This window comes from Phyllostomus hastatus, unplaced genomic scaffold (genome assembly GCF_019186645.2).
Source record: "Phyllostomus hastatus isolate PE091 unplaced genomic scaffold, TTU_PhHast_1.1 phas_scaffold_1674, whole genome shotgun sequence".
NCBI lineage: Eukaryota > Metazoa > Chordata > Mammalia > Chiroptera > Phyllostomidae > Phyllostomus > Phyllostomus hastatus.
Window position 1 is genome coordinate 1,018,070 of NW_025334011.1, and position 576,716 is coordinate 1,594,785.

The 576,716-nt window shown below is 38.1% G+C and overlaps 2 protein-coding genes, 1 long non-coding RNA gene, 1 other non-coding gene and 1 pseudogene across 9 annotated transcripts; 1 reads left to right on the top strand and 4 right to left on the bottom strand.

Annotated features, from left to right (window-relative positions):
* Positions 1–18,559: 18,559 nt before the first annotated feature.
* SLC4A4 (solute carrier family 4 member 4) lies at positions 18,560–346,002 on the top strand. 6 transcript variants are annotated; one of them, XM_045858122.1, is made up of 25 exons: positions 18,560–18,686; positions 67,972–68,045; positions 86,556–86,735; positions 153,858–153,993; positions 164,223–164,383; positions 175,410–175,589; positions 213,390–213,466; positions 245,165–245,322; positions 252,142–252,229; positions 253,250–253,404; positions 254,170–254,283; positions 256,161–256,335; positions 266,732–266,865; positions 272,912–273,183; positions 284,750–284,820; positions 291,861–292,052; positions 305,007–305,120; positions 307,203–307,364; positions 319,391–319,569; positions 320,696–320,768; positions 332,211–332,279; positions 334,675–334,848; positions 337,502–337,663; positions 341,030–341,109; positions 341,745–346,002. In XM_045858122.1, exons 2-25 carry the CDS (start codon positions 67,973–67,975, stop codon positions 341,848–341,850), a joined length of 3,285 nt encoding a protein of 1,094 aa, XP_045714078.1. In that variant the 5' UTR covers positions 18,560–18,686; position 67,972; the 3' UTR covers positions 341,851–346,002. The 6 variants fall into 6 exon arrangements, with proteins under 6 accessions (XP_045714078.1, XP_045714079.1, XP_045714080.1 ...); XM_045858123.1 differs by lacking the exon at positions 18,560–18,686 and adding an exon at positions 58,465–58,499; XM_045858124.1 differs by lacking the exon at positions 18,560–18,686 and adding an exon at positions 62,668–62,685.
* On the bottom strand, positions 38,239–38,385 carry LOC123831393. The gene has a single exon (XR_006787914.1). It is a non-coding gene; the product is annotated as a small nucleolar RNA SNORA12 (small nucleolar RNA).
* Positions 327,921–330,359, bottom strand: LOC123831192 (annotated as a pseudogene).
* Positions 346,003–372,098: 26,096 nt separating the features above from the next.
* LOC123831293 lies at positions 372,099–391,259 on the bottom strand. The gene is made up of 3 exons (XR_006787882.1): positions 391,074–391,259; positions 390,798–390,890; positions 372,099–372,768 (listed from the first exon to the last, which is right to left on the bottom strand). It is a non-coding gene; the product is annotated as an uncharacterized LOC123831293 (long non-coding RNA).
* A 54,426-nt stretch (positions 391,260–445,685) lies between these two features.
* On the bottom strand, positions 445,686–482,429 carry GC (GC vitamin D binding protein). The gene is made up of 13 exons (XM_045858188.1): positions 482,255–482,429; positions 469,028–469,097; positions 468,322–468,454; positions 465,661–465,872; positions 464,126–464,258; positions 463,824–463,918; positions 459,697–459,826; positions 457,497–457,699; positions 455,583–455,712; positions 455,044–455,141; positions 452,982–453,114; positions 448,282–448,336; positions 445,686–445,853 (listed from the first exon to the last, which is right to left on the bottom strand). Exons 1-12 carry the CDS (start codon positions 482,310–482,312, stop codon positions 448,301–448,303), a joined length of 1,431 nt encoding a protein of 476 aa, XP_045714144.1. The 5' UTR covers positions 482,313–482,429; the 3' UTR covers positions 445,686–445,853; positions 448,282–448,300.
* Between the last annotated feature and the right edge of the window lie 94,287 nt (positions 482,430–576,716).

The window sequence follows — 576,716 nt, forward strand, 5'->3', positions numbered from 1 at the left end:
AAATAATAACATAATGCTATAAGTCCCAAAATAAAAATTTCTGTACAGCTGCCAGATTTTAAGCTTCTAAATACTGAGTGTGTTAGTTTATTTCTTTGGAAAGAAATGAAAAAAATTTTTGTAAGCACATGTAGTTACTATTTTTATTGGCTTCTGGAAATTTAACACTCCAAATAGAGCAGCAATACTGGTATTATCCATAGGGCATACTAGTGGAGGCAGAAAGAGAGTGAAGAACTTTCAGTTCAGTTTATTTCACCAATAAAAGACTAAAAATTTTATGTTGACTTTGAGCCTGCAAGGGTAATCAAAAATTATTGGCTCCCTGAGGAGTAATATATGATCAAAGATCAGCACTGTCAGAGGCAGGAGGCAGTGGCAAAAATAACTGCTCTTTTCCAGGGATTTAATTTATTATTTACTAAATGTTTCTCATTGTTATAGAGGCAAAACAAATTGGCTCTATTCACTCATAGGATAGCAGGTACTAATTCCTAGGAAAATAATTTACTTTCCAAATTTAGTATTGTTTATTGTATTAACATAGTTTTCAAATCAAATTATTGTTTTTAGAGAAATATCTTAATATCCAAGGCCAAGTTCTCCTAATTCACACTTCATGAAAGAAAGATGAGGAGAAAATATTGAGTGGTAAGAAAAGAAAAAGAATGCAGAGGATTTTTTGCTGAAAACAAAACAACTTTGTGTCCCAATTCTCTAACCATCTGTCAGACCTAGGCATTTTATTCATAAGCAGTCTATTCTATTTGTAGCTCCACTTATGTGAACTTAAAGGTATCCGTAGCAAAACTGCTTATGAAATGTTAGGGGAATCACGAGACTTGAAGTGTGTATAAGGGCTTTAAAGTGTAGCTTCCTTTGCTAGCTTTTATCAAACTTGAATGTGCTTTCCTATCAAACTTAACTTTACCTAAAATAATTCAGTGCCAAATTTATGTCAGGATTTTGGATTCATTTTCTGTCTCACAGTTACCAGTAATACGATTATTCAATCTTCCTTTGAGGAAGTAAAATGATGTTTAGTTTGCAAATCTTGTTTGGGAATTGCATGCTGCTCTAGAATGTAGCATTGAGCTGTACAGGCAACATAATGGTAGGATTATATGTATTTATTTTCTAAATGTTTGATTAACTGGCTGATGAGTTTACTATTGCTGCTTAATGAACTACCCCACTATTTAGTAGCTTATAATAACCACTTTATTATGCTCATGGATTCTGTGGGTCAGGACAAGCAAGAGAGCTTGTCTCTGCTCCGCATTGTCTAGGATCTCAGCTGAGAAGATTGAGGGCTGGGGGGCTGTGATGGTTGGGGCTGAAATCATCTGGAGGCCCCTATACTTACTGTCTGGTGCCTGTGTTGGGAAGCCCTGGTGAGTAGAACTGCCAACCACACTGTTTATAGGTGGCTTTTCCATGTGGGTGCTCCAGGTGGCTTGGCTTGGAGCCAAGCATGTCAACCTTAAGACAATTGGATTTCTTACATGACAGCTCAAGGCTCTGAGTATGACTGGTCCAGCAAACAAGGTGATAGCTTCATTGTCTTTACCACCCAGCCTTGGAAGCCACACAGTGAACCTTTTTGTTGTGTTCTACTGGCCAAAGATGTTTTAAGCCCATCCAGATTCATGGGGAGGAGAATTAGACTTTACCTCTTCATGGGGAGTGGCAAGGTCACATTGGAAACAAGCTGCAGGAATGGGAGATGTTGCCGACACCGTTTGGGAAGTACGATCTGGAACACTGGCCAAAGAAAAAGGGAGTTGAAAAAATGTAGGTGTCCAGTGTAATGTTAACATTTTTGTGATGTTAGTTGCTTATCACAATTCTAAAAGACATCTCACACTTACTCTGGTCAAAACAGTGTTCTATGTCTTTCCCCCAAATCAAAAAGTGTTTTTTTGTCATCAAACGTGGTCCTCTGCAAGTGTCTTCATTTTAGAAAATGACACCAAATCCCAACCAAAACTTAGGAGTCATCCTTGATTTTTCTTGTTCTTTCAACTCTTACATCTAATATCAAGTCCACTCAGTTCTACCTTCCACAGTGTCTCACATATTCATTTACTTCTCTCCATCTCCAGCGCATTCTCCTTAATGCAAGCCATCAGTTCCTCTTCAATCTACTCTCCATTTAATAGTAGGAACGAACTCTCCAAACCATAAATTTGATTACGTGGCACCCTTGTTTATGATTTCTTCATAGCTTTGATTGCTGTTCAGATATGATTTGAATTTCCTCCTGGACATAAAAAACCTTGCAAGGTCTGCTGCTGCCTCTTCTCCAGACCTCATCTCCTACCACTCTCTCCTTTGCTCATTGACCTACACCTTCACCAATCTCTTTTGTTTTTGAGCCCCCAAGAGATTTTGAACCTGTTGTTTTCACAGAGTATTTTCTGCACAGCTGTCCGCATGGCTGGCTCATTTAAACCTGCTATTACCTCTTTAAGCCTTCCCCAACTGAGCCAACCTAAAGCATTCCCTCTCATCACTCTCCCTTTTATTATCATAACAATTTCTATGATACAATTTATTATTCTATATGCTTGCTTGATTATTGCCTCTCTTTCCAATTGGACTTTAAGTCCCCTGAAGATAATAGCCTTGTCTGCCTTGCTCACCCTGTTTCTTCAGTAATTTGCTGGATCTTGTACATAATAGGCATTCCCTACATATTTTTTAAATGAATAAATGAAAGGCTGTTTAAAACAAGAAAAATTGTATGCTTAAGTCTAATTTATCATGAAAACTTATTCATACATTCATATTTTACTCAAGCCCATGACTGAACATAAAAGAGATCTTTACATTAATAATACAGAGAAGTAAAAATGTACAAGTGCTTCTTGAGTTCAGTTTGACCTTTCAAGGAGGTTCGTACTATGTTTGAAGTTGTAATTGTCACTAAATCAACCTAGGTTTCATTTATTCATTCTTTTATTTATTCACTTAATTTTTGGTGAGAGCTTACTGTGTGCATGGGACTCTTCTAGAGGAGATGAAGGATGTAAAAATGTATAGGATACATTTCCTACTTTCATAGAGCCTACAATTTTGTGGGCAAAATGAGAAATATCTACCAAAAAATCTCACTACATTGAGATGGTTTATGTGGTAGAACCTAAGTGCTATCAGAATGGAGGAGAAAGGGGTCTTTTGTGCCCAACTGATAAGAAAAGATAATGCAGAATAGGCAGCATTTGAATTGGATGTTTAAAAATTTAAAAAGTGGACATGGAGGTAGAGGAAAGAAAGGCATTCCTGTAAAATAAATGGTGCAGCAAGTAACCATGCAAAAAAAATTAAAAAAGAAAAAAAAGCAGGATCAGGATCTGGTGACACGTCCAGGTTGTGTGGAGTTTCAAGCCATGTGTAGGATCAGCAGAAAATATAGCTGATTGAAACTAGGTCATGAAAGGCCACTAACTACAATCTAAATAACTTGGACCTCGTTTGATAGTGGATGACAAATGTTGAAATTGTTTAATTTATTTTTGTATTTTTAGGGAGGGCAGGTGTTTCATCAAACAGTGCTTTAGGAAGATTAACCTTCTTTGTGTGTAGTATAGATGGAAAATAAGAGGGTGTGGAGAGGAAGGAGCCCAAATTTTATCCATGAAGGACCAAGTAATGTCAACTTTCTTCATGATTGTCCTAGGGGTAGATGGAGGAAGCATGGTGTAGTGGGAACAGAGGGGGCTCAAGCCTGCTTTTAGAACCCTGGCTCCATAACTTTGGTACTTGTATGACCTGAGGTGGATCACTTGACATCTCTGAACCTCTGTTTCCTTAATTGTAAAACAGGGATAATTTTCATCCTATCATTTAAGGTTTCCATGAGGATTAGGAAGTTCTTGACAAAATGGTAGCTATTATTAATTACTGAATGCAACATTGAATTTATTTCCTTAAAATCTTTTAGCTTTATACTGGACTCCTTCCATTTGCCTTGATTGGTGGTCTATGCTAAAGCAAGATTATGAAGGCAGTTTGTTAGGACAGTTCTACTGCACCTAGCATGTAATATTTTCTTCTGCATTCTCTGAAAAATCACCTCCATCTATTTGATTACTCTGCTCTTTATTCCAAATAGTAACTGCAGCATCAGCAGAAGATTTTGAATAGTTGTTCCTCTAAATGGAATGTCTCTTACTCTTGCCAGGATAGACAAAGTGTTAAGTAAGTACTCAATACTTACTGCATTTTAATTTAATCAGAGAAGCAGTAATAGAATTTGAGGGCTACTGAGTGGAGCAGAGACAGAGCTGTCTAGTGCTCTTTCTTCTACTTTGTTCCATTGTCCTATTATTCTTTGTTCCTCTTCAGGGTTTATTTTAATACCTTCCCTGAAGTAGGATGCCAGGCTAATGGTTCCAAGACATCACTAAACCTATGAAGAAATGTGAGTGCCTAGAAATAATTAGGGGTTACTTCACTTGGATCAAATTTACAAAGTACTTAAATGGAAACTTGAGAGGAAAGGAATTTACCTTCCAATAATTTGAAGATTTATTTCCTCTTTCAGTTTCTGACATATCATTACATATACTAGCACAGATGTTTTCTGACAATGTTTTGCTAAACAATAAGCTTTAAGTTTAAGCAAGTAAGTATTGTTGAAGAAACTTTGTTATCAATTTCTGTGTAATTCTGGACAAAATGTTAGTTTTTGGTAAACAGACATCAAAACTAAAAAAATTAACTTAGGGATGAAGATGGCTAGGGCCAGGGCCTAAATACCAAACAACAATAAAAGTAGTAGAACATCAAGAAAAAGATTTCCTTTGCCCACTTATTTTAATATGGAAAATCAAAAATTCAAGGAGGAACAGGACAAATGAATACCATTGTGTTGCCTAATCATGGGAAGTTATTAATGGTCTTCAAACACATATACATTATTTGTCTATTGTGTGCCCTATAAAGATGATTGTGGATAGAAAGCACACATGTGTAATCGAAGTTAAAAGAAAACACCACTAACAATATCATTTAAAATAGCTGTAAGGCTAATGGTAGGGGTGGGGGGGCAGGGTGGGTGCCGGGAGCAGCGAGTGAGCTGCATTGCCAAAAAGATCTCATATACCCATGCACACAATCGAGGGCTCCAGGTGGTTGCTTTGGCCCACATGCTCAGCAGCATTTCCAGGCAAAGTGTCAGGAAAAGAGGGGTTTTCTATTATATGGAATCCTGAAATGTGATCTTCCTTAAAGAGTCCTCTATACAAGCAATTCATGAACATAATTAAGGCCCATCAATGTGAAAAATAAATTAATCTTCATCTAAAGGTCTTACTGATTACCTGATCACATAATTGCCATGTATTCTGATTGTGTTTTTTGATGCTTTTTACATCCTATGAATTCTTCATTGAGATGATTCTATTAAAGATGTGTGTGTATGCTTGGGTCATGGGGCACATGGGAGCCCACATCCCATGCACCCAGCCCTGCCTCATGCCGGAACATCCTCAGTGGCTGCCACACAAGCGGCCTCTTCCCCTCTCCTTTTCTTCTTCCTCCTCCTAACCCCACTGCCAGTGCTGTCACTGCTTCTGTGTCTCCTGTCCCTTCTTGTCCTGCTCCTTCCTCCTGTTCCTTCTCCTCCTCCCAGCCCCAGAGCCTCCTTCTTGGCAGCAAAGGGAAGAACTTCAGCAGCAGCTCCCCCTCACTCTCACCACAAAGAGGCTGAAACAGCCCAGTATTCCAGCCCTTCTGAACTCATTTTGAGTCTCAGTTTTGTTCTTAAATATATCTGATATATCTGCCAGCTTTGAATTATCTTCAGATGTGCATAAAAGGCATGGTCTGGGTTGTGACTCCCATTCAGCCTCCTGGAGGGGAGAACCCAGGGATAAATGAGCCATCAATAATCAAAGCCCAAGTACAACAAGAGAACCTGCATAACTGAATAAAAGGGAACTTTAGAGCATGCAGATCAGGAGCTCAAAGGGACGGCACCACTGAGTTCCACAGAACTGCTACTAGAGAAGTCCACTCCATGAAGCCAGACAGGCAAAGCAGAACAACTTGAGATGCCGAAATAAATAAAAAGGGCCACCTAAAATGGGGAGACAAAGAAATAACCTACAATCAAAAGGAAAGGAGGAATCCCAAGAAAAAGAGATAAATGAAATTGAGGCAAGCAGTCTAACAGATACAGAATTCAAAACAATGGTAAAAAGGATACTCAAGGAACTCTCAGTGAGAACTACAATGAACTTTATGAGAACTACAAGGAATTTAGTGGGAACTACAGCAGCATGAAAAAGGACATAGTAACTATGGATAAGAACCAGGAAGAAATGAAGAATACAATATCTGAAATGAAAAATATATTAGAAGGAATTAAAAGCAGGCTAGATGAAGCAAAGGACCAAATCAGTGAAATGGAAGACAAGGTAGAAAGAAATACCCAGTCAGAACAACAAAATGAAAAAAGACTCAAAAAGAACAAGGAAAGTTTAAGGGAGCTTCAGGACAACATGAAGCATAACAATATTTGAATCATAGGAATATGAGAAAGAGAAGAAAAGGAGCAAGGGAGAAAAAACCTGTTTGAAAAAATAATGACAGAAAACTTCCTTGACTTGGTGAGGGGAAAAATCACACAAGTTCAAGAAGTACAGAGGGTCCCAATCAAGATAAACCCCAAAAGGCCTACTCCAGGACACATCATAATTAAAAATGGCGAATTTTAATAAAAAAGAGAGAATCTTAAAGGCAACAAGGGAGAAATGGCTAGTAACATATAAGGGAGCTCCAATAAGGCTATCAGCTGATTTCCCAGCGGAAACACTACAAACCCAAAGGGAATGGCATGAAATATTCTAGATAATGAAAAGGAAGGACCTACAACCAGAACTACTCTATCCAGCAAGACTCTCATTTAAAATGGAAAGCAAAATAATGGGCTTCCCAGATAAAAGAATACATCTCCATCAAGCCACCACTGTAAGAGATGCTAAAGGGACTGCTATAAAAAGGAGAAGAGAGAGAGAGAGAGAGAGAGAGAGAGAGAGAGAGAGAGAGAGAGAGAGAGAGAGAGAGAGAGAAGCACAGGTATGGAAAAAATGGCAATGAATAAGTACCCATCAATAATAACCTTAAATGTAAATGGATTAAGTGCACTAATCAAAAGATATAGGGTACCCGAATGGATAAGAAAACATGACCTACATGTGTGCTGTCTACAAGAGACCTACTTCAGAACAAAAGTCTTCACAGGTTGAAAGTGAAGGGATGGAAAAAATATTCTAAGCCAATGGACATAAAAAGAAAGCTGGGGTACCAATACTTATATCAGACAAAATAGACTTCAAAACAAAAGGCTTAAAAAGGGACAAAGAAGGTCACTACATAATACTTAAGGGAATTGTCCAACAGGAGGATATAACCCTTGTAAACACATATACACTCAACATAGGAGCACCTAAATATATAAAGAAAATCTTGGATGACTTCAAGAAAGATACTGACAACAATACAGTTATCATATGGGATTTTAACACCCCACTGTCAACAATGGATAGATCTTCCAAACAAAGAAGCAACAAGGATATTGTGGCACTGAATAACATCCTAGATGCAATGGACTTAACTGATATATCCAGAAACTTTCACCCCCAAAGAAGCAAAATATACATTTTTTTTCACATATACATGTTTTCAAAGACAGACCACATGGGGGGGGGGACACAAAACAAGCTTCAATAAATTCAAGATCACATTGGATTGAAACTAGAAACCAACCTCAAGGAAAAAACTCAAAAACATTCAAATACATGAAGACTGAATAACATGTTATTAAATAATGAATGGGTCAACAATGAGATCAAGGAGGCAATCAAAAAGTATCTGGAAACAAATGAAAATACATATAAAAACCCAAAACCTATGGGACAGAGCAAAGAAAGTCCTGAGAGGGAAGTTCATAGCAATACAGGTCTACCTAAAGAAAATAGAAAAATCTCAAATAAACAACCTAACCCTACATCTACAAGAATTAGAGGAACAACAACAAACAAAGCCCAGAGCCAGTAGAAGGAAGGATATAATCAAAATCAGAGCATAATTAAATGACATAGAGACTACGAGAACAATTCAAAGGATCAATAAATACAGGAGCTGGTTCCTTGAAAAGGTAAACAAAATTGACAAACCTTTAACCAGACTCATCAAGAAAAATAAAGAGAAGACCCAAATAAATAAAACCAGAAACAAAAGAGGAGAAGTCACAACCAATACCACAGAAATACAAAGGATTGTAAGAAATTACTATGAGCAACAATATGCCAAGAAATTGGACAACCTGGGCAAAATGGACAAATTTCTAGAAACATACAATCTTCCAAAACTGAGTCAAGAAGCAGCAGAAAGCTTGACTAGACCAGTAACAACTAGTGAAATTGAAGTAGTAATAAAAAAAACTCCCAGCTCACAAAAGACCTGGATGGCTTCACACATGAATTTTACCAAACATTTAATGAAGTCCTTCTCAAACTATTCCAAAATTTCAAGAAGAGGGAAGGCTCCTAAACTCTTTTTATGATACCAGTATCATCCTAATTTCAAAACCAGGTAAAGACACAACAAAGAAAGAGAACTACAGGCCAATATCTCTGGTGAACATAAATGCTAAAATCTTCAACAAAATATTGGCAATCCAGATTCAGAAATACATTAAAAAGATCATACACCAATAACAATTCAGATGCATCATGGGGATGCAAAGATGGTATAATATTCTCAAATCAATAAGCAAAATATATCATATAAACTAAATGAAGGACAAAAATCACATGATCATATCAATAGATGCTAAAGAAGCATTTGATAAAATCTAGCACCCATTTATGATAAAAGCACTCAGGAAAGTGGGAATAGAGGAAGCATACCTCAACACAATAAAAGCCATATACAAGAAATCTACCACCAACATCATACTCAATGGGAAAAATCTGAGAGTTTTCCCCCTAAGATCAGGAATAAGACAAGGATGTCTGCTTTCACCACTCTTATTCAACTTGTGGAAGTTCTAGCCACAGCAATCAGATACAAAAAGGAATAAAATGCATCTGAATTGGAGAGGAAGAAGTAAAACTGTTATTTTTTGCAGATGACATGATAGTGTACACAGACAACCGTAAAGTCTCCACCACAAAACTACTCGACCTAATAAGTGCATTTGGCAAAGCAGTGGGATATAAAGTCAATATTCAGAAATTGAAGGCATTTTTGTACATCAACAATGAAATATCAGAAAGAGAAACTAGGAAAAAATCACATTTACTCTAGAAGAAGAAAAATAAGTCCCTGGGAATAAATTAAACCAAGGAGGTAAAAGACCTGTACTCAGAAAACTATAGAACACTGAAGAAAGAAATTAAGGAAGACACAAATAAATGGAAGCACATACTGTGTTCATGGATTGGAAGAATTAACATAATTGAAATGTCCATACTATCCAAAGCAATATATACATTCAACACAATTCCTTTTAAAATACCAATGGCATATTTCACAGATGTAGAACAAATATTCCAAAAATTTACATGAAACCAAAAAAAAAAGACCTTGAACAGCCTCAGCAATCTTGAGGAAGAAGGAAAAAATAGGAGGGATCATAATACCTGATATCAAACTATATTACAAAGACACTGTAATCAGAATAGTCTGCTACTGCTATAAGAACAGACACATAGATCAATGGAACAGAATGGAGAGCCCAGAAATAAACCCAAGTCTCTATGATCAATTAATATTTGACAAAGGGGGAATGAGCATACAATGGAGTGAAAACAGTCTCTTCAATAAATGGTGTTGGGACAACTAGACTGGTCCATGCAAAAAACAAATGAAACTAGATTACTAACTTACACCATATACCAGAATAAACTCAAAATGGATAAAAGACTTAAATATAAGTCATGACACCATAAAAGTCTTAGAGGAAAGCTTAGACAGGAAAATTTCAGACATCCTACGTAGCAATATTTTTGCCAATATACCTCCTAGGGAAAGGGAAATGAAGGGACAAATAAACAAATGGGACTACATCAAACTAAAAAGCTTCTGCATGGCTAAAGAAACCATCAGCAAAATGAAAAAGGAAGTGACCATATGGGAGAACATATTTGCCAATGATACATTGGACAAGGGTTTGATCTCCAAAATATATAAAGAACTCATATGACTCAACATTAGGAAGATAAACAATCCAATTAAAAAATGGGCGAAGGACCTGCACAGACAATTCCCCAAGGAGGACATAGAGAGGGCCCAAAGACATATGAAAGGATGCTCAATATCACTAATCATCAGAGAGATGCAAATTAAAACCACAATGAGATATCACCTCACACCTGCTGGAATGGCTACCATCAATAAATCAATATACAAGTGCTGGTGAGGCTGTGGAGAAAAGGGAACCCTAGTGCACTGTTGGTAGGAATACAGACTGGTGCAGCCACATGGAAAACTGTGGAATTTCCTTAAAAATCTGAAAATGGACCTGCCTCTTGACCCAGCAATTCTGTTGGTGGGAATATATCCTAAGAATCCTGAATCATCAATTCAAAAGAATGTATGCCCCTCCATGTTCATAGCAGCACTATTTACTATAGCCAAGTGCTGGAAGCCCCTTAGGTGCCCATCAGTAAATGAGTGGGTCAAAAAACTGTGGTACATTTGCACAATGGAATCCTAAGCAGCAGAAAGAAAGAAGGAGCTCCTACATTTTTGTGACACAGATGGAACTGGAGAGCATTATGCTAAGTGAAATAAGCCAGCCAGTGAAAGACAAATACCATAAGATCTCACCTATAAGAGGAATCTAATGAACAAAATAAAATAAGGAGTGAAATAGAATCACAGGCATTGAAACATGGAACAGACTGAAGGTGACCAGAGAGGAGGTAGGAGGGGGATAAGGGTGAAGAGGAGGGGAAGGGACTAGATTAAGAACATGTATGGATAACCCACCGACAAGGATAACAGTGTGGGAACTGACTGCGGGAGTGGGGGGTGGGATGATCAGAAGAGGGTGAAGGGGGAAAATTGGGACAACTGTAATAGTTGAACATGTTTCATAACATGTTTCATAACAATGAAACATGATTTAAAAATAAGTAAAATAGCCATGAGAAAACAGCCTTGTGAAAAAAGAAAATAAAACCAAAGTATAGTGTCCTCAACCATAAAAATTTGGTTTTGGATAGCTGAGTTCTCAGAAGTAAATGCAGGTGTTGATATAGTATGCATGTGCTCTGTCAAGTTCAGTAGGAACTGGAGCAGTAGATGTAATTCAGGTGTTTTGCTGTGTGGATTTTCCCAACAATTCCCCAGACTCTTCTGGATCAGATATTTAAGTTTATAAAGAACGATCGGCTCTCAACTCCAAACTTCCTTCAGATTTGGAGGACATCTGAAACAGTTGACATGTACGAAAATGTATGGAGTTCCTGTATTCATTCATACTGCTTCTTCTGATGATGTGAGTGATACCACTTAATAATAATAGGGTTTTATGAATATTGATTGAGTTAATTTATGTTGAGTAATTAGAACAGTCCCTGAACATGGTAATGACTATGCAAGTGTTGGCTGTTGTAGTTGTTGTTAGTGGGGCTAACAATATTTTCATTGCCTGATGGCAGAAACTGTCCATAGAGATCCAAATGAATTTTCATAAAGGGCGATTTTTGAATTATGCTGAGATAACAGCACAAAGCTACCAACTAGGTTTAGAATGATGGTGTCTGATTTACAACCCTTTTTTCTAGCCATATCTCTTAAAACTTGTGTTTTATGCCAAAAGGGATTGTCCTCACTCAAAATTAGCCTCAGTGATGACACTATTAAAAAAATACAATACAATTAATCAACTGTAAACCACAAATTTAAATTATGCAAAAAAGAAAATATGACAGAGCATGAGCAGTTTTCCCTGAAAAAGGATATTTCTCACTGCCATTTCATCTATTTATCTCTGTTGCACTTTTTTTTTTAAAAAAAGGTTTTATTTATTTATTTTTAGAGAGAGAGGAAGGGAAGGAGAAAGAGGGAAAGAGAAACATCAATGTGTGGTTACCTCTAGTGTATCCCCTACTGGGGACCTGGCCTGAAACCCAGGCATCTGTCCGGACTGGGAATCAAACCACCAACACTTTGATTTGCAGGTCTGCGCTCAATCCACTGAGCTACACTAGCAAGGGCTAATTGCACAAATTTTTTTTTAACAATGAAACTATGTTACTTTTATCATAGACAAAAGAAACAGATCTTTGTTTTTGAAACCCAAACAGATATAATCAAAGGTACAGCAAGATGCCCAATAAAATATTATTTAAAGTTTTTTACTGTTTTTATTTTCCCAGGTGCAAGAAAAGTGGCAATATCCTTTTGAAGATCTCATTGTCCTATGACACTGATTTGAATGGAGCCCAGGTGCGCAGTGAACAAACACTGTCAGCACTGAACAACATCCGACCCCTAGGAAAGGGCTCAGGCACTTTAGTTCTGTCGTTGTCTTTTCTGTAGCTTCCGATTCGTCATTTGCAAAGATATTCTCACTGTCCATCAGTAGGTTTCCTTTAATTATATAATGATATTATTCATATGAAAAATAACTCTACACATAGAGCTATTGTGCATATATTTATATGTAAGTATATGTATATGAGAGTATATTTACATATAAATATTTATAGTAATTCAAAGTTAAGTAAAAAAGCAACCTATCTTCATGGCTCAAATTTTAAAAAATAGTTGCTGTGAAAAGCCTTACTCCCTATGCCTATCCCACTATTGCAGTTTCCCTCTGTGGAGGCAAATGGTGCTTTTAGTTGCTCACATATCCTGCTAGAGATGTTTTACACACATGCAAATAAATGCATAGATGTAATTTAAAAGTTATTGTTTGAGAAGAATGATGTTTTCAGGAATTTGTGGAGACTGAATTTGTCTTAATAGAGCTATATTCTGGTTGAGGAACACTTTTAAAAAATGTTCCAAAAAGAGTGGATGCAATCAATCATAATTATTAAGTTCCTACTATGTGTAAGGCCCTGTGCCAGCTGCTTTCTGTCCTGTCCACTTGCCTTTAAAATTCTTTCTATTTATGCATCTTGTCCTTCAGAGCTGTGCGCTCAAACATCACCAGGTCAGAGATGGCTTGCCTAACACCCACCGGAAAGTAGCTCACCCTCCTCATGTGTTATTTCTTCTAGGGCTCTGGCGATACTATCATTTCTCACTAAATTTTCTTTTGAAAGTGAAAGAGTGCTGATATCATCACACAGGGATAACTGGGATAAACGGAACTGTGGACTGGGATGGTTGGCCTCCCTTTTCATAGCATTTACTGCTTCATAACAATTTGCAGTTCAAGGAAATGGAAATTAACCTGTCCATTTATTTGTTTACTTGTAAGTTTCATGAAGCAAAAACTTCATCTGCTTGTAGTAAGTTGATCCTTAATAAATGTTTGTGGACTCAGTGGATGACCCTATCAGGCTTCTTGTTCTGTGTAGAACTGAGCATCCTTTGGTTTTTATCGGGAATCTGAAAAGCCACGAAGGGCAAGTTTACTCAGAATGTTTCGTCCCTCAAGATAGGAGCCAGCTTTTAATATTTAGATTTCAATCTTGCAGCATTCCTCGTAAAGAAATGAGTCTGGTAGAGATATGTATGTGAAGTGTCAACCGTTCTGTCAATTGCAAGGAGATCAAGGTGCTGTGGTCCCCAAGATAGGCCTGGCGTGGGGAGCAGACCAGCGGGGTGAGAATAGTCATGGCCTAGTTCTATTCACTGGTCGGTTGGTCTGCAGAAGACCTGTCTCTAAGCAATGAAACAGGTGTGTCCATGTGACTCAGTCCACAGGAGACAAGGAAGAACAACTTCAGAGCAGCCAGCCATCTGTGCTTATTCTTCTCCCAAGGTGGCCAGGAGGCCAGCAGGACACAGAGGAACAAGCACCTTTCTGTGTCTGGTGTGGACACACACACACACACAAACTACCAGATTCCAAGGACCACTTCTGGCGAAGAAGACTGATGCAGTTCTTTGCTATCTTACCTAAAACCAGGCCAATCTTTTTTTAAAATAGCAGGCATAGGTTTTAGGGGCTTCATAGCTCAATTTATTTTTTTCTTTTTCTCTCCAAACAGAGAGGTCTGTGTCCTGCATTATGCTGATCCGTGGGAGAATTCCTGTAGGAGGAAGAGGCTGAAACTCTGGCCTAGGGTTACTAAACAGAGCATTCATAATAAATGTGTCAATGCCATGTTTGAAAGACTTGAATGCTTCTCTATCACAAACATATTGCTCACACTTTATTAGAGAAAAATAGTCTGGTTTCCTATCAGAATTATTATAATTACAATAATAATAATAATTATTATTATTAATTTTCTTAAGCCCCTTGATTTTATTGTGGGAACTAAGGCCCAAAAAAGCTGAATAACTTGCCTTCCTCAACATGAACCAAGAGAGGCTCCTGGTTTTAGAAGTTAGAACCTCTCCTAATACTTGATGTTAGGTATGACCATTGGGTATGGTTGACACCTTAGTCGTTTGAGCTGTGAAAGAACTTCTGGCACATATTTAACCAAATGAAATTATTTTCCCTAGCTCATGTCATGCTGACAGCTTCCAAAAACTGTGTTGACCTTTCTTCTCTACTACAGAAAGGGGCTATTAGTAAACCTGAGATTTGAAGGAGGTAATACAGATTATTTGTCTAGGTTGGCTGAATTTATTGGACAGAGTATGAACTTTCTGGAGTGTAAGTGAAACCAAAATGAGGTCTTTAAGTGACCTCTTTCCCTCTCTTCATATCTATTCCTATCTTCAGTTTCATCCCAGGCTAGTCCCAGGAAGAGAAAGAGTAATTTTCTCTATCCTTACTCTTACATCATGTAGTGGTGATTCAAATGATTATAGAGTGGCAACTTTGATGATTATTCTTTTGCAAGATTGTTTGATAACAAAACAAACATAAATCAAATATCAGCACAACAAAACTATTCTGCACAGCAAAATGTTTGTCAAATTTCCACATGTATTTCAAAAGGAGCTGACACTGAGAAACACTGAGAAAATTTCTGATCACGATCATTCTTGGCAGCTGGCAGTAATAGGATATAACGTATCTACTCCCAGCTTTCTGTTTAGGCCCAGAAATGAGATGTGTATGACTGTTATAATTTTGTGTAACTCCATGATAAACATTTAATGATATCATTCATTTTCTTTCTTTTCTATAAAATAATGGGGAAATCCCTGCACATAATAGTTATACTTATGGGTTCTGCTATTTGCTGAACAAAAATGCTTTTTGGATAATTTCTAGTACAAGTCATCACTCTCCTTATTTTATGTAGTGAGAATATATAAATACTAAGCTCTCTGAGTACAAAACTCCAGAGGTCTTTATACAGAGGCGTGACTACACAAAGACACACAAAAATTTAGAACACTCTCCTTGGCAGTAATCCTATCTGCTCGTCAGATGTGTACCCCACTTAATTTGAAAAATCAACACAGTGCCTATTAGCAGCACTATTTTATTACATACAACCTTTTTGTTTTAGAATCGTAGTGCTATGTTTATATAAGACCAGGAATGCCTGGATTGCCCATTCAAAAGCTTTCATCTTTCTTCTTGGAGACAGGTTTCATCACCTGCTGCCACTAGATGGTGCTTGTCATTGAAATAAGGGTTCTCCCTCCCATCTTTCTGTTTTCTTTAGTTGCCTATTAGGACCTTGGATGATATAAAAGAAACTTGATTGATAAGCTCAATAGTGGGTGGGTATTCTAGAAGGTCATTTAGCACAGAGAGTTATTGATTAAAAAAATAAATAAATCATTATCAGTAAAGATTACTTATACTGGTTTTTTAATTCCACTAATTTTTTTTTGTTCATTTATCTTGTCACCAAGCTGTGTGAACCCCAAGGCAAAAAGAACAAATAAATCTTTCTTTGGGCTCATGAGAATCAAGGGATATAACTCAAATTTTAGAACAGGTGGAAAAAAAGGTCTCAAGATTTATTGTCCTCACCAGGAATAGCATTAGCAAAGGTGACCGACCACATGCAGAGTTAACAAGAAAAGTTAATCAATGACCTTTCAAAGAAAAAGCACATGCATCTCAATTACTAGACAATAATCAATAGGAAAGAAAATGGAACATGCTCTCTTAATTGTGGGATAGCAAACATCCAGTAATGAGAATGATAACGGATTATTGGCTCTTTGCCAAAGACACAATTTTTCTTGTTAATTTAAGGCACACACAAAAAACTTCACCCCACAGTGCTCTAATTCCCTCCCTGCCACCTACCCCACACACCAACTTTGTGCCCCTTCCAGGGTAAAATTTTGCCAATCTTGATAGTGAAATGCCTCCAGGGGTTACCTATTTGTTTTGCTCGAAGGACAGTTTGATATCTTTCACAGCAGAGTATTGAAAAGCATACATTTCTTGGGCTTTTCCTTTCCCAAACATTCTCCAATTCTGACCATTCCTGGCTGGTTCATGATTATGATGAGAAATTGCCAGCTATGTTGAAATACATAATCCACAGTGTGAAAAACTGCTGAACAGCAGTGGCAAATTCTTAATACAAAAGTGGCTTTCCTTTGCTTGGGAGCTTGCTCTGGGGTTGCCGATTCTTGCTAACTGTGAGCTCAGGTACTGAAAGTTAATTGTAACATTAGCCTAAAAACAAACCATAACTATGTAGGCAAGTTTAAAGCTATATTTTGAAAAGACTTCTGTTTTGAATTTCCCATGTCACTGCAGTGAGTCATGTAAAATGTGTGAACATACATGTTAGCCAGATGTAACAACAAACAGCCAGACACATGACATTAGTACATTTCAATCTCAGACATTCGACAGCCTTGGGTGGTTCCCAGTGCCTTCTGAGCTTTACCCAAGGATTTTCAACATGCCAGAATTTTGAAAAGATACAAGCTTATACCTGCTTCTCTAGCACTAGTGAGGTACAATGGATCCCTTCCAGTTTTAAAAACTAGAAAGAAAAGCCTCTGCCCCCCAAATTGTTTTCCTCCAGTTTTTTTTTTCTCTCCCTGTGAAGGTTTTACTAGTTATAGCTTAGTACTGAAGAGTTGGAACCAGGAACAAGGACTCCGTACCAGAAATTATTTATCATGGGCTTTATGTGGTTTGGTGGGTGCTTTTGAAAATACAGTTTGGTCACTGACTTCTGGAACATATATATTTTATTTATATCTACATTTACATCTATATCTCTACATAATATGTACTAATAGGAAATACACTATATGCTGTGCGGTTCAAATCCATTAAATGGCTACGTTCTAGTAGTACTTAGAACCTTAGACGGCATCTGTGTCGACAGTGTGTTCACCTATGGTTTAATTGTTTGCTTAGCTGATCGTAATGGGGCTGGGCCATTGATATATTATAAGTATTATTTGCTTGGCAAAGGGGATTTAAACTTCCTTAATTAGCCTTAGGAAAGAAACTCCCTTGGGTGGACAAAGATGTTTCCCAAACTGCTCGAGGGAGACAGAAGCCACCAGGAGTGACACGAGCGAAGGACAAGGTCGAGAACCGCGCACTCCCGCACACCCCTCTCTGAAGGCCAGCGGTGGCTTGAAACTGTTCTGACAGCCCTCCCTCGACCCACACGCTTCAAGTTCATAAAGTGGCGTCAAAAGTGATTTGCAGCTCGGAAACGCGAGCAACTTCAGTTTTGCTTGAGAGCACAAGCTTTCCCCAGCGGGGAACTCTGGTGAATCGGACAGAAAGCTGGACCTCGCAGCCTTCTTGCGGCTGCAGAGAGAAGGAACCGAGGGAAGCGAGGGCGGCCGGTCCGGAGCTGGGTGTCCGGCCAGGTCCAGGCGGGCGCTGCGCGCGGAGCCTGAGCCCCCGGTGGGGGCGGTGCGGCCCGAGGCCCCTCCCCGTCGCCACCGAGGCCCCGGGCGCTCACGCCCAGCAGCGGCAGGCCTCGGAGGGGGCCGGGCGGGCGAGCGCGAGGGCAGGGCAGGGGGCTGGCCGAGGCCACTCGCGGCTTTAAATATGGATCGAGGGCTCGCGCTCGTGGCACAACCCTCCCTGGTCCCCCGTCCCCTGGCTGCCTCCCGAGGGGCGCCCGGGCCGCGCGCAGCTGCTGCAGTGTTAGTTAATGGTAGAAACAGCGGAAAGCTCCATAAATATGCCGGAGCTGTAGACGGCAAAGTAGAGTAGACGCTCGCAAACGCTCACCCGCCGCGCACCTCGCGGGCCGTGCAGACATCTCCCCCCGCGCCACCCGCTGCCCCGTCCTCGCGGGCGGTTCAGGTGCCAGTCCCGCCGGCTCCGGACAAGCTCCCGCCCCGGCGCCCTCGCCCGGCTCTCGCTCCCCTCCGCCCGCAGCCCGCGCCCACCCAGGCGGCAAAGTTGTGACTTCTTGGGCGCGGGTGGCTCGCTCCCCGCTCGCCCCGCGCCTCGCGCCGACGACTTCCCGCTGCTCGGCCCTGTGGCGCCCCGGCCCCGCACCCCCGGGGATCCCACGGCCGCCCGCCTCCAGCCTCGGCAGCGCTTCGGTGGCGGTTACAGCTGTGGTGGCGGCGGCCCCACACTCCACCGCCAAACTGGAGGAGCGACGGAAGCCGGACCCCAGGAGGTGAGCGCCCGGCCAGGGCGGCAGAGCGGGGCGGCGGTGCTGGGGGCGCGCTCCCGGGGGGGCAGGGAGAGGTCAGTGGTGGGGCCGGGCATCCCCTGGGCTGCTCGCTGGCGGGGTGCAGAGGCTTCTTCCGCGGAGAAGTACTTTTCCCCTCCTATCTCCTTTGCATTTAGAGGAGTTTGGGTGGTCCTGGTTCTCCCCCTGCTGTAAAGCCGCCTTCGCGGAGCCCGGCGTTGTTGCCGGGACTGTGGGGCCAGTGTACGCGGCGGGCTGGGTTTCGGCGCGGTGACACGTGTGTTCCCGTGAGGCTGGGTGGTCCCAGCATGGAGGGGCACCTGCTTGGAGGGGAGACGTCCCCCAGCCCACGAGCGGGGAGGCTTGGGGCACTCGCGTTGCCACTGAGACCTGGGCTCCCACTTCGCTGACCGCTCGGAGACGGAGCATTTACATCTCTCCCTGGCACGCCGAAAGTGGGGGGTGAGTCAGGCAGAATCTCTGCTAGTGGCACACACTCCTATGTTTGCAATGGGTTTGGGGAGGAGGCAGAGGTTAAACTGTGGTTTCTCTTGGCCAGTGTAGCTCTTCCTCAGGTACTGGGCAGCATGTGCGTCTTGGCAAGGACAGGTGATTTCTTTCTTCCTAAGTGCATTTCCCCCAGCCTTTGCCAGTCCATTAATAAGAGTCACCAAAGGCAGGCAGGAGCTGAGAACCGCATCAGCAAACTGCAGCAAGTACCACGCAGAAAAGTTAGTAAGAAAAGAAAACAAAAACCAAAACAACGAAACAACAGCCCTGGACCAGGCGTGAAAGATGAAGGAAGCCATTCTACCTCTGGTCTACCACTGTAAGGCATTTTTTTTTTTCAGTTCCTGGTTTTTCCACCCCTCATTCCTTTTCAAGGCCTTAGCTTCTCAGCATAATTGCCTGCAGCAAGCGCGTTCCAGTCTTGACATTGAGCAGCAGTTAACTTCAGTTTACACTCCCTGATTCTTTCTCCATTTCACTTCAGTGCAGGAGAAAGTTAATCCTGAAGGGAAATCATTACCCCTGGGCTGTACTAAGCACATTGTCTGAAATCCTGGAACAACCCCCTCCCTAGGAGACACTGCATTGTAGTATATTTCCTCTTTTACTTATATTTGGGAATTGAAGTTAGACTATTACTCGAATTAAAGAAAGCATATGCTGTACATTAGGGTTTATTTTTTTCCATTTTGTTTTGAATAGATTCTTTAGTGCCCTTACCCCAGTATTCAGTAGCTTCTTGTAGACACTGTAATGTCTCTTAAGGTTTCTGGCTCAGAGTTCTCCTCCTTGTGCCTGTCACATTAGCATTTAAATAATTTCCATGCTCATCACAGCACTTAGACTGAGGTTATCAGTGGAGCTTCAGTCAAAGGAAGCATGTCTGCTTATCATTTTTCTATAGTTTTAAGAATTTAGAAACAAACCTGTTTACTTTCATTTTAAACTTAAATGTACTGATAGCATTCTGTTCTCTTTATATTAAATCTTAAAACTGAATGGTTGCAACTTGATCCCAGAGTCTCCGGTAAGACGACACGAAAGTCCCACATACAGGGCGAGGCAAGAGTTGGTTTCCAGTTGTAAGTACGTGAAACACACTTTATTCTTGTATTGTTATTTATTAATCATTGCATTATTTTCCATATGAACAACTGTAAACCTACCTTTGCCCCACCCTGTATATGGATTGAGAAAGGAAAGTAGTATTCTTATGAACTGTTGAGGCACGGACGTTTATAAGAGTCAGGGTGGGAGGAAGGCAGGGACAAGATGGGACGTTTTGATAGTTCCAGGCATGTCTACCTTTGAGAAAACGGAAAGCAAAGAACCCCTCAACATTTTGTATGAGATGTTTTCGAAATGAGGTTTTTGGTGTCATTTAATGTCAGAGTTCATTCTGGAGACTTACTAATGATATATAAGGCACCTCAGACAGTGAAACTGCCAGAATATACACTTAGTTTATAATGATGTATCTCCTTTAGTTCATTTTGCCAACATAAAATCACTGTAAATGTTTGAATGTTAGTGTTACCATTTTAGTTTTTTAAATGATTAGATACATTTACAACAATGTGTGAAAGGAATACAAGGAATCATTTAGAGAAAAAATGTGATAGAAATTAGATAACCTTTGGGACAACTTCCAGCAGGCTCTGCTGGTAATTTTTTTTTTTAATTGAGCTCTGGCAAGTACAATGTTCAGGGTTTGATCCCTTGTTCTGATAACAAGAGAGATCGGCTGGCCATAGCTCGCTTCATCTTAGAAGCACTAGGAAAGGAAATGCAAGGTAACTAACTGGTGGATCATGATAATCAAGTTTCTTGGCTTGCCTCTGAGGGCGCTGCAGGTTAGGACTACTGTCGTCAGGGAGAGAGTCCTGAGAGAGTTCATTGCTACTTCAGTGTGGCAATAATGCACATCGTCTGCTTGTTTTTTGTCGTTCCTTTGTGTTTATTTTTAATAACATAAATGCAGTCTAAGACTGGAGGTGATACTAGGATTGGGAGTGAAAAGAACAAGCGGAGAAAAGTCTAATGGCGATGAAAGTTTCTAAGTATCAACAGCTTCTCCATCGCTGAGATGGAAGGAATCAGGGGGTGTGATTTAATGGGGCAAGGGAAGCTGCAGGCAGGACACATCTCATCTCTCACTGTGATTTATGTGATATTTGTGTGTTGTGCATTGTGAGGGGAGTCATTTAGCAACATCCAGGAAATTAATAAAACCTTGGGAAATAAGATATAGCTACCATTAGGATTTTGGTGGGGGGCTGTAATGAAGGAATTTTAAGGGAAAGGGAGGACTGATGTTTATTTTCATATAAGGTCAGGGCTAAGTTGTATTCTAAATATGTTTTGCCTTTCTCCCAATATCTAAACACTTGATATTTGTGTCACAAAATGGAAAGTACGCCAATGTCCTTATAACATGAAGGTGATGTTTTATATCTTTTGTGGTACGCATTGTTATTTATTTTTTCAACAGTGGAGACAGAGTCTCCTAACCTAGCCTTTTACTCAGTTTTTCTCTGATGGACATTTATGTGTGTGTGTGTGTGCATACACGCACCCACATGGCTCATTTGCACAGGTGGCCAATCTTATTTCACCTAAAGCTGTGTTTATTTGTGACTGTCGTAGTGATTGTGTGACAGTAACTTTCACGGCATTTCTCTAGTATCAGCAGTGCAATGGCACTTCAAACAAGGCATTGAAAAGACAGCCAGCCACGAATCGTGATGGATTCATTTACCTGCTGTGGCAAAGAAGAGAGAAAACTTTTACTTTCCATCTCCTTCATGAACTCGATAATTTTATTTCTTAGTTATGAGGATTTACCAGCCTCTGAACTAAGTTGTATGTTCAAAAAAGATGGTGGTGTAAATAGCAGTGGGGGAACATTGTACATCTGTAGATGTTTTCACATAAGCAGAAACCTCCTCCTCTTCTTCTTCCCTGCAAATTGAGTAGATGTAAGGGATTATTATGCTGGTTGGAGAAGCGAGAAAACAGACACAGGAAACTTGTATGCTTTCTCCAACAAAATGGAAAGTTACTGTTGGAGGTTGGAATGAACATTTTAGTTTTGAAGTAGTGGTATCGTATTGAACAAGTGAATGACTGTCCTCAAATGAATGAATGTTGCTTCCATCATAGCCAAAGCCACTGAAGCTGATAAAAGCTTTTCCTGGTTTAAAGTGATGGTTCTCCTTCCCTGTGAGTAATTCTGCTCCAGCGCTTTCTTGCCTCAACCTTATTTCAGGTCCTGCAGTGCCAGGGGTGTTTCACTAGTGAAGAACTTTCAGTTTGTGTGTACTAATTTTGGTTCCAGTCTTGAGTGCTAACTTTTGTTTTTCATGGAGAATGAATACAGAAAGAAGTAACATGAACTTGGGATGTTAACGGAGGCAAATAGTCACCAACTGATACTTCTCTCTTTTAAAAAAATTTGTAGATTATTTTGTAAAAAAGGTATATCCTTAGTGTAACTTGAATTTCTGTATCAGACTTTAAAAAGATTTCAACCCTGGCTGATATAGCTCAGTGGATTGAATGCCAGCCTGCGAACCAAAAGGTTGCTGGTTGGATTCCTAGTCAGGGCACATGCCTGGGTTGTGTAGGGACTGCACACAAGAGGCAACCACACATGGATGTTTCTTTCCCTCTCTTTCTTCCTCCCTTCCCCTCTCTCTAAAAATAAATAATTTTTTAAAAAAGGTTTTAATTTGCTGATTTTAGAGAGAAAGGAAAGAGGAAAGAGAGAAAGGAGGAGAGAGAGAGAGAGAGAGATTTGTTGGTCCACTTATTTATGCATTTATTGGTTGATTCTTGTATGTGCCCTGACCTGGGATCAAACCTGCAACCTTGGCATACAGGGACAATGCTCTAATCAATGGAGCTACCCATCTAGGGCACACCTTAAAAAGATTTTAAATAAAACTCATAATAGGACATAGGACTTCCAGTCAAGATGGGAGCATAGGTACATGCTTTGCCTCCTTGTACAACCACAAGAAGAATTACAACTAACCTCAAAACAAATAAGACTCAGAACCAACAAAAAATCAAACTGTATGGAAGTCCACCAACCAAGGATTTAAAAAAGCCACATTCATCGAGATGGGTAGGAGGGGCAGAGACACAGAGTTGGAGCTGAGAGGAGAAGAAACATTCTGTGGCATGGAGAGGCGGAGGAGGTGGCGGAGGCAGCGATGGTGGTAAAATGGACAGTCCCACACTCACATGTGGTGGATAAAAATCAGGAGGGATACCTTGGGAGTGAGTTACCTCATCCCCAGTTCAGACTGCACAGCCCAGGGTTCCAGCCCCAGGAAGACAGATCCTCATAACTTCTGGCTGTAAAAACCAGTGGGGCTTGGGGTGGTGGGAAAAACTGCTGTTTCTTGAGGAGAGTCTGTTAAAGGGGCTCACATGAACTTAGAATGTATGTAAACCCACCCACTCTGGGATTCACCACCAGGGCAACAGCTGAAAGGGTGCCAGTCCCATATGGGAAGCAAGTAAAGAGACTAGAAACAGGGAGAGTGCCAGGCAAACCTCCAGAAGCTGGGCAGTGGCATTATCCCCTTGCCGAGCTATCCCCCCAACTGAGCCACAGTGTGGTGAAGCAGGTTCCCTGCCCTGGCAAATACCTAAGGCTCTGCCCCACTCAACTTAACAGGTGCACTAAGACAGGGGATCAAACTAGCTCTACCTAATACACAGAAATAAACATGGGGAGGCTGCCAAATTGAGGAGTCAATATGGCCCAAATGAAAAAACAGAACAGAACCCCAGAAAAAGAGCTAAACTAAATGGAGATAGCCAACCTATCTCCACTGAATATGGCAGGATGCTCCAGGATGCTCATTGAATATGGCAATAACATAAAGGAAAAAATGAAGGTTACACTAAGTGAAATGAAAAATCCACAGGGAACCAACAGTGAAGGGAAGGAAGCTGGGATTCAAATCAATGATCTGGAACAAAAGGAAGAAGTAAATGTTCAACCAGAAGAGAAAGAAAAATAAAGAATTAAAAAATGAGGATAGTATAAGAAGACTCTGGGACATCTCCAAATATGCCAACATCCAAATTATAGGGATGCCAGCAAGAGAAGAGGAAGAGCAAGAAATTGAAAACTTATTTGAAAAAATAATGAAAGAAAACTTCCCTAATTTGGCAAAGGAAATAGACATACAAGTCCAGGAAGCACAGAGAGTCCCAAAGAAGTTGGACCCAAAGAGGACCTCACTATGACACATCATAATTAAAATACCAAAGGTGAAATATAAAGAGAGACTCTTAAAACAGCAAGAGAAAAGGCGAGTATTACCTACAAAGGAGTTCCTATGAGACTGTCAGCTGATTTCTCAAAAGAAAGCTTGCAGGCAAGAAGGGACTGGCAAGAAGTATTCAAAGTGATGAAAAGCAAGGATATACAACTTATACTCCAGCAAAGCTATCATTAGAACTGAAGGGCAGATAAAGTGCTTCCCAGACAAGGTAAAGGTAAAGGAGTTCATCATCACCAAGCCAGTATTACATGAAATGTTAAAGGGATTTATTTAAGGAAAAGAAAATCAAAACTCTGAACAATAAAATGGCAACAAATTCGTAACTACCAACAACTGAATCTAAAAAAGCAAACTAACCAAACAATAAAAACAGGAACAGAATCAGATATGGTGGTCATTTGGAGGGTTATTTGGTTATTGGGAGGGGGAGGAGGGAGAATGGTGGGAAAGGTACAGGGATCAAGAAGCATAATTGGTAGGTACAGAATAGACAGGGGGAAGTTAAGAATAGCATAGGAAATGGAGAAGCCAAAGAACTTATACGAGTGACCCAGGGACATGAACTAAGGGGTGGGGGGGTTGCTGGAGGGAAGGTGGGTACTGAGTGAGGAGAGGTTACAAAGGGGGAAAATTGGGACAACTGTAATAGCATAATCAATAAAATATACTTAAAAAACAAAAAAACCTCATACTTCTGGGGGGACTTTTTAAATCAAAATACAAAATGAGAAAGGAATATATTATCTTTAAAACTGATAAAGTGTTCTGTGAGTGACATAATTCAAAAGCTGTTCATAATGTCCTGGATAAGAAGTTAGCAATTTCTTTTCATTTTCGTAATTGTATTCACTGATTGATATTCTCCTTTATACTATTTGCAAATAAAAAAATGTGTGGGATATGGAGTTTTATGTTAGTTGATTCTAGCTTTGGTCTGGAGACTTAGTGTTCACTGGGAGGGCCCAGGTACAACTTCACCTGTTTGGAACTCTTGTATTTGTCATATTCTCCTGCACAAAAGCCTCTGAGCAGGCAGAGTAGAAAGTTAAAAAAAGACATACATGAAAGAGGATTCACTTTACTCATAGGTGATCCTTCACAATCTGTTTACTTTTAATTCACTTACAGTTTTAACAGGATTGATAAGATTTCTCAGATTTCTAATCCCATAGCAAACATTAAAACTACAAATTAAGAAGATAGAAATGGCCTTATTTTGGCAGCTGTATGGATGACATTGGAAAGTGCCTGAGGACAGCATGGTCGTCAGGAAGAGAGAGACTAAGTACCAACAGCAGAAGAAAGAATTAAAGCAAGCAGAGAGCTGGCATTACTTAGGCGTACCCTGAGGACGTCACTTCACTCTGCTCCCTTCTCTCTCCCGCCCTTTTTCCTTTCTTGCTCTCTTTTTTCTCTCCTTCCCTCCTTCTTACCTATTTAAGTTTTTATTGAAATATTACATGTGTGTGGAACAGTATGTATGTTATTCAGTCCTAAATTAATAGCTCCGGGTGATGAATCTAAGAGTATAACAGATCCTTGTAACCGGCACCAAGGCCAAGATGTAGGCCATGGCCAGCAACCAGAAGCCCCCCGTTTCCTAACCCCCGGGTCATTACTTTTCTCCCAAAGGTAACTTCTCTCTTGACTTCTGAGACTGTTGGTTACTTTGATCAATTATTGAACTTTCTATTAGAGTACATGGTATGTGTCCTCGTGTCTGACTTCTTTTCCTCATTATGTTTGTGACTCTTTTGTTTTGTGTGTAGCAACAGTTTGTTTATTTGCATTCCTTTACAGTATTCTATTTTATGAGAATGCCACAATTTGCTTTTCCACTTTGCTCTTGATGCATATTTGGGTTGTTTCCAGTTTTGTGCTATTATGAACAGTACTGCTGTGAACATCCGTACATGCATCTTTTGGTAAACGTGGGAGTTTTGGTTGTGTATCTTGTGTTGGACTATTGGGCCAGTTTTAGCAGAGAGCGCCTTCCTTCAAAAGTGGTGCTAACCCTCTCTCCTACCAGCCCTTGGGAGAGTCTCGTCTACTCCTCACTCTTACACACAGCTGGTACTCTCCGCCTTTTTATGAAGCAGAGCATTTTGCAACCTGTTGTTATTGCCCGGTGACCAGTGGAGATATGGATTGGGAAGATATGGGCTGGGGACCCAGTTTTCTCACTTGCTAGTTATTTGACGTGGGGAATTTTAAAAAAAAAAACAAAACAAAAAACCGTATATCTTGTTTTGTCACTAATGATCATAAACTCTGATTCACAGAGGCGTGAAGCAGACAGATGAGGTGGTATTTATGCCAGAACCCCAATGACCGTTTGTGTGTTAGTTGTTGTGTGTAGTGCTGTGCTCTACAGTGCTTTTTATTCTTGAGTTGAATTGTGCCAGCACTGAGAACAGTGTTCCTGACATGTTAGTAAATGTTTGTTTGTTGAACGAATAAGCACATCTAAGTATGTTTCTTGATCTGTTACTCTGAGTGATTCAAATTGTGTTTTGCATTTTTTTCTCTAGGGCTGTTTATTGGTAAAGCTGAGTTGAGAACAGGGTTTATTAAACATCAGCTTGAAAAATTGAGTCTAACAGCCAGCAGTTTGAGAACACGCATTTCCCTGCATTGCTCACATTAAACTCATGCCCCTGTGTGACCCTTGGAAGGCCCAGAGAATCCTTGAAAATGATTATAGTGCTCTTCACCTGGTTGGTGCTCCTCAAAAGCTTACACACTGAATACATTTAACTTCTATAATTAGAATGCTGGCCAACAAATTTCTAGATTTAAAATATTGTAGTGGGTTCTCCAGTGCTGATACCTTGGAAACCACATTTCTTGAAAAATTAAATGTTTAAGGATGAATAATAGCTGGAAACTGGAGCTTGTAGAGAGCCCTTTCAGCTTAGTGTGGAAAAGGGGGTTCTCAGATATGTTAATTATAATATCAAAAGCAAACTTGCAGCATTATATGTGTTTAACAATTCTTAATTCTTTGAAAGGTTTGATTTTTAACTATAAGTATGACCTTGTGACCCTTACTTTTCTTCATCTGAAAGGAGGTTAGTACAATAAAAATTTGTATGATTTTTACTATGGAGAACTACATGATAAATAGTAGGTATCTATTTGCAAAATTAGGTTTGTAACAGAAGGAACTTAGATTTTGATGTGGGAATCTGATTATATTTTCTTGCCCAAAGAGCTGATAGTTTGTCTTGGTTGGTTGGCTCTCATTACTTAAGTAAAATATAACTATTTTGTGGTACTCAGAGTACTGAGCATGTAAAATGTCACTTCAGAGTAACATAAGTCACTCTATGTGTGATTAGGGCATTTGCATTTTAGGTAGCATCCTTCATAGGTGCTTGACCCATATGTGGCTCCTTGAATGATTTAGTGGAAAATGGAATCGTCTGGTGTAGCAGATAATTTTGTTTTCTGTTATAGACATAATGCTATGGAAAATTGAAATAAACTAATAGGTAATTATGGTGAGCCTTGTTTTAAAAATAGTGAATTTCAGAAAAATTCATCTTCTGTTCTGGGTAATTTGATTCCCATGAGAAGTTACACTGGATGGTTTTAAAATAAAAGCTGGTTACTGCTGTGTTAAACTCTGGAAGCAAGTCTCCCATAGGTGTCCACTCAGCACATGAAAGTTTTTTTTTTTAATTGGCACATGGATTAGGGAAGGGCAACTATTTAAAGACCAGGATCATGACAATGATAATAGCTAAACCAATATCCCAAGGGAATGGGGTTAGCGCTTCCATTTCTTGTGTTCTTAAGCATGAAAATCTGTTGGTATGGCTGGACAGGAATCCTAATGTCTTTAATACAAACTAGGCTTTTCTATCTTTCATCCCAAATGATCATGAATGAGGTCCTGAGACTTTTATTTGGTGAAACATGTTTGTTCCAAGTGAGGATTCAGTGAGATCATCAGTCAGACTGAGAGTTTGACTGGGTTTGAGCCTTGATGGCCGTGCTCCTGAAACCCTCCCCTAGCGTGCCGCATATTGACTGCAGCTGTGGCAGGACCTCACCGTGGAACTGCTTCAAGAATTCCTTCATTCCTTTGACCTCTGGAGACCATGTCCGTAGGAGTGTGAGATGAGCACTCACGATGTTAGCAGAGTGGCCTCATGGTTGGAGACAGCCGGAGTGCTGATTACAATCACCTTTGGGAAATTGCTGAGCATTCGCAGGTTAGGCAGCAACACACAGATCACACGTTTGCACTTCACACGAGTGGAGCAACTTCGCCAGGGAAAAGAGAGAGGAGTGTTGGAAAAGTCTTTAAAGATTTAGATGAGTGAGATAATTTTCCTTGAAAAATACATGAAGAAATGAAACAAAAACACATGTCTAAAAACATCAGAAAAAAATACAGTTTCAAGCACTCTCATGTTTTTACGGACACAACTTGGGGGAGTGAATTCTACACTTCAGTCCAGGGGTGTCCAACCTGCGGCTCCTGGACTGCATGCAGCCCAGGATGGCTATGAATGCAACCCAACACAAACTTGTAACTTTACTTAAAATGTTATGAGATTTTTTTGTGTGTGTGATTACTTGTTGCACTGTATTTAATGTGTGGTCTAAGACAGCTCTTCTTCTTCCAGTGTGGCCCAGAGACACCAAAAGGTTGGACATCCCTGCCAGATCTAACTGATCATTTTATTCTTGCTTATTGCTCTGCACTGCCCTTTGTATCCTTCTGCACTGTCTGCGTCCTCATGGGAAGAAACATGTCAGAAGATGTTCTGTGGTCCTCACAGTGGCTAGCGTGTCGTATAGTGAAAATACTTACATAATGGAAGGATACTTAGTTACTTAGAAAATCAGGACAAACTAACCAGAGATGCCCAGTCATTATACCCAACTTTATCTAAACTTGGTTTCATCTAGTTGTCCCTTCAGTGTAGTAGCTTTGATTATTGCTGTTAGGTCTTGTTTTTTTAATTGATGAGAGAGAAAGAGAGGAAAACATCAGTTTGTTGTTCCACTTATTCATGCATTCATTGATTGATTCTTGTGTGTGCCCTGACCAGGATAATACTCTGACCAACTGAGCTACCCAGCCAGGGCGCTGTTAGGCCTTTCAAATATTTCTTGTGAAATTTGTTGTCATGAAGTTTGGAATCTGGTAAATTTTGGGATGAAACTTATTATTAGGCTTTGTGATGTGTAATACAGTTTCTTGGAAAAATTATGTAAGCTTTCTATGTAGCTATGACTGTATTTTATCTATTCTTTGAATTAGACACAGTTCTGTTTAATATTTTTTGACATTAAGTATGAGTTGTTAGCACTTAAAAATAACTTTATTTTAAAATAATCAGGCACACTGGAAGTTGGGAAGATATAGTTTTTATATAGCCTATACCTAGCTTCCCCAATGAGTACCACTTTTAAGATTCCTAAAAAGGTATACCTAAAAAGTTATATAAGGAATTGTAACTTTCATGCCTTCTCTGAAGAATTTTTGTCATAGGTATTATGAAAAATGCAAAATTAGGCACATGTAGTGTTTCTTGGGTGTCAGTTGGGAAAGGTGCTTGTGTTGAAGGCAATAGGAATCATTCATTTAATTATTCACATCTGTGAATTTGATGGATGCCTTTTTCAACTCATTTTTTTGTATCCATCATATTGAATTAGGAATTTTAAATCTAGATGTTATTCTCATAAAATTTTTGGAAGGTATAACACATATATAAATAAGGAAGAGATATCATTGTACTATATATATTCATGTGTTAAATGCATATTATTTGCCTGAATAAAATATATCCACCTTATAATATAGGTGAAGGCACAATATATTGAAACAGTTTACAATAGATCTTTTATTTATTATGTATGCATAATAACACTTCCAAGATTTCAATTGTCCTTTAGTATATTGATAAACATTACATTTCAACAGATTTACATTATCATCTCTTAATAAGTCTTTTAATACTGTATGCCTGTGTTCCCCCGTGTGTCTGAACCTTATGCAGTCTTACCTAGAATGCTCCCTCAAAGGTTTGGTTTTGCACCTCAAGACACATAACTGAGAAGGATGTGGAAAAACGCACTGCAGATCATGAGATTAACAGAGTGCCTTTAAGTGGACAGACAGACAGACATGAATGCTGTGGTCTTGAACAATGAAGTCTGAAAGGAGACTCACCTAAGCCTATAATGTTGGGAACAGTCTCCCCCAAATCCACAGACATCAGAACTGGGAGGACCACTTTCAACTGAGAGAAAGAGGCTTAACATAAAAGAAGTTTAACTTTATGTAGTGGGTGTTTATGAGTAGCTTTTTACCCCACAAGGAAAACTGGCTTCTTCTGAGAGGAGAAGGCCCAGAGCAAATCTTTGGGGAGATTAAGTTTTCCTACAGTTTAAAACAGAATGTGGGCATGTTTGGTGACTAGAGCTAATCTTTTGGACAATACTCTCTCTTTACCCAGGGCTCTCTTACAGCACTTTATTCAAGTCACTTACCATTCTGTAGAATGATTTTTTATTCTTTGATGTTACTGTCAGATGTCACTGAATGTTGCTTTAGAGGAGTGTGGGCTGACCTCACATGACATTTCCTGTGAAGCTTACCTGCCTCAACATGTCTTATCTTAGCTCTTGACTTTGACCAGATGGCACTGGTATCAGTGCATTTTGATACTTGTGGTTATAAAACGATCAGGTCATTTTAGACCTCCTGATAGAATTTCTCTGAATCAAGTCCACACCTTACTGCTGATACAATGATATTGGGTGTTATCTCTGAACTGAAACCAACACCTGGGGTTCCAGGCTCATTTGGGATAATTCCACTAATCTGAAGTGGTTTGTTTTACCAACTAAATGAAATATATTTTTGTGTGTGCTGGTTTAAAAATCATTGTGTTGGGCACACTCCCCATCCCGGGAAATGCCCATGACTTTTCCTTTCCCTTCTCCTTCCCCCACAGGCATGGATGTCCTAAACTCCAGGGGGGACCCGTGAGACTAGCAACCAGGGCAGCAGTGGGCAGCAGCGGCTTGTCAGGGCTGACCCCCTGAACCTGTCCCCAAGGCCCCCTTCTCTCTGACTTTCTGGAGAGCCTAGGCAGCCCTGCTGTCTCTTTCCTATTGCTTCTTCTGTCCTAAGCCCTTCCTGTTTCATACTCCCCAGCTTTAATAGATGTACTCTCAAAAAAAAAATAAATAAAAAATCAGTGTGTTGGAGAACTTTTTTAGATGTGATATTATGTTCACAAATTAGAGAGCCTGGGGAGCCCAGTGCCATATATTCCTGTTTGACCAACAGCTTTTAGCTTCTGTAATGGAAGGACTTTAGTGTATGGGCTTGACTAACGCAGCATACTTGATGTAAAAACTAGAGCAGCAGAAAAAACCAGGCTAGAGCGTGTGGCCCAGGCTTCAGGCAAGTTTCTGCTTGAGTCAGGAGCTGGCAGAATAACTTTTTAGTTCTGTAGAAACAGCGAGGTATTCAATTCTAATGTGGGTGTCCATGGATATAGGCCCTGACGGAAACTCGGGGACTTGGGGGCACTGTAAGCATGAGCACCAGACAGGTGGGCAGTAGATACTATGAGTTGCACATTTTGTGGAATCAAGAAAGGGTAAATAATATTTGAGGAGCCTGTTTCTGAGAAATTATGAATCTGTCTGCTTAAGTAGCAGGAGTGGTCTGTCTATCTACTGTCATTATATTATGAACTATTCACTTTAATTGTGATTTCTGGTAACTGAAACTTGTGTCCAAACTAAAACTGTCTTAAAATATGTTTTGATGTATATCACTCCAAACTGAATTGCACAGATGTATCTCCTTTCTTAACATACTGAGAATAATCACCCCCTTTGTTCCTCTCTCATGGTTATCATTGTGTGACTCAGCGATACTCTTGGGAATGAAGACGTGTGGAGATATTGCTCCTCCATCAAGTGTTCCCATGTTGTGCTTTATACATTCTTTGGCTTATCCTTTATGTTGTATAGAAGGTGTCTTAGCTGTATTTAAACAGGGATGAAGGGCCTCATTATTTGCTTATATGATGGACAGTGATCCCCAAAATATCTATTTTCATGAGTTGACTATACATATAAGGAGGAAATGTGGTTGTGATTAGAGGCTGGGATGAGGTGGGAAAGAGTGGGGAACAGAGGGTACTATGCTGTCCGCTCTCTCACTGTGGGCCAGGGAGGAGGCCTTGGCTACCTCGAGAGACAGGGGCTGTCAGACAAAGCTGAAGGCCCCTTTTCCATGAGCTAGTCTGGGAGGGGTGGACTAGAAGAGGGCTTTTTCAGGATCCAGGTGGCAGAGTGTGGTTCTGGGGTGATGCACCTTGAGGTAATGATTGGGTGCTTCAGTGTCTTGGAGATTTAGATATTAGGAGACTCAGGAGAGAGCATTTTGAGCACGAAAGTGGCATTCTCAAGCAGTCATTGGCCATCAGTGAAGAGGCACAAGTAAGGACATGAAAGGACATGGCTGACAGACCCTGGAAAAAGACAAGGTTGCTGAGATCCAGTAGTCATGTGGCAAATTTCGTTGTTACCAAGACCCTGCCTTAGGCGGGGTTCCCTGGGAAACAGTTTCTGGTTGTACAGGAAGTTCACTGTGGCTGGCACTTAGGGGTCAAACTAGTGAGGGAGTGAGGGGGCTAGGTCAGACAGAAGGAGAAGTTGAAGTGCAAGTCAGGACCAATGAAGATCTCCACTGGCTGATCCCAGCAGGAGTATACTCTGGAGCTGAGGAGGCCCTGCAGAGTGGCCCCACCTTGAACTAAGGGAGCCAGGCCTTTTACCCATCAACCAGTCATGAGATGCCGGCTGTCCTTGGACAGGAATGTGACCTTGGCTTAGGTGGGTCTCTTTAACTAAGACAGTTTCTGGAGCTGAGCACCCTCAGTTACCAACACTCCCACCAACTGGGGCAGCACCTCTGCTTCAAAGGGGATATCTGGGCTGTGCAGCATAGCACCTAAGTACTTCATGCCTCATGACTTCGGTGACTCTCTGCTACCAGTTCTTCACCCCAACCTACCTCACTTAATTCCTAGAGCTTATGTAAAGTAATATATGTGAAATGCTTAGAAAAGTCTGTAGCACACAGTGAGTGTGATTTAGGTGTGTGTTATAATCGTGTCCGACTTTCTCAGCCCCCACCTTTCCCTTATAGTATGGTTCCTTTAATATTCTATGAGCTCGAAAGCTAATACTCTTTATTATTAATATTTTCTAATTTGTTTTGTAATGGGAAAACATCTGACAATATCTTAGTAAGAAATGATTTAATATAATCTGTACTTTGCACTTTAAATTTTAGTAGAAGAGAGATGCAAAATAAATAATCACTGATGATGAAATTTGAAGGATTGGCACATAGGTTGAATGACATGTTTAGGTGTGTGTTAGTTCTTAGCCTCCCTTAAATAACTTAGATAAGGACCCTCCGCATTAAGGGCAGACCCATCTCTGTGGTTGAGCTACGAAGTGGTTGGATGGTAGCAACTCATGCCCAGGTGAGAGTGTGCAGCTGAGAAGGACCTCAGAGTCTGGGTCTTTGTCTTTCCTGTCACTCTCATTCTCAATCTAAACATTACAACACACAGTCAATAAATATAACATTACCACTTAATTAAATTGCTTCATTTCTTAAACATTTCACAATCATTTTTTTCAATATTTCAATATTTAAGTTGCATAAATATAGAGCAGATCACCTGCAGTGTTTTAGAAATTTGGTTTTGATTCAAAGTAATGTTCTCATGGAGGCTCAGTCCCTGCCAATTCATTTCTCATTTACTTGGGGACATGGCTAATTCCCTTGGACACTTTTTATCTCCTTCATATTCCTTTGGATGGAAAACATTTCATCTGAAATGACTTAATTGCCCCCTCTTTCCTGAGTATGGCAACTATATCATATTAAGTTGCTTGCTTTTAAGAAACTCTGATTTCCCTGTTGACATTAACACTGAGAGAGTTAAGAATGTAAGCCACAAAACACTTCTTTGAAACATAAAGTGTGCCTGTTTTTTCTGTTTGTACCAAGAACCCTAACAGAGCCAGCACAATACAAGAGGAAATAATGTAACCCCTCTTTTGAATGAATTTTTCTAAAGAAGCCTTTCTGTAATCTATTTTCCTCCCAGTTTTAAGTTGCTTACAGCTATTTTCAGTATCTTTTAAAGAAATGAGAGTGCTGAAGTAAAGCATGAAAAACTATCCACATATTCATTAGACAATGATCTGTGAAAGATGAAGATTATATGGGTTCTGTGTAGTGAGCATGAAGCTGAGCAATGAGTAATTTTGTCTTAGCTGGTGGGCATTCACCTGGTTTTTGAGTTGAGCTGCCTGTTATGGGTTCCATGCAGAATTCTGGTCACTTTTGTCATGTGAGCCAGCGGCCTCATGGAGATCATCTTACTCTGGCAACCAGCAGCAGTTTTTTCCTACTGAGATTAGGGATATTGAGCCCATTTGAATGTTCATTGCCACGTGTTCTGGAGAGGGGATGTTTGGGAGGGCTGAAAATGTATACAAGATTTAAGGTTGGTTAATAGATGTATAAATGGCATTAATGTCTAAAGTTGTAAAAAGTCATAATGAAGCCTTTCCCAAAGCAAAGATGACTTTTATAGCTGTGCATTTTGGGGACTGAAATACATGAACCCTCTTTGTGGAGCTTGCTATCATGGGAAATGAGTTCCATATCCAAGAAGATTAGGTCAGTACAGTTTTTTAATCTCAAAACATGAAATTATGACCTTTGTAATATATGATTTCTCACTTTGTAAGAGATGTGAAGTAAAAAAAATAATAGTTTGGACAAAACCATTTAATGTCTCCAAAATGGCCATAGGTATGAATGATTTCTACTTGTATACTGAATCCCAAACCAACCATAACTGTGGTGTGATAGCTGTGCAGAGAATAGCTTCCTAGTGACTCTCCATTTGCACATCACTTAATGCTTCCTCTTTTTTTTTTTTAGGGAACGCAGGTGGGTTTTTATGTGGATTTTCATTAAACATTTGTTAAGAAATATTTTTAATCTTGATCCATTGTTTTAAGTTTTAAAATGAATAAAATCTAACCACAATACATTGGAGATGAGAAGAAAGATTTATCTAACTAAAACACTTTCTTATTCAAGTAGAATAGCTTATTACTTTCACTTAAAGTGCTAATCAAAGTTAATCAAATCTTAGATTTTTCATCTAAATTTGTACATTTAATGCAGTCATGAACAGCTAAGTAAATATGCTTGCTTAAATGATAACTAATAGAGTAGAAGCATATTAAACTAGATTTTAATTATTCTTAAAGTTTTACAAATGAAGTCCTTAGTAAATTTGCTATTTATTTATATCATGTAAATAAAAGGCAGAAGAGGAAAGATATCTAACAAACATAAACTGTAAATTCCAGTGAAACCTCATTATTAGCATTTACATTTTCTCTAAAAACTTAGGACAACTTTAGGGATATTCAAAAGTTGGCCAGAAGGAAAGGAAGGTCCATGTGGGTGTTGGCTGTCTCGTCTACTGGGCTAAGTGAAATGGAAAAAGAAAGCGTGGAGCTATGCTAATGGTTCAGTTTCCAACAATAAACCTGGTGAGTTCACTTTAAGTGCAGTCTGCTGAAAATTGATGATGATTTTTAGCACTTAGCTTCTTATCTCCAAAGCACTTTCCAAATGTTGAATAATTAATTGCCACAACCCCCATGTGGGGGTAGAATATCAAGCATGTCTTTCTGTTTACCAGGAAACCATTATGGTAGAATCTGGAAATGTTGATTTTTATTTTTAGAGGTTTCTGTGCTTTCCAAGGTGCCTAGCTTTTAAAATGCTGCTCTGGTTTTTAATCACCAGGTCATGGGAAAAGTAACCAACGATGCTGAATACTTGAAAACATTTTTTTTCTCGTTGTTCCTTGACAGATCTCACTTTTCATTTCATTTCTGCCTGCTCATCATTTTGCAGTACAATTGTTTAAAAATGGAATATTAAATATCAGTAAGCTTAGTTTCTGCTATTGATATTGTGTCTTTTTACCCGGTAAATTCAGAATTGGGAAATGTGGTGGAACAGTGAGAACAAATCTCAGTGGCAAAAAAATCATATTCCAAAAACATTAAAAAAAAATCCTCACCTGAGAATATATTTTCATTTATTTTAGAGAGAGAGCAAGAGAGAAAGAGAAAAAGAAACATTGATGTGAGAGAAACACCTATTGCTTGCCTTCTCATATATGCCCCAGTTGGGGGTCAAACCCGAAGCCTAGGTATGTGCCCTGACCGGGGATCGATCCCACAACATTTTGGTGTACAGGATGATGCTCCAACCAACTGAGCCATCTGGCCAGGGCCTGAAATCAGTTTTAATAAATTAAATAAATGTGCCTTTCAAAGAACAGTTTTTGTAACTGTAACTTAATCTTGGAGTCTGAGGAATAATGAATATAGACTATGTATGTACTTATATATCTGTTTAGTAGTGTATTATAAACATTTGAGCTGTATGACATACGTAGAGGACAAACTTATATTAAAAAATTAGAGAATGTCCTCACTCTACACGAGGACACCGCGAAAAGCCTTCTGTGAACCAGGAAGTGATCTCTTGTCAGACTCCAAGTCTGCCAGCCTATGGAGCTGTGAGAACCCGAAGTCTCTGTCTTATCCCCACTGAACAGTCCTGTCAGTTCCTTTGGAGGAGGTCACAGTGAGGACGTGGCCACCAGATGAGCCATGAGCTGGAAACTCGTCACCCCCTCCTCTGTCCTTGGAGTATACTTTCCTCTCACCATTCTGTAGTGGGAGTCATTATATGGATATAATGCTGAGACAATCAGATGATGTTGAGACCAACAGGATGGTATACATGATTGAACCCAGTTAAGGCCTCTATGTAAACTTTTAAGATTAAAAAAATTTAGATAATAAGAAAGAATATGAGAGAGGCTAATTTAGTATAAAGTGGATAATTGCACCGGGAGCTAATAAATCTGAAAGGAGTCTGAGAAGAGAGAGGTCTTGAGTGAAGGCGTGACGTGAAAGCCTTGAGTGAAGTGGGTGGCAGAATGTACGTGGGTTGTGGCCTGCCTACCAGACAATACCTGCATTACTAGCCAGACTAATTCCCGGCTTGTTTGTGTTGCCGGTGGCAGGATGTCTACTGATTAACTCTCTGGAGAGATGCAGGATGAAGTCACCTGACTGGCTGGAAGGCTCAGCATCCCTCAGGTTCTCAACCTTTGAAACAGAAAAGAGTCAGGACCTTTCTCCGAGAACAGCTAATCCGTTTATGCTTTGAAAACTCGCAAGATAACAAAGACAATGCTTTGGTGATTATTTCTGATGAATACTGATTTTTTTGTATGCATTTATGAGATTACTTTAAAAGACAAAGCAGAATTAGATTCCTTTCAAGGCCATGAAATTTTAGAAATCAGACTTGTCTACATACTTGTCTAGTGAATGTGGGGATAGGTTCTTAACATTGAGGTCTGGAGTACATGGGTGAGCGTTGGAAGGAGCTCACCCCCAGATGAACCCCCAGATATTGTATGCAGAATTTTTTTTAATAGCAAGTCCATCACAAGGGTGGAGAAATACCCCTCAGCAGAGATTCCCCTCAGGCCAGACGGGCCTAGTCAGCCTGTCTGTAAGGACTTAAACTGACCAGATAGCCTGCCACCCGTCAGGGCCAGTTTCCATAAGTGGGAATGGCTAGAGAGCGGTCTTTGTCATCAAGCCTTTGCCAGCTCCTGTCTAATATATGTGGCAGAGTCAGGCCCATTCGAACACTTAACAAATGTGCCACAGAGAAAACCACTGCAATGTGTGCAGAAATTGTATGTACATATGTTTTTGGAGGAGTGAATCCAAAGGAGTCATGATGTTGCTAAAGCTGTGACATACAAAACATGTAATATTTAATATGGACTAGTGTCCTTTAAAAATGTTTACTTAGTCCCCTCTAAATAACAAAACAAAGTATTAGTTTCCAGCTTTTTACTCCCCTAAATCTAGATGGAAAGGAAATGAGAGCCTATCGGCTTTAGGATATCACTTTTAAAAATCTAATGTTTTTACGTTATCAGAAACATCAGAAAGTGCAGTGATGCTATCACAACCTGTGAACATGGCTATTTAACTACAGTACATTAAATTTGGAAAGGTGGTGATCAAGTCCATCTTATCTACAATCAGTCCCGTGGCTTTCTTAAATCTGAAGAAAGTATGCCTGAAAGGATAAGGCACCTTCAACTGTGCACTTGTAATTTAGAGTATTTTCAAACATGAGGTGTTTTGATAGCATTTGTGTGGGAAACTGCTCACTGGACATGTGACAGAACTCATACAGGAAGTAGGGGAGATCTTTGCCTTGCTGTGTAGTTTCTTTTATAAGCAATGTAGCTGTTTTCCTGAATACTTGTAGGTTAATTTAATTTTTATAAATTTTTGTTTATATGGAATTTTGCAAATAAGATTTTGATTACAACTCATTAGGCCAAGCTTGATATTTAAAGGAGTACTGCACTATAAGAGAATCCATAAATACTAGGGCAAAGTAAGTACAAAAAATTAGGGTTCTTTTCTTGAGTTCATGGTTGGCCTTTGGGAAACAGGGGTTCAATAACCCCATGCAATTATAGCAATATTTTATTTATGTTTATATTTGTATTTTATTCTGAGTTTAGAATCTACAACTTTCATTAGATTTTCAAAAGGTCTAGAGCACTCCCCTCCCCCAACAAAGGTTAAGAATCATTAGCTCATAATGTCAGAATCTTATATTGGGTTGGCCAAAAAGTTTATTTACCTTTTTCCATAAGATGGTTCTAGTAGTGTTGAGTTGTCTTTGGCTTCATTCAAAACAATTAGATTGTATTTTGATGGCTGTCATATCAGCGTGCATTTAAAACAAACATCAAAATTGGTGAATTTTTGTGCCGCCATTTTAATATTGAAGATGGAAGAAAATATACAACATTTTTGGTATATTATGCTTTATTATTTCAAGAAAGGTAGAAATGCAACTGAAAAGCAAAACAAGATTTATGCAGTGTATGGAGAAGGTACTGTGATTGACTGAATGTGTCAGAAGTGTTTTTGCAAAGTTTCTAGGTACTATTGACATTTGGGCCAAATAGTTCTTTGCTGTGGGGCTGTCTTATGCACTGGAAGATATTCAGAAGCACCCTGGCCTCTACCCCCTAGAAGCCAATAGCGAGAGAGAGCCAGCATACTCAAGATATCCAAATCAATAAAGTTATTGGTAAAAATGAAAATTATCTTTTATTTTATGGAAAAAAACAAACGGACTTTTTGGCCAACTCAATATATACTTATCTAAAAAGAAGCTTTCTACAATTTTGAAGATTTTGCTCAACTTCACAAATTTAAACATGTTTATTGGTAAGAAATAAACTGGTACAACAAAATGGAGTTTGAAAGTGTTTAGGGCTGCCCTGGTCTGAATGTTTGTGTCTCCCCCACCTGAAATTCAAATGTTGAAATCTTGATCCTCAAAAGTGATAGCATTAGGAGTTGGGCCTTTGGGAGGCGATTAGGCCGTGAGGGTGGAGCCCTTATGACGGGGATAAGAGCATGGTCAGCATTGTGGCCCAGGGAGCTGAATGGAATTAGTGCTCTCACTGGAGGTCCCACAGAGCTCCGTCACCCCTTCGCCCTGTGTGAACACAATGAGAAGTCTGCGACCCGGACGAGGGCCCTTACCTGACCATGCTGGCACCCTTTTTGATCTTGGACTTCAGCCTCTAGAACTGTGAGCAGTAAATTTCTGTTGTCTATAAACTCCTTGTCTGGATATTTTACTGTAGCAGCCTGAAGGGACTAGTACAGTGGTTAAAAGTTCTGCAGATCTATTGTACAACAATGTAAATATATTTAACACTACTGAACTGTACACTTAAAAATGGTTAAGATGTTAAATTTTAGTTATGCATTTTGTCATCACAATTTTAAAAAATGTGTTTAGGGATGAATATGGTGCTTGATAAATATGTATTAGATTTAACAGATGTAGAAGAAGAAAAGCAAGAAAGATGAAAGTAGTCGCTCCATTATCTTGAGGGTCTGAGACTGAATATATGGGTTGAAATCTATGGATAATCCATGAATCTAATCATGACCAATAGTTGGAGCCATTTCAGCCATGAAATACACATTCATTTTGATTATTTAAAAAAGAGAGAGAGAGAGAGAAGGTGGTTTGTTACCCTAGGGATTGGTTTGGGTTTCATTGCCTCTGGCGTAGTTGTCTCCTGAAGGTGTGTCATGCTTTGGTTAAATCCTCAGGCTCTTGCATCAGCCCAGGTGGTCATATCGCTCTGCCTTTTAGGACTGTGGTCTTGGGCAAGTGACTCAACATCTCTGTGCCTCTCATCTGTAAACTAAACGTAACAATTATACGGATCTCATAGAGTAGTTGTGGAAAACCAAATGCTGTAGTACTGGACTTAGTAATTGCTAGCTTATTACCACTCTTGGAGTGATGCCTGCCAATAAGATAATAAGATACTATAGGCTGAAATGACAGTAAGAAGAAATAAGGTGTTGGCTGTATTCCAAACACCATAATCATCCCTTGAATAAATGAGAATTGACAGTTTATGTCATTGACACCAGTCTGAAGTCTCATGGAGATGTTTCATTTGATTTAAATGTCTAGACACATGAGTCTTCCAAATAGATTAATTCTTAGTTTATTAATTCACAATTATAAAGATTAAAAAAAATCTGTATCCATGTGTGAAGGTAAATTTGTAGAATATGCCTCCACATACTTAAAGGAAAGTATGTGTATAGGTATGAATCACTATTAATTTTAAAATTAAATATAATTTCTGCCCTGGCCAGGTGGCTTGGTTGGTTGGAGCATTGTCCGGTACACCAAAAGGCTGAGAATCTGATTCCTTGTCAGGGCTCATACCTAGATTGTGGGTTTGATACCCATTTGGGGTGCATGCAGGAGGCAGCCAGTCGATGTTTCTCTCTCACATGGATGTCTCTGTCTCTCTTTCTCCCTTCCTCTTTCTTTAAAAATCAATGACTCTATCCTTGGAGGAGGATTAAAAAAAATAAATGTGATTTCTCATTGTCAGGTGGATATTTAACTTTCTTTTTTCATACATGCACAAATACATACACACTAAACAAGGATCACTGACTATGGGATAAACTTGAAAGTGCTGAAATCAAATAACTTAATGAGTAAACTTACTTTTCATCTTTCTGCAGAGGTAAAGGAAGCTCTGGAAGAAAGTGCCGCAAAATTTGCTACTTCACATTCTCCATGAACCATTTCATGGTCTCCCAAACAATGTTGTATTTCGTGAAAACTTCATGAAAACTTTTTTTTCTTTATGCAGAAAAAAATTAGTGCTTGGGTTCTATTTTTATCTTATTTTCATTTACATTTGAGTTTGAACATTTTTTGGAAGGCTTCCTTTCTCTGAGAAATTAAAATAATATGATATAATAAGCTTATTATAACATATCTAGATATATTATTGGCCAATTAATATCTTCAGAATTAAAAAAAGATTATTGGGAATGAGATTTGACATTACATAGTTTATCACATTACATTAAAAAGGCTGTATTGTGTAGAAGCAAATTTGGTTCATCTTTCAATCTGATTTAATTATCGATTATGGTTCTTTTTTTCTAGTGTGATGTTTGCTTTTATTATTATTATCTGGACTCTTGAATTTGAAATCACCTTCCTGTTTATGACTGTGTAAAAAGCAAATTAATGCAGTTAAGTTGGGTTCTAGGATGTCTGGATCAGGTTTCCAGATCCTTTGTATAGTCTCTTGAGGATTCTAGATGGCACTCAGATAACTCTCCCTTGGGTCTAGAGTGATTGATGATACATGACCAAAAAAAGTTGACATGAGATGAATATTTCTCAGTTTTTATTTTTAGAGTTTGTAGACTTGAAATTGAGTAGTAATTAGTTGGTGTATTTGCTTATGAAAAACAGCTTAAGTGTCAGCAGAAACTTTGAAATCTTTGATCTTTATTCAATGCTAAAAAAAGTCTGTGTCAGGCATCTTTTGCCTTTGAGGTTCATTCTGCATGATCCAGATAAGTTTGGCACAGGTGACTTCACATGACCAGGACACATAGTTATTTTTCAATGCTCAGTGTAGAATGCACATCCAAAGGACTCCCTACATGATTTGTGCTATCGGATGCAATATGTTAAATTTTTACATTCAGAATGTTTTTCTTTGTAATTTATCTTGGGAACATTTATTCATTTATAGATTCAGGATGAATGCATCATATACTTTTACCACAAAACATCTTCACAAAATGGTTTATATTTTCATAATTACCTCCCACTTTTGCTTTGTTTACTCCTACAGGTTTTAGGGTTGGGCCGGATATTGGAAAAGGATTTATAGTTTATTTGCTGTTCACGATGTAGAGACATAGTAATTTTCCTGTGATTCTATACCATGGTAAATTTTAGATCTGTCATTACCATGCTTTATTTAAAATAAGGAGTTTTTGTATTCCACCGCCGAATCCCCAGGCAAGTTGTGCAGTTAGTGCATGAAAGCTTATCTTGTTCCTTAGATTCTTTTATCAGGGAGATAGGAAGATATTTTGGGTCTAAAACAGAAAATACTAACAACAAATTTCTGTCCATGTTATTGAGAATATGCTAGCAAAATCTAGCAATGACTTTAATGTTGCTGCATTCTGAAGTTTTAAAAATCTGAGTATGTTGAACACACCTTCCTGAGAAATGTGAGCTTGGACCTGAAGAGATGGAACCGTTCCCAAAGCAAGCAGATAAACTTTTACAAAGCTGTTGCTATTAGAGTGGAACATTTGGCGATTTAAAGTCACATTTCCCATAATACATATCTTTATTATGTTCTTTGGTTTGGAATCTTTTGGGTTTTTTCCCTAATGTTCTATGCCCTGAGCTTTGGTTTCTCACTTGGTTAGATTCAGGGTGAAAATAGTCACCGTCCTATGTTTTGTCCTCAGGATCAGGAATGGGTTAAGGCAAAGCTGTGTTTGTCTGGGAAAGCTTTATGGACGGGCCTGTCCTCTGGGGCTGGGGAGAAAAGGTGGGGTTGTCCTTGCTTAGAGCAGAGAGGGTGCACAGCAGTACTGACCTAAATTGGTAAGAGGGGATCACCAGAAACGGGAGAAGAGCTAAGAGGTCCTTACGACTAAAATTGGGTCCACAGGGCAGAGCTGTATATGGGTGAGGAACTAAGAGATGTGGACGTTTGAGGCAGAGGTTGAGACTAGGTGAATAAGGAGGTGGTGAGCTATATTCCAAAATGGTAATGAGATTGCCTGAGTGTGAGTGTGTATGTATGTATGTATGCATGTGAATAGGGTACTAAGGTTATTTCGGCAGGCCAGGTCACAATAAAGAGCCTGGGATGGGATGGATACTAGAGATTCAAGGAGAGTGACCGCTATGAGGCCAAAACCCCTCTAGCACTGGGGGAAAGTACAGTCAGCCCTCCGAACTCTGGGTTCCACACGCGTGGATCCAACCAACCTTAAACTAACAGTACTCGGGAAAAAAAGTTATGTTGTTGCTGACATGTAGGGATGATTTAGAGTACACAGGAGGATGTGCGTAGGCTATATGCAAATACTACTCTATTTTATGCAGGGAACGTGAGCATCCTTCAGTTTTGGTATTTGAGGATGTCCTGGAACAAGTCTCCCATGAATGCACAGGGATGACTGTACCTAAAAATGAGAGAAGTAAGTCTAAGATGTGGTGAGATCTTGGAACTGTGTGTTATCTTACACATACTGTGTTGCTATCCTGCATGTAATTTGTACCTTCCTTTATCCTTATTATTATTAGTAGTATTAAAATTTTGCCTCATAAACCATTGGCCCACAAGTGCAGCTCTTGACATGTTAGAAGGAGCTCATATAGGAGAAATAAGGGATCCTATGTTCCTATTTTAGAATTGGAGATGAGAGACCTCTGCTTCCAGTCAGGTGGGCTTGAAGTCAGGGCCTTCTTTTGCCACCACACGACTCGTTCTTGCTGTGGAGTACTGAGTTTCACTGCCCACCAATTGCTCTTTAGAAAGCCATTTCCGTGGTTGACCTTATGATTGTGCAACTTACTGTGTGTTGAAGATGCAGTGAGAGAGGAAATGGTGAGAAGGAAATCTCCCTCCTGATTGCTTCCCACTCAAGCTGCTCCCCTGCAGTGTCTTTGTGATTGTTCTCTTGGCACTGATGCCTTCATTACTTTCTTTATCTAGTGCCCAGGCACCCAGAACTCCGGTGAGACGTGTGATTGGCCTGTGTGGAGACCTGGGCTGTGCGGGACTCCCACCTTGGCACCGACTGATTCTGTACTGAGGGGAGAAGTGCCCTCAGCTGTGGCCTCCTAACTTGGTTTACACAGTCTGTACACAGTACTTCAGAAAGTGTGTCATCCTCAGCCTGGGATGACGCTGGCCAGCAGCCGTTAGCAAAATAATGGCCCCATGGGGAAGGAAGAGCATCAAGAGGGAGTGCTTATTCAAGCCACTCCAGGCATGCAGTGGAGTTTGTAAGCTGTTAGCATTTCCTGATCAAAAAGTTGGTAAAGTGGTCCTAGCTGGGTGGCTCAGTTGGGTGGAGCATTGTCTGGTACACACTGAAAGGTTAATGATTCCATTTCCGGTTAGGGCACACACCTAGGTTGCAGGTTTGATCCCTGCTTGGGGTATATATGGGAGGCAACTTACTGATGTTTCCCTCTCACATCAGTGTTTCTCTCTCTCTCTCCCCCTTACTCTCTCTGTAACAGCACTAAAAATATCCTCAAGTAAAGATTTTAAAAAAGTTAGTAAAATGATGGATTGGTTTACTAAAGCTTCTGAATCTCACGTCATAGAATGTTTAGTAAGTAATGATATTTTAGGGCACACTGGATAAACAGTCTAGCCATCTTGTGTCTGGAGGTAACCGGTCAGGGCTCTGGCTATGCCTTGCCCTGCCCAGTAGCCCCTGGGAATGACAGGTGGACATCTCAGTCCATCTGTAACTTATTCCCAGCACACCGGATGGGAACCATCAGGATTCACAGTTGACACAGTGGCTGCTAGTGGAATAAATTTTACACTATGAACTTGGGTTATGATTTTGCTTCTGCTATGATTTTATTGATTGCTTGATTGATTTTAGAGAGAGAGAAGAAGGGAGAGACATAGTGTTGTTGTACTACTTATTTATGCATTCATTGGTTCTTTTATTTTTTAGTTCTTTTTTCTTTTTTTCTCTTTGCATTTTTCTCATTGGTTGATTCTTGTATGTGCCCTCCTGACTGGGGATCAAACCTGCAACCTTGGTGTATCGGTATGACACTCTAAGTCACTGAGACACCCTGCCAGGGCCTGCGATGATTTCTTTATGTTCTTTGAGCCTCCTTTGTTTGTCTTGTCTTATCTAGACCCAATATGATACCTATCTTCTTAATAGCTCCTAGTCATGTTGAGGAAATAGGCAGTGTGAGTACATTGAATGTAATACCCTATATATGATTAGATTGGTATCATAAAACCTTGAAAGTCATTTCATCTGTCCTGTCCTCTACTCAATCTTCTTGATTGTATAGAGCAGATGAAAACACTACAGATGGATTTGGTTATTTCTTTTTAATTCATTAATTTGCTTTTGACTGCTTTTTGTTGGCTTACTGAGAACTTTGGATTCTGGCCCTGTCCAAGGTACAGATGGTTATGCTTTCCAAACATCTTGTTGTAATAGTGCTCATTGAAAATACTCCACACACTGCTCTCAGTTTCACCATTTTCAACACCATTGATTTGGTCCCTGAGAGGAAGCTGATGCTTTTCCACTGATACTCTGGGTCTGATCCTCCAGGGAGCCTCCATCCACTGGTACCTTTCCCAGGTTACTAAGGAGGGAGGACATATCAAATGAACTCTTGTGCTGGGCACTTTCCCAGCCAGGAAGGGAGAACATGGGTTTTTTAGTCAAAATGATCTGAGTATGAATTTGCATTCTTCTCCTCAGAGGCACTGTGCCCTCTTTATAGCACTGAGGCTGGGTTTCTTCCTGTGTGTGAAATGGAGCTAGTAGTACCTCTAGCACTTGTGTGTTGTGAAGATCACAAGTAACCTGCCTATAAGGACCAGCAAATAGTGGGTACACAGCAAAGTATATGAGGAGGGACCCCCCCAAAACCGGAATCATCTTCTGGAGGGCAGGCCCCCTGTAGTACTGGCTTCCCCCACTAGGTGAGTGTTCTAGGAGCCTATCTGTATCAGTGTACCAGCTGGTGTTGTTGTGAGAGGCTGCGTTCAGCTTCAGTGAATTTTTTTTTTGACTACTCTTTCAACATGTTTGCCCATTTCATGATGGGTGATTTACAGGCACACCTGCACACATCATGCTGAGTGTTCAGCAGTTTCTGACCAAAAATGGCATGACCCCTGTGGCCCACCCTTCCTATTCACCCAATCTTGCCCCAAGTGCCTTTTATTTTTTGTTTCCCTGAGTGAAAAAAGTCCTCAAAGGGAAACATTTAGCTGATGTGGAAGAGGTGAAACGAAAAATGGCAGAAGCACTAAAAGGCATCAAAATTAATGAGTTCAAAAACTGTTCTGAGCAGTAGAAAAATGTCTTAATAGGTGTACTGAGTCAGTTGAAGAGTACTTTGAGCCCTGGCTGGCATAGCTGAGTGGCTTGAGTGCAGACTGTGAACCAAAGGGTTACAGGTTTGATTCCCAGTCAGGACACATGCCTGGGTTGCGGGCCAGGTCCCCAGTGGGGGCCATGTGAGAGACAACCACACATTGATGTTTATTTCTCTCTCTCTTTCCCTCCCTTCCCCTCTCTAAAAATAAATTTAAAATTTTTTAAAAAACAAAACCAAAAACAAATGGAGAGTACTTCGAAGGTGACTAAAGTTTAAACATGTAAGACTAAGTACACAAATTTTTATAAATAAATCCTGGGCTTTTTGGGTTCACCCTCCTACATATCGTTATTATTGAGAATTCTTTAATGTCCGAGTCAGTAGTTTTATAGCACAATAGAAGTTGTTATTGCTCATCTACCAAGTTTGTCATTTCTCTTTTAGGAAATCATTAGTTTCAGAAAATCAGTTCTTACCAAAGCTGTGTAAGTTAAGATGCTCGTACACACATTTTTGTCTTTTCTGGTCTCTGTCCCTCAGTCACTTCTGTTTTTATTTTTGTTTTATTCTGATTTAAAAAAACTGGCCCTTGGAATCATTTTCAAGTTTTTTTCCTGGTCAAAAAATTACACAGTTAGGTCTGTGTTTCACAGGGTGACCACCTTCCTGAAATACTTGGCTGGCCAGTTCCCCATCCTCCCCACATTCCCAGTCAGTTTTCTGAGAGTTATCAGCATGGTTAGAAATTTGATCTCTGGTGTATCAGGAGGTACATGCTTGATAATTTCTTTCCTTGATGCCCCTGTACTTTACGTAAACTCTAGAAGAGGGACGCTTCTCTCATCCTTTGTTCCTGGCTCCTTCCCTGGGACTCATAAGCTTAGGACAGACTTTGGAAGAACTGTGGGGTGGTTAATCCTGTTTTATGTCAAGGAGGAGGCAGGGCGAGAGAGAGTGCTGGAATCAGGCAGAGCTACTTTTGTATTCTCTCTCTGCCAGTTGCTAGCAGTGTGACCTTCATGAACTTGGGCCTGTCTGGGAAAGTTAAGGACCTTGCTGCATAATAACACCGACTCCCTGAATAGTCTGGAGCTCTATGGCAAGTAGCTATTAGACACTGTGCTTTCGTGTTTGTATTGCAGTAGCTTCCCCACAGTTGAACAATGTACACATTACTAAACCCATTTTCAGATGAGGAAATTGAGACTTGGAGAGTTAATAACTTGAATTACATTCATTTTGTAAAATTCTTTACTAATCTATTTTAGAGAAATTGTGTGCGTGGCATAAGGTCAGGAGAATCAGAATTGGGCAAGAAATACCACTTCCGATTTGCCCAAATATCAAAGTTTCTTTTTATAAAGTAGACTAATCTTTGCTGAGATAGACTAATTAGAGGTTTCTACTAGTGAAAGGGCTGCCAGTGCTAATGAGAAAACAGTGCATATCAATAGTATAATGAAACAATACATGATTTGGCTACTAACAAAATGGCATTCTATAGTGTAGCATGGGCAATCTTTATCTGTGGGTGCTTATTATATGCTCGCCTTTTCAAAACCCACTGTAAACAGAAATGATTCTATGAATGTAAGGGAAACGGGCAATGCTCATCATCACTTTCATTTGGTTTAAGAGTGTCACTATTTGTACTTAGCTGGACTTTCTGGGTGTTAACCGTTGGTTTTACAGAACTGTAAATAAGCACGGGCAAGAAGACTTATAAACCAGACTCAGAGGTCTCCATCAAGGCTGGACCATGGTAGTGACACTGACTGGCATTGTTTTGCCTTCTCCTTTCAGCTTGGCTGCAACTAGTAAGAGGGGAGGACTGTGAATGCTGAAACAAATGGAGATTGGAGGGAAAGTAATCTTCATTTCTTCCAAGAGTCTTCATGGCAAAGGGAATTTTCTTCTGATATTTATTTATTAATTTTTATTTTTGCTTTCTTTTTTGTTTAATTTTATAATTTTTAATGACCTTTTTAATGATTTTTTACTTTTTTGTGTGTATATTTTCTTTCTTTAGATATTTATTTTATTTTTTAATATATTTTATTGATTATGCTATAACAGTTGTCCCATTTCCCCCCTTCACTCCTCTCCACCCTGTATACCCTCTCCCACCCATATCCCCCCCTTAATCATGTCCATGTGTCATACTTATGAGTTCTTTAGCTTCTACATTTCCCATACTATTCTTACCCTCTCCCTCTCTATTTTCAACCTACAATCTATGCTACTTATTCTCAGTACCTTTTCCCCCTCTCTCCTCCTCCCACTCCCTGTTGCTAACCCTCCATGTGATTTCCATTTCTGTGGTTCTGTTCCTGTTCTAGTTGTTTGCTTAGTTTCTTTCGGTTTTGCTTTAGGTGTGGTTGTTAATAATTGTGAGTTTGTTGTCCTTTTACTAAACATGTTTTTTCTTTATCTTCCTTTCTTAGATAAGTCCCTTTAACATTTCATAAAATAAGGGCTTGGTGATGATGAACTCCTTTAATTTGACCTTATCTGAGAAGCACTTTATCTGCCCTTCTATTCTAAATGAAAGCTTTGCTGGATAGAGCAATCTGGGATATAGGTCCTTGTCTTTCATGACTTGGAATACTTCTTTCCAGCCCCTTCTTGCCTGTAAGGTCTCTTTTCAGAAATCAGCTGACAGTCTGATGGGAACTCCTTTGTAGGTGACTGTCCCCTTATCTCTTGCTGTTTCTAGGATTCTCTCCTTCATTTTTACCTTGGCTAATGTAATTATGATGTGTCTTGGTGTGTTTCTTCTTGGGTCCAACTTCTTTGGGGCTCTCTGAGCTTCCTGGACTTCCTGGAAGTCTATTTCCTTTGCCAGAATGGGGAAGTTCTCCTTTATTATTTGTTCAAATACGTGTTCAATCTGTTGCTCTTCCTCTTCCCCTTCTGGTACCCATATAATTCAGATGTTGGAATGTTTAAAGATGTCCTGGAGGTTCCTAAGCTTCTCATCATTTTTTTGAATTCTTATTTCTCCATTCTTTCCTGTTTGGTTGTTTTTTTTTTCTTCCTTCTGGTCCACTCTATTGTTTTGAGTCCCAGTTTCCTTTCCATCAGTATTGGTTCTCCGTGCATGTTCTTCATCTCTTTTATGGTAACCTGCATTTTTTTCATGTAATTTGCGCTCACAATTAACCAATTCTGTTAGCTCTCTGATCACCAGTGTTTTGAACTGTGCATCTGATAGATTGTCTATCTCTTGGTCGCTCAAAAGGATGAGTCCTGGGGCATTGATCTGTTCTTCTGTTTGAGACATGTCTCTCTCTCTCTCTCTCTCTCTCTCTCTCTCTTTTTTCTTTTGGTCTGGTTGCTCCTGTTAAGGTGGGGGCAGAGCCTTAGGTGTTCACTGGGGCTGGGCACCCCAGTTGCTAGATTGTGACGTTGTATGTGGGGGCAGGGGTGGGATCGGGAGGGAGCAATGGCGGTAGCTCCGTTCTCCTGGGACCTCAGTCCCTTCTCTGGGATCCTAGGTTGCGCGCTCTGCCCTGGTCCACAATCTCCACCTCACTGGGTCCACCAGCTGCCACTTGTGAACTCAGGCTCCACCTTCTGCGATCTTGTGCGCGCCAGATGCCTTATGCGCTCCTGGTTGCCTTATGTGCCCAACTCTCCCTTTTCTCCGCACCGTGACCCATGCCCGGCTGCTTGTCTCCGCACGTCCTACCGGTCTGGATGACCAGGTCTACTTCAGCTTCTTGGCTGTCTGACTTCCATTCAGATAAATTCTCTATCAGTTCTGGGTGTTATTCGGCCTCTAAATTGTTGTTGTTCTAATCTTGGTTGTGCATGGAGGTACGGTGCATCTACCTATGCCTCCGTCTTGCCGGAAGTTTTCTTTAGATATTTAAATGAAGACATCATTCTCCCTTTTTAACTAGTGGCTTTTGTAACTGATTCAAGTTGGTAATAGTTCACAGGTCAGTCCCAAGTCTCCAGAGAGTGAGTGTTAGGACCCTGAACAGATTTTTTAAAAACTGATTGATATTTTACTTTCATCTTTAGTGTTCATGTGCTTGTCCAGTTTGCTTGCTTGTGTATTAATTAATTAATTAGAGAGAGAGCAAAACATGGATCTGTTGTTCTACTTTATTTATGCATTCTTTGGTTGATTCTCGCATGTGCCCTGCACTAGGGATTGAATTCACAACCTTGGCATATTGAGATGATGCTCTAACCAACTGAGCTACCTAGCCAGGGCCCAGATAATTGATTTTTGAGATAAGGAGAAAAAGCAAATGTAAAAAGTTGCCTTAGACAACAGATGTATGTAAGTTCTTCTTGGGATAGGTCTGTCTCAACTAATTGTGGTTAATTTCATTTGTGATTATTAGAGATAACACCAGGTAATTATCTTCTAATTTCAGTTATTTGTCTGATGACCTTTCTAACCAAATGCATACTGCTTCTAAGTGATTTTTGGAATGCCATCATAGTACATTGTTTGAAACTCAAAATGTGTATCTCCATAGAAAACAATATTAGAATGAAGATTAATGTTTCATTTGAGCCCAGATAAGTCTATTTCACTCCTTATGTACTTAAAATAATACTTTTATCATTATGCCATTATTTGTAATTTCATTTTCTAGAGAATTTTTATGAGTTTTTGAGCCAAACTAATGACATATGCTAGGGAGCAAGATCTCAGATGCTCTGGAGAAGAACAGTTTCGAAGCTTCTTTTATGCATTGAGATTAAGGAGGTGGGAAAAAGCTGGACAGGGATCGGATCATAGAATAGTTAACAAGATTATGTGCTCACTTGAGGGTAGTTACAGGTTATTTCTTTTTAAAAATTATTTATTATTTATTTAATTTATTGGGGTGACATTGGTTAATAAAAGTATATAGGTTTCAGGAGTACAATTCTATAATACATCATCTGTATGTTGTATTATGTGTTCACCACCCAAAGTCAAGCTTCCCTCCAATTTATTTCAAGGGTATGTTACCTACATGGACAGAAACAATGGACAGAGCTTACTTAAGGCAAAAATAAAACTTTTATTAAAGATATTGGCCTGAGGTGTGACTACCCACCATGACCTGCCCAGTTAGGAATTTATGATCAGATCACCCTTTGGGATTATTTTCTGAAGTATTTCCCTTTTTTTCATCCACTGTTCTCCTTTTGGTTATATTATTAGTAATTTTAGTATTACTGACCAATGACCCGGATGGGTTTCATCACTGTATGACCTTGATAACCTGCTTACATCTTTAAGCCTCAATGTCATCATCTATAAAATGGAGATATTATTAGTACCTATGTTATGGACTGGTAATAAGTTTCAAATAATTTATATAAGCACTTATTACATTAGCTTTTATTATTATTGCTATAATTGGTCCACATTTGCAGTAAATAGATTTTTGTGACTTGGCTTTGGAGCCTAACCAACAAATTAATTTTATTTCTTTGGGAAAAATAGATGTTCTGTGTTTGGCAAGAAGGGAATCTGATGTCACCAGGAGCATCTTTCTTCTGCTTTTCCCTCGCACCCCACCAGTGTCTAGCAATAGGAGGGCCTATGCTGGTTTTGGATACTTTTTGTTCTTCCAGGATCTCAAAGAAAGCTCACTGTAGACATCACATGTCTGTAAGTACAGGCAATGCTGTCTTTTATAGGTTCAGCTTTCACACAAACTATGCTTCAATATGTATAGGAAGCATAATTCACCTTTCATGTCTGTTGTGTTCTTTTGTATGTTAGCTGGGGAGTGGGCGGGGGGACATTTGCAGCAAATTCATGGTGATGTTGCACACCAGCCCATGGCTTGGTTTTGTCAGCATCACCAGGTTTATTAGTGCCTCAGTGTTCGTAGCTGCAGGTATTATATCTGAACGCTCTGCTGCATTTTACTATGCAACTTCACACAAATGAGGGGGCAGTAAAAATGGTGATGTTAATGCCAGAAACATAGGTCTCCAGAACTTGTTTTTGTTTTAAGAGGGAAAGCACTAGGGATGTCAGAGTCAGGGACTAATTGGAGGAGAGCCCATGTATTGATTGAGGTGTGAAAGAAAAGGAAAAAAAGCATGCTTAATATACATTTTTACTTACTTTGTCTAAAATGAGTGATATGAGCGTGGGCTTGAGGGTTTTTGAATCTTTGGGCATGGAGCCATCTTTATAATGTGTAAATATGTTTGTTATGGCTTTTATATTAATACATGTTTTCTATAATGTATTGGATAGAGAAGGGAGGTTTATATAAAATACTTTCAGTTTTTCTTAAAAAGTTTTTTATGTTGGAAAATTTCAAAAGAGGAGAGAATAGTGCAATGAACTCCCATGTACCCACTATTCAGCTTCCACAGTTACCAATATGTTGCCAATCTTATTTCATACTCCTTCCCTCCCCGCCTTTGTTGCTAGAGTATTTCAAGGTAAATCCTACATCGTATCATTTTACCAATTAATACTTGTGTTTATTTCTTAAGAAATAAAGGCATTAAAAATATAATCCTAATGCCATTATCATACCTAATACAATTAACAGTAATTCCTCGGTATTTTCTAATGCCCAATTAAAATTCAAGCTTCTGTGAGTGTCTCAGAAAAGTGTTAAAAACAGTTGATTAGCTTGAGTCAGGATCTCGATTCACAATATTGCATTGGATAGTTTTGAAGTTGGGGAGCATCACACTTATGCGGGTGGTCCCTTCCTCCACAGCACAGAAGCCGCTGGAGCCAAGAGAGCATTTATCCCATTCTTTGGCAAGGGATGACAAGGTGAGGGCATCTTCCTCCAAAATACAATAGATGTCAGAGTGGAATGTGCAGTCTTCCTGCGCCCTTCCTGTTCTTATAAAATTTGTTGAGAAAATTTACAGTTAAAAGCAACTTTAAACACATTCCTTTATTATTTAAAGCCTAGATTTAAATCATGGGTGTTAAGAGGCCACCACCAACAGATTGATTCCACGCCATTCCCCTGATATCTACAAGTTAGTCATCTGTTTTGGCAATCTAACACTAAGTGTTGCCGTCCCTGGGGCAAATTTAGGTACGTGAGGATTCAGGTAGCACCTACTTAAGCCTGGAACTTCGAGGCTAGTTTGGCAGAAGTTCATAAAGACTGTATGAATAAGTTAATGAAGATTGGTCTTAGTTTTGAGCTCTGACACGTTGCTCAGCACCTTCATGAGGCTGAAGTCAGTGTGCAGGTGCTGAATACCGGGGATAAAGTTTTCCGAGGTGTGTCAGTCCACTCTTTGATCTGCAGACACAGGACTGGGTCGAGTTGTGGCTTGACTGCCGTGGGACGCTGACTTAGCAGCCCCTGCCTCTGACTTCAACGCTGCACTAGCTGTGGTCCCTGGAAGACCTTCTGAGTGGAAGTAGGTTCCAGGAAGGACCTTAAGGCAGTGTTTATATAATGACGAAGAGTGAAAAGTAAAGAAGACTGTTGTAAGCTTGAGGAAATATCACTGCTGCTCAGAACCTGCAGTGGCTTCTCATCGCCCAGAGTAAACACCAAAGCCCTGAGAGCAGCCTCCCAGGCCCTGCGGCCTGCCCGTCCTGTGTGTCACCTCTCTGACCTCAGTGCCTGCCTTCCCTGTTCACTCCGCTGGGGCTGCTGAACTCTGTGAATCTGCCGGACCCCCTGCTTCAAGGCCTTTGCATTTGCTGTTCTTCCCCACTTACTCACTAACTTATCTCCTTACTTCCTACCTTTCTTCCTTTTTTATCTCCTTTGGGTCATTGTTCAGCTGTCACTCAGAGAGGGTTCCCCTAACTACTTATTTAAAACTGCCCTCCCTGCCCCCCTGCACCCCTGCCACCATGTTCCACCAGCCCGCCCTAAATCTCTCCCTTGCTTATTTTTTCCCATAGCAGTATCACTTTCTAACATATTAGACAATTTACTTTTAAATTTCGTTTATTGTCTTTTTCCCACCATGGATTTATCCTTAGTGTCTAGAATAATGGCTGATCATAGTAGACATTCAGTAAATTGTTTAGATGAGTGAGTAGCCGAGTTCAACTCTGGGAAATGTGATCCTAAGAATACACAGAGAGATTCCATGGGAAAAATGAAGGATGAACTTTGAACAGCATTATGGGAAGAGACACTGTAATAAGAGAACTGGAAAAGTGTCTTCACGGTTCCTGTAACAGTGAACTGTGCTCATAAAGTTCACGTGAGATCAAGTCATTTTTCTGCTTAGTAGTGTGGCCCACATGGTGAGTGATGACTCGCTGGCTTTTGATACAGTGGGTCGTTGGCATGTGTGAATCTAACAATTGTGGTTTCAGGTATTTGCTGGCAGCCTGGAAGGGTCACCGCATGGCTGTTGTTGCTTTGTAGAGACACATGTGGTGAACCCTGGGCCAGCCATGGGCCCAGACTCAGACTGCGGTGGCTCACCTCCTATACCACAGCCCCTCCTGTAGTCTTTTCTTTAACTTGAGAATTTAGAAACTCATTCAGTTACGTCGACCGCATGTTATATCAGAAATTACATGTCACAGTGATATTTGTAAATTTGGGTGTTTGCAAACCGGGTTGGGAGAGGGATGTTTCGTGAGTGTCAAGGGTCAGTATACTCTGTAGGTATTCTGGTGAGTCTGCTCTTCACCAAAGATCTGTTTCGTATTTGTGATCCCAGGTTCCTAAAGAGTTTCGGGCAGACCAATCAAGTCAGCTGAAGAGAGGCAGCATGACAAACAGTAATTAAGAGCACAGACTCATGGAGCCGAACTGTATGGGTTTGAATCCTGACTTTGATGGACATTACTTGTGGACTTAATCTCTCTGTGCCTCAGAAGTGATGATAAAAATGGTACATACCTCATTGGGTTATTGCGAGAATTAAATGAGTTAATATTTATAAAGCAGTTACAACAATGGCTGGCACAGAGTAAACTAAACTTAAAGGTTTTTTTTATATAAATATAAAGACATTTATTTGGGAGGCCTGTTAGAGAATGCTTCAACCTTGGCCAGTAGGCACACCAAGATAGATAGAGAGAGAGGTGGGTGTAAGTGATATAATTTGAACTTATAAGAAAGCATATTGAAGTTTAGTAATATGAAAAAAAAAGTTATCGAGGCTAATCCCTAATGGACATGGCTTAGTTAATTATGAGGGAGTATAGTAGAGTGGTTAAAATTGTGGACTGCTGACTTAGACTCTCTGCTTGGTCTTCTCATTACACTTGCTGATTTTGGGTAAATTACTTCAAATTACAACTCTAAAATGGGTCTGTGAAAAGTAGTTACCTCATGCAGTTGTCATGAGCATTGAATCAAATAATCATTGTAAAGTGCTAAGCACAATACCTGGCATATAGTAAATTTTTGAAAATGGAACTTGTTATAAAATAGTAGATGATGAGAGTTTCTAATCTCTGTCCCCACATTGTTATAGGTATTGAAATCATTTAGCTAGAGCCTTCAGCCTTGTCCTGTTACTGAACCAGCTGGACAAAATCTGATAGCACCGAGAATGAAGTAATGCAATCATGATGCTTAGCACGGTGCCTGGCATGTAGGAAAAACTCAATACTACCAGGAGCCTCATCCCTGCCAGTGGGCATGATGGTTCCAGATGGAATAGGTGAACAATATGGCTGCCACATTGGGTTCAAGATGTAGAAAAGAAAGGTGTCTTTCTCCATGTTCCACTCTGGTTGTCAGAGGTGGGTAAGTCAGGAGCTATACCTGATCAAATGCAATCCAGCTGACTCCTCGTGTGGAGTCCTGGGACAAAGTCCTACTCTGGCATCTCTATCCACCTGCCAACCTCATTTGACCTGAGGTCACTGTAAAAGCTACAGTGAATGCATGCGGAAATCACAGACTACAATGAAATGTATGAACTAACTGTGGATTTTAGTTATCTGTGCTATCCCTGTACTAATTACTACAAATAATTGACAGTGATTATGTATAGATTCAAAGTGAGGCTACAATTTGTAGAACTCAAGTTGAAGATTTATATTGACATTCAGATTCTAATTTCCTTTTGGAGGTAGTTGCCCTCCAGCTTTTTTTACTGGCTTCTCTAAACACGTGACAGGGTTTTATTTGTCTAGATGCAGTCCCGAGGAACAAAATTGAACTTTCTCGTAACTTTTGGATTTTAAAAGCAATTTAAGTTATAATTTGTTTTTAACTTTATTTATTCATTTAGTCAATGAACTAACAGTTACTTAGAACCTGCTATGTGGCACGTCCAGGTACCTCTTGGCTTTTTTATTTTTATTTTTTGGCAGACAAAGTAAAATGATCATTTGAATTCAGTTCTGCAACTACATATCACAGTCTGTGTGCAGGGTTAAGTTCCAGAGTTAGCCAATAAGAAGGAAAATAAGTAGTTAAAATTATTCTTAAAGAATTCCTTATAGCCATTTCCCCACTCTAGCTTTGGAACACATCAGTTTCTTCAGTTCAATGATAAGTAATTGGATGTTTGCTTGTGTATGAGGTTTATGTTGTTTGAAAAATACAATCAGGACATTCAAACTGAGATATGCACTTAGTGCCAAACATGTATGTACCCTCACTGTGCCTATTCCTCACTGGTTGATTCATTCTTTCACTTACCAGCATTTAATGAGCACTTACTGTTTGTACTGACTATGCTTGACATTGACACTGGAGGAAGGAAGACTCTATAAGGTGATAGCTGCTCTCAAAGAGTTTATAATGTGGTGGGGACAACTGCCATGACATGTCCATGTACAGTTGCATGAGGTTCAATGATTGTGACAATGCAATGTCATACATGCAATATGAAAATGCTATGTGTGCTATATATACACCTTCAAGGAGCCAGTCAAGAATGGATAAAGTGTCATAGCTCTTCTTGGGAAAGGGTGTGTCTGAGAATGTAGAGGGGGCACTAGAAAGGTTTAAGTTGGGTCTTGAAGAACGGGTTAACTAAGATGACGTGTTACTTAGAGGAAACAAAGGCATGATAGCCTGCTCAGAGAATGGAGTGGTGTTGGGGGTGGCAAGAGCTAAGAAGTGTGGAAAGGTCATGACAAGCTTTAAATTCTACGTTGAGCCATTTGGACTTCATCCTCAATATAGTAAGGAGCTATTGAGTGATCTATAAAAGGAGAATGATACCAAATTGTGTTTTATAAGTGGGTAGATTAGGGGGAAGTGACTTCAGAGCAAGGAAGTCCAGTTTGAAATTATTGGCAGGAGAGCAAGTAGTATCCAGCGATCACACACTCACTTCTAAGCCGGGACAAGTTGGAGCATCCCTTGATTAACAGCTGCCTTACAGGTGGGGTTCCCAGCTACCAATGGTCCTTTTCCCCACTATTGACCTGTGGGTTTTCTCCCCTTCTCCCTTTGCTCTGCTTTCTTTCCTCTGCTGCTCATTTGGTCTGGCTCTTGGCTGAAGAACGGCACTGTGAAAAGGAAGGGAGGCAGCATGGCCATGCCCACCGCTGCCCTCCTGCCTTGTCACGTGGAGTATCCTCATCTCTCACCCGCCATCCCACCCCAAGCCATTTCAGTTCTTATTTGAACCCTCTCTTAGGGCCTTTCTAGTTTTCACACAGAGCCCTTGAAGAAGGACAATTGAGAATGGAAAGAGTTTAGGAGGGAACCTCTTTTCCTGACCCTAACAGTAAAACGTCTGAGAAAGCTTTCAACGGGCAAAATGCTGCCTTTCCGACCTGGGAATAAAACCGCTGTGTTCTTCAGTAGAACTCAGGTCAGAAGTGGCACGTGGTGGTCGTGGAAGCTCGTGGATCAGCCCACTGAAAAAGTTACAGAGCGTGTGACTGCGGGTTCAGGCTGTCAGGGGAATGTTCTGAGGGGGTCATGCCAGCCATTCCCTTTCTAGCACTTAATACCCTCTCCAGCAAGTTCTCCTTTCACCTGTCACCCCATGAGCCTCCACACCCTGCCTCAACCTAACGTCCTTTTCTTGTCCTTGCTGAGCCTGTTCCAGCCTTTTGGCCAGCAATCTGCAGCTGGACAGAGTAGAGAAGACCTTGCCCCAACACGGAGAGGATGAGAGAGAGGAGTTTGATCCTGTGGGAAACAGGAGTTTGTGGCTTTTGGGTCCATAAGACTGTTAATACTCAGTCTACTATACTCTCTGGGCCCTAGGGACCTTAGATTTCGATTCAACTGAAATTAACTGAACTTATTTACTCAAGGAGCTTATCAAATACCTTAAATCACTTAGGAATTGTTTTAGGCTCATTTGAAGTGAGAGGTTCACTACCTTTCCCAGGGCTACAGAGTTCCTGAGAGACAAGTCTGGGTTTGGCAGCCGGTTTCACCTGATTCTGCCTGTGTGTAGATGGGCTAGTTTCTGCACCCAGCTCTCAAGTTAAACAATGTTTCCAGGGCAAATTAAAAGTCATATTCGCAAATGAGCTTTTTTAATTGAAAATTCCATTGACATAATTGTAGGCTCTCATGCATATTTGAGAAATGATGTAGAGCACGGTTCTACACTGTCCGTTTTCCTCATTGTGAACATCCTAAAACTTGAGCACAGCACCGCAACCAGGATATCAGTACGCATCTTCTAAACTTACTCAGATTTCCTCAGTGTTACTTGCCCACACTTCTGTGTTTAAGCTCTGTACGGTTTTCTCACCTGTGTAGATTCATGTCTCCATCGCCAGAGGTAAGACACGCATCAGAGCCCACCCCACGAGCACCTCTCATGTTGCCCTCGCCTAACCACAGACCTCACCTGGCCCCTCGGTTTTTACCCTCTGGCCACCACCACCCTGCCCTTCGTATCTAATGTGCTGCTGTTTCAAAAACGTGATGTGAGTGCAGTCATACAGTGTGAAATCTCTTGGAGTGATTAGCTTTTTTTCATTCAGCACAATTCTTTGGGGAGTCATGCAATTTGTTTTGTGCATCAACAGTTTATTCCTTTTTATTGCCAAGTAGAATTCCATGGTATGGATGTACCATAGTTTAATTATTCACTTGTTGAAAGGCATCTGGGCTAGTTCTGGTTTTTGGCTATTATAAGAACATTTGTGTATGGGTTTTTGTGTGAACATAAGTTTTCATTTCTGTGGGAGAGGTGCCCAAGGGTACAAATGAACTTTTTAAACATTTAAAAAATATTTTCTTTCTTTCTTTCTTTAGAGAGAGAGAGGGAAAAGGAGGGAGAAAGACAGGGAGTGAAACATGGGTGCATGAGAGGTACAATGATTGTTTGCCTCTCACGTGCCCCCAACTGGGGACCTGGCCCACAAGCCAGGCATGTGCCCTGACTGGGAATCGAACCAGCAACCTCAATCCACTGAGCTACACCAGCCAGGGCCAAATGAACTTTTAATGCAGTGCATAAATCCAGAATTATGTTTGGTGCAATCCTGCTGTGGATTACATTTTCACCTTTTATCCAGTCGGCAGTCAGATTTCATGTGGGGCTGCCACCCAGTTCTCCCTGGCCCCGGGCCTGTGTAAATTTCCAGACTGATTAGGGCACTCCTGAACTCTGCTTTGCTTTGTTGCCAGGGAGCTGTCTCTGCTGTTCACCATGCCTGTTACGTTTGCCGCACCAATGTCTCTTTACCCCAGCCTTTACGTCCAGAGCTGCAGCAGCCTCTGCAGCTACACGAACAGCTGTGTTCTTTCCCCTCTTTGCTGTGGAAGTATGGGCTCTCTCAGGCCGGTGAAGTTATGCTGGAAATAGCTATAGCTTTCCCTCTGCCCCTGCCCTCTTCCCTGCAGTGAACACATGTTGCCAAAAGATGGCAGTGCTCTTTGCAGCCACTGAGCTCGCTCTCCCCTGTCGCCTGTGGTTTGGAAAATTGATATGTATTGTTCTTTATGTGTATGTTGAAAACGTGGACAGCAGATTTCCCAGAACAACAAAGGCACCAAGAAAATGCTGTGCGATTTAAAAAGATTTGAGAGAAAACATCACGCTTGCAAATGATTTGTAATGAAAATGGTTCCCCACTTTGTAGAAGTGATTTGAGTAGGGAATTGAATCCAGAGACGTGTGTGTGAATGCATAATTGTCGATGTGTTACATTCTGTGTAGCTCCTGACAAAGATATGCGAAAATGCTGATTTTTCCCTCCTGTCTGACCTAAGGCCAGCTAAATAGCAGGCACAGTCTGCTTTTGAGCTCCAGGACCTGAGATGAACACCTCTTAGTCCTCCAGTAAAGGCCCTTATGTGCATTGTAAATATAATTTTCATGGTTTCAATGGCTAATGATAATAAACTCTTCACTTCCTAGTATTTGTCCACTCCCCTGCGTGCGTCACTTCAGTGTGTGTGGGCATGTGTGTAAAGAACTGTTTAAACATTTGCTGTGCACAGGAAAGCTGTTGTAAAGTGAGAGATTACGGGGTTTGCTGGATGTCATAAACAGAGCAAGCTAGAGAGGATAGAGTGGGATGAGTCTAAATATGAGGTTAACTAATAACCTTTAAGCTGTGTGCACGGAAAGAGCCAGCAGTGTCCAATTCAGGTATGGTCCTGTGAAAAATGGGAGCTCTTCTGCTCCCTAGGGTGCCATGCTCTGGTGCCTTTTTGGACGTAGTCAGAGAGCCCCACTGTTCATGCGATCCATGTGCAGCCTGGGTAAGTGGAGAACAGGGTGTGCAGGAGCCTGGGTCAGCTCTGGGACTGGGGCTGCGGGCCTCAGAGTGGATGGGTCCTCTACGTATGGGCTTGTGTGTGGAGGTTGAGGGGTCTGCTTTCTGCCTCCCCTAGGTGTGAGAGCTGCCTTTGCTATGACCCTGCAGCTCACAGCTGCACACATGGGGCGACAGGGAGCAGGTGGCTCCACCTGAATCAGCAGCCTTTTTGCTAGTGCATCCTTTGGCAAAGGCCTTAGGTTAGGAAGAGAATTGCTCTGTACAAAGTTAGAACCCTCAAAGCAGATGCCGTTACTATAGAGACGAGTGAAATGCTACTGTGTAGGAGGCCTCACTAGGAGGGATGGAAGAAGGGCGGTGGGAGGGCAAGTGAGGCGAATCTAGAGGCTAGCACACCCAAAGACCTTCAACCTTTAGCAGTGCTGTGACTGGCTAGGCTTGCATTCTGAAACTTGTGTGCTGGCCGCCTGCCACTTGCTGACTGGCTGAGTGGCAGCTGCTAGCACTGTGTGGACTAGCTGGTGAGCACGTTGGCAGTTGGCGAGGGCTCTGGGGGCGGGAACCCAGAGGGGTGGAATGTAGATAGGTGCCCAAGGCCCAGTGGCTGACAGCTTTGCACAAATGTTTCTCATGCTGGACTTAAGGCACTCTTAAAGCCTGCTCAGTCATTAGGACTGGCTGGTGAGAGCCTGTCCGTTTGGCAGCAGATTGGACGTGTGTTGAAGTTAAATCCTGTTAGTGTCCTAGAAAAACAGGGAATGAGAAAAACCCCACGTTGGGTGTGGACTTCGTGGAAGGGTCTCCCTACTCCTCTCAAAGGCCCTGTGGGAGGAAGGCAGGACTGGTCTGACCCTTATCCCCGTGATGCTGGTGAGAAGCTTCCAGATCTATTCTGAACTTTGCCTCATGCTGGCGATGTGAGCACTGGGGAACTGTTTAGAAGCATGCTCTTTCCTTTCTTTGTTTTCAGCAAATGCAGTTTGTGTGAAAGGACATTTTAAGAATGGATTTGAGGGCCTGATTAGGGACTAGATGAGTTAATTTCTTCCCACTAGTAGAGGGGAAAACTGGTTGGGTCAGACAGTCATTTTAAAAGCTATCTCTGTCTTGCTAATAATAGCAAGCAACTGCTGGGAGGGTTTTAGGGGGTGACACAAACCCAAATAATTGACATTTGTGCTGTAAAGATGGAAAAAAGCCGTACATTCCCTTGCTTTGTGCGGAAGCCCAGATGTGCCAGGCTGGACTCGCTCTTGAGGAGGAGAGGGCTGCTTTGGGAAGGGCTGCTGTGGGCACGCAGATTTTGTATTTTCCTTTTTCAGCGCTCATTCTTTTTTGCTGCTTGCAGACGCTCTGCATTGTCTGTCAGAAAGCACTAGGTTTCTAATTACTTGCTATGTATAGTCTTGGAGGGAATGTGAAATATGTATCAGAGAGCCAAGGAATGCACCGGTCATTATTCTCACTCTAACTCGGAGGTTGGGCACAGTGTTTCAGTAAGACTGGGCAGGCGTCTCAGCCTAGGAAGAGGGCTCTGGGCATGCACATTACTACTGTTGTTACAGTTGTTACAATGTCTCCTTTAGCTCTTACTGGTTTCCTTCCTTTAGTTTGGCTTTGTTTGTTGCATGCAATTTTGGGAAGGGCTTTGGTGCAAAGGCTAAACGTTTTATTTATGGAACATGTAAAAAGTGAATAGGACCGGCTTGATTAATGGTGGGGTACAGCAATGACGTGGTATAAGAAATTGTGTTGGATTCTGTAGGTTGATAGGACTGGAAAGGGTTAGTTCTGAGAAGAAATGTGGACTAAACTCTTTTGTTTTCCAACCAGGAAACAGTAAACAGCACAGGGTTCCAGAATTTTATTGTACTTCTGAGGCCTTTTAAGAAAACTTCCCCATTTAGCTGCCATCCTTATCCATGTCTTCAAGTACTCCTGTGGGTTCTTGCCCTTTGGACCGACTCTCCTAGATTGCTAGGGGAGGCTTTGAGAAGACAGAGGTGATCATACTAGGGCCCTCATCTATCTTGCTCATCATTGTTTCTCTAGTGTCTAGAAACACCTGGCACCTAGTATGTACTTAGTAAATATTTGCTGAGTAAATGAATGAAGGAGGGCAGGAAAGAGAAAAAGGAGTGATTGAATGCTGTCTCTGTGTCTAGCACTGTGTATGGTACATTTTGAGTGCTTTGGTCATTGTCACCAACAACCTCTAGAGTGCCAACTCCTGTTTCTTCTCTCTGTCTCCATCTTCTCTCAGCCTCTCAGTAGCATTACCCATGGCAGTCCCCTCCTCTTCTCTTGCTTCCTTGACATCACTCTTTCCTGGTTTTCCTCTTACCTCACTGACTGCTTTTGTTCCTCTGCTCTGCTGGTAAATGTTGGCATGCCCAGCACTTGGTCTTAGGTCTACGCCTCTATTTCTACATTTTCTTCCTGGATGATCTCATCTAGTAATAGCTTCTTCAGAGACAAGCTTTAGTCATTGATTTTCTCATTTTCATCTCCAGTCCCAGGCCCCCAGCTCCAGATTTAGACATCTGATTGTGTATCAGGTAGTTTCCTTTTCATGTGTAGTGAGCATCTCAACCATAAAGTGGCCAGAGAAGAACTCTTTACTTATTTATTTATTTTACTTATTTAAAAAGATTTTATTTATTTATTTTTTAGAGAGAGAGGAAGGGAAGGAGAAGGAGAGGGAGAGAAACATCAATGTGTGGTTGCCTCTCATGCTCCCCCAACTGGGGACCTGGCTTGTAACCCAGGCATGTGCCCTGACTGGGAATTGAACCAACAACCCTTTGGTTCACAGGCCTGCTCTCAATCCACTGAGTCACACCAACCAGGGCCCAGGAGAGAACTCTTGATTCCTATGTTTCTCTGACAGCCTTCCCAGGATTCCTGAGGTATTTTCCTAGTTTCTTTGGTCTCCTGATTATCTATATTTCTTGTAGCAGTCAGAGTGATCCTTTAAAAAAGGTAAAATAGTTTCATTTTAAAACTCTTCACTACAGTTAATAATACTGTAGTGCAGATTTGAAAGTTGCCAGAAAGAGTAGATCTTAAAGGTTTTCATCACATGGAAAATACATTTTGTGACTGCATATGGTGACTGGGTTTACTGTGGTGGTCACGTCATAGCGATGCAGTGCCCCTGCCTCTGGGGTTTTCCTTCCTATGGTTTCAGTTACGTGCAGTCAACTGGGGTTCAGGAATATTAAATGAAAAATTCCGGAAAGAAACCATTGATAAGTTTTAAACTGTGCACTGTTCTGAGTAGCGCGATCAAATCTCGAGCTGTCCTGCTGTGTCCCACCCCGGCCGTGAATCGTCCCCTCGTCCAGCCTGTCCATGCTGTGTATGCCCTCCACCCATGAGTTACTTGGTGGAGCCATCTCCGTCGTCAGGTAGTCTGTCCTGGTATCACAGTGCTTGTCTTCAGGTAACCCTTAGTTTACTTAACAAGGACCCCAAAACATTAGATTAGTGATTCTGGCAATTCAGATATGCTGAAGAAAAGCTATAAAGTGCTTCCTTTAGTTGAAAAAGTAAAAGTTCTTGGCTTAATGAAGAAAGAAATAATATAGTATGCCGAGGTGGCTAAGATCTGTGATAAGAATGAATCTCCTATCTGTGGCATTGCCTAATATATAAATTAAACTCTCTCATAGTATGTATAGGGAAAAGCATTGTGTACCTCCAGGGGTTGGTTGGTACTATCTGTGGTTGTAGGCATCTGCTGGGGGTCTTGGAACATATCCCTCTCACATAAGGAGGGATTACAGTATATACAAATCATTGTGCTATGCATCTGAAATTAATATAATGTAATGTGTCAATTATACCTCAATAGACCAGAATAAAAACAAAACTTTTCAGTGGCTCCCGAAACACCTGCAACTGTGACTGCCCACCTCAGCCCACGTGGCCCCGATTCCTAATGGGAGTACTACGTTGACCTACTGACTCTCTGTCTGGCTTCACGGGCCTCATTTCTGTTCCTGAAACATGCTAAACTTGTTCCCACCTTAGAGTCTTTGCACTTGCTCTTCCCTTTGTTCGGAACTTTGTTTGCTTTTCCCCCAGAGCCTCAAACCCCTGGTTCGTTCATATCATTTTTTTCTCCGCTTACGTGTCACGTCCTTGGAAGCCTCATCTGAACCACCTTATGCCAAGTTGTTTTCTGCCTCATTTTATTTCCTGCAAGAACTTAATGCTATCTAAGATTACCTTGTTTATCTATTAATTATTAGTTAAGAATTTGCCTGTCGTATTCACAGATGTATTCCTCTCCCTCTGAAGAGTGTTGGAACCTAGCAATTGCTGAATCTGTCAATCAGAATATCATTCACTCTTCATGGGAAAGGCTCAGACAGGGATGGTAGAAGACTTGACTTCTCAAGTCTTCAAGACATTTTTTCCCTACTGTAATCCTGATGACTGATCCACATAATACTTGTATGTAGTTTTACATTTTTATTTTTAACACAGAGAAGGAAATAGGTATATATCAGGATGAACTATTGCATGCATGTCCCATAGTCCCAAAAGAAAATATTCTGCAGTTGTCCAAAGGTAATGGGTTTCTAAATGACATTGTCCCCCAATAAAGCCCAGGGTAAAAGAGGAATAAGGAAAGAAGAAAGGAAGGAAACTTACCTTTATTAAACATGCACTAGGTGCTAGGCACAGAACTGAGTGCTTTCACACATGTTCCCTAATTTGAATCTCAGAGCAGTCCTGCAAGGTTGATACTATCACCTTCAATTTTATAGATGAAAATACTGAGGCTCGATAAGTTAATACTTTGCTCCAGGTGATACAAATGCTAAGTGGTAGAATTAGATTTTTGAAACTCAGGTCTACCTGACACCAAACTTCTGACATTTTGTGCTAAGATGGTTGCTTTGTGAGATGGTTATGCTCCTAAAATAGAAAGGAAGGAAATGTGAACTCAGCGCATATTCACATATATTGCAACGAATATCTGAAGCACAAGAAAAGTTACACAGACAATATGGAAAACAGACCTACAGTATTCAGTGCCTGAGCATATAATTGGATGGATAGGATACAGATGAACATTTGGTTCTCTGGCAGAGCTCATGTATGGTATGACATAGAGCAGCTGTCCCCAGAGCAAGTTCTTTGTTTCTAGACCGGTACGACACAAGCAGCATTTGAGCAGTTCGGGACTCTTCCTGCTTGCACTATAAATAGACTTCATGGAATTCTGTATGTCAGAGTTAATGCAATGAAAACGAGTCACAGAGTAAGAAAATAAATGTTAACTCATTCTATAAGTGAGAAACGTGTTTGGCATTGGGAGAGGCCGTGAATATGCTGTCATTACTTGGACGGGTCCTGAGGTCTATTATGTAAGGAGACAGGAGGACAACGTAATGTGGCTATGAAATGAAGAACTTCGTGCCCTTCAGGGAAGAGTTAACAGGGCAGGATGAAGATAGAGCGAGAAGTGTGATAAGAATGTGGAAAAGGAATGAATGGGTGGCATATATATGTGACTGTTGCCAAAGCCGAGTTGCTGGATAATCCTCAGATGTCAGATTTCCGTGAGGCCAACATGTGACTCAAAGCTTGCCACTCAACAGAGAATACTGGGCTGTGCTCATATTAAGAGGCTGGCTGGAAGCTAGGATCCCACTGTGCATTAGCCTAACTCCCTGTCACTTTCTGTGTGTGGGTGGGTGTGCATGTGTGTGTGAGGGTATACATTTTTATGCAGTGGGTGTTTAAAGAGCTAAGCACTGGAGCTGGATTTCCACAAACGATCATCACGAGCACTCCAGACACACCAAACTTCCTCTCTTGGTATTTTTTCCTTTTTTCTTTTGCAAATCCCAAAGGAGAGAACCCCCAACACACAGCCCTCAGGATTGAGATGATTTTCTCTTGCCTATCCATGTGGGTGCCCTCTGAAGGTTAGAGCCGAAGCTATGTGGGACTGGCACATTCTCCACCACCGGAGGAGAGGAGCTGCGTGAAGAAGTGGCAGTGACTGAAGGAAGAGTGACTCTGCCCTGTTAACATGAACAACAGCTTGCAGGTTAACCTGCCCAGAAGCTGGGCTGCTTCAAGTGGCTCACTCCAGGAGAAGTCTGAGCACTCTTTTTTTCTTTTTTATTACTATAGGATGGAGGATGAAGCTGTCCTGGACAGAGGGGCTTCCTTCCTTAAGCACGTGTGTGATGAAGAAGAAGTAGAAGGTGAGCTTTATGGGCTGGGGAAGGATATTCATGTACCTGTGTCTTTATAGGTAATAGCATCCATCCAGTCCACACAGCTTGTATTTGTGAAGTTACAAACCAGAGCTTTTGTATGGAGTTTCATTAATTTCCCCATTTTGCTTCAACATAGGAAGTAATTTTTAGAACTTCACTGGACTATCGGAACCTGAGTCAGTGCAGTACTGCATAGTTAAAATAAAAGGAGGGGGGTGTCTTATTTTGAAGCAGGTGCCTCTTCATGAAAAGTAAATATTTTTCAGGTAATATGAACCATCTTCCAGTGACTAGTTCAGGGAAGCTGCTAGATTTGTATAAATGTATTTGGTTGAATATTCTGTTCTTTCTTATAGGTTGCCGGGTAAAGAAACAGATATTATAGGAAGAGAATGATGGTAATGATACCATTGTCACCAGAAAAATGGGTCAAAGTTGAGGATGTAAACAATGCTAATCATAGATAAATCTGTTAGAAAGAGATGGAAAAGCACTTTTTACTTATAAAACCTCCAGGACCTCTTTTGCTAATGTTCCCCAGTGCCTGTTAAAAATCAAATAAGAGTTAAGTTTTAGCTCATGTTATGATACTTTTAGTGTGTCTACTCTTATCTCATGACTTATCAATTATGTGCAATAATACTATTTGAGAGTGAGAAAGCAGGACTTAACATTTATTAATTATATGAAGGCATCACAAATACACAGTGTTAATATTTATAGTGAGATTTTAAAAATAATTAGTACTTATAAAATTAAATGAAACTTACAGGTGAACCATGTCATAAAATGTATCTATTAAAATCACCTGAGAGACAATTTGTATGTGTTTTGGAAACTCTAGTCTGATTGGTACCGTTTGGGAAACATTTAATGCATACCAAAAACTTGGATGAGAGGTGTGGTGGAGTTAGAGAAAAGAGGGTGGTACTGCGTGTTCTGGAGTGACTCTTCAACCACATTGGTCCTGGGCAAGTGATGCTCCGGTGTCACCTGGATTAGTTTGAATAGTGGGACCATTGTGTTTTTATCGTGTTTCCTTAGTCAGTTTCTTCTGACCATGGAGTGTTGGAGGGTTGCCTCCCCCCTCCACCTTGCTACTTCCTGCATTTATGCTCTTGAGACTAATAAGAATTTGATACCTAAGTTTCTTAGGAAAAAGGAAATGACAGTATTTTTTTTCATATTGTTTTATGGGTTTCTTGTACTTTTATAACATGACTGTGGGAAAATGTCAAGTTAGTGAAAGCAGAATAGTAAAACTTTTTTAAATTTTTATTTTAATTGTTCTTTAAGTACAGTTTTCTGCCCTGAGGGAGAATAGTAAAACTCTTGTCTTAAGATTCTTATAACCCGTGATGTTAAGCCTGCAGTGTGGTGACTTTGTCACTGTCCTGGGGTCAAAGAGGAAATAAGCATCTTAAAGTGATAGCATATGGATGGAAATATTGTAGGACTGAGCGAATATTCTATAGTTTTGGGACAACTAAAGTAGAAAAATCAGTGAGCAAGCTTGAGAATGAGATGTGTGAGTGTGTGTGCTTTCCTTGAGAATAATGTGCTAGCTAAGTTCACAGGAGCTGTAAATCACTTTCTTGAGTTTATAAGGCCTGTAGGATTGACAGCACCCTGCTGCAACTGGGTATTGTACATGGGTTTCTTACAGCTTTGACCAAGGAATTAATTTCCTGAAGTATTTCCCTTGATTTTCAGGCACAAAATTAAGACAACAATGTAATGACTAACACACAAATCTGTAGCCAGATTTCTTTAAGGAAAAACAAAGAAGACAACAAAAGGTGGTAAAAACATCTGTAAAATTGTTTGGCTTTGTGGTGATCAAATTTGCCACGTGGATTTTGTGCATATTCCTGTTCTAAGACTTCTATTTTAGTGATTATCTTTGATGTTGGAATCTGAGTTGATTACTTTTATTTCAGGTCATGTTTAGCTAGTTGCCTTTTGTTGAATTCTGAGGCCCTACAGGATGGTTGTTTATGATTGTCATTTGGTGGAGAATACCCACCAGTATAGGGTTCTCTACAGTATTTCTTGAAACTACAATAGGGACTGTTGGTTTCCAATTCAGTGCCCACCTAACGGACCCTCCCATTTTCTCATTGGGCTTCATCTGGTGGGGATAGGGAGCACTTCAATTTTATAGGAACTCCAGGTGAAAATGTAAAGAAGTTGTAATGGACATGGGTTTGATGACTTGTCCATGAGAATAAAGAAACAGATGACTCGACTGTGAAGACCTCTGATGTGGATTCATTCGTATTTTGAGGCAGAATGTATTATGCAAGGATGTAAGTCTATCTCATATTTAATTGCACTGAGAAGGGTGAATTTGAAGGAGAGCAAATTGCTATCTCTGTTCTGAAGTAGCTGAATTTTAGGAAATTTAGGGCAGAAGTCAGTGCTCTGGTTTTAAGGATGAGAAATTCAAAGGTTAAAGATGATGGGGCACCTGACATTTCGATTATCAAACAAATTTGAAGCATGCTGCAGTACACTTAGCAAAAGTAAACTGAACGGAAAATTTTGTCTTTTAAAGTAATTCGCACAGGTAAGATGTACTCCCATTACACTGTTATTAGGGTGACAAAGGTCTAGTAGCTCCAGTTACTTTGTAATATTCATGCTTTTAAAATTCTTCTTTGGCCCTCGAGTCCGGGGGGATTGGATTTAGCTCAGCCTGAAGTCAAGAAGAGCCAGATGCTTGCTCATAGTTCCATCCAATGCTGTAGTTCTGAGCAGGGGAGAGAGCCTGGGACTTCAACCACACCCTCGCTTCACCTGGTTCAACTTTACTCTCAGGGGGTGGCATGACACTCAGTCCACATTCTGAAAAGTCAACAGAATACCGTCAGCTGCAACACTCACGAAGAACAGAGTGAGTCAGAAGAGGAGTCATGTTCTGTTTCAGTTATGAATTTATCTACGTGGGACACAATTAAAGGCCTAAGCCTCATTTTCACATAATTTGCCTTGTGCATTTGTGTTAGTGATGTAAAGATAGACTCTTTAAAAAGGTAGCCAAGTGCCAATTTTTAATCTTTAAGATAAAGAACAGCTTTATTTTCTCTTATTGCCAAGCAAAACAATTGAGATAGCAGAAGAACCATATGATTTCATTCATGTGGGATATAAAACTGAAAGCAACAAATGAACAAACAACAAAAACTCATAGACACAGACATTGGTATGGTGGTTACCAGAGGGAAGGTGGGCGGAGGGTAGTAAAAGGGAAAGTGGGTCAACTGTATGGTCATGGAAGATGCTTTGACTTTGGGTGGTGAGCGCACAATGCATATGTACATCATGTGTCATAGATATGTGCACTTGAACCTACACAGTCTTAGTAACCAATGTCACCCCAGTAAATTTAATAAAAAGCAAAAATATACAAAAAACAAAGAGAAGCTTAGTATCTGTTCTTTCATTGGTTATGTTATACTGTTTTTGGTTTTGTAAAGGTAACATTTTTGGCACAGAGTGGTTACTGTGGATAAACATTTAAAAATTTTAACACTTAAGATAACATATTTGTTTCTGTACCAAAAGGCTCCATCCCCAGCTCAGGCACTTTCACAGAATTGGTCTGTAGATGACAAATCGATGTTACCAGAATGACCCGAAATGCTGACAGTGAGAACAACACTCGATTTTCATTTTAAACACACATAGACAGGGGAAATTGCCAAATTTTGTGGGGTGAACCAAAGTTGAGATAGAAAGCTAAATCGCCAGGTAAATTTTTCTAAACAGAAGTATGTCTTGTAGATGTTTTATCTTTAAAAAAAGTCAGCCAGGATTTTGGATCTGTATGATGTAAACAGATTACTTAATAATCTCGTATTTCGCAATAGGGGAAAAGAGCAAACTCCACCTTATCCTCTGAGATAAGGCCTTGGCTCTACAGGGCTAGGTAACTCCCCAGCAGGCCTTGGCAACCCTGATGTTGTGAGGAGGGGCCTTTTCTTAATATCAATCTAACCAGCAACTCAGGAAGCATAAAGTACAGCAAGACAATATTGGCCGAAATGTGTCTCCATTTTTGAAGTCTGATCGGTGCTCTCAAAGCGATTCTGACATATTGTGGTGGCTTTCCTCTTCCATTCAAAAGTAAGGCCAAAAGGAAGTAAGCTCTCATCTGTGCAAATGGAAGAATGATTATGCAGGTTCCTATGCCCACTGATCGACACTAAGCAAGTATCATTGAGATTGCATGGAATTTTACTGAAGGATTATTTTTAGGGAAATAAAGGTAAAAAACTAGGACACTCTCTGGAGCAGAATAAATATTTACCAAATATTTGTTAAGAGAAAGAGTGAATAAATGAATATATAATATAAACTAAATAGAGAATATGCAGAATCCCTTTATATAAAACTCTAAAATCTTTGTTTACATTTTTAATTAGAAATTTGGTTCTCAGTAGTCTTAGTCACATGAGATAATCTTTTCAGTGATCCTCTCCTTTGCTGCTACTCCTGTTTGATTTGGCAAAGATTATTGATATTTATATCACTTATATATTTATATTGATAAGAAAAAGAAACCTCTAAAACACCTTTGCCTTATTCTTTTTCCTTCCACTTGTCTGTCTTTTGAGGAGAGAGACAAAAAAAATGATGAAATGGTATTTTGTTTTTTTGGAAGTCAGGATCTCAACATTTTATAGACATGAAATCATAATGACTTAAACCTATTTTTCACCAGAGGATATTCTGATGATGTATTTATGTGTATTGGAAGAGGTGGTATTCTAAAGAAAAAGTGGGGCCTGGTAGACATTTGTTAATAATTACAGTGGTGAAAAATGTAATTGCTGAGAAGGAGTGAATGAAAACCTACCAGATGGGAAGGGAGGGGCCAAGTTGGGGCTGGGGCTATTCTGAGCGCTGGATATAAGTGTCTGGTTGCATTTTGCTGACCTCTTCTCTGTGTTCACTCTAATTTCTCAGAAACAGTGTGTACAGAGGAAACACTTGGGCAAATATTGCTGAAGGAAAAGCCTTCTTAAAAGAAACAATGTACCCACACATTGGAGAGTGGTAAAGAAATGTGGTGGAGTGTTTAAGGGTTGGTACCAGAATTTGGTTTTCTCAGAGCAGGTTGAGCCCATATAGCCCTTTCCCAGCGCCCCACTTCTCTCTCCTGACAGCCTCAGCTGAAAGCCCGCCAGCGGTCCTCAGGCAGGCAACATGGGGCCTGGGAGCTGACACCTCCTGCTGTGTCAGTGAGATTAAATACTTGTATACAGATTTCTTAAGGTTCAAGGAACTCTGATAATAATGCCATGGGGTTTTTGAAACTGGAATCAGACATCCCTTCCCAGAATTTTCCAGTTGTAGAGAATTCCCTGGTAGTACAGGACGGGCTAAGGCCCTCTTGAAGTCACTTTTAGTCCAACATGTCTACATTCTTTTATGGCCATAAGCCATAAAAAATTGAATTTGGTGCTTGGGTTGTGTTTAGCAAGGATCCAGAAATTCTGAAATGATACACTTAGAGTAGTTTTGTGTATGGATTTCTTTGTCTAAAGTTCATTTTAGACAAAGACTGGACAAAGTGATTTTTACTTGCTTAATTCATTTTTACCAACACCTAACTGTGTTGCCTTCCTGACCATGTTTACCTAATGCTTCTTGTATTGGAAGAGGCAAGCTCGAATGGTCAAGCGAAGGGTCCCAGGGCCCACTGTCTGTTCCTCTTCAGGGTCATTCTGAATCCCTTTCAGCTCCTGGTGTGAGATCTGAGTTTCATGATTAGACTTCTCTGATACACATTGACTGTAATTTGACTACTTTTCCAAGAAGAGGCATATTAACTCTAATACAGGATAAAATACAAATGCATGCCCATTGCCTAATAAGGCATGCAGGAGAACAGATTTCTGTTCTTTCAGAGAACAGATTTAAGTACATAGTATTTTTCCACCATTGAAGAAGGTTCAGACGTCTATTACATGCACAAGGTGTGTCTGGAAAGAGTCCAGCCATTGTTGATATAACAAGAATGGTTTGCATGACATCTGTGTAACCTGGCAGCCAAGGAGAGTGGACTGGAATGAGCATTTGTGAACAATGACAACTTTACTGTACTAGTCAGTGGGGGTGGTAGTTGCTGCTGAAGGAGCGTGTGTATTGTATGGCTGTTGCATTCAAAATGACTGAGCAAGTAGAGAAATGAATCTGCATCAGATTTTGTGTGAAGCTTGAACATTCCTCCATGGAAACTATTCAGATGATTCAGAAGTCTGTAGCTATGGGCAACTGGTCATTGGCAACTTCATCACAACCATGCACCTGCTCATATATCCTGTCTCGTGCAGAGTTTTGTGGTGAAACATCAAATCACCCAGGTGACTCAGCCCCCTAGATCCCAGATTTGGTGCCCTGTGACTTCTGGCTTTTCCAAAAACTAAAATCATCTTTGAAAGGGAAGAGATTTCAGACCATAGATGAGATTCAGGAAAATATGGCAGGGCAGCTGATGGTGACTGGGAGAACTGTGTGAGGTCCCAAACTGCCTACTTTGAAAGGGGACTGAGGCATCATTGCCCTATGTACAATGTTTCCTGTATCTCATATCTTCAACAAATATCTCTTTTTCATATGACATGGTTGGATACCTTCTGGACAGACTTTGTATATTTAATGTATATATGAACATATTTCATATGATACACAAGCTGTTATATAATTTAGGTGCCAGTTAAATGAGAGTATGCAAAAGTATAGGAATAACACTGTGTATTTGAACCTCAGCAAAGTATTGTATTTCCCCATTTCTATCAACACAAGAGTCAGAATTATTGGGGGTGAGAATTGGGACTTATGAGGGAGATTAGAGTAAGAATAGAATAAAGCTGCTTTAGGCTCAGTTGAGTCTCTTGTTGCTGTGGTAAGCTAGCTGGTGGGTTTTGTTTTGTTATGTTTTATTTTACTTTTTTTTCTTTGCTAATTGCATTTAGGGGACTGAAGTGAGAGCCTGTCATGGCAGTAGTTCACAGAAGGTTCCAAACATTGGGACCCCCAGGCTGCTGATTGTGAGGTGGGATGAAGGTGAAGGGAGGGAGAGTGGGGAGTGGCATCCACTGAACCAGCAGTACATATGGTGGCTTAAATAACTCCCTTCTCTGAATAGTTGCAAAAGCTTTTCAATCTAGTTAATTGTTTTTACTTTTCCAAAGAGTTAGAATAAGAAGGCAGCTATCTTAAGTGCTTTATCTAATGTGTTCACCACCACCCCAGTGCCGGTTGATTATTCAATTTTCAAAAAGTAGTTCTATTCCCACTGAAAAATAAAGAAAATGTCTTGGATGTAGAGCAGCAATTTTCTACCAGTGTGGCACACTGGTGTGCCACAGGAACTTTTAAGACTTGCAATACCTGATTATTTAGTCAGGGGCACTTTTCCCTTAGGATTGTAAAAAAAAAAAAACAAAAAAAAAGAAAGAAAGAAAGAAATGACAACAGCCAACACAACAACAGCTGTCCAGTGTGAATGAATCAAAATTATACCTATTTTTTGTCAGATCGGCAAAAGATATATATATTTTTGGTGTGCAGCAGAATTTTAGTAATTAGTTTATGTGAGCTATGAGAAGAAAAGGTTGAAAATTGCTGATGTAGGGTGAAAGCTCATAACTGAATCCAGTGGATACACATATTTGGCAAATTAAACCAGTATCTGATTGTTCTGTTGCCTTTATTCAGTCTGTGCTGTGGGTTAGACAATGTAGTGAGAACCAGAAGCCTGAAGACCTATTTCTGTTCCTGGCTCCGTCCTGCCTTTCTGGGTGACACAAGGCCCATCATGCTTGTGTGGTTATATTCCCTTCATGCGAAGTGCAGTTAACTTATTTCCTCACCCACCTACCAGTGATGGTTTAAGGATAATACCTGAAAAATTCTTTGATATTTTTGGTCATTGATAAATTACTTAATTTCTGAATCTTGGTTTTCCTACAGAGAAGCAGCATTTGCACCTTCTTATTTCCTAATTTTGCTAAAAGTAGAAGTAAACTAATTTGAAATCCCCAGGATAAGCCCTATAAATTTAAGATATTATCTCCCTTGGATTTAGTCCTTGTAGGTAGGTAATTTATATCTTTATGTTTAACCTTTTACACCAGGGGTAGCTGTGACTGCAGAATGCTGTCAGACTAAAGCTAGTGCTGATATCTGGTAATCAACGACTTAGTTGATTAGTATCTGTGTTAACTATTCTTATTAACTTTAACTGAGGGGTAGTGCTTTTTTCCCCCCTTTAATAAAGCCTGTGAAGGACAATTGCAGATATAAACTGAAAAATATATTGCTTTACTAGGCTCTCATGTATCACTGAATGTGATAACATGTTCTAGTTAGGGCCACAATTAATGTTCTGTCAAATCCACCAGTCATTATTTAAGGACACAGGACTGGTTGATATAATTTAGAGTGCATCATGTTCATGAGTGAGTTGACATGGGAGACCTGTGTATATCCCTTTCGTAGACTGACATAAGTTGAGACCTAAAGGATGAGGAGGAATGAAATATGTCACGAATGAGGGAAGCATCACAGGCAGGCATGTGTACAGGCCCAGGGGTGAGAAGGAAGTAGGCCTACCTGAGAGGTGGAAATAGGCCTATGTGGCTGGACTGTGTGAGTAGGGAGGGAGTGGCCTGAGGTGTGTGGGGGCTAAAAAATTTCCTCCCACTTTCTAAGTTGCTCTAGTTGGGCTAATAATACATTAACAGGGGCAGATTATCAGGAGAAAATGTCCACAGTTTATTATTCAAACGTATGTTCAAGGGTGCCATAAGAATGAGAGTGGACGTCCATTAGGCAGTTGAGGCTTATGTGCCATTATGGACAAAGGAGGAAGGGGGGCAGGGGTCTTCGAATTCGAAGGGGAAATAGGCAATTTACAGGTCTTCAAGACAGAGCTGATGTGTGGCAAACAAATTCCTGTGGGCAACCCAGGAACAGTGGGACACAAAGGGGAGGGAGATAGCTAACAGCCCCCTGCTGGGATCTTTCTTATCTAATGTGAGGTGAATACCTAAGATACCCTTCTGGGAGGAGGTCTTTTCTTCTGAATCTTTTAGGCAGTAAGGGGGAGGACCAAAAGTTTTTTCTGAGTCTTTTGTTTCCTAATAACCAGCTTAAAATCAGTATCACAAAAGGCGCATTTGGGGGAGGCAAAACTTTTGTCCCCTTTAGGTGGATAAAACCCAGATAATTCCTGGCCTTTTAGGCCATGCTAAAGATTTAGGATTTTGAGTGTGCACCAGGGAGCTGTGGCAGAAGGTTTTAAGCAGGGAAGTGATGAGACAAAATTTGCATTTAAAAATATCTCTTTGGCTGATGGAATAGAATGAGAAGAGGACTGGAGTAGGCTCTGCGAGTGCCAACATTTGGAGACTGAGAAGGAGCAGTCATAGAAGTTGGAGGAAAACCAGGGAGAGGGTGACTCTGAGGCTAAGATCAGATCACTTTCAATAAAGAGCGAGTGAGTGATGGACAGTGCCGAGTGCTGCCTGCAGTCAGGTAGGTGAGGACTGGAAAGTGGCCAGTGGATTTGGCAAAAAGGTGGCAATTGGTGGCCTTATACACAACGGAATATTACTTGGCTATAAAAAGAATGAAATCTTAACCATTTGTGACAGCGTGGATGGATCTAGAAGGTATTATTACACTCAGTGAAATAAGTCAGTCAGAGAAAGACAAGTACTGTATGATTTCACTCATATGTGGAATCTAAAGAAGAAAATAAACGAACAAACAAAATTGAAACAGACTTGTAGATACAGAGAAAACTGGTGGCTGCCAGAGGGGAGGGTTTGGGAGACTGGGTGAGAGAGATGAAGGGATTAAGAAGTACAAATTGGCAGTTACAGAATAGTCACGGGTTTTTAAGTATAGCATAGGGGATATAGTCAATGATATTGTGATAACTGTGGATGGCACCAGTTGGGGTACTGGAAATATCGAGGGGAGGGCCATGTCAGTACATGATTGTCCAACCACTGAGCTGTACACCAAACCAGTACAAAAAAAAAATTAAAAGGAAAAAGTGTTGGAAGAGCACATGAAAGGGTGAGAGAAAGAAGACACAAGCCTGGCTGGCCTCATTATTTGAATGACCGCAGGTGACCAGTGGGAGGACAGATGTCACAGTGAGAACTGCTTCCTATTGTGGGGCAGTTTAGGGAAGTATGGGTTGTGGATTTAAACTTGTCATTCTGTAGAGAAATATTTTTGGATGATTCCTGAGCCATTGTTTTTCTTCTGTGTAACTAGGTAATTGCTAACTTGAAAGGACTACTTTTTTTTCTTTTTTCTTTGGCATTGACTTGCACACAGTGGAAGATGGGAGGGGTGCTGGGAGGACTCTTACCATGGAAGGAGGAAAGTGGGAAAGGGAACCCTGTATATTCAGGACCCCCATGAGTCCCAGTCTCTACATCATTAACTGACTATTTGGCTTTTATTGGTTCACTGGTAAATGAAGAGGTTGGACCAGGTGATGTTCAAGGTCATTTCAATAGTGAAAGTAGGACTGTGTGCTGTTGTGTTAGTGAATGCCATTCTTCTCTTTTCTGGGTGCATTTGGAAACCTGGAGTCCTGAAGATCCTGGGATTGGGTTTAACGAGGCTAATTTAAGTCTTTCATAGCGCCTAGTTTTTGGTTATCATTTTAGCCTTTTGACATTATCCATGTCTCACCTGTATTATAGGTATGTGAGAGAAGGAAATTATGTGATACCTGATTAGCCATGAGTGCATTAACTATGTGGTGGATTAACTGTCTGTAGCAACTAAAAACGTTCTTATCACTCAGCCAGAGCTTAGGCCAATGCTAAAATGAAGCCATAATAGAGTTGGAGATGGACAATGTGGTTAGGATGAGAATGTGAATGTGTGCGTTTATGTGTCTCTCTAAGCTGCTTCTCTGGCTGCAATTGCAAATCCAATTATCAATGACCATTGGATTAGCCATTGTTTTCTCTCTTCCAGCTCTGCTTCCCATTCAGTTGTACAAATGGTGACCACAAGAGAAATAATGGAAACTGTCAGTTTTCTGTGTTTGGCTCACAGGCAGATTTTGTCTGACTGCATATGTACTTGCATATTAAAATCCGCCTGTTCTTTTGTGACCCTTGGGTGTCAGGATGAGTGGGGGTTCCTATCTTCCTGTTGGGTGGTTTCTCTTTGCTCTTGGCACTGCCCTGCCTGGCATTGGCTTTCCTGGGCCTTTTGGCTCCACTCTACTCTATTTAGTCGAGTACAAGGACCAACAGACCTGGTTCCTCGGGGTTGGCTCTCACTGTGTAGAAGCTCCGGGGGACACTCTACCCAGAGGTGGTGAAGATTGCCAGGTGGGCAAAAGGAGGGAAGACTGAGTTTTCGGAAGGTGTTGCTTCTGTTGATCAGTTAGACTGTGTATAATGAGTAAACTTGCCCAGGGAGAGATGGGTTATGGTTTAGACTTGGCCCAAGTTGTCTATTCTGTCCTGCTCAGAGGGAATGCCTTTGCTTGAGAACAAGAGTTCACAAGCTATTATCGTGGCTGGAGCGGGGTGGGAGTCAGGACAAAGAGAACTTTGTTTTTCCCCTTTAGGAAGAGAAGAGAGGAATAGGACCAACACTTATGGGGCACCTTTGCGTATCAGATACAGCAGGAGACACTTTGTCAAATAATTTGATTTCAATTGTCTATAACAATCTCTTTTTCTCTCTTACTATATATACATACATATTTCTATAAAAGAAATTATATAGGTTTTATATATATATGAAGAGAAAGAGAAACATAGAGATATAAATACAGATTGTATTTTATATCTATAGATTTGACTATAAAAGAAATTTTGCTAGAGCAAAGTTAAAATTTTTTCGAGAATCCACATTAGAGATTGTGAAGCACTTCAGGAACTGCAGTTTATAAAAGATAAGCTGATTTTTAATCCTGTTTATTTATTAAGGTAGGTTCCTGTAGTATCTTTAAGGGGTTGTTTAGCCTAGATATTTTCAAGTAATTGATCATTGAACATAATAAAGTTGTATTTCTTTAAAAATACTTACCAATTCTGACTTTTTATAGTGCTGGTCAGTTTTGCCTCTATTATAAGCTAATAGTAATGGAAATTGTATTGATAATGTAACTTCAGTGTGTAGTTTTGGGGTCTGAACATTTACCTAAAGACTTTAGAACCATTTTGTTTAAAAATGAGCATTTAGAAGTCAGGTGCCAGAGTTTCCTAAACTAAAGGACAGGCATTGACTCCCCTTGGAGGCCTTTTCTCCTGTAGCCATTTGTTTCCCTAGAGATTACCATCATCATTAAATATTAAATATTAAAAGTACTGTGCTCAGTAAACACCAGGTAACAAGCTGAGATTTCTTATCGGCCTTGCTTGGGGAACTTCAGGTCACTTGAAGGATTTCCCAGAGGCTTTCAGTGAATCAAATTCCCATGCAATTCAGTGGGAAGAAAAGTATTTCCCTGTTTTTCATAGCTTTTACTATTTATTTTCCTGCATGCTTGATCATAAGTGTAATTAGTAGCATTAATATTAAAATAGACTACTCATCAGCATTCAAAACAATCTGTAAATAAATTACACATGTAATTATCTGTTAACAAACATAAGCATTATTTTTTCTATGTGAAAAGTTGCCTTAATTAAAAATATAAAAGTAGAAATCATCCCTCGCCCTGACCACTGATGTCTGTTCGGCATGTGGACCCTCATCCAAACATTTCGTCAGGGGCTGACTTGCCCTGTGGTGGCTGCAAAGTTACACTGTGCATCTGAAGGGGGTTTTCTTTTCACAACCTTTTTTTTTTTCCCAAGTAAATTAGCAATGTTACTTTGATTATAATTTATTAGAGCTGCTTATGGGCACTCTTATGGATTTGTAACAGCAAGTTATTTGTATTTCATTTATTAAAGTGTTTAGGATTATATGTACTGATCTATTATATAAAGTGCCAAATGCACAATCTCTGGGGTATCTGGACTTATACTGTGATTCTGTTTAAGGATTTTTAAGCATGCACTTCTAAAAAAATACCTTTTTTAAGAGTATATTTTTTTTGCCAAGAAATAAAGTTCCTTTTAAAAGACATGTTGTTTATTGATTTTTAGACAGACAGAGAAAAGGTGGGAGAGAGAGAGAGACATTGATTTGTTTTTCCACATGTTTATGCATTCGTTGGTTGTTTCTTGTATGTGCCCTGACTAGGGATTGAACCTGCAACCTTGGTGTATTGGGATGATGCTCTAACCAATTAAGCTACCTGGCCAGGGCTTAAAAAATAAAGTTTTTATAGCATCTTTTATAATCTATACTCGTCCAGGGTCCTTGTCTCTTCTACATATTTTCATAATTAAGAAGAAATAATAAATATCTCTTAATTTTGCTTCCCTCTCCTACATCCCTCTTGCCAATGGCCATAACAAATTTCAGGCACCTTGGTGTAAGACCAGGTTACTTTAGGTAAGCCAGGGAAGGTAGTATTTAAGTTATACTTTGGGAATGTTGCTGATGATTTCTAAAAAGAATGATATAAAGTGTCAAGTGTTGTGGAATCTTTAAACTAGAGAGAAAAGAAATTCAGTTGACTCTAGAAAGAGCAATAAAGTGGATAAAAGTCAAATTGGGAACAGATCTCTGTGTTTCGAGATGTGCGTAGCAGGCTGAGGGTAGATGGGTGGGGGTGCCTGGGGGTGTCTAATCCATAGGTCTGAATCCTCTGCCCAGATATCTACCTTCCACCACAGTCACCCTCAGCCGCCCCCACCCTCTACCCCCGGTACTGAAATCTGAGGTTGTAAGAAATATTTATGTACTGCTTTATTCCAAAAAGGTGAGTGTGAAGGGAAAATAATGATGGGCAGTTTAGAAGAGTGAGGTTGGTTTGTAAAATGCATGTTACCACTCTGCCTGCCCACTACAGGGTGGCCCGAGGTTTGTCCTTTCTGTTTCTAGCAGTCAGCACGACAAAGGACACACACTCAGTTGTGAGACTGATAGTGTCACAAAACAAAAGCAAGACACCACCCAAGCCATGATGAAGTGCTCGTTAGTCTTGAGATTGACACCAGGGAGAGAACTGTGGGATTTTATGAGTTAGCTGGTGACAATATCCTGAACTTCCCTGACCCTTGGTTTCTCTGCTTGTACAGTGTGGATAATAGCAGTATTTAAGTTGTGCATTTGTGAGGACTGCATGAAGTAATAGCTATCAGAGACCTAGCCAGGACTAGGCACACTTTAAGTACTCAGTAAATGGTTTCTATCATCTGTATGTACTGGAAACACAGCAACCTGTTTCCTAAAGGATCTAACAGACCTATGTTGCATATAGAGGCGTATGTTGTCAACCACCCGGTCCTCCAGAGAACGCTAGGCTGGTGGGATTAATTCTGGTTTGATGGGTCTGGTTCTGCAGACTCTTAAATCATCCTCGGTAGCAAGGTGGGTATCTGTGAAAGCTGCTCTCACTTCTCCACAGTCACTCAGTGAAAGAAGGCTCCTCCATTGGCCTACAAGTGTGATAGCAACTATCAGTGACGTTAGTTTAGAAATAGCGTAGGAATTCGGAGAACTGGACAGGACAGCTTCACAGCACTTCATCTTTCAACTGAGGTGGCACAGGTGAGGATGGGAAGAAACAAGGATCACCTGGTGATAATTTCTGACATTCAGAGATAACCCAGAAAGCCATATTTTCTTCTCAATAGTGCTGGCTGTGGGATGGACTGTGAGATAGTCCCAAGACATTTAGAGTTTCTGGGGAATTTGCACCATCTGTCAGAGAAAGGTATGCAGGGTATTTATTTGAATGCGTGATACCGAGGCCACTGCCAAATCAAGGAGGAGTACCCGGACTCACGCCTAAATGGACAGTCACGTGGAAATTCTAGTACTTTTACTTGACCAAATTTTGAGTAGCAAGGGTAGAACCTTTATTTTAATAACATTTTAAACAATCACATTTTCCTTATGAGTTATTATTATTTAAAAAGTTTTTGCTTTTTACATTATCTTCAGAAACAGTTTTACTGACATTTCTAAGGAGAAGTTTTGTTTTTTTCTTTTTTAAGCCTAAAATTCCCTTGTAAGTTAAGAAGGTAACTCCCTGCTTCTTTGAGCATCTCCCTGTTTCATGGACCCTTGCTGGACTGAAAAGCTTGTCTGTCACATTTCTCGTTTTCATTTTACATGTAATACAATTCTCCACCCTCAACCTAAGAGCTGGCTGTCCTTTTGTGAGTTGTGATTTTAAAAATAGACCCCAATCTTCCTGCTATATCTCTGAGACAGGTACAGATATTTTAATGAAGACAAATATTGAGATCCACCTGTGATAGTCTTATCAACAATAGCCTGTTTTGGTCAGCAATGCTGCTTCTGTTGATCTTGAAGACAGGTATTCTTTGGGGGTGGTGAGAATGCTTATGTTCTGGCTCATTTTCCTTCTGGTATTTTTGCCACTTAGCACATACAGCTTATGAAGTATGTGGTTCCCCCTTGGGAAGGCATGCCTAACCCTACTCAGCAAAGCGAGGCAGTCCTTACTGTCTTCTCATGGGCAAAGAAGCTGAGGTGGAGAGAGGTTGAGAAGTAATTGATGAAACACAGGCGCTTTCCCTGAGTTCCTAAGGGTTTGTTTAACCCCAGGACCCTGTTCCTTTTCCTTATCTGAACACAAGACAGAAAAGGAAATTTTAGATAACCAGTAATGTGTGAGAGGAGAAGGCCCGTGCTTTGAATTTTGGATTGCTCAGCTCAGGGCCCTTTTCTCTGGCCGCTCTTGAAAGGCAGTATCTTCCTCACTCAGGGAATGTTGTTCCTTACTGTGCTGTAAGGATCCCCCCTAGAAGCTCATAGCCATGTGGGTACTAGAGAGCTGGAGCCTTCTCGAGGCCATCACTGAGAGTATCAAAAATGCATAAGGGTGGTTGTATGGGATGGGAGTGAAAACCGCAGATGGGCATGAGGGTCTTCTTGTGAATTGGTGGAAATGTTCTAAAGTTGGATCATGGCCATGGTCGCACAGCTCTGTAAACATACTAAAAGCCACTGAATTATACCCTTAAAATGTGTAAGTTTTATGACCTGTAAATTATACTTCAATAAAACTGATATAAAAAATGCCCGAAATTTGGCCTTTCTTGAAGGAAACCACATTTCGTAGCCCTGCACTGCATCCGAAAGCTTCCCCAGCTGCCTGAGAGTGTGTGACAGAGTGAGTGGGGAGGCATCTGAGGCAGCAGCTGGAGGAAATGGGGACACGCAGGATCTTAGTCACAAGGCAGAGAGAAGGCCTGGGATCAAAATGGGGATAACATGGCACTGTTTTTCGTGCTGATGACAACTCACATTAGGTTCCAGCAGGCAAAGTGCATTGCTCTCCATGGACGATGAGAGCTCCCTTTCTGAATAGCTCACACCCTTCATTTGGTGGACGACACTTTGTGCCAGAAATCTTACCTTAAAATCCCATCAGCCCCTATAAACTGCCCTGTAAAATGATTTTTATCAGATGTCCTATATAGATTTGGGTAAATATATTACAAAAGGATTCCAAATAATCTCAATACAACTAGTGTAGCTTAACTGCTGTTTTTTTTCTTATTTACCATGATTTATAGATGTAGAAAATATTTAATGTGACAGGTTTTTAAAAAAATTTCCTACTTAAATTTTTTATGATGTTTTTCTAATTCCGGAATGAAGGCAACTAAGCTTTCCATGTTTGCTTTACTAAAGAAAGTGGTTGGCTTTGCTTACATATATTGTGTGAAACCAGATAAAGCTGCAGGACTCCCTCCGTAACTGGAGCGCAGGAAACAATTGACACTGTTACTTAATTCACATTGTTTCTGAGACATTTCCTACTTGGTAGTGTAATATAACTTTCCCATGAGAACAATTTGCTTGCAAATGGCTAGACATGAGGCACTTCTCATTGGTATAGCTTCTGTGAGAATTTCATGGCACTTTGTAGTAGTTGAGTTGGCGTGTATGTCTGTATGTTTGTGTATATTGCTGGGGGAGGTTTCTCTAGATGCTTCCAACTTCATTCCAAGTATCAAATGTTTTCTTTTGAATGCTGACCCATTCACTCCGAGTTCTGCATTCCTGAGTTGGAACCTCTTTCTTGAAGAAGCATATAATTGTTTTAATCCTTCCAGTTGAAGGAAACACCCTGGTGAATTATGGTGTTTTTAGATATGCCAGATGAGTTGCTGTGAATTATGGTGTTTTTAGATATGCCGAATGAGTTACTGTGAAAAGCAGTTCACAGCCCTTTACTTCAGACCTACTGCATGTTTGAGCATTACGTGTAGGCGTGTGATATTGTCTAGGGCACTAAAGAGGCCATCAAGGAATCATTCCATGGGAGAGGAAACCCACACACGAGATTCTCTAATTAGTAGTTCAAGAAAAAAGAAAGGAAAAAGAAGAAAAAGGTTTTTACATTACTTTTGAAATGTTGGTTCCCACATTCAAAAGTTATGCTATATATATATAAAGTGAAAGTAAAAGTTTCCCAATTAAAAAAAAAGATGTGGAACTTTGAGTCCCTTTTTTTCTGTCTTATCAGATTTTGTTAAAATAACACCACTTGTCAGTTTTGTAGCTCCTTCCATCCAGAGAACTAAAAGCACTTCACAATCTTTTTTCCTCTTCCCCTTCTTTTCAAGGCAGTTTTTGCTGGGCTGGGTTTATTTTTATCAATGCAACAAATAGTTTTTAGAAACTTTTGGAAATGAAAAAAGAAAAATGGGAATGACACTGTAATTGACATTCATTTTAGCTGCTTCCTCGTGTGAACATTTGAGTTTTTCTAGAATTTCTCTCCAAGTATGTCTTAACTTTTCCTCAGTTTGTCCCATTCTAAGTCTCTATTCTGCTGAAGGGGCAAAAAAATAAAAACAAACAAACAAGAGTTTTGGTGTTAAACCTTATCCCCAGCAGAATGACTTCTTGAATTCTGAATTAGATCTTTATTTTTTTGTTGCTCCAAGACCTCTTTTTCCAGCACCCTGTCGAGTATAATCACAGACTCATGGAAGCTTAGAATTGACAGGGCCTCTGGGGTTGCCCAGGATAAGTCTGTCAGTATACAAATGATGAGATTGAGGCCCTGATTCAAGGTCATATAGCAGCGGTCTGACCAGAATGAAGGATATCTGATTTCCAGTACAGTGTTCTTTGGTTTTCCTAAACAGAAGTAGTAAATCTGGATAGGAAATAGAGGACACCCTCACAGAGTCTTAGTGCCAGCCAACAGTTTGAATTATACTCTAGCTAACTGAAAATTGGGAGGTTGCATTTTTCTAGTTTGAGTTTGTAAAATATAGAATGGTAATGTTGAATTCATAGACATTTTCTTCTGACCTGTGGATCTTGTGCAATTTATATGCGTCAGAGAATGCGATTCAAATGATGGGTGATTTGTGTACCTTCCCTTAGGCCACCACACCATCTACATTGGGGTCCATGTGCCGAAGAGTTACAGGAGAAGGAGACGTCACAAGAGAAAGACAGGGCACAAAGACAAGAAGGAAAAGGAGAGAATCTCTGAGAACTACTCTGACAAGTCAGATGTGGAAAACGCTGACGAATCTGGCAGCAGCATCCTGAAACCGCTCAGTGAGTACTCCATGGGTCTCGGTGCCTCTTTCTGCCTCACTCCTCTGTCCTTGGGAAGGACATCTTTTAGGATCTTGTGGCTCATGGGGAGGGTCACAATGAAAAGAGGATGGTCTCTAAGGGATAATGCCTGTGGAAATGCTTTTCTTATCCCAACAGGTCAGTGTAGGAGGAGATTTGGTAAAATTCTGAACTGGTCAGAAAAGATGTGATAAAGTATAGGCATGGTTTTGTATTCTGCATTTTGACTAGTGAAATAGGGCAGGGTGTTATAGATGTACTTGACTGTAGTCATCAATAGTAACTGCAAGATTCTTAAAGAAATTTTTGGATTGTTTCTGCTTAGAGATAGGTTCTGTTGAGACAGTAGGTCAAGATGATGTATATATATAAACGAATGATAATTATAGGCTCATAGGGGACATTTAACAAGGTCATGAGCCAGGTCAGTAATTTAAAAGGAATAGCAGAAAAACATCCTGTAAGTCACAAAAGACTGTAGAATGGAGTGGCATAGCTCTTGAAATGTTGAACGTATTAGATATCATAAGAACAGAATAACAGGAGGTCAAAAAACACTCTTGGATTTCAGGGATGTGAGGGACTGTGTGTTTAGATGCATGTGTATGTTGCTTTTGTTTCTTTTGATGTGGACAGCATTTGGCTATCTGGGTAACTCTGAGTCTGAAGTGAGAATGAGTATGTGCAGCAGAAGTGAGCGAGTGAGTGAGAAGCAGTGGATGATGCGCATGTCAGTTTTGGGAGATTCCCCAAAGGAGTTGCATAGTGACAGCTTTTTCTCCTGGGAGACCTCTGTGTATTCTTCGTCTCTTTGCTGCAGTTGCAGAAATATGGAACCTGTGATAAAATGCATTAACCACAGATGAAGATCTAGTTCAGTCATTGCAGGTGATGAGAGGCCAACCTGGAATGAACAGCTCAGGAGTGTTGAGTGAATTTATAAAGTTAAATTAAAGAGGATGTGAAGTGTAGTGATGTGTATCTGGATGTCTTTTATAGGCTCACTATTGGAACTGAGCAGGTGGTTTAGAAGCTAGATGTACCATGCTGAGAGGAGCAGTGCAATGGGCCACCAAACTGATGGTGAACATTTTGAGGAGCGTTTGGAGATGGACTACTAAGTTAAAATGTAAAGGTGTTGAGACTTAGAAGGGACCAGAGGGCAGGAGACAAGAGTTATGTACTTTTCATTGGAATGTTGGGAATCTAAAGGGAATCCTTCATATATTGACTAAAAAAACAAAACAGAAACAAAAGAATGGGGTCTGTTTCAAGTAAAGTTCTTGACATGCAGAAAAAAAAGGTCACAGTTAATAGTGTGAAGGAACAAAAGATAAATCCCTTTCTAAATAAACTACTATTGTCTACCTTGGTTTGCTATCTATTTTGGCAAGGCCTGAGCCAGAATTAGAGGTGCCCTCCCTAATGTGTATGTGTGGTCACTCTCTCTCTTTGTCTTTCTCATAGTCATCTTCCATTTTGCAATTTACTAACAAGAGTGCATCATCACTATAAATATTAAAAAGGGAGAGACACTCTCCCAGACAAATGGACCAAGGGATTATGAAATGATAATTATCTATCAAATTTGTAGGAAAGACAATGGAACAATGCCAGTAATATTCAAGTCAGTAAAAGGGAATGAACTGATCAGAAAGGTAGTGAGAATGAATGTATCTATCATGGGAGTTGTTTTCTGTGGCATTTAGGGACTATTTTGAGTACAGCATGTACAACAAGCAAGGTATTTCTTTCTCTTTACCCTCAGAGGTCTCCTTCCAGGGGAGTATTGCATTGTGTTGTATGCCTGGCTTCTGAATGGATCGTACAGAGACCATTGTTAAGGACCAAATGTTCAGTGATCACAAGAAAGCTATTTATAAATTTGCATAGTTAGTTATTTTCCTGCTAGTTAATAAGTTATGCATCATCTAATTTGACATGAAGGCTCTCTTAGAAATTACTGTATATTCTCTCCACTGCTTATCATGGAGACTAGATGAACTGGTAGCTGGTTTATCTGCTGCATTTCTATGTAAAATGTTGCACTTGTTACACTCACATACCAAAGAACATTTTACCCTATGGTTTTGGGGAAGCTATAGGTCTCTGGCACCAACATGACAATAAAATTATTTTACGGGAAAACTATTTACTGAAATATCTGCCTAGTAGTATGCCACTGTTGTTCCTGAAGAACAGCCACACACAGTTTCTGTTATTGTTGGATCTAGGTTTTGGGAGATACTTGTGTCTATAGATATACTACAGCTTGCAGACGAGACTCTTGCATGGGCCCAGCATTGTATTAGGTGAGGCTTCTATTTATATGTATACCCCACATATAAATAGTCACTTGGTGAGAATCATCTCTCATTCTATCCTTGTTGTTACCCACATATACAGTCCATCAATGACTTCCGTTGCTTCTACTTCTAAAATAGGTCTGGATCTGTCTACTACTGACAAGTTTGGCTGCCACATTCTGGTCCAGCGAATTGTCATCTCTTGTGTAGACAATGGCAACAGACTCCACTTTTCAAGTCTGTTTCTGCAGAGGCCACAGCGATCATTATATAATGTAAATCGAGCCATGCCATTACCCTGCTGAAAATGTCCTCTGTCCTTGGAGCGAGATCTTAATTGGGCATCACAGCACGCAGTATCTTAACAGCCATGCTCTGTGTCCTTCTTCCCTTGCTTACATTTTTTCAGCCATGTTGATTTTTCAGCTCCTTTTTGCCAAAACGTTTTCCTGCTTCAGGGCCTTTGCACATGTAATCCTGTCTTTTCGGAGGAGTCATTTTATCTTTGTCCTGGTTAGCTTTTCTTTCCTTTTACATTGCAGCTTTAAATTTTTGTGTTATCTGAGAGGCCTTTCCTTCTACTGTATCCAGTGCAGGGCCAGAATAGCTTTACAGTTGTGAGTATACAAAACAACAGAGTTTATTCCTGTATTGTTATTCATTAATTATTGTATTATTTTCCATATGAACAACTATAAACCTGCTTTTGTTCCACCCTGTATGTGTTCTCCATTTTCTTTCTCAGCTCTTTGTTTCCTTCATATGTTTTAATTTACAATTTTGTGAGCCTACAGTTTTGTCTTATGCTGATCCTAGGCTGTAAGCTCCATGAGAGCTAGGATCAGAGTTTCCTTGTCCATTGTTTTCTCTGGCACCTAGCACAGCGTCTGGCATGTAGTATATGCTTAATAAATGCTTACCAAAGAGCAATTGAGTGGATGGATTACTACAGGTAAATACATAAGCATTGCTTTTATTTATCTAAATATTGTGTACCATATAGATAAAGGTTCAGCTGATTTTCTTGTATTTAATGCCTGCAATTCATCTTTATATTTCCCTGCACTGCCTTTCTCCCTTGCCATGCAAATCTGGTCCTAACTTTTAATTATTCTGCTTTGGAAGGTGTCTTGTTATTTTAACTATTGCTAAGAAGCCACTTTGGCCTGTGTAGGTGGCTCCAGAGTGTGTTGAGTTGCTTGTCACACACAGGGCGTAGAAGGAACTGATCCACAGGGCACATGGATTTCTCGTGTACACTTAAAAGCACTCATTACTCTGCACGTGGGCAGCTCAGCTTCAGAAGTCATATTAAAGAGGCATGGAATGGAACAGTGAAGGCATTTAAAAGAAGAAATAAGTCAAATATTTTCCAGTATTTAGGCACATAAGGAAGATGACATAATTAACGGGTTCACTTAGCTTATGACATAGATGCTTTTTCTTTTCTCCATGGCTTCTGTGTCAAGACAGGGCTTCTAGCAGGTTCTGCTTACCATGCTGGGTGCTGTGGAGTAAAAGCTGGAGTTCAAGCACCAGTTCTGCCCCTCTGCAGCTGGGTGAACTTGGGAAGTTAGCTAAACCTTTTTCTTTCTTTATCTACCAAATGGGTTGATAACACTTCTCTCACAGTGGTGTTCTAAGGATTAAATGAGGTAATTCATCGGATGCTGTTAGCATCAAACCCAGGATGTAATAATAATTATCCCCATCACTGTTATTACCAATAGCACCTCACTAGCTTGTTGAGAAAACCCAGTGACCAGTGTATGTATGTAGATGCATTGCCCATGGTAGGTTCTCTACAAATGCCGGCTTTCTTCATCCCACTACTGCCTTCTCCCCCTGAAAACTCTTACATGTTCTGCAAGGCCTAGTGCATGTTTTCCTGTGGCTCCCCCTCCACTCTGGGGCAGACTGATTCCCTTGCTCATTTGTTCCTCACACCTCACATGGCGGAAAAAAAGGACAGGGTTTCTAAAAAGTGTATGCATGATTCTCACACATTTGGAGCTTTAAGGAGGGAAGGTAGCTGGCTTTATTTCTCCTCTGAACTCATCAGCAGCTCCAAGTCAGTCCTTGTACAGCTGCTCTTTCCAGGATGGTGCCGAGAAGTGTGGTACCTGAGCTACTACAAGGAGAGAGGCTGAGGAAGAAAAGTGAGATGGAGGAGAAACAGGAGGAGAGACAAGGGAGTGAGGAGGTGGTGAGGAGTGGGTGGTGGAGAGAAAAGCGAGATTGTGCTCTTTCTTAAAAATAATTCTTTTGCCTCCTCCACGGTGCACTTGTTTCTTCTAAGTTAGCAGCTGTCATCCTTGAGGGTTGCCCAGAAAGTGGGTGGGAAGGTGGTCCCCGGTGCCATAGGCTCTGGAAATACAGCACAAATTCCCACCATAGGTGGTTTTGATCTCTGAACTTCTCATTTTGCTAGTATCCTGGGAATCACATGCCACTTTGTGGCTGCAGAGACTCTGAAAATGTGTTAAATGTTGGGAAGCAGAGCTACAGACAGAATATCCTGTTCAGCATATTGGTCTGATGTGTAATGTGTTTCTGGACAGGCCTGAGCAGGCATCAGTGCCTGGAGCTGCGGCCTGCCTCACACACATATGTCTTGCCCTTGTGGAATCAGCTCCCCAGGTCTGTGCACACAGACATTCATTCAGTCTCTTTGAGCTCTTTGGAAGTGTACCATAGAACCATGTGCTCGTGAACATGGTTCTATGAGCCTGGAGCAATGGATGCCAGTGGGCACTCCTGTTATATTCCGGAAACTGAAACTGAGAAGTGGGCAGCTGCTTTTGTTTAGTGCTTCCCGGTAAGTGGACAGAATAGCTTTGCATAAGAGCCAAGATTATTTGAGGTTTTGTCATTTGACTTCCCCTTTTCCCAGTGCACACCCCTGTGCCCTCCGCTGACCTGACTTTATTCTTCTTTGTGGGTTTCTACTTTTTCTTGATTTTTACATATTTTTGTCTAAGGTCCTTACTTCTGGTATCATAAAGTTAGATTTCTTTAATTTTTTTTTTCTTTCTTTGTTTCTTTTTTTTTTTTAATAGAGAGGGTTAGGGAGGGAGAGAAACATCAGTGTGTGGTTGCCTTTTGTGCACCCCCTACTGGGGACCTGCTCTGCAACCCAGGCATGTGCCTTGACTGGGAATTGAACCTGGAAACACTTTGGTTTGCAGGCTGGCACTCCATTGTGCCTCACCAGCCAGTGCAAATTTGTTTAATTTTCTATGTGCTATTTGCATATCCTCAAAATGAATCCATATGCAGGAGTGAAGGTGTTCGGAACGTGTGTGAAATGTGGTGGATTCTTTCCCTGTTAAGGAACAAAAGAAAACACAAACGCAAAAAATATACTCTTTCATCTTCTTCTGTTTTTTTTCATCTTATGTAAGTAAGAGGAATTACTTTATCTTTAGGAAGTACTTTAGTATAAAAAACAAAAGCTTTTTATATTAAATAACTGAAAACTTTAAATGTGCCTTTTCAGGAGGGGCACCTGTGATGTAATGTGACTGAAAAGGCAGCAAATCACAGCTGTTTGGAGCATGGATTGGGCCAGGCTGAATTTGATTCCCAGGTCATACCAGCAGTGTAACCTTGGCAAGATACTCAACCTCCATGTGCTTCAGTTTCCTCATCTGTAAAAAGGGACAGTGATAGAACTTAATTCATGGTGTTCAGGGTATTAAATGAGCAGTGCACCTAGTTAGCAATAATGATCAGCAGTCATTATTGTGAGTTACTCGGAACACATTCTTCAAGCTCACATTCCCCCTTGCAGTGTGCACAGGTAAGGCCGAAAGCTTCAGACTAGGCCTTTGCAGAGATCAGCTCCCTGTGAAGGCTAATCACTATTCTTTGGGCTCTTCTGGCCTTTTCTACTACAAATACCCACTAGCTGTTCCTTTGTTGAGCTGTTGCCTTGGCTCCCAACAGCATCTTTGGAAGAACTAACCTAAATTCAGTCTCTCAACTTGCCAATGGATATCAGCTGGAATGCTGGTTGGCAGGAATCGGGGCCATGGAAATAAGGGACAGAGGTGACTCCTAATATTACACTGCTCTTTTGTGTAGAACGCTGCAACTGGCCAGTGACTTTGCGTACCAAGTGTGTCCTCGAGTTTAGTCAGCAGTTGGAATTCCTAGTTCTGGGGTGCTGAAAGCAAATGGGCCATTCACTTTTTCTTGAGAAGGATCTCTTTCTGGCTGTGTGTGTGTGTGTGTGTGTGTGTGTGTGTGTGTGTGTGTTTCTCAGTTAAATTAATCTGAGTAGAAGGGCTTTTGGGTGGGACAGGTCAGCAGCTTGAAGGCAGTGCTGGGCAGAAAGGAAAATATGTTTGACATACTTGTGTTTTTGGTGGCACTGGTTTGGCGCAATGATATGTTTTGTGTGGTACAAATAATTGCTGTTTGCTCCCCTGTGACACTGGTGAATGCAGGAGGACTGTGTCATGATGCTTCAGTCTTCTCTAGCCAGTTAACTATATAAACCTCTTAGGGAGCCTTGGTTTTTTGAAGTGCTGTTCTCTTGAAGTCACTTAGGAGTCACTTAGGAGTCACAAGGAGGAGTTCTTACATTCTAAAAAGTGTCACTTTTTTGTTGCCTCTGACTATTCTATTACAATAGTGATTCCATTTTGTCATGCCATGAGATGTTATGAATAGTGTGTTTATATGTGTCATGGGAGAGTTGATGTTGCTGCTATTTATAGCGACTCATGAGGTAAGGAGGCCTCAGAGGGTTCTACTGTGCTCCAGGTGCTGGGTCCTCAGGGCTAAAAAGAGATTGTGACTTGGGGGGGAAAACAGAGCCGTTTTAGAGTTTAAAATGTGAAATATATTTTACTGAAGTGAATGGGGTGTAAATGACTGTCTGTCACAGGCATTACCACCTAAGTAGAAGGCAGGACACATCCTGTGGTTTGGGTTCAAGTTTCTAAGACAGGAAGCTGGAGTGGTGAGTGCATGTGTGAGTATGTGTGTAAGTATGTGTGTGATTGAAATGCACTTAAAGAGTGAGAGGTATTGGTAGGGATATTCTTGAAATCATATGCTATTTAGGAAGTTTCTCATACTGCATAAAAGGATTCTTAAAGGACTGTATAGGTTGTTGATACTGGGGGTTTAGATTCAGGGCTTTATGAGTTTGAACCATTGATGCAGAAGTAGTTGGGATGAGGGACCATGGGAGGCCATAGGTGTACTCATACTTTACTAATACATTCTCCAGAGTTCTTCCATGATCAATGTAGAAGTAGGAGCGTTGGGTCCTTTTAATAACTTACCCATGAATGGGGATTCTTACTTGACTTTTCATTATATTTTTATAGAGGTGTTGTGAGCATTGAGTCCCCATTATCCTGGTTACTTATATAATGAAAATCCCAATTATCCTTGATTACTCTCTGTTCTTTTCCTCCCATAGCCAGCCGCTCACTGAGTCTTATTGGTATTTCCTTCAAAGTGTCTCTTGTGTCTTCCCTTCTCTTCCAATTTCTAAGGTAACATCTTCTTATTTGGGTTTTCAGCCTTTAGATTCTTACTTGAAATAGAAGGGAGTTATTTCATACCAGCTGCCAGACATCTAAAATATCACTCCCATCTTGTCTCTTTTTAATTGAGAAACAAACAATAATAATTACACAAAAAACTCATAATGTTCCTCGTTACTTAAAGCAGGTTCCTACTTTGGGATCCTTAGACATTTAGGAGTAAACTCCAGACAATGTAATGGAGTTGTCTCTACTGTTTGCAATATTATTCAGTAGTTCAGCGAAAATGATAGGTTTACTTTCTTTCAGCAAGGCCTTAAAAGAGTGCATTTGTACCAGCTCATAATGACTTACCCAGTTTTTGAACTCCTGTGGCAAATATTACGCATTGCGTATTCTGGTACTCAGTCCTGTAACGCTGTAAGCGGTGACTTATCGCTTTCATTCAGGTGTGTGCCATCTGCCCAACTGTGTCATTATAGCCTGAAGGGCAGGGGCAATATCTCATACTCACTTTGAGTCGTGTTCTGAAATATCCTTTGAATGATGCAAAAGTAAAATGTCCAGAAATTTCCAATTAGGTTAAAATATTCTGGTCTGTTTGAGACAAGAAAAACAAAATGAAAGGTAATGTAAGTTATTCAGTATTAACAACTACTTTAGTTAAAAAAAAATGCTACCCCCTTACTTCAATCTTCTTGAAATGTGATTAAAATAGAAATCACCTGAGTTGTACGAGCAGCTGAGTTGAATAATGGTGAGATAAGAGCCAGGAAAAGGAATTGTTTTCTCATGCTATTATAGTTCTACACCTTTGTCTTACCATGATTAGTTAGCATGTAAATAAAACAAATTATCCATGTTTTCAAAGCAGAAGTAAAAGTGATGTCCCACATGTACTTTTTCTCATGGGGAAACACTGAAATGTGTGCAAATATGCAGGTTAAAGTAAGAGTACAAAAAGTGTTATTTCAGATGGCATTTTTCTAAAGAACCATATAGCCTGTTGAGTAGGAACAAGCCTGCCTATTTATGACTATTTATTTAGGATTTGTGTGCTCCCATGGTGAGGATTGAATATAAAATAGTCTACTTATGATAGTCAGATTTGTTAATTGCTGAGCGTGTCACTAAGGCTGTCTGTGGAGTGTCTTACATAGAGAAATTAAGAATTGTTTATGTATGTGTATTATGGATAAACAGATTAGTCCATGTTGCTGCAGGGATTAACTAAGATGACCTTTGTACATTCTTTTCAGAATTATGATTTAATGATTTTGAATTTTTTTATTCCATAGTTGTTTGCCAATTAAGCAGAATTTTATTTTTTTTTAAGAAAAGCAGGTTGCACTCGATACCCTTAGAAGCTACTTCTGGTAGTGGTGTTACTGTGATCCAGCAACTTGTATTAAAATAATCCTTTGTCTGTTACCAAAATGTTACCACCAAGGCCACAAGAGAAAGCAATTACATTTAGTTGGTTCTGCTTCATTTATGAGGCTTTAGGAAGGACTAATTTAGGTGTAATGGAAAATGTGACTTCTGAATAAAAATTTACAATAAATATGTGGACCATATAGCTAGCCGTGTTTGCTCCAAACTGAAGTTGTTTCCAACAGAAAATTGGGTGATTTCTGTAATCAAAGGCACAAAAATAGCAATTTCTATAACAAGAAATTCCCTGCCAATTCACCCAATATCCAGGACACATGCATGAGCAACTATAAAATTCTGAATCAATTCCTGGTCTGACTTTGTTACTTCTTGTGAAAATTCTGCATGCCCCAAACAAATAAACAAACACCAAGGCAACAAACAAGCAAAACAAAATTCAAAAAGATTTATGCATTATTTGTTATTGATGTCCATGCCCAGAAACAGCTAATCTCTCCCTTGTTCCTCCAGTTCTTAAACAGATTTTTGAGCTCACTCAAGATGCTCTGGGTCAGAAGCACTGAAGGCAGATAACTGGTGTTTCCCTGGCTGCCTCATTTAGACCAAATGCTCATCAAAGTTTTTGAAAGTGTATGTGAAAAGTTTGTTGAGGAAACTTTTCTGAGCTATTATTTGCATGCTCAAACCAAACCTAGAAGGTTTATAGGTCCCCCCCACCCTGCCCACAAAACTCACTGGAAATCTGTGTATGCCACATTCTCTTTAAGTTCCTTTTATTCTATTATTATGTGATTATTCCTAACATTTATACAAACACTTAAGAGGTGAATATAATGAGATAAATTTGAGGATCTTTGCGTATTTTTGTATGCAGGCGGAATGGCAGAGATATTTTTCTTACTTGGCAGGTGGGGAAAATATATTGTCTTTAAGAGTGGGAGTGGGGAATCTTTATTTTAATAGAAGGCTCACCATAGTTTAGATGAAAAAGAAATCAGTCAAGGGCAAAGTATAAGAAAAAACAACATGGAGAATGTATTTATTTTTAAATAACAATTGATTTTTAAAGGTGTCATTGAGTTCTACATTTTGGCCATGAATGACACTAGTGGTAAAAGGAGAGAAAGGAGACGGCGATTCTAAGAAAGAGGGAAGTCGAGGGACCCTGTCTACAAAGAAAGACAATTAGACCAAAGAACAGAGCAATTCCTGGGAGAATGGCGAAGGCTCACATGAAGCCTCTCAAAATAGAGCCCCATTGCTTAGCAGGACCAGTTTCAAGTGGCCTCTCCCTGCTGTACTTTAATTCCCTAGGGATAGTTTTCATCATGATTCGAGAATGATTACAGTGATTCTCTTACTAGCTTCCTTCTATTCTTGCCTTTGCATTGCCTCTTTGTACTGGTTTTAGAGTCATATCTGCAAGGTGATTCGCCTGTAATGAACTTGGGCCTTGTCTTATTGCTGTCCTGGTCCTTCCCTTAATGCTTCTGGACTTTTTGTTTTGATGCCAGAATAACATAGTATAAATAATCTTAGCATTCTTAAAAATCCTTTAAAATATTCTCTAGCATTCTAGCAGGTCATTTAATATAATTGTAATTCAATGTATACTTCTCATAGGAGAATATTCCCAAGATTTTTTTCAGCTGTAGAACAAAGCTGGAGGAAGGTATTTGCTTGCTACAGAGGCTACCCTGAGTGTCCACCCAAATCCAAGACTTCCCTTAGAAATCTGCATGATGACAGTGGAAATTTAGAGTGAGGCAATGGGACTTTTTAGGAAGACAGTTTTGTCCAGGGGAATTTTTGTAAGCAACGAACCATTCTTTATTGAAACTACTGGATGTGGTTAGTAGTTTATTTTAAAAACACCATATGTTAGTTCATTTCCATATACTGTGACAATCATAGCTTAATCAAAAGCTGCTTGTGACATTTCTGTTTAGTGCTCATAAAAGAGTGAGCGGCTTGCTTCCTTGGAATCCTGAACTGAGTGCCAAATGCCAACATAGTCTCAATTACAGTTTGGCTTTTAGGCAATTGTGTAACTTTTTGAGGATGTGGTAGGTTTTTATTTATTTTTGTCACTTTCACTAATTTGTCATATTCATAAATGGATAAAAATGTTTTCTCGGCTTTTGTTTGGTAAACATTGACTTTTACTTCTTTCTCCCTAGTTCCCCTGGGAGGAAATAAGTTAATAGAACTGTTTCTTGCTTCTTTTTTGGCCACAAAGGCAGGCTACTGATCTCATTGAGACGGGATCTATTTGTATGAACCATAAGCTTGTCAGCTTGCCGTCCTCCCTCATGGTCAGGGGACAGGCACTCCAATCGCCACCACAGCAAGGCGAGAAAAGAGGTGCAGCCTGACCCTTGGGCCTTCAGTGCAGTGCAAGTCGGTTCAGTTCATTTCAGTTCAGTCCATGTCAACCCAACCCAAGAAGTGCTTGTGGAGCACTTCTTCTTTTCAGGGATAGACAGTCCTGGGCACTGGGCCTGCAGAGATGAAAATTTCGTAAAAAATGGCTAGTTCAGTTGGGAAAATGACACAAATTTCAGAAAATGTGATGATCGCTCTATCAGATTTCTACACCAGGTGGTACAAGAACAGAAAGGAAAGCACCTGCCTGAGTTTGGCCCTGGCAGTACGGGGCCTTGAACTGAGCCTCGGAGCAGCAGGAGGATGTCGGGAGGTGGGGGGTCAGGAGAGCCAGCAACTGTCGGGTGTCACTGCTCTTCCCCAGGATGGACGAACACAAAGGGCAAGCGAGCTGAGGCGCTTCTACCAAATCATTTCTTTCCCCTTTAGAAGAAAAAATATGGTTGTTATGTTTCTGTACTTAAACTACCAATGGGGATCTATTTTAGGAAACTCTGCTTAGTAATCTGCCTAATATCCATTCCCCTCTTCTTCTTTATCCTCAGAAGCCCGGTTTTGTTCATGACAGGAATGTGGTGGCTAAAACACCTTGATTTCCTAGGTTCCCTTGTGGCTAGGGCTGGCCATGTGACTTAGTCCTGACCAATGAGATGCAAGCTTAAGTGTGCAGGATGGTCCTTGGGAGAAACATATTGTTTCCTGATGGAACGGGGTAGGTGTTGACACACATTTTGATGGGTATTGGTGAGTGAATATTTTAGTTCTACTGTTTACTCCATAAACAGTAAAAAATTGTCATGTGTTTTTGTGTCCAGGAAGTAAGACCTGACATCTCTTACCTTTCTCATTACCTTTGTCACTCAGTGCTGCTGAGCATGAGTAGCCCCTTACATTTTTTAGGTTGGTCTGTTTATGTCTATCCTCTCTCTCCTTACAAAAGAGGGTTATAAGAAGTGGTAAGGATGAATCTGTGGATAAAGTTGATAATTGTGAATGTCATTGACAAAATGATGATGATGATGATAAAAATAAAATGTTTATTGAACACAAAGTCTGATCTAGGTATTCTGCAGGTACCTAAAAAATATAACCTTAGTTTTGCTCATCAAAGCCCTTAGAGGTTAATATCCTTTTTTTCAGGGGAGGGGACACTGAAGCTTGCAGAGGTGAGTGACTCACTTGATATTACATGGTTGGCAAGTGGCATTGCTAGGATACCGGTTCTCTAACTCCAAGCAAAGCCTCTGAACTACTATTGCACTAAGAGTGATTATGAAAAGGTTGGGTCATGCTATTTCACAGCTTCATGCTAGAGCAAATGAAATTTGAAAGATGTATGCATCCAAATTCAATTTGTATTGTCAAAATTGTTTATTTATATTGTACTGCAGATAAAGAATGTAAGCAAAATGGATGAAGAAGCCTTTCCTTTTCTCCCTTGAAATCTGATGTGTCTAATCCAGAAGTCTTAGCTTAGGGTCAGAAGTCCTGTTGTGCATCTCTTATTGGCAATTTTTAAAGTTATTACACTTACTACTTGAGGAGGTACAAAAAACGAACTGTAACTAAAGTAGCTAAAACTACTAGTTGAAGTGGGTAGTGTGACTAGATTTTGCTGTGGACAGATAGTTTTTCTTTCTGGGTGAAATATCAGTAATTTGTTTACCTTTTGTTAAAACCTGTCATTTGTTGATTGATTCATTTATTAATTAATCATTGGCTTATTTGCTTGTTCTTTATTTTTAATTTTAAAGTTTGGAAATTTGGTCAGCTCTCTTGGTGGCATGTTTTGAAAATATTTCCATTTCAAGTGAGTTTATTATAAAACGTCACTCAGCTACCTTGCTTTAGGAGGCCTTAGCCCTCTAATCAGTTCCTTCTGAACAAATGAAGTCATCCGCAAGGTATTTGGTACTGAGAACTCTGGGGAGAACCTCTCAATAGACCCTAAGATCACATCCATATCAGGAAGGAAGAAATGCTTCATTCCTCCATTTATCCCTTCATTCATAATATTTACTGAAAGTCTACTGTGTAAAAAGCAGGCACGAGATGCTGGGGATATGATGGTGAGCAAACTTAAAGACTTTTACCCTTAGGGAGTTTACAGTCTATTGAGAGAACATTTACTAATCAAATGCCATACAAAAAAAATGTTAAACTGCACCTGTAGTGATATGATGGAATGTGGCTCATGGTGCTATAAAATCTGGTAATAGTAAGATTTGACCAAATTAGCTAGGTTAGCAAATGACTTCTGAGAGAGTCCTAGCTGAGATCTGAAAGATGACAGATAAGAAATTTGGTGAAGGTTAAGAACAGTGCAGGTAAAAAGAAGAGCAGAGAACAAGGAAATCTCTTTGCCAGGAAGCAGCATGCTGAGCATAAAGCACTCTTTTTTTAAAAAAGTTTTATTTATTATGCTATTACAGTTGTCCCAATTTTTCCCTTTTGCCCCCTCCACCCAGTTCCCTCCATTGCCTGCAGCAGTCCCCTCCTTAGTTCATGTCCATGGGTTGTGCATATAAGTTCTTTGGCTTCATTTCCTATACTATTGATAATACCCTCCTGTCTATTCTGTACCTACCAATTTGTATTTCTTAATCCCTGCACATTTCCCCCAATTCTTCCCCTTCCCCCTCCCAACTGATAACCTTCCACATGATCTCCATATCTATGATTCTTTCTGTTCTGCTTGTTTGAAGTTTGTTTCTTAGATTCAGTTGTTGATAATTGTGAATTTGTGGCCATTTTAATATTTATTGTTTTGATCTTCTTTTTCTTAAATAAGTCCCTTTAACATTTCATATAATAATGGCTTGGTGATGATGAACTACTTTAGTTTTTTCTTGTCTGGGAAGCATTTTATCTGCCCTTCAATTCTAAATGATAGCTTTGCTGGATCGAGTAATATAGGTTGTAGGTCTTTGCTTTTCATCACTTTGAATGCTTCTTGCTAGTCCCTTCCTGCCTGCAAAGTTTCTTCTGAGAAATCAGCTGACAGTCTTATGGGAATTCTTTTGTAGGTAACTCTTTGCTTTTCTCTTTTAAGATTCTCTTTTTATCTTTAACCTTTGGCATTTTAATTATGATGTGTCTTGGTGTGGTCCTCTGTGTCTATCTTGTTTGTGACTTTCTGTTTTTCCTGAACTTACATGTCTAGTTCTGTCATCAAATTAAGGAAATTTTCTTTCATTCTTTTTTCAAATCAGTGTTCAATTTCTTGCTCTTCCTCTTCTCCTTCTGGCACCCCTATGATTTGAGTGTTGGTATGTTTGAAGTTGTCCCAGAGACTTCTTACCTATCCTCTATTTTTTTTTATTTTGTTTTCTTCTTGCTGTTCTGATTGAATTTTTTTTTCTTACTTGTGTTCCAAATCATTGATTTGATTCTTGACTTCATCTACTCCACTGTAGTTGACACACTGTAATTTTTTCTTTATTTCACTTAGTATAACCTTTATTTTGGCTTTTTTTTTATGCTGTTGAAGTATCTACTGAATTCTCTGAGCATCCTAATAACTAGTGTTTTGAACTCTGTCTCTGATAGATTGCTTATCTCCATTTTGTTTAGTTCTTTTCCTGGAGTTTTGTTCTGTTCTTTGATTTGGGCAATATTTCTTTGTCTCCTCATTTTATAAGCCTCCCTGTATTTGTTTCTATGTATTAGGTAGAGCTGTTTTGACTCCCTGTCTTAATAGTAAGGCTTAACATAGAAAAGTGCATTTGTAAGTTGAATGGGGCGGAGCCTTATGTATCACCAGGCGGGGCAACTATGTGAACTAGGTTGGTGGAGTCTCAGATATGGTGTGGCTGCCTTGTGGCTCTGTGTGCAGGAGGGCCCAGAAGAGGGACAGTGGCCGCTGCCTGGCATCTGGAGTTTTGTCCTGGAGGAAGCTGCTCTCTGGCACTTGTCCTGATGCCAGACACTTCAGTTTCTCCCTGTATGCCTCTGGTGGGTGTCCTTCCAGCTGTCAGGAGCCTAGAGGGAGCGAGTCTGTGTAAGTCCTAAGTCTGTTGTGGGCCCTTTAAGAGGAGATACCTGAGAATACTGCGGTTTCTTCCTCTACCCCAACCTTCACTGGTTTTTACAGCTAGAAGCTATGGGGACTTATCTTCCTGACACTGGAACCCTGGGTTGGGTGATCTGGTATGGGGCTGAGATATTCCTCCCAATTTTTATCCACCATACTTGGGTGTGGGACTGTCTGTTCCATGTCTCCATCCCTCGTACCTGTCTGAATGAGTGTGACTTCTTTAATTCCTTTGTTGTTGGACTTCCATACAGCTTGATTTTCTGACAATTCTGGGTGATAGTTATTTTTTAGTTTAGTTGTAATTTTTGCTGTGGTTGTGGGAGTAGGCAAGCCGTGTTTACGTATACCTCCATCTTGATAGGAAGTGTGGAAAACACTCTTGTTAAGACATGCCACCAGTGCTGCCTGCATATGGAGAGGTCTCACTGAAAAAATTTACATCTAAAAAATAATTCCATTTTCTTTGACTAGTATTTGAGAAAACAAAAGTTACCAATTTTAGGTTAATAATTAGGTATATAGTATGTTAAATGCACATGGTAAGTTAAGGTATCCACTTTTTATGTAAGTTTTAATAGGACTTTTAACTTTCCAACTTCATATATTTTCCCTAATGCTGTTTTATCTACTGAATCACCTCCAACTTTTGCTTACCCTTTTTTCCCTGCAATATTCTTTTTACTATAGCATTGTGTCAAACAAAAGATTTGCTTTTGAATCACTGATGAGTCTCAGCAAAAGCTTCTGGTGTTGGCAGGAGAGATGCATTCCTAACTTCTCTAGTGGCTCCGTGATTGTTGATTTGATGTAATACTCTACTGGCAGTCAAGATCCTCTCCTGGGGATACCAGTTCTGCAGTTTAGAGTATGAAAGGGTGGAAGGCACACCATTCTGGGTGAATGCATTAGGAGCATTGACTTTAAGCCATGCACACACCTTTTCTGTCTGTGACTCACATGATGTAAGGAAGAGAAGGAGATCATACCACAGGGTTGAGAGGATACAAAACCTCAGCCCTGCTTCTACTCATTCAATGACTTCCTCCCTGAACGACTTTATGGGCATCGCCAGAGTGTGGAATGGCACCTTACTCTGACGATTCTGTCGTTTTGGTTTGTTATCTTACTCTGTCGCAGACAGGGCAAGAAGAGAATTTTTTCTGATGGAAAGGGGGATTTTTGCATCTCCCTTTGGCCAGAAAATAGCCAGAGGAATTTTGAAACCCTTTTGTACTACGTAGTTCAGGGTATTTTTTTTTCACTGTACTTTTTGAAGTCTGTGAACAGAAAATGTGTGTTTTCTCTAAAAAGAAATCAGAAAAGGCCCCAGGAGGGCCTCATTGATTGTAGTGAAATATATTTTTTATAGCTCTTTTCATGTTTTCACACATTGCTTTTTCTTCCTTTGCTCCAAGTTGCATTTTTCCATCAAAGTTATTTTGGATGGCATTGAAATTTTCCCTAGGCTTTTTTGTGCTCTGTTCAAAGGACATTCAGAGAGCTAAGCTGAGTTAACTGTATGTTGCAAAACATTTTATTTTTGTGTAGTGTCACATACTTTATAGAGGCTTTTATACACAGTATCCAGTTGTTCCATAACCCTTGCTGCAGTTAGAACAACCATTATTCCTGTTTTAGAAATACAAATCAGAGGTTCCCACAGGCTAATGACTTCCTGAAGTCACACATCCTGTATTGGCAGAATCAGGCTCCGGACAAGGCCTTTGGACTCCTGGTCTGGGTTTCTTATAGTATATCATGAGGCTGTATTAGTGGAGTGTTTGGGCTGGAAATGAGGAGCATTTTATGGGTGCAATCAAGACCTGGAGGAGCCCATGATTCATTTCTCCAAAGCTTGGTGTTTTCAAAATTAGAAAATCACAGCTATGAATAGTTTTTTCCACTTGATTGGTCTAAAGTCAATTGAATCCTGTAGAAAACTCCTTTGAAAGTGGGTTGCCTTGGCAATGGAAGGGTATAGCAGTGTAATAGCTTCTACTGTATTTGAAATTCCAGCTGTTTAGGTGACAGTTGTGTCTTTCTGAAGGGCATGGGCCGAGTCTGAATGGACTTTTCTGGTTGCTCATCAGCTTGGCTGACATTGCTCTTATTACAGCAGTCACTTATGTCCACAAATGTCTTTTAAAAATCTTTTGTTGTTTACTATCTGAGCTCATGATATGTAGAAGTATCTTCTTTGTGGCATATTATAACGCCTGTTATTGCCAGCAAGTAGTTGGTGTTAGGAGATGCTTGCTGACTTGAGTAGGAACATGTCACATTTGTGACTTGACTTTATACTTAAGGGCTGCCTCCTCCAGGGTTATGTTTAATCTTCACAGCAGCCTTGTGAGAAAACTAATGTCCATTTTATCATTCCCTTATTTTGCAGGTGAAGAAAAACAAAATTTACCAATATCACGCAGAGGTTAAGACCACAGCCTTGAAATTATACTTTCAGTTCAGATCCTAGTATGTCTTGCTCACCATCTTTTGGGTGGGGGATGTCACATGACTGTTGTAAGCCTCAGTTCTTGTAATCTGTAAAATAAGGTGCAAAAGATAATCTACCTTAGTGGGTTGCTGTGAGGCCTTCAAGTGGCAGTGGCAAATAATAAGGCTCACTGTATACTGATGATTGGTAAGTGGCGTGATCACATTCATATATTAGCAAGGAGTGGAGTTGGGACTTGAACCTGAGACTTTCAACTCTATTTCCTACATCATCGTCTTTTCAACATACCATTCCATAGCAATTTCCTTCTTTTTCTCTTCCATGAACAGGCAGCCGCTGCACTAAATTATTAGTTAGGGGGATGGGTTTTTGGAATAAAAAACTTAGAGATGCTGCAAGAACATTTGAACTCCTGGAATAAAGTCGGCAAATTATTCTAAAAATGGAGAAACACCTACCCTCCCTATTATTAAGAGCTGTTTGGTTCTAACCCAAATTTAGCTTTTTAAAAATTCCCCCTCTTTGAATTCCATTAATAGTGTATGAATACTTTTGGATGTACCAGCTGGTGTGACGTATCCGCTGTCACTGGTTGGGGATTAAGGAGAAATGTCGCATTTCCACAGTATAAACCCCTGACCCACTGTCTGTTCCTGTGAGGGGTCTGGTGAGAGCAAGGGGTGCAGCTGACAGACTCATAGGGAACAAACTGTGGTCTCATTTGCACTGTTCTCTAAGCAAAACAGTTTAGATTGGTGGCCAAACGAAAAATTGGCTTGAGATGTTACTAAATTGGGATTGTCCCTTGAGGTGTTTACATCATTTCCATCATGGCTTTTTTTTTTTTCTTTCAGGGAGTCCTTCTAGAACTTTCTAAGGGGGGCTAGCATGGTGGCTGCTTTGGGCCCCATCACTACACATCTGTCATGTTTGCCTGCAGGGGTCCTCAGTGCTGCACCATAGTCTTTCTGTGTGTGCCCATCTTTGCTTAGGTGAGCATTCGCCTCTTCTCCGAGTGTGCAAATAATAATACCTTACTTTATAGAGCACTTGGCAGGTTACAAAGCACACTTGTATACATAAATTCTGATAGGTGTTTAGAGATTATTATTCCTACTTGATGTGAGAAACTCTAGATCAAAATATTGGATGAATACCCCAAGGAGAGGGGTAAGTGTGAAAAATAGTTAGGACTTGAACACCCCAAGTCTCGTGCTTCTTTTTCATACTGGCTTTCAAAATCAGTATTTTCCCCTTGACTGAATTAGTTAGTTGGCTAGTTAATAGCTTCTCAAATGTCTACCTCAAATTTAGGTGTCTTGTAATAATCAAATATGGGTGAAAGTAGATATCAGAACCAGGGAGAACACATAATATGCAGAACCACTAGGGCCAGTGTTACTACTAGAGGTGAATTTAATTTGTCTCTGAGCTTCCTGGCAACCAAGACAAAAAGAAAGACACAATCAAGTACATGTTTTTTATCAGGAAAGGAAGAGCACGCATGCTGAGGGGAAGTAAAAATTTTACTAAGATTGTATTTTAAAAGTAATGTTTTGCTTGAGGCTATAGGTAAGGGACAATAAGAATAATGGAAATTAATACTCTCAATGAAATTATGTAACTGCAATATAGTAGTCCTCCCTTATTTGTGGGGAATATGTTCCATGGCCCCAAATGGAATTCTGAAACTGTGGAATGTACCAAATTTTATATATACTATGTTTTTTCCTATACATACATACCTATGCTAATGTTTAATTTATAAATGAGGCACATTTTAGTAAGATAACAACAACAATAAGTAACAGTATAGTAGAATAGGTATAACAATATGCTGTAATACAAGTTATATGAATGTGGTCTCTCTCTCTCCCCAAATATCGTACTGTACTATACTGACTCTTCTTCTGGTGATGTCAGATGATACAATGCCTACATGAAGTGATGAAGTGAATGACACACGCATTGCAGTGTAGTGTTAGCCTACTTTTTAAAATATATATTTTATTGATTATGCTATTACAGTTGTCGCATTTTCCTTCCTTCACTCCCCTCCACCCTGTACACCCTCTCGCACCCACATTCCCCCCTTTAGTTCATGTCCATGTGTTATACTTATAAGTTCTTTAGCTTCTACATTTCCCATACTATCCTTTCCCTCCCCCATCTATTTTCAACCTACAATCTGTGCTACTTATTCTCTGTACCTTTTCCCCCTCTCTCCTCCTCCCACTCCCCTGTTGCTAACCCTCCATGAGATCTCCATTTCTGTGGTTCTGTTCTTGTTCTAGTTGTTTGCTTAGTTTCTTTTGGTTTTGCTTTAGGTGTGATTGTTAATAATTGTGAGTTTGCTGTCCTTTTACTATACATGTTTTTTCTTTATCTTCTTTTCCTAGATAAGTTCCTTTAACATTTCATAAAATAAGGGCTTGGTGATGATGAACTCCTTTAACTTGACCTTATCTGAGAAGCACTTTATCTGCCCTTCCATTCTAAATGAAAGCTTTGTTGGATAGAGCAATCTGGGATGTAGGTCCTTGTCTTTCATGACTTGGAATATTTCTTTCCAGCCCCTTCTTGCTTGTAAGGTCCCTTTTGAGAAATCAGCTGACAGTCTGATGGGAACTCCTTTGTAGGTGACTGTCCCCTTATCTCTTGCTGTTTCTAGGATTCTCTCCTTCATTTTTACCTTGGCTAATGTAATTATGATGTGTCTTGGTGTGTTTCTTCTTGGGTCCAACTTCTTTGGGACTCTCTGAGCTTTCTGGATTTCCTAGAAGTCTATTTCCTTTGCCAGAATGGGGAAGTTCTCCTTTATTATTTGTTCAAATACATGCTCAATCTGTTGCTTTTCCTCTTCCCCTTCTGGTACTCCTATAATTTGGATGTTGGAATGTTTAAAGATGTCCTGGAGGTTCCTAAGCTTCTCATCATTTTTTTGAATTCTTATTTCTTCATTCTTTCCTGTTTGGTTTTTTTTTTTCTTCCTTCTGGTCCACTCTATTGTTTTGAGTCCCAGTTTCCTTCCCATCACTGTTGGTTCTCCGTGCATCTTCCTTCATCTCTTTTATGATAACCTGCATTTTTTTCATGTAATTTGTGCCCAAAATCAACCAATTCCATGAGCTTCCTGATCACCAGTGTTTTGAACTGTGCATCTGATAGGTTAGCTACTTCTTGGTCGCTCAAAAGGATGAGTTCTGGGGCACTGATTTGTTCTTCTATTTGAGACATCACTCTCTCTTTTTTTTCCTTGGTCTGGTTGCTCCTGTGTTAAGGTGAGGGGCGGAGCCTTAGGTGTTCACCGGGGCTGGGCACCCCAGTCGCTAGATTGTGACGTTGTATGTGGGGGTGGGGGTGGTAGCGGGTGGGAACAATGGTGGCAGCCCCACTCTCCTGGGATCTCAGTCCCTTCCCTGGGATCCTGGGCTGCGTGCCCCACCCTGGTCCACAATGACAGCCTCACTGGGTCTGCCAGTTGCCGCTTGTGTACTCCGGGTCCACCCGCTGCACGCTCCAGATGGCCTACTCGCTCCAGGTTGCCTTAGGCGTCCAGCTCTCCCTGCACTCTGTGTGCTGCGGCCGAGCTCATCTCCGCCCCTCCTACCAGTCTGGATGAACGGGTCTACTTCAACTTCTTGGCTGTCCGACTTCCATTCAGATAAATTCTGTCAGTTCTGGGTATTATTCTGCCTCTAAATTGTTGTTGTTCTAATCTTGGTTGTGCGTGGAGGCACAGTGCATCCACCTATGCCTCCATCTTGCCCAGAAGTCCTCCAGTGTTAGGCTACTTACAAAGGTTACTGGAACACAAGCACTGCCACATCACAGGAGTCAATCTGATAATCCAGAGGCTACTAAGGGACTAAGAGGCAAGGAGCATACACAGCAATGTGGGTACATTGGACAAAGGGATGATTCACGTGCTGGGTAGGAGGGAGCGGGACAGCGTGAGATTTCATCGTGCTGCTCTAGTGGTACACAGTTTAAACTTATGAATTGTTTATTTCTGGAGTTTTCCATTTAATGTTTTTGGACTGTGGTTGACTGCAGATAACTGAAGCTGTGGAAAGCGAAACTGTGGATAAGTGGGCATTACTGTAATGTGAAAATGCATTGAAGGGAGCTAACATTTATTGGATGTCATTATATGTCAGGCACTGTACTGGGGACTTTTCTTGCCTTATTTTACTTACCCCTACAAATCTTTAATTATGATATCTACCTTTTGAAGTTATCATTATACCCACTTGATAATAAGGAAACTCAGCCTTGAAGACTTCTTCAAGATCTGTCATAAGGAGTAAACCTGTAACTGAGAGCAAGACCTTGCCTCATTCTAGCGCTCATGCTGTCCTCACTCTAGCATGTTGTTGTAGTGCTTCAAAGAGGTAAGTTAACTAAAAGCCAGTATATCACTTTCTAGTGCTTCTGTGTCTTCCAAGGATGTATTTTTAAAGGACCAGGTTAGAGGATATCTTGTGTAAATGCCACTTCTCTCATCCAGGCCTCGGTAGGAGGTGGGTAGTAGAAATCTTTTGTTCTGTTGCTGCTTGAGAGTATTTCTTTAAAATAGGAATAATAGTTGTTTGTTTTGTTGTTGTTGAATACCACTCACTCTATATTTATTATCTTTTTTAGTTCTCCTGCAGCCCATTTTGCAGATGAGGAAAGAGAGGTTGCTGAGATTAGATGACTCAAAAGGGTCATACAGTGGCTCAGTGACAAGACTGAAACACAGATTTCTCCAGCTTGAATGAGCACGTACTTCACTATTGTGCTAGTGGGCCTCTTCTTAAGCAAGTGGTAAAGTTGTTAATCTCTTGAAAAAGCAAACCAACCAACCAAGATTCTATTCTAGACTCTTTTCTGGAATATATTTCATCTCAGCATTGAGATAGACTGCAGGGATACCTATAGGCAAGTCCGAAGTTCCCTTGACAGGCACTGGGTCAGCTTCAGCATATGTTCAAGCTTCAGTATATAGAGTTTCACATCGTTTGTCATGAATGATATGACATTGACATGCTGAATTTCCAAGGAAGGAGTTCCTGATAACTTTCATAACCACAGGAAAACCTTAAAAGGTCCCAGTGGATTTTACGTTTTATGTGGTCTCTGAGGAAGCTCCCAGGGTGAATTAACTACTAGATATAGGGGTGTCAAGAATGGACATGGACACATTTAATTTTGGGGAATGCAGCCACATGTAATGATTTTAGTTTAGAAGAGAATACAGAACTGTACTTTTTGACAGTCCTTCAATACTGTGATCAATTGTGTAAGTGAAGTCACTCCCATTTTGTGATTATTCTGACAGAGTGCTAATCACTACCTCCACCCTCACTGTAGTCAGAATTGTCATGTTCACTAAGTATTTTTCTGAGTGCTTGAAGTAGTAGCTTATTTAATCCTCGTAACAAGCCTATGAGGGGGTATAATTATTTATTCCATTTCTTTAGATGCAGAAATATAGAGAAGGGAGTAACCTACCCAAGGTGCACAGCTGTAAATGTTTTGTTCTCTGTACTTGTCTCCTCTTTATATATGGTGGATCAACAAATATATATGTGATATATCCCTCTTCTTTATTTTAAGTTACAATGCAACCTGTTGATATGCAAGTGTTTTCAACTCCTTAAAAACAAATAAAAAATAATGGGGGCAGGGATGCAGAAGACACCTTAAGAATGCCAGGCCCAGCGGAGAAGACCATGCCTGCGCAGCCTAATCATTGTGGTGGGGCAAGTGCCAAATGACTGGGAGTCTCTCCTGAGCTCACGCAGTTTGGTTCATAGTTGGTTTCAGTGTACAGATTCAAAAGCTGATTAGAAGTCCAGAAAAACCTCAGTCTTATGACATTGTTCTTGACAAGGTTTCCTCACAAGGTAATGTGCCTTGTGTCAATCATTGATCACAGCATACTTTTGCCTAAAGCCCATTTGCTCCATGAGCTGAATATTGGATTGAGAATTCTAGATGTATTCATTGATAAAGAACAAATTGGTAGAAAGTTCTGAAAGAATGATGGAGTGATTAAGCAGCCTGTAGCTCTGGGTAGCAAATTGGTTACGGTTGAAGCCAGCTTGTCCTGGTTTAGTACACATGGTCTTGAGCCAGTTTACTAACTTCTCTGAGCCTCAGTTTCCTCACCTGAAAAAAATGGGGATTTTTTTCTGAATGGGGAAGTTCTACCTAACTTATACATTGTTGTGATGATTACCTGAGATAATCATATAAAGTGCTTAGTCTAGTGACTGGCATAAGCTTTCTTTTCTTTCCCTTTTTTTGAATTGTATTTATTGATTTGGGAGAGAAACATTGATTTATTGTTCAACTTATTTACACATTCATTGATTTATTCTTGTATGTGCCCTGATCAGGGATCGAACCCGCACCTTGGAATATTGAGAAGACACTCTAATCAACCGAGCTACCTGGCCACAGCCTGACTGGCATAACCTTTCAGTAAATATGTGCCATATCAGGTTGCCCATTAAAAGCTGGTAAATGATGCTCTGACTCCATTCAGATAGCATTATACATGAAGAATTAGAGCAAACAGTTTGACCAGGATTAGGAGTGACCAAAAAGAATATTCCTGAGAAAATTTAGGTAATAGTATTTCAGTTTGCACATGCAGTTGGTATCATTAGAAGAACGAATCTCTTATTAGCAAACTCTGTAGAAGTTGTTTTCCGGCCTGGAAGGAATGACGGTGGTCCTGTGGTAGAGCAGAGAGAGCCCTGAGCTGGTGTGCACTCGAGAGGTGGAGTTCTAGGCTAGCTGTGTGCCTTTTACCAGCTCCTTGACATTGGGCACAGATTGGGCTTCAATTTACCGAGCTGTAGAATGAGTGGTTAGTGTAGGTAATCTCTAAATTTTCTTCTAGCTTTCATATTCTACTGTAAATTAGTTTAGATTATATGAAATTAGATAAACTAATCAGTAAAAAAAACAGTTGCCATAAAGGACTTTCTATAGGTAGTCCCAAGTAAAACAGAAGGGAAATAACTGAAAATAAAACAAAAACTCCAAAGTAGGTTGCTGGAGGTTGTCTTTTATTCCAAAATGTTTCTTAGGGCCAAATGACCCTTTACTGTCTTTCAGTGATTTCTTTGGAGAAATGTCCTCAGCTCATTCATAGGCTGAGGATCTTTTGCTTCCTTCCTTGACAGAAAAAAATTTCTTTTCAGTTCTTTTCACTGCAGCAGCAGGAGTGGCCCCAAAGGATGTGGCCGCAGGAAGTGTCTTTACTTCGACGGTTGCCAGTGGCAGTACAGCCCTTTTCTGAGTTGCCCTGGGCTGTCACCAGAGTGAACGTATGAATGAATCAGATGAATAGGGAATATAAGTCTCAATAACAGAGCACAGTTTTATTTTTCTTGAAAATGACAGTTTTGTCTTGAGCACAGGGGTCATTTAAACTGGAGATATAGTTGGTACAGGGCCCTGGAAAGGCTTGTCGTTTTCTTCCTACAATACTTCCTGCAAAGTTTTCCTTTCATTTGGGACTTGTTCGAAGTGGCTGTCATAATTTTTCTTAAATAATTATTTTCTTAAAATAATTTTCATAAAATAAGGGTGTGATGATTAAATGTGGAGTACCTTCTAGAACTGGTCTTTGTCCTTCAAAGTTTCAAGGTAGCTCTTCTTTCTCTGAAAGTGCTTTGGGAGCAGTAGTAATGTATAGTGGGGTGACCATATCACAAACTAGTTAAACCTCCATGTTGAATATTTGAGACAACTGAGGAAAAGTGACTTGGCCGATGTGGCCCAAAGAGTTAACTAAGGCCCCTAATACACAAGCAAGTGTTTTCTTTACCACGCCACCATTCCTTCCTTTACTGGGCTGTGGCTTCCTAATTCTTACAAAACTTGAATTTGTCACAGCAATAACCATCTTTCTGCCAACCCTGGAACTTCAGAAGAGTGGAAAGATTTTCGTTCTTTCTGAAGTCATGCTTCTAAATGAGGCTGAGGGTCAAATCCATGAGGATGCGGCTGCCAAACTCTCCTGAAACTGAGAGACTCTGGAAGAGCGAAGTGAAAGCATTCGTGGTGGAACTAAAGCTCCCAAGGCAATTAGTGAACAAGTGGGCCCTCAGTTCAGACAGCGGACGTTTCCAGGGATTGAGACTGTCGCTATCAGCCTGGAGTAATCCTTGGCAGTGCAAAGTAGAATATTATAGGTAAAAACATATTTTATTTTGAAAAAAAAGATAGATTTACAGAGTTGCAAGAGATAATACAGAGGTCCCATGTACTCTTCACCCCATTTCTCCCAGTGGTTATATCTTATGTAATTAGAGTGTATTATCAAAGCCAGGAAATTGACACTGGTACAATATGTGTGTAGAGTTCCCTGTCGTTTTATCACCTCTGTGTAGACTTGTGTAGCCACAGCCACAGCCAAGATACAAAAGAGTTCTGTTTCTACAAATGCCATCCTGGGGCTGTTTCTTTATCATTTTACTCTCTCCTTTCACACCATCCCTAGCCCTTAGTACCTGCTAATCTGTTTTCAATCTCTATAATTTTGTCATATCATGAATGTTATGTTAATAATTCATACAGCATACAAACTTTTTTGATTGGCTTTTTACCAATCTGCGTAATGCCCTTGGGATCTATCCAAAGTGTTGCAAATAGTTTCATTTTTTTATTGTTTACCTATGAAGAGATACACTGGTTGTTTCCAGTTTCTGCTACGAACCATTCTGTGCAGGCCTTGAATGGATATCATTTCATATCTCTGCGATAAATGCTGAGGTGTGCAATTTGCTCAGCTTTATGGGAAGTGTATGATTACTTTTTAAAGAAACTTCCCAACTATTGTTCAGAGTGATTTTTAGAATCTTACCTTCCTGCTGGCGATGTACGTGCAGTTGACTTTCTTTGTATTCTCACCGGCATTTGGTGGTTTCACCATTTATTATTTTATCTGTTCTGATAGGTGTGTAGTAATAATCTTGTTCTGGTTCAAACTTGCATTTTTGTAATGGCTAATGGCATGGAATATCTTTTCATGTTCTTATTTGCCACGTGTATATTCTCTATAGTGGAATGTCTATTTGTATGTTTTGTCAGTACTGGGATTGTTTATTTATTTATTTTTACTGCTGAGTTTTGAGAGTTCTTTATGTATTACAGATAGGAGTCCTTTGTCAGATATGTGATTTGCAAATATTTTCTTCCAGTCTATAGCTGGTCTTTTCATTCCCTCAGCAGGAGTTTTCACAGAGCTAAAGTTTTAAGTTGTGATGAAGTCCTACTCATTGACTGTATTTTTCTTTAATGGATCACACTTTCTGTGTCATGTCTAAAAACTCTTCAGTAAACCGTAGGCCTGGTTTTCCCCTTTGTTATCATCTAACATTTTACATTTAAATAGATGGCCTATTTTGAGTTAATTATTGTACAAGGTACGAAATTTAGGTCAAGGTTTATTTTTAAAATTTATTTTTTTCTTTTGAAAAAAATAAAATTTCTTTCTTTCTTTTCTTTTATCTATATGAAAATGCACATGTGATAAGTCTATGTAAAGTTATTATGTTGCCCACTTAGTGTCTCCTAAGAGAAATAGTCACTGCAAAGAAATAAAAAAGAAGAGTAACCTAAATTTGATAGTTTTAGGGCTGCTGAGTTAGCAGATTTAGGAGTTAGCAGATTTTCAGGCAAAGCAGGAATCTAGAGGAGTGCATTTGTATCCCTGATTTTATCTCCTGATTACCACTTGAATGCATTGTACTTGGTTTGAGTTGGACAGTAGATCTAACTACAGAGCAGACTCTGGACCTGCTATTTGTCACTTGAAACCCTGCAGGGGACATGGGATTGCAGTTTAAGGCTCTCCTTAAGGGGCACAAAGTGGGGTCTGAGTCCATCTTTGTATTTTCTCTTGATTAGAATTTAAAGCCTTGATATGAAAAATGATAGTTGATGTTTAATAATGAACTTGTTAAATAAAATGTGCTTTGGAAATGTCCTCTTTGACATAAAAATGTATTTTGTTTACATGTATATAATGCTATAGTGGGTTAATTGATTAATAGGTTTTCTTTGAAAAATATGTGTGGGTTTTTAATACCATGTTATAAATATTGTGTGTCCTCTTGGAATTGACAATCAATTAGCAATATCACAGTAATGCCAATGAAATATAAACTGTCTTGAACAATACACATCAGTGACTGATGGCAAGGGGCATTCAGCTTATTTTCTCTCTTTTTTGTTTCTCTTTAATTTTTTGAATGAGATAACTACATGATGCATGTTATTTCATTCTTATATTTCTTATTTACATGCCCTCAGTTCTTGCTCTTTGGTACAAGTTCTGAAAAAGAGCAACTTTTGCCCTGGCTGGTGTGGCTCAGTGGATTGAGTGCTGGCCTGAGAACCAAAGGGTTGCTGGTTCGATTCCCCATCAGGGCACATACCTGGGTTGGGGGCCAGGTCCTCAGTGTGGGGTACACAAGAGGCAACCACACATTGATGTTTTTCTCCCTCTCATTCTCCTTCCCTTCCCCGTTCTCTAAAAATAAATAAATACAATTTTTTTAAAAAAAGCAAAAAGCAACTTTTTAATAAACTCTGTTAAGAAACCTTGTGAAATTGGGTTTGGGATTTGAACAGAGAAGGAATAGAAAAACAGTCTGACTTTTCAGGAAAGAAAAAACAGGATGGCTTGATAAAGTGTAAGTGGGCTCTGTGGAAAGTGAGAAAGTAACCCCTTTGGCCCATGGATTAGGGATAAGGGCAACCCTAACACTGATTTCACCTGGACCAGAACCATGTTGATTGGCATCAATGAGGGGAACACCCATGTGTGTGACAGGATCTTTTTCAAACGGGAAAAGAAACAGGGACCACCACATTTAAAGCAGAGGTGTGGCAATACCACATAGATTGGTTTGTACATCTGATGGGCCAGATTTTGTTATGAAAATACCTATCAAGTGTCCTGTCAGGCATTTTGGAAAAAGTATGTTTGTCTGTGTCTTTTATGAAAACCTAAACCTGTTGACCTGCCTCAGTGCAGCAACAGTGACAGTAGCTCTGCTGATGTATTTTATATTTCTTTGATATCATAATCTTCATTCTTCTCTCTCCGTCCTCCCCTGGCCCTCATTTTTCCTTCACTGACTTAGGAATCCTTTTCATGGAGACCCCACCTCCATCTTTGATCTTTGTGTGCTCTTTTATGGTGAGTCTCCTGGAATAAGAGGACAGTTTAGGTACAGAGTGTCTACAGTCGCTGAGATGTGTGCTGTCTTGACATCTGACTCCCAGAGGGAGCCTCTCCTGTCATCAGAGTCACACAGGGCCGAACTGTTCTGCCTCAGTGGCATTGACCATCTTGGCCTTTGTGCATGGGAAGCCAGCAGAATCTTGGCAGAATCACGTGTGAAGGCCGCTCTTGTCTCACACACACAAGTTCAGAGCCTCATTACCTTAATTTGCAAGGAAGGAAATGTGAGGCTGTTGGGCAAGTGCCTTTTGAGTCAACATTATTGCTACATAATCCCCACTTTTCTCCCAGGATTCATGGCTGTAGATCACCAAATTGTGCCCATTAAAGATTTATTGCTATTTATAGAAATGAGATTAGTATGCAACTTTGATTACCCTTTTTTTTTTCTGTAAAATTTGCGTGGTTTTGCATGTGTTCCAGGTCCTAGGGCACTTCCCTGCAGAGTTCAGTGTAAGCTGATCCCAGGCTGGTCCAGGGTGTCTTCCTTCCAGACCCAAATGAGCTTTTTATAGTCCTGTTGCAGCAGATTCCTTCTCCTTTTGCTTCTTTATGCTAAATTTAGGAGAGCGAACAATCATCTTAGAGAATTTTCTCAGTAGTCAGCTTTCAGGAATAGATCTTTTTTTTTCTTTGTCTTAACTTATCAAGTCTATAAACTTCTGTTGGAAACTTAACCCATTGTGATAAGGGTAATTGGAGCAATACTAGGAGTAATATGATGTCATAGGTAAAAATAAGCCTCTATCAGTTATATTTCCCAGAATGGCAATAAAGGGATTTTCCTTGTAATTTAGACTGGGATCATTTTAGCTGTTACACTCTTTGCCAGATTCATTACTACTCCTTTAATGGTAAAACTTGGTTTCTGCTCAAAGTATTTTTCATAGAATTTGAGCACAAAGGGAATTTTAGGGCCAGCTATGCTATCTTTCACCAAAGTAAAAGTCTTTGTTGCAACTTTTCTGACTGATCATAATTCACACTCTTAGGGCCAGGGACTCTTGCTTGCACTGTGGTCCATTCCATTTGTGGATAGTTTTAATCACTAAAATGCCTTTCATTACATTGGAGCAAAGTCAGACTTCTCATGATTTTGACCCTTTGGTCTTAATTGTGCCCTTGATAATACAATTAATCATTTTCCTTTTTTCACTTAATAGCCCTTGAAAATAGGGAGGAATTATAATATCTCTCAGCTTTGCATAACTTGTTTTTATTTATTTTATATTCTGTTTACCTTCTTCCAAGTCATTGCTAAGAGTGTCATAGAACAATGCATTACTTTTCCAAACTGATCTTGGTTCATCAGTCAATTCTCTTTGTTCTTATGTCTTTCTGCACCTTTGCATTGAAACTAGAATGATGACTCACTTGTGCTTCCTGCTCTTCCAACGCCTTTGCTCCCACCTAGTGCTTTTACTCCCCAGTTCCTTTCTTGTATCGTTCTGTATTGTTATATTTTGTATTTTGTTTCTTGTTTCCAGTTTTACATCGTACCCTAGTCATGTCTGGTTTTCTGGTATTTCCTCTTAAGTCACTTTGGGTAACTATTGGGTTGGCCAAAAAGTCTGTTTAGATTTTTTCCATAAAATAAAGATATTTTTCATTTTCACTAGTAAGTTTATAGATTTGGATATTTTGAGAATGTTGACCATCTCCTGCTATTGGCCTCAAGTAGGTAGAGGTCAGGGGTGCTGCTAACCATCTTCTAATGCATAAGACAGCCCCACAGCAAATAATTATTTGGCCAAAATGTCAATAGTACTTATTCCTACTTGACAAAGTAGAAACTCTGCCCACCACTTTTGACACATTTGTTTGGTCACAGCACCTTCTCCATATACTGCATAAATTGTTTTTTGCATTTCAGTTGCGTTTTTACCTTTCTTGAAAGAATAAAGCCTAATACACTGGAAATCTTCTTCCATCTTCAATGGCTGCACAAAAACTCACCAATTTTCATAAGTTTTTTTTAAATGCCCATTGATATTACAGCTGTCACAATAAAATCTAACAGAATTGTTTTAAGTAATGTTTCAGACAACTAAGCACTGCTAGAGCATTGTACAGAAAAAAAAAAAAACAAACTCTTTGGCCAGCCCAATACCCACAAACCCACTTCTTTCACGAAGAGCTATCAGAGCGGCACCTTCACGGGGAGTGTGATCATACCACTGTTTAGTCAGTCATACAGTGATATTCTTCAGAGTGCGCTTGCTGACTGTGTCCTACAGCAGTGGATTACAGATGTGCTGAAAAATTCATTTCCACAAATCTTGGAGAGCTGGCCAGGGCTCAGTGGAGTCTGACTGGGGCCTAGGTGTCAAGTAGCCTCTACATTCTTCAGTGTGACATACAAACATCATTTTCTATGTGCTTCGTGTGGCCCACAGCCTTCAGCACTGCCTCAGGGAACCATGGATTGCCACTAAGTTAAGGTATAGGGTTATTTTATTTTGTTTTGTTTATTTATTATTTTTTTAATTCTCACCCAAGGACATATCCATTGATTCCAGACAGAGGAAGCTAGGGGGAGAAAGGGGAGAGAGAGAGAGAGAGAGACAGAGATAGAGACAGAGACAGAGACAGAGAGAAACAGAGAAACATTGATGTGAAACAGTGAAACACAGATGCAAGAGATCAGTTGCCCCCCCAATGCCCTCCAGCAGGGGACTGAACCCACAACTCAGGCATGTGCTCTGACCGGGAAGGGAACCCATGACCTTTTGGTTTACAGGACGATGCTTCAACCATCCGAGCCACACCAGCCAGGGCAGGATTAGATATTTTGCTTACCTCAAGATAAATGATGCAGTCATTTAATCAGAAAAGGAAATGAGGCTTCTTGGTATAACACAGTCTTTGTGAACCCATTGTGGCTCCTGGTAAGCCTTCAGGTTAAAATGAGTGGTATGAACGTGGCTGGGTGCTGTTGGCAGTGCTTTGTGTGGGGATACCCACTGCAGGCTCACCTGGATAGTATGAAGGCAGACTGCCTGTGTTGATTACAGTCCTCTCATTAGATGTCTCTAACCTCAAAAGATGGCTGGTAGTATTTCAGGAAAGTAGGAAAGAAGGCTGGGGCTTGATGAAACAGTGGAACTTGGAAGTGTGCTGATTTTCAGCTCCTGCTTTTATATGGCTGGCACAGGCAAGTGGGCAAATGCTAAGGGAAGTGGAGTCCCATGTCTGGCGCACTAAAGAAACCAGAGTGCTTGATAATGACCAGTTGTAAAACAATTCTTTCATTATTCTATGAGAGGTCATTAAAAGAATATATTTAAAGGAAAAATTGTCTTAATTTTTTTTAACTTTTTCTACCATGTCTATTTCAAAATATGAACTCAGATCAAAATTTTGTGGAAAGATCTACCTTTTGCTCTTTTTTTTTTTTGGTAATCAATATTCCAGAGTAACAAGTGCTAGCTGCATTGATTTTATGACTTTGCACAACAAATCTTTGAAGCTGCAGTTCTCAGACTTGAGCAGATATCATAACCACTTGAAGGCCTTGTTGAAAATTCAGATCTTTGGCCTTATTCCAAGAGATTTTGACTAAGTAAGGGCGTTGCTAAGGAATGTTTTATAAAGCACGCCATGTGGATTCTCTTATAACTGGTCAGAAGACCAAACACTGAAACATATTGGGTGTAAAAGGCGGTGCTTTCCTACTTACCAGCTGGTGGATGCTTTGCATTGTATTGTCAAAGGTTCATTTGCCTTGGAGACTTGTATTTTGCCCCTGGCACATGTCTCCTGTGTTGTATTGAATTCAGAACCATCCAGCCAAACTGAAATCATCACCAGCCGTCTGTATACCTTCACGCAAAGTCAGGTCAAACGTCATATGTTGTCTTTGGTTATGACATTCAGAAAACACTCAAATTACTAAGATGGACAGAATAATATTGCCTTACATTTGTGTATAGTAATACTATTAAGCAGTATTTTTGCTGACATTGTCACAATTGATGTTTTCTTAAATTAAAAAGCTATAATAAGATGTCAAAGTTTATTGTTAACTCAATTACTCTTTATAAAAATCTTTTGCAGTTGGTAATCTTATTTTCATTTTATGAAGTAAGGAGCTTAAGGTTGTGAGTAAATGGTAGCAGTGGTACTCTAACCCATACTATTTATACTTCAGAATTAGATAGGGTTTATTATGTGCTAGGGACTATGATGTACATGTAATTTATGCTCTTTCAATCTTCATAAGTACACTGTGAGGTAAGTATTATTATTATCTTTATTATCGTCATAACTTTTTTTAAGTTGGCACTTGATAAGGTTAAGTAACAGTAACTTCTTAAGGTCACGCCTTTAGGAAATGTCAGAAGAAGGTTTGAGCTAGGCTTGTCTGACACCAGAGTGCACGCTCTTACCCTGGGCAGTGTGAAGGCAGATTGCCTGGATTGATTACGGTGCTCTGGTTAGATGTCTGTTTTCCCAGAAGGATGGGTGGTAGTGTTGCCAGGTTACCCGTACACATTACGGCTGGTTGCCCGCATACGTTGTACAAAGCTGTGCTGCAACTCTCTCTAGAAAGAAAAGAAAGGAACAGAAAGATCTAACCAGGAGCGAAGTACATATTCATAGTATGAAAGTAAATAAAACCAAATTAAAGGCAATAAAATTATACATTTTTAGAAAACTTGATAAAAATACCATTTACACTCTTTATTCACCAGGAGTACCAAAAGTGGAAAAGGTCTTAATTTGCGGTCTACATACATCCTGATAATTTTAGCTGCTTTTCTTGAAGAAGGAAGAGTTGTCTTGTGTTTTACAGGCTTTTGAGTGTTGTTCAGTCTTTCATTCATGGGATTATATTTCCATTACTAATACCAGCTGGTGTTTGACCTTTTGTGCTTATGTCCTTGGCGGTGATTGTCTGTACATCTCCAGTGAACGGTATGGCCTGTGTGTTTGAAACCAGAAGTTTGCTTTCATTAGGCACATCTTGTGTTCTTGTGCTTATGGTTTCTCCCCATTGATAGAAAAGTCTCATTGATGCTGTATTTATCCTGGGTTTCTTTATGAAAGTTTGAAATTCAAAGTTTTAATTTTGGTAGTTTTGATTGTAATCCAATGATCACTTTTAATACAGAAGAAGTAAAAAAAATGTTTAAATATTTTTTCCTCTGAATCCTTTGAACCATGGATCAAAACAAAGTATTTTCTATTTTGAATTTCACTAAGATATAGGGTAAATAAATGATTTGAACCATCTTTTGTCTTAAGTCAAGCTTTATCATGACCTTGTATCATCTAACGGCAATGAAAATGTTCAGGATCTAATACGTTGTCCTAACACCTGTTAATCTCTCTCTACCAATGTACACATTGCAATTGTCCACATCCACCCGACTTTTGATACTTACCAGTTACCTATTAGTATCTTCTGACTCTGGTAGTCCAGGGGCCTGTTGCAGAAAGGAGCAGCATTCAGGGTAACATCTCATTTGAATTCATTCTGTCTTGTGTGGTGGCCTACTTGAAATCCATGAGAGGAAGATCTGGGATAATCAGTCAGACTATCTTTTCTAAATGCTTTTGTTTCAGGGAGAGAGGCTGCAAATGTCAGGGGCCCCGCATTCTGACAGAGGCAGTGATGGTTCATGTGATAACAAGTCTGGGTGGGGCCTCTGCAGAGTGTTTAAGGGTGTCTGGAGCCATTAGGCCAGCATCCTCACCCGAGATATCTGTAGAGTTCAGTTATTTATCCAGTTAAACACACTTTGTGGAAATGCTATCCCGAGCACCCTTCTTTTCCTCTAACTCCATCCTGTGAGTAAGAGAGTCTGTTCTAATTCTCTGTTTTTCCTCATTTGTGTGACTGGCATCAAAACATGCATGACCTGTGTATCTTTTGGTGACATGCTAGAAGCTTCTTGATTTTTAGGGTGGCTGGTGGAATTACATTCAATGTTCTCAGGCTTGAGGGACTTAATGCAGAGGCCTAGGCTGACCCTGGGAATGTACTTCTTTATGCCTTTGAGAATAGCACTGAGTTAAGCAGGTGGGGGAGCCAGGATTCCAATACAGGCAGGAGTAAGTAAGTAGGTTAGGTGGGAAGGTATTCCTTTCCCTTCCAGTAGGTGGACAAGCTGAAGAGGAAAGCATGAGAAAAGGCATAAAGCTCATTTGAAGAGGGAATGTGTCTGTCTTTAGTGGAACACTTTAAGACTTTTTATTGAAGGAAATTATCTCTTTGAGATATACTCTTTGACTACTGGTTGAAATGTGTATGGGATGTATAGCATTTCTTATAGTTTTAGGGTTTGGGTATGAGATTATGGCCTTGGTCAGCTATGACAACTACTTTATTAACTAACAACTAGTTAGTGGATACCTGCTGGAATTGGAGTAACAAAATGTTCTAAACTAAGGGTGTCAACTCATTTTCACCAGGGGCCACATCATCCTCGTGGTTGGCTTCAAAGGGTTGAATGTAATTTCAACTCCTTAACAGTTAAGGAGTGTTACATTTACACAGTCCTAAAATTACTTCTGCCCTTTGAAGGCAACCGTGAGGCTGATGTGGCCCCTGGTGAAAATGAGTTTGACACCCCTGTTTTAAATGTTTTTTTTTTTTATGTAAGAACTAAAATGTTATTGTAAGTAATAGACATTCCCTGCTCCCAAGTCATTTTATAATCCAGGAGGGATAAAGATAATGTATATGTATAATTAGATGACAGCACTTGCCAAGTAACATACCAATGAGTGAAACAAACAAAAACCCTGTAACTTGCAGATTTAAGTATTGACCAATTAAGGGAGTGGTGAACTGGATGAGGAAGGAAGAGAGAAACATAAATTGGCAGACGGAAGTAGGGATGGCATTTTGAGTGGGAAGGAAGGTAAGTGAGAGGACACAGGCTTAGTTCAGATGAAACTTCCATGGCCATGGATAATTTGTGATCAATTTGATTATTGATTTGATGTGACAGACAGGAGGGACCTATGTGCCATAGGTTCTCGAAAATAGTACGTCCTCAAATAACGCCATTTCATTAAACATTTTGTTATAACATTGATGAGATGCCAAAGGAACTCAATTCTTGAGTATATCAATTTGTTTATGGTAAAGCTGATTTTGTTATACTTCACTTAAAGTTGCAGAACTTGTGGCCAATGTTAAGTGAGGATTTACTATGCATACAAAATGCTGAAAATGATAGATATGATAATTATTTAGACAGCAATATCTAAGATGGATTGGAGTCGTAGGGCTAGAGGTGGGGTGAGTGTTAGGGGGCTGCTTCATAATCCAGATGTAAAATAATGAGGGTTTAATGTGGGTGTTGGGAAAGTCTGCTGGCCTAGAAAAAAAATGAGCTTAGTTTTTGCGATGTTACATTTTAGGCATCAGGGGTCATAGCCTGAGATGACCAGTCCAGAACTGGAGAAGGGATCACAATGGAGGTCAAGCTGTAATTGCTGATTTTTGAGGCACCTGTAATGCATGTGGTGCATGCTTCCCGGTGGTGAATACTGGGGGAGAAAAGCAGAAAGCTGAATTCTGAACCTCAGGAGCATTTGCCAGCCAAGGGGGAGGAGGCAAACAAAAAGAACAGTCAGCAAATGAGACACAGAGAACATCCAGAGAAACCATGCGAGGAGAGAATTTCAACAGTGCTAAATGAAGCATAGAGGTCAAGGGGATTGAAAATTTGAGAAAGGCCTATCGGATTTGTTAAGGGAAAGGTCTTTGGAAACTTAGATAAATGTGTTTCCAGTGACACCGTTTCAGTGCAAAAGTGCACCAGGGATTTCCTAGGTGCTCTGCATGACAAGGGGATTAACGTTTCATAAATAAATCCCTTCTGTAATTGCTTTAGCACAAATGACTGGGTAGCTGGGCCTTCAGGGTTTCAAGGGAAATTGTGAGGTCGCCTAAGGAAGGAATTGAGGTTAGCTATCTCTCATTGTGCAAACCAGTCAGGTGATTTGGTGTGTTATGTGAGAGAGAATCTCACAAAGCTGAACTGTTGGGCTGACTTGGATTCACAAGATCATACTGGCTCTGGGGAAAATCTTCGGGAAAATGTAAAACCCAAGCAGTGTTTGAAAGCCTCTTCATGGGGATTGTTAATTGGTATATGCTAATGGATGAGCCTGATGTATTTGTCACCAATGTTGAACTGCATAAAATAATAAGAATCAAATTTGCTTATGAAAATAACTAACATTAATTTACATGGAAGCGGAGGCACCCAAGAAATTTGGGCCAAGATTGAATCAAAGCTCTGAATTTAATGGTCTCTTATTAATGTGATGCCAAAAGAACACAACATCATTCAGGTTGAATAAAGGGAGATGAAAGACTGGATACAGTGATGAACTCGACATTTAAAAGTCAGCAGATACTTTTTCATGACTCAAAGGGAGAAATTTATAGTAAGTAAAACTTTTCAATTTATTTCCTTTTCAACTACTTAGAGGTACTTTAATTATTTATAAAACCTAAGTTAGATGTTAATTAGATGAAAATGTAGTGCTTTCTGGTGAGTTATACATGTGATTTTGGATTTATAATCACATCATAGCAAGCTAGTTGAGAAGGGATAAGGGTAAACATGGGGTTAACGTTTTCCTTTTGCCTTTAGCTCCTGTTCCTTTAGTGTTCAGGTGGTAGTTGTCCAGAATCCACTAAAGGCTAAATATAGTTTTGTTATAATTGAGGCTGTGTCTTCAATGCCTCTACAGATTTCCATGCGTTTACAGCAGAACATGAATTGCTTGTGCTGTCTCTCTTATATAAAATGGAGAGTTTCTCAGTGCTTTATAAAATATAATTTAGGTGAACTTGGAACTATGCTTACACTTGGATTGCATGGGAATCTGAAATTTTCCTTGTAATCTGTTCAAGTTGATACTTGACCATGACAGTATTTCTTCTTGATTTTCCAGAAGCTGGTATAGGATGTGTGTTGAATTAAGCCAATACTTTTCAAAAGGTCTAGAAATTTTATAAATTTACTTACTCGAACTCCTCCTTGTTACCAAAGTGCCAACATGACATATGGCTATTACAGAAAGTAAAAGTATACAAAAATAAATTATAAATAAATGATAAAATGAAAGAGAAAAAAAGAGATTTAACTGAAATAAAGGAAAAAAAACCGAGTGTACAACATGGAGTGGTCATGGTTGTTTGGTTTCTGTGGACCTCACTTTTGTTTTTAAGTTTTCCATCAGCCAGGGCAAAATATGAAACTGGAATACTTAACTTACAGAGACCATGAATTAAAAACAAATCACTTGCTTAGGAGAAGCACAAGTAATCACCAATACAGAACCCAGATGGAAATAAAGAGGACTTTGTATGATGCAGTGAACATTGTCCTGAACAAGGTCTTGCCTGGAGACCAGTCAAGAGTTGGTCTCTGAGTTGGCTCTGTGAGGCCATAGATGGCTGTTGTCACAGGAAAAAGTCTTTCTGCAAAGTCCATTCAGTGGTGAGTCCTCAGGGTCAGTTAGGTAATTCTCTTAGTGCTTATATTTAGGGTAACAATTTTTCCTTTCACCTCATGTGTCTGAACTTTTAGGGCATCCATTACAGTGCAGGACAGACCCATGCCACTGTGAGTTCAGAGCACTGGCACTGAAAGCATTCACTGTGGGAGCTCTCCTCTCACTGGGGGCAGCAGGAAGGCTGATGTAATTACCACATGATTGGTTTTGGAGTACATGATAAAGAAATTCCAAGGAAAAAGTGAGGGTCTTCGGGTCCCCAGAAGAGAACTGAAGCTGGCAAAAATTTCCAGAAATAGTTTCACGAGCAAGAGTGTATTAGTTAATGATTGCAGATTTTTTTCTGGAATGAGGAGGAACATTCAGAAAATAAACTAAATAAAAATAGCAGTAAGATTGCTATGAGTTTAAGTAAGGGAGAAGCAAGTTCTCAGTCAGGCAAGTTTTCCTTTGCGTACCTCTCTCATGCTGCTGTGTAGCCAACTCCCTGACAGGTATGAACCATGTCTTTACTCTCGGTGGCCTGTTCTTTGTATTTCCCTTGGCACGTGATTCAGGCTGTTGGAGACCTTGGTAAACTCATCACATTAGATCATGGGTTGATGTAAGTTCATGTTGGATGTTTTTAAAATTGGTTGGGACCCGGGTAAGAGAAGAATATATGTTCACAACTGCCCCGAAAGAGATTAAATACATTTGAAAAATTTTTTTTAATGGCAGCAGAGTGGGTAGTAATATTTCTTTTGCAGGGAGCTAGCAAGCGTGGCTGTTAGAGCTTTCCTGAACACATGACAAATCAGAGACTGATTTGCTACAGGTTAGGTAAGGCACCTGAAACTGCTTATGAAGGGGATTTTGACATTAATTATAGAAGATATACATGCCACCGATTTAAGGACTGAAGGGAATAAAGCCGAACTGATTTCTAGGAGTAAAACCAAACCAATTTCTATCTAATCATTATATGTTTTATTTTAATTTAAACTTCAGGACTTGCTACTCTTGACAAAAATGTTATTGTTACTATAAATACTATCTTCTCAACCTGCTATTTTCTCCCAACAGTATCTCATATGCATCCTGCTAGGTTTACAATTCAGTATAATTTTAATGGTTATTATACAGGTATACCATGGTTTATTTAGTCACTCCCCTACTTTGGGGTGTTAGGTTCTTCCTCATTTTGGTTATCATAAGTTATACTTAAACAAACATCCCTATAGTTAAATCTTTGAGCTCATCCATGATTAGTTCCCCAAAATAAAGTCCAAAAAGTGGAATTTCTGGATCAAAGTGTAAACAAAACTAAACGCTTCTGCCACACAGCATCACAATTGTCCTCCACAAAGTCTGTGCTAATTTACCATGTGATCAGTGGTTTTTGGGAGGGTGTATCGAGATGGCACCCTCTCTAGAGTTAATAGCTGAAGTTTTGCTGTCATAATGTAACTTGGGGGGTGATGGACAGTTTGGCTTAGCACCTGGGACCTCATTCTTAGAAGTTGGAGCTTTCTTTAGCTCCTACACCATTATGTCTTTTAATATTTTAGGATGACTCCTCCCTGAGCCAGCCCCCTCCTTACAATTTAAAACCACCTTGCTGGGTCAGTCATGGCCTGTGGTAAAGGGAAAAGCTGCTCTTCTTATACCTGCCTTTCAAGATATTCTTGTCTTGCTCAGAGTTCAAGTCCTTTGCCATTGGATCCTAGCACACTGAAACGGAGGACTGTTTCTCTACTTCTACACTGAGAGATGGAGAGGGATTGTCTTTTGATGCTGTGTGACAGGTTAGACCTCAGAGCTGCAAACTCTAGGCATTCATACAGCACCTCTGGACTGGTTTACCTTCATTTTAGAACAACACATATCCCCTTTTATACTCCATGTGAGAGATCTTTAGGGGCTTTACCTCCTTTTTCTTAAGAGAGGAGACAATCAAAGAACCGAATCCCTTTCATGACTCTTCCACAGTGACTGGAGAAGAAAAGGTTTGTAGTCCTTCCTGCCTTTTCATTTTGAGAAAGTCTTAATAATGTCACTTATTTTACGTTGAAGTGTGCTCATCCTTGGCAGCAGCTGCTCACCCCTTCGTTTTTAAAGCCCTGTATCATTCAGCGGTTGTTTCCAGGGTTTTAGGGCCCTGTCTTGAACTTGAATCTTTTAAGTTTGTTCATTTAAATTTTTTCTTTATCTCCTGCAAATAAAAATTTGAATGTATTTTTATTTCCATAGTTAAGACACCATGGAGGAAAAAAGCAATAAAACAGAAAATAAGTAATGGAGCAGAAAGTCAGAGCCTCTCTTCATTTCTCTGCTCTTGAGCCCTCTCCAGGGTTAGCTTTCTACTTCCTTCTCTTTGGATTTATATGAATTTAAATGTACATGTGGGAAGATATTAACTTGTGTTTTCAATAGAATTAGAAACTTGCCTATCTCTTGTGTAATGATTGATGAACTATGAGCCTAAAAATCCAATTTGTACCTTTTAGTAGTATCTAGCATTTCTGTGTTTTAAGAACTGTCTTGATAAATGGCAAAGCTCGAGGCTCCTTGAATTTATTTTTATTCAGAGTTGGATGTATTTTCTGTTTCAGGGCCATTAGTGACATTTAAACATATTAGACTAAACCATAATGTTTTAAACATGAAAAAGGACTTGGGGAGGCTCAAATATGAGTTGATAATTTCCACAGTTATATGTGCTGTCTCCTTAATATTTTCCTAATTAAAAATCTTCCTACTTGAAAATCTGTTCTCTCAGGTTAAAAGGGAGAAGTATTCTGTCCTTACTGGTATGCCATTTCATAGACATGTCAGTTTGCATTATTGGCTGGGTGATAGAAAATAAAGGACAGAAAATAAGAAATTATGCGTCATTGGGTATTACCTTGTTCTCTCATATTATCTGAATTTGAAAGTATTCTTAGAAAAAAATAGGCCCTAATCTTTTATTAAAGATAAAAGAAAAGCTCTTACAAAGTATAGGTTGTTTGCAGGACTGAGAGATATTGGAAATATGTCTTGGCTCAACTAGCTGGCCACTCTTGAGAGCCAGTAATACTAAGTGGCTTAGCTTAGTTGCACTCGGTGGCAAGAGATGTTCTGAGGTTTCCCATGTGTTGGGAGGGGGCCCAAGACAAAGAGGTTCTTGTAAGATTCAGCTAGAGACTTGGCTGTGGGACAGAGTCCTTGACAAACGTGCATTAACTGTGCCCTGCCCAGTGGCATGCTGCTGCAGCCCCTGTGCTGTGAGCCGTGGTCAGCCCCATGGAGTGAGGCTGCGTCTCTAGGTAGACACGCTGAGCTGCTTCAGCTTACTGACCTCATTATTGCCCCTGAACACTGGAGCTGTCCTTGTGGCATCACATGCCTTCTCTGCAAAATCGTATCACATAGTCATTTTCAAAAACTGCTTATTACTCCTTGTTTTCTCCCATGTGGTTGTTTCTGTAGAAGATAATTGCTTGTGCTTATATCTGCCTTTCTGGTTTGCTGCGTGTGTGTGCACGTGTGTGCGCATAAATGCATGTACACATGTATTTGTAAACATACATATTTATAAATGTAAATGTGTAAGTATTTATATATAAAGTTTTTAAATTCACCAATGCATTAGTTTCTTTTGCCACAATGTGAAGAGCATAGTATTTGAAATCAGAAGACCTGAGTTCAAGTTCTGCTTCTGCCACTTCATAGTTCTCTGACTTTTTGAAGCTCTGTTTCCATTACCTTTTCCCATATTGGTTGGGACTTGTGAACCTCAAATGAAGTACTGCATGTAACAGCATTTTGTGAACTATAAACTGGCACACAAATGTTAGTTATTTTTATTATTTTAAATTTACTCTCTCCAGTAAAAACAAACATTAGTAATTAATGCTGCAGAAGTTGTTTTAATCCCAGAAAAGACATATAAACTTAATATATCCTAGTTTGGTGGTCAAAAGGCAAGGTCATGTAAGGCTACTGGTAAGGAGTGAAAATCACAGGTATGCTACTTTCATAACGGGGTTCTGCAAGCAGCCTGGGGTGGAGAAAAGAGGCGGCATACAACAAAGATCAATTAACACTTAGTTTATACATAGCCTGGTGAAAGACTGCATTTTGAAAGATTGAGTTTAATTGTTAAGGTCGATGTTTTACACTTTACATTAATGCTTAAAGAGTAGCATTTATCAACTTTCAAAACAATAATTTTTTGAGTCGGCAAAGACACAGGTATGGTCAAAAGTGTATTACTGTTTGCAGAGAAATCATCTAGCTGTTTGGGTAGTAAGAGTCTTTTGACTACATAGTAAACAGCATAGGCAGCATAGGTATGAAGATTTAGTGTTTTCTAAGGTGAGCTTTACATCCTGGAAAGTCTGTTTCCTAAATTGGATGCTGGGGCCATCTTCAGGATAGAAGGTGTCAACAGGAAATAGTTCAGGTTCAGGTACGGGCGGCTTTGAGCTTCCCAGTTTGTAAAAGGGCATCTGACTATCAAATGTGATTTGGTTTTTATTCACCCAGTTTCGCAGGTGAGTGGCCAGTTTCAATTCATTCTTTGGTTTCATCTTCAATTTATTTACTTTTTCTTTCATTGGGAACTCTTAAGTATCCTGAGAAAATATTCTTTGAGTTTCAACCTCAATATTCTTTGGGGTTCAGTGAAATCTTAGCATGTTTTATTTATTAGTCTAGCTATTGTTTATTCTTATAACATCTCTTTTGAAGCAGGACATCACACACACATCTAGATGTTTGTAATGTGAACATCGGTAATATTCCCCCTCCCCAAAATAGCTTTATTCTGGATTTGAGTGAACTGCTGAATTAGCCAAGTGAGGAGATTCATTTTTGCTGTCCTGGAGGCAGGAAAGCGGTGGAAGGATATGTGACTTCAGCCAGCTGGCCAGGGACCAGCCTCCCTGTTGTCTAGGCCATAGGAAGCAGGACATTGGGAGACAGGTGCTGAGGAAATGAATAACACTTACTATGGTAAGTCTGACACATTCCTAGTTTTGTTCTCCTATTTGGTTTTTGGTGCTGTTGTTGTCTTGCAAAAGATGGTATAGTTTTGTACAATGTTATTTTATCTCAGCATCCAGGTGTGAATGACTGAGATGTGGGGAGGAGGTGCATGTTTGAGTTTGGACCTCTTACTTAGTCTTGTGGGCTTGTAAGTAGTGGTGTAATTTTTTTTCAGTCTTAGCAAAGGAAATATTTAAAAACTTCTGAAACAACAGATTATTGAGAGCCAGGTTATAAAAAGAGAAATGTGCTGGAAGGGATGAATAAAAAACAAAATCTTGGTTCTACTAATAGCTTGCTGAACATCGACATTTTCCTTAATGTCTCTGAACCTCTGTTTTCTCATTTATAAAATGATATTTCTATATAATTTCTTATGCGTCATTTACATCTAGAATTCCATGGTTCTGGTTTTTCTCTATATTATTTTTGTCAATGGCAGTTTGATTCCTCCCACAGAGTATGAAGGTAACAGATACTCTTTATCAACAAAAATTACCTGAAAAGATATCAGGAGGCAAGTTTTGTTGCCAAGGCCAAGTGTGGAAATGATCCTGTGGGATTTGAACCTAACTGGGTTGCTGTAGCTTACTCTCTATCTGCATTGTTGACTCCTGCCTGTTTTTTTCTCTGCCTCCAGATGTGCTGAGATTCTGGAAGGTAGGCACCCTGTCTTGAATGCTCAGTTTTCAGCAACCTTTTTCTAGACAGGACACATAGATTTCCATGGTCATCTTCAGTGACAGTGACACCTCAGCCTTTTTCGTAGGATGCTTAGGTAACACTAAGATTGGAACTTCCCCATGCTATGGGAAAGGAGGACGGTGCCAAGTTAGGATTGAGTAGAGCATTTTGAGATGCAAAATACCATAAAGTCCTCTTAAGCATGGGTTTTGGTAAATGGATTTTAGTTAGATTGTTTTTCAAACTCCATCATGTTTCCTTAGACTTTTTCACTTACTATAGTAATCATTTTTCTGTTGTTTACAATATGTTCTGTTATAAATGAGGTTTACCATCTGCCAGGCAGAAAAGTATAAAAATCAGGCTGTGCCCATCTTTTCTTCTTTCTAAAGTAATTTCCGTCAGGTCTCATTTTCCTCTGCTTTAATCTTGCCTATGAATATTGTAGTGATCTTGAGTGGTGTACCTCACAAACTTGAGGCACATTGCAGATATAAACCTGAGGATTTAGCAGAAAAAGGGAGAGTGAGATGAATGCTAAGATGGGATGGGGAAGTGGATTGATTATTCATGTAACACTTCTTTAGGAGTAAAAAAAAAGCAGATTGGTTGTTTACAGTAAAATTTAGCGCAAATGGCATTTGCACCATTGTAAAGATTCATCTCACCACAATGCACTATGCCTATTAGTGTTTCGCACCTCTCTCTGTTGCTTGGTCGAATGTTTGCACATGATTTCCTTGCTCATATTAAAGATGCTTTTTGTTTCCTGGCATCTCTCCCATGGACCATCGCTTGATAAACAACTCTTCTTGCGTACATGGATGAAACATATCTATTTATGACCCATCCCATTCTTTGATTATGAATCACAATTTCTGTTACTATTAGCAGAAAGAATAAAACATGAAGCCTTAATTTTTAAAAAGATTTTATTTATTTACTTTTAGAGAGAGGGGAAGGGAGAGGGAGAAAGAAAGGGAGAGAAACATAAATGTGTGAGAGATACAGTGACCTGTTGCCTCTCTCATGCCCCGAAATGGGGACCTGGCCTGCAACCCAGGCATGTGCCCTGACTGAGAATCGAACCAATAACCTTTTGGTTCACAGGCCAGCACTTAATCCATTGAACCACACCAGCCAGGGCAGGAAGCCCGAATTTAACATTGTAATGCAGGAACAAAGTCACAAGACTGTGTGTAACTTTGAACTTCGCCTGCTCTTTTTCAACAGAGTTACGACTATAACATCCTAAATAGGTAGATCTATCTCCTTTTCTTTCCTCCCCCTTCTCTCACTTCCCTTTCCTGTCCATCCTCTTTTTCACCCTTCCTTCTCTCTCCTCCCTTCCTACCTTCCTTTCTTCTTTACTGTATTTAAATACCAGCAAGAAGAAGAGCATCACCACTTTGTCTGGCTGCATCTCGTGATCTCCAGATTCTGTTCCATCAGTATCTGTTAAGTGCCAGTGGTATTCTAGATTTTATGCTAGGCTCATTCCTGTGCATTGTCTCATTCAAACCCCATAGCAGTCCTTTGATAAAGCTATTTCATTCCCCTTCTTTCAATGAGGAAACTGTGGCCTGATTCACAGAGCTGGTATATGGCAGAGCCTGAAACTGAAATGAGGTCTTCCAAATCCTTTCTTTACCAGGTAGAAACTCTGTGTTTTAGTTTGGTAGTGCTTTTAAAAAAAGAGCCACACCTTAGTAAGGGAACAAGGCAGTTGTGATCAAATGATAAAAACAGGAGGTGAGATTCTGGTTCCGGATTCCCCATTTATTGAGTTGGCCTTGGGCAAGTTTTTTACCTTTGTCTGTCAGAGTCCCTACTTATTAAATAAGGATAGTAAAAGAGTGTCCTAGAGGAGTATTAATGTATAAGTGTCTCTTACTTACTGTAGAATCTTACTTTCATTTATACTTTCATTTTAATTTTATAAACATATCCCCAGGATATGTTTATTGATTTTAGAGAGAGAGTAAGGTGGGGAGGGGTGGGGAGAGAGAAATTTTAATGTGAGAGAGAAACACTGATTGGCTGCCTCCTGTTTGCTCCCTGACTGGGGATTGAACCCACCGTATTTTGGCACACAGGGTGATGCTCCAGCCAACTTAGCCACCTGGTCAGGGCTACACCCTGATCTTACGCAGTGTTATACGTCAATTGTATCTCAATACAGCTGGGGAAAAATGGGGCTCAGAGAAGTTAAATAATTTACCCAATGTCACATAACTAGTACATGATGGAGCTGGAGTTTGGGTCTCTGAGCATAGAAAGAGTACAGTAGTTAGTAGTGTGGGATTTAGAGTTAAGATTTCAGTTCCGCTTGTATCCCTCACTAGCTGTGTAACCTTAGGCAAGTGACTTGACCTCTCTAAACTTTTAGAATGAGCTACTTCAGAGGACTCTTCTGAAAATTAAATTGCAAATATGCATGCCTTTAACATGGTCTGACATAGTATATATGCAATAACCCCTGTCTACGAGGGTTTACTATGTTAAATGAGAAAGGAGGCATAAAGGTGAAATGTGAACAAAATTTTATATGCTATAATATATGGTAAAATGCAAACTCATGTGGTTTTAGCAAAGGAGAAGACTACTGTGGTGCATGTGCATGCTAGACAGAATGTTGCATTGGGGCTAGGGTATACCAGCTCTTTTCTTACCTTTGCCAGGAGCATCCTGTGAATCTTAGTGCAAGTTATCTCACTTGTTTCCCTCTTTCTGTGCTTCATTTGTTCATTCACTAATGAAGAACCTACTGAGAGACAGCACTGTGTCCCGGCACACTGTACTGGAGTCTAGCTGGTAGAGAAGGACCTAACACATGCTCCCTGTTCCCAAATGGGCCATGAACTTACAACCTAATGGGAGGAGAGGCAGACATATGAAGACTTAATAATAATGCAGCAAGAAAAGTGACATACTAGTGCTTGAGAGACACACATACACAGAGTAGTGATTAATTCTGTCTGGAGTCTGAGGCAGTTTATGAAAGAGGTGACAATTGAATTAAGTAGTGAAGATGAGAAAGGACCCTGTCTTGTTCATCTTTGTATTAATATTTCCCAAAGCACTGAGTGCAGTGCCAAACACATAGTGAGCCTGCAGTAGTGGATTAGATACTGATTCACAAGCCTGACTTGTTCTGAAGATCTATTTCTTCCTATGTGTCCTGTAACAGCTCTTCCAACTCTGTCAAACACAGTTTAAGCCCATAATCTACTCTCACTGTCAGTACATGGGTTGGTTAAAAGCAGAGGCTCTGAAGTTAGTCTTCCTGGTTTTGGTTCCTTTCTCTACCGCTTACTGGCTCTTTGACCTTGGACAGGTTACTTAACTTCTCTTTGCTTCTGTTTCCTCATCTATAAAAGGAGACTAATAATGGTACCTAGTATTATTAAATGGAAAAAAATTAGCTGCAAAGAACTTAGATTGGGGACTAAGTATTAAGCATAGCAGTCATCTTCTATTAGCAATTTTTATTTTATTTGCATATATATTTGCCCTAATTTCATTTATCCAGTGCCTCCTCACAAATACTGTTACTTGCAGAAATAATATTTTTTTCTGTATATTTTCTGATTGACAGGGGACAAACAGGGAAGGTGACTTATTTTAGGAAGAAAGTTGCTTATTCATGGCCTGCTCTTGCTTTAAAGTACTAATCCTAAGGTCCTGGCTAATGCCACAGGAATTCACTGGGTTTTGCTAATTGCAAATCATGCTTCTTGGTGGCCCCTTTAATTGCTAAAATGACCTCCAGATTCTGATATTTCTTCACACTTTATTAATAGTTAACAAACTGCTTAATACATAGCAGGAAAGCCAAGTAAGCCTGAAGCGTTTAGAAAATGGCATGTGAATTAGTTGTAAACTGTTTCAGTAAACATTAATGGGTGGCAATTACTTAAAGTGATTGCCTAAGTTTCATTAAAGTATTTAAAAGAAAAATATGTGCTTACCATATTTTTTGGACTCTTCCCCTGCCCAAATTTGGGAGGAATAATGGTTGTTAATGCTGCTGTTGAGTTCTGTTTAATTTATATCAGTGACATATTATGTTATTTATGATATTAAATATTTTACCACATTTTTGCTTCAAAAATTTTTTTCCTACTTTCCTCCTCTAAAACCTTGGTGTGTCTTATGGTCCAAAAATACAGTGATTCTATTTTAATTATAAGGAACTTATTGGGATAGCTTTAATCTAGGGTTTGCCAAACCAGTCTAATTCATGACCTCACCTGGGTATCTTTTAAAAACACAGATTCCTAACTCACCCCACCTCCCTCAGACCTCCTGATATGGAGAAGCCTGATCATGTGTTTTTTAATGGCCTCAGGTGAATCTGATGGTCAGGTAATACTGTTTAGTTTAGAAGTCTGCTTTAGATTTTGCCGTCAACAATTGGAAAAACACTAGTTACCACGGGTTAGTAGGGGTGAATGTGGAATGAGAGTAGCTGAGAAAATGGAAGTCTGCAAAGTTTGGGTTCCCTTCCTAAACTATAAACATCAGCAGCAACACCATTTGCTGGGCTATGGCAGTAAATGCTATAGATAGATCTGCCACAAACTTTTTTTTTTTAGGTAGGTGAAGAGTATGGATGAAAATAAGGTGGTCTTATCAAGAGGTTGTCTGATAAGTGGAAGTGGTGCATTTGTGAAGAGTTGCAAAACTGCCAAGTACACTTTTAAAGCAAGGTAGCCTAACCACAGATTATTGGAAACGAATAGAAGCAGGCAGCTAGCTACATTCTCAAGGTGTGTGCAGCCCAGAAAACAGATGCAGAGGTGCCCAGAACAGTCAGCGTGTCACAGCTGTACAGATGTATTCATTGTTGTAAGAACTGCTGAATACTTTCCCTCCTCCTTCCCACCCCGGACCCCCAACTGTGACATGACCTAAATGTTTTCCAAAATACACACCTGGTTTTCCCACTTCCTGCTTGAAGCCCTCAAAGCTTCCCTATTGGTACTATAGGATTAACGTCTAAATGCCTTATCAAAGTATATAGGGCCATTCAGGATGATTTATCTCATATCTGTTTTTATAGTCTTCTCTTCCTTCTCTTACCACGTTTTCATGCTCTGTGCTCCCGCCACAATGAATTGTGTAGGCTTCCAAAGTATGTTAAGGAAAAAACATTATTCTGTTATAGCCCCTGGCATATTGCCTAGTAGGGGTGCAGTACACAGTAGGGGCTCAATAAATTTATTAGATGAATGAATAAATCAATAGTACTTAACTCAATTACTGTAATTATCTGTTTACATGTGGGATTTTCCCTTGTGACATGTGAGCTGACCCAGAGCTCTAAAGTGTGTGCACAGTTTCTGGGACATCATAGATAACTTATTGCAAATTTAATGAATTAATAGCTGGATTGGATCACAGGCTATAGATCTTTGTGTATTTATGGTCAACCTCTAGTTATCCATGCTACTGAAGAGAGCTTGGATAAGATAAACATATTAAATAGTACTGTGTTTGACTTTCCTGGAATGTATAAAATTATCAAGCCAAACTGACTATCTGAATCTTGAGAGAGTGGAAATTTGGCTGACTTTCCAGGTTCCTCCCTTCTCCATGGAATTTCTTACTTTACTCTGTATTCCCTGTCCAACAGCATGAAACCTACGACTCATGTGAATTTCACAGGTTTAGTCAGAGCTGACCTGTCTAAAATCACTGTCTCAACAGTTCACACCTCATCAAGGTGGGGAAGGCAAGTAAGGGATTTGAACTGTACAATGACTTTGGCTTAGTTGGGTTTACCAGGAAGACAAATATAGGCAAGAGGTATTGAATAGTCACTAAATTACTTTTTCATAGTCAGTTTAGTCAGGATGGGAAACTAAAAAGAATGGATGAGAGTAGCTCATAGTCACCTGGGTGAGTGCTGAGCTGGGCAAGGCCGTGGTGTAGATGCTGATTTAGAGTTTCTTCAACAGAGGCCAAGAAAACTTCTTCTCAGACTGGGCTCAAGATGCTCCCAGGGTTAGCTGGTGTAAAGTACAGGATAAATATGTTTGCCCAAAGCATCACTTTTACTTGGCTATTTGAAAAGAAATATTTTTATAATAAAATAAACATAGAGCTATGAATTTGGAATGCAAAACTTGTGAGTTTTTAAAGTTTAAGGACAAATCATGGAGATATACAGAGATATTTTGAAGCTGGGTGAATGCCTTGATGGTCCCCTCCGATTAAAATTTGGAAGAATGTGCACATTAGCTAGAGAATTGGTTTGTAATATGGAAGATTTAATGACTATGACATAGAAAATTTTAAATATAGTACATATTTAAAGGACAAAGCCCTTTAAATTCTTAGCTTTTGACTTCATCTCTGTGGATGTTGATGTTCTCTCTCACCACTTCTTGGGCATAAGAGACAGTGGTACCATATTCAGCTTCATTTGTTGTGTGAGAAACCAGTTGGGACCCAAATCTTCAGACAGAGAGAAAGAAGGACAGATGCCTTCCTGCTTTTGAGAACAAGTTAAATCAGGAACTGCTTTAGAGACAGTTGGAGGTAGTATACTGCTGGCAATTCCAAAGCATTTAAAAAACAAAAGTTATGGTCATTAATTTTTGAAGCCACAAAAGCATGAATCAACATTACAGCAGTGTCAGTATCTCAGTAGGAACTGGTTTCAACTGATCTGTGGCAGCAAAATAAACGTTTGCAGATTGTTTTGACAGAATGTCTTCCACTGGGCTTCAATTTATTTGCCAGCAGCCTTTACTTTTGAGACAGAGTTGCTGTACTTGAAATAGAGAAGAAAATCCTTCTGTTGAACATTTCTGGACCTCAGCAAATAACTCTTATTTGCAGCATTTGAGATGTAGGTCTGCAAATGTTTTCAGTAAGAACTGAGTGTGTTGCTAAGAGTTGTGCCCCTAAACAGATGTTTGACATGTTTCACTGTGGTGCAGATTAGGGAAATGGGTCCATAAAACAAAGTGGTCAGCTGGGCACTGTGGTGGTACAGGCCATTTTAAAACACAGATGAGATCTGTTTTGAAAATTCTCTAGACAGGGTTGTGAAAGGGAGAGGTACTTCTTCAGCTAATCTACTGAATTACTGTTAGCATTTATTGTCCCTTGACAGTTAGACAGTCTTAAAATTGTAACACTCCTTGGCTGATTTTTATGGGATATATATATTTTTAACTTCCAAATGTTTGTGTGAGTGTATAGATGCACTGTTAGTTGATTTTTTTTCTTATTTTCCTGTGTACATGCAATCCTAGTTTATTCCCTGGAATGACATCTCTTTTTATGTTTTGAAAGTTGTCTGATGAGTTTGAAGAGAATAATTTTCTGAAGCAATCACATCCATTTTATACAACACTCTACTTGTATGTGTGTGTTTCCATGCATTTCACCTTACTCTTAAACAGATCTGTAGTCCTCAAAGTTAAAACTGACAAGTTTATAGACTAAGTTGTTAGAAATCTGGAATGAATTTAGACAGCTCTTAAAGTCACTTGTAATCAGAGGAAAATGAATTTATGGTGTAGAATGGATGGCTTGTTGAAAAGAAAAGGAGTAATGGCTTGGACCCAACCTTAGTGCAGGAAAAGTTCAGCTCTCATTGGAGGGCATTTGGTAATGTATAATGCTTGGTTCTGTTAAAGAGAAAAATAAACATTGTTATTATCAAGATTCTAACATGCCTCACTTTCAAAGAGTTCAAGTCAATGGCCAGATATGTTTTTGAGATATGGGCTCTTAAAGGTGCCCTTATTCAGAAATACAGTAGAAACAGAAGTAAAGGGGGAAGCGCACTATAATAGAGAGAGTGGACTTCATGGTCAGCCAAATCTGTGTAACTAACTGCATTCTGAGTCTGGAACTCTTAGAGCTCCTCATTGCTCAATTTGTAATCTGGGTAATGTATGTGACCTCCTTGAGCATGTTTCATTTAAGAAGCTAGAGATTGTAACCCTTAGGTTATAGGAGTGTTCTTAAAAAAGAGATATGTCCTTAGTAAGTGCTAGTTATTGGTGGATGTTCTTATTAAGCAATATTTCCAATCAAGTCTCCTAACTCATGCAAATATTACAATTTAAACTGCTTGGCTGGAAAAAATAGAAAGCAAGCTAAGACTGTCTTCAATAAACCCATATTAGTGATCAATTGATAAAAAAATAATGAAACCTTGTGATAATGGAAAATAGAAGTATACATTTTGGAAGAAAATAGTTTGCCTACTATGTGATTATATCCCCAAAGAGATTGTAAGTCACATTATTGTACTCAAAGTCTTTGATTATTTTAAATTGTAGTAATTCATGATAGGAGAGAAACTCACTTCTGCAGTAAACTTGATTTCAGCATGTGAAAGAATACAGTTTTGAGGGGACTCAGCTCCAGACATACTAATTTCATAGGCAAATTAGCCAATTGGTATTCATGGAAGGACATAACCATGCAGGCATTTCAGAAAAATTGTAATTACAGTTGATGATTCTGAAGTGACTTCTTGGATGTAGCCATCTTTATTACTTGCATGAATCACTCTGTAGGAAAAAAATTTGTATCAGCTGATTCAATGTCCAAATAAAATTTTAATATTTAGGCATATTTTATATTATTGACCAAAAAAACCATTAGAAGTTGACTTTTAGAATTTTGTTTGGGGGGTTTATTTAGCTGAGATCTCAAGTAGACGGCATTTTCAGGTGCATTTGAAAGTAGGATCACATGAATATAACATAAAAACTGGGCATTGGCCCAGTTTCTCTTTGAGTATGCAATGTAGAAGTTCAGAGTTTATTTAATACTACAATTTATTTTTATGTAAACTAGTAATGGAATTTGTAAAAATATTTGGGCTCTTGATTTGAAAATTTAAGACTTTTTTTAGGAACATGGTTAAGAGCTGATTTACACTTTATTTTAAGATGAGTTTTGTTCTACTGTAGTATAGACTCACACTTCCTAAAATCTCTACTCGGCAAGAGCAGAAACTGGGTGGCCGTATCTTAGGGCAGAACAATTTTGATGTGTGTATATTTTGGGTACAGCTCAGGGATAACCAATGTTGTTCCATATTCACTGAGTATCTCGTGTTGCTGATTGTATATTAGTTTTAAGACAGAGAGTACTTGAGGAAAAGTAGATGGTTGGCAATAAAACCTGTGAATGAAAGCTTGTCCTCTACATGAAATTTTCATGTTTATTTCAGTAAGTCACCCTTGTGCATAACTTAGTTCTTTCACCACATATTCTTATCTGTGAACCATCATGCACACCTTTCCCTTTCTGTCTCTGTAAATTCTCATCTTTAATGACATGCTTTATTCTTCTTTCGGTGAAGTCTCAGCCTTTAATCATCTTAAAAACTCAGTGCTTACTCAGTCTCTGGAGTTGGTTATGTGCCTTTACCTCTTAAGGTCACTTTAACTAGGTTTATTTTTGGCGCCACACTTGATAAAATCATTAAAAAGGAAGAGCAAATATCTTGATTCATTGTGCAACTTCTTTATGTAGTGGTGTCTAAATACTCCTAGTTAGTGCTCACTACCCATCTTTAGCTAAATAAGGAAAAGAATATTGCTAAGAATTAGTTTTCCCTCTAAGAATTTCAAATTCAGTTGTTTCAATACTTGCATTTGAAAACTTGTTTGTGTTGCTTCTTAAAAGAAATGTGAGAACAAAAGTGACAGGATGAATAGTTCACCGGTTTAGCATTTAATATCAGAGCACTGTCTTGTGTTTCTGAGTGGATTTTTGTAAGCCAGAAGAGAACTCAATTTCACCATCCATGGGTGAGCCTTATAATCTCTTCACTCTTCTTATTGTTATTATATGTCAACCAGATGTGGAAACTACCCCAGTCAGGGGTAGAAGGGGATTTGCTCAGTTAGAGCCGGAGCTGAGCACAAGATCTAGGTCTTAGAATTCTGACTCCATCTCTCTACCCATGGTTACTGTTTACTCAGGGTCGAGTTGTCTCCAGAAGAACATTCTGTGTGCTATCACTAGATAAGATAAGAGGTGGAGAACTCCATGTGAATGATGAATGCTCCTTAAGCTATAAAGATCCATTTCCCCCGAGGATGTGAGAATCAGCTGCTGCAAACCCTTCATTGATCTCTGGCCGACATATCAGCTAGGTTTGGAGGGAATTTGTATCTTACATGAGTTTTTCCTAAATTTTTTTGAGAACCGCTTTCTCCCAGCACACTCACAAACATCTGTACTTCTTTAGTCCATTTTCACATTATTAGATAACTTGAGTATTTATGTTTTATATTTGCTTTGACCTTTAGGTCTACTGACAGTCAACATCGGGTTGCCTTTATGTCAGTCCTGACTCTCTTAACCTGGTAACTTGACCTCAGTTTTTTACCCTCATCTTTTTAGGTCAGCTGTTGATACTTTCTGGCTTTGGCATCTGTACCTTTCCTTCTTCCTATTGATTTTGGCTTATTGAGTTTTTCAGGCTCTGAGCACCTTCCATTGCCTTAATAGGAGCTCCCTGTCTCATTCTTTATATCCCTCTGTATCTGAGTCCCATCTTTCCTACATAAGAAAGGTGGCAGAAGGATTTGGACCTTTTTCAGGTGAATACCCAGTCTCTGCCTTATATGGTTACTAAAGCATTTTACAAACACAGTTCTAGGAAAGATAGATTTGAGCTTATATAGATCTTAAAAAGTATTGGAAAGAGACAAATGTATTTCTAAGCTAGCCCCCACTGATGCATGATGGATCTAAAGAAGGAGTTGCCTGAGAAGGGTAAGGAACTTTAAGTTTTATGATTGACATTTAGTTAATTGGACATTCTGTAGCCAATTAAGGAATGGCCATGCCTTACACATTACCACAAGCCTTAGAAGTGCCTAAATACTTTGTCTGTTCTTTCTGAACAGGAGGCTATTAATAACAGATCTCTTTTGAAGTGGCATTCATTTACCTACCCCCTGGTGAACTGAGGTTATCTCCAGATGACTTGAAGTGTTATACATAGGCTTTTTATATAAGGGATTAAGAAATACTGGCTGGAAAGATTATAGTGAAACATTCTTTTGAAAAGGGTGACTTGTTTACTTTTGTTGGTATTGCTCTGTGAAATACATGGATTGTTCACAGTATACTTTAATAAAAATCAAAATCCCTGATCAGCCCACATGTACTCTCTGATTTGTGTTTCCCATCAGCTGAATGTGGTTTACCTACATGGATACTTTAGAAGAAAGTTTATTTCTGTCACAAATTGATGCTCTTCTACTCTAAAATATGGTTCTAAAAACTTAGCAGACCCATTTTGTTGTTTATTGGAAATAATTTAGCAAATATGTATTGAAAACTTGGGAAGATATGTAATGAAATGAAATCAAAGCTTTACTTGTTTCCTTTAATTTGTCTCTTGTCACTCATGTGCCATTTCTCAAGTAGCTGAACTCAGGTTTTACAAGTGGTCTTTCAGATGCTGGCCTGGGTTTGGGGCCTTTGTGTCCAGTGACATGTGTTACTGGTTGGCTTCCCCAATGCAGAGTTTTTTGGGTGGATAAAACTAGGCAAATGAGCAGTCTGCTGTCTGAGAACAGTGAAACCATAAATGTCAGGTAGGCAGTGTTAGAGGACCTGTTGTGTATGTTTTTCTTTGCAGAGAATGTAAATTAGCTTCAGAGAGGTTGGGGATTATGGGCACTGGTCTCGGACCCTTCATTCAGAGCAGACTTAGAAGGGCAGAAAAAGTAAAAACGTATTGTGGAATCTTGTTGCCATTTTTATATTATGTTCACAGTTACATCAAAATCTTTAGAATGGTGATATATCTTTGGGGAATTTTTTTTTATTTAAAGAAAGAACCAGCATTTGTAATGTTTCCTGGATGTTTCCAGTCCCCCACCCTCCCCTTTTAATGGGATTATATTTTGAATCACATTTTTCAATATTGCTAACCAGGAAAAGATGGGTAGACTGTTTGGCAATGTGGAGATGAAGTCAGAAGTCCTAAAGGTTCTTTAAGGGTTGGTGCCTTTATGTTTGAATGAGTTTTGACAGAGAGTCTACAGGAAGGAGGAAGTCCTTTGTGTGTGGAGGCATCTAATGGCAGCATCAGCACAGTAATTTTGACACTACTATTGCATCATTAAATTCAGCTGCTTCGTATAGAAAACCATTGCACTTGAGAAAAGGCTGTAGAGTTTATTTTTGGAGCCTTGAAGTTTTCCTAATGTTGATGAGAATTGAGTCTGACTTCAGAAACCTCAGGGTATAAATTGTGCTGATAATTGTTCTGAGTTGAACCTGGAGAAAATGCTGATGTGTTCACTCTTAAGCAGAGTGATTCATCATATAAACCTTATCATGGACAAGTCTGGCAGAGCAAAGAGAAGTGAGGTAGAGAGAAATTAAAGGAAAATGGAAATGGAGGTTATGACATACATTAGGAACTTTTACATCTTTACCATCTTAATTAATGGGTGAGTTTCTATTTACAGAAAGCATCTTGTTTTTCCACACCACATGCATGGAGCCCCTGACCCCACCCCCTTTGTTATGTGCTCATGGGATTATTTTTAGACCTGTGTAGATGCTCAGTCTGTTAGCTTTCAGCATCATAGCCAGTCCTATCAGGGGTGTGCAACCTGTGTCCCACAGGCTGCATGCATCCCAGGATGACTACGAATGGGGCCCAACACAAAATCGTAAATTTACTTAAAACATTATGAGACTTCTCTGTGATTACATGTTGCAGTGTATTTAATGTGTGGCCCAAGGCAGTTCTTCTTCTTCCAGTGTGGCCCAGAGATACCAAAAGGTTGGATACCCCTGTATGGTTTTGTAATAGGGTAGTGACACTACCGTGCTGGGCCCTGTTGACAGTGTTATAATGTGGTACCCTTTCTAAGTGGATTTGCAGAGACAGGGCATCAACAATGGTACGGGGCCAAAAGGATGAGTATGAGTGAAACACCTGTTGGAGATGAGCAAATACCTGGGAGGTAGATTTATCGGGGGGGTGGGAGGAGATGTAGTCTTGTGATGTGCAACTGGGGCAGGAATCAGTGAAATTTGGTTATTACTGTTTCTGTGAGCCCATTTCTCTCCTAAAGGCTTGTGAATACCATGCAAACCTGGATTAAACAAAGTAGGAAAAATGATATTGTGGAAGGTAAAGTCTAGAAGAAAAGTAAAAAAGTTTATTTTCATCATTTGTTCATTTAGTTGCTGCATTAGTTCATGCTGCCATAAGAAAATACCATAGACTGGGTGGCTTAAACATATAAATTTATGTAAGTAAATATACATTTATTTCTTATTGTTCCAGGGGCTCAGAAGTCCAAGATCAAGGTGCCAGGCAGTTTGGTTCCCTGGTGAGGGTCCACTTCTTGACTTATAAATGGCATACTTGTCACTGTGTCCTCACACAGTGGAGAGAAGGAGGAAGCAAGCTCTGGTGTCTCCTATTACGAGGGCACCAGTGCCACTATGAGGGTCCTACCCTTGTTACTTCATCTAAACCTAAGTACCATCCAGGGGCCTCATCTCTAAATCCCATCTCATTTGGGGTTGGGGTTTTTATATATAGATTTTCTGGACGACAGTCCGTAATTGTTACTTATAGGTCATCGTTGAGGTAGGTAGCTAAACTCCAAAATGACTGATATGAATTTAATTTCTCTATGATAGAGACTCTTGAAATATTGAAATAACATTTCAATCAGCTGACCAAAAAGTCTTTGAGCCAATGTTTTCCCAATACAGCATGCCCTGGAATTTTATAGACAAAATTTAATTGACTGGTAGAACATAACTGGGACTGTTTATTGGTGAATGGTTTAGTAGTATTTTGAAACAAACACATATTAATGCCACTGACAGCCTGGTTTTAATTCTTCCATCCCTCTGTATTGGCCAAGATTATGAAGGAATTATTTGGGGGAATTCAAGGGCTATCGCCTTTTTATTCTAAAGAATTCTGAGTACCTTACAGATATGACCTGAGTCCTGATAACTTCTTTGTAATGTAAACTATAGGTAAAATATTTTTTCAGCACTTTGAAGATGAAAGGCTAAGACAGATATTTCCCAAAAGTGTCTCAGAAAGTTTCAATTTTTATTACCTCTTGCTGAAAGTGAACTCATTCTGCTCCTAAGTAAGATAGTCTGATGGTGTTCTGAAATCCAGATCTTAGTGCTGTTGGCCCTTTATAGCTGAATAATAATGTTGTAGCATATTTATGATAATTGTGATAATTGGCAGCTTTTCGTGTGTGGGAGCCTATTAATACATGGATACCTAAGTGTTTTTTTTAAAATTATCTATCTTAATGAATGCTGTTTTGCTATTTTAATGTCTTAGCTAATTTGAAACAGAAAAGGTAACCAATTTACCTGTCTAGAATCTGCCGGCACATAAATCAGTAGTCATTTTCTGGGTTTGTTGTGGGAGCAGTAGGTTAAAGCGTGGAGAAGGTCTGAATGACTTGTCCAGGTCTCTCCAAGGAAACTTGGGTGCTATATAAACACGTTCTTCAGTGCCATTACTTTGAAGATGCCAGTACCTCTTCAAAGATGTATTGGATGGCCAATACAAGTTACCTTTACTTTAACCACTAAAATGGAATCACATACATGAATATCAGGACTCTTTTGGTTGCAAGTGACAAAAAAAATCAGCTCAGACTACGTTAAACTAGAAAGAATCACACGTATGTTTGAAAAGTAACTGACTTCAGGCGTGGCTGAATCTAAATGCTTACATGATAGCATTAGGAACCTGCCTCTGCCTTGGCTCTAAGGTCTTCCATGTTTACTTTGTCCTTAGGGCTACAGGATGGCTGTCTGCACTCATCTGCTTCTATCTATTTAGCACCTTAGCATAAAGTGAAATTTGTTTCCAGGAAGTTCCAACAAAAGGCTGACACTTATTCACTCTGATTGGCCTAGGTTAGGTAAATTGTTCATTCAGAGAGTAAGTGCTGTGGCCAAGAGTTGTGATATTCTTATTGCATAGACCTGTATGACAGGGGCTGGATTCAGCCTCAGTGAATCTGTAGGTATAAAGATGGGTCTCCAAAGGCAAATGGGATGCTGTTATCAGAAAAGGGGATTAGGTTGCTCAGGGGCAAGAGTACCAGATAGTCATTACAGTGTGTGTGTGTGTTTTAAAGGTTTATATGTATGTGTGTGTATGCATATTTCTATTATATATATGAGATTTTATTATTATTTTTCATTTCTTACAGTTATGAATGTGCAAATGACTTTTGAGGATTATATACATATATTTAAGTCTATTTATAGATACTACAGTGGTCTAATAATTAGAGAAATTGTGGGAGCCTTAACAACTGTGGCATCAACCTACCAACTGTATCTCAGAATGAAGAAGTGAAATGAATACTTAAAATGATAACTATGTATACCAGTTGATGGCAGCACATTAATAACAACAAAATAAATAGTTATTTCATTTCACACTTTGGTTTGAGAGCTAAGACTTTACCAAATGGTGGACTTTGTCAGGAGAAAATACCAAATCCAGAATCCCCATTTAACCCGCAGTAGTAAATTTGCATATAAACTTATCATGCTCAGTTTGAATTGTTCATCATGATCATTATTTTTATTGAAAACAATTTTTTTCTTGGTAGCCTGCAGGGTGGCCACAGTGGGATGCTTCCCAGACCGAGAAGAAAAGGGCACTCTCACAAAGTGCCGTATGCTGGGTAATGAACCGAACTCAGTCATTTAGTTTAGGACTATTTCATATGCCATTATGATTTCTGCCTCTTCTGGAATCCAGTATGTTTCTTTTTGTACTGTTCATGTGGTAATCTGAATTTTTGTTTTTTGAATGTGAAATCGTTCATTAGAGTGTGGTGACTAAGAAATGGGCTTGGACATTAATATGAGTAGGTTTGAAGTCATAGGCCTTACTTGTGTGGTCTTGGGGAAGTCCTTAGCCTCTTAATATTCAGTAGAGTAATATGAGAGGAGAATAATAATAGATATTTCATTGGCTTATGATATACATGGAAAGTACTTAACAGCACAATGATTCAGAAATGTTAGTTATTGCTTATTACATGTTTATTCATGGTACTTTTCCTATCATATGCTATTTTACCATTTACAAGTTCTTTGAGGACAGGGAACTTTTCTTAAACATGTTTTGTGTTCTTTTAAGAAATACTGTAGTGTATTGCATCTACTAAAAACTAGTAAATATTAAGTTACAAGATGAAAGTGCAGAACTATCCTTTAATTCATGCGAAGCCTCCAGGTTTCTATTTTGTCACACCATGTCATCTTCCCACTGCACTTCCAAGCAGGCAGAAGAAAGAAGCAGAAAAAGATTTCTTGTGAGAAACTGGGGCAGCATGTATATTACTCAGTTTTTAATTCATTGTCTTATTTTTTTTTACCCATTCTTTTTGTGTAACTTTACTGTGCATTGAATTGGCACTAACAATCGTGGAAGTCAGGGATGCACCAGTTGATTGGCTTAACCAAGGTGCAAAGACCAAGGATAGCAGTGGGTACCACACAGAACAGCGGGCACTGAGTGTCTTCGTAGAAGCGCAGATTGAACGTTGTGGTCCCTCAGGTGGGAAGGATTGAATCAAGCAGAAGAACATCGCTTACCTGAAGTGTTTATTCTTTTATTTGTACCTTACTCAACATTGAATAGCGACTGTATTTTGGTCACTGTGCAGCTAAGACAAAGATGAATAAAGACAGTTTTTAAAATTTAGTTTTCACTTCAGGGTTCGTGATGTGAGCTTCCTTTCGCAAATGGTTACATTTTTATGCACTTGAAAATGTCTGAGTTTATTGAGCCATGTCTAGTTCTTTATTATTCAAAGTGACTGTTGGGTGCCTGGTACTAGGTAGGTCTTTAAGGGGAGTACATAAAACACCGACCCTGTCAGCCAGGACCTTGGTGGTCTATTTGGAGAGAAAAGTCACATCTACAAAAGTTAGGCAGTCATGAGCCAGCTGTATGTTTGGTGGTGCTAAAAGTAAGCAATTCAGACACAAAGTATTGTTATGGTTTAAATAAAGGAGAGACACATTTCTGTGAATTGTTAACATAGGTTATTGGAAAAAATGGAATTTTCATCTGGGCCTTAGCAACTGAGTCAGAGTTCTAGAGGAAAGAAAAGAATAATCTAGTCAGGAAAAATGAAGAAAAAAATTTTGAAAATGAACAGGTATATTCTGTCAGAAGACACTTCTGAGTTGCTGAGGAAGACAAGGTTGGGCACACAACTTGGAGCCAGAGTGACATGAGAGGCAAACTGAGAGTCGACCGTCTGCTAGCCAGGCGTGGCAGAGAGGGTTCTCCTCACACACCATTTCTGACTGAGGGAAGTGGCTGCGCTGAGGCTGAGCTCAGGCTCAGCAGGAATGAATGTGATGCCGTGTAAGTGATGTCTTCTGTAAGTGCTGGTCATGGGAGTGGTATGGACTGCATTCCTGCCACACACTTGCCTTCCTTGTTAGCAGTGGGGACTTTGGAGCCCTGGGCCTCCCCAAGCTCTGCAGACCATCACAGCCTTACTCTGCAGGTGAACACTGGCCAGGATGACCGCATCAGTGCAGGCCCTCCAGGAAATTCTACAGCTACTCAAAAAGTAAATAAGTGAAAAAATAAATAAAAACCGAAACACATTTTAACCAAAAAACAGAATTAAAAACAAGTCAAGGCTGATGAGAGGCATTAACTTGACTTTGATCTACAAGTCTTGTATTGCCAAATTTGATTGGATTAATTTGAAGGTTTTCTCTCTCTCCCTCATTTTATCTGTCCCTGTCACCCTCTCTCATTTTTCTCCAGGTTTTTTTTTTATGATGAAACTAAGTTAGTTATTACTTAGAATCATGATCTATTCATCATAATGCAAGTTGATTTTCTGATGTTCCCCACTCCCAGGTATTAAAGTAAGGCCATTAAGGGTTTCATTATTTTCCCCTTGTTCTTTTATTGGCTGCTTCCCAGAACATAGGTAATCTTTGTGTTCTCATTACTGAAGCTACCTAATTCATTGAAGTAACACATGCAGAATTGTTGGCTTTTTTCCTTACTGCCTCATATATTTTCAACATATAGGGGCTCTCAAGGCCAGTATCTGTGAGATTTTTCTTTCTTAGAACCTAGGCAGGTTTTATTAGTAAGGAACAGCAACTTCCAAACTAATTGAAGCCTTGTATATAACTAGTATATAATGATGATCATCATTCCATTTTTCACATGGGGAACTTGAGACACTAAGATTAATTAGCTTGTCTTAGGTCACACTGCAGATAAGTAGCAGAGTTGGGATTTAAACACGGGCAGTTTGGCTCAAGTCTGTCTCTTCACTCTCAATGCATTGCTGTCTAGTGTTTTTAGCTCATTTAACCTTTCAGTCAAAAGTTATGGGAAAAATGAATTCTTGATTTACTTCGTTAGGGGTGCTCTCACTGTGCTTATCTATGTGTTAAGAATGATCTTAGAAATTGGGAAGGGTATTTTGCCAGTCACAGAGGATGCCCCTCCCTTAGGTGGATATTTACAATACAATTGTTGTAGCCTCTTACGTACTTCTAATTCCTGGGGAAGCTTGGAGGAACAACTTAGGAAAGGAATTTACTAGAGTATTAAACTAGTTTATGACAGGATTTTGGATTTAGTCCCAAAGGGATTGTTATATTGGCTGCTCAGAGGTTGTATTTAATAAATAAGACAACTTAAGAATGGTGCTTAGACATGGTGCCCGGAGAGGGAGACTTGAAGGTCATGTGTCACCCTTCTTCCATTCCATTTTGCAGATGTCACAGGAGAATTGTTGTCTGACAAGCAGTGAGTTGTGTTTTCCTAACTCAAGGACGCCGGACTTCAGAGTGACGCTCTGTGCATTAGAGCTGAGCAGAGATATGTGCTGTCTGGAGAGGAAATTCTGTTATTTAAGCAGGAGAAACATTTATTCTTCTCTGTTAGAGGTGGGGACATATCCACATCACATCTTTCAGAAATGGACAAAACATTGAATCTCTAAACAGACTTTCCCTTTCAAAAGCTAGTTCTAACTAAGGAATCTTTGATGTTGAATGTTGATGAAAAGTTAGTCAAATTTGTGATTGTCAGTTTCAGAACCATTGTGATCAGTAACTCCACTATACTCTTCAGAAGTATTATACAGATTCCAAAATCTGACTGTCATTTTTAGCTCTCCCCTTAATATTTTTATGCTGTCCCTGATCCTCTAAGATGATCACATGTCCTGTTTCTTGACTGGAACAGCACTGCAAATGTTTTTGCACCAAGTTTTGGAACTTGATTTTAGATGTTTTTCTCCTGGAGATATTGAAAAATTTCAAAACCCTTTTTTTCCCCTAATATGTTTTACAGAAGTAAAACATATTGTATCCTGGTATACTATGTATTCAATTACCTTATTTTAATGTTTTGCAAACACAGGTCATAGATTTTTTTTGTATGCTGTTTAATTTAATTAATCAATTAATTAATTGATGCTTATTTTCCCTCCTATAAACTTGATAGCAGGGATCTTTTTGTCTAGGTCTTTATCTTCAGACCCTGAAGCAAAGCCTACTAGAGCACAGAGAGTCCTCGGTAACTGTTGCTGAGTGAATACATGAATGAATTGTGCCCACTTCAGAACTGACAGGAAAATGAAAGGGAGAAAATGGAAGCCCTAAAAATAAAAATTCGAAAGATATCTATATAGGCAGTTCTTGCTTTTGAAGGACCATAAAAATAACTATGTAAGCTGAAGTTATGCAAAACCTAATAATTGGAAAAGTTACTATTGTTCTTTGACTTTTAATTTTTTTTTACTGGATTATTAAACTCTAGCTGTTGGCTAGAAAGGCATAAGAAAATAAAAGAGTAGTAAAACTAATGTTTATTTAGTACATGCAACTTTTTAAAAACATTAGAAACATTAGGATTAAAGTGGTTGATTCCTTTGTAAAAGCTCCTCAGAAGTAGTTTGAATAGTGCTTGCTTCCTTGCTGTCATACAACAAACGAAATGGAATGAGCATCTTTTCTGTGCCCGAATTGTCACATGCCTCTCTAATTTGGATCAACTTCTCATATTTTATCGTTTGTGCTTTCTGTGTCCAGAAATGTCTGAGTTCCTTTTTTTTTTTTTTTCCGCCAGCCTCACCTCCTCCATTCTGGGACATCATAATCATTTTCTAACCACCACTTTCCTTGTTTATGTTGACCAGTATGCCTTCACTAAGTTCCTCCACTGTATATCTAGAGTATCTCAAATGGCCAAAGGCAGCATTGTCTGCATTTCCATGATCAGCTGGGTCTTCTGTAACTCCATTTACATTGTACTGCAGATTTCACTACCAGTGTCATCACGTTTTGTTTCTGTGCTGTGCTTTCATCTTTGTTGGCTATTTTCCTCTTTTGAGTATCCATGTTGCATGAATTTATCATTGGGTAGTAAGAAGGCAATGCAACCACACACTTTGCTATCTATATGTGAACTGGATGACAAATGTGTAGTGACCAATCACTGTCAGACTTTGAAAGGTGCTGAAGAGGTAGCAGTGAAGTTTGTACTTCATATAATTACTCACAGTTCATAAACCATGCTAACTAAAATTTTTTACTGTGTTGTTAGGGGTCTAGTATTATTTAACTAAACTGTGGTAATTGAAATTTATACACATTGGAACCACGCAAAGTGAGGATCTCCTCAATTCCAGGCTGTTTTATGTGTATATGTGTATTTTTCTTTCCTAAAGCGAAATCACTTTATGTATATGAATTTGCAGTTTCATTTGTTTATTTAAAATTATGTGACATATGCAGCAAAAAACCAATAATCTCGACTTCATGTTTTATGACTACATGGCATTATATTGAAGAGTATACTATAGTTTATTTAACCAGTCTTTTTTTTCTGGACATTTTGACTTTTTCTATTGTGCTCGGTTATAAATAGTGCTGTAGTGGTCACCTCTGTTGCTAAATCTTTGAAGTAATGACTACTATTATTTGAAATGTATGTCTTTATAGTGATAGGGTTACTAGCTCACTGGACACATACACTTTTAAAACAATTCCATATCCTTCCAAATTTCCCTTTAGAGAGAGATGTTCCCTGTTAGGCTTCTATCAGTGACATAAATTTCCTAAACCATTGCTGATGTTAGACATTATCATTCTTTTTAACTTTTGCCATTTTGATAGGTAAAACATGTAACTTATTTTAATGATTACTATTTATTACTAGGTAGGTTGAATATTTTTATGGGTTTATTTGTAGTAAATATATTTTGATCTATGGAATTTTATTCTTGTCCTATATGAATAGTTTTCAGGTGGTAGGGATTTTTCTTTTTTTAGGTTGTTTGAGTCCATATATTCCTACATATTTATCTGTATGTATACACACACACGTATATGTATCTTTGTACTTGAACTGCATTCATATGTATATATTATTCTTAGTTTTACCTATGGATTACAAAAAGTGTCTGTGTGTTTTTAGTTTTATAACATGACAATAAGTTTACTTTCTTTTTACTTTTAATTTTTTAAGATTTTATGTATTTATTTTTAGGGAGAGGGAAAGGGAAGGAGAAAAAGAGGGAGAGAAACAGTGATGTATAAGAGAAACATTGATCGGGTGCCTCTCACATGAGCCCCAACAGAGCACTGGCCTGCAGCCCAGGCATGTGCTCTGACAGGGAATTGAACTGGCAGACTTTCACATTGCGGGACAGTGCCCAACAAACTGAGCCACATTGATCAGGGTGAACATCAGTTTCTAAATGCTATCCTTTAAAAAAAAAAGAAGAAAAAGAGAAAAGTAATCTATGACTTGGAGGACATGCTAGTTAATTTTTCATTACATTATTTTTTTCAGCAGATGGGGTCAAAAGGAGCTAGTAGAGTGTTTAATTATGTGCTTGAGCATGTTGGAATTTTCCCCCCTCAGGTGTACAATGTTTTACTTGGGCTTGTTTTTCAAATGCACTGAAGCGTGACTAAATATTTTCGGGTACTGCCATTATATAAAGAAGAGGCCCCGTCTTGTTAAATATTCATTCATCATCTTTGCAGTTAGCCAGTTATGAGCAGTGAGGAGCCTTGGAGGGTATGGGCATTAGACATTGGACAGAGGGAGGGTGGGGAGGAGGCGGCACCTGGGAGAAACTCAGGATTGGGGTGCTCTGTTGCCCCCTCCCACTGTTGTAGAAAAATAATTGGATCAAGCTGGTCTCTGTCTAATAGTTTGGGGTGGGTCATAAGTGGAAAAGGAGGGAAGGTCATGAGGTTGGACCTCAGCTCATCTGAGGGCTAAAAGTTCCTTGTCACACACCACAAAGAAATGGAGTGCTGTCTTGCTGGACAGTAGTGGAGAGCTGAGATACAGTTTAGAACCAAGGGAATAGAGAAGGGCTTTGATTTCTTTTTGTCTTTTGTCTGGGGATAAGCAAGGAAGATGTCCAATGAAAGTGTGGAAGGGAAACCCAACAGCTTTGGGGACAGAGGAAGAGCTCGGAGCTCCACTTTCCTCAGGGTTGTGCAGCCAGTGTTTAACCGCAGTATTTTCACTTCTGCAGTCTCTCCAGCCGCAGAACGCATCCGATTCATCTTGGGCGAGGAGGATGACAGCCCAGCCCCTCCTCAGCTCTTCACCGAACTGGATGAGCTGCTGGCTGTGGATGGGCAGGAGATGGAGTGGAAGGAGACAGCGAGGTGAGGAACGGTTGATGTGTGCAGTACTGACCTGGGGGAACAAGGGTGGGCAAGATAGCAGAGCCTGTGAGTGCACACCTTTCTCTAAACTTGGCACTCTGAATAACCAGCGAGTGTGATGTTGGTTGGGTTAAGAAATAACACAATTCTTTTTCTCCTCTTTCACATTGACATGGATGCAGGACACCGTTTATTTCACTGCTGGAACATTATTTCAATGATCTGTGTTGTTATAATTTTAACCTTTATAAGGAATTAGGAGTGAGTCTCCATCCATATACTACTTAGTGATGAAATATTTTAGAGGTAAACTCAGGAACCCCAACATGATAACCTAGAGGTATGTGTCCACAGTCTCCCCATGTCAAAGTATCTTGTGAGATTATGTTTGATTTATTACCCATTTCTTGCTAGGAGGGGGTTTGCAAAGACAGTAACTGGTGCCCACAAGCTTGCTATTATTCCAAGTAGAAACTTGTCAGCTTTTAAACATCCAATGAAAGTATGCAGAAGTTTCATCTGAGTTTGGAGTTTAGAGACCCGAGTTCAGTTTCAAACTGTTACCTCTAGCTGGAAAACACTTAGTTTCTCAGGACTTTGATTTAATTATCAATAGAGTAGATAATAATGCCTACTGCATATAATATATGTATGCTTTATAAAATATGAAATATATGTAAATATAATATAGATGTCTAAATACATCATGTATAGGTATAATATATGTCTAAATACATATGTAGGTATATATGGATACTTTTTGTAAATTGTTAAGCACTAAACAAATATCTAAGTTTTCATTAATTTCACAATAACAGCTTTTTTTGTTTCTACATACATAGTTAGTTACATACTCCACACTAAATCTTTGATGACCTATAACAATTATGTAAGATGAAGACTTTTTTGTTTTTTAAATATATTTTATTGGTTATGCCATTACAGTTATTCATGTTCTATCCTTTATTGCCCTCTGCCCTGCACGTTCCCTTCTACCTCCATGGGTCATACATACAAGTTCTTTGGCTTCTACATTTCCTATACTATTCTTAACTCCCCCTGTCTGTTTTCTACCTAGCATTTATGCTATTTATTCTTTGTACCTTTTCCCCTCCCACTCCCCCAATGATAATCCTCCATGTGATCTCCATTTCTGTGTTCTAGTTGTTTGCTTAGTTTTTTTTTTTAAGGTTCGGTTGTTAATAGGTGTGAGTTTGTTGTCATTTTACTGTTCATATTTTTTATCTTTTTCTTAGATAAGTCCCTTCAACATCTCATGTGATAAGGGGTGGGTGATGATGAATTCCTTTAACTTGACCTTATCCGGGAAGCACTTTATCTGCCCTTCCATTCTAAGTGATAGTTTTGCTGGGTAGGGTAATCTTGGATGTAGGTCCTTGCCTTTCATGACTTCAACTACTTCTTCCTAGCTCCTCCTTGCATGCAAGGTTTCTTTTGAGTAATCAGCTGATAGTCTAATGGGAACTCCTTTGTAGGTACCTGTCTTCTTTTCTCTTGCTGCTCTTAAGATTCTCTCTTTATCTTTCATGTAAGATGCAGATTTGATATAATGCAGTTATATCATTGATCATTTGATATAATGATCATATATCAATGATATAACTGACATATCAGTTATCAATGATATAACTGATATGTCAGTTATATCATTGGTTTCTCATTGTCATCATTACATGGAAATTCAATGTATTTCACTTTTATAAAAAGAATGATGTTAGATATGCCTTTTATAGTCTGTAATTTAATTCAAATCAATTAAATTGAACCAGTATATTTTGAATGCACAGTATATGTCAGGTACTGTTTTAGATACTGAGAATACAGAAGTAAGTATTTTTATTATTTACCCTTCTAGGGCCTCATTTCATGATGTAGTCATTGTCTCTTACTCCGTCTCTCAGTACCAGTTACCTGGGTATTTGAAGTCCTCCATAAAGTATACTTCTAGCTCATAAAACTTCCTGCAAAAGAAGGCTTTTGAAGTGAAAACTTTTACTAGTTCCTCCCTTTCATTCTTTCTTTTCTTTCTTTCTAACAGACAAAGAGAGAGAGTTGCCTTGGCGCATTAAGTGTTGGGCAGATTTTGGTCAAGTCTTGGCTTTGCTACTAACTAGCTGTTTAACTTTGGGCAAGTCATATGGTCATGTAGTCTTCTGGAGACTGAGTTTTCTGTTCTATCAAATGAGGGTCATACTGGGTTGCATCCTCTCTAACATCATGCATATTTTACAGCTCTAAAATTTTATCTCTGTGCATATAATGATGTACACTATGTGTAAGTATGTTTCTGACTAGCTGTGACTAGAAGACTCTCATTTTTATCTTAAAGTTCTGTGCAAGTACCTATATAGATTAGAATTCAGGTGTGTCATTCAGTTTTTCTTTCAGTCAAGTGAAGATTACACTTTATTTTATATGACCTGTGGTTCCCCCAAATGTGGAAAGATCATAACGGTTCACTGCGTAGGTAGTAAACATGGAGAGAGATGGATATACTGTTTTCCTTTAAGGCTATTAAAGGTTAAGGTGGTCTTGAATTCTTTGCTGTCCTTAAAGGCTATATCTCTGTGTAAGCAACATGTCATTTTGGTGGTGCCTTTGGTCCCTGAGAGACTGTAGCTCTGGAGAAGAAGTGTGGTGGGCGTATGCCATGGGTCAGGGGAAGCTGCCCGGGAGAAACATGCTTACACATAGTCTGCTCTCTATAACTTCTCCTGTATAGGACTTGCCACAGTGACTATTAGTTAATTAATCAATCATGTAGGTGATATTACTGTTTTGAATTTGTCTCCCTCATTATACTGCTTCATCTGAAGGCAAGGACCACCATGTCTGTCTTTCACTACCATGTCCCCAATGCCTCATGGTACCTGGTACATAATGGGTGGTCAGTAGTATTTCTTGAGTGTGATTAGTTGAAAACTGATTGCTTTAGAAACAAGTATTCTCTATATAATACTTTCTTAGAAGTATTACTTGACCAAAGTTGAAGTTCTGTGATAATCCACTTCTGATTGATAGACAGCTAGATGACAGACCCAAGGTACCCAGCACACCACTGAGAAAGCCCAAAAGAGGACTGTGCTTGATATTTTGAACTAATTCTTCAATATGCTGATGCCATCTGCTTTTAGGTCTCTAGGCCAGACCTCTTGCCTTATTTGATTGAAAACAAGTGATTGCCTGACTAATAAGCATCTCAAAATAACATGCCTAGAACTGATCTTTTAAAAAAAAATTTTAATTGTTGTTCAAGTACAGTTGTCTCCATTTTTCTCCCCACCCCGGCCATGCCCACCTTCTACCCTTGATCCTACCCCGCTTTGGTTTTGTCCATCTGTCTTTTATATATGTTCCTGAATACCCTTACCCCTTTCTCCCCCATTATCCCTTCTCTCCTCCCCTCTGGTTACTGTCAGTTTGTTTTTAATTTCAACATCTCTGGTTATATTTTGCTTGCTTGTTTGTTTTTTGATTAGATTCCACTTATAGGTGAGATCATATGGTATTTGTCTTTCATCGCCTTGCTTATTTCACTTAGCATAATTCATCTGCTTCAGATAAGCTCCTCCTACGGAGCTCCCCACTACAATGAACAGCTCCATTTTTCTGGTTGCTCAAGCCAAAAACATTGTAGTCTTCCTTGACCCCTGTCTCTCTCTGCACCCCCTACTTGATTCCTTGGCAAATCCTGTCTGTTTACCCTCAAAGATATTCAGATATGCAGAATCCTACCATATCTGACATATAGTACTGCCATAACCTGGTCCAAGCCACTGCTCTCTCTCACCTAGATTACTGCAAATGCTTCTTAATTAGTCTACTACCTCCTTGCACCTGTCCTTACCTCTTCATATACTGGCCACCATGATCTCTTTGACTCATCTGCTACTTTTGTCCCTCTCCATCACTCTGCTTGAGCCTCATGGGCTAGTCATGCTCCCGGGTCAGGGGTTTTGCATTTGCTGTCCTCACTGTCATTTTCTTTCCTCCTTTAATATTACCTTCTCAGTGACTGCCCTTTCTAAAATGAAACCTTTCCTCAACACTCTTTAGTCCCTATCCTCCGTAATGTTTGTTTAGTACTTATCAGCATTCAGCGTAGTATATATCTTGGTGTTCTATCTCCCTAATAAAGTCAAAGGTCCATGAGGGCAGGAACTGTTGGCTGTTTTGTTTATCACTGCTCGTGCCTACAACCACCTGGCACACAGTCTACAGTCAAGAAATATGTGTCAATAGGATGAATGGAAAAGTAGAACCTTGATTCTTAGTTTGCTGCTTTACCTAAGTCCTGTTGGGAGGTTTGGAGGTGATATTGTCTCCAGAAGTGATTTAGATTTTCAGTAATTTTTACTTCCTTCAACATACTCTGTTTAGGAATATGTTTGCAGTAATTTCTAACTGCTGTTTATGATGTCCAATTTCCAGATATGATAAGGATATTTTTCCTCATGAAAAGGTCTCAAACCTACACTAGTAATAAAAATACAGTGCTTAGAAAGAATTCATTTTATATATAAAAATGCAGCAGCATGCATATTTTTCTGGCTCACCTATAAAATTGAGAATTTTTTCCTTTTTGTTAATAACCTGATTGATAGAATTTTTTATTCTATAGAGAACTAACCTACCAGACTTCTTCAGCTTAATGCAATTTCTATTGTTTGCACTCCCTACCCATTTTAATACTCTCCCTTTTAATGTTCAATACTTTTTGACTAACGATTTGATATCACCAAGAATATCCTACATTGAGTCTCAGCATTACTGTAGTTCTTGTCCTACTTCAAGTTAGCTCTGTGCCTCAAAAAGTAAGGAGAATGATTTCAGTAGTAGGAAAATGTCCCCATTAACATTTTAGAAGTCACAGTAGTCATGTAAAAATATAAACGAGGGAAGATTTTATTTATATACAACTTGAGGTACAGCCAACTCTACTATCTTCTTTTCTCACATCTTTCCCCTGCTCTTCCCTTTCCTAAAAGTAAGAACTTTGAATTTTCACTGGTTCTTCCAACAGAGCACAAGTTGGAGACTGCAAGGGGAGAATGATCACACCTGAAATGAGGATGTGGTCAGTGGAATGCAGAGATCACTCCGTTTTAAAGAGCATTCCGAAGTGTTTGGTCATTAGAATACTGATACTCAGTAGTGTAGCAGGAATTATAGTGGAATATTTGGTATTAGGGAAGAAGCCTATTTTCTCATTAAGAATTTCTAGGTGGCTAGGTATTAGCTAGTGGATTCATGGAGGAAACTGGTGAAAGAGTAAGTCATGGTCCAGCTTAGGTGATGGCCCCAAGCCAGGAAGAATGGCTACCATTATCCCAAACTCTATTTCTTTGGGTCTGTGATGTCTCTGCAAAAATGGTTATTGGCTTTCACTTTTATTTCAGCGACTGTTCAAATGGGCAAATTTGTCAGTGGTGAACTGTTGTAAGAAAACACATTAAAGGTCATTCCCACAACGTGATTCCGATTTTACTGCCACACTTGGGTAAAAAGGAACACCATCACAAGTTTCAACAAATACAGCAGCCATCAGAGGAAAGGGGTATTGATGTTTTACTTCTGGTGGGCCAGCACAAAGGAATGCCTCTTCGTTCCAGTTTGCCCTGCAGACTGACTGACATTCCTCTGGTGGGTCTGCGGTCAGGCCTGACCATCAAACACAGACACGGGCACTTGTCCAGGGGGTTTGGAGAGGAACCTCTCCCTTCCCGATCTACGTCGACTTCTCTTTCTCGGAGGAAACTTCCATTTCAGATCAAGTTCATTTTTTCTGTAAGAAAAAGGCTGAAGGAAAAGGAATTTAATCATTTATGTAATGTGTAATTACCATACATACAATTTCATATAAGTATGCACATGTATAACTTTATATAACTTTTATATAAACATATAACTTTTATAGCAGCATACATATAACTTTTATAATAACTTTCACAGTTGACCTAGAAATTTAAGAATTTCCTTAACAATATCATTTATCCCAGATACACGCTAGAACTGGCTTCTTTCATTTGTGATGAAGCAATTACTAGTTAGCAAGAAACTTTATTATCATTTTAATAGTTTATGAAGTTGGATTATAATCTCGGGCAAAGGTCATGTCTATTTTCTACAGTAAAGCTGACATCTTTTAAAGTTAGAGGTCTTGTCTTTTATGAATTATATTTAATCATATGATTGGAAAATTGCAAAATTCAGTGATTTCCTGTGGGTTTTCTGTTTCTTCAACAAATGAGCCAAAATACTATTGTTTGGCACTCACTCAAAGTCCATTACTCGGCAGTGTACTTCCTCATTCTTCTAAGACCTAGGAATAAGTAAACTTCACCTAATAAACTCCTCTTCCAAGGTTACAACAGTTTGGTAATTGCAAGCAATTAAAAAGCCAACTTCTGAAATTAATTTTCCCATAACATGTCAAGTACCAAGCAGAAGGAAAAGAAACTTATTGCAAATACACAGTTATTCATAATTATTATGAAGGGTACACAGTGGCTTTTTGTACATTTTACAATAAGAACATCTGTTGTTTTTTATGAAGGTAATTACATGGTTCTGAAGCACCTTTAAAAATTCACTGACACTCAGAAAGGCTGAACTTTGGTACTTTGGCCTTAGCCTATTCTTTAATGGGTCCTATTTGAGTTCAGTAGTTTCATTTCTTTTTCAAAATTTGTCCTTGATAGGTGAGGAGGATAGACATAGGATATATAGTCTCTGGAATAAAACTGCCTGCAAATAATGTTTAAATGGGCAAACTATTACGTTATGCCTGAAAGCTTATGTTGGAAGTACCTTGAATGATGAGTTCTTTGAACAATTAGAGCAATACATTTCAAAGGAATGGAATAGCCATTATTCCAGTTTTCCTTAAGCTATTAGCTGTGCTATGATATGATGTCATCACAACGTTCAATATTTACCGAACTCAAAGTGAAATAGATGCTAAACTGAACTGTGAGATAATACTTATCCCCTGGGAATTGACTAGTTTTGAGACTACATTTCATTCCTTTATTGTTAAATCCAGACTTAAAAAGCTGGTGTATTCCATGATGGTGAGTAATGCTATTCCATAAATCCAAGCTAGTTAAGATTTATAATTTATAAATATACTTTTAAGACTTGTCCAAAGTCATATTGAAGTCCAATTCAGTTGCCTACAATATGTACTATGGACAGGAATAAAAGAAAAGATCAATCACAAAAGAACGCTCCTTAAACATTTTAGTAGTAGTAGTTTTTTAGTAGTAGTTTTGCTCCTTAAACATTGTTTTTTATTAAACATATTGTTTGGATTGTTGAGGATGATAATAAAAAAGAGCCATTGTCCTATGTTATATGTACATTAGGTTTAGTTTTCTTATAAGAAATGGTTTGGCAATATAGATTTATGGCAGCTGATAAAAAGGGGGGCTGATTTAGGAAGAAAGAGAAGCAGGAAGTGAAGGCTGTATAAAACACTCCCCTTTACTGAGTTTCTAGCTGGCTCTTGTAATTCATCTTGAACTTAAACTCTATGACCAAAGAGTTTCTTCAACTAACAAGAATATTCTTAGGAATAAAGACAAGGAGTAAGTACACTCTCTATAGATGACATAATTATATATAACCCTGTATTAGTTTTATGTACTATGGAATCTTCTATCTACTAGAGTCTTATTTTGAGCAATAAATTATAACTCAAATATAAATGTGATTCACATAGCAATTATCAACAAACAGGGTTGGACATTTTGTGAGTAGGAATGAAAAGATAATATAGCTAAAGTTGCTCTGGCAGGTATGGCTCAGTTGGTTGGACATCATCCCACAAACCAAAGGGTTGCGGGTTTGATTGCTGGTCAAAACACATGCCTAGGTTGTGATCTCTGTCCCTGGTTGGGGCATGTACGAAAGGCTGATCAGTGTTTCTCTCTCACATCGATGTTTCTCTCCCTCCCTTCCGCTCTCTCTAAAATCAATAAGCATGTCCTCTGGTGAGGATTTAAAAGAAAAGAAAGAAAGAGCCCTGGCTGGCATAGCTCAGTGGATTGAGCGCAGGCTGCGAACTAAAGCATCGCAGGTTCAATTCCCAGCCAGGGGACATTCCTGGGTTGCAGGCCACGGCCCCCAGCAACCGCACATTGATGTTTCTTTCTCTCTCTCTTTCTCCCTCCCTTCCCTCTCTAAAAGTAAATAAATAAATAAATCTTTAAAATTGAAAAAAAAAAGGAAGAAAAATATACCTAAAGTCATCTAATATAATATGCTTCATAAAATGGTGACTCAAAATAACCCCAAACCTTTTATCATTTCAGCAAATGCATAGAATTCAATGAGTGTTAACTAAAATTGTCATTTTTCTCTCACTTCTATTTCTGTGGTTCTAATACCAGCCAAAGTGAAGAACTAATTTACACACACACACGCACACACACACACACACACACACACACACATGAATATTAAGGGTCCTTGATTCTTTCTTGGAATGTTTTGCAGCCACTTTGTAGAAATAAAAAAGGTCCAATTCTGAATGTTTAAAACTGTGGTGGTGATGTTGGCCTTTTAACTTGTGAGGAAAACCTGTAAAAATCTCCACTGCCTACATTTTTGGGATACAGGGGAAAGGAGGAGAGTCTTAGAACGGAGGGCGAGGTTGGGAGTGAGGCTGCCATTGACAGGGAGTTTCTTGGCTGGGAGAGGCTTCCTGAGATGGCTAATGGAGGGGACTCTTGGAATAAGGATAAAACACTTGAGTCACTTGAATGTTGGGCTTGATTAAAATTCTAATTTTCGTTGACTCTGTGGCTGATCTCTTGATCTTTTTTCACTCCTGGTTCTGCTAATGTGTTTTTTTTCCCCCTCCTCTGGGGATGGTGAGCGGTCTATAAATATCTCATGTAGAGCTTCCTCTGATCTCTGCCCTTTGTTCTCTGGCTTTACTGAGCTAGGTGAGCATTTAGCTTTTCTAGGGAAACATGTTTCAATCATTAAACCTTTGGATGAAGAATGTAGAAAAACAATTTTTTAAACCTCTCTGTTTATCTTTTCAATATCTTTCAGAACGTTTGAAGTGACATAAAAAAGCATTTTTCTTTGGGTCATGATAACTAGTGAAATGATAATGCTTTTTTCCCCTTTTTTACCAGTATAAGAAGAGTCTATATGTATAGCATGTGGGACATAAAAACTGTCAATTGTGTTTTGCTTTCATTTTCATTAAACATTTTAATTGATATATAGATTGATAAGCTATTAAAATGTCTAGAAGTCTTAGAAAAATCTATGCAAGAGGGTTGTTTGCTCCACTGGTAAGGTTAATACATCTGTTACAATCAGAAGATGTGTTGTTCATTGAGCCTGCATATTTTTGAAGCCAGATTTTAAGGAGGGAATGTGGGTCAGCCGAAAAATATGTAATATATTAAAGTAAGACATAGCAATACATGCTCACCTACTGTAGCCATTAAAAGAGAATTTTATATTCATCTGACCATTTCACACACCATATTTTTCAAATATTTAAGATAAATACTGCCCTGGCTGGTGTGGTTCAGTGGGTTGAGCATCATCCTATAAACTGAGGGGTCACTGGTTCGATTCCTGGTCAGGGCACATGCCTGGGTTGCGTGCCAGGTTCCTGGTTGGGCATGCGTGAGATGTGGCGATCAATATTTCTTTCTCACATTAATGTTTCTCTTCCTCTCTTTCTCCCTCCATTCCCCCTCTCTACAAATAAATAAATAAATAAAAATCTTTGAAAAGATAAATATTGGTTCATAACTGATATTTCACCTTATGTAAACTTGCCTTGTGAAGTGATAACAGAATTCTCACAGTAGTGGCTATTTTTTACACATTGTAGGCTCTACCTAAGTGGAGCCTACATAAGGAGATTTTCATAAGGTATATTTTTTCTACCTCATTTTAAAAATTCAGCTATTCTTAAGGATTTCATGTTATTGCTAGATATAAAACCAGGAATGCTTTGGTTCCTTTTGATTTTCTTGCTAACAGTAGGGAAGGGTGCAGACTCTGTTTGGTGTATTTATAAAAGTAAAACAATTAATGATATAATAAGCTTTTAAGACTCCAAGAAAGGAGACATGTTGGTAGTGCCAGTGGGAGCAGAAATGGAGGGGTGATATTGCTCTTTCCAAGGTAGCCAGAACACTTCTAATTGCTACTCACTAATCTCATGTTCCCAGGTGGATTAAATTTGAAGAAAAAGTGGAACAGGGTGGGGAGAGATGGAGCAAGCCCCACGTGGCCACGTTATCCCTTCACAGCTTATTCGAGCTGAGGACGTGCATGGAGAAAGGATCCATCATGCTCGACAGGGAGGCTGCTTCTCTCCCACAGTTGGTTGGTGAGTATGTTGTTTTAAGTACCTGTCATTTTTTCAGCTTTCCCTACCTATTTGTGAGTCTCCATCAGTGCAGATGACCTCTAGTGTAAGCAGAGTTGAATATTCTGGAACATGGATTCTCTCTTTTTTATGGTTTAAAACTAGTAAGGTTTATTGCAGAAAATTTGGAAAATACAGACAAATGTTAAGAAAATTCAAAAAGCCAGTCATTGCACCTATATCTGGTCATAGTTATTGTTAACATTTTGGCATATTTTCTTCCAGTTTTGTTTCTCCATCTTCTCTCTTATGCTTTTCATTTTTGATCTTACAAAATTTAATATTGGCATTATATTGTATATATACAGGTTTGCATTTATTTCTTTCACTTATTAGCATAGGATTAATATTTTGAATGGAGCCTCCACCCAGTCCTTGGTTGTATTGGACTGGATTTCTGGACACTAGATTTCTATAATTCTTTGACCTTAAACAGAACTGAACTTCTCTGGGGCTCAGTTTTGTCATCTGCAAAACAGGGTATAAATCCTCTGTAGGAAGGAAAATAGTTTAGTTCCTGGGTGGGGCCTGATTTGTAGATGGAAGTCTACAAATGGAAGCTCTTTGAACTGCATGTAGAGAGAAGTTGTGTGAGGCAAGAAGCCAGCAGAACCTTACGGGTTAGTGACTGAGTCAGGCCACTTCAGCTCCCAGTAGCATTTGCACAACCCGCCGCAACTCAGTGAACCTAATGGTGTAGGGCAGCTTTGGCAGCTTTTGCAATTAGTGTTGTGTAGTGAATGTTAACTTGTCATGTTGAACACCTTGGGCACATATCACTACATTCCAAATAGTGGTAATTGTTTTTATTTTCTAGCAAGTGTATGGCCTAAGTGGCCTCATTACCCTTCACCTCAGTGTAATGAAAACAGCATAGATGTGTTATTCATTGAGCACACTCTCCAAAAGAGGTGCAGGGGCTTTGCCTATTTTTCCTAGGAAAACTTCATAATTAGGTGAGCACTGGGCCTGTTTGGATGACTACACTTTTTCACGGGGTCTGTAAAGTGCCCACCTTGGGATTATGGGGACAAGAATGTGGATCATGGCTCTGCAGAAAGTGACCAGTGTAAAATTTCTGTGTAATTTCAGCCTTGCTGCAAAATTTCTTTGACTGTCTTTAGACAAAAGGCTTGTATGTGGCATCTGTGTCTTTATAATAGACAATGGGAAGGCTGTAGCATTTATATTCAAAGAAAAAAATAGTTGTCAAATGAGGCATATATCTAGCTGATGTGTATGTATGTATTACACTCATCAGAGAGCTTGTTAGTTAGATTTGCAAGGGAGCCCCACACTTTTCATGCATCTGAGGTATTTCAGGTGCAAAAGGAGAAGGGAGAAAGACTAATGTGAAGGTGCTGGGTGGACAGAGTTAATTAGTTCATGCATTCGTTCAGCAGTGGTGTGTAAGCTTCTACAGTGTGCCATTTACTGTTCCAGGCTCTGGAATTAGGTTTGCAAATCCACCACTTTATAAACGAGATAAGTCACAAATCCACGTCTCCACAGGCAGTTAGAAGATAATGCAGGAAGTACTGCTCTATGTAGAATTTTTCATGTTTGACAAGGCAGGTAAAGCTGAAATGGACATTTGACTTATGAAGAGAGATCTTGGATTGTTGTACCAAGGGAAGGTAGAGACGCCTACCAAGACAGAAGCAAAGAGAAGGAATGGTTTCCTGGGTGATTGGCTCCACTGACTTTTTTTAAAAAAATTAAATTGAAACTTTACTTTTATGTGAAAATGTATTATGTTATTTGGATTTATTTTTTTAAATATTTTTGTCATTGAAATTTTTGAGGCTTTCAAATTCAATAGCTGAATGATGGCTGTGTTACTTTAGCCAAACAATTCTTTGAACCGGAGACATTAAGGGTAAAGAGCCTTCTTCTCCCCTGTTGCAGCTTCTTCTGCAACTCAGCAGCAAGAGTGTAAAATCAGGAACATTAAGATTCTAAGTTGAATACAGGCATTCATTTCATGGTAAATCTGTTCTTCACATACAATGAATGATAAGTCAGCTTTTCTTATAAGACATCTTATGAATGAACTAGGATATAACAATAAGTTATCTCAGTGATATGAATACAAATCGTACTTCAGTAGAAACAGAAATGTGGAGAACAAAAACATGTCTCCTAACAGAATAATTTATATATTGATGATTGAAAGTATTATAATTGCATACCAATTAAAAAATAAAAACATAGGCCAAGCACCCTACAGAACTGAAAGCATCCTAAATAACAGGTTGCCAATATTGTTTCATGAGTGTCCTCCCTAAATAACCAATCACACTAGAACGCACTCAAACATACACGTGTGTCAATCCTCATCCATGGCTTCTTTCACTCATTATTAAAGGCTGCATGAGAGATTATTTTCTAAAAAAGTATCATGATTAGCAAAGATTAATCCAGTTTTTGAGTGAGAATTTCTGTATTCTTAGACTTTAAGAACTCCTCTGGAGCAAAAATGTCTGAAATCAGACAAGTTGAAAAAGTGCATCAGATATGCATACATGCAGGGCAAGGCGGACGTTACGCTGTGACCTGGCAACATATAGGCATTCTAAGGGGAGAAGAGCTGTTGTGGTTTAAAGGCCACCAATAAGGTTCCTCTGTTAAAAAGAAAAAGTCTTACTATAGTCTTTTGTTACTGCCTGAAACTTCGTTTGGAGATTCATTTCACTGAGCCGAGTCCTCTATTAAAATACACTACCTTCTGACAGAGGTCACATATTAATTCCATGAGATGCAGGGTGAAGTTGTAGAAAGGGTGGTGAATTTAAAATTGAAGGGGGTTTAGTGAAAGTCTACCCCACTAGCATTTATGATCATGGGATGGATGAGGCAAGTTACTTTACTCTTTAGTGGTCTCAGCTTACTCCTTTGTGAAAGCAGGATGAAGGTGGACCTTTCAGGGTGGTTGTGAGAATTAAGGGAGGACATCTGGTGTGCTTATTATATACTTACATAACTATCTCAGTATCTCAGTGTGCATGTGTTTATCCAGGTCTTTCTGCATGTCAGTTAGCAGAGGGCTGAGTGAAGAGATGCTCAGGGACTTCATGGACAAGAGAGGAGATTCTGAAAGATGTAGTGGTTGGAACTGGAAATATCAGCTTCTTTGCTGTACTTGGAGTTGGTTAGTGAGGGTGACGAAAATTAAAGTTGAATTATATTCTTGGACTTTTGTGTAAAACTGCCATTGGGATCTTCATCACTAGAAAGAACCATTTTAAGGAACTTCTAGTCTTCAGCAGCTAACTGTCCCTTTACATGAAGTAGAAGACAGAGTCCCATATTACATTGGAGATTTGTCAGCCAATGGCCAGAGAGGCTCTGGTATTTACTAAATTTAAGGAAGGTTCTTTAAGCACTCCATGTTCTCACTTTAGTTTTCCATTACTTTTTATTATTAGCTATGAGCTGAACTTTTTCTCCAGCCCCCATGCATTTACTTAAAAAAATGCCATTAAATTTAAAAATTAGACACTACTAGGTTACTGTGAGGTACTATCACTTAGTAATATGTTTACTCTTCAGTCCCTAGGCCAAGCAGACAGAGAGCCAGTGGTGTCATTCTGGAGCTGATAATACAAAAAAAAAATTCAGAAGTAACTAAGTCAATAAGACAATTCATAAGCAAAAGAAAGGAAGAAAAAGAAAGGACCAGATTTGCAGGAGTGCAGGGAGAACATATTTGAGAGAGTATAACTGGCTGAAAAGATATACTTTTTTTAAAGTACATTTTATCAATTATGTTATTAGAGTAGTCCCATTTTTTCCCTCCCATTTATCTCCCTCCACCCTCCACCCCCTGCCCTCCAGCATTCCCCCCCACCTTAGTTCATATCCATGGCTCATACATATAAACTTTTGGCTTCTCCATTTTCTATACTATTATTAACATCCTCTGTCTATTTTTTCACATTTTTATTGTCATTCGAGTACAGTTGTCTCTATTTCCCCACCACCACTCCCCTCCATCCCAGCCCCCCCCCCACTTCCTACCCTTGATCCTACCCACCTTTGATTTTGTCCATGCGTCTGAAAAGAAATACTTAAAAATCCCCTGAAATAAACTAAACCTTGCAGAGGGTTAAAAAGCAGAAAGGAAAAAAAAACCCTTATTATATATTAAATGATGGAAGATGGCATGCTAACTTAGAGAGTTATTGTCATTATTTGGTTATTTGGTTATCAAAAAATTATATTTTTTTTAGCAGAGGATTAAGTAGAGTTGGTTTGTCCTGAATCTAGCTTAGAATTATGTGCAACTAAGTCTTTTTTTAAAATAATTTATTGATTTTTAGAAAGAGGAAGGGAGAGAGAGAAATATCAGTTTATTGTTGCACTTATTTATGCATTCATTTGTTGATTTCTCTTATGTGCCTGACTGGGAATCAAACCTGCCACCTTGGCATATTGGGACGATGTTCTAACCAACTGAGCTATCTGGCCAGGGCCTGCAGCTAAGTCTTAAAAGATGTATTTCCCTTCTACTCCATTTATCTCAACAAATTTATGTCAACAAATGAGAAGAAAAAGTAATAATAGCAAGTGTGATTTTATCAGACAAACAATAGCAAACTTTTCATCCCTTTTTGCAGTCTACCTGCTATTTCTTAGTGGCATCTAATGGAGATCTTGGAGGCATCTCCCCTTCCTGCAGGCACAAATGTACCTGGTCATGAGCAGTGGGAGACTGTTTAAGCAGACTTTGCTTCTCACACTTGTATTTAAAAATTTAGCCTCAATTCCCAGCCAGGGTATAAGCCTGGGTTGTGGGCCACGTCCCCATTTGGCAGCGTGCGAGAGGCAACTGATTGATGTGTCTCTAGCACATTGATGTTTCTCTCCCTCTTTCTCTTTCCTTTCTTCTCTCTCTAAAAATAAATAAATAAAATCTTTTAAAATAGAATTAAAAAAATAAAAAATAAAAATTCAGCCTAATTCTGATTTTCTTCAGAACATTTTCTTGTTTTCTTCATGAAGAAACCCTTCTTAATGCTGATAGAAAAATGTATCTTTAAAGCATAAAACATTATTTTTACTGATTATTTTAGTAGCTTATTATTACTATTGTTATAATTCTACATTTAAAGAGTGTCATTCACATGTGAAGCTATGTACTTGGGAATTTTCCTCCTCTGTTAAGTTAAAAAAAATATAAGTCATTTCAGGTATGTTTTATTGTGATGGAAAATGGATTAGGAAAATGTAGCTCTGTTTTTGGAATTCTCATTTTTATATTTAAAGGCGTTCCTGGGCTGTCGCTGTTGGCAGATGTGTTAGTCAAGTTGTTTTTTTTTTGCTTTTTACACCTTTTTTATTTTCAAAATGGTAATATGTTTATGTTTTATCAAAAATCTATGTTCATTTTTATATAATCCAGAAAAATATAATGCACAAAAAACAAAATAACACAAATCTGATCTTTAGGAAGAAAAACTTCCAGCAGTTTTTCTATACATCATCTGTTTACACATATGAAACTTATATTATAGAATGAGATCATGTTATAACTTTAATCTAATTTTTTAAACTTAAAAACATAATACAAATGATCTTTCCATGTCATTAAATATAAATGTAAACATTTTAATGGCTGCAAAATATTTAAAAATCTATTATTGGGCATTGAAATTGCCTTCAAGTTTTTTTTATTATTACCCAAATTTTATTGTATTTTTTAATGCATGTGCATTTTTTTAAAATATGTTTTATTGATTATGCTGTTACAGTTGTTCCATTTTTCCCCCTTCCCTCCCCCCTGCACAACCTCTCCCACCTACATTCACCCCCTTTGGTTCATGTCCATGTGTCATACTTATAAGTTCTTTAGCTTCTACATTTCCCATACTATTCTTACCCTCCCCGTCTATTTTCTACCTACCAGCTATGCTACTTATTCTCTGTACTTGCCCCCCTCACCTCCTCCCACTCCCCTGTTGCTAACCCACCATGTGATCTCCATTTCTGTGGTCCTGTTCTTGTTCTAGTTGATTGCTTAGTTTGTTTTTATTTTTGTTTTAGGTGTGGTTCTTAATGACTGTGAGTTTGCTGTCATTTTACTGTATATGTTTTTTATTTTCTTTTTCTTAGATAAGCCTCTTTAACATTTCATATAATAAGAGCTTGGTGATGATGAACTCCTTTAACTTGACCTTATCTGAGAAGCACTTTATCTGCCCTTCCATTCTAAATGAAAGCTTTGCTGGATAGAGCAATCTTGGATGGAGGCCCTTGCCTTTCATGACTTGGAATACTTCTTTATAGCCCCTTCTTGCCTGTAAGGTCTCTTTTGAGAAATCCGCAGTCTGATGGGAACTCCTTTGTAGGTAACTGTCTCCTTGTCTCTTGCTGCTTCTAGGATTCTCTCCTTCATTTTAATCTTGGGTAATGTAATTATGATGTGTCTTGGTTTGTTCGTCTTTGGGTCCAACTTCTTTGGGGCTCTCTGAGCTTCCTGGACTTCCTGGAAGTCTATTTCCCTTACCAGGTTAGGGAAGTTCTCCTTTATTATTTGTTCAAATAACTTTTCCACTTGTTATTGTTCCTCTTCTCCTTCTGTACCCCTATAATTTGGATATTGAAATGTTTAAAGATGTCCTGGAGGTTCCTAAGCCTCTCCTCATTTTTTTGAATTCTTGTTTTTTCATTCTTTTCTGTTTGGTTGTTTCTTTCTTCCTTTTGGTCCATTCCATTGATTTGAGTCCCAGTTTCCTTCCCATCACTATTGGTTCCCTGTGCATTTTCCTCCATTTCACTTAGCGTAGTCTTCAGTTTTTCATCTAATTGGTGACCAAATTCAACCAATTCTGTGAGCATCCTGATCACCAGTGCTTTGAACTGTGCATCTGATAGGTTGTCTATCTCTTCATTGCTTAGTTGTATTTTTTCTGGAGCTTTAATCTGTTCTTTCTTTCGGGCCATTTTTTTTTCGTCTTGACGTGCCTGTTATGTATGAGGGGCAGAGCCTTAGGTGTTCACAAGGGCGGGGCAACCCAGTCTCTCGGTTGTGACACTGTATGTGGGGGTGGGGTCCGAGAGGGAACAATGGCACTTGCTCTGCTCTCTGCCGTATTTCAGTCCCTTCTACCATTTCCCCCAAGCAAACCGGGCCTTTCTGGTGCTGATTCCCATGTGGGTGGTCTTGTGTACATTCTAGGACCCTGTGAGTCTCTCCAACTAACTCTCCTGTGAGGCTGGGAGTTTCTCCTTGCATCTAAACCCCCACAGGTGTTTTAAATCAGTGTTTTGAGGCTTTATTTCCCCATGCTGGGATCCTGGGTTGCTCAGTCCATCTTGCTCCCCAGTTTCACCTGGTTTATCTGAGTGAGAATGTGAGACCACCCGGTCCGCCAGCCACCTTGCACGCTGCACCTGTCCACAATCCCCGTCTCTCTGTGTTCACCAGCTGCTGCCTTGTGTGCCCAGGGTCCACCAGCCGCTGCTTTTTTTTGCTGCAACCCCTCTCCCCCTGGCCGCCCAACTCCACCCCTCCTATCGGGCTGGATACATGTTTCTTCTTTAACTCCTTGGTTGTGGAACTTCCATACAGTTCAATTTTCTGTCAGTTCTGGTTGTTATTTTGTTTCTCAATTTTTGTTGTTCTTATTTTGGTTGTGTGAGGAGGCACAGTGTGTCTACTTACACCTCCATCTTGGCCAGAAGTCCTGGTATTTTTTAAACAATACTTTATTGATTATGAAATAACAGTTGTCCCATTTTTCTCCCCTTTATTGCCCTCTGCCCTGCACCCCCCACTTCCATCAGCATTCCCCACCCTCTTTGTCCATGTCCATGGGTTGTACATATGAGTTCTTTGACTTCTTCATTTCCTATACTACTCATAACCTCCCCCTGTCTATTTTGTACCTATCATTTATACCTTCTTATTCCCTGTACATTTTCCGCCATCCTCCTCCCTCACCTTCCTCACTTATAACCTTCCATTAGACTATCAGTTGATTTCTCAAAAGAAATCTTACAGACCAGAAGGGGCTGGAAAGAAGTATTCAAAGTCATGAAAGGCAAGGACCTACATCCAAGATTACTCTACCCAGCAAAGCTATCATTTAGAATGGAAGAGCAGATAAAGTACTTCTTAGATAAGGTCAAGTTAAAGTTCATCATCACCAGGCTCTTACTATATGAAATGTTAAAGGGACTTATCTAAGAAAAAGAAGATCAAAACTATGAACATTAAAATGACAACAAATTCACAACTATCAATGACTGAACCTAAAAGCAAAAACAAAAACAAACTAAGCAAACAACTAGAACAGGAACAGACTCACAGAAATGGAGATCACATGGAGCCTTCAAGTTTTTATTGCAAAGAAAAGAAGTGAACGTTTTTGTCATGCGTTATTTGTTATTTGTGAAAGTTATTTGTGAACGTTATTTGTGAAAGTAATTATTTCCTTAACATAGATTTCTAATGCTGAAATATTCACAGAGTTTGAACACATGAATGGGTTTTGTTATGTGGTTGCCGCTTGGCCTTCAGGAAGGGTTGTACTTGTTCCCACAGTCCTCATCAGTGCATGGAGCCGTCTGTAGCACATCCTTCATGTCGTTAGGGGTCAGCCTTTTAAGTTGCCACTTGGCTGGATTAACAGATACCTCGAGATTGGTTATATTTCTGTTGTTTTGCAGAAACTCTGCATATATCAATTTTTTTTTGTCTAGAGCTTCCTTTTCAAATAAAGTACTGTGTGATATGGAAAAAAGATCTAAACTATGAATCAGAAAACCTGGTTTTATGGCGGGGGGGCTTGCTTCTAATTAGGCTATGTCTGTGAGCAAGTGTCTCTTGCCCTGTGTATAACAAGGGGTTGAACTTGACATTCCCTGAGGTTCCCTTCAGCTCTGCTGTAGTCTAAGGTTGGCAAATTCTTTCCCAATTGGTAACGTCTGTGGGATTTTGAACACTGAAGGCTTAATTTCAGTGTGGTTGTGAAATGTGACTGCCCCAACTTTCCTTGAAAGATTTTGTAGTTTATGCTTAAAAAGATCCCTGCAATGTGGGCCATTTTTATAGAAACTTAATGAAGGGCATAAGCCACACAGATCTTTTAACCTGTTCTAACTGGTGATTTCCAGGCATTAGTAACAGAGGGCTGGCTGTGGCACATGTAGGATTGGTTTGAAATTACAAGGGAGGGCAAGAACAGAGGGAGGCACCACGAGGAAGGATAGACAAGAAACACTTTAATCCACAACCCTGGAATTAGAGTAGGAGTTTGATAACACTTGCAGCAGATATGCTGGCGCTGTTTGTTTATTTTTATGATTCTTCTGTAAAATGGACTTTCCACATTGAACAAGGCTTAAAAGGGGAAATAGAGAGGTTGTGTTTAGTAGCACTTAATTATTTTGCTATGGAGCAGAGCTTTAATTGTGATTATAGAATTGGTTCTAAGAGTTTTACTGAGAAGGGTTTGCATAGTTAAAAATACTGAGAGCTAAAGGTCATTGTCAAACCAAAACATTCCTATGGGAGAAACTTCCTGCCTTGCGCAGGCAGTTCTCACTGAGTGGTCCAGCATTATGTGGCATTTATGGCACCTGTGTGGGCACATGATGCCACGTCCTGGATTCAGCTTCCACTCAGCTCCCAAATAGTTGACTGTACACTGTGTAAATCATTAGTTTCCAGCCAAAGGCTGTGAGGCCAGTTCTGTGGCTGACTTGTGAAAAAGAGGATTTCTTATTTTTATTTTTTTCTGTTACATTTTATATTCAATATTAATTTGTATTAGTTTCAGGTGTACAGCAGAGTTGTTAGACAATCATATGCTTTACAAAGTGTTTCCATACCCATCTGGCACCATAGATAATTATTGTAATATTGTTGAACATGTTCCTATGCTGTACGCTACATCTCCATGCCCATCTTGTTTTTGATTAGAGGGAAACTTGTCCATCAGCAGAGCCACCCATGGAGCAGTTTCTATGAAACACAGTCATCTAGTTAAAACCATTCTTAAAAGAGCTCATAGAAGATTTAATTTTTTATAGTAAGACTAAGATGTTCAAATTTCATAGAAAATTCCAGTCAGATTATACTTTTAAATGACTAATGGAATGTATTTAGAAAAGCTTTAGTTGGATCTAAATAAGCATTCCTTCTTACATAAGACTAAGGCATAATTTTATAGTATAATTGCATTATTGGGTTAATTGGTGTTCAAATAACCTGATATGGGGAAAGGTATTTTTCTCTTTTATTTGGCCTATTATAAAGAAAATAAAACGTGACAGAAGAATTTAGAGGACTACATTAAAAAAATCAATAATGTTGGTACTTTAAATTTTGCATGTGCTCTTCAAGTTTTTTTCATATTATTTATATTTCTGGCACACTTGCTGTGAGAGAATACACGAAATTTTCTTTAAAAAAGGTCTTTATTTACTTTAGACAGAGGGGAAGGGAGGGAGAAAGAGAGGGAGAGAAACATCAATGTGTGGTTGCCTCTCAAGCACCCCCTACTGGGGACCTGGTCCACAACCCAGGCTTGTGCCCTGACTGGGAATGGAACTGGTGACCCTTTGGTTTGCAGGCTGGCACTCAATCCACTGAGTCACACCAGCCAGGGCCAGTGCATGAAATTTTCTAATCTTATCTTTCTTCTTAATTGAAAAATGTGAATTACTGATGTGTTGTATTACTCATAGAAGGATTGATTAATGTGAATTCACTGTTAACTGGGATTTAAAAAATGACCAAGCCAATTTTTCCTCTCCAAAAATGTAATTAATACTGGAATATTTATAACTCTGTCATTAATATCAATATCCTTTGTACCCTGTATCTTTACCCTTCATGTAAAGTGGGAAGTTCAACATTTGGAAAACAGTATATTGATACTAAATTTGAGGATGCTATCTATAAACTTAGAGTAAAAAATTAACTTTGTGGTCTTGCGACTGAGTTTTTTTTTTTTTTTTTATTTTGTTTCTGTATCAGAGATGATTGTTGACCATCAGATTGAGACAGGCCTTTTGAAACCTGACCTTAAGGATAAGGTGACCTACACTTTGCTCCGGAAGCACCGTCATCAAACCAAGAAATCCAACCTTCGATCCCTGGCTGACATCGGGAAGACAGTCTCCAGTGCAAGTAGGATGTTTACCAACCCTGATAATGGTAATGCAGGGGCCGACTGGCTGCTGCTCTCTTTACCAGTCCCGCTCACCTTTCCTCCATCTCTTGTCATCTTCTTTTAAAACCCCCTCTCCATATTTTTTTCTCAAATTCACATGCCACTGCCATTTCATAATGACACTTTCTATACCATTGGGCAGGTTTGCAGTCCTGTTGGAAAGATTTCAGCGGTTGCAGTAGGCTGCAAACGCCAAGATGCCTTGCTCCATATACATCTGTTCTGATGGACTGAGATGGTTTGGCAGTACTGCTGTGGTATGACAGCTGAATGTTTGAGGTGAATCAGCAGTTTTAGATTACTGAGTACATCAAGGAACACACCTTTGACATGGAAATTTGTCAGAATCAGGAGGACAGACTAAGATAGGAATGTTCTGAATTCTCATATCATGAAGTATTTGCTTGGTATGTGAATTGGTGTCCAGCCTATAAATGATCATTCATCAAAATAAAGCTCACTGTTATTTTTCTACTTAAAACAGCCATCTGTTCTTTTGTTAGATGTTAATGATTAGATGTGAGAGTAATGATTCAAGGTGGGATATTAACCGCATTATAAAACAATAGGAAAAACACTGTCTTATTTATATTCTATTGCATTTACCAGAGTTTTCTGTGAAGTGTCTCTCTTCTGTGTCATTGTCTTTGTTTCAAATAAATTTCATGATTGGATACAATCTGAGAGCAGAGAAAGTAATTTCCACTGAGTATTGAAAAATGGAGGCATAGAGTACGGAGTCACTAATCATTAAGCTGGTAGAAGTAGGTCTCTCCCATCCTACCCTCCAGCCTTTTTTTAGTATTAAGAGAAATAAGTGCATAAGGGAGCTTCTAACTCACTGCCCTCAGTTGCATTTTCAGAATAACATAAAACGTGCTGTCATGGAAAGGGTACGCTAACTGAGTGGTATAACCCGAATTTTAACTCAGCCAATCCATTTCTGGAAATTGTTTTTTCTGACTAAATATTAAAAGAAATGGTAGTCTTGGAAGAAAGCTTACAATTAGTAGACTTTCTCTGGTATATTTTTGAACCTTTCCATCATTGTAGTTTCTTAATGAGTGTTTAGTTCCTAAATAGAACCAAATGAAAAGTTCAGTTTTATTGAGTGACATATATTATTTTAAAAGTAAAATCAGTTACAAATCAATAATTAAAATAAAATCTCTTTATAAAAAATTTCACTAAAGAAATAATCTAATCTAGAACATTCCTACTACAATTTGATGGCTCTACCATTACCTGGAATACTATTGCTACCTAAACACATTTTGATTTTTGTGAGTTTTTTAATTGTATTTTTAAAGAGAGACATTGTTTAATGGATAGAAATGTTATAGGATGAAGAAATGATTATAACTGGTGTCACAAATATTTCATTTTAGAAGCACCCCATGTATTTAAAATTGTAGCAATTAAAGAATTCTGTCTTTTATATCTTATTGATTATTCTCTCATGTAAAATGAAAGTCCATGTTTGGAGATTTGTTTTCTAGTCATAAAGTTGGTGGTAGCATAAAGAATCAAGAAAGTGCACTTTTTTTTTTTCAAATAATGGTATATTTGCAAAGTGAAGAGGAGCAGATATGACAGAATGAGGGGCCTTCCACCAGTGTGGCGTGAGCTTCACGCCATGGGTGTGCACGCAAAGCAGGAATTAGGAACAGATGGGTCTTGGAGGCCACTGTCTTGTGCTTTAGGAGAGGGTATTTGGATGTGAAATACAGCAAACCAGCTGATACGTCTTATCACTTCTGTCCTATCAGTGGATCTTTGAACTTCAGAAGAAAGTTGAAATTGCTTTTCTCATTTGCCTTTTCTCTTGTGAAATGTTATATACTCTGGACAAAAAGCAACTAGGAAGGGTGGGCAGTTCTTTTCCTTTCTGACTCTTCAGCTTACACCCTGAAGCATGGAATTTGAGTAGGGCTTTTTAAACATGTTATTATTGACCTTTGTGTTACCCACCTCATTTGAAACATCCAGAGGCAAGATTTGGCTTTGAGAGATTCTGTAGCCATGGATTTCACATGCCTCCAAGGTGTACACTCTTAGAAATTATCAGATGGTAAATTTTTGGTTTTCTAGAGGCACTTAATTTACAAGTTTATACTTGTAACTGTGTTCCCAGCATGTAACTTTGCATGTTACAGTTAACTACTTAATATCTTTAATATTATAAAAATTTCTTAGGATAAATTTCTAAAATAAAGAATTACAGAACTCTTGCTACTATTTTAATAAACCAGAATCTTATATTTATTGTAGTCAGAACAAGATTCTGATATCTGTATGTAAAACCTATAGAAACTTGTCATAGTCTAGAAAATAGACTCAGTGACACTGTTGGCTTTGGTTGTGAGAGCAACAATGTAATTAATAGCTGACACTCATGAAGGTAGTTTACAATTGGAATTTTTTTATTTCACAGCAGTGTGCTGGAGCCACCTCTTATCTACTCATAAGAGTCAATTGTTATCAGGAATTTTATGAGCTGATTGTTAAACATAGCTATTATTAAAAATTAAATTAGATAGACATGCTTAAATATTTTTAATTACATTAAAAATAAAGGTAATAAAACTCAAAGTTCATCACTTCCTACTTATTTTACTATAGTCTATGCTCTTGAGGTTATTTACATCTATTGTGCCTGTGTGGCAGCATTACTACAAAATGATATCCTACTGTTTGCCTTTTCCCAACTCTGCATACGGGGACTTCATACTTGTAATTTGAAATCGCCCATGCTGGCAGTATTTACACCATATGAATCAGCAAAAGCTATAGATCAGGGCTTGATTTGGTAATCATCTTTAGACTTAAAGTGATAAAGAAAATGCTAATAATACAGATTCAACTTAAAAGTGTGTAATGTCTGTAGTTGTGTTCTTAGCTTGGCAACTGTAACAAATTTCTGTAGCTTAAACAACTACATTTATTTACCATAGTTCTGGAGGCTGGGAAGACCAAGATCAAGGTGCTAGAGATCTGGCCCTCTTTGGGGCTTGTAGATGGATGGTTGCCTTCTCACTGTATTTTCATGTGGTGGAGAGAGATTATCTTTTTCTTATCTTTTCTTATAAGGGCACTAGTCCCATTCAAGGTGGCTCTGCCCCATGGCCTAATTACCTTTCAAAGGCCTCACCTTCCAACATCATGACATTGGGGTTATTTCTTTCTTATTTATTTATTTATGTATGTTGTATTTTCCCCTGTTTCCAGGATTTAAACATATGAATTCTGGGATGATGCAAACATTCAGTCCATCACAGCTGTTAAAATATGAATATCACAAAGATTGAGGAATCATTCCTCTGGTATTCAAAAACTATTATTATCTAGTTTAGCAAAGGAGTTACTGACATTACTGACAGATAAGTGAAGTCGAATATATGTCTCCATTATTTTGCTTCTGTCTTGTTAGCATATATGATAATAGAGGTTCGGCATGGATGTTGGAACTACACTTGTTTGCCAGTTGCCACAGTAAGTTGGCCACTGAGGAGTTTGGTAAACATCAACAGAAGCATTCTGTGAGAATCAACTGCCTGTTGGCAGGCCATTTACAAGATTACTGTGTATTTTGTTATTCGTGTGTGTGCTGCACACCTTTCACGTCAGTGAAATTCACTGCAGGTGCATGCACACTTACACGTGCACACGAGCCTTCTCCCCTGGTGGAGGGCTGGGTCTCCAGCAGCCACCGCCACATCGCCACCAGTCCTGTCACTGTCTGGCCACAGCTGGACATCAGCTGTCATGGCAACGGTCCTCGGAGTTCAAGACAATTTAGTGTTTATAAAAAGCAATGATAAGTATTTTTATTTGTTAGGAATTAGGGAAGGATCAGGCTAGCTTCCAAGATACTATTTTTTGTGAAATTGCCACTGTTTGAGACATCTGTGAATTCTGATGGATGTGTCTGCCAGGTATGAAATTTTACACGAGCACTCTAATTTATCAATCTATTAACTGAGGCATTTGTACAGAGTTTGTGTTGCATGAAGAAATTAATGAATGGGGTTGTCATGTCCTCTGGTGTTGGGTTTTCCTTACCTACTCTATTTATCACTATTGTTTCAAGTTGAACCATATGAAGTTGCCATTTTTGTGGGTAAGATAAAGTTGACTATTAGTAATTTCATATGATTTTGCCTAATAATTTGGCCTGAGATACTTAGGTCCTGTATTACTGTGGTTTACTATGAAAAAATAACATTCAAGCCTAGGAACATTCCTTAGTAGTATTTAAAAATCAAGGAAGATGTATTTAGTTTGCTTTTTATTAGAAAGTGAAAGTGTATATGTAATTAGTATTTATTCAATAAATATTTAGTAAAATGTTTACAAGATTCCCTGATAATTCTATTTTAAAAAGCCGTGGTTTATAGGATGATCTTATTTTTAAAAATATCACTTACCATTTACATGGGTACTTTTGATAGTTTAGAAAAGGTAAACCAGACCTGACTTGAGGACCATGATCAATTGGGAACCTGAATTTCAGTAGTCAGCTTTACTACCTTTGAGGAAATTTGGGCAAAGTTGTCATCAGTTTGTCTTAAATGATCATAAAAATGAATCCCTGTTTGTTTGTTGTTGTTTTTTTTTGTGGTCTGAGAGTACAGATATTCTTTAGGGAAAGTGACTTTGGTTATCCAGTCAGACCTACACCTTGAATTTCAGTTTTCCCTAACAAAATTTCATGACCCCATTTTTCATTAGTTTTTTAAATAAAAAATTAGAAATGTAATTTAGTGCTCAGTTTCAATAGCTATAAAACAGAGATAATAAAAATTAAATGAGATAATACATGTAAAATATTTAGAATGATAATTGGCGCATAGTAATCACTCAACCAATTATAATAAATTATGTATAATATGTTTAAACACAATTAAGGAAAAAAAATCTCAAGAGTGGTTTTTGGAATTATATTTGCTCTGTAGCTACTATTTGGGAAGAAACTTATGGCTATAGTGCTGGTTTATTTCCTCTGCCTTTTGGTAAGTGATGTGGATATCATATAGTTAGCAGTGGAAGAGGTGGAAGCCCTTTTTCATCCCAGTCCTCTTACAGAATATCTGCCCCTGTTTTTGGTTTCACATTTTGCTAAATGGCTACAGGGAAATACTAAACCACGTGAGAGTCCAAGACTTAGATGAGGAGTTAGGAAAGGTGGCAGCTCCAGGCCAGGGCAGCTGGCTCCTGGGCTTCCTGCTGCTCCCTCTGGGCTTTCTCCTGGTGCAATGTGACATTTGCATACCATGTACTGAGATATAGAATACTCCAGATTGGACTTCTGGGCTTCAGTTCACCACTGCTTTTTTTTCCTGTCCAGTTTGAGAAATGTGATCCACTTGTTCCCACCACTTGTTGTCACCCCTTCCTTTCTCTCTGGATTCCCCTTTCCAATGTTATTTACCAGGCAAGCTGCTGCTTTCGAGTTTTCTGCCACATTGCTGTTTCTAACCTAAGCACACAACACCTTTGGATATTTTAAAAAGTCTATTGCTGTTACCTACAGTGACATAGATAGTGGTTGACAGGACAGAACAAACAATGGAAAGAAGTCAATTCTTTTTGTTAGTAGTAATTCTAGGCCTCATTGAAATGTCAGTGGGATTAGCGAGGCTCTTGTTGCTTTGGATCTGATTTGAGATTGGGTGTCTTCAAGCTATTTAGTTTGGCTATTAGATCAAGCTGCCTAGATGCTGGCATGTGGTAGATCTGGCTGGGACCACTGCCAGGTTTGGCAGCTTTCTCCATTTCTTGAGAAATTCTTAGCTTTTTGTCTGGGTTTTGGATTCCAGCTTATCTTAATTGTCTCTGGCTGGGTGGTTCTACTTTGTCCCTGCCTCCTATCCTTGAATTCAGACCTGATCCCTGAATCCACGGGTGAGGCAGGCATTTCCCTTACTTTTCTCAAAGATTCTGTTCCTCTGGAGTGGGCCATCATGCTTCTCTAGTTCTGAGATGGGTCCGTTGACAGGTCCACATCGCCTTAACATGAGTCATCTTCCAAGTGCCCTTCTGCAGACAACCAGCTCTCTCCAAAAACCAACAGCATACGCCCATCTGTTTAGTTCAGGCCTCTAATTCTGCATTCATTTGCACAGCACAGATGTATGTCCTGGCCAGAACCCAGTGATCCAGTCTTCTCAGCCTTAGATTTAATGAGCCAATCTATTTAAAGTTTCTAGAAGAGTACCTGAATGAAAGTTTTTCCAAATAACAGTAGGCATTGTTTTCATTACATTCTAATTATTTATCACATCCCATTCTTATCTTCCATTTTCCCCCTACCCAGGTAGGTGACCGATCTTCCAGATTTATAGTGTTCAGATCTTAAAATAAACAATCACACATTTTTCTCCAGGGGTCATTCCCTCCCAGTATGTGGTAGTCTTTCTACTCTTATGACAATGAAGAGTCAGGCCTAAGAGATACCATAAAAGTGAGGATTTAGATTTTGACATAAAAGGCCTATTTTATAATCTTCTTAAAGACGTGGTGGTATCTTTTCCAAAGGCTTCATTCTAATCCCGGATTTACACTTAGTAGTAGTGTGATTTTGAGCAATTTAGATATACTTCTTGAGCCTCAGTTTTCATATCTATAAAATAAGGGCATCTTATTCTGTGTATACAACCAGGAGCAAGATATCTTTGTGAAAATATTTAATAAGCATAACAGGAGCTACATGGTAAAGAACAAGTATTATTCTGAAATATTTTAAAGGGCAAATGTAATGCCTTTCAGGTTTAAAACTGAGCACAGAGCTTCAATTCACCTTTATTTTGTATTCTGTTATTTTCTGTGTCTCTCATTTTTTTCCTTCCACTACTCCATATATGAAAACATTCTTAGAGTTGTATTTTTTTTTTAGATTTTATTTATTTATTTTTAGAGAGGGAAGGGAGGGAGAGAGAGAGAGAGAGAGAGAGAAACATCAATGTGCGGTTGCTGGGGGTTATGGCCTGCAACCCAGGCATGTACCCTGGCTGGGAATCAAACCTGGGACACTTTGGTTCCCAGCCCGCACTCCATCCACTGAGCTACGCCAGCCAGGAGAGTTGTATTTTTGAAACAGTGCTACTTTCATGATTAACTTTACAGATGCCAGATAACACTTATGAGGTATCACTCATGAGCTTTATAATGTTTTTAATGTAGAGTATGAAAATCGATCACTATGTCTGAACAATGACAGTTTTAAACTCCCAGTAATATATGTATAAGAGGATGTTACCATGAAACGAACATATTTTAAAATGTTACTAATTGCCAGTCTGTTTCACATAGCCAGAGTCTGTGATGGAGTCAGGGACGAAACGATTCTCCTACCACACATCCTACCACATATCCTACCACATATGAGTACGTACTCACTTCCCTATTTCTCCCTCTCTGCAAAAACCATGTACTTAAAGGGCTCTTCACTGATTTGCTGCTGTCAGCCCCAAGTAAATTTTATTTCAAGCCTTAAGGTCGTTGATACAGCTGCCCTTGTGAAGTCTTGTTTTCCTAAGCCTTACCTTGCTCTAAGAGTAGACAGCTGAGTAACTGTAGATCTAGGATTATGTCCTGGTGTCTGTGAAAGAGAAATAGAGAGAAGAGTAGAGGGAAACAATAAAGACATGAGGTATGAGCACTGTCATGTCTTTTTCATGCCTTCCCAAAAGAAAAGGGGAATATAACCAAAGTCTTCCAAAAATGACTAAGTATGCCTCATTCTACTCAATCCCTGTTTCAGTGCAAATACAAAAGACAAAAAGGAGATTTTTTTAGGTTTGTGAACCTGATTTTTTAAGAATTGCATTTTAAATTCACAGTAGGCCCAGGTTGCTGTCTTTAGTGTTTTCCAACACCCTTCTGGATGTTGAACAAAGAAGACATCATTCCATCAATGGTAAGAGTAGTTAGTAGCAATGGTCATAAAACCTCCTATTAATTGAGCACCTATTATATACCAGGCATTGTTCTTGTGATGTTTCTAATGTATATATCATTATCTCCATTTGCATATGAAAAACCTAAAGATCAAAAATATAAGATAACTTGCCCAAACATAAAAAGTGGAGGGAACTACTTGCTTAATAACAATATGCTAACTCAACTACAGTGGATAATGAGCCTCCTCAACTGTAACTTATTTCCCACACCTCAGTGAGTCTAGTTCTTTTTGTGTAATCCTGTGATATTGAAGGGCTCTGGAGGTTATCCTATGGCTAGGCAAGAATCCATACCCAATATGGCAGTTGGATGTCTTTATTGGCCTTTCCAAATGGAATTTCATAGACAACCTGTCTCATGTGTTTACAGGTGAAATGCTGCTATACTCTTGGGTTAAATTTCTTGGGTAAAGAAGAGTTAAATGGTTATAGGTGCTCAATAACTATTTGATCATACAACCCTGCAGTCCTGAAAGAGTCCTAAAACTTGAACATAAGTAAAATTTATTTTCTTTTAAATAAGACTATTAAAAATAATTTTTCTGGAGTGATTTTTTTGGTCTACTTGCATAATTTAAGTAGGGACACCCTCCTCACTTGAACAGATCTGGGATTGATGGTTTCAGACAAGTTATTCCCAAGGGAAACATGAATCTCCCCCCCCCCCCAAAAAAAAAGTCCTCTTTACAACATTTTTCCTGCAGTCTAGATATTGGAAACCACCTCCCCCAAATCTTTAGAGCTATGTGCTTCTCTTTATCAAGTCCTAATCATATTAACCAATTTCTACCTTGTTTATGCCTGAAGCTAAGCAAAAGTGATTTAAAAGAGAACACGTAAGATAGAAGCAAAGCTAAGTTGTTTATTGTGTAACTTAAGTGTAGAAGAGGCACCATAAAAGCATTTTTTAGAAAAAGTGTTCAATAATATATTATTACCATGCTATAATTATAGAAAATTTGGCTCCAGCTTTGGAAACAACTTTTCAAAATTTTATCTTTGGAGTAAATTTGTAAAGAGAAAAGAAGCAAGAGGAAAGAATTACAGAGTTTGTATCTTTCTGCACAGAAGTACGCATAGGGTCCAACAAATCAAAACGTTGGAATTTGCCAATATAAGTAATGGATGCTGTGAGCCTCCCAGTTTTCATGATGGTAAGCAGCCAGATGGCTCAAATCAGCTTCGCTAAAGCACAGGTGCCAAGTCTCTATGGGCAGCTTCATTTTCATGTCTGTCGTTGGAGCCAGGTTCTTGGCTGGTGTGTGCCAGCCTCCATTCCACTGAGTTCTTGATGGTGAGGCTCAGTGTCAGTGGAGACTGTTTATGCAAAAAGGAGTTTCCAGAGTTAGACACGTTGAGTAGAGGGGAGAGAGAAGCTATTGGAGAAAGTTTGTTATTAGCACCTGAGATTTAGAGGAGCTGCTGATTTCTTATATTTACTTCAGGAGAAAGCCGTGGAGTAAAAGCCGTGGAGTAAAAGCCATGGAGCCGTATCAGTGAGCTACGTACTGATAAGAAGTTAAAGAATGTGAACCTTCATTTGAATTTTCTTTGCATTACCATCTTCTGTCAGTTCTCATTGATCTGGAATCTCAGTAGGTTCTTTCCCGGGTTTAGACCAATGGCTGCAAGTTGTCTAGCTTCTTTCATTTCCTTTAGCTAAGCCTGTAGGAACACCGGCTCTTAAAGCAGGTCACTTGCTCGTCAAAAGAAATAGAATGAAACTTGGTCAGTATGATACTATATGTTTCTAAATGCCTCCCTCTTGACAAAAGCAATTTTGGAATAATCTCAACTGGATCATTTTCCTGGATCGTTTTTCTTAGTGCAATAAAAACTTGCAAAGAAGTTCAGTTATGGGAAACAATTAAAAATTCAGATTGCAAAGAGAAGACATCAGACTTGCCTCAAACAGGTGCTGGCACAGATGGCCCACTCACAAGTGCTAGCTTTATTTACAGCATTTAAACACAGATAAATTGACAAAAATGTTTCTAGATTTTATAATGTGCGGAATGCCCAAATTTGGCTATAAAATTACATTAACTTGTAAGTGATTCAGTTTAAAACTTGACCTCCCAAGTCACTGGTAGCCTTAAGAGGACCGTTTGTCTGCCCTGTCATTTGTATACTTGTGTGAATAGATGATCTAATCTTTGCTTTTGGTTGGATAGGCTTTGCTTTGTGCCTTCATTATTAAGTGACTGTCTTTATTATTAAGGGGGAGAAACTCTCTCCTGTTGAATTCTATGTAGTGTGATGGTTACGTATTTCCAACCTCATTGTCCTTCCCTGAAGGGTAGTTATGCTGCCTATTTCTTAGTAGCCCTGGAATGAGGCATTTGATAAGAATAGCAAAACAGATGACATGAAACCCGGATGAAACTACCTTCAGACAGAAGTTGATGGTGCTCTCCAGTTGGTGAAAACTCTCTGCAGGAACCATACTAAATACTTAGTCTGCATCATTGTTCTGTCTTGGGTGTGGTTTAAAATTTGGCATTGGTGCACCACATGTTAAAGTTATAATAAAGTAAGTATTAAAGGGCACCAGAAAATGAGGACTAATATGCATTTCTAAATAGATTTGTAGTAAGGTATTGATTTATTTATATCCCAGCCTCATGATTCTGAAGGGCTGACAAATAGTAGGCAAAAATCTTGAAAACAAGTTCTACATTCACCAAGGAAAAGTTCAGAAGTGGAAGTATGAAATGTCGCTTTCTGCATCTGTGCACAGGATCCATAGAAGGGTCTGTTGGTTAGATCACAAGAAAACTCCTTGCTAATACAATACCCTGCTCCCTGTGCTTCACCACTCTGTGTGTGACTCCCCTGTGTGTGTGCTTATGTGGTGCAAAATGATTAACAGCGTTGATCTCACATCTTGAGATTAGTGTTCTTTATGTGAACCTTTCCTCTGGATATGACCCATGTTTTGTGTATTGGAATTGCAGGGCGGATCCTCTACTGGTACATGGGGAACTATAATGATTGAATGCAATTTTTCTTGTCTTTTTCTTTCCGTGTTGGAATTTGCTCCATCAAAAGATGCAGGGTCAGGGGAGGGGGTATGTGTCAATGTAATATGTCATTATTCTCCTTTAACCCTCCTGTGTGATTTGCTTTAGTATTTTTTTCTTCTTAATTAATGCTCCACCCTCATCCTTGCTGTGGCTGCTCATATGTCCTCCTCCTCCTCCTGTCTTCTGCTTCTGACACTAAAGCCCGCAGCCCGCTTGAGAACTCAGTGCCCTGCCTAGCAAACCGCACCTCGGACGATGACCCTCGAGTGCGGCGCACTCCCAGCGTGGGATGGCTCAGTAAGTCCATGACTGGGGAAAGGGCAAGGATGGTGGCGGTGGTGGGCTGTGGGAGGGCAGGGAGATTGGTCTGATGGTCACTGAGTGGAGGGAACCCTCAGAATGCCTGAAAGGATAAGGCTTACACAGGTTTGAACTCACAATTACTGATTTATTCCTGCCACTACCACATTGTACAGTAATGATGCAATCTTTTGAGTGATCTGCCATCCTGAACTCAAGTTGAGCACCTTGTAAGGCAGTAGAATAGGTATGAAGTGGAGTTGTTAGGCCTGGTGCTGACAGTGTCTTCTCCATGGCACACTGCTGGGAACCTGGTTTCCTTCAGAGGATTGTGAGGAAGATACTAGAGATCTCTGAAGGTGGCTGAAAGCATTCAGTTGCTGGGTAAAAGGAAAAACTTACTAAGTTAGTGGCCTAAAAACACCCCCAAATTCCTATTATGTGCCCCAAAAGGAGTGGGTGTTACAGACAATGAAAAAATAAGATAGAATCTTTACTTTTTAAAATAAAAAGCTTTGCTAAAGAGACAAGGTTTATATACCTAAAATCCAAAAAAGAAAAAAAAGGGGAAAAAAACGAAAACATACACAGAAGACTACATGGACTTTCCCGTAAGATTCCAAATTTGATTATGTATGATATAAATTTTAGTTGTCAAGAAACCCATCCGTGGTGACATCATTCAGCTTTTAGCTGTTTATTATTACTGTACACCTATTGATTTAAGCTTTTACTATTTTTAGTGAGGAAATTTCACTGTCCTAGGAAGATGTTTTCCTCCAGTTTAGTGGGAGTCGTTTTAGTTCATCTGAGAATGCTGCTTATTGTGACACATTATTCTAGGGATTTCACTGGAGTAAATTTAACATATTTAGAAATCATATTAATAATCATTGTTTCTACTCAGGACATAAATGCATGGGGTATTTAGAAATGAATAAGTAAGTCCTTTTCCTCAGGGTTAACAATTATACAAAATGCTAAGTGAAATGACAAAAAAATGCATGCATGCATGCATGCATGCTAGCACACACAAGATTATGCAAACATCTGGTCTGGTTGGCCTGGGAGTTGAGATGGTAAAAGAAATTTTGGAGTTGGTAATTTTAGGGCTAAATCTTCAAGGGAAAGTTGGAATTTGGTCCTGGGAGAACTGGAAGAAGGGCCCCCTATTGAACTATAACCCTGCAATGATTTCTGCTATAAAGTAGGTCTAAGTTTACCTAATAATAAATGTTGCAAACATTAATTCATTACTTTGCAGGTACAAACCCTGGGCTAAGTACTTTATGTAATATCATTTAATTTTCTGAACAATCCTGTGGAATGGCTATTGATGCCCGCATTTTACAGATGAAGAAGTGGGGCTTAGAGAGCTTTAGTAACTTGCCCAAATTACACAGATACTGAGTGTCTAAGGCAGGACTTGAACTTCATTATATGGTGCTTCCATCTGTAACTTTGACGAGTAGTGGCTTATTGAAATTGGAATTAAAGTATAAGAAATTCACATGGTTAGATTGTCAAAAAGAATCTACTGACTCCACGATGAAGTTTTGACACTGATATGATTTTTCCCTGCAAGAAACATTCATTCCTTCTAATAAATTCTACCCCTCCCCCAGTGATGTTTCTTGGGGAACAAATAAATAAATAAATTTAGGTAAGAAGTTTGGCTTTTGGGTTTGGAGTCAGGCAGGACTGGGTTTGAATCTGGCATCTGCCATTTGCTGGCCTCCAGACGTTGGGCAAGTTTCTTCTCTACTGGAAAGGGTTTCTCAACCATAAAGTTGAGTTAATCTTACCAACATAAGATTGTTGTGAAAATTAAATTAGAAATATATACAATGTTTAGCATATTGTTCAGCACTCAATAAATCCACCATCACTCTTATTAGTAAAGTGCTTATCGGAATTGCTCAAAAAGTTGTAGCTGGTTTTAGCCTCTGATTCTAACTCATTCAGACACTGAAATATTGTTGTTGATAAAACATCAAGAAAACTGACCAACATGTTCAGTTTGTTGATGATATGAAAATTTACTATATGGAAATCAACCTAAGACTACATATACCCTAGGGCAACTGTTCTAAAAAACAAACTTGAGTCATAAGAGAAGACTCTCTCATTGTCTATTTATGTGCTATATTCTCTCCCTAAATAAACAACTTTTGATGTATAATCTTAGTCATTTTCTTTAGGGATCCTTATTACTATCAATTCAATAAATTTAATTTACACATTGAATAACTGAGGTGTACAAAGTGGTGCTAAATCCTCCTAGGTCTACTTACCTACCCAACCAAATTCTCATCTTTTATCAGTATGAACCTATAGTCTAATCAGTTTGCCTTTTTTTCTTTTGGCTTATATTGTGGTAAGTCTGACTTTGGTGCCTTAGTTGATACCTTTGCCCTTCCAAGAATGCCTTTTCAGGAATGCCTATCCAAGCCCTGGCTGGGTGGCTCAGTTGGTTGGAGCATTGTTCCATAGCCAAAGGGTTGTGGGTTTGATTCCTTCCTGGTCAGGGCAGATGCATGAGTCGTGGGTTTGGTCCCTGGTCCGGGTGTGTGTGAGAGCTGATCAATCAATGTTTCTCTTTCCTCCTCTCTCTCTAAAAAGCAATGAAAAAATGCCCTCAGGTGAGTAGTAAAAAAAAATTTAAAAAGTATGTCTATCCAAAACTAGTCAGTAGGGTCTGAATGATGTTCCATCTTCTTTATAAAACAGTTTGAGTAAACACAAAAGATCTTTCCAGGTCTTAAAATCCCATAGTTCCTATTGTCTGTGTCTCACAATTGAAGATTTACCACATATTATTTTATGTTCTCCTCTAATGCTGCATTGTTTGTATTTTTTGTGAATTTCAACTATATGAAAAAGCTCCATTAGGGCAGGAGCTATATCTCGAGATTTTATGTGTCTTCCAGTGCAGTGGAGGCGCTTGAAAGATGCGAGTTGTACAGTAAACACTTACTGACTCTTGACACTTGGACTTTCTATTAAAAGCAGCTGAAAGCTCAGTTTCCACTGGGGCTTATCTTGGCCCCAGTAAACTATTAACCAGAAATGAATATTGTTTACTACCTGCAAAAATGATTTCTTCATATTTCTACTCATCCTGGTCTGATGAATTTGATTACCAGTTTATTCTAATAGTTAACATGGAATTATTTTTTAAAAACACGGCCAAAATATCAGCTAAAACACAGGTTTGGGAACCAGGTTCCAATACTCGAATCTTTCATTATTCTTAGCAAGCTATTTTCAGGCCTAGTGTGACTTGAAGTAACTACCTTCAAAAAGCCACATTGGAAATTGCTTTTGGGGAGTAAGCTCTCATCATTTTTACATTGTGTGCTTCTTATCTTACTTGTCACCTGAGGCAGATATGAGCTTATAGCTTTTACCATTTCAAATGCTGCCAAGGTATTGAATTAGAAGTTGGAACAAAACCAAAAATGATTTCCTCTTACAGATATCACTGGCAGGTCTGAAACCAGCCTGGACTACTGAGAACAAAAGAGAAGCATTCACCTCTACTTTTCAGGAGAAGCTAATACCCACCTAACTGCTTTGCCATGATTAGAGCGTGTAGGAGCCAACTCTATCTTGGTAGATCAAGAGTGGATCTTCACTCTCCCGCTTATCTAGGAATTCAGTTTGACACCTAACAGTCGGCATCCTTTGAGCCCTTAGAAATCACTTGTGTCCTTTTGCAGTTACTGGCAGTCAAGATCTGTTCTATAGACTCTCAGGTCTGAACCTCAACGAAGAAACTAGGTTTAGGGTTTGATCCTGCCATCTTCTGCACATTCTGGCATCTGTCTTTACTTTCCTTTGTGTTGTGACCATTTGTCTAGTTGGTAAATCTGTGAGGCAGGGACCTCCGGGTCTAGTTTAGGGCTTTGCTTTGAAAGTACTTATCCAGTGTTTAATGTTATTACTATGCTAAGTGTAATAATAATACTGTTTTTTTCTATGAAGCCACAGTGTTATAAGTGAGGATTCTTGTTTGATCCTACCAGCAGTTTACATAGTTAATATTAGAACTTAAAGAACTGAATTGCAGGTGGAACTTTTTTGCTTAAAAAAAAAAACCTTTGTTTTTCTTTCCTTTTGGGCATTTCTGAAATTAAATAATACATAGCCTTTCAATTGCTCCAAAGTTTACTGACTAAATAAAAAAATGATAATTTGCTGTGGCTCTAGACTTTTCTTTAAAAGTTTTGGAATTTCTTTGGGAGAGTGGTGAACCCAGAGAGTTCATTTTAATACATGTAAGTCACCGACCAGTCACTGAGCTCTAATTCTTGCAGCTCCATGGTCTACCTGGAGAGAAGGAGCTGAGGGAAGTTCACAGGCAACGCTGACTGAGAAAGGTGATATGCCACCAGAGAGGAAGAGGGCACACCTGGTTGCCTACAGTGTGTGGCATAGTGCATGCATTATGGTCTCCAAAAATGTTTATGAGAAGAATGGATAGTAGGGCACAATAAGAGAATTGGGGAAATAATTTTTCTTGGCAGAGACCTACTTTTCACAGGGCCTTAAAGATGGCCTGTACTTCCATTAATGGAGGTTGTAGGAAAGGAGGCAGGATGAGACCTTGAAAGATGATGCGAGTCCTAGAGACAAGTATAAAAGCAACCACGTTGTTGAGAGAGTAAAAAGAAGAGTTTGTGTGAGGTAGAGCAAGTGGCTGCATTTGATTGGCAGAAAGAGAGAGAACAGCACATATGGGTGTTAAGCTGGCAAAACATTTGAGCCATTTTGTGAAAGGTTATGAAAGTTTTTTAGCATGGAGGTAGCATGATGAGAGCTATGTGTTAGGGAAATTACCCTTCCAGGGGTATCTGAATGGAGCAGAAAGGGGAAATGTTTGAGGTAGGGAGGGAGTTGGGAGGTGATCACAGCAGACCAGATGTGGAGTGTAGGTGGACTGTCAAAATGAAAAAGAAGGGACAATGCCAGAACTCTGACAGAGATGGCCTTTGCAGGACTTGACAATGGCTCAGATGCTAGGGGAGAAGAGGAAAGAATCCAGGATGCCTCAGGTTTTGAGCTTGCAACCCAGGAGATGACAGAAACTTCCTGGAAAAGGGGGTGGGATTTACAAAGGGAAGTTCAGATTTCTGTGCCTGTCCTGCATGCTGTGGCCACCTTTGAGGGTATATTTCACAAAAGGGTTTTTAGATGATTTATCATGGGCCAAGACTCTTACATTTCTGCTTTGTTATTACATTCTCACCTTAGTTTTTCACACCTACCTAAACCTACCTTTGGGGTGGAGAATTACCATGCAGCTGTCGCTCTCTTTATTGCCTATGAATTTAGAGCAGTTTTATCTTGATTCTGAGCATTTAGCCTTCCATCCCTGTTTCTTTCTTCATCAGGTTCAAGATCTGGGGTTCTTGATTGGAAATATTATTTGTACCATTCTCACATACATTTTTCGCCTTTTAAAAGGCAAAAGGAAATCCAAGAACAACTTTAAACATTCCCTTTCTTTTCAAAGTCACAGATTTCAAAAGACTATAGGAAATAAAATCTCTCAGAAACCTGACATCTGCCTTCAGACTTTTTAGCTAACATAAGACATTCAGAAAAGTTACATGGTTTTCAAGAGTGAGTTACAACATTCTTCAAATACAGACAGTCCTAACCACTTACAAAAATGAAAAGCGATTTAGTTACAATTGTTTAAAAATTTTATTTATTTTTTGAGAAAGGGAGAAAAACATGGATGTGTGAGAGAAACATCAATTGGTTGCCTCTCTCATGCCCTCACTAGGGGCCTGGCCCACAACCCAGGCATGTGCCCTGACCGGGAATCAAACTGGCGACATTTGGGTTTATAGGACGACACAGGACCCACTGAGCCACACCAGTTAGGGTGAGATTTAGTTACTATTTATCCTGAACTTCTGAAGCAGGTCCCATTAGTTATTTTATTGATATCTAATATTGAATTCACAATGGGCTAAAGTATATGCTGACTCCAGAAATCTAAAATTGAGAGAATCCAAGTGGATAAAGAATAAAAAAAACAGAAGTACAGAGTAGTGGGGGCTTGGAGGAGAATTTAAGAGGCACAGATTTGGAAAAACTTTGGCAATCTGCTGGAATTAATAAAATAGACTTCTTTTTCCTCAACAAGGAGGATTTAGTATTTGTGAACATTCAAACCTGTGCTTGGCAGAATGGTGACATGTAGACTATCTTCATATTCACACTTTTTCTCATCACCTGATTTCTCCCTTTTCCTGACCTTCCTGTTTCTTACCATTTTCTTCCTTCTGTCAGACTTGGAACCTTATCGTTGTCTTTGATTATGTACCATCTCTGCCTCTCTTTCCTCACTGAACCACTACATCTGTTAAATATTACCTCTTTACTGTTGCCTACTCTGTCCTCATTATCATCTTACTGCCATTACTTTGGTTCAGGTCATTATTTCTTCTTGCTTAGTCTAATTCAGTAGCCTGTAAGATTTGGGGTCACCATTTAAAATTGGACATAGGCAATTGCATTTGACACTTCCAGTTAATCCTACCACAACTGGTTGATAAGTCACCTTCTCAAGTGGAAATGGTCAATTGCAGCTCAGTGCATCTCAAGCAACATCCCAAACCCCTGGGCTTGGCATTCAAGGCCCATTGCACAGTGACTTAACGTTGATAAAGCAGCATTTCATGCTACTGTATTTCCCTTTATCTACTCTGCATTTCAGCAGCTGATTACCATTACTTGAATTTGCTAAATTCTTCTAGTGTATTTGCCCTAGGCATTCTTTTTCTTTTTTAAAAAAAAGACTTATTTGTTTATTTTTAGAAAGAGAGGAAGGGAGGAAGAGAGGGAAAGAAATATCAATCAGCTGCCTCTCATGAGCACCCCAAACTGGGACCAGCCTGCAACCCAGGCATATGCCCTGACCAGGAATCAAACCAGTGAACTTTGCTTTACAGGACAATGACCAACCAACTGAGCCACACCAGTTAGAACCCTAGACATTCTTTCCACTTGGAATACCCTCCTTCCTCCTGAGACTTTCTGTCAAAATTCTGCCCGTCATTGAAGACCCACATTCTCCTTGAAACCTTCCCAACTTGAGGTGCTCTCTACTGACCTTAAACTTTGAAAGCAACTGTCTTGAGACTCCTCACATGACCTTTATCTTATTCTGCTTTGTATTATATTGTGTGGATATGTATATTATTGCCTCTAATGGCTATACATTTCTTAAGGGCAGGACCCAGATATAATTCATTTAGATACCCTCTATCACAGGGATGGACAACTATGGCCCATGGACCAAATCCTTGCTGCTTGGTTTTGTAAATCAAATTTTACTAGGGCACAGCCATGCTCATTAGTTTATGTATTGCCTACAGCTGATTTCATGCTACAGTGGTAGAGTTATACAGTTGCAACAGAGATCCTTTGACCCAAAAAGTCTAAAATATTCACTATCTGCCCTTTTACAGAAAAAGTATTCTGACCCTTGCACTATCATACTGGCTGTTTATGTGGGGACTGGGGAGCCCTGGGTATCCCTGAGATCATTTCAAAGCATTTGAAAGGTTTTTGGATTTTCTACATATTATTCAACCAAAACAACATACCTCAACAGATTGAGCAAGAGGCAGACAAGAGAATCCAGCTGTATTTCATTAAGCCATAATTAAAGAGATTTGTAAAAATGTGAAACAATGCTCTTCTTCTTACTAGAATTTTTGTTTTGACAAAGTTATTTTTCATAAAGTACATCATTACTTATGTTAATATGTAATGGGTTTATTAATGTTATGAAAATTAATAGGTAAATATTTTTTAAACTTTGGTTTTAGTTTCTAATATGGTAAATATTGAGAGATAAACACTCTCAATTTTAAGTGTGTGATGGTGACCTGAGACAGAGGTTTGACAACTCCTGCCCCATGTGTCTAGCAGGGTGCCTTTTTCGTGGTGGTAAACGATGGAAGAGTTAACAACAGAACCAAATGCTTCAAATGTAAAAATTAAAGCACAGTGGTAATAATGGAAAGTGTTGAAAGGGAAGTATAAGTAAGAGCTATTAAGAAATGATGTCTACTACATGTTTATAATGTTGATTCCCTTTGCCTCCCAGAGAACACCGACGAGGCATAATAGAGCGAGGATAAGTTGAAGGGGTAAGAAAAAGAGCTGGTCTTCCTGACATTTTTTCTTTTATGACAACTAGTAGTCAGGATGGGCTGGATTATGCTGCAGTGGCAGCTAACCCCAAACATCTCAGCTGTTGAATAATCACAGAAGTTTCTTACTCATATTACTGCATGTGTCATGTGGAACTTTGGGGAGCTCTGCTCACCATTGTTAGTGAGGATCCAGACTCACAGGAGGTTTCTCTCAGCCCACGCTTCCACAAGCATCGTCAGTGCCTCTTCAGCTCCTGCCCAGCCATAACCCGTGTTAGTTTCCCTCACGTTTCATTCCCCATAGTGAGCCATACGTTTACACCCAACTTTAAAGAATTGTTATTCTACTATGTGCTCAGAAGATGAAGATTCAGAAATATTTGGTAGACAGCACTCATGATGATTTTGCAGTCATAATAGAAATTGTAGCCTTGACTTTGGAGTGTGTCCTTTTTGGAAATGCTGAGAACAGTGTGAAGCTGTGTAAGGACAGTGAATGGAACATACTCTCCTTCTGCACACGGATGTAGATGGAGGATGAGGGCTCGTATAGGGAGGGAGGGCTGGGTTTACCAGTTCAAGGCTCACGAAGAACCACTGGGGCTGTGGTTTTATGGGGACTTCCGAGGTAGACTAGATGAATTTGAAACTGCTGGAGAGTCTTTCACGCAGATATGCAGTGAACCACTCTTATTAGACTAAACAGTGCCCGGATTTAATTCTTGGAGACAATGTAAGATCTAACTACTTGAATTAGTATGTCTGTATACATGTGGGTGAAGAGACTGGAGGAAAAGCAAATGTAATATTCTAGCTGCAGATCTCAATTTCAAAGTTAATAATGAAATTTCTTCTTGGCAGCTAGCAGTAGAATTTTACTTTGATGAAAATTGCTGGCAGAATCTTCAGAAATATGGCTTTTCTTTTTTGTGGTAAACTGAATGTTCATGGTGTTTGCAGTTGTTCTGGCAACTCAGGTCCCAGTTGGACCCCTCTCGATGCACCCTGCATCTCAGCAGCTCCTCCTCCACCTCTTGTCAGGCCCAGTGCCCTCCTCATTTCCAACTCTTGCCTGTCCACTCTCCTCCATCCTCTTCTGCTCTTCTCCTCCCTGCCCTTCTCTGAATCTCCATTACAGCTTCTCTACTTCAATTCTCATCATTTCTTGTGGAACAATCTTTAAGAATTTGGTCAATCTAAAAACACAGGAGAGGAAATCAAATGTGTAGCATCTACTTAACCAAAATGTGTAGCATCCATTTACTTGAGACAAACCTTTGGAACAGTAGGCAGTTCCAATTTTGTTTTTGACTATTGGGCACTTTTGGAAGGAATGATGGCAAATGGCTCAAACTCATCTACATTTGCTTATTTGTTTGACTTAGTTTTATTTTCCTTTTTTTCTTTTTAGTGAGAGGTGGTGGTGGTGTGGGGGGTTGTTTTGGAACCATCAATTGTGAATCTTCTTGCATAGATTGAGGTTCTTTTGGAGAAAACTGTGATTTATCACTCAGGGCCTAACAGGGCACCTGGCACACAGACACTTCATGAATATTCATTGATTAAATGAATACTTAAACTGAAAATGAGAGAAAAGACTGAAAAGACAGGCAATATGACAATCCAGAACAGAAATGTTTCTTTTGAGTTTGTTAGATCATAGTCTTCATATCACTCAAAACTAAACACCCTCAGTGGCACCAGGAAGCTCTGTTGCTTTCTTTGGCTGCTGATGGTAGCAGAATTTGAGAATTGCATTCCTGGGTTAGGAGCTCCATTTCTTGTTGACTAGATCATTCTGTCCGTGGTTGAGATATCACTACGCAGGCAACTACCAGCTCTCATTTATTCCACCTGGTCCTGTCTCAGTTAATCCCCAAAAAACATTCTATGAAGTTAAAGCATCACTAACCCCTTGTCATAGACGAAGACAGTAACAGGCTCAATGAGGTTAAGCACTTATAATCATTAGGGAAAGTCACAGATCTTGCAGCTCTGTCTCTTCTGGGTAAATATGAGGATTCTACTTCCTCACCCATTTGAAGTTAGTTGTGTCCACATGATTTGTTTTGGCAAATGATACATGAGCAGAATGATGGGTGTCATGTAAAAAAAAGGTCTTTTTTACTCACACCTGAAGATATTTTTATCATTGCTTTTTTAGAGAGAGAGAGGGAGGGAGAGAGAAACATCAATTTGTTGCTTCTTATACATGCCAGGACCAGGGATTGTATGTGCCCTGACTGGGTATGGTTCTAGTCCAGACTAGGGACCAAACCCATAATTTAGGTACATGTCCTGAGTGGGAATCGAACCCACAACCTTTGGTTACAGGATGACGCTCCAATCAACTGATCCACACTGGCCAGGGCCTGGGTGTCATTTTTAAGGAAGGCTTTCAGTGCCAGTACACACATCACTATTCTTTCTTCCCTCACAGCAGCAGTGTTCTAGAGAGTGGTTCCATGCATTTATTTCCTGGCCTAAGGACAGAGATGCAGAACCAGACTCCCAGCCAGTCCACAATTGACATTATCATGAGTGAGAAATAAGTCACCGTTGTTTTAGGCTACAAGAATCTGAGGTGTCTTTCACTGTACCCTTGCCTGTGTGGCAGGGGGAATCTTTGAGGTGACCCAGTAAGTGGAGCACCAGGGTTTGAATTCAGGTGTGTAGATTCTCCAGATGACACGGTTCCTTTTTACTTCTCTCTTTGCTTTTCATTCCCTCTGCCTTCAGGCCTCCCTGCTCTCAAGAGGTGTGGGCACTGATGATCCAGAGTTTTATTGTTTCAAGTCAGAAAATGAAATTCCTGGTGTTTCTTGATGCAAGACAAGTCAGCATTCAGAAGAGTAATTTTCTGTGATGGTTCTGCTTTCTAAGGACCAGTCATATCAACCCCAGGAAACAGCTGGAACACACCTCTTTGATGGACCATGATCAGCCTTTGCCTCAGAAAGAGCCCATACACTGTGATGGGTTCTGCAAGTAGTAACCATGGTTACAAATCAAAGAACAGTCTTGTTAGGTGGATGTAGCAGAGAGACTAATATCAGTATCCTTTTTGAGAAAGAAGAATAGGGTAAATTCAATTACAATGACAAGTTTTTCCTTCAATAAATGTCTTACTTTAAAAATCGATTTTCTTAGCACACACTTAAGCTGGAGTCTGGATTTTAAGAATAGCTATAGGTGTCAAAGTTGAATCATTTCTTCAATTTCTAAAGGACGTCTCTGAATAATTTTTGTCTTTCTTTCTAGGGAACTGCCTAGAGCCTGTGAGAAAGTGTCATTTCCTTTTAACTAGCTAGTAGCAGAAGCTGTGTAGGTTATTTTTATTTGTAATGATGTCAGTGATGGTTTGACTGTTGTCTTCAGAAAGAATGACAATATTGTATTGGAAGTATCCCTTGGATTGGAAGTATCCCTTCCCCTTTGTGCTGCTAAGTTTACTGTATCCAGGTGTAGTGATAGAGTTTTGGGGTGTTATATTAATTCATTCAAATTGTCCATTCATTCATTCACTTAAATATTTTTAAGTACCACTCTTGGCCAGTGCTCAGCTAGATGCTGGGAAAATACAATGAGCAAGGCAGAGTCCCTGCCTTTGGAGACCTACTGGTTAGACCTCTTTTTACCAAGGGTACAGTGACGTTTGTGATAAGCTGGTTCTCCTGAGCAAAGTGGGAAGTGTGTGTAGAGAGACTGGGTCACATCTGAAGGTGGAGAATGAGAACAGAAACCACCTAGGGACTGTTCAGATAGTAAGAGATCTGACTCAGCCAAGGAAGGGTAATTGGAGAAAGGGCAACGTAGTGGGTTCACGATGAGAGCTAGCTTAATACAAACACGTGGAGGAAAGTAGACTTCATTGCTTCAGAGAACAGAACCAGGCCCTGAGGGTGACCATTTTAGGGGAGAAGATATTGACTTCGGACTCCTGATGTTTTACGTAGGGACTGGAATGTAATTTTGATTTTTGTAATTCATGAGTTTCAGTGATCTTCTCTGGGGATCAGTGACCTGATCCAGGTTCAGGCTGGTAAAACTAAGCTGACAGGGATGCAGCCCCACCCCTTTTGCATGTGGATGTGGACTTTTCCTATCAAGGTGCCTTTGTTTAAATAGCGTTAGGAGAGCTGTAGGGGCCACCTCCCTAGTGCCAGAGAATTGTAAAAGGTAAAGCAAGGGACTCTGTTTATGAAAATCCACAGTCAAGCATGGGAATGTATGAGGATGTACATTATTTCTAAGAAGTTGTGTCTACTGAAATGAAAGCCAGCTCTTTCTGAGCATGTGTGTGCCTTGGGTGGCATGTATAGTCTCTTCGTCCATCCACATGCTACTACTACTTACCTGAGAAAGTACCACATGTAAGTATGAGCTTTATTACAGGGAGATTGATTCTCTCATTATGTGCCAAGTTTCCTGACATCCGAAGTATGTGAGCAGACGTTAAGAGATTGGCTCTGCCTGGTGTTATAGGAGAAAAACTGCTTGGGAAAGAACTTGGTTATGATCTCAAGGTGTTTTTTAGTTCTGTGATTCTATGAGCCACATCTGTAACAACACACCCCACCTTCCAGAATGTCTACCCTGTGGGGCATTTAAACTTACATCATCTGTATTGTATTCTCGCTCCAGAGATAATGTGTTTCTATGAGAAAATTCCAGTATATTGTACTAGATGAATTTCTGAAGCCTAAAAGTTTGATACTGAGTCAGGCTATTACTGATACGAGTTTTTTCCCCTCATTCTCTGCTTCTTTTCCTCTTCATGTTGGTTTAGCAGAAATAGGTTTTCTGGAAAGTATCTTTGCCCACTGATTTAAGCAATCGGTAAACAGCGTAACTAGAGCCAGTGAAACATTCTTGGAGTGTCTGCATTTTTTTTGGTTGTTGTTTGAGGCTTTATATATTTTACCATTTGCTCTTGTCCCACTCACTTCATTCCTCATACCACTATAGTGGTAAATATCAGAAAGGTGTGTGTTGCCCTCACATCAGAGGGACAGGTGCTAGAGTGAACTAAGACCACAGTCTCCTCAGAAAACAGTAGAGATTGCCTTAAGGACTTTCTCTCACTGTGATGTAACACACATAAGTAAGCTGGGTACATATTGTCTCAGTTTCTCAAGTAAACATTTATTAACAACCTCTTTGCTCAGTGAGACATCTAACACTTCCTAGGAGTTCTCCAACTTCAGTTTTCCTGAAGTCACCGCATACCCTCTCTCTGTGTAATGAATAATGGCTGCAGTTAGGCCTCAGTCCTCATTCTTGATTCAGCTCAGATCATTTTAACCCCCAGCTGCAACCTCTCAGTTCTCTGAACTCATCTTCTTAGGCTAGGAAATTATATGTGGGGGAATCCTACCATGGCAATTGGACTTCACAGTTCCCTGAGGATCTTGAGCTCAGAGGGGATTTATGCCTGTGGTTGCAGGCCAAAGGGAAGAGGAAAAAAATGAACGTTTATTGAACATCTGCACAGGACCCTTGCTCACATGTTTCTTTGCTTAATCCTTTTGACAGTCCTGTAAAAGATCAGTACTTCTATTTTACAATCTTTTCATCTCCTGACTTTATCCATCCATGATATTGTGCTGACATTATCTCTGGGGTTCTTTCTGTATTTCTCCTTATGGGCCCATTCAGTTCATCTGAGAGGTGAGGCACGAACCACCACACTACACTGCCCCCCACCCTGCCCACCAGTCAGAACAATGGGGCTGTGGCAGTTGCTGTCGTCCAAGTCTGTGCCATGGAGTTAAAGCCCCTTGCTCTTGGGATTTCTTAGAGCTGGAGGACCAGCAGTGATTTTGGAGTAGGATAGTATCAACTTGGAATTGCAAGCATCTCAGTTCAGCCTGGGCTTTTCAATAAGAGGGAAATCCTTGGCCCATCTTAGTTCTGATCAAATTCCCCGTAGTCACTCTAGCATCACTTGAGGCCTCAAAGCTACCTCATCATTTGGAACCTAGAGGTCACTTTGGCTGACTTGTGTAATAAACCTCTCCAAGGGGGAGAAAATGAAGGTATGGGCAAGTGCACACCAGGGAAGTTGTGATCCCATGCCTTTGCTCTCGCTCAGACACACAGGGCTTAAATGTGGATAGTCTTCAGGGCCACTTGGGGGACACTGGCATTAAGGGCCCAGAGATGTTCATGTCTTTTTCTGGAGGCTGCTCTTTGAGTTGGGGGTGACCTGTGATCATCTATTGCCCAATATGTGTTAACTCATTGGACGTGCGTCATCAAGGCCACAGGAGTTACTGCACCAGGAAGCCAATTTGAATGGCTTTTTCCAAAACACTGTGTGAGTCAAGAGCAGTGAGGAGGAGCTACATTTGTAAGTGGAGGCCCAGACAATGTGCCTATCACTCTTTTAAAGTTTTATGTCTCTGTCTCTGTCCATACCTATGCTTACATCCAGTACTCATAAACTGTCTATATTGACATTGGTATCGACGTCCATATCTCTGTTGATTTGGCTGCAGATGAAGGACTGTTAACTGGCTTGCTTTTCTGCACATGCTTTTTTATCTGCATATACTTTTCAGATATAAGGGTTTTTGTTAACTAAAGCCATAGATGTAAATCTTTGGCAATTCAGACAGAATCTTCAGGAAAAATTTCCCTTGCTGTAATTAAAAAAGATAGTGTAAGCATTATTTCATGTAGTATGTAAATACTACTCAAAAGTGACTTTAAACTCTCAAATTTTGATCTCAATGTTTATATTAAAATTTGATTTAATTATATCTCTCCAGGTAGTATAGTAGGCAATAATGCTTCAACTTAATCTCAAATAATTAGAAATAATAAAAGTAGACTTAATAACATTTATTATATGATAAATAGACATGTATTATATTTTTATTAAAGTATTATATAAAAATGATTTTGAAATTGAAGAGCACAGAGGACTTCTAATGAAAAATGAACTGCCTTGCTTTATCTTCCTTATTCCCAGGCCTGCCCTCATAGCAACTACTTTTAATTCTTTAAATTGTTTAATTTTTTAATTGATTGATTGGTTGGTTGATTTAATCTTTATTATAATTTTTTCCATTATCATTTAGTCCCCTTATACCCCTCTGTTCCCAGGATTCACCACACTATAGTCCACATCCATGAGTCCTTTTTCCTTTTTGCTCAATCCCTCCACCCCAACCTCCTCCCCCATAGGCTGTCAGCCTGCTCTCCATCTATGAACCTGTCCTCATTTTCCTTGTTAGTTCATTTTGTTCATTAGATTCCATATATGAGTGAATCATATGGTACTTGTCTTCCTCTGACTGGCTTATCTCACTTAGCACAATTTTCTCCAGATCCATCCATACTGTCACAAAGGGTAAAACTTTCTTCTTTTTTACTGCCAAGTAGTGTTCCATTGTGTAAGTGTCCCATAGTTGTTTTATCCACTCATCTACTGATGGACACTTGGGCTACTTCCATATCTTGGCAATTGTAAATAATGCTGCAATGAATGTAGGGGTGCTTATGTTCTTTCAAATTAGTGCTTTGGGTTCCTTTGGATATATTTCCCATAGTGGGAATTCTTTAAGTTGTTTAATTTTAAAAAATTGTCATGAATCTCTTCATATCTCTATAATTAGCTTTAAATTAATTAATTAGCCAAGTATTGGTGGGATCTTTAGACTTCTTACTTGAAGTAAAGGATATTTACTTCACTACCCTTCTTTGCCCTTCTCCTCACTACTTTCACTTCCAGGCTTCTCTTGTAGGTACTTCTAGCATTTATTGTCAGTGTTGGTTAGATTTATATTCTTGTCTTTCTATATAAATACTATCTGTTCTTTTTCTGTTGGTTGATTCTAAAGTCAGAAATCCATAACAGCATTTATGTTATTATGACTATATGAATATAGTTTAATCTAAAGCTATATAATGGGCTTTAATTACATTTTCTCTTTTGTACATTTTTTTTAACCTGGAGTTTTAAATTACATTTTTGAGAATCACCTAGTATTGCTGTATTATCAAACTTTTTAAATATCTCAAGGATACTAGTAAACCCTATAGACAGTGCCTTTCTGCAGATCCATCCCTCCTCTTTGTTGCCCTCTCCCCTGCATCGCCTCCTGCTGCATGAGACACCAGGGGCCTCCAGATCTGCTGCACAGCCACCGTCCCGGCATTTACTCTCCTGATCTCCTGAGTTCCAGTACACGAGTCTCTTTTTCTTGGTCTGTTTTTTCATTTTGGTAAATCACACTTCAAGTAACTTTGTATGAAAGGGCGTATAAAAATTGACATTTTTTAATTTGTTTAATCTCCTAAAAGTTTCATAGTTTGTTTTTTAAAAAATATTTTATTGTTTTAGCCCTGGCTGGCGTAGCTCAGTGGATTGAGTGTGGGCTGGGAACCAAAGTGTCCCAGGTTCGATTCCCAGCCAGGGTACATTCTTGGGTTGCAGGCCATAACCCCCAGCAACCGCACATTGATGTCTCTCTCTCTCTCTCACTCTCTCTCTCCCTCTCTTCCCTCCCTAAAAATAAATAAATAAAATCTTTAAAAAATATATTTTATTGTTTTAGAGAATATAGGATTCTAGGTTGAAAAGAATTTTCTTTCCAGAACTTTGAAGGCATGGTTCTATTATCTTCTATGATTCTGGGTTGCTTAAGAGAATTCCAAAGTCTGATGCTTATTTTCTTCTTTAGATAGAAAATCATAGTTTATTCTCTTCACTTTTGGTATTGTGAAGTTTCACAGTGATTCATCTACATATGGGGCTGGATTGTATGTGTGGTTTGTTTGCTTATTTTTCTCTAGGGACCCTTGTGATTTGAGGAAACATGTCCTTTAGTTTTAGTATATTTTCTTTAATGATGTTCTCTTCCTTGAGTCCTTATTCTGGCTAAGCAGGACTCCTAATAGTCAGATATTGGCCTTCCTGGAGTAAGCCTCTATTTTTTTTTGGTCCTCCTCTACACTTATGTTTTTGGAATATTTTCTCAATTTTATTTTCTAACCTTTGTATTGTTTTATTTTTAGCAATCATATATAGTCCTTAGAAGTACTTAAAACTCTAAAACATTTTTCTTGTTCTATTTTTATAACACCCTCTTTGTGTTTTATGAAATATAATAGCTTTGCAAATCTCTCTGCAGACTAGTAAGAGTTTTATTTAGATTTTTAAAATTATATTGCTATTATTGAAGTTGTGTATTTTTTTCATTTGTTTTGGTATGTGTTTTAGTCCTGGGCTTTCTCAAATATCTGATGATCCTCAGTCATTCATTTATATTTAAGAAAGAGGATTTGTTTTTGAGTGAGTAGAAAATGTTATCCTGAGGTGTCTCCTAAATTCTAGAAATTCAGAAGACTTTGCTTTGAGGTATAAACACCTGCACTAATTACCTTGTCTTTTCTAATAACTCTTTAGCAGAGAGCTCTGTGGTGTAAATAGCTGCTGGGTGCTCTGCTGGGTGGTGGTAAACTTTCTGTGCACAGAGTTTGTATAAACTCATCCCTTTCAGCCTGTATTGTATTTGGCCTCTTCCAGTGTGGAGCTCCTTTGGGGTTTTGCAGGGAAAATCTCTTTTGTGACTATATGCCTCTCTGTACATATTTTACACTGTAGTTTTTATATACCATAAATAGTACCAGATTCTAATATTCCACCTGCTCTTCGTTTTTCAGAAAGTTTTCTTGTTTCTGTTGGTTTTCTACTAGTTTTTTAAATTAATGTGATTTTATATATTTATATTTTTTACTTTATCTTTTTAACAGACTCTAGGAAAGGACAGGGATAAATCCATGTGCTAAGTCATATGCCAAGTTGAATTTGTAGCCTTCGTAAATTATTTTAAATTTAGACACTTCATCAATTCAGAGAATTTCTCTATTAATCTGAATTAGCAAAATTTTACTGTAGCTTAGATCTGGTGTCTACACATAGATACAGAAGAGTAGACCCAACTAATGAAAGCAGGCACTACTGCAAGTGCTTGGAATGGTGTGGCTGCAGGAAGCTGTTGGAAATCCCTCCTTAAACTGGCTTAGGGGCATTTAGTAAAATGACTTTGGGTCAGTGCCTATTTGGAAATAAGGCAGTGAGATGTTTGTTTACTTCTGTCATAAGCTGCTGTTGTTCTTTCCCACTTATCCTTTCACAAGATAGCATAGGCTTGCTGATGGTTTTCTTGTCTTTCCTTTCCTTTCCTTTCCTTTCCTTTCCTTTCCTTTCCTTTCCTTTCCTTTCCTTTCCTTTCCTTTCCTTTCCTTTCCTTTCCTTTCCTTTCCTTTCCTTTCCTTTCCTTTCCTTTCCTTTCCTTTCCTTTCCTTTCCTTTCCTTTCCTTTCCTTTCCTTTCCTTTCCTTTCCTTTCCTTTCCTTTCCTTTCCTTTCCTTTCCTTTCCTTTCCTTTCCTTTCCTTTCCTTTCCTTTCCTTTCCTTTCCTTTCCTTTCCTTTCCTTTCCTTTCCTTTCCTTTCCTTTCCTTTCCTTTCCTTTCCTTTCCTTTCCTTTCCTTTCCTTTCCTTTCCTTTCCTTTCCTTTCCTTTCCTTTCCTTTCCTTTCCTTTCCTTTCCTTTCCTTTCCTTTCCTTTCCTTTCCTTTCCTTTCCTTTCCTTTCCTTTCCTTTCCTTTCCTTTCCTTTCCTTTCCTTTCCTTTCCTTTCCTTTCCTTTCCTTTCCTTTCCTTTCCTTTCCTTCTTCTTTTCCTTACTGTGAGATAAGGTTACATAGTATTTTATATATTTCTACTTATATTCTTTGGACAGTATAACTTTTTGTTCATATTTTGTTTGTAGTTTTTGTGTGTGCATGTGACATAGAGAAAGAACTATTATAAGATCGAAAATACTATATGTAATCACAAGGACCACAGATTCCTTGAAGTAGTTTATGGAAATTCCCTATTCAATAAGTTTTCCAGTCTATGTTTGTCTCTGAATATTTCTTCAGCTGAGTAGAGATCTTTTATTTTTATTTTTTATTTTTTTAATTTTATTTTAATCATTGTTCAAATACAGTTTTCTCCTTTTTACTCCCAATCCAGCCCTCCTCCCACCCCTCCCCACTTCCCTCCCATTACCACCCTCCCCTTAGTTTATGACCATGTGTCCTTTAAGTTTGTTCACGTGAACCCTTCCCACTGTCCCCTTAAATTCCCTCTACTCTCTTCTGTGGGTACTGTCAGCCTGACCTCTATTTCAGTGTCTTTGGTTATATTTTGCTTGTTTCTTTGTTTTGTTATTTAGGTTCCTGTTAAAGGTGAGATCATATGGTATTTGTCTTTCACTGCCTGGCTTGTTTCGCTTAGCATAATGTTTTCCAGCTCCATCCATGCTGTTGCAAAGGGCAGGAGCTCCTTCTTTCTTTCTGCTGCATAGAATTCCATTGTGTAAATGTACCATAGTTTTTGGATCCATTCATTTACTGATGGGCATCTTGGTTGCTTCCAGCATCTAGCTATTGTAAATTGTGCTGCTATGAACATTGGGATGCATAGGTTCTTTTGAATTGGTGTTTTAGTATTCTTAGGATAGAATCCCAGCAGTGGAATCACAGGGTCAAAAGGCAAATCCATTTTTAGTTTTCTGAGGAAGTTCTATACTGCTTTCCATAGTGGTTGTACCAGTCTGCGGTCCCACCAGCAGTGCACTAGGGTCCCCTTTTCTCCACAACCTCTCCAACACTTGTTGTTTGTTGCTTTGTTTATGATGGCCATTCTGTCTGGTGTGAAGTGGTATCTCATTGTGGTTTTAATTTGCATCTCTCTGATAGCTAGCAATATTGAACATCATTTCATGTGTCTTTGGATTTTTGGTATGTCCTCCTTGGAGAAGTGTCTGTTCAAGTCCTTTGCTCACTTTTTAATTGGATTCCTTGTCTTCTTAGAGTGCAGTCTTGTAAGTTCTTTATATATTTTGGAGATTAAACCCTTGTCTGAGGTATCATTGGCAAATATGTTTTCCCATACAGTTGGTTCTCTTTTAATTTTGATACTGTTTTCTTTAGCTGTGCAGAAGCTTTTAATTTTGATGAGGTCCCATTTGTTTATTCTTTCCTTTATGGCCCTTGCTCTAGGGGACAAGTCAGTTAAAAAGTTTCTTCGTGAAATATCTAAGATTTTCCTACCTACGTTCTCCTCTAGGACTTTAATGGTGTCATGTTTTATATTTAAGTCTTTTATCCACCTTGAATTTATTTTTGTATATGGTGTAAGTTGGTGCTCAAGTTTCATTTTTTTGCATGTGACTGTCCAGTTCTCCCAACACCATTTGTTGAAGAGGCTATTTTTACTCCATTTTATGTTGCTGCCTCCTTTGTCAAATATTAATTGACCATAGAGACTTGGGCTTATTTCTGGGCTCTCTGTTCTGTTCCACTGGTCTATGTGCCTGTTTTTATGCCAGTACTAGGCTGTTTTGATTACAGTGGCCTTGTAGTTTAGTTTAGTCTCGGGTATTGTGATCCCTCCTACTTTACTCTTCTTTCTCAAAATTGCAGCAGCTATTCGGGGTTCGTTTTCTATCACTGAAGTACTGACATGCCTCCTTATTTCTCCTCTCATTCTCACCTCCTGATTTTTCCTTTACAGGCTGTTTTTTTTCTCCTCTTTATTGTTTCTTACATTCTGTTCCACTGATGACTGACAGGCTTTAAGCTACTTTGGCAGAGTCTTGTCATTCTGTTAGTTCTGGGCCAGCCACAGACTTCTTCCTTATTTACTCCAAAGCTTTCCAAGTCTGAGGCTCTTGGAGCATGAACACACGTCTCCCTCCATAGGAAGTGGACTTTGAACAGTAGTGTTTATAGTAGTAACTCAAAATGGAGGTAAAATGATACCCAGTTGGTATCATTCACAAATATTTATTAAGGGCCATTTGTGCCAAACTCAGAGGCTGTAACTGCGAACAAGGTAAATGGAAGGCCTTGACTCTGGACCCTTGAGTTTATAGTATATTAAATCATAAACAAACAGCAAAAATTCTTTAAACAAAAGATAATTGCAAGTGAAAGAAACAAAAATATCCAAATTGATTTTTCTCTTAGTTATGAAATTCCTTCAGAGAGCTCCTTTTGATAATATTTTTAAGCTTCCTTAGTCTAATATTTATATTCTTAATGTTTCTTTATTTTATTTGGAGACAGGGAATGAGAATGAGTTGGAGTTTTTAATGACATGCTTATTTTATTATTAATTTTGGTGGGGAGTGCTCTTGAAATTCTGTTGTCGTGGAAGACTAGGAAACTGGTCTGGCAAAACCCAAGCTTATCTTTTAGCCATTCCTTCTAGACTTTTTCAGTCAAACTTACTGTGATTTATTCTCCTCTCTCATATCCCTGATTTAGTGGTTTAAGTGGGAAGAAACTGCAGTTGCAGTAACCCAAAATGTGGAAAACCAGTATGGAAATAATGAAGAACTGGCCGTATGATCACTGTGGAATTTTACAGACACTTGACACATAGGCTATGACTATGAATTAGCACAGTCAGAAGCATGTGGCATTATTGCTTTTATAATTACATTGCTATTGTTTTTAGCATGCTTTCTTCTTTGTTATAGAGCTGTGGTTTGGGGTTACTACTTAATCTCAGTGGCAAACAGAGTAGCTAAATTGAATATCCTTCCACCACTTTTTTTTATGAAAATGAAAACAACAAAGATATGCAAATTTCATTTTGGGGAACAACTAAAATTGGAAACCAAGAACATTTCTACCTTAAGTATTATTAGTAATATTGTAAAACACATAATTAGTGTGGAAATAGAATATAGTCTTTGGAGTTACACATTAACTTTTCATTAGAAGTGATGAAGTTTATGTGTTTATTTATGTAAGTAACATAGGCCAGTTTTTTTTCCTCAGAGGCAGGGGAATTGGTATTAAGAGATCCAGATTTAAATTGTTTTTATTACTTGTTTTGTGACCGTACATTCAACCTCCTCGTAGTTCATTTTGTTTATGTTAAAGTGGTAATAATAACACTAACTCAAAGTGTTTATATGAGGATTAAGATAATGTAAGTTAAAGTGCCTAGTAATCAAGATCAGTTGACTCTTAATCTTAGATATAGACATTTTCTAGTAGATTGGTGTGGGTTATGCCAACAAGTGGGGGGAGAATATCAGTGAGTTAGTAGGGGACAGAACACATTAGCGTGCATTATTCTGGAACTACAGTTATTATTCATTTTGTAGTCCCAAGTAATTTCAAATCATAGTTATGGCTCTGAACTCTCTGACATTTATGTCCGGATTCATTTAAATGCCCATTATATGTAAGTTACCATAGTTAATTTTATGCTAAAATATGGAATTATTGGTAAGAATGAAAAACCAGTTTATTTCATAGCCTATTTGATCTTTGTTTTAGTTTGTCCCTAGGTTCTCTCTTGGCTTGTTAAAAAGGTATGAGGTGTGCATGTGTTGTTACATTACATACATATTTACATTTTTATCTAATGTGTACACATTTAAATGTCATGCTCTTGCTATACTGTACATTCTCCTCACCCCTTTTTATTGTATCTAATAGATATAATTGCAGAGGATTTTACGAATTGCCCCATGTGTGCTAAAGAATAACAATGATTTTTAAACCTAATACAGAATGCAATTAATTTTTATAGAAGACAGTATGTCCCTGCCAAGTGGGTACTTTGAAAATGAAATTGTTTTTGATTGTGTGAAACTGCTTGAGAATGTGATTCTACAAAGTTTTTTCTCATGGCAAGAAAACTGTGATATGGGAATTCATTATACTTATGCACAGGAGGCTGGTCCTTCTTTTTCTTCTTTTTCAAAAACTAAAGCTTAAAAAAGAAAGTTTCTTTGGACCAAAAGCAGTTTTAAGACATCTGTATGCCCTGGATTTCAGATGGGAAGGGTCTGCTGGTGGTAGCTTTGAGTAAGGAAATCATCACCACCACCGCCACAAGAATTAGCATGCTCCAGGGTGTCCTCGTAACACAGCTTTTTGAGACAAGGTGGTGTTTTTCTGTACTACCCCGATCCACTCACAATTGTAGTATAATGAGTTTACTTTATAGGACAAAACTCTAAATAGAAAGCACTAGCTTATTCTGACACCATGTCTTAACTGAATGTCAGGCACAAAGTATCCACCATAGAACGGTGTTGTTAGGGATCTGTTGTGTAACGGCTTCTGGGTTTGCTGACATGCTGTGCACACATTTCTGATTCCCAGATATAATCTGGGAATCGTAATCTATTTTGGCTCTTATCTTGTCTTTTCGAATTGGATAGATATTTCTGAAAAAGGCTGATTAAACAGTGATCTTCCAAAATAAAGTGATTTATTTATTTGGTAGTGTAGGTGAGGATTTAGAGGAAAAGCCAAGTCTGATCATTTTTGTGTGCTTATGTGGCAAGCATGCTAATTTAATGATTTGCTTGAGATGCAAAAGTTTGGAACAGTAGCTTGGAGGAAAGCAAGGTTATTGGAGCTACCACCCTGGCTACTTCCACTTATATAAGCACCTTTCAAGTAAGATTCTGACTGGGACACCCTCTGGTTAAGGTAACAGATTTATTCTGAGCAGTAGTTCTCAAGCTTTAGCATGTTTCAGAATCACAAGGCTCGTTAATGCCCACATTGCTAGGTCCCATGCCCCAAGTTTTCATGTAGTTGGTCTGGGGTGAGTCCCAGGAATTGGCATTTCTAACAAGTGCTCATGTGATGCTGATACTGTTGGTCTGGGGACCACCTTTTGGGAAGCATTACATTGGGAAGCATTTGCCTTTGTTCAAGGTGGTAGGGTGTAGGAGTGAGGGGTTGCTAGGGAGGGAAATAGGTAAGATTGAAGAATGCTGGTCATCTTATTCATGGCTTACCTAGAAGTGTTGACTTTAGAATTCTTCCAGTGCATTACAAAGTTATATATTAGTGACTATTACTAATATTACTTTTACATACAAGTTTTATTAACTACTTTTATTAATGAGAATAAGATAAGGTTAGAAGGAACATTAGACTTGATTATTTCTTAACACTGGCCTCTTCTTCCCCATCTGGTTCCTGCCTCTTCCTTGGACTTGTGCCTCTTTCTTCCCCACATGTTATGCAAGTATAGATAGCCACACTATAACTATCTTTCAGAAATGACAGAAATGATGAGACAGTATATGAGGTTTCCTGGAAAAGTTGTGACATCAATCAAGATTACCATGATAATGAAAACCTTATTCATTTGACTTCTACCTCTTCAGATATTGCAGCAGTTAGAACAGTGCTTGGGTTGAAATGTACCTTTGCAATATTTATAATGACTTTCCAAAGCAAATCAGTGAGTTTAGGATGTTGCCCAGGAAATTTAAATTACTTAATAAAAGGCTGCTTTCAATTTATTTCTGTACTTCCACTTAATATGATTGCTTTATAATTAGAAATTAGTCTTATCTAAGCATTTACCTAAGCTACTTTTAATTTAGGATTACTAAGCCTTCTTTGCCTTAGGGATATATCGTTTAAATTCATTTACTTACTCAGGTAGAATTTTCACTTATTATAGATCAAATAACTGGTTTTGTTTGTTGATGAGAGAGAGGGGAGAGAGAGAGAGAGAGAGGGAGAGAGAGAGAGCGACACCGATGTGAAAAATATTGATTGGTTGCTTCCTGTACACTTTCTGACCAGGGATTGAACCTGTAACCTAGGTTTGTGCTCTGACTGGGGATCAAACCCACAACATTTTTGGTGTACAGGACGACACTCCAACCAACCAACCGAGCCACCTGGCCAGGGCAACTAGTTTTGTTTTTCTTGTAAAGTACAAAATTATATATATTCCTCATTTCCTGTTAGTTATAAGCCCAGCATTATTTTGGGGCATTTATGTTTGTACCTGGTATCATTTGTATTCAGGGACACTAGTAACCTGGTGTGCATTTCAAAGTAGAAAATGTGGCCTTCAAAGTTCTTTTAATTTTGCTCATAAAGCATTTTTTCAGATGTTTTCCTCTCTTTTGAAAAATGCTCTGGGCTCAAATTTTCCTAGAGTAAAATATCCCACCAGGTAAAGGGTTTAAGTGATCTAGGACATGCTTACTCGATGAAATGCGACAGAGTGGAAAATATCCTGTCTTGCCAGCCCAAGAAAATTATGATTTTTCTGATCTAGTAGTTAAAGTCAATTATATTATTTAAAGACCTACGTAGACATTAAATTATTAGGAGTAGATTGTTGCCTTTTGTAAAATTATGTGTTGAAGTTTTGATCTGAAGGAATTAGTCTGTAATCTAAAGAGTTATTTGGAAGTAAATATGAAGCTGTACTTGAACTTCTGTGCTATTTTTTTTTTGAACCAACCTTTGTCCTCTTGGTGTGAAGACCAGCCGAGTCAGATCATTGAGGATTAAGGATGAATGCATTACTCAGCATCCTGCATGGGTTGGGTCAAGCAACCTGGCTTTGAAAAGGGACTCTTTTGCATAGTAAGCCTAAAAATTTCAGGTCCAACTGTAGAAGGGAAGTTCAGTTATCTGTTGGTTAACACAATTATTTGAAATTGGTCTCTCACTCTTTGAGATGTCCTTCCTCCTGTTCTTTTCTAACAGTGTCTAAAGTCATCGACTGGATTGCCAGTGGATTTTCTGTACAGCAGCTATGTTGCCAGAGAGCTTAGTTCCCAAAGCATCCCCAAGAAAACCATCCCTTGACTTGAATAAGAAATTTGGCATGTTAAGGGGGAAGAAAGGGTACACTTACTGTTGTCTGGCAAATGGGAATGGAGAGAGTAAGGGGAGCCTGTGATAACAGTATTTGGGGCAAAGAATGGGGATTCTGGATCAATGGGGATTTCGTTAACTGCATAGTTTTCTACTAAGGAGAAATATTCTTGATCAAAGTGTTAGCTAGAGAAGGGGACACCAGTGGCTTTTTGGGTTGATTTTAATGAGTGTCCTAGGAAGGACTGCAGAGGCCTGGGGGAGAGGATGGCTTGTGTTACCAACGTGAGGGATGAGACCGTCTCTGCAGGGGATGGGAAAAGCAGAGGCCTCCGAGTGGATTAGGATGTGTGTGAAAGGCTGTGACAGAAACCAAACCAGACCAGGAGCAAGTTTATTTTTGTGTTTATTGTTTTTGATGCTTCTTTCAAAGTTCTTATCTTAAAATAGAGACTGGCAGAAAACTTTTACAGGTTATTTGGGATTTTTCATACTTTTCATTTAACTGCGATTGTGCTTCAACCTGGACGTAGCTAAAGCATCATCACCATGCCCATTGTCATCTAATAGCGCTGATGAAATATGCAACCGAAGCCTCTGTGTTTTTGAAAAGAAGTCTTTAATTCGGATTTTCTTTGTTTTCCCAGGTAGCCCAGGCATGACCCATAGGGATCTGACTTCCTCCAGTCTGAATGACATTTCCGATAAACCGGAGAAGGACCAGGTAAGCCAAGATTTCTTGCTTCTTTGAAGTGTAAGACTATATGTATATCTAGAAGATACTGGGAAAAGATTAGAAATGATAGTTCCCAGACTGAGAATGAACCAATATGTGCAGATGGGTTTTGTGCCCTTTCTTCTGGGGACAAGGAGGCAGTTTATGAAGGGATTTGAAGTTCAGAACACAGAAATTAGAATCTTCACTCCAGCCTTTATAGATGTATTCTTTTGGGTAATTTAATCTTGTAACTATAGTTGTATTGGCTTTAAAATAGTAATAATAATACCTACCTCAGGTTAGTGTGAGGATTAAATAAGATACTTTGTGAAAAAGTACAGTGATTAAAAAGGCTAAGAAATTCTGGTAATTGTTAACTCTTGGGTATACTTTTGGAAAAGGTAATGCAGTTTTGTTAGTTATTTATTTGTCTATTAAAACACAGAGTAAGTAGTAACTATCCATGTAATATCATAGCCATAGTTAATGCAATGAGTTCTTCATACCCACCAAAAGGGAAGAAGCTTTGTTCTTTGCTTCTCACAAGAGTTTGAAGAGAAGCTTTGTATCTGACCTATGATCTCTTCTACAACCCACAGTGTAGAGTATTCAAACTAGTAGTTCCAGTTTCTACATCCACTATTTTATTAACTTCATATACAAAGAGTGAGAAGAAGAAGATGGACTTGCATAGAAGATGAAGCTATGTCAGAAAAACCCACAATAAACTTGGGCTTTTACATTTTTAACTTGCTTTTTTCTCTGTTTAGGTAGGAAAAAAAGGTTGCCAGGCTCAAATTTGTTTTGAAAAAGCTTTTATAATTAATTAGCCAATGTCCTGGAAATGATCTTGGCAGTGAAGTCAAACTTGTTCTGTGTGCTTTTCCAAGTTGGCCCAAAAAACTGAAGTTTCTGATTGACTGATTATTCTGCCTGGATACAGTTTGGACAGTTGTGGTGGTGCCTCACAACTTCCTGGAGCTACAGAGCTTCTCAGTAGCGTAAGAAATGGGTTTAATGCTCAGAATTTTGAACAGGAGCAGAATTTCTCTTTCAGTCAGCTACATAGTGACAAGATTTGAGTGCATATTTTTTATGAGATTCTGTTTTGGGAAAACAAAAGAAACAAATCTGTGGACCGTACTTTTTCTTTCTGGTTCTGCCAAGCCTATGCACTGATGATTTCAGTAGCGGCTGCCTTATTGAGAAATAGCTTAAAATAGTTAACAGCAGAAGAAGAGCATAGCCAAAATTTAGGTGATTCAATGCTTCGACAATATTCCAACTTGGATGTTATATTTATTAAGGAGAAAAACACCTGGGGAGAAGTAGATTTAAAAAAATACATCTGGAGCTCATCTACTTGTAAATCTGCATAAATAATCTCTTCTATTTCGTTGCTATGGAAGATTTTTTCCCTTCATGATCCAGTTATCTTCCCTAATTACTTTAGATTGATCAGTTTTTCTCCTTTTATTTCTTTTCTGTTCTTTTAAAAATGTACAAGTGCAGCGAATGCTTACCAAATATAATGGATTTAGTTCTCCTTCTCATGTAGGTATTGAAGCAGCTGGGAGGATAAGAAGATCCTTCTCATCATGTTACCTCTTAGCTCTGACTCCCAGGTGGAAGCGTTGTGCTCAGTGTGGCACGGCGACTTTAAAAGGGCTTGGCATTGTTTTTCCAGGTTTATCAATAAGGCACTAACACCTCACAGTTCTGTGACCCACCTCAAGGGAAACTGCAGTCCATACACAGCAGTAGATGGCAGAGTTGTAGAAATACCTCACAGATCAGATCCTCTGGGAGACACTCAGGGCTCACGTAACCTTGTAACTTCTTCTCTGGTTGTCACTTCCATGACACTCGTTGTTTAGCTGGGTTTTCTGAGAACCTGTCTATAGTTTTCTGGTGGGATGTGGCCTAAGATTTATTTATCTGTAATTATTTTTAACACTATCTATTGCCTATTATCTTTAAATACTCATCTGTCTTTATTTCTATTTTTTGAAATCTTGGTCTTTTGCAGAACTAGACATCAATTTAAATAATTTGTCAGAAAATAAAGGGATGAAACCATTAAACCATGTATAAGATGGCAAACTGCTAAGCCATGACTGCCTTAAAATGAAATCGAGAAAGAAACATTTAGTGATTGAACTACCCATAATCCTTTTCTGACACATGTAATATAGGAGCGGGTCAGCTACATTCAGTTGAGATGACTTTTCATTGTTTTGAAGATTTCCATCTTAAGGTTCACATAAAGCTTCCCATAGCATCAATAGCTATTTCATATTCATAGTGGTAGAAAAATACAATAGCACCTCCTTTTTTTTTCCCATGGCTCAGCTGAAAAACCTTCTAACTTACACTGAGCACTGGCAGTCTCGCTCCACTCCTCAGAGAAGGTATAGGGGCTAAGAAAGGCTCATGTTTTCTGAGGTTATAATACTTGTCTTTAGTATGTTTTCAGGGACCAGTGAAACACTGCTGTGTCAGGAGAGCTCCAGATGGAATCAAATCTGGGAAAAACTGAGCACAAAGGTGTGTTGTGAGGAGGTGGTTACAGTCATTAGAAGTCATAAATTCCTGTAGTTTCGATTACTGCAGTGTGCTTCCTTGTCCTCGTGGTTCAGTGGCGACTGCTGTCCTTCACCAGGTGTCTTTGAAGGGCCATTGCAATGATTATCATTGGTATCCCTTTCTGAGGGGATTAGCTTGCCACTTAGATAACTAACAAAACTGATGTTCGTCATCATCTTTTCCCTTTCTATAAGAAATCTGACTATAGAAATGGGGGGCAGGCAGGGCAGAGAGGAGGGTGAAGAAGGAAATAATTGGAACAACTGTGACAGCATAAACAATAAAACATAAAAAAAGAAATTAGACTTTGTATAGCTTTCTTCTCTTAACTGATGCTCTTACCGTATTTTTAAAGAATGAACAATCAGTGGTTATCAGTAGTGTTTGAGAAGCACCGATAGTCATACTGATTTCCAGAACCCACATTCTTGAACCTGTGTTCCAATTAAAATTGGGACAGTTGAATTTTCTCATTTTCATAATGCTCTTCTTCCATGAAAGCCGATTATCCAGCTCCTTGTAAAACAGATTCTGTATCAGCATGAAAATGAAGCAGATAGACCTGTCTGAAGTTAACTGAGTTCTATCTTGCATTTTTAATAAGAAAAAGAGGAGTCTTTTGTACAATTTAGAACTATGGTTTTAAGTAACCATGACATTGTAATAAATATGAGCCTCTAGATCACCCTGTAACTGTGTGCTACTTTGATTTAAACTTGTTCATTCTTTTGAAAAATACATTCTGTGCTGGAATGTGTTCCTCTGGTGAGGTTCCAGAGGTGAATGAGATAGATAAGTCTTTTGAGGTTAGACAATGAACATCAAAAACAGGTAAGCAAATAGAATAATTTCACACAATAATAAGTGTTCTCCTGAACACTCAGCAGGATAATGTGGAGAGGGACAGGAAAGCTGTTTTAGGTAGGAGGGCTAGGCAGGGAGGAGAAGATATGGGGCGTGAGGTTTCTAGGCAGAGGCAAAAAGCAAGAGTGAAGCTTGAGGCAGGAATGAGTGTAGCATATTCAAGAAAAGAGGGATGAAGAAAATATCCAGAGTGGCTGGAGAAAGGCAGCAGGTGTGCAGAGGTAGGTGAGGCCAGGGAAGTCCGCAGGAGAAACTTCATTTTATTCTGAGTAGTGGGAGACACTGTTTTATAAGTTTTATCAAGAGAGGTGTAGGTTCTGATTTATATTCTAAAAAGATCCCTGGGGACCTGGCTGGTGTGGCTCAGTGGACTGAGCTCGGGCCTGCGAACCAAGGGTCACTGGTTTGATTTCCAGTCAGGGCACATGCCTGGGTTGCAGGCCAGGTCCGTGGTAGGGGGTGTGTGAGAGGCAACCACACGTTGATGTTTTTCTCCCTCTCTTTCTCCTTCCCCTCTCTCTGAAAATAAATAAATACAATCTTTAAAGAAAAAAGATCCCCGGGGATGTTATGTGATAGGATGGAGGAATTTGCCAGTGTTCTGAATTGTCTAGTGTTGTTCCTGTAATTAAGAGCTGGATGAGCACCTTAATGCATTAAACTGAGAGCTCTGCAGACCCAGTAGCTAGTCTCTTAATGTACTTGCCATAGACATCACGACCTTATTCCTACCGAGCAAAGGAAGTTCTTCTGTTCCACAGAAGTATTGTAAGGAAGAAAAAGAGTTGCCTAGTTAAAATACTTTTATGTACTATTAATTAGATTAAATTATTAATTAATAACAAAAATATTTTAATCCACTAGAGGTGGATGTAGGCCAATGAGAGTAGTGAGTTTGAGCTTTGGAGAGGTTGTATCTATGCCTCCAGTTCTCCTGATGTCTCTATCAGCTGGTGTCGAGCATGTCATCTGGGTGAAAAACATGACTCAGGAAACCTTCATCAGAGGCCTCTCATAGGAATAGTGATAGGCATTTTTGTCTTCATTGTTCAGAAAGGATCACTGGGTGCACAGAAGGACAGAGCAGCTGAGTGGGGCTCCTGACCATGCTCTTACCTCTTCCTATGAAAGAACTGAACCCCAACAGCACTGCAGGACATGCCCATATTTGACATTTAATAAAAGGCATGGCAGGTTTTACATGTCTTAAACAGTTAACTGGAATGTCATTTCTCTGCCTTGTTTTTAATAGGTAGCATTCTGTCATATTCCTATATCACAAATATACTCAGAATACAATGTGGGGCAAAAGCACGTTTATTGTTGTGAATATGGGAAACACAGAGTTTATTCTTATATTATTATTTATTATTGTGTGACTTTCCACACAAACAACCGAAAACTACATTTGCCCCGCCCTGTATATTGCAGAGAGCAGTAGACTGCCATCCACATTCATCTCTGATGGATGTCTGTGCTCATGTCACATGTTACTGACTTCTGACCAAGACCTCACTTAAAAAACAAAAACACATTTCTCATTGGAAGGGGCAAATTGTTACACAGCCTGGAAGCAGCAATATCTTATGATGAACACTAAGGGTGTGATTTAAAAACTTTATAGTAAGTTGTATATATACATATGAAATTATTCTTCATCCACTACAATAACATGTTAGTATGCATAGAGTTTTTTAAAACTTCAGTTTTTTCTCATTCAAAAGTATACAAAATTGCTACAAAAATTCAAACAAAGTAAAAGTTAATAAAATAGAAGGTGAAAATTCACAAATACTTACCCTCAAAATAACTACTGTTAGCAGTTTGATGTAGAGTCTTTCAGAATTTTCTATTCATGAATACTTATTTGTTTATTTATGGAAAATAAAATGGGACCATATTTTTCAGCAAATGTATTTTACTGGGAATTTTTAAAAAGATCTTATTCATTTTTAGAGAGAAGGGGCAGAGAAAGAGAGGGAGAGAAACATCAATGTGTGCTTGCCTCTTGCATCCCCCCTACTCCTGACCTTGCCTGCCACCCAGGCATGTACCCTGACTGGGAATCGAACTGGTGACCCTTCAGTTCTGAGGATGGAGCTCAATCCCTGAGCCACACCAGCCAGGGCTGCAAATGGATTTTCAAAAAATGGAACAAAACACTATGAATATCTATCTTATTTTCTTAAAGGCTATATAATACATATGAATCATTTTATTTAAATGATCTAATTTTTATTGAATTCATTGGGCTGACATTGGTTAATAAAATTATATAGGTTTCAGTTGTAAAATTCTATGTATGATACATTGTATATAGCACTGTGTTGCTGTGTCACTGTGTATTGCCAATTACCGTCCCAAAAGATTATACCAATTTGTGTCCTAGATCTTTTAAACACTTTAATAAATTCTCCACTGCTAAGATACTGTTTGCCATTCAAATTTGAGGTTCTGCTTTATTTCACTCCACTAAAAGCTTAGCAACTCAAAATGCGAGAATCTCAGTCCCTAGCATCTGCCTCTCGGCTCCCTTTGGGAGTTTTTATCATCTTAAAATTTTGAGGTTAAAACTGGGTTTATTCTTTGGTCAAATTGGATCGCTGAGCTGGCTAATCTGCCTGTGTTCCCAGGCAAGGAGGTGAAAAGTGCAGTGGCAATAGACTTGGCCACCTGTATGTTTCTTATTGCTTCTTCTGAAGGTGTTGCTATTACTGACTCTGAGAAAAATCCTTCAGGCTTTGTGGGAATTTCCTTGGCAACCAAAAATGGCTTCATCTCAAGAGCCCTTCTTGGTGGTCAGAATTTGGAACAAAGAGAAAAATTGAAAGAAGAGTTGGACAAGTGTGCTCTTTGAAGCACTGTTCAGCACATTTGCAGCTTGACTTTGCATCTCCTTCCTCCTTCCGCTTCTATCCCCAAGAGAATTTTGAGTGAACTTACATCCTGACTATAAAGTTAGTTAAATGAAAAGTTCATACCTTGTGTGGAATGCTTTATCAGGACCTTTGAAGGAGTGCTGTCATCTGGGATAACTGATAAAAAGATCAGTGAACCATTTGTTACATGTTGCAGAGTATTTGCACATTTCACTGCTTCCCTATTTCCCTCACAACAGGGAATCTTCCTCCACAGCAGTAGCTTTCTGAAGAGGCCCGGCCATGGGAGGAAGTTTCTCTTCCTCTTCGTTGAAAGAGAAGGGCTTCCCACTGTTTCCAGCTCGCTTGTGTGATTGATCCAGTGGCTAGCTGATTTATTTGCCTCAGCAGATTGTTATGACCTTATCAATCACTAGCAGAGCTTCCTGGTTACCACCAATGGTCTGCTGTCACTCCCTGGAACTGAACTGAACTGAAAACAATCAGGCTTCCTTTTTCTCTGCTGCCATGTTAAAAGGGTAGCAGTAATTCTTTTCTATGACCTGAAAGCCAGTGGTTAATCATACCCAGCTGGCACCACTGCCTAAATCAGCGCTTTATGCATATACATACAAGAGGCTAGAAAAGAACCGAGTCATTGTAGTAGCTCTGAGCTTCAAATTGAGCTGCACTATAGATCATCCAGTGGTTCCATCTGATAGTATTGAGTCTCTATAAAGAATAATTAACAACAACTAAGGTAGATTGGACATTTATTCACACTAATGCTTTGGCTATACTATCAACCCTATTTTACATATTGGTAAACTTGAAACACAAGAAGAGTAAATGATTTCCCCAAAGTTTAATAGCATCTAATTGGCAGAGCTTCATTATGTCTCTGGAGCCTGTGCTTTTAATGAGTACAGTGAATTCTGCCTATTTGTATTATGGTCTTTTTCAGGTCCTAGGTACTAGATGTCCAGTAGATAGTTACTAGCCTTTGGTTTGTCTTTAAGGCACACATTGTCCTGAATAGGCTAATCACTGGGATCACTATTAAATATACCAACACTTCAAACACATTTAAAAAAAAAAATGTTATATTTTTCCCATTACTATTTAGTCCCCGTATACCCACAACCCCCTGCAATCACCACACTGTTGTCCATGTCCATGAGCTCTTTTTACTTTTTGCTCAATCCCTCCACCCTCACCAGCCCCCCAACCTCACTCCTTAGCTGTCATCCTGCTCTCTTTAAGGGTCTTACAGTGACTGGATATTTCTGCTGCCAAAGTGATTAAGATTCAGTGAATCAACTGTGTGTTGTGTGCCCATGTCTCCGGCGGTGTTGGTGGAAGTCGGTGAGAAAGGCTGATACAATTTTAAAGTGTAAGGTATGATCTCGGATGGTGAGTTTACTTCTGGCTGAGAGACCAGGTAAACTGTGTGATGCCCGCAGTGAAGTGCCACAGTTCACTGAAAGACAAGATAGTGTGTGGGTGGAGCCATCAGGCAGAGAAATGGGGCTTGAGAAGCATCTTTTCATTTTAGAGAACATAACAGAAGATAAGAGTTTTAGCCAAATAAAACATTCTTCCACGTAGAAAGAGTTAGGTAAGAAATGTGAGAAATGAATTGGAATGTAACTATCTGCAGAATAAAATGCAAGTGATTGACTTGTTTATCCAATAAATGGAAAATACTGTAACTTGTAAAATTCTTTGAATAATGGGCCCCAAGTCCCCCAAATTTGATGAAATACAACAAAGTTTCGAAGTTGTTTGTTTTTTTTGTTGTTGTTGTTGTTTTTGTAGTTAGAGTAGCTGTAGGATTAGCAAAAGTGGATCAGATTAGTTAGCTAGTTGGCATGTCTGTGGGCCATGGTGGATACTCACTTGATTTATACATCCTTACTTATACTTGACTGAAATACCCCGAGTCCTAACTTTCAGGCTGCTCCATATTTATTTTCACTATTGATATGTATTCACTTCTAGATAATTAAGTCTGATAGATACACAACATTATAACCTTTATAAATATTTTCTGATACAAGGAAAAAGCAATTATTATTAAACTTTTTTCATTAAGTTGGTCGCAGGAATAGCATTGAAGACTTACATGAGCCTGTTAGACTTTGACTCCTCTGAACTTCAGTCTCCTGATTCATAATACAGGTATTACAATTCAGCCTAAGCTGCCTTCTCCATAGGCTTATTGTCTGAAAAGAAACAAGCTTAATATACTTGAAAAAATTATACAAATCTTCATTATCATGCTCATTTTCATTATTTTAATGTGCCATTGCTTTTAATTTTTGGTTGGGTTTTGTTTGAAGATTGGGTACATGGAAGTCCATTCCGTTTTAGATTTCAGCCCTCACTTTCAGATGTGCACTGCTAACTTGGCTCTTTGGGGTTCCTGCTCTTCTGAACTCCGCTGCTGTGCCTGCGCACCAGTGGCAGAGGCCTGATCGTCCTACCATGGGCAGTGTACGTTGTGTGTACATTTCCACTGGACCCAAGGGTCTCTTTTCCTCTCCACTTTTCCAAGTCCTGCCTTTTCTTCAAGACCTACCAAGTGAACTTATTCCTTAATTGCAGCCTAGGACATTCTGGTTCATGTTAATTACTCCTGTCTCAAGTTTCCAACACCATCTAGCACTTACTTTTTGTCACTTCACAGGGACTCCTTGTTTGCTATTTTTTTGTGTGTGTGTCTCATGTTCTTAGTGGGGTGGGGAGACAGAGTAGGAAGAGGAAGAAGCAGGAGTCTCTTAAGTTAGTTGCTGAGAGAAACAATGATGATGACTAATTGGGGAGAATCTGCTTGTACTTACCCTTTCTCTCAGAACTTTTTTTTTAGGGCTGAGAAAATGACTATGACTATGAGAGTTTCTCAGAGAGAGGTGATTTCAGACAGTATCGTTATTGTCTTTTCATTCTAGTGACTTTAAAAATTAGTATTTCTTATCATGATCACTGACAGGGTGTTTTATTAGGTTAACTGGTTGATTGAAATGCACATTCTTGCCAATCTTGTACATTTAATTTTTTTCATCTAGAACAATCATGTAAATGCTAACATTTCAAATATAGTTTGTTATTTCACTTGTTAAAATCCATTTGCACATTTTTATGATAATGAGAGCTCAATGAACATAGTTAACAACTGGCTGACTGACATAGTTTAAACAAAATACCAAATATTTTTTTCTCTTTCTTTAAAACATAGTGTTGTGTGTCACAAGGACGTATTAGAAAAGCCAACTGTCAACACAGAAAGATGTTCTATTGCAAAATGACGTGGCATTGCTAAGTTTTCCCAAGCATGGCACATTTCAAATCATGGACTGTCCAACATTCTACTTTTAGACATGAGCTACTTCATTTTACATGACATGAGATAGTGTGAAATTATAGTTAAGGAAGATCCAACCTGGAAAGGGTTTATCATTGAATGGGATTTATTATAGAATTTACTAGTTCTATACATTATTTTAATCCTTTTTCATTTCACCTTTTCTTATAGTTTAGATCCAAGAACTGCATTATGATAAAGACCCAACTGTATTATTGAAAATAAAAAAGAGCATGTTGTGTTGAAATCCATTTACACATTAGGATGACTTATTTCAGAAACACATTTCAGTCAGAGCTGGAAGGAATTTATCTCTTCTTATAGTGTCTTTGACTTCATTACTCATTGTTTCTCAAATGAAACTTATGGAGGAATCCTGTTTCAATATCAGCTTATTTGTGATACTGAGAAATAAAGAAGGGAAATTCCAGGAATTTCCACGTTACCTTTATATTGTATGAAGAAGAACTAAAGGTATAATTTATTGCCTTGTCAAATCATGACCTCTAAGAAGGTATCCCCAGACACTGCATTCTGGAAGGAAGATCTTGTTTAGAAAAATTGTCACTACTACTTGATATCATTGTGAAACTCTTTTTCAAAGTGAGGAATTCTCAAGAAGTAACTGTTTTCATCAGGACATTATGAAAACACCTGTGCAATGGGACTATGGCCATGCTTTTCCTATGTCTGTCTTTGTGGAGCTCCCCGAAAGAAGTCCTGCTGAGGGAAAGGACCTAGATTCATGTCACATTTTAGTTTCCACATATATTTATAAACATTTTCTATAGTTTTTGATTTTTAAAAGATGTGTTGAAGTAGCACAGCATGCAGGTTTTATTAAAATAAAAAAACAAGAATAAATGAAAATAAACTTCTATGAGATGCTCCTACTCTAATGCTATCCTAAGGGCTACCTGCTGCTATACTTATATATTCCCTAATCTGTGCCTTTATGGCCTAAATCATGCTTTCGGCTATATTTTCTCCCTTTTAGTTGTGGCTTCTTGATCTAAATTCTCACCTTGGAATACCTCAGTGTGGAAAGAATAAGGGAACAGAAGATTTAAACACAAGGACTGTACGATGTAGTGTCCTTTCAGAGTTTGCTGGATAATGGAGAAGAAAAGCCTGGGTTTTATAAACCTAGAGATGATGGTTCAAATGCTAGTTTCCTTCCCTACCAGTTGAGTGATCTTATGTAGGTATTTAATGTCTCTGAGCTTTAATAAAGGGGGTAAAAAGTTATTTTTTATGTTTTTATGAGAATAAAAAGAGATAATATATGAGATAATGTGTGTACATTAGGCACAGATTAGTGAGATGTTTAAAAAAATATTACTTCCCTTTCCTACCCTCTTCTCCTGCCTCCTTGTGAATAGAGGAATAAGATAAGCTATGAAACAAAATAGAGAAAAATGAATCAAATAAAATAAATGAGGCAATATATTTTTAATTTTTGGAGTGACCCAAGAGAAAGTAGCAAATTAGAACACTGGGTATTTTAAGATTTTTATTAGAATAAATCTTAATTTAGAGTAACTCTATATTAAATAGTGCCCTAGGCACAGACATATAAAGTTTTGTGGTGGTGTTTTCTCTTTTCCCTCTTCTTTTCTGAAAGTAATAAATCACTTTCTTAAACTAGTCAGTTTAGTAGTACAATAAGAATTATTTTTATATTCATATAAGACATTACAATTTTTATTTTTATTTATTTTTTTAATTTTTAAATTAAAAAGTGTTTTTTCAAACAACTATAATTTTTAAATCTGAGGATGTAGAAAGCTGATAAAGCACTGCAAGGGTATATATGGATTACATAAGATAGGCTTTGCCCTGAAGGTGTGTACAGAGGATGTCACTCATGACTTAAACCTGTTTGCTGGCTACCCATTGCCTTTGCAATGAGCCCAGAATCCTTAGGAAGGCCCCCAGAGCCCTTTGTTATCCAGTCTCTCAGGTACAGCGTGTGCCAGTTTGCCTGCTGCCTTGGGCCCTTTGCACACACTGTTTCTTCTGACTGAAATTCTCTGCCAGCCCAGGCAACTGGTATTTACCCATTATTTCTCTGTTAATGCCACCTCTTCAGGGAAGTTCTCTGTGACTCCTCCATTTCGGCCAGAGCCAGCTCTTATAAGCTGTCTTTGCACAGTATGCTTTTCCATCAGGACACCTACCACAACTGTTACCAAATAATTGCCTATCTTAATTTTTAGTAGTAAAATGCTGCTTCAAAATTGAAGATATGATGTCTGACAAACTCCAGCTCATGGATCATAGCCTGCCAGGAGGCTGTTTGTGTATGGCTGGCAAGATAAGAGTTACAGGTTTAAAGAGTTGTTAAAAAATAAAAAAAGGAATATGTGACAGAGACTGTATGTTACCTGCAAAACCTAATTGAACTTACCCCCACCCCCCCAAAAAAGGTTTGCCAACCTATGATCTAAATCGTTGCCATATGTGTTGAGTCAATGAGCATAAGTACTTATACATCACTTTATTTTCATGAGCTGGACACTTGATTGCAGTAAGGCACCCACAGAGTCCATGATGATGTTGTTACAAGCATTTTAATGAACTGAGGGCTGTGTGATGATCACAGAGTTCTTAGCTAGGGAGTAGTTGTACTCAAAGTGTGTGGATTAATAACCATTGTAAATGTGGAAAGAGTTTTAATGTCATGGCACTTTTTAGATTGTACTGCCCCGCTAAACAGATTTATTAGCAATTTGGATTAAGACACAATGCATGCTTATCAGATTCTCAGAAGACATAAAATTGACAAGATTAGCTACCTAAATTTCAAATGATAGAATCAAGGAGAGTGATCTTGACAGGCTGAAACCACAAAGACTTTTTAACAGGAATGCATGTAAGCTACATGAGTTCAATACATGTTGTACATACTGTGAAAATCCTACTATATTTGGACATAAAACTTATGACTCATCAGATTTAGATTTTCCAAAGGTGCCCATTATTCAAAAACATTTGAGAAGATAAGGTTATGGTAACTAGGATGGTGAGATGGTTCCCTTATGGGGGAAAAAAATAGATTTGCTGTCAATTGCTCTAGAAATGAACTTGCAGTAGTAGGTGCATAGTTTATGGAGGCAGTTTTTATTTTAACATAAGGATGTATTAGATAGGAAATAGAGCCTTATTGCTAACTTATTTATGAAGCACTAAACTTTTTTTGCATTAAACCTGTATTAGGTATCATTCCTATGGAAGTGAATTGGATACCATCTCTGTTTCAGGGGTTCTGATTACAGATTGTAAAACAAATCTGTAAATAACATAGGGTGGTGGATATCTTAGTCCAGAGAAGGGAGCATGGATTCTGCCAGGACCTGGGGAGTGGGCAGAAGTGACATTTGAACTAATTCTTGAGCTAAATGCTTTTGTCTTTTAATGTAATATTCAAGAAGAAGCAAATGATTGTATGTTAGGAATATAGAGTGTTAGGAATATTAGGTTTTTTGGGTGGGATATTGGGCTAGACAGTCTTTGAGTGTTTTTAGATGGTCTGATTTGATGCATGTCAAATGAATGGCACATGGGGATTCAAAATTTGGAAGTTCACAAGAGAGGCAGAACTTCACACTGCAGGGCACCGTGGAACAAAGGAGTGAACAGACTCAAGCTCAGTGTTCGTGTCAGTGAAGTGGTCGTAACCTACTGGTGCATAGTCAGAGCCCCCCAGGTGGAAATGAAGAACTTCTCAGGGGAGTTTGTGTATAGTTGTTGCCTGCTCTTGTGTCAGGGTTTTACTTTCCCCTTCATTTCTTTTTTTATGCTTCTTCAGTGTTTTCTATTGTTCTAATTTGGTTCGTGTTCTCAGAGACCTCAGTGAAGGGTACATTAAAAAAATCTGCTAAATAAATAATAGCATGACTACTACAGATTTAATTATAGCCCTACAGCTGCCTGTTTGAAGTGTTCTGCTGGGGCCATATGGTTCCTTGTGTATCCCAGCCCCGAAAAGACCTGGTTTAGATGTTTCCCAGCTGAACTGCAAGCAGCCATTTGGAAGTCAGTAGATTGTGTGCTTCACCCTTCTTGTCTCTCTGTGGATGGGCATTTTGGTAGCAATTTCTAATTAGACCCCAAGGAATCCAGTATTAAAGCATCCAGCAGACAGGCCTTAAGAGTTTGCCCACCTGTTAGTTTTGTAGGCTGAGTTTTGTCACCATATTTGATGTGCAAAATGGAACATACTTCTCTATTTAACTACTTTTATTCAATGGCTTTTTAAAAAATTCCCATCCAAGGAGATGTATTTATTAATTTGAGAGAGAGAGAGAAAGATCAATGTGAGAGAGAAACATTGATATGTTGCCTTCTGTACCAGCCCCTACCAGGATGGAACCCACAACTTTTTGGTATACAGGACGATGCTCTGGTGCTCCAGCCAACTGAGCTACCAGGCCAGGGCTCATTCATTGGCTTTTTAAAAATAGTATTTTAATGGATGATTTTAAAAATTGTTTTCTGTCCAGTGGTAATGGGGGAAACAGAAGTAGAGGAGGACCAGGCACCTGTCCTGCTGCTGTTCTAGGAGTGTGACCTTCAGTGAATATGAAACTTCTCTGGGCCTCAAGAGAGCATGGGCTGGTCCCTCTAGGTCCCTTCCAGTTCCAGAATTCTGCAAGAATCATCTAGGAAACATGTTCCTTTGGTGATAAACATCTAGAGTAGAGGGGTGGCCATTTTTTTTACATTTTGGCATTCTCTATATCTTTTCCCCTACTGCTTACAGCGTCCACATTTCCCATCCCTTGGGCCACCAATACTTTCATTATGAGCTCTGTGTAAAGGTCGAAACCTCCGAGAGCAGCAGTTTTGGCCTTCATTACATATTGCTTCAGTTCAAATTCAGTGGTCCTTAAGCCTTCCATGTCAATGATCCATTTGAGTTTATGATGAAAGGATGGATGCTTTCACCAGAGAAATGCACAATAATTGTGTAGATACACAAAAAATGCATATAATTACAAACTGCTCATGAAGCCACTGGGTCACCACATTCAGGACTGCTGTTCCGTTCTCCAATAAGAGCCCTACTTTTTCCTTTTGTTCCAAGTGGAGGGAACTGAATATGAGGTTGGGGACAGAAAAGTAGGTGGTGTGAAGCCTGAAGCACCAGCTCCAAGGGTTCAACATGGTGCCAGGGTCAGGGCTTTGCCCGGCTCATGGGCTGCATTGGAGTGGAGCAAACAGTGGGGGTGGTGCACTGTGTTTTCTCAGTTCCCGCACAAGAAAAGTGTTCTGCCATAGGTGTTTGTCAAGCTCTTAACTTTCAACTCTCTTGGTTGCCTCCATTGCTTTTCATGATTCCACCTCCTAGCTCTCATCCCCTGAACTTTCTGTTTTTAAAGAATAGTCTACAGTTTTCAGTAGCTGCCTGACTAGGATGTATGCAAAAGAGAATGCACACAAAACCTTTCCACTTAAACTGTGATTTTTCTTTAAGTCACTAACCCTATGATGCTAATTTTTAGGGTTTTGTTTGTTCACTTGTTTGTTTGTTTTGCCTCCATTTGGTTGTTCCTTTTACAACCCTGCTCTCCCAGTGGCAGCTGGAGGTTGTGGAGCAGCAAGAAAGAAACCCCCTATTGAGGATCTTTCTTTTTGGGGTGGAAGAGGAAAGACTATAAATAGATATTACTTTTCAGATATTAATAGAAAGGGTGAGAGTTAGAAGTAAAGCATTTTCTTGTTGTTTTTTTTTTTTACCCTGCTGAAAATATACTCGTTCAAAGACAAGGTGTCATCTGGGGGAACACAGGTAAAACAGTGCCCCATTGCAGGGGATGATACTTGTTTCACAGTGTAGCTGTACTGATCCACTCCTGCTCATCTCAGCCTCCAGTATGTCTGATTTTTCAGCTTAACTGTGGGGTTGGTATGTCCATGAACATCTCAATTTAAAACTCAGGCATCTACACACTTGGTAGAATTAACTTACCTAGAGAGGTATTCTACTGGGTGCATATATGCCTATAGGTCTGTGATATAAACTGGGGAAAGAGATTTCTCTCTATAAATCAGAGAATTGTATTTCTGAACTAAATGTGGTGCCAATGTAACTTCATTTCTTTGGAAGAGATTAAATGTATTTTGCCATGTCACCTGTTTTCTATGTTATAGATTTATATTAAAACTCTAATGTGATAATAATTATTGTTACCATTTACTGAATATCTATCATGCTACTTCAGATACTGTACTAGGAGCATTTTACATATTACCTATAACATATAATGCATTATTATCAACTCGAATTTACAAGATAAAGAGGCTAAATGCTTAAAATAAGTAATACTTACATAGAAAATTGTACTTGAACAATAATTAAAATAAAATTTAAAAAATAATAAAAGACATTGCAAGTGTGCTACTTGCAATTAAAATTAAAAAAAAAAGATAAGTAACTCTACTGTCTTCTCAGCAGCTGTTGCTTAGGTTAAAATAACATGAAAACTCAGGGCATAGATATTTTTGGTGCTCAGTCAAATCAGCACTGGCACGTCTGTTATTCACCAGTAATGGTGAATCATTTGCTTTTGGCATTAGGGAGCATTGGACATTTGAAGAAATGCACTTCTGGTGTTGTGTGTCATTCTCGACTCTTCCTTCATCTTCATTCCCTATGTTCAAGCATTTGACAAGTCCTGATACTCTGGATTTTTATTTTTCTTAAATCTCTTTTCAACATTCTGTTCCCAGTGGTGTTCTCTTGCTTCAGGACCTCATAATATTCCTCCATTTAACACAGTTATTGAGCAGCCTTTTTTTTACCCAGCACTATTCAGAGAATTGTATTTCTCTAAATAGACACTGTCAAACACCATCTCATTTATCCATCTGAACTTTTTGAAGGGATCCCCATTTTCCAGATGAGGAAACTCGGCTTAGCGAAATGAAGTAGTGTCCCTAAGGTCTCAGAGCTAGTAAGAGGAAGAACTGAGATTGTGCAGAGCTCTGCCTGACTCATCAGAGCTCATTCTCTTTTCTCTGCTTGAACGTAAATCAGCTGGAGAACAATCACCGAACTCAGCGTGGGGAAGCTTCAACTTTGGAGACAGACAGCCTTTGATTTAAATCTCCTCTCTGTCTTTCCCAGCTTCATAATCATAGTCAAGTTGTGAAGTCTCTAAATCTCATTTCCTTATGGGTAAATATTGACAGTAGTAACTGCTTATAGACATGTTGTGAGAATTTAATAAGATAATGCATGTATAGTTCCTGGTCTGGTGCCTGTCTAGGAACTATTGATTAAAAGATGTTAGCCATCATTATTAGTATTACTACTAATAATTTTAAATTACTGTTGAAAATGTTTGTGCCTCTTGGTAATGATAATGCCTTTAGAATGCAGTTTTACTGATCAGAGATTTGAAATCTTAAATTAAGAAGGAACTCAACATGCGGCTCTTCTCTCACGGTAGGACTCCCTTTCAAGTCTCACTGATAAATCTTGGAGAAGGGCAGGTAGGACTTGAAGGCCCTCCATTAGTAATTTTTAAAAAACAGTGAATGGTAGCTACCAAGTAACCCCAAAATAAAAGTTATTTTTTACCTACTCATAAATTACAGTAAAGGCCCTTTGCTTCCCACCAGAGACCCTTCTCACGTTTGCTACCACTGAAGGTGCTCCATACCTCTCCTGGAGCCTTTCGCGTCCTCACTTGTGTTCACGTGGAGTGTAAGGATGCCACAACACCGGGGCGATCACATGGATTCCATGCATTTAACAAACGTGTGGTGAATAATATATCACCAGGTGGTGCCTTTATACGGCATTGGGGAAATGAAGTTGAATAGTCTATGGTTTCTTTTTATAGGGTACTTACAAACCCTTCTTAAAAGTACTGATCCCTGAATGAGAGGCACCACCAAGTCAATCACTGACTGCATGGTGATGAGTACAGTCTCAGGGGGAAGGCTAAGGTCCTGTTGTAGAACAAAGTCAGGCTTATCTACCTAATAATTTTGGGCGGAAGTTTGGAGGCATCAGTTGTAGTTAGTATTAAAGTGGAACCCAGGTAGAAGGCATTTCCCATCAGATAGATTAATGAGTGTTTCCAGTTTCCTTCCTTGGCGCGTGGAGCAGGCAACCTGCCTTTACATTCGGGGAGTTCATGACACAACAATGAAAGAGGAAGCAGACTTTAAACCTATTCTCAGCTACCACTTAGAGTTTGCAGGTTCTTGATTTTCTTAAAGTACTTTTTAAAGGGTGATTCTTTTATTTTGATTTTCTGCTTTCCTTGTCTCTCTGATTCATATTACTTTATGCAATTAAATACTGTTAAGTACTTTAAAATATGGTCATTAAATTTTTTAAAGGTTATCTGTTCAGAGCCCAAACCATTGTAAATGCTTAACATTGCTTTGTTGTATAAAAGGTTCAGAGATTTCAGGACAGTATCTTCTAAACTTCAGGCAGTAAAATGTATTCACAGGAATATCAGAGTTTCACAGTACAGTGAAATAAACAGAGCGTTAAAGGTTATCATTTCCATTCTGGCTTGGTCATTTAGTTACATGAGTTTCATGAAGTTCCTTAAACTTTTTGAACATTAGTTTCTCTTATCTGTAAGATGGTTAAATAATGTATTTACCATAAGTTTGCTGTAAGAATTCAAGCAAGATAGTAAATGTGAAAGTGGTTTAAAAGTTATAAATAGCTATAAACATTGACAGTGTTATTTTTTATTGATATAAGACATGAGAAAATGTGACTAGAGGTTTTGACAAGTTAATTTTTAAAGTAGGTCAGTACTTGAAATTTCATCCTATTTGGGAAATCAGAACTGGTGGATTGTACTTAATGTTATATTTGGTTTAATAGCCACTTATAAATGTGCTGCTTTGGAGAACATTTGCATTAATGGTGGTGAGATGTCTATATTTGGAAGGAAAAATTAGAAAATCAAATTTTCACCCTCAGGGGACTGTTTTCATTTTATTTTTTAAAAATGGAATAGGCAAAAGTAGGAGAGTGATCAAAAAGTAAAAACATGTAGCCCCGAGCCTTTTGGCAGCTTATTTAATGATTTTGTTTGCATACTTTCTTATTTTATACACTGAAAATCTCAGACCATATCATAAATGTTCAGTACTAATAACATTATAAGTGTTTTCCAGATTTTGAATTCTGTAGGTGATCAAGCAATGGTTCCTCTTTTTAGTCCTCTTAGACATTGGGCTGGTAGTGTTTGAATTTAGCCTCAGAAATATTCTTCTAAATCACAGCTTGCAGATGACCTGCAGGCCAATCAGAGCTTCCATTAATAACAAAACAAAAAGTGTTTCTGGTCACAGTGAAAAAGTCCAATCCCACAAGAGATGAGTAAAGAATATCCTTATTTAGCAGAGAAGTTTTAAGATAATTCCTCTTACATGGTCTTGGAATAAAAAGCAGTACCTGCTTACACTTATAAAGCAGCAATTCTTATCTTTTCCCTTCTGCCATTTCCTAATTTGGTGATCATACAATTTACAATAAAGAGGTATGATTTAGGAGTGCGATGCTGGGGTGTGTTTATGATGCTGTTTGTCCAGGCCATTCAGGAACACCCAGACCATGTCTTCTGCCCAGCACTCTCTCAAAATTGTCAGGGAAAATGTACACACAGAGAATCAAAGGCCAAGGAACCCTGAATTATTGGCTGAGGCTTTGGCTGTGAACCCCAAAGCAGAATCCCGGTGAACTAGGCAGATCCTTCTGTCTCATGCTGATAGCTCTAAAGAGCCTAGAAGCAAAACAGGCTTCTTTTTCCTTGGAACTCAAGAGTAGGCCTGCTCTTTGTTCTGGGAATCCCCCAATGCAAAGAAAGACAGAGCTTTCATTGAGAAGAACTATTTTCCCAGTACCTGGAGAAAAGCTGGTGTAGGCTAATTGCCGTAGTATCTGATTAGTATAGATCAGCCCTTCTTTTCCTTAGCTGTGGGCTTCTGGAAAGTGGAGCAGGGGCAGGGATGGGAGATAAGGACAGTCAACAATTAACCGTAGAAGCCATCTGTAGGTAATAAACTATTCTCCAGCTATCATACCCCAGGATTCCCAGAGTTTGAGACTGTAGATATGCTCCAAATAGATACAGATAGTTCTTGGTAGGTCAAATCTATTTCAAAATTATCCCAGGGATTAGTTTTCACGAGGTTCCTTTTGATAGCCTGCTTCTTTATCCCGGCCCTGTTGGAGGTTAATTTTAGCATGAGGAAAGCATACGTGATTAGGTGATATTATATTTAGGTTCAGCAGTGGTGGGATGTTAGGGTTTGTATACCGTTGGTAGATAAACGAAGGAGTGCATCGTTTCAGACGGAGGCGGCCTGCCCGGTCTGCACTGTAAGAAGGGAGAAAGCAAGTAGAGAAGTTTACTCTCTATGTTGAAGAAACTAATAAGAAGGGAGGGTTGAGACCCACATTATTTTTATATTGCTAGACATTTTACCTCCTATCTCTTCTAATCTTTACAAAAGTTTTTAAAGTATGGATTATGGCCATGGAATATGTTTTTAGCTTTTCACTTTCCTTGATCTCTCTAAGGGCATCCTGCCAAGGGCACTACATGTAAGCCAGGTCTGCAGTGAAATGGCAGTTTAGTTATTGAAAATCTCATTGTACTATCATTGTTTTATTAAAGTAAAACATGAGTGTGATTTACTTATGTACACATATATAAAACATACATCTGCTTGATGGTTTTTCTCAACGTGAACACACCTGTATAATGGTCACTCACATTATGAAATAGAACATAATCAGATAGTACATTTGTTTTTTATGCCAGGATTCTTATTTTTATTATTTCTTCTTTTATACCTTCTTTGAGTTTCATTTGCATTTTTATTCTTCTTGAGACCTATGTTTGGATCATTGAACTTTAGCATTCCTTCTTTTGTAATATTTACACGGAAGGCCATGCATTTTACTCAATGCATGTGTTTAAGAGTGTTCACAAATTTTGATATGCCATATTTTTATAGTATGAGTAATATTGACTTTAACAAGTCAATGATACTTTTTTAATTTCAAGAATATCTGCTATGTTTTTAAAATAGATTCTGCTGAAATTCTCTATATTATAATAAATATTTAAAAGATATTAAGTTATTTGAAAGTCTGCATTTGATAACTACATTATGCATCTCTGCTTTGAGTTTGTTTCTAATTTCTGTTTTTTCTGTCTTGGGTTTCACTCATTTGATCTTGCCTGCAAGTATGCCTAATAAATTCTATTGAATGTTAGATATAAGATATACATAGAAGAAACAATCTGATACTCTTGATGATGTTATCTTTCTTCACAGATGATTTCTTTTACTTTTGGTTGGGATTTAGGTTAGGGGCAGGTCACCATAATATTTACTCTGGAAGTGAGCTGATTAGTAGGTGGGTTTCAGTGTTTATGTGGATTGGCCTATTCCTAGTTTGCCCTTTGCCTCAGGTTTTTGTTTTTAGGGGTCCAAACTGGACGCCTGGCATGTTTTCCTATCAGTTTGAGAGTGTGGAAGGATCTGCTCAATTTCTGAATCTCTGTAGCTGCTTAGGAATCATCAGATGCCTCTAGAATTATATCAGCTAAATTTAGCCTCACCTCTATTGTTTCCTTTTTCAGAGATATTGTTTCCTCAAGTTTTTAATGTCATAGTGTCTTTCCAATTCCTTTAAACTAGCGATTTTCAAACAGTGTGCCACAAGAATTTTTAAAACATGTAACACCTGACTATTTAGTTAGGGGTACAGACCTATTTTCATTTAGATTGTCACATAGAAACAATGACAACAGCTAACACAACAATAGCTGTTCAGTGTGAATGAATTAAAGTTATATCTATTTTTTGTCAGATTAGCAAAAAATACATTTTTGGTGTACCACAGAATTTTAGTAATTAGCTTACATGTGCCATGAGATGAAAAAGGTTGAATGTCACTGCTTTAAACACATTGTAAGAATCCAGCTTTTCAGTTTTTCTTGGTGGAAGGGTTGGTATGATATAAGCCAGTTATCATAGCTGGAAGTGACGTCTCTTAGAAATATTATTTAGATTGGAAATTTCTAGTTCACCAATACACAGCTCCAGGCCTACAACCACCCACACAGAATCTAAATTTTGGGATTCATAGACTTAAGAGATATGTATTGTGATAGAGAGATATAATAGAGCCTATGAAATATAGGTGAGGCTCTGAGTCAACTTAATCTAACCAGCCACATGGATGAAGATGTCTCTTTTTTCCATTCACTTGTCTTGCTATAGAGAAAATGGTCAGCTTGCTTCTTATCTTCTAAGCACTGTACCCTTCCATTAGAAAACAAGTCCCAATGAATTTGTCAAATTTTAATCTATCAAATTGGCCTCTTTTTCCAAGGTGTAGGGAAAGGAAGTGAGCGGAGGCAGAATTATCTTACGGATGGTGAGTGAAAGAACACTTTTATTCCTACCCTAACAGTTAATATAGTAAATGAATAAATTCATACTGGATAAATACTTTACCTAGGCTTCTTCCCCTCATTCTTTTGAGTTCCTTGAATCTTCATTTCCACAGCATGTAATTATTCTTCAGTTCCATATCTTAGCTATTGCTCAAGAATCAGCCTCAATAAGATTAATATGTAAGGTAACCATATAACGTTTTCCATAGTCCAAGATGCTTTTCAGCGTGAAAGAAGGTAATACAAATAATTACATCAGGACAGTGCGGGTAAACCGGGACTGTCTAAAGCAAATTGGTAGGTCTGGTGACTGCACTTTACCAGTAACACAGGTATCTTTGCAGTGAAAGGGCGTGATTCTAGGGTGACCTGAAATGATTTCAAGCTTACCAGATGAGTTTTTTGGAGAAAGAGCAATTTCCAAAGAGAATGGGAGGGGGCAAAATCAACAGGAAGAAGAGAAAATAAGCTAAGAAGAAAAACGGAAGGGAAAGACACCAATAAGAGAAAGCCAGGAATAAGCTCTTTGCATGGGAAAATAGATGGGTGTCAGCTTATGAGCACGACACATTAGGCGGGGTGAACTGAGAGTGAATACAGGTGGGAAGATTAAAATCATTGTCATGGAAGAGAAAAAAGGATATACAGAGTGCAGTAGCAGTAGGCATAAGCTTTTTAAAAGTAATGAGAAAGTATACTCAAATTTAGATGATTTTAAAAATATTCCTTGTAGTAAGAACAGCCTGCAGAATCACCATCTAATAAATCAGGTTCAAATGACAAACTGTGAGTAGTCCTGGTTATAAATAAATGATACTGTATTACAGATACACTTATTTTAACACTTGCTAATAATGGCACAGAAAAGGAGGTAGGGTTTAAGTGACTGAGAAATAATATGATACCTACCTACCAGATGATGCTGTAGCTCTGAGGGTGATGGTAAGGTGGCTTGGAGGGCATAGTGTTAATCAAATGGTTATCCTGGTAAGTGGTTATTAACATTGGTTACCAGTTACATTGTAATGTGTCCCCTATAGAAAACCTGAAATATGCAAACTGCTTCCATAGAGGAGAGCAGGAGAATTGAAGACCAGAGTGGAGAATGCAAGATTGGTCTTCTCAATTAGCTATATATGAAACATATCACTTGTATATGTGTAACTTTTCCATCGTCACACAGATGTGCAATTCCAAATAAGCTATTTTATAATTAGTCTGCTTGTTCTGCTTTGTGCATTCATATTGTCTAATTTTTTGGTATGTTAATACTGTGTTCACTAGGTTGTTAGAAATCTGCTCAGACCATAAGAAAAGCTAAGAATTTAAGAGTAAACATTTATGGCAGAGGGCAAGCCATATTCTTCTGGATAAGTATAGCAAGACCTTCCTGTGGGAGAAAGAATACGGGCTAGTCTAAAAGGAACCTTCAGTGTACACATCTGAATTCACAGAGTTGGTGGTATTGCCTGGTAAAGACAAAAAAAAGGCACAGAATCACTGAACTAGTCATAGTATCTCTTACCAGTTGTAGCTCCAGATGACAGCCATTTGAAATCTATTTCTTTGAGATCAAGGTTGGCTAAGGGAACTGTTCTTTGGTTTTTTCTCCCCGCCCACTGTGTGTGTTCTCATAGTTGACCCTGTATGAAATTCAGGCTGAGTATCCCTCGGAGAATCAACTAATGATCTATAAGAAAGGAATGTCAAACTTTATCTTTGGAATTCAATCCAGATGAGTTTATTGGGTGATTTTCAACCTGATTTGAAAGCTCTTAGAGTCTGTTCTTGTTTTCATTATCTTTTATTGTTCTTTATAATTCTTGAGTTACTCTTCATCTTTTTTTAATATTTATACTTTTTTCTTAGTGTTTTATTATTATTTACAATTTATTATATAAGGCCAGAATTGGTGTTCATCCTTCAGTCATTACCTTTTTCCTTTATCAGATATTATTGAGGTACTTAAAAAAGATAACATAAATCAGTATTTGAAGAGCTCACCTTTATGGGAGAGATCTTTAAACTTTGAATCAAAGAAGAGCCTTTCTTGTACTCTGTTGCCAGGTGTGACTGCTGCCCTTGGTGACCTCCCTTTCGACAATATACCTTTCATATGGTATTTATGTTTTTTCTTTCATTGTAGCTACTTCTGTATTTGCTTCTCTCCATTGCACTATAAACTTCAGGAGAGTAGGGTCTGTCTATTCTCTGCAGTGCCCACTCCCAGGCCTTAAACATTGTAATCACCCATAAAGTTTGAAGAGAGTTAAATACAGTAGAGGGTGGGATTAAATGGTCGATGAGTATATTTCTGCCTAATGTAGCATTTTCTATTCTGTCTTTACACCATAATGGGTTTTATTTATCCCCCAGTGGGAGATAAAGCATTCGTAGGCATGCAGGCATGTTCAAGGCTCTGAGGGAGTCTGTAGTATAGAAACTTATTTAATTTTATTTAACCTGGAATCCCTAAAATTTATTTGATAAGTGTACTTTTGTGAAGGGTCTGGACTCTTCAGTAAACAGAAATCACCCCAAATTAATTATAAAAGCCCCAAATGGAATTCTCTGGCTTATGTAACTGATAAGAATTCTTGATGAGTTCACAGAATGAAGAAACTGCAGGACCACAGGGCCAGGGACTGGGGCCTCAGGAATCTCTCTTTTCAGACGTTTTTTTCTCCTGCTTTTGTCTGTTTTATTTTGGATACTGACCTCATTGTCTTCCAATGTGGGCGGTGTGGTGACAGGCCCTTTCAACAGGGAGGGGAACAATCTCAGATGAGAGAGAGAACGTTGATGTTTACATATACAAATATTGGTTTTCCAAAAGGCTTTGGTCCCGAGTTGAGTCGTGCATCTATCCTCTGGACCCATTGGTGTTATCAGGGCCAGAGTTTATTAATACTGGCCATGTCTAGGCCATTTGTCCACTTAAAGAACCTGGGTGGTCGTGGTACGTCCAGAACCTATGACCTTGAGAGAGGAGTTAGGAAAGCTTCTTGGGAAGAGCAGAAATAATAGCCATCATTCAACAAATACTTACTGAATCTTTCTCCTGAAGCACTCTTCTAGGCATTAGGGATATAACCCTGAGCATAATAGAGGGATACTCCTACTTCTGCAGAGCATACAATCCAGTGGAGAGGCAGAAAATAAAGAAGTAAAACATATAACATGTTTGGCTGTGATAAGTACAAAGAAGAAAAACAAAAGCAGGAAAGAGGAGGAAGAATCTATGGGGAGAAGGAGGTGGAAAGTTTAACTAATGTGGCCAGGGAAAGACTCACTGATAAGAAGGTGACTTTTTCTTTTTTTAAGAATAATACTATATATTTTTTAAAGTTGTTTTAAAAGATTTTATTTATTAGTTTTAGACAGAGGGGAAGGGAGGGAGGAAGAGAGGGAGAGAAACATTAATGTGTGGTTCCTCTGGCACGCCCCCTACTGGGAACTTGACTTGGCCTGCAACCCAGGCATGTGCCCTGACTGGAAATAGAACGAGCACCCCTTTGGTTTGCAGGCAGGTGCTCAATCCACTGAGCTGCACCAGCTGGGCAAGAAGGTGACTTTTAAATAAAGATCTGAAGGAAAAGGAAGTGAGGGAGGGAGCCTCAGCAGGTATAAGGGCCCTGAGGTAAGAGTCTGACTGGTGTGTTTAAGGGAGGACAGTGAGGCTCGAGTAGCAGGTATGGAGAAGACTGGGAGAGAGCAGTAAGAAATAAGGTCAAGAAGCTCATGGTAAGCCAGATAATGCTGGGGTTCTGGTTGGTCATAAAGACAGTGCCCTCCCTCTTAGTGAAATGGGGACCAATAAAGGGTTTGAGCAGAGATGAGACATAGTCTGAGCCCTGACCTGACCTCTGGCTTTCTTGGTGAGCAGACTGGGTACAAGGGCAGAAGCAGATAATCCAACAAGGAGGCCAAAGCCATATCCAGGAAAGCAATAGTCAATGTGAATGAGGGTGGTGGCAGTGAAGGTGGACGAGGTGGTACAATGAAGGTGGTGAGAAATGATCAGATTCTGGATATACTTTGAACACAGATCCAACAAGGTTTGCTGACAGAATGGATATGGGGAGAGAGAGGAAGGGAAATGTTGAAGACGACAGCAAGGTTTTGGCCTGAGCGATAGAAAAATGGAATTGCTCTTCATCAGATGAGGAGGCTGGAGGAAGAGCTAGTTTGAAGGGACTGTCAGGGGCCTCAGTTTTGGATATTGAAGTTTGAAATGCCTGTTAGACATCCAAGTAGCGATGTTGTTATGTCTGGAATTCAGGGAAGGTGTCCTGGCTAAAGATATAAATGTGTGATTCATCAGCATATAGAGGGTATTTAAAGACATGGGACTCGATGAGATCACCCCGAGAGTGTGTGCAGAGAGAGAAGAGCCATGTAAGGACTAAGTTCTGGGGCCCCTCAGGCACCACCCCTGTTTATTGTAGAGTAGCTGTTAGTTTCTCTGAGAACAGTTGTGTTCCACCAACACAGTCTGAGATATGCTGATCTAAAAGGACATTATCCTTACAACTACTTTTCTTCAGAGAATATAGAATACAGTTTATTTCCTTTGGCTTTTAAAAATAGGCTCCTAATTTTCCAAGATGGTTCAGTGATCTTAGTAAAGGTACCTTAGTACTAGTGAAAGATTTCGTGGAAGGGTAAAATTGACTGGAATTTTCTGTATATGTTGTGAGTCAGGTAGCTGCTTAGTGACAGATCTAGACATAGAGGCTTTAAAACTTCTCTAATTTTCCTGGGCATTTGGAGTTCTTTTGGTTTTATTTTTAGTGCTACAGAGTTCATTTCTGCCACTTGAAGTATTTAGTACAGCTGAATTATGTGAAAAGTGGGTAAGTATTCAGTCCAATGAGGGCCTTTATTCTAACCTTTAACTCGGGGAAACTCGGGGAAAACACTTAAACAGGGACAGAACTTCAACATGTGGTTCAGAAATGAATACTTCCAGAGTTCCTAAGAAAGTGGGCTGAAATGGTAGAAAGGCTTGAGCTGAGTTCTGAAGGTTGTCTAGAAAGGTAGAAATGAGACAGATTTTGGTGACAGACTGTTGGATAAATACATACAAAAGAAGTGGATATGATCAGATTACTTGCCTAACTAGAGCAAAGAGAGCAAAGATATCACAACAAGGTGTGATATCTGATTATTACAGAGCTCTGTGTCCTGTGTTGTGGGTAATGGGACCTCTCTGGAACGGTTGAGGAAGCTTCCTCCCGCAGTGTTGTTTTGTTAGGTGTTTGGGCCACTTGGCCATATCCCACACTGTTATGGAGAACAGTACATTACTGTAACTTCTTTAGGCCATAATGATAGTGTTGGCAATTTGACATTTTTAGGCCCTTCCCGTGGCTGCTCTTTTCATATCTTTACAATGTAAGTATATTTTTAATATTAATTTCACGGAGGACTGAGGGTATAAACATTGGAAAAGTCCCTTACTGCTTAGAAGTAGTGATGTTTCTAATGCCTAAAAATATATATCTTGCCTTTGCTTTTTTATTTTAGGTTTCCACTAAATTATTAGCCCCAACTTCCTTGTATGTGTGTTTTAGTTTTTTTGTTGTTGTTTTGTTTTTGCCTCACAGTTTTCTTCTCAGAAAAGTACTAAATTTAAGGAAAGAATCCCATAAAAATGCTACTGAGGGTGATGAAGTTTTAGAGATCAGTTTTCATTACACTTATTGTCCCTAAGTAAGAACTCTTTAAATGGAAATTGAAAAGAAAGTGTTACTGTAACTTTTTTATTAATGGGGAAAATTGGGCCATTCCTGACACTTGCCATCTCAGTGATAATCCATGGCACAAAATACTAAGTGCACTGGGAACTTTTGGCTTGAGTGGAGAGACATTCATATTGATAAGAATATATCAGAAGTCTGCCTTTCATATGGTCCTGCAAAATTCTTATCTCTATCCTTCTGTGACTATTGAAAAGTTTTCCTTGAGCTGTAGGAGGCATTTCACACTCACTGAAGGATGCTTAAACAACCCTGTTCTAAGTGGGGGTTGGGAAGGGACATAAGGAATAATACCTACCAGATAAGCTTTCAAAGTGACTGGGTTAAGCACCCTTCCCTCTCCAAGAAAACCACTTCCCATCTTTACCACCACACTCAGACTGGCACATACCTCCCCATCCTCCCCGCTGTCAGCTTGCTTGTATTTCACTGCAAATATGTGTGTCTTCAGAAGCCCTCATCTTCATGCCACCAGACATCTGTCCCCATCTAGTCTGCTTTCCTTGGTTCAGATTGATAAGCTCTCTATCTGAAGATAACCCCTGTACTCGTGGTGTGGATAGACTCTTCTCAATAATTCAAGGTTGCTTGAGCAGATTTTGAAGTTATCTGCTATCTCTGATGCAGCAATAACCTACCTCTACTAGATCATTCTCATTAACATTCCAAGGTGTTATCATATTTCCCATTAAAAAAATCTTCTATTGCATGCCTTCCTCCCCCTATCCTGCTATTTTTTGGCTTTTCTTGGTAGCCACAATTTTCAAAATAATTATCTGTATTCCGTGTCTCCATTTCTTCATCTCTCATTTTTTAATATATTTTATTGATTATGCTATTACAGTTGTCCCATTTCCCCCCCTTCACTCCCCTCCACCCTGCACACACACTCCCACCCACTCCCCCCCTTTAGTTCATGTCCATGTGTCATACTTATAAGTTCTTCAGCTTCTACATTTCTCATACTATTCTTACCCTCCCCATGTCTATTTCCTACCTACAATCTATGCTACTTATTCTCTGCATCTTTTCCCCCTCTCTCCTCATTCCACTCCCCTGTTGCTAACCCTCCATGTGATCTCCATTTCTGTGGTTCTGTTCCTGTTCTAGTTGTTAGCTTAGTTTCTTTTGGTTTTGCTTTAGGTGTGGTTGTTAATAATTGTGAATTTGCTGTCCTTTTACTATACATGTTTTTTTAATCTTCTTTTCTTAGATAAGTCCCTTTAACATTTAATAAGGGCTTAGTGATGATGAACTCCTTTAACTTGACCTTATCTGAGAAGCACTTTATCTGCCCTTCCATTCTAAATGAAAGCTTTGCTGGATAGAGTAATCTGGGATATAAGTCCTTGTCTTTCATGACTTGGAATACTTCTTTCCAGCCCCTTCTTGCCTGTAAGGTCTCTTTTCAGAAATCAGCTGACAGTCTGATGGGAACTCCTTTGTAGGTGACTGTCCCCTTATCTCTTGCTGCTTCTAGGATTCTCTCCTTCATTTTTACCTTGGCTAATGTAATTATGATGTGTCTTGGTGTGTTTCTTCTTGGGTCTAACTTCTTTGGGACTCTGAGCTTCCTGGACTTCCTGGAAGTCTATTTCCTTTGCCACCATGGGGAAGTTCTTTATTATTTGTTCAAATACATTTTCAATTTGTTGCTCTACCTCTTCCCCTTCTGGTACCCCTATAATTCAGATGTTGAAATGTTTAAAGATGTCCTGGAGGTTCCCAAGCTTCTCCTCATTTTTTTGAATTCTTATTTCTCCATTCTTTCCTGTTTGGTTGTTTTTTTCCTTCCTTCTGGTCCCCTCTATTGTTTTGAGTCCTGGTTCCCTTCCCATCACTATTGGTTCCCTGTGCATTTTCCTTCATTTCTTTTATGGTAACCTGCATTTGTTCATTTAATTTGCAACCAAAATCAACCAATTCTGTGAGCTTCCTGATCACCAGTGTTTTGAACTGTTCATCTGATAGGTTAGCTATCTCTTAGTCACTCAAAAGGATGAGTCCTGGGGCACTGATCTGTTCTTCTGTTTGAGACATGTCTCTCTCTTTCTCTCTCTCTCTCTCTCTTTTTTTTGGGGGGGGGTCTGGTCGCTCCTGTTACGGTGAGGGACGGAGCCTTAGGTGTTCACCGGGGCTGGACACCCCAGTCGCTAGATTGTGACGTATGTGTGGGCGGGGTCAAGAGGGAACAATGGCGGTAGCTCCGTTCTCCATGGGACCTCAGTCCCTTCCCTGGGATTCTAGGTTGTGTGCTCTGTCCTACTCCACAATCTCAGCCTCACTGGGTCTGCCAGCTGCCACTTGCATACTCAGGGTCCACCTGCTGTGATCTGGAGTGCCCCAGATGCTTTACGCGCTCCCAATTGCCTTATAAGCCCTATTCCCCCTGTTCTCTGTGCCATGACCCGCGATGGGTTGTTTGTCTCCGCCCCTCCTACCGGTCTGGATGAACGGGTCTACTTCAACTTCTTGGCTGTCCGACTTCCATTCAGATAAATTTTCTGTCAGTTCTGGGTGTTATTCTGCCTCTAAGTTGTTGTTGTTCTAGTCTTGGTTGTGCATGGAGGTACGGTGCATCCACCTATGCCTCCATCTTGCCGGAAGTAGTCTCATTTCCCATTCTTTACGGGGGGGGGGGGTCCTTGATGTCCATGGTAACAGCTCCTGTCGAGATCACCCAGCACCTCCATCTCACCAAATTCACTGGCCCATTTTCCTTTTTCCATTGGTCCATTCCTAGTTATGATTTATTTGAGCTTTCAGCTGCCTTTGATTAGCTGATACGCTTTCCTTATTAAGCCCTTCCTTCACCTGACTGTTAAGTCCTGATTTTCTTCCTGCTTCCCTGGCTGCTCTTTCCCAGAGTCCTCTGCTGATAGCTTCTCCCATTCCTATAAAAGCTACGGTGGTCCAGGGTTTAGATCTTATCATTCTCTAGCTACACTCACACCCAAGCTTGTGTGATTTTGTCCTATGGTTGTAAGTATTATTTACATGGTAATATCTCTGAAATGTATGCCTTTCTACTACTCCACCTTTCCACTTGGACTTTTCATAGGTAAGTCCCACCTAAAATATCCCGGGCTCCTGACTGTGGCCTTCAAGGTCCTCACCATCTAATCCCTCCCCCCATTTGTGCTATGGCCTCTGTAACTTCATTTGCTGCTATCTTCCCCCCATTATTCCTTCAGCTGCCATCACACTTGCCTTACTGTTTCTTCTAATTGCCAATCTGCTTCCCATCTCAGAGGCATTGTGCTCACCGTTCTCTTTGCCTGGAATGTTCCGTGTCCAGATCTTTGCATGGCTTGTCCCCTTATTCCAATGTCAAATGTATTTCTTCAGAGGCCTTTCCTGGCCACCCTACCTAAGGTACCCTCTTATTGGCTTTATTTATTTTTTCTTAGCACTTATCACTACTTCACACCATATTTTATTTCTCCCTTGATGGAATATGAGCCCAAGGAGGACATGTAATTAGTTAATCCTTCCCTCTTTCCCTAGGTCTTAGGTCAGTGCCTGGCTCCTATTAGACTTGCAACACATGTTTATTAAGTGAGTGAATCAATAAGAGAACAATCGTTTTATATGTAAACATTGTTTTATGTGTAAACCATGCTACTATATCCTCAATATTTTTTAATCCAAAGTACAGAGAAATGTTTAATAGAATAGTGAAACATAATAGGAAAATGGCTACAACTGGATCCTGTTGCATGTGGACTCATATAAAGGAGTTCCCTTGAGTGATGTTTCTTCTCTTCCCTTCTCTGGAAATAAGTTGTGCTTTCTTGGCTCTTTCCATGCAGCTGAAGAACAAGTTCATGAAAAAACTGCCTCGTGATGCAGAAGCCTCCAACGTGCTCGTTGGTGAGGTCGACTTCTTGGATACACCTTTCATTGCCTTTGTTCGACTGCAGCAGGCTGTCATGCTGGGAGCCCTGACTGAGGTTCCCGTGCCCACAAGGTAAGCTGGTCCCTGACCTGCTGGTGTCTATAGTATGGGCAGAGGGGAATCTCTTCTCCCTCAGGCTAGAGAATCAATAGAATGAAGACATATCAGAGTGAGCATATTGGGAAGGTATGATTTGAAGGTATGGTTTAATCTGACTTTCATGCTGTCACATTAGTTAATAGTTACAGAGTAGTAACCATGACAATTAAAACAATATCTTGGACCATGTACAACTTTTTTCTTATGGATTAGTCTGTTTAAGCCTCACAATAATATTTTTTAAAGTGTAAATGGTTGGTATACGAATTTTATAGATGAAGAAACTGAGCCTTAGAGTTTAAGTAACTTGCCCTAGCTCATACAGATGGTAATTGGTTCAGAGGTCAGAGTTGCTTTAAGTTGTTCCATTTTATTCAGAAAATTGATTGTGTGTGTGTGTGTGTATAGTGTGTGTGTGCATGTGTATACATATATATGTATATATGTGTGTGTACATAAACATTATAAAGCTGTACTCTTAAATTTGCACACTTTGCTGTTATGCTTATGTTACATAATTTTTTATTTTAAAGGAAGTGTATTATAACCATGTGTTCCATCTACTGCACAGTATCTTTGAACTAATCCTGCTTTTCTCCCTCTGCAACTGTGCTCAGTAGAATTAGGAGGCTTAATTTATGGAATGCAGTAAGTGAAGAGAAGTTAATGCTTCACTTAAACTTGTGCTGAAGAAGAGTTTGAAGAGAAGTTTGTAATCTTCAAATTGATGTCTGAAAACTACCACATGAATAGGAACTTTGGGTGTGTGTGTGTGCTTTTTGTGGGTCCCAGTGTAAGGACAGATGACTTTTCTCTTCTTTAGGTGTCCCCAGGTGAGCAGGAAGGGATAGGCATCCTCCTGGGTGATCTCAGATGGCCTGGGCAGGATTCATGACAAGGGGCTTGAGGTTTGTTTTGAGGAAAATTAGGAGAACATTTCTTTCATTGCCTCCATATTTATAGATTACAAGACATTCTTTCTGATCATACAGGTATTTTTGCCTCATTTTTCTTTCCCACTTAAAATGTGAATAATACGTGTCATCATTAGGCAGTCATTGGACAGGAGCAGAGGAAAGGAGACAATCATTGCTTATTCAGTCAAAGGGGTTATCATGATTTGTGCTTTCTGTAACTTAGCCTTTTGCTTGAAGACATGCCAGCAGAGTCTTGAAGTTCTATCAGAGTGGTCACCTGGTACAAGCTAGCTAACTCAGACCATTGCTGTATAAAACACCGTACGGTTTTATTTTCGTCTCTTTGGGCTAACTTTACTGGGGCTTGAGAGAAAAGAAATATGCCAAGAAGTGTTAAATTGCTCCTGCTTTTCCGTTTTTATTATTTTTCTTTAAAAGCTAAAATTAAAAATACTTTCAAAGACTTTTCTTAAACAATACTGTGAGTTTATTGAGTAGCAAATCATGACCATTTTCATGTCTCTCTTATCATCTGCTTCTGCTTGTCTCATTCTTTTCCTCTGTGCTGGAGCACAGCATCAGTCTAGAGGTGAGAGACAGCGCCATTGGAATTAGCAAAAGGAGCCCAGCAATTCAAGCCAATGTAATTCAATAATGTTATAAAACTATTTCGGGGCAATAATCTGAACAATATATCCTAGCATGTTAACATTTTTCCAGGAAATAGTTTTATCCATTTGCTGTCCTCTGAACCAGTGCAAGCTGTAATCATTGAGTAGGGAGCCTCATTAGGTTTTTTGTGTGTGAGTAATGTGGGGCTGTTTACAATAGCCGCATCCTGTGAAATCCAATAAAGGAAATCCCACAAGGAATGTGGGAGTCGTTGCGAAGCATTGCCTCTGTGCTCTGCCATGTGCTTCACCATGCACGCTACCCTGTTGTACTGCAGTGAGACCTGAAGGTCTGCTTGTGTGCACATCTCGTAATGATCATTTTCCCTTTTGAAGGTAGAGGAAAGTTATACTAGTATTGTTGTTATTTATAATAAACTGTATTACTACTAGGCACCTTTTTGGAAGTATAGCTCTAGGAGTTCCCCTTGTGTAGCATTCACAAGTTTCTCTGCTCTGTTATTTCATTGATCTATTTTAGCTTTCTGTTTATAGGGAAGCTATCTACTTAGGGGCTATTCTTGCCATCTGTGGGAAGGCAAACAAACTGTCTTTTGAGCTTTGGTCACTCAGTAGGATGCATTTATGATTTTCCTGGCATCTTGCATGTACTTTGCTTGCTATCATCTTTGTCTATCCATAGAGACTGCTACTAACTGATATTTATGAGTTATATAGGGGATAAATGTTATTATTCCTATTTTATAGTTGAAAGATGGGGACAAAGGGAAGGTCCACTATCAATGCTGGAAATAGAGCTGTCGATTTCTGACTGTGAGGCCAGGCTTTTAGGGAGAATCTAAGGCAATATCTAGAATGGGTTGGAATAAAATACTTTAGCATTTTCCCATAAAGAATAATAAAAGCCCCTGATCGGTTTGTCCTTTCCTGACCTGGATTTTCACATCCAAGGCAAATAGCTATTCAGGGAGTCTAGCCCTCTAAAACATTAGAATGTTTACCTTTTTAGTTTCACTGTAAGTTAATATATACTTTATGTTATAAATAATTATTTGCCTAAAAATGTAGTTTGTACTTTGTCAAAACCATGAAACGTCCTAGTAGAGGGCTTGGGATGGAAGTCCTGCTAGTTCAATTCTGTCTTGTTTAACAATCCGATTGCTAGCTGCTGTTTACATAAGTAATGTGGTTGGTTATGGTTGGTTTGTGGCCCTCATGAATCCTTTGTGGAAGCTGCAGTTCAGCCACATTTTCCAAAGCTGCTAAATATGAATAATGGGTTATTTCATTCGCTGTTGTTTTCAGAGAAGGGAGTAAAGGATGGTAAATGCTGAGTTTATTCTAGAAATAGCTGTGGTATATCAGGAAGGGGGGTGTACATCCTTTCTAAAAAGATTGAGTGGTTTAGGAAAGCTGGCTCTTTTTCTGATATTATGCTCTGTTTCTGGCTATAATTATTTTGTGAATGTGAGTATCGTCCATTGGTTCCGGACACTGTTCATCTGGCACTTACTTTTGTTGTGGAAAATGCCACAGGCATCCTCCCCAGGCATGATCAGTTATATGGAAAAGCTCACAAGAGTAGAAGTGCCTCATGAAGATTCCAGAGACGACGAGACACTGTTAAAAGTCCTAACAATGAGTTATTTCTGGTTATGAGTGAATCAAAAGAACTCAGTAACGTAAATTGATTTTTTACCCCGAGCTGTCAACATTAGCCGTGCCCATCCAGCCATACAAATGTGATGTTTACTCTAATTTGTTAATAAAGAAAAAAGCTTCTGGTTAAAAATAACATCTGTCCATTGACAAAAAACAGCTTGGGTCATGAAAGCAGTTTTCAGTACGCTGTAAAAGCTGAGTTTGGCAAGATGTACTGCTATCGTAAAAGTGGTGACAGCTTTCGCTTCCTTGAGGTTTAAAGGGAGAGAACAGGTTTCAAGCAGAAGGAACTTTAACTTGATAAGTTGTTCTGTTTTCCCAAATCTTTCACGCTCACTTCAACAATGCAGTCCAAATCAGAGATTTCTTAAGGGTCTCCCTTACTACAGGTAAAATTCTCGATCTGAGGTGATGTTTTCTGCAACTGAAAGATGGCCAGATGTTCTCTCTTATTCTCTATTTCATTTTAAGGACTTGGATTTACTGAATGGGTCCTGACTGGAGTAATGCAAAAATTTTAACTGATATGTAACGTATCATTTCTATTTGGCACTCAATGACTTTTCATCAAAGAAGAATATTATTTATATATGTGTATATGTACATATAATTACTTATATAAAAATTGAATTACATAAGAAAGAGGAATTATACTTTTGTGTCTAATTTAATAAAGTTACTAAAATATTATATTCTCATATGTTGGGTTTTGCTATGATATATGTTATATTCACCATTGGTCTGCTACTTCAACTCATTCCTTGGAACTGTTTAGCAGAACAGTTCTTGGTTTCACTTACATGTGGAATCTAATGAACAAGACAAACAAACAAAACAGAAACAGACTCGTAGATACAGAGAACAGACTGACAGCTGTTAGAAGGGAGGTGGGTTGGGGCCCGGGTGGAAAAGGTGATGGGATTAAAAAAACCTCATAGATACAGATAACAGTATGATGCTTACAAGAGGGAAAGGAGGTTGTGGGGAAGTAGAAGAGGGTAAAGGGGGAATAAATGGGGATGGAATGAGAGTTCATTTTGGATGGTGATATGCAATACGGTATACAGATGATGTATTATAGAAATGGGCACTTGAAACGTATATAATTTTATTTTTTAACCAATGTTAGCCTAATAAATTCAATAAAAACTTTTTGAAGCAAATGTATGCCCTCATCTCATAGGATTTAACTTACAGGCTTCCTTATTCCATGAGCTCTTAAAATAGTGACCCAATGTCTGACAGAATTTACATTTGAGGACTCTTAATGACTGAGAGTATTTTACTCACTGTTAACAAGAGAATATCTTGGCTTTGCTGCCATGTAGTCAACCTGAACATTACCTCATGTGTCAGTTGATAAATGTGTAAGTCCATAGTGTGTGTTTGTAGACTATACTCTATGATGGAGGTTCTAGGAAGAGGCAATAAGTGGTACAGAGTTGTTCTGGAAAGGTTTTAGATATTATATATGTGTATTACTGAAAAACTAATATTTAGATACATTGAAATAATAAAAAATGGAAGGCAAAGGAACATCATTATTTAAAAATGTATCAAGTAAAAGAACCCAATGCCCATTTTCTCTTGCTGCGCTGCACCCATTCCCTTTGCCTACAGTCACGCCCTTGCTGTCCTTCCTGATGGCTGGCCATCGGTAGACAGGCAGGTAGGGTGGAAAAATGCAACCAGTATTATAGGTTGTTCTTAATTTGTATTTTGCCTTAGTGGTTAAATATTTTTTGCATGTGTTGCACTCAAATCAGTGGTCAATTCCTTTAAAAAATACATTTTACTCTTATAAAGTAACACTGTATAATACTACATGTAGTGGTATATAGTTTAGGCCCAGCTTCAAGGGAAAAAGAGTTCTAGTATCAATTGAACTTCAGGGTTAGAAGAACTAAAATCCAATTCCAATAATGACTTCCTTTATCCTTGAACAGACTTTTGTGCCTGCCAATTGCTTTTGCTGTTTCATCTACTATGGTAACACTCGAAAGTGAGCCTGCTGCCCCACTCTAGAACTGGCTTCTAAGCAAATAAGTGCTGAGTGGCTTTATGGTTTTTCTGAGATAAAATTGGAGTGCCCATACTTCAGATAGCTTCTTACATTCTTAATTTGTTTTTTTCTTCTTTGGATTGAATTTTATAATGAAAAAAAAAGGAATTATCTATTCAAGGACATTTTGTAATAGACCCTAATTGAAGAGTACTTGCTGTCATTCCTTTCTTATTTAAAGTAAGGTATATAAATAAATAAGTGGAAAATAAAATTTTACTAAGCTAAGTCCTAAGCCTTTCCTGGTCCCATAACATTTTACCTAAGATTTCTTGCCCCCAGCTAAATATCCACAACATACTTACCCAGGATGACCTAAGGAGTCACTGTTGGACAGCCTTTCTCTGTTGAATCACACTCCTAGTGTGTAGGTTGGGCAGGTAACATCAGGCAGAGCTGTGTGCTGAAAAGAACAAGAGGTAGGAAGGCCCACCTACTCTGTCTCATTTACCAGGCACAATCTTTGGGCTCATCCATGAACCTCCTTGAGCTTTGGTTTCTTCACCAAAAACCAGGAATAGCATACTTGTCCTTATTGCTAAGGGTTGTGTGGAGTTTAAATGAGGTAATGAATGTGAAATGCTTTGCAAGCTTTAAAAAGCTATGCAAATATATGATGTGATCATTTTTGTTGTTCGCCTTATCTCTGTGTTAGGTAAGACACGATGATAAGCAAGGCAGGGATTTATCCAATGTTGCCTTTAGTATATTTTTTCTTATTCATTTACATATTAGGTTTCTTTCACCCTAGTCAAGACATGCATCTTTACTAGTGATCAGTGAGGGATTTCTTCCACCATGATGAGGTGAACCTAAATGAGGATACATTTATTATTGCAAGTATCAGGACCTACTTACTGCAGAGCAGTTTTCTCAGCTTTCTTGAGCTTTATCAAGAAAACAAGTTTGGAAAGGAAAATGAAGAAACCCCCCCCACACACACACACACAAAACAACCCTTAAATGTGTATGATGCTTTATTTTGAATTTTTTCCTATTCCTCTTTCTTTACTTTGGCTCTCAGTGTGTGGCTTACTTATGGAGGACTTGGTTTTTGCTGACCTCTAGACACCTCTGAGTAGAAACATTTTTTAAAAGTCTGGAGAAGATCATATGTCGTTACCCATATTGGGTAAGGAAACGTCAGAGAAGTCTGGAGATGTACTAAGTATTTCTTGTTATTGTGTATAATGTTTTTTCCCCCAAAGATTCTGCAATTCAGTAGAAATGGAGAAAAGAAAGTTTAGAAAGGAAAAATTGAATGAACCTTTCCTTCTCAGTGAAGAAGCTTTTCAGGTTTTCATGCTAAATTCTATGCTGCCCCAAATAAATTAAACAATGGGTTATGCTTCATGATAGTTGAAAGAGTGTTTGTTATACTGTCAAGAATATTACATTTGTTTGAAGATGAATTCTAAGCCTAATGTTTTTATGAACTAGGATAAATGTGTCTCAGTTTTATTATTTTGAGTTTGATGAAGTGTGTGTTATAGCCTTTCCTTCTTTCCTCTCCCATTAGGTTCTTATTCATTCTCCTGGGCCCTAAGGGGAAAGCCAAGTCCTATCATGAGATTGGCAGAGCCATCGCTACCTTGATGTCTGATGAGGTAGGGAATCCAGACGATGGTGACCTCTGAAGGTCTCACTTGTGTGCTTTCGTACTATGCTTTGACTGTTACTGTAAGGTGACATGGTAACTTGAAGTTTTTAAATAATGTTTAACATACATCAGGTTTAAGAATGGAAAATGTTTAGAAAATAAAGGAAAATGTGTTTTATTCAAACATAAAACTTACTTTTGGAAACTGTAGATGTCACCTTATTTGCCACGAATGGCTGTACCTCACTGTAAAGAAGGCTGGCAACCCATCATTCTGATTAAATGATATGCATTCAGAAAGCACCTTCTTTGGATTTCTTCATAGAAGACATGGAGCATTTGCTGCCTTAGATGGTTCCGTTGTTGCCTTGATGACTAGATAAACGGAGAGGCCCTGTCTATATTCCTGAATGCACACAATCCTCTTGTCAGTTGTTCCATTCTTCTCACCTGGCTGATGAGCTGAAAGTCCCTTACACAGCTCCTCAGCCTTCCATGGCTGCACAGAGGGTCACCTCCTTAAAGTCCTTTGCTTTCCGTGTTGCCAGTGTACCCCTGATTTTTCTTTTGTAATAGCTAACATGTGTGTTTGAGAGCTGCAGTGTTTGAGCTTTAACCCAATCTTAACACTCAGCTTGAACTTTTGCTTCTTGAATTATCGGCAATGGTTTGTCTTGGTAGTTTTTATTTTGGGGAATGACTCCTCAGTATATTTTCCCAAATCATTTTCATCTGGTTTCTGTAGCAACCATATCAATAATGCTACATACCACTGGGAGGTGAAAGGCAATGTTATTTTACAGTATTGTTAGGAAAAAAACATAAAAGAAACAGCCATTTGTTTTCTTATGCCTCTCCATATATTCTTCGGGTTTATTACCAAAATTGGAGCATTCAGAATAACAGGAAATGTGAGTGTGGTTGTAGTAATATTAAAGTGGGTGAGGGATTGCATTCTTCAGGCTGGATATGTGAGGTATGCGGAGACTTTCCGTGCTGGGTTAGCACCTTTCTTATGTTTCCTTAGGTGTTCCATGACATTGCTTATAAAGCAAAAGACAGGCAGGACCTGATTGCTGGCATTGATGAGTTCCTAGATGAAGTCATTGTCCTTCCTCCTGGGGAATGGGATCCCGCGATCAGGATAGAGCCTCCTAAGAGTCTTCCATCGTCTGACAAAAGGTGAATTATCAGGCAGTTGGGATGTGAAACCTTGAGAAAGAGGTTATGTTTGGCAAAGGAAATGGAGTCAGGCAACTGCCCTAATATGCTTAGGCTCCCATTTAACTTGACATATTATCTCATCTCACATGAATCACATACGTTTCATTGACACTGTAAAAATGAATGTTTGGTGATTACAGATTAGAGCTCTCTGAGATTCTTTGGAGATATTTTGGGGACTCCCTATGCATGTGAAAAGATCATTTTACACAAGATGAGGCCCTGTAGATTTAAGAGGTTGAGAAATTGAGTGAATGAGGGTGGAGGGATTGAGCAAAAAGGGAAAAGGACTCATGGTCATGGACAGCAGTGTGGTGACTGCAAGGTGGGGAAGGAGAGTAGTAGCCCTCCCTCTGTAAATGGTAATGGGAAAAATATAATTAAAAATAAAGGGAAATATAAGGAAAAAATCAAAAGTCAAAAAACAAAAGAAAGTGAGTGAAATAATTGAGGAGAGGGCATTTTCTGGAAGTCTGTTATTTTCCGGGTGAAATGGATTGCCGCTTGCACAATATGCAGTTTGTTCAGCTTTTCTGTTACTCCAGTCATTCATCTTAGCTCTAAATATAACACTTTTAGAATTGTCTGTTAGGACAGCAGAAGGAAATAATGACCTTTCTCCCAGAGGATTTTCAGCTCATCTCTTCATTAGCTGGTGCATGACACAGCTGAGAGGCAGGTAAGTACAATAAGCTAATATTCTCTTGGGCTCTGTTGTCTTAGAAAGAACATGTACTCGGGTGGAGAGAATGTACAGATGAATGGGGACACACCCCATGACGGAGGCCACGGAGGAGGAGGACACGGGGACAGTGAAGAATTGCAGAGAACTGGACGGTAACTGATGGGTTCTTTTGCTACTCATGATAAGGTTCTCCTCAGATCTAAATTTCCCTTCATCTTTCTATCAGCATTTTATTTGCTGGGTCGCACACCTGTTCAGCCAACAGATATTTCTAGTGTACCTAATAGTCACAGCCCCTGGGGATGCAGCAATGAACTGAACCAAAATCCCTGTCCCTGTGTGTCTTCCTTTGTAGTGGTGGAGACACACAGTGAGCACATAGAGGAATGTGGTGATGGTTTTATGAGAACAAACAGAAGAGAAATAGGGAGTTTGTGATGGGAGAAAGATTTTTTAGATAGGGTGGCCAGGGGCAGCCTTAAAGACGATTGCAGCATTTGAGGAAAGTCCTGAAGGAGGTGGGAGTCAGACCATGTAGAAGTGGGGTTGGGAGAAGGGGCAACAGGGGACCTGGTGTGTGCTGGGTTAGCATGGTGGCCTGTGTGCCTGGAGTGGGGTGAGTGAGTGAGGAGGTGTTAGAAAGAAAAACAGAGAGACAATGGGTGGGTGTATATGGCAGAGAGAATGAACAGTGAACCAGTCTTTCATGATTCTATCTCTGTCCTGTACATTAACTCAAAAGTGAGTGATATGTTATAGAACTGAGGTACTCATAGGTCACCGTTTCCCCGGCCTGCAGATGGGAAGTCAGGTTTCCCAGATTGCTTTGGCTAAATCTCTTTTCATGACAGTTCTTCCTCCTCCACTGCTAGGTTCTCCATTTCATTTTGGGTTAAGTAAAATTTCAAGTAGGATACTCATTTTATGAAGGTATGTCTTTTTTAAAAACAATGCAGACTGAGATTTCATTCTTCCATACTTCATCTTTCCTAAGTGCACTGAGTATCTGTAGTTTGCCCCGCCCTGTGTGTATTGAGTAAACTGAACAGTACGTACACCAAATGCAGCTGAGAGCTACCGAGCACCAAGATAGACAGGCAATGCTCAAAATGTGTGATAGCCTGTAGCTGAAGTCTGAGCTATGGACTGGAGGGTCAAGACTTCAGAGACCCATTGAGTTGTGAGGAAGAACATTGTAACCAGAAGGAACAGCAGGGGGAAGACTGAGATGTGGGATTTGACTGGGAGGGCGCATTGGCAGATGGATAGGTCATTTGACCTGCTAACATTTGCAGTGGGGTTCAGCTTGCGATGCTTGTCTACCACATACCTGCATGGCTTTCTCTTAGTTTCTCTAGGTTCTTACCCCAGAGTCACCTGGTCAGGAGGCCTGTTCTGGCCACTATCACATGTCAACCACTGCTTCTCTAGCACTTAATAATCCTTTTGCCTACTTCATATTTTCCTTGATTTTTAGCACCATGAATTTTTTTTACTTTGTCTCCTCCACATACAAAGTAAACTTCCTGGGGGTGGCTGTTTTTTTCTCTATCATTTAGTTTTGTATCTCCAGCACCCAGATTAGTTTTGGGCATATCACAGATGCTCAAAAAAATTTATGGACTGATAAGTGAATGAATGAATGAATCAATCAATCAATGAGTGAATGAATGAATGAGGCTGGGAAGGAAGCTATGGCAATATTATAAAGGTCCTTGTATGATCTGCTCACATGTTTAGATGTTTTTCTTCATAAGGTGAGAAATTTTAATTTGTCTATACAATTCACTCTCATCTAAAGACCCACTGTCTGATCTTTAGGGTATGTGACACCTAATTTGGTGACTGAAAAAGAAATAGAAGAAAATTTATTATTCCAGTTTTCTGGTTTTATATTAAGTGGTTAAATAGTACCTTGTTGATTCAAGCACAGTAAGTACCAATTCTTTGTGGTTTAATAAGTGATCTCTTGGTTAATCGAATGGTAATTTATTTTACATTGTCACATGTTTGCTGTCTCCCTACCTAGGTTCTGCGGTGGACTAATTAAGGACATAAAAAGGAAAGCACCATTTTTTGCCAGTGATTTTTATGACGCTTTAAATATCCAGGCGCTGTCAGCAATTCTCTTCATTTATCTGGCAACTGTAACTAACGCTATCACTTTTGGAGGACTGCTTGGGGATGCCACTGACAACATGCAGGTGGGTCTGGTATGGGGGGAGCCACAAATAGGACAGCCCAGATTCCCTCCCCATCCCCACAGCGCAGCTCGGTGAGAAGCAGATGGCCTTTCAGTTACTCAGCGTGATTTTCTTTCTTTTTTTTTCTGGATGCTGCATTTTACTTTGCTTCTGGCCTGCTGCTGTATTTCCAACATTTTAGTAGTTATAAAAATAGCTTGATGAAATCTGGCTTGAGTCACAGTGGAGAAAAGAAGGGAAGGAAATGAGGATGTACAGTTCTATTTGGGCAAAAGCATATTAGCTGCTTTAATTTTGTGCAGGGCACAAGGCTGAGATCTTCTACTACCTGGAGTGTATGGACGACATTGTTAAACTTGATGAGAACACTCTGGGAATGCACAATCACCGTCACTTTATGCAGGATTTACTCACGGGTAGATCTGCTTATCTGTCAGTGGAATTCAGCTTTAAGAAATATGAGATAAGAGTTCTTTCTCCTATTCCTAAATCTGCCTCTTATTAAGCTGTGCAAACTCAGGACTGATTTATTGTGTGTGGACCACACTTTGTTGGTTACTTTGCAGATGGCATTCTCCTTCCTTTTGTATCAGTAATACCTCCTGTTTTAGTGACAGAAAAGACACTTCAGGTTCCCTCAACCAATCAGAAAAATATGTATAAAACTACTTTTAGTTGATCCATCACGGAGAAAACAATAGGCCTAGTGCTAGGACCTGAACACAGAGTGGGGGTGAGACTCATAAGTCAAGAGCCAGCGTCAGTCCCTTTTCAAACTCTGTCCTTCTCTTTTACTACTTGCTGCTGTTTTACCTGTGTGACAGTCCTCAGTGCTGCCAGCCAAAAAAAAAAAAAAGAAAGAAAGAAAGAAAGAGACAGTTGATTCCAAATGATATTGTTTTTCTTCCACTTCTTTTTCCTTCCCTACACACATTTATGTTTTAGATTTCTGCCTAAACACAAGAAATATGATGGAGATTATCTATATTGCTCCAAGTAAAAAGGTAGAAACTAATTTAAATAATTGCATTTAGTTTCTTAATACAATGATTAATTTTTATGTTTTAGTTCTTGTCTATCACTCCATTGCATTATTATCCCCAAAACTTAGAGGCTTGAAACAACCCTTTTCCCTCTCACAGTTTGGGTGGTTGATGGACTCGGCTGGGTTGGTCCTCTCTTTGGTCCTCACACACTTGTGAGATGCAGCTGAGGTTGGAGTTGCCTGAAGGCAGCTTGTCACATGCCTGGTGCCCAGGCTGGGACGTGTGCAGGAGCTGGGGACCCAGGTCTCTCCATGTGACTTTTCCACGTGGCTCGCTCGGGCTCCCTCACAGTTGGGGACTGTGAGGACTCCTGAGAGCCCGTGTTCTATCAGAAGGAGGCAGTTGCCACTCAACAACTCTGCTTGTTTCCACAGGAATGTGTACTCAGTATTATTTCATTTTCTGATTTTCAAAGAGAGATTGAAATCTGGTGATTTTAAAATATTGGCAACTAATGGACATTTTAAAAATAGCATTGTGCTGGCCAGGGAGCCCATGTCTGTGTGTGTTCCCAGCGGCAGACCTGCGGCCCAGGGAGCAGAAACCCAGTGGACAGGACACGGTGGGGAGTGTACGAAGAAGGGGGCCCCCCCACCCATTTTTTCCATCAGGTAGAAGTGAAACATAAAAGTACAACAGTGACATCAGTAATTGAATTTTTATAAAACATGACTGTATGCAGACGGGATAGCTAAGTCTTCACCAGTGAAAGCATCACGATAACTAAAACAGATCCTCCGAGAAAACAGGTGGAAGTTCCGGGCAGGCCAGCATGCGGCGGACAATATAGGCTGCCATGTGTTAAGAAAATAAGAGAGAGCTGGGATTTTGAAAGAGCAGCAAGATCAAAACTGTCTCATCTTTTAGAATGTAAAGACTTTTATGCAGCTTTTTTAAAAAATATTTTTCAATTAAAGCTTATAATCAATATTATTTTGTATTAGTTTCAGGAGTATAGCAGAGTGGTTGGTCAATCACATACTTTGCAAAGTGTTCTCCCTGATATGGCTAGTATCTACCTGGCCCCCTATGTAGTTATTAAGTGTTATTGACTGTATTCCCTGGGGCTATTTTGTGACTGCCCATCCGTAGTTATTAGTGCCTTCACCTTTTCCACCTAGTCCCTTCTTCCCTCTGGCAACCATCCAATCTCTGTATCTAGGAGTCTGTTCTATTTTGTTTGTTTGTTTATTTCTGTGCAGATATTTTTTCAACACTTTTGTTTTCATGGATGTTCTTCTCATTGAGATGGAGACATTATGACACTTTCCATGTGGCGTTTATTGCCTATAAAAACCACTGAATTGAACTTCTTAGCTTTAGAACTTTGTGGAGATGAGAAGTCTATTAAAGTCTATTGCTGACCCCTCCTAGGTGAACTAATTTCTGTATGGGTGAGTTCTTGGGAAAGTAAAGGATTCTGTTGTGCAACATTAACATGGATAGTCTTCTCCTTTATGAGGAATTACATAGGAAAGGCTTTGCTGATGGAATAAGCTATTTTCTGGGTTTTGAAGACTTGAGGAGAAACAAATGCTTTCCATGGTCGAGATGTTAAGTATCTATATGTTGATTTTATCTATTTTAAGGATCAGGGAGTTAGGGATTTGAAATTGTGAAGATTATCTCCACTGTGTAAGGGTGTACACTTCAACCCACAGCAGGTCCGATGCGCTGGCAGTGGCAGTCTTCTTGCCTTGGCACCGGGACAAGAGACCATTCTGTGGATTTGGTGCTAAGGCCCAGGTCATTTCACAAGTCTATGGCAGAGGTTGATTCTTTCCTTTGAAAATATTTAATGTCTGCTGTGTGCCAGACACTATTTTAAGTGCTGGGGTTGTAGATAAGTGACCAAAATAGATAGGAATCCTATCCTGACAGCTTTTAGAGTCTAGGGTGTTGATAAAGCCGTCTTTTTTCCGTACTTCCAAGAGATACCCGTAGTGGGCTCATTTAGGGGGTGAGGTCTGCTGGCTCTATTTGACACAGTACATCAAGATTGAGCAGAAACGCACTGGCACAGGCTGAAATAACCTTCAGTTATATCACAAGCCTTCATAAATGTGGCAATGTGTTATTCTCAAAAGCACAAGCAGCTCAACTGAGTCAACTGAGAACAGTGCCCTCGCTTTTTAAAGGCAAACAAACAGCGCAGAGATGGTTCGCACAGGCCCTTTATTGTCAGGCTCCAAATAGACATGGGTGCCGGGTAGAAGCATGTTGTGAAAACACTGATGAGTCACTGCATTGCTGTTGTTTAAGCAAACTCTTCTGCCAGCTTCTGTGCAGGAGGCCTTGCCTGCTCAAAGATGGGATTTTACATTTAAACATTTATTTCAGAGCTGAAGTGTATATTCCGCTCTGAATATATATAATATTCAAATCTATTTTATATATAGTATGTTATATATACCAGTATATATAATATTCAAATACAAATCAATACTACAAATATATATATATTCAGCTTTGTATATATATATACACATATGTATATAATCATATGTGTATAATAAGGTATGTATATTTAGTAATTAGAAATAAACTTATATGACATATACTGAACGTTCCCAGATATAAATGTGTGTACCCCCAACCCCCCCACACACAAGCACATTTCATTAGAAGCAGATCTAGGGAGTCACATGGATAATTTGCCGTGGCTCAGTGCTCAGAATAAAACAGTTGAAGCTATGATGGCTTCAAGTATAATCAGTTCTTAATGGCCACATAGATGACTGTGCAATTTCCCCACCTTGGCATTTTGACCATGAGAGGACTCTGAGGTTTCCAGAGTGAGTATTCATGGCTTCCTTGTTAAGTGTGGGTCAAGTTTAGCTGGGGCTTCTGGGAGTGACTGAAGTGCTTCACCAAGAGTTGGTTGGCCTTACATTTTTCTAGGATCCAGCCCTGTCTTGGATCATTTGTGTTCTTAGAATTTAATGAGAGCACACCATTTCTGAGGAATTGTGCAGCCACTCACTGTATTCTCATTACTCTCATTATCCTTTTCGGTAAGTCCCTCTGCAGTCACACTCTGGTCACCTTGCCATACTGCGAAGTGAGGGCTTTTCAGCGCCGCCATGCTGAAGCATGTCCTCTCCACAGCTAAAGCCCGAGGTTGTGCATATCAGCTCATGGCAATGGGTTTATATCCTTAGTTGCCAACCAGAGATACTGTTCTATTCATTGAGATACTTCTAATTAAATTGTTAAATGTCTATTGAATAAGTATTTATGCATAGCTTAGTCCATGGACAAGATCCTAGAAAGCTTTTTTTTTTTTTGATACTTTGTGGCAAGTGTCTGTGTTATTTAAAAGTTGTTCTTAGCTTTAGGAAACCAAAAAAAGTATTTTAACTTAAATCAACATTGTTGATTGTGAATGGTTGGACACAGTTTAGTGAAGGTTGAGTGAAAAAAGTCATTTAAAATTTTTTCCAGAAGTAAATATAATCCTATTTTCACAATCTCATAGCAAAAGAATGCAGTAAGATTTTTAGAATTCTGTGAATTTTGTGATATTTGTGGAGCTAACAGAGTACATTTTGAGGGAACTTGTCTCATAATAAGGAATATTTATAGTTGGCATCTCCAAATTTGAGGTTTTATTTTAGCACACTGCTGTGCTGAGAATATTTAATCAATCTGCTTAAGTTGGAAATATATCATTTCTTATTCACAAATGATATTCCTTGATAAGATAGACGTTTCCTTATGAAGCTTATTATGTGCAATTTAAAACAGCAACTTTAAAGCAAATTGGTAATTGCTTCACTATAGTTAGGGCTGTGTAGTGATTGCAACTTACCTAAATGTTGCACTTTGGTACTAAAATGCATTTCTTCCTTGAAGTGGAAATATAAGAGGGCATGTTAATCTGCCTGAACTAGTCCAGAAACATTGCAATTTCAAAACCTCAGGTATGGATAATCTATCTGTTGGAACGACATGGCAGGGGTGTTTTGGTAAGCAGAAATAAATGTGTATTTACTGACAGAGGAAGGGGCTCTACATTGCTCGTTTGTCTCCAGCGTGTGCTGGCCATTCCTTCCCCCAGGAAGGACTTCCAGTAATTTGCTTCACTTCAGGTACAGATTCTGAATTAAAACTGTTCGATTAAAGTGAAGCAATTTGTGACCAAATTTTACTTACCAGAACTTTGTCTTTTTTTTTTTTAAGAAAATTTTGTCAACTCTAGTTTCTTAGTGGTCAGAAAATGATCCTGACTTAGGCAGTCAGGGATTCCAAATGTTGAAAATTTATAAAATTATTTTGTGTTTGGCTTGAAATTTTAAGATAGCTTTATTTTTATAAGATATAATTGTGCATTGTAGAAAATTCAAGTAGCACAATAAAACTACCTAGGATAGTTTTAACTCATAACCCTTTAACTCATAACCCAGAAATAATAATTACTAACCTTTTCATGAACATCTCCCCATACATCTTGCAGTGCAGATGAATGTACAGGATTTTATAAAAATGAGATCATAAGTATGCTGTTTCGAAGTGTGGCTAGTATTTAATGGAAGTCTTCCCACTTCAGTATGGGTCCTGGGAGCAGTTGTTAAGACCACACCTATCTGTGCACATGATATGTGTGCTGTAATTTACTTAATAAATCCCCTATTGGTAGACTTTCAGTCTTCTCCAATTTTCTCATCTAAAAACAAAGGGTATACTAATTTATGCTTCCACCAATGATGGACAAGAGTGTCTACTTTTCTACGGCCTTGCAAAAAACAGGATTTTGTCCCATATTCTCATTTTTGTCATTCTGGGGCCATCCTTATTCAATTCAAATTTATTTGATTTTTAGTGAGGGTGTCTAGATTTTTATTGACTATGTATTATTATTTATATTAATGTCTTTGGTATATTTGCCTTTTAGGAATTCTTTTTTTCTCCTCATTGACTTGCAAGAACTCCTTGTGTAATAAGTATATTTTCCTTTTGCTTGTCATATATTTTTTCTAGATTTACTATATGTCTCTTCACCTTATTTATGATTTTTTGCTATAAAGATTCTAATTTTTATGTAGTAAAAATCTTCAATCTTTTACAGTTTCTTATTTCCAGGATATATTTAGGGAGGTTTCCCTACTCCAAGATTAGAAAAATATTTATCCACATTATCTTAGTCCTTTTATGTTTTCATTTGAATTTTTTATCCATCTGGAATTGATTTTTGTGTAAGGTTATACTGGCACTTGATGTTCAGGCCCTTCAGAAGATCTAGATACATTCTCAGAGCTCTTCCAACAAGAAAAAATATTGCAAAGCCTTGCCCATCCATTCTATTAGACTTGGAGTTGAAGCTCTTCGGTAAAGGTTTGGCTCATACTTTTCTTCAGGCAGGGAGCTAATTTGTCTTTCAAGTCTTCCCTCTTTTTTTCAGTCCCTGCTGGGCAGTGTAAACAGAAACCCTGTTTATGACAACAAAGCACTTTTAGGCAGAGAAGATGGCAATTAGGATTTGGCATCTGTGGTCTGTCAGCAGAAATCACTGATTTATAGGCTGTAGCTACACAGGTGAACTAAAAAATGAGGATTGGATATCCAATCGTCTTCCCATTGTCAGTGAGCGGTCTGTGTAACTGAGCCCTAACTGTGCTAGCGGGTCATTCATATTTTGAAAAAGGAGGAAAGGTTGCTTGGATGGGACTCAAATTTGGACCACACGAGAATCACCCAATCTTCAGAGATCCTGATTTAATTTTTCAAGGTAGAGATAAAGAGCCAATGCTTTTATTTCTTTAAAAAAAAAAAGCTTCCAGCTAATTCTCATGTGACTCAAATTTGATTATGCACTTGCATCATTCTGTCATCATTTTTGATCATATGACTTGGCTAATGCTGGGAACCTGACATAAAACTCCTGCAGGTAATTCAGAGCTCACCGCCTCTTTCCAGTGGCGATGCTTAAATGTCATTAGGCTGCATCATTTTTCTTGGCTAAGTTTCAGAATCAAAGACCTATCTAGAGAAATTTAATTTTATTATTCAACATTCTATACAGTTTGTATAAATTACCACTAACAGGGGCTAGAAAGTCTCTTTTTGTGGTTAGAAATGTTTTAGTATTGTTTTAAGCTTGAAATATAACAATAATGTTAGTGAATGCTTTATCATTTTCTGCCACCAAAATATTTTATTTTTCAAGCTTCACTTGGTTGAGAGTTGTCAAAGAAATAGAAAAGTCTTCATTTTGGAGGGCAGTTGTGCCACTTTCCTCTTTCTGTTATTGTCATTCAATAGCCACAGGGTTGTGATTATTATTCCAAATACTACATTTTTTAATAAAAAGGGCACAAAACAACAATGGTCATACAATGCTGATATGAAGATACAAAATTGCAATAAAGTCATAGTAAACAGCATGAATTTTTACTTTTTAATGCTGGTGTTACCAGTCATAGTTGCATATTTTTTTCCCTTTAGAATTTTACTCCTATGGTCTGAGTTATTGTATGATTGTTTTTTGTTTTGTTTTGATTTTTTGTTTTTTGAGGGGGGTACTAGTGCTGATTTTTCTTGGCTGTTTTGTGAAACAAGGGCCATCTTTGGTTTAATTCATACCCTGCAGAGAAATGTTCAGAAATTGTTTTGGCTATGGGTTCATTGCTATAAAGTAAAACAATTTTGTTTTATTATAGTCAATTCCATGTGTTTTAGTAACATGAGGAATCAAAAGAAGCAACTCAAAGGTTGTAGCATTGCCCCATGAGGCGTCTGTTGATTTAGGATTTGCTCTGGAGAATACTGAGGATCTAAAGGGGCTTTTTCCTTTTTTCTCCTGATGACTAATCTTTATTTTTTCAAGCTCCTCCTTTTACTTTCTCCATCTCCTTCCTCTTTTAAGGAAAGAGAAATGAAAGGGGCAGGCTGGGAAGGAAGGGGAAACAACATTTTACTGTATCTACTTTGTTGTTAGCTCTTCATGTATTATTGTCTTATTTAGTCCAAATGACTGTCCTGTAAAATAGCCACTGATGTTCCGGAAGAGGGAATTGGGAGCTAGGGAGTCTGGTGACTGATGGAGCTAAGATTTAAATGCAGGTATTCCTGACCCCAAGACATGCTGTTAGTGCTGAGCCACCCGGAAGTGACCTTGGAAATCATCTAGTTCAACTTTGTCTTATATCTAAATAAATATATTATTTATATGTTACAATTCATCAAAAATGTATTATTTATCATGTATGCTAAGCACTTCACATACACTATCTAATCTAACACGTTTACTAAGGCATAGAGAGATTAAGTGACTAGCTTATAGTCATAGAGTAAATGTCTGACCAGAGTCCATTGTTATACTGTACCAGCTTGATGTTTTTCTCATGCATGAAAAAACTGTATCTGACAAAGGTTAAGTGACATTCCCAAGATCATCATCTCCTTGGTTGCAGAAGGAAGTCTAGACTCTAGATTTGGTGACTGCCAGTTTTTTGTTTTTTCTGCTGCTCCACTGTGGGCCACACTAGGTCTGAAACAGGACAAAATATACAAGCCTCAGCAAGATGTGGGGCTGCAGTGCTTTGTGGCTCATGACTCCGCTGCTCGTCGGAGCGCAGCCCCTGCATCCCCAAGAACTGCTGGGGAGTTGGTTCTTCTGTGGGAAATCGGGCGTAGAAGTGTCTTGATGAGTTATAGCTATTAAAAATAGACACATCCACACATTATTTTCCTTTTTTTATATCAGTGAACACTGACTATAATAAATCAGAAAAGGGGTTTCTGATAGTTCACTTTATAAATTGCTTTAAATTCTAGGTACAGTTAAACTAAAGTTATTTATTGTATGAGATTATTATTTAAATTTCTGTATTGTCAAAGGGACATGTCAAAATATGGTGAAAACAGTTCTTTTCTCAGAAATCTTGGAAGCATCTCTGAGTTCAAGCAAGTTTCTTTCCAGTTCAGTGTGTATAATAAATCACCATCCTCTGTTTCAAAATTGTCAACCACAGAATGGAAACTCTAGCACTTACCAAAGGATCAAGTACTGAAATAAAAATAATCTGCCTTTTAACTCTCACATGGCATCCATAAATCAAAGCCATTTTCTGAAAGAAAGTAATTGTTATCTTTACCAAATGGGCAGTGGTGGCTGTTGACCTTTGATAAGTGGAACTTGGGGTGTGATTTGGGCATTTCTTCTTGGATTCCTTTAGTGCCACCCAAGTACCTGCAGAGCACGTGGGAGTATAGTGTTTAGCATGATGGGAGGAAGGAGAACATGGGGATGCTGGGAAACCCTGTTCCTGCCCTCACAGTCATTAGTAATGGTGTCAAATCAAGCAGAGATTCTTAATCCCACATTCTTCCTTCCTTCCTTCATATTCCCTTTCACACCCAGGCTGTGCTGTATTTTGACCTGGCAATAGTGATCAAATATCAATCCTATAGTAAATTTACAAAAGGACCTTTTTGCAAATAAACACGTACTTCTCTAACTGCAATTTGAGATGAAAAATAGAGGAAACAGGCTAGTTTGCCATCATGGGAGGCATTGGTCCCAAGTGATATGATTAAGAAGGTTGGCATAATTTTGTAAGTTAGTGATGCTCTGTGCTCATTTTGCTTTGTTCTTTCCCTTTTGCTGAAGGGAAAACAATGGGTTGATTTCTAGAGCTATAAATACAGGAATGTGTGACCACAAAAATTGAACTACTAATGTCCCTGCACACTTATTTCCTCTGAGATAGACTAAATGGAAGCTCCTGTATAAGTTCACATTGGACAATGGATATATAATGCAAATATTTTTTGGAATTGATGTCTTAGACATTGCAGGACAGAAGGCAAATCATTTTTTGTGACCCTTTTGCTCCTCTTTCCACTTGAAAAGTTTTCCTTTAAAAAATAGCTTTTGTGCATAAAATATAGCTACTTCTAAGGACTTGCTGTGTGCAAGGTGAGATCAGGCTAAAACAAACACAAGGTGACCACAAAGAGGAAAGCACTGTCCCAAGTCTTACATCATGGCCACCCATTTAGTGGGATTACATATTGTGATTTTATATACAGAAGCTTCAATTAAGATTTTCAGAATGGACCAGAGTCATCTTTCACCTTCTGTAGCCAACTACCAGTCATTTCAGTCACTGTAGTTCTTGGGAGCCATTCAGCCAATCTGGTAGGGAAGAACGACTGACTAAATTGTGAGTATGATGAAATAAACGGTAATGCCCACGTTGGTAAGAATCTATTGTTCATATCTGTTCGATATGTTTGTTGTGGACCTCATGATAGCATATTCTTGTGGCTTAATCTCCCTTGTGACATCACACCCAAGAAGAAAATGACATGTTTCTTTTAACACCTATATTTTCTCTCTTAATCAGGGCGTGTTGGAGAGCTTCCTGGGCACAGCTGTCTCTGGAGCCGTCTTTTGCCTCTTTGCTGGTCAACCACTCACTATTTTGAGCAGCACAGGACCTGTTCTAGTTTTTGAGAGGCTTCTCTTTAATTTCAGCAAGTATGTATATACATATCTAATTATAAATTAGGATCGTTTAACTGTAGCACATTCATCGTCTGGTTAGAGCGCAAAATAGTAATTCAGTAGATCAGAATTCAGGAATTGTAAAATTTGCAGATTGAAAGACCCTGAGAGATTAGGTAGCCCAGTAGTCATTTTACATTTGATTGAACGGAGGCCCACATATTTTATTATCTGCTCGCCTCCGCCTCAATTCCCTCCCTGCCAGTCACCAGCCAGCTTTGTGCCCTACCACAGAGGGGGCCGACCTCTGTGGTATGCAGCCCTTGGGCTCCTTTCCCCTCTGGCTTCCTGTGGGGTTTGGTTGAGGGTGGAGCACCGATAGGACAGGAGTGAAGAGAGGTCAGGATGCATGTCTGCCTCCCCTTCCCTCACTGGCTCTGCTTTAAGCCCCGCAGTCTGGTGGTGGTTGTTCCTTGTGTAGCCCCTTTCAGCAGTGGCTCCTCCACCCAACCCGGCTTAGCACTCACCAGGCTCTAGGGACTCTGTTCCTTGCTTGGCCTTGTCAAGCAAGGAAGTAGGAATGGCTTCCTGATGTGGCTCGTCCCTGGCTGCCTCGTCATCCTCTGTTGTTACTCATAGCCCCAGAAACTGCTCGTTTATTAAGTTTTTTCAGAAACCCATTTGAGAATGACTTGTATTTCCTGCCATGATTCTGACACTCCAGAGAAATGAAATGCCTTGTCTGAGGTCACATGGTTCATCCATGAAAGAGACTGGGTGCTCCTGTGGTCCACTGCTCCTAATCTCATTTACGATTTTGTTAAAAGACACATTGTAAGACTCAGATGAGTAAATTTAACGCTTGCTGAGTGCTGACCTTATACCAAGTATTATTCTATGTGCATTACATTAAATAATGAGTAGGGACTCTTTAATTCTTGCAGCAGCCCTGTGAGGTGGGGATGACCCTGTTTTGTAGATGAGAAAGCTGGTGTGGCGTGGGTGAATAGTTTGCTGAAGGTCACATCTCCAGTCATTGGCAGGGCTGGGGTAGGAATCCCTGCTTTCTGACTGCAGAGCCTCTGCCTCTTGCAGGATCACTGGATACAACTAATGGGCATGACAATTATGATATCAATGTTTTCTTTTAGAAATTGATGGATTGTTGTAAGAAGGAGAAAATCGAGTTAAGTGAATTATCCAAGTGGCCACATTAGCACACAAATGGATTTGAAATAAAATTGGGTATTCTAGCCTCTTTCTAATGAACTTAATACCTCTAAGAGAGAATGGCCTTTACTGGCAGATCTCAGTCCTTAAATAGGTTGCAAATTTCTTAAAACTTGCAGCACTCCTTGTTGGAATTCCCATATTCTTACATTATTATACATTTTTAGGATTTTCATGTTAGAAATATCATTGCCTATGTAATACCTCATGGACTTCAGGACTCTTTTGTGGCAAGCCCTTGAAACTCTGCCACCAGAAATGATCACGAGGTACAAGAAGGGATGAGAATTTAAAACTAGTGTTTTGAAAACTGGCTTGAGAATGTCAGTGAGGGTCTTCTGAGAATTTGAAGTTCAAAATTTTAAATGATGTGAGTTTTTTGTTGCTTGTTACCACACATCCTTTCTCCCTTCTAATTCTCAGAAGGACATTGGAAAGAATTCTGTTCATGTCAGTTTATAGAAGAGTCAAACAATTTTTATATGTTTAAGAAAACACTGTGTGAGACAAGAAAGTCTTTGTGGAAAGATTAAACAAGCATGTACTATAAACAGGAACAAACATGCACAACCTTTGCAGAAAGATTTATTGGATGCAATGTGATTAGAGCCTTAATCTACAGAAAATGTTTACATCTCAGTTTACTTTAGATAATTGTAGGAGAGAGATTATTTCCTTTTACTAAGCAAGTTCGTTTCTCACTTTCCCTTCTGTCTCATCATAATTGGTTACATAAACATAGTTCCAAGTGATTTATTTGAAAACAGTTGTAAAGCAACAAGAAACATTGTAACTCAGTGATGGATTTTAAGCTGGGTTTCTTAAATGTTTCTTGTGGCAAACTTTATTATTATGTTCACAGTACTGTATCATTTGCTTAAATATTGTAACAACAGGACTGATATTTTGTCTGGATGCAGAGTATTTGTGTAGAACACTAATTCCCAAAGTATGTTTTCTCAGTTAGTAGACCCTTAGATGAGCTACAAAGAAGGGCTTCCGTGATCACAGTAAGTCTGGGAAATGCTGTATATTGTATCTCCCTCTCGGTAACTTACTTTGTACATTAGCTTACTAAGGGATCTGAGAAGTCCTTCAGTAAAGAAACTGTTTTACTCTGTTTTGCCTAGACTTTCCCCAACATATTTAATGATTTTTTAGAAATAGGTACATTCTTGTTTTGCAGGTTCAGTGGACTCAAGCAGTAACTCCACATAATCCACAGATTTTCTGACATGGGATATGGGTTGTAATATTTGCCCTGTAAACTGGAGAATCATAAAAAAATATGAATGATGTGCTGCAACCTTTTAAAAGTAGTGATAGAATGAAGGAAAGAGCTCTCAATTGTTTTCCCAGTTCTGCAGTCTCTTTTGCACTGTTTTTATACATTGCATCCCAACAATAGATAATTAATTAGGTTCTCTGTAATGAGGAATCTGAAGGAAGTTTTTAAACAGTGTGTTCTAAGCCATGTAGAAACTTCGTAATTAAAGATGGGTTTTAGCCTGTATAATTGACACTTGACCATTCAACAATTTCTTTCTTATATTCTTTGAACAATTTACTTAGAAATCTTAAAATGATTTTCTTCTATTATATTACTGTGCTTATTCATTTAGCTTAAGGAATTTACATTTGTTTGTCAGTAGCTGAACATGTTTCAGTAGTAGTCTTTCAGTTTGTATCCTTGTTTTTCTGCTACTCAGAGACTGACTCAGAATATCTACACTGAATGGTACCATAAGGATATAAACCCATTTTCTCTTCCTAATTCACCATAGTTTTTTGGTTTCTTACTGTAATTTCCTGTTACTTTTTATAACTTAATTGCTATTGAAACTTGGCACCAAAGGGGCTGGATGTAACACTGCCATTTTACTGCAGTCATTACTATTGACCAACTTGTTTTAAAAAGTTTCTCCTCTCTTATTTCTCTTTCTCCTTGGTGCTATAAACATATCACTTTCATAATGAAATGCCATTGGTTTTAGTGATCTTTATTTGGATTATTCTTTTAGAGCTACTCTGGGAGTGTTCAAGTATTTTAGAGCAGCTGGTTTGGTATATTGTTTAGATCTTAAGATTTAAGTTTATATGTGCATTTTGCCCCTTTGACTCAGACTGTTAATGTTCCTAATCATGAGCTGGTTAATGATTTGTCTGTCATCCTGTCCTGGAAACATCAATTCTATTAACAACTGTTAGCATTCTTGGAACAATTCAAGATTGCTCTTTCATCTTGTTGGGAAGCAGAACTGGTCCTTGGTTAAAACGTACTTTATTTTAATTAAAAAGCCTGTTGGCTCAACTGAAATTAAACTATGTTTCCTAGTTCTGACCCTGACACTGGCAGTTGTGTGACAATGTCGGTTAGCTCCAATTCCTAGAGTTTTGCTTTCTCTAAGGTCTACCGAACCTACAAAGGTAAGGATCAGACAGTGCCTATGAGCAAACAGTGGCATTTCAGACACAGAGGAGCCTGGAAAGGACAGCAAAGGGTGTCTCCAGTCCGACTCCCGGAAAACCACAGACCACAGCTCTCTACCCCAGTGTTGATCTCCTGCTCGGGAATGCAGGCCACGCTGTGAGATTTGGTGAGGAGATGGACACAAAGGACAGTGACTCTAAGGCCTACCCTATTAGGCACTAAATACAAATAGGATAGGGGAACCATGGTGTAACTTTTTAAAGGACCAGAACAAGAATACAGAGATTTATTTTCTGGTCCAGCTCTGCCAGTAAAACCTTGGCTTTGGACAGATGACTAAACTCCCATTGGGCTTGGTGTCCTCATCTATAAAATGAGGCATACTTGACTGGCTGGTGTCTGTATTAATCAGGATTCTCTAGCAAAACAGAACCAAAGGATATGTATGTACATGTATAAAGAGACTTATCATAAGGAATTAGATCACATGATTATAGTGGCTGGCAAGTCCAAAATCTGCAGAGTGAACCAGCAGGCTGGAGACCCAGGACTGATGTTCTAGTTCAAGTTTGAAGGTTGTCTGCAATAGCAGTAGGAAGAGCCCATGATACAGATGAAGTCCAAAAGCAGTCTGCTGAAGAATTCTGTCTGGCTTCGGGGAGGCCAGTATTTTTGTCCTGATTGGATGAGGCCTACCCACATTATGGAATGCACTCTGCTTTGCTCAAAATCTACCGACTTAAATGTTAATCTCATCCAAAAGCACCCTTACAGAAACATTCAGAATATTTGACCAAATATCTGGGCACTGCATAACCCAGCCAAGTTAACACATAAAATTAATCATCACGTTATCTAAGGGACTATTAAATTTAATATCCTATAAAATTTTCAGTTATCTTCTGATTACATGAGATAGCTCATAGGTCAATGTCAGGAACTGTTTCAGTCAAGTTCTGGGTCAAAGGCACATTAATCCACCCAGCAAATCTTTACTGGACATCTGCTAAGTGTGAGGCACCGTGCTAGGCAGAAGTTTGAATTTGATTCCTGGAGCAGTGAGAAGCTATCAAAAAGGTCTTTGAAGTATCTGGTTTACGTTTAAAAAGATCATTTTGGCTGTTATGTGAGAAATGGCTTTGAATAGGATAAGCATGGATATGACTAAGGGTATCATATCAGTAAAGAGGTTCTTATAATAAGTAGACAATGAATTCTTACTGGCCCAGACTGGGTTGTTGATGGTGAAGCTGTTGATATGATACCTTTGGGAAAGTATTAAAATATATTACTAACAGTTATCAGTAACCAGTTGTCTAAAAACAAGGATATAGAGCTTCAAGCATGTATGATCACTGCTTTATTTCTTTGTCTCACACAAGAACTATGACTATTATCTGCTTTTTGTCACAAAAAAATTATGAGAAAAAAACATTGTAAAACACACACCACATAATTTTAAATGAATCAGTATGAAATGATAAAATGTCAATACTTGATCCCTCTTTTCCTAAATGTGAATCTTGAACTACTCACTTGTAAGAAACAGAAAGGTATTGAAAAACAATGGCCTCTTTAGATGGAGGCGGCCTGTACTGAGATGCTGTTTCACACGCAACTTCAGAAGGGTGTCATGTCGACAGGTAAGTGTTGAGACATGGTCACATCTGGTTGTAGCACAGCAAGACTGCCTTTCCTGATTGGAGTACTGTCCGTGATTCTGATCTCATCTCACGCTGGTGTCCCCACTGAGCAGTATGCATGGTCTTGTGCCTGGTGCATTTGTAAGAACTCTTCCAACTTTTCCCGGCCTGACCCTCCCTGGCCTTTCCAGAAAGTTTCTACTTAAATACCTTGAGGTTTTTTCTGCCGCTTTATCAATCCCCTAGCCAGGATTAACTAATTCTCCTTCTTCTGTGACACTGTGTGGACTTTTAGAAATCACTTAGCATTTTGCAGTGAGATTATATTTATCACTTTGTCTCTCTCAGCAGACCGAAGACTTGAGGACTGAGTTTATTTTAGTGTCTTCATTAACTGGCAAAGCTCACAAACATTTATTGAACACATACTGGGTTCTGGTGTTAGGTTTTCAAATTGTTTGCTTTATAAACTCCATGAAGGCAGGGAAAACATTTTTTGAGTGGGAAAATTAATGAATTATTCATATACAAATGGTATGCTTTTGATGTGCTTTTCTCAAACTGTAATTTTTTCTTGATGGTAGCGCATTAATATTACAAGACCAAATCTTTAAACCTAATATTTTCTGGAAAAAAAGTCAAGAATGAGCTTATATCTAGTGGCTCAAAGTGGTCTTGTATGTTTAGCAATCTTTCTGCTAACATACATTGGTAGTTTTACATTAAACTTTGTGGGCATTGGAGAAGGAGTGTAACCTTTTTTTCTCCTTTTCAGGGACCATAATTTTGACTATTTGGAGTTTCGCCTTTGGATTGGCCTGTGGTCAGCCTTCCTGTGTCTTGTGTTGGTGGCCACCGATGCCAGCTTCTTGGTTCAGTACTTCACTCGCTTCACTGAAGAGGGCTTCTCTTCTCTGATTAGCTTCATCTTCATCTACGATGCTTTTAAGAAGATGATCAAGCTTGCCCATTACTACCCCATCAACTCTGACTTCAAAGTGGGCTATAACACTCTCTTTTCCTGTGTCTGTATGCCGCCCAGCCCAGGTAAGGATGCCATGTTTAGTGTTTGTGCTTGTCCTGTGTGTGGAGGAGGGTGTGGGCTTCATGCATGCATACTTTCAACATGGGATCATGGTCCTGAGGAAGGGGTTTTGTTTTATTTTCTCTGAGGAACTATGTGGCTGAATTTGAAGTCTCATTGGCTGAAGTAGCTTAGCCATAGGATTCAATCAGGAAGTGAAACCAGGAGCTCTGGAATATGAACATAACTAGCTCAGTACTTAAAATTAACTCAAACTGCAGTAGTTGCAAGGAACCTCTGTCTATTATTAGTGACTTTATCTGGTAGGTGAGAAAACCAGTGTATATTGTATATTAACAGATATAAGGACCAGATAAACCTAGTCCTTTGAATTTCCATCCTGTATTTCACTGCTTTTTAATTGCTACAGGAATCTCTTCCTTTAAGTAAACTCTGAATAGATTATTTTCAGCCTATAAGAGAAACAAAGAAGATACTAATTCACTTAATGTAATTTGAAGCATGAAATTAAAAATAAATTCAGACTGGAGTCACCTGGTGATAAAGTAGCACCTTAACATTCATCTCTATTAGACAACATAAGTAAGAATGGAAAGGAAAGGAAGAAACAAAAGAAAGAAAGAAAAGAAGGAATGTTATGTTCTCAGAGAAGATTTATACTCTAGATTCAAGAAAGACATAAAAGTGAAATTAACTTTTGGGTAAGGAATATGATTCTATACATCTTAGCACTTTAATATCCATCTTGCCAAACCTGAGAACTTTTCCACAATAATGTGTTCAGCCTGATCTTTGGAAATTTTTCTTGCAGAAATTCATTATCATTTCATAATGTGGAAGGCATTTGGAAAAAAGGATTCACTTTGAGGAAAGTTGCTTTACATCTGTTAAAGACAATTAAATGGTAATAGTGCTAGTGATACCAAGTTATGCAATTAGCTACAGGTTGATGCCCCTTAATGTAAAAATTAATACACAATTCATGCTCTTTGGATTATAGCACCAGAAGAACAGCAGTGTTCTGAGGGCTGCATAAACCTGGGCATGAATGTGGGGCATGGTCATGCAACATTTACTTAGAGAGTCTAAGGGAAAACCTCGTAATATTTATAGTAAAACAAATGATTGTATTATAAACTAGAATGCATAATGTGTGCAAATTTAAAAATGAAACAAAATGCTACAAAGGATATTGATGCATGTGGCAGGCTCTGTCAGGTTACTCCCGGATATTTGAGTTGTGTATCTTCATTAGATATTATCTTGAGGGGTGAGAGAAGAGAGAACAGTATCTCCCTATAAATCAGTCTGTCAGTAGTAACACTGGGGAAAAGGTAGGGCATCGTTTTGCTTTGCACTCATGGACTTTTTTTTGTTGTTGTTTAAGGAAAATCAACACACACTAAAGGAAAACTCATGCTTAAAAGCAAAGCAGAGAGAGTACAAAGTGGAAATATGAAAATTCAGGAGGACACAAATGACATAGTTATAAAGGCCTATTACTCTTAAGATGTATACCGATTGGAAATAATTTCAGGACTTAAAACTGCTTGGAAAAATAGGTACTTAATACATGATAGACATTATTATTAGAATCAATTAAATATGCTCCCCAGGGAAACACAGATGTTACCATCACATAACTGTGTAGAGCTCTTCCCAGGAGAGAAGGGGATAAAACCCCTAGCAATCATCCATTCTGGACTTTCAGAGCAAGTCCAGGCAGGGCATGTTCAAAATATTGGATCACAAGCATATAGCAGGTTCTTAAATAGTATGGTTTCATTCAATGCCATTTCATTACAACATTAATAAGGTCCTATAGGAAATTAACTCTTGTTTATAATCAGCCTATGGGCAAAATTAGTTTTGTTATACTTCATTTTACCTAAAGTCACAGCCTGTTGACAATGTTAAGGGGAAACTTACTGTATTTAATTGTGGGATTTTGAACTGTTCATTTATTTCTATCAATCTACATGTAGATATTTATGTATTTATGGAAAAGCCTGTAAGCTGACTTTGTAGGCAAGCCTGAGTGAACATACAGTGAGATTTTTCTAAAGAACGAAAAGTACTGCTCAGCTGTTCTGAGCTTTGAGGTGTTCATAAAGACAGATGAGGGCTTTGTCAGCACACCTGTCTCAAAAAAGATCTACCTACTGTCAGCCCTGGACCTACCTGAGGCTACTGGAAACTTGCATCCATTGTTTTAATTGGGTGCTGGCAGAGAAGGTAAAATGAAAGCCAGGAAGATATATCTAAATGTGTTTTCATTATATAAAATACAAAAAGATTTTACATGTAATTTTCCTTCCAAGAAGGATCTTTGTTTTCTTGAAAAAGTGATATTGAGGGTTGAACTGATTTGACATTTGACAGGGCAAGTGCTGGCTGAAGGGGTGACAGCTTTTCCTTTGATCTGTTTCCCCCAGGTTGTATAAAAGTCAGTCCTAAATAGCGAGGGGTTGTCTTGGACGAACTGACAATTCCTCCTACCTCCAGTTGGTGTCAGTAAGGCAGTGGTCCAGGGCTTTGATGTAAAAAAAATCAAGTGTCCCAGTCCTAGCTTGGTAGTGTGTGGTGTGAACTTTTGGCAACTTCCCTTTCCCGAGGTATCTTAGCCTTGCCGGATAATCTGTAGAATGGGCTAAAAGTAGTACCTACCTTATGGAATTGTTTTGAAGGGGAAAAAATGAGATTATAGAGAAAGTACTTAGGACAGTGTCTAATGTGTAATAAATAATTAAATGTTAATTGACATTATTATTACTGTTTTTATTCCTTAAGACTTAAGGCTCATGAGTATCTTTTAAGTGTGAACAATAGAACAAATGAACCGGTTTTCATGATTCTGCTCTCTGAGCAAACATTCTTGGGCACTTGGCCCATTCTGCAATAAGACTGCTGGCTGCACTCTGTATTTTTAGAGTCATCCAGATGAGTGGCACTCGTGACAGATATGTTCATGAATGCAAGGATTAAATAAACCTATGGAGATGGAATCTGTTTCTGGTTTGGAAAAAGGCAAATGATTATTTGCATGTTCACAACAGTCCATGTTTTACAAAACCCTTTAAGATTAATGAGTGTGTATTTCTCCAATAACCTTAATATGTTTTTATAGCAAACTGCAAAAATCTACCAATAGTACTTCATAATAGCAAACTGAAAAATGATAGTGAGAGAATAATGCGACTGCATATACTGCTAGAGTAAGTATTCTAAAAACAACAAAAGACTGGTCTTTCATCGCAACATGCACTCCTAGTAAAAGAATTCAATCAATGAGTCAATAATATTTAAACTGGCGATTGGCTTGTTTTTCTGCACTAGGGCAATATATTACAGTGAACCAGCAGCTGCACAGATGTAGTCGTGATCCTGCAAACACAGAAATGATTTTACAGGAAAGAAAACAGGAGTCATTTAATCACTAAGAAAACTATTCACAGCCATGTGCGTGATCTCTCTTGTTCTCACTTGCTTCCCTAAAACTTCATCAGTTCCTGAGTTTTCTTTTTCTTTTAATTTAAGTATAGTTGGTATACAATTTTGTATTGGTTATATTAGTTTCAGGGGTACAATGTAGTGGTGTGACATTTTTTATACCTTACAATGTGATCACCCCACTAAGTTGGGTAATCATTTGTCACCTTGTAAGTGCATTACAGTTGACTATGCTTCCCTTTCCCTTTTGACTATTTCACCCATCCCCCCCATCCCTCCCATCATATAACTGTCCCTTTGGTCTCTGTTACTATGAGTCAGTTTTTGTTTTGTTTGCTTGTTTATTTTAGATTCCATATATAGGTGAAACCATATTTGTTTTTCTCTGCCTGACTGATTTCATTTAGCATAATACCCTTTGGATCAGTGGTCCTCAACCTTTTGGCACCAGGGTCTGGTTTCCCGTGGGGGGTGGGGATGGTTTCAGGATGATTCAAGTGCATTACATTCAAGCTCAGTTCCTGCTGTGCAGCCCTGATCGGCCCCTGCTCTAGATCCATCTGAGTTTCCTTTTCTTGATATATCTTTTTCTTCCTTCTTCTCACCCTACCTATTGCTCAGTAACCTAGGTTGTTTACCTAGGTTCTCATTTACTGAAGAACTAAGGAAGATCAGTTGCAAGTGCTGAAAGTAAAATTTGCCATGAAGTTTGACCTACTAGTCAGATGGATACATGATTTTTGTGCTAATATTTCCTTTGCTCAGAAATGGGATAACTATTAATTAATGTACAGCCAATAGATGTTTTATACTATCCACTTTGTCTTGATGGTGTCGTAGCAGACGTGTATAAGAAAGATCATTCAGCCCTGACCAGTATGGCTCAGTTGGTTGGGCATCATCTCACAAAGCGAAATGTCTTTTCAGTTCCCAGCCAGGACACATGCCTGGGTTGGGGGTTTGAGGCAACTGACTGATGTTGCTCTCACACACTGGAGTTTCTCTCTTGCTCTTTCTCCCTCCATTCCCTTCTCTATAAGTAAGTAAGTAAATCATTCAATCAATCAATAAAAGCTAAAAAATGGTAAAGTTCAAAAGCCAAAAATGAAAACTGAAAATATCTAATTGAAGGACAAGCCACAATATTCATTTCATCACCAACATCCCAATTTGGAAAATTGGTAGTGTGATAAAGTGTAAACAATATGTGCTTTGGAGTAAAAGAAACTGAGTTTGAATTTCAGCTGTAACTAGCAGTGTGGCCCTGGGCTAGGGAAATTACCTCACTTCTTTGTTTTATAATCTGTGAGCTGAGTTAGTAAATGCACTTTCTCCTGCAGGTTTCCGTAAGGATTAAATGGAATACCATATGTAAAATTGTTTGGCATCAAACAAACACTGAATAAAAATTCGTTCTTCCCCACCCCCTGCCATTTCTCATTGTCCCACAAAAGATACCCCAGTGGTTTATATTCATTGAACAGGGTTCAAACATTTTATTTTCCCTGAAATTTTCCCAGAGAAAAATACTAATTAGGCTTCTACCAGAAGCCTACAAAAAAAAAAGAAAAGAAAAAAAACTAACTAACAACTAATAAGCTGTTGTAGATAAATGTAAAATGTTCAAGTCATATTTAAAGAAAACATCTTAAGGCATTCAGTGCATCATAATTAGAAAACTTAATACTATTCCACTGAATCTCAAGACCACATGAGTATAACAAGCATACCTATACAACACATTGTCATGTAGAAGAAGGATTTAAAGTCCTATAGGTAAGATGTTCAGTTCTTCTAAGTGACATCTAATTCATTCAAAAACATAAATGTCAGAATTTTGTAAATAGGGAATAAGTCATGGACTTTCTTTTTTTCGTTCTCCTACCCTTTTTTCTTTCCCTTCTGCCATCAACAAAAATTTGCTGAGGATCTAATTATTTGCTTTTTAAGCATTGTGCTACTTTCAGGGAAGTAGAATACATACCACACATACACCCCCACACATATCTGCACATATTGGTCATTATAAAATTTGTAATAATGTTTTTTAATAGTGTTTATTGCTTTTGGAATGAACACGGTTAAATTTTCATTTGATCCAGGCTTTAGAAATAAATTCTATTCTAGTACATGTGTTCATCTGCCTAATGTGCCAAGGTCACAGTGACTATACACTCAAGCGCATGTTAATATTTTGGAAAGTGTTGAAACAAATATTCTAACCAGGTGTTAGTTTTGTATCTGGAGAGAAAGAAGCCTTGGTAAAAATGATAAACAAATTAGAAAAGCAAGAAAAAATTGCCTCTAGGTGATAGACACTAAGCTTTATTGTTAACAGAAGGGATATATTTTATTCACTGTTGACTGTTCTAGGCCAGAGAGAACATGCTTAATAATGGATGACTGAGTAAGATGAATAAAGCTTTTCTCAGGCACTGAGTGCATCACTGTCTATAGTATCTCTACGTAAAAGATTGCCTTTTTCCTGGTGTGAAACTGTAAGACCAAGTCCAGTGACTCGAAGTGGCCATGGCTTTCATTTCTGTACTTCTGTTTTATTCACAGCCTGAGGAGGCTTCCAGATGCTCTAAGATAGTTGTCACTGAGTGGAATTTCATTACCATTTCTTTCTATATAAATTTTCTATTATCTTAATAAATGCTATCCACCAAGATGTGAAAACCATTAAAAACTGCTGGACCATGTCTCCTGTCATCCTATATTATATATTTCATAATTAGAAAACCCATTAAAAGAAAATTAGGAAGTAAAGGATAATCCTAACTTATCTTCTGTGACCTGCATCTTATTCTGTGCAATTTTTTCATTGTCATTCCCTCTTTAGATTATAAAGTAGGTTTAAGTCATAGACTAATGGTTAAACAGGAAGTACAAGGCCCTCTGGTATAACATTACTCAGGCTGTGTTTGCAAGGATGCTTTACCAGCACAGCTGATGTGTTATCATTCATGGTAATGTGGTCTTTTAAGAAAACGAGAGATATCTGAATGAGCCATCATTTTAGTTTCCTTTTACTGTCCTAACCTATCTTTTAGCAGTTTCTATATAATGCTTTTAGGAATGAGAAAAGGAGAAGCAATGAATTTGAATAATAACCAGACCTGGAATTCTATAGCATTGGGTGTGTATAAAACACAGATTTTAGCAATATACCTCTGAAAAATGTCTCTACACATTCTTAAGGATGAGTGGATATGACCTTTTGTGAGAATAGTGGCTAAATACACCCAGCTTAATCACAGATAGCAGCTCAGCTCTTTAACTTCCAGTGTAGTGCAGAGTGAGCACGCAGAAAGTGTCCATGGAGGGAAGAGGGTCATAACCTGAACTTGCTTAGTTAGAGTGAAAATCTCAAGCATCAGATTTGGGGAAAAAAACCTTGGAAAACAAAAAAAGTAATAACAAGAAAAGTGAGGAAAATTTTTCTGTTAATTTTGTTTTAAGATTAAAGGCTGAAATATTGACAAGTATTTTTCCAAGAGCTACTACTTTCAAAGTTTTCCTCATTCACCTTGTCATCCCTACAAAAGCCATTTTGCCCATTTATTTATCCAGAAATTTAAAGTATAAATATTTGACTTTATCAAGAGGCACTTGTATGCTCAAGTTTTCCAGGGCCCTTAAATAAATCTGATATGACCAGGTAGGCAAGAACCCTATTCAATTTTATTCTACATCTGTTTTCTAGTTGCCCAAGTTCCTAAAGATATCGCGTTAGTATAATGGAATAAAACATTAGAGTTTTAATATCATGAAGAATACTCTTAAATTTATCCTGATTCAGAGCAGGTTAGTCAGTTTCACATTATTGTAACCCCACAAGCTATGTTGAGGGTACAGATTCAGATTTGGCTAAATTGACTAAGCATCATCCAAGAATCAGACATTTTACTAGGAGATTTTAGTAAACTATATTTTAATATATAACATTATAATATATATGTATTTAGACATCAAATAACCTTGTGAGTTAGCTGACATTCCTTCCAGCAGATAAATTTCCGCTTTCTCGAAGTCCTGAAGCTAGTAATAAACTTAGCGACCATCTATTTAGCTTTACCTGGTATTGGACACTGTGCTAACAGTTTTGCCTGCATTTTATTTAATGCACACAGTAACCTTATGAGGTAGATGGTTTCAAATCCAGTTTTCACAAACATTGGACTTATTGTTGAGAGGTAACTTCCTCAAGATCATGTAGCAAGGGAGTTTGGGGACCCTGTGCTTCCAGTGTGATGTGGTAGTGTGGTTAAAGGTGACAGTCTGCCTCAGTGGCAAGTGGTTGCTCATACTTGACCTCGAGGCCTCGAGTGATTGTGTGTATTCCTGATGGTACGCTTCTTGCAAATGTTTAAAGCAGAGGAGTCATGGGGTAGTTCCGGCTGCCAGGTTACTAGAAGATAAAGGACAACCTTAAATAGTGTGATTGATAGTCCCTCTGCAGGAGGTATACTAACAAGGACACATGGGTATGTGCACGCGTAGCTCCTGCAGCCTGTTCTTTCTCTAGATCTCTCATTAAACATAACGAAGGAAAAGCCAGCTGAAGACTGAAAACTCCCAGACACATTTTTAAATGTCTGTTACTGACCATGTTCATTCCCCTGATGCAGAGGATCAGCTAGAATTTGATACATGGGAAGGAGGATCAAGAAGTGAAAATCCAAGTAACATAAGATGATCAATCTGCGGAAACTCCCTGAAACCAAGTATGGGACACAGACTGTCCCCGTAGCAATTGGCTAATTCTAAATAAGCCAGACTCTTAGGGCAAAGGGTTTCTTTGCTTCATAAGCCATAGTGCTTAGCAAATAGTGCAGACAGAGTGCAGTGTGTTTTGGATTTTCCATTTGACCTTTCCAGAATCCTAATTAAGGATATTGCAAATTCTGTATAAACAGACCATTCTGCAGTTGGTTGCCAAAATATTTGCATTATATGTGTCTAGATACAAATAGTGACCAATGTCTCTTGTAGATGAAGCTCCCAATTGGAATTAATCATTTTTTTTTCTTCTGTGAGCTTAAATGAATTAACTTTTAATCTTATTTATGGACTCTACCATATTCTGCCAATATATATTTATAGAAGTGCTTGTTTATATATTTATTTTGAAGCCTTTCTCTTTAAGCAGCTACTTATTAAAATCAATGTATAAAGTTTATACTTTCTACCATTCTTTTGATACTGGTCTTTTGGTATTTTGAGAGCCAGTATATTTTAATAGCTTGTCTCAGAGGAAAACTAAAAAGATAGAAGGAATTTTATGAGAAGAATGGACACATATGCAAAACTTAACAGTAGTTAATAACAGTTCATATTTGAATCCTACTTTAATTTACTCATGACCTTTATTATCTGTCATTCATTTCACAAAAAAGGAGCATTGACTGTCTTCCCCCCTCACATCTTACTCCTTGCCTTTATGCAGAAGAATATACTGCAAAAAGATGTCCACCATCTTGTGACAAGAAGCTCATAATATTGCATTAAAAGTATCTAGCTCAGGAAGAGTAGCTTCCCAGACACCATCCAAACAGTGTCTGTGATTTCAGGTGCTATTTCAGATCACAAACAGATGCGAGTTCCCTGCAAATGCACAGACAGGTCAGACATTTTAGATCAGAGTTGAGATTCACATCATCTAACTTTGGCAACTACTATCCTGCCTTGAATTCTGTGGCCACATAAATTATCTGATTTTGATCATTAGAAATACTAGGTAAAAAAGAAAGAATGCTGAGCAGGTTTTGGTATCAACTCTGCTTCCAATCGACTTTGTAATCCTGAGCAAGAAACCTGTCTAGAAACATGCAAGAAACCTAGCATGTCTAGAATCCCACCCAACATAAAAAGGGTATACAAGTACACCTATTATATGATCTTGTATATTTTTAAGTGAACAAATGGAATAACGTAAGAAGTGTACTCTAAGTTTTTTAGGACAAAATATTAATAAAAATCTAGGTTTTGTTAAATAATAGTTTACTGACACTTTCTTTTGGGAATGGATTCATGTTTGGTTTTATTTTTGAGGCCAAGCATCCTTTAACCTATTTTGATTCTTTCTATGACCTAAATGAAACAAAGCACAGTATAAGCAAACAGACAGTTTGCCTGTGTGCTTGTTTTACAGAGGAAATAGGGAAACCCTGACAACAGCTAGCTTTAGGCTAAAAGTTCAACAATTCCAGAGCCTTCAAAGATCAGAATGGACTCTAAAACTGAGAAGGATCCAAGCTGAATATTTCCTTTCCTTACTTTATTTTGTTTGCCTTTATCTGCTCCAATTATTTGTGATTACAAATTGTATGGCTCCTTTTCTAGCTTCTTTTATTGACAGTAAGCAAATATTTTTTCAGCTTTATCGAAGTATGATTGACAAAATTTTAATATTCCTAAAGTGTACAACATGATGACTTCATGTACATGCACATTATGAAAGATTTTCCATTGAGTTAGTTTACATATCCATTACCTCAAATACTTATTTTATTTGATGAGAACACAAGTTCTACTCTCAAGAAATTTTAATTATGGAATACAGTGTTATTAATTATAGTCACCGTGTTTTACATAGACCTTATTCATCTTATAGCTGATAGTTTTTACCCTTTACCAACCCCACCTTATTTTCCCCACCCCTGGTCCTTGGCAACCACCATTATACTCTATGAGTTAGACTTTTTTTTCTTTTTTTAGATTCTACCTACAAGTGATGCATGCAGCATTTGTCTTTGTCTGGCTTATTTCACTTAACAGAGTGTGCTTCACGTTTCTCCACGTTGTAAATGGCAGGATCTCCTTCTTTTTAAAGATTGGACAATAAACAACTATTTTCAAGTTCCTGTTAGTTAAATGCCGAACTGGGCAGATTCTAGGGAAAAGCAGTGAACAAGACATTTTCCTTTCATTCTTCTCTGATGGATCTTATGCTCTAAATTTTAGAACATAAATCTATTTGGTTCTTCTTAGAAGTTCATGTAGGCGAGATCTAAACCATGGCAAGCTGAAAGGGTAGGCTAGGACCTTGAGGAGGGGGTGGTGCTTAAGGACCAAGCAATAATTAGCAATTTGGATATTCACTCAAAACCTGATGAGTGTTCACTCACAGTATCTCCATAACTAGGGATTTTCTGAGTAACAATTTATTTTATGCGTAAAGCTTTACATATTAGAGCCCTGGCTGGCGTAGCTCAGTGGATTGAGCACAGGTTGTGAACTAAAGTGTCGCAGGTTCGATTCCCAGTCAGGGTACATGCCTGGGTTGCAGGCCATGACCCCCAGCAACCCCACATTGATGTTTCTCTCTCTCTTTCTCCCTCCCTTCCCTCTCTAAAAATAAATAAAAATAATAATTAAAAATCTTTAAAAAAATTTTTAAAAAGCTTTACATATTAGGAAAAAGGCTCATCTGATAAAGAAAAATGTTTTAATTATAGAATACTTTTTAAATATTACATTTTAATTTTAGGCTTATAAGTAGAAAAAATGAAATACTTCCAAGAGGAGGGTTGGTTTAATAAACAAAATTGGTTCTTCTGCAAGTGAAATCTATAAGTGATATCAAATTATATGAAATAATTTTTAAAGTTAAATATTGATCTCAATTATATTTATATAATTTATTTATTTAGTACTAATTATTGTTTTCATACATTTTGCAAAGATATAATTTCTCATACAGTCCAAATTTCTAAAAATTTTAAATTGATGGATTCTTACTTAGTAAAAACTTCAGTTTGTGAGATTTAACTCTATATGAAAACAGTCATCAACTTACTCACTTAGTAACAGCTATTTCTTCCACCAGGCAAAATATGAAACCTGAAACAAATAAATTTTAATATCACCCCATTAAATATTTTCTATTGTCTTTTATCATATTAGAGCACAACAGATATGTCCAAATTCTTGGTTACCAGCATTTTATCTAGGTGAAAGGTGAATATAATTATACTAAAGATAAATGAACTGTGCATTTATGTTGTTATTAAAGACATTTTTAATCCCTAGCCCTGCTTCTTTAGATTACCAGTTAAGCACTTTGGTTATTTTAATCTTTTTTTAATAGTGAAAATTGTCTTTATCTTACAGTTAATGTCTCAATATCTAATGATACCACATTGGGTCCAGAGGACTTGCCAAGTACATCTTCTACTGATATGGTAAGTGACTTACGGTAGTATTTTGAACCACATGCATGCGTGCATATTGTATGCTCTAATTATTATATTCATAATAGGGCATCTCCCACCATTCAGCAATCCTAGCCCAAACCCATGTTTAGTAATTGGTGATAGTGGAAGGACAGAAATACCACTTTCCTTGCTCTAGGTGGCTGTTTTTCCTTTTGCTTTTTAAACTGACATGAATGTTTACTCTTACCACATGCTTTTTAAACCTGCCTAGGAATTTAACTGCTCTGTGCCATTAATTGTCACCTTGAAATATTCTTTTGCAAGAAAGAGTACAGGAAGCCAAGAAATGAGAGCCTGGTGCCCTCTCTCTGTTGCTAGTACGATTAAGAATTCCTCTGACTACCAAATGGTGCTGTGTTCTCTTCACTAAGGGCAATTGTGGCAGGACATTTCTCCTGTCACTTAGGGAAAACCGTGCCTGTGTCAGATGATCTCCTTTCCCATGGCAAGTAACCAAGGATCTTTAAGAGACTTGAACTAAGCTTTAAAAATGAGCTGTTTTGCATGGAAGGTCACACACTGGAAGGAGACTTTTGTGTTGGAGAAAAAGGAAAGTGTTCTTTCAGACTTCCAATTGTGTTTCTTCTACATTGGATATGGACTCCTACCAAAGAATATCAGTCTCTCACTTAGAGAGACAGAAACCATAATACCTTGCATTGATAGAGTGCCCCTCTCTCAGGACACCGGAACACTTCTGCAGACATTATACACAACATCCCTTTCAAAGATGATGTCTTGTGTTTTTCCTGGACTGTTCTCATTTGACCCTGTTTCTTTCTTGTTTTCATATTCCATGGCTCTTTTAACTTTAAAAAAACTTTCTCTGACTTTCCCCAAATTTTTTGTCTTTATTTCTTGAATATTTGAGTGTGTAAGTGTATGAATGTATGTGAAAGAATATGCATATATCTTTTAAAAGCCACATTGAAAAAAGAGTTCAGTTTTTAGTCTTTGAGCCAGTGAGCTTATTGTCCTGATTAAAGGACTTGATTAAAATATGGAGAAAAATACTTTCTTCTAGATTTTAAAGAATTGTAATTAAAATATAACAAAAATTTAAAAAATATATGTAATTAAAACTGTGAGTTAATTTGCAGTAAAAATTAATCAAAAACTCCCACTGATTTAACAAGAGATTGTTTCTAATTTGTTCGTTTTTTGAAACTAATCAAGGAAAGCTTTAAAATTAATGAATTTGTAAGCCCTGTCTTTAGGCAAGACCTGGAGAGTCTTCAATAATTGATATATAGTAAATATAGTAAGATGCCAGTATAACACTCATGGAAAACAAAAGGAAGTTGTGGCTGACTTCTGCTGTGACTATGATAGAGGATATAAAGGCATGATGATGATTATAATTAATGCCATTTACAGAGCATCTATTAGAGACAAGGTGTTTTACATCTTGTAATCATTGTAAACCTTAATATGTATTACAGTCAACACAAACTACCAAGCATAACTATCTCCATTTTATAGATGAGAGAAACTGAAGTTCCAGAAGATAAGACACCTTTCTTGCTCTAGGTCACATAGCCATAAATTGGTAGAACAAAGATTTCAAGTGAAGTCTGGGTGGTTCCAAGACTTGTGATATTGGTGCTTCAGTGTTTGCACATCAAAGTGTTCATTCCATCAGTTCCTATGGATGCTCAGCACTCTAGGGCAGCAGTCTCCCCACATCTGTATCAACTGCATATCTTCATTAAAATGTTAAGTTGCTACGTTCAGAGGAAAAAATTAGGAAAAATATACATATGTGTATTTAATTATGAGAGGGAACTTTTATTGTTTTTTCATTTCTCCTTTTCTATCTGTATCAATTCCTTATGTATACTTTGCATAGACACACACACATATACACACAGATAATACATAGGTCGATGATCTAGAAATGACTACTAAAGATGTAATATGATTTATTATCATCAGTAATAACTACCATTTATTGAGTACCTACTAGGGACTAGACTCTTTACATTAATTGTCTATAATCCTCACAATAACTTAGTGAGCTATTTATGTTATCGGTATTTTATAGATGAAACAGAGGCTTAGGAAGGTTAACTGACCTTCCAAAGGCCATAGCACCAGTATATGGTGAAACCAGGATTTAAACTTAGAGCTCTCCAACTCCAAAATTTGCCTATTTCTGTTCTTTGGGGAATCATAATAGTGCTTCATGTGGAAGACTTACAGATCCTGAGTTCTTGTGTCAGAATTCCTAGTTTCAAATGTAAGGCTTCCCTACTTGACAGGCTGTGAACCTTCTCAGTGTCTCATCTGTAAATGGGGACACAGTAATAGCATTCATGTCAAGGATACTGTAGGGTGGGGCAAGAGTAGGTTTATAGTTGTGAGTATTTGAAACACAGCTTATTCTTGTATTATTATTTTTTAATTATTGTATTATTTTTCCATACAAACAACTATAAACCTACTTTCGTTCCACCCTGTATAAGGGTCAAATTAAAAAATAGATAGGAATTAGCATAGTGGCTGGCCCATTCTTATCCCTCAATCATTGTTAGGTACTGTTATTATTCCGTTTAGATATTATTATCACTCCAGTAGTCCATGCTGCCTCCATAACTCAGATTGGTAGAGAGAAGAAATTGGAAGTCCCTGCCTCTGACGGGCCACTGAGACCTCTGTCTGCCCTGTCGTAGCTCTGCTCCCCTGAAACTTCCCTAGAACATACGGCCGTCAGCGCTTCATTGCCTTCTTTTCATTTTAGCCGTAATTAGATCATGAAGGAAGGGGCTGCAAAAGTGACACACCGCCCTGTGGGACTTCCTCTCCCAAAGCCCTGAGAACACCCTGTCCAAGGAAGGCAGGCCTTTCCCTTCAGCTCCATTAGCATGAAGACAAGCTTTCTTCTTCCCAGTGATAGGGGTGTGTTCTCAGGGGAAAGGAGCAGGAGAATCAGGGCAGTAGGGCATTTAGACAGAGACTGAAACTCTAGAATAACCATCCCTCAAGAAGAAAGGACAGGTTTTCTGTTATTTTCATGTATTGTTGGAATCATTGTGTCTTTAATTCTTCTCACCTTCATCAGTTTTCCCATAGATTTCTTCTTTGTCATATTCCTTCAACTTATAAACAGAATTCTTTAAAAGGTCCCTCTAAAACTTTGAGACCCACCACAGTTTATCCACATTGTGTATCTAACCAATAAGCATTACAATCTCTTGGCTTCTGCTGAGCAGCTCTCACAGGGAGAGACCAGATTTCAAAATCTAAGGCCTGTCTCTTCTGAGGAGGTGATTGAATGGATCAGTTAGTATTTGGTTTTCATGTTAGATTCCTTTTTTGTTGTTGTTTTTTATTAATTTGAGGCATGTCTTAAAATGCACAGTTCTTATGTTCATTGCAATGCATTTTGACAATTTTATATACTCCTGTAACCACAATCCAAAACAAGATCAGGAATATTCCCCTCATCTCAGAATATCCCATGGAATGCTCTAGATCTTGTTTTATGCCCCAGCTTTCTGAGCCTTGGGAGATCTTTGTTTGCCCAAATGCTCTGCCTCCAACCCTCAGAGGTCAGACAGATGCCTTAGTCCTCTGCAGTCAAAATGCTCGAATGCCTCGAAGTCTCCCATCTTAGAAAAGTGGCTTTCTTGCATTTGGTGGAGACTCTATCTAAAGGGGGATTTCCCGCAGCAATCCTGTCTGACTTCCAGCCTTTTATATGCTACCTGGGCACTTGGCAAAGACTGTGAGAAAGTTTGGTAGGTGGGTGCAGGCTCCATCTATGCCTAAGGCTCCTCAGAGTTCTCATCATTACTATACGCAACTATTAAAAAATCATTAAAGATTGGCTTATTTCTCCTTACCTCCATCTACAGTTGATTATCCTTCACCTGCTACTTTGCTAGGGTGAGGCAACCTATGAAGAGCTTGTAACATTTTGGAATTTTTTTAGGTTCCTTTGCATCTTCATCTCTGGTAGATTCTTTAAAACTATGATTTTCTGGCTTATCCAGTTTTCTTTGGCTGTTAGCTTGGGAGTGACGGCCTCCTGCAACTTTCTATATTTTAGCTAATTACTTTTGATATCTTACAATAATACATATATACAGACAAGTGCAGCTTAAATGCATCCTATCCATCATAAAGTAAGATTGCAGATTACTACAAATCTGACTCACCCACTGCAGGGAAAAACCCTAATGAGTGCATGTACTATTTAATCTTGAGACTTTTTTTCTATCATTACCTTCATTTATAAATATTTAAAAAGGCACACATTTTACCAGTCTATACTCAAAAAGAGCAATGTAGAATTTTTAATTTTTATTCTTTATTTTTATTTTTTTTTGCTTATTATATTGCCACTGAAGCATAGCATGTCTGCATGGAGAAGCTGTTAATCATGGGGCTAAGAGGTATTATAGTCTCATATAATCTGCTTGGCAGTCAGACACAAAAGCAAAAATGCTTTGATTTGATATACCTTCAAGGCAATTCTAGGAGTTAGCATTCATCTTAATAGGAAATGGAATGTCATATTTATCTTCTCATGCATAGCAGCATCCTTGTGATTTTCTCTCACTGAGAAAGTCAAGTGCAAAAACCAGTCCTTAAGTATCCTTGAAGATTACATGTTCCTACTTTCTAAAATATTGCAGAAAATTGAAAACATGCAATAGTACATGAACACCATATACATATCACCTAGCATCAAAGACTGTCAACATTTTGCCCATTTTCTCTCATATTTCCCCAACTTTGTGTTTTGAGAGGATGCTATAGTATTTTAGATTTTAAAATTAATCTTTTAGTATACATTCTACTTTTAAGAGTTAGAAACAAACCCATTCAGTATAAACTGGGTCTCCAGAAAAATAGACTAAAATCTCTTTTGTTATGAGGTTGACATTAGTTAAGATCCTAAGGAACTTGGTCCCATTTACTTTACATGTTTTTTTCTCACTACACATGAACATAATCTGCTTTGACCCCCCTGGTCCACTCACTGCCAGTTTCTCCACATGGCGAGCATTCAGTAAGTTTAGCATAAAGGACTTACTGGGTAAGTGAATGGAGCATTGTATGTAGCAACAAAACATCACTATCATTTTATATCCATCTGTATAGTTTTCATTTCAACTGGAATCTCTGCAAGGAAATCAATAAAACTTCCTGTTGGGATTGTTTTAATGCAGCTTAACCTCTTTGGGCATTCTAGTTACAAAAAAAGCATTCTGTTGATATCAAAGAGCTCAGCTGAAATTATGGTAAAGTTTTCTGATTTTAAAACAAAGAAATCTGTAACTTATTTTGACCACTAAACTTAAAATATATTCTGCTAAAAACATCATTATGCAGAAACTGAAAAACAAAATGAGACACAGTCACCTCTCACAAGCAGTTTGATAAAAGAGCAGTTATACAACTCAGCTGTTTGCAAGTTGAAGCTAATATAGAACAAAATATTTCAGGGCATGATTTAGAGTTTTTTTAATTGTAAAAGATAGTGTGAGCACTTCACATATTGAACTCTATAAAAATATAGAACTCTTTCTGGTCAGAGAGTCTTCTTTTACATGTATGATCTTATGGCTCATATCAATGTATCAGGAAAATTCATTGAATAGTAAAGGGTATTGATGATGCATTTGGTTTGAAGTAGAACTTGACAGGAGAAATTTACCTTTCCACATTTATTTGCAAAGTATTCTCAAATAACTCTTCTGTAAGCAAGCACATGCTATACCCATTAGCCCTGGGCCCAAGGTGAAGTCCAACATCATGGCATCAGAAGATTCAGTATCTGATGAGGACCTGCTTCCTAGTTCACAGACAGACTTCTTTTCACTGTGTTGACCAATAACAATATAAGGGGCACAGGAGCTCTCTGTGGTCCCTTTTATAACATAAGGACTCTAATTCCATTCATGAAAAGCCTCCACCTTCATGACTTAATCATCCCCAAAAGGTTCCACCTCTAAACACCATAACCTAGGGAATTAGGTTTCAACGTGAATTGTAGGGGAGCCCAAATATTCAGTCAATAGCACTCCCCGTTACTATTGGTCAGTGACTGGCTGGCAGGGCATAACACTCCAGGCAAAGTCACTCTTCTGAGGCTGAAGGCAGTTCTCTAGAAAAGGAGGGAGGTGTGAACTGATGGCAGCTAAAACTCAGAGCAGCTGGAGGAGGGCTTTATTCACAACGTTAGCAAAAGGATTCTCCTGCATAGTGGAAACAGAAAATAAGAACAGGAATGAGCTGCTATTGAGAAGTACAACACGGACAACATGCCATGGACCTATGAGCTTGAGGTGGTGTAACGCAGGGCTGGGTGGATAGATATCCTATGCACACCTCCACAGCCCAGTACAGCACGTTCTGGTAGTAAATGCTCATGATGCAGACCTGGAGTCAACAAGGAAAAAGCTGTATTTTAGTAGGATATGCAATTGAAAAAACAGGGACCATCAACATTTTATAGTTTAATTCCCTAAATCACTAACTCTAGTTATTTAGAAAAGAAACAGCTCATTTGTGAAAATGCTGGGTAGGTAGTGAACCTAATATAACTTTTTAGAGTGTCAACCATGGCTCATCAGCTTGAAGCATAAAGAGCTGCTCACTACAACAGTAAGTACTTTGGAACAACAGAGGTGTTTTCAGAGAGTCTCATGTTTTGAGGCTTAGGATATTATTGTGTCTCAGTTTATTCTTAGGAAAGTTAATGGGAAAGAAAAACTCTGCGGTTTGTTTCTGTTGAACAAATGAGTGATTGTAGGGCTGTAGCTCAAACCAGGTAACAGATTGCATCATTCCCATTGTTTCTTCAATAACAGCTGGCCTCCTGGGCCCCCTTACCTGTTATTCCATTAGCACCTTTTCAAGTTTCACCCTGCGATGGTTACCTTTGGACTGTTTTACAGAAACTTTTAGTGTAATCCATGTATAGCACATTGGGTATCAAAAGCTGCTTTTGATGTGTCAGTGTTCTCTAGAAAAATGTTAATGTTTTTCTTCTTTAGTACCATAATGCCACTTTTGACTGGGCACTTTTGTCGAAGAAAGAGTGTGTGAAATACGGAGGAAAGCTCGAGGGGAACAACTGCGATTTTGTTCCTGATATCACACTCATGTCTTTCATCCTCTTCTTGGGCACCTACACCTCATCAATGGCTCTGAAAAAATTCAAAACTAGTCGTTATTTTCCAACCACGGTGAGTACCTGAGCTTTATATAATTTTCATCGAATTTACACTGTATCAACAATAATACAATTTTACATAAGGAAAAGGGCACCTGTAATTTAACTTTTCTGATATAATTTTGGGCATTTAAAAAATTGCTTTTCAGTCTTTGTCCATATACATCCATATTTTTAAAATAATTATAGTCCAACTTTGAAAAACCTTCCAAGGATTTTGCTCACATAATTCTGTCATAAAGTCTGACCGTCATAATTCTGACTGTACTAAAATGAAAAGGTGGGCCACAGTCTATGGAAAAATGCATAAATTAAGAAAGTATCTTTTATATCCATAGTGTTTGACCATGTAAGCAAAAACTCACTTCATATTAATCAGGAGTTTTGACAGAATTTCTTGGTCATCAGCCATCCCTATGAGTAATTTAATGGTTGAATTACAGGCTGTGGGGTAGAACTGTGTTGTTACACAAGTACTGGTGGAAGACACACATGCTATCTGAGCCAGCCTCCCCTTCTCACAGTGGTGAATGCCAACGTGTATAAAAACCGGTAGCTTAGCTAAGTTGTGCTGCAGACATCCTGTCTGGTATTAATATGCCTGGGTGAGCACAGCGTCAGAACCGTGATTCCCTGAGAGACAAGATGAGATCGACATTTAGCTAATGGCATTTTGGTTTGGGGGTTTTTTGTTTTGTTTTGTTTTTGTTTTATCTAAAGAATGAAAGTAAGATAATCCTTTGTTTCACAGTTCAATTCTTAGTATTTGGGATGTAGATAATTCTTAAGTAATCTTGATTATACCTGATTTTTATCAGTGAACTACTCCATATTGGAATTTCATGAAATAATTCCTTTTGTGTTTCATGTAGGAATGAAACACAATGAGGTGAGTAGCAGTTGATGAAATTTCTTTTTTCAACTCCTAGGAAATGAAATATAAGATTAATATGTTACCTTTACCTAGGTGACTTTTTGACCTACTCCTCTTATAAAATTGAACATAAAGGGGAGGGTTGGTGGTCATTGTCTTGGTCTGTGTGAGCCACTACAACAGAATACCATAGACTTGGAGGTTTATAAACAATGAAAACTTATTTCTCACAGTTCTGGAGGCTGAGAAGTCCAAGATCAGAAGCCATCATGGTTGGGTGAGGGCCTTCTTCCTGCTTCATAGCCATCTCCTTTTTCCTGTGTCCTTATGTGGCAGAAGGGCTAGGGATCTCTTTGCGGTCTCTTTTGTAAGAATCCTAATCCCATTCATAAAAGTTTTATCCTTATGACCTAAGCATGCTTCTAAGGTTCCACTTCCTGATACCACCTTCTTTAGGGGTTAGGATTTCAACATATGGATTTGGGGGGTACACACATTCAGATCCAAGCAATAGTGAAATGTTTCAAACTAGCTGTACCAAGGAATGAAAACATTTCCACAAAGTGAAAAGTGGAAAGAGGTGTTCAACTTAGTCTGCCTAAAGTTGACATCACGAACTGGTGGTCCACAGGCAGAACTCAGCCCCCAGCCATTCTCAGTGCAGCCCACAGTTTGCACACGCACACACACACACAAGCATCCTCACATGTGGGCCTTGGGGAATTTGCACTTCCCAGGTAGTTATTATCCTCACAATTCTGTATTGTCTAAGACTTGGCTGCTTCACACATTCAGATTAACTGCTTCTCTCTGAAGACATTTGAGCTTGTAACACATTCACATACTGGGAATATGCTCACTCAATCCATCTACGCAATGGTATAAATTTCCTGTGGAACAGATTCCTGAGGAAAGGTCTTCTAGGCTGATTTCTTCCTCTCTATTGAGGTCTTTTCATTCTTAATTATTAATTCATTGGACATCTTGGGAATCATCACCTGCTTTCCAAAGTCTGATGTTTTATTTAGACACAGGTAGAAAAGTGAAAAATTTGTGAAGTACTTGCAAGTCAAAATAACTAACAATATAAACTAATTTTTATTATTGTTATTTGGCTTTGTCCATGTGCCCTTTAACCTTAAGATGAATAATGTACAGGGATCATTTAACTGCCTGTGTAGACCTCACCTTTTTCTTCCAGCAATGATTCCCAAATTGAAAATACTTCTTTAGACTTAGAGAAATTTTACCTTTATGTGAGTCCAAGCATGTAATTTCTCAGATATTGATAAATGCTCTTGAGAAATTCATGAGTATGCAAAAATAGAATAATGATAGCATTGTAGTTACAATTCCTTAAGAAGGTTTTCAGCAAAGTTGATAACTGTGTATACTGAATAATACAATAAACAGGGAGGAGAAAACCTAGGTGACTTCTAAGGAGCAATGTTTAAGGGTGTGAGCTGTTAGACTTTCCTCTCCCTTACTTCACATGTATGGCTAAATAGTAATAATGCATACATCAATTCACACGTGCATACATGAAGAATAAGGACATTTTTTCTTGCTCATTTGCCAAAATATGTTTTTACTTAAGCTGTCATTTAGAAGGATGATCTCTATAGGTAGGAGCAGATAGATTTATAGATTCTTACTCTTATGTATCATATTCCACAATTAAAATTTACATGCTAAAACAGGTAAATTAGATAGTCCTTGATTGTTGTGACAATAGTTAAGCCTGTGACTACTTCCTCACTCACATCGATATGAAACCTTCAGAATCTCACAATGTCAGTACTAGTTGACAGTGCCCTTGTCCTACAAAACATCTTAGTCTCCTTTGGCTTGCACAGTCATTTCTCTTTTGTACTCTCATTTCAAAACGTTTGCATGAGTTGTTGGTCAATTAAGACTGTAAACTGCTGGAAAATTGTTATGCTTCTATTTTATTCCTCTCATATCAATTAGCAAAATCTTGGATGCAGGCTCAGTATTTGTTGACTAGTGGAAGCCAGTCAAGTAGAGATAAACGCTGCATTTTATGGAGAGAGCACAGATGTAGGAGCCCTGAAGCCATAGATTCTAGTGCCAGCACTGCCATTGCCTGACACGCACCCTTTGAAAACCAACAGTGGACATCAGTCACCATAGGCACAAAGGAAGAGCTCAGCTCATTGGCAGTTAAGACCCTTTAAGCTTCTAGTATTCTATATTTTTTAAGAGAGTTTCCTGACCCCATCTCCTAAATTAAATAAATTCTCTGTATTAAACTAGTGCTTTGGTTGTGATCAGGACTCACAAACTTCCAAAAATTAATTAGTATCTACATCTTTACGTCAGGCTCACTTTTATAGCTGCTCCCAACTGTGTTCTGTGGATGCTCCACAGTTGTCATACAGCAAAGGTGACCTGTGGTTTCCTTCCCACATTGAAACTTACTCATCTTCCTGTATTCCTTGTCTCAGCTAGAAATGCCACCTAACCTCACGGCCACTCAAGTCCAAAATCTTAAAATCATATTTGATGTATCAGTCAGAGTCCCAGCAGGAAGTAAATCATACATTCAAATTATGACAATTTGAGGGGTTTAATAAAGGCATTACTCATAAAGGTCAGGTTTGGTTTAGGGAAACCACGGGGAGAGGGTAGTTTCCAGTCCTAGCAGCCGTGAAGCCGCAGTGAGGTTGTTACTATCTTTGGCCCAAAGGATGTGAAAAGGGCGTGGTTTCTGGAACCTGGGAGAAGAGAGGAGGGTGGAGAGAGCTGTCTAGTGAGGTTCTATGACCTTGAATAGAGAGATTTAGCCAGCCTGAGGCAACTTCCCTGGGATACAGCTAAGGCAGTCAGTACTCTGATCTCTCTTCCCTCTGATGGCCTGTCCAGGCTGTCATGGACAAAACCCAGCTGGACTCCAGAGAACAAAGGAGCTCACTGTAGACCACTCAGGTCAGCATCTCCATGTAGAGAACGTGGTGGAAAGGTGTAGAAAATGGATCTGTTGTGACAGAAGATGGTATACATTGCATTCGCCTCTCCAAATTTTTCTTTATTAAATTAACCTTATCACAGTCCCCTTGATTTTTTTGCTATAGTCTCTCTTCTTTATACTTATACTTCTGTTTCCCTAGTTCAGTTCCTCATTCCTTTGCCTAGACCAGGGTCAGTTACCTGTGAAGCCACTTGCAATCCATCAGTATGAACACTTAAGATGAAAGGGTTCATCTTTGCTAGCTTGGCTGTCAAGAGTTTAATTTGTATACCAGTCACTTCCAGAGAGTCTGAATGCTCAGTGGACATGGGTGGAAATCCAGCAGTCCACTGACTTTGTCCTTTGTGCCCCCCTCTTATTAGAAGGGTGCATCAGTCTGCTGTCCCCCACAGTTACTGGTCTGTTACATCAGCCTCACGTCTTTATTCAAAGTCTTTCAGTATCAAAACTCCCTGTAGTAGCACCCCAGCATAATCTGTGATCTTCTGTGGCAAATGGCTCAGGGCATTAATCACAAAATGTTCTTCCAGAGTTCCATATCAACAAGTGACCATATGCCATGGGGAACAGGAATGCCACCACTGCATATCTGGTGGCACAATGAAAGCAGAAGCCTAAAGACAGAGTAGAATTGTGATTAGTAGAATTTATAAAGCTATAGAGCCCTCTGAACTAGGCAAAATTATTGATACTTTAATATGTGAAATTCACTGTGGCTCACTCATGTATATAATTAGCATGAAGATGCCTTTCTTCAGGAACCCCTTAATTTTCTCTTTTTATTCCTTTTAAGATAAGTAATGATTCTAATGCTCATGTGAATTGATGTAATGGTAAGATTCTTTGTAAATTTACCTCCTGGCTGTAAATGTCATTTAAATAAATAAAATCATTAGATTCCAGGTGACATCAATAGCTACGAAAACTTCTATGCTTTATTTAGGTGATACAATTGAGCAGAATGTTCTTTGATGTGTTTATTTTTTTTAAGTATTCTCTATTGTATATATAATTAGTACATTCATTCAATATTGTACCTCTGTGCTTGGAATAATACTAAATGGTAGGAATACAAAGATAAATTAATAAATGGGCCTAGCACCTAGTAGGACCTTCATATGTGATGGTTAAGTTAGATTTTGGCGTTTTCTGATGAGAATGACTCATTTTGATCCTTCTACCCCATTCATGCTTATTATCTCCTGTGGCTTCACACTTTGGTGCTTTCTTTGACCTAAGTGAGCTGGTGGTGGTCTTTGAGGACTAGCTTTATGGATGAGATAAATGTATAGGGCTTCAACGATTTCAATGAGAATACAGTGAACATCGTAGGTAGGTGATGCATTTGGTTTTTATCCATGTAAAACACAGAAAAGTCTAGAATTCCATAATCGGCTTATATTTTGGGGACCATGAGTTTTGCTTGACATTTTAGCATGTGGCAATTCTATTAAAGCTATAAATGTTTAGTTTATAAACAAGTCCTTATGAAAATCAGGTGATATCTCCATTCTGTTTCCTTTTTCTCTCAGATACATTTTTGATGAATGGTAAAAACTGGCAAACTAAAGCAAATAATGTATCAAGAAATAACTAAGAAATAATGGGCATGTATTCTATGTCTAGTGTTACCAATACTGGGTGACATGTGGCTGATTATTGCAGAAACATCAGACCCCATCATGCCATTGAAACCCATTCCCAAAATAACTTTGCTGTCAGTGAAGGAGAAACAGATTTTCAAATTCTTGTGTTACTTTCTACCAACGAAAGTAATTTTTAAAGTCAAGAACACTTGTTTTTAATTCAAAATTGTTTTTCATATTTATTTTTTTCACAATGACAAAGGGGCATTGAGTTATAAATACAACATAATCTAGTAAACATTTAACAAAGATTACACTACTTCAGTTCTTATGGACATTTGTTGAAAAAGAAAGCAATAAACTTAAGTTGAGCCCTAAGATAATGAAGGTTAGGAGCACTGATTGGCTAAAGCATAAAGGCAGCATAAATGTGGATAGGAGAAGTAATTTGACCATGGTATGTCATTGGTCCTAAACACTTTCAGCTTACTTGTGCATCATAGAAAACTCACCAGCATTGAAATCCATCCGCTAACACAAACTGGTTTCCTACTCCATTTCCAGATTGTCTAATTTATATGTATGTCTTACTAATTGTTATTTTTTAATTTTTTACTTTTTTACCTTAATGTAAATTATTAAATCACCTTTAAAGCCCAAGAACCCTTTATTGTAACAATTTTTTTTGTAAGAGATACAAGAAGATCCTATTAGAGGGTCAAGAACTTTTGACAATTGGGCCTTAATCATGGGATTTTAGTGTCAGGGCTTTGAATACCACCTAATCCAACATTGCCTCCTAATTTCTGACAAGCGGTCTCTGTGGGCTGCTTGAATGCTTTCCGGAACATGAACTTCAAGTCTCCAAAGACATTCCTGTAGACACGCAAGTCTGTTTTTCTACAGCCCTTCTCCTTGGGTTCTGCTCCTGCCCTCTGAAGTTACACAGAACAAATTTAGCCTTCCTTTCCTGTGGCAGATATCACGTCTTTGAAGGCAGTTCCTTCCCACAACTTCTGGGGCCCACCATCATGTTTTATGTGATCTGTTTTCAGACTTGTGTTCCTCTGCTTATGCTTTTCTGGGTCAACTCCAGGTTTTCAGTTTCAATTTAGAACATAGTGACCAGATAGGGACCTCGTATTTCCCATGTGATTTGATCATATGCTTCTGGCACGCACTCATCTGCTGGGTTTTAAGGTAGGACAGAGGAAGAGGACTGTGAGACTGTGACTGCCGACGTCGCCTCAGCATCCCCGCAGAACCCCTCCGTTAGGCCTACCCCCTCTGTTCCATGTTTGGTTGAACTTCTTTTTTTCTGGTAGATTTCCACTGGCAAGCTCTAAACCTTACCCACATAAATTGTCCAACTAAATTCCCTTCTTCGTGCCCCAAATCTCTCTGACTTTGGAATTTAAGGTGTTAAAATCCTAGAGTCTACATCAGACATTCCTCTTACTGAATTCTAATTATAATAGGTATTATCGGTTCAAGGTATGGTTTATTATGATTCCTTTACTAGTATTAATGCTTATTTATTTCTTTTATGGTGCTTTATAACATTGGCTTCTAGGGGGTCAAATTTCAAAATTTTCATGGTATGGTGTGCCTTTTCATGATTGCCAAAAGACACATATTTGTCTGGCATACCTTTTTTTTTTTTACCTAGGATAAACACTTTTGTACACAGTTGTCTTTAGCATTTTTCAAGCCCCACGATCATGAGAGGAATTGACATCGTGAATTAATATTTGTCGAGGACCCACAGGGTGCCTGCTGCTGCGCTGTGCCTTCATAACAACTCCATCCGTTGAGAACCGCTCCGCAGGCCATAGCCCCTCCCCCAGTTAGTGCAGCAGCAGCTGCGGTCCTCCTCGCAGAGCAGAAACCCGATGTCCTCTGCGGCTTCAGAGGAGCCAAGTTCATTTTTTTCCCCTGTAAATTAACTAGCTTCTCACTGTGGTGTCTTTATGATTATGACTCCCTTAATGATTAATACAGTATCATCCTTCAAGAAGAATATGTTTATAATAGATTTATTAGGTTGTTTTTGCCCAAGAACAAGAGAGCATCTTTCCGTTATTTGAATTTATCTTCCAATCCACTTAATTTCTTCTTGGCTTTGGTAGTTTAAATATTTAAGTTTAAATATTTAAGAAGCAACTGCTTCTTATTTGGTTATTTGAGATATTTTGTAATTAATTCTGCAGAGGGCAGAAATATTTTTTTTCTTTTTGTTTTTATAATTAAAGGACAGTAAACAAAAGTAAAAGAGCTCAAAACCAGTTTGATATAAAAGAATCTTTGTTGAAACATACTTTTCTTTTCCTCATTTATGCATGGAAGTAGGAATTGTCATGTGTTGTAGCACCAAACTTTTTTTATGGCAAACAGATGTGTGTGTGTGTGTGTGTGTGTGTGTGTGTGTGTGTGTGTATCTGTTCATAGATTTCTTTTATCTTTTATTTTTCAATTACAGTTGACCTGTGATATTATATTAGTTTTAGATATACAGCATAGTGGTTAGACAGATATACAACTCATGAAGTGGTCCCCCTGATAAGTCTAGTACCCACTGGCACCAGACATAGTTGTTATAATATTACTGACTCTGTTCCCTGTGCTGTACTTTCCATCCCAGTGACTGTTTTGTAACAGCCAATTTGAACTTCTTAATAATCCCTTCACCTTTTCCACTCAGGCCCCCAGTCCCTCTCCCCTCTGGCAGCCATCAGTTTGTTCTCTGTATCTATGAGTTTGTTTCTGCTTTTGTTGTTTATTTTGTTTTTTAGATTCCACATACAGGTGGAACCATATGGGATTTGTCTTTCTCTGTCTGATTTATTCACTTAATATAATACCCCTCTAGGTTCATCTGCATTGTTGCAAATAGTAAGATTTCATTTCTTTTTATGGCTGAGTAGTATTTCACAGTTAGGTTGTTTCCATATCTTGGCTATTGTACATGAAATGTTTTTCTTTGTCTCTTGTTATAGCCATTGTTTTAAGGTCTCTTTTGCCTGTTATAATATTGCTACCCTAGCTTTATTTTTATCATTTCCTTTTGTATGAAGTATCTCTTTTCATTCCTTTACTTCCAGACCGTGTGTGTCTTTTGATCTGAAGTGAGTCTCTTCTAGACAACATATATAATGTTTTCTTCTCCATTCAGTCTCCCTATGTCTTTTGATTGGAGTATTTAATACATTTACACTTAAAGTAATTATTGATAGGCATGTAGTTATTGCCATGTTATTATTCTTAAAGAAGTCTCTTTAACATTTCTTGTAACACTGGTTTTGTAATGACAAACTCCTTTAGCTCTTTCATGTCTGGGATGAGTTATCTTGATTTGTGTTTCATTAGAATTTAGTAGTTTATATTCCTAGAATATTGAGGCTTGAGCCTGGAGATGCGTAGCATTTGATTGGACAGTCACCTGTAATTTAGATTGTTTGTTCAAGCCAGGTTTGAGGCCTCTGAATTCAAAGGATTGGGTATGAAATCTTGTGCAAACAGGTTTTCTCATGAAAACTTTGGCACTTCTAATCATTACCAGAAATATCTAGTAGTAAATTAGGACCTATACATTTCTAATTTTATTTCCTCATATGTATAGTGTCACATAAAAGGGTGCTGTTTTGGAGTGTTTGAAAAAGATCAAGTTTGATGAAAATGGAAGGTAAAATAAACCAAAAAAATGAAAGGAAAATCACGTATGTTTCTTTTCTAAATGTGTTGGGAAATGTGAGAAGGGCTCAGAAAAAGCAATTCTTATTTTCTCAAAGTCAGACTCAAAGCTCCTATACACAGGTCCTCGGGTATACCCAATAAGCTATATGTACTCAACACTTGACAGTTTTAGGACACTTTCTAGTTCTGCTCTCAGTTTTGCCTCGTCCAAATCAAACTTCCTTTTTAGTATAGGATAGGACCTGAATAGTCTGCTGAAATAGCACCCCTGCCTACCTTCTCTAATTAGAGGATTTGGAGTTGAATGCAAAAGTGACCTGGGAAAAATCAATTTCCTTGACTATGAAGTTTAAACTGGATCCACTATCTTAGAAATTCAGGTCTTACAATAAACACTCTCCAGGAGTGAATTCTGCTGTAACTGAACTGAATTGTACAATTTAAGGGGAAGGAAGGGGAAATAGAAGTCAGTATGTTATACAGAACACCTCATCCTGGCTGTGCTTTTTAATGAAGTTAAGCAATATTATTATAAGCAAAACTGAGTAGATTTCCCCCCCCCCATAAATTATAAGAAACGTAATCTTAAAATGTATCAGCACTTGTCTCTTTAGCTCCTTTTATACTTACAGTTCAGTAGTGCCACACTTGACAGGATACCATTGATGAGGGGCTCTTTCAGGTTTATATATTGATATCTACATTTGGGAAACTAAAAACTATGCTAACAGAGATAAACTATTTAGTTATATTAGTTATTAGTTTCCCATGGCTGGTATATCAAATTACTCAAAACATAATGGCTTAAAGCAACACAAATTCACCGTCTTGAGATCTGGCACCCTGAAATGGGTGTGACTGGGCTAACATCAGGGTGTCAGCAGGGCTGTGTTCTCTCTGAAAGCTCTGGTGGAGAATGTGTTTCCTGGCCTTTTCAGGCTTCTAGAGTCGGCCCACATTTCTTGGCTCATGGCCCATTTTCTCCATCCTCAAAGCCAATAATGGCCCGTCACTTCTCTCACACTATATCACTCTGACCCTGACCCTCTTGGTGCTCTCTGTCACTTATAAGCACCCTTATGGTTACATTGGGTAACTACCATAATAATACCAGATCATTTCTCTGATCTCAAGGTCAGCCAATGAACAACTTTAATTCTATCTGCAACCTTAATTCTCCGTAGTCATGTAACATACATATTCTTAGGCTCCAGGAATTAGGGCTTGAGCATCTTTAGGGGGCATTAATCTGCCTGCCCCATTATCTGACCTAAATTTTAATATGATTATGTTGGGTGATACCTTGACAGTGCACTGAATGGGGGGCAAGTGGAGAAGCAGGAAGATGAGTTAGGAAGCCAAATGAAATAAAATGGTGGCTTAGACAAAGGTGGTGGTAGCAGTGGAGGTGGCAAGAGGGAACAGGGCCCTGCCTTTGTTTTGAAGATGATTTGCTGTCCTCTTAGGTGAGAGAGAGAAGAGTCACATACATTATCCAAGATTTTTGGCCAAAGCAGTAGGAAAAATAAGCTGCTATTAATTAGGATGAAAAGAACTGCTGAGAAAGTAGGTTTAGGGCTTCAGTGTTCTGTTTATGGAAGACTAAGAATGCCTCCTAACATAAAGAGGAGCACTGTCTTTTTAAAATCAACTTTTTGAACAACTTCCAGTATAACTGAGTTATCAAGAAGTTGGATTTACTGGGTAAGGATTGGGAGGGTGATAAAGAAAAGAGAACATTTTTTTTTTGCCTTTGCAATGACTTCTGTGATTCCAGGGATTTATAACCTATTGGACCAGAGAGGTTGTTAACATCTTAATATATCCCTGAAACTGCTTCACATGACTCTCTTTTGCCAGATTACCCTGAACTGCCTGTGTCAACACTTACTTGTACAAAACTGAAGAAATGAGTGTTTCTAAATATATCACAGTAATGCATGATGTGGATAATAGAGGAAATTGTGATAGGGAAGGTATATAGAACTCTCTCAACTGTCTTCTCAATTCTGTAAATCTAAAACTGTGCTAACATATAAAGTTGATTGATAGAAACAAAGGAGGGAAGGCGGAAGGAAAGGAGATAGAAAGGGAGAGAGGGAGGGAGGGTTTTTTCTAGTATTGTGTCCCTAGCAAACATCCTTTTTCCATAGGGACTCCAGATACTTCCATCCAAAATTAGGTCTGAGTGGCAGTTCCATGCTGTTACTGGGTTTTTATTTCTTGTTTCTTGTATTTGAAGATTCCTTTTAAAGACCTCCTGGCAGTGGATTATTTAGTTATTCCCATTTTTTTTCAGCCAAAGAAAAAAAATGGGAATAACTAAAAAAGCCTGTGGAACTTGAAAAATCAATAGTTAATGTGTGTTATGAGAGGTTATTATATTTCAGATGTTATGTTAAATACTTTCCTTGTTATCCGATTTAGTTCTTAGAACAAACCAATGAATTAGTTAGGGGTTATTTTGGCTACATTTTGCAGGTGGAATGACTGATGCCAAGAAAGGGTAAGCATTGACAGGTAGGAAATAATGGTGCTGGACTTCCAGCCCAGGTAATTTGACTATAGAAACTGCTTCTCACTGCCGTACCATATTTTATCCCCAAATTGATCCATGTCATCTATTTATGCTTGACATTATTGTGTGTGGTGTTAACTTGCCCGTCTCCCATAGCTGGCTTTCTGCTCCTCTCTGTGTACTTCTCAAGAAAGCTAAATTAAGCAGAATCCAGCTCTCCAAGAGGGAAAGGAACTTCTGGCCGAAAGTGCCATCTGTGATCCTGCTGCTAGTTAGTGCCAAGGCTCCTGACACCTGGTAATGGTCAAGAATTGAGCACTACCACAGCCTTTGGCATACCACATTGTCAAGGAATTTCGTTCTTCACTTCGGTTTCTATTGAACACCTGACTGCAGTAGTCCTGCTACTCTTTTAAAAGACCCTCTCTCCTGAGAAAGGTGCAGCCACTCAGCCCATGACCAGTCTTTCTTCATCTGGCATCACCAGGAAACTGAGAGCGCACCCTGAGATAACTCGATAACTGCTCCGTCAGCCTTGGTTTTACAATGTTTAGGAGCAGGCTTCCTTGTGTATGACTTGACTGTGGGCTTCATGGGGACATGGACTGTGTCTGTTTTGTTCACTGTGATATTCCTTGTGCCAAGCAAAGCATTAGGTACTGAACAAGTTTGTGTTGAATGATCAGTTTATGCACTACCATGTGCGCAGACCTTGGAGGGTAACTCAGGTGTCTTTGCTCTAGTAATGGTCATGGAGGAGGAATGACAATGCACCTAAACCGTCCTAGGCTCTTTGGTTGACTTAGAAATGGCCTTCTGCACCAACTCCGTGGGAAAGGTCTCACGGAAACTAAGGACTAATATAGACTGAAAAACATTTTCTTTGAAAAAGTTAGTGGAGCCATCACTTCACATTTCTCTGAGGCCTTGAGTCCACTCAGGGGACTGGAACTCCTCTGTGCAGATTTTTATAATGTGCTCTGAGATTGCATCCTTATCCAGGTCTCTTTTGTGCTGCATGCAGGTGAAGTGTTTATACAGTATTTCAGGGATATACCTTAGAGTCCCCTCCCCTGCACGCACACACACTGACTTGTTCTGTGGGGTTAGATTATTACTGGCCAGGTGAGAAAGTGATACAAAAACAATTTAAAAAGTAATCTCTGTGTCGTGTGACAACTCCTTTAATTTATTGATAAAGCTGTTACTGTTAGCAAATACAGAATTCTTTGTTCAGTTCAAACACAGGCATGTATACAGATGCAGTGCTAAATAGTCCCTGTTTTCTTTTTTTTTTTTTCCAGGCAAGAAAACTGATCAGTGATTTTGCCATTATCTTGTCCATTCTCATCTTTTGTATAATAGATGCCCTGGTAGGTGTAGATACTCCGAAACTGATTGTGCCAAGCGAGTTCAAGGTAGGTGAGCCTCTGTCTCTTGGTCATTCCTGGAACACTTTGGCTTTCTTTCCTTTCCCCTGTTCTTTTTGTTGCATCTCTCCTTAGTGTTGTACAATTATTCAGTTCTTCATATAACTCAATAATGTTCTCTTGCTAGGTGCATATATTTACATTTTGTCTGTTTCTTTATTAAAATTAAGTGCCTGAATAGGATCAAATGCAAAGTTCACATTTTATTGTTTTTTATAGAAAAATACCTTATAAGCTAGGTGGTGAAAGACAAATACCATATGACCTCACCTAGTGGAACCTCTATTAGTGGAACCTAATCAACAAAACAAACAAGCAAAATATAACCAGAGACATTGAAATGAAGAACAAATTGACAGTAACCAGAGGAAATGGGAGAGACGATAACAGGCTGGGGTGGGGGGAAGGTCATCAAGGAACATGTATGAAGGACACAGGGACAAAGCCAAAGGGGGTGGGCTCGAGGGTGGGAGACAGGGATGGGTGGGGCATGGGGCCGAGGTGAGGTAAAAATGGAGACAACTGTATTTGAACAACAATAAAAAAAAAGAAAAATACCTTATAATAACATTACAAACTCTGCTTTATACTTTTAGAGTATTTTAAAATATCCAAAGTGTTTTCATACAACTTATCACCTTGATCCTTAGAATAATTCTGGGATGTAATGTAATTATCATCATATTGATTTTGTGAAGTTGGTGTTTAAGTTATAATAGTTAAGCAAAATGCCCACGATTACATTTCTAATTCAATGATCTCTTTTTGCTACCAAACTACCTGCCATATATACACACATTTATGTATAATGTACATTTTAATTATCACAGACAAGATACAAAATTTATTCATTTTATAAATCTGTAGGTATGTTCAGGCCTACTGGCTAAAATTTACATTTCAGTCATTGTTAAAAATCTGAACCTAATTTTTCATTATAAGTTTTTCACCTATATTCTAGAATATTCCTAACCTCTCTCTTCATCATGGAGACCATATACTTCCTAAGACAAACTAAATTGACTATAGTTTCAGCTTAATAACTACTCAGTGAGGAAGGGGTATCTAGAGCAAACAGGATATATTTGCATTATCTCTGCCATCACATGTTAATTAACAAAGATAAGTTCTCATGCATTTAGTCATTAGTTCATTTAAGCCATTATTTCCTGGACGTTTGCTTTGAGTCCAGTGCTATACTGCATATTTGTAATGCACTGATTAGGGAGACTGAGTTCCTTTCCTTACAAACTCACAACCTGGTACTGATAGTAAAACGTGGATAGGTTTAGTGGTGGAGTTATGAGTAAAGTGAGATGAAAAACAGAAATACCTTCAGAGGACAACTGAGACTTTTTTCATAGTAAATGTGGGAAAATAATTCATAATTAGAATTCTATGTTGGTTTACTTGCATTGTTTAAAGTTAGAAAAAAGGGTAGGAAATATTTTTTTTTTGTAGTAGAGATGCATGATCTGCTGAGAGAAGATAGACTGGGAACTAGAATAACCATGTTTTTCATTTTCTGTGATATTTCTGAGGATTGCACCAGTTATTTGGGGTTATTTTTCATACATAAAATAAGAAACATCAGAGTGTTCCAAATAATTGAGTAGAGAATATAAAATATGTGTAGCATTTTATATATGGTGTTTTGAAACTGTTACAATTTGGCAGTGTTAGAAACAACCTCAGTATAATTGCTACAGCCCATGAAAGAGATTCGAGGTAGCTTTGTGATTCCTCTCCAGTCTCTTGACTGAGTGTTTTGTCTAGTCTTTTCTCACAGCTGGGCCCTGAAACTGAAGTTACTTTCTTCCATGTTGAGTCCTATCTTGGATTGTTTTCCCCCCACTAGCCTATATTCCTAGTCTCCTTAATTTAAAATATAGCCTTAAAAATAACCTCCCTAAGGACACTTTTGGTGAATAATCTTCTTTGTCCAATCTATCAGTAAAACTATTTCCATTTTTTAATGTGTTGCCTCTCCAAAAATAAGTGTGTCTCTCCCATTGATTTTTCACCAAGTAGTATGTATTCATATTGGTTTTTTTTTTTCTCTTCTTCAAGCCAACGAGTCCCAACCGAGGTTGGTTTGTTCCACCGTTCGGAGCGAACCCCTGGTGGGTGTACCTTGCAGCTGCTATCCCTGCTTTGCTGGTCACCATTCTGATTTTCATGGACCAGCAAATCACAGCCGTGATTGTAAACAGGAAAGAACATAAACTCAAGGTAAATGTTCGTAATAATGGTTACCGTTGACTTCTACTTTCTTTGAAGTTCTTGAAAAACAAATATTGATTCAAAACTAAGATGGTTTTATGGGGAGTTATATTGCAGCCAATGTTCTTTAAGACTTGGCAGAGTCCTGGGATCACCGATTGTTGACACGTTCTCCTCAATGGAATACTTCAGGAGGATTTCATTTAAATCTGAGAGAGTTGTTCCATGCTGTATTTCCTTAGCCACCAAAGAGAGCAATATAAACGTTTCACCACTCGGCCACTGTCACCCTACATCTGATTCTAATGTGCTGATTATCCTTAATGAAGACGATGACAAATGTTTTTTCAGAAACTACTGAGATCCATAGACACAGACAGCAGTGTGGTGGTGACCAGAGGGAAAAGTGGATGGGGGAAGGTAGTGAAGGACAAAGGGAGTCAAATATATGATGACACAGGGGGATTTGACTGTGAGTGGTAAATACACAGTACAATATGCAAATAATATGTTATAAAATTTTGCACTTGAAACCTATACAATTTTATTAACCAACATCACCCCAATAAATTTAATTAAAAGAAAGTATTGAGATAAAAATATGGATTTTCTTCTTTCATTGGTGAATGTGGTAAGTTATATTAATAGGTTTTTCTATTATTGAACAGTCTTGCAGTCTCTTAGGATATAGTTTCTTTTTTTTATATGGCTGGATTTGGTTTGCATAAATTTGGGGGTGCAGAAGATTTTTGCGTCTGTTTAAGAGTGACATCGGCCTGCAGTTTTCCTTTCTTACAGTGTCCCTGTTCAATTTTGGTATCAGGGCACACTGTCCTTATAAAGTCAGCTGGAAAATGTTTCCCCTTCTATTCCTCTTCTATACCATTCTCTCAAACAGAATATAATATTCTCTTTATTTTGTGCAACATGCCAATCAATTATCTGTTCTTCAAATGATCAGACATGCTTGTAAAATTAGCCAGGAGGTTTCTGTGTAGAACTTGTAAAACTGATGATCAAAATGTTTTAATGGTTATAAAACACTCAGGATTTCTATTTTTTTCTTTAGCAACTTTTAAAGTTGTTTCTATTTCCCCATGTTTTCAAATTTATTAACATATTGCTTATAGTATTATCTTGTTTTTCTAAATTAGTTTTTTCTTTTAAATTTTTAATATTCTTGATTTGTGCTTTTTACCTTCCTTGTTCAGCCTAGCTTGAGTTTTGATAATTATACTGTTCTGATTTCAAAGAAGCAGTTTTTTACTATATTAATTTTCTGTATTACATCTTTGTTTTGGTAATATTTTCTTTATTTGTTTTGAGGCCATGTTATTAAGGACATTCACATTTATATTTAGTTTATCTTTTTAGTGAATTGAACTTTTTATATATATGACTCTCTTTTTTTCCGTTAATAACACTTTTGCCTTAAGGCTTATTTTACTTTGTACTAGTAAATCTGTGGTAACTTTTAATTTTCATTTGTCTGATGTGTATTTTTTTTTTCATTTCTTTTTTTCCCAATATACCTTGTGTTTTGTGTCTGTTTTTAAATAATACATAGCTGGGCTTTTAAAAAAATCTTTTTCTGCATTTTGTTTTTAACTAAAGTATTTAATTTATTTAAATTGATGCTGATGAATGATAGATTTGAATTTATTTTTACCACATTACATTTGCTTTCTATTTGTCTAAATTTCTCTATGTTCTTTTTTTTAATTCTCCTCTTTTGCCCTCTTTTAGATTGATACAGTTTTGTTTTTCTTATTTTCTTTGTTCTCCTTTTACAAATTATTTTGGAAGTTACATATTTTATTTCTTCTTTTAGTGATTATGTTGCATATTTTAAAAAGGCTATTTAAGTTCTAAAGTTAGTATTTTACATTTCTTCTGAATAATGCTAAGGACTAAAGAATGGTTTAATTTTTATATTCCTTCCTGAATCATATACTGTTGTTACCCAGATTTTATTGCTCTCTGGATTTTAAAACCCCATTAATTAGCCAGTCAGTATTTTTAAAATTACATTTTTTTTGCATTTTCTTTGCTCATTTTCTTTTATCTTTATTTTTCATTTCAGACCTTTTTGGAATTTTTTTAGACTTAATTATTTCTTTAAATTATTTTTTTAAAAATTATTGATTTGAAGGAAAGAGAGATAAACATTATATTGTTGCTTCACTTATTTATGCATTCACTGATTGATTCTTGTGTGTGCCCTGACCAGAGATCAAACCCCCAACCTTACAGTATTGGGATGGCCCAGCCAGGGCCCTGAATTATTTCTTTTAAACAGAATTTATCAGACTTTAGAAATTTACTCCTGTGAGAGTCTTTGGATGATAACTTTCTCATTTGTGTTTGTCTAAAAATGTTTTTGTCTTACTCTCATTCTTAACAGGTGGTTTCTCTGGATATATTTTAGGTTGAAAGCTATTTTTTTCAGTACTTAGAAGCTATATTCCATTATTTTTGACTTCTATAAAAACCAAACTGTCAGTATAATTCCCATTCCTTTGTAAGTAATCATCCTTTTGAATGCCTTTATCATTTTTTGTCTTTGTTCTGGAGTTTTACTCTAACCTGCATAAGCATAGATTTCTTTTAATTATATGTTGGGTTATTGGGCTTCCCAAATCCTGTCTGTTACCAATTATGGAATTTTGCAATTCTTTGACTCTTTCAATCACTAATACATCCTTCTGGTGTTCCAAGTAGAGTTTCATTGTACATCTCCATATTGCACTCCACTTTTATGTTATTTATTGGTTTATTTTTTACATTTCTTATCTCTTGGTCTCTGTTCTATTTTCAATATTTTTTCAGATCTATTTTTTAATTCTTTCTTCTGTTGGTTCTGTTCTACTACCAAAGCAGCTCATCAAATTTTTCTTTTCAAGAATTACACATTTTTATATTTTAAAATTTTATTTATTTTTTCCCAAATCTTCCACTTCAATTTTGCTAGTACCTAACTTCTTTATTATTCTTTTATACTCTTTTATTTATTATTTTGTATATATATTATATTTTCAGGTTTGATTCTGAACTTTGTTTTCTGGCTGACCCTTACTCCTGGTGTTATTCTTCCTTATGTATTTAGAGCTTTTTAAATTTATCTTTATTTTTATTTTTTTATTATGAGCTAATTTTCCTATGTGCATGCTTCATAGCCTTCCAGAGATTTTTATTTGCTTCTGGGAGGTTTAGGAGAGTCCAACCAATTCAGTAACACTTTATTTATTCCTATAAAAAATCTTTTATTACAGAGTATTTTATGGAAAGTTTTAAACACATATGTAAGGAGAAAGAATGGTATAACTTCAGATATATATTACCCATCTTTCAGAATTATCAACTCATGTTCAGTTTTACATCATATAAATTCTAATCATCTTCCCCCCTTCATATAACACTTTGAAGCAAAGGTAGATGGCATTTCATATTATCCATATGTTTTAGAGAGTATTTCTAAAGATATCTTTTAAACCATGACTACAATATTATTATCAGTCTAAAAAAAAATTAACAAAATTTCTCAGTATCATCAAACTTAGAAATTTTCAATCAGTATTTAAATTTATGAATGTGCCATAAGTATAATAAGCTTTAAAATATAATTTATTTCTTAGAATCAGGATCCAAATGAAGTTGAAACACTTTTATTTTAAATCTTTTATAAACTTTTAGTCCACAGATTTTTTTCTCTCTGTTAATGCCTTTTCTCTTTTTTTTATACTTTTTGAGGCCACTCATGTTGTTTTTTCTGCTTATCTTTTGCTGTATAATAAACTACCTAAAAAATATAGCAATGTCAGCATAACAATGTCTGAACCTATAGAGAATTTATATGAGTTTGTTTGACTTTGAGTCAAACAGAAGGAATTGAATTACAGGATATTTAACTGAAATTCTGTGCTTTCTTGAGGGCTTCTGAGGGATCTGAAAGTGAGGCATTTCAAAGGTGTGTTAAAGTAGGTGCCCAGAAACAATGCACAGGCTTGCTTAAGGTGAAGGTAAGCCTTTTACTAAAGACTCCTAGGCCTGGGGCATGACTACCCACCATCACCTGCCCAGTTAGGAATTTATGATTGGACCACCATCAGAGGTTACTTTTGATTAGATTTATTATAGAGCCCATTTTTTTTTATCCACATGTGACTTAAAACAACATTTTTTATCATTTCTTGGGTTTCTTTCAATTGACAGGACTCGCATGGATACTTCCTGTTTGAGGTCCCTGCTGCAGTCACATAGTGGCTGGAGCTGGTGCCATCTGAAGGCTTGACCAGGCTCACTGTCCAAGACTGGTCCTTCCCTCCCTCACATGTCTCACATGTGTAATACCACTCTGGAGATTACTTTTTTCCTTTTCTTATGGCGTTACATCTGGAGGAAAGGCCAAAAGAGGCATGTGTTCCCACTGGCTTTCTCTATGGGGTATTTTTTTTTCTAATTAACTAACTTAATGCCCTGTGTTTAGAGTATCTTAGTTTTATTTCAGGGTGTGTCTTCCACCTTTGCCTTCTCCCCCATATCCCTAGGATTGATCTCCTGTCCCTAGAGTTCAGAAGGTCATTCTAATCCTCCAGAATTCACATGGTTTCTCAGAGCAGGTTGAGACTCCAGGGCTTTCTGACTTTGCAGGTTAACTCTTCCTTGTTGCCATTGTCTTTTGTGTCTCGTTGCTTCTCTTACTTTCTATTTGGTAAACCATAATTTGTACAAGATATTTTCTTGATTTGGTCAAGCATTTCTAGATGTTCTAGACTGAGAGAAGTTTCAGCATTGATTTAGTTTGAAAGGCTGAAAGTGGATGTTGACTAATATATTTTTAATTCTGATAAATTTTGAAACATATTAATAGTTTTGATATATAGTTGACCAGATTTGTTATGTGTCCTTGGAAGTAAATGCCTATTTTTATTTTCAAGTTTTCTTATTAATAAAATCCAAAATTTTGAGTTTAGCAAATTTAGAATTGATAAAACATAGAATTTTTAAAATGTTCCTATTCCTTGTAGAAAACATGGGAAAATCAAGGCGTATTAGGGTTTACCTGTTAAAATAGGAGTTAAGTATAAAAAGTTTTTGTCACTTTTGGAATTGCTTATTTGAAGTCATTCCTTTGATTCACAATAGTTACAGAAAGAGTTCCAGTCTTTTAACACAAATCTAATGATAACAGTGGAGATTTCACCATGAATTAAAGGCTTTTTACTCTGGATATTGTTTTGTTCACATTTTGTTAGGAAAGGAGACTGTGGAATATGAAAATTAGAAATTTTGTCTAAAACTGTAAAGGACGTTGGCTGCTATGAAATTGAGTCCAGAGAGAAACCTGAAGCAGTGAGAGAGATGGAAGCATTGTGATATTAAAAGCAGCATGTTTTTGGGTGGCATTTGCTTTGGCTCTGTGTCAGGTGGTGCTGGCTGGCTGGCTGCTCTGTTTGGGATAGGTTCCACCTTTCCACTCTGCTGCACAGCTCTGTGTTGATGTAGGAACGCCAAGGCACTCGGCTTTTTTTTCTTGGCCATCATTTTGGTTAGTTTTTTCCCACATTATCTCTGCAAAGCACTCAAAAGCAAACCAGGCTCAGCAAGGTCATAGCTTCTCTAAGGTCACTCATTCCCTGAGTCATTGCAGAGGCAGAAGAGTTCTGAACTGCAGACTGCAAAGCAAGGGATGCATCTCATAAGGAAAGTGATTCCGTTGTAGCTAGAGTGTGGGAGGGAGAAATAGTTTAGGATAGGTGTAGAGAAATAGATATTAGGTGGTTGTAGCAATACATTTTTTCTGATATGCTCTATGGTGAAGCCTTAATTTGAGTGTGTTTTCTTGGATAACTCCAAAGTTTGCCTTGCTTTCATTTTTTTTTTTTACTTCTACTATCAAACCTTAGATCCTGTTATTGCATGTCTATTCTAATTGTTTAGATATAAATTATATCCAGTCTCTCTTTCTTTATTCCTAAAACAGTAATTATTTTTTTAAAACATGTTATTCTTATATGTCAGTCCTATATTTCTAAGCCTTTACACATTGGTCTCAAATCTTTGCCCCTTAAAGAATATCAGTTTGCCTTAGCCTGGGATTTAAGCCTCTTTGTGATATGATCTCAACCTAAATTCAAAACGATTCTCTTCACATACTTACTACTAGAATGCTGTGGCCAAATGAATTGGTTTCTCTTCAAGTCTGGCAGTTTCTTCTGCTAGTTATTCCACTCTCAATGATTATCACTTATCAAAATTCTCACTGTTCTTGAAGATCCTCCATATTAAAAAATTTGTCAGTATAGCCATCACTCCTAATGTACTTTCTACTGTCTTTGTTTTTGCTCTTAGTAAGTTTGTGTTACCCTGCAGTCACATGATGTTTGTTTCACAAAGGTATATATTTTCTGTAATTACCTTATCTGTTTTCCTGGCTTAAAATGTTTTTAAGATAAGGATCCTGTTTTGGTCCTGTGGTCAGCTCTTATGCGGCCCATCACAGTGATTCATCTACAGTGGATTCAGTAAACACACATTGAAGAATTGTGATTTCTTGGTCACGTGGCTTTCAAAGTTGTGGCACTGGGTGAGATGGGCATTAACTGGAAAACCCACCAGCCCATCGCCAGTTTGCATAGCGAGTGCTTAGATTATCGAAATTCCTGTTTAGATGTCATCACGGCAGGAAGTGTTATGTGGGTTCTTTCTAGACATAGCTAAACACTTTATCCTTTGTACTTTCGGGTGTCCTTTCCCAACTTCTTTGAATATGTATTTGCATTGTGTTGAAATTTGTATATAAATTGAAGTCTCCTCATCCTATTGTGAACTATCTCATGGTTCTTGGGGTCCCAATAAACCCTCATTGGGTTGTTGGGGTTGCTCCTAGCATAAATGCTTATTCTGTGGCCATGCATGTGTACACTACTCCTGATGCCTTTGTAATACCCATCTTTTACCAGATGTAAACTGTACATTGTTAGGCCAGCCTTTTTCTCTCATAGATTTTTTTATTTCTGTGGATGTACTCCTAAATGACTTTTGTTTTGTATTAGCAAAGCATATACAATATCAAAAGGAAGTAACTTTCCACTTTCTATCCTTTTAATTAAAATAATCTCCAGATTCAGAAAGTAGAACATCCTTTGGATTTATATTCATGAAGACCAGGACTTTTAAATTTATTTTTATTTTTTATTTTATTGTCATTCAAGTACAATTGTCTCCATTTTCCTCCCACCATTCCCCACTAGTCCAGCCATCCCCACCTTCCACTCTTGATCCTACCCCACTTTGGCTTTGTCCAAGACCAGGACTTTTTTAAACTTTAAAGGAGATGCTTAACCTTTCAAGCATTTATTGAGTCCTTGCTATGTAAGGAACATTTATGTTAGATGTTGAAGATAAAAATTGTTCTAAGTTATGGTCTTTTTTTTAATTAGAAAATAGATGTTTTATTTATTTTTATTTAAACTTATGAACCAACCAGCCAAACTGGTAAATATGATGATACAGCAAAATACAAAACATCTATCACAAATACTTGAGTAATGAATTGGGGTTTGTAGTAAAACAGCAAAGGGGCAGAGGAAATCAATTAAGTATATTGTAGCTTAACCATTCACCTGAATGGAGGTTTTTAAAAGGCCTCCCAATCCCAGAAAACACAAATAATCTTTTATCACACATCTTTGTACTTTTACTTTCTATTCTTGAGTTTGAGATTCTACACCCTAGAATAATTCAAAATAGTATTATATTTAATTATCTATAGCTAGAGACATCTTGTATGTTTCTAGCAGCAAGGCTATGAAAATCTCTGATTAGACTCAGCATACCTCACCCCCACTGCTCCGAGTTCTCATAATAGGCATAATGAGAAGGAGCATATCAAGGCATAGATACACAGAAAAATGCTAGGAGAGATACAACCACTGCCAAATTGGGATTGAATACACCTGCCATCACACTGAATGTTCATGGCTAGATGTTTGTGGAGTCAGGCTGCATATTCATGGAGTAATCTGGGAATAAATCCATGGTTTGCTGGGTGCTATAATACAAAGGGGTTTGCAGTATTGCGTCATAGCTTTCCCCAGCAGTTTCCAAGGTGACCTCTAAATCACTGATGGGAGTTTGCTGGAACAGGATCTGGGGCTGCAGGAATTCCTCTCCATAACTATATAACTGATTGGTCCAGGCCAGGTTGGTCCAGGCCCAGGGGCACCAGGTCTGACTCTTTCAGGAATGGTAGTTCCAAGATGGGCTGTTCCAAGAATGGTTGCTGCAAGAGAGGTTACTGCAGGTCTGGTTGTTCCACACTGAAAGGTTTCCAGAAGCATTCACCAGACATCCCTGGTGATGATAGGAAGAGAAGCCCAGGTACTCTGTAGTTGCTGAGCTCATCTGAGTTAAACAGCTGCTATTCTTTGGCCAGTTGTACTTCTGCCACCTCTTACATTTCATTCTTTGGTTCTGGAACCAGATCTTAATCTGTTTGTAGCTAAGGTTCAGGACATTGGGAAGTTCTTGCATCTGCTGGAGGTTGATATACTTCTGTCTCTGAAATTTCTCATTGAGTACACAGAGCTGGGTCTGTGAGAAGATGGTTCTGACCTTCTGTTTCTTGACCTGGCCCTTTTTCCTCCTTCGCTACACTGTCATCTACTGAAGTGAGCAGTATTATGTTGGGACTGGTGGAAGAATCAGGGCTGTTCTGAATAATCAGGTCCATGGAAGAAGGAAGAGGAGAGACTGCAGACTCTGTGTGGAGTGTCTCAGCAGATGACATTGGCAAGGATGCATCTTTTTCGTCAGGCTCATAAATCTCAGGCACTTGTGAAGGTTCCCTAGAATTGGATGCTTCAGGGCAGGGCAGGCTTTGGGGAGAAGCCAAATCCACACTCAGGCTTTTCTGTAACAAGAACCAACCAACCCAATCTATGAAAAGATAAGTTATAATCTTAATGTGGTTGAGGGAAAGGAAGACTTTTTGAAGGGATTGATGTCAAGAGGCACAGAGTAATTATGTATCTATTAATTATTTTATCCCAGAACTTTTATTTATTCTGGTGCTTTTATAGTTGCTTTTGTATTCTACTTTCAAAAATCCTCTTTTGTATTATGCGGCCCCTTTTTGCTAGTCTCCAGAATATTTAACTCAAACTTTTCTTAGTTGAAAGAGCTTAAGAAAGCATCAAGATAGGTCAGGGAAGCATGCATGAGTTTTTCTGCAGTAGTTATTCTTTTGACCCGTTGATCTAGCCAGTGTGCACACGCTTAGGTTTACAATGTTCTTAGAGACAAGATTTGGGGATCCTGCCTATTAATTCCCATGTTGGTACCTCTGATACAGTCTTGAACGATTTAGTCTAAATTCGACTTAAAACTATGTGATATTCCCAGCTGTTGTTCATTTCTTTCCCCTCCTTCTAATGACTCACATTTCTACCAATTAACAAATAAAGTTTTAATTTTCTTTTTGTATGACTAATAAGTTAATTAATTATAGTTGCCATTGAGAAGAATGTCATTCACTTTTTAATTAATTGAGATTAAAGATTAACTTAGAATTGACTATATATCATACACTCTGCTAAGGTGTTCAGGATACAGCCGTACGTAGTCCTATTGCTACTTACACTTTCATGTCAAAGACAGATAAATACACATGCAACTTCAAATAAGTGTGATGAGTGCTATGATAGAGGAAAGCATAAGGGAGGAGACCTAACCTTACTGAAGTCACCTGTCTCACCTGGCTGAAGCAGGAAAAACTACCAGAAAAGGTGAAGGCTGATATAAGTTTTAAGGATCAGTAGGACTGAGCCAATGGAAGAAGAAGGCAGAGTAGAGGTTATTCCAGGTATGGGGTGCTGGATAGGCAAAGAGACAAAGGCTCTAATGAGTAAGAAGACATAGTCAAGGAATTGCATGTGTTTGATGGTAGTCATGTCAGGGAATCCAAACAGCCGACAGGTGAAAGATGGCATTACAGGTGTGAACGGAGGCTAGATCATGAATGGCATATAGTGAGGTCATAAGACACATCCACAGGTAGGAGTGAGCCAGTTTTGTAAGCTCCACCTTAAAGTGTAACCAGAATCCAACCACTTCTTGCCGCCTTTGCTGCTCCTACTCTTGCCCTAATCACCACGAGCTCTTACCTAGGGCTTGTAAGTTAGGAGATCTTACTGGCACCACTGTCCTTGACCCTCTTCAGTCTGTTCTTAACACTGCAGTCATAGTGCTCAGAACATAAGCAAATCATGTCACTCCCCCATTTAAAACCCTTCCATGGCTTCCCATTGTACTCATTGTATGAACCAGAGTTCCCATAGTTTCCCCTAGTGCTTACTGCTATTTAATGTACTGTGTAGTTTACTTATTTATGCTGTTTATTATCTCCCTTCATAGAATGAAAACTCCAGGAGTGCAGGAATCTTTGTCTGTTTTATTCTCAAGTATGTCATCAACCCCTAGAACTATGCCTGTGAATAAATTTTCAGTCATTGTTTGTTGAAAGAATGAAAGACTGAGCCCCCAGGGGGAGCATGATATTTATGTCATTAGTCAGTGTGTCATGAGTTTATTTTAGCCATTTGCCCTCCTTTAACCTTTGCCATCCTTTCCCTACCTACTCCCCTCCTGATTTAAAGCATTATGCTTTCAAACCACTTAACGCTGAAATGAGCTGGTTTTCTGAATATGGATTAACCTCTTTTTCTCCCAAGGAGATTTTCATTCTCAGTCAGACATGGACTAAGTACATTTATGCTTTTCTTTCTTGTGTCGACTACCCTTGCCTGTGATGAGTGCTCTGAGAACACAATTAGACCCACTTGTGTGAGCCAGGGGTGAGATCTTGGCATTTCAGCGAGAAGAGAACAATGTTCCGACTAAACTGTAATGAGAGCTGAACCAAAACAGTCACTGGGTTCCTAGTGTAAAATCACATTCTCATCTTTTAAAGCCAACATCTCCATTCCCTCAGATTGGTCATGTTCTGGCTCTTGGTGCAGCTGCTTTCATGCTGTGAAAATGGACTGCTCTGCTGTTTCAGGCTCCATAGGGGTATGAGCATTTGATTTCTCCACAAATAGAGCGGAGAAATAGAACCATAGAATAACACTGTGGACACATTTAACAATATTTATTCAGTGAGTAAAAGAGCTAGACCTTTGTTACATTGTCTGCTCTCCCAGTCAATAAATGTTTTTGCGACCATTGGGCAATGTTTGAAATCAGCCTATCCTAATTAAGGGGATATTAATTACTTTAATTATAATGTTCAATAGATTATAAACAGTTTTTTTCATGTACTATAAAAGGTAATAAATGACAGGGAGTAGGACGGAGGGTGGGAAGTGGGGATGGCTGGGATGGGGGGAGTAGTGGAGGGAGTATGGAGACAACTGTACTTGAACAACAATAAAAAAAAGAAAAAGTTAAGAAATGGTCTTCTGCATCACTTCTTAAGATTGCTTTGGGATCTTTAGTCTACATATGCTGAACACTGTCTAGGTGAACAGCATACTGCTTAACAGTCAAGCAGAGAAAGCACAGTGCCTGCTTTTAGGATGCTTTTTATGCTTACATTAACAGCAGCCGATACCATTGTCACATTTATTGAGCTCTTACTATGTAACAACCACTGCTGCTTAAATTCCTGCGAGATGCTTTGCCTCTGTTATTTCACTGAATGGTTCCAATAATTCTTCAAGGTAGATGTGTATCTGCATTGTTCTGATTAGACAATTGGATGCAGAGAGGAGAAGTAACAATAAACAAATAAAAAATAAGCAGTAACGAATCAAACTAGAAAAGAGATTATGTGCCTACTTTGTGTCTCATTGTTAGGGGGAATAATATGAGGACAATAAGGTGCCCTCACTCAAGGAGCTTACCTTCTGGTAGCTATTTTTATCAAGCAAAGTGAGTTAGTTTCTTTTACTAATCTTAATTCCCATCTGGAAATATGACTTGTTAGCAATATGAGTATTTTCTTCACGGGGGTTGGTTGCCTCTTTCTACAGAAAGGAGCTGGGTATCACCTGGATCTCTTTTGGGTGGCCATCCTCATGGTGGTGTGCTCCTTCATGGCTCTTCCATGGTACGTGGCTGCTACTGTCATCTCCATTGCCCACATCGACAGTTTGAAGATGGAGACAGAGACATCTGCACCTGGAGAGCAACCAAAGTTTCTTGGAGTGAGGTATGTTGAGTCAGAAGAAAAAGGCTCTACAAAACACACTGTGGACACACACACCTGTCAATCATAAGGAAAGGGGTAGATATGGAGGGGCAGATATGGATTTAGCTGTTGATAATTTATTCTCATACTTGCTTTTCTAGAAAGGACTACATTTTTCAGCAGAAAGAGAGTCTTCGATAACTTTTTGAGTTCACTTCTTATAATAAATAAATTTCCTTTGATTCATGAAGGCTAAGTGACACAGTATAAAAATACAAACAGGTCATTTTCTTCAACCTGCAGGTCCTTTTGGTGCTGTGGTACTTATTCTGTCACATCATACATAAAGGCCAAACCCTTTAATCTTTCACCTCTGTTGAGACTCCATAAAATGCTTAAGATTTTTAAGGTCCTATGAAGGGAAAAGTATTCTTATTTTCCAGTTCATTTTCTCTCCTCAGAAGCATTGAGAAACATTGATGTCTAGTTGTTAAATTTGGGTAGCAATGAAGGGCTGTACAGGTCCTACTTTTTACAGCAAGCCCCACCCCTGAGCGTTTGGGCGGAAGCTCACAGACAGCCACCATTTCCCACGCCACAACAGTGGGTGATTCTTTCTTGGGGGTGGGGGAAGGGGAGTTGTGTGGGAATCATATTTGTTAAAAAGTACTTTTATTGTTGTAGATTTGGACATTAGACTGATGGGATTTATTGCACTTATGAAATTTCTCTGAGCTGTTTATTAATTAGAATGTGGGACAATATAATATCTGTCTTCTGGGAAAGAAGGTGTAATTACACAAGAGTTCAAGTTGTTTAAAAAATAAGGGCTTCCAAAAAGCCAGCAATTGATGGATGAAGAGCACGTGGGTTTTTTTCTTTCTTGATTCCAAAAGGAGCTAAGGATTTAGCAGAGTCAGTTTTCTCTTGATGAATTCATATCACATATTACAGTTAAGAGAATTTTAGAGTTATGTTGAGTTTATATGCTGTCCTTGAGGTATTAATTACATATGATATCAACACCTTTGCTATTCCAGCCAGACGTTGATTTGGTCAATCAATGTATATTCTTTTTGAAGGTGGACAGACAGAGCATGTTTATGAAAATAAGAGGTAGATTGGTAATCTTTTGATTTGGTTTCAGGGAACAAAGAGTCACTGGAACCCTTGTGTTTATTCTGACTGGTCTGTCAGTCTTTATGGCTCCCATCTTGAAGGTAAATATATGAAATACCTCTTCCTCCTTCTCAAATACTGACAGATAAGTGGATTTGTGAAGAGTAGAGTTTCTTAATGAGGTATCTGCAGGACTCTCTTTAGTTCTACAACACACTGAAGCAGGGGTCGGATAGAATGAGGACTTTAAGAAACTTTTATCATGACTTCTCACTCCTTTATTCCTTCTATTATTATTATTATTATTATTATTATTATTATTTTATTACAATTACTTGGTTGAACCATATTAAATTACCAATATTCAAACTTTTTGACCTATGAAAATGTCAGTTTCATACAGTTAATTCAAACTGATCTCCCCTGCACCCCACATATTTTATTCCCCTTGTTTTTGTACATCCTTTCCTCCCCTCACTTTCTATTTCCTTGTCCGTAAGTCCTTTTCCCCTCTTTCCCCATATTAGACTCTTGAATAACATGAGTGACTCAGGATAATCATTTTGTAATTCTTCTCCTATTCTCAATTGTTACTATTTCTATTTCCTTTGGATAAAAATGCTTAATATCCACAATGAGTGAATAGAGTAAAATTACTGATTTATAGTTAGAAAACTTAGAACTGAACTTTTGAAAATGACAAAAATGACATGGCAGATTATTTAGAAAGCTGGCAGTCAATATACAGGTTTGATTGATGGCGCGAATGTCTGCCTAATTAGATAAATATAAATTACATATGAAAGCCTGCTTAGAAATAGAAATATGACTAAAACAGAAAGTTAAGATTAGTACATACTTGTCATGAAACTTCCAGTTTTCTTTTGTGACACAAACATTTTATTTTTCTTTTCTATATAAATGATACTAGTCAGTTATTGATAATTTGCATCTTACATTTTGAACCACAGTGCAAACCCCAAAATCACCTATAAACATAACAGCTATAAACTATGACCATTAACAATATCCTCCCAAAGTTCTTTTCTGAAAATTTTTGTTTATTGTTAAACAATTATAATTTTTAAAGTTTTTAAAATACTTATTTAATTACATTAGTAATGGAATGGTACACACTTGTAAAGAATGCAAACAATACAAGAAAGATGATGAAAGGCAAAAGCTTTCCATGCCTCTCAGGTTAGAACATTTATATGTCAGTGGCCAATCAGATGAATTTGAGAACAATAGAATCATAATTTCTCAACATATAGATAAGGCTGACTTTGTCTTCAGAGTACTTAGTTAGATTAATGCATACATTATGCACAAGATACCTGGTGAACAGTTAAAAGATTTAAATACTCATCTTTTAGCCTTGGTTTCCACAATGTCAATTAACTGGTTTAAATCTTTTCTGACTACAGCCATGAGGAACGTATATCTCATGCAACACATGGAATAGTAAAATTAAAAATAACCTTACAAAACTCTTCTTTGGTCATAGAGAGAGGACCTAAAAAAGTATGGATCTTATGTTCTATACCAGCAATTTCCATCCCTTTTCATCTTATGGCAACGTAAACTAATTACTAAAATTATGCAGACACCAATGTGTTTTTTGCCGATCTGACAAAAAAATAGGCATAATTTTGATTCATTCACACCAATGGCTGTTTCTGTGTTGGCTGTTTTCCCTTTTTTGTTTGACAATCTAAGGGAAAAGAGGTCAGTGCCCCCGATGAAATAGTTAGGTACTGCATGTCTTAAAAATTGTTGCAGCACACAGGTTGAAAGTTGCTATTCACAGGGGCAGAGGGACATCTTCTGTTGCTTTTGCCAGTGCACAGGAATTGTGGGGTGGGGTTGAAGCTGTCGTGTTTTACAGCATCAGCTTTATGACCAGAATGCCTTGTGTTCCTCTGTTGTCCCAGAGATGCCAGCACATCAACTGGTGGAAAAATCTAGTGAGGGCCTTTTACTGCGTAGGCAGTGGGACCCCATCCGGAGAGATCAGATTTTAGAGAGGTCTCTGCAGGCAGCTGTGACCCCATGATGGAGGCTCTACTGGGGATGAATCTGCTCCTGGGGTCCCTGGAGGTGGGCTTGCTTGACACCCTGTGATGTTTCTTTTACAGGGTTTCTTGTACTTCCATGGGGTAGTATAGAGACCTTCCCATCAGTTTGTGTTTACTCATCACACCATCCCATTTTTAATTTTTATATTATTTTTTCATTACTGCAGTATAAAACCCTAATTCAAAAAAGTCAGATGTGTTAAAAAGTTCTTTTGTTGTTATTACAGCAAACTAGCCTTCATTTTGGATAATCTGTTAGCTGAGCAATCGTGTCTGATTCTTGAAGGGTCACAGATAATAGATACTGTATAAGCTGCTATTTTTAGGACGAGATGCAAAACTCAGATTTTCAACAACACCTCTTCCTATTTTCTGAACCTGCACCCAAATATGGCTGCAGAGGAGTTAATCTGAAAGCCCTTTTGTTCATCATTTTACAAGGATTCTTTTTGCTCCACATATGCAAAGCATTTTATTATCTACAGGAACAAATTAGAATACTGAGAAAGGAAAAGGAGAGATGTAAAGGATCAAAGAGATCAATGACCAAGAGCTTGCTTTCCCTTTGACCTCCCTTGGTAATCCATGCTTGGGCTTGCCCTCACTCTGCTGCTGGAGTCCATAATTGTGTCTATTTTCTCTTCGCATTTTGGGTCAATGCAAAGAGTCACTGTAGGAATCAGAGAAAAAAGCAGTCAAGCAAGCATTTGTGTTACAGAAGATCCTGCCCAAATTATGGGACATGAAATTGTCTTGTTAACATAGTTTCCAACCTATTGTGGGAAACCTAGATTTAAAAACAAGAATAAAATAGTATAGCCAGGACTACCGTGATTCTTCCCTTCAGTAATTAAGAGTAGTTTTACTTTAAGAATCATATGTGATCAAGTGAGCTAGTTTTAGTTCATGTGTCCTTTTTATCATTAAATTTGGTAAGTTGTATGGATTTACCGCAGAACCCTTCTAGCTCATTCAAAAAGTCGACACAGGAAGAAGATTTAGAGGGAAGATTCAAACTAAAACCTAAGTTACAACTGAATCTAAAGTTCCGATTAAAAGTCAAAATTAGCAGTTAAGCTCAGGATTCGCACAGAGAGGCATGAGCAGGGTTATGTTGGAGGAGGGAACCTTTTTGCATGTGACTATGTGTATTTCAAAGGCATAGGTGACAACTCTAGAGAATGGTTTTACTTGAGAGTTTGCCTTGAAAGGCAGATCAAGTGAATGGGATCAAGAAAAATGTGTGACTTTTAGTTTTAAAAATGAAATGGCTCAACCATTTCATCCCTCACAAGTTTAGTGGCCTCAGATGATCCTAGTAATTTTCTCCCATGTAGTAAGCAGTATAGGAAGTTGTTCCCTCTGCCTAGTCATGCAGGCTTACTTTGAACATGAGGCTGATGATATCTGTTTTGATCTCTCTGTCAAAATCTCTCTTTTTACATGGAAGAATATAGAAAAGATAGTGTACTAGCTTTAAGTTCACGAGGAAATCCCTTCACCTTAGCCAGCTGCATCTTCCGTTCCTCACATCTCACCACTAATTCAGTACAGAACTGTTAGGAAGCAGGCATAACTGGCTTTCCAGGCTGGTTAAACAGTTGAGATCTGTGTTTCTGTAGTGGAAATATTGCCTATTAAGCTAGTGCTCTATATGGGAGACTTGGGGAGACTAAAGAGCACTGAAAAGATGAAAGTAGTTCCTTGAGCTTACTTTGTTCATTCTTCTAACAAGCCTAAGGAAATAAAGATTATGTAAAATTCCCTGCTACTTCTGTTGCCATTGCTTGAATTAGTTTGTCTATAACAGGCAGAGCGGCTAAAATTTACCTTTCAGATTTGTTTAGTGTTCTAAAATGTGGAGGGTAACGTTTAACTTGTATTTGGCAAACAGTGGTTGACCTCATACAGTATGCCACACACTCTGCCCATTAACATGGAAAGGGAGACTGACGACAGTAATGATGACGATGATGGATGACGATGATTGTAATAGTAGCTCCCATTTATTGAGCTTGGCATTGGTGCAAGGCTTTTTAAAATTTAGTTCTCCAATAACCCAAAACTATATTCATAGTTATATTCATTTTACAGATAAGAAAAGTTATTAATAGCTTGTCAGGTCACAAAATTCTTAAATGGTAAAGCCAAGATTTGAACTTAGGCAGTTCTGTGTCCAAAGGCTGATTTCATAACCATCAGAGTGTACCGCCTTTTAAAATAAAACAATACTTGCTGTCATAGAATTCATTCACTTTTGTTTCCCATGAGATGATCTTTCCCAGCCTCTTTGATCCATTTTCCAATTCTCTTATGTAGAGAAAAAGATGACATTTTCATAAACTCATCATAGCTCACTCCACAGTTTCATCAGTGACTAGGGACCAGATTGTAAGTCAGCAACTTTCTTTCTTTCTTTTCTTTTTTTTGAAACCAAAATGCTCTGGATTTAATGTAAAATCTCCAACCCTCTAGTACCACCAAAATAATACAAACATGCCTAAGTTCAAATTTGTTTTGCTTGTCAATGCCAACCTTCATAGGGAGGTTGGGAAAGCACTGTGAAGGAATGACTGTTCTCACCATGCTTTACAGTTTTTTTAGTGTTATGAGAATGGTGTCTTGTGGATGACTGATGACAGTTGATGTGGGATCTTTATCATAGGGGAATTACCTGACCAATCAATGTTCTAGTGCTATATCACAAACAAACAAAAACACAAGCATAGTTCCTTTTATATTATCCTCTACCACCACCTCAAAAAAAAAAAAGTGGGTTACTGCATTTTAAGACTATGGACCATTTATCTCAACAAACTCATCCTTTATACAAAGCACATCTTGATAGGCTGATCAGAAGCTCTCTGTCCAGTCCAGAAATTGCTTCTTTCTAAGAACTTCCAAGAGCAGCGCATCTCTGGAGTGGTTTGTGCTCAGTTATAACTTCCCAGCATCTCATTGGCTTATACCCAAAACACTCAACATGTAAATATTCACCTATCTGAATCACATTTTGCATCTTAGGAAAAGTATTCTGGAAGCATCATGGCCGATGTAGTGTAAGGCTAAAGTTGGTTCATAGCAGGAATGACCAAAAGAAAATATTAAGTCATATTTACAGTATTCTCTACTAAAAAAGGGCAAATATCTGTTATTCTTAAATGACATCCTTAAATTTTCAACACGTCTGTGTGTTGTAAGAACTCAATCTCCCACATTCTTATAAAAACTGAAACACATTTCCTTTTTCAGAGACATTAGTAGTTTTACTGACAGAAACATGCACATAACCCAGTGTTATCTTTTGTTTTTGCCAGTGGAGAAACTTGGAATCAAATTTATCAATTTTATAATCTGTTAGGGTTGGTATAGCTCTTTCTCCCACAAAATTTTTATTTTTCCAAAACTAATTTCAACTGTCCTCTTTTACGTGTGTGTGAAAATTGTAAGCCACTTCAAATATGTTTTGGAAATTTTAATATGAATCATAACTGCAAATGACTAACCCTGACTGAAGCATAAATAGATGTCTGATTAATGTGCTAATCAACCTCCTCCAATATACATCAGTCCTAGAGGACAATAAAGCCCTCTGGTCATGATTTTCAATACAGAGTATTCATTCATATTTCAGATTGCTGGAAAATAATAGAAGATTAATTCATAATGCATGCACACACACACTCTCTCCCACCTGTTGCAAAAGTTATATGAAATTCATTAGTTACTTTCCTTAAATGCATCCAAACAGATGAACAAGATTTTGAAAACCACCTTGTTTCTCACTCTCAAGAAGAAATATTTACAAGGACTTAAAGCTTCCTGTATAAATAACTACCCAAATACAGAACAAATTGAGAGGATGCAGGTCAAACACAGCTGAGCTCCACTCAGCTCAAATTAGACAAATCTTGACTACAAAGCAGTTTTCTTAACATATGAGTTTCTGCAGGATGTGATAAGATTGACTGAGCACCATAGTAATCTCTTAAGCTGCTAATCAAAAACATGGTCCTATATTTTCAAACCCCCAAAAGTGGTTTTAGGGTAACAGAAGCACCTCAGCCACTGAAATAAGATTCTATCTATTAGAAGTAAAATTACTTGCACAGCACATCCTTTAACAGTTCAGCAAACAATAAATAGAAGATATTCTTAAAAATCTACTGCTCTTCATGATTATTCCATTGGCTCCTTCAACTGTAGTTAAAGTACATAAAAATAATTAGTTGTCATAAAACTTTTGGCTACATGGTATACTTCTCATGAAAGAACACTGGTCTGAGGCAAGTGTGATGCACTTGGACTGGCACACAGCAGATCCTTCTATCACTCTGGTGGGGGTTCCTTTTGAGCAGTTACGGGCTGGCATAATGATGATGAGCAACACATTCAGTTCTCCTGAAATCAATCGAAGAAAGCGATGACCAGAGTTGAAGATATAGTGCAGATAGGTAGGTCTAACGCTGGCACATTCACCCAATAAACTCAAAGAGCCCTTACTAACCTAGGCTGAACACATCTGCAAATACTAATGTAGCATTGAAGTGCATGTAGTTAGGTAAATGTTAGATATCACCACCTTTACTATGTATATATTGTACTAACCTCCCTAAAGGTTAGTCTTCTGAGAGCATAATTAAAAAGGACATTCCTCATTGCTTTTTACTGACAGGCTTTTTCTGTGGAAGTAAATAGAATATTAGGATAATGTATTTTTCCTAATGTCTAAATTAGTCATCAAATTTCTAAACACAAGAAAAGGGCCCAGCCAGAGCCACATATTAGATATATTCATACTGGTCTAAGAAAACTAAATAAATAAATTAGCTTGAATAAATTAAGAGTGCACATTCAGAACAGAATTGTAGCTTTTGGCCAGCAACCTGTAAAGCAAAGGCAAAAGTCTGTCAAGATTAAGGCAGGTATATATATATTACAATGTGTTTGCTTTTTTTCCCAAGTTCATTTAGTATTTACTTTGATGGCATTTAAAGTACATTGCCAAGCCACAACACAAGTTTTTTAATTTTAAAAAATAGGTGTCATAGAAAGTTTCTCTTGCTTTAGAGTTGGCCTCACACCAATTAATGGTATTTTCTCTTGTCTTTGCACACTTCAGTATAAGAGATTACTGCCATAGTCATATGACTTTGGACATAAAGTGCATGGCTGTCAGGGTGACAGATACTGTAAGGAATCGCTTTCTTCTTTTGCTGGAGTCAATTTAAGTGTTGTCAGTTTCCAAGGAGGAAGCTCAGGGCTTTGGCGAAGATTGTCATCCATCTTTTCCATCATGTTGGATTCCTTATTTACAAGTAGTGTGAGTTTCTGCAGATTTGCTTCTACTGTTTCTTGTCTGATGGGAGCAATGCCTCGTCTAATGCAATCAGTTTTCAAGTAGTGGAATCATGGCAGTGTACCTCACCCAAATCTGTCTGCTACTGACTTCTGTTCACACAGGAACATGCTCCAAGACTAAGGCTAAAATAACTGTTTAGGATGTCATCACAAAATCGATGCAGGTTGGAGAGCTGTTTCACATGTTCCTGTAACTGACCCTGAAGGGAGCGTACTTTATAAAGAGGTTCAAATAAAGCAAACACATAGGCATGCAAAGTAGAAGGTGTAGCTCAAAAAAAAAAAAAAAAGAAAGAAAGAAAGGAAAAGAAAACAACCCCAAATTGAAATGATCCCAGTCTGTTTGACAGAGGATTTGGGTGTCTCTGGCATCTCTGGATACCTGTGCTACCACTTTTCAGAGAGCATTCAGGGGAGACTTCATTCTGGTCAGGAAAATCCTGGTCAGTACTCCCTTAGACATTCTTCTAGGAAGGGTCAAACTCAAGGGAAAGGGAATTTGTGAAGCAAACGATGGCTTTGTCACAGCCAGTAATGGTCACTCTCCACCCAGAATGTGAGAAGCACTACAGAAAGATGCTTCTCTTCAAGGAGGGCAGTGTAAGCCTGTGTATCTGCCCCTTGCTTTGCTGAAAGTTCATAATCAGCATTATATTTCTGTTTTCTTAAAAAGTTTAGTATTTTTGCTGATTGAAAAACAATGTTGTCTTCAATTGTCAAAATTGGTACATCTTCTCTTGATCCTCTCTATGTATTATCTATGACATTGATTTTCAATATTAATACCTGGAGTATTATCAGTGAGAAAATTTGGCATAAGCCATTATTACCAAGGACTTAACTGTACTGATGGGAAAGTCAGCAACTTTCTTACTAGCCCAGGTTTTTAAGGCTTAAAGGCATTAAGATATTATTTTAATAACATGCTCCTAAAGCCAGCTATTATAGTTGAAAGCAATATTGTAGAGCTTAAACAAAACCAAGGTTCAAGTCTGATCTTTGCACCCATCTTTCTGGCCTATATCCTGCCCTGTAACCCTCCTCACACACCCCCACTCCCCTCATGGAGAGACCAAAGAGAATTGCGCTTTACAGTTGCAGGCTTTTGACTTGCTGGTGAAGATCCTGATGATAATGACATTAATGCCACATTTATAATTTTTTAGTATTATCTGCCAGGCCCTGAACTAGATGTTTTGTGCTATCTAATCTTTAGCATAACCACTACACAGATGAGAATACTGAGAGTAAGAGAAGTTGATAATTTTCTCCACGTTCCACAACAGGCAAAGCCAGAATCGGAACCCAGGCCTGTCTGATTTCAGTGCCCATGCTCTTAATTGGGAGCTCATTCAGTGCCTGTCACACAAACACACACACACAACTGTTCTCCTGGAGGCCTCACTCCTGTACTGAAGTCTGTGCTGTGAATGACTATAACCTTTCTTATTATACTTCACCTTATTGCATTTTTTCTTATGGAAATAATCTAACATTATCAGAAAATCAAAGGAAGGGATAAATGAAAAGTGGAATGACAACCACAAGAATTTGAAAATTTCACTGACATAGTCTGAATATGACCTAGTCTGAATATAATCATCTTCATTGACTTCATTGCAGTTTCGTTATTCTATCTGCTTGTAGGATCAACCACTTAATTTTTTTCATTTTTGTTTATTAAAGGCATTGTAATATTTATTTATAATTATATTTTTGGTTTTCTGAATATAATTGATTATATAATTTTCTTTGCATAATTTTATCATTTGGCAATATAAACCCATTAAACCTTGTGTTTTAATTTCTCTTGCCTTGCTTTGTAGAAATGTCTACCTCCTATTGCTATGTATTTTATGTTATTTTAACTTAAAATGGGATCCTAACTTTTAAAAACACATCCTTCTTTCCTTCCTTTGGGAAATTTCTATTGTGATGAATGATTGTATTGTGATGAATTTTTAAAGACTGACCTTTTGATGTGACTCATGAACCAAATCCAATAAAAAAAATCCTATAACCTAGTAATTCTGTTAAATTTCACCAAGATTTCCAAACTGGAAGATTTTTATTAAGGTACTGCATTTTTGCAAAGAAAATGGTGAATTTCACTAGGCATTTGTATCACGGTGAAGTTGCCTTAAAGTCTAATTAATAGCCTTCCTCGTACGTACTGTTTCCTTTTCAACAAGGGATGATTTTGAAAAATATCTTCATACCTAAAGCTATTTTTCTACCTATACCCCATGCCATTCTGAGTTATTGATGACTTCTGATTTTATTTTGTAGCAGATTCAGTAATATCTGTCATCAAAAGTTCAGAAACAATAGACCTAAGCAACAAGGCACAACTTGCCTTCGCATTGCATTAGAACTGCAGTAGAGATAATATTAGCTAAGCTTAGGTGAGGGGTGGTCATAGGCCAGGATCACCTTTGTGAGTACTTTCTTTCAAGCCTGGAAAACACTTTACAGACAACAAGTAACTCCTGCAGGGTTTCTAACCAGTTTCTCATGATCTGTACTTCTCTGTTCCCCCTTCTACCTTTCTTTTCTTCCTGAAACATTAGAAATAAAATGACAAGAAGGACATCATCCTATTTTAAGGAAAAATGGAAGTGCCCTTGCCTAAAGAAGATATTTTATTTAAAAATTAAGATATGTGCCAAAACTAGAGAATGGTGACATTGTTGGTTTCATTTTTATTTTTTGGTAAAATTGCACAGTGATGGTAAGGAATGGAAACATACACGTTCCAAAAGCAGTAGAGGCACATGTCAGATCTCTGTGGGTTTGAGTGGGATGAGTTCGCCTCTTTGCGGTGACGGTTGGGTATCACAGCACACGTGGCTTCCCCACCACTCACTGTGCCCCTCAGAGTCATTATTTTCCTTTGAGCTGAAGGTCAAATTACCTATATTGAAATTTTTAGTCTTTTTTTAGAAGCATGTGATGTTTCATAGAAATAAGTATACTTACTCCATATAAACTTAACAGTTCCTACAACCAGTAACATTTGGAGACAGTTGTGACTTTGGAATTTACTATTTCCCCAATAGTGGTCAAAGGGTCTCAGATACAGAACTGTTTTAGGTAATCACAAAGAAAGGCTGATGGAAATTGTGCTTCACTTAACACATGCAAGAGTTCTTTAAAAATTACTCTTAAGTCATATTGTTTTCTGGCCTGCAATAGCCTCCTTTATGTAGTTTAGGTAAGATTGGACTTAACTGATTGTGGTTTTAGTACTTTAGCTTTGAAACCTCCTGAAATTACTTGAGCTCCTTTGCAAAAGAAGCTTGAGAACCTTTTGTAGTCCAGCTAGGAGACTTCTCAGGAGGAGTCATCCTTGACTTGCTTTGTTTCTGTAGTACTAGGGGCACTTCAAGTGTCCAGGAATAGATAAAACTTAGGAACATCACAGCGAACTTCCCATTGTTAAAACACTATGTATTAATGTAAAAAAGACTTCTGCTAATTAAAGCATGAAACGTGTTAATTCAGTTCTAAAGCTGTTTATGAATCCCTGTGTGTAATTGCTTCCAGATGCCTGATGCTCCTTTCAAGCAGTGTTCTCATTAGTCAGTTCTCAATATTCCTGAGAGGAAGAAAAGGGACAGTCGTTTGATATTTTCTTAATGGAAAGAGGCACTTAGACACCAAGCTGATAGATCAATTGGTGAAAATTATTAGGGAAAAAATCAACAAACTGCTGGGAAAAGAGCTTGGTCTCTGGAGTGAGGCGATCCTCTACCTCTCTCTCCATGTCTCAAGGTCTAGGCAAGTGTCTGGTTTACATAGCCATTCCTTTTAAGCAGAAAGGGAAACAAACATTTTTCCCCATTTAAAAAAGTTTACTAAGGTCATGTATGATCATCATAAAAAAAATTCAAATAGGCATCAAATGAAAACTGAAAGTCTCCTTCACCTTCCATTTATTTCTAGTACAAATGGCTTAGAAGTTTACCAATGATTAGTAAAGCACACTGCATTATTATGTCCTATCTTTTAGTTTCAGATTTAGCTTTTATTCAGACTGTCCCTCCCCATTATTGTCTTTACTATTATTATTGTTAACCTGTCTCCATTGTTTTTCCTTCCCAGTTTATCCCCATGCCTGTACTCTATGGAGTGTTCCTGTATATGGGGGTAGCATCCCTCAATGGTGTCCAGGTAGGTTTTCTATAGCAATCTAAGGATCGTTGTATTTTCCCAGTAGTAAGGCTAGTCCAGTAACAGATCTTTAAGAAAAGTGTTAATTATTGGTCAAGTTTTAAAAGTGCATTCATTTTCTACTTTCTCTACCATTCACCTACTTTTCATTTTATGAATTAATGAACAAATTTAGCTTGTGTTAACTGATGTTATCATACTTACCTGCTCTTAAAATAGGCTGTTAAAGGTCATTTGATGAGGAATGTAAGACAGATATGATCCATCTTCCTTTCTTTTCTTCCTCCCTTCCTCCCTCCCTCCCTTCCTTTCTCTCTTCTTTCCTTTTCTTCGTTCTTTATTTTTATCTCAGAAAGGAAAGCAGCCCTTTCATTGTGCTCTTTGAGATGCTACTTATCCACCTGCCTTGACCCCGCACTAAGAGCAGGCTATTCTTATTTGATGTGCTTTTCACATGACTGAGTTCAATGATCAAAAGTTTTGAACCAATAAAAAAATAAAGTCAGTGTGGTTGATGTGTGACTTCTGTTGAAATTTTCAGCTATTCACAACTTTGGTAAAACTGACCCCTTTTATAAAAATCACTAGGGAAAACTTTGTAAGGGACTTTGTCTTTCAATTGAGTTTTAATTTAATTGGCATGAGGAAACTGGAAGTGCTTCTGCCGCTTTCTGGCACCTCGTTAATTGTCGCCTTATTTAGCACTTAGTGATGTTTTAATGGGAAAAGACTGCATGTTCTGTGAACATCCTCAGAATTTATTTAAACCCCTCCATAATAGTTCTTACTTTCATTTATTGAATTTAGATTAATTTGGTTTTAGAGTCAGATGGAGCTGGGCAAGTGGCCAGACTCCCCAAAAGAGAAAAGGCCACTTCATTTTTCCTTATTTAGGCCCATTGGGTAGAGTTCCTCATTATTTGGGTATTTGTTACAAAATACAAGGTGGTTCTTCATTGATTGGACTAGATGAATATGAATGTGGGTTTATTTGTGCCCAGAAAACTTTTGGAAAGATAAATGTATAAAAATATTTCATTTGTACCTGGTATTATAAATATTCTTTATTATTCTAAGTAGAAAAATATAAAATTAATATGACCTTCAGAGTAATAGTTCTTAATTTTGTTTAGCTTTAATATGTCTATCTAGGTGAGAAGTTTGATTTTATGCATTCTAGATGCTTATTTGATGGTTAGAGCTTAGTTCATGTTTATTCAATAGAAAAGTCAATTTCATAAAGATGGGAAGAATCCTTTGCTGAAGGGAAAGTTTGTAGATTTTTAAAATTCTGTGGTGCTGTTGAACCTATTGCCTTTTCTGTCTTCCTTTTCTCTTGATTCTTCCTCTTTTAGACCTTTGACAAGATTTGATTTAGCAAGAAATTTTGTAACCCAATCTTTGTAAGCAGCAAGGCCCCCAACCCGTTAAAAATAGCCATGGAGGAAGAAAGAAAACATTTTAGCTAGGAAATCACTTCAAAGATCATTGTCTGTGGTAGTCTACTTTTACATATCTCCTTTCTCTCCAGAAATAAAGCAGAGGCATTACTTTAGAGTTCTTATATAATTTAATTCAGCAGTTATGTACTGAGCCTCTTTCATCTGAAAGATTCTATGATAGGTACCAAAATATCGTCCTTAATATCATCAATAATGTAAGCCCAACAGTTATTCTTTGAAGCACAGCACCTGGCACATAGGTGCTCGGCAGTCATTTTAATACCTCTTCATGCATGACAGTGTGAGAGCCTCTCTGGAACTCAAATATCTAGTTAACACTCTGAAACTCAATATTCAGCTGGCTTTTCTCTTAAAAAATGGTAATGCATTACTGAATGTATTAGTGAAGTGATGCCATAGATAATGTGGAATTTATGAAAATACCAATGCATTCCCATTTTCAAGTTGTCTGCTTCTTTATATCCTTGAAACTTCCCTGACATGTAAATGACCTATAGCTGCATCTTCTCCTCTTGCAGATAAGACGGCAAAGCTAGAGTAAGATACATGGGTTAGGTGTCTTACTTCATTGTATCATTATTAAAAGAATCACAAGATAATCTCTCCTAAGACTCAGAGAGTATAAATAGAAAGCAGGAAATGAGCATCTAGAATTTGTACTTTGCTTTGTGACTTTATTCTTGGTGGCTACTTTGTCTCATATATCCGCATAACATTCCTGCAAAGTAATAATAAAAATTAGAAGTCATACAGTGTCTAACTGTGATAGGCTAAATTTCTACACTCCATGAACACTATCCTCTGAAAAAGACACTGCTCGCCCAAAATTACAGAATATAACTCACTAGCAGATTGTTAGGCATAATGGAAATGACTTTGTGTATCAGCTCTTAAAGTAATGCAGTTGCTCTCTCTTCCCCTTTCCTCCCCAGTTCATGGATCGTCTGAAGCTGCTTCTGATGCCTCTGAAGCATCAGCCTGACTTTATCTACCTGCGCCATGTCCCTCTGCGCAGAGTCCACCTGTTCACGTTCCTGCAGGTGCTATGTCTAGCCCTGCTCTGGATTCTCAAGTCAACTGTGGCTGCTATCATTTTTCCAGTCATGGTAAGGACTCCTTTTATTGAACCTACCCATGAGGTCATATCTGTGTCGTGTAGTTATTATAATATGGAAGACAGTTGTGTTTTATGTGTGGTTCCAATTTTTTTCCAGCTTTGACCAAATCCCTTTGATTTGCTCAATTGTAACTTAAGGCTCCTATGTGTGTGATGTCTACACTAGACCTCAGAGTCAGACTAAGCTGAGTTTAGATACCAGTACTGGTTCATGCTGGTCAGTGAACCTCCCTGAGCTGTCATTAACTTATCAGTAAAATGGAGAATGCATCATTATTGTTATTCTGAGCATTAGTAATAAATATCAAATATATAACATAATGCCTGGCACATAGCAAACACCAGTACACATTAATTATTTTTAAAATACTGTCGTACAACAGAATCGGTCTAACAAAGTATGGCATATTTCAGTTCAAATAACAGTGAACAAATTGGGCAACTTAGGAAAGTTAAAATTAAAAGGAATGGAGTGAGTGTAGTTTTTGAAGTTCTTGCTAGTGTGTGTCATGCTAAGTTTAAGTCTGGGCTCTTTATCCTTGCTATGAAATGACAAGAAACACGGTAAAATAACTGATATTCCCCTCTGAGTCACAAGTGAAAGAAAGAAAAGAAGAAAATGCTAGCTCTGTACTTGGTTTCAAGGTTGAATTTTATACTTTCTCATAGCTTTCCATTCCTAGTAAGAACAGGCACACGCATACCCTTGAAACAAGTCCCAGGGCCAGCCTCATGTCTGCTCCGTTGCCCTATGGCTTTGAAAACAGAATTTTCATACATAAACCATATTTGATTATTTTTATAAAAATTCTCTTAGCTAGGATTCTTATTTTGCTTTAGGGGTATTTGTGGTTTATAATTGTTTTTTCTCCAGGGAAGCAGGAAAAATGGTATAAAGTACTAGTGATATTTGTAGAGTCAGATGTATTTGCTTGATGATGCCTTATATCTTTTTTCTTTCTTTTTTGTTTTTATTTTATTTATTTTTTAAAGATTTTATTTATTTATTTTTAGAGAGGGAAGGGAGGGAGAAAGAGAGAGGGAGAGAAACATCAATGTGCGGTTGCTGGGTGCCGTGGCCTGCAACCCAAGCATGTGCCCTGACTGGGAGCTGAACTTGTGACACTTTGGTTCTCAGCCCGCACTCAATCCACTGAGCTACACCAGCCAGGTTTTTATTTTATTTTAAAAAATTATTTCAGTTATAGTTTACATTCAATATTATTGTGTATTGATTTCAGGTGTACAGTATAGTGGTTAGACAATCATATACTTTATGAAATATTCCCTGTGATATTTCTAGTACCCACCTGGCATCACACATAGTTATTACAATATTATTGATTATATTTCCTATGCTGTACTTTACATCCCTATGTCTATTTTCTAACTACCAATATGTACTTCCTAATCCCTTCACCTTTTCACTCAGTCCCCCAACCCCTCTCTTAAACTCTACTAACTTACTGGAAGACACAGTGAGTGTGAGAAATGACTCCCATTTGCCTGTTGGTATAATCTACCTATTTATTAGTTTTGACAAAGATAGAGAAAAAAAGTTAGACTTGGGTAAATTTGAAATATATCCAGTAAATCACTTATTACTTGTGCTAAATAATAAAAAAAAGTTTTACCTTTATGAAGTATTTTTTTCTTTTGAGGGTTTTTATTTGATCACAAAAGAATCATGTAATGGCAGTAGGGCAGATGTTATTAATTTCTCTAGGAAATGAAGAAACCTATCTGGAGAGGACATAGGTAAAGACAACTGACAACTGTTTATTGGAAGCAGAGTCATGATCCTTGTATCCTAGTACATACAAATTTTATTGTTGAGCAAGGACATCTTCACAGTACCTTCAGAAGCTGATCTTCAAGAGCTATTTATAGAATCAAAGACAGGGACTTTAAGAATACTGATTTTAGAGGCAGACAGCTAGGCCTCTTCATACTCTTCCTTTTTCTGGGTTTAGTGATCTTAGATGACAGACTTCCGTCTCTAAGCTTCTGTTTCCTCAGCTGTGAAATGGAGGTCTTGGTGTCTACTCTTTGGGTCTGTTGTGAGCATAAATAAGAAAATACTGCCTAAGACTTTTAGTACAGCATCTAAAACAGAGTAAGTATTCAATTAATGGTAGTTTTTGAAGTTACCCAGTAGCTTAAATGGTCTATGTGAATTCAACTACTGCCTCATTATTAATACTTTGAAGATGTCTTAGGATGCTGTATGTTACACAGATTTTCTTGAGTTTTCAAAACCTTGTATAATGTTTTAATTTTGAATAATTACAAATCAAATGCAGGCTATTTGGTTGTTTAACTTTTTAGTTAATTTATTTAAAAGCAGACATGGAAGAAAATAGTTTAAAAACTAATCCTTTCACATTGAAGTTCTAAGTGAATTTGCACATTTTGGTGAACAAAACAAAGTGAGTTTCAATGAAAACTTTTATGAACCAACTTTCTCCCTGAAGAAAGTGTTTATGGTCCACTTAATATAAGCCCATGTCAGCAAGCTGAGCTCCATCATCCTCCAGCCTTGTGCAGAATAGGTTTCAACTGCCTTTGACAGGATAGTATTTATATTGTGATGATTTTATCTGACTTGGTTTCTTTCATATTTTTTGTATTTGTTCTTCCAGATCTTGGCACTTGTAGCTGTCAGAAAAGGCATGGACTACCTCTTCTCCCAGCACGACCTCAGCTTCCTCGATGATGTCATTCCAGAAAAGGACAAGAAAAAGAAGGAGGATGAGAAGAAAAAGAAAAAGAAGAAAGGGAGTCTGGACAGTGACAATGACGATGTAAGGCACTTTCCAAAATTCCAAAGGAAGGCTAGTTAAAGCAACAAATGTGAAACATTGACTTTTTTTATCCCTTTTGTGAGAGGTGTGGCAGAGTTCCAACAATGCTTGCCTGGCCATGTTACATGCTAGTCTTCACCTTCCTTTGCCCTTTATTTTCTCTCTTTAGGGTTTTTTTTTTGTATTTTCTGAAACCTTTTTTAAACTATTGATACACTGAAAATGTTAACATGACTTCTAAAACCCAACAAAAAAAGCCCATCACTTCTAAAGAACTCCAATCTCCAATCTCATAGATAAAATTATTTGCTTAGTAACTCTGTAAAATGTATTTGATTTGCTATTGACACTCCAAGATTTAAATGTAAGATAACTCAGTTTTACGTAATGTTAAAGCTAATGTGTACAAATGCAGGTAACCTCGCCTCCTATGATCTACGTTTGAGTAGGCTGTCAACCAAAGTTCTCTGGTATTGTACTTACCTTTGCATTGGGGCTTTGACATGATTTTGGATTATTTCTCTATAACTGTAACCTTTCAATAATGCAAGGGAATTGGAGTTTGGTGTCTTTGTACAAAATTGTAGTAGTTAATCTCAGAGTCTAGATGATCCTCCTGTAATTGGGTGATTAAGTTGAAAAATAAAATGCCCATTTTTTTTCTTTAGGAGACCATTTCACAGAAATACAGGTGCTCCAATAGGAGTCTGTAATTAGTGCTAGGAAAAAGCTGAGGTTTGTTTAACACACACACACACACACACACACACACACACACACACACACAGAGCTTATCCCAGTAGCCTTTTGAAAGAACTGTCAAAATGACATTTTTTATGTGAAGATTTGTTCTGGATTTTTTGCATAGTTCAGTATCCGCATTCCCATCCTAAAGTGGGAGTGTAGTTAATTTTTGGTGTGTTTTCTATAATTGATCATTTTGATTAATCTTGCATACTTGTCCTTCCTTGCCATAACTGCTATTTATAGTATATATTTTTGTTCCCACTTTACAGATGAGGAAATTTACACTGAGAAATGTTAAGTCATTTTTCTAAGTGTACACAATACAACAAACCCATAAATATTTGCTCATTGGGAATCTTGCTATGAAAAGCTTTCCAATTGGTCCAATTTGTATTGATTTCCATTTGGTGTGGTTCTAGTTTTAATTGACTCAATCCCATCAACTCCGAAGAGAGGAAAACAAATATGACATAGAATGATAGTGTAGAATTTGAAAAGCTAGCAAAGTGGGAATGATCAGATCTAAGGCTTTTCTCCTTAGTGTAAATGATAACACAATCAGCTTAATCAGTTCTGGACGGTAGAGAGGACTGTATAGTATACCTTTCTTAAAACTGTTATGAATTTCTTTCACAGTCTGACTGCCCATACTCAGAAAAAGTTCCAAGTATAAAAATTCCAATGGACATCATGGAACAGCAACCTTTCCTAAGTGATAGCAAACCTTCCGACAGTGAGTAGAACTAACCTCTTGCTTGCCTGCCTTACTATGATTTGCACTTGCAGAGAAAAACAAAACTTTAGAACTATCATTTACATTAACTTTCCCTGTATTTTCTTTTTTTCCTCTGTGAAGGTTTATACTTATTTTTAAAAACTTCATTTTTACATTCTCTGAGCTTCCCTTTTCTTCCTTTTACCCATACCCTTTTAAGTTTTTTGTTTAGTAGTCTTTTCTCTGATCTAAGTTATCACCAGCTTCCTTCAGTTGCTAAACTTATAACCCTATTTTCATTGATTCTTCTTTTTCGGCTGATATTTAGAATCGCAGCTTACAGTACTACCTCACTGTCTGTTACTGTTTGTCTTCCTTAGGATTCAGCCAGTTACCAGATCAGCTCAAAAGAGAAATTGCAACATGCTCTCCCAATGATCACTGAATCAATTGTTAATATTGAGAATTTGCAATAATTTGCTATTTTAAATTTAATTGGCAATTGTAAACTATCAACAGAACTTTTTAGGTGTAACTTATAAGATTTGTGGATTTTCTTCCTAATTTCTTCATTCCCCCTCTGCTATTTCAAAATGAGCTTTGTGACTGCACTGTCCCCCCACCCCCGAGGTAAGAGCTTGATGGCTGGGGCATAATGACTCCTGACCTGTGCCTTTTCTTTTGTAATTAATGGGCCCCCGTAAAAAGAGGAAAACATCCGTAGTAACATTAGTGAGTGTATCTCAAGCTTTTCCAATAGCAAGGAGCAATTGCCTCCAAACTAACTTTCATTCTGAGTTCTCATTTGAAGAAAATGTGTTGTTGTAGATCCAGATGCACTTCAAAATCTACCGATCTGCTGAAGGAAAAAAGACATTTGAGACATTCATACTTCTCTTTGACAATGCCACTTCAACTTCCATAATAGCTTACCAGAAAAAGTTTGAAATGAATAACTATTTATGAGAAATACATATATGTTATTTACTGCTGTGTAACAAATTACTGCACAATTTAGCAGCTGAAAACAACAAACACGTATCTTCTAATGTAGTTTTCCTGATATTCTGAAATTTAGGACTGGATGATTTTGGTGGTTCTGGGCCTGAGTCTCTCATGAGATTGCAGTCAAGCTCTCGGCCGGGGCTGAGTCTAGAGACTTGACTGGAACTGGGACCTGCTTCCAAACTCACAAGGCAGTTGGCAGGACGTTTCAGTTCCTTGGCCCGTGGGCATCTCCATAGGGCTGCCCAGGCACGATAAGGCTTCCATCGGAGCCAGTGAGCACAGAGTGTGAAACCAAGACAGAAACTGCAATCTCTTATAACTGAATCTCAGAAGTATATCATCCATTCTCTGGGTCACACAAACCAACTCTGGTACAATGTGGGAAGTAATTATACAAGGATATGAATACCAGGGGGTAGGGAGCATGGGGACCATCTTGGAAGCTAGCCATCACATGAGATTTAAAGAATTAAAACACTCTCACCTTTAGTGTCCAATCTGCATGTAACCTATAGTTTATAACTGAGGCTAGTTTCTTCTCAATTCTATCAGTGGGATTTAGTTAAGTTTTCCTTTTTGAATTCAGGTTCCTCAAACCGTGTTCTGGCTTTATTTTTCACCTCTAAACATGATTCAGCTCCTAACCCTTCCCTGAAGAGCACAGCGGTGACTCTTCCTAGAATACCTAGAGGGAAGGAGACAGTGGTTTGGGCGTCATCACACTGCTTGGATTCTCACCTTCACACAATGTCTGTTGAACTTATCTAAACTTACCATTCTTACTCTTCCCAATTGTGAAAGATGCATCAGTTTTTATGGAGGTTTTCATTTTCACTCTAGTTTTTTATACTACCAAAGATGACTCTCTATGATTACCAAAGGTTCTTTTTTTCCAGGAGAGAGATCACCAACATTCCTTGAACGCCACACATCATGCTGATAAAATTCCTTTTCTTCAGTCACTCGGTATGCCAAGGTAAAGAACAGCCCAGTGTTTTTACTTATATTGTTCTGTGGGATGATTGCCCCACAGAAACGGAGTCAATGGCGGGTTATTGGCAGAACACCTTGTTCTCCTTCCTCTCTACAATTTATCTTAAATAAATTGCCCAATCATCAAACCTTGCCCCAGTTTTCATTGGTAGAAAGTTGTCTAAGAGACATACTCTCCTTTCTCTCAGAAATACTGAGATCTTTCAGTATCCTTTAGATAACGCCCAGCATCGATGTCAGCTCTTAGTATTTCCATCTTATTTCCAATTTAAGGGGTAGCTGCCTTTCCTGGGAGCTCTTCTCCAGGAGTTTCCTTCTTCTTAACATGGCTCTAGAGAGTTCAGATCCTACACTTGCTTACCAAAAAAGTGAAATCCCGGAATACTTTCTTCATGTCTTTTTATTTTTTAAGTCTAGGTATGAGAGCTTATAACATTTTTACTTGAATATCTCGACTCTATTGCTACCTTCATCCCATTTAAAATGTTTTTAATACAAAAAGAGAAGATAGGTATTTCAAAAGAAGAAAGGCACATTTGTCTTCTGTACAGTGCTTTGGACAGATGATAAAGGAACTCTGATTTACTTACTATTTCCTTTCTTTTCTTTTTTCTCTAGTCCTTCTAGAACTCCAGGAAAAGTTGTGCCTCAAATCAGAATAGAGCTTGAGCCTGAAGACAATGATTATTTCTGGAGGAACAAGGGAACAGAAACTACATTGTAACTTGTTTGTCTTTCTTCACACTAACAACTGTTATTGTTCATGTTCTTGTTTTTGGTCTGGTTGTTTATTTTTTAATTTTTTGTTTTGGTTTTTGGCCATTGGCCGAATAATACAGTGCTCTCTCTGCTTCTCTCTTGCAAAGGTAAAATTAAGACAACAGTGCACCATTCCTTAAAAACAACATCTGATGTGTCCCCTTTTTGTCCTTGTACTTTCAGATGTGTCCTCAGACAACCAAATTCCTCTGTCACACAAGACACGCACAGACCCTCCTTTTCCTTTTTAAGCAGAGGGCAAAAGTATTAAGGATTTTATAACACCTTTTATTCAAATATTGAAGGAACTTACCACTTTAGCTGTGGAGCTGTGCTTATTGGCTTGTCACTCTGTCTAGTAAAACAAACCTTGACCTTCAGACAGAGTTTCTTCTTGCTTATAGAGCTCTCCAGAACTGGCAAAGTGCTGCTATTCTAACTTGCTCTTGCTTATGAACCCTAATCCTAGAGTTATCAAAAGAAGAAAAACTAACGGTACTTTATTTCCTGTAGAGAAACTATTGCCATCATTGTAGCAAGTACTGGAATGTCCCTTTTTCCTATGCAACTTTTTTTAACCCTTTAATGAACTTATCTGTTGAGTACATTTGAAGAATATTTTTCTTCCAAGATTTTGTTGTTTAAATTATGGGGCCTAACCTGCAACTTATTTTTTGTCAATTTTTTAAACTTTTTTTTAATTACTGTAAAGAAAAATGAATTTTTTCCTGCAGCAGGAAACATAGTTTTGAGTAGTTCTACCTCTTATTTGTAGCTGCCAGGCTTTCTGTAAAAATTGTATTGTATATAATGTGATTTTTACACACATAAACACAAATACACAATCTTTAGGGTAAGCCAGAGGGCTAGATCAGATGAAAAACACTGCATTTCTAACCATCCATTTTTCTCTTTCTTTAAAAGAAATTTATCTGTTCTATGAAGGAGACTGGGGAAGAAGGGAGAAACTCGTACATAACGGAAATAACTAATGTTTTGATAATAGTAGTATCCGGGCATAGATGCTAATTGTATTACCATGTCAATGTCCTATGCAGTATTGTTAGATACATTTTTTCATTTTGAAATATTTGTGTGTTTGTGTATGTACTCTGTGTGTGGCTGGTGCACACATGTGCAAAGTTAGGGACAGAATGATGGTGGGCAGAGGGCAAAGTTATGCAGCTTCTTGTGTCAGTTTTCATAGAACTCAAACCACATATGAAAAATCCATCAAAGGCCCAGGAGATTTACCACTGTGCAAATGAGTGTGAATATATTTTATTATCCCGATATCAGTAATCATCAGTATAAATAGCCCATGTTTATAATACAAAATCCATAGAAATATTAATAGACTATTTTCACATCTATAAAGTGTTTAGAGGACTACAGATGGAACTGCAGAGGTATATGTGTATACATTTTAATAGACTCACACATTTGTTAGGATAGAAAGGCAATTATTCCTTGTGATTGGGAGGTTTAGAATATGTATGTGTTAGTTAATAATTTGAAAATTAGAAAAAAAATCTTAACTAAATTACAATGTTATTCAAATATAAAGTTTTAATAGGTTGAATTATGTATTATGAATCTGCATTAAAAAGAGTTAAATGTTGGATTCAGTTTTGAATTTACACAGTGATATTCCGTGAGATAGCCTAACTAAAACAGGTGGTTGGGATGGTACAGAAACAGGATGAAGCCGCCTGTTTTAGTTTCATCATATATATATATATATATGTTGACTCCCACTAATTCTTATGTTATTGAGTTATAATTCTGTCCTCTTAAAATTTTGACTATAAAAAATTTATCCTGAACTATTACTTTTATAGTATCCAATAATCTTAAAACTTTCAATTTTACACGAATTAGACATAAGTGACCTGAAATTTTTATATTCAAAGTAAGGTGGCAAATTACCTGTTATTTGTTAAAACCTCGCATGCCAAACAAATTATGGCATCATGTTTATATTTACAGCCATCCTTGAAGTGATTACTCTATATTATCTAGCTTTTGTAATTACCCTAAAATAAAATAAGTCGCTTTTCTCTTTTTTTAACTGATGGGAGCATCAATTATATGTTTAAAAACCATGCATAATATGTTGAGCCTAACCTAAGATATTGTTAAATTAGTGACATTTTTGTTCAGTTTTATAAATTCTCTAGATAAAATAATTTAATTTTTTGATCATGAATCAAATATTTGAAGATTCATGCCACTTTCCATTCCTTTCAAAGAACTCCTAAAACTACTTAACTCAGTATTTCTGCCTTGGAGCAGATCTAAAAGCTAACCGCACCTCTGTTTATGGTCCCTATTCAGTGACAGGTTGATACTCACAATATAAATGCAAGATAGTACATTATGTTAGCTAAAAGGATCAGTTAGTAGTGTCAAATCTTTTCAATGTTTTGGAACCCAGGCAAGTATTTTAAAAATCATAACTTTCCGAGGAATAGAAGCAGTTAACAAACCAAACCAGAAGCCTACACAGAGTCACCAAATTATCTCTATTTTAATGGAAATTATGTATTATTTAAGGAGTAACCAAATTGTGTGGTTTTGTTCCTATGTAAACTGGACACACAGAATACACTAGTAAACTTTTACACAATGTTCCTCCATGATGTGAATATGGAGAAAGAAATGTAAGTTGTTAGAAGAACTAAGTGTACACTGAGACTTGCTAACCAGAACCATACGGTCGGTTGGTGGTATAGATTTTTTGTTGGAGGAAAGGTCACTAGGTCAAGAGTCTGCCTTAAGGGAGCAAAAAAAAAAAAAAAGTCTCTGGTTTTGCATTTGAAAGAAAATCTCCTGGAGGTACTGTTTTTCTTGATAAAAGTCACTCTTCTCTACTGGGTAAAACTAGGACTTGGAACCCTAATAACTTTGTGTGCCATAGGCAGTAATGTTCCTGAAGGTTCTTCCAGTCAACCTGTGGAGTGGGGGTAAGGGGTGGAGGCTTAAAGCAGTAAAGCAAAAAACCCTCCCTAATTGGCCCCCACTTCAAAAATGGGGGAGAGGGAGTAATGTCTGCCTTCAGCAGTGCAGTTGTGTCTATTTTATGCACTGCACCAACACACATAGAGTAAATCTCTTATCAGCTCTATACTGGTGTTTGATACAGTGAACGATTGTCTTCCGAGTTTTGGTTCTTTTTTTTTTTTTTAACTATGTTAAAGTACTTGAAATGTATTGACTGCTGACTATCTTTAAAAAAAACCAGAACTATTTGAGTTGTATTACAAAGGTTGGCATTGTTCAGGGATGGGACAAAGCTTTCTTCAATCCTTTTTTTTCATACCACTTAACGATTTTGGTGCAGGAACATGAGATTTTCTTATTTATTCCATATTTCACAGCTGCTCTTCATAGCATGAGCACAAAGCCCAGTGGCACCAAGTGGTTGAATACAATCAAATGATATTTTATGGCGCTTGACTATCTGAAGGGCCTGGGAAGTTTTCAGGTGATGATTTCATTGAGCTTCACTGCAGCCTGAAATAAAGTTTTGTGATAAATGCAAATATCGATTTGTGTTTTGACCTGACATTTGGATATGTCCTATTTCTTGGCTCATTTCTTTGTGTTCTGTGGGTACATACAAAATTCCTGAATTCTATTTCCTAGGCAAATATTGCAACTCAGGGCTAATGTCATCCAGTGAAACTTTTGGAGCCAGAAGTGACTTTGTCCCATTCCTACAATGTGAAAAGAGTGAATAGTTGCCTCTTTTTAGCCATTTTCATGGCTGGTACATATTCGTACACATTACTTTTCAGAATCAATATGCACTTTCAGATATTTTTATTCTCTTAAGTCTTTATTAACTTTGGAGAAATGATGCATCTTTTTATTTTAAATGAAGTAGATCAACATGGTGGAACAAAATGATAAAGAACAGAAAACATTTCAATATATTACTAATAATTTTTTTCCAATATAAAGCCTAAAATTCCTATAACAACATAGTATTTTACAGTTTTATGAAGCTTTCTATTGTGACTTTTATGGAATTAAGAGATGAAGAAGATGAGATATTTTAGCATTTATATTTTTCAAAATTAAATGTATACTTAAAATAAAGTAACTTTATGCATTTATGCGTGTCAAGTGCTTCTTTTTAACTCTTCAAATAACTATTATGTGCCTATGACTTTACTCCTTTGGGTGTCTTGGAAATACAAAGATGAGTAAGTCAGAGTCCCTGCCCCCAGATTGCTTTTAATCCCCTTAGGCAAGAGGATAAAATTGTTTTGAATTCCTCAAAGAATTGAGTTGCCAGCTAAATGATATCATAGATTGATCAACTTATCTAACTACCTTAACCTTTCCTTAGTCAAACCTTTTATATAGTTTCTTTTACTCAAATAAAGGAATCTAGCCATTATATTTCTTGGTATCCATATTTCAGTTTGATAGGTACCAATAAAATAGCCGTTATGATGAGAGCTCTCTTAAAAATGTCCCAGGTCAGAGGTTCCTCCAATTCAAAGCATCTATTGTCTGGCTATTGACAGTAAGATCTATTAATCTCAATAGCAAGTCATATCAATACACCTGCTTTGGCTTAACCAAAGACAAAGACCAAGATGCAGAAAATTCATTCTCAGAGTAGTCTAAGACAGTAAAACTCCTTCATTACTGGAGGTGGCACAGCAACAAAGGTTGAGACGCCAAAGGCCCCTTATGAACTGAGACCCCTCATGGCGAACTCCTCTGAGAGCTGACGGTGGTTTGACAAAACGGCGTGAAGTTGCCAGTTGACTGGCTACAGCAATTGGTCGCAAGCCTGTGGTGAATGCCTGTGTTTCTGTTCCACTGGATGCAGTTGCCAGAAACTCTCCAGGCTCCCCAACAGGCCACCCAATGCACCTGGGGGAGGGCACCTTCCAGAGGAGGGAGACCAGAGGGAAATGTTTTTGCTGGTCCCAAGCTCTCAGGACATAGGACAAGACAAAAGGAAAAACTGCACCCAGTTTTTATATGAAGACCCGCAGCAGTTTATCGAAATAGAGGCTGGTATCCACAAGGTCATCAGTTTGGGGGTGCAGCCTGGACAACAGGTTGATAGGACTGATGCCTGTGTCCTCCCCTATGAAACATCTTTTGTAGGACAATAGAACAGAGACAAAGACAAGAAGCAAAAGACCACACAACAAAGTGAGGGTTCACCCACCAGAGAAAAATTCCCGTGAGCTGCTTATCTCCAGGGTACTGGAGATAAGCAGCTCACAAGCATGAAAAGCCCTTCTTGCAGGGGGGAAAAAAAAGATTCTTTCTCATGCCATTACAATCTCGGGCTATACTCGGCAGGTGAAGAAGGTCTCCTCCTGAGGGAGAAAGTCCCCCACGTGGTAGCAAACTCCAGGTGATTCACTGCCCGGGAAGCCTTCCACAGGTGAAGGAGGGTTCCTCCTGAGGAAAATCCCTCCTGTTGTAGCAACTCCAGGGGCAGACACCCTACAGGGACAACCCCCCTGAGGTTATCATTCCCCCCAAGGGTATATCCCTCCACATTTCATGTAAAGGCTCAAAGTTCAACCAAAAGGAAGGCCTGAACCCAAGAAGCCTTCAGGGTCACGAGGCGGTGGTCTGTAGAAGCAGAGTGCAAAAAAGGCTCTGTAGATACGGTCCCTGGTTCTAGGGGGTGTCGATCCACAAAGGTGAGTTCGCTTCAGGTTCCGATTCCTACACCAGACAGGATAACCTAAAAGTGAAAGGCCAGCCCTGGCCGAGTGGCCCGGTGGGTTGAAGTGTCATGCCATACACCAGGTTTGGTCCCTAGTCGGGGAACACACTAGAGGCCATTGATTGATGTTTCTTTCTCTCTCTCTAAAGTCAATAATTTTTTTAAAAGGCCAAAATGAGAGGCAACGAAAGTTCATTTGAGAGCCAAATGAATTACTATCCAGGAAGCACTGATTCAGGCAGAAACCCAAACAGTGTTCCAATTAGGAGGTGAAGGCAAGAAGTATTTATGAGAAAGGGAAGGGGAACAATTACATGAATAAAAGAAAGGAATTGCTATTAGTGCAGATAAGCTAACATAGTGATGCTAATTCTAAAGAATGTCTATAATTTTCAGTCTGGTAGTCATAATGTCTGCTTTCCTGTTATCTTTGCAAGGAGTTATTTGGAATACAATGTTGCTTTAGGCCCAGACCAAAGGTAATTTTGCCCAGTTTTAATATCCAAGAGGGTGGAGCAGTGAGACATGTAAGGCAGCTCCTCTGGGATGTCTGCTCAGACTCCACTTTGAAGTGGCTCCATTTATATTATTTTTCACAATACATATTGATGTGTATAGTTAAATTCTCAAAGCAAAAAAAAAAAAAACTGCTATGCAAAGCACTGATTGAAAAATAAGTATTCAAATGAATAAAATCCTGGAATGGTGCACCATGGAAGATACATGTTACATTTCCTGCTGTGCCTGTGAGGATTGTGTGTGATATTTACACCTCTCTAGGAAATTTTAGTTCATCCCTAAGTTACAGTCAGAGAGTGGTGGTAGAGGTTGGGGGCAGCACACATAGAAGGAGTGAGAAAGAACCACCAATAGCAGTAAAAGGTTGCTTTGAAATAAAAGATAGTAAGGCAGGGACAATAGTCAAAATGATCTTTCAATCTGGAAACTTAAATAGAAGCAAGAACTCTGAGCATCTTGATAGTGGTGGTGGTGGTAGTTATATTGGGGGCCAGGGGATGGTGTTAGATTGTGTCCCTGAGCTGGAAGTAGCAGGAGACATAGAATAGATCATCGTAATGGGGAATTTGATTAATTTTTTCATGCACCCACAAAGAGCTCATCAAATATTGTCATACATAACAATAACTGAGTTAAGAAATCAGGGTCACATTCTCTGTAGCATATCAATATTATGAAAAGGAAATGTACACCTCAGCAGTTCTCTGTTATGCCACCTGCCCTGCCTAACCTACCTGAGAACGAGAAGGTAAAACACAGAAGCCTCCGTGCCATGAAACCGTTTGTCTCAGGGTCTAGGCACCCCAGGTTGAGTGCCACAATTCCAGGAGAAGAACTCAACTTCCCATTCAGAATCTATTTCGTTCAAAATGCTTGAATTTGTTAGTCTGAGTCATCTGGATTTCTCAAAACACAGGAGATGAGAAACAACAGAAAAGATTGATAAGAAAAGCTGACTTAGTAAGAATAAGCTGGCTTAGTCCTGATAGGAAAAGAGAAAATATTTCTTAAAAAACTGTATAAAACATACTTAAGAAGTTAAGAGTCAGGCTATTTGGTACAGAGGCAAGGATATCACAACAGGTCTTTAAGGTAAAATGTATTGATTTTATATTAATTAAAATCTATTGAATAAAGGTCTCAAAAGTAAAGGGTATTGCAATTAATGCTCAAAATGGTGATACGGGACCACCAGAAAATACTGAACTATGTTCTATTTTTATTCTTTTCTTTGGAATAATATATTTTATTGATTATGCTATTGCAGTTGTCCCATTTCCCCCCTTTTATTCCCCTCCACCCTGCACATCCCCTCCCCTTCCCTGCTGATAACCTTCCATGTGATCTCCATTTCTGTGATCCTATTTCTGTTCTAGTTGTTTGCTTAGTTAGTCTTTGTTTTTTTTTTTAGGTTCAGTTGTTAATAGTTGTGCGTTTGTTGTCATTTTAATGTTCATAGTTTTGATCTTACTCTTTTTCTTAGATAAATCCTTTTAACATTTCATGTAATAAGCACTTACTTGGTGATGATGAACTCCTTTAACTTGACCTTATCTGGGAAGCACTTTATCTGCCCTTCCATTCTAAATGATTGCTTTGCTGGATAAAGGAATCCTCTATGTTCTATTTTTGTTCATTCATTAATTTATAAGTGTTGAACAGGATAGTTGCTAAAGAATCAAAAAAGACATGAGCCCTAACTGTAACTAACTCACAGTCAAGTGGAAAGAAGTACATGTAGACAAAGTAGTGAAATAAAAACTTTTAAGTGTTACAGTACAAGTATGTGTCAAGTACAATAGAGGCCCACATAAGGAAGTTATCATTTCCTTTTGAGTTTAAGAGGCCAAATTGTCAAAAAAAGTTTCTAAGGCTATTTGCCAGTTTGGGTGAAAAACATTTTGCCAGACAAATGGTGTCTGAGAGGAATTAAGAAAATGGACAAAGACATTTAAAATCTGGGAAGTGTGAAACAGAATGGTGCAGGGCAAAGAATTGCCACACATTTGTTCAATTATTATTGGACCTATTCTGTACCAGATTCATTTCTAGGTCAAAGCAAATAGATACAGCTTCTCAAACTGATGGCTGCCAGAGGGGAGGGGGATAAGAGGCACACAATTCCAATTGTAAAATAAATAAGTCACAGGGATGTAGTGTTCAGCACAGGGAATATAATCAGTAGTGTTGTGATAATTTGTATGGTGACAAACGGTCACCAGATTTATCACAGTGATCACTTTGTAAGGTATATGATATGAATGTTGAATAACTATGAGGATGTCAGTTGGACTGGGTCAGAGCTGTGCATTGCCAGGTGGGTACGTGATGCGGACGACACTGCTTCTGGACATTTCAGGCTTCTGGATTTTCTCATGTATTTCTGCCTGAATTGCCTTCAATTTTTCGTGCCTTTAAAAAAAAATTAACTGGAGAATATTATGCTAAGTGAAATAAGACAGGCAGTAAAAGACAGATACCATATGATCTTACCTATTAGTGGAACCTAACCAACAAAACAAACAAATGAACAAAACGGAACCAGAGACATAGAAATAAAGAACAAACTGACAGTGACCAGAGTGGGGGTGGGGATAATGAGGGAAAGAAGGGAAAGGAGAAAACAAAGGAACGTGAATAGAGGACTCATGCGCATGGACAATGCGGGGATTGACTGTGGGAGTTGGGGGGAACAGGGCACAGGAGAGCAATAGGGAAAAGGTGGGACAACTGTAACTGAACAATAATAATGTAACAAAAATAACAAATAATATAATATAAAAAACAAAGAGAAAAAATTTTTTTCAATTAAAAAAATTTAAGCTTTTTTGTATTTTTTTCCATTACCATTTAGTCCCTTTAAACACCCTCTTCCCCCAGCAATCACCACACTCTTGTCCATGTCCATGAGTCCTTTTTCTTTTTTGCTCAATCACTCCAGTTCCTAACTACCCCCCACCCTCACCCCACCTCCCAAAGCTCAGTCTGCTCTCTATGAGTCTATCTCTACTTTGCTTGTTAGTTTGTTCATTAGATTCCACATGTGAGTGAAATCATATGGTATTTGTCTTCCTTTGACAGGCTTATTTCACTTAGCATAATGCTCTCCAGGTTTATCCATGCTGTTGCAAAGTGTAAAATTTTCTTCTTTTTACAGCTGAGTAGCATTCCATTGCATAAATGTCCCATAGTTGTTGTACCCACACATCTACTGATGGACACTTGGGCTGCTTCAATATCTTGGCAATTTTAAATAATGCTGCAATGAACATGGGGGTGCCTATGTTCTTTTGAATGAGTGTTTTGGATTCCTTTAAATATATTCCCAGCAGTGGGATAGTGGGGTCAAAAGGCAGATCCATTTTTAACTTTTCAAGGTACCTCCATACTGCTTTCCACAGTGGCTGCAATAATCTGCCTTCCCACCAACAGTGCAAAAGTGTTCCTCTTTCTCCTCATCCTTGCCAGCAATTGTTTGTTTATTGATGACAGCCATTCTGACAGGTGTGAGGCAATATCACATTGTGGTTTTATTTTGCATTTCTCTGATGATTAGTGATGTTGAGCATTTTTTCATATGTCTATTGGCCAGCTGTATGTCCTCTTTGGAGAAGTGTCTATTCAGGTCCTTTGTCCATTTTTTAATTGGGTTGTGTTTTTTTTTGGTGTTGAGTTTTGTAAGTACTTTATAAATTTTAGATATTAACCCCTTATCAGATGTATCAGCAAATACATGGTTTGAGAACCAAATAATGGTTCTCCCATTCTGTGGGTTATCTTTTTATTTTGTTGATGATTTCCTTGGCTTTGCAAAAATTTCTTAGTTTGTTATAGTCCCATTTGTTTATTTTTTCTTTTGTTTCCCATGCCTGGGGAGGTGTTTCCAATAACAAATTGCTATGAGCAATGTCTAAGATTTTGTGGTCTATGTTTTCTTCTAGGATTTTTATGGTTTTGGGTCTAATATTTAAGTCTTTGATCCATTTTGAATTTGTTATTCTATGTGGTGTAAGAAGGTGGTCTAGTTTCATTTTCCTGCACATATCAGTCTAATTTTCCCAACACCATTTATTGAACAAACTATCTTTTGCCCATTGTATGTGTTTGCTGCCTCTGTTGAATATTAATTAACTACAAACTCCTCACCTCAAACTATTTCATAAAATCCAAGAGGAGGGAAGACTCCCAAACTCAGTATATAAGGCCAGCATTATCCTAATTCCAAAACCAGGTAAAGACACCATAAAGAAAAAAAATTACAGGACCATATCCCTAATGAATATACATGCTAAAATCTACAAAAAAATATTAGCAAACTGAATATAGCAATGCATCAAAAACATCATACACCATGACCCAGTGGGATTTATTCTAGGAATGCAAGGTTGGTACAACATTTGCAAATCAATAAATGTGATTTACCACTTAAAATGAAGGATAAAAACAACATGATCATATCAATAGATGCAGAAAAAGCTTTTAATAAAACCCAACACCCATTTATGACCAAAACTTTCAGCAAACTGGGAATAGAAGGAACATACCTAAACATAATACAGGCCATATATGACAAACCCACTGTCAGCATCATACTCAAGGGCAAAAACTACAAGGGTTCCCCTTAAGGTCAGGAATAACACAGAGATGTCTGCTTTCACCTCTCTTATTCAACATAGTACTGGAAGTCCTAGCCACAGCAATCAGACAAGAAGAAATAAAAGGCATCCAAATTGGGAAGGAAGAAGTAAAACTGTCTTTATTTGCCGATGATACAATACTGTACGTAGAGAACCCCAAAGATTCCACCAAGAAACTACTAGAACTGATAAAGGAATTCAGCAAAATAACAGGACACAAAATTAATATCCAGAAATCAGTTGCATTTTTATATGCCAATAATGAACTAACAAAAAAGGGAAATTAAGAAGACAATCCCATTCACAATTGCTTCAAATAGAATAAAATACCTAGGAATAAACCTAGCCAATAATGCAAAAGAACTATACATAGAAAATTATAAGACACTGAACAAGGAAATTGAAGAAGATAGAAAGAAGTAGAAGTACATACTGTGTCCATGGGTAGGAAGAATTATCATCATTAAAATGTCCACACTACCCAAAGCAATCTATAGATTCAATGCAATTACTATCAAGATTGCAACAATGTATTTCACAGAACTAGAACAAATATTTCAAAAATGTATTTAGAACAACAAATGGCCCCTCATAGCAACAGCAATCCTGAGAAAGAATAACGAAGTTGGCAGAATCACTCTTCCTAGTATCAAACTATACTACAAGGCCATAGCAATCAAAAGAGCCCAGTACTGGCATAAAAACAGACATAGATCAATGGAACAGAACAGAACATCCAGAAACAAATTCATGCCTTTCACCCCTTCCTTGAGCCATTAGATACCAGTACTTCTTAAGTACATCCTCTCTTTCTACACTTTTTCACATGCTTTTGTGAGCTCCTCTCCTCTTCTTATTAGTATTAATATTAGCATTAATATTCTTCAGTTTCTATCTGAGGCCTGATTCCTACTTTTCAGGTTCTCAGGGTAATCAGACCCATTTCCCTGGTGTCAAATAGCATCTATAAGCTTATAACTACTAAATCTGCACATTCAGCCCACATCTCTCTCCTGAACTTATATGTGCAACTGATTTCAGAATATTTGGTTTTAAATAACACATCATATCCAAATTGAACTCATTCACCTATCCCACTAGAACACTCTCAGATTCCTTATCTCAACAAATGATGCCATTAGCCACATAGTTGCTTAAGCCAAAGGTCTGAATGTTATTCATAATTCCCATCTCTTCCTCATTTCATTCAGTCAATGAATCACTAGTTCTGTTCTATACTTCCTCCTTAGTGGGTCTAAATAATTAACCTTTTATTAATATCTTAGCCTAGACATCTTTCAGCTACTACCAAGACAACCAAGCTAGCCTCCTACTGATTGGTGTCTATGCCCCTAGGTTTACCTGTTGAAAATATATACTTCCTACCCTGCCTTCAGGATTATTTTTTTAATGTAAAAGTGACTTCTGTCAAAACTGATGAATGAAGACTTGTTTAAGACACATTAAAATGATTGTGGAGGGATAAAAATTATGGAATGTGGTGCAAGTGGGCCAGAGAATCCCACAACATTCTAAGGATGAAAGGTAAATGCAGGTTTGGATGATGAAGCTGTAGCCTAGAAAACATGTGAAGCAGGATGTAATTAAGGCTGTAGACAAATGGCCAGGAGAATATCAGTAAGGCTCAGACTCAGATGTGCAGGTAGCACCAAGGATGGGAATTGGAAGTCGGGCTGAGAGTGAATATTAATAGGATGTGTGTATATAGAACAACACCTTCTACCTCTGCTTGTCAGTCAGCCTAATGCCAAGCTCTTATCCTTCAGTAAAAATCAGACTTCTTCTAAGAAATTGGGAACCCTGTTTAAAAAAGAACAAACAACAACTCTACTCATCTAATATTACTGAATAATTATCTTGCTATGTAATTAGGCATTAACATCAACAAGACTCACCCATAGACATAAAGTTCCCTCTCAAATATTTTTCTCTCATTCTAAAATGTGAACATTTGTATGAAGAACAGAATCACAAAACATTTGAAGAAATCCTTTAAGCGTTCCTGAGAAAGATTGATAGTCATAGAAAAATCAACCCTGTGAGAACAAGTATTTCAAAGAGTAGATGATAACTTTTAAATCATTCTAATTTTTTAAATCATTCTACTTGGAAAAACACTACCTGTACACAATTTGAATAGGATCATAGAGAACAATCAAAGAATGAAAGAGAACACTTGGATGTTAAAAATACTATCTCCAGTTTTTTTAAAAAATTAGGAATAGTTGGAAGATAAAGGTTCTAAATTATCCCCCCCAAAAAAAACAATCAAAAGAAAAGACAAAAATATGTAAGAAAAAGCAAAAGGTATCAATCTATAAAATAATAAAGAAATTTTTCAGAAATGAAGATAGATACACAAGCTCACATACAAACCTGAATGCCCAGAACAACAAATAATTTAAAAATATATATGCATAGCTTTGTGCAGTTTCACATTACCAAGAATAAAAATTTCAGAACACAAGAGTGTATTTTTCACTCACCTGTTTTTAGGAAATTACTCAAGAATACACCCCACTGAGGGATTACGCTGAGACCAAGAGTCAAGGTCGCAAAAAGCAATCAACTCAACCCTGTTGAGCAGTATCTTCAGAATAATAGGTGTGCACCAGGCCTAGAGGACAAGCAATAAAACTAAAGTGAAAGGACAGAGGGCTTTGAGAAAATACATAGAAAAGGTACTCCATAAAATAAATAAAATAACCAAACATGTGAAAAACTCGAGTATAAGATAAAGGCATTGAAAAAAGAGCAATTAGAAAATTCTCGAAAAACAAAAGTTGCACAAGAAAGTGATAGCCCATATATCAAGAAATTGGAGTAGAGCCCTGGCTGTTGTGGTTCAGTGGATTGAGTGCTGGCTGTGAACCAAAAGGTCGCCAGTTTGATCCCCAGTCAGAGCACATGCCTGGGTTGCTGGCCAGGTCCCTGGTTGGGGATGTGTGAGAGGCAGCCAACTGATGTTTTTATCCCACATCTATGTTTCTCTCCCTCTCTTTCTTCCTCCCTACCCTTCTCTCTGAAAGTAAATAAATAAAATAATTCTTAAAAAGAAATTTTAGTTGAAGTTAGCCAACTTTAAGGGAACACATACACTGTAGACTCTAAGAAGTAAGAATCTGGAAGATATTGGGGATATGGTGACAAAGGCTTATGTTTATGTTGCCAAAGAGTAAACTAAAGCAATCAGAACCCCAGGAAACATAAAAATATTTTATGAGCAGTAAATGCTCCAAATATGTAGAAGACTTAAATTTTGAACTATTTATGGAATATAAGGAAACAGAATTTGCTTGAATTGTATAATCTCCTTTAATGGCTCCAGTGTAATTATTTTGAATTTATAAGTATAGTTTACTACTCAGTTCTACTAGAATATTAACATAGCCATAATAATGGAAACAGTATTTATTGGTTTCAACATTCATAACCAACCCATAGACATAGGACAGAACAGTAAAAATTGTTACAGAACCAAAGTCAAATGAGATCACTCTTTTTTAAAAAAAATATTTTTTTTATTTCTTTTTAGAGAGAGGGGAAGGGAAGGAGAAAGAGAAGGAGAAAAACATCAATGTGTAGTTGCCTCTCACACACCCCCTACTCGGGGGACAACTTAGCTCACAACCCAGGCCTGTGCCTGACTGGGAACCCAACCTGACTGGGAATCTAACTGATGACCCTTTTGTTTGCAGTTTGGTGCCCAATCCACTGAGCCACACCAGCCAGGGCCAAATGAGCTTACCCTTGACAATATAAAAGGCACCTAACAGAATGTGAGGGGGATGGGGAATGAAGAGAAGTGTGGACACTATATCAATCAGCAATGTGGTTGGAAGAACAATTAAATTTTAATTTGGGTTAAATAGGCTGGGTTAGACAGCTTCTGGCTTTTGTTCAGTATGTAGATGCTGTCAGGTTTGGCTTTGCTATGCCTCTCTTGGCTTTCATTCACACTCACAAGATAGCTTTCAGCCATTATTTTAAAAGTCATTATTTTAAAACAGGAAGAAGTGGGCAGACAGAGACAAAGGGTTTTCTCTTACTAGGCTTTGCCTTTGTATTTGGGAAAGGAAGTTCTGCCCAGTAGACTTCCTCTTTCGTCTCATTGGGCAGATCTGAACTACCCACCCACACTTAGATCAATCACTGCCTGAGGGGAATTTGATTAGCGTCTCCTGGGGTTAGGTTGGAATTAGTGTCTGCCTTTTCAGAGCTGGAGGTATCTCAGTCTATTATTACCTGAACAAATTGGAGGTGGTGGGACAGAATGGGAAGAATGGAGGTTGGAAGATGAAACGGTGCAGTAATATGTTCTGTTTTAAAAACAACCATTCTCAGATGTCTAGAAGACTGCTGTCTTCTTTTATCTGCTTTAACTTGACCTTGTATGTCAGGCTGTCCTGGTAAAACTTTAGCTTAGTCAGGGCATTTCAAATGTTGAGATTCAGTGGAAGAATTGTCAAGAGGATGCATCAGTTGTGGAGCTTCAATTATTGATTAGGTTTCTCAACTGGCTGACACAATTGCTGACTTTGGGAACAACTACAAGCAGCTATGAATTAGTAGATTAGTGATTATATATAAGCTATTTTTAAAGGATCAGCTTTTTGAAGGGTGAGACTATGATTAGACGCTATGATTTAAAAAGTGCTGAGTACACTTTTGGTGTCATGATACATATCCTCATACTAAATATGTAATTTAATACAAAATATATCTTTATATAATGCTTCCAGAATACTGTGCAAGCTGACATCTTCATTATGAATACAAGTGAGGTACAACATTTCAGTATCTTAATTATTTATTATCTGAGATGGGAGGCTCGATCTTCCATGAAGAAGCTGGAAAAAAAACCCACACCAAACCTCCTGCAGAATGATTATATTGGGCTTAAATAGGAATCTCTGTGATGGATAACACCAGTGGGCTACATTTTCTTTGAGTGCAATCCTTAAGAAATGCAACATTTCAAGCACTTGGAATCAGTGAGCACGTGGGTGACTTACATGGAAGGAGAGTGCAGTGGCTAAGCATCGAGCCTTAGGAGTCAGCTCTGAATCTTGCAAAACCTTCTGAGTTTCAGGTTCCCATCAGTACATAGAGATAATAACAGTATAGAATCTCTCAAGTTGGTTGTAGTGAGGAAAGAGAAAAATGTATGTAAGATATTTAGTATAGCACCTGGCAAAGATTATACTTCTTTAATTCATATTTCAGCAATTCAAAGTATATAATAATTTGACTACAGCCTGAGATAAATTTTATTTTCGCCTGATTGTTAAACAGCAGCTTCCAAGCAAGCAAATACTTTTCTTAGGATTTTCATGGAGAACTTCTAAACTACTTGAGAATTAACCACTTTCCAATATCTAAAAGTACTTTTTTAGAGTGACTATGCCCATAGAAACAATAGACTAATAATAAAACTCCCCTATCTCTTTGTTAAAGTATATTATTTGAAAACCTCTAGTGGACAACTATTTATTTAACAACCGCTCATCTAATCTCACTGTGTGATAGGCAATGTTCCACATTATCTTCATAACAACCCAATGAGAGAGGTACTGTCATTTTTCCCATTTTATAGACGAAGAAGCCAAGGGACAGCAAAGTTCAGTGACTTGTTTACGGTAACTGTGGGGCTGGGGCACCCTTCCCAGCATTCCTTCGGCACCCAGGCTCTCATCCTAGGTGTGTTGGCTGCTGCCAGTTAAAGTTGATTCCCTCCCTGGGAATTTCCTTTGGCCACAGAAACCTGTTTCATTCAAGGTTATTCCCCTCCTTCGGGGCAATCAACAATCCGGCCCCCATACGGCGATTCAGGACGTCTCTGAGGGGCCATCACTACTTCAGAGCTCCTGTGGGTATCAGCTGAGGCCTCGGACACAGCTATGTGGCAGTGTGATGTTTCCTCCCTCAGCCCTGTTCCCTCACTCCCTTACAAGTGCCGATCCCCTGAGAACCTGCCAATAGGCCTCCTGCACAGTGATCTCCACCTCAGAGCCTGCTTCTCAGGAGCCCGACCCAAGACAGCCATGCAGCTAGTTAGGTGCAGAGCTGACTGGAGCAGTCTGGCTCCAGGATCTCAGCCCTTACCCACGAAGCTGTGCTATAGATTGTAATGATTCACTTTAGTAACATGCTTTGTAGATTAGTAAAAGCCTTCACATAAAAATATATATAGCGTAGTCAACAGTACTGTCATATCTATGTGTGGTGCCAGGTGGGTACTGGAAATATTGGGGGAACACTTTGTAAAGTATATGGTTGTTTAACCACCATGCTGTACCCCTGAAACTAATACAAAATAATGTTAAATGTGAACTGTAATTGCAAATAAAACTAGAAAAAAAATATATAGCAGATTTCCCAGGAACCCAGCCCTCCTCTCCATTTGCCAGACAGGCGCAGTTACTGCTGCTGTTCTTTTTAGTGAGTAAATGTTCTGAGACCTTTAAGCTGTTGTCCTTCTAGATCCCTCTACAATGACAAACCAATGGACTCATCAAGTAGATATCTCACTGAGATGTAAAAATGTATACTGTTTGTGATAGTTTAGATGCCAGTAAATGGGGAACTAGCCCTAAAGTGGAGGCTTCCTCCAATCACCTTAGGTATTCAAGCCTTTGGTTTCTGTGGTACCATGAGAGTAACTTCGGCTTTCCAGTTCGAAATAAGCATGGGCATTAGGCTGATCATTCTTCTAGTCTCTTAGAATAGGTTTTTCATCTGTTTGGTGGAGCTGAGAATATGTTAGAAACTCACATCTCATTTAAGTGCTTCAGGACTCAAGGGTGCTTTTTAAAAGGGCACTATCTTTGGCAAAGCTCCCTAAAGGAGCTCCCATCAGTCAGCTCAGGCAAAATTATGTTGAGGCAACAGAGGCTTCAAAACCTCATAGACTTAAAACAACAGAGGTTTCTTTCTGACTTCTGCAACAAGTCCATTACAGATTGGAGGAAGCTTTGCTCCATGTTATCATCTTTGCTGTGAGATTCAGGATGATGGAGTGCTCCCATTGAGGTATGGCTGAATTCACAGCACAGGGGAAAGAGGGCACAAGAGAACCATTGATGGCTATTAAAGCCTCTGTTCATATTTCATTGTCTTAAGTAAGTCACATAACCAAGCCTAGGTCAACAGGGAGGAATGTGTAATGCTCCCTCAGAGAAAGAAGGCACATGAAGAACACTACAAAACACAGTCCAGCACAGTCTGCAATCTCATACACAAATATTTACTTCCCTCTGTTCTGCACATAAAATATACTCATTTCCCTTCCAGTTGAGAAAAATCCAAAGTCCAGGAATAGCAAGAACACAAAAGTAAACAATTTTGTGATAGTCCCTATTACATCAGGACTGAGTGTGGTTTCTCTTCATCAAGAGACCCCACACATCCAAAATTCTTCGAGAGAAGTGAGAGGATAACTGCAACAAATATTCTCTTTTAGAAAGAGAAATAAGGAGAGGCACGAAGCAATCCTGAAATCACATTGGGTAAATATTTCAAGACTCCTCCCCTACTCACCACCAGCACTTGGAGGATAAGGTCTATTTTTTTATTAGATTTCTCTTCTATTCCCAGAGAATAAGCTCCTAGTAGTCTGTTATTCTCTGTGGCTCTTTATCCTCTGGGAAGTATTTCTTTCTCCAATATCCTTCTTGGCCACAATTGGGAGGACATTGAAGACTGTGTCCTCTTCAGAGCTCTGCAGCTTTCCCAGCCAAGTCAGTCTACACGAAATACTGGGAGCCCCAAGGGCCATTTTTAGTCAGAAATAGTCACAGTCATATTTAGTCCTAACTAGTATAATACTCTCAGAATTAGCCTTTTTAAAATGTATTTGATTCCAGCCCACTTCACGTGCCCATAGCCTCATTTGCAGTTCTTTTCAAGACATGCTTCTTTCTTTAAACTTAATTACAGGTAACTTGAGCAAATTGGGTTTCTTGGAGATAAAGGTAGCTTCATGCCTTTAGTCTCTTATCCATGAATCATTTCACCCAACCAAAAGGATTTCACAGGCTCCATCTTAATTAATTCAAAAGTTTCCCCAAAGGTTATTACGTCCATATATTTGATTTGGTCCTTGGCATGAGGTGAATTTTGCAGCTCAAATGCTCTCCAGTTTTGCCTATTATGTTAGAGGAAGAAAAACACATGCATTATTAATCTATTCCCTTTCATCTCTGATAGCAAATGGACTTCAAACAAAACAAAGCAAAACAAAAAGCACCAAATTTATTTCTGTCTTGCAATAAATGTATATAGGGAGTAAAATATGCCACTAACTTTGTTTACCAAAAGCCATGCCTAAATCCAAAGCTCAGTCAAGGCATTAGCTGTCTTCCATGCTATTTCAAACCACAGTTTTACCAAATGTTGTGCAAGTACAAAATATGGTCTGTCACCTTTCCAGACTCCATTAACAAAGTGTCTGTACCACCCATCAGCTGGCCCCTGAGCCAATGTCACATACCTCAGGATTTTGTTAAGGTAGTACTGCATTTCTAGGTACGAATTTCTATCTAAATCAGCTTGGTCTAAGTTATGATATGCCAGCAAATAACTTTAAAAATCTCAGTGTATCTGTGTGTATATATACATATATATTCTTCACACACAAACACATATGTATATATGTGTACCCAATATTACATATGTTTTTTATGTATGATGTCATTCACAACCAAAAAGAATGGGGGAGAATTGGTTACTGCATGTTCTATGGACATGCATTGGTAGTGCTGACTTGCTGGCTTTACTGTAAGGTAGGCTGACTGCATCATTTATGTCAGGACCCCCAACTGTCACTGACTACGGGTCTTTCTTCTTGGTGTGGCCATTTTACCTAGGAAGAAATCCTTTAATCTGACTGATAGTGTTCTGAGAGGCACCTTCAGATAGGGGATGATGAGGGCTCAAAATTCCATACAGGACCTTTAATTCAATTCTCATTTCCCATCCGACATTCCCATCTTCAGTTGAACTTACTGTTGCTGAGTTCAGAGTCCTTCCGGTTGAACTATGGAGAGTAAACCCCCAGACATGCTAGTGTGAGGAGGGAATAATTGCCTGGGTGTACATGGTGTGAGAGGGGATCTGAGGATCTAGCAGCTTCTTGTATGACCTTTTATCCATTCTCCTCTTTTTAGCCCACTTACACTCTCATGTGCAGAGGTGGCTTGTGCCTCCAATTCCAAGGCTTTTGGGGCTTCTGTGGTGCCATAGGCTTGCTTTTGTATTTCCTCCACTGCTGGTTGACTTTTTGTCTTTCTTAGTTTGTTGAGACACTTTTTAACTGGACAATTGTTTTCCAGCTTCCATTGTTTATTGGCTGTCATTTCTTCTCTGTTCTCCATGCATGCATTTTTATTTCAGTTTATAAATGCACTGCAAAAAATCCACACCCAGTGTCCATATCTTGGTTACTAAATACTGTTGTTCTTCAGCGAAAGGAACCAGGGTTCCCTGGGAGATGGCTGAGCTGAGGGTTGGTTCATGAAAATACAATATGATCCTGTAGCATTTTCTGCCAAAAAGCAAAGAAGTACTAACAGCATGTAAATATAGGGGTCTGTCAAAAAGACGGGGGAACTGACTTGCAAGATCTTCCAATGGCAAAGTTGGGACAATTTTAGCAACAAAGCAAATAGTGTCATATTGGATAATAACCCAAAATGCAAAATAAATATACATGAATCCAAATTAAAATAAATAAATGATTATATAGATAAGTAAAATGGAGAGAAGGAAAAATCTTCCTTACAAAATAATTCAAATAGTATATGTAAGTACTCCCCTATCCAGCAGGTGGAACATAGTTCCCCTCCCTCTGCACATGCACTGGACTTCTTTTACAAAGAAGAAAGTGAAAAAAGAGAAAAATAATAACTTTGCTGTTCCTGGCAAATTCTACTTTAACCAAGTTGCGGAGGTTAATGTCAATGGTGCTATGTTGACACTATATACCCCTGATTGGGTGCAATAAGGACACTTTACCTCTGTGACATCCTTCCCCCAAACCTGTAATTCTAATTTAATCGTGAGAAAACATTAGACACATCAAACTGGAATGTGTTTTACAAAATACCTGGCCAATTCTCTTTAAAATTATTAGTCATAAACAATAAGAAAAAACTGATAAGCTGTCGCATATCAGAGCAGGCTAAAAAAGACACAACAACTAAATGCAATGTTATATCTATCCTGAATTGAATCCTGGAACAGGAAAAGGACATAAGTGAAAAAAAATAGGTGAAATATGAATAATACCTATTGTGAAATTAATAGTATCATACCAATGTTAATTTCTCAGTTTCGATAAATGTATCATAGTCAAGTAAGATGTTAATATTAGGGGAAACCATATTATCTTTGTAACTTCTCATTTGTAACTTTTTGTAAACCTAAAATTATTCCAAAACAAAGAGGCTTATTTAAAAATAAAGCCTGTAGAAGAATTCTAAGAGGGAAGTATACTCTGCCAGGTTTAACTGAAACCTGGTTCAGTGTCCTGGTAAGATCCTACTTATGATTCAAGATTTACCTCGATGGTGACTCTGCCTGTGAGCTGCCTCCTTTAACTCCCCCAGACATAGGGTTTCCATAGCACCTGGTACTTACCTCCTAAGTGTACTTATTGCAGTGTCTCCCCACTGGATGGGTAACCTGAAAGGACCAGGATGTGGTCATTATTTTGTGTTCAATGTCTGGCAAAATGCCTCCAGAGGGCATATATGCATTTAATAAATACATGTGTGTTTGAGCCAAGTTGGTTATGAAGGAAACACAACCATTTTAATGTAAGAAATAAAGTGAAGAAAAACCATCCATTACTACTTCCTTAAAAATCAAGTGCCCCCTGGAAAATTCTTTTCTGCTTACTGTTCGCTCTGAAACACCCTATATTTCTTTGGAAATAAAATATAGCCAAGACCATTGCCTCATATCACAGAGAACTATAGCAACCAGAGCGAGACCGAGATGAAAAGCAGAGGTTTAATTAGCCTTGCTCTGGTGACATTTTTCCTAATAGTAAACTATGCACCCTAGCAATCCCACTCCTAATTACTAGGGGAATTATGCCTTTAAAAGTAAACCCTAACCAGATGATGTTTAATGGGCCAGAGAGGCAGGAAATATTTGACATCAGTAGTCTCTTGGTGTGTTGTTCTGCTTTTATCTTTGTGGGTTTCTTTTCCATGAAATGATCAAGAGTTACCGTGACTTTATTCCCATAGGCTGAAAATTAGCCGGCTAAGCGGGAGCCCAAATCAGATTCTGATGACTAAGAATTAATCTATTTTAGCGGAAGCGCGTCTAACGGAAATCAGTGCAGCTCTTCTCTGTCACAGCAGAGTGGGTGCTGCTGTCACCTGTGATCGATACACAGTTAGCCGAATGTGGAAATCATTCAGGTCTGAGTCCCTTTGTTCTCTGGCCAATATTGTTCTAATTTCATTTTTTTCCCCAGAGTACATTTGTTCACATGCACAGCTTTCACAAGGTCAACAAAATCCTCACCATGAGGGTTAAAAAGAAGTGTTGTAAGAGAGCATTTAAATCCCTTTAGCATAACTACCTGTAGTGGGAATTTCCACCAGACTTTGCGATCCTGGCTTATTCCAGTTATTTTGAGAGATGGTAGAAAGTTGTTATTACTTTTAAGTTCAAAGTTTAAAGACCTTTCAAATTAGTTTATATTTTGCTATATCACAGGAAAAAAGCAAATGATAAAACAGTATGATAAGTAACTGTAACTCAAAGAAGCTATCCATAGGGAATTTATTTATTCACAATGTATTCAGCATTTATTTCGTGAGTCCCTACTATTACCAGGCATCATGGCAAGTGTTTAATGTCACTTGCTGTGGCAAGAATTGGTGAATAGCACTGGGCAATCAGTTGGTTGGAGCACCTTCCCATACACCAAAAGGCTGGGGGTTCAATCCCTGGTCAGGGCACATATCTAGATTGCAACTTCAATCCCCAGTCAGGGCACATATAGGAGGCAACCAATTGAGATTTCTCTCTCACATTGATGTTTCTCTCTCTCTCTCCCCACAGCTGGCCACGTTATGAAAATGGGCCATGTTTTCATGCTAAGTCCTTTCTCGCATCCCTGAGTGCCCTGTCAACTTTCTGGTCTGGGAGTTCTGCCCTTTTCTGAGGTCTTGGCCTCACCATTTCCTTTCCTCTCTCTCAGCCCAAGAAACCCTCAACTATCTTCCTTTCAAGTATCAAAGTTGGAGTCATTTTTCCCTCTTTTTTTGCTTGTTCATTTTTGTTATATAAACTCTTTGACCCACTTCCTTTAAGGACTTCTTTCAGAGTCTCAAGAGACTAGTTAAGAAGCATTGAAAACAAATCAAAGCAAAATTCAACCAGCCAACAGCAACCAAACTAAACTTACAAATGAATGCAATTGTATTTTTTCTTTTTACTTTCCTTGTAGAAAAAAATACTGAAACTTCTGGATTTCTCTAACCAATTAGGGGGTGGGTGAATGTGCATAAAAGAAAGTATAATCAGAAATATTGACATTTCAAGATCTTATTACATGATGTAACAGGCATGCCCTATTGAACACTGCTAGTCTGGTGTTGAGCATCTCAATAAACCTTGGCCAATTGTGGTCCCTTTCCAGGAATATTAGAATTGTAAGTCAGAAATGATAGCTTTCCTTTGGTGTTAAAAAATTTAAAATGTAGAACATAAGCGCTATTAGCGGTTGTGGTTTTGCTCTTATAGACATGGGAACCAGAGGAAACTCATCTGCAGACCAAGAAAGAAGCATGTGGTGGGGAGAATTCGAAGAGGAACGGAGATGCAGGCAGAATAAGAAACACAGTCACATTTCTTCTAAAAGCCGGTGTCATTGGTTTCAGATTTCTGACTACATTCTAATTACTGGATTCTGTAAGCTGGGTTTCTGCCACCTGTGACCCAAAGCCCTGTGACAAATAACCACTTCATAGGGTTTCTGTTCAGTTTAGACACAGAACATGCTGTCAATTCCTTAGAAGAATGTCTGGTACTTAGCAAGCATCTGGATTGCTGCTGTTACTGTTTAAAACAATTCACTTTATGGTATTTGACGTGTGGTTGTCAAGATTTTGTAATCACTATCTATGCTTGTCTAAGACAAAATGATTTACTCATTTTCTATCCATTCTATTGATGGTTAGATTAAGGAATCATTCCTGCTCCTTCTCACTCCTGTGTGCCCTTGGACACCATTCCTTCCTTAGGGCAGTGTCTGACACAGAGTGAGCATGAAATGATGATTTGTTCACTTAGTGCATTTGGCATAGAATATAGTAACACTTGATTAATTTCTGTTATTTAAGAATAAGCAAACCAAACTATCACCCCTAACTGTTGCCATACATGTTGAAATAAAAACAGTGTTAATGAAAAAAGTTCTGTCATTTTTAAAAAAACGTCTGATAAAACTTCTGTTGACAAAGTACACTTTGGTGTTGTATTAATTCCAAAAACCGATCTACTTTTGCAGGCTTGGGATTTCTTTAATAAAAATTCACATAAAGTTATCATGTCCTGAATGTATCTTACTTTAATGAAGGAAGAACAGCTTTACTTAGGGTAAACAGTACAGAAAATCACCATTTTATGAAATCTGCCACAAATTTTTTACTATACATTATGATTTTATACTTCCTTATTTGCAGATTTTAAAAGATATTTCAAAAATGGCCTCCATTGTTCATTTTTGCATGATTTGTGGTAGAGACGATAGTTGTCTAGGAAAGCATGTTAATATTAAACTCTCCTATTTGAGGGAAATGTTCACTTAACAAAGGTACTTTCCTGATGACTGAGCTGCCTTGACATTCCATTGTGATTCCATTTAGTACTATGAAAGTTTCACATTATTTATTAGCAAATTTTGTGCTTTATTCTACTCCTTCAGAGTGGACCAAAGAAATCTCCAAAAGGATTTTAACTTTGGCTTTTTCACTTTCTTTAAGACCATTCCTTTCCACTAATTTTTTTTTCTGTCTTGAAGCCTTGTTTATATCTGTTTTGGAGAAGAGCATGTCAGGGTGTTGTCTAATGAAAGCCTTCAGAAATAAACACAGATATAAGGAAAACTGTCTTTGATCTTACCTGAAAACAGATGGAGAAGATTCAGAATGGGAATTATGCAATGAAAGAATAAGGGTTGACATTAAAGCAGTGAAAATTTGTTTTGTGATGTTTTGTTTGCCATGGCTGCCTTTATTTCATTGCTTAAAGCAGGTGTGTCAAACTCATTTTCATTGGGGGCCACGTTAGCCTCACAGTTGCCTTCAAAGAGCTGAATGTAATTTTAGGACTATATAAATGTAATGACTCCTTAACTAGGGGCAAGGAACTCAGTGCTGCCACTGGATAGAAACAAGGTGACAGGCCTGCTAAAACAAGGTGGAGGGCCGGATTCGGCCAGTGGGCCTTGTGTTTGCCACCTGTGGCTTAAAGCCATGAATCCACCTCCTAGAGAAATCTGCACATCAGTGTAAACAAAATTATTCATGGCATTTAAGAATCCACAAACATGTTGAATGTCTTCTACGTATTCTATGTTAAAAACACGTGTTCTAAAGAACTATTTCCCTAAAATAAAGATTGTTTAATACTTAACTAAGTTGCTCTCCATGAAGATTTGTTCAAATGGGAAGTATGGTTTTGGTTGTTTCATTTCTGAATTGACTTAATATTTGCTTATTGAAATATTGAAGTACTAAAGCCACTTTTGGCTCTGTGAATCCTTGAAAGATACGTTTTCTGCAAAATGTGAGTGTGTTTACATTACAAATGCTGAAACTGAGAGAAGCACCTGCTCTGTTTGAAACAGTGCCTGCTGGAATGGGGTATACATCAGAATTTGGGGAGCAGAATCAGTTTACAGAGTTCACTATATAGGATTAGATGGAAATTAAATTTAGTTTCATTAATCATAAGGAGTCGAAACATTAAAATGTTCTAAGTATTATCTTCTAATACCATAAATAAAATTGGGATGAGTTATTGTTTCACATAAAATAATAAATCAAGAACACAAAAATGGCCAGGGATACTTATGACTATTTTTTCTGCCAACCATCTCAGTAGAAGGCTTCTGCTGGTGGTAATGGTTTGTACATGGTTTACTGGAGTATTTATCTATAGCAATAGCTCAGCCTCTCTGCAATATGTATTTTGAAAAATATGAATGGTCATCATGGTAGACAAAGGATATTTGGTGCTTTCCTTCAGTAGTGTATGTTTAGAACAAAAGGCACATGATACATATATATGATTACATATAATATATATTCTATGCAAATGTAAATATTGTATGTGTATATATTTATATAAATGTAAATATGGCTGTCTGGAAAAAGTCCAGCCATTTTCAATATCATGAGAACAGTTTATACGACATCCGTGTAACTAGCAGCCAAGGAGAGTAAAGTGGAATGCACATGCATGAGCAATAATGACTTCACTGGACTACTCAGTGGGGGCAGTAGACACCGTTGAGTGAGCATGTGCACTGTGTGACTGTCACATTCCAAATGACTGAGCGAGTAGAGCAACAAACCTGCATCAAATATCAAATTTTGCATTAATCTTGAACATTACAGAAACTAATCGATGATTCAGAAGTATTTTGGGGAAGATGCAATGAATGCAGCACAAATAAAAGTATGGCACAAATGCTTCAAAGGTGGTCAAGAATCTGTTGAAAGTGATGCATGTTCTGGGAGGCCTGCCACAAGCAGAACACCTGAGAGTGTTGAACGTGTAAAGGCTGTAATCAACCAATATCAGGGACTGACAGTGCGAGAACTAGAAGTTGATCTAGGGACTCCAAAAACTACCATGTCCGAGATTTTGATGCAGAATCTTGGCATAAAACATGCTATGGCAAAATTATTCCATGGCTTCTGCTACCAGAGCAGAAGGAACATTGTGCTGTCGTTGCTAATGACTTGATTCAAACCGCTATCAACAAATTAGATTTCCTCAGAAGTTCATAACCTGAGATGAATAGTGAGTAGGTCTATGCCTATGATCTGGAAACAAAGGCCCAATCATCCCAATGGAAGTCGCCTGGTTCTCCACATTCGAAGAAGATGAAGCAAAGTTGCAGCAAGATCAAGACCACCTTAACTGTATATTTTGATTGGGGAGGTGTTGTCCATCACGAGTACACCCCTCCAGCCCAAGCAATTAATAAGGAGTACTACCTCAATGTTCTTCTTCAATTGAGAGATGCAATATGACCAAAATGGCCGCAGCTATGGACAACTGGTGATTGGCAGCTTCATCACAATAATGCACCCACTCATGTATCACATCTTGTGCACAGTTTTTTGGGTTGAAACATCAAAGCACCCAGGTGACTCAGCACCCCTACAGCCTAGATTTGGCACCCTGTGGCTTTTGGCTTTCCCTAAAACTAAGATCACCTTTGAAAAGGAAGAGATTTCAGACCATCAGTGAGATTCAGGAAAATATGACAAGACAGCTGATGGTAATTCCAACAAAAAAATTCATATTCTGAACAGTAGGAGAGATGCTGGGAGAACTGTGTGAGGTCCCAAGGTACCTACCTTGAAGTGGACTGAGGTGTCACTGTCCTATGTACAATGTTTCTTGTATCTTGTATCTTCTTCAATAAATATCTCTACTTTTCATATTACATGGCTAGATACTTTCTGGACATACCTCATTGTATATTACATACAACTGTTTGTTTTTACTTCTCAGATAGACCACAGAAGACTGATATTTTCAGAGAATTTTTAAAGGATCTGAAGTAAGTATGAATTTCTTGATCAGTGTTTTAAAGCTTTTTGACTGAAACCCTGAGTAAGATATACACACGACCTGTTATACTGTACATATATGTAAAAACAATTTCATAGAAATATACTTTTGCTTACTATCTATAATATTTAAATATTTAAATGAAGTGTAATATACTTGAATATTTATTTTTTCATTATTTCCACTTCATTTTAATCTATTTTATTTTAAAAATTTCTGTATCCCTAAATTGTTTTCACAACCCTGAAGGATGAAAAGAGTTTTAAAAATCCAGCTCAAAGATAAAGGTTCTTAAAATGTGGTGTGTGAAAGAAATTTCCAAGGAGTTCTTTCAAATGCAGATTATCAGGCTCATTCTCAGAGATTCTGATTCACTAGGATGGTGTGCAGTTCAGGAATCTGCAGTACTAGGAAGCTTCCATGATCATTTTAATGCAGATTAGTAGAGAGAGTTTCCATCTATCAATAGTAATCTATGTTCTGCCTTTGCATTAAGTTAGATCTGCTGAAAATGACACATTTGCACCAGGCCATGTTGGCCTTCAGTTGGGTTGCTTTTACTGACACAAACTTTGGAGACTTGTCCTCAGTTTCCATGGAAGAGTGCAAGAAGAAATTTAATATTGCACTTTCGCAGGCATGTCATTGAGACCAGAGTCTTCATAACACAGCAGTGCTGCTTCTGTGAAGCTTCAAGTGAAATTATTTTCAATACTATGCACCAGAGAAGGCTTCACTTCCTTTAAAGAATTGTTATTTTCTTCTTATTATCAAAGAGAATCGTGTAACTGACTACAGTTTACCCTTGAACAGTGCAAAGGTGTAGGGGAACCAACCTCCCATGAAGTCTGAAACCTGTGTATAGGTTTTGTCTCCCCCAAAACTTTACTAAAAACTTACTGTTGACCAGAAGCTTTGCTGATAACATAAACAGTCAGTTAATGCATATTTTATGTTATAGATATTATATACTGTATTCTTACAATAAAGTAAATTAGAGAAAAGAAAATTTTAAAAAATCACAACTCATTTTCTATCTCTGTTTATTAACACAAAATACCACAATAATATGTTCCTATGGTATTTTATTTAATTAAAACAGTGGTAGGCAATAGAGTTAAATTTGACTGAAAAGTTTATTAGAAATATATTTTGGTCTTAGAAAATATACATTGTGATTCTTTCAAGAATTTGAGTCTGATGTTTTGGAAAATGAGACCAGAGATCCCTATGTTGACGACAAGCAGCAATTACTCAGATGCTTATGGATGTTTGTTTTTGTGTCTATGTCCCAGCCCCTAACAGTTTTAGATAAAATTTCTACACTCAATATCAATGATGACTCTTCAATATTTTCAAGTGATCCCTCTATGCTAAATTTTATCTCTGGGCTATGGAAGAAAGAATTAAAATAATTTTTCCCCCTAGAGACTCGCCTTTCATTCATTTTGGCCCGGCTCAAAGCCTTCACCATATTGACCTCACTTGCATTCCCATCTTTTCCCAGTCTCTCCTTCTTGATGGAGTAACAATGGCCCATTCATTTGAACAATTGGTTGGTAAGGGATCAAAGAAAAAAATAAGAAGAAAAGGATAGTCTTTAGAAGAGTGGTCTGGGAACTCTTTATAATCCAGTGAAGCAATGAGGCATCAAATCATTACAGAAAAGAACTGAATGTGATCCACCCTCCCTCTTTATTCTACAATCTGAAATACTTCCACAATCTGTAAATATGGTCCAGGTTTTATGTTTAGTATTATGTGCACTCATACTTCTCTCTATGGAAACACGAGAAAAACATGCTTTCTCCAAATCTGAAAGCTAGGAAAGTCTGCCCAGGTAGAGAGGTATTATTTATACAGCAGTATATGGAGATGTTTTACTTCTAATAAACTATAGACCCAGGTAAGAGAGGTTTACATCATTAAGTTCTAGAACCTTAGAAAATATATTGATATCACATAGAGAGAATTCTAGAAATAACTTTCCATTTTTTGATAACTAAGCACCATCATTATGAATATTAAATATCTGCACCTTTGTAAAAACAATTCCCTGTTTTTAAAATTAAAAATTCAATTACAATTGACATACAATATTATACTGGTTTCAGGTATGCAACATAGTGATAAGACATTTATGTAACTCACAAACGGATCAATCAGGTAAGTCTAGTACCCATTAGACATTATTCATGGTTATTAAAATATTTCTATTTCCCTTATGCTGCTAGTTTATATCTCTGTGACTGTTTTATAAGTGGCAATTTGTACTTCTTAACCCTTTCACCTTTTTCACCCATCCTCTCAATCCCCTCCCACTGGTCAACAATCAGTTTGTTCTCTGTATCTATGAGTTTATAAAACAATTTTCTCTTGTTTGACTGGTAAGTAGGTCTTATACTAGTAAACAGTAAAAATACTATTGTTTAATAACATACTAAATTAATTTTCTAGGGCTATCATAAAAATAATGCAGACTGTATGGCTTAAATAAAGAACTTTATTTCTCACAGTTTATTTCTCTTTCCAAGTTCTGGGGGCTAGAGGATCAAAGTGTTGGCAGGTTTTGGTTTCTGCTGAGGCCTCTCTCCTTGGTTTACAGATGACCACTTTCTGGCTGTGTTCACACTTACAGGGATAATAGATTGGATTATGACCTAGTCATCAGCCTCAGTTTAACTTAATCATCTCTTTGAAGACCTGTCTCCAGATGCAGTCACATTCTGAAGTATTGGGAGTTAAGGCTTTAATACATGGATTGTGGAGGGACACAGATCAGCCACTAACACAAACCTGTTGTTAAATTCTGACAACTAGAGTTATAGCTTTGAAACAACTCAGGAAAAGTTTTGAAACAACAGAAGTGTCAGGAAGAGTTGAAGGGAAAAAGGCTAAATCATTCTTTCCTTTAAAAAAGTATTTTTGAAAGTTACTATCTTAGTCTGAGCTTCCCCCCAAAATCTCACACTGAGGACAAGGCAGTTAATTTGGGAAGTGATCCCAGGGAACAGGAGTGGGCGACTAGCATATGCAACATAGAGGAGGAGGAACAACCAATACAAGAGTACGTTACTGAGTCTGTCGCCACTGTGGGCAACTGGGGCTCAGTCTTCCTGGAACCCTCTGGAAAACCATGTAGAATGCTCCTTGGAATATTCTCCTGGAGAGAAAAAAAGAGGGCAAGAATTACATACTCACTTCTATTTCCCCACTGATGAAGATTTATCTGCTAATTCTTTCACTTCCAGACTGTCCATGTGTAAGGGTGCCACAGCAAGATGTCAGGCAGGCACAAGAGAATGTGGTGATACTGACATGAGGAGTTGTCAGGTCTCATCTGTGTGAAGGTCATTGCTATATAGACAGCTGGAGTGAAAGGTAGGAGGAGAGGGTATAAAGTTGGCACAAGAACTATCCAATTTCTTGGTCATTTCCTCCACTTCCCCCTACCAGTATCATTATTATTATCATTAAGATCATCATTGGCATCTTATTATATATTGATAAATATGCCTGAAATATTTATAATTACTATATGCAGAAAAATTTTGCTACAACATTTAATCCTAAACTCTAGAATTTGGAACACAACATTTAAAATTATGTTAGATGCTTGTGTATATTCTATATAATCAGAAATGTCATCCTAACTATGAAATCTGTTCATATATTTATTTTAGCAAATATTTATTGAGACTTCACCCAGTACTAGAACTATGTAAGGTGCAAGGTTTAGAAACAGAAGTATGATCTTGCCCTTGCTCCTAAGGAACTCACATAGTAACAGTCAGGTTTATTGATTATGATCAATAGGAACAATAGACACATACCAAAGGTAATTTATAGAGAGGACATGGGAGGGCCACGTGCTTGAGAACAGGTGTACGAAGAGGCAGTAACCACAGACACTTCACTCGGTGGAAAGGTATGTGTGCCACTATCCCAAGTTGGATCTGTGTGGTTAGCAACAGCTGCTAGGATGGGTGATCAATTTCCACCTGTTTCTTCCCTCCCTTCATGAGTCAGTCAAGATTCAGAGCCCCTGGAGAGAACACGTAAGAGGCCAAATTTAGTTCTCAGGCCTGTTGCTTGGTTCCTCAGCGTGGAAGGGAGACCTGTTTTCTTTGGTTTTTCTCTATGAAGATGGAAAGTGGTCTCTCCTACCCAAGACCACCCGAGGCCAGTGAGGAAGATGCTGTGGTATGCTGGAACTGGTTTTACAGTTCATGGGAGTCAACTCTTAAATGTTCAGGAAGTTTATGAACGATTTATTAAATACGGTACTTATTCAAAATCATATTCACTTAGAATGAAATAAATCATATTAAAAACAAATACTCAAAACCTACGACTTCCTAATTACTTTGTGACATTATACTATCATTTATGTTCTTGAGGTAACTTACATCTGCTGTGGCTCCATAGTGGAGCTATTGTACAATGAGGGGCCACTGCATGACTCTTCTCAACTCCACAGTCAGTGACATCACGGTGGTAGCTGGAAACTGGCCAAGGAAAGTGACTGTTTTACCTCATAGAAGTTCACAGGTGCTACACGGTATGACTTGATTTATTGCTTTGTTGATTGTTTAAGACTTAAGAAGTGATGGAGAAATGTAAATACTGCAGATTAAACTTAAAATTGTCATGTGTGCAGCTATTTAATTGTGGAGAGCACAAAAATAATGAGGAAATATTTTTCCAGTATTCAAATACTATTATCAGATTTAGCAAAGAGTTACTTATGTCACTGATAAACAAGAAAGTTCTGACACATATCTTTGCTGTTTCACTTTGCCTTACTCACTGACATACAGTAAAACACCAAGAGCCTTTACATTGTAAGTATATTCTTTCATCCATTGCACTGTAGCTTGGCTATAAGAGTTTGGCAAAAATCAGTAAATATATTCTGTGAGAATTAATTGGCTATATGGACTTTATAATGAAGAGATGAAGGATTATATATTTTATTATTTATAAATTGTTACATGTTCTTTATATAAGAAAAAATTATCATAAAATATATATACATACCTATGTGTATATATATATATATATATGTATACATCTCTTCCCCTGGAGAACCAGTTGTTAGACATTTATCTGCACACCACGGGGTGGGGGTCATTCTCCAAAAGGAAATCAGGATGCTGAGCAGCCAAAAAACATAAATAAAAAAGTCTCCCATGACACACATAAACAGGCAATTGTATAACAATGAATGGAGTGTACAGGAAACAATAGAATTCAAGGAAAAAATAATGTAAGTATAGAGAAAAAAGTGAAAGGAGAGAAAGGAGTAGGTTGAGGGTAAGTCTAAGATGAAGGGAAGTAAATTGTTGATCCTATATTTCAATTGTGAAATATGAAACTAGATTATCTTCTATGAAAGTGCAGGGATGAGATGAGAAAGGGGATTGATGAGACTAGCAAATGTTTAGAAGAGATTTGAAAGGACATATTCGAGGGTGCTATATTTAATTATTCTCTGTAATGCCCAAAGAACACTTTATATATATAGTAACTTCAGTTAATATTTGGGGATTGGGCATGTAAATATAGCATCGTGTTATGTGGTAATCCTGGATTCACATTTACTAGCTCAGTGACATTGGACAAATTAATCCCTTGGTCCCTCAGTTTTCTCGTCTGTAAAATGGAGATGATAATATTAGCTAATTGTTGTGTAGCTTTGAGAATAAAAATGTTTTGCATGTGTAAAGCCTTAGAATTGGGGGCCAGTTAGCAGCAGCTGCTGCTTCTGCTTCTTCTGCTTCTGCTTCTTTTTCTTCCTATTATTATTATTTTAGTTCCATCTTTTCTTCTAATGTTTTGACTTTTCCATTAATAATGGGTCATCAGTGATTACTTCTGTTTACACTATGTCTCCCTCTTATCACCTCCTTTTTTTTTTTTTTGGTGAGACAATGAAAAATGGCCCTGATGACAATCAGACCACAGTAGTCTCCACAGAAATAATGCTAAGAGGAGGTCATCTTCAAGGCCACAGAAATGACTAACCAGCCCCCTCTTCTGACTAACATGAATTATTATATTGCTACTTCTTTATCAATGGCCATTCCAGGCTTGCTGTAACCTTCCCATCTCTTGACATGTTAAGGTTCCTAACCACTGTTTCCCCTGCTTCTTGAGAGCTTCCAATTCAGAACTGGTTCCTGCTTCCTTAGCTCCTCCACAGAAGCATCCAGCATAAGCTCAAATCCCATAAGAAGCTGTTCTCAGCTCCTCTTTATTGAGACACTCCTGTGGTTCCTGTCGGGGTACAGTCTCCCTTGCTGCCACAAACCGAACACACTCAAACTTTAATGAGTGTATTCTTGGTAATCTTTGGTCTGTCAAACTCAACAGTAAGTAGTTGGCTGAGAAGATCGAAAACCAGTTAATTTGTTAAGATTTGTTTACGGAGAATGACTATAATTTTTAGTAAGTTGCTAAGAGAAGCAGTATGTTGCCAGGGGCTGGAAGGATGAAGATCCACCTGTATTACATTTCCGTTCAAACTGAGTTCTGGAGACTTGAGCAGACACATCTTCAGACCATATTTAAATAATACCCTCAATAGCTAGAGGGCGCCGTTCAAAATTACTTCTGCAGTGGTCTTATCTCTTTTGTCTCCTTCAATCTGGGAGGGCTCCTCAGGCTTTCCTTGACTAGAGATCCTGACACTTTTGAAGATGATAGGCCAATGAGTTTTCAGAATATCCTTCTATTTGTATTTGTCTAATATTTCTTTATGTTTAGATTCAGATTGTGCATCTTTAGCAGGGATATTGCAAAAATGATACTCCACTCGGCCCTGGCCAGGTAGATCAGTTGGTTAGAGCATCATCCCAATATACCAAGGTTGTGGGTTCAACCCCTAGTCAGGGCACACACAAGAGTCAACCAATGAATGCACAAATAAGTGGAAGAACAAACTGATGTTTCTCTCTCTACTCCCCCCTTCCCCCCCCCCCTCTCTCTCTCTCAAATCAATAATTTTTTAAAAAGGTGACATTTCATTCTTTTCTTGTGCTTTATCAGGTGGGCCACAATTTCATTTGTTTTCATTGCTGGCGGTGTTCACTTAAATGGTTTGAACGAGGTGGTGTCTGCCAGGTTGTCCACTGTGAAGTTTCTGTCTTCATTCTCAGTTTAATAAGTTTGTTTGTCCTGGAAATGGTAGCTTGAGATTATGTAAAATCCTTTTTCCCACAATAGTTTCAATTTATTTGTTTGCTTATTTACTTACTTATATAAAATATGGACTTGTGCTTTCTATTTTATTTTATTTATTTTTAAAGACTATTTTTAAGAATAGTTTTCAGTTTACAGCAAATGTGAGAGGGAGGTACAGAGATTTTCCCACATACCCCCGACCCCATATATGCATGGTCTCTCTCATAGTCATCCCTGCCAGAGTTGTAGATTTGTTACCCTTCAATTATATTTAATGGGCTGTAGTCTGTTACTTTGTATTTATTCTGACCTTCAAATTATCCCTGACTTGGCCAGTGGAGCCCCTTCCATCTGGCTTTTATGGTTTTTGATAATTCCCTATCATTTTTTGAATACTTCCTCACTTTCAGATACAATAAAATATTATAGGCTTATCTTGTATTTTTTTAAATTTCCCAGCCCTGGAATCAGCTATTTCTTCAAAGAAGCCCTGTTTCCAGTGGATAAAGGTCATTAGAAACCAAGATCTGGGAGCTAGGTGTGCACAATGCTTTTGACCTCATCATAGCCTCTATGACCTAGGGAATGTATATACACAGGCACATACACATCTATTTTTATTTCTCCATCTATCATGTAGATAATTTTATAAAGTCCTGAGTTTACACTGAAGACTTCAATTCTAGTCAACACCACAGGATTCCTTTCCATAATCATGAATTCATTCTCTGGCAGTGAAAATCCTGTACCATTTTCCTTAATATACTTGTTTATTGATGAATGTGAATGCATGTAACTCACCAACATCACTGTCTCTGCCCCTTCCCTCCCAGGCGTATCCTCCTCACCGAGCTCAGGTTTGAAGTCCTCATTCTAGGCTGCTGCCATGTGTCCTCCGCTGTGGGCACTGGTTTTGCTCCCACTGGGCTCTTATACCCCACACATGGCCACTCTCACTTGCGGAAACCTACCTTTCACCCTTCTTGGGCTCTGCCACCCTGCACTGAATCATCCCCACACAGAGATATCATCCTTACCAAGGTGGAGCCGCAGCTCCCCACACCAGGCCAGCATTCTGTCACAGCTACCCTCCTCCTTCTGCCGGGGCTTTGGCACCCTGCCCCAGGATCCTCCTCCTCCATGGGTGTCTTCCTTTTGCTCCTTCGCTTTGATACCCTGCCCTTGGCTATGGCTCTGTGGAAATACTCAGGCTCTGGTAGCACCTTATGCCAGGCTGACTCCAACAGAAATGCTCTTCTCCCCTGACCTTGCTCCCAAATTCCACTCTGGGCCCCTGTGGCTCTCCTGTGCCAAGTCAGACACCCGCTGTGCCCTGCCACACCTGGCTGCCTAGGACTGACATGTCAGGAAAGTAAGTGAAGAAAAGAGAAAGCATGTTGTTGGTTTATTTTTAATTAAGAATTCCTAATTTAATGTCTTCATTATGTGTTTTAATCAATCAGGCCCTTATGCTTCCCTATGGTACAATCCATGCACCTAGCATTTTAAGAGAGAGAACGTTACCTGGAATGTTTTTATTTTTGTCAGACCAAAACTTACCATGGGCTCTCCTTTGATTAGATTAGATTTAACATGGGCTTCCTCAGTCTGGTTCCAACCCATTTCTCCTGGCTCCCCTCCATGCACTTTCTGTCCTGTAACGGCCCCTCGGTTCCACCAACCGCCTTGTCCTACCACAAATCTGCCACGCTTTTCCACTCACTGGCAAGTGCTTCTCCTTCTTCCTAGTGGGCCCTCACCTTCTTTTTCCATCAGGAGACCCCTGACTCATTCGTTAAGATGCAGATCAAATTCTACTTCTCAGTGAAACCTTTCCCAACTCCCCCAAGGACAGGTAGGTCCTTCTTGCCTCTGTAGAGAGTATTCAGAGTACATGACATTAAACTTCTGCTCCTGACTGGCTGCGTAACCTTGAAGAAATTGCTTAACCTTGCTAAGTCTCAGTTTCTTCATCTGTGAAGTGGATAATAATACAAATGAGTCAACTTTGTAGAATTGTTATAAGGGGAATTTTGACCATATACAACAGGTCACAGACCCATCTGGGAAGTGGATAATAACACAACCGAATCAACTTCATAGAGTTGCTATAAAGACAAATTCTGATAATGCATAACCCTTGACAAACTAACAAAATGTTAATTATTGTTATTATGATGATTGTTTGACTATATGTCTATCACAAAAGATCATGTGTTCTTATAGTCAGACTTAATCCAACATCAAAATATAATGTGATAAACATTTTCAAAAGGAGTTTATTCATTCTACAAATACTTTTGTGTCCTTTGTGCCAGGCATGTGTTATGAAATATTGTGACCAAAATAGAGGTGTGATCTGACCTTGTGGGATACATTGTCTAGTGGGAAGTAAGGAATTTAGCCAATAAATCAACAAATGAACAAATAAACAGAAATTGTGATAAGCCTTAAGAAAGGTAATTGTAAGATCAGTAAGAGAATGAAGAATACACTAATGTAGAATAGAAAGTAGACAAATATTTCTGAAAAAGTGATATTTGCCTGCAACTGGAAGATTGAATAGAAATCACACAGGTAAGATGTGCCCCTGAAAGGAACAGTATGAGTGGAGGCGCGAAACAAGAAAGACTTGCATTAAGCCAAGTGTCAGGATTCAGGGAATGAGGATGAAGGGGGAGTGGGAAACAGTATAAGATGAGATGTAAGAGATGGTCTGGGACTGTTTCGTGCCAAATGTAAGGAATTTGGGCATTATGTAACGTATAATGGAAAGCCATTGAACTTTATAGTCAGAGGTGTGACCTGATTCTAGTCTCCCCCACAAAATACTCTGGGGAGAACTTACAGTAGGGACACAATTGTGAGGACATGGCAGTTCCCAGGAGCTACAGACCAGATGGTGCCAGTGGAGAGGTTGGAAATGTAGTTGGGGGACAGTACAAACAGGTCTGGTGATGTGTCGGATGCATTGGTTTTGAGGGGGGACTTGTTCAGGGTGATGAAAGCTCAGGCCTGCGTGGGAGAAGGAGCAAGAACACGGGTAGTTTACCCAGAGGGTGGATCTAGAGGGGGAAGTTTTCTGAGAGAAGATGAAGAGTTTGGTTTTGGACATACGCGTGCATTTGAAATGACTGCAAGATATCTAGGAGGAAATGTCAAGCATGCTGTTGATGAAACAGTGTGGAGGCCAGAAGGAGGATCTGGGCTCAATACATAAAACCAGGAGTGGTCACCATGGAGAGGAAATCCCCATTCCCCTTCTCTCTTGTCTCTCATTATTGGCAAATGATTCATCTTATTTGTTATAATTTTTCTGGCTAATTGTCACACTAAATATTTGCAGGTGAGTTGTATTTGCAGAAAGCTAGAGGCCTTCTCTGAAGGGTAATACAGTCAGTTCCACCATAACATGACACAGTCCATGCATTCCTCAGAATGGAGTGCGATGAAAAATTGTGCAGTAGAGACCACAGGGCTCATGGGGAAAAGGGATGGCAACACTCACAAACTTCATCTGTACCATGTTAAAAAAAGATAAAAACCCAATTAAAGTGGCAGCAGTTTTGTTTATATATGTTAAATGGTTAAGAAATACCTAAGTATGACAATAAATATGCCGCTTTATCTTGAAAAGGACCTGAAGTTTGCCTGTGCTTAAAGAGCTTGGTATGGAAAATCTGATTGTAAAATGTCTAGAAGAGAATAGAAATCAATACATTATTGAATGTCTGTATGAGGAAAGAGTTTCCAGCCTTAAGAGTAAGTCGTAGATATGGTTTCTTACACCCTGCTAGTTGCAGAACAATAGTCTTGTTGTGTAACCAGCACCGATGACACTTAAATGCTGTTACTATAGTGTAAGCTTTTCTTGCAAAACTGTAGATTTGAAAATACTGTTACTTAGTGTTCTGGCAATATTCTTTATTTTTTAATTTTTTTTAAATTTTATTTTAATCATTGTTCAAGTACAGTTTTCTCCCAACAATATTCTTTAGCCATCGAAACCTGTTTGGCTCTCACTGCTGGCAGCACCCACAGCAGGGACATTCGGGGCCTCACCAAGGTTAGGTACAACTCATGATTCTCCCTGATACCAATAATCATGCTCATGTGCTGGTACACACTTCCCTCACCTCCTTGGACTCATGCCACAAAACAACTCCTATGTCTCATGTCTTGACCAGGGATAAAAGATGTTTGGTAGACCTTTTATTTGGTAAATTAACTCAGGCAAAGTCTAGTCTTGCTGGAATTAGCCCTTCCATAGTCTGAAATATTAGAAGGAGGTGGCCTAACATGGAGATCTGATGTTAGAAAAGGGATGACCTTTTTTTCAAAAGAGTGTTGAGTGTATCAGTAGTCCTTCAAAGGGGGACTGATTCATTCATCGATTGCAGATTTTAGATTGCACTGTTGAATGCATATCCATTTTGCAGCTACTACTGCTTCTGTGCATAGGAAATCTATCAGGAGCATCCTGGGACTTGAAGGACAATGTCCTGAATTGCTCATTTAAATGCAAATTGGATTTACCAGCTGTTGTTGCTATAAGTATTACCAGCCTTAAGGAAACATTTCATCCTAGCAACCAGAGATGATATAGATAACAAATTTTACTTTTATAAGAAAAAAATAATCAGAGAGCATAAAAGGAATATTTTCTTCAAATTCATCTATTTCACAGGGAAAAATAACATTTTCAACAGAATTTAAGAAGACCACAATCAATGACTCTAAAAGATTTTAGAAAAGTAACTATCATCACCAAGATGGATAAGGTCAGCGGTCTGTAACCATATTGGGTTCTATGTTAGGCAGTGCTTTTGTTTCATAATTTAACTAAAACTCTGAGTGGAGTGAATAACTTAACTCTCCAACTTAAACCCATTAGTGCTGGTAAAGCCAAATTTGCACAAATTGTCACTTATTTAACCAAAATTATTTTTAGATTATTAACTCGGTCTTCTCTTTTATATGGCAATTATTTATTTTATGGTCTATGTTTCTTTTGAAAAAACTGTCATCATCAAAACATTTCAAAACACTTCTGCTTCTGATACTTGAATCCATGACATGTAAGGACTGATTCTCTTTTGCAGCATTTCTTTAGTAAAAATTCACTGAATTAAAGTTAAATGTCATGTGCTTTAACAAGTTTTATCACTTATCCAGACTGTTTTTAAAAACCTTACTTCTGAACTCCAAGTCTTAATCACTGCAATTTTCTTAAATTAGGTTTATGAAAAGAGACAAACATGTACAAAATTCTTTCTATTTTAGAATCCTTAGAAATATTTTCATGAGTATATTTAGACTTATTGTGCCTGTTAGCATCTTCATCTCATACACAAGCTTGATAGAGATAAATAGATAGATAGATAGATAGATAGATAGATAGATAGATAGCCTCCGAGAGGCTTTCACTACTTTTGAATTTTCCTAAAACCTTTAAGGGAAAACTTTACCACTTATTAGGATTTTACATATTCTAAACCTGCAACACAAATTCATTACTAGGTATTTTCTAGTTTACTTCACTGCTCTGGGTCTGTTATATGAAGTTAAAAGTCAGTGTTCAAGTATCTTCATAATTATGTTTGTTATAAAAGTGTAAGTGATGCTATTCTGTGAATTGTTACCTGTTAATTACATCCAACTCTTTTAAGAAGGAAGTATAGCAGTGTGGTATTAGGTAATGTTTCTCAAACTTTGGAGAGCATCAGAGTCACCTGAAAAGTTAATTTAAAATTCAGTGTGAGGGATTTCTACTAGATTTTTCTGAAGACATTATATTTTTTCTTTAACTTGATTACTGTTAATAACTTCACCTGCATTCCTAAAAGAAGGGAAAAGATATTAACTATATTTTTAATTACTTCACTCCTCTAATTCCCATTTTCTATCAGTCAGGGAGCCCTGCAGATTCCACCTCACTGAGATCTTCGAGAACCATCCGTTCTTCATTCCACCTGTAGTTATTGCCTTGGTTAATGTTCCAGAGATGGTAATGGCTTCCTAACTGGTTTCCCTACATATTGTATTTAATTCTTTCAATTCATCATCTCCATGACACAGATTTATTACATATATATAATTTATGTTATATATATAGTTTTATATATTTAGATATATAATAGTATCCACAAATAACAATTCTTTTTCTTTTTAAAAATTTTTATTGAATTTTTGTGGTGACATTGGTTAATAAAATTATGCAGGTTTCATGTGTGCAATTCTATAATACAAGATCTGTATATTGCATTGTTGTTTACCACCCAAAGTCAAGTCTCCTTCTGTCACTGTTTATCCCCCCTTCACCCTTTATACCTCTCTCCCCAGTCTCCTCTATGTCTGGTAATCACTAATACCTGTATCTATGAGGTGGTGTTTTTTGTGCTTAATCCCCCTTTTTTTTTCACCCAGACCCCAAACCTCCACCCCTCTGACAGCTGTCAGTCTGTTCTTGGTATCTATGAGTCTGTTTCTATTTTGTTTGTTAGTTTATTTTGTTCATTACATTCCACATATAAGTGAAATCACATGGTATTTGTCTTCCTCTGACTGGCTTACTTCACTTAGCATAATACTCTCCAGGTCCATCCATGCTTTTACAAAATGTGAGGTTCCCTTCTTTTTTAGGGCCAAGTAGTATTCCATTGTGTAAACGTACCACAGCTTTTTTATCCACTTATCTACTGATGGGTACTTAGGCTGCTTCTAAATCTTGGCTATTGTAAATAATGTTTAAATGAACATAGCGGTGTATATATTCTTTTGAATTAGTGTTTGGGGTTTCTTCACAGAACTAGAATCATTGGATCATAAGGCAGTTCCATTTTTAATTTCTTGATAAAATTCCATACTGCTTTCCACAGTAACTAAACCAATCTTCATTCCCATCAATTGTTCATGGGGGTTCCCTTTACTCCCCATCTTCACCAGCACTTGTTTGTTGATTTATTGATGACAGCCATTCTGGCAGATATGAGGTAAAATCTCAATGCAGTTTTAAGATTCATTTCTCTGATGATTAGTGACATCGAGCATATTTTCATGTGCCTATTGGCCATACGTATATCCTCTTTGGTGAAATGTCTATTCAGGTCCTTTGCCTTTTTAATTTGATATATATTTTTTGGAATTGAGTTGTATGAGTTCTTTACAACAATTCTTCAGTGGTTGCTTATCACAGTTTTTTCTAATTTGTGAAATGCTTAGTACTAGTGGTAAAAAAACGTTTTATGTAGGACATGATAACTATTTAAAAAATAATTGTTAAGGGCTTTGTATGTATTAAAATGTAATTTGCACCTTTCTTTTAAGGCAGGAGAGAGAGTATAAGTGTAGCAGGTGCTGTTAATACTCTGCTTATATTTCCTTGACCCACCTGGGTCTCACCTGTAGCTTCTAAGGACTATACAGACCCATTGTTTCTGCCTAACTGGTTAAGGTGAGTATGTGGCCTGTGCTGGGAGGTAGATCTGAATGGAGCAGAGAGCTGACCCCTTCAGAGCAACTAACAGTGAGAGCCAGATGTTTGTGAACATACATCTCAACTTCCTTACCTCTTGGTTGGACAATTGTGAGGCGTATTCTGCTGATACTAAAGAACGTACGTTGCTCACTGTGATGATCTGCTCTTTAACATCCTGTTTATTGCTTTCCTTCATTTCCTTTGATAATTCCCTATTCCCTTAACCTGTTATTTGGAATTACTTTCTAAGGAAATAACTTGCACCCAAATTCTTGATTTGTGTCCTGCTTTTTAAGAAACCAAATCTAAAACATTAGAAAGAGCAGTCCTGGAAAACAGACTTTTAGAATGAGAGTCTGAAATTTGACAGTTCTCTGGTCAGATAGGAAAAAAGATCCCACAGGGGATACTAACTGGGGTGGTGATAATTCTGGCATGTTGAAGCACTGCTATTGTGAGTTTTCAAGGAATCCTAGAGGTCAGTAGAAACAGTCTCTCTCTCTCTGGCTAGCCATTCCTATTGCCTGGAAAGTGTGCAAAGGCTTCACTTGAAGACATTCAAGATGATGCTTACCCTCCTCAACATCTGCTTACACATTTGCTCATTTTTTCTAAGCCAATAAACTGGGCTCAAGTTTTAGCATGGGAGGAACAGGGAGGTAAGTCTCTGCTATTGGAAGAAGTGGATTATTAATTAAAGAGCTACAGCACATGGCTAATCTTGACAGGACCTGGGAGAGTGTGTATGGGAGTAGTGTCAGATGGCACAAGGGCAAAATATAAAACTGCAGAGAGAAGAGTTTATTGTATGAGGATACTTTCTCATGACTTGGGGTTGAACATACTGGCGATAACACTGCTTGTATCACTCCTTAAAGCTGTGGTGATAACAATGATATAGAAAATAAGAGGGAGATGCTATAACTGCCTTGGTAAACAATGGAGAAAGTGATCAAAAGGCTGAGAGGAGTGGCCATGCTAGAATAAGCTTATTACATAAAACAGCTAACTATGTTCCCATGTGTGCAGAGGACACTTCCTTAAGCAATGAAGAAAGCACTGGTGGTGATGGGGGGACATTGGCATCACTGAGCTCAGTGATGGCTGTCTGCTGTGAGCAAGTTGGTGGTACAAGTTGCTGCTATGGAACTAGCTTTGTGGTAGCAAAGGGGATGATAGGATTCTAGAATAGAGGAAGCCCAATGGTGGCGCTTAACCACCAGAGGCATCACTACTGAAATGGGCAGCACAATTGATAGCAGCTTGGGGGCCTGGACCTACAGGGATCTGAAGCAATGGCTGATGAGCCATGGTTTCTCAGGGATGTTATAGTTGGGCAGCCAGTGAGAGTATTGTGTGACTTATATAACCAAATAATATTAAGCTCTTGCAAATAGACGCTTGAAGTCAACTGCTTCAATAAAAAGAAAAAAATCACCCCTACCCATTTTAAAGACCTTAGTCTATTGATGAAAAGAGAAAGCCAGACCCCTAAGGAAGGCTTAGGTATTACTACAACACGTACTTCCAGAAGCTGTTTACCAGTTTATTATCAAAGGGCCCTATGGCCATTTACAAATACACTGTGCACTGGGGTTGGAGAAATACTTCGATCTTGTGAAGATTATTGGATAAGAAGGTTGATCCAATCCTGATACTGGGGGCCTCAAAATGCTGCCATGGCACCCTTGTTAGACTTGCTAAAGATAGGGACCGAGAAACACATGGAGTCCTGGCCCATGCTCAACTCATAGCAGGCCCAACCCCGTTACTTGTCTCTGGTCATTTCTTCAGTTCCTGGGTAACTAATCACGATGGCTACATTCAGCAATGGGTAGAGGCATCACTTTGGTTCCCTCACTTTTGAAAAAGACCAATTCTGTGACAAAAGGCCAAGTGGAAGCCTTTGAAATTGCCTGCATCCCTCCTGCCCTCCCCCAGCACCCACACTGTACTCTGGGTAACACAGTGAATCAGGGTAACACCACAGTACTCCATCCAGGAGAAACTGCAGGAATTCTACCAAAGACGAACAAGATGTAAGGGTTGCACTCTTCATCATAGCAAAATTGAATTTATTTGTACAGCCTTTATGAAAAACCAGATACATTATGGCAGATGCAGGTGAACTAAAAAATATATAAATAAATGGAACAGTGCTAGCTAGTGTTAGTCTTTATTATTGTTTTTATTATGGTTACCTGGAAGCTAAATGAAGGACCTGTTTCTGGGAAAAGGAAGGGATGTTCTATGTCAAGTGCTGCTGATATGTCAACTAAAATGAGAACTGGGATTTGACCACTGGATTTAACAATATGAAGGTAATTGTTCTCCTGGACAAACACTATTATGGTAAAACAGTGGAGGCAAAAGCCTGGTTGTATAGGGTTCAAGAGACACTGAAGGGGAGAGAGTAGTTGGAGATAGGAAATACCGGCAATGCTTGTGAGGAATTTTTCCATAAGAAGAGAAGCGAAAGGGGGGTGAGGTCAAGATGGGTTTATTTTTTCATGGGAGAAATTATAGCACTTTTATGTAGATGGGAAATATTCAGGAAAGAGGACACATTTATGTGAGTTAGGGGAGAATCACTGTAGCAATTTTCTTGAGTAGGTAAAAAGAGTAGGAATCCAGTGCAGAAGTGGAAGGAATCAATTTTTTAAAATTGCCTTTAAAATTGCTTTTGAATTAAATAGAAGGAATTCAATTTTTTAAAATTGCTTTTGAATAAATGAGGCAATGTGTAAATGAATGAAATGAATGAAAATGTTCTCTTTAGATGGGCTATAGTTAGGGTAGTAGCAGGTAAACATGGCTTCAGAGGGTACTATCCTCTGGGGGTTAAAAAGATTAAGATCTCTCCAAATGTGTCATCACTTATAATGTTCAAGGTCTGAGAGAGATGCAGTACTGGAATTATGTCTACTATAAACTTTGACAATTGGCTTAGTCTTTTCCTTTCACTAAATTCAAAAGTAAACACGCCTACTCTTCAAATCTTTTTCATAATACTTCTCTTTAAGGCATATTCTGAGGGCAACTGCTAGGATAGACTAGTGATTCAGATGAGATGAGCCATATTATTCCACATATAGCTGATCATTGTGCAACCATAGCTCTTATCCTTTCATATTCCCTTATTCTTCATTTTCAGGCCGTGTGTCTAATTTTCAAGAGCAAATCTCCAGGAAATGCTAAGGCCCTTGATAGTTGTGTGTAAGTTACAAGTATGAGGAAGGAGAAAATCTCAGGATGACTGAGCACCCGTAAAAGCATTGAGAAACAGAGAGTTTTCTAGAGTGAAGGGCCTCAGAAATCACCTGGCTCAGCTCCCTGAGTTTGCAGGTGAGGGAGATTAAGTGATTGACCCTGAATGACATGATTAATGGCAAAGCCGGAACTATGGGCAAGGTTTCCTGACTCACAATCTAGTGCTCTTTCTACCATACCCTCCCTTTTGGTGTTATAAACTTGTAACAAAGTCACTGTGTCAAATTTTAGTATATATGTAAGTAACTATATTTCAGTATAATATATAGTCACAAAGGAGTTTATGCAGATGGCCCATGCGATATTTCTTTTATACAGTCAAACAATTTTTATTTTAGAATAATATAATTTAGAAAGATTTTTGGAAAATGGTGTATATTAGTTTGTCAAAGAGTAAGTTAGGTTGAGAGATATTTTTCCTGTTCTGATAGAAATAGGATGTTAGACACTAGGAAAACATATTATTTTAAAGAGAAGAAGAAAAATGCTTTTCATCAGTTTTTATGGTTAGGTGACTAAGCAGTTCTATGAATAGACAGCATCTCCAATGTACACGTGAAATATTAAATAATGGTTCTGAGGTAACACATCCAGAGAGTGAGGAACTGGTTGGTATTTCATGAAAGAGAAATTTGTGAAAGAAAGGAAACCATTATTGACCTCATAATTTTGTGCAAGTCCAGCTGTTCTACATGACTTTGTTCATATATACCCTACCATGAATAATGGCATAATGATCAGAACAAAAAGGTATGGGAATTCAATGAATAGCTGATTGATTGATTGGTTGATTGATTGACTGTGTCTGCTGTATTTTCTTTCAGCAACTTTTCTGTGATGATAAGAAAGTCACTTAACCTCTCTCTGTCCTCATCTAATTATTAAGATCAATTTTAAGTTCTAATATTTATGAGTCTATGGGTTCAGAAATCTGAGAATTTCAAAATTTGTAGAATAGACATAATCTTTGCACCACTGAATAATTTTGTTGAGTATCCTGATTCTATTTCTATTGAGGAAATATATGGACATTATACAAGCTAGTAATTTGCCAGATGCATTGCCTGATTCATATGCTATTTAAAGAGACACTGATAAGTAATTTAGAAACAAAATTGAGGTGTGTGGGTTGTTTTTTTTTTTTGTAAAAAGGAGAAGGAACAGAAATATATATAATTTAAGAAAATTATTTAATATACAGTAATTTTCCAAAAGCTTCTATTATGAGAAAATATCTGGTACATGAGGGCCCAAAGGTAAATTGAATTAGAAATCAATATGAAACTGTCAGTGAAATATTTCCTTTAATATTCAGTGATATATAATTTTAAAGGTGAGACACCTTTACTAGCACTTCAATTGATTTAGGGTATAGTCAATCTGAACATCGGAAAGTACAGCTCTTAGAAGAAGAGAAGTTCTTCAGCCATGACGTACCACTTTATATCCACTTTCAGAACTCTTGCTAGGGCAAATCATGAAAAATGGAAACTGTATTGGCTTGGTCAAAAGTTCATTTGGATTTTCCTGTAAGATGGCTCTATTAGCACTTAGTTGTCTTTAACTTCATTTGAAACAATTTTGTTAGATTGTATTGTGACAGCTGTCATATCAGCATGCATTTAAAAAAAACTTATCAAATTTTTAAAAACTTATCAAAACTGGTGAATTTTTGTGTGGCCATTTTAATATTGAAGATGGAAGAAAATATGCAACATTTTTGTCATATTATGCTTTATTATTTTAATAAAGGTAAAAACACAACTGAAACCCAAAAATGATTTGTGCAGTGTGTGGAGAAGGTGCTGTGACTTATCGAACATGTCGAAGTGGTTTACGGAGTTTTGTGCTAGAGGTTTCTTGCTGGGCAGTGCTGCACGGTCAGGGAAACCAGTTGAAGTTGACAGTGATCAAATAGAGACGTTAATTGAGAACAATCACTGTTCTACCACATGGGGGATAGCCAACATACCCAAAATATCCAAATCAATAAAGTTATAGGTGAAAATGAAACATGTGTGGTTTATTTTACTGAGAAAAACCTAAATGGACTTTTTGGCCAACTTAATACCTTCACACTTTCTTTCCTTTCCTTTTTTTGACATTTATTTCTTTTTTTGTAACTTTATTTTTGTTGTTGACACTTTACAGCTGTCTCCATTTTCCCCCTTTGACCACTTCCATCCAGCCCTCACCCCCTTCCCTCTGGCCATCACCACACTGTCTTCTGTGTCTGTGGGCCATGCATGCATGTTCTCTGGCTAGCTCTCTCTCCTCCTTTCACCCAGTCTCCCACTCCCCACTCTCCTCTGGAACAGACATAAGTTTCTTTAAGCTCCTGTCATATAAAGCTCTGTGTTATTAGGAGCTTTGAAGAATTTTAAAAATGGAGAAGACATTACTATCCTCAAATGACTTGGGGTCTAAGAGAGGGAAGAAGACAAGTATACATATAATTGTAATCAAGGGGGAGGATTTGAAGTCTCAAAAATATGGTAAAAAAACCTGATGGAATTTTGGTTGAGTTGACATTAAAATTATAGATGTTAAGCCACCATGATTAGTTCCTGGTCATTCCTCATAAGGTTAATTACCTGTTCACATTGCTGTTGTGAGCAGATTGCCACTGTGTACTTGGTTATTGCTGGTGCATAGGATGACTTTTGATTTTTCAAGCTGATTTTTATAAAACTGCTGATTTATTTAAATCATGCTAGTAGAAGGTTATTTATGTTGGTATAGAATGTTGGTGGCCAAACCTTATAAATAAGGAAATTCCAAGTTTTCTATTCCTAGTCTCAGGAAATGTTTTGCTTTATTTTAGTTTTTAAGTAATAAATAATCAAATATTTCTGTGTCATTGGAGAAATCTCATGATTCCCTAGTTTGCATAAATTAATTTGGTGACATAATTGTTAGGCTTTTCAGTAATTCAATGCTTTTTTTCAATCCTAGGTCAAACCTGACTTGGCCATTATTTTAAAATGAACTGCTGGAACTGGTATGCTAATCTATTGCCAAATCAAGTTCTCAGGGCACAAAATGGGACAAACAAGTAAACACAAACAAAACTGTCCCTGGGAGAGAAAAGGCTGACAACCAATGAATATGCAAAAGCAAACTCATGAGTCACAGTTCAAAGATCAAAATTTTACACCTATATTTTGCCTGCCAATCTCAATTTGGAAAGGATGGGACAATGAGCAATTTTATGTTCCTCTCTTCGCCAGGCACCAGATAGAAACAGAAAAAATTCTCACCCTTTTCCAGCTTCTGCCAGTTTTCCTAGGATCCGTCTCTAGGCTCTGGGGTGAACGGCGTGTCCCAGCAGGTCTCATCCTGGTTACCAGAAACTGTAGAGGAGGCAAAATAATTTTTCCTCTATGCTTCATGGGGAGTACTTGGCTGAAACCTCTTTTTCTCTAGGATGCCTCATAAATGGTTAAGCTTGTCTAGGTTGAAAGTTCCCTACTGTGGCCACTGTGACTTGGTAAAGCTAACCTGCTTTTTCAGCCTTAAAACAAATTTTAGCTCACCTGTGGTAAATGGACCAGTCCAACCCCAGACCCAGTCTGGTTTCCCAGTCTGATCCCAGACCCAGTTCAGTCTTTAAGTTGGACCTATTCTGGCCTCAGCTGGTTTCTAGATCCTCTGTGAAGGCACAGGTTTCTGGACCCAGGCTGTGCAAAAAGCAGTGCAAGGTCACATTCCTTACAGGCAATGTGTGGGTCTATCAGGCACAGTTCCTAACTAGTGCTGATCAGGGGATTCCTGACCAACTGGCTTAAGATTCCAATTCTGGGAGAGCCAAAACTCTAATCCAGTTAATTCTCAGTTTGGAGAAGTAAAACACAGCATAAATGACTCCATTTTGGGCCTGCTATCTTGTTTTTAACAACTCTTACTCTTTCTTATGGCTTCTTGGTCAGGTCTCTTTGTGGTAGGACAATGTACACTTTTTTCCATCTTTTGGACGCAGCTCCACACTTAGACCTGGGCAAGAAGGCCCTCACTCTGAGCCCTTCACTTGGAAGACCCCTCTCTGGCCCTCCTCCAGCTGTGCTTCTCCCATTAGGGCCATGGCAGGAAAATCCAACCTTTTGGTTCTCTGCGTCACACGGGAAGATGAAGAGTTGTCTTGGGCCACACACTGAACATACTGCAATACAAAAAAAAATCTCATAATGTTTTAAGTAAATTTACAATTTTGTATTGGGCCACATTCATAGCCATTCTGAGCCACACTCAACCTGCCGGCTGCAGGTTGGCCTCTCCTGGAGGACCGCTGATCTGAATGTCTTGGGATCCCTCCCTCTGCCAATATATAAACTATGTTCTGGATGCTTTGGTCCCTGAAATTTCCCATCCAAACGTATCTGAGCCCACTTCAAGGGCCTGATGATGACTTTTTATTAGGCATGCCGTGTCGCTGACACTGGCTGTTTGGATGGAAGCTTGGATGGTAATGGGGAGGGGCTAGGGTTGGAGGTAGAAGCTACCCACCAGCTTTAGGTGCAAATTCCAAGTCTAAAGGCTGCTTGATCATTCTAAATGAAAACCTGCTTTTCTAGCATTAGGGCCCTTTGAGGAAACCAAAAGGCTGACAGGAACCTGGAAAAAGGGCTGGGACACTGTGCAGGGAAATGACCCAACTAGGACTGGATGGAGGCGGGAGGAGCCTCTGCACAGGTGGTTGGAACTCCCCCCCTTCCCCACCGCCCCACCTGCCCTTCTGGAGGCCAGACCTCCATCTTTATCATTTCTCATATCTGTTCTTACTAAAACCAACAAACAAAAATATTTGATTTCTCTAATTTGTTCTCTTAGAGGCACTAAAATATCACTAATAAAAGTTTTTTTAAGGTTTTTGATAATTTTTTGCAGCGACTAATTTAAGATGATTTTTCAAATTACTTATTTTTATCAAAGAGTTCATCATATTTCACAAACTCCTTTTGATTATTTTAAAAGGCATTAAGTTATAGCTTTAAAATGTTTTATGGGCAAATAAGTTGGCTAATGGGGATATACCTCAGCCTTCAAGCATCTGAGATTGACCGCCTCGGGCCCACATGCCCCTTCAAGACTTCCAGATAACCTATCTTTGTATTAATGCTTATTTCCAAACTGCTGTGTCTCTCTTGCTCCCTCATGCCACCCACTTGATTCTTCCAGAACATTTAACTGTGGCTTCTAGAACTCATGGCCTATCACTGACAAACTGCCTTACATCTTCAGTCTCCTCTGTGAATATCTCTGTCACCTTCTCACTCTAACTGAAAACTCCTTTGAGGTTAGCACTCTCCCTGTGGTTTTTCTCCCCATGCACTGAGTACCCCAGAATCTGGAGCCTAGGGAGGTACCCTTGGCAACTATGTTGTGAAAATCTTGTTTCCCACTATGTCTTAAACTCTTCTGTTTTTTCCTTATTTGTACAACTAACTTGAACTCCTTAACTGTCTCTAAGTTCTACTGTAGCTATGTGACTGCATTTCCTGTCCCCAGTGTGGCCTCCCTTCAATCTGTCCTCCACACTGCTGTGATATCGATCCTTCTAATCATGCCATTTCCTTGATTAAAACCCTTCAATAGCTCCCTGCAGCTTTCAAGGATAAAGTTCACACTCTTTCATTTAGCGCCTAAGGCCTTTCGTGATCCCATTTCTGTCCAAGTTTTCAGCTTTATTGCCTGCCACCCTTTTACATTCACCCTTTGCTCCAGCCATGCTGAGCAATCCCTAGTTCTCTGTAGTTTGCCAGGACAACTCCCTCCCGGGCTGACTTAGGTGCATCTGCCCCTAACAACCTGTCCATCTCCATCCATTGATTTCTGCTCTCGTTGCACTGTGCCATGGTCTGTCATTTGTAACTTCTTGAGGGCAAACATTGTGTCTCAGTCATATCTGAGTGCCTAGAACTGGTAAGTGTTGTTGAATAAATGAATAAAAGACAGGATAAGCAAACTGTCCTACCAATATAAATGGTGTGTAATTTTGAGGGTTTGGTTTTCTGCTCAGGAGCAGGGTTGTTTTATATTGATGAGTTTATTTTCTTTCTATTGGTTTCTATGAAGTGTTGTATGTATGTGTTAGGTGGTGTTGGAGGTGATGGGGAGAGACTGTGTGCTTGTGTGTGTTATGTGTGTTTGTGGGTGGGAAGGTTGCAGGAAGAGAATTATTTTCTGAAGTATGCCCTCAAAAATCTGTCTCTCATGAACAGTGAAGAATAAATTCCTTGGATTAGCTGTTGAATAAATTCCTGGGACTACCTAACTCAGAAACCCTTCTGGACTAAGATTAAAGTCTTTTAGGGTTCTTCACCTTAGTTTCTCTGTGCACATTCTTTTGTTCAGCCATCCAATTAACATGATGTTCTCATTAACAACAAAATCTAATCAACCAAATTTACTGTTCACAGAAATAACCCTCAGAGATTTGACATGAACTAACAAGTTACTGAGGATAATGGGCTTTAAAATCAGACTTGCTGAAAAATTAGACAGTGAAGGTGTCTTTCATGTCCTTTCCTTGGTCTGGGAAGTCCTCTCTTTGCATTTCTGCTGGGCAAACTCTGATTTATTCTTCAACTCCCCTGAATTGCCCAGATCAACTAAGCATCATCCTCTATGTCCCCGCACCCAGTGACACTTACAGCTTTAAGAACAGGGACTGTGTGTGTGTGTGTGTGTGTGTGTGTGTGTGTGTTTATCCTCAGTTCCTAGTATTGTGTATAAAGCATGGTAGAAGCCAATTAATACTGCTTACATTTCTGATCTTGGGAGACAGCAAAATCTGATGTTGGCTATATGGCTTGGCCTGAGAAATTACTTGCATATACAATAACCATATATTTGTTTCTATGAAAATAGCACATATTACTTATGGAGAATTTGGAATACATAGAAATATGTGAAAAAGAATATTTAAATTCCCTGTAATCTTTACATCTACTCATGGTTAATTATTGTTAACAACTTGAATAATTTATTTCTGTATATGTGCAATATTTGAGGATCTAATTTAAATATTTATGATGTGTTTAAACATTTAGCTAAACTTCAGATTGAATCACGAATTGTAAAATGTGATGCTCTCCTAAGAAATCAAATACTCCCTTGAGGGAAAGCAGTTTCAAGGACAGAAGGGACATGTGAGTTTGAAAAAAAGAAGTTCAATTTAGGGAAGCATTTAGCCTTGAAGGAGCTATTTATCCAGTATGAATGAGCATTTTATTCTGAAACCAAATCTTATTTGTATAGGATTAGTCTTTTGACTTTTCCCTACTTTTTAAAACCTGTTTTACAAAGATTGAAGAACCAGTTATTCCAATCTACAAGGACTTGTTTATGGACCTTACCCGCTGAGGGGTAGCTGGCAGCCAGGATGAAGAGAAATGATTTGAAACTGAGTAGATATTCCCAGGTGGCTCTTGGGTTCCAGCCCTTGCAGTGATGCCCCTATTGTTCCCAATATTACCACACATCTATCCTGGCTGCTCAGTTTGGTCTGCAGAGCAGGAGCTGTGATATCACCTGAGCATTTGTTAGAAACACAGAATCTCTGTCCTGCCTCAGATCTACTGGCTCGGAATCTATGCTGTAACAATACCTCTGGTGACCCTCTGCCCACTGAGTGTGAGAAGCAGGGAATGGTGTGCAATGACACCACAACTTCCTGAAATCCTTTGAATTACAGTAGCAGGTTGCTGGTGTTTGCTGTATTTGACTTTTAAATCATCATCCACATCTGGCTTTGAGGACGGGCCTTACTGGGCCCACCCTGCTGCCTGGAGAGGTTACCTGATGCTCAGCTTTCTGTTTCTTCTGCACACAGCCCGGCTGTTTTCTGATGTGGAGCCCATCACTGCTGTACCTTCCTTTTTGTTTAAACTCCTCACCTGAGAATTTGTTTATTGATTTGAGAGAGAGAGAGAGAGAGAGAGAGAGAGAGAGAGAGAGAGAAACATCGATGTGAGAGAAAAACATTGTTTGGATACCTCCCTGCACTACATGCCGCAAGAGGGGATCAAGCCCCGCAACCTAGGTATGTGTCCCATCGGGGATCCAACCTACAACCCTTTGGTGTAGGGGATGAAACCAACCAACTGAGCCGCCCAGCCAGGGCATCACTGCTGCACCTTTCATAAACCTTTGGTTCTGTTGAAATTGCTGGCTTTGTGCATTCCTACAAATTTCACTAGAGGCAGCACTCTTGTGCTGATGGTCTTCGGCACTCAAGAGCTGGCTTCTGCCTCAGTGTGGCAGCGCTGATGTGATGCTATTGTTCTTTTGTCTTGCTTATCATTTTTACTTGCATGCTCGGAGTTCCACCTACCTGTCCTATGAGATGAGGGGGACATTTGTGTATATTTTTTCAAATAACACTTATATATAGATATACATCTATATATCATCCTACAGACAAGTGAGGTTTGGAGGATATAAAACTTCCCCCAAATTCACAAAGCTTTCAACTGACAGAAGCAGGTGGACATCAATAAAGCTTCCTAAAAACACTGAGTTGGCAGGCCTCCAGAATGGCCTGCCATAATCCCTACCTTCTGTTTTTTGCATGGCTATGTAGTGCTTACCATTGTGTATCAGGGTTGGTCTGTGTGACCAAAGGGATATGGTAGAAGAAATAGTATCATTCTGAGATGGGACTGGAAAAGACACTGTAGCTTTCATCTTGGTTTCTCTTTCTGTTGCATCACAGCACTTGTGCAGAGACAGCTGTCCGGTCAGGGGCAGCCCCGTGGAGAGGTTCAAGCATTGCGCAACTGAAGCCTCCTGCCAACAGCCCTGTGAGCAAATTTGGAGGCAGACCCTCCATCCTAGTCCAGGCTTTAAATGACTTCATCTCTAGCTGACTTCTTGACTACAGCCTCCTGAGATACCCTCAGCCAGGGACACCCAGCTAAGCTGCTTCCTCAGAAATTTTGTGAGATCACAAATGGTTAAATAGCCAAGTATTGGAGTAACTTGTTATGCAGTGGCAGTTATCTGATACATAGTTTTATTTTCCTTTGTCTGTCAAAATACATATGTCCTGAGGACTTTAAACAGTGAACTAGTTATAGGATTCCAAACAATTATAGTGGCCACATGATATAACTGAGCCTCAAGAATTTTTTGTAACAATATACAAAAATGTCCAAAACAAAGATACTCCTTTAGAAGCTTAGGTGTAGGTAGCCATGCCCCCGTGGTTCTTCTGGGTGTGACCTATGCCTCCCCAGGGCTGCACCAGGTGGGGCTGAGGAGCAAGAAGCTGGACTGCTGGTTGTGAGGCAGCACCAGACAGGATGCCCTGAGGTCCCACAGACAACATGGTCCCTCCTTTTAAACCAGTCTGCCCCATCCCCTTTACCTTGTCCTGTGGGCCTGTGATGAAAGTGGCAGCCCTGAGGATCTCTCCCTGGTCACCCTTGTGTTGTCTGGGACAAAAGCTACTGGCTGCTGTTGAGGTGGCTAATCCATACTAGTCTCCTTATCAAATGGTCCCTTAGCCACACCGTTGGTGTTCTCTTCTGATCAGCTTTCTCGTTTTTTGTTTTTTTTTTTAATATATATACCATATAGAATACACAGGCTGAGAATTTTCAGAATCTTTAAAATTCTCTTCACTTTTTCTTTAACAATGCCACTTTTAACTCATTTCTTTCTTCTCACATTTCACTATAAGCAGTCAGGACGAACCAGGCTACTCTTTCAACACTCTGCTTAGAGATTTTCTCAGCCAGGCTTGCAGTTCCATAACTCACAAGTTCCGCCTTCCACAGAGCACTAGGGCACAGGCAGTTCAGCCAAGAGCTCAGCCACTTTATTGCTAGGGCTGCTTTTCCTCCAGTTTCCAATAACATGTCCCTCATTTCCATCTCCGACCTCACCAGAATGGCCTTTACTGTCCGTATTTCCACCACCATTTGGCTCGGGTTTATTTAAATATTTTCTAAGACATTTGAGGCTTTCTCCACTGCCCTCCTCTTTTCTTTCTCAGCTCCCACAAGAACAACCTTTAGAGGTTCATGAGAGGCAGTGTGGCCACTGGCTGGCGTGAATCTCACAACTCTCCCAGCCTCTATCCACTGACCAGGTCCACTCTGCTTCCACATTTTTAGGCATTTTTTACAGCAGCACCCAGTTCTCAGCACCACTTTCTTTCTCAGTCTGTTAGAATTGTTAAAACATAATACTATTGACAGGGTGACTTGTAAACAACACAGATTGGTTCCTCACAGTCCTGAAGGATGGGAAGTCCAAGATCAAGGTGCTGGCAGCTCTGGTGTCTCTTGCAGAGAGCCTGCGTCCCGGTTCATAGATACACACCTTTTCATCTCTTCGCTGTCTGCAGTCACCGCCTCTCCCTTATCCACAGTTTGACTTTTCTCAGTGTCCGTTACCTACAGAGAATCACAGTCCGAAAATGCTATATGGAAAATTACACAAAAAAATTCACAGGTTTTCAATCGTGCATCATTCTGACTAGCATGAAGAAATCGGACAGAGCTGTCCAGCTCTGTCCAGCTCTATCCCACCCGGTCCCACTTAGGACACGAATCACTCATTTACCCACATGCCCATGCTGTATGTGCTCCCCACCTGCAGGTCACTTAGTAGCTTTCTCAGCTTTCATGTAAGATCGTAATCTCCTAGCTAGAAAGAACTATATTTCATGGATTCACCATGGTTCCAGCACATTTTCAAATATGAAAGGTAATAAACATCTTAGTGATCACTACAGAAAAACAACTCATGAATATGTGTTTGGGTATCGATCTTCCTGTGCTGGATGCTGTACAAAACAAATGGCCTAATGATGCAATTCGGAATTTTCTGTCCTGGGGAATAGCATCAGAAGCAGCAAAATCTAATTACTGTTCGGTTGTAAAATAGTTTTGGGGATTTTCCTTAAAAATATGCATATTTTCCTCATTCCTTTTCTTATTGATGTTTGAGGTATTTACATTCTCAGTGGAGAAGAAGCCAGATCCAGGGCAGGTAAAGTACCACACAAAACAGGATTAAAAGCAGAGATAACTAGAAGAGTTGTTTCAACCAAGAAAACATTTCGTCCTTAATTCTCAGTTTCCTGCTAGGGCCCCTTTTGCTGAGGAAATCTCATATTCCTCATCTCACAGTCAAGACCACAATCAGCAGAAACCTCGGGCAGTTATTTCTCATCTGATGAGTCCAGTGTCATTAAGCTCACCTGGAACCTTCTGTAGTGAGTTCGGGTAGACGGAGTTGTCTAAGGGTTAGAGAAGGAGTCTGAGTTTACAGGAAGAAAGCAATATATAAAGTGGCATTAGCATTTATTCATTAATTTAATAATTCATGAAATACATGTTTATCATTCCAGAGGCTAAATAAAACTGATTCCATCGCCAAATTTCACATCCTCATTGTGCTTCCATTCTAGAGAGAAGAGAAGTGTAATGAATAAGTAAACTACATAGGATTTCCAATGCTGATTTGAAGAAAAATAAAGCAAGGAGAGGGGGTAAAGGGTGCCCAGTGGTGAAAGTATTCCAGGTTTGCTATTTTAAATAGAATGGCTGGAAGACCTCACTGACAAGAGGACATGGAGCAGAGATCTAGTAAGAGTGAGGGACAGGTCCTGTGGATAACTGTGGGAAGTATCACCCAATCAGAAGAAACTGCAAGTGCAAAGGCCCTGAGGTAGAGGAGGTTTTAGCCTGCTTGAGAAACAGCAAGAAGGCCTAGGGTTCAGATGTGGAGGTAGTGAGGGAGGGCCAGAGACGTCAGGGGTGAAGTTAAGAAATGAGCTAGGCTCTAAAGTCCATTTTAAGGACTACGATTTTTCCTGACAATGAATTAGGTTTTGAGCAGAAGACAGGTGTAATCTGTGCTACGTTTTAGTATAGTCACTTTAACTGACATTTTGAGAAGAGACTGTGGGGCAGATCTGGTCTTGTCTGAAAGCCAACTGCACCATGTGAAGGCCTTCTCTCATCCTTCGGTGGATCTCCGCCGGCTGGGACGCTGTGAGTGCTCGCTGCGTGCATGGAGGACGCTGCTGTCTACGTGCAGAGCAGAGCCCGTGGAGATGGGCTTCCATGTCAGAAAGACTTGTGTTTAATTTTGGGTGCCTCCTTTACCCTTGAATGATGTTTGCAAGAAATTTAATCTCAGTCAGTCTTAGTTTCCTCATCTATAAAACAGAGCTTTGGAGAGACTCAGACAAAATAATTACGTGAGTTCTTACTGTAACACTTCCACATAGCAGGCACTTAATAAATACTTTAACTATTGCGATCCTAGTCCCCACCTTATGCTAAGAGCCCTTGATGCTTTCTCATGCTTTAGCCTGGCCTCCCTCTGAGCTCTGGGTCATGCTTCCTGTCCCAGGACCTGTCACTGTCAGCGGTGCTGAATGGGCAGCCTCTCTCCTAATACCTCATGAGTCAGACCGTGAGTGTGCGCCACGGTGCTGAGACCCTAGCCCAACAGAGGAGGAGCAACCTTGGGCTGTGTCTCTCAGTTTCTTTTAAATCTATAGTCCCTAACTGAGGGCACTGGGGAAAAACAAAAACTATTAGTTTGCAAAATTCTCTACCTCTCTCTTCCAACTAAATGTACTAAAAAGAAGTTGCCGAGACCCATGATAAACTTTTTTATAGGATGACACACATAGAAAATAATGATATTTGTACCGGCCATTTGTGTAAATAGAGGAGACACCTTGTGGTTGGAAGTTATGGATCCAGGAACTTCAGCTACTCCAGGTTCTGCCCTCCAGCCTCCAGAGCTGAAGGAGTCATTAACTTCACCCAGTCCTCTTATGGCAATAGGGTAAATGATCTAGGCTTACCCAGAATTTAGAGGGTCTAAGCTGTGGGATTTTCAGTGCTGAAACTGGGGAAGTCACAGGCAAGCCAGGACAAGTTGGTCACACTACATACCAGTTGGGAGGCTCTGGACTATGCTACAGCCTACCCCTTTCGTTGAGTCCATGGAGGAAATAAGTAAATGGGGGTGGAGAGGAGATGGAGAATCTCAAGAGGCCAGCGGGATTCCCACTGCCAAAGTGGAGGGTCACTAGTAGAAGAGGTTGGAAGGGGAGAGGAAAGGAGCCAAAATTTTAAGATGCCTTTTCGGATGCATTTTTAGAGAGATTACTTTTTTTTTTTCTCAGAGAACTTAGAGTAGAATAAACAGAGATCTTGAGAACAGATGTTTTCCAATTATTTTTGGATCCTAGCACCTGTTAGTATGACTAGGTCTGTGGTGTCTCAGCTTGTAGAGGTAACCCTGGGAATTGGACTCTGAGGCCATGAGGGCTGGGTCAGGGGTTATCTGAGGAACACCCTCTGTGAGCTTCTCAACTTAGATTTTCTTTCTGACATTGAAACATTTTCTTTAGACAATATGTGTTTAGTTGATTCTCACTCTCATGACAACAAAGCATTCTTTCTAAAGATAGTTTTTGGTCTGAAAGCAAATGAGCCCCTGTATCACCTGTTTTCTTCATCTGGCGTCTGAGTCCCAGCTGGGATTCAGTTCAGGTGCTACCTGGGTGCCTCAGGTATAGCATGTGATCAGCCGCACTTCCCACACCTCTCCCTCTGCCCAAGTTCAGCCTTTGTTACAAGCCGAGATGCTGCACTGGGACTTTAAATAAAGTCTTAGTAATTTATTTTAAATATTCTTCATATTTTTCCCACATGCCTCACTTAACTTTAATACCTCTCAGTTGACCAAAGGAGGGAATTCTGAACAATCACTTTTGTATTCAAAATACGTTCTGTTTTACTCTTCTTCACTCACTGTTTTATTTACTCTAGTCCTGGGGCACTCTAGGAAAGTTGAGGTAACAAGTTTTTGGGAGCTCCGATAGGCAGCCAAGCCATTTCTTGCCAGCAGTTCACCTCTGAGGTATGGAGGAAAGAGCTGTGCACGGCTAACACCAACTATTAGGTAGTAAACACACAGGCCGTTGCTAGAATGCTTCCTGAAACTTTGGGTCCTGGAACTTAGGTTGTACTTGCTGTAGTTATCCTTGGAGTGTTGTAATATTTATTGAAAGCAGTCAATACACTCAGTTGTATTAGCACATGTTGGTGTTTCCTTCCTTTGGAGGTGGTTGATGGCATTCTGTTGGATGGAGCAGTCAGAACTTAGGAAATTACAGTAGGTTTTAAGGAACGCTGACAAGCTGAGGTGAAAAGATAAAGGGGAAAATTTAAAACAGGAGGCAAAGGAATGCTGACACAGTCAGGAAGGGGAAACATATCTCATATTCAAGGAGAAGGGGTAGGAACCAATCATTTGGAGGTGTGCCAGAAAAGATCTCGAGGTGTTAGCAGATTGTAAGGGAAGTGGAGATCCTACACTAACTCCATTCCTTAATGCGTTAGTTTCTCTCAAAATGCGTGAGGTGAAGTTAACGGGGCCTGGGTGCATCTTCACTAAGACACTCGAAGATGGCTCCTGGGCCTTTTGCTAACGTGGCCTTGAGTACTTCCTTCAGTGCTGATTGAGAATATTTTCGCATCAATCTGCATTCTCCAGGCCCTCCATTAAGGAGGTCATGTCTACTACTACCTCTCTCCCCCAGTCTGATTTGTTTATTCCATAAAAGTAATTCCTCATGGATTAATCCAAAGTGGTGCTGGGAAGACCTGTGTCCTTTGATAAAAGGCCAATCCTGGGGAGAGGAACTTCATTAATTTTTATTACACATTTAGGTATAAGTTCAGTGTGAAGAAATATGAGGTCATTTCCTGAAAGCAGTCTGAGAGGGTAGGAGAGAGAAGGCAGAGGAGACAAGCTCTTCCAGAAGCAACTGTGCTCCATGTCCATTTTCCCAGCCTCCTCCACCTGCTCTGATTGAAACAGAAACTTCTGGAATTCTCCCAGCTGTTTTCCTGACTTCATTTAGCTATATCCCAGTGTCTGTGTAGCTCTCTATTATTCAGAATTTGTTTCAAAACAGTGTTTTAAATAATTAATTTTTTAAAAAGACTATTGCACATGTGTTTATCTCCAGATACCAAGAGGAACTTAGTTTCCATGGGGTCCCCAAACTCTTCCAGCTAAAAGAGCTATGCCAATGCAATTTCAGGGATCTGTGAAAATGTTTGCAAAGGAAAGTGCACACGCCCAAACTCACAGGTCAAAGACAATGCAGGAGAATCAGGCTCTCAAAAGGGCAGCAGTTAATTCTTGAGGCCTGGGAGGTGGGTATGTCCTCAATACTCTGTGTGGATGGTGGGAAGGAAGCAGGCACACTTCCCTGGGCCTGGCCAACTCTCTGGTACCGAGTTCTTTATTGGACTGCTGTAAATATCTTCATTCATCCCTGGGAAAATGTGTCTAGTGTGGAAGGGAGGTGGATTTGAAGACTGAGGTAGGATAAAGCAATAGATGACATATTATACAATTTTCTCTCTTGGGTTTATTATGGGAAACTAGAAATTGTTTGTGGGGCTTGCGGTCAAACACAATTTCCTCAGAGCTGCTTTTGATTGGAAGCAATGCCAGAATAAAAAGGCAGCCAGGATAAAATGTTTAATGATTCTTCCTGTTATGAAATGCCGTTTTTTATATGTGTCTTTGCCAACTTTAGAGAAGGCATTCTATTTACTTCTGAAATTCAATCTGTTTTGGGTCTCTCATCCTTGAAAGAACTCCTTTTTTTCTTTCATTCAGTCAATACATCAGACAAGGATCCATTCAAAAAATGATTTAAGTACCTACTATGCACCAGGCATAATGCTGGTGCTGGAAAAACAAAAATGGATGATGGCCTCTTATGCTTTTCTAAGGTGTTCAGGCTGTATCCTGTGAGCCTGGGGAGCCATAAAAGGTTTTTTAAATAGATGCATTATATGATCAAACTTACACTTTAGAAAGATGTTAGTTTGGAGAACATACTCAGGAGAGAAAAACCATTAGGCTATTCAAGATCAATTTAGAAAAAAAATTGTTATTTAAATTTCCAATCCAGAAATATGGTATGTATCCCCTTTTCTTTTGATCTCCTTTAATTTGCCTTAGCAGTGTGTTTTTGTTTTTATTAAATGGTTCTTGCACATATTTTATTAAATTTATTCTTCAACATTCCATGTTCCTGATGCTACCATATATATTATTGTTTTTAAATTTCAATGTCCATTTGCAGTTGATTTTGGTGTATTAATGTTACATTCCTTTATCATGCTAAACTAGTAGCTTATTTTTTTTCTTATAAATTCCAAGAGTTCTACTTTTTTCCAAATTGTCTACCTTTTTCCCTTGCATTTTTCACTAAAACTGCCACTGTAATTTTGAGTAGAAGAGGTAGTAGTGACATCCTCACCTTCCTGCTGATCTTAGTGGACACACATTTAGTCTTTTACTATTAAGTATTAGGGTTATTCTAGCCTCTAAAGATCACTAAACAGGTTTTTTCTCTTTTTGCATATGTGTGTCAAACTCTGCTTTATTGGAACAGAGAAAATAGGCAGCAGGGGTCACACTAGGTGCTGGCAGCTCTGGGTCCTCTGCCCCAGCCCTGTCAGCCCTGGGCCTGGAAGACTCCTGCCCACAAAGGGCTCTAGGGCTTGTCTGGACTAGGGGAAGCCACCATTTGAAAAACTGCACTGGGTCGGAGCTTCCAATGTGTATTTTGCTACCAGCTTCTGGATTAGCATTAAATGCCCATTAATGACATCAACAGCAACTAGACTGGACTTGACATTTCAGGAAAGTACACATAAAAGGGTAAATCAAACCCACAGCACCATGTGTTAACAAGGGTCCCACAGCAGAAGACATGGTACCAGTGTGCCTGTCCACACCACACCAGGGGCAGGATCACACCTGCAGGAGGCGACAGGCACGCAGACCGCCCTGGAGGGCACCTGGTGCCATGCCACCCCATATTAGAAAGACTATCTGGGCACCCATGTTCACACTCTCTGGGAGGCCAGTCAATCTGGGAGTTAATTCTTACTCTTCCATTTTCTCAAAAGGCGTGTATAAGATTGGTATAATGTTTTTCTGTAAATGTTTAGAATTTAGAAATGCTGTAAATTCATGAGTGAAGCCATTGGGCCTTGAGTTTTCTTTGTGGGAAGACTTCAAACTATATATTAAGTTCCTTAAAACACTTAGGGTTATTGAGATTTTCTATTGCTTCTTCAAGCAGTTTTGGTAATTTGTGTCTTTCAAAAAATCTGGCCATTTCACGTAAGTTGTCATTTCTTTCCCCCAAAGTATTTTGTAATATTTCCTCTTTGTCCTTTTAATGTCTGCAGAATATATAGCGAGTGATGTCCTCTGTTTCAGTCTTGATAATTTTTTCCTCTCTTTTTTCTTTAAAATGTCTAGCCAGAAGTTTATTAATGTTATTGATTTTTTAAAGCAGCTTCCTTTTGGTTTCTTTGATTTTTAGCTATTTACTTTTCTCTTTTCTGTTTTTCTTGATTTCTGTTACTTAGTTTTCCCCCCTGTACTTGGGTTTAATTTGTTCTTATTTTTCTTGTTTCTTCAAGATAATGTTTAGACCATTGATTTGATGATCTAAACATTATCTTTTCCCATACAACCAATTAAAACTATAAATTACTCTCCAAGCTCTGTTTTAGATGCATCCAACCAATTCCAATATGCTAGGTTTCTATTTTCATTTATTTTAAAACATTTTCTAATTACTTTTGTGATTTTTTCTTTGATCGATTTAGTACTTAAAAGTTTAATTTCCAAATATTTGGAGACTTTCTACAGGATATTCTGTTAAAGAATTTTAATTTTATTTTATTATGTTAGCTACAGTAATACATGTAGTACAATTTAAATCCTTTTAAATTTGTTGAAACTAGTTTTTATGGCATGACATTTGGTTGATTGTGGTGAATATTCCATGTGCTCTTTAAAAATGTATAACATTTCACAATACTATTATGATGTTTACTTTGTCTGATAGTAGAGCTACTCCATCTTTCTTATGATTAATGTTTGCATATTATATTTTTCTTTAATTTTTAAATTTTAATCTATGTCTTATTTGTAAAATACATTTCTTATAAATACTGATTTGAATCATATTGTATAATCTAGTCTGACAATGTCTGTCATTTTATTAAAATATTTAGACTATTTACATGTAATATAATTATTGATATTATTGAGTTTAAATCTACTATCTTGGTATTTGTTTTCTCTGTTTGTTTTTATTTTGTTCTACTTTTTTTGGATTAATTTTTATGTTTGGGGGTTTTATATTACTTCTACCAAGGTTTATCTTTTGGATCTTCTCAGCTTTTGTTTTTCTGATAAAATTTTATTTTTTTATTTTTTTACCCAAAGATATTTTCATGGAATATCGATTCTCTGTTGATCATTTTCTTCTCTCTGTATTGTCCTATCTGTAGCTTTCTTAGTTTCTGACAGGATATCTATGGACATCTTATCTTTGTTCCTCTGTGCATATGTCATTTTTCCTGTGATTGCTTCAAAAATGTTGTCTTCGACACTTGTCAGCAGTTTGATCCTTATATGCCTTTGTGTTATTTTCTTGTGTTTGTCTTGCTTGGGTGTCATTGAGCTTCTTGGATCTGTCTGTTGATAGAACTCATCAAATTTGGAAAATATCTTGACATTTACCATTTAAATAATCTTTCTGACCACCCTTCAGACTCCAAATATGTCTATGTTAAACTACTTCATATTATCCTATTGATTTTTTCAGTCTTTTGTCTTAGTATTTCATTTGGACAGGTTCCATTGCTATCACCCCAATTTCACTGGTTTTTCTTCTACAGTGTTTAAACTACTGTTAATTATTTCTAGTAGATTCTTGATTTCAATTATTGCAATTTTCATTTCTAGATGTTCCATTTGGTTCTTTCATATGTATTTCATTTCTTCATTGTTATGTTCATTTTTCCCTCTTGCATTCTGAGGTATACAGAGCGAATGTATAATAACATTTTAAGCTCTCAGTCTTCTGTCTCTGTCATTTCTGGGTAGGTTTCTATTGACTGATTGTTCTGGTCATTTGTCATCTTTTTCTGTTTCTTTGCATATCTAATTTTTTAAATGGTTGCTATACCTCTGGTTTTATGTTGCAGAGTACTAGATATTTTTTGTTCTTGTTAATTTAATGAGCTTTGAATTTTTTCTGAAGACAGTTAAGTTACTTGTGGTTAGTGTGATTATCTCACAGCTCATTTTTAAACTTTTATATCTTTCATGGATATAGAGTAACTTTTTTTCTAGAATGGAATTTTTCCCCACCTCTTAGGCAGGCTCCTCTGCAGTCCAGTCTGTCCATTCTGGCTGGAGAGAGCTCAAACTCTTCTTGGCCCAGTTTTAGTTCTAGGAACTATTCACCTTTCAGTCCCTGGTGATATCTTTTTCCTCTGAAACTTTTCTTGTCTGTCCTCAAGGGATTTCACCCTATAAATGGTCAGATTGCTATTTAGGCAAAGACTCACAAAGGCTTTGTGTGATGTTTTGTTGAACATCACACAGATTTCTGGAGCTCTTTCTCTATGTGATTTTGTACTCTCAGGTATGTTGCCTTGCAAATTCTAACAACTCTGGCTTGCCTGAACTTCAGTCTATGTCTGCTTAACACAGCGAGCATTCTGGACTCCCTTTGGGTTCTTCATCCCTGTATCACTGATTGATGGTAAGATTGAGCTAGTTTCCCCCAACACTCACACAATTTCCATTTCTCAAGGATCAAATGGCTGTGCTGGCTGTTATCCAATATCAAAAATAGTTTCCTTTATCTCGTACAGTTTTTGAGTGGCCTAGAGGGTAATTCCAAATTGCCTTACTCTCTATGGACAGAAATAAACATTGATTTTGCCTCTCTGCCCTCAGCCTGTTTCCCCCTATCATGTTTCTTTTTCTCACAGCCCAAACCCCAACATTTGTTTTCATCTCACTGTTTTGGGTGGGTGGGGTAGAAAGCATTCAGACCTCATACACAAGTAAAAGAGGTAAGGAAAAGAGAGCAAAGCATCTACAAAGCAAGCAAATCTTTCTACTTATAAGATTGGTTCCTCCATTAATTAACAAGATTCCAAATCATTACGCTAAAAGATTCTCTGTCCCCCCTTTGAGCCTTATTCAATATTGCTAAGATTGTCCCCTTCTCATAAGTCTGGTATATTACCATGCTAATAAGTATATCTCAATTTTTCCCTCTGTTTTAAGAATACTCTCTTGTTATTTTGTTAGTGTCTTATGGCTCAGTATCCCAAAAAGAGACCTCAGAAGGGGGTGAAGAGTGGATAAAACACCAAGATGTTACAGAAGTGGGAAAAAAACTGGATCTCAGGTAATACGGTTATGAGAACATACTTCTTCAAGTTAATGTTTGCTTCTCATGGAAGCATGGTTTTAATGTCTTGCCCACAATCATTTGTAATTCATGTTTCTACCTGCAAGAGCTTTTATGTAAGAGCTAGGGAGGCCAGCACTAATATCTTAAAAACAAACCCAGGAGATAAAGTAGATTTCCCCTTATGACCTGCTTTTTGTTATTCTCTATTTTATGATTTTGACATAACTGGCTCTTCCTTTCATTTTCTCAAAAGATACTAAGGTTATTTTTCATAGGCACTGTTTTCTGTAAGTAGAAGGAAGTTATTTTCATAGATAAATTAAGTACAATATTATAAACATCTCTGCACCCTTGTATTTTAAGGAAATTGTATTTAATATGGACAAACCCTCTCTCCACTAGGTTGTAACTTTATTTTCCATGGTGCTTGTTATCATGCTCAGTGCTCTGTTGGTTCCTACAGATTCAGTCCTCTGCTCCACTGCAGCCTGTCCCGTTTGCTCTCCAGTCACCCTCTGTATTCACTCTCTAAATTTCTATTCTGCTTTGACCCTCAGGTTTACAAAGTGCCTTGTCTTGCCCCCATCACTGGCTCTCTTGCCTTGATGGTTGGGCCCAGGAGACTGAGTGTCCTAGTAGAAGACTGGAGGGAGAAAGAGAAAGAGGAAGGGGTATTTATGTTGCCCCCTCTTCCTTCCCACAGTCTGACAGCAGCGCTTGCGGAGTGGTTTTCTTCTCTCATTTCAGTTCTGCCAGGGCTCAGGTAACCTGTTTGTCCCTGTAGGCTCTGGAGTAGTAAGAGCTCCTCTCTGTTGCTAATCCCTGGGCAACTCACTATCCTTTTGTTGACTGTCTTAATCCTACCCATGCTCTGTAAGTACTCCCTTCATGAAACAGTCTTCAGTTAAACCCTTTTGAGTGTGGCTCTTTTTCTTGCTAGGACCATGACTGATATAAACCCTTTTCTATATGCTCTCCAAAGAGCTCTCTGTAAAACCTAAGTCAAATAAGGTCACTCTCCTGTTCTAAATTCTTTAAAAACCTTATGCTACAATTAGAATCAAATCCAAACTCCTTGACAGAACCTCATAATCTTAACTTTCCAATTTCAGCTTGGTCTGATCTCTCCCTCTCTTATCCTGTTCTAGCCACAGTGCTTTTCCTTTTTTCCCATGAACATGACAACCCCATTAGTCATGTCTTGGAGCCTGCACACTTGCTGTCCTCTTACCTGGCAAAGCCTGGTCTTTACATAACTGAGTCCTTATCATTCATGTTTCTGCCCAATTCTCATATCTTCTCAGAGACCTTCATTAATCTACCTAACTAAATTGATCTCCTCCTTCGATATTCTACATCCTATTATGCCATCTTATTTTCCAAATGGCAATCATTACTATTAGAAATAACTTAATTCACTTCTCTAGTTGTTTATTGTTTGTCTAGTCTCACTGACATGTAAGAGACTATGTTCAAATCATTGGTATGTCCTATTCACCTTGCATCATCAATGCTAAGCTAGTGTGTGGGCACATAATGTGCTGGGCTGGCAAAAAGTTTGTTGGGTCTTTTTTGATAAGATGGCTCTAGTAGCACTTAGTTGTCTTTAACTTCATTTGAAACAATTTTGTTAGATTGTATTGTGACAGCTGTCATATCAGCATGCATTTAAAAAATTATCAAAATTGGTGAATTTTTATTTAGCCATTTTAATATTTCTACTATTTCTACTATTTCTAGTAGTCATTTCTGTATTACTGGGAAATTAAATCTCCTTTCTCAAACTTACTTTTATATCTTTCCCAAGTCAGAAGGTCAACCTGAATTTTATGGATTTGGAGAAAAATTGTAGTAATTGCATCATTGTGAGCTGGTAGAATACACTGGGTAGGAACTCAGGTATTAGAATCAGGCATTGCTGCAGTTAAACGTCGCTAGGTGTCCCTAGCGCTCAGATCTTGTTCATACCACTAGGCTTCTCTGGGATTTAAGTTCTTCATAAAGTGAGGACAATGACAGTGCTACGTCACAGGGCTGGTGAGGATTAAAGGAGAAGAAATATGTGAAGCATTTAGTAGGGTGTATGGCCCAGAGTCAGCACTCAATAAGAATAGCTGTTCTTATGTACTATTATTTTTATTCTCCTTTGTATTATCAGCATCTACCACAATAGTTGACACAAAATAAATGCTCAAGAAATATTTACTAAATGAATGACTAGGACAAGTCTGGTCACTTTGTTCCTCCTGTGCCCAAGAGTGTAAACTTTATTATATGTCATTATATGGTGGAATACAAAACAGACTTGCCACCAGCAGAATCCATCTTGAGGCTGTGACACTAAATAATGTAGTATCTCCAGCCGTCGTGTCATGAAGAGAATATCCCTTGAACCCACGTTGACTCAGAAACTTCCCTTCAGGATAAATCAAATCCTCCCGCTCAGGGAACACATTCACCAAGATCTCATTGCAAAGGTTTCTGACCTGTTCCTGTAGACTCTTTTCAAGGATTGGTGTAGTTCTTTGGGGTCCAAAATCAAATTTAGTTAGAATTGACCTAAGAGGTAGAAATATCCTACATAGCAACATTTACTCTTTTACCCTTTTACAAATATATCTCTCTAAAAATAGATGGAACTATACATATTTTGAGATTCACTTACACTATTCCATAGATTCTAGATAGTTCTCACCAAACCTCACACCTCAGCACCTCACCAAAAGTTTTCATATCAGGTTAAACAAACTTCTTGTTTGAAAATGTGCTTTATTCCTTCAGTGTTCTCTCACACAGTTTCCCTCATCAGCCTTGCTGGACAGACAACATCTTATGAGCATGTCAGCATGCCAAATAATTGAAATTCTTTTCAGCAATATAGGACCCAAATTAAAAACATTCCTGGAGAGTAGTACATTTACAAATGTTATTGCTTATACAGATGTGTGGTGGAATGAAATAAAACATTAGGTAGGACAACAATGAATTATAGAAATATGTGGCCGCCTTCAGGCACATGAATATATACATGAGGATAGAAATATTTTGCTAGGAATTACTACTAAGGATGTGGAATCTTTGAAACAATATTTGGAAACAGAGAATTCTAAGTAAAAGACCAAGAGACCTGGTCAATAACTGTTTCTTGAGCACTAATTATGTGCCAGACACAGAAGATACAGTTGTGAATGAAATAAACAGTCCTAGCCGGGACTTACCACTTGATGCAGAAGACAGATAGTAAGCAAACACTTAAATAATTCAGGAAGGCATTGTGTTTTGAAGAAGTTTAGGGTCTTGTTGAGTTTATGGTAAATATGAACTCAACAAGTTTGTAAGTATTGTTCAAGAGAGGGATGTTTCTCTATTCAGGCCAGTGGAGCAGCATGGGCAAAGAGCCACACGGAAACAAGAGAAACCCAGTGTATTAGTTTCCTAAGGCTGTTGCAAGGAAGTGCTACAAATTGATGGCTTAAACAACAGAAATTTATTGTCTCATAGATCCAGAGGCTAAAAGTCCAAATCAACATGTCAGTAGGGCTGGTTTATTTGAAGGGCTGTGAGGAAGAATCTGTTCCATTCTTCTCCCCAGCTGCTGGTGGATTGCCGGCGATCTCTGGTGCTCTTCGGTTTGTGGAAGCATCACGCCCATTTCTGCCTACACCTTCACGTGGCGTTCTCCCCAGGTCTCTCTGTCTAAGTTTCCCCTTTTTATCAGAACACCTGTTGTATTAGATGAGGGCCCCCAACCTACTCCAGAATGACTTCATCTTAACTAAGTACGTCTACAATGTACTTAGGTCACATTCTGAGGTATTGGGAGTTACAACTTGGGTGCCTACCTGGAGAGAGGAGTAGGGACTATGGTTTGATGTGCTATTAGAAAGATAATTAGGGCCCAGGCACACACACATTTTTAGGTCATTAAAATTTTGAATATTTTTTCCTAGGGCTATGGTAAACCATTTGTAAATTTTAAGCAGAGGAATGGAAACGATTCAGTTTGTGTTTTTTAAATGATTAATCTGGCTTCAGTGTGGGAGATAGATTAGTACTCAGGTAAATCACTAGACTGCATCCCTCCACTTTTCTTTTTTAGAATTCCTTTAGTCCTTTCCCTGGATATACTTCTCCCAACTCCAAGGCCGCAAATGCCATCTAGGTGGCCTTTGGGTGCTCAAATAGCTCCCTTTTGTGAAAGTCTCTCTTGGGAGACTCTCTGTGCTTCTGAATTCATCTGCCATCCATAATGTGTTTTTCTCCTTTAGACACTGACAGATTACAAAATGACACTTTGTGTGTGGGTATAAAATTTTTGTGAAATTGACTGTTTAAGTCTAGGATTTTGTAAAGCCATAAGAAAGTTCTTGAAGTTTCTTTTTGGTCAATGACTTGCATAAGCAAAAGCAAGTCAGCTGCAGGTGACTTTCCCAGGGCTCCTTATGACTCCCCCACATAAGCTGCAGGATTTCAGGTTTCACACCCCACATCCCAGGCAAGCCCTCCCTGGCCATTTTATGCTGATCAGCAGAAAACCACTTTTAGTGACCTAATCTTCTCATAGGATTATGCCTGGGGATAATAAAATGTTACCAAATGCCCGTGGGAATTTAAAGATAGCCTTTGAAGTGAGAGTAATCTATTGTCATAGTGCATGGTTGTAAAATGGAAGGATATTGAAAATGATTAACAGAGCAATTAGAAGGTATAGTGAAGGGAACTCTGAGGCTGAGTTGCTAAGAAAGAAGAAAACACCATCATTTAAAAATTGACCTAAATCCTCATCATGTGCTTCTGTGATCGTCATTGGCAAGATAACAAGGCTTATTCTAGTTTTTGTTTTAGTCCTAGAAACAGTCCTAAAGTAAAACCTGTCCATTTCTTCTGTCACATTTATCAACGTTCAGAACTGGCACATACTTCAGCAATTATTTGTTCAGGCCCTCTACATTAGCTAGGGTGCAGGCTAGGCTAATGTAACAGAACCCAAACCCAAGTCCAAAGAGACGCCATTTTTACTTTTCTTGCACACAAGGGTTTAGGGCTAAGTGATGTAGAGCTAGTGGGACTTCCCTGTTTGGTGCTGTCCCTCAGGAACCCAGGCTGCAGGGAGGCTCTGCCATCCTCAACATGCAGCTCCCAGGCTGGATCTAAAGTTGTGGCCCCAGTTGTCATTTCCTAGCCAGTGGGAGTGGGCAGAATCCAGATTAAGTAGCTTCATCTTTAGGAAATGATATAAAAACTACAAAATCACCTTTGCTATTTTATGACCACTCCTACCTACAAAGAAACCTGAAAATACAGCCTTTAGCTTGGCACACTTGTGCCCTAGCTAAAACTTGGGGAGTTTATTACTAAAACTGATTCTGGGGCAGTTAATGGTTTCATTATCTGATGAGGGAATTAAGACCCAGTAGGGGAAATGACTAGCCAAAAATCTCACAGCTATTGAGACGTTCATTTCCAGACTCCTGGTAGGGGGCAAGCTTCACTAAACATCCTGGGCAATTGCCTGTTGTCCCGTTGCTTCCATGTTGCTGGTATTAAAAACAAAACAAAACAAAATAAAACTGTGGACAGAGGTCAAGAGTTTGTCACTTGGTTTCCAGGATTTTCTAGGAACTCATTAATTTTAAGTTGCTTGTCAGGATAGAAAGATAATGGTAAGTTATCTTTACTCTAAAATAGTTTTCTCCACACCAATGTGCTGCCCTTAACCCTAAATTCATAGTGGTCTGTCTTTGCTTCTTTTACAAATTTGCAAATTTAAAATGCAACTTCCTGAGGAAGTCTGTCACCATTTGCCCTCATTAGCATTGTTACCTAGCGGCTTTCACTCTGAGATTATCACACTCTTTGCACAGGTACACCATCGCACACGCAGCATCTTCCCCAGCATTTCCTCGAGGGAAACATGGATCGAGCAAACGAAATCAGGCAAGTATTGGGCATGAAATTTTGTGAGTGTGGACAAAGAATTATATTTCATTCTTTTTTAAATGTAAGTATTAAAAGTAATACTTTTCAAGAAGACCTGATTCATCCCTGTTTTATCCTTAGAATTGCATATTCTTGGAGGGAGTTTTTGACTGAGGTTAAAAACTCCGTGTCTAAACAGTGGCACTTTGGGCTCTCTGGGCCTTTGTCAGAAACTGAACTTCTGGATTCTGTTTCCTCTTGATCAGCCCTGGGCCGGATTGCTTCCTCTTCTCAGCAGAGCAACGTTCTAGCTGCAAGGACAGTATCCCTCTGACATACACCCTGGAGAAACCCTGACGTATTTTTCTGAGATGAAGATGGTTCAATATTAACCATATCCATGTACAACTATTCGAGATGTGTTTGTGACTAAATAATAAGTCTTTAAAAGGCCCTCAGGAAAATAAGTGTTTGTATGGCATTTGTTTTCTTTAAATATAATAAGGGAGTTTTTGTGTATGTGTCCTTTTCTTAAGGTTGCTTAGAGTCTTACTAACTCTAAGAATAACATATGGTGGGGAAAGTGAGAATGGTGGTACTCAAATAATATTTAAATTATTTAAATTCCGAATCCAAACATTTGAAATTTTATTTTTCTTATTTTGGTTCTTTTTTATTTAAGAGAACTTAGTCCTCTACCTCTCTTGCCTCTCCCATCAAAACAAACATCATTTCTACCCTCTCTTGTCTCATCCATACACTGCTATTAAACACTCTCTTATTCAAAGGAGACACTCATGCTGGTTTGTCTCTGTTTCCATAGGAACCACATCAAAATCCAGAAGGTCAGACAGGAAGCTGGAAAATGAAGCTGCTGTTGTTGGATGCTGTTACCCAGGAGCTGTGCCCAAGCCTCTACCCTATATAGACTTTCCTGTTTTCTGTGACCCCATATATCATCTGAACTGACTTTTGACCCCCTGTGAGCCACTGTCAACTAGAATTAATGGATGCTTCCTCTGCCCATGGCTCACAGGGTTCCAGATCCACCATCACACACAGGCTCGAGCGCCTTCCTGAGTCCGACCCATCCAGTCAGCATCCTAGGTCCTTGTCTGCCTTGTCTGTCGCAGCTATCCTAGGGATATTAGGTCCAGGCCCAATATTATCTTTTTTTTTTTTTTACAAATACTGCTTCTACTTCTTTTATTTTTTAAAAATATTTTACTTATTTATTTTTAGACAGAGGGGAAGGGAGGGAGAAAGAGAGGGAGAGAAACATCAATATGTGGTTGCCTCTTGTGTGCCTCACACCAGGGAATCTGGCCCACAACCCAGGCATGTGTCCTGACTGGAAATTGAACTAGTGACCCTTTAGCCACACCAGCCAGGGCATATTTCTTTTTTAAAAGGTTATGAACAACCAGCTATGCCATGCCAGACATTTAAAAAATTTAGAGAATGTATAACAACATTGCTTGTTCTAATAAAAGTTTAACAATAAAATTAAGTCACACATTTAATGATATGCATGGTGTTTTATCATGCTAGGAGTCACATTTTAATAGTAAGCTATTCATTTAAATAAAAGTAAGAATAATTCTATATAGCCAAGGTGAATAGGATAATCCAGAGAGTGGTTCAAAAATGGAAGAATACAGTCTGTCACTTTTGACTTCTCTACTCTTAATCAATTTCTTCTTCCCCAAATCCCAAGGTTTCTGTCCCTGTTCAAGCATTTACCTTACAAACTCCTTAAGACAAGCTAAAACATCATTATCAACCAAACATTTCCAAAAGCTGGGGTGGGTAAACAAGTTAGCCAAGGATTAAAATATTCAGATTTACACTATGCTTAGTTTAGTGTTTCAAGAAAAAAAAAAAGAGAATAGTCACCTTAGAAAAACTCATTCAGATAAATAAAAAGCTAAGTTGACAATTGATAATGAAGAATTAAAAGAAATAGCCTGTCTAATGGAGAATGTTCGTTTTTAAAATCTTTTAAACAATACTTTCATTTTTTTATAATTTCAGATTATTATAGAGAAATTAGAAAATACAAAAACAAACAGAAAATTATACTGCAGAGACCACTACTGTTGTGTGGACATTTATCCGTAACAAGAAACTAGAGGAAGAGGAGACATCACAGGGAAGTTACTATGCAACCCAAAGCATCAAGGCACAATAGAGCAACATTTTTATGACATTATAATGTTATCAATGAATCAGATTGCTTTCCTAAAAGCAACTTTAAAAGATGGTAATGTGGCTGAACAGAGAGGTAATTTTGGTGTGTGGACAGAATGTAGAGGATTAGGAGTTTTTGTGCAGAGAACCATGAAAATGCTAAAGCAGGGAGCCCTGGGACTGGCACAGTGAAATCACACTCCCCAGCCCTGAAGTGGTACCCTTGCTTGGTCCTGTGGGCTTTGCTCACTGTCCTCTTAGACACTTGGCCATTCAGCTATTTCTTTTTTTTTATTCTCACCCAAGAATATATATTTATTAATTTTACAGAGAGAGGAACAGGTTGAGGGTTGAGAGAGAGAGAGAGACAGAGAGAGAGACAGACAGACAGACATGGATGTGAGAGAGAAACATTGATCAGTTGTTTCTCATACACACCCTGACTGTACATGGTTGAACCCACAACCTAGGTATGTGCCCTGACCAGGGATTGAACCTGCAAATTTTTAGTGCACTGTATGACACTCCAAACAACTGAGCCACCCAGCCAGGGTTGGGACATTTTACTCTTAAGTCAGTTCTTATACTGTCTTCTTGTTTGTAGTATTCTCTCCTACCCAAACTTTCCAAGACCTTGGCTCTTACAGAAATAATAATAATAATAATGCCAAAAGTAACTAATGTTTATATAACACATTAGAGATTATATAAACACTTTCATATATACCAGCTAATATAATATTTGTATTAACATTCACTTATTCAACTAATATTCAAAGATTACTGGCTAACTTTCTAAGTGAACAGATGTTGTGAATTAGGTGTTATAATCTTTTTTATTCATGAAAAAGTAGTGTGTAGGAAGTTTAGAAAATTTTTCTAAGAAGACACAGCTTTTATTTAAACCTGGGATTCAACTCTGACACTGCTTATCCTAAATATTGTACTATATATTATATCTTGAATACTGAGCTAAAGGGTCAGTGAGACAGTTTCTGTGACTGGCATCCTTAGTGCTCTATCAAAAGGAATGTTTGTCTGATAGAATTTTAAGCCCTGAAGTTTGGTTGTACCTAACTTTTAGTGGATACCATGTCCTTGATTTATTGTCATGTAAATATCTTATATCTTATGCTAATAGACAAACACTGAAGGATTTCTTTGACTCAGACATGATATCTTACTGTATTAAATCCAAACAGCTTTTCTAAAACTCACAGAAAAAATAGTAAATATCCCACACCAAGCACCAACTATATACCTTACTCCTTATTTTTTAATATACTACATATCAATATAAATTTCAGTAGAGTAAGATTCTTATGTGTTTTGTTCAGAGTGATATTCTCAGTATCTAGATAGTAATCCACAAAATACGTTCAATAAATACTTTTTGAATGAATGAAAGCACATTGCTCTTTATTATATGGAGGTAATGATAAATGTAAAGCATGCATCATTCATTCAACAAGTTAAACATCTGGCTAGACATCAAGGTAGGAATTAAGGATAAAAGACAGATTATGTCCTGGTCAAATGATTTCATAAGTCAGAACTTTTACATTGTAGGTGATGAAAATCTAATAAACCTGCTAATTGAAGAGAAAAATGGTATACATTGGCTGAGGTAGCTGGAATGTTTGAGCAATGTGGCTTTAGACACGGCTTACCCAGGGGGTTCCTGTGCTATAAGAAGCATCTGCTTTCTCCTCACTTCTGTTATGCTTTCTTGGTGTCAGCTTTCTTTTAAGTAGGCTACCTTAAATGATAGCAAGGATGGAAGACAGTAGCCCTGAGCTGTACATCCCTGGTGTACTTTTAGCTAATGACTGCAGTAGTCTCCTTCTTGAGAGTTGCTATAATATAGATGAGAGAAGGTGGTGGTCTGAACCAGGTTAGTATCAAGGGAAATGACAAGAAGTGCATTAATTTGGACAATATTTACAATATAACTGATAACATAGACGAAAAGAGAGAAGGAAGAGTCAAAGATGAGTCCAATTTCTCAACCAGGGAAACCAGGGAATGGTAGTGCCATTTACTGAGACTGAGGATGGGCCAAATGTTTTGAGGAACATAGGTTTAGTCTGGGATGTGATGAATTTGAGATTTAATGAAAACTTTCAAATGGGGTGGGCATTGTGATCTAAAAAGTAAGAAAGAAATCTTACATGAAGACAATAAGTTGGGAGCCATCAACGTGAAGACAGTAATCGATGATGTCAGAAATGTTAAGAGAGTGTGAACAGAAAAAGTATTCATACAGAACCTTGAAGACACTTAGGAATAAGGAATGGATAAAGAAGGAGGAGTCCACAAAAGATGTTAAGGAAGAAAAGTCAGAAATTTAGAATTCAGTGTTAGAAAAGTCAAAGGAGAACATGTTGATAAGGACAATGTTGCCAATATTATCAAGCATCATTGAGAATTTAAGAAATATGAGGACTAAAATACACTGAAAATAGGGGTGGAGACCTAGTCAAAAGCACTAATGATCTGGTCAAAAACACTAATGATCTTGTCAGAAGCACTTAAATAAAATGAATAACAGGGGTGGAAACCAGAGTATAGTGTGTAGAGTTATAGCAAAGAGTTGAGGAAACAGACACAAAACTTCCAATATATTTTTCTGTTAGAGAGAGGCAATAATAATAATAACAATAATAATAAAGGATAATAACTGAAGTAGGGCATAGAATTGAGGTAGGACTTTTTTTTAATTAGGAGAGACTGAAGAATATTAGGATGCTGATGGAAAGGAGCCAGTAGAGAGAAGCTGGAGAGACAGGAGACAGAGAATAACAGAGCAAGGCTGAGAAGGTGAGAAGGTCAGAGGGGAGAGGAGATGGGTCTAGAGCACAGGCCGAGGGACTTGCCATTGTGTGTGGTAAGGGTGGGGGAGGCATGACTTGTATTATTCCATAAACAAAGATTTTCTCCTTCTTACCTTCTCTTAATGGTGGATTGGGAACTGCAAAATGAGAGGGAGATGGAGGAGGTGGAGAACTGATCTAGATTCTATAAACTGTTTAAGGAACAAAACCTGGATCTTCAGAGCTTTCATTGGCCTTTTGTGTTGCTAAATATGAATGCTCTATCGTCTTTGGGGCAGGAGTTTTGGGTTTTGGATTAAACATTTGCATGAACTTTTGATTATGCAAAAGTAAAATAAAATCTTATTTTGAAATGCTGGATCTGAAAAAAAGAAATCCAACTGCTCCACGAAACAATGTAAATCGTGTCTTCTGTGGTCACAGCAGCAGTTCTAGAAAACTATTATGGGCTTAACTGGTTTGATTTCTACCAGGCAGCTAGAACAAAGTAAAGATGAATTTTTCTTCATGGGAAGAGTGAGTGGATACTAGGAATTTAGTTGAGAGCTAAGGAGTGACTGATGAATTTTTAAGAATAGGATTTCTACTTTGTTGCATTGCAATTACATATATTTTCATAAATTTTCTATTTATTCCCATGGCCTTTACTGAGCATGTACTTTGCACCAGGCAATATTTTAGGTATTTGAATACACCAATGACAAAACAAATATCTCCGACTGAGGGTAGCTGTTATTATAGCAGTCTTCCTTTAGTGAAGTCCTTTGAAGAATAAGGTCTTTTGTCAACTGTCTTTTGTTGAAAGGAAGGTGATGTCTACTTTTGGAGTGAGGCAGAGCTGAGACAACTTCACCACCATGAAGAGCAGTTATGAGCGACAGGGGTGGGGGGAAATGATAGGCAAACCTGGCATAGCCACAACCAGGAGAATGTAAGCTCTATTGTGGATTCCTGGGACATCAAGGGGTTTGGACTGTGTGCAATCACAAAGAAAGGAGGCCCAGATGATAAATATTTGGTTTTTAAAAATAGGGAGAATCCAAGAGCTAGTGGGCTCTCGTGTGTGCCTATAATAACATGAACTTAATTCTCAGATTATCAACGTTATTACCCGGAGTGACAGAAAAGAAGGTGGCATCAGAAATACTGTACAGGGAATTGAGCTTAAATCTGATTTATGCACATTGTGTGCACAACTGCCATCATCTGTCATGACTGCTTACTGTGGAAGAAAGGTTGAGAATTACTGGTGCCTCTGTTCACCAGGGAAACACTTGTCAATATAGTTTACTGAAAAGTGATGTAGGCATCCTCTATCTAATAGAATTCTAGACTACATTTCTCATTAGTTATTGCCAGATGGAGGTGTTTTTATACAGAGGCGCAAAAGTAGGTTTACAGTTGTTTGTAGGAATGATAATACAATAATTAATAAATAATAATACAAGAATAAACTCTGTTTCAAATACAACTGTAAACCTACTTTTGCCCCACCCTGTATTTAATCCAAAGGTATTGTCCTTATAGATGTTTCTTTCATCCACCCTATATGGTCAAGTTATATGATTAATAAAATGATTGTTCTTGAAAAACATAGACTGTGTAAGAATAATTTTGGTTATTATATTTTTCTATTATTCCCTTTTCTTTCCAGAGTTTTTCTTCACTAATGAAATTATATTCCTTTTATTCTAGGTACATCAATAAGGATGCCTTTTTGTGTTCTCTGATTACATTTGTGATATTAAGATGCACTTCCAAATTAAGTTTAAGCTTATATTTTATAGTATACAATACACTTATTTGGTTTCATGACCACACAGAATAACAAATGGACTTTAAATTCAACCTCATGCTTATGGAGTTATTGACCAAAAAGAGTTGTTGACCTTATGGGTAATATTAATAAGATTTGGAGAACTTATAAGAACAAAATAAAAACATTTCAACTTTCAGACATCTATAAATGTTTTCTTTGGCCTATCTGTGAAGCTCTTCCTCAGCTTCAGCTTTGTCTTAAACATCCCCATATCTTTTTCAATCCCATCTCAAGTTCTTAAAATTCATCAGTTAGGTCTGCTATGCTACACACCACAACCCCCTTCCCTCAAAGATCTTCAATTCCTAATCCCCAGAACCTGTGAATATGTTGTTACATAGCATAGGGGAATTAAGCTTGCTAATCAGCTGGATTTAAAATATGGAGATTATCCTGGATTATCTGGATGGGCCCAATGGGACCACAATGTTCTTAAAAATGGAAGGAGAAGGCAGAACCATCCAGAGGGAAATACAATTACAAACAAAAGTCACAAAGGTATGCAATATTGCTGATTTTGAAGATACAGGAAGGGAGTTATAGGCCAAGGAATGTGGGGAGCCTCTAAAATTTGGAAAGGGCAAGAAAAAGGATTCTTTTCTAGAGCTTTAAAGAAAGAGGGCAGACCTGACAACACATTGATTTTATCTTTTGATTTCCAGAATGTTGATATGACACATTGAGTCATTTTAAGCTACTAAATTTGTGCTAATTTGTTAGAATAGCAATGAAAAAATAATATATCTTCCATATGCAGGGCTATAATATTTATATTTTGGAGGCTTCATCTTTCTTTTTGCACTCACTCTGTTATTTAAAAATATGTTCCACAAGAAGCATAGATAAGTCTGAATAGATCAGTGTGGGAAATTGACATCTTTACTACACTGAGTCTTCCAATTCATGAACATGATATGTCTCTATTTTTATTAGGTCTTCTTTGCTTTCCTTTATCTGTGTTTGTAATTTTTAGCATATATATTCTCTAGATCTTTTGTTAACTTATAACTAGTATTTTCCTTTTCCTAGTTATTATAAATTGTATTTAAAACATTTTTGTTTTCCAATTGTTTATTGACAGTACGTAAAAGTATGAATGATATTTGTGCATTGACCTTATACACTGCAACTTTACTAAAGTCACTTATTAGTACTAAGAATTTTTTTCTTTTGCTGAATCATTAGAGATTTTCTACATGGACAAATATTATCTGTACATATCCAGGCTCTTGATGGTGGACACCAGAAAGTTTTATTTCTTCCTTTCCAATCTAAAAGCACTGTATTTTTTTTCTTGCCTTATTGCTTTGGCTAGGACTTTCAGTATGATGCTAAATAATAGTGGTGAGAGTCATATTTTTGCTTGTTCTCATTCTTGAGAAATATTCACTTTTTTTACAGTAAGTATATTAGTAGTATTACATTTAGAAAGTTGCCTTCTATTTCTCATTTGTTGAGAGGCTCATGAATAGATGTCAAATTTTGTCAAATGCTTTTTTGCATTAATTCATACAGTTCTGTGAGATTTAAAAATTTTTATAGACTGTTGATATGGTGAATTACAGTGGCAGAATTTAAAATATTGAACCAGGCTCCCTTTCCTTAGATAAACTCTGCTTGATCATGGTGTGCTATTCTTTTTGCGTGTTGTTGCATCAAATTTTCTAATATTTTATGGAAGATTTTTAAATATACCTTCACAAGTGATATTTGTTTATAATTTCTTATATTATTGCCCTGGCTGCTATGGCTCAGTGAAGTGAGTGCCAGACTATGGACCAAAGTCACTGGTTTAAGTCTGAGTCTAGGGCACACACCTGGGTTGTGGGCCAGGTCCCCAGTAGGGGGTTCACAAGAGGCAACCACCTATTGATGTTTCTCTCTCTCTCTTTCTCCTTCCCCTCAAAATAAATAAATAAAATCTATTATCTTTGTCTGGTTTTAGAATGAAAATAATACTGGCCTCAAAATCTATTGGGAAATGTTCCCCTAACCTCTCTCTTTACTGATGCTTACTTCTACATTTTAAGATGCTTGGAATTTAGGCCAGGGGATACCAGTGCTAAAAAAAGGTAAATACATTGCTCTCTCAGTGGTACTCCAAATCTTACCTTCTTTCCCAATCCACCTGCTCTGAGTATTACAAATAGCTGCTCTATGCATTAATCTAGGTTTTTAACTATATTCAGTGAGAGATAGAGCATAGAATGTGTTTATTCAATCTTACTCCTAACTGGAACTGGATAGAAAATTTTTATTAGATTGGAAGATAATTTGCTTTGAACTGGTGAGCTTTTGCAATTAATTTGATGGTGGACACCAGTGCCCTGATGGGTGGTGATGATAAAAGGCTTATGTGAAGATCAAAGTTAAACAGCTTCTTCTTCATAACTTCACTGAGAGTTGCCTCAGCTCCCAAGCTCATTATACACTGCCCTTGCCCCTCCCTGGCCTCTTTGATGGCCCCATTTTTAAAAATTGGAGTTCTTTTCTACCCAGAGACACCACTTACCATAAGCCTCAGTGTCACAGGATTGCAAAATGACTATCACAGAATTCTACCTACACAGCCTATTTTTCTAGTCAATCGTCTACTGATGGTTTGTTTCATTTGTCAACATTTGCTAATTTCATCATCAATTTTATAACATCTGTAGCAATCTTAAAGACCACTGCATATAAAATTCTTGGGTAAAACATAAGGAACCTATCTTTTTGTAGCTTCACTTAAAGCTATTTAAAGAAATTTTTTTTTAGGCTGTTAGTTGACCAGTTCAGGAGCATGTGAGAGACAGACTGCTCTGAAGCACACAGAAAGATGATTATATGTAATTTGCTGGAATCCTCCTTGTGTTTATGTCATCAGGAAATCTCCTGTAAGCAGTTTAGTTGTTCACACACAGAAAAGTATGTGGATTAGGGAGAGCAAAAGACTGTGTGGGAATTTACAAAGATCAGGAACACTGGCAGGCCCCGTTGAATCCAATTTTTTCTTCTTCACAATCAGCTTAGAATCAGAATATAATTGCTGAGATGAACAATTATTGCTGAAATTGGGCTGGTAGTCTAACTTATGAAAAAATAAAATTAACTGACTTGTCCAGGTTACATAGCTAGTAGGTGCCAAGACTAGGCCTAGGGTACAGGTCTTCTGACTTCCAGGCTCTTGCACCATGTTTATGAAGCAATTCTAAAAAACTCACCATTAGTGGAAATGATATTCAGGGTGCCAGGGGCCACCAAATGTAGTTGGGAATACAGGACATTTATTTTCTTTTAAAACCTGTATTTTGACTTTAGTTCTTGTTTGAGAGCAAGGGTTGAATTCTTTTGTATACTTGTATATGCCTTCAGCTTAAAGGTCAGGAGAAGGTTAAAGGTCAGGAGGTTTGTGACTCAGCACTTCTGACACTCAACAGGACACTATCGCAAGTTTTGCTTTTGGTATATTCTCAACTGTGTCATCTACAACAACTGTAATGGAAGCAAACAGTCATTGTTTCCTGAGCTAAAGAATAAATAATTGCAGGTCAATTTTTTCCCTCTTCTCCTTCTATTGTGTATTCATTACTCTTTTAATCTTATGTGCCTTTTTGAAGGCCGTAAGGTGTCTTTGGTAAGTCAAGAACCAGTGGTGCAAGCAGATGGTTTCAAAATACAGCCTCATTAAAGCGGTAAGCGCTCTGTTCTGGTTTCTTCAACACCCCTGGCAGTCTCAGACCTAGAAGTGCTCCTAAGTCTCTGGGTTCTTGTCCTCTTCTCAGTATACACCTAGAGGGTGCTGGATATTTCTAGAGCCTGCTCATCACTGGCTTTGCTTTCTCATCACCTGCTCTGATTTTGGGTGGCTGGCCAGCAGCCTTCACTGCATTTGACCTGGACTGGGCCATGTTCTGTAACTCACCACTGGCCGTTGGCACTGGTGTCTTCCCTGGACTCACCCTGTTACACAGACAGGTCATCAGCATTCACCTGTAATGCCCTGAATAAATTATATGCTATACACTGAATGGGGTGGTGATCACACAATACAATATACAGATGATGCCTCATAGAATTATATATCTGAAACCTATATAATTTTATTGACCAGTGTCACTCCAATAAATTCAATAGGACAAATAAATTAAATAAGTAAATAAATAAATAAAATTACAGTTCCTAACCAGTTATTATTTTTTCTATGTATTACCTACACACACACAATATTATTTCAGAATATATTGGATTTATAGATAAAATTGGAGAAAAACTGAAATTTTGCAATATGAAATATTTAACTCAATGGCAGTGGTCTTTTTCCTTAGTCTTCTTTTATGTTCTTCCTTTAAAAAAAGTATCTTTCTCTATAAAAGTTTTACATACTTTGTAATTTTTGTTACTCTTTTGAGTGGAATTTTTGTTGTATATTCAAGATGGTTACTGATGGTTGGAAAGAAAGATGTGAAAACTCTCTTAGCCAGTTCGGACTACTATAAAAATACTATAGAGTAGGGTGGTGGGGTGGGGCTTCAAGAATAAACACCTCATTCTCACAGTTCTGGAGGCTGAGAAGTCCAAGGTCAAGGCACAGGCAGACCCAGTATCGGGTGAGGATCTCCTCCTGGTTCAGAAAAGGCTCCTGACTGAAAAAGTGAGAGAGCTCTCTGGGGTCTCTTGTATAACATCATTTACGCCATTTGTGAGGGCTGCACCCTATGATCTAATCACTTCAAATCACCCACCTCCAATAGCACCACTGGGAGGTTAGGATTTTAACACATGAATTTTGGTGGGGTGGGGGAGGTACAAACATTTAGTCCACAACAGAATCTTGTTATTATAAAGATGATGGAAGAAGAAGGAGGAGGAGGAGGAGAAGGAGGAGGGGGAAAAATAAAGAAATGGAGAAGTGGGTGAAGGAAGGAAAGGAAGAAGGGAGGGAGGGAAAGAAAGGAAAAAAAGAAAGGAAGAGCCAAACAGAGAAATCTGTTGCAGTGTAGTTCTCGGAAAAAGAGGCGGGTGATTAAAGAATGGTTTCTGGTGGGAACTATGGCCAGTTTTTGCTTTGCTTTGCCCCTTAATTCTGCTAGGTTATAACATCAAATATTTTCAAAGTGATGAGTGCTAATGAGGCCAAAGAAGCACAGTTGCTCCTAGGAATCTTATTTGCTTAATGACTTGATGCCTTTGGCCTCTTCAGTATTTTATGTCTTCAAAGGCTTTAAACCCCAAACCTAAGAGAACATGGCATGCAATATGTAACTCCATGTTTTTATCTAGAAGGAATATAATTGGTGATTGTGGTGATAAACAGAGCCAGTTTAAGGAGGAATCAGACACATTGGCTTCTGTGATCTAGGTTAGGTTTCTTTCACAGTCATGAGTCTTTATGGAGCTTTGTTAAGATTGGAAGCCCATCACATTTACATGGAGGCCTTCAGGTTGACTCCCCATTCCTTAAGGGGGAATCCAAGGGACTGAAAGCCACAACTTTAGATCAGATGGACCCAAAGGACTCTTACAAGGAGTTTTGATGATAATTGATTAAGGTGGGGTGCCTAGGCTCCTTGAGGACTTACAGATCTAAGCCCTGGAACTTTTTGTAGCAACTTACATGAGAGGATTTCATGAGGTATTCCTGGTCCCCACGTACTGCTCTGTGCAGACTTTGAACCTTTCAGTGAGAGGCACCCTAAATGCACTGGCTTAGACCTTGAAATATCAGGAGACAGTGGCAGTAGGAATAATGGTCTGAGGGAGTCTAAATGCCATGGAACAAAACCATAATAATTTTTAAAAAACGAATAATGGGTAACATGTATTAACTGCTTTACTTCTCATGTCTACTTACTCATCATAATACCCTTTAGTGTATTATTTCCCCACTTTTACAAATGAGGAAACAAAAATATTGTTAATTGTTCAAGGTCTCATAGATATCGATAGAAAATGAATTTTTTCTTTGTGACAAATACAGGCTGTTTATAGTATTCAAGGTACAAGAAGAAGACAATACTATTTAAATGTATCTTATTCTTTTTTCCAGTGCTTTTATTTTATTTTATTTTTATTGAGGTATAACTAACATTGTATTAGTGTCACATATACAATATAATGATTTGATATTTTCATACATTACAAAATGATCATGACAGTAAGTCTAGTTAAACATCCATTACCTCATTTTGTTTTTTTTTCCCACCACTCCCACCCACCCCAGCCATTTCCACCTCCCACTCTGGATCCATTGAGAGAATAAATGTGTATTCTTACAATGGTTACAATATTCAGTCATAGTTTTACCTCTGGAAGATGCCCTTTGATTTTATGGTAGGTAATCAGAAACCCAAAGAGGCTCATTTGACCAAAGTCATACAATTTATAAATAGAAGAACTGAGAGTAAAACTCAAGTCTTTTGACAACTAACGCAAAATGCTCCTATTAACTTGTTTTTGTTTTTTGATAGTAGAATTCAGACACTTTCAGCATTGGTTTGCTGCAATTACACAGAAACCAGGAATCTGCTACCATCTAGTGGGACAACTGAGTAATTAATATTTTTTAAAAGTTTCACATACTGCACAAATATACGCTTGTCAGAGAATATGGAAGAATAAAGAATTATAGAAGTCATTTAATCTATTGCCAACACTTTATAGGTGGGAAAAAGGAGAGATTGAATGGAATCTCCAAGGTCATACAAGGTGGCAAAACTGGGATAAAACTCTGGTCTCTTCACTTGTTTTTATTTTTGTTTTTTTTCTAGTATTCCACCAATAGGAAAGGATAGGCCCTTTCAATTCACAGAATCGAAAATCAAAGTATTCTTCTAAAGTATTTCAGTGCATATAGTATCACTCAACTTAGTATTTTGGCAGTCGGTTCTTAGTTATATTAATGGAAGGGAAAACAGGTGTATGTAATATGGGCATGTATCTGTACCTTCAGTTCTGTGTGGTTTATGGCTGTGTCTATCCCTCTGCCTATATCTATAATCTCTTTTTTTAGGCTAACACTAGAATAAATGTCCTTTCCTTGGACATTTGATAACTTATGATAACCTAGAATTATACTGAATAGCATTAGACTTCTGATCAGTATTTTTTAAAAAGTTAATAACACTTAAAAAGGTTAATAGAGCATATAGTGTACATTATAAAAAATAAATCTTAAGCCAGTATAATCATAGCAGTAGAAAAAGTTCAACAACTCTTAAAGATGCTTATTTCAAAAAACAGATTTTTTATTTCTCTTTTGATAAATTTATTTTGCATATCAGGGAACATACAAGGTGTACCACAATAAACTTAGAAATATTATTTCAGAATTGGTTTGTTGCACCTGTGCATGAAATGGAAAATAACTTAAAATGGTGGAGCCTCTTGTCTTTGTCACATTTTCTAATTTGTTTCTTCAATTCTTTTGTCTGAAACAATGTATAGAATATCTGGGAAATAAGAACCATGCATTTGAGATAACTGTTGCCCTGGCTGCTGTTGTTCAGTGGGTTGAGCACCGGCCTGCAAACTGGAAGGCCACTCATTCAGTTCCCAGTCAGAGCACATGCCAGGGTTGCGGGCCAGGTTCTGGTGGGGGACATTCGAGAGGCAGCCAATCTGTGTTTCTTTCACACCTGGATGTTTCTTGTTTCTAAGAACTGTTATTCTTTTGGAAAAAACAGCAGGGGAGCTGGGACAGAGAGACAAACATAGGCTTCTCTCAGGAAAAAGCAGTTCTCGTCCTTTTTTGGATGATCTCAGCCATATGGGGGATTTTGGAGGTGTTCTTTATTTTCACCTGTGTTCCACACTTTCTGGATACGTTTCTCTAAGCCATTCTTACAGGCAGAAGTTATTGCCAAGTGTCTTATCATTTCTTATCATCCTTAAATTTTCAGGATACTGGACACATTGAACAATTCCACCGTATTTTCAGCACTTTTACAATAATACCTAAAAAAAGAAAAAAGAAAACTTTAAAACACTTGGACCTAAACAAAAATATATAAAATGAGCTTGGCTATTAGAATGTATAAGTAGAAAATATCTTTATGATGAAACCACAAAAAAATTCTTTTGTCATAATTTTGGGCTTCATTTAGAGACCCTGCCCTTCCTTAATTAACCACCATGCCCAACGGGCAGAGACCGTGAGGTCTACAAGCTGAGTGCATGGGCTTCAGATAGACTGCCCAGCTGGAATCCCGGCTCCATCACAATTCCCTGATGGGTAGCCTGAAGCCTGTCACTTAATCTCCTTATGTGTCAGTTTTCTGATTTATAAAATTGGCATAATTACTGTAGCTACTTCACAGAGGTTTATTTGTGTGTGTGTGTGTGTGTGTGTGTGTGTGAATATGAGATAGTTCAGTTAAAGTATTTTGAATAATTCTTGACACATAGTAAACAGTAATTTTCAGCTATTAAAATACCTGCTCTTGAAGGTTTTTGGTTAGAGATCTCGAAGCAATCCAAGTCTAGCCTTAGCTCAGAGGCACTGTGAATCAGATATTTTTCTTCAATCTCCATTCTACCCACTTAGAACCAATTCTGTCTTGGAAAGAGCAGTGTTTGCTCTGAAAGTGTTGACTCTGGCTGTATTCTGTCCTGTGTGGGGACTATGCAAATTAGTCTAAAGTTGGAGGCCATTATCTTTTTTCTTTCTCAACTATTGTCAGAAGTGGTCAGCCTCACAAGAGTCGATGACGATGTAGGCTACTCTTCAACAGTACATGGACAATGCCAAGTCATGGCCTTGTCTTACTGGTCCCTGGGTAGGAGAGGACAGGCACAACTGGTCTGAGAGTGATATCTTTATGACAGGCTGGACCTCTGTCAAGGAGACATGGGCATGGGATCCTGGAAGATTTACACTGGAGAATTCCTTGGAATATCACATTATGACCTCCTCATCTCTCTCAACTATTGTCACAGACCATGGGAAAGGTCTTGAAAAAAAGCTGTGGACAGGGAGGACCTGGGATATACCAGGATAATGTCCTGGCATAGCATTTTGAGATAATTAAGACTTAATTTCCATATCTGAGTTAGAATATTTTTTTTCTTTCTTGTTGGATATTAAGTGCAGAAATTTAGTTAATGATGCTAATCACACTCTTCAGTAAATGCACGTCACTATCTTTGGTTTAAGTAGGGTTTGGCTTTTCTTTAATTTATTTATTTCCCTTTCCTTATAAGTAACCATTTGATGTGCTTTCTATGTTATAATTTCATTGTAGCTGTTCCTGTTAAATATATAATTTTGATTTGCACATATATATTTTTAATTTATGTAGATGGCAGTGTGTAAAAATGTCATTGTATTTCTGATATATACATCTGGTATTTTTAATGTCAATGTAATATTCCATGGTTTGCAGCCTTCACATTCTACCTGTTCATCTTTCTAGTCCAGGGCTAGATCTTCAGATTTTGTTTGGTGCTCTGTCTCCACAAAGAACACTACAAAAGCATCCTCACACATGTTCTCTTATGGACCCATGTGAGGGTTTATCTATCTATCTATCTATCTATCTATCTATCTATCTATCTATCTACCTATCTATCTATCATCTATTTATTTATCATCTATCTATCTATCTATCTATCTATCTATCTATCTATCATCTATCTTCAGGTGCAGAAGGTGGGGTCAGAGTATGCATACGAGGTTTGTCTAGAAGGTATCCAGCCACATAATATGAAAAATAGAGATATTTATTAAATAAGATACAATAAACAGTATATACAGGACAATGATGCCTCAGTCACCCTTCAAAATAGGCACATTGGAGTCTCACACGGTTCTCCCAATCGCCATCAGTTGCTCCATCATATTTTCCTGAATCTCATTGATGGTCTGAAATCTCCTTTTGAAAGATGATCCTAGTTTTGGGAAAAGCCAGAAGTTGGAGGGTGTCAAAGCTGGGCTGTAGGGGGGCTGGGTCACCTGGGTGATTTGATGTTTTGCAAAAAACTTTGCATGAGACATGATACATGAGTGGATGCATTGTTGTGATGAAGCTGGCCATCACCAGTTGCCCATAGCTGTGGCCTTCTGAATCATCCAAATAGTTTCCATGGAGGAATGTTCAAGCTTGACACAAAATTTGATGCAGATTCCTTGCTCTTCTCTCTTGGTCATTTCGAATGTGACAGCTACATGGTACACATGCTCACTCAATGGCATCTACTGCCCCCACTGACTAGTACAGTGAAATTGTTATTGTTCACACATGTGCCTTCCAGTCCAGTCTTCTTGGCTGCCAGGTTACATCATGTCACACAAATCATTCTCATTAGATTAACAATGGCTGGACTTTTTTCCGGACAGACCTTATATATGTAATTGACAAAAAACATCTAGATTCCTCCCAGAACATGTACAGAGACTGTGCCCCAACAGTAGTGCTTGGGGGTTCCTTCAGTCCCAAATCTCCACCAGCCCTTGGAATTATCCAGCTTTCCCAGTTTATTCAGTCTCACAGAGGTAAAGTGATAGTTCATTATTGTTTTAATTACTATTTCTTCAATAACTAATGAGTTCAATTATCTTTTTAAATATATGTAAACCTTTGGGTTTCCACCTACAAATGGCATTTTTTAAATCAATAGGCTTTAAGGCTTTATTTCCTTTTTTTTAAGATTTTATTTATTCATTTTTAGAGAGGGAAGGGAGGGAGATAGAGCGAGAGAGAGAAACATCAATGTGCGGTTGCTGGGAATTATGGCCTGCAACCCAGGCATGTACCCTGGCTGGGAATCGAACCTGGGACACTTTGATTCCCCGCCCGCGCTCAATCCACTGAGCTATGCCAGCCAGGGCTAATAGGCTTTATTTCTTAAGACAATTTTAGATTTAGAGAAAAAAATGGAGCCAATGGTATGAAGAGTTCCCATATTCCCTTCCTCCACCCCTGCACACAGCTTCCTCTGTCAACATCTTACATTATAATGACACATTTGTTACAACTAGTGAACCATAGTTTATTCATATTTTTTTTAGTTTTTACCTAATATACTTGGTCCAGGATCTTGCATGGGCACATGCTGCAGTTATTCTTCATGTGTACTTGGGCTCTGCTAGGCTGTGATGGCTTCTCAGACTTTTCCTGTTTCATATGACCTTGAGTTTAAGGAGTATTGATCCAGGTATCTGTAGCATGTCCCTCTTTTGATATTGGGCTGCTGTTTTCTCATTAATAAATTGAGTTTATGTACTTTTAGGAGGAAGACAGCAGAAGTAAAGATTCATTTTAATTCCATCATATCAATTTTGCATGACTCTCTTCAAGATTTGTGGCTGTTGATGTTGACTTCGATCACCTGGTTGAATCCGTCTATTTCAGGTGGCTCCGCTGCAGAGTTTCTTTTCTTCCTCCCTTTCCATACTGCACTCTTGGGAAGGAAATCACTATGCAAAGACCACATAAAAGAAGTGGGGAGTTATTCTTCCACCCCACCTTTTAGGAGGAAATATCTACATGATTCATTTGTAATACTCTCATAGGGGAGTTTTGTGTCTTATCTCTAATTTATTTATTTTTTTAAAGATTTTATTTATTTACCTTTAGAGAGGGGAAGGAAGGGAGAAAGAAAGGGAGAGAAACATCAGTGTATGAGAGAAACATCAATCGGCTGCCTCTCATAAACCCCCAACCGGGGACCTGGCCTCAGCCCAGGCATGTGGTTTGCAGGCCGGTGCTCAGTCCACTGAGCCACACCAGCCAGGGCTTATCTCTCATTTATTAATTTACGTTATCATTTATGTATATTAATATGGACTTATTTATGAACATTTATTTTATATTTTGTGTTATAATCCAGTCAGTACCTTCATATCTATTTTGTTCCAACTTTGACCACTAGAAATGCCTTATGTTGGCCCCTGTGTCCCTTTGACCTACCCCTATCTTTCTGCTTTTCTTTCTTCTTTTGAGTACTTCCATTCTCTCTAGTGCTACATGATTCTCTGGCTCATTTTGAATATTTCCTTCTCTAGTCCTAGAATAGCCATTTTTCCAAGGACCCCTAGCTCCTTTTACTGGAGAATGGTGTTAGAAACCAAAATCTGGGTGCAAGGTGTGTTCATTGCTCCTGGGTTATCGTTTGTTTTAGGCCCTGTCAGATGATAAAGCAACAGTATATGTGCATATACAAACCTTTACATATACACACACCTACAAATATTTCTATGTGTAATCATCTGTGGATATCTTAAATTAAATATGAGTCTGTTCAGATGTCTTCAACTCTAATTCATTACCATATGGGTCATTTCATTCTCCTTCACCTATTTGTAAATTTGCATTCTGACAGTCAGAAACCTGGTTCCTACTATCTTCTATTTACTTATACACTTATTTAATTCAGTATATGTACTGAAATTGAATAATTGTATCTGTGTGTGTGTGTGTGTGTTTATATATAAAATCTCCATAGGAAACAACTTTATCAACTGCAGTATAGTGCTTATCTTCAACTTCTTGTGCCTTTATTCTTACAGACTTCATTTATTTCTAAAGTTATGTAGGTTCCAACACCTTTTCCTCTAACCCCTTTGATGAAGTTGTTTCATACAGTTTTCATATAGTTAGATTCTCTTGTCATGCTCTGCCTTCTTCTCTGGGCTCAATATTTGTGTTGAGTTTTGACAAATGCATAATGCCATTTATCCATTATTACAATATCATATAGAACAGATATGATTCACCACCCCCAAAATTTTCTGTGATTCACCCATTCATTTGATTTGATACATTTTTACTTTTATTTATAGATTTTGTTAAATTTTCTATATTTTAATGCTTTGGTTTTAGGATTACATATATATGTATACATATATATAAATATACATATACATATATTTTACATTACTTTTATTGTATTTTTTCATTACTATTTATCCTCTACACCCTCTTCTACCTCCACCCACCCCTCTCTCTTCTGCAGACTCCACACTGTTGTCTGTGCCCATGAGTTCTTTCTCTCCTTTTTTCTTTTTCTTTTTTGCTCGATCCTTCTATCCCTCATCTTGTACTTTGTAGATTTTGTTATATTTTCTATATTTCAATGCCTTGTTACTTTTAGAATTGCAAATATGTTTTTAATCTGCATGCATCTGTGAACTTTACCCATGGTATTCTTTGTTGAACAGAACTGTCTAACCTTGATGAAATAAAATTCATCAATATTTTCCTATAATTTGTCCTTTAGAATTTTTTAAAGCAGGGTGCTCCCATGTTCTGAATACACTTACCTACATCTTCCTATTAATTCCAAAAATGATCTTTCTCTTTAAAGCCTTTCATTTATTTTTAGTCTACCTTTGCATGTGCTTTTTGATAGGGTTCAAATTTAATTTTCCTACCCTGGTAAAAAAATCTACACCATCTACAAAATAATCCAACCTTTTCACATTGATTTCTGGTCCCATTACTATAGTGTTTTAAGTTTCCATATATACTTAGGTTTCTATTATATCCTGTTTAACTGTTTTTTATATTATTCTATTGCTTTTTCTTTGTATGTCTTTGTGTAATATCTTATATAATAGCTGCTTATATACATTTCCACATTTTACTCTTGCTGTAGAATTTTATATTTCTACATACATTTTGAAATAAAGATTTCAAGTGACTAATGAAAATTCATCTGGAATTTTCATGGGGGTTGCATTTAATAAATAGATAAATTTGAAGAGAATTGATATTTTTATGATAGTGAGTCATGCTCTCCAAGAGCATGGACTATCTTTCACTATTCAGGTTGTATTTTATGATTTTATTAGAGATTTAAACTTTTCTGAATGCATGAGCAATTTTAGAAGCTTTCTTTCATCTTTCTCTGCTCAAGGTTGAATCCATTGCAATTCAACCTCTCCCCCCACTGTACTCCCAAGTTCCAGACAACCTTCAGGGGATTGATTCTCCAGCCTTCAGACTCTCCACGAGTTTTCATAATTAGTATTATTATGATTGTTAGTTCCTCAAATGATTTTAGTTTTCTTTCACATGTATGGTTTTCTAGGCTTGATATTAGAGGAGGGAGTGCTAGCTGCTTGCTTTAAGTCATCATTCTGATAAGCCTGGGTTGTTCTTATACCTGTTTGGATGAGGCTGTGTATTTCCCTGGTGTGGGGGTGAAAGGGGAGAAGTCACTTACTTGATCTATTTCAGTAGCTGTAACATACAGACCTGATGAAACGGCAGGCCCAGGTGTAAGAGTACAAATGGAGCCCATGGAGCATACTCCTCAATATTTGAAAATTTGAAATCAAGCTGACAAGATTTAAATAAATAAAATATGTTCTCGCCTCCTAACTTGGCACATATGCTTTCATAACAGCCTGAAAATCCAGGTTTAAGTTTTAAATCCTTAGATTCTTCTGAATTCTGTAACAGAGCTTGGCAGAATGCACAAAGCCAGTCTGCAACCATGGCCTTTCCCTGTTCCCTTCCCAGTTGCAACTCCGTCCAACTAAGATGATCTCATACATATGCATGCACAGACCTTGACCCACATGTTTAAACCCTATTCGCATCCTCTACAGAAAATGCCTGTTGGCCCAGGGACAGTGCGGTCTATGTAGAGAGGAGGCCTGTGCAGGTGCTGGATATCTGCGTGAAATTCTGGCATCCTGGGTACTAGAATGAGGTCTAGAAGGAGGAAGCGAGTGGATTCTTAGGTGGGCCTATCCCTTTGCCCCCATGGATGCCTGGTCCAATGGGAAGGGTCCCGCCTGGACAAAGGCTAGAATAGGGAACCCTAAAATATAGTGCCCTAAAGTATTCCTGGGTCTAAAGAAGTCACTGATCAAGTCCTACCGTTTCCTTTAAGCTTTGGAGAAAAAAATATAATTCCTTTTATTTAAATTCTGAAGTGTAGTTGTTGCCTAACATGTTACAAGGGAGAACTTTCTGTTTTTGGAATAAAATGAGCTGTGAATTATGAAAAGAGAGACATCTTCTAACTCCCCATTCTTTCTGTTCTACCTGCGAGAGGCACATCTGAATCACAAGCTCCCTCCTTCTCGGCCAGGCTACTAAATGAGAATATAGTGACTTAAAGCAGAGGCTGGAAAGCGGGGATGGTGGCTGGAGAAAGCAGGCCACCTTTTAACGAAATCTCACTAACTGTGGACAGCATGGTTGTTTTAACATTGCATTATAATTGGGTGTAAAATCAAATAATGTGTTTACCTGATTATCTATGTATGGTAAAAAGAGCCTGATCCTAAAACATCCAAATCACTAATGTCCTGAGCATTTTATTCAATGAGCAGGATCAGTCTTTTATTAAGGAGGGGAGGTGAACACGATGTAAACCTTGTTCCCACTTTGTAAAGACTGTGTTCTGGATTGGCCACTGCTCACATCAATCTATGATTGGACAGGCTGGCAGCACCGTTTTTCAGATAAGGCAGCAGGAAAGTCTCAACTCTCATAAGCATGCAAGACAGAGAAACAGTGGAGTTTAAATCGCCATTTATTGTCCTTCCTGTGCCTCAAATCCTTGTGACTAGAGGAATGATGAAAGCAATGGCCTCCTGGCACTTGGAGCACCAAGGAAGGTACAGTGGACTGGGGCCTCCCCAGTTGGTATACCCTGATAGCCTGAATTTCTGGGTAGAAGGTCAGTCCTTTGTCCAATGTTTCTTACACAGTCAGACCTTGGTTGTTGAACATCTTGGTTCTCAGACAATTGGGTTCTCAACCAAGTTGTTCACGGGGAAAAAAAAATGTCTCTGTTGTCTAACACCTTTGGGTCTCAAATCTCTACCCAGCAACAAAATTACATATCTTTCAGGAAACAAAGGAGATTAGGTTTTCAAAAAATCTCTTCCCAAACAGTTTCTGGAACAAATCAAGTTGGAGAACTGAGGTTCCAGTGTGTTCTGCCCTCAAGTTTGAGCAGAGGAGTGGAGGCAGTGACCAGGCGTGCAGGTGGTCTCACAGACAGGGCTGCGTCTTCTGTTCAGTTAAGTATTTAAACCACAGAACATTCCAGCTCCATGGTTGTTTTTCAGGAATGGCTAAGACATAGAAGAAAGATCTGGAAGATCTATTTTCAGGAATAATAGTCTTTCCTAAATTTATGGTAATAACAATGCTTTCTTAAAATAAAAATAATTTTAAATGTTTTTAATTTTTAATTTTTGATTTTAGAGAGAGGGGAAAGGAGGGAGAAAAAGAGGGGAGAAACAACCATGTGAGAAAGAAACATCGATTGGTTGCCTTCAGTGCATGGCCTGACTGGGGACTGAACTTGCAACCCAGGCATGTGCCCTGACCAAACCTGCGATATTTCAGGTTGCAGGACGATGCCCAAACAACTGAGCCACACCAACTGGGACTCTTAAAATTTTTAGCATGTCAAAAAAGTTCCCTCAATGTTGACATTCTATAACCATGGAAATGTTTAAAGCAGTGATTTTAAAATATAGCTTTTAATTATTTATTAAAAATAATATAATTGACTATATAATTATAATTGACAGAAGCATTGATTTTGTTTGAGCTAAAATTAATCAGTTTTCATCACTGCATTCTTTTGAGTTAATAATGGGTAACTCTGCACAATTACTATAATTTTTGCTTTTTACACAGAAACAATCTATCAGAAATTAGAATGTGTGAGCATAATTGTTGGTTTAATATATTAGATGTCAAATTTGGGAACATACGAATGACAATGGGCCATATGTAAAATAACCTGGAATTAAAAAATACTTATTGTAGATTAACATTTATTCTTTTCCCCTCTGTGTTAAGTCTGTAGTGCTTTTGGCTTTATTTTGACTTTACAGTAGTTTCTTATTTTCATCTGATTGATTTCATAATATCAACTTACTCTATGAACTACTTATCAGATTACTGATTTTCTAGAGAAAGTAATTTTTTAAAAGGTTGGTGATTTTGTTTCTGCTCAGCAAGTCTACATTTGACTTATAGTTCTACTTACATAATTTCATCAGCCTTAGATGCGCTTTGTCACATTTTGCATGGCCACTGCCAGTGACAAATATGTTGACCTAAGAAATTTCTAAATGAGAACAATTCATCTTTGACCTCACTCTACCTTTTGGCACCCCTCCTCCTTCTCCGAGGCTGTTCCCAACTACTTCAGCTACTCCATTTCTTAATGGCCTGAGGATGTTCAGGTGGACAATGCCCTCCGTCAATTTCATTCATGGTCATCATCTGTCTTTATTGTTCAGTGTCCCCTTCTCATTGGTCAGAACCCATGCCATGCCAATCGTTAAGTATCTTGAATCTCACCCTTGTGAAAGGCCTTTGCCTCCTTCCTTTCCTAACAGGATTGGCTTTTAAGAAAGCACCTGTGATCTAAGTTATTTACATATTTATATGGATTGGGGTCACTGTCAGATTTTCAAGGGTGCTGATTTGGAAAACAGTTGAAAGAATTTTGTCTCAGGCAGGGGTGACTTGGAGGAACAGGTAAGATCCCCAGGGGGTTGGCTGGCCTTGCACAGGCAGAGGACATGTCCACATGCTGTATTCTGGTCTCCTGGAGATTCTACCACCCTGAAGTATTGGCCCCATCCATGTGTTTCTAAAATTTGAGTTACGTATTGAGTCCTTTGCCTTCTACTTTTAGCCAATATATTTTTATAAGCCAACAGTTATTTACTGTGAAAGAGATACCAAATTAAAACGGCTTAAAGTATTAGCCCTATTTGAAGACTGGGTAAACATATCAAACATAATAATAAAACACAAATATGCTGTTGTCAGAACACTGGAAACCTTAAGAAGAGTGTGTGCGAAAAGGGGGATTAAGTAAAAAGCACGAAAGTCCAGAGCTGGTTGTTGAGGGCCTTTGAAGACACATTCTGTCTGCTCCCTGTTTGCCCAGTTAGGTGGTTTAGAGGCTGAGTGTGTACAGTAGGTGGCACCAGGACTTATTTTAATTATTAGTATTTGATGTGTCATCTTCCCATCTTGCAGTAAAGTAAGCAAAAAAATATAATACCAAACAATTTATGGTGACTTTTCAACTAGAGGCTGATGAACAATGTACCATTCTCATGGGACTTCCATTCCCAGATGGGATTTCAGTAAAGCCGGCTTGGCTGGTGAGATGCAGGAAGTGAAATGACAGATGGTGGTGCTTGTTGCCTTGAGCAAGAAGCATGACAAAGTAAACTCCACGGGATCTAACTTTAATAACAGAAAGCAGCGACTCACCTTAGAGGGCCTATGCTGATATTCAAATTTTGAAACTTCCCACTGAGTTTCCTTTTCATCTTCACCTCAAGGTTTCTCATCTTTCTGCTTGCATCATTTACTCCTTAATTTACTGGTACCTGTCTGCCTTTCCCATTAGAGAGGAACTCCTCTGAGGATAGGGACTGTGCTTTGTGAATGCTGACTAGATCTCAGTGAATATTTACTTAAAAGATCATGTATTTTGTAAAACATAGCCTAGCTAGATAGCAGTTTCTTATGGAAATAGGATAAAGGGAAATATCAATGTAAGCTAATTATTTTTTAACCTGACAATTAAGGTTGATAGTAAAATACCTTTCAGAATTGCTGTGTACAAGTGGGGGTCCCCCTGAAAAGAATTATATGTTGGAGGGCAGGCCCCTTGTAGTGCAGGCTTCCCTGGCTAGGTGAGTATTCTCGGAACCCATGTGTAGCAGCATACCAGCTGGCATTGTCATGAGAGGCTGCGTGCTACTTCAGGGAAATTTTTGGAACTCTCTCTCTCCACAGGCTTGCCCATTTCATGGTGGGTGATTTACGAGCACACCTGCCCACACTGTGCTGAGTCTTCAGCAGTTTTTGACCAAAAACAGCATGACCCCCATGTCCCACCCTCCCCATTCACCGGATCTTGTCCCAAGTGGCTTTGTTTGTTTCCCCAGATGAAAAAATTCCTCAAATTGAAATGTTTCGCCGACATGGAAAGGTGAAACAGAAGGCAGAAGCACTAAAATGCATCAAAATTGGCAAGCTCGAAAACTGTTCTGAGCAGTGGGAAAAAAACTTCTCGATAGGTGTATTGCATCAAGTGGAGAATACTTTGAAGGTGACTGACATTTGAACGTGTAAGAATAAATATGCAAGCTTTTATAAAGAAATTCAAGGGGGGTTGGGTCCCCCCTTGTATATCCAGCTGCCAATTTTCATGTCAATAGGGTATGTATGGAGGTTAAACGTGTATACAGCCTGGAGTCAAACCATCTGGATTTAAAAATCCCAACAGTGCAAGCTAGTTTTTTACCTTGGTGGCATAGTTTAAGCACACTGTGCCTCAACTTCCACAGCTATAAAATGTGGATAATAGCAGTAGTATCTTATCTCATAGAGGTCAATGAAGCTAACGTACAGATGGTGGTTTTAAAACGTCCCCAAATTATTTGATGCTCCATTCATCAAAATATGCAGTTTGTTTCCCCTCCTCTTGAGCCCGTTTGGGTCTTTGCACGGCCTGTTGAACAGCCTGTGGTGGGAAGGCTTCTGCCCACCCTCCGCGGGTGGACAAAGGAGGACGACTTCGCCCTTGCAGCAGTCCTCCCTCGGGGAGTGCGTCCCGACATCCCCAGTGGATGCTTGAAACCAGCGAGAGTACCAAACACTGTACATGTACAGTTGTTTCCTATGTGTACGTACACACCTACGGTAAAGTTTAATGTATAAACTAGGCAATTTCATCAGTAGAAAATTTGTTTTTACCATAGATCTTAGCAACCTCAGCATATTTTTTTCTTTGCTTATTAAGTTGAGAACTTCTACCTTTTCACTTAAAGGAAGTACTTTATGGCTTCTCTTTGGCATATATGAATTGTTGGTATCGCTATTGTGGAACCTTGGGACACTATTAAGTAAAGTCAAGGTTATAGAACGCAAGCACGGTGATACCGGGACAGTAGATCCCATAACCTAGATGGCCACGAGCTGGCTAAGCAGTAGGGAGCGGAGACAGTGCGGACGTGCTGGAGGGAGGAATGGTTCACGTCCAGGAGGGGAGGCAGTGGGGCGGTGTGAGGTTTCATCACACCACTCAGAATGATGTACAACTTAAAACTTGTGAATTTTTTATTTCTGAAAATTCCGGGTAATATTTTCAGACCACAGGTAACTGAAACCACGGAAAGGAAAAGTGTGGCTGGCTTTGAGGAGGGAGGACTTCTGGATATCTTAAAAAACCGTCTGAAAGTCTTCAGCCACCATGTGAAACGTGTAGCTGCGCCGAGGCTGCTGTGTGGAGGCCACCTGCCTAGGTCATCCGGAGAGGGACGCCCAGGGAGGCCCAGGTATCAGGCCCCTGCGGAGTGACTCCTCTGAGGCCAGGCGAGCTTATGTGAATGAAGAAGCTTTCAAGACGGTCTTGGCCCCAGCCGTGCCTGACAGCAGCTGCGTGAGAAACCCATTCAGCAGCAAATTTGTTTTAAGCTGCTTTAGCTTAGAGCTGCTAAGCAGTAAATAAATGTGTTTGTTATTGTTAGATCAGTCTTTGCTGTTAGTTTGCTGTTACCTCACCTGACCCACATTATCTGTGAACTAGGGGAGTTAGGACCTGAGTGATCTGCCTCGTGTGATTGTGACGAAGATTAGAGGAGATGATGTAGGAAAATCCTTTGGAAAGTAATAGTGTATTTTACTTTTATCTTTTCTTTTCTTTCTTTCTTTCTTTCTTTTTTTTTTTTACATTTTTCTTTCCTAAGCTTAGCAGGAGTTTAATATGGAGAATGTATCTGTACTACATCCCTAATGTTATCTTTTTAAAGGTAAAATGGGTTGGATGTTTTTTCACATTTATTAACATTCTTAGGAACTAAATGAACAATTTGCATGAATCATTTTGTCTTTGTGTTCAAAGTTGCCAGAATGACCCAGTTATTAAAATCCCTGAGAACAAAAATGGAAAATTCTATATCTTGTTAACTGGGCTTCAAGCTTTTCATGTTGTTCTAAATAGAGTTCAAAGGAAGCGTGTTCTGGGCAGTGATTATGTAGTGTCAATTTTATTAAGATGTGGTTTCAGATAGATTTCTGCACAGTCACCTGCATTGAGACCTGCTGTCCACAAGGTGGAGGCAAAGACTTTTACTGGAAACAAGCATGGCTTCCTGAGGCTTTTCGTGATGCAGCACACAGCTGATGCAAAGATCCCTGCTTCTGATCCATGCGCAGTGAAGAGTGAGGACACAGACACCTAGTTCATTTTTAGAAAACTTCTTACTGGGGTAAACACAATCTAGGAATCCCAAACCCCTCACCTGGGGATGGGTAAGTAGGTACTATCATTAACTGCAAAGCAGAACTTGCCAAAAAGCTTAAGTTCATGAAAGTAGGGACCTCCCGCTAGTGGGTGAGATGGAAGGAACAATGAGGTAGGTACCCTCTTGGCTTAATGAAGAAAAGAATATTTCAGGGCCTGGAAGAAATGGGAAGGATGAATTAGCCTCTGGGAAAGGCCATCTTTTGAGTTATTATCTATGGGGTTTTCTTTAATAGGAGCCAAAAATTTCATTCTATGATTGGCACAATTTTCATAAGGCAACAGCAGACTGAGATCAAGTCGTGTTAGAAATTTACCCTCGGGTGATATAATCAGTCGCTTAGCCACTAGGTGCTTTACTGGCTGATCTCAGATGCTTTTCTTTTTTAATTTGGGCGAGGGGGCCATGCTTCTGAAGCAGTGAGCCACGGGCTTCGTTGTGCAGCAGTTTGCAATGAAGACTGGTCAACTCCGAGCCTCTGAGAGGGGCTCTGGGCACTGCTCGGTTTTGCGTGGTTTCCCTTCAAAATTCTTCTAGAGGATTCCAACCTGCAGTTAGGGTTGAGGATCACAGGTGTAGAAGTTGGGTGGGGGTGAGACTTATGTGGCGGGGAGAGGTAGACAAAGGGGCGTAAAAAGACAACTTTTTAAGCCTTCTTGTTTATTTTTACTTATTTATCTCCAAACTGGGTAAACTCTCAAGTTAATTAAATTCTTTCTTATTAGAGCATATTGTTGTTGAATTAAATGACAAAACAGAAATGCTTTTCCCTTGTTATGTTTTTAAATTAAAATCTCCATACCCAGGAATTTTGCTTTTCAAGAATTTCCAGGGGAAGCGTTAATGAATCCACTAATTCTGTGCAGACCATTGAGGGGAGTAGTTCACAGGTGGTTGTTTAAGAATCACCTGCAGTGTGACTTAGGAATTCAGAAAAACACAGAGTGTCAGTACTGCAACCCGAAGGACTTTAAACCTTGTAACAGACAACAAAAATAACAGACGGTTTCTGTGATGCTTAGATTTTACATGTCAGCTTGGCTAGGCTACAGTGCCCATTGGTTTAGCCAAGCATCAGTCTAGATGTTGCTTTAAAGGTGTTTTGTAGATGTGATTAACATCTATTACCAGATGCCTTTAAGTAACAGTTACTTTTGATGCTGTGTGTGGGCCTCATCCAATCACAGGAAGGCCTTAAAAGCAGAAGCTGAGGGTTTGAAAAGAATCCTACTTCAAGACTATAACATAGAAACCCTGCGTGGGTTTCCACACTGTTGGCCTCCTTGCTGACTTCAGACTTGCCAGCTCCACAACTCGGTAAGCCGATTCCTTAACTTTATCCATCTCTCTGTCTCCCATTATTTTTATTTCCTTAGAGAACCCTGATGGATACAGTGTAAATGCCATTCTTAGAAACAAAGTAAAGCATTGTTTGTTTTTATCATAGTGAGGACCCAGGTGTTTGAAAGAAGGTGATATATAAAGTATAAAATATGACGGCTACTTATACAACCAACATTACCCAGTCAAATCGGCTGTGCTTGAGAAGAGAAGGCAATTCAGAAACATTTCTTTACTGTTGGGAAACACTTAGGAAGTAAGCCTAGATTTGAGCAATGTCTCCGCAAAAGGTCTCAGCTTCCTTTGAAATGAAACAAATGAAGACATAATTATGCATATAAAGTCTAAAGTTAAAACTTCTCATGAAAATGATGGAGTATTTGGGTCAGTGATTCTTAATACAAAAAACTGGTAAAAGGTGTTCAGAGTTCCCTGTAAAATATATCCAGGGGAATCATAATACCCCTTCAACAAATTACGTAATATTTATTGAATACTTGGTGACAAAAAATCACCCAGTTCTACCTGCTCAGGCATAAAAATACTTGACTAAAATGGACTCGTTTTTAGTAGTAATTGAATAATTTGTAAATGTAATTTCTTAAGTAAGAGCAGCAGAATTTCCCAAAAATAATTTCTCAGAGCAATAATTCTGGGTGATATCCAAAGGAAAGGGGTTGTGGTTAAATATAGGAAAGAGTAAATTGTATAGAGTAAATTGTGACTCTTCAAGGGAGATATATTGGGTTGGTCAAAAAGTTCATTATGTTTTCTTCTGTACAATGGCTCTAGCAATGCTTAGTTGTCTTTGACTTCATTTGAAACAATTTTAGTAGATTGTATTGTGACAGCTGTTGTATCAGCATGCAATTAAAAATAAAACATCAAAATTGGTGAATTTTTGTGTAGTCATTTTAATATTGAAGATGGAAGAAAATATGAAACATTTTTAGTGTATTATGCTTTATTATTTCAGGAAAGGTAAAAATGCAACTGAAACGCACACACAAAAAAGATATGTGCGGTGTATACGGAAGGTGCTGTGACTGATCGAATTGTCAGAAGTGGTTTGCAGAGTTTCTTGGTACTATTGACATATTGGCAAAATCATTCTTTGCTGTGTAGCCGTCTTACGGATTGCAAGATATTTAGCAGCACTCTTGGCCTCTACCCACTAGAAGCCAATAGTGGGAGATAGCAGACATACTCAAAATATCCAGATCAATAAAGTTAGTGGTGAAAATGAAAAATGTCTTTTGTGTTATGGAAAAACACAGACTACTATGTTTGTTTCCAAAACTGAATTGATTAGGAAACACATTCTTCAATTTCCATTAATCTTGCTTAGAGGTTGGAAATGAAACCTAAGTCTCTGTGTGTTTCTTTACTGATGCTTTTACTTTGATTTGCTTTTATGGAGTCTCATTCTCCTCACATTTTGTCAGTGATACTTAGGTCTTCAAGGTCATGTTGAAGCTTCAGCAAGATAATTTTGGAAGTAAAAAATAATTTTAAAAAATGTAAAATGCTGCCTAAATATAGTTTGTTGCTTTTGTTACTTCGTGGCATTGATGTACTTCCCTTTTTGGAGTTAATTTCCCATTTTGAACTTTGTGGGAGGTGGGTCTGTATCTTCTGCAGAAGCTGCTGGGGACACGCATTTTATTTCTCAGTTCCTGGCAGCTAAAGTCTTGGGTGCTTGACCTTGGTTTAGTTAATGAAATGCTCCCTACTGGGACTTAAAATGTTGAGGAGTGACCAGGGTGATTTGGTTAATGTGACTCCAGTTATATTTGCTACAGAGAATGTTTTATCTATCCAGATACCTCTACAAAGACCATTAGATGAACTCAAATTCCTTGAGGCAATTAACTATAAATATAGGTTTTTCTTGGCTTGTATTTGTTTTGGAGAGGTATTTTTTTTAAAATAATGAGCTTTCTTTCAAAGCAAAATATGTTAAGTCAGACCATCTTCATTTTCTCGGGGCAAAGAAAGCACGTAGAATATCATTTATAGTGTGTATTATACACCTATACATGGCTAATTAAATCAAGTGGAAATTAAGATGTTTTTAGAACTTTGACTCAATAGACTGCTCTTAAAGAGTCTTTAGCAAAAATAAACTTGTTGGGACCAATTTTTTTTTTTTTTGCAAGAAAGATACTACCTAATTAATGCCATATAGTTTGCAGCTGGGAGCAAGAAATTCTCAGGAATTTTTTAGAAGTAAGCTATCTTAGGCTATTTATGGTAGAAGGCTGGCTAACATTTCCTTAATAGTGCCTAAACCTGAGAGGCAATCAAGGAATGGAGCTTAGCGTGTTGGGGATTGTAAAGTGGATGCTAAAAGCTGTGGATCAACTTCCAGTGCTGATGCAGAGACACAGCAGGGCTCTAGAAATAAGCAGGGGCTTGAGAGGCTGAGGCTGCCTCCTGCAGTGTCTTTGTGAAAATCACAGGCCCAGGGCTGAAGGTCAGCATCATAACGTCATCCTCAGGCATTTATGGTTTGCATTCTATTCCCATTTATTTTGATAGCAAGTCATTGTACTTATCATTGTACAAAGGTACTGTAGCTGATAAAAACAGGGAGTACCTAGTTGTGCCCCCAGGAGCGTGGCTCTGCTGGGTTAGGCCTGAAGCGTCGTTTCCAGGATGGTTCCAGCTTTAGGTCTATGAGAATCATGGAAATAGAGGTTAGAAAAACAGAGCTGTTGGGCAGCAATCATAATACTGCTTGACAGTCAGGTTATTTTTATGTTTAAAGATGAACCTGTCTGGCGTGACCCATATATCCACTGTGGCCACCTAATGAGTCAGAGTAAATAAATGTAGGAGATTCCCACATTTAGACATCACTTAGGCACATTATACACCTTTTTCTTCAATAATATGTGTGACTTACTGCTTTACGACAGTGAATATTCACTGCCAGAGTGGGGGAGGAAACAAACAGCAACCGTGTCACATGAGCCTCCCACCCCCACTTCCAGTCAGGGGATTGAGACACTAGTTTAGTTCAGTAGTAGTGTTTTAGTGAAATAGCATGGGAGTTGTTGTCAAATCACCTCCTTTGTAATGAGGCAAATGTGTCTTCCCCTTGATTTTTCCTTTTTCTAAGACAGTACAGCAGAATTGAATCAAAACTCTATTTGCACAGTGAAAGAAATTCCGTCTTTCATTGTTCTCTTGAGTTTGGGCCTTGACGTGTGGGTCCTCTCTCAGCGTAAGCAACTGGTGGTGCTGAGTGTGATTCTGGTATTCTAGGTATTTTTTTCAACCTGACTCTGCAGTGTGAGCCAAACTTCTCTATCCTTGGCAACCCAGGAAATACTAATTGCTTCCAAAACTGAAGGAAATAAAAAGATAACTGGCTTTGTGGGACTTATTAAGAGACAGTAATTGTCTCTCCAATGGACATGCAAATGTAGCCACAATCAATTCTGGAACTTGAAGAAAAATTGACCAAAGGGCAATCCAGTAACTGTGAGGATGACAACTCAGGTTTATAATAAGACTTAAGAATGAAACTGTTGACAGGAAGACATGAATTATAGGTGTACCTATGAATGGGAATGCCTGGGACAAAGGCTTCAGCTTTTGTAAGCTGTTCAAATCTCTGAAGAGGAGTATGCTTTCATTGCAAAGAAATACCTAAGTTGGTTTAGTAGCTCTAGGAACTAAGGAGAGGGTTTCCTCTTAGAATTGTGTGAGGCCATAGTCGTTACCCAAGCCAAAATTCTCTCCTGAGAGCAGGATGCGGAGGGAAAGCTTACAGTTGCAGAGTGCAATGACTAAGCTTCATTCCACATGTGGATTGTATTTTTTAGCTTCTTGTCTTTGCAAGACAAGTGGTCCGGATACATTTTGTGTCCAGAAAATTTCATGTAACTTAATTTTTTAAAAGAACCTATTACGTATCTTTGTCAAATAGACACCTGGGCTTAAGTACCCACACCCCCTCCCCCCCATTCCTCCAAATAGTTTTAGTAACTGCTTCACACTAAACAGCTTGGGCTGCTTCTGCCATTGGACAGCTAACCTGTTACAGTAAGAGAAAAATCACAGAAGCAGTACAGTAGCAGGGAGAACTACTTGCTAGTATTACTGCTATCATTTTCTACACATTTTCTACACATCTTCTCAGTCATCACAACAATACTGACAGGTAGATATTATAATTTTCTCCCCCCGCTCCCTTAAGCTTTAGTGAATTGAGATTACTCATTCAGGTTCACAAAGATAGATAGTTAGAATGGGGATTCTAATCCAGATTGGCTAATTCCAAAAATAAGTTTCCTTGACTAGCCCCATTGTACTTCCTCTCAGTGTTTTTTGTTTTTTTTTGTTTTTTACTGTTTCAAATAATTTGCATAGTTGAGAGTTGAAAACCTGAATATGATGGAATGGTTTAATTTCACTTGTCAATAGCTTTTGTATCTGTATCATTTTGCGGGAAGTTGTCAGTAAATCAGAAAAATGAAAATTTCACATCATTGAAAATCTTCAACTCAATTAAGATCTAAGATAAACAGAAGCCATTATTTTTATAAATTTTTAAATCTCAGAAGTAATATTAAAATGAATACAATTAAATCTAGGGAGAAAATTTTTGTGTTGAAATATACAAAGTTGAGGTCATCTTCAGTTTAAGGTATGCAATTTTGTCACATGTAATATCTGAAAGAAGCAAGTGATAATATTTCAACAGTATTGCTTTAAGACTGCCTCTTTTCTCCTAAGAACACTACTGTGTTATCTTTAAGACTTGATGAACTCTGTCTTGAACTCATTTTTTTATCAAATGCATCAAAACCCCTGAAATGATTTCCATGCTGTCATTATCTTAGCTGTGAGGTTATGATCAATATTGTCCCAGACCGGGGACCCAGATTCTAGTCCTAAATGTGCCAGAAGTTGGTTGTGTATACTTGTGTAAGCTCCTTAACTTTTCTAGATGCTTAATACTCTCATCTGTAAAGTAAGTTTGAATGGCTAATACTTAGAATAAATAATTTGAAAGGGCCTTTCCCATTCTGTGATTTTAAAAATACATTACACAAAGCTGGGCTTTCTTGCTGCCTTTAAAGACAATACTTACTTAAGGTAGTTCATACACATCAAGACTCCAGGGTATTTTTCATTTCAGCATCAATCTGAAATTTAAAAAAAAGTTATCTAATTATTCATGAAATATTTTATTTGTAGACTATTAGGTTATGAAGGTAAACAATTTACACCTTGATTAGAGAAAAGGACTCTTGTTAAAATGCAGTTTTACATTGAACTTTTATTGGCCAGCCTTCATATTTACTTAGTTTTACAAGTCCCTGCCCTTGGACAGTTTAGAATATCCTATGAAAAATAGACAAGAAAAAAAATAGTGCTAATTACTGGGTGTGCACAGAGCGTTAGGGGGCTTGAGTGCCAGAGAAGGGTTCTGGAGTGATATCTGAACTGAATTCAGAATCTTGAGGACAGATAACCAGGTTACAGAATGAATATGGTGTAATCCAGGAGGAGTCCTCACGGGCAAATGCCTTGAGGTAAGAGCAGGTTTAAAGTACTTAGGAAAACTGCAAGGAGTGCAGGAGAACCAAAGTAGGAAGAGTAAGCAGTGGAAGGGGAGTGGTGGGGAAAATGGAGAGAATTGTACTTAAACAACAATAAAAAAAACACATTAAATAAAAACAGGGATAGATCAGGCTGGAGAGGAAAACAATGGTCCAAACTGTCTTGATTAAAAAAAATAGACTTCTATTTAGAAGCAACGTACAGCAATTAGAGGAACGCATTAGCCATTTTGTGTTTTACAAATGTTATTTTGACATCAGTATAGAGATGGGATTGGGTGTGAGGCATTGTGGGTGACTGGAGATGAGACAGCAGTTGGGAGGTAGTAATTGGATAAAAAGATTGACTAAATTTAAGTATTAATAATGTAGAAAATGTCTGTGGGGTTATTGAGAGATTTTGAAATGCTAGAATTGATAGGGTTTGGAATATGTTTGGATGTGTATAGAAAAGGAGAAGAAATTAAGGATCACTTTTTTCTAATCTTAGATAATGAATGGTAGGGGAGGTTTTTAGGGGAATATTTGGGCCACATTAACTTTAAATTTCTTCTGGGACAATAGAGTCCTTAATCATCTGAATAAAAAGCTTGGTACAGAGCGGGAGGGATCCTGACTGGAGGTAGAGATTTGGAGGTTAAAGGCATGTCCATGGATGAGAACACTTGGGGAAGAGGTAATGTCATATAAAGTGAAGAAAACCATGAAAACAGTCTCTGGGAAATGGAAATTTAAGGTGTGGGTAGAAGAGAGTAATATGACACAGAATGAGAAAGCACAGAATCACAGAAGAATGTAAGGTGGAATATGATAATGGAATTCAGTAACACTACTGACCTGGTGTCACTTTTGCTATTTTAACAATAATTTTGGACTTTGTACAATAGGTAATAGTCTTTTGATATCAGTACTTTGCTTTTGTTATTAGCTAAATTAGGGCTGAAGTCTGACAGTGACATGGAGAGTAACAGACTCATGTGGAATAAACTTAAGATTTTCCTAACATCATGTAAACTTGTATGTCTCCTTCAACCCATCTGTAAAAGGCAAATTAAGTTGGTACCTAATATTTAGAACTGTTTTTGATCATTCTATAAACACATACATATAAGGCTATTCTGCTTAACAAGGCCATTAATATTCTGCTTAACAAATAGTATTGACTTAATAAATGCTAGTTATGACATTGAGTGTCACAAACTCTTGCTAAACTGAGAGGGAAAGTCTAGTGGATAGGCCAGCTCTGTATAAAATACAGGAGAGAAAGAAAAATGGGGAGGTGGGGAGGGGATAACAGAGGAGAAGACAGTCAGCTTCCTCTTTGCCCATGTCCACTTGACTGTTCCCATTTGTTTCTGTTTTCAAGATATTAGCGATCAACTCCAGCATGAAACAGTGGCTCTCTGAATACTTCGTAAAATCCTAGTTGATGCCCATTAGCACTCTGTTGAGACATCTTAGTGGAAGCATAGTAATGAGATAACAGAAGAGTGCCTAGGGATGCCCTGTCTGAATAATTGTGGAGAGAGAAAAATTTCAAGTCTAATTTTGCAACAGTATGTTTTTCTGCGGCCAATGGACCCCAATGGCATAATAAAGAGTGCGTTGGTGAAGCCAAAAGAAAATTACAGTGATTGTTTTATTTTCTGATCATTTCAAGGTCAAGGTGAGAGTAAGGCTAGGTTATTTCATAAGCAACAGAAATATAGTTCAAAAGGCCCTTCTGCCACTCTTTGAGCAACTGTGCCAAGTATATATAGGATGGCAAGTGGAGGTGGATCCCAGGACAGAAATGACTTGGAGGGAGTGGGCCTTATTTTAAGGAAAATAATTGTCAAGCAAATGTCAGACAAGCAGATTTAATGACAAATTTTAATCCAAATGTCAAAGGACAAGTGGGACAAATATTCATACTAAGCATTGAGAATTTTAAAGTGACTGCTGTTCTATCAGATTTTGCCAGAACATGAAGTCAAAGCAGAGGTGATCTCGCTTACCTAGCTATGAGACCAATGGGGAAAGAAAATCAGAAAGGTTAATAGAAACCCGATAAGGTCTAGTCTTAACAACACCATTCATCTCACTCTCCTTTAGCAATTACTGACAGATTGGCTACTTGGCAGCACCACTGCTATAAATTTACTGGTTATAAAGCAAGAAAACAAAGTTACAAACTCCCCTTATCATTGTAGTTGAAAGTAGTTTTTAAATGGCAATGTGTTAAAATGAAATATACACTGAAAAGCAACTCAAAAAATGAAAAGCAAGACATTTGAAGGGAGAAAGCTTGCATTTTGTGCTTAAAGCTGTTTGTCTTGTGTAATGTCAAAAAAGGAAAGTGTGTATTTACTATTTTGTTGTTGTTGTTGATATTTAGAGAAGGAAGAAAGGCGGGGGAGAGAGAAAGAGATCAGTTTGTTGTCCTACTCGTTTATGTATCCATTGGTTGATTTGTGTATGTGCCCTGAGCGGGGTGGGGAACAGCCTACAACCCTGGCACTAGAAGATCAGGATGGTGTTCTAACCAACTGAGCTACCCGGCCAGGGCCAGGAAAGAGTGTATTTAGACAGAGATAACAGGGACTGAGGGAGTCCCTCAGTCCCTATGCAACGGTGATATATTTGACAGAATGTACAGGTGATGTATTTGAACATATTTAGATGTTTCCCCTTTTTTCAATAACTAAATTAGACCCTCAGAAAATTCTGCTGATTTTATTTTTATGGGATAAACATAAACACCTTGGAGAAAATCTCAGCCACCACCAGAGTAGGGGAATGACGCAACTTAATATCATGAACTTCAGAGAGAGGTAGGCAAAGGAAGAAAACATTTTGATAAGGCATATAGTTGGTCTTAACCCTGCATGTACACTGCAGAAATGGAATGGGTGAGACAACAGAATTCTTGGAATTGTGACTAATATTTCCAAGTTAGTAGTAATAGTGAAATAAAGTGTTGCCCTAACCTTTGATTCTAATAAACAATTGAATTGACTGCTAAAGAGTTACAGGTCAAATGGATGATGTGAACAAAGGAGCCGAATGTGCATGAAAAAGACTAACAAACACCTGCCCATGTAAAAGGGTGGAAATTGACTTGGTGGAGAAGGACCTTTTGTAAGATACCAACAAGATGTTAGAGAAAGCGCAGATCAGGCCTACTGACAACACAACCGCACAGCCTAGCCTGGGCCCTCCTTCCTCCCACCTTCAGTCCACACAAAGGTAGAACACCAGTACCAGCCTCACGTTAGTTTTAGAGGAGAGAACTAATAAGTAGTAAATGCAGTGAAAGGCATATATTAATTTATCTACTATCAGAAAATAAAAGATCTGGCTGGAATTTAACAAGGTAAAAAAAAATGATCTGGTAACTATGCAATTACATTTAAGGGAAAAAGGGGAATGCAGAGAAGGGGGTAGGAGAGGAGGGAGGCAGGAGAGGATGGGAGGCATCTAGGGGCTGGGTGGGGGGATCATATTTAAAGAAAGATGAGCCTGAGAAATAACAAATTAGAAGGAGTGGGGAAGGAAATTGGAAAATATGAGCTCAAATTTCTTTCAGTATTGGAAACCAATTCATAGTGTCTAGAAGAAAATCTTGTAATTAAAAATGTCTCCAACATTTTTAAATTAATATATTTTTTAATTTTTAGAAAATAACTGCTATGGTAAAGAAATGTGTGATCATCAGTAATTAAGTGGCATTTCTTTTTCTTGTGTTACGTTAAAACAAAATTGATTTTTATAATTAAGAGAAGGTATGGTATAATCTATTTTTTTAAAAAAGTATCTCTACTTTGTCAATCTATATAATAATTATATGCATATGCATATACAAGTATATGAAATAAAATCTTCATGAAGTAGTTAACCATACTGTTAGATGGATTAATATTTCTATTTTTTTCTCTTTCATTAAGAAAAGCTGTTAATAGGTACAACCTACAACTTGAAAAACACTACACTATACTTTGCTGCCTGTATTCACTTTTACTTAAAACTGTAAAATTTCCTAAGCTTTGCAACTACTTCATTTTCCTTTTAAATTAACATAACATAAAAGCAGTCATTTTTTTTCTCACTTTCATTGTAAAGACAACAAAGTTATCACAGCACCAGGAAAAGGCATAACAGTATTTCAATAACAAAAAGAAACGAGTGAATCACAGTACATAAATCTTTACAAATACTCTGCGGTGATGAGTGGATTATCAAATCTTACCGCAGAATCACAGTAGAGGGGAGGCGAGTTTATGGAACAGCACTTGGAGGCAAAGTCTGAGCGCTGGTCAACCAGCTCTTTGAGTTCTGTGGCTGTGGCATCATGCAACTGCACTTTCAACCGCTCTGCCAGTCTGAAAGACCATTTTTTGGGTAAGGTTTTACTCAATGTATTCTATTGTATTCTAATGCAAAAGAGAGCTATTTCAGATCTCTTACAACAAAAAGTGAAAATAGAAATACTTGCCCCTCTTAAATGTATATCTGGGGAACTGTTTTTAGTGACTCAATTTGAGAATAGACAGTGAAATCTACATGTCTTTTAAGATCATGAAAGGAAACATACAAACTGCTGCTGAATTTGAATTCCAGCCTTTCCCCTTTCATTCACTCAATTATATCATCTTGGATAACTTCCCCCTCTGTTTTTCTTAACCTTTCATCTCCTGTCTGGTTCTAAATTTCAAGCTTCTTAAAGGAAATTTCCCTTACAGAAATTTGTGTCACTTGTACACTTTCCCCCTCAATTTGCCTACTCAACTAGGCTGGAAAAGGCTGAAACAAGACAGGGACCTTCAGCTCTTGCTTTTCGCTCTACTATTAACCAGCTCTCCATCTCACTGTGAAGGTGGTGCTAGAATTTGAATTCTCTTGATTTGTTTCCAGTTTGAACTGTGTATGATCTTGATAACTCTCTATCCTCATGGTAAACAACCCAGCCTGGTTTTATGACTTTCTCCAAGAATACTTACCAGCCCAGTAGTAGGCACTGAGAGGTGGAAGAGACCCAACTTTATGTAGAGTTGGGTTTGGCAAGTGGATGCTGGGAAGGGATAAAGAGAGTCAGGGGGACTAGCTTGCTTCTAAAAGCATTATTGAAGTGAATTGGTTCCAGTGGGAAGGAGAAGCAAGTGAGACTAGAAGGAACTCAGAGGATGGGAGAAGAAAGAAGGGAGGTGGGATTTCAAATACCTAGACTGGATTGCCTCAGTCTTCCCTAATTTCATAACTGTAAATGTCAATTCTACGACAGTGCATCTGGAGTAGATGCAATTGCTCCATGCAGTCCTGGAGTTCCAAACTGTTGGAAGAGAACTTAATCTTGTACTATCTGTTTAATATTATGGTATATTACCTTCATACTATTCTGTTAATCACATAACTTTCTGATAACTGTTAAACAATTTTGAATCTAAGGCTTTTGCTTTACTTTTTCTTTTCTTCTTTCTCATTTTTTTTCCTTTTTCTTCATCTTTTTCTTTCTTCATCATCTTTCACAGTTTTGCTAAGGTTGATTTCATAGTGGTCATTGGAGGAGGTGTCCAACTTTGGGGATTCTTTAGAAAGGTCTTTTTGAGGAGTTTTATTTGTGCTGGAGGCCTGCGTTGTTCAAGATGATTTGAAATAAAGCTAAGAAATCTACTTAATGAAGTTGAGAAGGTCATGATCTTCTCAACACAGAAATTTTCCAGGAAACCAATAAAACTACTTTCACTATTATGGCTCCTTATTTTAATGTTAATATCTATTGGTAAAGAAATGGCTTCTCTTAACTGAGAAAAATGACTATTATACCACATTATGGATGATCAACTCACATTTGTATTATACATACTGGTGATAAATGATATTACACTTAACTGAAAATTTGGGTCCTCTTGTCAGACAATATGATCTTAAGTTAGATAACATTTTCCAGCCGTTTTATAGTTTCTTAATTATAGTATACAGCAACACCTACAGATTGCTTTTGGGCAAAAATTTTGATAAACCATAGACTAATGTTTTTTTTAATCAAGTCCCTACAGATCTTGTAATTTATATATTTTTGGCTGTGTTTGAATTGACCTCTCACCTGATATATGTGACTCTTTTTTTTCCACCAGAAAACTGTTTCTTACACAGATAATAGATGTTAACTACTTTTTAAAAACCTCTCTTAATTAAACCTCCTATTGTTGTTGCTCACTTAGCACATCTTAAATCTTCAACTATGCTTTCAGATCACAATTCTAGGCTAATATTGATCAGTTTGGAGGACATAGCTAGAAAAATTCCCTTACTTTTTCTTGTATTCGGTAAGTGTGTTTTCTGAATAACCTGCACATAGTTCTTGTCCCTTGTCAATGAGAGAAGATAGTTCCTTCTTCAGTTGAGGGGTCTGTAAGAAAATAATAATTATATAAAAAATATTTATCTTAACACTACTTTGGCAGGCATTCAATAAATTCTGTGTAGCATGTTAGTATGAGTGTTTAATCTATACCAGACAATGGCAAATATTTTCTGTAAAAGGCCAGATAGTAAATATTTTAGTGTTTGTAGACCATACATAGTTTCTGTTGTAACTACTCAACTCTGACATTTTGGCACAAAAGCAGCCACAAATAATGCATAAACAGTGAGCATGGTTTATGTATGAACACTGATATTTGAATTTCATATAATTTTAATGTTATGAAATGCTAATATTTTTGTTAAAAGCCATTTAAAAATGTAAGGCCATATGAAAACAAGCACCACTCCAGATGTGGCGCATAAGCTCCAATTCATCAACCCTTCATCTAGACCAAGGCTGATGAAGAAATCAAGCAAATTGTACCTTAGCATTAAAACAGGCAGTAGAGCCTTGGGAGTCACAGCATTCTTGAAGGCTTTTCAGGGTTGGCTCAAGTGCTTTACTGAGAAATACTTCTGGAACATGAGTCCTCCTAGCTAGTTCAAATGTGTACCTGGCATGAGAGAGAAAGAGAGATACACTTCAACATCCAGGAGTATCTTTGTGGGTCCGTGTCACATTTTGAAATTTTATATCCATAACAAAGGCAGGGCACCTGGTTTCTGCATCTTTAATTAAAAATAAAAGATTTAGCTAAAACTGAATCCAAATCAACAGATTTAGAATTAAAAAAATAATCTCACTGATATGTAAGGTATTAATAGTTGCTTTGAAGTTATTACTGAACAAAATAATAGTTCAGTAGTTAATATCTTAGTTCAGTAATTAATACTGAACTAAATCTCTGAATGTACTGTATGAGGGGGATGACAAAATTTAGAATTTATTCATAAAAAATTGCATGTTTAGTCTTACATTTTTAAACTTGAGTCACCTTCAAAGTGCTCTCCATTTGAAGTGATAGACCAGTTGAGAGTTTTTTCCACTACTCAAAAAACAGTTTTTAGCCCTGGCTGGCGTAGCTCAGTGGATTGAGCGCGGGCTGGGAACCAAAGTGTCCCAGGTTCGATTCCCAGCCAGGGTACATTCCTGGGTTGCAGGCCATAAACCCCAGCAACCGCACATCGATGTTTCTCTCTCTCTCTCTATCGCCCTCCCTTCCCTCTCTAAAAATAAATAAATAAAATATTTAAAAAAAAAACAACAGTTTTTGAACTCATTTTTTTTTATGCCTTTAACACTTCTGCCATTTTGTATTTCATCTCTTCCACATCAGCAAAATGTTTCCCTTTGAGGACATTTTTCATCGGTGGATCCGGGGGGAATCACTCAGTGTGAGATTGGGTGGATAGGGAGGTTGGGGCAAGGGGGTCTTGCCATTTTTGGTCAAAAACTGATGAACACTCAGCACAATGTGAATGTGGGTAGGTGTGCTCATAAATTAACCATAATGAAATGGGCAAAAGTGTTGCAAGAGTCTTCAAAAAAATTCAGTATAGCCAAGTGCAGCTTCTCACAACAACACCAGCTGGTATTGATATACATGGGTTCCTAGAACACTCACCTAGCAAGGGAAGCCTGTGCTACAAGGCATTTTGAGGGGTCCTCCCTCATATATATATGTGTGTATATATATAGTCACACACTATATAATACATGCATACATATCTACTTCAAATGCATATGGAACTGTCCTTTGTATAACTATAGCACAATTTCTTCTTTTTTTTTTTAAGACAGCACGTTGACTTTATTTTTTTTTAAGATTTTATTTATTTATTTTTAGAGAGGGAAGGGAGGGAGAAAGAGAGAGAGAAACATCAATGTGTGGTTGCTGGGGGTCATGGCCTGCAACCCACGCATATACCCTGACTGGGAATCGAACCTGTGACACTTTGGTTCGCAGCCCATGCTCAATCCACTGAGCTACACCAGCCAGGGCACAATTTATTCTATATAAAGCATCAAGTAGGTACTTTAATTGGCTTTTCTGTGAAAATAGATTTGTGTAAATTGTTTCCTTAGCCCATTTCTATCTATGCATTTATAAAAACAGAGTGTCTAGACAAATAGAGTTTCAGTGCAGTCCAAATTCTGCTCTCTGATACTGATAAATGATTTTCTGACCTGTTAATTCAACCTACGTGTGAAATAACTTTATGCCGTGAATATGCATATAGTATTCATAATGGATGCAACTCATCATGCATTTATCATAACTCTTTTCTTAGTGAAGCCAGGTACAGGTTTACTATTTCTCCCCCATCTAGTTTATTTGTCATTTAATGCTCATGAATATCAACACTGTCCAGAATAATACAGATCAGCTCCACTTACTTGTCCACGGCTTTGGTGTTGCCTTTGCCACACACATCTTGACTGGTGGGCAACTCAACTTCTGGCAGCTCTGGTGGTTGGGTGGCTGGTGTGAAGTAAGCACACATAAAAATGTCCATAGGAGTTTTTTCTTGACAACAGTCCTCAAACTTAGTATTCTTCGTGGATAAGTTGTCACAGATTTTTACTGTGTGTTCAGGTAGCTACAAAAGTAATTGTGGTTTATGCATTGTTAGTTTTCTGAGAAGTTCAACTAAAAATAGGAAAATAGGTTTATATAGGCTTACCAGCCCTGGCATGGTATGTGTGACACGTATATATAGGTCAGTGGGAATACTTTTAGAAAGTAAATCAGAATATTTGTGGAGGGCTGTTGGGAACCTCCCTGCCTGGTTTCAGAAGCTGTAACCCCCTCATGGCTAAGGCTGAGTGAGTGACCTTCGGACCATAAGCCACTAAGGAGACAAAGCTTATCTCCCTGGAAGGGGGTGCCGCTTCTGCTCCTTTTTCTTCACCCTGCCTGGCCTCCAATGCTTGATCGGTTAGCCAATGTCTGGTAAGATTACCCAAGGGGGGAATGATCTAAGACAGGCACGATCACAGGGGAGGCCCCAGGAAAGGACTTGGGGGGCTATAGCAAAAAGGGGTGATGGACCCTCACCCGTCAGCTTTTACATAGCCTGAGTCCTCATTCTGTCTGCAAGAAGTCTCCTAATCCCCTGGCTGCCTTACTTCCCCTGCCTGACTTAAGCCTGAAACAATATCTTAAGCCTGAAACAATGCTGGTGGTGGGTGTCCTGTGCTGGAAAGGGCAGGTTCCCTAGGGCAATCAGACCTAAGAAAGAATATGTAAAGTCCTGTGAAACCTGCTTTGTTTAGAATGCTCTCAGTTAAATGATGAAAGTCCAAGCAGGAAGTGAGTTTGTTCCCCAAAGTTTTGTAGCCCTTTAGCTAGCAGACCTTGACTCAGAATAAACTCTCGTAGTTCTTCATATGTTATCTATTGTTTGATCCTTACTGCCTAACAATGATTAATGAGCTTTATTTGTATTCCTGTGTAAAATGAACCTAATAAAAATCCATTGAGGAAAAGGCTCTTGGCCCTTCTCCTTTGAGAGATCGGCCACCTTTCCTCCCCAAGCAGATTATATCTTGGTAGACTTATTCTCATCTGTGGCAGCTGGGGAGGCCCTGTGGGCAGAGCACCCCCCCCCCCACCACAGAGAGTCATTTGTCAATATGTACTGAAATCCTGAGCATGTACAATTTGACTTCCAAGAATGTATCCTCATGAATTAGCTATAAGCCTATAAAAGACAGCATTAAAATGCAAAAGGTGAAACACTGAAACCCAATAATAGAGTTCTGGTTAAATAAAATAAGGTATACCTAGAAGATTGACATAGTACATTTTGTCTGTCTGTCTATCTGTCTACCTGTCTATCTATCTGGAGCTGGAGGGTGGGGAGAGAGACAGACAGACAGACAGGCAGACACCAAGACCTACTAGCCATTATAAGTCAGATTATAGAAAAACACCTATTAACACAGACATGCATTCTTAGCGGAAAAAGACCTGGCAGCACAATGTCACTGTTACTGTAGAGGCCCACAGATTTGGAGAGTGGCATCTGTCAAAAGTAATTGTTCAAGTTCACATCTACTTGAAAGTATTGGGTAAGTGAAAAATGGTGAAAAAAACTGAATGATCAAATTATGGCAGGTATTCAATACAAGAAAAACCATAACTTCTAATAGTATAATTGTTGCAATATTGTCTAACAGAACTTTAATATGTGATGATGAAAGTTATCTGTATCTGTACTGCCTAATACTTGTGAGCATTTGAACTGGGGCTAGTGTGACTGAAGAACTGAAGTTTAACTTTTATTTAAGTTTAATTATAATTAACTTAAATAACCATATATGGCTAGTGGATACTGTGCAGGGCTCTGCAGTTACACTAAGTTCTTGGGAATCAGAAAGCTTTTTGTGTTTGGACTTTGATACGTACTAGTTGTGTGACTTTAATTATTGATCCTTGCTAATCTGTTCCCTCCTGCGCAAAATGGAATTAGTGTATTTAGTTTCATAGGATACATGTGAGGATCGTTCTGATGATTCATGTGAAAGGTAGCTCAGAAGAGTGTATTCTTGCCACTGAGTGCAGGGCAGACGATGACAATGGGGATTCTCTTACCTCCTTGGCCATGCAGTCCTCAGAGGTAGACTCACAGCACTTGGAGAGGATTGTGGTAACATCTTCAGCTAGTGACAAAACATCCTCCAGGTCAGCAGTTGGTGCTTTTTGGGCTAATTTTATGAGGTGGCTAAACAGTTAAAAAAGAACTTGTTAGCTTACTCCAAGTTTCAGTTTCCCCGGTTTCATTATGAAAACAAACACTGGAGAAATAATGCCATCATTTCAACTCTGTCTTCAGCAGCTGCATGAACACATCTGCTATGCAAAGGGTCCTCCATGCTGGAGCTACCGCTCAACATGCAGCCTTCCCTGCCGAAGCTTTTCAAATTTTCAATACTTTTATGCAGCTTGTCTTTTGGCCATATCGACATAGTTGAAGGGTGGTTTTAAAATGTTAAATCTAAAATGGCAGTAAAGAAAGCACTAACATCTCTCTATTCATAAGGCCAATGTGGTGTTTTTGGGGTCCCTCACAGTTTTCTTAAATGTTTTTATAAATTTGCTTACAAACTACAGTATAAATAAAGTGAGGAATGAAGACATCTACCCTTAAACCACAGAGTTCATAGATGTTGATGTTTTGGTGTGAAACCTTTAAGTATTTTACAAGGTATCTAGGATATTAAGTATTTTACAAGGAATTATGTTATACTATTGAAGAGTTTATCTTTTCACTTACATATTTTTCAAACTATAAGATGCACTTCCCCCCAAATTTGGGAGGAAAATAGGGGTGTGTCTTCTAGTCTGAATGTAGCTTACTGTGGGGGGGGGGTGGCCTATGTTATTTATGCTATTAAATATTTTACCAAATTTTTTGCTTCAAAATTTATTTTCCCAATTTTCCTCCTCTAAAACCTAGGTGAGTCTTATGGTCCCGTGCATCTTATAGTCCTAAAAATACTATGCTGTATATCACTAAATATTCTTTATTGTGGTGATAAACATGTAATGCGACATTTACCATCTTGACCATTTTTGTGTGTAGTTCAGTAATATTAAGTAAATCCGTATTGTTGTAACAGATCTCTAGGAGTTTTTTGTCTTGTAAAACCAGAACTCTCTGCCTGTTAAACACTGACTGCAGCCCCCCTCCCTTGACAACCACATTTTTACTTTCTGTTTTCATGATTTTCACTACTTAATATACTCCATGTGACTAGCATCACACAGTATTTGCTCTTTTGTGACTGCTCATTTTGTTTTACATGATGTCCTACATTTTATCCATGTTGTAGCATGTGATAGGATTTTTTAAGGTATATGCCACATTCTTTATTCATTCACCTGTCAATGTACATTGGGTTACTCTTGCCTCTTGGCAATTGTGAATAATGCTGCAAGGAACATGGATGTGCAAATATCTTGAGATCCTGCTTTGCATTCTCAGAAATATATATAGAGTGGGGGAAAGTAGGTTTTTTACAGTCATGAGTACGTGAAACAGAGTTTATTCTTGTATTATTATTATTGTATTATTTTTCCATATGAACAACTGTAAACCCACTTTTGCCTCACCCTGTATGCAGAAATGGGATTGCTGAATCACAGAGGAATTCTGTTAATTTTTTGAGGAAACAGCATTGTTTTTCATACTGACTATACCATTTTGCATTTTTACCAACAGGGCACAAGGACTCCAATTTCTTCGCATTCTCCCTGACACTTGTTATTTTCTTTTTTCGGTAGTGGCAATCCTAATGGGCAATCCCATTCAGTAGTGGCATTGTGGTTTTGACTCATGTTTCCCCTATGATGGGAAACTGTTGTTGAGCTGTCAAGAACCATTTCATGTGCTAGTTGGCCATTTTTCTGTCTCTTTTGGAGAATCGTCTATTCAATTCTTTTTAAAATATATTTTATTGATTATGCTATTACAGTTGTCCCATTTTTCCTCCCCTTTATTCCCCTCTGCCCTGCACACACCCTCCCATCAGCATTCCCTCCCTTAGTTCGGGTCCATGGGTCATACATGTAAGTTCTCTGGCTTCTCCATTTCCCATACTATTCTTAACATCCCACTGTCTATTTTGTAGCTACCACTTATGCTTCTTATTCCCTGTACCTTTACCCCACTCTCCCCCCTCTGCCTCCCCACTGATAACCCTCCACGTGATCTCTATTTCTGTGAATCTGTTCCTGTTCTAGTTGTTTGCCTAGTCCTTTTTTTGTTTTTGTTTTTTTGTGATCAGTTTATTCAGTATTTTGTTGTTGATTTGTAACAGTTCCTTATGCATGCTGGCTATTAAACCCTTACTAGAGACATGATTTGCAAATATTTTCTCTCATTCCATAGGTTGCCTTTTTACTCTGTTTCCTTTAATGCTCACAAGTTTAAGTTCAATGTAATCTTATTTGTCTATTTTTGCTTTTGCTGCCTGTGCTTTGGGATTAATTCCAAGAAATCATTGCCAAATCCAACATCCTGAAGTTTCCCCTGTGGGTTTTTTTTTAGGAGTTTTATAGTTTTAGCTTTAGATTTTTAATCCATTTCAACTTAATTTTAACCTATGGTGTAAGGTAAGGGTTCAACTTCATTCTTTAGCAAGTGACCATCCAATTTTCCCAGAACTACTTGTTGAAGAGACTGTCCTTTTTTTTTTTTTTATGTGTAGTCTTGGCTCTCTTGTCAAAAATCATTTATGCAAATACATAAGGGTTTGTTTCTGAGTTCTCAATTCTGTTCCATTGGTCTATATATCTTTTTATACTATTACAACTGCATCCTGATTATTGTTTCTTTGTAGTATGTTTTAAAATGTATGAGGCCTCCAACTTTGTTCTACTTTTTCAAGGTTGTTTTGGATATATGGAGTCCCTTGAGCTTCTATTCAAATCTAGGATGACCTTTTCTTTCTATTTCTGCAAATAAAAATGCCATTGGTATATTAATAGGAATTGCATTGACTCTGTAGGTTACTTTGGATAGTATGAACATTTTTAGCAATGTTAGCTCTTCTAATCCATAAGCATAGAATGTATTTCTATTTTTTATATCTTTAATTTCTTTTAGTAAGGTTTTATAGTTTTCATTAATATTTCTTTACAATATAATTATAACAAACTGTTTGGCCTCCTCTCAGATGGATACACCATAACTGATTTAAGTGTGCACTCTATTCTAGGGACATTTAGAAAATCTTTATTTTTTCATATTTAAAAAAAAAGATACCAGTATTTGTAGCTAAATCTTTGTTCACATTCAATGATACTTCTTTTAGGTAATTTTCTAGACACTAATGAAAGTATAAATTAATGATTATGAGAGATATATCTTATAGGTGGTTTTATATTATAAATTCCTAAGCTCTACTTGCCAACTACACTATCTTAATGCAAAAGGAAAACTAAAGTGAGAAAATGCCATTTAGTACTTGAATAGTTCTAATGGAAAACTATTTTTGAAGGACTAATGAAAGTAGTTTCTATTCCTTTAAGGGAAGCTTAGGATCTGGTGCCAACACAAAATAAATTTTTATTTCCATTAAATGAAAAAAGTTTGTGGATCAGAGTTAGAAGGAATTAAAGAGAATGTTAATGCGGAAAAGATAAGCTAAAGCTGTCAAATCTAGGTGTCTGAGGAGATAAAGAGAGAACTATAGACGTAGAAAATGTCAGAATTAAAACATGGAGTTAACAGTAGCCATATAAAAATAAAAGTGAAAGTTATAAATAAAGTAGCTAAGTATTTCATGTAAATTCACAAAACTTAAGAGATATGTATTATATAGCACAAAGCTTCATGTAACAAAAATCAAAAAAGTCTGATTTGAAGACAAAAATGGGCAAAGCAAATTGCAGGTAATTAAAAAATATTTTTCTTGCTTTTGTGTTTGTAATATGTGCTGATATGAATTTTGAGGAAATAATTTCTAGTGCTCTCTGTTTTCCCATATGAATATATGGAAAAGGTTAAGAACAAATGTCATGTTTTACAACATAGCCTTATTTCCTATTGTTTACATTCTGTGTAGAGAAAAACTGGGTTGTACTTTTGAGGATTATTGGGCATAACTCTCGAGTCTATATATTCTAACACAAGCACTTTCTTAGAGAATCCTGATATTGTGGATAGGCAGGGCAGAATCAAGCAGCTATACATACTGGGGTTGCTTAATCCTTACCTGATCCTCGACTTCTCTTTCCCGTAAGCAGCATATTGTGAACAGATTCTATTTGACATAATGGTGAGAACTGATAAATGTTTAAGCTGGAGTCTCTAGAAAACAAAGGAGAATCTCATTAAACAGTTAAACATTGTTCTTTCTTTCCCAGAGGTGGTGGCATGTTTCTTTTGCCAATTAACAAAATGCAAAAAAGGTATGTTCGAAACTTTTATTGATTTCAGAATCTGAGCTTCTACCATTTTAAAAAAGGAATAGCTTTAATAAAAGAAAAAAGTAACTATTTAATAAGTGATACCTACCTCTTTCAGAAAGCATACAGTGGGACTTGATGAGGTACAGCAAGACCCTACCATAGAGAGGTAGCTCTTGGCATAACTGACTAAAAGCGGCAGAGGAGCTTGTCCATAATTAGTGGAATAGTCATACATAAAGCTGTGGGGGGAAAGAACATTGGTCAAAACATTTGTGGGAAACAAAATCTGCTTTTTCAGAAATATTTTGATGGAGACAGGATACATGTGAAGTTAGTTTACAGTTTTAATATCTAAAAAGCACTAAAGATTTACAGAAAGCGTTGTAATACCAGTCACTTTTTTCTCTTTTTTTTTTTTTAAGGTTTTATTTAGTTATCTTTAGAGAGGGGTGGGGAGGAAGAAAGAGGGAGAGAAACATCAGTGTGTGGTTGCCTCTCATGTGCCCCCTCCTGGGGACCTGGCCCGTATCCCAGGCATATGCTTTGACTGGGAATCGAATTGGCAACCCTTCAGTTCACAGGCTGGCACTCAATCCACTGAGCCACACCAGCCAGGTCATCTTTCAATCAATATTTTTATTAAACAAATACAGTTTCTTTCCTAAATTGCCATGTTGATTGCTTGACAGGAGAGGCCATTTGTTCCTTTATTCACTTAGTGTCTATGATGGCTCATGATAAGTGCTTATTGATGTTGATTTAATTAATTAAGATGAATGAATGTAATTATGAGTTTGCTTTTTATTATCTATCTCTGTTTACTATTTTGGACAATTACTATGTGTAGGCTTAGTTATTTATTAAAATCTTTTTAATTTTTAGGAGCATAAGCCTCCATGAACCTAAAAGAGACTCTAAAAGAAAATTTGGGGCAAAATCCTCTGTGAAAATTTATAGGGATGGGCCAGCCAACCAATTTTTACAAAACTGTGACCTTGATTTTATTCTTTTAAAGCCCATTTGAACACCATTGTTTTTGATTTTTGTATATATGTTTTTCATCAAAATTGATTTTCCCCATATTTGGTTATTTTTATGATCTTCCAAGACGAATTTAAAGAATCTCTACACAGTCTGGCTTCTTTATGAATGTAGTATGTTCACATATGTAATGCCCCGGGTGTCATATTCACAACACTTCCTTGGAATGTGAAGAGAAAAGCTGTTAGTTCCTGTGCTTTCATGGAAATGAAGTATTAACAATGTGTCTAGCAATAAAGTTTGATCAGGTGGAGATCAAAAGATCAAAGATCACTGGCTTAAGGGACATCTCAATAGCTGCAGTCAAATATTTGAACGTCTGTCAGGAGGGCACGGGATCCACGTAATTCTGCTTCAAATACCAGATAGGGTGGATTGGGTGGGGGTTTGGGAAAGATGACTTTTATCTCTGTCTGAAAAAGGCATTTACCATAGTCTACAGTGACAGAGGTGGGCTCTCTTGGATGGACGTCAAGTTCTCCTTATTGGAAGTTGTCCAGGCTGCTGTAGAAGAGGTGTTTGTCTAGAGTAGGTGGTTAGATTAGATACATTCCTGGTATTTTATGCTTTAAAGTTCTACTTCTGATGAAAGCAACTTACTGGTCAGCAAATTCCTTGGGATCTTTCCTGAATGCCTCACAGATTTCATCATTACTTGGCTCCACGTAGGTAGGAAATTCTTGTGGCTGGTGCTTTAGGGCGGCCATGCAGAGCTTCCTCTCGAGACCCTCCTTGGTGCAGCACTCCGCGGTTCCTGTGTGCACCGGGAATGGAGAGTCGCTCTCACAGGACTTAGCAGACAGTGCTGACGTCTAGAAAGAGAAGAAAAGCAAGTAATGTATAAGTAATGTATAAGTAATGTAAAAGCAAGCATTTATGTATATACAAATATACAGACATACACACAACTTTCCAGGCTTATAGTTCTTCATTCAGTGTAACATCTTTAGTCTTAAATTTAAAAATTCTCATTATAACAAACTGTCCATGCCCAAGTATCCATGACATGATTTGTCAATGTGGCAAGTTGCATAATCATAGTAATGGGCAGGTACAGGGTCTTACCGATGTTACTAAATGAATTTCCTCGGAGTAAGAAAACAATAGAACCTTTGTTAATAAATGGACTGTGTTTGATTGCAGCCATTAAAAGCTTTATCCTCTAGTCCAGTGTTTCTGCACAGGGATATTAACATCTTCTGAGGATAAGGGAGGTCATTTCAAAAAGCTCCAATACGATTGCCCACCTGCTTTCTGCTGCAAATAGCCCAAAGAGAATGTGGACCCTCCCCCCCCTTCTTTATTACCAGAGCAGACTCTTAACTGTTAACAGCTTTAGTCTTCTGTATTAGTTTGCATTCTCTTAACCAGTGTTTCCTGAGCCCACATTTGCATTAAAAGCTCTCATAGAATATATGAAAACAACAAATACCTGGGCTGCACAACACAAATTCTGAAACAGTAGGTCAAAGATGAGGCCTTAGGATCTGTTCCTTCCCCTGCGCTTATTCTCATGTGTAGCATGGGCTGAAAACCGCTGGTACAACGTCATCTGCTGCCTCAACACTGATACACTGATACAGGGGGCAGACTAAACCCATGGTTAAGAGGACCACTGAAGCAATTGTAGCAACAACATGTTTACTTTGGAAAGAACTGGGAATGAAAATGTGGTGGGGATGGCTGGGGTGGGTGGGAGTGATGGAGGAAAATGAAGACAACCGTGCTTGAACAATAATTTTTTAAAAAGTTAAAAAAATGTAGAATAGAAATAGTCATCATGGCAAAAATTATTTTGGGATTTACATGGGAAAAAGGACTTTGAAATTCTCATTTTACGTGTTTACATCTCTCATCCTCTCCCACATGTACCTTCCATCAGACTCTCAGAATTTAGGAATTCTTAGGAACTCTGTTTTATTCTTCTGCCTCTTTCCAGTGAATCTCCTCTTTCATTCTATTTCTTTCCCTATAAACTTTACTGTTTTTTATCACCTCCTTTCAAATAAGAAGTTTACAAAGAAAAAGCATGAACACATTTAAAAAATGCTTTGAATAAGCAGGAGAAAGAGGAAAGTAGTGAGCACAAAATGTCAATTCCAGCTCTGTTCTCTTCTGATCTGTCTCTACAAAACTGCAGCTTCTCTCTAATCAAGACATGGGTTAGCAGCCATGACTGGTGTGGCTCAGTGGGCTGGGCATTGTCCAGCAAACCAAAAGGTCACCAGTTTGATTCCCCATCAGGGCACAGAACACATTCCTGGGTGGCAGGTGTGTTGACACAGTTAGGAGTGTGTGAGGGGCAACTGATTGATGTTCCTCTGGCACATCGATGTTTCTCTCCCTCCCTCTTTCTCCCTCCCTTCCTTCTCTCTAAAAATCAATAAAATCTTTTTTAAAAAGACATGGGTTAGCAAATATAGAAAATAAAAATATGTTCTGTTTTTCTAATCATGGTTGGTAATGTGATGCTTGTTTATTTTAAGGTGCTTCAGAAGGTCAGGTTGAAATGATGCATTTTTTAAATGGATTTGGTGATTGGAGAAAAAGATTATAAAATTCTTAAAAAGCAGATAAGGGCCAGATAAAGCAATTAATGTAAAAATAATCATTGTACAAATTATAGTCTAATGGGATCTTTGGAGCACTGTTTCTGCAGGCCAGCGGCTGCAGCCTTGAACAGGGAGACATTTGTCTGCAGAGGCTTTGTCCAGAAGCATCTCAGTGCCATTTGCAGCGGGCCTGAGGGCTGCATTAGTAAACCGCTAGAATCAGGTGTGGTTTCACCTTCTTTTTAGCTACTGTCTGTGTTTTGAACCCTGTCATTTCAGCATTTTAATTTCTGCTGAAATTATATACTTCAGGGGAGAAAAACCCAAAGCCTGGTAGTTTTATGTATATAGGACAACTTCTGAACACCAAATTAATTTGAGACTAACACGAAATTGCTCCGGGTCAGTCAATACCAGGTTTGGCATGATAAAGGTATCTGTAGAATTTTAAGATAAACAGAATAGATTAGAATTATTCCCTGAGTCAGTATATGGCCCAGTTTTCTCATTTGAACCTGCAGGACTAATGGGCAAAGTTGATTCATTATGCTAGAAAAAAGTCTGGATTTTAGGGTAATATTCTTTATATATCCCCCAAAACGGAGTGTGTGGAATTGCTGTCTAGGATCTCCCTAAGATATGGCATAAAGGCCTATCTCGGCTTCCTTCAGCGGGCCCCTCTGCACCCGGCCAGGCCACGAGGACCCACCCTTTCGTCATAGCAGTCAGGGGCGGCCCCTTCGGCACAGCAGGCTTCTGTCAGGGACACAACTTCCTTCACGAGAAGACTGATCTGTTCAAAGGTTCCACTGGGAAATTTTCTGCTGTACTGGACCATTGCTCTGAAGGGAAAAATAAAGTCAGTGTATTAATTAGAATTTTTCCACATTTGCACATATTAACATATAAAATCTGTTCAGCTTTTTAAAAGAATAGTGTACATATTTTGACTAATAAAAAGAATCTGAGGTTACTGTTTAATTTTCGTTCTGAGTAAATTGATCTTGTAAAGCAATAGAAGTTGGACTGGAGGGTTCCGTTACACCAGCCACCAGGTTTTTTCCCTCGAGTCTCCCCAGATGAACCTGTTCTGTACCTTGTTGCTTTTGTTGCCCAGTCCTGGCATGCACTATTTGCATGTTAATTTGCCGTAGAAAACCATGCTTATTTATTCTCTTCTAACTCATTGATAAACATAGCAGTGACAAATTCTTAGACCATAGTAACGATAGTTCAGCTGGAATCTTTGGCTGTCCTCCGTTAGTCTGGCTTCTCTGCCTACACTGACAATGGGCTCTATCTTGTTAATTTTAGCAGAAACCAGTTCAGACCTTTAATGGTGAACTGAAGTTACCTTACATGCAATTTCATTCAAGGTCAAGTAACCAAGAGGGTGATGACTATCTTATACTTACAAAGATGTGAAGTCATCTTTTCCGAGACTGGTGAGCTCCTTGCACACTTTATCCTTTTCATAATCCCGACCTAGAGACCAAAAAATAGAAAGTTTTGTATTTATTCCCTTTTCATGAATGTTGCATTAAATGCATGTGTACAAAAGGGTCATTCACATGACCTATCTGGGGTGAAACTAGCATTTTCTATAAGCAATCCAGTTTTTGGTACCTTTCTAGCTGTTTTATAAAAATGGATCAGAATTTTTCGACATGCTATGAATTTTAATGGAAATGGGGAAAAAAGTGAACACTGAAAGCAATTAAGTTAATGATCTGTGCCAACAACTAGTGAGTCAGAACCTATTGATATGGCAATCATTCTTTTAGGTCCTATCTTTATAATAATGCTAAAATGGGACATTTTGTCTCTCCCTTCTTTACCTTGGTTTCACATAAGGTCTTGAAAGAAACAAGAATAAAAAGTAAATGGAGAGTAAATCCACATCCCCACGTGAAGAACTAACCCCACTGACGCAGGGCCTTAGAGTGTGAGAGGGGCTGTATTACCCACTTTGACTCTATAAGGGAAAACCAGGAATTCAACTGAGGAAAAACTGAAAATTAGGCAAAATACTTTTTTTGGAAAAGGTTCAAATGTAGTGAAAGGGGCTTCAAGGAAACACTTAGAGATCTTGATAGATGACCCTTGGAGTTTAGGGTGCAATGAACAGGTGTGTGGTTCACACTAAAGGGGCCAGGGCTGACTCGGTGGCCTGGGGCAACAAAGGAGAGGGCTGCGAGTGGGACGCTGCGGTGCAGCTTGTGGACCCGCTGTAGATCAAGCAGGAGATCAGGCCAACCTGGAGTTGTCTTAAATGCACCACACCCGCCCCCACTCCCAAGAAAGGACCACCTACAGGGCAGTGGGCCACCAACAGTGGGACACCTCTCTGTGCAGAGGCAGGCAATTTGAAAACCAGAGGGCCAGAGGAAAGCTTTAAGATGCCAGCCTGATGTGAGAGATCCCCGGAGATGATAAAGAGATCTCCAAAGAAGCTACAAAGAAAATGTCAACATTGAACATCTCCCATGGCCGGGGGAAACAACACTAGCTCACTAAGCACCCAGTGGATTAATTTTTCCTGCTGCTTACTTCTGTCTTCTCCCTTTCCTGTGTTTGAGGAACCAAAAGCAGCCTAGAGAGTGGGCGGAAGGAAAAAAGGAGAGCAGGCAGAGAAAAAGTATACATGTCTTTCTTTCACACCACAGGCAACAGGACTGACACAGGCCTGATATTAGAGGGTAGTTTCATGAACATATGAAATTTGACTCTTAAACTTAAGCAGATATTATCATGGCTGATACGAGGTGGTTATTTTGAGGTTCAAAAGGACCAGAGGACCTTTTATTTAGAGTGAACAAAAAATATCATGGAACCTACTCTTCAGTCCATTTAAGACACTGTGGGGAGCTAGTCTGTTCAGGAGGAGATGAGTTTTCCCTTGTTCCTGAGACTCACTTGTTCAACATTTCTATTACAGACACAGTGGGGCAGACTCATGGAAGGTAGACAGTGTTCTTCTTCCTTGATGTGTCATTTATGCAAATGAGTCTAGGAAATTTTCTAACGCTTTGTGATGCTCTATCTTTCAAAAAAATGTAAAAAGTACATAAATGGCTCCGTATTTGTTGTGAGACAAGTGGTTTTAACTTTAAGTGACTTTCTTCCTGGCTTTAAACATTAGGAAATCCATTTCAGGTGATGGCGATTACTGTCATGCCTTCTAACACCCAAAATGTCCTTGCCTCCCAAACAGTTACAGTTCTGTGGGAAAGAGTCTTTATGTAAATGAGGGTAGAAAGTTTTCTTTTGTGGTTTGGAGTGAAAGATGGTGGTTGGATACAGGCTAGAGAGTTTTTGTTTGTTTTTTTTTTTCTTTTTAAAAAGATTCTCTGTAGGATTTGTTGGATGTACTGGTGAGGGGAAGCTGTTGCACCTTGTGTATTTCGGGTGGATGACTCACAGTATAGCACTGAGATAAGTGTCAGAATTAAGGACAAAAGTGTTCTTTGGCAGCACTTTGTAATAAGGGCCCAACTCAGATACCATCAAAACCACACGGAAGAGCCCATATGATCAAATCTCACATTATCTTGGAAACTAGGACAAACACAGTAGGGCTGATAAAGTTAGTAGTCAGTGGAGTACAGAGAGCCACTTGCAGCAAACCTCTGTTATATTTGAGAACCATTGAATCGGGTACACTTCCTGGAATTTATTGACCCGTTTACAAGGTTAGATATTGTCAGTTTCAAAAGGTCAACATAAGGGCAGAATATTTCCATTAATCATTAACAGTATTCCCAGGGACTAGAGAGTAGGATAGAGAGGGGAAGGATTTCAGGCAGAGGTGTCCTCCCAGAACGAAGAGCTGTAACCTTAGGGTATCTACAGAATTGTTCTATGTGGCTCTAAGGAAAAATGGCTGGCAGGAAATTTTGGTTCGATGGGAGAACTTTACTGTAGCCATGACTAACTACTAACTGAGATGATACACAGCTTCTTGGAGAAGTGATTTTGTTTTGTCACTGAAAAAATTCGAATGGAGCTTAAATAACCATATAGATGAAAGATTCCTAACTTTAGTGTAAGATTTTATCCTCTTAATCTTTAAAATCACTTCCAAGAGATTATAAAACAATCCCTTCTAGAAATAGTAAGAAATAATACAGAAACTCCCCCACCCCAAAGCTTACTATGTTTACAAAAAAATAGCTCTAATAAGAATGTCTTTCTCTTTTGAATGCATAAGAACTAACTTTGTTTAATAAAATCTCCCTGTAAAACTGCAGTGATAATTTTTGGTAATATTTTTTATCATGACTTCTCAGTAATATTCAAATGAGAGCCTATATTCAAATGGGGGCAACCTGATGAATATTTTGAGAAATAATTAGTTTCTAGCCTTTCAGGCTTAGATTTCTCACTTCAGCAAAAAAGTAGTTTTTGTTCAGCACATCACAAGAATGTGTGAGTACATGTGAACATGGTGTAAATGACCACCACAGATCACGCCTCATTAAGTAGCTTTAATGAAATCAACCACTTGTGTTTGCATGGAAGTATATTAGAATCCACAGGTTATGTAGTGCTTTAGCTAGAATGCAGATTTATTAGAGAAAAATAAAAACCTAGATTGATGATATAAGACTTAAAATTGTTCTGAAGCCATTTTTACTTCACTATTAACTTAGGCGTGACAGAAGCAAGGAGGAAGCCCAGAAGGGAGGTGCTGAGAAAATTCAGAATTAAATATGAAAGGGTCAAACTACTCCTACAAAACAGACCTGCAGCTTTGCACCATGTATTTTTCAGGTGGTCTACTCAAGACATATTTCTGATTTTAAAATTTTCATTTATTCATTTACCCAAAGAGAACATATACAGCATATAAGGCTAGGCAATATGTTAATCATTTTCTTATCTTCAAAAAAAAAAGCAAAACAAATACCAAGTTTCAGTTACAGTGTGATTATTACAAAATGATTACTCATTCTGTGCAGTACTGCATAATACATTTTTTTACTCCTGTTGAGCTTTCTTTGATTCATATACTTAAATTATATCTTGAATGAATTGTAAATGACCTATGCTATTCTTTAATGTGCCATGTGGTGACAAAGACGGTGCACTGGACTTTGACATGGCCCGGTAAATATTGGCATGATCTTAGTGACACTGGCGAAATCTTTTCCACACAGTGACCTCTGAGCACTAAATGTTTACAAATTCCATTTACAGAATTTTTGCTTTTTGCAATTGCATGTCTCATTTCTATCTGTACTGTGAAATATTCTGGTAAGTCATGTCTAATTCTGGGTTTTTGAGAAGAAATTCGATTTACTCACAAATCTTTAGTGCTCCATATAACTTACTTCTTCTGACACAGCTGACAACATTCATTCACAGCATGCAACAGAGGTGTCTAAAAGACTTACTCTGTGCTGGGCATTGGGTTCAGTACTGAATATTCAAGTGGAGAGCAAAATAGACACATCTCTGCCCTCATGGAATTTTCAGTCTATTGGAGATAGACAATAAGATACTCACTGTCTTGGTACAAACTTTACTTTAAAAAGGTATTTTAATGCTTTAACTATTGTTGTTATCTTTCTGTAAGACCAACTTGGTCCCCTAGAAAAGCTGTTTGTATACCAGGAACAATTGATGGACCCTGAAAAACACTGAAAACCATTGAATACATCCTTATACAGAAAGCAAGAAATTGTCCTAAGTTTTCCAGTTGTGTTCTGAAGAATCATAGGGTTTCAGAGCTCAGTTGGGCATTTTATATTTTTGCTATTTTATTTCTTTGGCATTTTTATTTCTATTCTATACTGACAAGCTCCTTTGTGTCAGAAAAGATCGGTATACTTGTTTTTGCTTAAAAAATCTTCTTTAAGAATCTGGTTTGCAGTGCTATTCAAACAGACTAGATACTGGTGATTTCAGAATAATGATTTTATTTGAGAAATTGAATATTGCTGTGCTGGTTTAAGAAGCTGACCTGGTTATTGGAGGTAAAGGCACCAATTATAAAGATATCACTAGAAATATTGTCAACGAAGAAGTAGCAATCAAATCAACATTTATTCCATTTTCAGGCTTTTTCTTTTGGTCATCTCCACTGATGTTTTTAATCATTATATAAAACATTAATTTGGCTTTTATATTTATATTGATGTTTTTAGACAAGTGTGCAATTTTCTGAGTTTGAATTTATAAGAAAAAATTAATTCTTTTAATATTAAATCTAGGGACCTACATAGCATCTATAGATTAATCTAGAAGATATTAAATGTACCTCTTAGTAGGCCATCAGTGGAACAAATGGGGCTTTTTTCCAGATCTTGACAATTTAAAAATAGCCAGAGATATAGGGTAAACAGGTCAGTTACTCAGAAACTACAGTTGCAATAGTGGCCTGACAGTCACTCAAATCTAAAAGAAAGGGAAAAAATAACCAAAAACTAATGCGTGATTCATCATGGAGAGTAGCCTATACAGATGATACACTCCCCAAAGTCCCAAAGGAGGCCATCTTCCTCCGTGTATCTCATTCCACCTCCCGTTCCCCTCACAGGTGGGGCATTTTGTCATCTACAAATGCTTTTGCAGCAGTGAAACTAAGGGAGCAGTTTTCCCTCTCCACTTCTGTGATGGGCGAAGGTAATATCCCCTGTGTCTGACTTGGAAACTTAGGATGCATTGCAGGACTTAGTGTTCAAAGCAATATAAAAGTAAACAATATGATAAATGGTTCACATTTGAGTGCCAACAGTTAGGCAGGTGCTCTTCCAGATATTTTATATAGTATCTCAATCACAAAAATCCTGTGAGACTTGTAGTTATTGTAGTTCCCTTTCAATATTCACTACACATTTTTGTGTGTCACTTTAAGAACTTCATCTCTGTGTATAATTTGTTTCTGTGAAAAATTGTATTAACATCCAAATAATCAAACAACATTAGCATTTTGAGCATATGTTATTTTATGAGTTTGAGAATTACTCTATTAGAATTTACTATTATTCTGTTTATGGTATTGAAGGATTCTTTGTTATTCCTGCCCTTCTGAAGTCTTAATTTATAATTACCACTCCTGGAAATGTTCATTTTTCCTCTTCATATTCCCTTTTTTTAAAAAAAAAGCTTGCATGGATTGTCAAACTTTGCAAATAGAAAGGTGAGCAGGTTGGCTGAAGTCTTAGTCCAGTGCTTTGGTCTTTATACAGACAGGGACATATACTGAGTAATACTCACTAGGCATTTGCTAATAGAGCTTACAAAGAAGGCCAGTACAAATTGTTTCCTTTAAGCAGAATTGTGTTATTTTCTATAAGGATTCCTTCAGTGCAAAGATCATTTCTTTAGGTCCTGTGTACCTGGCACAATTCTGGACATACGTGAGTTTTCACAAGGCAATTCATTAAGCATTTATTATGAAATCTGAACAAAGTATTATTCAATAAGGAATTGCAAAGTCGTATTTCCTTAATATACATATTTGAGCTGATATAAACAGGAAATAGTGAAGATTCTGCTTCATTGACTAGTTATGTGCTCTGTCTCTTGATTAAAATAATTCAGACAGCACTAGAGACAGATGATTTTCTATCAATGTATACATCTCAGTGGCTATTAAAACTGCATGATTTCCATTTACACAGCTAATCCAACAGCAAGTCTATATTTTATATATATATATATATATATATATATATATATATATATATATATATATATACACATATTACTATCTGTCTCCATTATCATACATGGTTTTTGTCAAGAAGGTCTCTTGAGCCATTTACTGCATTTTTAAGTCCAACAGGTTACCATAAATGGCCTTATTTTGTAAAAGGAAACCTCCTTTTTAAATGTTAGTAATCATTCTCTTCTATTAATAAAACTATTTGTATAAACTTTTTCCAAGGCCAAAACAATTCTGTAGTTTTTAATTATGCTGAAGTACTAATAAATTTTTCTTTTTCCTTAATTAAATACAATTTTCTAATTACTCAATTCTGTGAGAAGTTGAAGACTCATTATTGGACACTATCCAAGACACCAAGGATGGAAAACTCAAAATGCCCTTATGATGTAGGAACTGTGTGCCTTAACATTTGCTTCAAGTGTAGAAAGGAAAATGCCCAGCCTTGTTTCCATGGTTCTCATCAGAAGGGGCAGCTCTAGGTCATTGTTGTCATGTGAAGGTTTGACTCAAGCCACATTTTCTCTGGAGAAGCTAGAAATCTGGATTTTTGTGTGAAATCTTTAGATTTTAAAATGTCTACAAGGGAAGTTAAACTTCAAACACACTTTCCTGGCCCAAACTATGAGGGCCAAAGAAAACACACCCACAGGAGGCTATAATTTATTGTGATTTAGGAATGAGATCCTGGATCCAGGCCACCTGGATTTGAATCCCTGCTGATAGTGAGACCAAGGGAAAGGTGGTTATCCTCTCTGCATGATTTCCATTCATAAAACAGAGACCATCGTACCTCATAGGATTGTTGTGAGGATTAAATTGGTTAATATATGTGAAATGCTTAGAACAGTGCCTGCCCCCTCCACAGTAAATGGCAAATATTGGCCGATTATAATTAGCTAAATCAAGTTGGTTTGTGACTGTAGTTGTACATGTGCATGAGACAAATCTGTTGACCATATAAGAGAAATAAGCTACCATGCAAAAGAAAGCTCCAAAGCCATTGACACGTAAGGAAAGGAAGCTTGAGAGTAGAGATAAGTATAAAACACCAAGAGTCATCCTTGTCATAGAAGAGGTTGAAACAAAGCACTGTGAAATCTTAGAATGGAAGAGGGCTTACATGAAAGGGATTATTACTTGAAGTGGACCATGGATGATGGCAGGATTTCAACAGTGGTAAATAAATTATGAGAGAAATTTTAAGTTGGACAGACAACTTGAAGATGTACCTGAGGTTGGAAAATCCCAACTCATGTCTAGAGAGTAATGAGGAGTCCAGTAAAGAAACTGGGGTATGGGACTTAAACTCAGAAAGACTTGGTAGTTGAAGTTTCACTTATTTTTAAAGTAATGGGTCATGTGTTGAAATTCATTCACATAGGGAAATGACCAACTCACAGCTGTATCAAGTAAGGGTAATCTTGGATTTAAGATAAGTAGTATCTGCATAATTCGGTTCTATGAAATGTGTTAGTCTGTATAAAATGCTTAGTATACTTCTGCCTAACTTGTGGTAAACAATATTAGCAACTCTTACAGTAAAATTCAGTGATAATATAGTATTAGATTTTATATATCCTCGTGATATGGATATGTGATTTCCTTCAGTCCTCCTCTCTGGTGGTGGGCTAAATTGTTTCAGTTCAGAGGAATTTGGGAGAGAAAAAAAATGGAAAACTTCTAGGAAGCGGGGAAAGTAGTGAATATGTCCCTTGATCATCTCCTGGTCAAGTCTCCCTGGATCTGGCCAATAAAATGGTAGTCTATCAACTGAGAGATGCCTTGACTCAATGCTCCTGTCCTTTAGGAAGTCCCCACCAGTCACAGGACCTAGAAACATACTGTATTACATTTCTGTTGCTTCTGTAATGAGCAACCACAAGTAAGCAGCTTAAACAACACAGAGTTTAGTAACTTATGGTTCTATTGGGTAGTCAGACATAGGTCTCAATTGGCTAAAATCAGTGTGTCGGCTGGGCTGCACTCCTCCTGAAGGCTCTAGGGGAGAATCGTGTTTCTTGGCTTCTCCAGCTTCTAGAGGTGGCCCACACTTCCTGGTTCCCTGCCCCTTTCTTCCAACTTTCAAGCCAACAACTTTGCATTTCTCTGTGCCTTCTTTCACAGTTGCTTCTTTTCTCCAACTGACCCTCTTCTGTTTTCCTTTCACCTTCAGAACCCTTGTGATTACATTGGTCCCACCCAGATAATCCTGATTATTTTTCTACTTTAAGGTCAGTTTATTAACAACCGTCATTCCATCTATAACCTTAAGCGCTTTTGCCATGTAACCTAACCTATTCACAGATTCTGGGCATTAACATGTGGGCATTTTTGCAGGGCCCTCATTCTGCCTACCACACACTTATTAATATTTAGGCCAGAGGTCACACCAACCATCATGTGACTTTGAATTGTGGGTTTGTATCAGACAGCTTGATCCCTGGAATCTGACCAGCCAGCTGTACATGTGGAACCCTATCATTTCATTAATCTCACAATAGTTTCCTGATTCTTAAAAATGTAGTCAATTCATTTATGAGCTCCATTTATCACATCATGTGAAGTTTTAAATTATATTTTAACAATATGAATTGGTTGGGCAAGGGATGGGAGGTGGGTGGGGACTAGGTTAAGAAGCCATTACAATAGCCAAGTAAAGGGGAAGAAGGGCCTGAATGAGGGCAGTGCATGGAAATGTGAATGGAAACAGGTTTGAGAGGTGGTGTGTTCAGGCCTAGGGATCCAGGGATATGCAAGAGGTAAAGGGGAGAGAAAAGAAGGATGCTGAGGAGGCTTCCATGGTAGGATGCTTTGTAGAAGCTGGTATCCTTTCCAAGGCTAAAATTTATAAGAATGTGGAAATGATTGGATGTGGAAAATAAAAATTAATTTAAAGATTCAAGAAGTCTCCACAGGGTTGAATATAAATGATTCAGATATGATGGTATCAGGGAAAAAAGGGAAGTTAGGAGGCAGAGCCAGTTTTATGGGATAGCAATGAACCGATGTTTGGACCAGTTCTGGATGGTTCGTAGTAGGCAGCATGAACTTCATTCAGTTGCCCCTGCATTTGTGTTAGTGATGGGTTGTTTCTCTTAATCTTTAGTGAAAGATTTCATTTGAGGTATCTCAAATAAAGGCTACAACACAATGATAACGTTGTCTTTGTAAACCCAACTGATTAGCATAAAATTCTGGTTCTTCCAAAATTATAAATTTTAATTGTTATGATAAACAAATGAACAGCTGATGATAAGGTAAGATGATGAGTGCTAAAACAGACAAATAAAGCATGGTAAGGGGAGAGAGGAAAATGTGGAGTTGTAGGTGCTGTTTGAGATAGATTGATTAGTCAAGGAAGTCTTCTCAATACATGAACTTGGACTAGTCTCCTGAAGGAGGTAAGGAAGGGAGCCATGTGGATATCCAGGGATCAGTGGTCTAAGAGGAGCAAGGAGCTAGTTCACATTTCCGCAGGGCAGAGCACACAGTGTGCAATAGTGTGGAGGCCAGTGTGGCTGGAGCAGGGTGAACCGGGGAAAATTGGAGAGAGAAGGGGAAGGATGGCAGTGGGCAAAATAAAGAATTTAGGTGACTGCAGATAATGGGGGAGAGGGTATCAATTCTCCTTAAGAATTTGTTCACCTTCTTCCTATAGAGATTAATTCTGTGGCCTTTTAAATTGTGTGCACACTTCTCCCTATTCCACACACACAATGGTGAGTGCATACCTGGCATTGCACCTCACAGCAGTGAAGCGTGACTTTGCTACTGATTTCCAGGGAGGTTAATGTTGCCTTTGATGGTGAAGTTAACCACTTTTCTGGCTTCAGCTCTTTGTCCTTTCCCACCTTGGCTAAACCTCTTTTATGCTCTTACTCTGGCTTCTTTGTGACCTGGATCAGGCCATGCTTGTTCCTAGCTCAGGACTTTTGAACCTGAGTTCCTTTGCTTGAAACTCACATTTAGATCTTTGCATGGCTGTCTTCCTTTTGTCGTGTAGTGCTCACATTGTATGTCACCTCAATAACCATTGTGTAGGTTTTTCGGAAAGTTTATAAAGGTATTTGGGAAAATAGAGAGGATATCTATTTATTCTATATTACTTCTCTCTGGCATTCTGCACAGCTATGTTCCTGAATCAAACGAAGTACTTATTTTTCAAGTGGCAACTTGTAGAAAAGAGAAGGGTGATTCAGTGGTGGCTTGAAGATTGGGATAATGCACACTGTTCAGGGCTGTCCTGATGAGCACATGGAAGAAGGAAAAACATAGCTTACCCAGGAACCCAAAGGAGACTTTCTTGCTGTGTGGTATCATGTTTAATAAAAATATGTATGCTAAGAATGAAGTGCTTAAAGCAAATATGAAAATGTTCATAATAAATACCCTGTTCTTGCCAACAGCTCTTGTAAACTGTAATAATTTATCTCCCATCAGCAGTATTTCTTTGCTAATTTCATAGCTGTATCCGGGGCCGTTGTTGCTTCTTTCTGGGGAAAAGGGGAAGATACATCACTGGCTAGTGGTAGATTCATCGCAGTCCTGGGGAAAAAAGCCATGTGGAGGCAATCAACATACACTATTCTTTTTGTCTTTTAAGGGATAGATAATATTACCTTTTTCATCTTTCAAGGGGAGAAGTGGGTGTTTTCTTATGACACCGTCCAGATTTGGCATATTTGGTAAGTCCTCTCTCCCCAGGTGCACTGAGTGGTTTGTGAAGTGGACCCCCAATGCCGCTTGACAGGAGAGGACTGGCCTGACTGGAGCTGATGTTCACGCTGAGCTACAGCAGTGTCTGTTTTAGACAGAGGTTGTCCAAAGAATATTTCCACAGGATATAGGCAATTTAGGGGAAAACCAATATTTCTGGGAAACTCTGGGTTAAGCACAGTTTCTGCAGGCAGGACTTCTCAGAACTTTTAGGAGAACAGGCATTGATTATGAACCTACCACGAAGTGGTAATATATGGCTTATTTCTTAAATGTGTTTGGCCACAGAAAGTTTTTTCCTGGTTGAGACTTGAGCAAAATGCACTTTAGAAGAGATATTTCAGACAAATGCCATGGGCGGTCAGTTGGCTCCCTAGAGAGAACTGCAGCTCTAACCAACCCTCCACCATCCAAGGTTCTCTCAACTCCTTTAATCCATACACTTTGTAATTTCCAGCCAGGAGGGCACACATCCAGTTTCCAGGCATATCACTGACTTGGTATTTGGGTCCTCCTCAGCTGTTACAGAATCAAGGACTGATGGATTAGGACCACTATCCCCCATATTGAACACTTAGTTCTTACAAATGTATTTTATATGCCCAGGGAATATTATCAGACCTATGATACCTGCATAACTTGAAGTTCGTTGTGAACTTTAGACCTCCAAGCTAGCTACCTTACGGTTTTTAGTGTCCATTTCACCAGAGGCAGAGAATGCTGAAGGATGTCGAAAGAAAGGTTGCAGGGTCCTCTGTTATCTTCACAGGACACTGTGACTCACTGAGGTGAAGGCACTTACACTTAGTGAGTCAGCAGTCCAAAATGGTAACTCAGGTCCCACATTCTAATGTCCACATATAATTCCAGGACCTAGCCATTACCGGACCTTCTGGTATTTTGAACATCCTGATTGAAACTTGGTTCAGTAGGATTTTTCAGGTTTAGATCGACTCCAGGGAAACCCCTGGGCAAAAGATTAAGCTTCCAGGGTTTCTTGGGTCTTGGCCTATTCATAGGTCCCATAAGGGACCCAACTTATTTTACTTACTTATACCCCAAAATATTTTAGACTTTGTAGTCTTACATAAAGACCTGTAGCTTACTTAAGGATCTATTGGTAAATGAGAGAAAATTTTAAATAATTTGAATGATAAAAGTAAGATCAAGGATAAGGGAATGTAAAAAGGATAAGTTAGGAGCAACATTATTCCTGTCACATTTAATGCCCATAATTGCTAGGCTACACACATTACACAGGCCAAATACCGTATTCATATGAATATTAATACATGACTTGGGTAAGACTGACAGCACTAAATGAAAATTAATTTTGCAAAGCAGGATGGATGCAGTTTCCCTTGGAAGCATTGAAGCATCATCCAGAAAAGAAAATTGAAACTGATTACAAAATTTCAGCTTGAGAACTTTCCACAAAGTTGCATTCTGCACATAATTTCAGCTTGTAGCACTGGAAAAGATTTTTAAATGTTGCTAAAAGACGAAGACACTATTTGAAGAATAATCTTTTTTTTAACATTTTATTTATTTATTTTTAGAGAGAGAAGGGAGGGAGAAAGAGAGAGAAACATCAATGTGCGGTTGCTGGGGGCCATGGCCTGCAACCCAGGAATGTGCTCTGTGACTGGGAATTGAACCTGCGACACTTTGGTTCACAGCCCACGCTCAATCCATTGAGCTACGCCAGCCAGGTTGAAGAATAATCTTAATAAACATGTATAGCTCAGATATCTTTTCATAATCATACTCATAGCTATTAAATTCTTCTAGGCAGGATCTTTTAGAAACTACAATACATTTTCAAATACGACATGTGGAGGTGCCTATAAGAGACTCAAATCTCAGTTGCCCTCACTCATCACGGAGACAGCACATTGTGCTCTCGGCGGCGACGAGTATTGAGAATCTGAAAACAATGCTCGGTGATGGATCGCAGCCTCCATTTGCATTATCTTCTAACAATTAAAAAAGTTCTAATTTCAAGACATTCTTCCCAGGACTTGGTTATGAAAAAAAGCAGGGAAGGATAATCGATGAGATTTTCTTGATTTTTGACTACTCCATCTGAAAGCTCTATGCCACATTTCAGCTCAGATTAACCCTCTTTGACTCTTTCTTCTCTCCCCAATGTAGTCACCAATTATTCTGGTTTTCACCTTTTGTATAATTTTTTCAAGCGGTGGCGGAAAATTAAACTTAGTGAAAATGGTCCCACCCCTGGGAGTCTTACCTCTCTCGAGAGCCTGCACAAATGCCACAGCGAGCAGGAGAACCAGGACCCTCCTCATTTTCCTGCTGGCAAGTCCTGCAGCACCCCTGTGTCCTGCAGGTTGGCCAGGAAAGTGGCAGCCAACAGCAACCACGTCCCTTTTGCTAAGATTCCAGACGCTGAGCTAATCAATCATTAATCTCTAGACAGAAGCGAGGGCAGTCATCCTTGGCCCTCAGAGATAAAATGATATCAATCAAGGTAAATAGACACCCTGGGAAAAATGGGACAAATGGAGGAGATTTTAATCATTAACTTTGTCAAACTGCAAAAGAATCAGTGTACACATAGCTTATTTACCACTGCTGCTTTTGGCAAAAATTTGTTTAGTGTATTGGTGGGTACATTCCTCCCCCCTCTTCATGGAGTGGCGTGTCTGTTTGGACATTCCCTGCCCTTCTCATGTGTAAGTGGAAACTTGGAGGCTATCTCTCTCTTCCTCTCTCTCTCTCCATCCCTCCTTTCTTCCCTCCCTCTCTGTTTAAAACTACTACAAATGTGGATTGCCTTAAAATATTGCAAACTAGGTGTTTTAAGTAATGAGGAAAAAAGAGTGCGAAGCCAGTTTATCACAATTGTCCAAACCCATAATTTAATACTATAAAATTTATTGAAGGTGATGGGTTAGTATTTTTTGTGCTATATTACACTTTTTGAAGCTGACACATTTTTATTTTAACTCTTGAAGCAAGGCAAGTAATAACTGGAGAGATTGAATGACTCGCCCCAAATTACAAAAGTTAATGGTGAATTTTAGACTTCTACAGCTAATTTAAGTATTTTCTATTAAGAACATACAACTTGTTTATCTTGGGGTACTGTAACCTGAGCCCTCACCGTGGCTGTGTAGAATGTGGAATTCAGTATCTCCACTTTATGGGAGAGAGAACAAAGCCCCAGACAGATCCTGTGATGTGCCCTGAGAGGCACAGGTAAATTTCAATTATTCATTGGAATCAGGTCAGCTCCTGGTCCTGGAGGGGTCCTCTTTTTAGGGAACAGGGTCTGAGGGGTTGGGTACACAGGCTCTAGAATCAAATTCTTATTCAGCTCTTACTGGTTGTGTAACTTTGGGAAATTATTTTCTAAGTCTCATTTCTGTCACATGCAAAGTGGTGATAATGCTTAATACCTTTGTCACAAGATTGTTGTGAGTTTTAGGATAAGCGTGTGCAGATTTACTATAACATCAAGCACGTGGTAACATGCATCAATGTGATCCATTAGTCTTATTCCAGTTACTAGCACTTTCTTCACCGGCTCTCCAAATTTGTATCGGAGAAGATCACTGAAATTAATGAGGTGTGGACACTTCACATATAAATGATCTAGAATTGTATTATGAATTTAGTAACCAAGGATTAACTACATAGGCAGTTACATTTTTAGTCAGATCCTCCATCTATCTTAAATACTTGGGTGTGAAGTTCAGAAAATAGAGTTTTAGTTGGAAAAGGGTAACTAAGCAAAGCAAAACAATCTCTGTAAGGTCCTAGGAACCCCATCTGGTGAAGGAGATCGTGCTAGAGGAAATAATGGGGAGATAGCTTTGCTATTCAAAGAATGACTTCTGCCTATTACAAATCTTCCAGACTTTTCCTTTTGCTAAACTTATAGTTTACTTTGCAAGTTAATTTATAGTAGGAATAAAATATTTGTTAATTATTTGGAAGCAAAGAACTCTCAACAAATATCAGACTTTAATTTTCTGAGAAGCCCAGGACTCAGAGAATAACTGTTAACTTATTGCAGTTTTTATTTAAGATAATATAACATACGTACTTTTGTAGGTTTTTATTTAACAGTTGAAATTTCAGTCATCATCTGATGATCAATTCATTCAAACATGCAGCTAATTGTTTCCTGTGATTTTGCTAAAGAGTTTAAGTCCAAACTGTCTTTTCAATTTTTTTAAAAATTATAACTTTATCTCTGCTTTTGCAACAATATCTACCACTTTTGTTTAATGATAAACTACATGTAGCAAGAATTGCAACATCTTTTAGGTGTCCTCTTGAGAAATGTCTACACTAGTTGCCAAATGCCTTCTCTTGGCTGAATTGATCTTTTTGTAACTGAAAATGGCACTCACATGCTAGTCTGCAGCTGAATACATGCGACAGTCTGATTTATGTAACTCCTTAATCTTTCAAATGTTGATTGCTTCCATTTATTCTGACACTGGAAAGATAAAGTCATAACTGACCTAAGTGAGAAGTCGTTGTAATGACTGCTCTGGTACGTCAGATGAGGGGAAAAACAGGCGAAAAGACCAAGTCAAATCTGACACTCCCTTACAGCCGCAGCTGCCGCAATTCAGAAATTTATTACAGAAATAGATTTGTAAAGAATTATGAAATATTTAAGCTCTGGAATTTTACAGGAATTGTTTTGCCCATAAAAAATGATATGAAGTGGTCTCCCTCTTCTTTGTCTATCTTGTCATTGGCTTCAAGAGAAACTTTGGTTCTTTCCTAACCAAGGGGAAGTCTAGGCAAAATCAAGAAAGAAAGCCTGTCGGTCTTTAGTTTGTTTCCTGTAATGTTCCTCTCTTCCTGCTGAGGCTGCTTAGAAACTCTTGCAATGTCGTGTTGCTATTCTGTATGTGGTGTGTCTTTTTTCTCTGATTTTCCTCCCAGATTATCTCCTTACCTTTGGTTTTCAGTAATCATCCTCTGGGTATAGTGTTGTTCCTTTTATATCTGTCTTGATAAGGGTTCATGGAACTTGAACCTATAAGTCAGTATTTTTCACCATATTTGTAAAATGTTCAGCTGTTGTTTTTGAAGGACCTTTCTGCACTGTTCTCCTTCTCCTCTCTTTGGGGCTGGAATTACTCATGCTGCCAACAATGTATTCGACTGTTTCAGGTGATCCTGCATGTCTCTGAGGTTCTATTCTGTTTCTTTGACCTCTGTTCTCTCTGTCATTCAGTTCGGATAACTGCTGTTCTTTCATGTGAAGTTCATTACTCTCTAGTCTCTAATGTCATTCATGAATTCAGCATTTTTCAGTTTTAGAATTTCTACTTGAATTTCAGTTTCAGAATTTCTATTTTTCATGATTTCATGTTGTAGGTGAGATTCTGTGTACTCATTAAGAACATGTTTGCTTTGAATTCTTCAGACATATTCTTTAAATCTTTTCCCATATTAATAAAAGCTTTTTTGTAGTCTTTGTTCTACTACATGTTGTGTTTGGGCCATCTCAGAGTCGGCTTTTATTGACATTTTTACCTGAATTATGGGTGATATTTTTGTTGTTTTCATATTTAGTAATTTTTTCACTATACACTGGACAAGCACCGTGAAAACCTCTTTTGACAGTTTGATATGGTTTAATTTCAATTTTTAAAATTCTCTATTATATAACAAGTTGTTTTCACATTTTTCTCATTCTTGATATCTCAGAGTTTAATTACTACTATCCAGACATCATTTTGACTGAATTGAATTGATTAGATTGCTATCCAGTTGCTACCCAGTTCAGCGAAACCATTAGGAATACTAGAAAATGTGACCTAGATAGAAAGAGATCTAATGAACTTGGCTTTAGGCCATACCTATACTCTAATTTGTTTGGGGAGAATAAGAACCAGAAAAGTTGTTTTCTGGTAACAGAAATTTTCATTCTCATTCTATTTCTAACCTAGTTTCTTATTTTTAATTTATTCTGTTATAGTTGTTCTACCTTTTTGCCCATTGCTCACCCCTGCCCCATCCCCCCCGCTCCCACGGTCAGCCCCTCTCCCAGTGGTCCATGCCCGTGGGTGCTCTGTCCGTGTTCCTTGGCTTGTCCTTTCCCTTTCTTTCCCCCGTTAACCCCCGACCCTCTCTCCTCTGGGCACTGTCAGTTTTTTCCTTATTTCCAAGTCTCTGGTTCTGTTTTCTAACCTAGTTTCTTTAAAAGTTGGAATCTATGGCTATTTATTAGGAAGTTCACTTCTGATTTTCATTTCAGATGTGGAGATTTTAAATAGGTTAATATATAATAATCAATGATAATTGATAACTTATTTCTTCTTTTTCTACTTTATTTAAGCTACTGCCTTGTGAATTCCATCTGAGGTTACACTCTGAAAAATGAGTCCAGTTAAATATAAAAGAATATAGTGCAATACAAACACTGGCTATTTCTTTATCTATTTATATGTATCTTTGTCGTTTTACTTCATATGTCTGGGACTCTGTTGCATTCCCACAAAGAAAATTTGGTGTAAATTTATAGCTCTTAAAAAAAAACAGTCTCTTTGGCAATACGAATAGATAGAGATGAATACTGATACCATCTACAATATCATAAACTTCAATATTGCTTTGCAGTTTACACTCACTTTCCTATACTTATTCATTTGCTCTGGATAGAAATTTGTGTACTGGTAGGCAGACCATTATAAATTTACAAATAAGGAAGCTGAGGCTCAAAGAGTACCAGTGGTACACGAGATTCCTTGATGTTAGGACATAGAACCTGACTCCAACAGCAGAGTGTTTCCCACTGACCAGATCAGCCCAGAGCGTCAGATAACATCAGTAGAGAAGGTAGAGGGCTTTCTCCTGGTAGAGTAAGCAATCTCTTAGAACAGTAAGAAGAGCATGAGCTTCTGTTACAGGTAAACATTGACATGCAAGCTTGACTACGTAACCTCTATTAATACAATAACACACTGAGTTTAATAATAGCCATTTAAATGGAAAAATTTACTCAAAGCATCTAGCCAAGAAACAAACTTTGATTCAAAACACACACATAATATCCCTTCTGTTTTGTGAGAGTTATTACCACGGGTCAATTCTTGGCTGATGAAAATGGAGGCTGCTGGATAAACACTTTTTCCCCTTAATCTCTCAGAGGGGCAATTCTGAGATATATTTTATATGGCTCCACTGGGGCTTCCCAGCATGACTGAACCTTACAGAGACAATCAACTTGCTTACAAACCCCAGAATTGCCTTTCTCTGCCTCCCTGGGGTATGCTTCCCAGTCTCCTACTGTTTCTAGGATTACATTACAAAATAATGACTTATAGGCATGCACTTGACTCAGGGTCTGCATTTTTGGGGGAAGGGTAATTCTGGCTAATACCCGTCCTGTTGAAGTGAGGGATGGCCATACATGGAAGCACTGGAGGTCCCTTCCGTGATTATTTCCGCTCTCTTTGTTCGTCATGGTTATTTTGCAAACTTGTGTTGCTAATGAGGCCCCTACAAGGAAGCCGGCTGCTGTGCAAGAGTGAAATTGAACTTTAGTCACGCCAGGAACAGCTTTGGGTTTGTTGGTAAAGGGTAATCTGGCCCATTCTGGCTAGTTATGGTTTAAAAAACAATGAGTGAAACGGGGTGCAATATGGACAAGGAACATAATAGCACTGATATCTCTTCTCTGTACCCTTATTCTCACCTCCAGAAAAGAGAAATCAAAATTCTGTTTCATTTTCCCCTTATCATGAGTTATTCTAAACATGTTGGGAGGAGCAGAAAATCAAATCACCTAATTAAAATCCAGGTACATGTCACATAAAATATGTGGAGGACTTTTCCCTGATCACCTCCTCCTATCTCTGAGATAACCAGCATCACTTTTTTTTTGTACCTGTCACTCCAAATAATGTCTTCATATTTTATTCTAAGTGAATAATTCATTATACAAGAATACTGTTTTGCATGCTTCTATCTGAAGTGTTGTCAGCACCATGGGCTACTTTTTGCAACATGCCTTTTCTTTCCCCAAACACAGTGATTCTGAGATTTACTTAGGTCAATACTTGTAACTCTACTTCACTCATTTTCACAACTATGTAACAAGTACATAGATATGCCATATTTTATGTATCTATTCTTTTGTCAGTAGACATTTAGGGTATTTAGAAAATTGAGCTGAAGGTCTGAGATCTTCTTCTGCTTCCCAGGGAAAATAAAGAGCTTTGTGGTTTATGCCCACTTAGGAGGATTAAACCTTTTAGCTCTGTGAGAACTGCTTCTGTGAATACTGGGGCAGAGGCCAATCGCTTAGAATCTGAGAGAGCAGGAGGTAAGGGAGAGAAAGGCCAGGCAGAACCATTAAAATTCTGAGTTAACTGGTTTCTGGTAGTTGAAAATGGATGTATGTTTTAGAAGAATGCTTGGCCAAATATCAGAGATGCTCCTTTCTACTTATTGCTTTCATAAGACACAGACTATATTATTTAAAGGTTAAAAACTGCTAAGAGCCACTGGTCAGAGGTGTTTGTAACAGTTATTTTTTTTTTGAAGTTGAGCTCCTACCCTCCCATAGAGACTGGGAGACAGTAGCAATATCCTTCTTTCTTTTCTTTCCTTCTTCTCCTCCTCCTCCTCCTCCTCCTCCTTCTTCTTCTTTTTTTTTTTGCATTTTTTATTCTTGTCCAAGTACAGTTGTCTCCATTTTCCCACCCCCACTTTCTCCCACCACCCCCACATCCCACCCTCAATCCTTCTTCCATTTGGCTTTGTCCATGGGTCCTTTATACATGTTCCTTGACAACCCTTCCCTTTCTTTCCCCCGTTATCACTTGCCCCCTACCTCGTCCCCCAGTTACGGTCAGTTTGTTCTTTATTTCAGTGTCTTTGGTTATATTTTGTTTGCTTGTTTATTTTATTGATTATAGGTGAGATCATATGGTATTTTTCTTTCGGTGCCTGTCTTATTTCACTTAGCATGATGCTCTACAGTTCCATCCATGCTGTGATGAAGGGTAGGAGCTCTTTCTTTCTGTTGCATAGTATTCCACCGTGTAAATGTACCATAGTTTTTTGATCCACTCATTTACTGATGGACACTCAGGTTGTGTTGGGGACCACCCTGCCTGGTCTCAGGAAGCTGTAACCCCCGTGACTTAGGCTGAGTGAAAGACCCCCAGACCAGGAGCCGCTAAGGAGACAAAACTTATTTCCCTGGCATGAGCGCTGCCTGTTCTGTGCCTGACCTCCTATGCTTGATCAGTTAGCCAATGATGGGTAAGATTTCCCACAGAGGGAATTGCCTAAGACAGGCATGATCACAAGGAGGCCTCTGGGAAGAGGCTCGGGGCTGTGGAAATGAAGGAGTGATGGACATCAACCCCTGCTCCCTTGGCTTTGTCAAAGCCCAAGTCTTTGTTCTTAGATGTGAGAAATCCAAGTCTCCTGGCTGCCTTTGTCTCCTCCACCTGACTCAGGCCTGCGGAAATAGCAGGGGCAGTGCAGTCCAGACCAGAGATGGAGGACCCCTGGGGTAATCAGGCCTGGGACATAGAATATACAAGATCCTGTGAGATCTGTTTGCTGGAGGATGATTAGATTAGAATTTGAAGACACAGACAGGAAACCAAAACTAGCCCTTTGAGCCCTGTAGTCCTTTCAAATGATAAAACTCCAAACTTTGCCCAGAATCACAATGGGGGTTCTGTCAGCATCTTTGAAAGTCACCTATTTCTTTTAATCTTTTCTGCTAGACTGTGAATACACAAACTAAGTCTGTATTCTTAATAAAAACCTGCTTGGGAATGGAAACAGGGTGCTCCCCACTAGAGAGAGTGGCTGTTCTGTCCCTACTTTCCCACAGGACTTGGTTGCCTCTGTGTATGTTTTTCTTGTGTTTCAATGAGCCATCCGCAGCATTCCTTGATCACTGCAGGCTGGTGAGCACGTGTCAAGGTTGCTCCCAGCACTTAGCTATTGTAAATTGTGCTGCTATGAACATTGGAATGCACAGGTTCTTTTGGATTGATGTTTCAGGATTCTTAGGGTATAGTCCCAGCAGTGTGATTGTTGGATTGAAAGGCAGTTCCATTTTTAGTTTTTGGAGGAAATTCCATACTGCTTTCCATAGTGGCTGCACTAGTCTGCATTCCCACCAACAATGTACTAGAGTTCTCTTTTCTCCACAACCTCACCAGCACTTAATTGTTTGTTGATGGTCATTCTGACCAGTGTGAAGTGGTACGTCATTGTGGTGTTAATTTGCATCTCTCTGATGGCTAGTGATGCTGAGCATCCTTTCATATGTCCCTGGGTCCTCTGTATGTCCTCCTGGAAGAAGTGTCTGTTCAGGTCCTTTGTCCATTTTTTAATTGGATTGTTTGTCTTCCCGGTGTGGAGTATTGTGAGTTTATATATTTTGGAAATCAAATTCTTGTCCGAGGTATCATTGGCAAATATATTTTCCTATGTGGTTGATTCCCTTTTCATTTTGCTGATGTTTTCTTTAGCCATGCAAAAGCTTTTTATTTTGGTGAAGTCTTATCTGTTTATTCTTTCCTTTATGTCCCTTGTTCTAGGGGACATATCAGTGAAAATATTGCTGCATGGAATATCTGAGATTTTCCTACCTATGTTCTCCCTTAGGTCTTTTATGGTGTGGTGACTTATATTTAAGTCTTTTATTCATCTTGAGTTTATTTTTGTGCATGGCATAAGTAGGTGATAGAGTCTAATGTTTTTGCATGTGGCTGTCCAGATCTCCTAATACCATTTGTCGAAGAGGCTATTTTTACTTCATTTCATGTTCCTGTCCCCTTTGTCAAATATTAACTGACTGTATTGACATGGGTTTATTTCTGGGCTCTCTATTCTGTTCCATTGGTCTATGTGTCTTCCTATGCCAGTACCAGACTGTTTTGATTACAGTGGCCTTGTAATATAGTTTGATGTCAGGTTGTGATCCCTCCTCCTTTGTTCTTCTTTCTCAAAATTGCTGCAACTATTCGAGGTCATTTGTGGTTTTATATACATTTCTGAAATGTTTGTTCTGTATCTGTGAAATATGTCATTGGTATTTTAATAGGGATTGTGTTGAATCTATAAATTATTTTGGATAGCATGGACATTTCATAGGTTGGAAGAATCAAAATGTCCCTACTATGTAATCATCATCATCAAATGTTCCTACTATGTAAGGCAATTTATAGATTCAATGTAACAGTTCTGTTTTTATTTTCCATTCAAGATAGCATCCAGTGTCACTTCCATTGGGTTCTCAAGGCTCTGTTTTATGGTCTCATTGTGCAAATTATTTTAATGATTTGAGTATAAATGGACATTCCTATGCCACTCCTCTAGTCTTAGGATGAAAGAATAGAAATAAGAAGTTTATATTTCATCCAACTTTGTGGACATAGCCTGGTCAGTGCTTCTCAATAAGAAGTGACCAGTCTTCATATTTTATATACACCTCAGTAGGCATGAATTCTGTTACAACTTTTCTTACCTGGGACATTTATAGTGAACTTCATTTGTTTGATGATATATCTGAGAATAGAGCAAGCATGGAGATATTCCCATGACACAGTACAAGATATAAAGACTGGAGACTATGTCATGTGTTCCCCCTTTCTTTCTGATAAACTTATGTAAATGATCTCTGGGGAGTGAAGGAATCCTACGGCTTGCTAGAACCAGCACTCCGTGTTTATCAAGGCCATAAGCTTATTGGGGAAGCCATTTGTCACATAGTGAACAGCCAAGAAGCCCTCACTTCCTGACCCCTGGACAGTATTGTTCTGAGCACCTGGACACTTAGGAATTGGTTGTTCTTTTTACGTCCAAGCTCAATATGAGTTAAACAGAATAGTAATACCTATTGTACAGTAAGGAGGAGGAGGGGGAAGAAATAGATTGTGGTGCTTAAAACAAGAAGAGCTAGAGAGGGTTGTCAGTAGATATTTTCCCTTCAGAAACTGAGAAAGGTTCTCAGATTATATGAGGCACTTGACTTGTGTGATTCAGCACTATGCTTCCATGCAGCACCCCAGGGAGGTAGCAGAACCTCAGGGGGAACCAAAAGCTGTTCACCAGGGACCTGACTCCCCTAATATTTAAGTTTTCCTCCCCTAACTGGCAAGGATCACGATGCACAACTTTCCAATGAAAATGCAGTGTGCCCTGCTGTAGAGTGATCATAGTGCTTTTTACATGTGGACTGATTAAAGGCTTTTGTTGAATGTTTGGAACAAATAAGACCTTGGAGCACTTATATAACCTTACAGAACATCCCTACATGCAAGGAAATTGAATTTCCTGCTGGTCAAGAGTGTGGAGATTCAGAACAGATTTAATTAGATTTAGAGAATTAAAGAGCTGTATCATCTCTTAATCTCTGAGAGCTAGGCAATAAATTTCATAGCTGCTATAGTTGGAAAGAATAAATATAATAAACTTGTCAATGAAAAGGCTGGATATGTACTCTGAAACTAATGGACATTATTCCACTAGACTCTAGCTAATCAATCAGTTTGGCACAGCCTCTGATTACAGTGCCTAGCACATAGTAGATCAGATATTTTTAAAAAATTTATCACCAAGTCCTGTCATTTCAACTTCCAAGATGATCATCATATAGTGATGGCAATAGATTACTGAGGTCTTTCTCTGTGCAAAGGATGCATCTAATCACTTCACGTGCATCATTATCTCATTTAATTCTAACAGGAGTGTTATGAGGAAGAGAACATTAATATCCCAAACTTCCAGAAGGGAAAATTGAGGCTCTGAGTGAAACTTTCCCATCTCCAATTCATTCATTCTCCCTTTCTTTCTTTCTTTCTTTTTAAATATTTTATTTATTTATTTTTAGAGATGGAAGTGAGGGAGATAGAGAGAGAGAGAGAAACATCAATGTGCGGTTGCTGGGGGTTATGGCCTGCAACCCAGGAATGTACCCTGACTGGGAATTGAACCTGGGACACTTTGGTTCCCAGCCCACGCTCAATCCACTGAGCTACGCCAGCCAGGGGCAATTTCTCTGCTACCACCTTAACCTGGGCCAAGTCATTTCTTCCTTTGATTACTGCAGTAGCCTCTTCATGGCTTCCTGGACCCTCTTGCCTGCCTTCTTGTCATTTTCCACAGGACAGCCAGAGGAAATTTCTAGAAAGTGCACTAGATTCTGCCTGCCCTTTCCTTATCTTTCAGGGACTTCTCTTTGCTTTTCTGTTACCATGGTGGTCTGAACTCAATTTAGACCTGCAGCATAAGTGTGTAGTAATCCTATACTATATCTTCCCTTGCTTACTAATTTTTAGCTGAAATAGTCTTTTGATTCTGGAAACACTGCCCCAGGACTTTTGCACACACTATTGCTTCAGTTAATCTCATTCTGCTTATTATTAGGTTCAGCAACAATTGACAGTTTATTCTAACAGTAGCTTACACTTGGTAGGATTCTTCTCATCTCATATGAAATTTCTGTAGGTGGTCTGTGGCTCCACAGTGTCAGGGTCCAAGGTTTTTCTGTCTTGTTACTCTGCTGTGTGTGGCCTTTCTTCATAATCCAAGTTGGCATCATCCATATTCTTGGTATTAGGAAGAATGAAGGGCTAGAGAAGAGGGAATGAATAGCCCAGAAAACTTCTCAGAGATACCAGAAGAGAAAGAACACAATGTTATTATTAAATACTAAGCATTAAACCAGAATGTGATGCCATCATACTCAGTCTGCTGAAGAGTTTATAAACACACAAAGAAATCTCACACACTTATGTAGCCAACCAGATAGAACCCATTACATAGATGTTTTCAAGATAATCAGCTCTGAAGTAAGAGGACAGCACCATTTGTCACATGTAGTTCATTCCAAGTTCACTGGTTTTTGGTCTCTTCCCTTCCCCTTTCCTCCTTCCCTCACTTGCCATGGAAATTCCCCAAGTGAGTCTAATGTGCAGCTGAGCTGATAAACATTCAGCTATAAAGGAAAACAGAAAATTGGTATTTGTGTAGAGCAAATATGAAGGGAGAAGAAGAGCAAATGTAAAGAAAAGAATAAACAATGTTGAGAACAGACAGAAATGGAAATGTTGCTGGTGGAAAATATCCATGAGTCCTCATAACCTGAAGAATTTATAAAAGATAGAGTAGTAAGATGACGGGCTGTATCAGGGAATATTTAATAAAAAGTCTTTTACTTTTTCAATCTTAAACTAAAGCCTCAAGGGATTTTTGAGAGGGCTTATTAAGATGGGGAAGAATGAAGACAAAACTGAAGAATGTAGCATAACTACTACACAAAGAGCCGAATGAGAATATTTGTGTGTAATCAGTGGAGCGATTGATTGTACACTTCAGCTTCCATCTTGATCACTTACGTTGTTTCTAATAGACTCTTCAAACCGTGTTATAGGAGTTTCTACATTCTGCCTAGAACAAGAGCTGAATTGAGGACCCAGGGAATCCAATTATTGAGTTTATGAGGGGCAGGGGAGAACCCACACCAAAAATGTACTTACTTCCTGTACTATGTTACTTTTCTGTGAGCTTTTCTGGGCAAAGTTCAAGTAGCAAATACTAACGTTGGTTCTTAATAATACTATTGGCAAAGTTTCCTCTAGCCATCAATCTAGTTAGCTGTGATAACTCCTGCTAGACAAAATTGCTATTTCTCTGCCTTATCCACCTTAGTTGTCCCAATAAATCGAGAACAGATTTCTCATCTTAAAAATTCATCCTAAGGGGAAACATGGGGGAGGAAAAGCAAGAAGTTTAATGATATACCACTATTTTAAGAAATCATTAGTTAGCTTCACCTTGGTAGTTCATTACACCTTGTGTAGTAGATTTAGGTTTCTTACAGCTTCAGTTTCAGCCGTCACTTACTGTGCAGCAACCTTTAAATTTAGGTGAGATTGGTCTCCAGTCTGGTAAACCCCCTTTGCCACAGTTCAGACTAATCTCCTTACAGCGATTGTTTGAGGAAAAGGTACATAACCTAAGTTAAATCTATCTGAATAAGGCCTAATAAACCAATCAGAGTAAACATGAGATGTTTCTAGGAGGTGGCTTATGGATGACAGATATAGAAGTATTTTCAGCCTTTGTTGTCATGAAGCTTATATTTGGTGATAAGCAAAGCGAAGAAAAGGACAGAGAAAATAGAATTGGAAACCCCTGATTTTTTAAAAATATGCTTAAGCCTGTTAGCTCTTTTTAGATGTATGTGCTAATAAATTACACTTGTTTAAACTGGTTTGAACTGAGATTTTGGATAACTGCAACAAAAAAATCCTCTCTGATAAAATAGCTAGCATTTAGTGTGCTAGATATTGCGCCAAGTATCACTTGCTGTCATTTAATTCACTTTGTAAAGGCTATTCTTAAATTCTGTTCTCTCCACTTCTGCAGAGTTGCTTTCCATTTATCCTTTCTTACAGATTCAGTCTCCCATCCTCAGCTGTTGTTTATCCCAAAGGCTTTGTCCCCCCCATTAAAAACAAAACACAACTTCTTTCGGTCAACATCTCACGGCTTATCGATTGTTTGTTACCTTCTGCCTCTTTTTCCGAAGTCATATTAAGATACAATTGACATATAACATTGTATTAACTTTAGGTGTACAACATGATTTGGCAGAGAAGCATCCTTGTAGAGTGATCACTATGCTTTTCATGGTGAAACCAAGTATAATAATCCAACAAAGCATGCATTTTTAAATGTTGAGATTTGTGAATTTACTAAGTATTTAATTTATACATGCTAAGAGATGCCTCTTTAGTCCTTGCAGTTAAGCCAGTGAACTGCTGAAAAGAGGATCGTTTTGGTTATTATGTATGCATTATATGTTATGTAAAAGAAACCCATTTGTAGAAAGTGCAGTTGCAAATATAGCTTGTAATTTGATGTGAAACATTAACTCACCACCAGCAAGCCAGCAACCCAATGCCCTTTGTCATGTTATCTTTATTTCTGTTTATTAGAGGTAACAAAAGTTAAGTATTTCTTAAAAATGATTCGATTTCAACCAAAAAGGCATTTCTCCTCAAAAGCAAAATTCAACAACAGATTTTCAAGTTGACCGATTGTAAATTTATAACTATGGAGATTTTAATAAAATTAAAATGAGAGAAAACTGTTGGGATAAAATATTATTCATGTCTCAGAAAGGGGTCGTTTGATTCTGAGAACATTTGATTTTTGTTCTGAGGGTGGGAGGTATAGAGTATCATATCTAGATAATTTTTTTAAAAAAATTGCCCCCTGAATAACTTTATATGTCAAAGGTAGTTGTTGAGTCAAGAAGACAAGGCACAGGAAATAAGTTAAGGAAACAATAGTCTGAGTTCAGAGTTGAACGGTAAGATATCCCTACCTCTTCTGAGGACTGACTTTTTGCCTAGATAAGGAATGTCAGAATGGCCCAGGGGATGTTCACAAAAAGGAAATTAAAAACTTGAGACAAGGACAGATAAGCACAAAGGTGCTGTTCAGTTGTCACTACTATGAACAGGTATCTGATTAAACTACTACAAAACTAATTCATTTCCTGTCCTGTTAATTGCTACAGTGTGTGCTTGTTTCCAGTCTACTGGCAAATGCCTAGTAATAAATGGCAGCTTGAGAAGTTATTTTCTTCCCAAGTGTCTTTAAAGTGACTATTAAGATAAGATGATAGAAGGAAGATGGCAACAGTTGTTTCACTGAACATTCAGTTATTAAAATGCTAATGAAGAAAGCTGTTAATCTTTTAACAGCGTCTTCACAGGATAGTTTTGTGTTAATTAAGTCTGGCTAAAAGGAAGCCCATTTAATCCATTTAGGTGGTAACAGAAAGCACTCTGTTTTGTTACTCTTTTTTTTTAAGAGAGAAAAAAGTGTAGGTTTGACTTGATTGCATTTATTTCACACATTTGATGGAAGATTTCCTTATTTTCACCTCTAAACAGGCATTGTAAATAATTGAGGGGGTCTCTTATGTATGAGCAGGGAACATGACCCAGCAAATGGAGCTATTACAATTTTTAGCATCTGTCCTAAATTTTGTCATCCAGACTACTAGAGGGGAAAGGTTTCTCCTTGACTTATCTTGGAGTGCTCTAGACTGATTGAAATTCAGCAAAACTTTGCCGTAGAAGAACTATTTAAAATCCCAACATCATGAAACGACTTAGCCTCAGGTGAAAGGAGCAGGTATCAAGAGAAAGAAATGATGTTCTAGATTTTTTTATAGCCACTTTCAAGATTTATTATTGCATTGGTGCAGATTTGCCTCCACATCCTATGTTTTCCCAAACTTATACCTACTATAAAAATTCTTTTTAAGATGATGATCTTGAAGTTGTAAAAGATGAAACACACTGTATAGTTAAGGACATAGGTTTATGCAACAACTACAATAAAGAATATATTTGTTAATGAGTAATATTAAGGAGAAATTATAACAGATGGTATTAAACAGGCAAGGTAACCTTTTCGGAGAGACTATTGCAATAGGGCAGAGAGATTGGATTCAAGTTCATGAAAACAGACTTTTTAAGTACTGGAGTTAGCTAGTGGAAGACCTTAGAGTGAGTGGGTGTGATTAGACCAATTCTGTTTGCAAACTGGCACTTGCCGAAGTGAGGCATCTACCCTCTCACAGAGCCTGGGAGCTTGGGGTGCTGTCCTGAGGATTACATTTCAAGGGAATGGCCCTGATACTTGAGAAAGACATTTTAGGTTAAAAAACTGTCAAGAGTCTGCGGAAAGATTTACATCTCAAATGGACACATAAAGATTTTATAATTCCAAGTTTCCTAAATAAATGCCCTAAGAAAAAGGAGGTCAGGGGCTGGTCCTCAGGAAGAAACTTGTTTAAATGTAGTCAGGTAGAAGGTGAAGGCTGTTTTGATCAGGGAAGTGCCAAAGCGGAGGGAGAAAAGTTGGGGGTTTATAAAATGAGAGACTCTCTGAGGGAGAGTGAAGGGGGGTCGTCACTAATTGAAACCTATCTCAGAATAGGTAAAGGTCTATTCTCAGAATGCAAAAGGATGGAGGAATTTTTAAATCCTCGATTTCTAAACCATTCATTCCACTCCAGGAGTACAGGGTCAAGTTCAACATTGCCAAACCAATGCAAGACCCCCTTACATGAAAAAAAATGATGCAGTTACCTTTACTGGACTGTGCTTTCTGGGTAGGGACCTTTCAGCAGGATTTCAATCCTGGCAGTAACCTCACTGATTAGCATGTGATGGAATCACTCCAATCTCAGCTGTTGCCAAGGCATTCTCTTAATCAAAATATCAGTTTTTCTGTAAGGCACAAAGAAGTCTTCTGTTTGTGGTATTTTCCTTACTTTCTAAAGGTTTCTTCCTTTTGTTTTTATTGGCTAGTTTTTGTTTGTTATGATTCCCTGATTGTTTCTTAGAATACTAATCCCTCAAATCTGTACTGTGCTCTACATACTGCAAAGCGTTTGTTCCTATTATCTCATTTGATGATTACGTCAGCACCATGTGAAGTAATCAAGAGCAGGAAATCTGCAAACTTTTCCTGTAAAGCAACAGATAAGTGAATAATTTGGACTTTATGTGCCATAAGGTCTCTGTGATAGCTACATAATTATGATCCTGTAGCCACAGGAAAATATGTAAATGAATGAATATGAGTGTGTTTCAATAAAAGATTATTCACTGACACCGAAATTTGAATTTCATATTTTCCCTGAGTCATGACATATTATATTCCTAAGATTTTTTTTCCCACTATACTTAGTTTTTGGGCCATAGAGAAACAGGCAGCCAGCCCAATTTGGCTTCTGGATTATAGTTTGTTGACCATTAGCTTGGAGGGTGATAAATGTGAAGGTTGGAATATTGTTCTCTGCTAATTACTAACAGAAGTTCTGGTTAAATAATTTTATTTTGATCTGCTATTCACACAATTTCATAGTAGAAATAATAGTGTCTACTTCACAGTTCTTTTGGGAGGATGAAATTAGATGAGAATAAATGAGATAAAACAAAGTTTCTAGCATCAGTAGGCTCTCAAGTACTTGTACCTTACATATGTGTTGTGGATGAGAAGGCTAAGTCTAGTTAGGATCACCTAACTGAGAAGGTAGGTGGTCTGCCCAGGACCATAGAGTTGTCAGTGGGAAAGCTCAGACTTTCAGTTCAACTCTGTAAATTTTGGTGGACTCCAACAAGGGGCCTTCTTGTCACACGGCAATTGCATGTGGTAGAATCTCTGGCCTGTCTCAGTACAGCTTGTTCAGCCCACTTGCTTCTGCTCTCTGTCCTCTTCGTCACTCAGTATTCAAATTCATGTAATATTCAAAATTAAAAGGTTATTTGTTTGCTTTTAATCGAAGCTACTAACCATAAAACCCAGAAATAGGGCTTGCTAATGGAACTACAATTCCCACCGGTGACCACCAGCTTTCTTAGAGTGGAAAATCTCATTAGTGTCACCATTTTTCTGCCTTTTGTTATAAAATCCAGATTCTCCTCTGGATTTTAGAAGACAGCTGGCAGTGAGAAATTTGAGAGGGTTATACAATAGAGTATGAAATAGTATACTGTATTTGAAAATGCTAGCTCAACCTTTCGGCAACCTTTCACAGTTTCACTAAAATGTGAATCAATAATTGGTTACATCCACAATGCAACTAGCTGTCATATGGGGCTAAAACTGTTACAGAACAACAGGGGGGGCCTGGGACGATATACTATTACTGAAAGAAACCCCCAGGTCCGTTATGTCTGCCGTCTATAGGGAAGATATCTCTCAATGCCAGAGATTCATGAAAAGGAAAGGAAATGTTTATTTAATGCTATACAGACTTAAAGTGGTAACCTAATGTTTTTATCAAAATACCAAAGTCCCTTAAAATACCCACAAACACACACAGTCCTTCCTTCTTCCTTTGCCCAGTCTGGGGTACCGTATCTTAGGAAAAGAAATAGAAGTCTGTGGCTCAGGCAGTCCTCGGTTCTTCCCAGTAATCATCTCGGCTAGTAGACCTCCCTTGGTTCCTGGTACCCTCAGCTGTGTCGCTGGGATCTCTGCTAAAGCCGGGTGGTGGTTCCCCCTTCTAAAGTTGCGGAGGTCCCCTCTCTGGCAAAGGCATGTGGTCCTCTCTCCCAGGGCCACGGGAATCCCCACTCAGCCAAAACCGCATGCTTCTCTCTTCAATGGCTGTCCTGTCTGGGTTTAAATCCCCACACCAGTCTTCTTCTGCAGCCCCATTTCCGACTCCTCCCACACTTGGCCACACTTGCCCTAATCTGCCGTCCTTTCCAGCTTTTCTGGCCACCATCGTGGGTCTGGGCAGGTGTGGCCCCATGTCATGGAACCAATCTTCTCTGAGCTCCCACGCAGGTGCTGTAACTCGGGGGACCTGCTCCCCAGTCACATCTTGGGTGGTCCCTTTTCATCCCCCTGGCCCAGAGCTTGGCCATAGCTATTTAGCATATCCAAGCAACCAGCCAAAGGCTATAGGTATGTTAAATGACTATGCCATGGATTCGCTGCAAAGCTGCCCTGCATGTTCTTGCTCTGTGTGCCCCTTCCCCCAACTCACACCTGTGGGGGAAGGGGTGAAGACATCTTAAAATCTCCTGGACACCTTGAGTTCTGGACCCCATTTCAAATGCCCATTTGGGGTCCCCCCTCTTGGCTGCACCCTGTAACAAAACGTACACTTTAGTGTTGAATATGTTTTAGTTCCCACACGTTCAAGTCAGATGATTTGAAATGGTATTGTTGCTGAAATATATTTCTGGTGAATAAATATTCAGAGCTGAATAACATTGGGTAACTATAGCAAAAAACCGAAACAGAGGGCAGTTGAACTACTCTTGCAAGAATGAAATGTTACTAGAAATTCCAGTGACTTATTTTCTAAAATCTCCTCATTTTCCCCTCTTGTTGGTCCAGACTGTGCTTCCCTAAGAGCTAGGATAACGCTCCTGAAGTACCAGAGATGCCAGTCAACTGGATCTAGCTTGCTTTTAGAGGTAAGAGATGATATTCTTCCAACGGCAATCAACCCAAATTCAGGTAGGAATTCTAAAAACCTCTTTTCCAAGGTGTAAATACTAATTTAGGTGTTACATGGAAAATGTACTCTGGGGGCCAGTGTTTGGGGAATTTGGCTTTAAATAAGGTTAAATATATATTCAAAACTCTTAATACTTTAGTAATGTAGTTGTGAATCTCTAAGGCAGAGGTGTCTTGAGTAGCATTTGCCTGTATACAGGAGTTGAGATTTGCAAGGGCCATGGTCAGGACAGTGCAATGATCAAGACAGTTTTTAGAAAGTGGTAAGAGCATTCATGACCCACTTCCTAGAATTTTTCTACAGAAAAATTAAATAAACTTGTACTCATTCAAGTAGGTATACATGCACTGTGTATGTGTGTAATAGAGGGAGGCAGCCCCACCAACTCTTACCTGGTTTATGGGATGGTTTGGGGTCCTTTGTAAACACCAGTGGGGTAGGGCCACGGGCTTCTCTCTGGCTGTTGCTGAGTCACAGATCATTTACATTTAGTAGCACAGGATCTCAACGTCCCAGAGCCAAGAGTAATTTCCAAACATAGTGTATCCTAGGGCAGTGGGTTTCAAATATAAATCCAAATGTGTTATTTTCTTCAGTTATGATTTGTTGTGAATTTTTATTTGTAGATAAGATGTGGTCAGTATTTCAAATATTTGAAATCCTCTGAAACTTCAATGCCAAAGAAGTGTTCAGTTTTCATAAATGTCACGTGTATTAAAAGAATATATGCTCTCCACCGATATGTTCTATACGTGATGATTTGATAAAAATTCAGTGGGTTGTTCAAATCTTTTGTTTTTGCTATCTTCTTTATCTTTATTCTATCATGAGAGAAATGGGTTAAAAATCTTCCATTATTCTGGTTGATTTGATAATTTCTTTTTACAGTCTTATTAATTTTTGCTTTATATAATTTGAAGCTCTACACACTACATACAGTTTAATAATTATATCTTCCTGGTGAAATAAAACTTTCATGAACACAGAACATTTCACTTCTACAAAAGCTTTCGCTTAAAATCTTATTTACATATTAATATAACATTAAGGTTTTCCTGGTATATATTTTTCCATTAATCTATTTCCAAATTTTCTGTGCTCTTATATCACATATAAACAGCATATTGCTATTTCTTTTTAGGTAATATTACTTTCAATTGCCAAGTTTAATAGATATGTAATTTACTGTGGTTTCTAGTAATTGTAATTTAATTTTACCTTATTTGAGTTTTCTATTTGACTTATGTTTTTGTTTATGATCTGGAAATTTTACAGTAGCTTATTGAGACATAATTGAAATACAATAAGCAGAACGTATATAAATGTGTAATTCAATGTGTTAGTACATATGTACCCATGAAGCCATAACCAAAATGAAAATTGTAAATATCTCTCTCCCCAAAGTTTCTATTCTTTTGTAATCCTTTCTCTCTGCTCCTTCTCCACACACATGCAACCTACTGTTGTGATTTCTGTACCTATAAATTAATAGGCATTTTCCAGAATTTTTATATACATGGAATTACAGAATGTCTTTTCTATGGCTTTTTTCACTCAGCATTATTAATTTGTTATGCATCCATATTGCAAGTTTATTCCATTTCAGCATTTCATTATATGGATATACTGTGATTTATTCATTCATTTACACGATGATTGGCATTTTGGTTTGTAAGTTTTAGACTCTTACAAATGAGGTTGCTATAAATATTCTTGCTATGGCAGTATGCTTAGATTTTTCGTGGGCATACACCTAAAAGTCTAACAGTTGCATCATATGGTAGATGTATATGTAACTTTTGAAGAAACTGCCAAACTGCTTTACAAGGTGCTCGTACCATTCTCCATTTCCACCAGCAGTGGTTGAGAGAGCTCGTGTCGTTCTGTATTCCCATCCACGTTTGTGTGACTGATCCTTTTAAATTTTAGATATTTTAATAGGGGTATGGTGATATCTCATTGTGAATATAAATTGTATTCCCCTAACAACTGAGGTTGCACATATTTTTATATGCTTATTTGACATGTATCTTCTCTTTGGTAAAATGTCTGTTCAAATCTTTTGCCTGATGTAATGGAATTGAGTTATTTATATATTCTGGATACAAGTTTCTATATCATATATATTTTTAATATTTTCTCCTGGTTTGTGACTTGTCTTTTAATTCCCTGAATAGTGTCTTTTATAAAGCAGACACTTTTAATTTTGATGCGGTCCTATTTATCAAAGTTTTTTTTTTATAAATCATACTTTTGAAGTAGTTGCTAAGAAATTTTTGCCTAACCCAAGGTGACAAAGATTTTCTAATTAAAAGTGACATAGTTTAAGCTTTCAGTTTTTCTAGTTTTATTTAGTTCTATGATTAGAGTTAATTTTTATATAGGCTGTGCCACAAGAATTGAACTATTTTTGCACATGGTTATCAAATGGTTCCAAAACAATTTGGTGAAAACACTATCCTTTCACCACTGTCAGAAACCAGTTGACTGTACAGGTGTGGATCTATCTCTGTCTTCTCTACTGTGCTCTGTTTACTGCTGTGTTGATGGAATTGGCCTTTATTCCTGGTCCTCCAAACTGGTTCTTTTTCAAAGTCGTTTTGCTGATTCTGGATCCTTTGGATCTCTATTTTAATTTTAGAATCAGTTTGTAAATTTTTCAAAAAACTATACTGGGATTTTGATTGAGGTTGCAGAGAATCTATAAATCATTTTGGAAGAAATGATATTCTTTTTTTTTTAGGTAAATGGCTTTTTATTGAGGTTTTAGTACAAAAGTTTTAAAAAATTGTAGAGGTCTAAAGTGAAATATATTGTTTTGGCCAAAGCAGGTGGGTGTGGGGGCCAGTGGGGGGCTGTGCATTTAAGGAACTGATATACTTAACTATATCAGGTCTATTAACCCAGAAACATAAAATATCTCTTGATTTGTTTAGCCCTTCTGTAATATTTTAATAAAGTTTTATCATTTTTTAGTATACATATTTTTGTTAGATTTATCCTTGTTTAATCTTTTGATGCTACTATTAATGGAATTCCTATTTTAACTGCAATATCTGATTAATTGTAATACAGAGAATTTAAATAAATTTTAATATTAATCTTATATAGCCTGTAAAGTTTTACTAAATTCCATTATTAGTTTTAGTGACCATTTCAAAAATATATAGAATCTCTGCATAGATAATCATGTTGCCTACAAATATAGTTTTACTTTTTCCTTTCTAATGAAAACTTTTTCTTTTTATTGCGTTTAGTGCTGGCTGAAACTTTTAGTACAATGTTGAACAGAAGTGACGAAAGGGAACATTCTGGCATTGTTCCAGGAGAGAGAAAACATTGTCTTTTATCACGGAGCAAGTTTGTTGTTGTTGTTGTTGTTGTTTGGTATATGTAGATGCTTTTTATCAGATGGAACAAGTTAAATTTCACTTCAGATTTGCTGAGGTTTTTGGGAGGGGGGCAGAAATGGATGCTGGATTTGTCAAATGTTCTTCTGAATCTATTGACATGAGTATGTTTTCCTTTTGTAGTCTGTTAATACGGTGAATGCACCAATCAAAATTCTAATGTCGAGCTAACCTTACATTTCTGGGATAAGCCTGACTTGCTCAGATTTGGGATTCAATTTGTAAAATTGTGTTGTGTTTTTGTATTTACATTCATGAGGGATATTTTTCTATTGTTTTCTTGTAATGTCTTTTGTTTGGTCTCAGTATAAATGTAAATCTGGCTTAAAAATGAGCTGGTAAGTCTTTCCTCCCTTTCTATTTTGTAAAAGAGTCCGTAGAATTGCTAATCATTTTTCCCTTTAATGTTTGGTAGTGAGGTCCACTGAGGATCTGCAGATTTTAAGAGCTCTCTCTGTGTGTGATTTTCTTTTTTGTCCTCTTTACTGTGAAGTTTAGCTGTTTGATCTTCCCATGTTGAGTTTAGATGACTCTTAGATGGAGCCTAGATTTCAACTTAGATGATTGGATTGAAATATAAAGATATCGTAAGCATGTATAGTAAATTTAAAGCCATGGGGCAGCATGACGTTACCAAAAGAGTTAGTGTTGGCAGTGAACAGAGGACTAAAATATTGAGCCCTGTGGGGCTCCAACATTAAGAAGCTGGGATATAAAGAGAACTAGAAAAGAAATGCAATTTTCTGGCTTCTTAATGTTTTCCATACTTACCATCATCTAATATTCTCTCTCTCTATCTCTCTCTCTCTCTCTCTCTCTCTCACACACACACACACACACACACACACACACACGTCTGTTACCTAGAATTTTTAGATCTCCTACAAAATACGATGTTTCTTGACATGCAGCGTATCACATTGCCAGCAATATGTCTTCCTTCACATTAATTTTTTACACCTTAATTTTTTACCTTTTTAGACTATTGTCTCTACAATATATAATAAATTAATGGTATGTCCTATTTAGATCTATTTTCTTAAATTTCAATTTTGTATTAGGGCTACTCCTAGGGAAGTATATTCCTGCTGTGATTACATCTACCTGTATCAGAATTACTTACAGTTGCTTGTACGAGTGTGGAATACTGGGACCTATCTCACATTTAGAAGTGAATCTGTAAATTGTCATTTTTATCAAGGTCACCAACAGATTCTTAGGTACCTGTAATCAGAGAACCGGTGCCTCATCCTGTCAGCGGTTCTGGACCCACAGTGTCCACTCTAGTCCTCTGGAGGTTTTTAAAAAACACTGATGCCTGGGCCCTATGTATAGAGATTTTTATTTAATTGATTTCATTTAGGGCTTGGGCATTTGTATTTTAGGCCTTTTAAGTAATTCTCAACCACTGTATTAAGGCAGAGTATGAGGATATGTAAACGGCTGTTTAAGTAGATAGCAGACATCTGGGAGTTTCTTTCAAACACGCAATGTTACTGAGTGCAAAGACGATATGAATGAGAGAGAACCTGGCTATTGTCATATTGCAGGCAGGTTATAGGTCAAGTACAGAAAGTTAGACAGCTGTGAAATGATCAGAGGATCATGTCAGTCAAAGTAATGTTAAGAATAAAACTGAGGAAGAAATAGTTCACGTAGTTGCAAAGGATTGTGCATGTGGACTCTAAACCTGGAATGTCAGAGAGTCAGAGGATTCAAAGTGAATAGAAAAGTATAACCATATTGCTGATCTTAAGGTAGGGTTTTTAAAGGTCCTATATTACAATATTTGCTGTGTATGTGGCTTAGGGCTCAGAGATTTGTTTTTATACCAGAGAATGTAAAAGCTCTGTGCTACCTGATTAAAACAGTGGCAAATGTGTATAGATTTATGTCAATGAACACAGTTTTTAAATTTTTTTTAATTTTGTCTTTCCCCCCTTCTCTTTTTAGCACGTTTCTTGGCTTCGATTATACTTCCTTTGGGTAGTAAAGTTTCTAAAGGAGTTTTCAGGAAAGGATTTGATCCAGAAGAAGGCTTGCTTCTTTGAGGTTATTTTTACTTTAATGGGCGACTTTTTAATCAAATATCTAATAGCTAAAGAATCAGGTATTTTAAGAGTATTAGATTTTTTTCTTGGTGTCCCTGAAGTCATACTCAACAGCATGTACTATAGATAGTGTTTGTATCTCCCCAAGCTTCATGGGGCTTTGGGGTGATTAGGTCAGTGGAGCGAAGCCCTCACGAATGGGATTAATGCCCTTAAAAGGATCACGAGAAAGTTTAGTTTTCTGGTTTTTTTTTTTAACAATTTTTTTTTATTTTATTTATTTATTTTTAGGGAGGGAAGGGAGGGAGTGGGAGAGAGAAAGAGAGAGAGAGACAGAGAGAGAGAGAGAGATCAATGTGCGGTTGCTGGGGGTTATGGCCTGCAACCCAGGAATGTACCCTGGCTGGGAATCGAACCTGGGACACTTTGGTTCCCAGCCCGCGCTCAATCCACTGAGCTACGCCAGCCAGGGCTAGTTTTCTGTTTTTTGACATAAGGACAGAGTGAGGAGTTGGCAGCATATAACCTAGAAGGGTGCTCTCAAAGAACCTGTACCCTGTACCTTGTACCCTGTATCTTGAACTTCAGCTTCTAGTGCTGTGAGAAGGTAAATTTTCATTGCTTATAAAATACTTAGTCTGTGGTAATTTGTTACAGCAGCCCAAACAGACTAAGACAGCACATATATGCTTTAATTATGTGTCATCTCTTCATGGCCATCTCTTCACACACATGCTGTATACAAGCACACGGTTTATTTAGCTTTCTTGGGGTGTTCATTAGATAGATACACACATAATGCCTACCTTTCTCTGAGTTTCAGTTTCTGCTTGTCTCTCTGGTAGTTTCACTGCTTACCTCTGAGCTCCACAGTCTGAGGTGCTGCTATTTCAATACAGGGCTCTCATACCTCAGAGCTTTGATTATCAGCCTCCTTTGCTTTGATTACACCTTATGTTCTGAATTGCCTTTTGAGGTGTTCTTGTCTAAAGAGGTAAGTAAGCAGAAAAAATGTTTGATTTCATTTTTTGTCTTAAAGCCACTCATTCTTGTACATAAATCAGCCCGATTGAGTTTAACTGTGCTGTGCAACAACTTCATTGTCTCTGAAGCAGTTGTACTTCAGAAACTGATTCCAGATGATCTGGGCCCACCAGCTGGACAGAATGTTAGCGAGAAGGCAGATTTCATGAAATGCCTTCACAGAAGTAGATGCAATGTATACAACTGTAAGGATTCCATGTTATATGTCATTTACGCCAGAACAATTTGAAAAAGAAGACACCCACATGTAAAGTACCATCTTGTTTTCCAGGAAATAGAATGTAGCAGTGCCTTAGGTAAAAATGTTATGGACAAAGAACTATCACAATAATCAATATGAATTTCAAAGATGAATCTGGCACTCGGTTATATTGTAGAGACAAGCTTAGACTTTTGCTTAAATGCTTCAAAGAGATAGAGCTATACTTTTTACTTCTATATATTTCATTTTATTGATTTGCTTTTTAATAATTTATATCATACATATTCTTCAAAGTTTATTATTATTCTACTAGATAATACTATGGCCTTTAAATTTTTGAGAAAAAAAGCATAAAGGAAAAGATGTTACCTACAATATTTTACTGTATTTGCTTCATTCTCCTATGCAAATTTGTTTCTTTTAAAATATTGCTATTCACATCTGCAGGTTTGGTTATGTCTCTTTATTTCTAAAAATTAATCTCTTTTAAGAATCAGTATGCCACTTTGATGAGTAACAGGCCTGTCTCCCTTCCCATTTATTCCCTACTCAATTTATTACAAAGTGCATCTAAAAGCCATGCCTAAGAAGACAGTGCCTTAATTCCTAATCCATTCACCACCACATGTGGTACTGTGACCTCTTCCCATTAGGTAGTGTGTTTCCTTTAATTAATAGTCATTAATAGTGTGAAGATCTTGCTAATTGTATCTTGCTGACCCAGCTCCCAGAACAATCTACTGCAGTCTTTTTGAGGTGTGTGACTCTCTGAAGTATTCTCTTCTTTCATTGTTAGACAGCTGAGCTGCCTTATGCTCGTTCTCAAGGGGCCATCTCAGGGCCCAGCCCTTCAGCACAACCATGGCTATTCCCTGTCAGGGGGCCAGCTTATCCAGAAATGTGGTACCCGCATTGGGTTTATGGTAGTTGAGCTGATCCCTGGTCATATTCCTATATTTAGTTCCTGGGGGATTTGGGGGTCAGAAGGCTTTCCTTTTCAGTCTCTGAAAGCAAATTGTTCATTTTGTTTCCCTCCCAGAGAGTGAAATTTTCTGAGATGGTCACCTGTGGGTTGTCAGGGGCAGACCCTTCCATATCTACCTGGTAGTCTTTTTAATTTTTTTAAAAAAGGGCATCATATTATATATTTTTAGGATTGTGAAGTTTGAATGATTTCAAGGACTCAGGAAAAGCTTGTTTATTTACTGTGAGAAGAATGACAATCTGTTACAGTATCATTTGGGTGGCTCTCTTTAAATGTTCTCCCTAAAAGGGTGAGAAACATGAAGTTTAACTTGAATGTTTATCTCTTATTTTGAAATAATTGTAGAGTCACATGCAGTTGTAAGATATAATATGGAGATACCATGTAACTTTACTCTGGAGCATCTTGTAAGACTATAGTGCAATATCACAATTGGTACATGAACATGAAGCATTCCTCGTGTTGCTCTTTTACACCCATATTCATGTCTCTCCTATCCCACTCATTTCTTTCATAAGGAAAGTCATATAAATAGAATCACATATCATATAACCTTTTGGGATTAGCTCTTTATCACTGAGCATAACTGTAGTTTCACCCAGTGTATTGTACTATTATACTAATAGTTCTTCTTCATAACTGAGTTGTATTCTATGGTTTGGATTAACCAAATTAACATTTGGTTTAGCCATTCACCCTTACCAATGGGAGGTTCTAAAATTTTTTCTCATGACATTGGTTTGATAATTTTCTCTATTTTGTTTTCTCTGTTCTTTTTTATCTATTAGGTGCATGTTGGATCTCTTTTATGGCTCTTCTAACTCATGGCTTTTCTCCTGCAATTCTTTTATCTTGTTCTTTTTCCTTAACTTCGCCTTTCTCTTTTAACTTTTTCAAACTTGTCTACTGATTTTTTAATTTCTATAATCTTTTCACTTTTCTACAATATTTTATAATTCCTTAAGTTTGTCATTTTAATTCAGTGCTATTGTCATGTATGCAGTATCTTCTGACTTCTCTGTGCATATTAATTACACTGTTTATTTGTGATGGTTAATTTTATGCTCAACTTGACTGGGTTAGAGATGTCTGGATAGCTTGTAAAACATTTCTGAGTGTTTCTATGAGGGACTTTATGTAATAGATTAACATCTAATTTAGCGAACTGCGTAAAGACCCCTTCCACCAGAGTTGGGGGGTGGGATCATCCAATCTGTTGAGGGCCCAAATGGAAAAAAAGGGCCAAAAAAAAAAAGGTTGAACTCACTCTCTTCTTGAGCTTGGATGTCTGTTTGTTGCTGCCTTCAAATACTGAAGGTTCTGAGGCCTGGGCCTTCAGACTCATACTAAATCATACTACCAGCAGCTTCCCTCCTTCTTCAGCTTGCAAATGGTTGGTTGTGGGACTTCCCAGCCTCTATAGCTGTGTGAGGCAATTCCTATTTTATTTATTTACATATTTACATATGTATATAACACTTATATACACACATACGTATATATACACACACACAAATACACATATGTTTATACTCCTATAAGTTCTTTCTCTGGTGAACCTTGACGAATACATTACTGAAAATATTCTTTTATTTTCCCAACATTTTTTTCTCTTTACTACACATTCTTTTTTTCTTTGTTTGTGCTTCTCCAAATCATATTAGAGTCTTTCCCCTAATGTCTCCAGATCCATGGCTATTTATTGATATTTAAGAACTAGGAACTAAAAAGCTATATGGATGTCCTGGGCATGTGTGCCAGTCTGATTGTCAATGGGCTTCAATAGCATAAGAACTGGAAAGTATATATAGGTTATCTCTCTTAGGAGAATCAGTTTCTGCAGGGAGAAACTTTCCAAATACTCATCTGGGTGGTATAAGCCTGGCTACCAGTATTCTAATTGCTGAAAGGAAAAAACATTGAGATGTCTTAGAGTCTTCTTAAACCTCCTGTTTTGACTGGCAACTGACTTCTGCCTCCTGCAGCATCTGAAGGCCCTGATTCCAGAATCTCACTGTTGCTAGGAAGGGAAGGTCAGTTGCTTATCTTTACAGCACGGGGAGGGATTCAGAAGTCTACCTGTTCCTTATACCAATATTCAGATTATCCTCTTTTCAGTCACTCTTGCATCCTATCTTCAGACACATGTGATGCTGTCAATATCTGTGATTCCAGAGATCTGCTTATGGCTGCTGGTTTCCCCTCTGTTGGAACAGCAATTCAGCTTTTTCTGCCTTGTAAACATTATTGCCATCTTTATGTCATGTTACCTTCTCTCCTAGTGTATTTGTTCATTGGCATGTAAAACTTTTTATCTGTTTGTTGGTAAATAAAAGGTGAATCACCATTAATGGTGACTCATGAGTTCAATCTATATGTTCAGCTTCTCATAGAACTGGAAAATATTGTTGTTAAAACAGACATTTATGCAATATACTACTTGCTAGTATTGAAGAAAGTAGTACTCTTCAATAAAATAGGATGATAACTTCAGCAAACAGCAACCTAGAGTAATTTTATAAAATACGTAAGGCTATAATTAGACTTGCCCAAGTCCCGTAATGTGAGCTGCCAGTAATAAAGCCAAGTTTAACTTCCCCGCCAATAATCACAAACAAAACAGTAATGGGTTTTTGTTTTAACAGAGAAGAGATATAAACATTTTTTTCTAATTATCTGAAATTGTAACATAGCTTAAACATTAATGGATAAAATATTAAAAATTAACAACTATCAGTTGCTATAGATTTTATTAACTCACATATATCTTTAAGGTAGGTACAATTATTATTCCTATTTTACAGATAAGGAGTTTATATTAGTCAATTTGAGCTGCATTAAGACAATAACACAGACTATGTATTGAATACCAACTTATTTTCTTGGTTCTGGAGGCCAGAAGTTGCCAATAGAAGTGCTGGAAGATTTGGTTTCTAGTGAGACTCTTTTATTGGCTTGTAGTCAGCCACCTTCTCAATGTGTCCTCACATGGCCTTTACTCAGTTCCCATGTGGGGAGAGGGGGGTTTTACGTTTTCCTCTTACAGAGACACCAGTCCTATGTGATTAGGGCTCTATCTTCATGGTTTTATTTAAGTCCTAATTACCTCTCTAAATACCCAATTTCCAAATACAAACACATTGCGGGTTAGGGCTTTAATATATGAATATTAGGGGGATACAATTTAGTCCATAAAAGAGGCTGAAGCAGAGAGGAGGGTTCCACAAAGTGTAAGTAGCAGAGGGGAGTTTGGCTTCAGAGTTTAAATGTTTAAATATTAGGCTGTAGCACTTCAGTTAAGAATTGGTTGGTCAAATTATTTTCAATTAAAAAATACTGTGTTGAGGTAATGATGAAATCATGATCATGGTATTTTCCTGTGTCAGTGTGAAGACTGTGGAGGATGTTTCTTCTTCAAACAGCACTATAGTTCCCTCACTTGGTCAATAAGAATAGCCAGATCAGGATTCCAAGTGGCTGAAGAGTAAGTGGGAGTTATGCCCACTTGCTTCCAGCCCCAAACTGGATTTACAGCTAAATTACAGTGCTACTACGCAGCAGAAAAAAAGAAGGAACTCCTACCCTTTTGGACAATGTAGATGGAACTGGAGAGCATTATGCTAAGTGAAATAAGCCAGGCGGTGAAAGACAAATACCATATGATCTCACCTGTAAGTGGAACCTAATCAACAAAACAAACAAGCAAGCAAAATATAGCAAGAAACATTGATATTAACAGTAAACTGACAGTAACTAGAGGGGAGGTGGGGGGGATAATGGGGGAAAGGGGGAAAGGAGTTTCAGGAACATGTATGAAGGATACATGGACAAAGCCAATGGGGGGTATGATTGAGGGTGGGAGGTGGCAATGGCTGGGGTGGGGGAAAATGGAGACAACTGTACTTAAACAACAGTAAAAAAATAAAAAAAAAAATACAAAGCAATCAACCAAAACAACCAACTAAAGGCTAGCTGATATGAAATACCATAACCAAGGATTGCATAAGAAGCTACATAAAGACTGGTAAGAATAATGGGCACATGGAAAGGGGTAACCTCTCCATGCAAGTGTGGTAGCAGCAGAGAAGCCAGAAGGATTTTGAAGCAGAATAGCTGAAAGAAGGAGGTGAACCTCAGGAACCCTGGGCCCTTATACAGAGCTGATCTCTCATCTAATCTTGAATAAGCTGACTGTTTTACACAGATTGTTCCTTCCCACACACACTCTGGTCCAGTAGATGCAGACACAAACAGTGAACAGAGTGTAGCTACAGATAGGTAGCCCAAGGCTGGTTACATACAATGTCTGACAGTTACTTTGCCTGAACCCCACCCAAGTGGACCCAGAACCAACACAACTTGTTGTGGGCTACACACAGCATCAGAGCTTGGCCCAACTAGTGACACAACAGGTACACCCAAGGGATAATTCCAGCAGGCACCACACCCTACTGGCTCAGGAAGCAGCTCCTGCACCATGTCTCAGACATGGTGGTCAAAGTTTCCCCTTACAGTTACGTAGCCTGAATGGTTAACTACACCAATGAAGGGGCCAACAGCATTCAAGACTCAACTACAATGGGTGGTGGTGCACATAACCCATAAAAAAACATTTATGGGATATGAAGCCAATGAGACACCTTCATGGTAAAAACCATAACAAGTTTGTAAATCATAACAGTTCTACTTAATACATAGAGACAAAATGGAAAGACAGAAAAATGGCCCAAATGAAAAAAAATTCAGAAAAAAAGTTAAATGAAATTGACAACCAAAATATCTGATGTATAGTCAAATGATGTCTATAAGAATGCTCAAGAATGTTAGGGGAAGAATGGATGATCTCAGAACTGAAAGAGATAGTAAGCAATAAAAAGGATTATAAGACTTCCACACAAAGGAGCTGTCAGAAATGAAGAATACAATATCTAAACAGAATAATATAATAGAAGGAATCAACATCAGATAAGATGAAGTGCAGCGGATCAAGTTAGCAAATTAGAGGACAAGATAACAGTAAACACCCAAAGAGAGAATGAAGAAAAAGAGAATTAAGAGAAAAGAGGAGCACTGCATGGTGTGATTCAGTGGTTTGAGTGCCAGCCTGTGAACCAAAAGTCACCAGTTTGATTCCCAGTCAGGGCACATGATGGGGTTGCAGGCCATGTCCCCAGTTGGGAGCATGTGAGAGGCAACCAATTGATGTATCTCTTTGCCCATTAATGTTTCTCTCTCACTCTCTTTTCTCCCTCCCTTCTCTGTCTCTAAGAATAAATAAAATTAAAATTAAATTTATAAAAAAGAAAAGAGGAAAGTCTAAGGGATCTGTGGGACAACATCAAGCATAGAAACATCTACATCTTAGGGGTACCAGAAGGAGAAGGAAGTGAACCAGGGATAGAAAACCTGTTTGATGAAATATGGAAGAACTCTTTCCTAACTTGGTGAAGAAAAAAGTCACATAAGTTCAGGAAGCAGACATAGCCCCAATTAAGATGAATGCAAAGAGACACATGCAAAGCCCACATCAAGACACATAATGAAAATAGCAAATGTTAAAGAAAAAGAGAGAATCTTAAAGGAAGCAAGGGAGAGAGAGTTAGTTACCTCCAAGGGAGTTCCCATAAGGCTATCAGCTGATTTATCAACAGAATACTTCAAGCCAGAAGGTATTGGCCTGAAGTATTCAAAGTGAGGGGGGAAAAAAGGACTTGCAACCAAAAATACTCTACCCAGCAAGGCTATCATTTAAAATAGAAGGCAAAATAAAGAGCTTTCCAGACAAAAACAAAAAGAACTAAAGGAGATCAATACCACCAAACCAGCATGTCAAAAAATATTGAAAGGACTGCTTTAAGAAGAAATATATATAGGGAGGACCAGAGGTATAAAGGAAAAATGGCAATAAATCAGTACCTATTAGTAACAACCTTAAATGTAAATGGATTAAATGCTTCAATCAAAAGACATAGGGTAGCTAAATGAGTAAGAAACCATGATCCATATATATGCTGTCTGCAAGAGACCCACCATAGAACAAAAGTTTCACACAGGCCAAAAGTGAATGATGGAAGAAACATTCACAGCAAATGGAAACAACAACAAAAGAAAGCCTGGAGTAGCAATAGATATATCTAGTAATATAGACATCAATACAAATGCCATAACAATAAACAAAGAAGATCATTACATAATACTAAAAAAGTTTAACGAGAGCATCTAGCCCTTATAAATATATATGTACCCAATATAGAGGCATCTAAGTGTGCAACGAAGATCTTGGTGTACTTCAGAGAGAGATTGACAGCAATTCATTCATAGTAGGGGATTTTAATATCCTATGGTCATCAATGGATAGGTCTTCCAGAAAAAAAAAATCAACAAAGACACTGTCACCTTAAATGATACACTAGTTGGGTAGATTTAATTGATATTTACAGAACATTTCACTCCAAAACAGCAGAATGTACATCCTTCACAAGTGCACATGGAATAGTCTCAAAGACAGAATATAATGTTAGGATGCAAAATGTCTTAACAAATTCAGAATTGAAATCATATCAAGTGTCTTTTCAAATAATAACATCATGAAACTAGAAGTCAACTAAAATAAAACCCCTCAAAGACATTTAGAGACTAAATAGCATGTTATTAAACAATGAATGGGTTATCAATGAGATCAAAGAAGAAATCAAAAGATAAATGGAAACACAGCCACAGGCAGTAGATCCCTGAAAGTCTTGAACTGGCTGCCTAAGGTCAGACAGGGGTCAACATCTAACATCAGAGGTGGACCCAGAAAGAAAACCAGTGCACCTGCACAAGCATACAAGACATGGTGGGTGGAGTGACCTTCAGTCAACCAGCTGCAGGGAAGGACCCAGCAAAGAATGACCCAACAACAATCAGAATGCAATTTATCTAGAGAGCCAACATAAAGGCAGAAAGTGCATCCCAATAGCATTAAGCTCAGGAGAAGGAGATGGTACTACTGAATCTCAGAGGTCTCCTACTATAAAAGTTCATACCACGAACTCAGGGAGTCAAAATAGATCAATTTAAAAAGCAGAAGCAAACAAGAAGACTCTCACAAATAATGGGAAGAAAAAGAAACAATCCTCAGTTGGAAGGAAAGGAGGAATCCTCAGAAAGTAGAATGAAGTAGAAGCAAGTAAACTATCAGACGCTGAGTTCTAAACAAGGGTTATAAGGAATCTCAATGACCTCAGTGAGAATTAACAAAAACTACAGGGAAGATACAAGGAACTTACTACAAACTATATCAGCATGAAAAAGGACATAGAAACAATCAACAAGAGTGAAGGGGAAATGTAGAATACAATTTCTGAATTGAAGAACATGGTAGAAGGAATCAAAATCAGGCTAGATGAAGCAGAAGATTGAATCAATGAGCTGGAGGACAAGGTAGAAAAGAACTCCCAGAAAGAGCAAGAAAAGGAAAATAAAAAAGACTCAAAAAGAAAAAAGAGGGGTTAAGGGAACTGCAGGACAATAGAAAACATAATAATATCCACATAACAGATACCAGAAGAAGAAGAAGAGGAGCAAGGGATAGAGAATCTGCTTGAAAAAGTAATGATGGAAAACTTTCCTCATTTGATGAGAGAAAAAAGCATAAGTCCAGAAAGCATAGAGGGTCCCAATGAAGATGAACTCAAAGAAGCCCACTCAAAGACACATCATAATTAAAATGGCAAAATTCAAAGACAAAGAATCTTAAAGGCAGCAAGGGAGAAACAGGAAGTAACATACAAGGGAGTCCTGATGAGACTAGCAGCTGACTTCTCAACAGAAACACTGTAAGCCAGCAGGGAATGGCAAGGCATATTCCAGATAAGGAAAACAAAGGCCTGCAACCAAAACTACTTTACCCAGCAAGGTTCTCAATTAAAATGGAAGGGAAATAAGGAGTTTCCCAGACAAAAGAAGGCTAAAGGAATACACCTCCGCCAAACCAGCATTGCAAGATATGCAAAAAAGACTGCTTTAAGAAGATGAAGAGAAAGAGTGAGAGAGAAGAACACAGGTAAAAAGGGAGTAAAATGGAAATTAATAAGTACCTATCAGTAATAACTTTAAATGTAAATGAATTAAATGCCCTAGTCAAAAGACACAGGGCAGCTGAATGGATAAGAAAACCTGACCCGCATATATACAGCCTACAGGAGACCCACCTCAGAACTAAAGACCTACACAGACTGAAAGTGAAAAGTTAGAAAAAATATTCCAAGCAAATGGACAGGAAAAAAAAAGCCAGGGTAGCAATACTTATGTCAGACAAAATAGACTTCAAATCAAAAGCCATAGAAAGAGACACTGAAGGACACTTCATAAAAATCAAGTGAAGAATCCATTAAATAGAGATAAATATTGTAAACATATATGCACCCAACATAGGAGTACCCAAATACATAAGAAAAATTTTAGAAGACTTCAAAAAAGATATTGACAGCAACACACATATAGTAGGGAATTTTAACACCCCACTGTCAACAATGGACACATATTCCAAACAAAATATCAACAAGGATATTGTAACAGTGAACAATGCCCTAGATTAAATGGACTTAACTGGTATTTATAGAACCTTCCAAAAATCACATGATCATATCAATAGACTCAGAAAAATCATTTGATAGGGTACATCACTCATTTATGATAAAAATGCTCAGCAAAGAAGGAATAGACAGATACCTCAACATAATAAAGGCCATATACAAGACATCTACAACCAACTTTATACTCAATGGGCAAAAACTAAAAGCTTTCCCACTAAGATCCAGGAACAAAACAGTATGTCCATTTTCACCACTTCTATTCAATGTGGTATTGGAAGTCCTAGACACAGGGATCAGACCAATAAATAAATAAATAAATAAATAAATAAATAAATGGTATCCAAATTGGAAAGGAGTAAGTACAACTGTCATTGTTTTCAGGTGACATGACAGTGTACATAAAAATACCTACAGACTCCAGCAAAAATCTATTTGACCTAATAAGTAAGTTTGGCAAAGTTGTGGGATACAAAGTCAATATTCAGATATTGAAGGCATTTTTGTACACCAAAAATGATTTATCAGAAACAGAAATAAGGAAAAAAATCCCATTTGCAATAGCAACAATGAAAATAAAGTACCTAGGAATAAACCTAACCAAGGAGGAAAAGACCTATGTTCAGAAAACTACACAACTCTTAAAGAAATTAAGGAAGACACAAATAAATGGAAGCATGTTCCATGTTCATGGATTGGAAGAATAAACATCATCAAAATGTCCATACTTCCCAAAAGAATTTATAGATTGAACACAATCCTTACTAAAATACTGATGACACGTTTAACAGATATAAAACAAACATTTCAAAAATTTATGTGGAACCTTAAATGACCCCAAATAGCTGCAGCAATTTTGAGAAAGAACAACAAAAGAGGAAGGATCACAATATATCAAACTATATTATAAGACCACTGTAATCAAAATAGTCTGGTCCTGGCATAAGAACAGACACATAGACCAGTGGAACAGAACAGAGAGCCCAGAAATAAACCCATGTGTCTATGGTCAATATTTGATAAAGGAGGCAGAAGCATAAAATGGAGTAAAAATAGCCTCTTCAACAAATGGTATTAGGAGATCTGGACAGCCACGTGCAAAAATATGAAACTCAACCACCAACTTACACCATACACAAAAATAAACTCAAGATGGATAAAAGACTTAAATGTAAGTCACAATACCATAAAAGCCCTAGAGGAGAACATAGGCAGGAAAATCTGCGGTATTCCATGCAGCAATATTTTGACCAATAAGTCCCCTAGAACAAGGGACATAAAGGAAAGATAAACAAATGGGACTTCATTGATTAAAAAGTTTCTGCATGGCTAGAGAAAACATAAGCAAAATAAAAAGGGAAACAACCATATGGGAAAATACATTTGCCAATGATACCATGGACAAGGGTTTGATCTTCAAAATATATAAAAAACTCTCATGACTTCACACCAGGAAGACAAACAATCCAATTAAGAAATGGGTAAATGACCTGAATAGGCACTTCTCCAAAGAGGACATACAGAGGGCCCAGAGACACATGAAAAAGTGTCAATATCACTAGCCATCAAAGGATTGCAAATTAACACCACAATGAGATACTGCTTCACACAGGTCAGAATGGCCATCCTAAACAAATGAACAAACAAGTGCTGGTGAGGTTGTGGAGAAAAGGGAACCCTTGTGCACTGTTGGTGGGAATGCAGACTGGTATAGCCACTGTAGTAAACAATATGAAATTTCCTCAAAAAACTGAAAATAGGACTGTCTTTTGACTCGGCAATTCCACTGCTGGGATTATACCCTAATAACCCTGAAATACCATTTCAAAAGAACTTATGCACTCCAATATTCACAGCAGCACACTGTACAATAGCTAAGTGCTGGCAGCAACCTAAATGTCCATCAGTAAATGAGTGGATCAAAAAACTGTGGTATATTTACACAGTGAAATACTATGCCACAGGAAAAAAATAAGCCAGGTGGTGAAAGATAAATACCACACGATCTGGGCAAACTATTCCACCTCTAATTGGAACCTGATTAACAAAACAAACAAGCAAGCAAGCAAAATATAACCAGAGACATGAAATAGAAAACAAACTGACAGTAACCAGATGAGGGAGAGGACAATAATGGGGGAAAGAAGGGGAAGGTTCATCAAGGACATGTATAAAGGAACATGGACAAAGCCTAAGGGGGAAAGGATTGAGGTGGAAAGTTGGGGTGCATGGTGCATGGAAAAGTGGTGGCAGCAGAATGGAGACAACTGTGCATGAACAGCTATAAACAAATGCAAAAACACTTAAGGGAAAGAAAAAATAAGATACATGGAAACAAATGAATACATATCAACCAAAAATCTATAGGACACAGTAAAGCAATACTAAGAAGGAACTTCATAGCATTAGAGGGATACCTGAATAAGCAAGGAAGATCTCAAACAATCTAAACCTACAGCAAAAGAACTAAGGAAACAACAAAAAAGCCCAGAGTAAGTAGAGGGAGGGAAATAATCAAGATCAGAGTGGAAATAAATGACATAGAGACTAAAATAAGAATACTGCAGATCGAGAAAAGCAAGAAATCATTCTTTGAAAATATAAACAAAAGGGACCAACCTTTAATCAGGCTTATTAAGAAAGAAAGAGAGAAGGATCCAAATAAATAAAATCAGAAATGAAAGAGAAGTAACTACCAACATTATCAGAATACAAAGGATAGTAGATAATACAATGAACAACTATATGCCAACAAATTGGAGAACCTGGGTAATATAAATAAATTTCCAGAAATACACAGTCTTCCAGAACTGAATCAGATATAATCTGAAAATTTTAAATAGACTGATTACAACTAATGAAATCAAAGCAGTAATAAAAAAACTTCCAACAAAGGAAAGTCCTGGACTGGATAGATTCAGTGGTGCATTTTACCAATATTCAAAAAAGAACTAACACCTCTACTTCTCAAACTATTTCAAAAGAAATAAAGCACATTGGGATAAATTTGACTAAGGAGGTAAAGGATCTGCACTCAGACATTCAAGAAAGAAATTGAAGAAGGTACAAATAAGCGGAAGCAAATACCATGTTGATGGACTGGAAGAATTAACGTTGTTAAAAGGTTCATACCACCCAAAGCAGTCTTTAAACTCAGTGCATTTCCTATTAAAACATCAATGACATACTTCACAGATCTAGAACAAATATTCCAAAAATTTATATATAACCAAATAAGACTCAAATAGCCTCAGCAATCTCGAGGAAGAACAAAGTTGGAGGTATCACAGTACCTGATATCAAACTATACTAAAGGCCACTGTAATCAGAACAGCCTGGTACTGGCATAAGGACAGGCATATAAATCATTGGAACAGAACGGAGAGCCCAGAAATAAACTCATATCTTTATGGATGATTAATACTGGACAAAGTAGGCAAGAAGTATGTAATGCAGTAATGTTATTCTCTTCAGTAAATGGTGTTGGGATAATTGGACAACTACATCCAAGAACAAACTCGACTACCAACTTATACAGTACATAAGAATGAACTAAAAATGGATAAAAGACTTAAATTTAGGTCACAAAAACATAAAAATACTAGAAGAAAATATAGGCAGTAAAACCTCAGACATCTTGCTTTAGCAACATTTTTGTTAATATATCTCCTAGGGCAAGGGAGACAGGAAAAAATAAACAAATGGGACTACATCATACTAAAAAGTTTCTGCACAGGAAAATAAACAACAAAATGAAAAGGGACCCCATGGTATGGGAAAATGTATTTGCCAATGGTACACATAATAAGGGTTTAACTTCCAAAATGTCTAAAGAACTTATAAAACTCAACACCAGGAATACAAACAAATTACAAACTGGTCAAAAGACCAGAATAGACACTTTTCCAAAGAGGACATTCAGATGGCCAATAATATATGAAAAAAAATGTTCAACATTACTAATCATCAGATGAAAGCCATATGATACGTCACTTCACATCTGCCAGACTGGCTACCATCAATAAATCAACCACAAGTGACTGCGAGGATGTGGAGAAAATGGAACCCTAGTGCACTGTCGGTGGGAATGCAGACTGGTGCAGCCGCTGTGGTAAACAGTATGGAGTTTCCTCAAAACATTACAATGGAGCTGCCTTTTGACCCAGTGATCCCACTTCTGAGAATATAACCTAAGAATCCTGAAACACCAATTTGAAAGACTGTTTGCACTCCTATGTTCATAGCAGCATTATTTATAATAGCCAAGATCTGTAAATAGCCCAAGTGTCCATTAGTAGATGAGTGGACAAAAAAAGCCCTGGTACATTTACACAATGGAATACTACATAGCTGTGAAAAAGAAGGAACTATTACCTTTTGCAACAGCTTGGATGACCTGGAGATTTCTATGCTAAGTGAAATAAATCAGTCACTGAAAGAAAAATACCAAATGATTTCACTTACATGTGAAACCTAACACACAAAATAAACTGATGAACAAAATAGAAACAGAGGCATGAATACATGAACAGACTAGTAGCTGTCAGTGGGGAGGGTGTCAGGGGGTCTGGATGAAAGAAAGTGAAGGGATTAGCCAAAGAGTATATATTATACATGTATGCATAATTCAGATAACAGTGTGGTGGTGGTCCGGGGGCAGGGTGGGTGAGAGCTGGATGGAGGTGGGCAAAGGGAGGGGTGGAAAAGTGGGACATTTGTAAAACTGTAAACAATATAAAGTTTAAAGGACAGAGACATACTAGTAAATAAATAAGAAAGAATAGTCAAATCATTATCTAAGGCCTTTTACACAGTGATATCAAAGTATGTGTTGGCTTTGGCAATAAGCTTTAATAGGCAGTAAGACTCAGGCATAAGAAAAATCTTTGCTTTCCTATGATTATATATATCTGTTGGGAAATCAAGTATATGAATGGATTAATTGCCTTAATACTATTTAGTATTTTTGGAGAATGGAATACTTTTATTTGCTCATATCAGAGAGGAGAATGTTCTGTTTTCAAGTTGAATCTTTAAAATTCATCTTTTAAATTAAAATTACCTTTTTTTGAATAGTTGATACATGTCCATGATTTTAAAACACTGAAAAGCTTTAAAGGGTACACGATGAGTGACAAGCAAGATTGCATGTAACCCTCATTCCCCAGTTAGCAAGTTTCCCTCTCCAGAAACAGTTACAGTTCCTTATTAATTGGTGTAATTTTTAATTATATAATAAGTCAAGCTATTACAGCACAGTTCTAATTTTTAAATTATGAATTCAGCCAAATGGAATGCAAAAAGCACATGATCACCCCCTCCCTATTAGGAAATGCTCAGTAAAAGTCTTGATGATCATTGAACTAAAAAGCATAAGCCCTTAGTTCTTAGAGGTGTGCACTTATTACATGATTGATTATAGTTGTTAGTCATGTTTTATTCATAAGATTATCTACTGGACTATATAAAGATATTTTTAGTTAATGTGTTAGAATATATATTTTATTAATTTATAAAAAGACAACAGCTTAAGGCTTGTTACTTTCACAATAAAATATTTAAATGTTTCTAATAAGAGAAAGTATCTTATTCCCTTGATTCTTAAGGCAAGTAAGAGAACATTAAAGACACTAAAGTTCACTTCACCTTTTTTGTTCTTATGATTATTTTATTTAGTAATCTTTGATGGCAAGTAATGAACACTTAGATCAATAGAGATTTATGCAGATATGTAACTGAAAAGCCGATTAGGTAAGGCACATTGTAGCTCAACAACATGTCCAAAGACCTATTGGTTCTTGAAAGATATCTGAGTTACTGTTACTGTGATTTAAAGGAAATCAGTGCTGGATATTAAACAATATATGGTTTTGTTGGGTTTATATGGAGTATTTAACAGTTTTCACATTTACCCTCGAGTGGGCTAGACTGAGTATAGTACAATATAGAACTATTGAAATACTTTGGATAGGAGAGTTGTGGATTCAAAGCTACTAAGATTCTGTACTCCCCCTACCCCCACCCTATTTTACAGTAATGATCTGGGTTTAAATTTTAGTACTTATTGTCTAAATCATTATATGCAAGAAGTGAATTTTAACACTGTTTCCTATTGTTGGTGTGATAATAAATGAGACACTGGATGGAAAGCCCTTAACACAAAAAAAGGAGTCAATAACTCCTAACAACTACTAGTATTGTTATTATTATCCCTACAGTTATTTTGCTTTCACAGTATGCTGCAGGATGTTATCATCAATGTTCTTCTTGTCATGTGCTCATTCTCTAGGTGATCTGCTTAATGAAGTCCAAGTTTGTATCTTCTACTTAGAACTCTCTCCTGTGTGCTAAACTTTCTTTTTTAGGCTTGAAACCTTGCAGTTCTCTTTAACTTCTTTTTCTGTTACACACCATTCCAACCCATTGGCAAATTTTGTTGGTTCTACCTTCAAAGTATATCTCAAATGCAAATGGTTTCTCATTCCTCTGCTGCTATTACCATGGAAAAGCTACCAACATCCTGTTCCAGATGGATTGCCATAGACTTCTATTTCTCACGTCTCCCCCTTCATCTTTGCAACCCTATAGGTTATTCTCTATACCTCTGCTCCAAACCTACAATAGCTTTCCATCTCACTCAGAGTCCTTGTGGTCTACTAGACCACCATCATTCCTCAGCTCACCTTTTATTCTCCTGATTGCTCTTTTCACTTTGCTACAACAATACCATTCTCCTTCCTGTTATTCAAACTAAGCAAGTATGCATCCACTTAGGGGTTTTTATACTTACTCTTCCTTTTGCCTGGGACACTATTTTTCTGGCTTACTCTTCCATTTCATATAGTTATCTGCTAAGCTATCACCTTAACAGAGTGGCCTTCATGTCTCTCTTCCTAAAATAACCCCGTTTTATTCATTGCTGTCTATGATACTGCTTTTGTCTGTTTTCTCCATAACACTTAGCATCATTTGATAGATTATGCATTCATGTATATATTTTTTATGACTTCTTTTCCATACTACATGTAAGCTGTGTGACAGAGGGAACTTTTTTGTCTATTGCTGTTTAAAAAAATACTTAGCATTGTGCCCTCTGCATAGTAGATGCTCACAAAATGAATGTATACAAATACCTGGGGCCCCTGTGTATCTCTGACCTTCAGTTTGTAGCACGAGCTCAATAGGCCTGCAAGAAGAGTTGGGTCTTTCTGTTTCTAGCCACAGTTACTTGATTAAAATGAGAATTTGAAATTCTGCTCAAGGATACTAGTGTAGAAAATGTGGAAGCTATGCAGAGGTATGCTCAGAACTCTGTCCCACTGTTTATCCTCTATAAAAGGGAGGTGGAAATGTGTGATGTTTTATAGCACAGGAAGAATAAAGCAAAAAAGACTACCTGGAATTGTATTTCCCTCTATTTTTAGGATCCCTCTCTTGTCAGGATGTCAAGATGTAGTTTTAACCTTTTGAGTAACCTAATAAGATGCATATTTTCAAAGCAACTTTTGTATAGGACAAAGTTGTGCAGAAGTGGCTCCTCTATTTTATGAACTCCTTACAGAAAGAAAAGCTTGCTTTCTTTTACCCAAAGTCACATACATTGAAAGTTTGTGTAATGAGTATTGCTATGATTTGAATTTTTTTGTTTCCCACAAATTCATTTGTTGAAATCCTAACTTCTGATATGAGGCCTTTGGGAGGTGATGAGGTCTAATGGGACCCATGAATCCTCCTTACCAGTTAAAATAGTCAATATAGCTCAATATAAATTAAAACAGGGCCTTCAAGTGTTAAATTCCTAATATAAGAACAACTGAGAAAAAAGGGTGATTATCTCCAGGGCTTGTTTATTTAATAGTTCAATTTGGCTATAAATCTAAAGCCAGTGAATAGTACCTCAAAGATTATCACAACCTTCATGTTGTGGTTTCATCTATTTGTCCTGCATACCCAGTATTATTGAAATTGCTGATTTATCCAATGAGCAATGGATAAGAACCTTGCAGTCATAGTTTTTGGCTAATATCTGTTCAGTGTCTATTTCAACAGCCTCTCATCTGTTTACCTTTACCTTCAAAGGAACATACCTTTCCCTGGCTATCCAAGGGAGATCTCGACAGTCTCACCATCACACACACTCTTTGTGGGCAGGATTTTAACCTTGTCCAGCTTTCTCCAGGAGCACAGGTATAGCATCACACTGTTAGTATTCAGGACACATAAACATTCAGAAAGGGGTCGACAAGAAGAAATGAATCATTGCCACTCATAAAGTACTAGGTCATGGCCACCTCAGCAAAATTTCTTGGCATTAGTCAAGAAATTAGTCAAGGGGCACTCCATTCCTGAGGCTGTTAAAAAATAACTTTTGATCCTTTTGGTACCATACACATTAAATCACCCCAGCATCTTTTAGGACTTTTGGATTCCAGAGGGAACCAATTTCTCACTTACACATTTCACTTAAGTCCAATTATGTTATTACTTACAAATTAGCCAGCCTTGAATGGGGCTCCCTACAACAAAAAGCTCTGGAATCTGAGCAAACTGTTATACCACAGTGTCCTCCACAAGCTCCTGCTTTGCAGAGGTTTTAGCAATATCCTTTTATGCCTTCTGGAACCTCTGTATCAACTACTAAGGCCAAAAGTTGCCCATGAGCTTCCAGTACAAGAAAGACTTCTCCTCAACATTGGAATTAAAATTGTTTTCTGCATACTGAGCCTTATGGGAAACAGCTATCATAGGCCCTGAGTATATGACTCACTATATCCAGTTGTCTGTTATGCCTTTGGTCATGGGAACCAGCATTTGCAAGCTTAGAATCGCCACTAAAACAGAAATGTTACCTGCAGGATACAGCAAAACCAGAGCCCTCAGTTTGTCACATCTACAGGAAGAGTGATCTCCTTAGTCCTTAGACCCTTGCCAGATGTTAGGGCTAGAGAAGATCACCCCTTTTCCAGATCATGTGGGAAAGGTTGTTTTGTATAATGATAATTAGAGTGATTAAGAGTTAAGTACTATAGAGATTCAGGATGGTGGAAGATGAGGTAGAAGCTACGCTAACTTCATCCTAGAACCAAACTGGAATTAAAACTACATTTCAAAAAAACAAACTGGAATAACCAACTGAAGACTACCTGGAGAGAAACCTTATAACCCAAGACTTAAGGAAGAGGCCATATCAAGACTGGTAGGGAGTTTGAAGCAATGAAATCGCTGGCTGGGCACTCACAGGCAGTAACTGAAGTTCTGGAAGGATATCTAGCTGCAGGTTGTTGCGGGGGTTCCTAGTGAGAAGTATGGGGTCTAAATCCCAAGCCGGGCTCCCCAGACCAGTGCACCAGAAGCAAGAAAGGCACTCACATCATCTGCCTGTAAAAAGCAGCAGGATTTCTTTCCCACCAGGGAGTGATGGCTAGAGATGCAGCCATACTCTTAAAGGGCCAATGCACAAACTTTCATTCACAGCCACTCACCCAGATCTCAGGCAGAAAGAGGGAAGAGCAAACTTAAGCCATATAAGAAGAGTCTGGGGTTCATGGCTCTGGGGAGAGAGCAGAATGGTCAGCCATCAGGTTTCTGTGATGAGTCATTCCTTCAAACTGTAGAAGCCCATCTTTCTCAGGCAGAACATTCCCCTCCAGGTAGTAGCAGCCTGGGAGGAAGCAATAGCTCCACCCTGTGGAGCTTATGCCTTACTGAGGAGTACAGCAGGAGGCTCTTTCAGTGACTAAGCCTAATAGGCAGCCTATGGGTAGAGGCAGACCACTGAGTGCTTTGAGACATTTGCTGACCCCCTCCCAGGCCCAGGCCTGGTGCTGGTAAAAGCCAGCCGTGGTGTGCAGCTTGGTCCTTTCCGCATATACCCAGGCACAGCAGAGGAAGCAACAAGATGTGGATCACTGATAGCTCCAAACAGGTTGCATAGGACTAGTCACAAGACATGACTGTTATAGGTCTGTACCAGAGTTCTTCCAAAAAGACCCAGCACAAATATACCTAGTGGCCAGCTTCAGATAATAACAGAGCAGGATCCAATAAGCTACTCCAGCAGCATTTCTACAGGGAGATCTTGGCAGGCATCATCCTAGAACCAAATTTTGGTTCTAGGCAAGGCAAATTTTGCCTGGTAAGGCAAATTTTGTTTCATGTGATCAGTGCCTGCACAGCATCTTGTACACTGTGTTGGATGTTGAGCTTCAGAGTCAGCCAGCCTGAGGGTTGATTCCACACATGAATGGGCCAATAATACTCAATACTCAACTACAACAGGAACACCCACATAACACATACAAGGTACATTCCTAGAGCACCTAGATCAAGTAATCAGGGAGACTGTGCCCTTGGATCCTAGAGTGCACCTAATATACAAGGTCACCGTACTGAGACTGGGAGTCATAGCATCTGCCTAGTACATAGAAATGAACACAAAGAGGCAGCCAAAATAGAGAGATAAATAAGGTATCCCCAAATGAAAAAACAAGAGAATTTCCTAAAAGAAGAGCAAAATCATATGGAGACAAACAATATATTGTATCAGATAGAGTTAAAAGTAGTGATTATAAGGATGTACAACAGCATGAAAAAGGACTTAACCATAAAAAAGGACCAGTCAGAAATGAAGAACGTAATACCTGAAATAAAGAATACACTGGAAGACATAAGCAGTAGGTTGGAAGAAGCAGAGGATCAAATCAGCAATTTGGAAGAAAAGGTTGAAAAAGAAAACACCCAATCAGAGCAGCAAAAAGAAAAGAATTATTAAGAATGAGGATAATTTAAGGGAATTTGGGGCAACATGAAGCATAACAACATCTGCATAACAACTCAGAAGGGTACCTGAAGGAGAAGAGAGAGAGGAAATTTTTGAAAACCTATTTGAAGAAATAATGACTTAAGAGGGAGGAAGATGATAGCAAAGTAGGTGGGAGCAGAGCCAACTTGCTTATTTACCCAACTGGGAGACTTAGCTGGTCTTCTGAAAAACAAAGTGAACAGCCAACAGAATCTTAGCTGATATGAAGTTTGGAAGCCAAAGTGTGCAGAAGATGCTTCAAAATGAACACACAGAAGACAAGGTGGGAGTTGTGACTCCTAGTAAGCCTACTGGAGAGGAGAACCCAACAATATGGAAGCCACCAACAAGCAAAAACCAAGTAAAACAAGAGAGCCTACACAAATAGAATGACAACCTAAAGCATGCAGACAAGGAGACCAAAGAGACTGTACCACTGAGTCCCACATGACTCATACAGCAGAAGTTCACCCTATGAAGACAGGCAGGCAAAGAAGAGCATCCTGAGATGCAGAAACAAACAAAAACAGGCACCTAAAATGGGGAGACAAGGAGAGAACCCTCAATCAAAAGGAATGCAAGATCCCCAATAAAAGAGCTGAATGAAATTGAGAACAATCTCTTAGACATAGGATTAAAAACAATGGTTATAAGAATGCCCAATAAAATCATTGACAAATATAAGGAACTTAGTGGGTACTATAGGATACAGTGAAAACAGTCCTAGGAGGAAAAATCATAGCATTACAGGACTGTCTCAAGAAATGAAAAAGAGCTCAAATAAACAATCTAACTTTACATTTAAGGAAACCTGAAAAAGAGCTACAAACAAAGCTCAGAGTGAGTGGAAGGAAGGAAATAATGAAGATCAGAGAGGAAATAAACAAAATAGAGTCTAAAAAACAATACAAAATATTAGTGAAACCAAGAGCTGGTTCTTTGAAAAGGTAAACAAGATTGACAAACCTTTAACAAGACTCATCAAGAAAAAAAGAGAGAGGATCCAAGTAAATAAAATCAGAAACGAAAGAGAAGTAACAACTGACACCAAGGAAGTACAGTGTATTGCAAGAAAATATGAACAACTATATGCCAACAAATTGAAAAATCTGGATGAAATTAATAAATTCCTAAAAGCATACAGTTTCAAAAGTAAATCAGGAAAAACAGAGAATCTGAATAGAGAGATTACTACTAGTGAAACTGAAGCAATAATCAAAAATCTACCAACAAATATAAGCAAGCCCTGGACCAGATGGCTTCATAGGTGAATTTTACCAAACATTCAGTGAAAACTAAGACCTATCCTTCTCAACCTATTCTGGAAGAATTGCAGAGGAGGAAAGATTCTCAAATTCATTTTAAGATGCCAGCATTATCTTAATTCCAAAACAAGATAAAGACACTGCAAAAAAAATATAGACCAATATCCTTGATGAATATAGATGCTAAAATTCTCAACAGAATATTTATAATCTGAATCTAGCAATACATAAAAAGTTTATATACCATGATAAGTGGAATTTTTTTCCAAGGATGCAAGTTTGGTACAATATCCTCAAATCAATAATACCATATACCACATAGACAAAATGAAGGATAAAAACCATATGATCATATCTATAGTTGTAGAAAAAGCATTTGATAAAAATCCAGCACCCATATGATAAAAATGCTCAGCAAAGTAGGCATAAGGAGAGCACAACTCAACATAATAAAGGCCATATATGACAAACCTATACCAACATAGTACTCAATGGGAAAAGCTACAAGCATTCCCCTTCAGGTTGGGAACAAGAGAGGATGTCCACTTTCATCACTCTTATTCAGCATAGTACTGGAAGTCCTAGCCACAGTGTTCAGACAAGAAGAAATACAAGTTATCCAAATTGGATAGGAAGAACTAAAACTGTCATTATTTCCAGATGACATGATACTGTATATAGGAAACCCTAAGTATTCCACCTAAAACTATCAGTTCTAACTGATAAGTGAAGTAGCTAGCAGGAGAGAAAATAAACATCTAGAATTGAGTTGCATTTTTATACAGCAATAATGAACTATCAGAAAGGGAAGCTAAGAAAACTATCCCATTCACAATTGCTTAAAAAGGAATAAAATATCTAGAAATTTAACCAAGAGTGTAAAAGACCTGTACTTGGAAAATTATAAGACACTAAAGAAGATGTTGAAGAAGATACAAATAAGTGGAAGCATATACTGTGTTCATGGATAGGCAGAATTGCTATCGTTAAAATGTCCCTAATTTTAAATGTCCCAGAATTTAAATGTTCCATCATTAAAATACTGTCCAAAGCAATCTTCAGATTCAAAATAATTCTTGTCAAGATACCAATGGTATATTTCAAATAACTAGAATAAATATTCCAAAATTTTATATAAAATGACAAAAGACCCCAAATAGCAACAGTGACCTAGAGGTAGAAGAGCAATGTTGGAGGAATCACACTACTTAATATCAAAATATACTACAAGGCCATAGCATTCAGAACAGCATGGTACTTGCATAACAACAGACATACAGTCAATGGAATAGATAGAGAGCCCAGAAATAAACCCATGCCTTCACTGTCAATGAATATTTGACAAAGGAGGTAAAAATGTACAATGCACTAAAGATTGTCTTTTCAGTAAATGGTGTTGGGAAAAGTGAACGGATGTACAAAAAAAAAATGAAACTAGACCACTTTCTTAGACCACACACAAGAATAAACTCAAAATGGATTGAAGACCTAAATGTTTGACTTGAAACCATAAAATCCTAGAAGAAAGCATAGATAGTGAAATTTCAAACATTTCTCATAGCTGTATTTTTTTCTGATATGTCCCCTTGGTCAAGGGAAACAAAAGAAAAGATAAACAAATGGGACATCAAACTAAAAAGTTTTTGCACAGCACAGGAATCCATTAAAATGATAAGACAGCCTACTAAATGGGAGAACATATTTTCCAGTGATATATCTGATAAAAAATTAATATTCAAAATTTATAAAGAAATTACAAAACTCAACACCAAAACCACAAAAAATCCAATTCAAAAAATGGGCAAAGGACCAGAATAGACACTTCTCCAAAGAGGATATACAGATGGCCAATAGACATGAAAAGATTTTTAATCCTATTAAGCATCAGAGAGATGCAAACTAAAATGACAATGGGCTATCACCTCATGACTGTCAGGTGGCTATCATCAATAAGACAATAAACAGTAAGTGTTGGTAAAGATGTGGAGAAAGGGGAACTCTTCATGCACTGTTGGTGGGTAGCTGACTGGTACAGCCACTGTGGAAAGCAGTATGGAGTAACCTCCAAAAATTAAAAATGGAACTGCCTTATGACCCAGTGATCCTCTTCTGGGAATTTATCTTAAAAAAAAAGTAACACTAATTTGAAGGAGTGTATTCATCCCTGTGTTCATTGTAGCAGTATTTACATAGACAAGATTTGGAAACTTCCCAAGTGTCCATCAATAGATGAGTGGATAAAACAGCTATGGTACTTTTACACAATGGAATAGTACTCAGTCATTTGAAAAATGAAAATTTTACCTTTTGTGACGGCATGGATGGACCTGAAGAACATTATGCTAAGTGAAATAGCCAATCAGCAAAAGACAAATACCATATGATTTCACTCATGTGTGGAATCTAATGAACAACCTGAACTAACAAGTGAAATAGAGACAGACTCATAGATGGAGAGCCAGCTGACAGTGATTGGGCATGGAAGAAATGAGTGAGTTGGGGTGAAAGAGTGTATTGGGGAGATAAATGGTGATGGAGTAAAATAAAATTTAAACTGTAAATACTCTGTTAGTTGAGGTGTTTATCCTGAAACATAGTCTTACTAGAAAATCACCAACTTCTAAACATTAGGTATCCAATAATCACGGAAGAACAGTGAAAATGAGACTTTCTGGCTCTTTTATAGTTTACTATTTGCCTTTCACCAAATTAAAATAAACACAAACTACAAAGTGAAAATAACTGCTGTATTCCTGGAGTTTGCTTTAAGAATCTAGTATAATGTAGAAGGCATTGTTTGGCCCTCATTCTTTAGGTCCTAGCAAAACACAGTTGAAATTTTAGTGAGGTAGTATTCTGAACTATAACTGTCTAGGGGTATTTTGGTTACTGTAGTGTAAAACCAGAGAAGATATTTATGGCACTATGTAAGCTACAAACAGAAAAAAGTCTGTGTTTCACAGTAGCAAATCTTCCTTTTCGTTGTATGTAGGAAGTTTAGAAAGAATGGATTCATTGCTTTTTGTGCTTTAACATGTTCAAATGCATTAGACTATTTCAGAGTTAAAGGTAAAATAGAACAGAAATCTTTAATCTCTTCCTCCTGTGAAATGGCTTTTTTTGTAAATAAAGTTTTCCCTATGACTTTTACAGAGTCGTTCATATTGATTTGTCTGGTTCTTTAACCAGACTTATTTGTTCCACTTCAGATTCTTTCCCATTTTTGTGGCTATACTTGTTTCATGTCTAACTGCAGCCATTCACATGAATCATCTTTCTTAGATTTATGTATCTTTGTATATTTTAAAGAACTCTAGGAGCTTCCACTTGCTATTGATTTTCTCATTGCTGATAAACTATTTTAAATTCCTAGAATATGTAGACGGATCATCTTTCTCTTGAGGATTATTATAACACAATAGAATTTTTTTTTTTTTTGCCAAAACACTCTCTAGGTTAAGGCTTATGTAACTTTTGGTTAAATAGTTTCATCTCTCTTTTTTAGCTAAATTAATTTCGTGTGGTGACTTCTAATATGAGGATTGTGTTTTGCAATCTTGAAGCAAGGTTTAAATGAAAAAATAAAATTATAGTATTTCAGGCATCATTGATTTCTCTGCTCTCAAGCAATTATAATCTTCAAACATAAAGAAGTTCTCATAAAACACGGACTTAATTTTTTCAACTTCAAAATAAGTTGTTTTGAGATATAGATTTTTAGAAACATTTATACTTAAAATAATGTGGGATAGACACTTGGAATAACAAAATATAATTTTGAAGTGAAGATAAATTGTCTTACCTTTTGAAGATACACAGAACTTTATATTTTAACATCTTTTATTCTAGATGGACATAAGTGTCCATCTAGATAAGTGTATGATTTGAGAATTTCTCCAAAATCTTATTTTATTTAAAATTCTCCCATATAATATTCCAATGACTTACTACATTAACATGTGTATTAAGCAAATTTTCTTACACATAACTAAAAGTAATTTCTATGTCAGTGTTGTATTCTTAGTAAATGAAATATTTGAAATCTTTGGGTATCAAGAATGTTTTACAGCTTTCAGATAAGAAGTTGGCCATATAAGAAATCCTACACATTCAAATAAACCATAGAATGAAGCTAAAAACTTCTAGAAATGCAACCTTTCTGCTCTACATTATCTTTGTGATTGTCACACTATTGCTAACAAACTGAAATAAATATATTAGGGATCATGAATTATATCCTTAAATCTCTGAGGCATTGCCTGTTCTGGTTTGTGGGTTTTAAAGCCCAAGGTTGTTGGCCAATTTTCAATGTCTGCTTCTTCTTTGTAATTTAAACCATAGGGTCTCCTTTCCTTTATCTTTTCCTTTTGACATATATTTTCTCTTTTAAAATGCCTGTTATCTTTCATCCTACATAAGATGACTCATGAACATTATAACATACTAGTTGTTCTTGGGAATTTTCCCACATAAGTAGAAGAAAAGACATTATGAGGTCTTGTACCAAAAGGCACTGTATAAATGAATGTTGATTATAGGGGTAGAGATTAACTTATTATATTTTGCCATGTATGATGCACATCTTTTTGCCCAAATTTCTGAGGGAAAAGTAAGGGTGCACATTATACGTGGGTAGTACCTGAAACACCTGTGTCTGTGCTTATGTTTTGTAATTATTGTCACATAAAATTTCTTGTACCATAGTATGTTCAAAAATAAATGCTAAAATTCCTTTATAATACCAAAATAAGTATTTAAATATAAATAAATACTTGAATTAAAAATTAAAACAAAAGATTTTTTTCTGAAAGTTTGGGCCAAAAACATGGGTGTGCATTACACACATCAAAATACAGTAGTTTATAAAGGAAAGGTCCCTTTTTTTACTGTTGTTGTAAACTTTATTTGCTTTCATAGTATCCCATGTTCCTATCCCTTACTCTAACCATTTCTCCTCCATCTAACCTTGCATAAGTGCTCTTCTTTTTTAAGTCAGTTCACATTCCTTTTCTCCTCTTGTAATAGTCTCATTTCCTTTCCACAAAATCTAGAAACCTATGGCATCGGTTACTTAGATCTTTGTTTTCTCTCTGTTACATTGGATAATGTCTGCAGTCCTGCCCAAGTCCAACTAGCCCATCTGTGCTCCTATCTCTGTACTCCTCAAAGATGTTGACCCTGGCTTTTCTAACTCTTTCTTCTGCATCCTCAAAATTTCCACCTCCACCGTATTGCTCCTACTGCATGCAAAAATGATGCAGTTCTTCTCTTCTTTAAAAAAAATCTCTCTTGATCTACATCTTCCTTCAGCTTAAAGTTTTCAAAATGTGTGCCTGTATGTTGTCTGTGTCCATCCTGCTTCTCCTTTCAGCAATCCATTATTTTGTGCATCTACCTCAATCAGGCTTTCATATGCTCCTTTTACCTAAAGGCTCTGATCAAGGCCATGGCTAATTTAAATGAGACAAAGATTCTCAGGTCTTTTTGTAAACTTTGTTTTTAATTAAAAAATTCAATTAAAGTTTCCATTTAATATTATTTTGTATTAGTTTCAGGTGTACAGTATAGTGGTTAGATAATCATACACTTGACAAAATGTTCCCCCTGATATTTCTAGTATTCAGCTGGCACCATACAGTTATGACAATATTATTGACTATATTTCCTATGCTGTGCTTTATATCTCTATAACTATTTGCAACTACAAATCTGTACTTCTTCATCCCTTCGTCTTTTTACATAGTCCCCCAACTCCTTCCCCTCTACCAGATGTCAGTCTGGGTTCTGTATCTATGAATCTGTTTTTATTTTGTTTGTTTATGTTCTTTTTTTTAAGATTTTATTTATTTATTTTTAGAGAGGGAAGGGAGGGAGGGAGAGAGAGAGAGAGAGAGAGAGAGAGAGAGAGAAAGAAACATCAATGTGCGGTTGCTGGCGGTCACGGCCTGAAACCCAGGCATGTACCCTGGCTGGGAATCGAACCTGCGACACTTTGGTTTGCAGCCCGAGCTCAATCTACTGAGCTATGCCAGCCAGGGCTTGTTTATATTATTTACATTCCACATGTAAATGAAATCATATGGTATTTGTTTTTTTTCTTACTGACTTACTTCACTTAGAATGATACCCTCTAGGCCCATCCAACCTATGGCAAATGGCAAGATTTCATTCTTTTGGATGATTGAGTAATTGTATATATATATATACCACTACTTTTTTTTATCCACTTATCTATTGATGGGCAGTTGGGTTCCTTCCAAATCTTGGCTATTGTAAATAATATTACAGTGAACATAGGGGTGCATATATTCTTTTGATACTGTTTTGGCTTTCTTTGGTTAAATCCCCAGAAGTGAAATCACTGAGTTATAAGGAAAATCCATTTTTAATTTTTTGAGGAAACTCCATACTGTTTTCCACAGCAGCTGCACCAATCTACATTCCCACTAACAGCACATGAGTGTTCCCTTTTCTCCACATCCTTGCCAAAACTTGTTTGTTGTTCTGTTGATGATAGTCCTTCTGACAGGTGTGAGGTGGTATGTCATTATGGTTTTAATTTGTGTTTCTCTGATGATAAATATTCTCAGTTCTTTGATGAAGGAATCTAGCAGAATCAACAGGTGTACCATTTACTGATAAAGACAGGAAGAGGAAATTTTACAGCTTTTTGGCTAAAGAGAGCCCCATTTATATTCAATTTTCTGGAAATAGAGGTGTTATTTTAACATCATTACCATATAAATACTAAAACAACAATAAAAGACTATAAAAGTTTTGGATACTAAAGGTAACATTCCTAAGGGCATTAGGAATAGTCTCTTTAGCAATATGTTGGCATACTTACTATATATTTATTGTGTGTATGTGATACTTCAAGGACAGTTTTAAAACATTAGAAAAAATGGAATAGAATTGTACATTCATACAAGACGTCACATTAAGACCAGCAAGTAAGAAGAATCCTTTTGTGGACATTTTCAAGTTGTTTCCTTATAACTGGTTTTATGATATAGAATATTGCCTACTTTCTCCTCCCCTGGGGGAAGATACACCATTTTCTCCTTATCTTTTTTGAAATTCTTTTCACCATCATTTCCGAGGATGACAATTTGAAAGGTAAGCACTGCAATTGACATAGTGTGAACTGAATAAAAAAGCAGACTTAAGAATCTTTAAATGTTCAATATTGAAAAGTAAAGGGCAAAAGAGAATTTTAAAAAATTGAATGAGAAGGCATGTACTATAGTGATTTGCATTTGCAGTCACTGATAAGCTTTAAATGTCAGCCTAAGGTCAATTGTCAGTCTTCCCCTGATCTGTAGGCAGCATTAGGCACACTGCATCACACTTTTCTTCTTGAAGCCTATTAACTTCAGGACACAATCCCTTATTTCCTCTTCTTCTGCACTGTTCATTCCTTCTTCATCTCCTTGGTGGCTGGGTGTGATTCTCATCTTCCTGACTTCTAAAGACTGAGGTGCCTTGGAGCTGTGCCCTTGACCTGGACTTTCCTCCTATTCGATCTATGTCTTCCCAGGTGACCTCACCCAGTTCCATGGCTTTAATGCCAATCTCTCCCCTGAATATCAGATTCAGTTTATCCAATTACCTGTCAACCTCTCCAGTGGGTATCTAAAGGACTTGTCAAATTTGACAAATCTCAAATTGTTAGTATCCTCACCACTCCAAACCAGCTCTTGTCACTAGTTGCCATTTTCATGTGTGGCAACTCTACTGGTCATTTTTTCTTGTCTCCTGTTTTTCTCTCATACCCTATATCTAACCCATGAAGAAATTTTCACTCTACCATCTATGTATGTCCAGAAATTTGTGTGGGCACATAACCTCAGCACTTCCATTAAAACTATCCTAACCCAAAACATCTTTACTTTTTACTAGACTTTGGCTATATAGATACCTAACTGTTTTTTTTTTTCTTATATCCTCATCTGCTTGGGTCTACTATCAAATTGTCTCTTTATAGTCTATTATCAAGATAATGGTTATATTGATCCTTGTAAAATGCAGGGTAGGACACAAGTAGGTGTGCAGCTGTGAGTACATGAAACAGTTTATTCTTACATCATTTATCACTTATTATATTATTTTTCATATTAAGAACTTTAAACCTATTTTTGCCCTATCCTGTGTAAGTCAGATCCCATCACTCCTCTGCTCAAAGCCTTTCAGTGGCTTCACATATTTTGACAATAAAATACGAAATTCTAACTGTAGTGTATAATCCCTATATAACCTTTTTTCTGGATTCCAAGATGGATACAAAGTACATGGAAACTGCATTCATTTGCTCCTGCCCCCAAACCAGATTTATAGCTGAATTACCAAAGAATCAACCTGAACAACCAACTGAAACCTAACTGATATGAAACATTAGAATGAAGGAATATAGAAGATGCTTCATAGAGACTGGAAGAGGGGCTGAGATGCAGAGGGGGAAAACTCTTGCATGCAGATGCAGTGACAGATGAAAAAGCAGATAGATACTGTGGCTGCAGAATGCCCTCTCCCTAGGAGCCATGGGTCTTAACCCCACATGAGCATCCCCAACCTACAGCAACAAAGAAAGGTAGAGGAGTCTATGTAGCTTCCAGCAGTGGGAATCAGTGGGTATTCACCCTGCCTGGGAGACTCAGAGTGTACCCTCCCAGGGTAGAGTACTCTTGTTGTGACAGCACCAGCTTGGAGAGTTCACAGTGTGGACTCTGACTGCTGGTAAGACCATGGTGCCATATTTGGGTCTCATGGAGGGGTTTGCTGTCTACATGCAGCAGTGACTTTAGGGGGCCTTCTACTTTCTGGGGAGGACTTAGACAAAGACCCAGTGACTTAGCTGAGTGACTTGGAAAAGAACATATCTTCCCCACCTTAAGCTACTTCTGCTGCTGAGTTTGAAGGTGCAGAGGAGCCAGGAAAGGCTGGAACTTTCAGCCTGCCCTGCTGAGACCAACACACATGGAGAGATCAGAGTGCATCACAGGGCTTGGATTTTTGGCTTCATCCTGCTTGGCTTGGCGGTGAGCTGAGGAGTCACACAGAACTGAGATTTTTGGACTGTGATTCCTGAAGAAACTTCTCTCTGGGAACCAGATGGGCAGGTGCTGAGCTACTTGGCTACATTGCAGGGAGGCAAATCCAGTCTCCACTGCCAGTTTAGCTAATGCTACCCTGGAAAGGGGAATAAAGGCTGCCCCCATCATTTAGGTATGTAGGCACCCCAACAGGAAACTGTTTAGATCAGCTTTGTCAAATCCCGGATACCTCTACTGTGTGCAGTTCCATGGCAAGGAAACGAGAGCAGCTGTGAATGGAGACTTACAAGGTGTGAGACCCTCCAAGGCTATTGTCCAGGAATTAGAGAATTTAGCTCCCTCCTGTGGGCTGGGCCAGCATCAGTCCCAATGGGAGACTCCTTTGATTTATCCCCCTGAGCCTAGGGCAGCTGAACTTGCTGCTGGCTATACAACCTGATCTGTGAGCCCATCTAGAAAAACTAGAGTTTGAGACTCTGGCACTGACTGAGAGACCTGGCTTTGAAGCAGAGGCTACTCTCCCCTCACTGATTTGCTACAGGCTGTGTAGCCCACAAGTGGAGAACCCACTAGCCCTATCTAAGTTACCCTAGGCCCATCCTATAGTTTCTCCTCTGAAGGCTCAGGAGGAAGACCAGGCAACCTTCGGGGGAAGCGGAATAGCTGACAGGTGGAGGCAGACCTCAGGAAGCATCACGGCTTTTACAGAGATGTCCCCAGCTCTAAGGTGGAAGAAGCTGACCCTTTTACACAAATGGACCCTCACACACACAAGCAGGTCCAGGAGATGCAGAAAAAAACAGAACAGTGTGATAGCTACACATAAGTAGTCCAAGGCTGATTATACATAACATCTGACAACCACTTATATCTGAACCACACCCAAGTAGACCCAGAACCAATAAAACCAGTGGTGGGCTTTAGACCATACCAGAGCTTGACCCAAGTAGCCACATACTGGTACAGCCAAAGGAGGATTCCTGCAGATACTGGACCCTACTGGGAACAATGCTGCCTCAAGGGGCAGCCCCTGCACAGCATCTCAAACATGGTGATTGAGGTTTTTCCTTACAGTCTCCCAGCATGAAGAAGTTAACTCTATCCATGAAAGGGCCAATAGCATTGTCAAGACTCAACAACAATGGGGGAGGGAACAGAACCCACAGGAAACACTCCTGGAGCATGGAGGTGAGTTGATCTGGAAGACTGTGCCACTGAGCCCAAAAAGATACCTTCATCATAAGACCATCAAAACAAGTTTGGGAGACACAACAGATCTACTTAACACAGACAGACAAAATACAGAGGCAAAGAAAAATATTCTACACAGAGGGACAAGAGAAAGCCTCAGAAAAAAAGATTTAAAAGAAATAGATGAAATGGAAACAACCAAAGTACCAGATGCAGAGTTTAAAATAATGGTTATGAGTGTGTTCAAGGACCTTAGGGAAGAACGGATGATCTCAGTGAGCACTTAAACAAAGAGATAGTAAGCATTAAAAAAGACACAGGAACCATAAAACAGAACCAGTCAGAAATAAAGAATATAATATCTGAAATGAAAAATTCACTAAAAGGAATCAACAACAGGTTTGATAAAGCAGAGAATCAAATCAACAAATTAGAGGACAAGATAATAGCATCCACCAAAAGAAAACATGAAAAGAAGAAACTTAAGAGAAAAGAGGGAAGTTCTAAGGGACCTCTGGGGACAACATCAAGCATAGCAACATCTGCACCATAGGGATATTAGAAGAATAGATGAAGTGGATGAGCAAGGGATAGAGAACCTGTTTGCAGAAATAATGGTGAAAAACTTCTCTAACCTTGTGAAGGAAAAAGTCACACAAGTTCAGAGAGTTCCAGTCAAGATGAACCCAAAGACACCCACACCAAGACCCATCATAATTAAAATGGTAAAGGGTAAAGACAAAGAATCTTAAAGGCAACAGGAGAGAGACAGTTACCTACAACAGAGTTCCCATAAGGCTGTCAGCAGATTTCCCAACATAAATACTTCAAACCAGAAAGGAGTGGCATAAAGAATTCAAAGTGACGTAAAATAAGGAGGTGCAACCAAGGATACTCAATGTAGTAAGGCTATTAATTAAAACTGGCAGCAAAATAAGAGTTTCCCAGACCAAAATTTTTTTTTAAAAGGCTAAAGAAGTATATTATCACCAAACCAGTGTTGCAAGAAATGTTAAAGGTCCTGCTTTGAGAAGAACTATATATAGAGAACATAGGTACAATGAAAAAAACAAGGACAATAAATAAGTACCTATGTACAATAACCTTGAATGTAAATGAATTGAATGCTCCAATAAAAAGACACAGGGTAGCTGAACAGAAAACAAAACTTGACCCTTATATATGCTGTCTATAAAAGACCCACCTCAGAACAAAAGATTTGCACAAGGTGAAAGTGAAATGATAGAGGAAAGTATTCTATTCAAATGGAAACAAAAAGGCTGGGGTAGCAATACTTATAGCTAAAAAAATAGACTCTAAAACAAATGCCATAATAAGAGACAAAGAAAGTCACTACATAATACTAAAGGGACTGATACAACAAGAGGCTATAACCCTTGTAAACATATATGTATCTCATATAGGAGCACCTAAATATATAAAGAAATTTTGGTGGATACTAAGGGAGAGATCTACAGCAATACATTCATGGTAGGGGATTTTAACACCCCATTTTCATCAATGGATACATATTCCAGGTAAAAAAATCAGCAAGGAAACAGTGAACTTAAATGACACACTAAAATGAATAGATTTAATTGGTATTTACAGGACATTTCATCCCAAAGCAGTAGAACATACATTCTTCTCAAATGCACATGAAACATTGTCAAAGACAAATAGCATGTTAGGACACAAAATAGGTCTTAACATGTTAAAAAAAATTGAAATAATGTCAAGCATTTTCTTGAAAAAAATAGCATGAAACTAGAAATCTTTCCATTTGTGTCCTCTTTAATTTTTTTTTCATTAAAGCCTTGTGGTTTTCATTATACAAAACTTTCCTTTCTTGATAAAATGGATTCCTAAATATTTGATTGGTTTTGAAGCTATGGTTAATGGGACTGATTTTACATTTTTTTCACGTAATTCATTGTTATTACATAGAAATGAAACTGATTACTGTACCTTGATTTTATATATATGACCATTGCAATTAGATACTTTGTTTCCCATACACTGAACTCTTAGAGATGTTTTATTATCTTTGGCATTAAGGTCAATTTCATACACTGCATTTTATATTAGCAATGATTTATAAAGTATACAATTCCCTTGACTGAATCTTTTGTATGAGGTCCTGTCAAACCATTTTTGTTGGTTTAACTCCATTCTCTCTCTAAAGTACAAAGGCTAAATAAAATGAACAGTAATGAGGATTAGAGAAGGGACTATCTTAAACTTTCCAATTAAGAAGAAAGGAATAACCAAGATCAAAGTAGAATTAAATGACATAAAGACTAAAAGAACAATTCAAATGATCAGTAAATTCAGGAGCTGATTATCTGAACAGATAAACAAAATCAACAAACTTTTAACTAGACTCATCAAGGAAAAAAGAGAGAGGACCCAAATGAATAAAATTAGAAATGACAGAGGAGAGATTACAACTGATACAACAGAAATACAAAGGATTGTAAGAAATTACTATGAACAACTACATGCCAAGAACTTTGAAAACCAAGGTGAAATGGACACATTTCTAGAAAAATATAATCTTCCAAAACTGAACAAAGAAGCAGAAAGCCTGAATAGATCAATAGCAGCTAGTGAAATTGAAGCAGTAATAAAAAATCTCCCAGCACACAAAAGCCCTAGACCAGGTAGTTTTACAGGAGATTTTACAAAACATTTAGGGAAGAACTAAATCCTATCCTTCTCAAACTATTCCAAAAAATCCAAAAAGAGGGAAGACTCCCAAACTCTTTTTATGAGGCCAGCATCATCCTAAACCCAAAGCCAAATAAAGGCCCAGGAAAGAAAGAAAACTACAGGTCAATATCACTGATGAATCTAAAAGCTAAACTCCTCAACAAAATATTGACAAACCATATCTAGCATACATTTAAAAGATCATTCACCATGATCAAGTGGGATTCATCCCAGGGATATAAGAATGGTACAATATTCACAAATCAATACACATAATACATCACATAAACAAAAGGAAAGAAAAATCATAGGATCATATCAATAGATGTGGAAAAAGCATTTGGTAAAGTACAGCACCCATTTATGATAAAAACACTCAACCAAGTGGGAGTAGAGGGACAATACCTCAACATAATAAAGGCCATATATGAGAAAACTATAGCCAACATCATACTCAATGGGCAAAAACTAAAAAATTTCCCACAAAGATCAGGCATAAGACAAGGATGTCTATTTTCACCACTTCTACTTAACATAATGTTAGAACTTCTAGCCACAGCAATCTGACAAGATAAAGAAATAAAAGGTATCCAAATTGGAAAGGAGGAAGTAAAACTGTCATTGTTTGCAGATCACATGACAGTATACGTAGAAAACCACATAGGACTTCCAGCCAAGATGCAGGTATAGGTAGATTCACTTTGCCTCCTCGCAAAACCAAAAGAAGGACAACAACAAATCAAAAAACAAAACAAAACCCAGAACTCTCAGAAAATCAAACTGTGTGGAAGTCCAACAACCAAGGAATCAAAGAAAAAATATTCATCCAGATCGGTAGGAGGGACAGACACCGGCAGCTCAGGCAGAGAGGACTCAAGGCAAGGTGGTGGCTGGAGGACCAGGGCAGGTGAGGCAATAGCTGACAGACTGGGCAAGGCTGGAGCTGGCAGAGAAGGCACTCCCACATTTGCGTGTGGATAAACCAGGCAGAACAACTGGGGAGTGAGACAAACTGTGCAACCCAAGGTTCCAGTGCAGGGAAATAAAGCCTCAAAACCTCTGACTGAAAAATCCTGTGGGGGATGAGGCAGCATGAGGAACTCCCAGCCTCACAGGAGAGTTTGTTGGAGAGACCTGCAGAGTCCTAGAACATATACAAAACCACTCCCCAGGAATCAGAACCAGAAGGGCCCAACTTACTTGTGGGTAGCAGAGGAAGTGACTGAAAGCCCACTGAGAGCTAAGTAAGTGACTTTGTTCCCTCTCAAACCCCTCCCTTAATATAGCACCACAATGGAAGCAATGGGGGTTGCCCCACCCTGCTGAATACCCAAGGCTCTGCCCCTTACTATGTAACAGGTGCCCCAAGACAAAAAAATATGGCCCAAATGAAAGAACCGATCAAACCTCCAGAAAAAATACAAATAAGCAATGAAGAGATAGCCAACCTATCAGATGCACAGTTCAAAACACAGGTAATCAGGATGCTCACAGACATGGGTGACTACGGTTGCAAAACAGAATAAAAAGTGAAGGCTATGAAAAGTGAAATAAAGGAAAATGTACAGGCAACAACAGTGACAGGAAGGAAACCAGGACTCAAATCTACAGTTTGTACCAGAAGGAAGAAAGGAACATTCAACCAGAAAAGAATTAAGAAACAAGAATCAAAAAGATAAGGAGAGGCTTAGGAACCTCCAGAACAACTTTAAACATTTCAACATCTGAATATAGGGGTGCTAGAAGGAGAAGAGGAAGAGCAAGAAATTGAAAACTTACTAGAAAACACAATGAAGGAGAACTTCCCTAATCTGGAAAAGGAAATAGACTTCCAGGAAATCCAGGAAGCTCAGAGTCCCAAAGAAGTTGGAGCCAAGGAAGCATACACTAAGGCACATTATAATTAAGTTACCCAAAGTTAAAGATAAGGAGAGAATCTTCAAAGCAGCAAGAAAAAAGAAGACGATTGCCTACAAAGGAGTTCACCTAAGACTATCAGCTGATTTCTTAAAAGAAACTGTACAGGCATGAAGGGGCTGGAAAGAAGTATTCAAAGTCATGAAAGGCAAGGACCTACATCCAAGATTACTACTCTAATCAGCAAAGATATCATTTAGAATGCAAGGGCAGATAAAGTGCTTTCCAGATAAGGTCAAATTAAAGAAGTTCATTATTACCAAGCCCTTAATATATGAAATGTTAAAGGGAATTATCTAAGAAAAAGAAGGCAATCAAAAATATGAACAGCAAAATAACAACAAACTCACAATTATCAACAACTGAACCTAAAAACAAGAACAAAACAAACTAAACAAACAACTAGAACGGGAACAGATTCACAGAAATGGAGATCACATGGAGGTTATTAGTAGGGAGGGGTTGGGGGGAGAATAGCAGAAAAGCTACAGGAATAAGAAGCATAAATGGTAGGTACAAAATAGACAAAGGAAGGTTAAGAATAATATGGGAAATGGAGAAGCCAAAGAACTTATATGTATGACCCATGGACATGAACTAAGGTGGGGGAATGATGGTGGGAGGGGGGTACAGAGCAGAGGGGAATGAAGATGAGAAAAAAATGGATCAACTCTAACAGCATATCAATAAAATATATTTAAAAAATAAAAAAAATTATCTCAAGAAAAAAAAAACATGTAGACTCCACCAAAAAAAACCTCAACCTAATTAGTGAATTTGGCAAAACCATTTCACACTGGTCAGAATAGCCATCATTAACAAATCAACAAACAACAAGTGCTGGTGAAGTTGTGGAGAAAAGGGAACCCTAGTGCACTGTTGGTGGGAATGAAGACTGGTACAGCCAGTGTGGAAAACAGTGTGGAATTTCCTCAGAAGACTAAAGATGGAACTGCCTTTTGACACAGCAATTCCACTGCTGGGATTATACCCTAAAAATCCTGAAATGCCAGTTCAAAAGTTCCTATGCACTCCAATGTTTATAGCAGTACAATTTACAATAGCCAAGTGCTTGAAGCAACCTAAGTGCCCATCAGTAAATGAGTGGATCAGGAAATTGTGGTACATTTACACAATGGAATACTATACAGCAGAAATAAAAAAGGAACTGCTACCCCTTATGACAGCATGGGTGGAACTGGAGAACATTATGTTAAGTGAAATAAGCTAGGTAGTGAAAGACAAATACCATATGATCTCACCTATAAGTGAGATCTAACCTAATCAATAAAACAAATAAGCAAGCAAAATATAACCAGAGACACTGAATTAAAGAATAAGCTGACAGTAACCAGAGGGCAGGGCGGAGGGAGATAATTCAGGAAAGATGGGAAAGGGTCTTCAAGGAACATGTATAAAGGACCCATGGACAAAGCCAAAGAGGGAGGGTAGGATTGAGGTTAGGAAGTTGGTGGTGGGGGCGGGGCGCGGGATAGTGATGGAGGGAAAATGGATATGACTCCACTTATACAACGATAAATTTTTTTTAACAATTTCAAAAATTATTTTGGCTCCTGACTTTAAAATTTATTTTGGAACATTGTCTTTTGGGTACTTCTGTCAGTATTGAGTAAATTCTGAATCTTTCGGATTTTTCTTTTCCCAAGATGTCTGTACATTTATATGACATCATGACAATGAGGAAAATGTCTCTGATTGAAGACGGAGCCCTCCACACTACTCTAGGGGAGTCCAGTGTGTTGCAGCACTTGGCTGGAGTGTGATGTTCCCACATGGTGATTATCACTTTCCTACACTCATTTTTAGTTTTAAATTTTATTGAACAGAGGCAGCATTGTGTTTATTATATTTATTATTATTATTAGTGATAAGCAATGTATTTCCTCACAGAATTCCAAACATAATGTTTAAGTAAATCAAATTTATCATTTTTCATAGCTGTAAAATATTATTTCTTCATATCTCATTACCTACAGAAATATTTATGGCATAGAAATGAGATTGCGAAGAAGAAATGAGGTTTTCTTTTTACAATTTAATTTATTGAGAAACCTTAAAATGACACTTTCTAGGGAATCAATGAAAAATGAGTTAAAGTTTTATAGAAGTATATACTCATAAAAATGTGTTTTTAATATGTTATAAATAAAATAGTTGAATCAGTGTCATATAAACATTTATATAACATTTATATATGATAAACATTTATATAACATATATAAATGTTATATGTTCTTAGTATCATTATTAAATTCTGCAGCTGAGAAAAGCAGTAAGGCTGAAAGATTTATCATTTAATGTGAAGAGATAATTAGTGACTTTAAGTGACCTTAGGGGCTGGGGTGATGTTGATTTTCTACAGTCTGTTTGTTATGAAGTCTCTCAAACATCTCCACAGAGGCTGATTCTGAAGCAGGGAGGGAAAAGACATTCTGTAAACCAGCAAGCATGAATACTATCCAGTAAAACCATTAATATTCAGTAATGTTGCACCTCTAAAGAGATCTTCAGCAATCAATCAGCAAACGGATGTGGCTTAAAATTTGATTTTGAGGTCAGACTATTTCTATATTTTCACTTCAAAGAATAGTTTAATAATAACAAGAACATAATTATAGTAAACATAAGACTTTATTTATGTCACTCTGTACCATTTAATATGCTAGGCTCTTTGTGTGAATTATCTCATTTAATTCTAACAACAGCCTTAGTTGGTGCTGTTGTTATTGGCCAATTTACCAAAGAAGAAATTGGTGATGAAGATAACAGCTAGTAAAATGTTAGAATCAGGGTTTATTTGACTCCAGATCACATGCTCTTAGTCATGACTATGTTTTTGTAATTGAGATTTTTGAGATAATTTTAAGCTTACATGCAGTTTTAAGAAATATTACAGAGATCCCTTGTACATTTCCCCAATGGTAACATTTTGCAAAATTATAGTATAACATCACAACAAGGATATTGATATGAATGCAAACTACCTATCTTACTCAGATGCACCCAGTTTTACTTACAGCTGTGTGTGCTTGTGTATCTGTTTGTTTTAAGTTCTGTACAATTTTGTCACCTCTGTAGGTTAACAGTCAAGATACTGAACAATTCTAAAGCAAGTGTGTTGCTAATTTGGGGCTGCTATAACAAAAGTACCATAGTCTTGCTGGTTTAAACAATGAACATTTGTTTCTCACAGTTCTGGAGGTTGGGAAGTTCAAGATCAAGGTGCCTGTAGAGTATGTGTCTGGTGAGAGCCTGCTGCTGGCTCACAGACCTTATTCTGTGGTCCTCACATGGCAGAGAGAGAGCAAGCTCTAAGCTTTTCATCCCCTAAGGGCACCAATCCTGTCGTGGGGCTCTGCATTCAAACCTAATTTCCTCCCAAAGGCCTTGTCTCCAAATAATGTCATATTGGGGATTAGGCTTCAACAGGTTAATTTTTGGGGGTGGGACACAAACATTTAGTCTACAGCAATAAGGATCCTGTTGCCTATTTATAAATATGCATCATTCTCTTAACCTCCCCTTTCCCTAAGCCCTGGCAACCTCTAATCTGCCATTTCTACAATTTTTTTTTATTTTCAAACATGTTTTGTGAATACTATCATATGGTATGTGATATTTTATACTTGACTTTTACCACTTAGCATAATTCCCTGAATAGTCACTCAGGCTGTTGAGTGTATCAAGAATTTTTTTTTTAATATTTAAAAGATTTTATTTATTTATTTTTAGAGAGGGGGAAAGGAGGGCAAAAGAGACGGAGAGAAACATCAATGTGTGGTTGCCTCTTGAGCACCCCCTACTGGGGACCTGGCCCACAACTCAAGCATGTGCCCTGACTGGGAATTGAACCAGTGACCCTTTGGTTCGCAGGCTGGCACTCAATCCACTGAGCCACACCAGCCAGGGCAAATTCTTTCTTTCTTTTTTTTTTTTTTTAAATTTCTGAGTAGTATTCCATGGTATTTAGCCATTTACCTACTGAAGGAAACTGAGTTGTTTACAGTTTTTGGCTACTACAGATAAAGCTAATATGCACATTTGGGTATGGCTTTTTGTATGAACCTAAGTTTTCACTTACCTGGGTTGTATGTGATTGCATGCTATTTTATAAGAAACTGCCAAACTGTTTTCCAGAGGGCTGTACTATTTTACATTTCTACCAGAAATATGTGAGTGACTGAATTTCTTTGTATCTTTGGCAGCATTTGGTGGTGTCACCATTTCTAATTTCAGTCTGATATGTGTTTAGAGATATGTCACTGTAGTTTTAATTTAAATTTACTTGAATTTCCCTATCGGGTAATGATAAGCAACATCTGTTTATTTGCCTTCTGTACATTCTTTTTAGTGAAATTTCTGTTCATTTCCTTTTCTAGTTCTCTAATTAGGTAGTTTTTTAATGTTGAATTTTGAGAGTTTTTAATATATACTTTAGATACTAGTCCTTTGTCATATATGTGGTTTGTAAATATTTTCATCTTCATGTGAACTTCCACAAAGATTTTTTGTTGATGAGGTTCAATTTATCAATTTGTCCTTTAATGAATTATGTTTCTAGTGTCAAAACTAAGAACTCCTCACCTAGCACAAAATTCTAAAGATTTTCTCCTGTATTGTTTTCTAAGATTTACAGTTTATATTTCACATTTAGGTCTATATTCATTTTGAATGAACTATTGTACAGGTTGTACACGGAGGTCAAGGTTTAGTTTACTTCTTTGCCTGTGTGATTTCAGCACTGTTTGTTCAAAAAGATAACTGCATTTTAAAAACAATCATTTTATAAGTCTGACTGTATTATTTTAGCTTCAGAAAGGTGATACGAATTGTCTTTGAAGTAGTGCAGGGCCTTCCTTGCCTTCGTCAGAGTGAGGGAGTGTGTGGGGCCTCTGTGACAGGGACCTGCCACGCTCGTCAGAACGGCTGGGTCATGGCCCGTGATGTGCACATCACTGTATCTTTTACTTCTGGCTGAGAGTAACTAAGATATATCTGCACCCAGTGCCTCATTTCTTTAGTGTTTTTCCTATCTTTTGGTCAATCTCTTCCCAAATACCTGTCAAGATGTGATTTTTCTGTGTTTGCGCTTGGATTAGAGAACATTCTACATAGCAGCTCTCTTTAACTATAGCATGTAGCTTTGTCTATTTTAAAGTATTGCTCTTCTCTTTAGACAGAAGAAGTCATGTTGGGCACTATTTCCATGATCACAAAGTGTCATGGCAGCACGAAAGAAAGGGAAGGATCTCTTTTATAAAGTTTGAATAAGAAAATATCTCCCCAAATTTTATTTATAAGTTCTCTACATGATTGCTTGCCTAACAACAAAAGCCTTTACCCAGAAATGTGTTGGTTGAATTTTGGTAGTTAATGGGTCAGTTAATTTTAAATCTTATTTGAAAGTATAGATAATTCAGTTCATACAAGTTAGAATGTAAAACTCTCCTAGCAATCTATCAGATTACAGTGACAAGAACTCTGTAATGCATGAGGTATTTGCCTGTAGAACTGTCAGATCACAAGTAATTGCCAATGCCTTTGAAACACATTGTAAACTTGCCTCTGTTAGGACTTTGGTCATGGGCCTAAATTAAAAGCACCTTTGTCTTGCTCATTTCTCCTGCCCAGATTACTTACAATCAGAATCAGTCCTTACTTGTTCTTTTTATCTTAGTCTTGTCTTGGTGACATGCAGTCTCTGATGCAGAAATGAACAGCCAAAAATTAAAGGCCAACCATTGGAATCAGTGACTTGTCCCTTAGAGTTGGCAAAGGCTCAGACAATATATTTCAGGTCACTGTCCATTGTCTGTATCTAATCTGCCTTGGTTATTACCAGTTATTTTCCTGTCTGATAGGTGGGGTTCTTTATCCAGAGAGGTTAGATTGCATGTGGTTGTGCAGCTCTCTTCAAAGCTGTGCTTTGTAGTGACAGTTTCTGTAAGACCTTGTACTATCCTCAGTCAGAAAGAAAATATTTGTCTTCAGCAAACATGAAGGTCTCTGTGACAAGAACAGAAATCCACTGCTCACTACAAGGATCTGTGGCAAAGTTGCCCTATGCTTTGAATCACAGTTTTGAATCATATATTTGAATCATATGTTTGTTCTGAAGAGTTTGGTCAAGGCAGTCTCAATTTCCACTTACTGTTGAACTCTGTCTCATCTTATCTTTCTCTCTGCCTTACAAGAGAATGAGTTTATAGATTCAGTCTTGTATTTGTAAGGATGTGTCGACAAGAATGTGTCAAGATGCTTTTCCTATTTATTGTAACATCAATTCCTGATTCCATTTTTTATTCTTCTCATCTTCACTATAATCTATAGTTGAAAACCTCCAATTATATCCTATTTAGTTTCTAAAGGGCATCTTCCAACCTATAATCATGTTTAATAGGATGTCATATCAGATGTAATAAGCTATAAGAGTATCTGCTGTAAGAAACAGAGTTTAGCTGCTTTTCAAATGACATACAAATCCTAAAGGAATTAAAAGAAAAACAATAGCTTTATGAATGAAGCCAAATAAAACATAACTATAATCCGGCATTATAGATGTAAGCTCACTTTATTTCAAATATAATTTAGCAATGAGCAAAATGAGGCAGTGGAAAAACTGCTGGTGGGTTGTGTTGTAACAGTCAGCACAGTGATAAGGACACAGAGTGTTCAACCAAAAACAATAGGCCCCTTTGCCCTTAATATGCAATGGAAGGGGCGAAGGCAGAACACAGGAAGGCAGATACAAAGCCAGCACTGGAGTCCTGGTTTCTGGCTCAGGATCAGTTGGTATTTCACACCATATATCTTGTTCATCTGAATTTTAATTTTATGCAGCTTGGTAGTTGTTCTATTGGTTCATTGTATGTTGAAACTATATGTGAATATCCTAATCATTATATGCAGATGGCCTGTAAATCCACTATGGTTTGCATGGCTAAAAACAAAACAAAAAACAAACCACCTTTCATTGTTTGGAAAATAGAAGAGAAGAAAGAGGAGGGGCAGGAAATGTGAGTCTTCCATTTCTTTTACTACTGAAATTTAGAATAACTTTTCCCATGTTATACACAAGGGTATAAGAAATTCGGAGACAGTAAAATATAGTTCCTAAGAATGAGAGAACTAAATGGTATTTTCCTGCATTAAAGATTATCCTGTTTATTTGCTAACCAAAATGCTTTAAGAAGAGGCATTTTAGTGTTAAAAATATTGATGATTAAAAACCAACCCAAAGAGTCAAGAATAGATTTTTCAAGTTGTATTTGCTTCTTCCATCAAATCAACACAGGGCAAACTTTAAGAAAAAATTACATATAAACTCCTGAATTAAATTTGCATACAGTCAGCAACCTGAACAGTATATTATGTCTTGCTGACTTTTAAAAGCCTTTAATGTAGAGATAAGCCCACAAATAAGTTACAGAGGCCTATAAAAAAGTAAGAACAGTAGAGGTCTCTTTTTGTTTAGGATTTGTGCTGATTTCTTTTTTGTATTTTGATTTCTTTTTGCTTGTATTCAGAAATTTTTATTCATAGCATATTTTGTAAGATTTCAGTCTCAATTCAGTTCATAAAATAAAAGTGAAGCCACAGCAAAAATGGCCAAATTGTCAGCAATTTGCAATTGAAAGATCTAAATATCCCAGGGTTATACTGAATATGAATACTAGCAGACTTATTAAATCCCCTGAACAACTTGAGGATAGTTACATAAACTAAGGTATCTTTTTTCATAACTGATGCAAAAAATAACTTTCAAATAGATCCCAGGGAAAGTGAGCTCTGTAACTAAATGTGGAAAGCCTCAGTAAGTGCCGCTTCTACTTGTGAAGTTTAATGTGTGACCTTAGCAAGGAGTTTAGCTTGTGTGACACTATAGTTTCTTAAACTTAAAGTCAAAATAATTTATAGCTGGAAATAACATGTTTGAAGGCAGTTCCTAAATTATATTGGATAGAAATAATGGGAACTTGGAATTAGAAAGCCTGGGATCAGATGCTGGCTTCTTCATTGAGTATATGAAGTATCATTTACTTTATAATTTTTTAATGAGTATCATTAAAAAATTGGACTCTCCGAACCTCTGTTTCCCAACTTTATTTTTTCCTACAGTGAACTCAGAATTGCTCTTAAGTGTCAAGCAAATATCAGTTTCTTCTGTTTAGTACTGAAGCTTATAAACACTACACAGATGCAAATAGATCCCATGTTGTATAATAAACTTACTATGAACTCCTATATACGTTACCACTCATTCGGTTGTTCAAAATGCCCTTGATGTTCTTCTTTGCATAAAATTTAGAGCCACTGTGCAAGTCAAACAAGCAAATTAATCTTATTATTTTATAGTTACACTTTGTAACAGGACATTAAGTACTGATGAGGTAAGATCAAAATATTAGATTCCTCCCACATAAGCTTTCCAAAGCTCATTCTGGAAATGAAGCTATAAGAATATGATTATGTCTGAGTGTAGGTGGTTCATTTAAAGTCATTTAGTCTCAAAATTCATTGAAGAAGGAACACATTTAATTTTAATAAAATATGTTTCTGATAGAGGCAGGGAGCTATAAGAGGACAATGGAGAGTAATTTACAAATGAATAAATAAATGTACCAGACATTATAAATAAAATTTGGACTCAGACTATATGGTACCAATTCTAGAAGAGAAGTTGAATTTGAGAGTTAACTCAGAAATGCTATGATGGCTACCTTATATTTTATAGATTAGGAACATAGTGCTCAGACAGCTCAGAATAATTACCTTAAATTTCACAGCCAGCAAGTGCCCAAGCCAGGCTTCAAATCAGTGCCTTTTCAACTCAGCTTTGCTGCTGTTGACACATAGGCCCTGCTATTTGAGTAGATATATTGAATGAATCAGCTTAAAAATAAAGTGGTCTGAAAGTAGAGCATATTGTTGAGTCAATTTTTATTATTCCAGTTTAAATATATTCAGCTATGCCCTGACACAGATGTAAAAGGAAACAAACCTCATTTACATGCCAGTTTTCAAGCACGTCTAACTTTATACCTGGACTTGAGAAGAGGAGCAGCAAATGTTGTCAGGATGTGCCATGTGAATCGCATCTGCATACACAGCTTGGAGAAGCAGCCAAAATTCCTATTAGGGTCCTATGGGAGTCAATAAGCTTACTTCTTAATAAGGTTAAGAAAATTCTTGAGATCTTAGTTTCCTGCTTCCTCCTGAGCTCGTCATGACTATATTTTTGAGAGACAGTTTCATAATAATGGACTAAGAGCATGAAGGAAGAGATGCTTTCTTTTGGTTGAAATAAGAATTGCTACAATAGAGAGCAGCAATTCCTCTTTCTGGATGACTAGAAATATTTCATATTAGAGTAATTGATTATTTGATGACATTCTCTTTTGCTACTCATAGTTTAAACTTTTTATTTTTATTTTTACTCTATTTTTATTATATTTTTTCCATTGCTATTTAGTCCTCTTATACATCCCTCCCCCTGGCATCACCACACTGTTATCCATGTCCATGAGTCCTTTTTCCTTTTTGCTGAGTCCCTTCATCCCCGAACCTCCCCTCCCCTCCTTAGCTGCCAACCTGCTCTCTAACTATGAGTCTGTCTCTGTTCTCCCTGTTAGTTTAATTTGTTCATTAGATTCCACATATAGTAAAACCACATGGTATTTCTTTCTCTTGCTGACTTATTTCACTTAGCATAATGTTCTCCAGGTCTATCCATACTGTTACAAAGGGTAAAATTTTCTTTTTTATAGCCAAGTAGCATTCCATTGTGTAAATGTCCCATAGTTGTTTTATCCACTCACCTACACAGTTTAAACTTTTTAGATGTGCCCAATTTCTTATAAAAAGTACCATTGATTTTTTTTAAATTTAAGTATAAAATGAGGCTCTCATGTGGAAGCATATGAAAATGATAACCATAAATGTTCTATTTGAACAGTAAATTTAGTTCTTCCAGCTGTCAGCAAGAGAAGAAATATAATACATTTTAAGATCCTCATCATGGAGAACACATACTAGCACATATACTAATGTAGTCTCTTCTTCAGAATACAATACAGAACATTGATCACTCATAGTAAAATATCAGATGCATGTGACTTTTCTACTTGCCACTGTCCATATTTATTTCATGTGCTGTTATTTATTTTTGGTTTGAGCAATGAATAACAAGGACAATGAAAGGTGTCTAGTGTGGCTGCTAAGTACTTCAGTGACCACTAATATGCCAACAGATCCCAGCTTTATATTTTCTCTTGAGGTCTGTTCCTCTTATTATATTCTTTAGTGTGATAAGTGAAACTCTCATCTCTAGATGTATAAAACAAAAACCTTGAGATAGTCCTTACCTCCTTTTCTGTCACTCATCCATCTCTCTTCTGGTCAGTCAGTGGGACCTTGCATTGGTGCTATCACCTTAACATATCTTAAGTTTTCTCTGTATACCTCTTGGTACAAATTTCAATGTTTTAGCTCTGATCATCATCTTTCTTGCTATGTCACTCCAATAATGTCTAGATGATTTTTGCTTCATTTTTGCTTTACTTCATTCAATTCTATTTCATTGCATTTATTATTGGACTTTTCTCTTTATCAATAATACCATTATCTCTTTACTAACAATACCAATTACTTCAACTATATCCCATCCTTTTGCTTTAAGTCTTTCTTAGAGCCCACTGAATTTCTGTTCTAATTTGGACATTGCTTTTCAGAATTTCTACACAACTTTTATTTTAGTACATAATTCTTTTCAAGGAATTCATGGTTTCCTGCCACTGTTTCTGGTAGTCTACATATTTTTTATTTTTATATATTTTTAGAAAAGTCTGCTTTCAAGAAAATTCTTCAGAAGGATAAAGCTGGTAGTAAACTTTGAGTCTTAGTATATTTTTATTTTGCTTTTCATGTACAATTTTATGTTCAATATAGTTCTCCTTCAGAATTGTAAAGATATTGCATCCTTGTCTTCCAACATACAGTGCTGTGATGAGAAGAATATGATATCCACATGTGTCTCATTCCTTTGTAGGTAACCTTTCATATTTTTTCCTACCTCGAGGGAGACATTAAGATCTCAGTATAATTGACATTGTGAAACTTCAGTGACATGAATAAACATAAAAACAAAAATCTGCCCATAGACATATTTCTTATAAATTGGGAAAATAGGATTCATATCCTCCAAAGATACATACCAACAGAATATGAAATTTCAAATAAGGCAATTAGATAAATTTTGTATTCAAAAGATGCACATTTAAATGTGAAAGTATTGTTAATTTACTAGTTAAATGTGCATGTAAAAAATTTGAGTATCAACTTTCCATGACAGTGGCAGATTATATGGAAGCTACACTAACTTTCTACCAGGACTAAACTGGAATTACAACTAAATTATAAAATAATCATCCTGAATAACCAACAGAAGACTAGTTGGAGAGAAGCCTTATAACCAAGGACTTACAGAAGAGGCCACATTAACTCTAGTAGGAAGTGCAGAGGTGCAAGGGGGTGGGCTGGACACTCAGTGGCAGCAGCTGAAGCTTGGGAGGGATATCTTGACTGCAAGAGGTTCTTGCTGAGAAATGTGAGGTCTAAACACCAAGCCAGGCTTCCTAGCCTAGAGCACAAAAGCCGAAAAAGTGCACACATAACATCAGTTGTGAAAAGCAGTGAGGTTTCTGTCCACTAGGGAGATACAGGTTGAGACACAGCCATTCTCTTAACTGGCCAACACACAAAATTTTGTTTTCAGTCACTCCCCCTGGGCTCTAGAAGATGGGGGGAAGAACAGACTAGAGCCATGTGAGGAGAGTCTGGAATTGGTGGCTCTGGGGTGAGAGCTAGAGTTAGCTACCAGGAACCCTGTGCTGAGTCATTCCCCTATACTGAAGAAGCCATCTTTCTCAAGCAAACACTCCCCTCCATGTGGCATCAGCCTTGGGGGAAGCAATAGTTCCACCCACTGGAATTCCTCTTGCACCACGCTGTGGAGGTTATACTATGTTGAGTACAACTGGAGGCTCTTTCAGTGACTAAGCCTAATAGGCAGCTTGCAGGTGAAGACGAGGCTCTGGGTGCTTTGAAATTTTTGCTAACCTGTCCCTAGACATGGTACTGGTAAAAGCCAGCCTTGATGAGCAGCTTGGTCTTTTCTGCCCAGGCCCAGCAGATGGAGCCACAAACTGTGGATCACCAATAGCTCCAAACAGGTTGCCAGGGCCAGCCACAGGCAGTGTCTGACATAGAACTGCATCAGAGTCCCTCCAAGGTGGCCCAGAACCAGTACACACAGTGGCCATCTTTAGATAATATCAAAGCAGAATTGAATAAACTACACCCACAGCATTTCCACAGGGAGAGCTCAGCAGGCATCAAACACTGCTAAGGCAAATTTTACTTCGTGTGATCAGCACCTGCACAGCAGCTTGTACACTGTGTTGGAGATTGAGTCTCACCATCATCCAGTCCATGAACAAATGAGCCAATAACAATCATGACTCAATTAGAACAGGAGGCTCCACATAACACATATAAGGGACATTACTGGATCACCCAGCTCAGGTGACCAGGGTGGCTGCATCACTGGCTTCCACACTATAATTGCTACATAAGGCCACCCTCCCAAGACTGGGAGTCATAACATATCTACCTAATATATAGAAACAAACACAAAGAGGCAGATAAAGTGGGGAGACAAAGAAACAGCCTCCAAATGAAAGAATAGGAGAATTCTTCATCAGTAGAACAAAATGAAGTGGAGACAAGCAATGTATCAGATATAGAGTTCAAAGTAATGATTACAAAGATGTTCAATAGAATGAAAAATGGCATACAAACCATGGAAAGGTCCAAGCAGAAATGAAGAATGCAATATCTGAAATAAAGAATGCACTGGAAGAAATAAACAGTAGATTGGATAAAGCAGAGGATCCAAATGTTAAGACAAAGATAGAATCTTAAAAGCTGCAAGATAAAGGCAGTTATGCACAACAGAGGTCCATAAGTCTGTCAGCTGATTTCTCAACAGCAACATTTCAAGGTGATGAAAAGCAAGGATCTACAAGCAAGGCTACATTACCCAGCAAGGCTATTATTTAAAATGAAGGAGAAATAGCGAGCTTTCCAGAAAAGAAACTGCTAAAGGAGTTTGTTACCACCAAACTGGTATTATAAGGAATGTTAAAAGGCCTGCTAAAAGGAGGAGGAGGAGGAGGAGGAATATGGAAGAGAAGGAGAAAGAAGAGAAAGAAGAGGAGGAGGAGGAAGGGGGAGAAGAAGAAGAAGGATGGGGAGGAGGAGAAGAATGAAGAGAAAGAAGGAGGAAGAGAATAGGAAGAAGGAGTGAGGATCAAGAAAGAGGAAGGAGAGGAGGAAGAAGGAGATGAAGATGGAGGAGAAAGAAGAAGGAGAGAGGGAGCTGGAAGAGGGAGGAGGAGGAGGAAGAGGGGGGAAGAGGATGGACATGGAGGAGGAGGAAGAAAAATAGAAGGAGGAAGTATAAGGAAGAGGAATAAAAGAGGAAGAAGAAGAAAAAGAAAAAGAAGAAGGATAAAAGAAGAAGGAGGCAGAGGAGAAAAGGAGGAAGAAAGCAAAAGTACAAGAAGAAGGAGGTATGGGAGGAAGAAGAAATGAGAGGAAGGACAAGGATGAGCAAGAAAGAAAAGAAAAAAAAAAGAGGAATAAGAAAATGGCAATAAGTACATACCTATTGATAGTCACTAAAATGCTCCAAGCAAACAAGCCCCTTATACATGCTGTTTTCTGGAGACCAGCCTCAGAACAAAACACAGAGACTATAAGAAAATGGATGAAAAAAAAGATTTCATGAAACAGGAAAAAATAGCTGGGGTAGCAATACTTACATGTGACAATATAAACTTTAAGACCAAGACTATAGTAAAGGACAAAGAAGAACACTACATAATGATAAGGAGAGCAATCCAACAAGAGGATATAATGCTTATAAACATTTATGCACCCAATGTAGGTGCACCTAATATTGTGAAGCAAATCTTGATGGACCTAAAGGGAGAGATTGACAGTAACATAGTTATGGTAGGGGATTTTAACACCCTATTAACTTAAATGTAAGTTAAATTGACATCAGTGAACATATTTTCCAGACAGAAAATAAGGAAATGGCAGCCTAATGACACACTAGATCAAATGAGTTTAACTGATTTTTCAGAGCATTTCACCCCAAAGCAGCAGACTATATATTTCTTTAAAGTGCACATGAAACATTTTCTAGGATAAACCACATGTTAGAACACAAAACAAGTCTCAATAAATTTAAGAAGATTAAAATCATATCATGCATCTTCTCTGATCATAATGCTATGAAACTAGAAATCAATCAATCACAAGAAGAAAACTGAAAAACACACAAAGACATGAAAGCTAAATAACATGTTACTAAAGAAGAAATGGATTAACAATGAGATCAAGGAAGAAATCAAAAGATCACTTGAAACAAGTGAAAATGAGAACACGGAGCCCAAAATATATAAGACACTGGGAAAGCAGTCCTAAGTGGAAAATTCATATCATAATAGGTCAGTCTCAGGAAACAAAAATAAGCTTAAATAAACTAATCTAACTTTCCACTTAAAGGAAGATAAAAAGCAACAAAGCCCAAAGTGAGAAGAAGGAAGGAAATAATAAAGATCAGAGCAGAAAGGGACTGCTTTAAGAAGATGAAGAAAAAGAGAGAGAGAGAGAGGAACACAGGTACGAAAGGAAAAAAATGGCAATGAAGAAGTACCTAGAAATAATAACCTTAAATGTAAGTGGATTAAATGCTCCAATCAAGACATATTGTAGCCGAATGGATAAAAAAATATGATTCCCTACCTACAAGAGACCTACCTCAGAACAAAAGACCTACACAGACTGAAAATGAAGGGTTGGAAAAAAATATTCCAAGCAAATGGACAGCATAGCAATACTTATATCAGACAAAATAGACTTCAAAACAAAGGCCAGAAGAAAAGACACAGAGGACTTTTCATGATACTTAAGGGAAAATTCATCAAGAAGACAAAAATATTGTAAACACATGCACCCAATGCAGGAGCACCCAAATATATAAGGAAAATCTTGAAGGACTTCAAGAAAGACATAGAGAGCAACACATTTATAGTATGGGATTTTAACACTCCACTCTCAACAACAGATAGATTTTCCTAACAAAATATCAACAAGGATATTGTGGAACTGAACAACACACTAGAACAAATGGACTTAACATATATATGTAGAAACTTTCATCCCAAGAGCAAAATGCACATTCTTTTCAAATACACATGGGACATTTCCAAAGATAGACTACATGATAGGACACAAAACAACCCTCAACAAATTGAAGAAAATTGAAATTATATCAAACATTTTTTTCAGACCACAAGGACTTGAAACTAGAAACCCACCTCAAAGAAAAAACTCAAAAACAATCAAGTCCATGAAGACTGAAAAACATATTATTAAATGATGAATGGGTAAACAATGACATCAAGGAAGAAATAAAAAACTTTCTGGAAACAAACAAAAATGAACACACAACAACCCAAAACCTATGGGACAAAATGAAGTCAGTCTTGAGGGGGACATTCATAGCATTACAGGACTACCTAAAAAATACAAAAATATTTTAAATAAATGACCTAGCACTACATCTACAAATAGTAGGGGAACAACAACAACCAAAGCCCAGAGTCAGTAGAAGGAAGGAAATGATCAAGATCAGAAAAGAATTAAATGACATAAAGACTAAAAGAACAATTCAAAAGATCAATAAATCCAGGAGATCATTCTTTGAAAAGATAAACAAATCAACAAGCCTTTAACCAGACTCATCAAGAAAAAAGGAGGACCTGAATAAATTAAGTCACAAATAAAAGAAATTACAATTGATACCACAGAAATACAAAGGATTGTAAGAAATTATTATAAACAATTATATGCCAAGAAATTTGAAAACCTGGGTGAATGAACAAATTTCTAGAAACATATAATCTTTCAAAACTGAATCAAGGAGAAGCAGAAAGCCTGAATAGACTGATAACAGCTAGTGAAATTGAAACACTAATCAAAAAACTCCTGACACAGTGTCGTTCTAAATGCAACATTTTCACAGCAGGATTTTACAAAACATTTAAGAAAGAGGTAACCCCTGTCCTTCTCAAACTACTCAAAAAAATCCAAGAAGAAGACAGACTCCCAAACTATTTTTGTGAGGCCAGCATCATCCTAATCCCCAAACAAGATAAAGATACAACAAAAAGGAAACTACAGGCCAGTATCACTGATGAACATAGACGCTAAACTCAACAAAATATTAGCAAACCACATGCAGTAATATATTAAAAATGTCGTATACCATGATTGAGTTGGATTCATCCCAGGATGCAAGGGTGGTACAATATTTGTAAATGAATAAATGTAATACATCACATAGACAAAAGAAAAGACAAAAATCACATGATCATATCAATAGAGAAAAAGCATTTGATAAAGTATAGCACCCATTTATGATAAAAATACTCAGCCAAGTAGGAGTAGAGGTAGAATACCTCAGCATAATAAAGGGCATATACAAGAAACCTACAGCCAACATCATACTCAATGGGCAAAAACTAAAAGCTTCCCCAAAAAGATCAGGAACAAGATAACTCTTATTCAACATAGTATTGGAACTTCTAACCACAGCAGTGAGACAAGAAAAAGAAATAAAATACATCCAAATTAGAAAGGAGGAAGTAAAATTGTCATTGTTTGCCAATGACATGATAGTGTATATAGAAAACCCTAAAGACTCCACCAAAAAACTCCTCTACCTAGTAAGTGAATTTGGCAAAGAGTGGGATACAAAGTCAATATTCAGAAATTGGAGGCATTTTTATACACCAACAATGAAATATCAGAAAAAGAAACAAGGAAAAAATTTCCATTTGCTATAGCAACAAGAAAAATAAAGTACGTAGGAATAAACCTAACCACAGAGGTAAAAGACCTGTGCTCAGAAAAATACACAACACTAAAGAAAGAAATTAAGGAAGACACAAATAAATGGAAGGATATACCATGTTCACGAGTTGGAAGATTTTACATCATGAAAATCTCCATACGACCCAAAGCATTTTATAGATTCAATGCAATTCCTATTAAATACCAATGACATATTTCACAGGTATAGAACAAATATTTCAAAAATTATTGGAGCCATAAATGACCCTGAATAGCCTCAGCAATTTTGAAAAAGAAGAACAAGTAGGAGGGATCACAATACCTGATATCAAACTATATTACAAGGCTACTATAATCAAAACATGTGGGACTGGCATGAGAAAAGACACATAGATCAGTGGAACAGAATACAGAGCCCATAAGTAAACCCATTTCTCTATGGTCTTTTAATATTTGATAAAGGGGGAAGAAGTATAAAATGGAGTGAAAATAGCCTCTTCAACAAATGGTGTTGGGAGAGCTGGACAGCTACATGCAAAAAAAAAAAAAAAAATGAAACTCAACCACTAATTTATACCATGCATAAAAATAAACTCAAGATGGATAAAAAACTTAAATGTAACTTGCAACATCATAAAAGACCTGAAGGAGAACATAGAAAAATCTCAGATATTCCAGGCAGCAATATTTTCACTGATATGTCCCCTAGAGCAAGGGGCAGAAAGAATAAACAAATGGGGCCTCATCAAAATAAAAAGCTTCTGTATGGCTAAAGAAGACATCAGCAAAACAAAAAGGGATCCAATCTCATGGGAAAACAGATTTGCCAATGATACATTGGACAAGGGTCTGATCTCCAAAATATAAAGAACTCACGTGGCCCCACACTAGGAAGAGAAACAATACAATTAAAACATAGGCAAAGGACCTGAACAGACACTTCTCCAAGGAGGATATACAGAGGGCCCAGAGACATATGAAAGGATGCTCAGCATCACTAGCCATCAGAGAGATGCAAATTATAAGCACAATGAGATACAACTTCATATTGGTCAGAATGACCATAATAAACAAATCAACAAGTGCTGGCAAGGTTGTAAAGAAAAGGGAACCCTAGTGCACTGTTGGTGGGAATGCAGACTGGTGCAGCCACTGTGGAAAACAGTATAGGATTTCCTCAACCATCTAAAAATGGGACTGCCTTTTGACCCTGCAATTCCACTGCTGGGATTATACCCTGAAAATCTTGAAACACCAAATCAAAAGAACCTATGCAGCCCAATGTTTATAGCAGCACAATTTACAATAGCCAAGTGCTTGAAGCAACCTAAGTGCCCATCAGTAAATGAGTGGACCAGGAAACTGCGGTACATTTACACAATGGAATACTACTCAGCAGAAAGAAAGAAGGAACTCCTACCCCTTATGACAGCATGGATGGAACTGGAGAATGTTAGGCTAAGTGAAGTAAACCAGGCAGTGGAAGACCAATACTACATTATCTCACCTATAAATAGAACCTAATCAACAGCACAAACAAATGGATAAAATAGAACCAGAGACATGGAAATAAAGAACACTCTGTCATTGACAAGAGGGGAGGAGGAAAGAGTGTAATGGGGGAAGAAGAAGTGTCATATCAAGGAACAAGTATAAAGAGCCCATAGACAAAGACAGTGTGGGGGAGAATTGAATGTGGGATTGGGAGGGGGGATTGGATAGGGAAGGGGAGTGAAATGGGGTAAAAATGGGGAGAATTGCAATTGAACAACAATAAAAACATTTAAAAAGGAAGAACCAAAATAAAAACAGAGATCAGAACAGAAATAAATGAAATAGAATAAAAAATACAAAGATCAATGATACTAAGAGCTGGTTCTTTGAAAAGATAATCAATATTGACAAACTTTGAACCATACTCACCAAGTAAAGAGAGTGGACCCAAATAAATCAAATCTTAAACGAAAGAGAAGTAACAACTGACACAAACAAACACAGAGGATTGAAAGAAAATATTATGAATTATATGCCAACAAATTACACAATCTGGACAAAAAAGATAAATTCCTAGAAACATATAATATTCCAAAGCTAGATCATAAAGAATCTAATCAACAAAACAAGCAAACAGGCAAAATATAACTAAATGACAGTGACCAGAGGGGAGAGGGGAGGGAATTTCAGGGGAAAAGGGTGAAGGGTTTGCAGGAACAATATAAAGGACACATGGATAATAACGGGGGTGGGGGGGAATGGGCAGTGGAAATGGGAGGGAGGTGGGGAGGGCTGGAGAGTGGACTGGGATGGGGGAAAAAGCAGAAAACTCTACTTGAACAACAATTAAAATTTTTTAAAAAATGGATCCTAAAACAAAAAAGAATTAAATAGACAGATCACAGCTAGTGAAATTGTAACAGTAATAAAAAAACTCCTAACAAGCAAAAGCCCTGGACCCAACAGCTTCACAGGTGAATTTTGCCAAACACTCAGAGACAAATTAATACCTAACCTTCCCCATCAATTCTAAAAAATTCAAGAGGAGGGAAAACTCCCAAGCTCATTTTTAGAGGCCAGCAATATCCTAATTCCAAAAACAGATAAAGACACTACAAAGAAACAAAATTATAGGCCAATATCCTTGATGAACATAGGTGCTAAAACTCTCAAAATATACTAGCAAACCAAATTCAGCAATACATTTAAAAAGATCATACAACATGATGAAGTGGGATTTACACAGGGATGGAAGTTTGGCATATAATATCTACAAATCAATAAGGATGATACACCACATACACAAAATAGAGGGTAAAAACCACATGATCATATCAAAAGATAAGAAAAAAAGCATTTTATACAATCCAGCCCGTGTTTATGATAAAAGTGCTCAGCCAAGTGGAAATAGAGTCATCATACCTGAACATAATGAAGGCCATACATGAAAAACAAATAGGCAACATTATAGTCAGTGGACAAAAACTAGAAATGTTCCTGTTAAGGTAGGGAACATGGCAGGTATGTCTGTTCTCATCATTCTTATTCAACATAGTACTAGAAGTCCTAGACACAGGAATCAGACAAGAAGAGGAAATTAAAGGCATCCAAATTGGAAAGGAAGAAGTAAAACTGTCATTATTTGCAGTTGACATGATACTGTATATAGAAAACCCTAAAAATTCCACCAAAAATCTACTAGAACAGATAACTCAATCCAGTAAAGCAGCAGGAAATAATATAAATATCTAGAAATTAGTTGCATTGTTATATGCCAATAATTAACTATCAGAAAAGGAAACCAAGAAAAAAATTCCATTCACAATTACTTCAATACCTAGGAATAAATTTAATCAAGAATATAAAAGACATGTCTGTAACTTGGAAAATTATAAGACACTGAAGAAAGAAACTGAAGAAGATACAAATAAGTAGAAGCATATACCATATTCATGGATAGGCAGAATTAACATCATTAAAAATAGCTGTTCCACACAAAGTGATCTATAGATTCAACACAATTCCTACTAAGATAGATATCAATGGCATATTTCAAAGACCTATAACAAATGTTCCAAAATTTATATGGAACCACAAAAGACCCCAGTAGCAACATTTATCTTAAAAAGAACAAAGTTAGAGGAATCATGCTACCTAATATCAAACTATGCTACATGGTCATAGTAATCAAAACTACATGGTACTGCCATAAGTACAGACCTATAGATCAATGGAATGAAATAGAAACCCCAGAAAGAAACCTATGCCTTTATAGTCAATATTTGTCAAAGGAAGCAGAAACATGCAATGATATAAGATAGTCTATTAAATAGTGTTGGGGAAATGGGACAGATAATGTGAAAAAATGAAATTATACCACTTTCTTAGACCACACACAAGAATAAACTCAAAATAAACTAAATACTTTAATGTTAGACTCAAACCCATAAAAGTTCTCGAGGAAAACAGGCAGTAAAATCTTGACATTTCTCATAGCAATATATATTTTTTGATACATCTTCTCAGGCAAGGGAAACAAAAGAAAAAAACACATGGGACTACATCAAACTAAAAAGGGTTTGCACAGCAAAGGAAACCATCAACAAAATGAATAGACAACCCACTGAATGGGAGAACAATTAGCCAAATACATCTGATAAGGAGTTAATATTTAAAATTTACAAAGAACTTATAAATCTCAACACCAAATATCAAGCAATCCAATTGAACGAAGGGCCTGAGTAGACACTTCCAAAGAGGGTAAGAGGACATACAGATAAGTGCCATATTCAAGAATTATTAGCATATTCAATGTTGTGAAGCTTCTGTTCCATGTTTTTGTTTAAGAGTTTTATTGTTTTAGGTCTTATGTTTAGGTCTTTGGTTTATTTTGAGTTAATTGTTATATATGGTATTAATGAGTGTCCAACTTTATTCTTTTATACATGGATATCCAATTTTCATAGCACCATTTGTTTAAAATACTGTCCTTTCCCCATGGAATGGTCTTGGCTCCCTTGTTGAAAATCATTTGATGATATACATGAAGATTTATTTCTGGGTTCTCTATTCTATTTCATTGGTCTGTGTGTCTTTTTTGTTATGCCAATACCACACTATTTTGATCTTTGTAGATTTATAGTAAGATTTGAAATCAGGAAGTGTTGTTCCTCCAGATTTTTTTCTTCATTTTCAAGATTATTTTGGCTATTCAGGGTCCCTTGAGATTCCATATAAATTTTAGGATGAGATTTTCTGTTTTGCAAAGAAAAAATGTCATTGGGATTCTGGTGGGAATTGTATTGAATCTGCAGATCACTTCGGGTGGTACTGAAATTTTAACAATATTATATATGATATTGTAAATGAAACTTTAGTTTCTTTTCAGATTGTTCATTATTTGTATATAGGAATGCAACTGATTTTTGTGTGTTGATTTTGTATCCTCCTACTTTACTGCATTCATTTATAGTTCTAATTATTTTTTGTGTGGAATCTTAGGGTTTTCCATATATGAGATATTATCTACAAACAGATAATTGCACTTCTTCCCTTCCAGTTGGGATGCCTTTTATTTCTTTTACTTGCCTAATTGCTCTGGCTAGAACTTGCCAGAGCTGAACAGAAGGATCCAAGGAGGCATTTTCACCTTGTTCCTCATCAATGCTTACTGTGGGTTTCTCAAATATGGCTTTTATGATGTTGACATAGTTTTCTGCTATTCCTAATCTTTGAGTGTTTTTTAACCATGGCAGGGTGTGGAGTTTTGCCAAATGCTTTTTCTTTCTATTTTTGTTTATCTAAAAGTGTCTTTTTTTACCATCATTTTGGAAGAATATTTTCTCTAGTTTTAGAATTCAAGTTGGCAGATATTTTCTTTCAACACTTGAATAATGTAGTTCCATTGTCTCTGTCTTTAATCATGTCTCTTAACAGTTTATCAAACTTATTGATGTCTTTTGAAGGTATCGGGTCTTTTAAAATATTTTTAAGCTGGTAGAAGAAATATAGCAGCATAGAAGGAATAGTAAGTGCAAGGAAGAGGCTGGCATACTTAAGAAACAGAACAGGGTTACTATGTATAATGAGAGAAGAAAAGTGGTTAAGAGGAATGTGGAGAGGTAGGCAGGGACTACATTGTGGACATGGTAAGGAGCTTGAGTTTTATTTAAGTTCATTGATGGGAGTTCTATGACCTAATGTATATTTTGAGAACATCATACTTGCTATTGAATGGAGACTGAGGACATGAGTGTGAGACTAAGAGGGAAACAATTTAAGAATTTGAGAACTATGTTGCCCCAGTCGAAGACAATGTCATTGATAATAAAGGTGTGAAAAACTTGTAATATATTTTAATATTAGAATTCACAGACTTTACTGAAATACTTGGATATAGGGATGTGAGAAAGAAATGAATTATGCTTGACTTCTGGGTTTTGACTTGAGCAACCAGTGAACGATGTTGCAATTTACTGGGTTATAGAAGATGGGAAGGAGTGGGGTTATAAGCAAAGTGGAGATCAGTGGTTCCCTCTGTAACATATTAAGGTTTAAATGAGTCTTCAGAAGTCAAATGGAGATATTAAGAATAATTAATCTTGTGCTTTGGGTGGAAATCAAGCCCAGAGTGAAAAATAATCTAAAACATAGCATGCCCACTGTTCTGCCTAGTGGAAGAAAGAGAAGCAGTATCCTTCCTTACTCATTAGGTAACCAGTTCCCATTTTTTAAATTTTGCATTAAAAAAAAGTCTTTTAAAGAACATCAAACAAATGAAATAGATGCAGAAGATTAAGAGTTGCAAAACTCCAGTTATAAAATAAATAAGTCATAGGGATATGAAGTACAGCATAGGGAATATAATCAATTATATTGTAATAACTTTGTACCATGACAGATGGTAACTAGATTTATCATGGTGATCATTTCACAAAGTATAAAATATCAAATCATTATGTCACACCTAAAACTAATATTTATGTCTATTATTCAATTAAAAAAGATTATTTTATTTAACTTTTTCAGTTTGGGGGGTACTGGGCAGGCATCAAAGATTCAGCAAGTATTACCAGGTAACTTAAAAATCTGAGAAGATTTTTTTTAAAAGATTTTATTTATTTATTTTTAGAGATAGGGGAAAGAAAGGAGAAAGAGAGGGAGAGAAACATCAATGTGTGGTTGCCTTTTGAGCACTCCCTACTGGGGACCTGGCCTGCAACCCAGGTACATGCCCTGGATTGGAAATTGAACCCATGACCCTTTGGTTTGCAGGCTTGCGTTCAATCCACTGAGCTACACCAGCCAGAGCAAAAACCTGAGAAGACTTTTAAACCACTATTTTATCATCTTATTCCCACCTTGATTCAATTTCTACTTGTTTCTGAAACAGCACATAGATAATGAGTTTTCTTTTTTCCAGCTATTGATATAACTGAATGAATAAACATTTTATGAGGTAGAGGATTAATTTTTAGTGACAGAGGAGAAAAATACATTTCAGAAACATGTTATTTAGGAAGTTAAATTAATCTTATGAATAATTTAGGATGTTTGTCTATCAAAATTATAGATCTAATTTTATGAGGGGAAAAATGTTCATATTATATGTGTTTGGTAGGAAAATAGCCATAAGTGTGATGATATGGGAAGGATGTTAGTTAGCCCAACCAGCTATGCCCACATGGGTAATCCATTTATAAGGTATCAGTGAAGACCACTCAATAAATTTAACATCTAATTTATGATGGACTGGTTTTATCACTTTATCAGTTGTTTGACAGATTTAATCCCATAATTCTTTCTCGTTAGACTTAGTTAAGGCCTCTTGGTTTGATTAACTCCTTATTTGTCTTTAAAATATTTTAGTCCATTAAAAAATGTTTTGAAAACTGTTTTTAGACATGTAAGCCATTCATAGTGATTCTTTCCTATAGAAAGTTTTGTGTGGTTGATGTTTTTATGAGTCAGAAGACAGAATTTATTACATCTTTCAATGTGATTCTTGGTGTAGTTATAGGCATGAAAAGTTACTGTTTTTTTGGACTATAAGATGTACTTTTCTGCCCCCAAATTTGGGAGGAATAATGGTTGTTAATGCTGCTGTTGAGTTCTGTTTACATTTACATTGGTGAAATATTATATTATTTATGTTATTAAATATTTTACCACATTTTTTGCTTCAAAAGTTTTTTTCCTGTTTTCCTCCTCTAAAGCCTAGATTCATCTTATGGTCTGAAAAGTGCAGGTATATGCTTCAGTTAGGATTTTAGACTGTTTTCATACCAGTGTTTGCAATTAGATAGCAGACGGTTAGGACTCTAAAGAGAGATGCATAAACAAAATTGCATACTGTTATTGTCAGTGAAAGGTAATAAAATAAAATGATAACATTTCTCAAGTGATTTACTCTCTTTTATATGACCTGTATTAATAAAAATAAAATAATTTATTGGTAAAATAGAAATAGTTTCTTATAAAATAATTTCAGTATGTTAAGTAAAACTATGTAGAAGTACCCTAAGTTCTGGGACATGGCCTAGGATAGCATTTCTTTCCAAAGAAGATTTTAAATTCGAACACACTGAGCTGAGTTTGAATACCTTCCTAGCCCTTTCCCAATTATGCAAACCTGAGAAAGTTCATTAACTTCTCTTAGGTTAAAACAAGGATAATAATGAATTCTCCCCAGATTACTGTATTAGAAGCAAAATATGTAATGTATCAGGTACTATGGTAGACATATCCAGTAAAGGCATCTAATATGATCTCAAATGGGTATTCTGGAATGAAGTTAATATTTATAATTCATTTTTATTAAGCATTTTATTTTATGAGTAACAAAAACACTCAGTAAATATTGCATTTTAGTATGGGGTTCCCATAGCTATATAGGAGTTAGGGCCAAAAAAATTATTTGAATAATCTCTTAAGAAATGTCTCTTCAATTATTAATAAACATATAAATTTATCCTGCAGCACTGGTTCTGTTTAACAGAAGTGGCCCACTAGGCTCTTGTATTCCTTTTCATATTCATATCCTTCGATATTCATATCTTTGCAAAATGCGTTCATTACTTTCCTGCCCATATCACTTCAAGTGGGTTGTAGAAATGCTTTTATTTTTATTATAAAATACTTTTATCACAATAAATACACCCATAGGAATGTGTTGAGCCTGTAAATACCACTTGTTATGAGTATATTTTTGTGCAAGTAAAGTTCAAGAATCTCAGATATAATGCATAAAATGACAAGGCTTTCTCAAATACCAGATAACACATACCAATCTATCTGTTACTAAGAAACTGAGATGTAAAAAATGATACATGTTAACATAAATGACCCTTTTCTCCTATAACCCTTATTTTAAAGACAAATAAATCTTTGTACATAATACTACTATTGAGAAGGTGACTACAATCTCAATAATCAGAACTAATCTATAATTCTTACAGGGAAATAATCTATAACACTGAAAGAAATACTAGATTGATTTAAATAAAATCTTCAGTCCATTATCATGCTATGTTACCAATGAGAGAAATTGTTCTGTGTTGTTTTCTTTCTCTTTGGCTGCATTGTAATAAAGTCAAAAAGACTATTTGTAGAAGGGATGCCTGCTATTCATATATCATTAATGATGGTTACCAGTTAATTCCAGTTTAGGAATGTGTCTTAGAAGACCAACATAGCTGAATTGCAAAATGCCTAAGGACAGAACATAGTGAGACTTTCTTAGGAAGTGTGCTACATTGTTTTGAAGTGGTCAGCCACACAGGGAACACTGGTTATCTTTTGTAACGTAGGAGGCATTACCAATTTTGCAGGATATATAGGACTTTTGGAAATGTTAGTTATGATCTCCCAGCAAATGCTACTAGTTTATCTCCTGCATTGTCAAGATGACACTCAGGGGTGATTTTGTAGATTATGTACCTCTTCCTGAATTGGTTCAATCCATGTTTTCCTGCTTTCAGACATGTGTTAGGCATACCATGTATTTAATTTGCTGGAATGGTTTCTTTACATTTTTTTTCAAATTAAGAGTTTAGTTAAATAATTGATGTTACTTATGGCCCCATAACTACAAGATGACATATTTATTTAGAAGTTTAAAGATGCATTGGTTGGTGTTCTTTTGAATAAACTTAAGATAGACTAGAAGTTGAACATAAACATATTGACAGATGTAAATTATTATATTTTTCATAATTAACTAAAATTAAAATACACTTTCAAGTTAAAATTGAGTTGGCTTGGATATGGCTCTGCATAAATGCAGGTGAGAATACACCAAATTTTGACAAAATTTTCAGGTGATTTCTAGTTGACTCTGTGATTCCATGTTTGAATATTTCTTATGACTCTCTGCATAGAACTGTGCCGGGTAAATAGTAATGTAACTATCATTGTTAAAAAGCATATTAGTCCCCAGATATGCACTCAGTGCTTTGCATGTGACATTCTATGTTGAGGCTCTTCCAGCAACTATTACTGTTGAACTTTATAATAACAGTGTTTGGGGCCTGAGGTCTATACATTCTTTCCTAAGTTCTTAATTTTCTTTTGTGAGAAAAATCTTGCCAAAAATTAGCTTCGTGTTTTGGTTTTCTTAATGGAAAATTTTGTTTTTCTTTCCACTATAGATCACCACATGTGATTTTTACTAGTCTGTATATTTACTCATTTACTAATTTGTTGTTTACTAGTTTAGCAGTCCATTGCTATTGTGTGTGTGTGTGTGTGTGTGTGTGTATAGAAATTTTAGCTTGAAGAATATTCAATAAGCAAGACTGTGCTTGACACTGGCTCTCATACTTTAAGGTGCCTCAGAGTCACCTGGTGGGCTTGCTTAAACCCCTTTGAGATTTTCTGACTGAGCAGGTATGAGGTGAAATTGTATTTTCTCAAGGCAATGTTAATATTGCTGTTCTGGGTTTCATACTTTGAGAACCTTTGTCTTTTGAATATGTAAATGAGGAGTGGTTATGACATCCTTCAGCATTGTTAACTTTATCTTAGTGAGGTTTTTTTATAACACAAAGTTATAATTATGCATAACTTAAAACAATCAGGGACTTCAGTGTTATAAGTACTCTAATAGATGTATTAGCTCATCTATTCCTCATTATAACACAGTGGTAGGTACCATTATGGGTACATATGAGGAAAGGGGCACAGAGAGCAAGTAACTTGTGTAAAGTCACACTAAAAATGGAGTCAGGAGTCAAACTCAGGCAGTCTGACTCCAGAAACCATATTCTTAACCCCTATGCTCATCTACTAAATCCCTCCATGTAATACAGGAATTATCACAGCATAGGAGCTGACACAAGACCAAGAACCTATATTATGCTTCTTCATGTCTGATCTTAGCACAGTGATTGGCAAAGACTGGGTCCTGCCTGAACCTCCTGCTCACGAATGGGGAATTGGTATCACATGTTCTATTAAATAAACATGCTAGGACTAACTGGAAAAATGTCTCAAGGCCCTTTCTGCTCTTTCCTGGGAAAAATACTCTTTTTAATCATCAGTTAGTCATTTAGAGATGCCACATAAAAGGTTTCCATATTTATGACTCTGAAAACCAGCCGCTGGGAAGCAGCACTAATGAAAAAGCTAAGCTTGAGGAAACTGTGCACTCAGTAGTGTTAACTCTTGGTCTGTTTCTGCTTTTCCAAGACATTGCCTAGAAAATGGTTCCTGAGTATTAAATATAAATAGGATTTACTGAATTTTAATAGATATTTTGCCATTCATATTCATATATTATGGAATATATGCTAGAATGCTTTCTTTTATTCAACTCAAAGATTCTTTGAAGAATATTCAGAGGAGCCATGAATTGAAAAATTGATTTTTTTGTTCTCAACAAAAGTGCAAATTGAAATAAAATTGGGATCTTTGATGAAATTCATGCATGGATAATGGTAAAGGGAAACCTCTCCCTTAAATTATTAAGGTTTATAGAACACTCTGAGATCCTTAAGAAGAGCAGGTAAATAAATACTAATATGTGGCCAAAATTTAAGAAAAATATTTGGGTATTGAATAAAGCAGAGAAACATAGGCTAGCTAATTTCTATATATTCTCAAATGTAAAGATTTATAACTTACTGAATAAAAAATTAAATATATGAAATATAAGAAGGGAAATACATGTGATTTTGTCAATTCTGGAGGATTAGAATGAATATACAATGTTAAAATAATGTGGAAAACTCATCCTTTTATGTTTAGTTCCTCCCCACTTACATGCAATTATTTGTTCCCCTGTTTCTCTTTCCTGAACTGCAGCGACTCTGAAATGTGACTGATGAGAAATGCTTCCAGAGACTCCCGTGGGGTTTGACCCAAAGCTACCCTCTGTGACACTGCTGACCAAGTCTTTCTTTTCCCTGTATACATCCTCCCTTCTTTACCAGTATTTCCTTTGATGCATCTTAACATGTACGATTCACAAAAATCCATACTAAGGGTTGGTCTTTGTATTACAACAAGTGGATTGCAAGCTCTTCTTTACAATGAGCTGACTGGGATTTAGTAGTAAACTTGGCCCCAAGCCCCCCCCATTCCCTATTGCTGGAATTTTGATCTGGCTCTAGGTGAATAATAATATAGCATGGCATCCAAGGATCCAGAAGTCTAATGTGCAATGGTGTATTCTGTTCCAAAATGTTCACAAAAGTGTTGTCTCTAATAATACTTTTAAATTTTTATTCTTCCATGTTTCCATTTTATATTACATCTCACACTGAGAAACTAGAAATTTATCCAACTTGTGGTCATAAGCAATCAAATTATAAAGAGGAGACTAAATATATTGATTTCTGCAAAGTAGTACACATATGAAATCCTTATAGGCATTAATCTGTGGACAGATCAAAAGAACAAGCAAAAAGGAACATATCCTAGATGAGATTAAGCAAAACTAAGAAAAATGGTGAGTCTTCATCTCTTAGAAATTGGCCTCTGTCAGAAAGTACATGCTTTAGCCCTGGTTGGTGTGGCTCACTGGATTGAGCACTGGCTTGCCAACCAAAGAGTTGAGGGATTGATTCCCAGTCAGGGCACATGCCTGGGCTGCGAGCCAGGTCCCCAGTAGAGGCATGTGAGAGGCAACCACACACTGATGTTTCTCTCCCTCTCTTTCTCTTTCCCTTCCCCTCTCTCTAAAAATAAATAAATAAAATCTTTTTTTTTAAAGTACATGCTTTAGAATTAAAAGTGAAAAATGTATATAATTAAAATAGTGGATGATATTTTGGCTGCTGACACAACCAAAGCAGATGAATTTCATGCTGAAAATACAGGAAGGAAAGCAAAATGCCAAATGATAAGCGATCAAAAAGAAAGCAACCAGGAATACAATGTAATACATAATATAAAAAAATGAATACTGAAATGACCAACAAACCCAAAATCAAATTTCATATGGAGCGGTAGTATTTTATGCACATATGGATACATCAGTTTCTCTCAGAAGGGATTTATGTATTCTGAAAAACTAAAAGCAATCTGAAAAAATATGAAATCAGGTTTAAATTCATCCTTTTGCCATTTGCTGCTCTTCCTGGCAGGCTGAAGCAGAAGACACTAAAAATGTCTGTGGGTAAAATTTCAAAAAATCTATGATCTCTCAAGAATTATGTAAACACAATGTCTTCAAAAGACATTTTCCAACTTTACTGAGATATTATTGACCTATAACACATGTAAGTTTAAAGTGTACAACACGATTTGGCACATATATATATTTCGAAGTGATAGTCACAATAAGGTTAGTTAACACCTCTATCCTCTCACATAATTATTATTTATTATTTAAAATCTACTCTCAACAACTTTCAATAATACGATAGAGGGTGTTCATCACAGTCACCGTGCTGTACATTAGATCCCTAGGACATGTTCCTCTTCTAGGCAGAGACTTGTGCCTTTTGACCATCATCTTCTTGTTGTCCCCATCCCTCAGCAGCCATGTTCTAGTCTCTTATTTTTATGAATTCAGCTTTTTTAAGATTCCACTTATAAGTGAGACCACACAGCATTTGCCTTTATCAGACTTATCTTACTTAACATAATGCACTCAAGGTTCATTCATGCTGTTGTGAAAGGCAGAATTTCCTTCTCTTTTATGGCCAAATAATATTCCACTCACGTGTGTGTAACAAAAATGTAATATATATATATATATATATATATATATATATATATATACACGTATCACATTCTTGTTATCCATTCATCCATCGATGGACACTAAGGCTGTTTCCATGTCTTGTCTATTGTAAATAATGCTGCAATAAGCATGAAGGAGCAGATAGCTCTTTGAGATAATGATTTTATTTCTCAGAAGGCATTTACATATTAATTTTCATATAGTAACTATACAAGCTGCAGAATTTCCTCCTTTCAGTTCATATTTTCTTTTACTTAAAGTGACAGAAAAAATATGTTCTTAGGAAATTCTGGCTTTATGTCTTATGATATGTTTTATCCTTTGGGTTAAATCAGGAAAGACAAGCATGCTATAGTAATCAGGAATAAAGGCCCTGGAGCTAAACTACCAATAGCTACCACTAAACTTCTCTGCACCTTCATCTCCTGACCTATAATGTTAAAAATAATAGTAAATACTATATAAGAATTTGTGAGGTTTGGATGAGCTGATTAAGGTAAAGTGCTTTGGACAGTGCCCAGCATGTAGTGAGCAGTTAGTGAAAGTACTATTATAATATTAGCTGTTACCCACTGGCAGAAATAGCATTTTTTCAATAGTTTTCCCAGTTTGCAACCTCACTGGCTTTATCTAAAAAAAAAATAAAGAAGTGTTTCTTCTTTCTTCGGCATAGAAACTTGGTTATATTATTTCTATACATGATGTCATTATACTTTTTTCAACTTGAAATACTAACATCTGCCTTGTCTTAGGTATTGTGCTGAGTACTTTATATTCTTTATTACTAATTCTTTATTACTAGTTATATAAGGTAATTATAAATATATTAATTTTACTGATAGGGAGACTGAGATTCAGAAAACTTGCTTAAATACTAAAATTTACACATTTAATATGTATCAGAAACAGAATTTAAGCAAAGTTTGTGTGATTACAAAGCCCATGTTCTTCCTCCTGCACTGTTTTGTACAACAGAAAGAATGGAGGAGTCGGTGTCAAATGGGAATCAGCCTTGCTTGGAGATTATCTGTGAATTTTGGCTGAAGAGTACAGTGGGACTCCATATTTAGCTTCTCAGACCTTTCATTTTCATGACAATATTTTAACCTGAAACTTTCAGGTGCAAAACAACATTCTAAAACTACTTGCACTGTAAGATATGTTTCTAAATTTCCTTGCACAAGATTAAAAAACAAAACCAACCATGGCCATTAATGCGATTGATACCCCTCTGTTGAGTTCATTGCTGGGTCCTCACAATTTCTACTCCACTCTTAGCATTTGCATTCAAGTTGCCAATATTTTATTGATACCGATCCATGTGACTTCTTTTTTTCCTCTGCACATTCCAAGTTCATTTCATTTTTTAAAACTCTATCTTTGATGAGAAATGTGTGAAGCCTTCACATTACATATCCTTCCTCATCATTACCATGTCATGACAGGCTGATGATGTATAACATTTCCTTGAAACAATGTCATTGTTGTTTTACCAATAGGATTTTAAGATAGGATGAGTAAATCTATTGGAAAATTTAACTTCACATAAAATTATTTTTATTTTTGAAAGAAAATCATTTTATATTCCTCTAAAAAAATTCTGTGAAAGGTAAGGCAAAGACAGTTTTTGGTTGAATTTCTAGCAGAACTAACAAAAGCTAAAAAGAGCCCAGAAATAGTAGTCATCTTAGATAGCCACAAAGGTTAGCATCCTATGTTTATGGTTCACCTTTCTATGAGCTTTTTCATCAGTTTACAGTTTATATCCAATAATATTTTAT

What these genes read in the sequence shown, in the direction of transcription:
- SLC4A4 (XM_045858122.1), top strand. Translation starts at nt 67,973, where the DNA reads ATGGAGGATGAAGCTGTCCTGGACAGAGGGGCTTCCTTCCTTAAGCAC. An exon ending in GTACATCTTCTACTGATATG is followed by an intron (nt 284,821 to 291,860) that starts GTAAGTGACTTA and finishes TTTCTTCTTTAG; the next exon opens with TACCATAATGCCACTTTTGA. An exon ending in TGGACAGTGACAATGACGAT is followed by an intron (nt 337,664 to 341,029) that starts GTAAGGCACTTT and finishes CTTTTTTTCCAG; the next exon opens with GAGAGAGATCACCAACATTC.
- GC (XM_045858188.1), bottom strand. Translation starts at nt 482,312, where the DNA reads ATGAGGAGGGTCCTGGTTCTCCTGCTCGCTGTGGCATTTGTGCAGGCT. An exon ending in TGTGCAGGCTCTCGAGAGAG is followed by an intron (nt 469,098 to 482,254) that starts GTAAGACTCCCA and finishes TTTGGTCTCTAG; the next exon opens with GTCGGGATTATGAAAAGGAT. An exon ending in CTGCCTGTTTTAATGCTAAG is followed by an intron (nt 455,142 to 455,582) that starts GTACAATTTGCT and finishes ATTTTCTTACAG; the next exon opens with ACCCCTCAACTGAAGAAGGA.